This window comes from Panthera tigris, chromosome F2, assembly GCF_018350195.1.
Source record: "Panthera tigris isolate Pti1 chromosome F2, P.tigris_Pti1_mat1.1, whole genome shotgun sequence".
Taxonomy (NCBI): Eukaryota; Metazoa; Chordata; class Mammalia; order Carnivora; family Felidae; genus Panthera; species Panthera tigris.
This window is the reverse complement of record NC_056676.1, coordinates 18,957,338-19,534,053: the sequence shown is the minus strand read 5'-3', so window position 1 is coordinate 19,534,053 and position 576,716 is coordinate 18,957,338. Positions and strand designations below refer to the sequence as shown.

At 36.7% G+C, this 576,716-nt stretch overlaps 1 protein-coding gene and 3 long non-coding RNA genes across 5 annotated transcripts; 2 read left to right on the top strand and 2 right to left on the bottom strand.

The window, feature by feature from the left end:
• Positions 1-101,854: 101,854 nt before the first annotated feature.
• Positions 101,855-114,625, bottom strand: LOC122234932. Of its 2 annotated transcripts, none has more exons than XR_006212929.1 (3): positions 114,479-114,625; positions 112,356-112,504; positions 101,855-101,958 (listed from the first exon to the last, which is right to left on the bottom strand). It is a non-coding gene; the product is annotated as an uncharacterized LOC122234932 (long non-coding RNA). The 2 variants fall into 2 exon arrangements; XR_006212928.1 differs by having other exon boundaries at positions 114,340-114,494.
• Positions 114,626-115,290: 665 nt separating this feature from the next.
• LOC122234930 lies at positions 115,291-115,908 on the top strand. The gene is made up of 2 exons (XR_006212927.1): positions 115,291-115,453; positions 115,565-115,908. It is a non-coding gene; the product is annotated as an uncharacterized LOC122234930 (long non-coding RNA).
• A 51,853-nt stretch (positions 115,909-167,761) lies between these two features.
• CF2H8orf34 (chromosome F2 C8orf34 homolog) lies at positions 167,762-567,804 on the bottom strand. Its single transcript, XM_042973375.1, is given in 16 exon segments — positions 167,762-168,667; positions 171,718-171,812; positions 196,933-197,026; positions 209,008-209,055; positions 254,739-254,815; positions 261,798-261,883; positions 302,880-303,015; positions 404,698-404,864; positions 421,450-421,622; positions 454,707-454,735; positions 471,143-471,271; positions 474,215-474,346; positions 487,647-487,794; positions 567,476-567,550; positions 567,552-567,668; positions 567,670-567,804. Coding segments are annotated over 15 exon segments (1,629 nt in total). The 3' UTR covers positions 167,762-168,667; positions 171,718-171,729.
• LOC122235038 lies at positions 271,372-279,026 on the top strand. The gene is made up of 3 exons (XR_006213121.1): positions 271,372-271,576; positions 272,285-272,395; positions 278,742-279,026. It is a non-coding gene; the product is annotated as an uncharacterized LOC122235038 (long non-coding RNA).
• Positions 567,805-576,716: the final 8,912 nt, after the last annotated feature.

Genomic DNA, 576,716 nt, shown 5'->3' with positions numbered 1-576,716 from the left:
TCCACCCACATTATCAAAAAGTGGATCATCTGGACGCCATCCTCGAGGGGCTGTCGTGAGGCCCCCTACCACTCCCCAAGGAGCTGGGACTTTAATCTCTGCAGGCTGGTAACACAGCTCCCCCTACCCTGCAGTGTCGTGGAGAACACAAGAGGAGCCTGGACTCCCTAAGGCACTAACAAGGCGCCCTTCCCTGTCATTGCTGGAATGGTGTCAGCGGAACCTAGTGGAGAAGTCAGGCATTTTACATCGTCCAGGGGCAAGACGGTCATCCCCGCTGTGGTGTGAAAGGGAAGCACGTTGGGAGCCGGTACACTCACCGCCCCAGTAGGAAAGAGGGACCTACCCACCTACCTACTTCAGATGTCAGAGGAGGTTACGTGGTGAACCTGGGCTTCTACTCCCATTGACAGAAATGGTGTGAAAGGTGCAGTTTTGGTGGCCCGAAGAAATCAGTCAAATAAAGGAATGAGGCAGGAGGAAAAAATACCATCTATCTCTCATTCAAGAAAGCTAGAATATGCAGCGACGGCCAAAAGTCCCATCACATCTAATAACAAATTCAGTAATATTGCAAATTTTGTCGATTATCCCTCTCTTTGTCCCTAAAGTGGTCACTATGCTAATGACTCCTCTTTCCCAGGGGAGTCCCACCGTCTCTGTACTTGATTCATCACTCCTCAAAGCCACGAGCACCTAACTGCATCGGTTAATGATGGTCTGTTCTCAGCCTCTCTATTCCTTCTTAACTATAAAAATCTCTCTCATAGCCCGGCCTCTTTCTCAAATATTTGCCCTGTTCTCCGGTCATTTTCTCACATTTTCTTACTGCTTCTTTAAAGAGTAGTCCTGGCTTACAGTCTCCATTTCCTCTGCTTTTAACAACACGCAACATACAACATTCACAACATGCAACATGCAACATGCAACTTAGAACTTACACTGCATTATGACATTGTGTCCTTATCACTCTATCATACTATAACAGGAGCAGGGAAGAGACCGTAGTTACTTATTGTCATATTAACAGAAACACATAAAATGCTTTCAGCTTCTGAAAACTGCATCATTTTGACAATTGGAAACTGTAACAAATGATTTCCTCAGCAGAAAAAAAAATTAGCATGTAAAATGAAGTACAACAGTTATAGTTAATGGGAGACTGTTACATAATACATGTGAATGAACCAAATAATCAAAGTAAAAGAACACAGAGAACTGAATATTTTAAAAATCTAACTCTATGGTGTTAATAAGAGACACATCTCAATCAAAGCCATATGCAGAGGCTGAAAAAGTGTTGGAAAAATCTACTACAAAAACATGAATTGGAAGGGTACCAGTTGAATAATGTTCATATTAGGCCAAGAAAGCATTTAGGTGAAAGTCGTTAGTTAAGAAAAAGGGATCACCTTATAAGAAAAAGAGTTAAATACACCAGGAAGAATTCTTCTGTATTTTAAGGCTTTAATAACATGCTTTCAAAACCTATATAGGGAAAGTTGACAGAACTATGTAGAAGAATAGACAAACTGTCAAACCTTAGGAAGGTTTGAGCAACAATGAGCAAACTAGATCTAATAAGCGTTTGCCATTGTAGCAATTGACTTTCTTTTCAAGCAAAGCAGGACATTACTAGAAAATTGACTACATACTTGGTCATAAAATAAGTTACAACAAATTTTGAAAAACTGAAAACAAATAGAGCATATCCTCTGATTATAATGCAGTTAAGCCAGAAATCATGAGCTATAAAATCCGAAAAAAGATTAAAAATTAGGAAGCATGTCTGAAGAACTCATAATAAAAAAGAAATCGCAATGATATGATAAAATATTTTGAACAAGATAATAGTTTATAACTTGTCAGGTGTAGCTAAAGCACTATGAAAGAAGAAAGAAAAAAAAAAAGAATAGCAAAACATGCCCAGAGAATATAGAAGGAAGAAAGAAGGAAGACAATAGTGGGTGGAAAAGATATTAATGAAATAGAGAAAAAAGACAAAAGAAGAGAGAACGAACAAAGCCCAAAGTGGTTTCCTTACAAACAAAATTGCCAATCTCCTGAGTGAGACTATTTAAGAAAAAAGAGAGAGAGAGAGAGAGAGAGAGAGAGAGAGAGAGAGAGAGAAAGCACAACAACAAATATTAGGGGCCAAGTAGAAAACATAAAATGCTACAGACCTTCAAAGGGTAATAAGACAATATTTTGAAAATTTTTTTGCTAATAATTTTTGAAGTTTTGATAAAATATATTCCTAAAAACATGATTGCAAATCTGACTCAAGAAGTTTCATGAGATAAAACCAGTTCAGAAAATGGACCCACCCCTTTGGGCAGATAGAGTTTAAATAATATATTAATGGTGGAGGCAGGCTCTGGAGTCATTTTGCCTGAAGTTGAATCCCAGCCTCACTATTTATGAGCTGTTTGGGCAAACTAACCTCTCAATCTCAGGTATGTCATTTAAAAAATGAGTTTTGAGCATCTTAATAGCAGTTTTATAGGATTCAAAAAAATATTTTAGTTGTTTTTGTACCCTGATAGTTCATTTAGAACAAAGGAAACTTTTTTTTTAAATGTAAGTTTCCTCCTTCGAGACAGAATATTTACAATGTTGCATTAAAAGGGCCAGTTACCATCACTGAGTCAGTATTCTCTCAAGACTGGTTAACCCAGGAATCTGAGATTTTTAAAACTTTTAAAAACTCTCCTAGAATACCAAACTTTACAATGGAACCAGTTAGTTACAAATTTGCATTAAAAATTTTAAACTTATGTCTGCTACCATAGAAGAAGAAAGGAAAAGAAACACCTTTACTGATTTAATTTAGTTAATAATGGAAGGGGGTGGAACCTGTCTGTATCGATAGTACCCAGGACTATACTGAACAGACCCTTTAAAATAATCTTACATTTCAGCTGAAGAACAAACTGTTGGAGAAATAGATGGTCATATTAAAGTAATATAATCAGACTCAATATTGAGATATATAAAGAAATGTTTCTATTAATTTCATGAAATTTCTACGTCTATATCTGCTTTCCTGGCCATATGGTGAAAGACAGGGATGGAAAATAGGCATATGTTAGAAATTCAATAAATTCTTGTTAAGTGAAAGGGCACAAAACACAAATAATCATTTTTATTGTTTGGTTCTCAAAAAGCATGTAGATATTCCGGTCTTCTGTAGATAAAAGTTAGATAAAAAGTTACAGTAAATTGATAAACATTTTCCACGAGTGCCCAAACATCTAACAGCAACTCAACCATCATGTAAATAGAAAGTTGTATTTTTGTTATTGAACAAGTCCTATGGAACTGAACATTCTCATAAATAATGTAAAAGAGAACTTAGGGCACACCAAATCACTCTTTCAAATCATTAAATAGCTTCCATCCTCTTTATCTCTGGGAACTTCAGTCCACAGAAGTCTCCGTTTGGCTAGAGCATTCTGTTTATTGTTTATTTGCCAGGGAAATGGGTGGTTTTTCTCTTCAATTACCAGGAAGGCCCTGTTGCTGCTCCATCTCAGCTCTCTAATATTTCAAAAGTTTCTACCAGAAATCCGCACCCTGGAGTACATAGGTAACACAAACGAAGTTACCATGAAGGATGAGGCAACATACCAGCACAGGTGAGAGGGTCCAGAACACTGCTGTATAATGGCCCAGTCCAGAGGCCCGACTTAGCACATTTTACGTGTTGTATGTCATGTAATTGCTTCCCGTGTGTTCACTGCACTCTTTGACCACACTGTATAATTTCTGAGTGCTAAGCCTTTTAATATTTAAAAAATTTTTATTTTACTTATTTATTTATTTATTTATTTTTTTATGTCTCATGAAGTTGTTTGTAGGGGAATTGAAGGCCTGGGCTCTGGTCTGTACCTCAACTTCAGCCTCACCTGCTGCACTGTTTTATGTTTCCCTTATTGGAATGTGATTTTTGAAAATATACAGTTGAGCATCCGACTTTGGCTCAGGTCATGATCTCATAGCTCGTGAGTTTGAGCCCTGCATCAGGCTCTGTGCTGACAGCTCAGAGCCTGAAGTCTGCTTTGGATTCTGTGTCTCCCTCTCTGTCTGCCCTTCCCTGCTTGCACTCTGTCTGTCTCTCTCAAAATATAAATAAACATTAAAAAATTAAAAAATATATAGTCTATTGGTAAAAATGAAACATAGGAAGGAAGGAAGGAAGGAAGGAAGGAAGGAAGGAAGGGGAGAGAGAGAAGGAGGGAAGGAGGCAAGGAGGGAGGAAGACCATTGCCTCACAGCTTCTAGTACACAGTTATAACCATAGAAGGATAATGGGTTGATAAACCACAACAATTTATTAGCCAGGCAGATTCATTTCTTGTCTCTCTCAAAGAAAAAAAATTAAACCTTTATTTCTTTTAAGTGGTGGTTGTTTAGTTAAAATGGGATAAGTTTTTACATGCTGTAGACTTTGTGAACTCTTTCTGCTTTACACAGTTTCATTTCATAAGAGTCATATGTACTTCTGGAATCAGATCTGCAATTCTTATAATCAACTACAAAAAGAGGGGGCTCCATTGAATTGCTGATTTGTGAAGTGACATTGGACAGTAGGACTCCAGAGATAGAAATGTCACAGTTGTATTCAAGATAGGAGACAATCCATAGTACATAAACACAATTTTGCTGTCAGTCCTTCTTTGCTTGACTTTAAAAAGCCCCTGAACTTTCAGAAAATTTTCTTTTAGACACATGTATTATATTCCACTTGAAGCTGAATTTCTGAAACATTTTTTACCAGGTTATTCTAAAGTGCCTACAGACTTTTATCATCTTCTAAAAATGTGTTTACTTTTATATTAATAATGCACATTTGACACCTCACTTTCTCCTCCATCTAAATGGCACATGCTCTCTCTCTCTCTGTCCAATGAAATAGAAAAAAATTCCTTCGCGCTGGTGGCAATGACATTCCAAATTTATACCATTACTAAGCCAAAATACAACAACCAAAAAGTTTTTAAAAATCCGTTTTCAACTTCCTTTATGCATTCATCTAAAAAAAATCCTGTCCTCTATACTGACTTCTTCCTTTATCTTTAGTTTATAAAGTACCAAGTTCTCATTCTATTATACTTCAATGATGGTCTTTCTTTTAGTTTTGTTTTTAAATACTCTGCTTCTAGACAAATGCAAAGAAGGCACATGAAGTAAAGAATTTTAACATGATAACAGAGTCCTGTGAATACCATTTTAGAATATGGACCCCCTAAAGCCAAATCTTTATAGGCATTTGCTTATGCATTAATAAAAACCAGAAAAATAAGAAACAAATACCTTGGGAAGGAAGGAAAGACAGAAAAACAGAAAGGAAGGAAGGAATGAAGGAAGGAAGGAAAGAAGGGAGAAAGGAAGGAAAGAAGGAAGGAAGAAATCACCATGGAAAATTTCATTTTGATGTTTCAGATCCAGCCCGGAACGATGGGGGAAGACAACGGTGATAATTCCAGTGCTTGTTAAGTTCATTATTTGGCCAACATTTAAAAAAGAAATATCCAGTAATAGTCTATTTTTTTCTTATTTGACTTCAAAAAAAGTGGAAAATTATATCCTGAGACCTCATGAATATATTCGAAAAGAATAGGCATGATTTTCTCCTCCTTGGTGTATTATAATTCTGTGGTGCAGATGTTTTTATTTGACAGAATGGGTGGAAAAGAACGTCCCATCCAAAAATCACTGAGAACTTTATGTGCCCTATTTTGTAACTCTTTAAAATAACTACCTTATTCCTTTACCACAAAAGCCTTCTTTTGACGCCTTCATTGGGAGCCTGTTAGGATTTCTTTGGTGTGTTTGGTAAGGAGAGCAACATTTCAAAGTGTGACTCAGTCCACTGTTCCAAGGAAACTTGGAATAAGAAGACAACACATTTTTATACCCATATAAATGTAGTGTGGCTGACCAAGAAGTTGGTATTCCGAAACAAATCATGGGATTAGAATATCTATGAACTTCTCCTATTCCCTAGAAAAAGATATTTTCTCATTTCTCTCCATAGTTCAGACTACACTTTTTTGAGAATTCTGTCACTCCATTTTAAATAAGCATTCAAGTATTAGTCTCTAGAATGTTTCTATGGAATGAATGTGCATGGATATGAAAAGGAAGTGCATTTTAACTTTATTTACCCTAAGTGTGAGGGTTTCTTTTTTAGAATCTTAACTTGTAACTACTTTAATACTTTTATTATTTTCTGATTTCTCATGAAATGATCTGAGGGTTTCCTAAAGCAATTTCCAACAGAGTAAGCATCAGCTCAATGTGACTCTGAAAAGGTTCATAGCTGATACCTAAAACACAAGATCACCATTTATAAGACAGTAATCCTCTTTGCCCATGAATGACAGTCACAAAGCAACCAGAAAAAATCTTTGGATTTCTTCCAAAGTTTTTGCACCCACTTATTTGTGCTATGTTCAAATGTGATATCCATCTGAGAATGAACCCTTTGGAAGGGTAGAACATGAACCTCGACTTGTCTTTACTTCTTTTGTGGGTTATTGTGGTTTGGTGATTGTTTGTTTTCTACAGAAACATCACAACAGAGTCAGAGTGTCTAGGCCACACACAGAAACATTCTAGACATTCTTTACATTGTTGATAGAGGCAGCACAGGCAATTGACAAAAAGAACTTCAACCTTTTACCTTCAACCTTTAATACCTTTCATTTTAAGACCTTTAAGATCTCATCATTTCTGTGAATGAAACATAATTCATATTTATGAATGGAACAAATAAGGAAAAATGAATACCCCAATAACATGTTATCGTGACAAAACTACAATTCTGAGTTCTGTAACAAATGCCTTCTTTTAATACTTATTTAGACTGGCTCCAAAAAGATAGCAGAGCCTGGGGACTCTTCTAACACATCTTTTCCCAGATTAAGCCTTTGATCTTGCCATTTGCAAAACATGGATGGACCTAGAGGGTATTGTTCTAAGTGAAATAAGTCAAACAGAGAAAGGCAATTACCATATGATTTTACTTATATGTGGTATCCAAAAACAAAACAAACAAATAAATAAACAAGCAGAAAAGCAGAATCAGACCTATACATGCAGAAAACAAACTGATGGTTGCCAGAAGGGAGAGAACTGGGGGAATGGGCACAATGGGTGATGGGGGGTGGGAGGTACAGTTACAGAATAAATAAGTCATGGGAATAAAAGGTACCACATAGGGAATATAGTCAATGGTACTGTAATAGTGTTGTGTGGTGATGGATGTAGCTACTCTTGTGGTAAGCATAGAATAAAGCACAGAGATGTTGAATCACACTATGTTGCACCCCTGAAGCTAATGTAACATCGTGTGTCAACTATACTCAAATGAGAAAAAAAAATTAAAAATAAATCCTTAATCATGTGTTAAATAGACTTAAAAATCTCCTATTATAGATTGGAGAAAAATAAATTAAAATCAGTAGTTATTGGATTTTTGGGGAAGATGGCAGAGTAGGAGGATCACAGGCTCACCTTGTCCTATGGATACACCTAGATAAAATCCATATATGTAAATAACCCAGAAAACGACCTGAAGAAAGGCAGAACAGACTCTCCACAGCTAATCATAGACAAGAGGTCACATCAAAAATGGTAGGAGAGGTGGAGACCCAGTGAGGAGTCAAACTGAACCACAAGACTATCCTGAGGAGGGAGGAACACTGGGTGTGGAGAGGGAAGAGAAGCAGATCCCACACCAGTCATCCCAGGCATGGAGCACCTACCCTAGGAAGATGAATTCTCATAACATTTGGCTTTGAAAACCCAAGAGTCTTAACTTGGTGATTTTTTACAATCAGTGGGGCTTAACACTTGGGACTTTAAAAATCAGCAGGCTGGGTTCTGGGAGACAAGGAGGGTGACAGAAGACTGAGTCCCTGCTTTTAAAGAGACAGTATAACAAAAAGCCCCACTGAGATACAGCACAGAAGCAGCAGTTTAAAAAACACCTGGGGCATAAGAAAGGAGATTTACTTACTAATCTCAGAGAATGTGCTGGAGGGGCAGGAGTCTTCTCTAAGACAAAAGAATTGGCAGGCACCATTTCCCAACCTAGACACATGGACACCTGCAGAAACGAGTGCGGCAGGAACACTCTCCACACAGCTTGCTAATAGTTCCCATCCCACCACTGTCTTCTCCTGCAGACACACCCCATCCAACACACCCTCATCAGGAGTCCATCCAAAGCAGGGCAACCAGTGTGGCAATGTGCAAGCAGCCCCGACAGGGGTCAGTGCCACTCTAAAGTGACTCCTATCCTGGGGATAGGGGAAGAAAACTACACACACAGTTCAACTGCAGCCCAACAATGATCCGGAAGTGGACATCTGGTCTGACTGCAGGCCTTACCCACCAACAAAAGTCTTAGGGGACAACACAGGGAAACCCAACAGTTTGGTGTGACTGCAGCCCTCAAAAATGCCTGGTCTGACCCAGCTCAAGCCCAGGGCAGCCCTAGACTGGTCCATTAACAGCACAGGGACCAAACGTTGCTCATAACAGGCAAAGAAATTCATTGCAGATGACCAGACTGAAGACAAACACAGCTCAGCCACAATAGCAGGGTGCCTGCTATATGTCAGGAGACACCCCTGAAGCCCCAACCTCTATTAAACATGGGACTTTGCACTAAAGGGCATTACAGGACCTCTTCTTCATAAGGTCATTACTTTCAAGAGCGGGAGATGTAGCTGATTCTCCTAACACATAGAAACAGACACAGAGAGATAAACAAAATGAGGAGACAAGGGAATAAATCACAAACGAAAGAACAGGGCAAAATCACAGAAAGAGAGCTAAACAAAATGGAAATAAGTAATACATTTGATAGAGAAGTTAAAGTAATGGTCATGGAGATACTCACAGGACTTGAGGAAAGAGTGGAGGACCTCAGTGGGACCCTCAACAAAGAGACAGAAAACATAAATACCCAGTAGCTATGAAGAACTCAATAATTGAAATTAAAAATACATTAGTAGACTAGTGGTAGCAGAAGAATGGAGCAGTGACCTGGAGATAAGAGGAATGGAAAGCAATCAAACTGAGCAAAAGAAAGAACATAGAATAATAAAAAATGAGACTAGACTAAGAGAACTCAGTGACACCATCAAGCATAATAACATTCATTTTATAGGGATCACAGAAGAAGAGAGAGAGAAGGGGATAGAAAACTTATGTGAAAAAGTAGTAGCTGAAAACTTCCTGAATCTTGAGAAGGAAACAGACATCCAGATCCAGGAGGCACAGAGCTTCCCTAACAAAATAAACCTACAGTGGTCCACACAAAAATACATAGTAATTAAAATGGCAAAAAGTGGTGATAGAGAAAGAATTTTAAAAGCAAAAGGAGAAAAGAAAACAAAAGAAACTCCATAAGGCGATCAGCTAATTTTTCCAGTAGAAATTTTGTAGGTCAGAAGTTCTGAAAAGAAAAACACCTGCAACCAAGAATACTCTACCCAGCAAGGCTACCATTCAGAATAGGAGAGATAAAGAGTGTCCTAGGCAATTGAAAGTTAAGAAACTCATCACCACTAAACCTACACTACAAGAAATGTTAAAGGGGACTCTCTGAGTGGAAAGGAAAGACCGTAAGCAGGAGTAAGAAAAGTAGGAAGCACAAAAATAGTAAAATTAAGTATATCTATAAAAATCGGTCAAGGAATTCATGAAATAAAAAGAAGTAAAGTATAACACCTTATACCTAAAACAAGGGGGTGGAGAGAGTAAAAATTTGGTGCTTTTAGGATGTTTAAATCTTAAGTGACCATCAACTTAATATAGACTGCCATTGCATAAGATGTTATATATAAACCTAATGGTAACCACAAATCAAAACCAGTAATGGATATACAAAAAATAAAGAGAAAGAAATATAAATATATCCCTAAAGAAAACCAGTAAAGCATGAGAGAAGAGAGTAAAAGAAATATGGAACAGAGAAGAATTACAAAGCAACTATAAAACAAGGAACAAAATGGCAATAAATACATACCCATGAATAATTACTTCAAATGTAAGTGGACTCAACGTTCTGATCAAAAGACACTGGGTGATGGAATTGATAAAAAATCTATATGCTGCCTACAAGAGACTCATTTCAGACCTAAGGACACATGCAGATTGAAAGTTAAGAGATAGAAAAGCACTCATGCAAATGGAAGTAAAAAGAAAGCTGGGGTAGCAATATTTGTTATTGGACAAATGCAGTTTGAAGCAAAGACTGTAACAAGACACAAAGGAGGACACTGCATAAACAACAAGGGAACAATTCAACAAGAAGAAATAACAATTGTAAATACTTACACACCAAACACGAGAGCACCCAAACATGAAAAGCAGCTATTAGCAAACATAAAGAAAGAAATTCAGAGTAGTACAATAATAGTAAGGAGACTTACATCAATAGAGAGATCATCCAAACAGAAAATCAACAAGGAAATAGTGGCTTTGAATGGCACATTGGACTGGACGGATCTAACAGATTTATTCAGAATATCCCATCAGAAAACAGCAGAACACACATTGTTTCAGGTACACATGGAATGTTCTCCAGAACAGATCACATGTTAGGCCACAAAACTAGTATCAACAAATTTTAAAAGATTGAAATCATATCTTGCATCTTTTTTTACTCCAACACTAGAAATCAACCACAAGAAAAAATCTGGAAATAAAACAAATATATAGATGTTAAATAACATGCTAGTAAACAATGAATGGGCCAGCCAAAAAATCAAAGAGGAAATTTAAAAATTCATGGAGACAAATTAAAATGAAAACACAGCTGTCCAAAATCACTGGGATGCAGCAAACACTATTCTAAAAAGGAAGTTCATAGCAATACAGTTCTACCTTAAGAAGCAAGGAAAATCTCAAATAAACAACCTAACATTATACCTAAAGGAGCTACAAAAAGAACAAACAAAACCCCAAACCAGTAGAAGAAGGGAAATAATAAAGACTAAAGCAGAAATAAACAAAATAGAAACTAGAACAGATTGATAAAACTGATCTGGTTTTTTGAAAAGATCTGGTTCTTTGAAAAGATCAACAAAGTTGCTAAACTTTTCATCATATTCAAAAGAGAGAGAGAGAGAGAGAGAGAGAGAGAGGACCCAAATAAACAAAATCAGAAATGAAGAGGAGAAATAACAAGTGACACAACAGAAATACAAAGGATCTTAAGAGACTATTATGAAAAATTATACACCAACAAACTGGACAACCTGGGAGAAATAAATTTCTAGAAACATATAACCTTCCCAAACATCAGGAAGAAATAGAACATCTGAACAAATTGCCAGCAGCGAAATTAAATCAGTAGTCAAAAAACTCCCAAAACAAAAGTCCAGGACCAGAGGGCTTCACAGGTGAATTCTACCAAACACTTAAAGAGTGTGAATAGAAATGAAGGAAAGCTTCCCAAATTCATTCTATGAGGCCAACATTACCCCAATAACAAAACCAGATAAAGATCCCACAAAAAAAGAGAACGATAGGCCAGTATCCCTGGTGAACATAGATGCAAAAATCCTAAACAAAATATTAGCAAAAAAATCCAATAGTACATAAAAAAATCATTCACCATGATCAAGTGGGATTTCACCTGATATGCAAGGGTGATTCAATATTTGCAAGTCAATCAACACGCTACATCACAGCAACAAGAGAAAGGACAAAAAACCCACAATCATTTGAATAGATGCAGAAAAAAGCATTTGACAAAGTACAACATCCATTCATAATAAATAGGGTCAGAGGGATAAATAAAGTAAGTCTACAGGGAACATACGTCAACATAATAAGGACCATATATGAAAAGCCCACAGCTAACACCATACTCAAAGGTAAAAAACTGGGAGCTTTTCCCTTAAGATCAGGAACAAGATAGGATATCCTCTGTCACCACTTTTATTTAACAGAGTACTGGAAACTCTAGCCACTGTAATCAGACCAGAAAAAGAAATAAATATCATCTAAATTGGTAAGAAAAAAATAAAACTTTTACTGTTGGCAAATCACATGATACTATACTGGCTGTATCAGTTTACATTTTCACTGATAGTGTACAAGGGTTTCATTTTCTCCACATTATTGCCAGCACTTGTTGTCTCTTGTCTTTTTTATAATAGACCTCCGAACAGATGTGAGATGATATCTCATTGTAGTTTTGATTTGCATTTCCCTGATGATTAGTGATGTTGAGCACCTTTTCACGTACCTGTTGACTCTTTGTATGTCTTCTTTGGAAAGTGTCTATGCAGGTCGTAAGCTCAATTATTAATTGGGTTATTCGGGTTTTTTTTGCTATTGAGTTGCATGAGTTCCGTGTATATTTTGGATATTAAATCCTTGTTAGATATGTGGTTTGCAAATATTCTCTCCCATTCTAGAGGTTGTTTTTTATCTCGTTGATTATTCCCTTTGAGGTGCAAAGGCTTTTTAGCCTGATGGAATCCCCGTTGTTGGTTCTTGCTTTTGTTGCCTTTGCTTTTGTTGTGAAATTCAAAAAGTCATTGCCAAAACTGATCTCAAGGAGATTACCACCTATGTTTTCTTCTAGGAGTTTCATGGTTTCAAGTCTATACTCAAGTCTTTAATCCATTTTGAGTTGATTTTTGTCTGTGGTGTAAAATAGCAGTCCAGTTTCATTCTTTTTCATATGACTTCAGTTTTTTCAACACAATTTATTAGACTGTCCTCTCCCATTGTATATTCTTGGCTTCTTTGTCATAAATTAATTGACTGCATATGTGTGGTTTTATTTCTGGGCTCTCTATTCTCTTCCATTGATCTGTGAGTCTGTTTTTATGCCAGTATCATACAGTTTTGATTAGTATAGCCTCGTATTAGTTTGAAATCAGGAATTGTGATGCGTCCAGGTTTTGTTCTTCTTTATCAAGATTGTTTTGGCTATTCAGATTGTTTGGTGGTTCCATACAAATTTGGGCCTTATTTATGTATTTATTTAGGTATTTACATATGTATTTATTTTTAATTTGTGAAAAATGCCATTGGAATTTTGATAAAGATTGCATTGAATCTGTAGATGGCTTTGGGTAGTATGGATATTTTGATGTATAAATAAAGATTTTTTTTTTTTTGATGATCTGTCTCCTGATTAGAATTTGTGGTCTTTCTTATAGAAAGTAAACTTATATCATTTACAAATTCTGGCATCAACTTTTAAAAGGAGAACCATGGATTAGAAATATTTTAATTTTTTAATGTTCATTTATTTATTTTGAGAGAGCACATAGCGGGAGAGATAGTGAAGGGCAGAGGGAGAGAGAGAATCCCAAGCAGGCTTCATTCTGTCAGTGTAGAGCCTGATGTGGGGCTTGATCTCAGGAACCATGAGATCATAACCTGAGCTGAAATCAAGAGTTGGGCACTTAACTGACTGAGCCACCCAGGCATCCCTAATTAAAGATATTTCCAAAGCAGTTTGAATACAAAACGATTCTGAACTTTTATAATTTTTTACAATTGACTTGTTCATACCTAATTTAACAGCAATATTTTATAAATGACTTTTCTTCATTAATTAAACAAATTAACAATTTATATAAGCAATAGTTCTTTCTTTTTGCTAATTTATCTTTCCTTTTGCACCTGTCTTACTACTTAATGTGATATTTAGTTATACTGTATAATGCCAACAACAGGTTCAACTGGCAAAAAATAGATTGGAGACAAAAACAACTGATGCTTGGTACATTCAATATTTATGTTGCAGGTAGAAGTTTGGGGTTTCAGGGACTGGCTTACCAGTCAGGACCCTGTGTATTTCCTACCTTCAGTCAGTGTATTTTCCAGAGAGGATGGAGAGCACTGGTCCATCATTTGGCCTTATGGAAGGAATGGAGAGCAATAGTCTATCACTGGGCCTTACAGAGGGGATACAGTGCTCTGTCCATCATTGGACCTGACAGAGAGAATGCAGAGCAGTGGTCCATCATTAGGCCTTATGGAGCTGATGGAGAGCATTTGTTCATCTGTTTGGTTGCTTAATTTGAAATTGATTAAAAGAGCTTTTACTGAGAAGCAGGGCGATAATCAGACTGGTTGGGTTGGAATCTTGATTCTGCCCCTTACTGTGTAACTTCAGTTAACTTATTTGACTTGCCTCTCCTTGCCTTAGTTTTCCTTTTTGTAAAATGGAGCTAGTAATACATGGTTTCAATAAGAACCGAATAATTCTTTCCTGTACTATACTTAGATAATTGAAGCAAATGCAAAATACCACTATTACGATCTTTCACCAAACTGGAGGCAATTAAGATCCAGGAATTCCAGGGCACCTGGGTGGCTCAGTTGGTTAATTAAGCGTTCAGCTTCAGCTCAGATCATGATATCACAGCTCGTGGGTTCGAGCCCCAAGTCGGACTCTGTGCTGACAGCTAAGAGCCTGGAGCCTGCTTCAGATTCTGTGTCTCCCTCTCTCTCTGCCCCTCACCTGCGCACGTCTTCTCTATCTCTCTCTCAAAAAATAAATAAATATTTTAAAAAATTTTTAAAAATGATTCAGGAATTCCTGCAATTTGGAGATAAATGTCTTAGACACACACACACAAACTCACACCAATACTCTAACACATATACATTCATATGTCCTCCACCACCACTTAGCTCTAAGCCAAGAAACCACCAGAGAGAAGTCTAGGAGAAAACAGACCACTTAGGCAAAAGGCACCTTTATGGCTTTCCATAAGCTAGCCTAGTTCTGCAAAGGATTAAAGTTTCACTTTGGAGCCAAAATTCTCATAGATGTTTCTTTCCCTACTATCACTATCTGCCCACATACATCTCACAGGATTCTTGTGAAAAGGGTGGCTGTCTGGAGATAGAATTCACTTGTCACTTGGATATGCTGATGAAATATCATAGTAGTATTTCCCTGTTTCTAACAGAAGGTGTTAGTGATCTTGCCAGTTAGGCTATTGTTATAAGTGATAGCAATCTGTATGGCTCAATGAACCAAAACAAAGCATTACCCACAATCACTTGCTGTCATATTTTGAAGTCAAAATAGAACTGATCTCCCCTCCGTCAAAGCCAGCTTTTTCCATGGCTTATGTAAATGACACCTCTAGTTTTTCACTTGCTCAGACCTCAGAGCCATACTGAATTTTTCTTTCCTGTCTCCTCACATCACATCAGTATGGAAGTCTTGGCCTTAAGCACTGCCAGGCCTCTTGCATTTTTCTCTTCCTTCCATCCCCTGATGTCCCATTTGATAACATCTGCCTAGAATCTGACAGTAGTCCCCCAAGTAGTCACCAGGTTCTCTCTCCTCATTCCATCCATGCCATGCCAGATGAAGCTTCCACACAGTTTAGTTTTTGGCGAAACTACGCTTTGTGGAATTTTATAAACTATTCTTATTGTTGGTACATGTATATCACAAAAGTTAACTTTCCAGTCTTTTGTTTTTCTTACTGCTTAACTGACACATAACACATTAAATTTTGAGTAATTTATTCTTGTTTTTGCCATTATGTATTACAAAGCATCTGTTTTGTCCATAATCTCACTAAGCAAAACTTATAAACAATAAATAAACTGAATACATCTCACTATGTTTAGGGAGTGTTTTTAAAATGGCCCAATTTAAAAGACATAAATGTATATAAATGATTATAAATGAAAAACCCACTCTGCTGTACCAGTATGAGTATTGAAAAAGACAAGCCAATTTTCTCCTGAGTAGCTGCAGGTTACGATTTGTGCAATAAGGTGAATCTGCTTTGAATGCCCTTGGTTAAGTAGAAGATTTCTTATCTCTGGTCTGCTCTTTTCACTCATTTATTTTCATCCCCAGAAGTGAACATACTTCTCTACCTCTGTACCATCTCTACTCTCTCTTATAGCCCTGTAACAAATCATTGCTTTAATTTATTTGTACCTGTTCTCCCCCTGTTGGAATGCAAGCTCATCATTGGTATGACTGAGCCTTGCTAATCTCAGTACATAGTCTAGAATGGGCAATTGATAAATGTATGGATAACTAGACGATTGCTTGGCAAGATTTTTTTCCCCATGACTGAGTCTCCCAATCATATGGGAAAAATAAAACCGGAATCCAAAATACTTCACTTAATCAAATGCTTTAATGAAATTTTTCGGCTGGTTGCTAAAAAAACATTGCACTAGGATATGAAGGGAAATAAAATAGATACATAATAAATAATGTGATGTACAAAGATTAGTGTGATAAAGTTAATTTAAGTCTACCGGGGAAGATTCAGGAATAATCTATGAGCGTATATGAAGTATAATAATCATCTATTGTATTTACACACCTAACCTTGCATTTTTATAAAGGATTTATTCACTTGCATAGAAAAGTACATGAACTGTTTTTCTTTTTCAAAAAAATATTGTTTTGCTTTAAGTGATGAAAATAAGAAGTCACTTTTAGCTCACTTCGAATCAGTGAAAAATAACAGAGAACTCTAGGCAATCAATTGGTTCAGTTTCTAAAAAACCCTAACTTATCGTTGTTCCTCATAAAACACTGAATTAATTTAAAATTCGCTGGCATAAGTAGTCAAAGACCCCTTTCATTATGGCCTATTCTTCCTTACACATGTCATAAGCATTAGTTATGCTGAAATAATTTCCATTCCAAAATGTACTGTATGTACTCATGATACTTTGTCTCTGAGTTTCCTCTGTTATTGAAATCGTACCCAACTATAATGACTTGAATATCACATCCTTTCTGTTGCCTTTATAGATTTCCACAACTGGAGGTGAGCTCTATGTTCTTTGAGATGCCATAAGACTTTAGTTATTCCTGTTACTACCACCAGCTTTCTATAATTCAGTGTTTCCCATCATAAGAATCACCCAGAATACTTGATAACATACAAATACTAAATCAGAATCTTCAGGAGAGGTCTGCGGGACTCTATATCCTTAGTAAGTACCTTTAAGAGTGTTATATTATAGGAGAAACTGGACAAACACTTTCAATGTGTATTTTAGCCATCTGTGTAAATCTTATCACTCAATAGATTTATTTCAATGTCTTATTCATTTACTTTGGCTTTAATCTTCCAACCTGTCTAATGCAATGTTTTCTACAGATTATCTAATTAATAAAAAAAAATTCTCTGCTTGAATTCAAAATTATCACAATGGGGTATCCGTTTCATGTACCTAAAGTCCTACCAGAAAAATCGATACAAATAATAGAAACAAAAAAATATTCAGGATAGTCAGTCATAACCTGTCATTCAAAGAGTAGCATAATGAGTTTGGAGAGTACGGATATCAAAGGATCTGGGTTTGGCTTCTAATTTTGTGCTTATCAGCTATTTAAATACTTTGATTGTAAGGCTGCTCATATCTAAAGTGAGGGTGATCACAGTTATATTTTGCATTCCATCAAATGAGACAGTGTGTGTAAAATTGCTTTGTAATCACATAAATGCTAGTTATTACGAGAGAAGCAACTATCTTTTGGAAGTTTATGAGTTTATGAGTCCTAGGAGTTGCATGTTTAAATGGGCTAAGATCAAGTACAAAGTCTTTAAAAAGTGAAATTGGAAAGGTGAAAGACATGTGATATGACTTGACTTCATCCACTTTTCCAGTTCTGCAGGACTCTTCAAACTAAAGGATGCTTAAGTTTTTCTGCTAACTCACTTTGCAAAATATAGGCCTAACATTTTGAACCAAATGTTTTACATCTTTTGAAAGTCACATTTTATTGCTTTCCCTCATGAAGTTCAAAACCCATGCCCTGCCTTTATCCAGCCCTCTGTCCTATCCTTCTATAAACCAAAAATAGCATACGGACATAATGCTATGGGTTGGAGTGGCTGAATGTGTGTTAGCATTTTTAAGCTTATTAAAATAAGGGAGGATGGATGGTAAGGATGGGGTTTGCCATTCTTAGCATAGATTAATTAAAGCCCAAGGCCAGAAACTCATAAAAGAGGATCAGAAATTAACTTAAGCCAAGCAGGCTTTAAATAATACTAATGAATGTATTTCATCTTGAAAAGAATTAATGCTTGTGAGTAGAGCTGTAAAGCCACGTAATCTAGTTGAGTAAGTTTGGCTTTAGGAATAAAAGGATATTTATGCTTATCTGACTAGACTGTGGAGGGAATCCTGGGCAGTTGTGGATATAGGTAAAGGTGATTCAGAATGGCGTATTTTCATTGAGGCTTCTAGTTTTTAATACTGGAGGCCTACAGGATGAAAAGATAGATCGCTAACTTTTTTGCGGTGGGAATTGATGGTGGTAGGGATTAGGAGGACACATGCAACAGAAGAAATTGGGGACTCAGGGAAAAATGCCTGATGCAACAGAGTTTAGGGCTACCCTGTGCCACCAAGGCATCCCAAATGAATAATATCAAAGTGCACAACTCAGTGGGTTTTAATATATTTACACTGTTCTACAATCTCTGCCTCTATCTAATTCTAAAATTTTTATCACCTCAAAAAAAACCTTCCCATGACCATTTAGAAGTCACTCTTGGGACATTTGGCTGGCTCAGTAGGTTGAGCATCTGAGTCTTGATTTCAGCTCAGGTCTTGATTTTCAGCTCAGGTTGTGGGATTGAGTCCTGTGTTGGACTTGTGCTAAGCGTGGAGCCTGCTTAAAATTCTCCCTCTCTCCTTCTGCCCGTTTCCCCTGCTCACGTGTGCTCTCTCTCCCTTAAAAAAAAATCACTCTTGACTCTTCTCCCCCACCCCTGGCAACTATCAATCTGCTTTCTGAATATGAATTTGCCTATTCTGGGTATTTGGCATAAGTGGAATGATGCAATACATAACTTTTTGTATCTAGCTTCTTTCATTTAGCATTTCATTTAGCATAAAGTTTTCAAGATTCAGGTACATTGTAGTATGCTATCAGTAGTTCATACCTTTTTATTGCTGAGTAATATTTCATTGTATGTATATACCAATTTGTTTCTCCATTCACCCATTGATGGGTATTTGGGTGATTTCCATATTTTGGCTATTGTAAATAGTGTTACTATGAACATCTGTGTGTAAGTTTTTATCTGAACACTTGTTCTCATTAGCTGAGTTTATACCATGAGTGGACATGGCTAGGTCTATGTTTAACTCTTTGAGGAACCATCAAACCTTTCCACAGTGGCTGCATCATTCTACATTCCTACTGGCAATGTCTGAGGGTTCTAAGTTCTCCACTTCCTTGCCAGTATTTATTTTTCTTTTCTTTTCTTTTCTTTTCTTTTCTTTTCTTTTCTTTTTTTCTTCTCTTCTCTTCTCTTCTCTTCTCTTCTCTTCTCTCTTCTCTTCTCTTCTCTTCTCTTCCTCTTTTCTTTCTCTTTTCTTTCCTATTATAGCTATCCTAACGGCTGTGAAGTCTCATTGTAGTTTTGATCTGCATTTCCCTAGTGACTAATGATGTTGAACATGTTTTCTTGTGTTTGTTGCCCATTTGTATATCTTTTTTGAAGAAATTCCCGTTGAAGTCCCTTGCGCATCTTTAATTGGGTTGTCATTTTGCTGTTGTGTTGTAAGAGGTCCTTATATACTCTATATGGTGGGCCCTTGTCAGATATATGATTTGTAAATGTTTTCTTACGTTCTGTAGGTTCTCTTTTCACTTTGTTGATAATGTCCTTCGCTGCATAAAAGTTTTAAATCTTGATGAAGTCCAATTTATCTATTTTTTTTCTTTTGGTAGTTGTACCTTTAGTGTCATATCTAAGAATCTTTTACCAAATCCAAGGTCATGAATATTTGTTCCCTAGTTTTTTTTCTAAGAGTTTCATTGTTTTAACTCTTACATTTAGGCTCTTGTTCCACTTGAGTAGTTTTTGTATATTGTATGAGGTAGAGGTCCAACTTCATTCTTTTGGATGTGTGGCTATCTGGTTTTTCTAGCACCATTTGTTAAAAAGACTATTCTTTCCCCATTGATAGGTCTTGGCATCCTTGTCTTTGGGAACTTTCTTGCTTCTTGAGATAGACCTGAATTGCAACTTATTTTCCTCTTAGGGCTGCCTTTGCTGCATCCCAAAGGGCTTGGGTTGTCATCTTTCCATTTTCATTTGTTTCCATGTATTTTTAAATTTCGTCTTTAATTTCCTGGTTAGAGCATTCATTCTTTAGTAGGAAGTTCTTTAACCTCCATGTATTTGAGAGCTTTCCAAATTTTTTCTTGTACTTATTTCAAGTTTTATGGCATTGTGATTTGAAAGTATGCATGGTATAATTTCAATTTTTTTGTACCTATTGAGGAGCATTTTGTGATCCAATGATATCTATTCTGAAGAATGTTCCATGTGCACTCGAGAAGAATGTGTATTCTGCTGCTTTAAGATGACATGGTCTGAATATATTTGTTAAGTCCATCTGGCCCAATGTGTCACTCAGAGCCATTGTTTCCTCATTGATATTCGCTTCAATGATCTGCCCATTGTTGTAAGTGGAGTATTAAAGTCTTCTACAATTACAGTATTATTATCAATAAATTTGCTTGTGTTTGTGATTAATTGATTTGTATAGTTGGGTGCTTTAAGTTCAGGGCATAAATATTTATAATTGTTAGCTCTTCTTGATCGATATACCCCTTAATTATGACATAATGCCCTTCTTCATCTCTTGTTACAGTCTGTTTTAAAATCTAGTTTGTCTGATATAAGTGTAGCTACTCTGGCCTTCTTTTGACTTCCAGTAGCATGATAGATGGTTCTCCATTCCCTCACTTTCAATCTGCAGGTGTCCTCAGGTCTAAGATGAATCTCTTATAGGCAGTATATAGACGGATCTTGGTTTTGTTTTGTTTTGTTTTGTTTTTTAATATGAAATTTATTATCAAATTGGTTTCAATACAACACCCAGTGCTCATCCCAATAGGTGCCCTCCTCAATGCCCATCACCTGCTTTCCCCTCCCCCCACCCCCCATCAACCTTCAGTTTATTCTCAGTATTTAAGAGTCTCTTTTGGTTTGCCTCCATCCCTCTCTGTAACTTCTCCCCCCTTCTCCTCCCCCCTGGTCTTCTGTTGAGTTTCTCAGGATCCACATATGAGTGAAAACATATGGTATCTATCTTTCTCTGCTTCACTTATTACATTTAGCATAACACTCTTCAGTTCCATCCACGTTGCTACAAAAAGGCCATATTTCATTCTTTCTCATTGCCAAGTAGTATTCCATTGTATATATAAACCACAACTTCTTTATCCATTTGTCAGTTGATGGACATTTAGGCTCTTTTCATAATTTGGCTATTTTTGAAAGTGCTGCTATAAACATTGGGGTACAAGTGCCCCTATGCATCAGCACTCCTGCATCCCTTGGGTAAATTCCTAGCAGTGCTATTGCTGGGTCATAGAGATTCCTGTCTTTTGATTGGGGTATTAATCCACTTACATTCAGAGTGAGTATTGAAAAATACGGATTTAGTGTCTTTGTGTTTTCTGCAGATTTTGTGCTTGTGGTGATGTCTCTGGTCCTTTATTGTCTTTGCTGCTTTCCACTCAGAGTCCTCCTTTGGATTTCCTGCAGGGCTGTTTAGTGGTCATGACCTCCTTTAGTTTTTGTTTTTCTGGGAAAGCCTTTATCTCTCCTTCTATTTTGAATGACAGCCTTGCTGGATTAAGGATTCTTGGCTGTATATATTTTTTTCTATTCAGCACATGAATACTTCCTGCCACTCCCTTCTGGTCTGCCAAGTTTCAGTGGACAGGTCTGCTACTACCCTTATGTGTCTACCCTTGTAGGTTAAGTCCTGTTTGTCCCTAGCAGCTTTCAGAATTCTCTCTTTATCTTTGTATTTTGTCAATTTCACTATATGTTGTGGTGTTGACCTGTTTTTGTTGGTTTTGAAGGGAGTTCTCTGTGCCTCTTGGACTTGGATGCCAGTTTCCTTCCCCAGGTTAGAAAAGTTCTCAGCTATAATTTGTTCAAATAAGCTTTCTTTCTTTCTTTCTTTCTTTCATTCTTTCTTCTTCTTCCTCTTCCTTTTCCTCTTCCTCTTCTTTGAATTCCTATGATATGGATACATTTCATTTGAATCACTTAGGTCTCTAATTTTCCCCTCATGGTCTAGTAATTTCTTTTCCCTCTTTTTTTCAGCTTCATAATTTTCCATAATTTTATATTCTATTTCACCTATTTTCTCCTCTGCTTTTTCCATCTTCATTATCACTGTATCTAGTTATTTTGCATCTCACTTACAGCATTTCTTAATTAATCATGACTATTTCTTAGGTCTTTGATCTCTGCACCAATAGATTCACTGCTGTCTTCTATGCTTTTTTCAAGCCCAGCTATTGGTCTTATGATTGTTATTCTAAATTCTTGTTCATATATATTGTTTATACCTGTTTGAGCAATTCTCTGGCTGTCATTTCTTCCTGGAATTTCTTTTGAGGACAATTCTTCTATTTCAACATTTTGGCTAGGTTTCTGTCTTTTATGTCTTTTAAAAGCTTATTACGTGTGCTGCACCTGAGAGTACTACTATATTAAAAGGGGGTCATACACTGTCCAGGGCCTGGCACTCCAGGAAGTGTTTCTGGTGTATGATGCTTGCACTCTGTTGTTGCGTTTTGGTTGCTTTATCCCACCAGCCAGTCCTCTGCAGAGCTCCTCCTTCTTTGCAGTGGTAGGGTGTTTAGATCCTTAACTAGGTGTGCTTTGATTTGTTTGTTGAAGTAACCCTGGGGGGAAAAAAGCTTGATCCCATAAAAAGAGAAAGGGGAGAAAAGAAAACCAAACGGAGAATCAAAAAGGCTATAAGGCTAATTCCAGAGAAAGAGAAAGGAAAGGAAAGAAGAAGAAAGAGAAAAGATGGAAAAAGAATAGAATAAAAATGCCTGATCAAATATATCAAAAAAATATATACATATATAATAAAAATTGACAAAAAACAAATTAGAAACTATGAGTTTGATTCCAAAAGAAGAAAGAAGAAGGAAGAAAGAAAAAGAAAAAAGAAAGGAAACAATTGTCTGTTGGTGCCTAGTGCTGGTGGCTGTGCTGGTCTGGAGGAGAGGCCGGCTGTATTGGGTCAGTCAATCTCGCTCCAATCAATAAGCAGCTGCCAGGCACAGAGGGGCAGGGCTTGGTGTAAGCTTGTCCCACTTCCACTGGGGGCTGTGTGCTGCTCTATGAAGTCCCATGGTGCTGGTGTTGCAGGGGGAAATGGCATCACCCCCAAATCTCCCCCTTAGACTGTGTATGTCAACCTACGCTATTCATGCAACCCTCACAGAAGAGCAGGGAGGTCAGCTTGCCCTTTTCCACAGTTCTGCATCTCCTTAGTGCTCGGCTGGGATTCAAAACCCCATGTCTTAAAGGACCCAACACAGTGTGGCTCCTCTCCCCTGCTCTGGAGTAGCAGCCTTTGGCTGGCACCTGTAGGGTCTTTTGTCCCTGGGGAGGCAATAAACGCTCTTGCCAAAGTACTCCAGGAATGGGACTGTTCTTTCCCAGTGTGCGCCTGAGATCACTACATCATGCTATGCGCTTGGGGGCCAGCACCCTCTCTCCAGGAGCACATGCCACAGCTTTTCTCCAGAAAAGGTAGCACATTTCTGAGAACTCTGAGTCTCAGCTACAAAGGCTGTTTGAAAAAACAAAACCAAAAACAAAAACCATAAAAACCTCAAACAAACAAAAACAAAAATCTGGCACTCTCCATATTTCTCATTCCTCAGTCTATGGTCCAGAGATGTTTCCCTCTTGTGCTAACTTGATGCCACACTTTCACGACCCCTCTTTCTTTCTCTCCCTTTCGTCTCTCCACAGAAAAAGTTCCCTCCCCTCCATGGCTATGCCATTTTATCTCTCCCAATTCACATACACGCACCTCGACCCTGCCAAGTGTCTCCCTCCACCTGTGGTGATCTTTCTGCTGCTCCTTAGATCAATTGCCTGGGTGTCCCAAGTGATCTGACCTCAATACATCTGTGTGTGGACAAGGAAAGTCCCAGTCCTGTTATTTCTCCACCATCTTAACTCTCCTTCCTTGGCATCCTTGTCTAAAATCAGTTGACCATGAAAGTATGGGTTTATTTATGGGCTTTTAATTCTATTCTTTTGGCCTATAGTTTTATTCTTATGCGAGTACCATAATTTGATTACTATAGTTTGATAGTAAGTTTTAAGAACTTTGTTCTCCTTTTTCCTCATGACATCATTTAATCCTAATTATTTCAGTATAGACCCTGTCTTCAAATATAGTCACATTGGGGGCACCTGGGGTGGGGGCTCAGTCAGTTGAGTGTCTGACTCTTGGTTTCAGCTCAGGTCATGATCTCACAGTTTTGTCAGTTCAAGATCTGCGTTGGGCTCTGTGTTGCCAGCACAGAGCCTGTTTGGGATTCTGTCTCTCTCCCTCTCTGCCCCTCCCCTACTCATTCTGTATGTATCTCTTACAAAATAAAGAATTAAACTTTAAATGAAATATATAGTCATATAGGGAGTTAGGACTTCAACATATGAATTTTAAGGGGACACAATTCAGTCTATAACACATATGACGTTAACTATGGGTTTTTCATAAATGTCCTTTGTCATGTTGATAAAATGCCTTTATGTTGCTAGTTTTTTAATGCTTTTAATCATGACATTTGGCAAATGCTTTTCTCCATCAGTTGAAGTGATCATATGGTTTTCCTCCTTATTCTAATGATGTATTATTCTATGGTGTATTACATTGGTTGATTTCAGTGTTTTGAACACCCTTGCATTCCTGGGATAAAACTTAAAAAAAAAATTCTCACTTGGACACAGTGTATAATCCTTTTATTATGCTGTTGGATTCAATTTACTTGTATTTTCCAAAGGATTTTTGTATCTTGTATCTATATTCATAAGATTTGTTGGTCTGCAGTTTTCTTTTCTTGTAGTGTCTTTTTCTGGCTGTGGTAAAGGGTGTAATGCTGACCTCAAAAAATGAGTTAAGAATTATTCCCTTCTCTTGTAATTTTGGAGTTGCTTGAGAAAAGTCCGTGTTAATTTTTTAAATGTTTGGTAAAATTTATCAGTGAAACCAACTGGTCCTGGGCTTTCCTTTATTTGGTGATTTTTGATAACTGAGTCAATCTCATTGCCTGTCATATACCTATTTACATTTCCTCTTTCTTCTTATGCAGTTTTGGTAATTCATGTTTCTAGAAATTCGCCCATTTTATCTAGATTATCTGATTGGTTGGCATACAAATGTTCATCATATTCTCTTATGATCCCTTTTATTTCTGTAAGCAGGGTTCATTTATGATGTGACATATACTAAAACCCACTCTGTGCAATGTCTGCACTATTGAATCGTGTTATATTGATATGTTGGTCATGCTATCTTAGAGTGACAGTATCTAGAAATAAAAAAAAAAGTTACACATTCTTTTCTTAGCACCCGGCGTCCTGGAATTTTCAGATGAAGTGTTATCATTTGGAGAGATAATAGTCTCTCCATTTTATTATGCATGCATGACAAACTGAATTCAAGGATGTCATGAAAGACGTAATGATATAATAAATCATAAATAATGACAGTATCTGCCATTTCTGGAGCTCTGGGTATATTCTAAGTACCACACTGGACACTTTATTTTATTTTGGCTTTGTCACAACTCTCCAAGGTAGGTACTATTTTTATCCCATGTTTACAAATGCGGGCAGGGGAATTGAGCCTAACTAAAGTTAAAAAAGAAAAACAAGACTTTCCCAAGAGCACAGAAAACAGGGCAGAGGTAAGACTTGAACCCAGATGTTTCTGTCGCCAAGGTCTGTCTGTCCTTTTTCCTTTCATCTGACTACACAGAAGCAATAGAAATAAGTTTTAGTGATTTTCTATAGTTCACGGAGATTTGGGCATTTATTCTTCATAGAAGAGTAAGTTTCCCAATTTTCCCAATGACTATGTTGGATTGAGAATGTATTTGAGTTATGGTTATTTCCTGCCTACAAAAAAGAAAAGTGTCACAGGATTTTAAGTCTATTGACATGCTTGAGACTTTCTGGAAACAAGTAAAACTACTGGATAGCTGAATAGCATAGTTACTTCAAGGTAAGAAAGTTTATGAAATTCTAAAAATTTCAATGTAGCATGAAGCACATGAGCTAGAATTATAGAAAATAATGTACCATATTTCAGTCTTTAATGAGTCAATAAGGCTCTTATTATATTATTCTAAAGTGGATTTGCTTAGACCAATATATCCAATCATCTGTCTAAAACATTCCTTTATTTTCTTTTTGTGGCTAAGCAATAAAATAAACTCTATCTAAGGATAAATGCATTAAAAGAAGATAACAGGCCTTTTAAGAAGAAGTTAAGAGAAGGCTCACTATGTTCAAAATTATCGATGTCCTTGCTGTAGTCATTGTACAAACTACCTCTGATATTTTTGGTATAAGAATGGCAGTTTTATAAGTCGCGGGGCTCTGAACCCTACCGTATAGCCCCTACTTGACCTCACAATTGAGGGGAAAAGGATGGCTGCAATAAAAATAACCGAGGCCAACTGTAATTTGGAACATTTGGTGCCTGATTTTAAGCCATTGTGATTTCATTAGAATGTTTTATGATTTATGATTCACACTCAAAATGATAATGGAGTAACTAAAAAAGCGTTATACTATGGCATTAAATCAAAGGCTAGTAACAATAACCCACAAATATATACATGAGAAAATACAAAAGAAAAAATACCTCCAATATGATTTTTGGCTCCATAATTCAGCACTTAATGAAATTTCTCTCTTAGAGCAGATGGGAGACAATTATACTTTTATACTATATACAGCACTCTTATACTTTTCTTTCAAATATTTCTAAACCTAATTAGGAGAATAGACAGATTGCTCTGAGCACATTTTGATGAAGATGGAGCTTTGTTCTGTCAACTGCAAGTGGGGCAGTAAAACACGATAGTCTCAACCATTATTATTGGAATCCCTTTCATAGAAATTATTCTCCCTAAGACAATTTTTCTCAGGAATAACAGAACATAAATGATGGTAACTAGGTAGAAGGAAATCTAATTTTCCCTAGAAAAATTCTCCTGTGGAATTCTTCATGCTTTCTTTGTTCTTATGGTTGCTGAGAACATACAGCATGTAGCGTAGTTAATCACAGTTGAGATATTGAAACTGAACTCAGACTGTCTGGCTTGAGACCTATGTTCACCTTTAAGGTGTCATCTTGTGAAGATCCCTTAAGCTCTCTCTCTTTCTAGGAGATGAATAATAGTATCTACTACGTAGAGTTATTTTCAGGATTAAATGGGTTACATTAATTTTTTGGAACATCACGCAGCACATGGTAAGCAACGAAAAATATTACTTGTTATGATTATTTTTCTCTAAACTACCTCAATGACCTTCTACCAAGTTTTCCTGATGCCAGTCTTACTTCTCTCCCTTCCATCACCTATGATTGACTACAGTGATCTTTCTCTCAGAAGCTCACTCGCAGGTGACCTTTGAGGGTCGTATAGTTAGATCTTTCCTTTTTAAAAAAAATTCTTTAAACATTACTATAGCAAGCATCCCTGTATACGTCTTCTAGAGCATATATTGAGCATAGGTATCATAAGATATATATTTTTTCCCGATAGTCTCTATCGTCTGCTTATTTTTTCTTCAGAGCACTTATCTTCATCTGCTACATATTTTTCACATATACCTATATCTTTTACATATGTATATATTTTACATATGCATATATAATATTTTACTGATCCATTTTCTATATTTTCTGCTTCTGTTTTTCTTTTTCTGAATGGAATGTACACTCTCTCTCTGGGCAAGGATTTTTTTATCTGTTTTGTTCAAAACAGGCAAGATGTGTGATGGCAAATACCACAGTGTAATGCAGACTTTACTGGGGAAATGTGAAAGCCCAAAACCATTAAGAGGAAGCACACCTCATTCTCTTAGCATGTCACAGAGAACATCTGAGTTACTTCTGCATACACCATAGGGCTGTGCTCCATGGGATGAAGCTGGTCCCTCATCATGTCTTTTATAGTGAGAACAACCTTGTGTGTGCCTATTCATTATCAGTCCTTGCTCTGGCACCAAAAAGCTTGAGCAGAGGCAGTTGTCTGATGGCACCAGTTGTCAGTGCCTGCTCGTCTCATAAGAGGAGGCTTCAGGCTGCAGGGGAAAGCGAACTTCTTTCTGCCATTCTCATGGAAAGTTAAGCTCTGTGGTTGAGGTCAGAGGCAGCTTCTTTTACTGAGAGTCAAAGGCCTTCTCTTCCAACCTAAGGGAGACAAAGCCCAGCTCTCAAGGGGCTCATTGACAAGCAACCTAATATCCCAGAATAATTCACCAGACCATTCTGTCTGTCTCTCTTCAGGTGTAATATAGAAAGGTAGAACTTACCCCTTTATCAGCCTTCATTTTATTAGGGGCAGATAGCCAAGAGTAAGTCTGAAGCTATAATCATAGTAAAAAGAACAACCATTCTTTCCAATATGTGAGTTGCCAATAGTGACTAAGTTTTATGTATATTATTTCACATAATCCTTACAAGAACTCTAGGAGATAAGTATTATAAGTTCCCTATCACATGAAAGAAAAGTGAGTCTGAAGGGGTTAAGAAGATGCTGGAAGATGCTGTAGAAGCTTGCAGGTGAAAGTGTGAGTTGAGATTTGAACCCAGAACTGTTTGACTCCAAAGTCCATGGTATTTCTAGAATAACTCCACACTGCTCTACTTCAATGAGATGGAGAATAGACATTTGGAAGGAAAATTATTTGGAGATGACAAGGGTTAGAAAGAGAGTGAATGAAAGGAGAGATAGGTAGATAGGAGAATAACAGACTTAGTTCAATCAAAGGACCTGTCAGTTTAGATTTTATTCCTCTGGCATCATGGGATGACATTAAGGAAAATAACAGCCTTTAAAATATTATGACGGACCTTATTGATCTTGTTTTAGTTGGCATGTCTCAGGCTAGGGCAAATTGTTTACAGGAACATCGTTAACTTTTGCTGAATGTTTATATAATTACAGACCCCTGAGAGTCTTGAGATTTAAGCAAAATATGTTAAGAAAGCCCAAATAGTTCTCTGAGGGATAAAAAAAATGGAAGCATATATTTCCATGTTCATCTTTGCTTACTCCTAATCTTGAATTTCCTTGATTTTCAAATATACACACAAACACACACGCATGCACATGCACACACACAAGCTACAAAGCTTAAAACTACATCAGGCATTTCATTTCTAAAAATCGTTTTGACTTCCAAATTCCTAAGGTTTCCCATTGGCCCTTCCCTGAAGGTTGTATGGCATCTAGGCACTTTACTGGCTACTCCATTCCTTCCCTTCTCTTCTCTTCTCTTCTCTTATGCTCCTGCTGGAAGCAAAAAGAGATTCCTTTCCAGAACAAATTAGTAATCACTGTTGGCTTTCTGGACTATGACTGTCACCCATGTCCTCAAGATTTTATCTTTTTTTCCAAGTGATTTTTTTAATGTTTATTTATTTTTGAGAAGGGGGAGGGGGAGGGGGAGAGTGAGAGAGAGAGAGCAAGAGAGAGCGCACAAGCAGGGGAGGGGCAGAAAGAGAGGAGGACACAGGATCTGAAGCAGGTTCTGCACTGACATCAGAGAGCCTGCCCAATGCAGGGTTCAAACTTACTAAAATAAGAAACATTTATTATCTCACCATTTCTGTGGGTTAAGAATTAAGGAACATATTATCTGGGTGGCTTTGGCTCAGGTTGCTCATGAGGTTGCTATGAAGATATCATCCAAGGCAACTGTCATCTGAAGACTTGACTGGGGCAGGAGGATCCACTTCCAATATGGCTTCCTCACATAGCTATCGGCAGGAGGCTTCAATCCTCCCAACTTGGACTTCTCCATTGGGCGACAGGAGCATCCTCACAGTGTGGCATCCAGTTTCCACCAGAGTGAGTAAGAGGAAACCACAATGCCTTTTATGTCCCATTCTTAGAAGAAGTTCCACACTGTCAATCTTGCAATATTCTATTTGTCAGAACCAACTCACTATGTACAGCCCAGTCTCAAGGATTGGAGAATTGAAGGGAGAAGTATCAAAGAATCTGCAGAGAAATTTTAATGTAATTATACTTCCTAAAAGAAATTCTCATGCTAGAATGAATCTTTCATCACATTACACGTAAAATATTTTGCTTTAACTGAGTATACATTTTTGCAGTAATGTCTATGAGCATAAACACTGAGCTAAGTGAAAATTTGCTGCAGTCTAGAATAGTGTTTATTTTGCTACAGGAAAAATTCACTAAATATTGCGAATAACTTTTGCAAGAACTTTGCCTTATGGGTTCTTTTGTGAGTGTGGTCAAGGCAATAAACATTTCTTTCTAAACACCAACAGTGCTGAATGGTAAGTAAGAGAGCCTTACAAGTAACCATAGGCTGTGTTAAGATGTGGCAGTTATATCTTTCTAAGTATGCTACTTGTTTAGTGTATTTTGATTTTTTTAATTTCCTCATGAATACTGCCAAAACTTCTTTTACTAGAAACAAGAATGTTGAGAATCACTCTTGGATTTTTTACGATTTCATTTGTCAACTATTGGTTTTATTTTAACATGCAAAAAAGAATATATGTTCATTTTAGTTAAAAAAAAAGAAAAGTGGGGCACCTGGGTGGCTCAGTCAGTTAAGCATCTGACTTCGGCTCAGGTCATGATCTTGCAGTTTGTGAGTTCAAGCCCCACATCAGCCTCTGTGCTGACAGCTCAGAGCCTGCAGCCTATTTCAGATTCGGTGTCTCCCTCTCTTCCTGCTCTCTGTGCTCACACTGAGTGTCTCTCTCTCTCAAAAAATGAATAAAACATCAAAAAAAGTTTTTTAAAAATAAAAATAAAGCAAAGAGAGTTCATTAAGTCTAGTCAATATGATCCTCTGTTTTCTCCCTAAAAGCATATATATTGTTCAACCAATTAAAAAGTGAACAAAAACCAGTCCACCAATCAGTTGTTTTGCTACTATAAAACACAAAGTCAATTTGGTGATTTGTGTCTTTTAAGTGAATAAATGTGATGTTTTGACATCAAATCTACAACACTTTCTCTCTTAGTTCTCTTGGGTGAAATTACAGTCAAGGGAAATGGCTCTATTTAATCTAGTTTCTTTCATTAAAAATAAACTCTGTCTGAGAGGGGGGTCAAATGTCCACATGACACTGCCACTGTACTCTTTTGTCACCATGTGACATGTTCCATAAATAATTCCATGAGCTACTCTCTTTAAGAAATCCAGGCGCTCTACGTGAAGATTAACTTTTCTATTGCCAGATGATGAACACATTTGAGATTAAACTCCAGAATTGTTGATTCATCATTGTTGATTAGAACTTAATGCCTTTGTTCATGTTGGAAAAGTTTCTCCGGTGTGCCCAGTAAAAGATGTGAAGAATGTAGTGCTCTTTGGTGGATGGGTCCCATTGTGGATTTTTGCCAAGCTTCTTCTTGAGTCTGTGGGATTCCGAAAGAGACACAGGACAGCTGCATAATCCTCCTAAGCATCACATGAGAGACCCCCTAATAATACTAAGCCATAGTAGTTAACTCATCAGTAATAATCGTTGGGCTTCAGAATATAGTTGCATTGTTTAACCAACATCATTTCAAGGAGTCACGGAAAAGCATAATTACTAAGTTCTAATCTTTCAAACACATCTGTACAGGTTGAGACTGTAAATGTCAACATAATAGCCTTTTCAAACTCTGGGAATGTGTTTGTGTATGAGCGTGTGAAATTCAATAGCCAGTTTATATTTTCGGGGTTATTGACATCTTTTTCTCTGATGATATAAAGTCAGAAGTAAAGTATTTCAAAGGGAACTTTTAAAGGAAATAAGAACTCCAAATAAATAAATCACGGACATGTTCACTGTATCTCTAGCTACCAGAGGACACAAAAAATAATGGATAGCTCAGGTGAAGGAGCTCCTGATCTAGTTAGCTGTGGGTAATGTGCTGAACCCCATGGCTATACTGCTGCCCCAGCCAAGTCATTTAACCTTTATGTACTTCATATGGGCATGGGAATAGAGTAGTACAGACTCATGTAAAATACCTAAAACAGGTTCTGAAACACGGTAATTGGTCAATAAGTGCCATCTGTTATTATTTTGTAGAAAAAAGAAAGAAAAAACCAACCACTTAATAGCTATTTGAATTGGTGATCTTTTAAATTTCTTAAACTTTTTTAAGAGGTCAGCCCTTAGCTATGCTGCCAGGACTTTTTGGCATCTTCCCTGCAGTATGACATAACTTCAGGGATGCAAATGCAGGCTACATAATGGTAGCTTATCTTCCTATAAACCTTGGAAGAAAAATCTTTCATGAGCAGCAAAGGTTTACTTATTAAAAAATATTTAAAACAACCTGGACAAGAGTTAAGTCTGTATTGTTTTAATTCTAAAGGCTTTTTTTTTTTTTTTTTAAACCCAAGGTTGGTGCTTTCTTTTAAAACAGTCATCTATTGTCTATAGACACCAACCCTATGCATTCACATTTGTATTCTGGTTGCTATTCAGGAAGGAGATTGAAGGGGAATAAGGGAAGATACAGAGACATCTACTCAGAGACAAGAGAAGGTGGTGGCTGTGGGACCAGGTGAAAGATCAAATTCTGGGAAATTGAATTTGAGCTTAGACCTAGTATGATGTGATGATAAATCAGCTGGGACGTGAGAAAAGACATGAGTCACTATAACTACATGTTTTTGGTTTGAGTGATCAGAGGAATGGTGTTGCCTTGCACCAAGAGGAGGACTACTCAAGAGCTGGTGTGGAGGAATGTCAGGAGCTCAGTTTTGGAAGTTTTCTACTTGAGATGCCTCTCAGGCACCAAAGAGGTGACATAGAGATACTGGGCTACGGTAAGGTTGTCAGAATAAGCACAGGACGCCCAGTTAAATCAGAATTCCCAATAAATAAAAAACCAGCTTTAGATAAATACAAAACATGGTACATACTTATTCTACAAAAATCAGTCACTGTTTGTCTAAAATTCTAATTTTATTGGAGATCCTATATTCTTATTTGAGGAGTCCGGCAATCCTCTCAAGTGGGCAGATGGATAGGGAGGAAGAGGTCACAGGCTGGAGTTACCAACCAAAAGACTATCTTTGAAGCCATTTGGTTGAATGGACTCCTCAAAGGAGTAAGGTCTGATAGCAATGAAATTGACCTAGGGGTGGACTGCTGACACCAGTGTAGAGGTCAGGTGATGAGAAGAAGTAGTAAAGAATGCTAAGAAGGAGAGGACAGACAGAAGGGAAACCAGGTGAGTACACAAGAAGCCAAAACAAAGCAAGAGTTTCGAGCTGGAATGATCTCCTGTGTCTGTTGCTGCCGGTAGGCAAAGGTCGATGGAAGTGAGGACCGAGAAGGGCTGAATCAAGGAAGACATCCTTAACGACCAAAAAAGTTCTTGCTGGATTGAAAAGGGGAAGTGCTGATTAGGCAGGTGTTCAGAATTCTTTTGAAGATGACAAATAAGAACAATTCTTTCAAGGAGTTTTACAAAGTGAAGAAAAGAAATATAGCATTACCCGGAGAGGAAAATGAAGTCAAGAGGTTTATGTTTTTTATAAGAGAAATAAAAGAATGTTGTTGTGCTGATCATTATTATCCAAAGAGAAAGAAAACTTAACCATGCAGGAGGCAGAAGGGATAATGGCTGGAAAAACATCCATGTAAGGAAAGAAGGAATGAGGTCTAGAGAGAAAATGGAGGGATTGGCCTGGATAGAGGTATAGGTCACCCACGATGACCTGGGACAAGGTGGTGCAGGGAGGTGGACAGAAGTGGTTGGTGGTACTTAATGGAAGTTCTCTTCTGAGTGCTTTGTTTTTCTCAGTGAAGAGGAAGCCAGGTAGCACTTTGCTGAGAATGAGGACTAATGGGAAGGCATAGGAGGCCTAATCCCCTTTGTCTCTTGTCTGTCTCTCAACATTTTTACAGTTTCATCTTTTCCAAATTTATTCGTTTGTCTGTCATAAAACTCTGATTTCTTTCCCTTCTTTCAACTTTGTGTTTTTTTTTTAATTAAAAAAATGTGTTATTTATTTTTGAGAGAGAGAAAGAGAGAGAGGGAGAGAGAGAGGGAGAGAGAGAGAGAGAGAGAGAGAGAGAGCAGGGGAGGGGCAGAAAGAGAGGGAGACAGAGGATCCAAAGCAGGCTCTACACTGACAGCAGCGAGCCAATTCTGGGGCTCAAACTCATGAACTGTGAGATCATGACCTGAGCTGCAGTTAAACGCTTAACCTATTGAGCCACCCAGGTACCCCTCAAACTTGTTGTCTATCCTATTTGATGGTGCGTGTGTCCTATCTCCCCTTAGAGTCTGTAAATTCTCTAAAGGTAGAGTTCGTGCTAGTTCATGTGTGAATTCCTATGCCTTGATCACAGCACATGAACAGTGAAGATTTCTTAAGAGAGTTAATTTTTTTTAATTAAATGTGCTCTTTCACCAGTTTCTAATCACCAGAAACTCTTTTATTTAAAAACTAGTCCTTCTTTCCAAGGATCCACTGTATATTGTGGAAGATTCAGGTAAGTAAATCAATTCTTTAATCCAGCAGTCATAAAAATGTGCATCGCAGACAACATTGTGAAACTATATTGGCAATGTACACTGAACCAAAAACCACTTCAGGGTGCATAAAATTGTTCAACAGTATAAACATAGTAATTATGATTCAAACTGGAAAGAAAAATTCTTCAAACAAAACCTTATAGATTGCAAACAGTAAGCAATGTATTCTACATAGAACTTAAGATGCAATTTTAAAACATGGAGTTGTAACAAGTGTTGCTAACCATATTCTTCTAAAATATTAACCAGGTGAAACGATGTAGATATTTTCAAAAGCGTAAAGGAATATAAATAGTTGTTCTCAAGAAACCATCATATATTAGTGGCTAAAAGTGTTGATATGCTAACATATTTACCAATAAAATACTGGAGAGTTGTATTTGGTGAAAAGATTAGGTATTAACTTCAAAAGTATATATAATTATGGCTCTGGTTTATTTTCGAGTATAGATTTAACCACACACTATGCAAATTAAAAAGATATTATATTCAGTGTTTATGTAATTGTGTGGTATTTCCTCTAAAATTATAGTGAAAATATCTATAATTAAATAAATGCTCTCTCCAATTACTGAAAAGTCTCATAATCTTTTTGCCTCTGTAAACAAAGATCTATTGTAATATCCTTATGAGAATTAGCCACTCATGACAATTTTACAGAATTCCACTCTCTTTTATTTAAAAACCTACCCCCCCCCTTTCTAGAATGAACAAGTAACCAATTAACTCTGTGAAGATGAGTTTCCACATAGATATACTAATCTTCATTAGCGATAAAGCCAATGTACTCCTCCACTATTACCAACAGGCTAATTGTTCTTTACATATAACACTTCTAACACAAACTATTTCAGATATATCCAACATAAGACAAGTCTTTAGTTATTTTTAATGAAATAATTGATCATCTGTCTGCTCATATATTCTCAATAATGTCAAAGAGGCACTACATCTGGATCCATTTTCAAACTATTTGATGTAACCATTTTCAAAAGAACAGTCAGAACCATAAAATAATTAATCAATTTAAAGTTTAAGCTTATTATAAACAGCTGATTTGCAAACATGTGACTACTGAAAAACTAACATCCCTCTTCATAGTATTCTTTCTACTTTCATTCTATTTTGCAGATTCATTCTTTTCATTTCTGGAATAACCTTTTCTTTTAAATTCAGGAATGATTTACTTTTAGCATGATACGAGTCTGAGACTTCACGTGTAAATAGACTCAACGGCTATTTTTTCTAAATCTGCAACATCTGTAATATGCCCACTGGCTCTGCTTCCTTTGGGGGCCTGTCAGTGTTTGGGGCTGCTTCCTTCAGGGTTGTAGAGGTGAGCACTACTTTGTCTTCTTTGACTGTGACCGTTTCACTGAAGTTGCCTATTATGGTTGCTTGCCGGGGCTAAGACACAGAACCAGAAAACACTAGAGCTGGAATGGTCTTCAGAGCCTATCTTGGCTAACCATCTTGCTTTATGGCTGAGGAATGAGGTCCAAAGATGGGATTTAACTTGCCACATGCACTGTGTAGGCAGAGAACCGGAATGAGAACTCAAATCATATTACTCTCACCTGGGTGCTCACATTTCTATGTGCTTCAGGCTAAAATTCACTTTTCCATCTCCTTCTACATTAATTGCCCTAGGTTATTCTTTTTTATTCTCCACAAAAAATTTCACATTTGAGTGTCATTTTGTTTTCCCTCTTGGGATTATATTCGTGTCTGTAACCCCAGCTTGGATCTTACATCAATGCTTGCAATATAGTCACAGCAACTGCCTTTGAGTGACCTGGTTTGGCTTTTTTTTTCCTCCTCCAAGCATAGACTATCTTAGGAGTGGAGTTATTGATTTCTCTTCTGTGCCATGTATGATCTCTATTACAGCACTCATCATGCTAGACTCTTATTATTCATTCAATTGCCTGTCCCTCCTTACAGACAAAGACAGACACCTAACTCTGTGTTCTTCATGCACAGGGAGCCCCCTTAATACTACCCAGCACTGTTCAAAGGCCCATGCACAGTCATGGACCTGAAGGCTATAATGCGTGGCCACCAGGTTATTGTCTCATGGAACAGGGGTATGTTATTCAACTGAAAGAAGGTAAGAAAACCTCTTCTTTCCCCCAAGTCACAGTCCCAAACTCAGTGCCCTATAGAAAATCAGACAGTTATTTGTACCTGGGAGCTACTTTAGGAGGTGGCCAAAGTGCTATTGTTTACTTCCTCAAGCTTTTCTTTTTTTTAAGATTATCTTTTGAATTAATTAATTTTTATTTATTTGAGAGAGAGAGAAAGAGAGTCAGAGTATGAGTGGGGGAGAGACAGAGAGAGAGAGAAGGAGACAAAGAATCTGAAGCAGGCTCCAGGCTCTGAGCTGTCAGCACAGAGCCCAGTGTGGTGCTCGAAATTGTGAACTGAGAGATCATGACGAGAGACGAAGCCAGATGCTTAACCGACTGAGCCACCCAGGTGCCCTATGTTTTCTTTCTCTATTAATTCAGAGACTGCAATCCCAGAAGATGTTCAAGGCAGAAAGAAGAATTAAAGAGGTGGATGGTGGACTGCTGTATTCTGGGGAATATCATCTTCCCCAGTATTGTGTTATAAGCAGAAATAGATACAGGAAGAATCCTGGAAGCAGGGTAAGATGGCTATTACCATTTCTAATAGAAATCTGTTTTTCAGAACCTCAAAGAACCAAACAGAAAGCAATGGAGAAGATCCTGCCTCAGTTCAGCAATAACTGAAGGCCTGTCCCACACTGAGAATTGGTAGGAGCCATTCCCATTAACCTTCCATTTGGCCATAGAAGGTCATTTCATTTGGCATTATGTTGCATGCCAGCCTAAATGCCCAGAGAAAGCTGAATTTCCTGAAGGGAGGATAGGGTGGAAAATGTGTTGCAGATAGAGAAATCAGAATGCAGTTGCCTCATGATGGTTTAGCACAGTGGTTAGGTATAAAGCACCATGTTTGTCTGGAGTTATACAGTCCAGGTTTCAATCCCAGATTTACCATTTTTAAGCTGCATGGCTTTAGATATTTGGTTGGTGCCTTACTTGATGTTTCTCGGTTTCCCCTTCTTCTGTGAACTAAAAATAATAATATTCATATTTAGGGTGACATATTATTTAGAATAATGTTCATATCCTATTCTTTTATTTATGAAGAAGAGAAGCTTGCTCTGTGCTAGATCACTAGGTCTAGAACATTATAGAGTAAAACCTTGGTTTGCAAGCATAATTCATCCCAGAAGCATGCTTGTAATCCAAAGTACTCATATATCAAAGCGAGTTTCAGGAACCATTGGGTCAGTTGTGATCATGTGATGTTCACCATCCCGTACTACTCGTATTGCAAGACATCACTCATTTATCTGTTAAAATTTATTAGAAATGTTTTCTCATCTTGTGGAACACCTGCAGAACAATTTACTTGAAATCCACGGTTCACTGTATAATTGTTACTTTATTTTCATAGATACTTTATGAGTCAATTCTGATACTTGCTCCATTTTACACAAACTCAGGTTTAGACAAGTTAACTGTTTTTTTTTAACGAGGCATCTTACAATAAGATTTTCAGGATCTAAGGATAATAGATACCACTTGGCTAGTAGTGCAGGCTATATAACTTACTAGCTCTTAGTTTAAACTTTGGAAAGTCCTTGTTAAAGAACCGGGTTCTTTTGAAGCTTGCTTTAACTTTTATTTATTAATATATTAACATAAAATGAAAGTGAAGATTTGATTCAAAATTTTCACTTGTCTGAATATAGAAGAAGGGATATTATTATAGTCTTTGTATATTAATTGGAATGTAATTATTTGTTCGTTAAATGACCACTGTTCCCAAAGTTGTAATATTTTAAAACCACCTCCAAAAAAATCAGGCAAGAGCCAATTAAACAGCATATGGTATGTTAAGGAAATCACGCTGCCCTATTCCAAGGTATTACTTACAGAATAAGAAACATTTCTTTAAATGTCCCGTATGAATAACCTGTGGTAACAACCAAAGTTACAGTCTGGACATACTTGGAGCAATAATTTGGTGATAAATATTTGATGGGTTACTCTCACCAAATATAAAAGGAAGCCTTTAAATTTATTTCCAGCTGGACAGACACACTAATTTATGTTTATCACCTTTCTTCCAAACTGATAAAATTTAGTTCTCACAAACTCTATTTAGTAGGATAAGGGACAGACCTGATCCAAGCCCCAAACAAAAGACAAACACAAACATTCTTTCAGTAGCCTCTGGAATTAATCAGATACATTGAATAGACCATTTTGGAAACTGAAGACATAAACACGCTTTGTAAAAGCTACTTCTGCTCCATCTACATCTATTTTGCTAACACAAGGAAATAAAAAAGCCAGAAGCAAAGTAGCCAGATCACTCAAAGTGGTATTTCTCAAATGATGGTCTATCTACGGGTCGGAATCATCTGACAGGTTAAAACTGCCTGTTTCTGAGCCTTACCCTAAATTCACTGGAACCTGGTGAAAATATAAGCACAAAATGTTACCACATGGGAACCATGCACCGTAAAGTTTGATGAGGGGGAAAAGCTGATTGTGTAAGCAATTTGTTCATGTAGCCTCTTTGGGCATGTTAGTTTGCCTTTTATTAAAAAGGAGGGATTATGTCTAAATACCTTACCTCGCTGTTAGCTGGGTCATCACCTGGTACATAGTGAGAGCTCAAGTCAGGCTAAATGTTTTAACTGCAAAGATCTTAGAAGGCTTGAGAGACATATAAAATAATTGCCTTATATTCAGAAGACCATGGGATGCCAGGGAATTGGAAATGATTAGAATAGGAAATGCAATGCACAATTAACTGATGGTTCAATGTGAGATCTCAAGTGTTTCTTTGATGGGGGATGCTGGAGCTTGGAAAAACCTGCAGGCACCAGCAGGAAGTGGAACTTCTGGCATTACAGCTGTTTTCTGGGGTCCTTTTGAAAAACAGTTGAAAAGAAATGGAATCCTGTCTATTTGCCAGATTTAAGAGTACATCTCACTGAACATTCTTTCTGTAAAGGAAACTTGCCTGAAGTCAGAATTTAAATTGTTTACCTGCTAGCCAGTAATAGTGAGACTTTTTGTTAAGTGAGAGTAAAACTCTTTTTTTTTTTTAAATCTACTCAGTTTGGTCTTCCTTTATTGTTCACTGAAAACATCTCAACTGATACATCAAGCTCAAGGGAATATTCATAAACATAGGTATGATTTTCATATAAATATGACCATGCTTATTATAATATCAGAAACAGAGGGGCTCCTGGCTGACTCAGCCAGTTGAGTGTCCAACTTTTGATTTCGGCTGGGGTCATGATCTGACGGCTCATGAGACTGAGCCCCACATCGGGCTCCATGCTGACAGCATGGAGTCTGCTTGGGATTCTCTCTCTCCCTCTCTCTCTCTCTGCCCCTCCCCTGCTTGTGCATGCCCACCCCCCTCTCAAAATAAACATTTTTAAAAAAATAAAAAAAATGGAAACAGCATTAATGATTATGGTACAACACAAATTCTAAAAATACCATGAATAGTCCAAACAGTATTTACTGGCATTGGAAAATAGATTACACTATTTTCTCAATTTTCAGCTGTATATTCTACATAGGACATAGGATGGGACCTGATTTTTTAAATATGTATATATATATATTAATGTATATATTAATATAAATAAATATGTGTGTGTGCTAAAAAGGAGATAAATGTAAAAATGCTAACAATTCTTATCTCTTAATTTTAGATAACTCAAAATTTCTTCCTCGTTACTTTTCTAAGTGTTCAAAATAACTTACAGTGAATAGGAAGTATTTTATAATTAGGAAAATATGTATGTATGTTTAAAGAAATCCTCCAAGAAATTGAAAACTTTATGTGAAAGTAACTAGGAATCCAGTTAAGAATGCTCGGGATTCTGGCAGAATATATTGAAAAATTAGTGATTAATGGCAACATCTTCATTGCTTTGAATAAAACTAGGGAAGAGCCCTGCCCCTCCATGCCTGACATGTGATAAGGGGTTTCCACACTTCTGCGGTAGGGCGTGGAGCAGAAGGGAGCATTCTACATCTTCAGATGACATTTTTTTTCTTTCTTTCTTTGCAGGGGACAGAGAGAGTGTATATACAATTGGAAGTCTGTTTCAAAGGCTAAGGAAGCGGACACAATGAGGTTAAGACTATGTGTAGGACCACAGCATTGGCATTTTCAACAAGGCTAACCTGAGGCATGTGGCTCAGCCCCCAGCTCAGTTTCCAACTACAGTGTCTCCTGGCCCCACATTCTTGATGCCTGAGGATTACTCTCCTGTTAAAGTGAAATATTGAGCCATGTGCTAGAATCATAGACTTTCCTCTCAAAATATTTGACCAACAAAACAGGATTAAAACTGTGTTGGCAAATGTGGGTTATAATGATTTTACCTATTGGGAGCTATTCATCTGTATGTTGTTTTTATCATTTCAGATGTTGTTTGTGGAAGGAGAATGTGATTACCTGCCAAAATCCACATTATGTCATCTGCTCTGTTCTATAAACAGATTACACACACCGTACAGACATAAGCTGTGGGCTGTGGTTAGCTAATTATGTTTAATGCAAATATGCACACATGTACAACTCATTTTAAAGGGATCAATTATAAGTGCTATATTTTAGTTACAAGAGCCTTTGGAAATACCTCATCATAGCAGTATACCTGAGCCATTTAACAGATTTTTTTTAAATGAATACAAACCATTTGAAATATTGTATACAAAACGGGTTTTTAAGAAAGTATTCACTCACTACACAAATATTATGAGATAATTTGGCAAAACACTAATCTATATTACATATAGGTTTGGTCCAGGTGCATCTGTCACCAAGACATAGCATTTCTATTTTTATTTCAAATCTAGCATATAAACTGTTTCCAAACACACTCATTTGACTATTAAAGCTAAACAACGAAGCATAGTGTTTGCCCTGGCAGCAAATCATTTAGACTAAAACTGAAGTATAAAAGGCTTTTGTTCTTTGAGAAAGTTAAAAACAATCCCACCGTGTCATACAGATGTAATGTTTGTATTGTTCACTTGAACTCGTGTTCACTGTGACAGACGCTTGTTTCCCTCCTCACTGTCTGTTCTCCTCTTCACCTGTGGTGATAAAACCTGATTTTGACTGAGGCAGTATGTAACCAGGTGCAAAATCATACCTCCCAGTCCCCTCAAAGGTACAACTGGCCATGTGATCATTCTGGCCAATGCCATGAAGGTAGAAGTTTCTGAGAGTTCTAAAAGAGCTTTCTAAAAGAGACTCAACTCATTTGTACACAACTTTGGTTCTTCTACTCTCCCCCACCCCCAAAATGCTGGATCACGTAGAGAATCCAATTTGTGAATATGAGACAACAGCCATGAACCTGAATGCTGTCCCATGGGCTACAGAACAGAATGTTGGAAGGTGCTATATCCCCGAAGGTATTACAAATTTGCCAAACCAGTCTGAGCAGCCTCATCTCTGGGCATCTTGTGTCCTTTTTTTTTTTTTAATTTTTAAAAGTTTTTGAAATAAAATCTACTCAGCTGAGCCCCTATAATTTGGATATTCTGTAAAATGTGGCTAAAATGCATTCCTTCCTGATAGAAGTACTAATTATGATTGTTAGCAGAGGTTTATTATTGTTTAGTACATGTCATGAAAGTCACTTAAAAATTGTTCATTCCCAATTTATGAAACAAAGATTGTTTGGGTGACTCAAAAAAAAAATCTAAAGAATTTCTCCTTCTCACCACCAAGCACATTGATCATATGGCTTTAGAGGAAGACTTTTTACTTCTGAAGACTATTTTTCCATATTACAGACTCTTCTTTATAAACCAGGGTTCCTTAATATAGACATTCATGAATGGGCTTCACATATCCTAAACTTGTATATCAGCTTCAATATTGTAAAAGATGTTTAATGCCATAAATTGATGTTTATCATGAAGGTGTGAGTGAATGTTCATCTTTAAAGAAAAAAAAAAATCTGGAGCACCTGGGTGGCTCAGTTGGTTAAGCGTCCAACTTCAGCTCAGGTCATGATCTCACAGTTTGTGAGTTCAAGCCCCGCGTCGGGCTCTGTGCTCACAGCTCAGAGCCTGGAGCCTGCTTCGGATTCTGTGTCTCCATCTCTGCCCCATCCCCACTCACACTCTGTCTCTCTCTGTCTTAAAAATAAACAAAACATTAAAAAAAGAAAAAGAAAAAAAATCTCAGTGTTACCAAGGCCACGTGTTCTATTCTGTAGCCTAAAGAAGCTTATAAGGATTTCCACTGGAATTCATTGCAATTGTATGAAAGTCATTGAATTAAAACATCAGAATTCTCGTGTCTGATTCATAAATTAGTCATTAAGGGCCAGAAATTTAGTGAAATGTCAAAATCAATACTTATGTGTGTTAAATTTAAGTGTACTTTGTTCAGCATCTCCTTGGAGAAACCACTGGATATGACAGAATGGAGATAATGGCTTTTATCCTACTTTACCATAATTATTTCATGCTTTATAACTATGCTTCAAGATCAAACCAAGCAATAGCTAGGTTTATATGCTAAAAGCATTGTGAATATTTCTCTGTATAATATTGGTTTTCTTTTTTTATTCTGGAAATACATATAAATTCACTTCTTCATTAACTCACTTTTTCCCTTATATCAATACTTCTAAAGCATTTTGTTCATCATACTTAATCTCCTAATAATTTGTGCAGTGTTTCATTACTGTTATCATTACTTGTGATGTGATTGGATAGTCCTGGTACATGATAAGCAGGGTGACCACAAAACCAAAATGAGGAATGAAGGCATGCATCCTCACTTATCATCAGCATTTCATTATCCATGATGGTTCTTTGCATCTATCAAAGGCATGTATCAAAGGCAGTATGGTGAGTAATTTCACATGCCTAATTTAAATGTGCTGGGTGACACATGTGGGTGTGTGCTCTGCTCTCTCTCAAAAATAAATAAACATTAAAAAAAAACTTAGAAAAATTAATGTGCCGGGTGAAAGTTGGGGTAGCTTGGGTGTTTGGAATTACCAAACAGATAGGGAAAGTACTAACCTTTAAAAGCTTTCATTTTATGTACTTCCACTGGATCACGTAAAATATATTCTTTTGCCCTTTTAATGCAATTTCCTAGAACTCTGCAAGAATTGTGCTAATTTTATATTTGAGTGAGGTATCAGTAATAAATTATTTGAAATAATGCCTTGAAACCTGGGTACTGATTGTGAATGAGATCCTCGGGAATGAAATATTCCTTAATCAGTTTGCAACTGTACCTTTGCAGTTTGTACCTTTATAATAACAATGTGAACAATGCATAGTATTATGACTCCTTATTTCCACACAAAATTCTCAAATCATCTTTGTCTAATCTCGTTACATGATGGCAGGCGCCATTCACGTAGTGAACAGTTTAAGATGATAAAGCTAGAATCGGGTTTGGATTAAGAGACAATATAGAGTCTAGCATCATCTAGCAGATAAAGGGTATAACCATAAGTTGAACACCACACTTTCTCCTGGATATTGTGCCGTCAATTATCAAAACAAATTATCTGCTCGTTTAATGAAAATTCACTTTATATCATGAAAGATCTCAATCTCAGTAGTTTTCTCTCTTAGGGATTTTTCATCTCATTGTTAATTAAGTTTACTGAGGCTTATTTTATATACAATAAATGCATCAATTTTAAGCATACAGTTTAGGGAGTTCTAAGTTATATATACGCTTAGGTAACTACCACCTCAATCATTATATAAAATATCTCCATCCGCACAAAATGTTTCCTTGTGCCTCTTTGTGGCCAATCTCCCAGCCCCTGCCCTAGGCAACCACTGATCTGTTGTCCCTATAGATTTCTGTAGATTTAAAATTTCATACAAAGGAAATCAGATTTTGTGTCTTTTTTTTTCTTTTTCTTCTTTCTTTTTCTTTTTCTTTTTTGTTTGGAACAATTATTTTGAGATGTTGGGTGCAACAGTAGCTTGTTCATTTTAGCTGAACAATATCCCATCATATGGATAAACTATGTTTGCTTATTCATTCACCTGTTGATGGACGTATTGGTTGTTTACAGTTTGGGGCAATTATAAATAACACTGCTACGATCATTCATGTACAAACATTTGTGTGGGTATGTTTTAATTTACTTTGGGTAATTACCTAGGAGTGGGATTGCTGGATCATATGGTAAGTATGTTTAATTGTAAAATATCAAACAAATTGTCTTCCAAAGAGTTTGTACCATTTTACATTCTACCAGCAACACGAGGTCATTACATTTCCTGTATACCCTCACCAAGTCTTGGTGTTTTCAGACCTTTTGATTTTAGACCTTCTGGTGGTGTATAGTGAGATATTGTGGTTTTAATTGGATTTTCCCTGATGACTGCAGATGTTGAACATCTTTTACACATTTATTCGCTATTAAAAGTTACACTGAAAACTCTTCTACTTTTGAAGGATTCCTAATTTACAACTCTATTCGATTAGGCATATATTGGACAAAGATGTTGTTATCACTCTTTGTTCCTTCTTTCTCAGTTTTCTACAGTCCTCCCAGCCCTCCCAGATATGCAGATTTAGTCAGGGATCTCTATGAGGAGATAATACTCCTTTAGAGGCTAACAGAGTTCTAATAAATTCGAGAGAAAAAGACATTATTTCCTTAACATGAAAGAAATACGTACCTAAAAATTCATGCAGTTCACAGATAAATGAAATAGAAATGAGAACCACTTCATGAGCTTATTCTGGAGTGTTTATGTTAATTTCTAGATAACAACAACAACAACAACAAAACTGATTTTACATTTTATCAAGGTTTTCTGGGGTCATCTCCATCCATGTGGCTACATAAAAATTCCATATGTATGCTTCTGACTTGTCCTTCCTATCCTCAATCCATTCTCAGTCCACCTAGATCTATATCCGTGTTTACCCTCAGAAGCTCAGAGCCACACTTAAAGTTCTTTCCTCTGGTAAACATGTCCAGGCCACTGTAGCCTCTCTTCTGTGTTTTCTTTAATTATTCTGGACTTTCCACTATTATGACACTTGTCAAATTGTATAGTGAGCGTCTGTTCATACACCTAACTCCACATAGGCCTGTAAATACTTAAAAGAAGGGATACATTCTGCAAATTATTACATCCTTAAATCATAGCATGGTATTTAGCATCTGAATCAATTAGAATTATGTTCTTATTTTAGCTAATAACATTAAAATCTCATTTACGATTTGCCTATTTCACAGCCACAGAAGATGAATAGAAGGAAGAGAAAATTATTTATTTTCCCTGCATTCAACTTATGCATGAATTAGTTGCCCTAGTAGATTATGAGCAGGATCAATTTGGCATTTAATCCTGCCTTGCATAGATCTCAGACAGTTTCCTGGTTGTTACTATAAATGGTCAGTACATGTTAAAGAATAAATGAACAAAAAATGAGCAAAGAAACAAAAGATTTAAAGTAGTAGTTTCCTTTCAATATATGTAAGTAAAATTAAGCATAGAGAGAGAAGGAGAAGAGACATTTCTGAGATAGAAATCCTTCAATATTTTTAAATTATTATCACTTAGATTCCAGTTATTTGTGATGGAATTTCAGAAATGAAATTTCCCTTGAAATTGGCCTCTATGTGGCTGCAAGGTTCTAATTAAACTAAATTTTGAAGAGTATCTTTAGATAATAACAGATTTAATACGTGATCAGTATCAGTATTCCTCTTGCCACTGTGATTAGTACAGGCAAGTGTGGATTTTTTTCAATTTTTAGTGTTAGATTCAGAATAGACAATTCTTTTTATAAAAGCAATAATTTCTGTATTTCATTGTCTTTAATATGAAAAGTGTTCATAAAAGAAAGCATAGAGAATGAAATTGAATCCTTTGTAAATTTTCACTGGTCACAAAGGAGAAAGCAGGCCCACAAAAAGATTAAGGTTCACAAATTTTTTAACTTATTTATTTAGAAGAATCTCTTATATGACTAGTTTGATTTCAATAACATTAAAGATCTAGAATACATAATATTTAAGAGATTTCAGAGAAACATACACAAAATAATGAAATTGTTTCAAGTGTCTCTGACAATTATAGTCCTTTGGTTTATACTCACATTATTCTATGTTGAGAAAAATAAAATGATAACATAATGCAAAAATACAGAAAAGATATCACCTGAAGAAATGGTGTACTAACATAATTAAATCCTGAACATCTCTTCAATAACAAAATTTATATTTGTTGCAGTCTAGTATTTTATGGTTGACTTCTAAGCTATAGAGTATATACAATATGCATAGGATATATAATATTGGTAATATAGTAGTTTTCCCAACATCAAGCATAATCACTGTGACATTTCCTCCATTAGTAGCTATTGTTACTCAAAGGCAAAAATTTCTAGTTACCTGCCCTTTTTATATATGTAGTTCTTAGGTGGCCCTGCTATGGGTAATAACAAGATTCCAGTCCAGTTTCACTCACTGATTCTTGAGGTGTTATCTGCCATTAAAACTAAAGTTAGCCATGAATTGGAAGAAGAATATTGTTAAAATGTCTATACTACCCAAAGCAACCTACATATTTAATTCAATCCCTATGAAAATACAAAAGCACTTTTCACAGAGCTACAACAAACAATTCTAAAATTTGCATGTAATCACAAAAGATCCTGAATAGCCAAGAAACCTTGAAAATGAAAAACAAAGTTGGAGGCATCACAATTCTGTACTTCAAGTTATATTACAAAGCTGTAGTGATCAAGAGTATGGTACTGGCACAAAAATAGACACATAGGTCAATGGAACAGAAAAGAAAGCCAAGAAATGTACCCACAACTATATGGTCAATTCATCTTCCACAAAGCAGGAAAGAATATGCAATGGAAAAAAAACCCATCTCTTTAACAAATGGTATTGGGAAAATTGGAGAGTAACATGCAAAACAATGAAACTGGACCACTTTCTTATACCATACACAAAAATAAATTCAAAATGGATGAGAGAGCTAAATCCAAGACAGGAAACAATCAAAATCCTAGAGGAGAACACAGGCAATAACATTCCTGACATTGTTGTAGCAACTTCTTACTAGATACGTCTCCTGAGACAAAGAAAACAAAAGCAAAAGTAAACTATTGAGACTTCATCAGTATAAAAAGCTTCTGCACAAGGAAGGAAACAATCAACAAAACTAAAAGGCAACCTTTGGAATGGGAGAAGATATTTGCAAATGACATATCTGATAAAGGGTTAGTATCTAAAATATATAAAGAACTTATAAAATTCAACACCCCAAAAATGATAAATTCAATAAAAAAATGGCCAAAGATATAAATAGCCATTTTTCTGAAGAAAATACACAGATAGCCAACAGACATATGAAAAGATGTTCATTATCACTGATCATCAGGGAAATACAAATCAAAACTACAAGGAGATATTGTCTTACATCTGTCAGAATGGCTAAATAACAACACAAGAAACAACAGATGCTGGCAAGAATATGGTGAAGGGGGAACCCTCTTGCACTGTTGGTGAAAATGCAAACTGGCGCAGCTACTGTGGAAAAGACTATGAAGTTTCCTCAAAAAGTTAAAAATAGACCTACTCTATGATCCAGAAATTGCACTACTTGGTATTTACCCAGAGGATAAAAATACTAATTTGAAGGGATACATGCACCTCAATGTTTATAGCATCATTATCTATAATAGCCAAGTTATGGAAATATTCCAGGTGTCTATCAATTGATGAATGGATAAAGAAGATGTGGTATATATTTATAGACAATGGAATATTACTCAGCCATAAAAAGAATGAAATCTTGACATTTGCAATGACATGGATGGAGCTAGAGAGTATTATGCTAAACAAAATAAGTCAGTCAGAGAAAGAAAAACACCATATGATTTCACTCATATGTGGAATTTAAAAAACAAAAGAAACAGGCCAAAGGAAAAAGAGAGGGGGAGCAAACCAAGAAACAGACTCAACTATAGAGAACAAACTGATGGTTACCAGAGGGGAGGTGGGTGTGGGTATGAGTGAAATAGGTAATGGGGATTAAGGAGTGCACTTGTGATGAGCACTGGATGTTGTATGGAATTGTTAGATTATTATATTGCATGCCTGAAACTAATATCACACTGTATGTTAACTAATAGGATTTTAAATAAACACTTTAAAAAAGAAAGCTAGCTCCCTTACATAAATGTGACTTATGTTTAATTCTTGAAATTTGAAAAAATTGTTTATACTTGACTGCAAAGTAGCTTTGATAAACACAACACTGAATATCAGCCCCACTGCTCCTGTGAATCTCAGACATGTCTTAGGTTTAGAAATTCTGAATACTAACCTTTGGGAAAGAACAAGTCAGCCATAAATTCTAATGGATTGCATGTCAATATTCTGTGTAGTCTGTACAACTTCATCTGTACAAACAGCAAATTATATAGAACATGCCTTTTTTTTTTTTAATATTTTAACATTTCCTGAGTGTGATTTTATTAGGATGAACAATTCCCAGAGTAATTGCATCAAGGACTGCAGACAACTCTGCTTGCTGGAAAGATCCAATAAAGAGGGTGCAGTGTAGTGTTTAGCTAAAAGATTATCAATCCAATGAGTCAAGAATCTAAGAATCTGATATCCTGGTCCTAATCCAGCAATAGATAAGCTAAATATCTTTCTTTGAATGATATGTTTGAAATCTATTAGTACTGTGCTTTGCTACGGACAGAGGATGAATTGTTAGGTCTAGGTCATCAACCGAGATAAATTGTACAGATTCAAACTATTACCAGTTTTTTTCAGTAGCTAAAAGTAAAGTAGAATGCTTTTCTACTATCTGTTATATTAAATTCTACCAAAACACTCAAGTGTAAAATGAGAGTTTATATCATTGCCAAGTACCCTGCTTCTTTGTGTTTTCAAAGAGACGATAGTGGTTTGAATGTAATCACTGCTTTCGATTTCTAGGCTGCTTCACCTCAATTGGCAATTACTTAACCTCTCTAGCTATTAATTCATTTAACTATAAATTAGGGGTACTTCATTTGAAAATTCCTTTCCTACCCCATGTTAAGCTTTGTGACATGGAATCCCTCCAGAACGTACTAGCCCTGGGGTATTGCACAGTAAATTCTATGAGCAGATTGGTGAGATTTGTTACAGAAATAAATTAGACTTTTCAATTATATAAAAATGGCCAATAATCTTATGATGAGGTATTCAACATGGACTAGTCATTTGGGAAAAGAAATTAAAACTACAATGAAAATACCACTTCATACACACTAAGATGGCTATAATCAAAATACCAATAACAACAAAAACCACTGGTGAGGATGTGGAGGAATTGGAATCCTAATACATTGCTGGTGGGAATGAAAATTGGTACAGTTGGGGTGCCTGAGTGGCTCTGTTGGTTGAGCGTCCGACTTCACCTCAGGTCATGATCTCACACTTCGTGGGTTCAATCCCTACGTTGGGCTCTGTGTTGACAGCTCGGAGCCTGGAGCCTGCTTTGGATTCTGTGTCTCCCTCTCTCTGCCCCTTCCCTCCCCAAAATAAATACATAAACAAACAAACAAACAAACATTTAAAAATAATAATAAAAAAGAAAATTGGTACAGCCATTTTGGAAAACAGTTTAATAGTTCCTCAAAATGCTAAAGATGGAGTTACTATATGATTGTGCAATCCCATTTCTAGGTACATACCCAAGAGAAAGGAAAACATATGTCTACACAAAAACTTGCCCACGAATGCTCATGCCATTTTTATTCATAACAGTCAAAATATGGAACCACTGTAAATATCCATCTGATGAATGAACACAATGTGGTATAGACATACAATGGTATATCATTAAGCAACAAAAAGAATGAAGTACTGATATGTGCTGATATAGTATCAGTGAACCTTGAAAGCATTATGTAAGTGGAAGAAAGCCAGTCACAAAAGACCACATATTGCATGATTCCATTTTTGCGAAATGTCCGACCTAGGAACATCCATGAGGACAGAAAGTAGAGTAGTTAAATAAAGCATAGAAGCCATAAAGTGACTATTATGCAGGTATTTTCTTTTAATGGTTTTGAGGGCAACTTGAAAACATGGAAAAATGCTCTGAAACATCTCAGGAAAAAAAGTTGGGTACAAAATTTTATACAAGAAAAAAACTTTGTTAGAAAGTTGTGTTTTAAAAAGGTAACATATATCTAAAGTTCTGCTTTTATGATTGTAGTCAATTTTATTGCACTGGAAGTAAATGTTATTTTAATGTTCTAGCATTGATCAGAGGCAACATTCTTTATCATGAAGCATTTCAAAACAGACTGTAGTATCTGAAATAAAGTCATGCAGTCTTTTTAATAACATGCCACAAAGAAATCGAACATTTTTAACAGTCCTTCATGTAACGAGGAAATGTGCTTTTCTCCTTTGAATTGAGAAACAGTGACTATGCACCATTATTTTTATCTAAAGTCTCCAGAAATATGGTTATGCCCTATACAATCAAAACCATACTTCACCAAATTTTTATTAATTACTAATTTCCAGTTACTGCTAGACACAGCAAACGTATACAGTAGAATCACTGCCCCCAAGAAGTAGTGGGGAAAGGATACATATAAATGAGTAACTGTCAATGTTTACGAACAGTGAAATAATGTAATCCTGTACTACAGAGGAAATTGTAAGACCCAAAGAAAAAGCAAAATTACTTTTGAGGGCATAAGGGAGATTGTTGGCGATTACTTATGGGAGCTGATGTTTGAACCGGGTATTTAAAATCAAGTAAGAATTCTAAAATCCAAATGAGAAAGACTAGAAGTGCAAGTATGTGATGTTAGACAAAGGGAGCGACATGAACAAAAAGCAGTAAGATTGAAACCATTCCAAGGTCAGTATTGTTGTAGAAAAAAGTCCAGTAGTGAAGGGATGGAATATGAAATACGAAAAGTAAACAGGACTTCGAAAGATAATGGATATTATATATTTTAGGATTTAGCTTGCTTCAGTGTGTCACTAATTTAAAGTAATATTGACATATGTAGGATAGAAGTTTATTTCTCTCATACACAAGTTATTACCTGAGTAAACCAGACTAAGGTAGGTTTGGAGGCTCTGATCCTTGTAAACTTAGGTTCTCTTTTGCTACTCCACTGTCTTTAGCATCCCACCTCACAAATTCAAACTGCTGATCTAGCTCCTACTCTCATATCTGCAATCTATTTATCAGGAAAGAAAGGATAAAGACGAACATTCTGCCTCACTTTAAGGACGCTTAGCATAAATGGTACATGTCACTCTTTCTTCCATTCCACTGTCCAGCACGGAGGCAAACGGTCATGATGAGCTACAAGGGAAGCTTGGGGATTTAGCCTTCAGTGTGGGCAGGTATGTGCCTCCTAAAAATGGGGGGCAGGGGTTCTACTACTAAAGGAAAGGGGAAAATGGGTAATTAGAAGACAAGTAGTATGTGGCAGGCCAACGTAGGAATCATATAATAAATTGCATAAGGCATGGAGAGCCACTGGGTAGGATTTAGGTAGGAGAAACATGATCAGATATGCTCTTTCAAAATGCCAAGGTGCAAAGGATAGATTAGAGAACCAAGTGGAACAAACAAACTGGTTGAGAGGCCACTGCGATAGCCCAGATAAGAAATGAGACAACAGCAGTGGGTGTAAAGAAGATGGGTTTCCAAAATAATCAGAGGACAAAGAGAGCTAAAAGGACCTGATGACTGCTTGTCAGAAGGTGAGGAAGAGAGAGGGAGACGACAATTTTTAGAAAATATGGTAGTATCCAATAAGACGGGAAATAATTCAGAAGTAGACTCTAAGAGTATGTATAATGCATCTTGAATGTTCAGAAGTAATCTTTACACGGAGATCACGGTTGCTTGCTCTTGTGTGTTGATATGAATTTAGATGCTTTTTCAGGGGGACTGTAAATTTGCTCAACTCAGTAGACCAAATCTGTAATTTTGTCTATGTTTGCAAACTGGCATAAATTTAATTGACCAGACCTTTCCAAATATAGGAAAACAGAAAACACTAACAAAGCTGTCAGTAAAGGTTTCCTGTGTGCCATTTAATTCATACATGTTTTGTGTTAAATTCTCTTACTCAATTTTCCCAACTTGAATGAGGTAAAACCAACTAGAAAGAAATAGAGCTAGGATTTGAACCTGGATTTGTCCAGTGCTTTAGAACACTCCATCCCCGAGCTTACATAATGCTTCTGGGATCACTGTATTTCTGAAATGGAGAGAAAATAAAGAATACACTAATAATCTTTGAAAATGTGAAAAAAAGTATTACATCCTGGAAGGAAAACAGGAAAGGAAAACGAGACGTTAATAATATATTCCTCTCTGTTATTCCTCTATTGAAGAAATGATGTTTAATGTTTTACAATTTAGTGTATTGTTTTCATATGCTAAATGGCATCATTGTAGAAAGACAATTGGAAAACTGGAAACCAAAGACGAGAAGTGGAAAAGTCAATCCTCCTGACACCAGCACAAGCACCCTAGTGGCCAGTGATGTCTCCATCCTTCAACGCTCACTTTTTGTGAGCCCATCATGGCATTATTGCTGTGGACTGAATGTGGCCCCCCCCAGCACTACCAAAATTCACATGCTGAAGCACTAATAATTCCCAATATGACAATGTTTGGAAGTGAAACCTTTGAGTTTGTATGGTCATGGGAGCGGAGGTCCCTGATGGGACTGGTGGTCTTATAAGAGGAAGGAGCGTTCAGATCCCCCTCTCTCTTCCTCTGTACTGTGTGTGGAAATAATGTGAAGACTGGTCATCTACAAACCAAGAGGCTCCTCATCAAAACCCAGATATTCAAGCACCTTGATCTTGTACTTCTCAGCCCCCAGAATTGTGAGAAAGCAATGTCACTTAAGCCACCCGATTTATGGGAACTTGTTATAGCAGCCAAGCTGAATAACACAATAATACAAGTGAAAGTCCTTAGATGTGTTCTTAATAATTGAAAAGACATGTTCACAAAGAAAATTAAGTACATGGAAGGAATCCCAATGATGTAAATTTTCTTTATGTTTACCCTCAACCCACCCTTCAAGCCATATCCTGTCTATCTCAGGTTGGTAGCAGTAAGTCCTTCCCCACTAGTGTACCACCATATTTTGTTTTTCTTCTCTTCTAAAGTCCTGCCTGTCTTTCTACCACTTTACTTTCCCTAAGAGTCCTGTTTGCTTCTCCTTTCTTTCAATTCTTCCACAGGCTATCAGTTAACTGATTCCAACGAGCTTTTGCTTGAGGGAACTGGTAGGGGAGTAGAAGTTAGGAGGGGGAGGAGAAAGAGGGGGGTTGTGGCTTCAGTTCATAGGAAGATGGAATGAAGAAATGCTGACCTTCCAGTTCCCTCCTCAGAATGAACCACAGCAAATCTGTCTCTGGCTGACATTGATCGTCTGGGCTGCATCTGTCTCTTTTCACCCTTTAGCTAGAGATGAATTCTCTTATCCTGGGTTAGTGACCCAGAATGGTTAGGTGGTGGTGGGAGAGACATCTCCAAACTCCCACACTAACTGGTGTAGAAATATCAGTCAGTAAATGTGCTCCAAAGAGAAAATGTTCTTTCCCTGTTTTGTGAAGCTGGAAATCAGCCAGGAAATATGATTTTAGCAGAGGTGTTTCCTTCCAGAAGGAACACTTGAGCGGTTAATTAATATATATATATGAGTGTCTGTCCAGTTAGCACTGGGATGAAGTGGCACCAACTAATTTTCCTTATAATCTGAAAGAATGCTGATTGTGGCCTCCACAACTGTGGAGAAATTATCATCAGAGGCATATTTTCTAATTATTGATGTGCTATAGTCAATTCCATCCTATACTCAAAATACTCTTACATTCAAAATCTTTTCTGAGCCTTCTTGCCTATACTGCAGTGTTCTCAATCTTGTCCTGAGCTCTCTGAACACTATGCAATTCTAGAACTTATATCAGCAAACTAGATTACTTGAGCTAAATGATAGAACCATTTCTAACCACCATTTCTGAGATTAAAAACATATTTTCCTTTAGGGTCACCTGGGTGGTTCAGTCAGTTGAGAGTCCAGCTCTTGATTTCGGCTCAGGCCATGATCTCAAGGTTCCTGAGACTGAGCCCTACCTCAGGCTTTGCACTGGCAGCACAGAGCCCACTTGGGATTCTCTTTCTTCACTCTCTCTGCCCCTCCCCCCTGCTCTCTTTCTCTCTCTCTCAAAATAAATAAATATTAAATTTTTTTTCCTTTAAATGGATTTTTCTGTTTAGTTTTCAATACTGCACTTGTATCTGGAAATATCTAGCTGGTATCTACAAATCAATAATAATAAAACAACTAACTTTTATGGAATACTTACTCTCAGTACTTCTCAGGCATTATGCTAATCAATTGATAAATAGATTCTCATTTAGCTTCACAATAACCCTAAGAGTTGAGTAACAGTTTCCCAATTTTACAGCTAAATAAATTGAGCCTTAAAAAGTTTAAGATACATATTTGAGATAATATAGCTGTTGACCATCTGTCCCAGAGTCTAAGCTCTAAGTACTGTATCTTACTATTTCCTTGTTGTCTAATTAAGTGAATGCCAAGTTATGTGATACTGACCCTATGAACTGGTACATCACTTGCATAATATACACAGCATTTAAATTAGCAAATCCTTCTTTAAGTTCTGAAATACTTAGAAATGCAGTCATATTCCTATGGTTATTCCTTGGTCTTTTAAAATGTCTATTTTTTTCAACCAAGAAGCAGAAAGACTCATCATATACTCCCCATACAAAGGATCTTGCAACATGCTGTCTAAGAAATACTTAAAATTATGACCATGAGTTACAAAGAGCAGCTCTGAGATAGATCAATGTTCTTTTGACAAGAGAATTTGAGTCTTTGAATAACTAAATGATGGCAAGATCAGCACCAGAAGTTGATCAGAGGAAGAGAGGTTCTACTGTGGTTTTGGAGAACATCCAAACATATCAGATGTAAGTCATATTTCTATTTAGAGTCCCTTTAATGTGTTTTTGTTCTTTTCTTCTAAAATGGAAAAAGGGTACCATCATAAAATTCCTCTGTGACTCTGAAATAGGATGATAAGTCATTATCAGTTGTTCATTATGGGTATACATGAATGAACTTACTCCTGGATATTTTTTTATTTTTAAAGAAGAATGAACCCTCAGCTACAGAAATATCATCTCCATGGACATTGAAAAGTAAAGGTTGAGTAGATTTTCAGTAAAATATGCTAATGTGTGGTGGTGCAAAATTACTTTCAGACATATACTTCTCTAAGTCTCTTTGGCAAGCATAGGAAGACTAAAGATATAAAAATAGGACATCAAAGTGTATCAGAACCCTGAAAAAACCTTTTCTTATAAAGATGGTGAAATACTTTGAGACCCAAACTTTGTGACAGTACTACTCTTTATTCTATCTCATGAAGTTTTTCATAAAACAGACCTTGCCACTCTTCTTGTATGTGGGTTTTCCTAGAGCCTTCATAGAAAGGCTTCTTCATGTGGGAGAATTTAGCACTAACTGATCCTATTGTGGTCATATGGATCATTAAACTGACCAACACTGATAGAATTTACAGGAAGAGTTGTTTCTTTTACACAAAGTAATGAAATTTACCAAGAACCATTGCTTGAACCAAGGGACCATCCCTCAGCTTTCTTTATTGTATATACAGATATGTGCCCATTCACAGGTTTTTATTTATTTTTATTTTATCTTATTTTATTTTTGAGAGAGAGAGAGCACACAAGTGAGTGAGGGGCAGAGAGAGAGAGAGAGAGAGAGAGAGAAGTGGAGCTCACCCAAAGTAGGGCTCGAGCTCACCTGCTGTGGGACTAGAACTCACGAACACAGAGATCATGACCTGAGCTGAAGTCAGATGTTTAACGACTGAGCCACTCAGGCGCCCTCACAGCTTTTCAATACGTAACATTAAATATCAAAGTTCACAAAATTCCGCCATATGTTATAGAGTTTAAAGAAAAAAATAATATGCATTTTGGAATAGAAGTGCATTTTTTAAAATATGAAATTTATTGTCAAATTGGTTTCCATACAACACCCAGTGCTCATCCCAACAGGTGCCCTCTTCAATGTCCATCACCCACTTTCCCCTCCCTCCCACCCCCCATCAACCCTCAGTTTGTTCTCAGTTTTTAAGAGTCTCTTATGGTTTGCCTCCCTCCCTCTCTCATTTTTTTTCCTTCTCCTCCCCCATGGTCTTCTGTTAAGTTTCTCAGGGTTCACATAAGATTGAAAAGAAGTGCATTTTGTGAACTTACTAAGATAATACAGAATGAAAAAAGTCTCTCACTGACACTGTGTAGAGAACAAAAAACGATGTAAACATTCATTATTTTGATAAGCAGTTTTTCACCAGAGATTTATTGCTGATCATGTGATAGAATGGGAAACCAGGGGTTTCGGTTTTAAAACCAAGTCTGACACACAATTCACTTCTGAGTGCCTCAGTTTCTTCATCTATAAAATAAGAATCACATTTTATAATCTCTAAGTACCTCCTCGGGCTCTATAATTCTGTAGTATACCAAGACATCAACACTTGCTTAGCTCCTTTCTCTAGGATATAACTACTAACTGTGTTACATTCCTCAGATATACTTTATGTATATCAACAATCTATCTGCCAATATTACTTACTAATTCCTGATTTCTCTTATTTTTTTCTAAAATAAAAAAATATATATATATATTTTTTTAATTTTAGACAGGGGTGCTGGGTGGCTCAGTCAGTTGGGCGTCCGACTTGAGCTCAGATCATGATCTCACAGTCTGTGAGTTCAAGCCCCACGTCGGGCTCTGAGGTGACAGCTCAGAGCCTGGAGCCTGCTTCAGATTCTATGTCTCCCTCTCTCTCTGACCCTCCCCTGCTCATGCTTTGTCTCTCTCTGTCTCAAAGATAAATAAAAACATTTAAAAAATTAAAAATAAATAAAAATTAAAAAAAATTTTGGACAAAATATTAAATATGTAAGCAACCTTTGGGGGGAAATTTAAACACACTAATTAGTAAAAATAGTCTACATAAATTAAGATATGGCAAATTTCATAGCAAATCTGCCATTAACAGCAAAGACACATTATTGTAATGTTAAACATTCAAGAACAAGAAAATCCCCAGTGTTATTTCTTAGCAATTATATATATATATATATATATAATAATTATATATATATGGTATATATATATAATTATAATTTATATATATATGGTATATATATAATTATAATTATATATATATATGGTATATATATATATATGGTAAAGAGTTTCAAAGGGACCTGGATACCTTCATCAGCTGTCTTTTATCTTATGCTCTTCAGCATCTATGGGCTCAAATTCTCAGCTACATTATTAGGTAATATTTTTAATTTATTGCTCAGTAAACGTGTCCTTCGGCTATATCATGGGTCTCAGTGGTATGCAGGGATCATGTAAACTCGATGGCAAGGAGGAGATAGATATCTACATACACAGTTGAGAGTCAATAAATGTTTACTGACCTTAAATAAATTTTGGCTGGCTTAAGCTTTCCTCTCTTGAAAATATATTTAAAGTGCAGGAATTAAATGATGCCAATCCCATTTGCTACTGGAATTTAGCCCTATAAAACCCTACTGGTGCCTGAGAGTATTTTGAAGGCTGAAAGCAAAATCGTACATTGGAAAAATTTTTTTTTGAAAACATAAGGCTTAAAAAAAAAGCTGGTTAAATATTTAACAGGTAAAACTCACATGGAAGCTCATAGAAAAATAAAAAATAGAGGTGTAAAGAGAGGAATAAAGAATAGGGGTATAAACAATTAACTAGAAAACTCTTTTTTCACAGAGGACAATTTAAATTTTTAACGGAATAAAATTTTTCTTAAGCTACATGGAAAGATACAATATACACACATATATACACATACACATACAATACATACACACACACACACATACAAACATGCATAAGTGGTGGGGGATGAGTGTAAGTTCTTAAGTATTTTTCCTGGTTGATCAATGTTAGTGATTTAAACAAATGAACTTGTATTAGGGGGGTTTGAAGGGTTGTGTGTATGTGTGTGTGTGTGTGTGTGTGTGTGACTTTTTTTACACATCCTTTTAAAAAATATATTACATTTTTAACCCAGTTATTTCATCTGTTTACTGTGAATTTTCTAAATTCTTAACTGTTAATATTTTAATGTATGTTTCAGAACATTTCGAACTAAAATAGTAATTTACTGGTAGTTTAAATCTATTTTGCTCATGAGTTGGATCACTAGAATCTCTTAATGGCATTTTAAGTCTGAAGTGTTGTGTTACATCATTATCCTACTAGATTTACAATAGCCCATTAAGTCATTATTATAGCATCTCATAATTTTCTTCTTTCTGTCTTGTCTTATATACAATTAGCTCTACTTTCCAATTATGAATCTACTTATAAGTATATAACCGTTATATTGAATTGCAGTATTTAACTCACATAACTCATATAATCACAAATCATAAATCACAAAATCACAGTGTCAGTTTAATTACAAAACCAAGATACATAATTTGTAATTATAGGTGAGTACTATAAAATATATACCATAGTCTTAAAGGACAACATCAGAGTTCTCCTTTTTTTGTATTCCTAAAATAATTATAATTGCTTTTGATTAATAAAAAGCAATTCCATATTTCTTTTTTTACATTTTTTTATTTTGAGAGACAGAGTGTGAGTGGGGGAGGGGCAGAGAGAGAGGGAGACACAGAATCCGAAGCAGGCTCCAGGCTCTGAGCTGCCAGCACAGAGCCCAAAGCGAGGCTTGAACCCACGAACCGTGAGATCATGACCTGAGCTGAAGTTGGACGCTTAACCGACTGAGCCACCCAGGCGTCCCAGAGGGTCTCCATGTTTCTTATTTTAAATATTCAAGTGGAATAAAACTATGCAGTTGGAAAAGGCATATAAAAATATTTTTGTCCTATCATGAAATTAAAAAAAAAAAACTAGAGAAATGAGTGAATGATTTCAGATGATCCGTTAATATTTGAGTATAAATAAATCAGCCCCAAATTCAAAGGTAGAGAGGTGACCTAAAATCAACAGTATCCTGAATAACTTAGAATCTTTAACTAAAATAAAACATTATTAACTTTATTGACAGGCAATGATGGGCATTAAGAAGACTACCAGAATTTGAAATATAGAACCTGAATACACCATCAAGTTGGGAAATCTGTTAGTTAATCCAGAAAAAAGGCACTGTAGAAGGCCCATAGGATGTAGAAGGAGAGGGAGTGTGATTCAAAGACATAGCTTGGCCTCTTACTGATACCTATGTTGAGTATGTTTCATTTCAGAGCTAACCAAGTAATGAACTCTTTCCCTTTGAAACACTTTCTGCATGTGGATTCTGGAACACTATATGCTTCTACCACATTGGCCAATCCTCTCTTCTCAAAAGCTTAATTTGAAATGTCCCAAGCCTTTTCTCTGGACCTCCATTTATATTTTCCCTGGCTGATATCATGTGATCAAAGGGCTTTGACATCACCCATTAGCAGATGAATCTCAGATTTATATCTCCAGTTCTAACCTCTCTTTTTAATCCAGAATCATATAGTCAACTGTTGTCTTGGAATAGCCACACAAATATATAATTGGCATCTTTAATACCACTGTTGAAATAAAAGTCTTGACTTTCCACCCCAACCTGATCCATTGATATATATAGCACAATCGACCCAGGTGTGTAAACCACAAGCCTATAGCTCATCCTTCATTCCTTCCCCTCCCTCATTTTTTTACAAGTTACTTTGTCAGCAAGTTCTATCAGTTCAATGTCAAACTCTGTCTTAAATCCACTTACCCGTGCTATTTCTGATCTCACCTCCTTGTCAAAACCACCATCATCCCCTTTTAGGAGTGCTATGATAGCCTTTTCACTGGACCTTGTGTAAATCATTCACTGCACACCAGCACTCTGCTTCTAAACCATGTTAATAACTTCCTGCTATGTTTGTAATAAAAAAGCAAATTCATTGGTATGGCTTATTGGCCCTACATAAATTGCCCCCACCTACTTTTCCAACCTCATCTCTTCCCACTCTTTTTCTGCATTTTACTTTGTCACACTGACCTGTTTGTTTCAAGCCCGTGCCATCCTTGGAGGCTTGCCCTGACTCTTCCCATGGCTGGTTAATTCTTAGTCTCTGGATCTCTGCTCCAATGTCACCGCTGCGGAGAACTTTCATGAATACTCTATCTGAAGTATTTATCTGGATTTATCTAGTTTTCTCTAGTCTACTCTATTGTATCATCTTCCTGTTTCCTTCATAAAATTTGTTATAACCTGTAAGGATCTTATACTTTGATTTTTTATCTGTTCATTGTATTTCTCCTCTCCAGAATGTAAGTTCTTTGAGGGCAGTAACCTTGTTTATATGGCCAACTTTTGCACCCTACCAAGAATTTCCTGGAATCTACTAATGAATAAAGATTTACATAGCCATTACAACCTTAATTTATTCACCGACTAAGAGGAAGGACTGCCTACCTCCTGGTGTTCTTAGGAAAGCTAAATAAGATAATGTAGGTATTATAGGATCTGAAATATGACAGATACTCCAGGAACATTATTTTTAGAATGAACAAAAACTCCAACAAAAAGTAGCCATTATCCACACCAACCAAAAATCAAATCCATAGATCCAAGGGTTGTTCCATAATGGTATAGATCACAATTTGGCAAATTATAGGTAAGAAAGATTTTACATTTTTAAATGGTTGGAAAAAATAATATTTCATTCCACATTAAAATTATATGCAATTTAAGTTTTAATGCTCATAAGTTTTTTGTGGAACATAGACATGTTTACATAAATGTGTTTTATTTACATATTGTCTATGCTGCTTTCTTGCTATAACAGGAGAGCTGAGGAGTTGTGACAGAGACCTCATGGTCAAGGTGAGGTTGTCATGTGAGAATGGATTATATCAACACGTACCTATTTCTCTATAATGTACATTACTTTATCTTCATTTTGTTGATATAGAAATTGAACTTAACAAATCAAATCTGAGTTTTACTCTGATTCTAGTGCCCACTCTGTCTCTCTCTGTCATTTAATTCGATTTTTACAATAACCATATGATATAACATTATTAAAAGGTCACACAGCTCATAAAACACAGAGCCAGAATTCAACATCTGATCTCTCTGACTCTAAAGGTCCTTCTCCTTTATTATACTATTACTGACTTTTCCATGATTGCCTATAATATATGTGCTATCCAATTTATTTTTCCAATTCATAGACATGGATACAGGTTTCCTACAAGCTGATTGTTAACACTTCTGACATTCTTGGCTATTTAACTCAATACACTATGAAAATTATTAAAGATCTTGAGATTGTATAGAGAAGCCAATAATTGTGGGTTATGCATCTGATAAATACATGGAAAACCCGAAAAATCTTCCTTAGAGTAAAACCCAGTGAACCCATGACTCAGGATGCCCAGCCTGCATGAAGAAGCTTGATCATGCACATTTTTCATGGGTTCAAAAGGTAAGTGCCACCTGTGTCTACTACTTGGACAGCATGACTCCTCCCAAAGGGCTATGGAAAAAAAGTAGCAAAGAATGGCTTTTAAAAGATCTGTTTATGTGTTGGAAGCTAAGGGATGTGAATACTTAACCGTTGCTCTCCCTCTTCTTGACCATTTTAAATCCTCCCAGAGAAGCTTTTCCGGCCTCCCCTCCCCACTTGCCCATATAGGCCTGGTGCCTCATATGTTTCTAAGGCACATGCACATGCATGTGGCCTACCATAGCATATTGTGTAGATGAGGTTTTTGTACATCTATTTCCCCTCCTCAGTTCCTTGAAGGCTAATCTATCTTTCATGCATCTCTAATTTGTACATATAGAACAATGTCTGATATTTAATGCTTCCTAAATGTATTTTTGTTCCTTCGGTGTGAACTACCCCAGTAGTGACCCAAAGTAATGTTTTGTTCAACATTAAAATATGTCTTGCAACTTTATCAGGCTACAGATGAACACTCAGAGCAAACTGAAACAGACTGACTGCAAGTGGAAATGAGCTGAGCAATGCTGTAGGGGCACACACTGAAAGCCAACTTCGAGTGGTGTTAGATAGAAGTTATGGGCTAAATTGTGTCCTCTCTGAAAAGATATGTTGAAGTCCTGCCTGCCCTGGGACTTCAGAATGTGACCTTATTTGGAAATCAGGTCATTGTAGATGTAATTAGTTAAAATGAGGTTGTAATGGAGTAGGGTGGGCCCCTAATGCAATATGACCTGTGCCCTTATCAGAAGACAGCCACATGAAGATGGAGACACAGGTGCAGAATGGCCTGTGACAACAGGGGCAGAGACGGGAGTTCCATAGCTGAAAGCAAAAATCACAGAAAGCTAGGAAGAGGCGAGATTCTCCCACGTGTTTCAGAGAGAGAATATATCCGTTGACACTTTGATTTCTGGCCTCTGTAACTATGAGACAATACATTTCTGTTGTCTTAAGTCACCCAGCTTGTCGTACTTTGTTATGGCAGCCCTAAGAAATGAACACAGTAGGAATGGGTAACCAGGAAAACAAAAGAAAGTAGGAAAACAAAAACAGTCTGTCATGCAGCTTATGTTGAAAAATAATATCGCTAGTAAAATGATTGTCATTGTCGGAGAACTTCCTATGATCAGACGGTTTACACAGATTATACCATTCAATTCTCACAGCAGTTCCATAAGACTGATCTTACCACCCGTGTGCAGGTAAATTTCACCCCTGACTCTAGGGATGTGGGGTGGGGAGGCATCCCTGATTTGAGCATTGCTGATTTCTATGATGTAACTGTTCCCACCACAGCTCATTGAGAGCTGCCATAGTGACATCACCGAACTCACAAAATTCCTGAAAATGTAACCCTCACCCTCAAGATTCAGTGTGAACTGGCTCCATCACATCCCTGCATGTTGTGAACCCTATTTAATTGACGAATGTACTAAGTTTGGCATGATCAAACCGTTTGCCCAAGAGCGTCAGGGCGTTCAAGGTGTTAGCCCCCTGTGCCACTAGACATAGCTGACAGCACAGATAGGCTCTGTTAAATCACAGACTCAGCCCAAGACTGTGACACTCAGAACATGTGCTGGGGCCTTGCATGGTCTCATTCTCAGCAGCATTATTTTCATCACAACTACAGTCATAGGATCATGGATACACTCAGTAAAGTATGCTTTGCTTTTCCATATAACAGGGCCAAAAAACTCCAAATAACTCATTTAGAAAAGAAATAGAGATCTATTGCTGAAAAAGAGCAACATACTACACTTGACAGGTCTGGCAAAGTCTGAGAAAATCAGTTTCAGTGCTTCTGGCAAGACTTCAGCTCTGTCCCAATTTTTTGATTTTGTCTTCACAAGCTTTCTAGGGCTGGCAGCACTTTTCCTCACATAACCCCAGCACTACTCCATACTCCATACCCCATACTTCATACCTCATGCTCCATACCCCATACCCCATACCCCATACTCCATACTCCATACCCCATACTCCATACCCCATACCCCATACTCCATACACCATACCCCATACTCCATACCTCATGCTCCATACTCCATACCCCATACCCCATACTCCATACTCCATACCCCATACTCCATACCCCATACCCCATACCCCATACTCCATACCCCATACTCCATACCCCATACCCCATACTCCATACCCCATACCCCATACTCCATACCCCATACCCCATATTCCATACCCCATACCCCATACTCCATACCCCATACCCCATACTCCATACTCCATACCCCATACTCCATACTCAGACATCACCTGAGAGCATCAGCCTCACAGGGGTGTGATTACATCCTCTGCAACCTCTCATCTCTGGTTTCTGCCACACACCTGGCCTTGGACAGTTGCAGTTTTGTGGAATGATTTGGGCTGGATGGTGAATTTAGTTAGCATAATCTCCATTTTCCATGATCTATATTTATTAATTTACTACTATTAATCTCCATTATCCATAACGTCCATTATCTACCCTGAACAAATATTTACTTGAAAATGGTGTGACTATTAATCCATCTTTAAGAAAAGTCCCAAGATCCCCTGCCATCCAGTTGCAGTCCCTAAAGAACTGCTTTCAACTGGCATAGAATCTCTGGAACAATCATCGGTCCTTGATTTGGCATTAAGACTGTATCTTAGGGAATAAAACATTCTGGTATATGATAAAATTGGACCCTCTACTGGATACTGATACTGGCTAGTTTAAAACTTTTATTACTACAGCATCAAATCAATCAACTTATTCTAATTTAATGAGGGGTGTTTGAAAAACAAAAACAAACCAGGAAAGTAATTTTTCAGAGACTACTATTTATTTTCTTAGTAGAAAGTCCAGTGCACGGATTTGATGTGTATTTCTTACATCTATTAGAATCTATGAACCATCTATTACTACAGTTCATTTCTAAATTTAATGAGAAAGAGAATATAAGCATCTACAGGACCAGCGTATATGTTGCTACACGTGGTTAGTTTTCCGGTCCAGGCACAATTATCAGAAAACCTAAAGGAAATCCTCTAGGAAATATTGGGAGAATAATGGATTCACAACCTCTACATTTTAATGGACAGCCAAATATACCCTTGGACTCAAAATACAAATTTCCAACTTCTTCTGATAGAGAATAAGATTTCTGAGATGTCAATGACAATTAGAGGGGGAAAGGAACCTTAACTCTATGACTATCAGAAGAAGGTTAAGCAGGGTTCACAGGTTGATTCTAGTTTGTACAGAAAGATCAAATGACAAAGTCCCTAACCACATTAAGTAAGAAGGAAAACACAATAATGTGATTTGTCCTTTGTTGTAATCACTCTCTTACGCATCAAGCACATGCACGGGGACCCTTGCAGATCATTGGTGCCAGGTTACACCAGCTGAACCTGCAGGGGGATGCCCTTTGCTCCAAGAAGGTATTGTGTCTCTCACAGAAGCACTAGATTGCTCACCTCAGCCAATTTGTGTCTTTCTGAGCATTCTGTAATTAAACGCACACTTTTGTTAGTTTTCCCCTCTAATCTCTTCCTTGAATTGTGTCTGTTTCATTCATTTTTGCAGAACTACTCTCTACAGAGCTGTACATGCTTAAAATTTTTTAAATGTTTATTTATTTTTGAGAGACAGAGTGTGAGTGGGGTAGGGTAGAGAGAGAGGGACACACAGAATCCGACGCAGGCTCCAGGCTCTGAGCTGTCAGCACAGAGCCCGATGCGGGGCTCAAACTCACGGGCCCCGAGATCATGACCTGAGCCAAAGTCCGACCCTTAACCGACTGAGCCCCCCAGGCGTCCCTATACATCTATAAATAAATGAAGAATCGAAGCTTTCCAATATCAACAATCTAGATGAGAATGTTACTTTTACCCGTTGTGAGGATAATTGTCTTATTTCTTCCAAAATGCTGGTAGCTACTCTTTATTAAGCCAATAATTATGCTTCATCTTGTTTTATTCTCACAACTAACCTATACGACAGACGTACTCTTTCCCCTTGTTTTAAGACTAAGCTAAAGTTTATATTTGTAGAAACCTCTGCATGAGTTATTTCACAATTAACAACCAGCTTTGGGCATCATTTATATGAGTCAACTCTGGATTCAAGTCAGGGCTCTCTCCCTCCCTGACATCTCACCCTGGACAAGTTAACTCTCTTGCATACCTCATCTCTTTCACCTCTAGGGTATGGAAAGTAAATCTCCTCAGTATTTTAGTCACTGAAAGAAATGCATTCAAACACTTACAAGATTGTGCTTGTCACTGGCCAAAAAATAGAGTCAATGCATGGAATTATTCTCTATTTAATATGTGCATCTTTTTCACTTAAAATCAATTTCCCATTTTTCCTTAGTTTTACCTCTGATTACTTAGCAGGGAGGTGATTTTTTACACATCAATGCTTTGTGTGCTGCTGGAGGAACTGAACACTGTATCTATGAAAAGCCATGAAAAATTCAACTCAACACCCTGAAAAGGAGAATCAGGGAGGCATGTTCACTTTGAGTGCCTTACAGAGGAATTCACCCAATTTTTCCTCATTCTTGAAGTTGGGGCGGGGCATCTGAGACAATTCAACTCTCTTCATCTTCAGAACTAAGCAGTTTCAGTGTATATAGTTAGAGAATTATAACAGCTATCAGAGAGTATCACCATATCAAATAGCAAGATGCCCATGATCATAAAGAAAGAACAATCAACCTTTGTCCAAGAGGCACAGGTTGCCACCACGGATTATGCTGGCTCGAAAGGTTCATGGTTTCAGAGAGATTAGTTCATTATGTAGGTCCTTGTTCCTGTAAAAGCACCTGGTAAAGTATAGCATTTTTAAAAATGTTATGAAATACTTGAGGATTGGCTTCTTTGTGTATTAATGAGTAGTCTGATTTGCCCAGAAAAAGTATCTTTTTGCTCTGAGGAAGTGCGTCCTGGGTCAGGCTTGACTTTTGGCTTAAACCCAACCACTCTGAAAAAAAAAAAAAAAACAGCAAATTTTATTCTTGCACAAAACCAGATGTCTCTGGGCGAAAGAGTGTTGTGAGAAGACAGAAGAGGAAGGGCAGTTTGGGAAAGAGGTGGCATCTTACTTGGCTGCTCTGAGCACAACAGATGGCCAGGGTTCCACAGCCTGCATTCTTTTGAGATCTCCTTCCCAGACATCCCATGACCTACATTTTTTCTTCTTATGTTGATGTCATCTTAACCAGAAGCCAGATCTCGATTTGCTCTATAAAATGTATCCGGCTTGAGCTCTCCTTGCCAGGAACCACAGTTTCCATTTCGTTTTGAATTCGGTGGATCTCTTATTGTATTTTCTTTTCCAGGATTATCTCAATTTGACAAATCATGAATTCTCATTTGAAGTTTTGACCAAAAAGAGAGCATTTGAACTGTACAGTTCAGCTGTCTACAAAGTTATGATCAATCCACTTTAAAGCCAGCCAGCAATTTACATGCTTTTAAAATCATGTTTAGCCTGGGACCATATGGAAAGAGCTATGTGTGTGTACGGGAATATTCTATCTTTTGCCTTTGTTTAAGGTACTTTCAATGTTACTGCAAACTCATATTTGGGAAAATAAACAGTATTGATGCTGTCTTTGACACGGTACTTCCTCTCACATTAAAAATGTCTTTTGGGGGGGTTCCGGAAGATGGTGGCGTAGGAGGACGCGGGGCTCACAGCGCGTCCGGCCGATCACTTAGATTCCACCTACACCTGCCTAAAGAACCCAGAAAACCGCCAGAGGATTAGCAGAAGGGAGTCTCAGGAGTCAAGCGAAGACGAGAGGCCCACGGAAGAGGGTAGGAAGGGCGGCGAGGCGGTGCGCGCTCCACGGACTGGCGGGAGGGAGCCGGGGCGGAGGGGCGGCTCGCCGGCCAAGCGGAGCCCCCGAGTCGGGCTGGCAAAAGCGGAGGGGCCGGACGGACTGTGTTCCGACAGCAAGCGCGACTTAGCGTCTGGGAGGTCAGAAGTTAACAGCTCTGCGCGGAAAGCGGGAAGGCTGGAGGACAAAGGGAGGGAGAGCTGCTGAGCCCCCGGACGGCAGAGCTCAGCTTGGCGGGGAACAAAGGCGCCAGCGCCATCTCCCCCGCCCATCCCCCAGCCAAAATCCCAAAGGGAACCAGTTCCTGCCAGGGAACTTGCTCGCTCCGCGCAAACACCCAACTCTGTGCTTCTGCGGAGCCAAACCTCCGGCAGCGGATCTGACTCCCTCCCGCTGCCACAGGGCTCCTCCTGAAGTGGATCACCTAAGGAGAAGCGAGCTAAGCCTGCCCTCCAGCCCCCGTGCACCTTGCCTACCCACCCCAGCTAATACGCCAGATCCCCAGCACCACAAGCCTGGCAGTGTGCAAGTAGCCCAGACGGGACACGCCACCCCACAGTGAATCCCGCCCCTAGGAGAGGGGAAGAGAAGGCACACACCAGTCTGACTGTGGCCCCAGCAGTGGGCTGGGGGCAGACATCGGGTCGGACTGCGGCCCCGCCCACTAACTCCAGTTATACACCACAGCACAGGGGAAGTGCACTGCAGGTCCTCACCACTCCAGGGACTATCCAAAATGACCAAACGGAAGAATTCCCCTCAGAAGAATCTCCAGGAAATAACAACAGCTAATGAACTGATCAAAAAGGATTTAAATAATATAACAGAAAGTGAATTTAGAATAATAGTCATAAAATTAATCGCTGGGCTTGAAAACAGTATACAGGACAGCAGAGAATCTCTTGCCATAAAGATCGAGGGACTAAGGAACAGTCACGAGGAGTTGAAAAACGCTTTAAACAAAATGCAAAACAAAATGGAAACCACGATGGCTCGGCTTGAAGAGGCAGAGGAGAGAATAGGTGAACTAGAAGATAAAGTTATGGAGAAAGAGGAAGCTGAAAGAAAGAGAGATAAAAAAATCCAGGAGTATGAGGGGAAAATTAGAGAACTAAGTGATACACTAAAAAAAAATAATATACGCATAATTGGTATCCCAGAGGAGGAAGAGAGAGGGAAAGGTGCTGAAGGGGTACTTGAACAAATTATAGCTGAGAACTTCCCTGAACTGGGGAAGGAAAAAGGCATTGAAATCCAAGAGGCACAGAGAACTCCCTTCAGACGTAACTTGAATCGATCTTCTGCACGACATATCATAGTGAAACTGGCAAAATACAAGGATAAAGAGAAAATTCTGAAAGCAGCAAGGGATAAACGTGCCCTCACATATAAAGGGAGACCTATAAGACTCGTGACTGATCTCTCCTTTGAAACTTGGCAGGCCAGAAAGGCTTGGCACGATATCTACAGTGTGCTAAACAGAAAAAATATGCAGCCGAGAATCCTTTATCCAGCAAGTCTGTCATTTAGAATAGAAGGAGAGATAAAGGTCTTCCCAAACAAACAAAAACTGAAGGAATTTGTCACCACGAAACCAGCCCTACAAGAGATCCTAAGGGGGATCCTGTGAGACAAAGTACCAGAGACATCACTACAAGCATAAAACATACAGACATCACAATGACTCTAAACCCATATCTTTCTATAATAACACTGAATGTAAATGGATTAAATGCGCCAACTAAAAGACATAGGGTATCAGAATGGATAAAAAAACAAGACCCATCTATTTGCTGTCTACAAGAGACTCATTTTAGATCTGAGGACACCTTTAGATTGAGAGTGAGGGGATGGAGAACTATTTATCATGCTCCTGGAAGCCAAAAGAAAGCTGGAGTAGCCATACTTATATCAGACAAACTAGACTTTAAATTAAAGGCTGTAACAAGAGATGAAGAAGGGCATTATATAATAATCACAGGGTCTATCCACCAGGAAGAGCTAACTATTATAAATGTCTATGCGCCAAATACCCGAGCCCCCAGATATATAAAACAATTACTCATAAACATAAGCAACCTTATTGATAAGAATGTGGTCATTGCAGGGGACTTTAACACCCCACTTACAGAAATGGATAGATCATCTAGACACACAGTCAATAAAGAAACAAGGGCCCTGAATGATACATTGGATCAGATGGACTTGACAGATCTATTTAGAACTCTGCATCCCAAAGCAACAGAATATACTTTCTTCTCGAGTGCACATGGAACATTCTCCAAGATAGATCATATACTGGGTCACAAAACAGCCCTTCATAAGTTTACAAGAATTGAAATTATACCATGCATACTTTCAGACCACAATGCTATGAAGCTTGAAATCAACCACAGGAAAAAGTCTGGAAAACCTCCAAAAGCATGGAGGTTAAAGAACACCCTACTGACGAATGAGTGGGTCAACCAGGCAATTAGAGAAGAAATTAAAATATATATGGAAACAAACGAAAATGAAAATACAACAATCCAAACGCTTTGAGATGCAGCGAAGGCAGTCCTGAGAGGAAAATACATTGCAATCCAGGCCTATCTCAAGAAACAAGAAAAATCCCAAATACAAAACCTAACAGCACACCTAAAGGAAATAGAAGCAGAACAGCAAAGGCAGCCTAAACCCAGCAGAAGAAGAGAAATAATAAAGATCAGAGCAGAAATAAACAATATAGAATCTAAAAAAACTGTAGAGCAGATCAACGAAACCAAGAGTTGGTTTTTTGAAAAAATAAACAAAATTGACAATCCTCTAGCCAGGCTTCTCAAAAAGAAAAGGGAGATGACCCAAATAGATAAAATCATGAATGAAAATGGAATGATTACAACCAATCCCTCAGAGATACAAACAATTATCAGGGAATACTATGAAAAATTATATGCCAGCAAATTGGACAACCTGGAAGAAATGGACAAATTTCTAAACACCCACACTCTTCCAAAATTCAATCAGGAGGAAATAGAAAGCTTGAACAGACCCATAACCAGCGAAGAAATTGAATCGGTTATCAAAAATCTCCCAACAAATAAGAGTCCAGGACCAGATGGCTTCCCAGGGGAGTTCTACCAGACATTTAAAGCAGAGATAATACCTATCCTTCTCAAGCTATTCCAAGAAATAGAAAGGGAAGGAAAACTTCCAGACTCATTCTATGAAGCCAGTATTACTTTGATTCCTAAACCAGACAGAGACCCAGTAAAAAAAGAGAACTACAGGCCAATATCCCTGATGAATATGGATGCAAAAATTCTTAATAAGATACTAGCAAATCGAATTCAACAGCATATAAAAAGAATTATTCACCATGATCAAGTGGGATTCATTCCTGGGATGCAGGGCTGGTTCAACATTCGCAAATCGATCAACGTGATACATCACATTAACAAAAAAAAAGAGAAGAACCATATGATCCTGTCAATCGATGCAGAAAAGGCCTTTGACAAAATCCAGCACCCTTTCTTAATAAAAACCCTTGAGAAAGTCGGGATAGAAGGAACATACTTAAAGATCATAAAGGCCATTTATGAAAAGCCCACAGCTAACATCATCCTCAACGGGGAAAAACTGAGAGCTTTTTCCCTGAGATCAGGAACACGACAGGGATGCCCACTGTCACCGCTGTTGTTCAATATAGTGCTGGAAGTTCTAGCATCAGCAATCAGACAACAAAAGGAAATCAAAGGCATCAAAATTGGCAAAGATGAAGTCAAGCTTTCGCTTTTTGCAGATGACATGATATTATACATGGAAAATCCGATAGACTCCACCAAAAGTCTGCTAGAACTGATACATGAATTCAGCAAAGTTGCAGGATACAAAATCAATGTGCAGAAATCAGTTGCATTCTTATACACTAACAATGAAGCAACAGAAAGACAAATGAAGAAACTGATCCCATTCACAATTGCACCAAGAAGCATAAAATACCTAGGAATAAATCTAACCAAAGATGTAAAAGATCTGTATGCTGAAAACTATAGAAAGCTTATGCAGGTAATTGAAGAAGATATAAAGAAATGGAAAGACATTCCATGCTCATGGATTGGAAGAATAAATATTGTCAAAATGTCAATACTACCCAAAGCTATCTACACATTCAATGCAATCCCAATCAAAATTGCACCAGCATTCTTCTCGAAACTAGAACAAGCAATCCTAAAATTCATATGGAACCACAAAAGGCCCCGAATAGCCAAAGTAATTTTGAAGAAGACCAAAGCAGGAGGCATCACAATCCCAGACTTTAGCCTCTACTACAAAGCTGTCATCATCAAGACAGCATGGTATTGGCATAAAAACAGACACATAGACCAATGGAATAGAATAGAAACCCCAGAACTAGACCCACAAACGTATGGCCAACTCATCTTTGACAAAGCAGGAAAGAACATCCAATGGAAAAAAGACAGTCTCTTTAACAAATGGTGCTGGGAGAACTGGACAGCAACATGCAGAAGGCTGAAACTAGACCACTTTCTCACACCATTCACAAAAATAAACTCAAAATGGATAAAGGACCTGAATGTGAGACAGGAAACCATCAAAACCTTAGAGGAGAAAGCAGGAAAAGACCTCTCTGACCTCAGCCGTAGCAATCTCTTACTCGGCACATCCCCAAAGGCAAGGGAATTAAAAGCAAAAGTGAATTACTGGGACCTTATGAAGATAAAAAGCTTCTGCACAGCAAAGGAAACAACCAACAAAACTAAAAGGCAGCCAACGGAATGGGAAAAGATATTTGCAAATGACACATCGGACAAAGGGCTAGTATCCAAAATCTATAAAGAGCTCATCAAACTCCACACCCGAAAAACAAATAACCCAGTGAAGAAATGGGCAGAAAACATGAATAGACACTTCTCTAAAGAAGACATCCGGATGGCCAACAGGCACATGAAAAGATGCTCAACGTCGCTCCTTATCAGGGAAATACAAATCAAAACCACACTCAGATACCACCTCACGCCAGTCAGAGTGGCCAAAATGAAGAAATCAGGAGACTATAGATGCTGGAGAGGATGTGGAGAAACAGGAACCCTCTTGCACTGTTGGTGGGAATGCAAATTGGTGCAGCCGCTCTGGAAAGCAGTGTGGAGGTTCCTCAGAAAATTAAAAATAGACCTACCCTATGACCCAGCAATAGCACTGCTAGGAATTTATCCAAGGGATACAGGAGTACTGATGCATAGGGGCACTTGTACCCCAATGTTTATAGCAGCACTCTCAACAATAGCCAAATTATGGAAAGAGCCTAAATGTCCATCCACTGATGAATGGATAAAGAAATTGTGGTTTATATACACAATGGAATACTACGTGGTAATGAGAAAAAATGAAATATGGCCTTTTGTAGCAACATGGATGGAACTGGAGAGTGTGATGCTAAGTGAAATAAGCCATACAGAGAAAGACAGATACCATATGGTTTCACTCCTATGTGGATCCTGAGAAACATAACAGAAACCCATGGGGGAGGGGAAGGAAAGAAAAAAAAAAAAAAAAAAAAGAGGTTAGAGTGGGAGAGAGCCAAAGCATAAGAGACTGTTAAAACCTGAGAACAAACTGAGGGTTGATGGGGGGTGGGAGGGAGGGCAGGGTGGGAGGGAGGGCAGGGTGGGTGATGGGTATTGAGGAGGGCACCTTTTGGGATGAGCACTGGGTGTTGTATGGAAACCAATTTGACAGTAAATTTCATATATTAAAAAATAAAAAAAAAATAAAAATAAAAATAAAAATGTCTTTTAAAGGATACTATTAGGGGTGCCAGGGTGGCTCAGGCAGTTAAGCATCCGACTTCAGCTCAGGTCATAATCTGACGGTTCCTGGGATCGAGTCCTGCACGGGCTGTGTGCTGATAGCTCAGAGCCTTGAGCCTGCTTCAGAATTCTGTATCTCCCTCTCTCTCTGTCCTTCTTCTGCTTGCACTCTGTCTCTCTCTCAAAAATAAAATAAACAGTAAAAAAAAATTTAAAGGACACTATTAAATGAAACTAGGTTTATGGTCATTTGGCATTTCCAGAAAGGTTATGAGATTCCCTTGTGAGGTTCCCTTGGCATTCCTAATCAATTACTCTTAATTACCTTTATCAGTTAAGGAGATCATTTATAAGAATATCTGGTGTAGATGAGCCATAGCTCATCCAATGTTCATTTTTAGTAGTCAAATCAACATCTATATAGACATTGCCCCTTGATCAGATATGTTGTTTCTGTGACTTTCAGCCATCAAACTAATGACTTTTCTTTTGTAGCTTTACAGAAGGAAAAATGGAGGCAGGGTCATCTCTTGGTAATTGACAGAACTTCGGTGTTTGCAGCACCAGCCATAAGTTGTTTTGGAGTGCCCTCACTGAAGTCAGGTCTTGTAATTTTTTGAAACTTTATCAACTGGAGGGATGAAAGTTGGAAGAGGGGTTAAAATTTGCTTTCCCTAAAAAAGACTGTTCATTTGTTTTGAGAAAGTTATTCAACCCAGCAGGTTAAATATTCAAATAAAGATTTTTTTAAAGCATCTTTTTAAAAAAAAAATTAATGTTTTTTTGAGAGAGACAGCAAGTGTGAGCAAGTGGGGTAATGGGGGAAGAGGAGAGGAGAGAGAGAATCCCAAGCAGACGCTGTGCCATCAGCCTAGAGCCTGATGGGAGGTTTGATCTCCTGAACCTCGAGATCATGACCTGAGCCGAAACCAAGAGTTGGACACTTAAGTGATTGAGCCACTCTAATGCCCCTTAAAGCACTTTTATTATGGAGGACAGAGGATCACCATTGACCTGAATGCAGATGTTTTAGAATGAGATGCTTACTGTTCTCTTTGGTAATGAAAATTATTCAAAACCACACTCAGATATCACCTCATGCCAGTCAGAGTGGCCAAAATGTACAAATCAGGAGACTATAGATGCTGGAGAGGATGTGGAGAAACGGGAACCCTCTTGCACTGTTGGTGGGAATGCAAATTGGTGCAGCCACTCTGGAAAACAGTGTGGAGGTTCCTCAGAAAATTAAAAATAGACCTACCCTATGACCCAGCAATAGCACTGCTAGGAATTGACCCAAGGGATACAGGAGTACTGATGCATAGGGGCACTTGTACCCCAATGTTTATAGCAGCACTCTCAACAATAGCCAAATTATGGAAAGAGCCTAAATGTCCATCAACTGATGAATGGATAAAGAAATTGTGGTTTATATACACAATGGAGTACTACGTGGCAATGAGAAAGAACGAAATATGGCCCTTTGTAGCAACGTGGATGGAACTGGAGGAGTGTTATGCTAAGTGAAATAAGCCATACAGAGAAAGACAGATACCATATGTTTTCACTCTTATGTGGATCCTGAGAAACTTAACAGAAACCCATGGAGGAGGGGAAGGAAAAAAAAAAGAGGTTAGAGTGGGAGAGAGCCAAAGCATAAGAGACTCTTAAAAACTGAGAACAAACTGAGGGTTGATGGGGGGTGGGAGGGAGGGGAGGGTGGGTGATGAGTATTGAGGAGGGCACATTTTGGGATGAGCACTGGGTGTTGTATGGAAACCAATTTGACAATAAATTTCATATATTGAAAAAAAGAAAAAAAGAAAATCATTGTATGTAGCTGGAGAGGGAAACATTTCCCTGAGGTAAGATTTTGCATTGTAGCATGCAGGGGTAGAGAGGAGAGGGTGGAAATAAGAAAAGTCTCCTGAGTATAAATTCATGGATCACAAGTATGATGGCAATCTATGGATTTATACCACCTGGGAGCTTATAAAACACCTCCACACCTGGGTCCTACCTATGGAGGTTGTGAATTTTTGGGTCTGAGTGAGCATGTGCATCTAGAAGTCCAGATGCTAAAGGACCAGGGAAATGAGAGCCTAAGAAAGCACAGTTGGAACAAAAGAACTGTAGTCAAGAGCTTCCTACATGAATTGCCAATGCATCTATGAGAATGGCCCATCAAGTGAGAGCCAGCACCCTAAATTTAAACTAACCCCTCCCTCACACGTCCCCACCAACCCCAAAACAACAGCAGCCACATGGAATAGAGAGCATGGAGCCAGGAAGAATGAGGATGCCAACCACTGACCGACCACTCCCCTCACTCATTGCAACTTTTCAAGCGTACAGTGACCATGAACTGGGGAAGGAAGCTAACTCACTATCAGATAAAACCTGAAATGCAATCTTAGGAGGAGACTTTAATCACTGACATGAGACTGTTCTTGCGACTGAAAAGAACCAGAAAAGCCAAGAAACTGCCTGAAATTTTATCTATGGAAAAGTGTGATCACTAAGAAGTAGACCTTATACCAGAATTACTTACTCATTCCTTTTTCCTTTGAATACAGAGGGAGGATGTTTGTCCTCAGTTCGGTATGCAACAAGACTTCCTTAAGAACTAACTAGACATCTGTGGAATGATGTTATTGTCTCACCAAAGCAAGTAAAACATAACCATATCAAGGCCTGATGTATGGCTGCATCAAAATCAGCATATTATTGGATAAAACGTTAAGGAAATTCCCTTGTGAGAAAATAGAGACACCAGAAGTACTGGGAAAGTATTGATGGAAGCCATGATAAAAAACAGATACCAAAGGTCAAGAGAAAAAATAGGTAACCAGCTAAATAAACCAATATGATGGTTTTGTCAAAGACAAAATTCTAGGGCACTTGACTGCCTCAGTCGAAAAAGTATGTGACTCTTGATCTTGGGTTGTGAGCTCAAGCCCCGTATTGGGTGTACAGATTACTAAAAATGAATGAATGAATGAATGAATGAACGAACAAACAAACAAATGGGGCACCCGGATGGCTAAGTCAGTTAAGCGTCTGACTCTTGATTTCGGCTCAGGTCATGATCTCACAGTTTGTGGAACTGAGCCCTACATTGGGCTCTGTACTGACACCACGGAGCCTGCTTGGGATTCTCTCTTTCCCTCTCTCTCTCTCTCTCTGCCCCTTCCCCAACTCATGCTTATGATTGCTCTCTAAATAAACATTTAAAAAAACTAAAAGTAAATAAATAAATATATAAACTTTAAAAAAAGACAAAATGCTCTGTTCTTTCTTTCTTGTTCAGGGGATTCTGGCTGGGGGTGTGTGTGTTGGGGACAGGGGTGGGAGGGAGGTCAGGATTATTTTCCCATACACGTATGTATTTAGTTTAGAGCTATCATTTTATTTTAAAAAATATTTGACTACTATATTTTATAATTTTCAAATACAGAGAAGTTCATTTCCAGTTTTTGTTTTTAAGACAAATTTATTGCATTTTATTTGAAGCATGGAAAATCTAATATAATTTTTCCCTTCTAGCATTTTCAATTTAGGGTAGTTTATTTTTATTTTCATTTCAGTCCCTGATGTGGCTACTCAGAAGGTCTTTGGAATGTCTACAATGGGGGAAAAAAGAACCTTTGTAAAGTGAGGGGGAATCAATAGTAATGACATAGACAATTTCAAATGCTGGGTTAATTTTTTTAAGGTTGATTTACAATCAAAGGCTGAAATCTGGAAAAGCCCAGGAAATTATAGTCATCACATCACTCAAACATTTTCCATGCCATGAGGCCCAGATGACACGGGCCCAGAAATGGCAGATATAATAGTTCCAGAAAATAGAGCAGAGTGTTTTTCTTGTCCAAGACTGTACACCTCTCCCAGTCCTTTGTAATGACACAGTGAATCTTAATTTCAGGGGTTCAAGGAGTGCAGGGAAGCACCTGAAGGATGCAGTGATAGCCTTGGAACAAGGAAATTAAATGGCAGAAGACAGTTTGGTTAAACACCATCCCCTCCCACCCCTCACCCTAAAGACAAATATATGTTTCAAAAACCTTTTTGTGCTGTGGAATTTCAAGTATTTCCTCCTAATCCCCAAGGCATCCACATTATTATTACTGTATTAACATTATTTACATTCACAATTATTTTTGGGGGGGGGGGGCTCCTTGAAGCTCCAGGTGATTTTGTAACTTTAAATTGGCCAAAGCTAATAATCCCAAATGCCAACATAAAGACATGATAGCTTGCTGTTCCCAGTTCCTGAGTGAATATGTATGCATACACCATTTAAATTTTCGTTACTCTTGAAGTTTGGAGGGACTACGGAAAATTGCAAGGATCTTTCTATCCTTTATCGTTCTGGTTCTAGCAATATTTATAGGCCACGTGTTGCAGTTCTGATCAACATTGAGATTATGTATAGAAACCTACTTTCACTTTCATAGTCTCAGGGAACTGCCTGAGTCCCGGAGCCAATAATTCTCTACTTTGTGGTGAGACAAGGTAGTGTTCTTACCTCTTCCCACCAGCTGGCTGACAGAGATGCTTGAGGGGGTGGGAAGGGCAGCAGGCAGCAGTCAGGGAATCTGGGGTTCAGGTCCTTTCCAAGTGGGGACTGTCAGACCCCCTCACATGGCTCCAACTCTCCCACTGTTATTTTTATGAGGAGTAAAAATGACCAGATTGGTAAATATCCATTCTATTTTGCAGTGATTCTGATGGCAGTCAGGACAACCCAGATATTCCTAGGATGTGCGATCTCCTCCACTCCCCCAGCCTCATGTTCAACCTCATCTGATAAAATTTCTTGTGATTAGGCAACTCTAATTTTCCTTACCTGCTGTGCCTACTCAGGGCTGTCAAGGATAACATTTTACCGACATTTTAATCTACTCAGGGAAGTGCTCTCAAAGGAAGTAATGACAAGCGTGATTGAGACTTGGGAACAAATATGTTCTCTACATCGGCCTGGTCAAATTTCTAATCACAGGATTAAATAAATAGTCCAGAGGCTATTTCTAGAACCATTCAGAGGTGTTTGGGAATAAGAAGTACGATGAATCAACAATCCCCAAAACCAAAAATGACAACAGAATGTTTTTGCTGGCCTTCTTTCCTGTAGGTCTGCTCCTTTCCCTTGTCAAGGCTGGACCCATATCCCTGGGTAGTCATTTTACAAATACGTGACATGAATCCAAAGGGGAGCTGGGTTGAAATGCCAATGACGCAACACAGCAAATTTACTGTCCTCACTCCTAGCACAGCACCAACGGATGGATATCTCCTTTCTGATAATTCAGCTCTAATGTCTCCATATATATATATATATATATATATATATATATATATATATATAGGATAAGCTTATTACAGATACACAGAACTCTAAGACATACTCAGAGAATTAGAAGCTATATTGGAATCTATTATTATTATCTACTAAGTTCTCAAATCTTGATTTTTAAAAAATTAAATGAAGAAACTCATTTGACTAAGACACTAGGCTAATATAACATTTATTGCTTGCATGCCCTAAGATTTCTCTGGGAACATAGAGTCAAAACTTATTTTGAAAAGCTAGTTTGCATTGCTAACTGGCAGGTTTTTTTTCTTTGTTATATGTTTTTTTCAAATGCTACCAGCAATAAAAATGCATCATGAATGATCTAAAAGAACACTCAGGAAAATTTCAGATTTCTAGAAAGAAACAGGTTTCCAAAAGCGAATCAAATGTATGCTTAAGATCTTTTTTGTATTAGGGTTCTAAAATTTGCTGTACATATTGTTCCCAAATATCTTTGATGATTTCCAATCGGCAGTTACATTTTTGTTTCTTCTGTTTTCTATTTGTGAAAAATGTGGCAAGAAGAGATAAAACCAAGAGGAAGAAATTTCAAATGCAGCAGACAATCTGTATGGGAGATCTTTGGGATAGAATTTAGCTTTAAACTGTTAATAAGTGCTGTGCCACCCAGATCAAACGATGTTTAACAGTATAGGCATCTCTGTTATTCGGAAATTTTTGCTCTTGGAAACCTAAGAAAAAAAGCTTTTTATTCGTGGCACTGAGCATTTCAACAGGAAACGGGAGTTCAGCCACTAGAAAAGCGCTTTTTTTTCCCCTGACACAAGTTTTGCCATTGTGCCTTGATTGACAGCCATCCCACTGTCTATAAACAATCTACCGGTTGCCCCAAATCACCATTCGGCTCCCCGTCCAACATTTAAACATTGAGTGGTTTTGCGCTCAATAAAATTCCTTTTCATTTCGCCCTAGGTTGCCATGTGTCTTCAAACAGAGACGGAAAACCATGGTCTGTGTCAGACAGATTTTAATTTTCAATCCTCATCCATTCGGGGAAACTAGACACGGCAAACAGACTCTACCCCAAAACCTAGCAACCTGGAGTTTAACCAGCCAATGCATCTGAGTCCGGGGGATGGGGGCCTGGACCTGTTCACACATGAATAAAGAAGATTAAGATTTCCTTTCAAAGACATGAGGCCTTTTTGACAGCCAGTGTCAACAGCGCTGTCTGCCTTCAATGTGAACCAGTCTTCCAGCACAGATTCCCACAGGGAGGTCCTGGTGATTAGCATGCACCACGCCGCTGCTCCATGTCAGTATTTAATTGAAGAATAAGGGTGTAAAGTTTTGCAAACTCTTACTTATCCGCAAAGAAAGGGTAACTTACAGGAATTGTTGAAAGAAAATACCAGTGAACATGAACACCCACGGGGAGCATTTAGAAAGTGAAGAACAGAGCAGGGAAATGAAGAACAGCAGTGATTTCTATTATCTAATGGCAGAGACGTTAACAAAAGCTCTGTAGTCAAAATCCATGTTTTGAAGTCACAAAAATCAGCTCTACTACAGAAAAAGAAGGCACAACTCCTCTTTCAGATAGGGTTATAAATCCGTACTAAATAACAGACAGTTGTTCTGAAAACATTTGACAAATACTCTGCCCCTTAATAAACAGCTCAGGGGGAAAATCCTTATCAAACGATATTACTGCAATTTTATTTATGTATTATTAATATGAAATTTATTGTCAGATTGGTTTCCATACAACACCCAGTGCTCACCCCAACAGGTGCACTGCAATTTTAAATAGGACTTCTTTGCACACCGCACTTGGTAATGTTAAAGGAAGTACACTATGGCTTTATTAAACAGTGAATTTCATATCACGTCACATATCCTTCATCAGAGCTAAAAAGGTAAAGAAAGTCATGTCTACAAGTGTCAATGTCACCAATTTAATTATCCTACTTCAATGACAAGTTCAAACACTTGAACATGTTAAAATATAGACCACTCCTGCTTTGAAATTATATACTCCTATCAATTTACCTGTCTGAATTATCTGGGGATGAGTTAGAATAGCTGAGTTATACCTGTTTACAAGAACATCACTGTTTTTGAATATGTGACAAATGTTTATGCGATTTGACATCAACTGTTTATTCTCCAAGGCTGGATAAGAACATAAAGCCAAAAATGTACCACCCACATATACAGATGTTGTGTTTCCTCACCACTGGTACGTGCAGGTTGACTTGCTTTTCCAGTGGTGGTGAAGAAAGGTCCACACTGACCTATCACTTTCTTTCATTTATTAAATATTTATTTATTAAGCACTTGCTGTTTACCAGGCATCCAGGTAGGAACTGAGGAGAGAGGCTGTGGTGTCCTCGAGCCAGCTCCTATAGATGTGTGAGATCCAGTTGTGCACGTCTCTTCCCAATTCGTCACGCTGGTCACTTGAAATTAGCCTGAGTGAGCGTATTGACACCACCACAATCAGCAACACTATAAATCAGGGCTTGTTTGTTTAGAGTCAGTTGTTAAACATTTGCTAGCATATCACTGGCTGGAGGGGTAAGTAAAATTGACAGGATTTCTGCCTTCCTAGATCCTCCAGCCAAGGGTCCGCTAGTTACCCTTGCAAACCGTGTGCCCAGCAATATTGGTGCACTTGTGGTAATAGAGCAGGGGGACACTACAAAGGGATTGAGACTGAAGTTTTATTTACCGGGATTTCAGCAGAGCTGGTACAAAATAAGAATGTCTGCAAGCTAGGATCAGGATTAGACAAGATGGCAGGAACTGGGGCGCAAATCAAGGCTTGGCCTCTTCAGGGCCATGGGGAGGCCTAAGCTATAATAAACTCTCAATTTATGAGACAACCATGGAGAGAATGAAAATACACCAGGTCTGAACCATCAAAGATATGGTGGCTTTCAAACTATAGTCTATACCTGCATTAGGTCAATGCTGTCTCATCGTCTCCAGCGCATACTCGGCTGCCAATGAACTGCCTCCTAGCCATTTCCCGATGGCAAGGGGTACTCTAGGGCAGTATCAAACTCTGATGTCTACTAGAATCACCTGGAGACCTTGTTAAACTGCAGATGGCGGGCTCTCAGCCCCAGAGGCCCCTGATTCAGTAGGTCTGGGATGGGGCCAGGAAATAATTTGTGTTCCTAACATGCTGTTAGGTGATGATAATGCCGCCGGTGAGGGGATGGCATTCTGAGGACTACTGCCTCACTGCTTTAGAATTGAATCAAACATCTCATTGCCACCTGTTTCAGAAGAGCAGTGACCCATGCTCTACTTTGTGGGCATGAACTGCCTCTCAGTATTGCAAGGGGCTCATTAATGGATGCAAAAATCTTCCTCAGTGACACGGCAGCAAAAGAAATAGTTAATTGTCACACATTACTATCTTCTATCTTCCACACCATTTGGTCTTCATGGGGAGATGCTATTTGAAGGATATCTGCAGAATTCTTTGAACTTGACATCTCAGAAATTTCCTAGAACAAATAAACATGTGCCATATAAAATATATAAATTCATACAAAAAAAAAACTTTATTACAGAAGTAGTGACCACAAAAGCAATCTTGTGCAAGTACATCAGTGATTATTGTCTGGAGGAAGGAGACCACATATGAATTCAACCAATCAGACCTGACCAATGCTCCTTGTCCAGTCAGCCTTCCAGACCTTTGTTTTAACATCAACCATGAGAACACAGTCATTGCAACATAGGTCATTTTAAAAGTATGTTGATGACTAATGAAAAATATTCTAAATATTTGTTTCACATCCAGGAAAGAGCAATTTCAAAAGATTATGTGAAAGGACACACAGGCCAACCTCTGTTAATGTGCTTTTATAGCCTTCCCCTATGTCACTCCTCACTGTATTGTAGCCAATTCAGCTCAGTGGTCCCAGAACTGGATTTTAGTCAAGTATGACCCCATTTATAGGAAGAGCAGGTGACTATCATGTTGTTTCATTCGAGTGGTCATCACTATGGCTCCGTTAGCAAATTAGAAGCCTAATCAATACACCGATACTGCCTATCAGTCCACCATTATAGCTGATTCTCTTGGACCTTTAGGATCTGTTCACCGTCAGAAGTAGTCTCCACCTTCAGATGTGAATGCCCTTGAAGAGGCCCTTGGAACGCTAACATAATCTGCCTCACAAAACTAGCACTATCGATTTGTGCCAAAGAGGCAGCCATCATTAACCCAATTTTCTTCCAGAAGTAAGTATACTTTTACTAAAATCACTAAAAATCACATATGATATTTGAATGAACTGACTTTTATTTGGTGATATTAAGAAAATCTCTGACTATAGCATGGATGTTATGGAAAATTCAGCAAATAGGCTGAAGGCAAAAGAGGAAAGAGAACACTGTGAACTAGAAATAAACAAAGGCAGAGAAAGATAAATGGGATTACATGAATCAACAGTGACAGCATCAAAGAACTTCCTCTTAAATTATACTGTGCACAGTATTGATGCAGAATCTTTATAAATATCTGGGTAACAGATGCTGCCTGAAAAATAAAGTTCTGTTCATTTTAGTGCATCTAGTATCGGCATAAAATACATGATAAAATATTTTATAGCTTCAGTTTTACTGTGATTCATTTTAATTTAGGTTAGCTTGAGAAAATTAAAACAAGCAGTTATTTATGTCATGAACGTGTATAGGATTTCATGAATGAAATTTTAATTGATAACATGTTTTTCGTCTAATTCATATCATTTCATATGTTTCACAAATAAAAGTCAACTTATATTCTAATTTACTGAAATAAATGTGTCTAGACACTGAAAGATTATAGGGAAACACACAGAGATAAGTATAACACATACATAAACACTCAAATTGATTCTGTTCTCGGATTTCAGCTATTTATAGGAATTCATTTTCAGACTGAAGAGCAGGATCCAGCAGCAGTCAGGGATTTGTCATTTTAAAACATAATTTCCACCACAAATAAAAGTACTTTCTACTCATTTCCATAATTTGTTCAAGTGAGTTCAAACCAACTTAGAGCACTATATGTCTTATTTCCACAATTCACATAATTTTGTAAAGCGTTTTTCCTTGAATGTGGTTCATATGATCGGCGTCTTGCTTATGGTTGGTGGAGAAGTCATGGCAATCAGAAGCGACGAAGGTATTTTGGTCTCCCTTGAAAGTGAGGCTTATGTGACTGAACAAACAAGTTCCCACTTCGGCGATTTTCCTTTTTCCAGACGGATCTTGGTTCTTTCCATGCAGTCTCAGAGTTTGAACCTGTCTCATCTACACCAGGGGGAGGTAAAAGTAGGGACGTACTGAAGCAGGGGCTTGCTGGCTTCAGAGAGCTGGTGCCTCAGCCCTCAGGAATTTTGCAAGCTAGTTCTTAAGCACAGCCATGACAAAGATGAAATATAAAAGCTTATAACTATTGAAAATTTGCTGAGGATAGTTCAGTGTTCTTACCACAGAATAAAATAACAATAAGAAACAGTAAAAAAGTAAGAAGGAGGGAGGAAATTTTGGGAGGAGATGGATGGGTTTATGGTGATTTTGGTGATAGTTTCGTGGATGTATATTTATCTCCAAATGCATCAACTTGTTGTCCACTAATTATGTACATCTTTTTGCATATCAAAAAATCCTTATAAGTAAATATATTCTATACCAAAAACAAAGGTATTAGACATACAAAATTCATCACTTTCTAATTATTTTCAAACATCTTCTGGGTGCCTGGGTGACTCAGTCAGTTAAGCATCAGCTCAGGTCACGATCTCACGGTTGTGGAGTCCAGCTTCACATCAGGCTCTGCACTGAATGTGGAGCCTGCTTGAGATTCTCTCTCTCTCTCTCTCTCTCTCTCTCTCTCTCTCTCTCTGTGCCCCTCTCCTGCTCATTTCCTCTCTCTCTTTCTCTCTATCTTAAAATAAATAAACTTTAAAAATTGTATCCCTTCTTTAAAAAAAAACTCCTATTTCCTATTTGTTAGGTTCTAGAGTATCATGTCAGCTCTTGAAGCTGCAATAAGACTATTTTTATCCAAGTTCAATGATCACAGTGATTTCTTTTCCATTCAGCATTTATTCCTTTTCCATCTGAGTTTGTAAGGGGTACCATCCCTTATCCTTCATCACATAATACATATTTAAGAATATTTTTCTTAGCTTGAAATGAGTTAGTTGGAGGAACAAGAAGAAAGCCATGGATTCCATTTGCAAGAATGGAAGCGGACCCTTTCCTTCTATTCCAAGTCCCAACAGGAGAGTCTGCATTTGAGTTTTTGAGAACTTGAAATGGGTCATGTGTAGGCAGTCAGGACACTCGGTCCACCTTGTCTCACACCCCTAAAGGGTTCATTTCATCACTATAGGGAGGTGGAAAAGTCAGAGCTATAACTTTCAGGAATTCTCAAACCCTGAGCATTGCAGACCAAGTGCCCCTTTGTTTCATCATCCATCTGTTGAAGTATATTTTCATTCCATCTGCACACTCACATACACAACACTGCAAGTTGTGTTCATCTTCATTTGCAATTAGCTTGATGCATTTTGTGTCCTATATTTACACTGGGTAAGGAATGGTATCAGTCTCTCAAAACTGAAGGTCATTGCAAAAAATTATATCATTCTGGAAAAATGTGATAATTCTTCAAACACTTTTAGATGTAATTCTACAATCAGATCTAATAGGCAAAGGTGTAGATTCAACTTTAGATTGCATCTCTTCCCAACCAAGTCTCAACTTCAAAAAGCCAAGCAGATTGCCGTGTACACTTGTGCATTTGTTATCACCACCCTGTCAACCCTCACATTTACTTCCTGAGCCCCAACAAGACCCCTCAGAGAAGCATTATATATTTGTCAATATCCTGGAGCTTTGAAACTCCCAAGTGCTTCTACCATTTGACCCGAAACTTCCTCTCTTCTCGGATTCCTGTCTCTCAACACAACACAAACAAACCTTTGCTTAAATTAGCCCATGTGTGAATGTTTAGGGTCATTTGTTTCAGATCCACAAAGGCTCCAAATCTCTTGGCTAAATTTGGATGTATCTTACCCAAATGCCAGTAGCCTGAACTCTTAACTGTAGCAGTCCCTGGGCTCAGTATCAAAGGCCCTATAGGTTCTGTGTTTAGGTGTTTGCATTCCATTAGTTTCTGTTTTCGGAACATAGCAGAAGTATAGGAGTAACACTTTAGTTGGATGTGGGCCCTAAAATAGCTGTTACTTTGCGGCACTTATAAGAATCTGAAGCTGTTCATCATCCAGTCAACATTTACAGAGTTGATCATATTGTTCGCATTTACCTGGCATTACTCCTTGGCATTCAGATCCATTTTGATCAGATAAACCTTGATATCATTTACTATTAAGTCATAGATAGTAAAAAAAAATTAAAACTATTGTTATTGAGGATTCTGAATTGAAAAAAAAAGACAGCATGTCATATTAGATGCAGTCATTCCTCAATTTCTCAGTTTTTATTGCCTTTGGAAAAAAACAACACTTAGATAAAAATACAATATTTTAAAATTTTTGTCATTTTCATTGGCATTGAAGAAGACTTTGTCATTCTCACAACTGATTCAGTGATTTGTCAGAAATGAGGAAGCCTTAATTACATTCTTTACAACTTCACCTGCCTACACATAGCATAGAATTCACTGCATTTAAAAATTAAAAGCTCTAACTTTTGCCTCCTTTCACATTTCAGCAATGTGTTCATTGCATTATTCAGATAAATAACCAACATTACATTCATTCAACAAATATAACCAGGGCCAACATGTGACAGATGTTGGGAAATATATCAAGTAGAATCAGAAGCGACACATAAAATATATATTCATTGCACCTATTTAAATATTTCAAAGAGATCTCTCTAATCTATATGGTGTCATTAGAAAACTGCACAGGGGCGCCTGGATGGCTCAGTCGGTTAAGCGTCCGACTTCGGCTCAGGTCATGATCTCGCGGTCTGTGAGTTCGAGCCCCACGTCAGGCTCTGTGCTGACAGCTCAGAGCCTGGAGCCTGTTTCAGATTCTGTGTCTCCCTCTCTCTGACCCTCCCCCATTCATGCTCTGTCTCTTTCTGTCTCAAAAATAAATAAACGTTAAAAAAAATTTAGAAAACTACACAAATGGTATTCTGAAACTTTGGTGAACTTGAAGTATAAGTTAAAATCTTGACAATGTTGATAAATAATTTTCTTCATGTTTCTTAGGAAAATGACATTTGAAATGGACTTAAAATGGTCTAAAGGTAGAAATCTAAGGAAGAGGGAGGCAGTTGAGAGATTCAAAATAAGGAAACATAGTGCTATGTAATGTCTAGAGACAACTATTGAGTTGGAGATTTTGACTATCCAGCAGTCACCATGGCCCCTCAGGTCACTCTATAGGGGCCTGAAAGTCTCGACTCTACTGGCTTTGTTACAGGGCCTCTTCAGGAACTCAGAGAATCATACTGGCTCCTTAAAGATCATGAGCTTTACCCACCTACCTGAACCTTATCAACCTCTAATGGTAGAAGTCATTAAAAAATCTTCCACTACCCACAATCACTCACTTCCAGAGCTGGCCTGGTCTGTGAGAATCTTCTAAGAATCTTCATGCTCAGTTCCTTCTTAAACTAACACAAGAGAAAAAATCCTGGGCATCCAGAGTAGATATCCCAGAGTGTAATTAAAAATTAGTATCATCAAATCATATGAATAAGCAGTTTTAAAGTATTATATGTCAAGCGCATATCTTGTAAATGCCAGATATTGATATGGTAATTACAAATGAATTATATCTATTTCATAGGGCCGGGATAAACTAAATTTTTTTTTGAAAAATCTCTAATCTATACACTGAAAACTATAGAAACCTTATGAAAGAAATTGAAGAAGACACAAAAAAATGGAAAAACATTCCATGCTCCTGGATAGGAAGAACAAATATTGTTAAAATGTCTAAACTACCCAAAGCAATCTACATATTCAATGCAATCCCTATCAAAATAACACCAGCATTCTTCACAGAGCTAGAACAAATAATCCTAAAATTTGTATGGAAACATAAAAGACCACAAATAGCCAAAGCAATCTTGAAGAAGAAAACCAAAGCAGGAGGCATCACAATCCCAGACTTCAAGCTATACTACAAAGCTGTAATCATCAAGACAGTATGGTACTGGCACAAGAACAGACACTCAGATCAATGGAACAGAATAGCAAACCCAGAAATGGACCCAGAAACTTATGGCCAACTAATCTTTGACATAGCAGGAAAGAATATCCAGTGGAATAAAGACAGTCTCTTCAGCAAGTGGTGCTGGGAAAACTGGACAGCGACATGCAGAAGAATGAACCTGGACCACTTTCTTACACCATACACAAAAATAAACTCAAAATGGATGGAAGACCTCAATGTAAGACAGGAAGCCACCAAAATCCTCGAGAATAAAGCAGGCAAAAACCTCTTTGATCTTGCCCGCAACAACTTCTTACTCAACACATCTCCAGAGGCAAGGGAAACAAAAGCAAAAATGAACTACTTGGACCTCATCAAAATAAAAAGCTTCTGCACAGCAAAGGAAATAATCAGCAAAACTAAAAGGCAACCTACAGAATGAGAGAAGATACTTGCAAATGACATATCAGATAAAGGGTTAGTATCCAAAATCTATAAAGAACTGATCAAACTCACCCAAAAAACAAATAACCCAGTGAAGAAATGGGCAAAAGACATGAATAGACACTTCTCCAAAGAAGACATCCAGATGGCCAACTGACACATGAAAAAATGCTCAACATCACTCATCATCTGGGAAATACAAATCAAAACCACAATGAGATACCACCTTACACCTGTCAGAATGGCTAACATTAACGACTCAGGCAACAACAGATGTTGGCGAGGATGTGGAGAAAGAGGATCTCTTTTGCATTGTTGGTGGGAATTCAAGCTGGTGCAGCCACTCTGGAAAACAGTATGGAGGTTCCTCAAAAAACTAAAAATAGAACTACCCTATGACCCAGCAATTGCACTACTAGGCATTTATCCATGGGATACAGGTGTGTTCTTTCGAAGGGACACATGCACCCCCATGTTTATAGCAGCACTATCAACAATAGCCAAAGTATGGGAAGAGCCCAAATGTCCATCGATGGATGAGTGGATAAACAAAATGTGGTGTGTGTATATACATATACACACACACACACACACACACACACACACACACAATAGAGTATTACTCGGCAATCAAACAGAATGAAATCTTGCCACTTGCAACTACGTGGATGGAACTGAAGGGTATTATGCTAAGTGAAATTAGTCAGAGAAAGACAAAAATCATATGACTTCATTCATATAAGGACTTTAAGAGACCAAACAGATGAACATAAGGGAACGGAAACAAAAATAATATAAAAACAGGGAGGGGGACAAAACAGAAGAGACTCATGGAGAACAAACTGAGGGTTACTGGAGGGGTTGTGGGAGGCGGGATGGGCTAAATGGGTAAGGGGCACTAAGGAATCTACTCCTGAAATCATTGTTGCACTATATGCTAACTGATTTGGATTGAAATTTTAAAAAAATTAAAAATTAAATTAAAATAAAATAAAATAAAAGAGAAGAAAAGAAGACAAACATTTAAATACAAATACCCATGAATAATAATAATAATAATAATAGAACCTTTTATAGACAAGTACATAAACATTAGGGAGAAAAATGAGAATACTTCAGCAACACAAAAAATCCAACGCCTATGACATACTTCTGAAATTATTAAATATTTTTCAATTCAAAATAGCCTATTTTACAATAGCAAATATATGGAAACAACCTATCTCTCCATTGACAGATGAGAGGACAAAGAAGATATGAGTGGACAAATGGAATATTATTAATCAGCCACAAGAAAGAGAGAAATCTTCCACTGAGGCAACATGAGTGAACCTGGAGGGCATTAAGTAAGGCAGAATAAGTGAGACAGAAAAAGATAAATACTGTATGATCTCACGTGTATGTGGAATCTTAAAGTGTTTTCAAAAGTCACACTCATAGAAACAGGATAGAATGGTGGTGACTAGGGGCTGGGAGGTGGGGGAAATGGAGAGATGTTGGTCAAAAGGGGCAAACCTTCAATTATAAGATGAGTAAGTTCTACAGATCTAACGAACAGCATGGTGACTATAGTTAATAATACTGTATTGTATAATTGAAATTTGCTGAGAGATTAGATCTTAAGCATTCTCACCACACAAAAAAAGAAAAGAAAAGAAAAGAAAAGAAAAGAAAAGAAAAGAAAAGAAAAAAGAAAAGAAAAAAAATAAAAGGTAATTATGTGAGGTGATAGATGTGTTAATTAACCTGATTGTGGTAATCATTTCAGTGTTTCAAACCATCATGTTGTATGCTTTAAATATACGCAATTTTATTTGTCATTTTATACTTCATAAAGCTGGGGAGAAAAAAAGAAAAAAAAAGAAAAACACTGCCATGTGTAGTTTTTATGAAAGATGACTTATGATGTATAATCAAAAATAGCTTAGTCTGTTTCAGACAATTGGGACAATTTTCAATTCCCATCTTCTAAGGCACTAAAATTATGAGCATTATATTCCAGTTGTAAAAATGTTAATGTGTTGTTAATTCTTTATTAGTAACGCAAATCCACTATTAACCTTGAAACTTCTTTTGCAATTTGTAAAAAGGACATCATTAATACAAGGACTCAAACATTTCATGATTTAAGCCATAAGTATTCTTATGTTTCTGGTAAAACAAAATACTCAAAGTCACTCTCTGTTAGTTGATGTATATCTGTGACTGCTTCACACCTCATTTGACAGAAATATTATGAGGTCTGAGTTGGTATTTGTGGACAACTCTGTATATTTTTCTCATGGCAAAGAGCCAAGAATAATTTTACATGTCTACCACTTTTTATGTAGAACTGTCTTTGAAATACACTTGCCAAAATTACCTCGATGGAGGTCTAATCTTAAATGACTGCCAGTGAACAGATACTTAGACAAAATGTAAGGGAGGTGGAGAGACCAAGAAAAACAGGAAAACAAAGGTAATTGCACTTTAACAAAATGTTAGGTCCCAAACCAGTAAATGGTATATTAATCAAATATGAAAGTACAAGACAAAGCCAGCAGGAAAATAGACGGGTCAACTTTGATAAGAAAGGATTTGCAAATAAGGCATTTCACGGGTTCACCAGAAAGATTTCATGGGATTTTTTCAACTGTTTATTATAAAATAAAATACAGATACAGAAAACCTTCATGGGATTTCTAAAATGACGGTATCCAGATATCAGTCTCAACAAGAATGACTTTCCCTCCCTTCAAGTGGAGTCTTGCCTAGAGCTCCTGATATAGGCAGACCTTGGTAAGTCATCTTCATGAAACTCCTTAGATTCTTTGATCTAGTAATTGAGCTTGACCAACTGACCTGAAACATCTCTGATTCCTCTACCCTCTATTTTCATTTGCTTAGTGCTTCTAACTTGAGCGAGCCTCTCATGATTAGCCTGTTCTGAATATCAAGCTAAGAGAATGGTTGTTACTCTCTGGTATTTAAGTACACAGTAAATAATAGGATAGAATTTTACTAACAACAATGAAGGAGAATAATTCATGTTTTAATTAAGACTCATGAAGTGATTGCTTCACTGTCAGTTTCACTCAGGAACTCAAGTTTTCTCAAGTGAGATTTGGTTCTTTGGATTCTAGCTGAATCTTCTAAATGTGCTTCTTTTATAGCTAATCTAACATAACCAGATCACATGTTCTCCCAAGATCCCAAATAGAACGATTTCTTCTTTTTCATTTTCAAAGGGTGAAACACATCATAAATTTTTTTCCAGAAGGTTTTCCCTCATAAATGAAAGATTACTTATTTAGATATTCTCTGCTTTGTATAAAATATACATACCTGAAAAATTACTTATTAATCCTGGCAATTTTTCCTCCTACTTCTCTACCTCCCTAGTTCCTTATCCTCAGGTTATTTTTCTGCCTGCCCTTTAGATGTTGTTGTTTTAAAGGAATGTATTCTTTGCTTCTCAGTTGGCCTCTCTGTAGGTGATCTTAGCCTTGCACATAGCTTTAAATAACACCTACTTACTTATGACTTTCTAATGTTTACATCGAGCCAAGATTTCTAACCACAGTGTAAGAGCCATATATCCAACTGCCTACTGGCTATCTCCACATAGATGTCTTGCTGTATCTCAAAATTGATATGTGCTAAGATAAATTTACTATCTCCTCTAGACCTGTTTCTATATACCTATCTCAAAGAATGTGTTTTTTCAAGCCATTATAATCTCACATCCGGGTACTATAATAGTCACTATTGCATACCATGCCTCTGCTCTCATGCTTCTTTATCTGTAATCCATATTCCACGTGGCTCCTATTTATTCATTCAAGAAGTACTAAGAGATTATGAACTATCTGTTGGGTATCATTTTAGGCATTGAGGACCTCAATAAACAGTGACAACAAAATGCTCCTGCTCTAATGGAATGTATATTTTAAGATAAGACAATAAGGGGTGAGTGGGTGGCTTAGTCAGTTAGGAGTTCAACTTAGGTTCAGGTCCTGATCTCACAGTTCATGAGTTTGAGCCCCATGTCAGGCTCTGTGCTCACAGCTTGGAGCCTGGAGCCTGCTTTGGATTCTGTGTCTCCTTTTCTCTGCCCCTCCCCCACTCATGCTCTGTCTCTCTCTGTCCCTCAAAAACGAATAAACATTTAAATTTTTTTAAAAGATAAGACAATAAAAGAAATACATAATATGTCAAGTTGTGATAAATGATGTGAAAAAATAAAGAGGGATACTTAAGCATTTCTTCTGCTTATCAAAATCCTTCAATGACTCTCCGTTGCCTTCCAAATAAAATCAAAATTCTTTTCCTTGGCACACAATGCTAGCAGACCTAGTTGGCTTTTTCTCTGGGTGGATAGCTTCAGCCTTACAAATAAATTCTGTCATTATTCTGGTTTCAGTGCCTGGGAACTTTTCCTGCTTGTAACTTTCTAAAAGATGTATTTCCATATTCCACGTCTTTTCTTTGCCTTCCCTTCCTTAAGAAGCCTTCCTTGTGAAACTTTTTCAACCCAAGCAGAATTAGGTATTCAATGGTCCAAAGCTCCTTTTATACTTAAAAATTTATATTACATCTATCTCTTCACTAGACATTCATTTATCTGAGGGTAGAAACAATTTTCTTTCCATTTATAGCATCTAGCACAGAACATTGCACATAATATGCTTTCAATGAAGAACTAAGGGATTTTTTTAATAAAGCATCGATCATAAGTTAAAAAATCAAGCATCTTAGTTTTGTTGTTTCAAAGAGTTTTTACTCTACTTGCAAGCTAACAAGATAGTCCTGCCAGTTTCCAGGATGCTGGAAAAAGGCATGAGAGTCCTGAGACAAATACAAAAGACAGTTTATGGCTCACAGTAATTGCAGTATCCAGAGTATCAACAATTTGTATTGTTTCCTTGAGTCCCAATTCCACAGAATGATGCTAAAAGGACCAGGTGATGCCTGTGCATGTAAAGGGTCATATTACAGGAAGGGAGCCCTGAGCTTAGGGAAACCAAATCTTTTATAATGGACAGTAAACTTGTCGGAACTTTGCCCTTAAGGAAGACTTTTATTTATTAAACAGTAGACAAACTTGCCCTTTACTCAGTCTTCCAAGGCTCTTTGCTGTATAAAATTCCTTGAAAATATAGCTGAGAACAAAGGCAGTTGTGTACTGTTCATCAGAGTGGTTATAAGAAGTATAGAAATGTGAAAGACTCATGGAGAATTGTCTCCTAATAATAGTAAATAACTTCTCTTGTTGATATGGTTGTTATTTATTTAAATGCTGCTATTTAATGTAGGTTGACAAGGATACTGATGTATATAAAAGGGCATCAGAAGAGAATTTCCTACATCATCCTTATTTGTCTTCTTTTTAAATTAGAACAAATTCTGCCCTATTCAAAGCAAAGAACCTCATTAGAGCAATACAAAATCTTTCAGGGTTATTTTCTGAAGCACCTATTCCCACTCTTGCTAAGTGATTTAAGTTACCAAACATAAGAGAACACTAATACAGATAATAAATCACTATACATGTATTGGCCAATAATCAGGACCTCTCAACAGTATGTAGGGCAGACATGTTGATAAATATTTTAAGTCTTAAGCTACAACAATCATATAATTTGATTAAGCATTATAAAGTTGTAATAGAAATTCCAATTCATGTTTCAGAATTGATTCTATCTGTTAAAATTACATAGCAATCTGTGTCTCAAATTTATATACAATGTCCTCCTGGTTTTCAATGCTCATTTACACATCATGCTTCCAATATATTTATAGAAATATTATTCTTATTAAATTAAAATTGTCACCTAATTTTTACTGCATTATTTAATAAATTCAAAACAACCTTTTTGAATAAGAACATATTGGCATTTATGTTTCACTATACAAAGATGAATTACATTTTAAGAAGCATTTTAGAAATCAGGTCATAAAAAAGAAATTGCTTTTTATAAGCTCTTAAACTAAGCATTTAGTTTCAGGTGTAAGAGTAGGATATGCATAGTTAGTAATGTCAAATTGGGACTAAGTCTCAGAAAGGTACTAGAAGTTATAAAGTTATTAGAATTATTAAATGTTGTTGAATAAGATGACAAAGAAGGCATATTTTTAATCAGCAGATTCAATGAGTTCAATACATTGCAAGATCTATCATTAAAATAATAAAGCAGGAGGTGCCTGGGTAGCTCATTTGTTTACATGTTCAATTCTTGATTTCGGCTCAGGTCATTAGCTCATGGTTCATGAGATCAGGCCCCATGTGGGGTTCTGCACTGATAGCACAGAGCCAATGACCTTGAAATAAACTAATCTCTCAATTTCTGAATGTAAAGTGGTTAAGTATTTGGGGAAAAATCACAACCACCTGAAATCTGATCTAAACAATAAAATTAATGGTAGAAGATACATGTAAAAGTAAGAGGTATCATACACATCACAATCACTGTGATTAAGATTAGGTGAACTTGAGATAATTTAAAATGTTCCAGAATCCGTTTACAATAAAATATGGATTTTGGCAAAGCCTAACTCTATAGGTAATTTTTTTTTAATTTTTTTTAACATTTATTTATTTTTGAGACAGAGAGAGACAGAGCATGAACTGGGGAGGGTCAGAGAGAGGGAGACACAGAATCTGAAACAGGCTCCAGGCTCTGAGCTGTCAGCACAGAGCCTGATGCGGGGCTCGAACTCACGGACCGTGAGATCATGACCTGAGCCGAAGTTGGCCGCTTAACTGACTGAGCCCCCCGGGCGCCCCATAGGTAATTTTTAAAAATAACTTTCAATCTTTTCCAAGTTTGATCATGAAATCCATTTGAATGTATAAAGAGTTATCTCTATTCTGCAACAAAGTTTCAGTTTGAGTTTTGATTTTTCATTTTGTTTTTGCAAATTACTGGAAAAGAAAACTTCATGGAAAATATAGAAAATAATTATACCATGTAAATTAACTAAGTCTCTCCAATATAAACCTTAGGTGATTAACAGTGAAGTACATATCATCTGGGTTTACACGTTGGACACTAAAATATAAAGTTTATGTTCTCTCCAGTAGCATCTGGACATGAGTCAGTTTTCTTCATTGGGTTTACAACCAAACAGAAATCTTATAGTGTGACAGTAAATAGCCTTGACTCTCTGTCATTAGGGTAACTCACCTAATCAACAACTCCCACTGTTACATTCATTCCTAGGTCATGTGGTACTTGAAAGTGTTCATTGAAATTTGAATTAGGACACTTATTAGGATCCCAGAGAATCAGTGGCATGATGTTAGATGCATTACCTCAGTAATATTACAATGCATCAAAAATATCACATACAGACTTTCTGAAAATGACTCCATAGAGAAGCAGTATGTTCTGAGTTCTCCAGCTGATTGTTAATCAACAGAGATTCTTTGTTAACCATCTTTTGTGTTTCTGTTTTCTTCCTATTGATCCCATGACTCTTGTAATTAATACATTTTCTTTTAGCTAAGATATTTTGATTCTTATACTTAAGACATTTAAAAAGTATTCACAATATTTAAAACACTTACTCCAGCTTTATTTGGAATAATATGAAATTAGAAACCACAAAAACGTCCATCAGTAGGAGAATGACTGAGTAAATCAGGGAAAAATAGTACAATGATATACTAAATAGTTATTTCACTAGGTAACTTGAGATGTATGGACTAAAAGTGTACATGATATGCTCTATTAAAAAAACTTAAAAATCAATGTGTTTAATAGCCCTTTCCTCTTTTTAAAAGTTACACAGCTATGAGTCACGTGTATGCATAAACACAGAGAAAAAAATACTAGGTTGAAGAAGACAAAGGGACTTTTACTTCAGAGTCTATAAATTTAAAAAAATTTTTTGTAATGTTTATTTATTTTTGAGAGAGACAGAGACAGAATGCAAGTGGGTTAGAGGCAGAGAGAGAGGAAGACACAGAATCCAAAGCAAGCTCCAGGCTCCGAGCTGTCAGCATAGAGCCCGATGCAGGGCTCGAACCCACAAGCTGGGAGATCATGACTTGAGCTGAAGTCAAATGCTCAACTGACTGAGCCACCCAGGCACCTCAGAGTCTACACAAATTTTTAAGTCTATGAGTGATTTATACTTTCTATTATGTTTATTTTTCTCTATTTTTCAAATGAAGCATACTACTATTAATTCAGGGGGCATATGCAAATAACTTTGCCAACTATTGTAAAACCAAAAATCTGTTGGGGAGTTTAAAATCTCAGCCTTAGGACTCCTTTGACTCCCAAATCAAAAGAAATTTGTGTTTCCTATTCAGTTTCTAGTCCAATATAGGGGGCCTTGTGATTTTAAAAACTCTACTATAAAAACAGTGAATTACCCTGCCATCCTATATCACTAAATGATGTCCTGTTTATTCCTGACTAGAGCTCTAGTTTTTCTTTTTCTGTTTGTTTATTGATGTATTGATGTATTGATTTATTTGAAAGGAAAAAGGAGAGAGAATGTGAGGAGGAGTGTGTGAGCAGAGCAAAAGGGAGGGGCCAAGGGAGAGATAAAGAGAGAGAGAAATCTTAAGCAGTCTCCATGCTTAATGTGGAGTCCCATGCAGGGCTCCATCCCATGACCCTGGGATCATGACCTGAGTCAAAATCAAGAGGCAGCCACTCAACCGACTGAGCCATATAGTGCCCCTAGATGTCTGATTTTTTTCTTTTAATTATTTGAGGGTATGTTCTTTCTCTTCAATGTCTGAAGGGTTTTCGTTTTTTTTTTTTTTTTTAAGTACTTCCTACATTAAAGCAACTGAGGTAAATTAGTGCATCCTATCTTGATGCTAGGGAACTATTGTGAAAGGTATGGAAGAAATGACTTCAGATTTCTTTTTAATACTGACCCATTAACAAAATAAAATATGTTCTTTACATTTTACTTTGCTAGCAATGCTGACAGATGGATGTTGCAACATGTATTTGTCATGTACTTTGGAGATAATCACATACTTTCAAGTACAGCTTTCTCCAGTAAAGAAAATGTTTCAGAAAATTAAGCCTTCTTATATTTATTTTCATATCTCTATTGAGGAACTACTGTGTTCTTAACATCCAAATTCTGTTTTATAGACTACTTTCTATGCATAAAAGTGGCACCAAAAAAAGTATTCTAACAATTGGGGTGAAAAATATGGTAGCTTTAGTTAGTGTCAAAATATCCATACCTCAAAATCTTGACCTCTAGTAACCATGTTTTAGAGCATGGTGCAAGTATGTGGCTGTGAAGCAATAATTTCCTATAGGTTGTGTTCAATGATCCATAATAGGGATATGATATGTGATATTTAATAAACAGATACAACTGATAAGAGTATAATTGTTATGTTAATTATAATTTTGTTTAGTTTCAAGTATCAAGACCTGGCCGCAGGTCACCACTCCTAACATAATGAGAATAATTTATATTCTATAAGGGTTATCTGTGCAGAGCAAAATGTTCTAGAGCCTTCTCATGCCTACTGAAATATGTGCCTTGGACTTATTTCAGAAAATTTTATGAAAATATTATGTAGGGCAAGACCAATATCTTTGAAAATCACTTTCTTTTCTTCAAATAGAAATCAAAATAGTTCTTGATGACAAGAAGACCACACGGAAATGGTATATACCAGAGGGGACTTCTCAAATTATAACAGTGTTTGTTTTACCAATAAATAGGTTAGTTGAAGAAACTGAAGTAAGTCACTGTGGGTAAAACTGATTGTCTAAGTTGTGATCAATTCAGTCTCCAACAAATCATTCCCTGAATATTATTTATAATACTGTTTAAGTCCTCTGTGCTGTTCACTATATATTTCTGGCTCTCTCTTTTGGGGCATGCGATAAAACTGTGCTTCTCGATCTTCTTTGAAGTTATACTTGGCCAAGTAACTTGCTTTGGCCAATGAAATCTAAGCAGATGTTTTAAAGGCCAGGCTGAGATTTGCCTCAAACCTTTTTTACTGTCAAGTGGAATTGCTTCAGGATGAAGCTTTTGTCATCCTATGTCTAAGTAACCACAATGGGTCCAACTCCCTGCTGGTCCATATTAGATGGGTAATGTGCATGAGAAAGAAACTTCTGACATGATAAAATTTGAGGTGGTGTTTTTAATCACCAAAGCATAATCTAGTCTGTCCTGACTGGATGGACCAAATAAAACACCTTCCTTTCAATTCTAACACCCATCTCTCTATTTCTAATTTCTTTTCATGAACAACATCTGCCTAGGTCACATCCAAGAAGACAGTATCCTTTGTGAATCTGTGTGTTTAAAACAACACTGGGATACAGCCAACTCTAATTTTATTCTTAAGTAGGATGAGGATGATAGATGGCAAAACATATATAAAAATTGTTCACTAGATGACATATTGTATCCCGAAGAAAACAGACACCACATACTTTCATTTTATACTCTCCTAAAATACAAACACAGACCTATCATCCCGTCTCTTTCTATTTACGTTCATGAATACATTCCTGGCAAAATTACAAAATACAACTTTCATATTTCTTAAAAAATCTACCTCTGGGCAAAACACATAAAAACCAGAAAGAACAAAATCTAGATTTTGAAAATGCCATTTCCATCTTTAATATTTGCAAAGCAGTTACCAGCTTCCCTTAGACTTAAGACCGTTAGAGTCTAATGTTGAATCAACTGCCGAAGCATTTTGCTGTCAGCTTCAAGAAGGTAATAAAGCATTGAGGAAGAACACCCAGCTCAGCCGCAGTCAGCTCTGCGTTGGTTAATGTTTTTGAGACCAAAGAGAAAGTTTATATGGAGCCAGAAAACCTTTATGATATCCTGCATTACCTTACCATTTCCCTTTTACTGAATGATTTCCCAACTGCTGTGGAGTAAAATTCAGTTTTGGACCTTTCAGATCCTTTCTGTGTTTCATGTAAGAAAATGTTTATTGTCCATAAGCCAGTTTTCAAAATGTAATTAATCTCAATACAAAATATATACTTTGATCCTAATTATTGCATCTTCACTTAATGAGTCACAAAATCCTCTACAATGCACAGTAGATGCTTTTGAAAATAAAAGGAACAGTATTTTCTCAAAATGGTGTTTATGCTTCCGTGAGTTTTCTTGTTTTTCTTCAGACATCATGAACCCTGATCAGTCACATAGGGTCTAGAAGGCACATTTCAATCTACTAATGAATGTTTGGGAACAGTTCTGGCATGGAATGAAAATGTTTTCTTAACTCTATTTAAAATTGCTTCTGTACAACATGGGCTAGCCTACCTGTAGTTTGTAACTTTGGATTTGTTAATGTACAAGTTAATAAGGAATATGTTCTTTTGCAGGCTGATTTATAAGAACCAGGTAGAAGAATGCAATAGAAAAATCTAAAACAGATTAAAGAGTTTAAATTATGAATACCAGACAAAACTTCTCTCAAGTTTTATGTTTAATATAATTCCTCATATGGGGGCGCCTGGGTGGCTCAGTCAGTTAAGTGTCTGACTTTGGCTCAGGTCATGATCTTGAAGTTCGCTTGTTGGAGCCCCGCGGCGGGCTCTGTGCTGACAGCTCAGAGCCTGGAGCCTGCTTCAGATTCTGTGTCTCCTTCTCTCTCTGCCCCTCCCCCACTTGTGCTCTGTCTCTGTCTCTCAAAAATAAATAAATGTAAAAAAAAGAATAAAAAAATATAATTCCTCATATGTTAGGAGAGTAAAAGCCAATTAATTTGATTTAGTAAAAAAATGAGGAGAGGTATAGAGATGTCTTTGACAACTTGGAAACTCTTTTGTCCATACTCTGCTCTTTAACTACATGAGATACTAGGATGTAGGAAACTCATTTTAGGAATCTAAAAAGCAATATGGAATTTAAATAGTGAAGTCATTATTAACAGTTAATAGATTTAATTACTTAATAAGTTTATATCAGACATACATTTCTAACCACATGATAATAATGTAATTGTGATGACAGCTTCAACAGTAAGTTCATATTCCACCATAAATTTTCATTGAAAATATAATCAAAAGGAAAATGACTTAGATCAAGGCAATCATCACTTCCCCAATAGTCTCTAGAGAAATAAAGAATAACTTTACAAACAAAATCTTGTGTCAATTTTAAACACAATTATAGAAATACTAAGGCTGGTCATATTAAAAAAAACCCACAGGATTGTACTTCTAAGCTTTCATCCCCCAGTTATGTACATTCCTATGGAGGCAATATCCTAGTTTCTTCCAGTCTAGGGATTGAACCTGTGACAAAGTCCATATTTTCCAAAGCCTCCAAATACCGCTGCTAATTTAGGACATAGCCTTCAAATGTGAACATTCCCTACTCTGAAACTTTAGCCATAGACTCTATAAATGATTCTCCCTTACTTTTTCTATTATTCCTATAACTCCCATCAGGTTATATGTCAAAACTGAAACACTGTCATAAAAAGTTCTCTTTCTCTTTTCTTTTCTTTTCTTCCTTTCTTCTTTCTCTTTCTTTCTTTCTTTCTTTCTTTCTTTCTTTCTTTCTTTTTTAGTGGATTCCAGGCTGGCAAATTTCTTCGTACTAATACAGTTTTTTTCTTAACTGGAGCAGGATCTACATTAAACATAGAATAACACACCCTGTCTTCTCTCCCATAAACACTGTCTTGCAATCTCCACTAACACAGAGTTGAACTGAATTTCAATGGACCTTGGCTAGTTAAAACCAAATAAAAGATAGTGAAAGGATCATTTAATGATGGGTATGACAAAACAATAGCCTGATATTTGAAAATGGATATAGTTTGTTTTACTGAATTAAGACAACTAAGTAAAGCAACATGTCGAGGAATCAGTAATGGATATTAAAATAAGTTGCATTCTTTATTGTTGAACATTATCCAAAGTATAGCCCCCATCTCTCATTTCCTTCCCTTCTTCACATCTTCCTTGATAGCTCCTCTGTCGTAATGAGTCAAAAAGAATGTAAATCTGAGGAGGAAAAAAAAATTCTTTCTCTGCTTAAGCTTTATTAAGACTTTATTTATAATCCTTGGTCTTCTCTAGTCTTTATTCAAGATTCTTCAGCAATTGATGTGCAGGTAATTTGCATGTAGCACTTCAGTAACATTGACAGATGCCAAGTAGTCCTTGGTACCCAATAAGAGGGGAAAAACCTCATTCATCTTATTAAGTCCCTGGATTTACGGTGTGTATTTACAGAAAACCCAAGGTAAGGACAATGTTCCTTGGACTTAGTTTCTGTGAAAATAGTCTACTGAGGAAACAATGACAACCTTAAACTTTGAAATAACTTTTACAGGTAGAAGTAAATCACTCACTTTTTCTTTATAACATTATATTCCTTGTAGGCTCAATGGTTTGCTTATTCTTAACAGTATGAAAAAATAGGTATGTTAGTGGAGATTTGCCTTTCACATACCTTTAAAAATTGTAGTATCTTTATTAAGGTATAATTTATGCAACATAAAATTCACCAATTGTAAGTATAAAAGTTGAAGATTCTTATTAAACTTATACAAATGTGCAGCCACCCCCATAATACAATTTTAGAACATTTCCACCACCCAAAAGTTTCTTTCACTCCCATTTGCTATCAATCTTGCTCCTATTACCAGCTTCAGGCAACTGCTGACCTCCTTTATGTCTCCATGAATCTACCTTTTCTAGAAATTTCATATAAACAAAAACATACACTGTGTTTTACTTTGTGTCTGGCTTCTTTCACTTAGCATGTTTTTGAGGTTCATCCATGTTGCTGTGTGTAAAAGTCGTCCATTCCTCTTTACTAGTAAATAAAATTCCATTGTATGAATATATCACACTTTATACATTCATTCACTAGTTGATAAACATCAAGATTGGTTTCAGATTGGGGTTACTGCAAATAATGCTGCTAGGAAAATCCATATACATAACTCAGGTAGATAACTAGAACAGGAATTGCTGAGTCATATGGTACGTACATGTTTAACTTTTCAGAAATTGCCAAAGTGTTTTCCAAAGTAGTTATACCATTTTGTATTCCCACTAGAAGGAATGTATTCTAGATTCTATGTTCCTAGATGTTCCTAGATTCTTTACATTATCACCAACAGTTGGTATTTTCAATGTTAAGGATTATAGCCACTCTACTGAGTGTAAAAAGTGGCATCTTAGTTTTAATTTGCATTTCCCTAGTGACTAATGATATTAAGCATTTTCTCAGATGGTTATTATTAGTCTTTCCTATATATTCTTTGGACTAAGAATATACTAATAGACATTAACATATTTTGATCAATTTTTAATTATCTTCTTATTGAATTGTAAAAGTTCCTCTGCGTATAGTCCTTTATCAGACATATGACTTACAAATATCTTAGCCAAGTGTATGTCTTATCTTTTCATTTTCCTAATCATGTCTTTTGAAAGATGAAGTTTTTCATTTAGATGCAATCTAATTTATCCATTTTTCTGTTTTATGAAATTTGCTTTGGGGGACATAACTGAGACATCTTTGGCAAATCTAAGGTTACCATATTTTCTCATTTTTAGTTTTATATTTTAGTTCTTATATTTAGATTTATAATACATTTGGAATTAATATTTGTATATGGTGTGAGGTATGCATCTAAATGATTTTTCCTTTTCTTTTTTTTTTTTTTTTTGCATATGAGTATTCAATTGTCTTAGCACTATTTCTTGAAAAAAACTATTCTTTTGCCATTGGATTGTCTTTGCACCCTTGCCAAAAAAAAAAATCAATAAATCTAAGGGCTTATTTCTGGCTTCTCTATTTCTACATACTTTTAATTAGAATTTTTCCAAAGCATTTGTAAAAGATAGAACAGACACAGAAACATAGTAAATTGATATTCAGTGCCTACTTACAGACAGTTCTCAAATTACCATTTTATCACTGTTCATACCATTTTTTTTCTCTTTGGATGCCACTTTTTTCTTTCTTATCTACCAACTTTATTTAATCCCATTTCTCCATCATTGGAAAACATGACAATGTATTAAGAAGTAGTGAACCGGAAAATAAGTTTTGGAAAAGGGAAAGGTACAAGCCAGAAAAGTCAAGAAACTTTAGACATCAAGAGCCCAGGTAGTCTGCCCCCCATGACAGAGGTCATTGCCACAGAGTTCTTGCCCTTATTAGCAAGTTCTCATAGCAAGGATCATTTTCATATGATCCATTTGCATATTCTTAAATGACAAATAATATCAACATGGGACCTGTGGCTTTTCTATCAACAGGAACACAAATAAGATTTTGGTTCTCAATTTATTACTTTTATACCCATATTCTTCATTGTTTCCTTACAGTATTGTTTCAAAGAGGTATTACCTTCATTGTGTTTCACCTGTGGCCATCGTAAAACACAGTATCCCATAAAATCCCAAGAAGATTTATTTTTTTAAAAATAAAAAAATAGGGGTGCCTGGGTGGGTCAGTCAGTTAAGCGCCTGACTTCAGCTCAGGTCATGATCTTGCAGTTTGTGAGTTCAAGCCCAGCGTCAGGCTCTGCACTGACAGTTCGGACCCTGGAGCCTGCATCGAGTTCTCTCTCTCTCTCTCTCTCTGCCCCTCCCTGCTCATGTTCTGTCTCTCTTGCTCTCAAAAATAAATAAAACATAAAAAAAAAACCCAAAACCAAAACCAAAAACAAGATTGACCCCTGGAACAAACAGCATTAGTCTTTCCTTGCTAAAACACCAGGGTTGCCTTTAAAATAAGTCAGTTTGCTCTTGTAACTTATGAACTAATATGCCTTATAAATATGCCTTGTTAACTGATTAATGAAATGCTTATAATTTCCAATTGTAAATTAAATTGAGGTAGAGAAATAGATAAACTAATCTATTTGAAATGTACTTCTTATTGCATTAAAAAAGGCCTTGATCTGGGCTTGGATATTAATAAAATTTCAGGGAATTTGGGGAGATTTTCTTCCCTAAGCATTGATTCATACTCTCAATTAGCCTTTATGACTTGTTCTCCCCCCTACCCTCAACATATTCACTCAAAACTGATTTTGTTTTACTCATTTTTTTTACAATGATGTAATCAGCAGGTGATCACTTCAGGAAGAAAACCAATGTCTTTATTCAGGCTCTTTTCATTTTTCTCAGGCTGTTAACAATGGCTAATTGTGATCATATAGGGCTTATCAAATCACTATGGATGTTAGTTGGATTTCATCAATGCTGCTCCTTGTTACACCTATTTTCTTTCTTTTTGTCTTTATTGTTCACATTTTAAAAACAATTTTCCTTAAGAATTTTAGTACCTACCCATCTTTATTATTTAATTCTCAATTTTAAGATCAAGTTTAGGTTTTTGCTTCTGGTAATTTAAAATTACTACATAAAAATACTTACCTTAGTCTGTGTTGTTGTTGCTTATGTTTTTATATTTACAACCTCATTTTGGAAGATTTAAAAATGTATCTTTGGAACTTATTTACTCCTGTGATTTTGTATTTTTCATGTAGGCTAAGCTGAACATTTACTTATATTAAAGTAGTGTCGGGAAATTGGCAGTGTTTGGTCAAATTATGGGTGCTCATAGTAAAGCAGCAGTTACAGAGAGCAAAGGAAGGCTGGAGAATACAAATGAACTCACTTAACCAAATCTTGACACTTTTCAAACAGATAAAATGCCCACAGCATTTACAGTATTTCCAGTTGCAAAAAAAAAAAAAAAAAAAAAGATCTTAATGAATTCCTGATGTCCTTTTTTTCTTATTTTTAGTCCACAAACCAGATGGAGCAGTTGAATTGAGGGTCATAAATAATTGTCCAGAGAATGAAGATGCATGAAGCTTGATATCAGGATATTCTGAAGTCAATAGGTTAGAGCCAAATAAGAAGCACAAAGGAGACATTGGCCAGAGCTAGAGTGTCTGAAAAATTGGTTCTATGAACCCTTACTTGAAAGCATGCTAAACTGGTCATGCCCTGCCCTTGGTACTGGAGCTAGGATGATGCAACTTACAAACAGAATCTTACAGAGGTCTTATTTTGCCACAATAGCTTCCAGAACATTCTATAGTACAGCACAAATGTTCCCGGATTCTCTGCGAAGCTTTATTTCCCCTTCAAAATTTACAACACCAAACAACATCTGGGTTATATTTCAGTCTGAGCAATGGGCAGAGGGGAACCCAGACCCCACTGAGAGTAAGGATAACTGTTTCTGGCTAGCCTGGGAAATCAAAGGGAGACTCTCGATTTTAAGTAGAACTCTTCAGGGTCCTTTGGAAAAGCAACATGAAGGACATTATCATATTTGTTTTATCCAGCATTGTATGTCCTGTGTCTAGCCTAGAGCCTATCCTATAGAATGTATGTAAGAGATGTTTTTGAACAAAAGATTGAGCAGACTGACTAGATTCCTTCTCCATTCAAAGCAACCTTCCTCCTTTGTACAACACATAGTATACTGAGTGCATAAAAATGGAAAACTTTGTGATGTGTTGGCGATAACGAGAAGAGGGTGGCATTCCTGTCATTACAGGGTTACCAAGGTGGGTGGAAGTTTGAGCTATGTTACCGTTCAAGTGATATCCAAATTCTTAAAATGAACTTAGAATCCTTCAAAACAATCTTACAGGTTCGACAGATCCCTCTGAAGCAGGGACAAATCCTAAATATAGCTGTATGGACGTACAAGATAATTGGGTCCCTCCTTCTTATTAGGAACGGTCTGAGTGGAAGTTAAGGACTGTCCAGCCAAAAAAAAAAAAAAAGTTTTGATACAGATGCAGTCTCACAGACATCCTGAGATTTACCCTAGATAGCTGGGAACCAGACAAGCATCCTCAATTTTCCTATGATTACTACACATTTTTCTTTGGCAAATCTTAGAATAATGTCACAATTGAGCAAAAGCAGCGCAGTGAGAATGCTGGTTTATGTTTCCAACACTTCAGACCTAATACTCACAAAGAACAAAGTCTGTATTCCACAAAGAAAAAGTGACTGTTCTATTAAACTGCATTGATATATAATATAGAGTAACTAGAAACAGAAACATTTAACGAGATTTTTATATTCCAAATCTACTTGGGACTGCAGATAATCCTCTTCAAGTTAGCTGTCAAATTAACTTTTTATATTTTATATAAGAAAGATCGTTAAGAGATAATTGGGATCTTGCCTAGAATCCATGGCTGATAAAAGTAGACTTGGACATGATATCTGGTGAAAATGGAAAATATTTAGAAATGCCAAGACTAAAAGGATGACTACATAATCAATTATTTTATTATAATGTGCAATAGCCTAATAGAAGGAAGTATTAGTAACTATTAACAAAGTTCTGTGTTAAATAAATATCACACTTTTTATTTCTAATATATTAATTCAGGTATTGTTTGTAGTTTGACAAATCACTATAATAAAATGGGATACAGATTATTATGTGATATTTTATTACAACTCAATAAAGACTATGGGGTTTAATTTCATTGCTGAGTTGACTTTGGGTGCCATTTTGATCACTCGTGACTATGGGGTTTGGAGTACATGAACAACTAAGGGGTCTATAAATCACCTACTGGGATTCCAAATGAAGCAACAGATGCAGAATAATTTAGGCACTAATGCTGTCCTGCCCACTTAAGCCCCCCATAGGTGATGTAGGCTGAAATTTAGGAAGCTCACATAAGATTAAGATATTTAAATATCAAGAAAGAAATGTAGCAGAATATATTGCTTGATCAGAGAGTAGATATCAAAGAATAAGAATTAGGCAAGACCACGTTGGATGTTGGTATTCCATCTAGCCCAAAAGTAGTTATAGAAGAAGGCTTTCTGAGAAGAAGTGTTCCATATACCTCGTCTATGACATCACAAAAATACCTGCCCTAGCTTCAAAGAGGGTGTGTTTTTAGCCTGCTCAGTAGAATGGAGTGTCTAGAGAGACTCTATTGTGTATGAGGTTGCCTATGTTCTTCCTTACTTGCCTATCTGCCCCATTGGCTTGGGGGCAACATTCTAAGGCACTACTTCCCTGGTTACAGCATCTCTTATCCAGCAGGTATAGCGCACATGAACCACCATTAGTTTTTGTTGTTGTTGTTGTTTTCCCATAAGAAAAGTTGAGGAGTTAGAGTCAGGTAGTCAGCTTATAAATTCAAACCAAATGCATTAACAAGTAGGAAAACTGTATTAATGTCAGGCAAATTTGCAATGCAGGTCAAGTAGTCAGTGTGAAAGTGTTGCATTATTTTCCAGGCACTTCATTGAAAGTATGGTGAGACAGTAAAGCATAGTGGGAAGGACATGAGACTTAGGATCAGACAGACTTGGATTCAAATTCTAGATCCACTGGTTACGTGACCTTGAATAAGTTACCTGGTCATTCTGAGCTTCCAGTTTTTTTTTTTTTATTTAGAAAAAAAATCAGAATACAAAATAAAAATTAAAATATAGTAAGATTTCATAGCATTTTTGTGAAGGTTGAATCAATAAGTATGTGTAAGTGGAATATCATAAGCCCTTATTTTTAAAGTGCAACTATTATTATATTTACTTTAATTTTTGTTGAAATTATCATTTTTCCAAGTTTATAGTCAGCCTTACATATTTTTGAAGTATGCCCTATTTTAAATGACAAAACGTCAGATAGTATTATGAAAAATACACATATATACATATATTTTTATACATTATATATATGCAAATATGAATAATATTTTATTATAGAAATATATGCTATTTTTGAAATGACATCAGAATAAGTGAAGCATTCTAGTGACACCATGAAAAAAAAAACTATTCCAAGCATGTTATTTGCAAAAACAACCAGTCATTTAAATTATCTATGATCTCTGATACTTTTGAAAGTTTTCAGTGGTAAATTGTAAGATCATTCTGAGTAGATACATGTAGTATCTGAAAGTGGAAACTCCATCCCAACAAGGTGTGTGCTTCTTGGAATAATATCCTTTGAAATTGTTTCATAGAATGAACTTTTAAAATTATTTTGAAAAAAAATAAGGTAAGGAAGCCTATTTAATTTATGGACATATTTTCATATATATTAAGCTTTTCTACCTACAGTGTACTTAAACAGTGAGTCCATAGTGGCATTGACAGAGACATTAATTAAACTCATTCTTACTTTTTTGATGCAATGAACTTCATGCAACATTGTGAATTTTCTGTTTTGTTTTAGCTTGCAAAAAGTTTACAATTAAATTTTATACGTAGTGCGATAGTTTTCTTTAGGTAATTTTTTCTATTAGTGGAAAGAAGATAAAATTAATTAAGCATTGTTCTTTATATATGAATTAAAGCTTATTATATTTCCAAGTTTAATATAAAGTGCTTCAAGTAATTTTTGAATAGCAAAGTGTGTGTATCAATAAATATGTGCATGCTATATCAGGCTATGTAAGTGAAGCAAAAGTTATTCACTGACCTATCAGTGGATACATACTGCATTTATTTCTTCTAGTAGTGGTGATACTATCCAGCTGGAACATCTAAAATGTTTAGCCCTCTTTCCTGACATAGTTGCCAAATAATTTGCCTGAGTTATAGGACAATTTGAGACCACACCACAAAAAGTAGGAATCATAAGGTCTATGAGTGATCAAACTTTGAACATAGAATCTGCTATTGACTGAGCTCAACAAATCAATGGAATGGGGCTCTGTGAAGTGTTTGACAACAATAAGGAGAGTGTTTGTATTTTGTGCTAGTGAATATAGGATTTGGATAAATCATTTTCTCCAAATAAAACAAAACTGGCCTGGATAACATAGTTCATAGACATTTACAAAGTTCTTATAAAATGTCTCAGCCTGGAGTTTGAAGAACTAGAAGAATTTTCACAGATTTTTTTTTAAGTTACAGAGTAGTTAAAACCTGATACTTCTAAGTCCTTAAGAAATCATATGAAAGAATTATGAGTAAAATCATTCAGTAGGCCATTTTATCCTTTGATGATTTAGATTTATTTTAGACATGAGAACATGATTGTCTATTAAATATATTATGGAGAATGCCATTGTCCTTCAAGAAAAACTGGAGCCTGAATTACTGCATTTATCCTTGATGCCCAGAGAACTACTATTCAGAACAGGATCCAAAAAGAGAAAATTAGAAGAGCTGAATATCTTTGTGGAAAAAACTAAGAGGCATAGTTATGTGCACAATAAAAGTGGGAGAAATTGCTATCAAGAACTCCAAATGAGGGTATATTTCTATGAAAGAACAACATCTCCTTGTACACAGCCAGGTTTCATCAGCAGCTGCCATTAGCTAACTTTACCTAGACATTTATATAATAGAAACCCACATCCAAGTGCTCATCTTTTCTCAGTTATTGGAAGGTAAAATCAAATGAGCAAACTACCGAATGTGCTAAGTTTCCACAGGAATAAAGCTTACATCATGCAAGCTTGTTGAAAGACAAAAAAACTCTCCAAGTTATGTCATTAGGAATTTAATTTATACACTGTAACATTCATCACTGGAAGCTCTTTTTCTAGTTTCATTTATGTTTTTCCACTCTGCCAAGCCCAACCCAAATACTTTTACACACACTATGTTTTCAAAGAAAAACAAATAGTGTAAGTAAAACAGACATACACTGTTGCCACTAACAGTTAAAATTTATAGTATTTGTAGACAGATCACAAACTGAAATCTTACGATATTTCCCCTCTTTGTATTCTAGGAAACATTTTTTAACACTATTTACAGAAATTACAATAATTGGAAATGCTACACATAGATCTTCATTTGTACTCATAGTCCATACGTATCTTTTTCTTTGTAATGCTTCACACACTTTCAGAAAGCAAGGCAAGCCATTCAATATCGCTAAATCTATTCTAATGCTCAAAATCGTATTGCAAGCCAAATTATGGAAAGAGCCTAAATGTCCATCAACTGATGAATGGATAAAGAAGACATGGTTCATATATACAATGGAATACTACTTGGCAATGAGAAAGAATGAAATCATGCTATTTGCAGCAATGTGGATGGAACTGGAAGGTATTATGCTGAGTGAAATAAGTCAGGCAGAGAAGGACAAATATATGTTTTCACTCATATGTGGATCTTGAGAAACTTAACAGAAGACCATGGGGGAAGGGAAGGGGAAAAATAGTTACAAACAGAGAGGGAGGGGGGCAAACCATAAAAGACTCGTAAATACAGAGAATAAACTGAGGGTTGATGATGGGGGAGGGGAAAATGGGTGATAGGCATTGAGGAGGGCACTTTTTGGGATGAGCACTGGGTGTTGTAGGTAAGCGATGAACCACAGGAATCTACCCCCAACACCAAGAGCACACTGTATACACTGTGTGTTAGCCAATTTGACAATAAACTATATTTTTAAGAAATTTATTGCGGAACATGAGAAAATCCTAGAGACTAGAACTGAGGGGTCATGTGCAATGCTGCTCTGAATCCTTCAGAATGTTCCACAACAAATGCCTCTAACACTACAGCAGAAGATATTTATGTGTTGTGTATAAGTCACCTTGCTCTCTATCTTGGAGGCTTTCTAATGAAAACACATTAACCCTAAAGACAATCAGTAAAGTAAGCTGTTTGAATTTTTAAGTTGTGAATTCACATCAGCCTAGCTAGGCTAAATGATGCCTTCCTTCACAGAGGCTATTAGTAAGCATAGAACTCTTATTAAATTCTAAAACTATTACTTTGAGAAAAGAATGACAACTTACACTACATCTACAAATTTGTTAATTTTTTTTCCTATTGTTGAACATGTCATTTGACTGGTAACTAATGTAGGTAACGTTTTATAAAAGAAATATTACTCCACTGCTTTCTCTCTTGTTTGCACTGATTTTTTCTTGATATGGTTTATGCTAGTAAAAGTAAAGTTTCTCTAATTTTCTTGATTTGTTAAGAAAATAGGCAAGAGAAATGGCTATAACTCTGGCTATTTTTTCTATTAGGGTTTATAAGAAAAAAGTTCTTTTTTATTTTATTTTACGCATTTAATTTTATTTTTTTTACTTAAATCCAAGTTAGTCGACATACAGTATAATAATGATTTCAGGAATAGAATTAATTATTCATCACTTACATATAACACCCAGTGCTCATCCCAACTGAAAAAAGTTATTTAATAAGTGAATAGAGGCAGGTATGATATGATAAGTAATGGACAACTTTCTTTTATTGACTGACTGATTTTATTTTTGACCAAAGACAAGTATTACACAGGAAATATTTTGGATTTGAAGACTGGGGAATGGTTTTGGATACCTTGTTACCAAAAGGGAAATGGCTGTTTATAAGTGATCCCATTTTATTCCCATTCAAGCAGTATCTTTAATGCAGAAATTAAATGTGTTTATGCTCTCTGTCTTTGAGGCACTTACGAATGACGGCAGCGTGGGTATCTCCTTTCAGAAGATAAAATATCAGAAGCACTTTCATGTAGCAGATCATTTTGGAACCAGGCAATTGTAAGTCACCTTCAGATTTCAATGGAAATAAATATCTGACTTTGAAATAGTCTTCTTTTTTCCTTGAGATAGAAGTAAATATAGAAGTACTTTACCTGTTGCCAATCAGCTGAAAGTATCTTAAGGTGGGTTTACTTCAAAAATCTTTTCATGAGCTAAGAGATTAGCTAAAAGGTTCTCTGGATAGTCTCCAGCTATTTGAAATAGCATAACCAGTTTTTAACACAACTTTGAAATAGTCCTTTTAAGACAAATTCTATACGCAAGCACATGCTTTTCCAGCTTGATTCTTGGATGTTGAAAACACAACTATCGTTAGAGATCTTTAAAAATTCCTGTGATTATGATGGTAGGAAGTTTTGTAGTCTACCGGACATCTCACTTCTTCCCACTCCTATTCTTCTCAAGCTCTTGAATAATGAGATGGCTAGATTGCATCAAATGATGTCAGATTTTATTCTTTTTCTCATAAGGCTATTTGTTCACTACTTTTCATCTTAATTTGCCTTATTGATAAGTTTATTATTAGGTTTCTGACATTCAGTGAACATTTGTCAAGCTGTAATTAAGCTCCCAGTAGTGTGGTCAGCATCCAGAACACAGAGCGTATTAGCTCCAAATGAGTATTTTCTGAGCATAAGATGTATCTGGGCTACCAACGTTTTTGTCTTCCAGTTCTGATCTCTGAATTCCTTATGGAACGTGTCAGCAGCAGCTAGCTAGCCCCTTTCACCGTTCCCTTACCATATGTTTTCTGTCTGGGGGGAAAATGTAGATTAAGTTCTCAAATTGATCCATTGGACACAGCACCATATGATTGTTGGCTGGCTGATTTTGCAGACCTGTGCTGCTTCTCTGTCAATTTCTACATTTTGGTCATTTCGATCTGCTACAGATTCGAAGGGTCAAATTTAGCCCCAGTTACTACAGTGGCACTTAACCCAGGTGCTCAGCATTTGTAACTTGGGGACACTGGAAGTCCATGTAGAGGATCAGGAAGTTTTATGAACTCAAATTCATGGAGGCAACAAACCATCATACTGTTAGCAATGGTCTGTTGTTGTCGTTGCTGTTATTATTATTATTGCCATCATTGTTGTTATTAATACACTGTTGCAGATCTTTTGAAATACACTTAAGAATTATTTGACCTCACATTACCTCTTGTTACTTAATATGTTAATCAAAAGCCCATAGATTACCATATCGCAAATGTGCTTTTTATGGTTCTGATAATTGCATTTCAGTGTAATTTGTTTTATTCTGTAGTCCTAGGTATTTTATATGGGGAATTTAGCAACTTTTTCTGAGAAGACACTTGTAGGTTTCACCAGCTGGCCAAAGCGTTCCCCGGCATAGAAGGGTAAAACCACCTGAGTTAGAAGGTCATTTAACAGAAAATATTGGAGACAGACTCATTAGAATTTCTCTTTGCTGTCAAGAAAAATAGTGTTGACAAATGTACATCAAAAGCCTACCAGCCCGATATTTTCTTCATGTACAGAAGACTGAAATTACAAAGTTATACCCACAAAATTCCAAACTTAAATGAAACATAAGTGACTAAAAGCCTGAAAACCAAGGAGATTGGAGTATAGTACCTCCCTTTATCTGTGGGGGATCCATTCTAAGACCCCTAGTGGATATCTGAAACCACAGGTAGTACTAAACCCTATATATATATACACACACACACACTATATACACTATATATATACACTATATACATATATATATACACACACACACTATATACACTATATATATACTATAGTGTAGTATATATATATATATTATATGTATATAGTGTATATAGTACTATATATAGTATATACATAGTGTATATAGTGTGTGTATATATATACATATACACTATGTTTTTGCTATACATACATACCTCTGATAAAATTTAACATAAATAATGCACAGTAAGAAGAGATTAAAACAATAGCTAATAATAAAATAGAACAATTATAACAATACACTATAATAAAAGTGACATGAATTTGGTCTCTGTCTCTCCCAAAATATCTTACTGTACTATCTTCACTGTTCCTGTGATGATGTGAGGTGACAACATGCCTACGTGAAGAGGTGAAGTGAGGTGAATGACCTAGGCATTATGATGCGGCGTTAGGCTGCTACTGACATGACAAAGTGTTGGAAAGAGGCTCATCAGCTTTCAGACCATGGTTGACCACAGGTACCAGAAACCACAGATAAGGGGGGAATGCTGTATTGAAGAAAGTTTGCTGAAATGATGAACTATGAGTTCTTTTCTGGAGAAAGACAGAAGTGGAGAAACGAGAAGGCTAAAGGATTTGGAAGAAATGAGGACTTTGTATTTATTGTTGAAAAAATGTTTATTTTGGGTGGTGCCTGGGAGGCTCGGTTGGTTGAGCATCCGACTTCTGCTCAGGTTATGCTCTCACGGGTTCGTGAGTTCAAGCTCTGTGTGGGGCTCTGTGCTGACAGTTCAGAGCCTGGAACTTGTTTCAGATTCTGTGTCTCCCTCTCTCTCTGCCCCTCCCTCTCTTTCTCTCTCTCAAATAAATAAATACTTTTTTAAATGTTTATTTATTTGAGAGAGAGAGAAAGAGCATGTGTGCATGAGTGGGGAAGGGGCAGAGAGAGAGGAGGGGACAGAGGATCCCAAGCAGGCTCTGTACTGATGGCACAGAGCCCAACGTGGGGCTCAAACTCACAAACCATGAGATCATGACCTGAGCCCAAGTGAGATCATGATCTGAGCCAAAGCCAGATGCTTGGCCGACTGAACCACCCAAGCACCCCATCAGATGAAGATCTCAATATCCTCATAGAAATAGTCACAGGGCAGGTAAGCCAAGAAGCTCTACGGAAGGTTTTGCTGTGGAGGAGTTACAGATCCAGATGTGACTGGGAGTGTTCGGCTAAAGTGGTGAAGTGAAGGGGACAAAGATCTAGGGTCCTGCATGAGTCATCCATGTGGAGAATGAGTCACACAAGGTGACCAAAGTGTTGGAGTGGAGGTAAATGTCCTCAGACATGGGAAAAGGGGAGAGGGAGTATAGCCCAATGGCATGGACTTCAAAGGGATAGTTTTTAAAAGACAATAGGGTAATAAAAATTTTATTTTCCAGGAAACATTCTGATATGAAAATTCACTGCACATCGGGAAGGATCAAAGAGGCATGGAGAAGCATAGTGGGTGGCTTTTAAAGGCCCTGGAAAGGTCAGCTGAGGGGATCCTTTCTTTTAAGTATGGCTACCTGGGCTCAGAAAGGGAGGAAGAGAGAGAAAACAGTGTGAGCTCCACCTTCCAGAGAATCCTTACATAAAAGGCCACGAGCGATCCTGTGGTTTCTGAAGAAAAAAATACGGCTCACATTTTCAAAATCTAGATTTTTCTGAGATACAACAGGGGATAACAGAATGGCAAGAATATTGAAGAGAATATTATCATAAATGTCCTGAAACTTTCAAATGTCATGTGTCATGAGTCAAAATTATTTACAAATGTCATGAACAGTTCTAACAAATCCACAAATTTCCCATTAAGTATTTTCTTTCATAAGAGATCAGCTTCACACTATGTCTATTTGTGCAAAGTATTCTATAATTTACTTTCTTTAGTTGGAGGTGCAATCAGTTTTGGCAGCACTTTTTATAACCAACCAGGGAACACTTACAACTTGGAGACAAATATGTTATAGGTCTGGGAGACCTGTTTTGCCTAAAGGAAAGAGGGTGAACAAAATACCTTCTAGTGGCCTCCAAGCCTCTAGTAGAGTTTGGTCCCTGTCTTCCTAGCCTAGGAAGAAGAGCTAAATGTTGGCAACTTTCACTCAGCTCTCAGAAACATTTTAACAGTCTTAATACTCACTGGGCACCCACGAATGCCCTTATATTTATGTTTATAGTTTAAAATGCTTGTATTTCTTGCATATCATTGCAATCATAAGATCATTAATAGAACCATATCTTATAATAATTTTTTTTGTAATCTGCATCAACCTCTTACTGAGTGCTAAAAACATAGAGCTCATTAAACCACGGACTGATTAAAAGTTACAAAGTTGCAGGGTAGAAAAGCAAGGCTCATGCTTGCTTTGTATGGCCAGGACCTGCACCTCTTGGCTTACATTGGAGCTCCTGTTCTCTGGTAAGGGGCTGCCTATCAAAGCTATCCAAATGCACATAGGCACCCCATTATTCCCAGCAAGGTTTTCCATTGCCTAATTAATTCAAGCCTACTCTTTCAAGATCGCCCAGTGAGTAGCCCTATTGAATCTGAATGACTTAAGAAGCTGGCTCTCTCAGCAAGTAGTTTTATGAACTGAGTGTGAACTAGAAGCAGTGATAAAATATTACCTGTCCTTATTGCTCTATTTATACAAAAGCCGTTACTTTGAAATGGGCGGTTCCTGTCTAAATACCATTCACATAGAATCAGGTTTTAAATCAGGCAGATTTGTCCAAGAGGCCAGACATGTTAGATGGGAGAAGGGCAGTGAAATGATGAGACAGAAACTGGTACTAAAATACGCACAGACTCCTTCCCCCTGTCCCACCCCACACTAAGGGTTAAGGGTTGATTCTTTTCAAAATGTTCAATTGTTGTGATGCTTGGTATGAATTGAATTCTTTTTTTTTTTTTAATGTTTATCTATTTTTTGAGAGAGAGAGAGACAGAGACAGAGCACAAGCAGGGGAGGGGTAGAGAGAGAGGGAGACACAGAATCTGAAGCAGGCACCAGGCTCTGAGCTGCTAGCACAGAGCCTGACGTGGGGCTCGAACCCACAAACCTCAAGATCATGACCTGAGCTGAAGTCTAGCACTTAACCGACTGAGCCACCCAAGCACCCTGAATTGAATTCTTGAAAGGGAAATTGATGTTTCCTCATGTGACGACGATGCCAACAAGGCTTCTGTTAGCTCACGATCTATATCTGGATCATCTCCAGATTCAGTGCCAAACACCCTGCCTGGTGAATGTTATATACTTATTGATCCATTCCTCCAGATAAGTTTCAAAAAACTTCTTCTCTGAGATGATATTAATATCTTTTTTCTCTTACTCTCCCCTTTATGATATACTGGCAATTTGTCTTCTTGTCTCAAACAGAAAAATGTAAGTACTTGGAAAATTACCTGTCTTTCCTGGTGGCTTTATTATGTCTCTCACTGTTAATGTCAGATATAGTAAACCCGAGACTACAACCATTTACAGATCTAGAACAGTCTGAAGCCCCTCAGGAGTAGGCTCTCATGTAGAAAGTAAATCAGTTAAAAAAAAAAAAAAAGGGTAGAATAAGTAACCCTGACCTATAGAATTTAGCTTCACATAAAGACATTTGAGAAGTAAGGAAAAACCTGTCTTAAATCTGGAAGTTGAGTAGCACTTTTGAAAACTCAAAAACAAATCCATTTCAATCTTACTGCCTGTTGAACAAGGCCTTTTTCATCTGAAATCCCACTCAATCACCGACCTTGCATCTTATGATTGTTTTCCCCTCTTGTCCTACTTTTAGATCATTAAAAAAAATGTAATGTTTATTTATATTTTAGAGAGAGAGAGTGTGCGTGTGTGTGAGCAGGAGAGGGGCAGAGAGAGAAGGAGACGTGGAATATGAAACAAGCTCCAGGCTCTGAGCTGTCAGCACAGAGCCTGGCTCAGGGCTCAAACCCATGAGCCATGAGGTCATGACCTGAGCTGAAGTTGGATGCTTAACCAACTGAGCCATGCAGGCACCCCCTAGGTCATTTTTAAATAAACTTCATTGAAGTATAATCACATGCAATAAATGACATCCAATTAAAATGTATAATTCGGGGGGCACCTGATTGGCTCAGTTGGTTAACCATCCAACTCTTGATTGCAGCTCAAGTCATGATCCTAGGGTCATAGGATTCAGCCCCACATCTGGGTTCCAATGTAAGCTCCATGCTGAATGTGGAGCCTGCTTAAGATTCTCTTTTTTCCTTGGGGCGCCTGGGTGGCTCACTTGGTTAAGCGTCCGACCTTGGCTCACGTCATGATCTTGCGGTTCGTAAGTGTGAGCCCCCCATCAGGCTCTGTGCTGGCAGCTCAGAGCCTGGAGCCTGGTTCAGATTCTGTGTCTCCCTCTCTCTCTCTCTACCCCTCCCCTGCTCATGCTCTGTCTCTCTCTCTCAAAAATGAATAAACTTAAAAAAACATTAAAGAAAAAAGATTCTCTTTCTCCTCCCTCTGGCTCTCCCCAGCTCATGCTCTCTCTCTCTCTCTAAAATAAAATTTAAAAATAATAAATAAAAGCCAACTTTAAAACTTTTTAATAAAATGTATAATTCAAAGAGCTTTGGCACATACATATACTACTATCAAAATACAAAATATTTATATCCATTATCCAAAAAGTTTTCTCATGTCCCTTGACCAGCCATCCCTTTTGCAGCCTCTGGATGTGGGCAACCACTGATTTGTTTTTTTGTCACTTTGGTTTATATTTTCAGTTTTTCATGTTAATGGAACCGTGCAATGTGTATATTTCTGTGCCTGTCTTCTTTCATTCAACTTAAAGTTTTAGGTTCGCCTAATTTTGTATATGTCCATACTTTTTTTCTTTTCTTTTTTTTATGGCTGAGTAGTATTCTATTGTGTGGATATAGTGCTTTTGTTTATTCATTCACTTGCTGATGAACTTATGAGTCATGTCTAGCTTTTGACTTTTGGAAATAAAGATTTGTGTTGACATGTTTATTTTTCTTGGTTAACTACCTGTAAGTGAGATTGCTGGTTCATGGGGTGAATAGATGTTTTTCTTTTTGAAAATCTGCCAAAGATTCCCAAAGTGGCCATATAATGTTATATTCCCACTATCAATGTGTGATTTCATCTGCTCCCAATCTTCATTATCACTTGGTATATTCTTAGTCTTTTCATTTTGGACATTCCAATGAGTGTGAAGTGACATTTCATGTGGGTATTATATGTGTTTCCCCAATGACTACATATTGAGCATTTTTCATGTGCTTATATTAATGTATCTATTTTTGAGAAGTATTAAGATCTTTTGCTGATCTTTTTATTGGGTTGTTAGTCTCATTATGACTGAATTGTAAGAGTTCTTTCTATATTCTGTTATCAGTCCTTTTTCAGAATGTATATTGTGAATATTATCTCCCATTCTGTAGCTTGCTTTTTCACTTATGAGTAATGTATTTCAAAGATCAATTTTTTTATTTTAATAGTCTAATTTATCAATTTTGTGTTGGTTTTATGATTCATGCTTCTTACATACTCCTTCTTTAAGCATTCATGCTGTCTCAGCATTTTTGGCTCTCTCAAAGGGCACAAAGATTTTCTCCTACGTGTATGTAATTTTTTCCAGGTCTTGTTAGAAGTAACCCCTTCTCTAGAGTGATCTTGTTTTGGCCATCTAATATCTCATTTATCCAATTCATGGATTTTTGTATTTGGTTATTCCAGGGAAGCCTCAATTTCCAAGGGTAATAAATGATCCATAGGGGAATACTACACAGAAAAATTAGATCTTTGGTGTAAAGCTTCCTTCTTTCCTTCCTCCCTGCCTCCCTCTTTCTTTCTTCCTTTCTTCCTTTTTTCTTTCTTTCTTCCTTCCTTCCTTCCTTCCTTCCTTCCTTCCTTTCTGTCTTTCTTTCTTCTTTTTTTGAGGAGGTTGGGGGCAGTAACTCTAGAAGCAGTTAAGATTCATCCACAGAATTTAAACTCAGAAGAGCCTTAGAGATCTTCTAGTCCAATTGCTCCCTTTTGTAACATAGGAGAACTGAAGCTTCTAAAATGTTAAGTAATTTTTCCACTAACACATGATTAATTCTTTGTTCTCTCTACACATTTTATCTTCCTTCTCTGAGGCATAATCTGAACTCTTGGAATTCTAAAGTAACAGTCTTGTTTCAACTAATCTTGATAAAAATCACTGGGAATCTGCCATAGTTTAAATTCCAATTTCAAATATACCTCAGGAGAGCTATCTGAAATTTCCTATATGAATGAAGAATTTGGCTACCTGCCCCCATCCAGGTAGTTTCTTTCTAAATGATAGGATGTCAGAAAAACTCCATTTATCAAAATATTCCCTAAGCACTCAACTGGATCAGTTATCTATTGTTGCATAACAAATTACTCTGAAATTTAGCAGCAACATGTATCTATTATCTCACAATGTGTTAGGTCAGGAATCCAGGCATGGCTTAGCCGAGTCCTTTGCTCTAAGGTCCCTCACAAGGCTGCAGCCTGGGCGTAAGACAGGTCTGTAGTTGATCTCAAGGGTGGATGGGGGAAAGATCAGCTTCCAAGTTCACTCATGAGGTGTTGGTTGGATTCAGTTCTTTGTAGGATGTTTAACTGAGGGTTTCAGTTCTTCACTGACTGTTGCTAAGTGGTCCTTTCCATCAGGGTAAGCACCCAAGCTTAGTCAGAGGGAAAAAGCCACAATCTTTTATAAATTAACTCAGTAGGCCCAATCCATACTCAAGGGCAGATTACACGATGGTGAGAATACCAGAGGCAGGGATCACTGGGTGCTATTTTAGAAGTCTGCCTACTATATATACCTACATATAACAATACCTATATTTCCCACATCAGAGATTCATTTTCTTAGGTAAGTCCTAACTTTCAAAAATTGGTACTTCAAAATTGGCATTATCCAAAATGATTCAACTGTGGGAATGATAACATCTTACATGGATTTGTTATGTAATTAGTAATTTGGGAAGTAGATCCTGGTACATAGGGCAATATAGATCTTGGATTACCAAGAAGGGAATAGAAAGTTAAGTATTAACCAGCGGGAAAATTCAAAGATCCAAGCAACCCCGTAGACTCAAGAAAAGAGAAGCACAAAATGGGGTGGTGGGATAGCCATTATCTGGGAACCCTTATCTAGATACAGCATCAGCCTTAAGAGATTTTCTTTCACTTAAACACACACACACACACACACACACACACAAATGTATTGAATTTCTTCCATTAAGTACAATCTGTAGAATGACCACATCATTGACTGAAATTGGCAGCTGCCATACCTGCCCTCAAAATTTCCACTCAGGAGAGACGTTTTAATAGAATTCTAACCAGGGCTTATTCTAGTCTATGTGGAGCCCCTTTGATGAGAAATAAATACAACTCTTTTGGGAAAACGATGATTCTGAGCACATGGCTGGGAGATCAGAGGACACATTTGGAGAAGAAATAGTTACCTTTTTCTCTGATAGATGCAGTCCTCTGTGCCAATATAAGGTGCGAGGTGTAGACAGGAGAGGATGGAGTACAATTTCAGCTGGACTTGGCTCCTCAATTGAGAACCTTTCTGCAGTGCACATACTATACAATCAGCTTCAGCAGCCTGAATTTCTAATAAGAGTAAATTCACATTTTCTTTTTCCTTTGGAGTTAAAAGCTGAATATGGATTTAGAAGACTTGAGTTTAGTTTCAGTTTTGCTACATACTTATACAGTCTGCTAAGGCACATATCTCCTGAGGTTTCAGTCTTCTATTTTCAGATGAAAGTCAATGTGACATATGAGAGTCTGCATGACATAATCTTTGTGGTAATTAAATGAAATTGTATTTAGACATTCTGTCAGCTGTGAGTCTTATGTGGCAAAGTCATTTTGATTATCTCTTGAATAGGCCAGTGGGATCTGGGTCTAGTGCCATGTTTTCCCTATTCACTCCAGAAGCAAGGGGCTGCAGTCCAGTTGGCCCACAGACTAAAACTGTGGGCTAGGAGGTCTTCAAACCTGTGTGTGTCCGTCATTCCTGGCCACAGTCCACACAGATGCTCATTATCATAAACTCACTGGTAGGCATAAGTGTCCATTTCTTCCATGTATCAGAAAAGCTCATGTCTTAGAAAAAGAACTAACAAAGAAACAAAAGGATTGCAAATGTAAGTTATAGCATTTTGAAAATCACAGATATTTGATCTCTGTATAAAAATCTACAAATCCTCAAAAACAACTACAAAAATAAAATTGCTTTTTAAAATATCTCTCCCCACCCCTCCTCCAGAGCTGAGGGGCTTTGAGAGTATTAAGTGACAAGACTCCTTCCTGGCTTAGTTTTCCCACACAAATAAGTCCACACCCTCAGTTATCTTAGTTATTTCCTTTCAAACACCCCCATTCTTATCAATATTTTTATGGTTAAAAAAAAGAGGGTGCGGAGGCAAGTCATCACAATAATACAACACATGAAAAGGAAACCAGACAGAAAGAAAGACTGCAAAAGAAAAATAGAGTTTCGATAAAAGATTAGATTAAATACTTAAGTACTGACAAAGTTGGCCTTGTCTCTGAGCCTCAAAAGTTTATATGCTGGATCTTAGTGGGAGAGGGAAGAGGGCACAAGGATTGCACTTTTTGCCAGAACATCAGCCATGAGGAGGCAAGCTGAGGCAGGACAGCCTCTAGGCTGCCCACCCCCCCCCCCCCCCCCCCCCCCCCCCACCGCCAACCCCATTCCCACAGGCCTGGATTGGACCCAGCACAGGACCTTCTTGAGAGTTTCTGTAAATAGGCCAGCCAGTCCCTGGGGACACTGATCTCCCTTCCTACCCCAAAAAAAGATGGTGAGAAAATCCATTTCAACCTACTGCAGCACCAATAAGATTGGAATTAAAAAAAAAAAAAAAAAACTTCTCAGGGAACATAAAATAAGAAGCCCATAAAAGCTTGTCGATATTTCTATCCTGTCCCTGAGTGTATCTAAGGACAGTTCTTCTACTCTCAAGGTTTCTCAGACTCCAGCTACAGAAACACTGACTTAAGGAAGAATGGATTCCATGAAAATGGCTTTTAATTGTGAATTATCATAGTCAGTATTTGCAACTTATATGTTCTTGGATTTTCAGAATACACCTGCGGACTCCCAAGCTTGAATATTAATACTGAATATTAAAATGGAAAAAGTGCAGCTCAGTTATGGCTGGCGTTGTATCTCAAAACAAATACTTATTGGATCTATGATATTTATCAAGTTATTTAAATATTCTGAACTTAGTGGGGTTAATATAGGGATTGGCACATTAATACAGGGATTGGCTAAATATGTTTTTCCATTTTGTTAAGTGAATTTTTATATTCACAAATGATTTCATATTCTATCTTGCTCTATAATCTAGGCAAGTCATTGGCTGTTTTCAGTTTATAAGATATTTATTCCTTTGTTCCTTTCTCTTAAGTTGTCTTCCTGCTTTTTGTTTTGTGATTAAAAATTCGATTTCAGGAAAACATACTCATATTTCTCTTTTAAGAAAGACTAGGTGTTATCAACTTCTAGATCTTAAAAAATCTTTATCTCAGTGATTGATTTCCAGATACTGTCATAGGTAGAAATCACCTAGGTGGCATTTCTTCCGTACAAACAAAACTGTTAGATAAAAAAAACACAAAAATAATTTTCAATATACAGTCAAGATCAAAAGGAGGGGCACCTGAGTGGCTCAGTAGGTTAAGCATCAGACTTGATTTCACCTCAGATCATGATCTCATGGTTAGTAAGTTTGAGCACTGTGTCAGGCTCTGCGCTGACAGCAAGGAGCCTGCTTGGGATTCTCTCTCTCTTTCTCTCTGTTCCTCCCTGTCCCCTCGCGCGCGCGCGCGCTCTCTCTCTCTCTCTCTCTCGCGCGCGCGCGCAATAAATACACTTTAAAAAAAAAAAAAGAAGGAAAGAAAAATCTCTTTATTACAGAAATGAAGAGTGAATGCAAACCAAAAGCTACAGTTACAGAGAAAGTAGATCTGGGTTAAGGCCTTTGAGGCTAGAGTTTTAGGATCTGATTGAAATTTTAAGGGAAACCACTGAAAGGACAGAAGTAGAATGTATATTCTACAAACTCATGGGGGTGGGTGAAGTAATAAAGAAAATCAGCTTAACCTAATAGAGAAAGGGAAAAGAGGAAAAACAAAAAAGAAAAAGCAGCAGCAAAGGAAATAAAATGTGAAAAGAAGATGCACACACACACAAACAAAATTTGTGGCAATAAGTGCAAATATACCAATAGTCATAATTTCTTTTACTCTAAAATATTCTATTGGATATATTTTTGTAATTTATTTAACTAGTCTTATACTCATGGACTTCTTGAATGACTCTAACATTTTTAAACACAGGTAATATCTTTGTATAGGGGTGTGTGTGTGTGTGTGTGTGTGTATAATTACCTACATATATTTATGTGTAATTATGTATAATTTCAGGCATTTTCTTCTAAACCTATAGGCTAGATTCATAGACGCAGAATTATGTTGCATTTTTTTGTATAATTTCTGTCAAATCAATTTACCTTGCACTAGAAAAAAAAAAAAGTCTGTTTCTTTACACAAACCATGGTCATTTACCATAAAAAAAAAAAAAAAAACCTGTTTGCCAATCTAATGAATGACAATGGTTTATTAAGTTTATATTTCTCCAGATTTGCGTTTTAGAGTCATTTGTGTTTTCTGCTCCTGCATTTCCCTCCCTACGGTCAATTTGAAACCTCACTGCCAGAGCCAACCGAGGTAAACCTAAGTCCACGTGACATTGGGCTTCAGCAAACCTCCCACTGAGTATCTGGTTCACTGAGCGGAAAGCCGCCTCCCTGAGGTGACTCCCAGAGCCCTCCTCCATTCTGCGCGTGCGCACTTCCGCTTCCGGCCTCAGCGCTGGCTGCTCCTTCCCTTGCCTTCCCCCCCAGTCCCCCCACCCGCTCTAGCCTTGTCTTCGACGCTTGCCAGGAGAGCTTTAGAAAGTTTGTTTTGGCTGTCCTGCTTCTCCCAGCTATCTCCCTGGCTAATTCTCACCCGCTGCACATGTTGACTCAAATTTTACTTCTTCAATGAAAGTCACCCTAAATAACCTGTAATACTGAAGTTTTCCCTCCGGCATTAATGCCTCGCAATCCCCACTCCCTACCGGGCTTTTTTGTTTTGTTTTGTTTTTCCTTTTATTCATTGTACGGTAAATTATATAATATTCACAATATCCTGCCATTTAGTAAGTGTATATAATTTGTTACTTACTATGCAGCAAAGTTTGCATCCTCATCTCATTACCTTCTCTTGCTCTTTGTCATTTTTCTCCACTCAGTTGTTAGTTTTTAAAGGAACATTTTTATAAACAAAAAGAGGTCATTTTGGGGACACTTGGGTGGCTCGGTCAGTTAAGCGTCTGACTAGATTTGGGCTAGGGTCATGGTCTCACCGTCGGGGAGACTGAGCCCCACGTTGGGCTTTGTGCTGACAGCGTGAAGCCTGCTTGGTGTTCTCTCTCCTCTGCCCTTCCCCTGCTCATGTGCATGCTCTCTTACTCTCTCTTCTCTCTCAAAATAAATAAACATTTTTTTTAAAGCAGTCATTTTAGTTTTATGTGTAGCAGATATTTTTCCTGACTTGGTCATTTGTGTTCTGATTTTTCATGTTAGGACAAAATTTATTGATTTTATGCCTCTGTTTTTTGAGTCATAAGGGAAGAGGTCTTCCCACTCTGTATAAAATATATAAATATATATACACATATATACATATATATTTATACAAACTCAAATATATACACAGAACTGCAAAGTCACTTTGTAGGATTTAAAATACAAATATACATACACGATGCCTTTCATTTCATTGATATGGCATTACTTTTACAGATCAATTTAGAAAAAAAACTTTGCTTCCTAGTAATTTCGGTTCTTCTTGTTTGAAAACAGGGCACTGTATATCCCTTCATATATTTAATCTTCTTTGTATAAATTGAATGCATTTAAAAGGTTTGGGGAAGTTTAAATTTATTTCAATATTCCTTATTTGTTTTTAAGCTTACTCCCAGGCACTTTATACATTGACTTGCTATTAAGGATAAGATTTTTCTTGCATTATCTTTTCTACTATACATTATTTATAAATAAGAAAGCTACTGATTTATATGTTAATTTCATACTCAAACTTTATTGAATTCTCTGATTTGAATAATGTTTCAGATATGTAGTTTTGAAGATATCATGCTGCATTATTTGCAAACAATGGTAGTTCTTGTCTCCTCCTTTCCAGTTTTTCCTCTCTTTTCTTTCTCATGAACTTTACAGATACTATTTCCAAAATAATGTTACACTGTAGTGGTGGTAGTGAAATTCTTGTCTATTCTTCATTATCATGGAAAGACTTACAGTATCTTTGGGTTGAGACAAAGTGTACATTTTATTAAAGTACTTTGTCTCTATTCCTGTTTTTCTTTGAGATTTTTTTAATGTTTGTTTATTTATTTATTGTGAGAGAAAGAGAGTGAACAGAGGAGGAGAGGGAGAGAGAGAGGGAGAGGGAGAGGGAGAGGGAGCGGGAGCGGGAGAGGGAGAGGGAGAGAGAGAATCTCAAGCAGCTTCCATGCACCAGCACAGAGCCTGACTCAGGGCTCCATCCTGCAACTGTGAGATCATGACCTGAGCTGAAACCAAGAGTTGGACGCTTAGCCGACTAAGCCAACCAAGCTCCCCAAGATGTTTTTTCCAAATAAAGTATAAATACAAAAATGGAAAAAATGCCGTTTCAACATCTTTGGAGATGATCATATTAATTTCCTAATATTGAGCTATGGTAAAAATGTTTATATAAACCTCTCTTGGACAGGCGCTATTATTCTTGTTAATATTTCAGATTATTAAGTTAATATCCATAAATGTTTTCCATGTAGTACCTTTTTGAGTTTTATGGTCAACATTATACTGGTTTCATAAAAAGGACTGACAGCTGTCCTTGTCCATCTTCTGCCTCAGTTTAAATAGCTGTTTCTCTTTTATCATTTAAAGGTTTTACATAATCCTCTTAACAAACTATGATGCTGATGCCTTAGAGATGAGTAAGACTTTTTTGCAAACATTATTTCCTCTGGAAAACTCGTCTTGTGTCAGTTTTAATTTGTTACATTTTCTTAGAAAAATATGTTTTATCATGGTTTTCAAGTTTATTTTCCTAGAGTTAGGCAAAGATTTCATCCATAATTCTTTAAATTCTTCTGCATCTATGGCTGTTTTCTATTCTTACATTTATTTTTATACTTGTTCCCTTCTTCTTGATTAAACTGGCTAATAACCTTGCCATTATATGGATACTTATTTTGCAAAGAATTGACCCTTCATTGTATTAGTCCTACCATTTTTCTGTTTTCTTATTCTTTAAGGTCTTCTTTATACTCACTGGTTATTTTTCATGTTTCAAACCACTTTAATTAAATGCTTGATCTATTAGTTTTTAATTTTTTTAAATTTATTAATGTGATTATTTAAGACTTTTCCCTACAGAGCACACATAGTTCGACTTGCTTTCATAATGGCTTTTTTTCTATATATTTGAAATTTCAATTTTGTTCATATCTTTGATATGAGCTATTTAATTGACAGGGTTTTGTTTTTCTACATTTTAATTAATATGAGACCATCAGCCAATTGAAGTATAATCAGAGAATGTTATCTATGTCATAAGTTGTTCCAATTTCCTCAGATCTCTTGTGACCTAATATTTGGTCAATGTGTATTAATAGTTGATGAAAAGAAGGTACATTCTCTATTTTAGATTATAGAATTATATGTATGCATATAAAATTTATTGCGTTACTTAGGTCTTCTCTATTATCTTCATTTGGCTTATAAAACAAGAAGCAAAAGTCTTCTGCCCTTAATATCTTAATGTGGTCAGTCTAAATCTTGATAGATTATGTCCATTAGTATCATAAGATGTGCTTTTATTTGTCCTGTCTGATATTTTCACTCTGAATTCTACTAGCCTAGTATTGAAATTGTGGCCACTGCTGTTTTTTTTCTTCATTTCCTAAAATGTTTTTCTCATCTTTTTTACTTTCCACTCTTTTATGTTGCTTTGTTTTAGATGTGTCCTTTATTTATGCTTTTGTGAGTTTGTATGATGACCCTATAATTTGGGAGGGTTGTTTTCTGTTTTTAGAACACTTAGCACTTTCTTCTGTAACTGTAACTGAATATAATATATTTAATATTTTATTTATTTGGATAGTATCAACTGACTCTCCACTAAGAGGTCACAAGAAATTAACATATCCTACCTACTTCCTCTCAGTTCTTTTTTTTCTTTTTTCTCACTGCTACCAATACAATAGTTGATGCTATTTTCTTGGTTCTTGTAGTATTTAGCTTTACAACATTAAGAAGACACTTTAGTTACCTGATTTGCCAGCTTTTAAATTAATGGATTGATTCCTGGATATAAAGTGAGGAATCAACTTTATTTATACCACCCCCCAACCCTCCACAAACTTCTTTAATTTTGTCTATGTTGTGTGTATGTGTGTTTCCATTCTCTTGGTTTTAGGAGTAGTCTTTAAGAGATATTCAAATGGTAGAACTGTGTATATATCACATCCTCAAAAGTAGAAATCCAAAAAGAATTTTATATCTCTCTAAAAGCAAATACATTTTAGAAGGTGAGGATATATTCCCATAGTCATTTAAGAGTTAACCAAGGATTTTAAGAAGGAATTTAGACGAATGATGCCTGTACAACACATAAGAGAATTAAGTTGAATGGTATAAGAGTAGTATAAGATAATTCAATTCTTACAGAATATTTTCAGTGCGTAAATTTAAATTGTGTCACGAAAGTAGTTATCAGGCATATAATAATGTTGCATGAAAATATTGCAAGCCAAAGATAATATTTGTGAAGTGGAAATAAGAATGGTTTGTTTTAGCTTCACCTGCGTAGTGCCTTATATAAACACAGTTCTGTTTGCTCACTAGAAAGAATTAGTTGAATACACATTCTCTGGACAGTTTGACATACAGTCAAGAGGTACAGTCTGTACTACTTGTCTAACTATGCAAACTTTTCAATTTGAGTTAAGTAGAAGAGGCAGTTTCTAATGGGTTTGTCTTTTGCATGAGAACCTCTTTATGTCTCATATGACCCCAGGAGAAAATACCACTGGGGTTACTTGGATTGGAATTAGGACCACCAGAATTGGATGTGAGTTGTATTTGCTGTGTCAGGGAAAACGAAATGTCTACTAGGTGACTGTGGCTGTCACAGAAGGAGTTCAGAGTCAGTTGCTTATGAGGTCCCATATGGGCAGTCCCCAGAAGGGCTTTAAATGCACTTAATCAGTTCAGCCTACTTCTTGGAGCCCCCCGGATTACCTAAGGTTCATAGGCAAGGGTTATCGTCCACTCTCTAAGTGTTCTCATCACAAGGGTATCTTAACTTCATTGGTCTATTATTCATTCATACATGTATAACCATAAATAATATTTCCAACTGACTTTATCAGGTAGTAGACATGCCATATCCCACTGGCTCTCTAACACTGTCCCAAAAGAATCCTAGATGTTTCATTGTGTAGCTCAACATGCTCATAACCAGAGCGATAGACATAGTTGTGATAATCTGCCCAGCAAGTCATGAGCTTCAACTACCTTGCTTGAAATGTTATAAATACCAATAACATTCAACAAATCACCATCCGAAGAAAACCAGTCTCCTTCCAGCATGCTGTCGCTGGACTCGGTGCTTTCAATGCAGAGATGGTTTTCAATCAATATATCCATTGTGTTAGAGTTCCTGCAGGCTGGCTCTCAGCCAAGGCTAAGCCCGAGACATTAGTCTTATGTCCCCTCAGTGAATTCAGCCTTTCTTATGGGATGCAGGTATTTCATCACTTCCTGTCCACACAATACCACTGTGAGCCCTGGGAAGCATTACCGCATTTCTGTTTTTATTTTGTCACTCACTCCCCTGACTGGTTTGTTTTTAGAGGTTTAACTGGGCCTTTAGCCTAAAGGCTGTTTCCTTTACATGTGTTATACAAAAGCATGTAGGAATTTTGCCAAGAGGCATTATAATGAATGTTGAAAATGGGAAGGGTTTTAGGGTCAGATGGACATGCTGTATTTGGGATCTGGCTCTACCACTCACTTATTGAACAACCTAGCAAAGTTTACTTAACTCCTCAAAATCTTATTTTTACATCTGTAAGTGTACATACCATACTCCAAATTAAATAATTATTTTGAAAATTAGAAATAAAGCCATCCATCTGGTAGGTTTTTTTAAAAAAAATAAATAGCTCTTTTGTTTATGAGTATACATGCATTTAAAGCAAAAGAGTCACCAAAAAATAGTTGTGACTTGTCTGTACTATTAAGGGGGAAAAAAAAAAGGAAAGGAAAAATAGTGATTATGAGAAGGGAATAAGATATTCCTGGAATTTTTAGTCGAAACATTTAAGTTAATATATTTCATATGAAAAAATTTTCACAAATTTTGGATTACAGATGACTCAACCCAACCATGACCTTCAAGTGTGAAGACTGCACTGAGTGTCATGAGAAATTCAAGATGTACTGGAAGGACCCTGCCCTCAACGACCATATGTTCCAATGTTGTGAGAGGACAGCATAAGGACATTATACAATGAAGACATTATAAACACAACATCATGAAAACTACCTGAGAGGGATTGAGAGTGCTTTACAGTTTTTATTTTTTATTTTTTATTTTTTAATTTAAATGTTTTTATTTATTTTTGAGAGAAAGAGAGACACACAGAATCTGGAGCAGGCTCCAGGCTCTGAGCTGTCAACACAGAGCCCCATGTGGGGTTTGAACACACAGACTGCAAGGTCATGACCTGAGCCACAGTCAGATACTTAACCAACTGAGCCACCCAGGCACCCCAATAGTGCTTTGCAATTTAATCCATATCTGGTTGGAGGAAAAAATTAAGAACATCAGAAAGGAGGAGATTTTTGAATTGGATCTAGCAAGATGGGTGGCAAACCTCCATTCAGGGATAAAGAAAAAAGAATTCTATGAGCATTTTATTCTATTTAAATAAAAATAAAATGTTGACATTATACTATGTGCCAGACATTCTAATAAATATTTTTAATCATTTAATCCTTAAAGTGTTCCTGTGGAGTAAACATTATATCCGTTTAATAAAATAGAGAACCAAGGCCTAGGGAAGGTAAGTTACTTAAAGTCAGACAACTAGTAAATAAATTTAGTCTTTCTTGTTGAATCATGGTCTGTCTGATTTTAAAGTCACTCTAGTAACACCGCACTAGGTGGACTGCAAGTAGGTACGGTGCTGTAGAAATGAGGTAGTAGTTCATTTTCAAGTTAAGGCTGGAACTGTGTGGTAAAGTCAGGGAGAAGAAAGCTTTGATTGAAAAAACTAGGATTTATCTTTAAAATGAAGAGAACCCTTGGAAATATAGTAAAACAGTTGCAAATTTGCCTTGAATATTAATCTGTGGTGTTTGGATTAGGGACAGTGATATAATTAAAGATAATTATTTTGGAAGCTATTACAGTAGTCTAAGCAAGGAATAATAGAGGAAGTAACTTGAAAATAATACACATTATCTAAGAATTACTGGATTATTTTTTAAAAACTATCAGGTAATTTGGAAACTAATTGAGTATTGTTTCACAAAATGAGGATAACGTCAAAGGTTGCTGTTGTATAATAAAGAATTTGATTGGCATTTATTCCTGTTTCCTGGAAAGGAAACTCTAAATCCTTGGAATTTTCCAAGTAATGGGAGTATCTTTGTGATTTGTGAGCTTCTGGGATCACACTTGAATTTATGCCAAGAGATGAGATGATTCAGCATTTGGGCTAGTCACCAGAAAGATCAACCACATAAACAGAGTTGAGACTGGAGAGTGAGTTCAGTCACAGCCAATGATTCAGTCAATCATGCCTACATAATGAAATCCCAATAAAAACTCTGGATGCTGAAGATCAGTGGAGCTTCCTGGCTGTGAACACATTGCAGGAAAGTGACACGAACTGATTCCACAAGACAGCACAGAGACCGCATTCAGAACCCTCCTAGACCTTGCCCTTTGAGTCTTCATTTGGCTGGTCCTGATTTATATAATTTATAATAAAAATGTAAGCATAGTGCTTTCCTGAGTTTTCTGAATCTTTCTAGCAAATTATTGAACCTGGGGGGGTGGGTTGCAGTTGGAAAGAAGTGTATGAAACCTGGGGACCTTTAAAATGTAGCTGGTGTTTGAAGTGAGGATACTCTTATTGGATATCATGCCATTTAGCCTGTAGAGTCTGACACAGGTTATATCAGGTAGGTAGTATTGGAATTGTACTCCAGTATACCAGTTGGTGACAGAGTGTTGCTCAGAAATCTTAAGTCTAATCGGGAAGAAGACAATGATAAAGACAATACCGAAAATATGGAAATCATCTGGAATTACACTCCAAGATATTGAAGATATTTAAAAGATTTCTAGAAACAGAAAGCTACAACTTATTATTAGTATTGGTTTTCTAGGAGTTCCTTCAAAAAAAAAATAACATAGACTGGGCGGCTTAAACAACAGGAATTAATTTTCTCATAGTCCTGGAGACAAGAAGTGTTAAGATCAGGGTATCAGCGCTCTCTTAGTCTGTTCAGGCTGCTATAACTAAATACCACAGACTAGGTGACTTATAAATGATAGAAATTTGTTTCTCACAGTTCTGGTGAATGGAAGTCCAAGATCTTGGTGTCAGCATAGTTGGGTTCTGAGAAACATTCTATTCTGGGTTGCAGAATGTTGACTTTTTGCTTTGTCCTCACATGGTGGAAGGAGCAAACAAGTTCTCTGGGATCTCTCTCTCTCTAAGTTTATTTATTTATTTTGAGAGAGAGAGAGCACACAAGTTGGGGAGGGGGAGAAAGAGAGAGAATCCCAGGCAGGCTTCCACACTGTCAGTGCAGAGCCCAATGCGGGGCTCAAACTCACAAATCATGAGATTGTGACCTGAGCCAAAGTTGGATGCCCAACCTACTGAGCCACTCAGGTGCCCTTGGAGTCTGTTTTAAGGGCACTAATCAAATTCATGAGGACTTTGTTTTCATGACCAAATTTCCTCCCCAAAGCCCTACCTCCTAATATCATTGCCTTGGGGTTGGGATTTTAATTCATGCATTTGGAAGCTGGGTTGGGGGGACATTCAGAGCATAGCATTGGCTTCTTCTGAGGGGTGTTTTTCCTTGTCTTGCACATGGCCACCTCCTTATTGCGTCTTTACATGACTTTTTTTCTGTACCATGCATCCTGGTGTTTTTTCCTATATTTACAAAAACTAGTCCGATTGGATTAGAGACCAAACCTAACAGGGTCATTTTAACTTAACCACCCTTTTAAAGATCTTATCTCTAAATATGATTATACTCTCAGGTTCTGGGAGTCAGGACTTCAACATTGGAGTGAGGGGAAAATGAGACACAATTCAGTCCATAACACTGAGGTTTTAGGAATCACCTAAATATAAGGTATCAGTTGAAAACATAAAATTGGAAGAAATTGCTAAGAGAATAAATATAAAAGAACATAGGTAAAGGCTAATACTTGGGAATCCCATGTAATAAATTACACAAACCCAGAAATTAGAAATCTAAGAATACTTGAAGATCAAAGGGGCAAGAATGATGATAAAATGCTGTACTATTAGAATGCCACAAATTGCATGGTTGGTTGGTTACTAAACTAATAAGAACATATTACTGTGCCTACCACAACAATTAAGTATTGAGGAGAGATGCTAACCTAGAAGACGGCCTCCCAAAAAGTAGTTAAGAATGGATATAAGGAATAATGTATACAGAAGAACAAAGAATGAAGGATCATAAGAATATATGTTTCATGAGGCCTTTTATTAAAAATGGCCTCTGATCCAAACTTGGAGTGTGAGCTAATTGCCTGAGTATCTCTGGTATCCTATGCATCTGAAATAAACAAACAAACAAACAAACAAACAAACAAACACCTTCCTCACCTTCCTCCAAAGAGGGGGAAAAAAATCTCTCATTGATTTTGCTTGAACTCATCAGCATTTGGGAGAGAAGGGGAAATAGAAATAAAATTTCCAATTGGCTGATGATTTATGCATATAAATAAAAGTACTACTAACTCTTATATTTCAGTTATAAAAGTTTAGCAAATAATCTAGAAAGGAAAGATCTTTTCATTGGCTCCTTAAGTATTAAAGGGCACTGAGGAGTGAATATTCTCTATCTAATTCTGTATTCTATCATTGAATGTATTCCCGACATGAGCATAGCAATTCAAATCAGAACTCAATAAGTGATTTGACAGATTCAAACTCAGTTAAGAAAAATGCATGATTTAATGACCTCTAAAGCTATAGATCTTGCTAAAAGAATATAGTATGCTTTATATATTTTTAATATAATTTATTGTCAAATTGGCTTACATATAACACCCAGTGTTCATCCCAACAAGTGCCCTCCTCAATGCTCATCACCCATTTTCCCCTCTCCCCCACCACCCCTCGTCCACCCTCAGTTTGTTCTCTGATTTTAAGAGTCTCTTGTGGTTTGCCTCCCTCCCTCCATCTTTGTAACTATTTTTTCCCCTTTCCCTTCCCCCACGGTCTTTTGTTAAGTTTCTCAAGATTCACATATGAGTGAAAACATATGATATCTGTCCTTCTCTGGCTGACTTATTTCACTCAGCATAATACCTTCCAGTTCCATCCACATTGCTGCAAATGGCATGATTTCATTCTTTCTCATTGCCAAGTAGTATTCCATTGTATATATAAACCACATCTTCCTTATCCATTCATCAGTTTATGAACATTTAGGCTGTTTCCATAATTTGGCTATTGTTGAAAGCACTGTTATAAACAATAGGGTACCTGTGCCCCTATGCATTAGCACTCCTGTATCCCTTCAAATGCTCTAAAATGGTGTTTGTTGGGGCGCCTGGGTGGCGCAGTCGGTTAAGCGTCCGACTTCAGCCAGGTCACGATCTCGCGGTCCGTGAGTTCGAGCCCCGCGTCAGGCTCTGGGCTGACGGCTCGGAGCCTGGAGCCTGTTTCCGATTCTGTGTCTCCCTCTCTCTCTGCCCCTCCCCCGTTCATGCTCTGTCTCTCTCTGTCCCAAAAATAAATAAAAAACGTTGAAAAAAAAATAAAAATAAAAAATAAAATGGTGTTTGTTTCCTGGACATTTTCTCCAAGCAAAACTACTGCAAAAAACGATCTTACCCTTGAACTGTTTCTAGTCAGCTCCACAGATACGATCAAGGTTAATTCAGAAAGGGAAAATGATGCCACAGTGCCACGCTCAGGATGATGTTTAGTATATACATGTTTGTTCTATTTTAATCAAAGGAAATAAAAAGTAACCCCATATTAAAAAGTTAACAGTATAGAATTATTTTCCAACAAAAAGGAATGAATCTTGTCGATTCCACTATACCAAAAGACCTAGCATTCTTTTTGAAAATCAGGAGAACGATGAACTAAACCTTGTGGTTACTATGGAGTTGTGTTGGTTTAGACTATCCCTGGCATGTCGCACATTCACCTTTCTACACAAGAATACCATGTGGAGGCACTAATAGTGAACAGAGCCTGTATTCTAAGTTCCCCAGGAGACTAGGCTCTTGTTTTCTTCTTTGACAGATAATATAATTTCTACAACCATAGGACCCCTGTTTCTTACAAAAGTGAGACATCTTTAGAAGGCAAATGTCCCTTCTCACTGAGGCATTTGATTCCTTTCCAAAAGCTGTCACTGTATCTTTTTATGACATTCATATTCTGCATATATCATGTTTATCCATGTACTTGAATCATATCTAGTCATTTGGTCTTAAGCAATTGTGGAGGAACTGAGTGAGGACAGGACTGTTGAAAAATTTCTCTGCTCTAAAGAACATTGTTGTCATGACTATTGCAGCGCGATGTTTTTAAAGTTAGACAGAAGCTACTGTTTTGTTTTTGTTGAACTGTTTTTCTTAGATGAAGAGAGAAAACTGAGGATGAGGGGTTCAAAATATGGCTCATTTTACAAAACTGGCAAAACACAATGTTTAAAGCAGTTTTTAAAAGAAGAATGGGTGTGAAAATACCATTAAGCCACTAAAATCACATGTGCTGTATTGTATTTGTCTATACATATGCGTACTCTTCTGGTAAAGTTCCACACTTAGAACAGATTCTCAAAAGAAATCTGTACTTTCAAAAATGTGGCAAAAAGCCGAGTTACTGACTTTTCTTGTTTCAAGGCACATTGCAAAGCACAAAAACAGTGCATTTATTCTTTGTATTTATCTAACATTTACTGAGTACTTACCATGACACCCCTCTCATCAGGAAACTGCAATTTAGAGCAACAGTTTGTAATTATAATACTAACGTTATATGCACCTTAAAGGATAATGTATTTTAAGAGATAAAAAATGCATGGCTGTCAAAAGATGTAAAATGAACACATTTTATTAAATTCATTAATGGGGGAATCAGTAAGATGTTACAATCAGTTCAGAGTGGAATTTTCAAAAATACACAAATACAGGCAACAAAGAATGCTAAAACCTATAAATCAGTGCAAACTGGTTTATCCATAGGACAATAGTCAACTGCATTCCACTAGGACCCAATTTCTTTGCATTTCCCAAAAGAATCATTTACAGGGGCGCCTGGGTGGCTCAGTTGGTTAGGTGGCCGACTCTTGATTTCAGCTCAGGTCATGATCTCATGGTTTGTGAGTTCGAGCCCCACATCAGGCTCCACACTGATGGTGCAGAGCCTGTTTGGGATTCTTTCTCTCTCTCTTTCTCTCTCTCTTCTACCCCTCCCACACACTCTCTCTCTAAAAATAAATAAACTTAAAAAAATTTTAAAAAGAATCATTTACATTATGATCAGTCTTAAATAGTTCAGAGACAGTGCAAAGCACAGCTAACCTAGAAAGGTACACTCTAAGGGATACCAGTGATCATCCCCCTCCCCCATTTCAGGTCTGTCTTGGTTTTTCCTGACATGAATTTGCAGAAAAAATCATGATGAAGTTTTTTTTTTCATGTAAGAAAAAAAGTAAGCAAGATTTGATTCAGGGAATTATAAAAAGTTCTCATGGAAATGATACATGAAATGAATGTTGAAGAACGAAAGTGAGTCAGCTAGGAAGAGGTAGGGTGAAAGACATGTAAAGCATGTTTCCCAACATCTATGGCACTAACGCTGTGCAAGGGCTTGTTTGACATCTGCACAGCAGTGTAGAGCTGTGGGATGGCAATGACAATGTAATTTAGAGTCTTTCTTGGAACAACTCTGAGGTCCCGGTGAAGGAATTGGAGTTTTTATGATTTTCTGAAGTATTTCTAATAGTAGAGGAAGTGCATTCAATGCTTCAGGGAGTCTCAGTGTGTATCCTGTGTTTTTCGATGAAAAAATTGAGTTAATCTAGACTCATGTGTTTTATCTTAAAATTTTATGTTATCTTTTTTTAATTTGAAAACTTGAGATGATAGTTTGAGATGACATTTACTATGTCTGAGGCACAAGAGGTAGACAATATCCTGATTCTGCATTTTGGCTGAACTGACATTCCAGGAAGGCCTCTCAGGCTTTAAGTCACAGACTCTCTGGCTTTTGTTTCTGGAGAACCAAAAGCTTTTCCTTTTGAGATGAGCAACAGGCATTGGCAACAGGTTGCTGAGAGTGTTTCTTAGAGAAGTAACATGGCTGGTTTGTTTGATTTTTTGTTCTGTTCTGTTTCTTTTTTGGCTTGAAGGAAGTTACTGGCAATTCCATGAAAGAGAACTTGGAACAGCACTGAGAGGAAGCAGGCTGTGCAGCCCGGAAGATGGCTGGGAGGGCAAGGACTCAGGGGGTGGCAGTTCAAGTGAAGAGGGAAAAGCTATTTTAAAGGGTTAATGAGAATTTTCTAGCCAATTGGTAAGAGGGAATGGGCAGATATAGATAGATAGATAGATAGATAGATAGATAAGATAGATACTTTGCTAGTGTAACCAGAGGTGGCTATTGAACAACAAGAGCTGGTGAATGGTTCATAGACATACTCATCTGAGAACCAAATCCTAGGTTTCTTGGATCATCCATAGATCTTTCCTTCTGACCTACTTAGGCAGATCTGTAAAACATCAGGCCAGCTTTAGAATTTGGGTTTTTTTTTCAGTGTTTATTTTTGAGAGAGAGTGCGAGTGGGAGAGGGGCAGAGAGAGAGGAAGGCAGAGGATCTAAAGCATGCTGGGCTCTGCATTGACAGCAGCAAGCCCGATGTGGAGCTCAAACCCACGAACATGAGATCATGACCTGAGCTGAAGTCAGATGCTCAACCAACTGAGCCACCCAGATGGCCAAGAATTTGTTTTCTTTTTACTTGAGATTCACATCAGCTTTGCCCTTGAACTGGTAGCAGATTGGTTGCCTTTCTAAGACATTAAGGGATGTAAGATGAACATCTTCGCGTGATTGAAAGGCATAATCTGATCCCTGTGCATCTGTGAATAAATCTTCCATGATTAAGTTCTAGTAAGAAAACAACATTTCCATTTTCCTACTGGGATAAAAGAAAGTTCATTGTAATATTAACATTATTGTTGAAGGGGTTAATGGGAGTGTGCAAAGCCAAGCAATATTTAAATCTACCTGACTGAAAAAGAAGTCTCTAATCTGGCATTATAGCAAATAGATCTCATAAAAAATTTCTTTTAATTCCCTACATAACTGACCTTTTAGAAATGCAACATAGGACCTTTCAGAGATAAGCTATATAATTACAAACAAAGCTGTATATATATATTATATATATATATGTATATGTATATATATAATATATATAATATATATACACATGTACATATTAAATATATACACACACATACAAATATATATATATATATATATATGTTTATATATATATATATATATATATGTTTCATTGGATGACAGCAGGTAGAACCCAAGAGAAGAGAGTCTTTGCTGAATTAATTGTCCTAAGTACCAGAAACACACACACACACACACACACACACACACCCTATGTTTCTAGAACGAGAGGTACAGATCTGGCTTTAGGAGCGCTAGGACACAAATCCCATTCTTCTTGTATTCCAGGAGGCTGGTCTGGTTTAAAGGGTATCTGAGGGAAATTATCATAATTTCTTTAATACCATCTGGTCCTGAACTTTCCCACAAGTCTGGTCATGGAGGCATTTCCCAAGGAGTTCTGCTTTGGGTATTTATATCCATCTGACTTCTAGGAAAAAGCCAAGAAATTGACAGAGAAACAAAGAATACCCTAAAGACACTTAGAGATGAACCAGATTGTAATGTTGCACATTTCTTATGACAATGTAATATATTAGAACAGAGTGGGTTTGCTTGGATAAGAATCAGAAATTTGGAAAAACAATGGCTCTGTTAGCATATGCAGGCTTCACCCTTCCATGGAGCCTGTTTTTCTTAGCACACAGTGGATTTAAAGTTATGGCCTGAGTGGATATTCCCAGCTCGGTTGATTTCTCATGAGCACATATATTCACATGCCCCAGACAAGATCATTTCCAGTTTTCAGCACTTGTAGTTCTGGGAAGGGAGAGCTAAATTATGTGAGAGCACTCCCAGTGGGGGAGCACATAGAGATAGTTGTTCTAGAAGCAATAAAGCAAGGGCAATAAAGGGAATTGAAGGTTAGGCAAGTCTGAGGCCTCAGACATTGTGTTCAATTAATTATAACAGAAGGGCCTTAGCACGGAATCTAGCTGAAATCTTCAGTATATAGTGGCTGCATTAGGCTCATCAGAGAAAACAAGTTTCTGGGGCTACCTATGAGAATAAACTCTATAAGAAGCTCTTATTTTTGTATAAAATATGAACACTTCAAAAAAAACATCAGTAAGTATATTCTGGACACTGGAAATAGGAAACTGAGGACAGATATCCTTCTCTCCCAAGGCTCTCAGTCTTTTCACAGATACTCATGGATTGACAACAGAAACAAAACTAGAGAATATCTATACCTGTAACTACTAAGGCTCTTCAGGGAGAAGAAAGGCAAAAGAATATCCAGGAGCGATAAGATATTTCAAATAAAATAAAAGCTTATGCGACTCTGTTTCAAGCTGCTAATGTTTTCTCTACCAAGTTTTATCAGGTTTTTCAAATTGCCACTTACCCTTACTAATAAACTCTTATTTTGACTATTTGGTTTCCATGATTTATGCATGCCGATTTATAACATTAAGGTGGCTGTAAAAGCAGAGGCTACCGGATTCCCTTTATTAGCTCAACTTCCAAACCAATGCAGGAACCATTTCTAACTTCCTAGTATCAGTCTCCCCACCTGCAAAATGGGTTTAATAGTACATTCACCTAAATCGATATATTTTTAAAAGAATAAGTATCAAAAAGGTAAACATATATTAACCACAAAGAAGAGTAGTTACTGATAAGCTATCAGTAAATGTCAACAATTATTATTGCTGTCCAGGCTATCTTGGTTTCCTAAACACTCTGGGATCTTTCCCCGATTCTTTACTCCTGTCTATGGTGTGAAGCACTGTTACTAAGGAAGTGAGTAACAGCCATTGCTTATGCTTCTCATATGGGAAGGCCGAAGTACCAATAATTCCCAGCATGGCCATTGAGGCTCTTTTCTCCTTCTTCCTCATCAGGTCTGGTGGGAGGCAAATTGCTGAGTAATGGGCATGCTCTGTGTATTGGAACTTTTACTTGGGTGGGAAGTTCCAGGTCTGTATGGGGGGGGGGGGGGGGGCTGGGTGTGAACACGTGCATTTCTGTACTCAGTAGGCTGGGTCTCTTGTAAAGTTGACTTTGAGGCTCCAGCTGTTCATGCTCTTGTCAGATCTCTCAAATCACACAGAACCTGGGAGCAGGAAGTAATCAGAGGAAGAACCATTCAAAGAACGGTTTAAGAACCATTCAGCCCCTTCAAAAATCTCAGTGTTGTCAATAGCGTGTGTAGCACCACTAATAGGATGAGTGAGTGAGGAATAAAAGCTCTCTTATTTGCCATTACTTATTATATGTGAGCCAAACCAGTTTATGGTCCCAGTAAGAAGCTTCCACTAGCTACCCTGTGCCCTAGTTCAGGCTAGGCATGGCTGTCTGACTTGAAGACAAGTGGACATTGCTCAAGGTCCAGCAGAAGCCACGACACGTGTGTGCGCATGTGCACATGTGTCAGGAAGAGTAGGAAGAAAATATTAGGAATCGATTTCAGGAGACTGGAAGCAAGCTTTAGCTTAGATCAGAATTACTAGAGGGCTTGTTAAAACAAAATCGCTGGGTTCCAACCTCAGAACTCCTGACTCTATTGGTCTAGGGTGGGAATCAGTGTGAATGTCTAACAAGTTTTCTGTCTCTGTTGGTCTGGGATCACACTTTGAGAGTCACTATGTCAGAACTATTTACAATAATTTGTGAGTGTGCAGTAAAAATATGTGTGATCTTCTGTCTATAATTGTATGGTTAATCAAATGGAAAGTTTAGAATTGGAAAATACAATAACCAAAATTAAAAATTCAGTGAATGGGCTGGAAAGCAGGATAGAGACAGCAAAGGAAAGAATCTGTGAACTGGAAAATGGAAATTAGCCAATCTGAACAACCAGAGAAAAATAGAAAGAAAAATTATTGAACAGTGCCTCCAGGACCTACAGTACTATAACAAAAGATCTAATAGTCATGTCATTTGTGTCCCAGAGAGAAGAAAGTGGGCAGGGCTGAAAAAATGGTCAAAAAATACTGGTTGAAAACTCACTTTTTTTGTTGTTTGATACATTTTGAGCTGTTATCAAGTCCATCAGCACTTAGCATTATGTCCTCTTGATGAATTGACTGCTTTGTCATTACGAAATGTCCCTCTTTGTCACTGGTCATTTTATTCTCTTTAGAAGCAACTTTGTTTGATATTAATATAACCACACCAGCATTTTTGAAATTAATGTCATAGATATATATTTTTCCAACTTTTGCCTTTAACCTATTTACATTTTAAATGCTCCCTTTATAAGGAGCATATAGTTAGAACATGATTTTTGTCCAATTGGCTGTCTAGTACTTTTAAGTTAATTCTTTATTTGTTCCATTTTCTCCTTTTTGTTTCTTTTCTTCTACTGACTTTTTTTAAAAAAACTGATTCCATTTTCTCTCCTTTGTTGGTTTATTAGTTATATGTCCTTATGTGATTTTAGTGGATCCTTTTGGGTGTGTAGTATACATCTTTAGCTTACTACAGTGTATATTCAAGTGGTATTTTTATCAAGTGGCCTTAGATGTGTAGTATAAGAACCTTACAACTCTATACGTTCTTCCTCTTCTCATGTAATTTGTGCTATCAATTGCTTTTACTTTCATTTTATTGTATTTTTTTACATTTTTAAATGTTTATTTATCTGTGAGAGAGAACAAGAGACAGAGTACAAGTGGGGGAGGAGCAGAGAGAGAGGCAGACACAGAATCCAAAGCAGTCTCCAGGCTCTGAGTTGTCAGCACAGAGCCCAATGCGGGGCTCAAACTCACGAACCACGAGATCATGACCTGAGCCAAAGTCGGATGCTCAACTGACTGAGCCACCCAGGTACCCCTACTTTTAAATAGGCCTTATTTTTTTTAGAACCATTTTAGATTTATAGAAAAATTCGGAGTCCGGACAGTGCCCATATAGTCACATACAATCTCCCCTATTATTAACATCTTACTTTGTTATTATACATGTGTTCTAATTAAATGTACCAATATTGATTGATACATTATTATTAACTAAGTCCATAGTTTATTTGTATTTCCTTAGTTTTTAACTAATCAACTTTTTTTTGTTCCGAGATCCTAGCCACGATTCCATATTACATTTAGTTGTCTTGTCTCTTGGCTTCTCTTGGCTGTGGGCCATTTCTCAGGTTTTCCTTGTTTTTGGTGACTTTCATGGCTTCAAGGAGTACTGATCAGGTGTTTTGTAGGATGCCCCACGTTGTGATTTGTCTAATGTTTTCCTGATGATAAGACTGGGATCAGGGGTTACTGGGTGGAAGACCACAGAGGTAAAGTGCCATTTTCATTGCATCATATCAAGTGTTCATCCTACCAACATGATTTATGTCTATGGTGTTGGCCTTTATCACCTGGCTGAGGTAGTAGTTGCCAGATTTATTTACTATAAAGTTACTCTATTTCCCTCCTTTTCCATACTATAAACATTGGGTGGAAGTCACTATGTGCAGCCCAAACCTGAGTGGGGAACCAAATCCTGAGGCTAGAGTAGCTACGTAAATTATTTGGAATTCTTTTCATAGGAGGTTTGTCTCTTCTCTCTGATTTATCATTTTATTCAGTTATTTATTTGCATTTGTATGGAATCATGGATATTTATTTTCTACTTTGGGTTACAATCCAACATAGAAATGGTCTGGGATTCTCTGGAATTTTCTCTTTCCAATTTCTGTCCGTCTTCTTCTCTGTGAATTCAAGCTTCCTCAACCTTCCTAGACTCCCAACTCTGTCTCCTCAGCTCAGAGAAATGAACACATTCTGCCTTCATTCTCTCTCCCTCATTGTGTCACTGTCTGGTAACTGGAAACATTCTCCAGGTAGTAAGCTGGAACAACTGTTTGTTTGTTTCCTGACTCTAACTGAGCATTATCTTTTATTGCCTGATGTCTAACACATTAAACCCTATTATGTCCTATACTTTGTCCACTGTTTTATTTTTTTTAGTTTGGAGGGTTAATCTGGTCCCTGTTATCCCACACCGGCTAGAAGTGGAAGTCCTGTTACTCATTTTTGAATGAGAAAGTTCTATTTCTACTATTTGTATAATAGGAATAATTTACAGAGTAGCAGAAGTAATCTGGGATTGTTGTCAGTTTAAATGAGATGTGTTATCTCAAACATAATCCTATGTCTTGGGAGCTCATTTGTCCTGAAGTGAAAGATCATCTAGGCAGGTTGATATAGCTCAAAATTAAACATCTTGTTTATCTTTTGTTAGGTTATTGAATTTATTTTACTGATGCTCTATTGACTCTGATCAGAAGCTAGTATTTTCTATTTATTTCTAACTTTACTGCATACCCAGACTCGTCCCATATAGGAGCCCAGATTTTAAAGAAACCTGCATCTCACAGAGATGTTTATTACTTCAGTCCACCCATACTCCCGTAGGATTCTCACTTATTTTTAGAGAATTTTATACCTCATTCAAAATGTGAAGATATTCATTTATTTTGGCTTTCAGCAACCTTCCTCAATTCATCTGAATTTCAGAATGTTTGGCAGATATTCTGCATAGAATGTGGTTTAGGGAAGTAGACTTTTTCCATCCTCACTGCAAACAGAATTTTCTTTTTCTTTCTTTTCTCTCTTTTCTCTCCTTCCTTCCTCCCTCCCTCCTTCCCTCCCTCCCTTCCTTCCTTCCTTCTCCCCTTCCTTCCTTCCTTCCTTCCTTCCTTCCTTCCTTCCCTCCTTCCTTCTGTTCTTTTGGGTTGGTTTCAACAAGGGTCATAGATTTCACAAGTGTATTACCATCATTCCCTGAGAGCCCTACCTTTGTTAATGAAGCTGTAAGTCTTTCTTTCACCTAAGTCTAAAAGCTCAGCTACCTTTCTAACTATGGGGAGCAAAAGCAAAGGCTGAGTTAGTCATTAGCTGTCAATTAGTTTTCAACAATCTCCCTTACATTGATCTCTTTTCACCACCACTAAAACACTAGTCTAGGCTTTTATCATTGCAGGCTTGACTACTGAAATTTTCCTTTTATGTATTATTTTAAACTCTCCATCTTTGAAAGGAAGGTTCTTATTGATTTGCAATATGAGATACAGGCACAAGGTTTTGCTTAGATGTCACCTTTTTAGGAAGACCTGCCCTGACCACCAAATTGCCATTTACTTTCCCCTGACACTACCCAATCTCCCTTATCTTGCTCTTACTTTTCTCTCTCTTTTTTCTTTTCCCCCCTGAGAATTTATGAGACAGCACTCTAATATATATTAGAAGCATATAACAAAATTATGTACTATAAACTCTGTACTATATAACCTCTGATATGTGACATTGCTTCCTTTTTTATTACAATCATTGTCTGTCCCTCTCTCTTTGTTAGAAGGTAAGCTCATAGGAGCAGGAAATCTTTGTTTTGTATTGCTGTTTTGTTCACCTAGAACAGAGCGTGACATTTAGTAGGTTTTATTACATGTTTGTTGAATTAAGAAGAAAAACTACTAAAACACAGGTAAGCAGTGTGTTGGAGTAAGAGAAACAAATAAATTGGAAAAAAGAATTGCTGTGTTTGCTGAGTTTCTTGGCAGAACTGCAGGAATGTGATGAGTTAGAAAGGTCACTTTTGAAGTAGATTAAAAATGGTTTTTGTCTAGCACCAAACGTTAAAGGAATGATTACAACAATCTTATATCTTGTCTCTCTGCTCTATAAAATTCATCTTTCTCATTCCTATAGGATCATACTTATTGAAATGTTACTTTATTACCATAGTCTCCTGTCCAAAAACTTAAGATGCATTCACATTTGCTACAGGATAAAGTGTTAACTTCTTAGTGGCATTCAAAGTCATTTTAAACCTGACTCTGAGTTATTCTCTGTCCTTTTCACCCTATAACTTTCTAAATATTAAACTCTAATATTATCTATTTACTGGTCAAAATGTCAATTACAAAACTTTGTAAGAGTATTCTACATCCCTTCTCCCACTCTTTTATTTACATAGTTCCTGTTGTCTTTGTCAACTCAGGGATTGGGTTCCTTAAACAACAGACATCTATTTTCTCACAGTTCTGGAGGCTGGAAAGTTCAAGGTTAAGGCTCTGACAGGGTTCAGTTTCTGGTAAATACTCTCTGACTTGCAGGCAGCTGCCTTCTCATTATGTCGGGGAGAGAGAGAGAGACAGAGAGAGAGAAAGAGAGAGAAGGAGAGAGAGATAGTATCTTTTCCTCTTTTATAAGAGGAACAGTTCTAATGGATTAGGGCCCCACACTAGGGCTTTTACATATGAATTATGGAAGAACATAGTTCAGTCCCATAGCACCTGTGTATCCATTCTGGGTTGTCTTTGACTTATCAATGTCTTTCTCTTTCTATAGGCTGCCAAATTATTCCCCAAAACAGTTTACATATAAGTCATTGACTTTTTTTTTTTTTTTTTTTTTTTTTTGGTCTTCCTTTGAGCTCCTATGACAACTGTCAGGGGCATTTATTTGTAAATTAATCATGACTACTGCCTGACATTGCTAGTGTTTTGATATTATTTATCTCCTTAACCTTTTAAATGTTTATATCATTCCTTTGTAACTAAATTGTAAGGTCCTTGATTTCAGGGACTGTGGCATAGATCTTCATATTTTATAAGCACTTAGCATGTATTTAGCACATATATACCAATTTCATTTGTTTCATAGCTATTAATAATTTTTAAAGCACTTGGATGTATAATAACTAATTTGAATCTCATATTGTAGGTAATTTGATTGACATTTGATTGATAGCCTCATTAGTTGATAGGTCATAAACCTATTTTATTTAAAAAAAAAATTTTTTTTAACGTTTATTTATTTTTGAGACAGAGAGAGACAGAGCATGAACGGGGGAGGGGCAGAGAGAGAGGGAGACACAGAATCCAAAGCAGGCTCCAGGCTCTGAGCCATCAGCCCAGAGCCCGACGTGGGGCTCGAACTCACGGACCGCGAGATCGTGACCTGAGCTGAAGTCGGACGCTCAACCGACTGAGCCACCCAGGCACCCCGGTCATAAACCTATTTTAAAGATGAAATGAAAACTCAGAGAACCCATGTAACTTATCCAAAATAACACAGTTTAGCAAAAGCACTAGGGCTGAGCTCTAGTTTGATTCTTTGTTCAGATCTTTTTACAACCATGTTTACTAAACTATGTTCAGTAGCACAAGTTTCTTTAGCTGTTGCTCAAGTAATCTAACCACAAAAATAAGGACATCGACCCACCCAAGGTAGACTGATTTTTTTTTTTTTTAACTCTTTATTTTTTTTGACTGAGAGCGTGTGAGCAGGGAAGGAGCAGAGTGAGAGAGACACAGAATGTGAAGCAGGCTCCAGGCTCCGAGCTGTCAGCACAGAGCCTGACGTGAGGCTCGAACTCCCAAACCGTGGGTCGAGCTCACAAACCGTGAGATCATGACCGGAGCTGAAGTCGGACGCCCAACCGACGGAGTCACCCAGGCGCCCCTAGACTGATCTTTAATAAAGAGTAGTTGAATCATGGTGTGGCAGAAGCCATGCTCGCTTGCCTTTATATAATACCACTGAGTTATCACTTAATACAATGCTAGTATTTGAAAGGCTCGTGTAGACTCAGAGCCACTCTAAGAGCTCAGGTGCTTACTCCAGAGCTGAGAACTCAAGGCCTCCTCTCTCCTCAGATAAATGATCATTCATCATCTCAGAGGTCTGCATAACTATACTTCTCAGACACAGAACCTGACCCTGAATTGATTGTGCAGTATCCTTCTCATGTCATTGACTGTGACAACGGGCATCAGGCCAGGAAGAAGCAGGAGCAAGAGCCTCCTGCCAGACTTCCCAGGGGAGAGATGCTGTGAGTGCTCAGAACATCATCAGGCCAGAACTGCTCAATGAACAGCACCCACTGACTCTGAACTGCCTTGAATTCGTCTCCTCCAGAGTTGATCATTTGGAAAAAGGATGCCAGACCCACGGCAAAATTTGTCATCTTTATTCTTGGCCCAGTATTTGGCTTAAAAGAGCACTTTATACAAATAAATATACACAAGAGACAACACCTTCTTAGAGACAGAAAGACTTTGACTTCAGAGAAAACTGGCTCTGAATCCCAGCTCTGGTCTGTCCATGTAAACCTTGGGGACTTAATTTCTCTGGGTTCAGTTTCATTTCTAAAATGCAGATAACCTTTGCCTTACACGGTTGAAAGAGGGTTAGAGATAACGTACATTAAGAGACTGGAATATTGCCTAGTAGCATGGTTACGTGAAGATAAACAGGCTGTGAAATTCTTTCTCCCACTGTGAGTGGCCTCAGAGAGTAATGAGAAAGGTTGTAGTCTCATGGCTAATAAAACTGAAATATTAGGTTAGTTACTGTCCCCCCCTGTCCTCAGGACCAGGGAGCACATCAGAAGTCAGACCCAGTTTAACTTCAAGTGGTCAACTTTCATTTCCCCAAATTGGAAACCTTTCCTTAGCTTTTTAATAGTCACACACACACACACACACACACACACACAAAACAAATAGAGACTCAAATCTTGATTCTCCTTCAAGTTTCCATAAGCTACGTGTATTAACCCAGAGAACACAGTGTGGGTATATATGACATCATAGACAATGAATATATAGGTTGCATGAAGTCATCATGCCTCCCCCTCCTATCCCTAGGTCTGTCCCCAATCTGCCCACAAGAAGGCCAAGGAACCTAACATCTCCAAGCATCTGCTATCGAGGCCAAGCCAGGCCTGATGTGTGATTGGTGTTTTGGGAGCCAGTTCATAGCACTTGGTAAGGGCCTATTATTAACGTCTCTTCCCTACTGCACGGTCAGTGATGACACAGTAAAGCTAGGAATCAGGTGTAGGTAGGGTACATGGTGTGGAGGACATACACTACAAACCTGGGCTCTTTGTTAGGGGAGATCAGGTTGGGAAATGTTTCCTAATACACCACTGAGTACGACCTTAGCACCTCTTCATCCCCTGCACTTATACCAGCCTAAGGGTCTTTAACAAACGCAGGGTCACACGTGCAGACCAGTTACGATTGAACTCTGATATCTGCCAGAGGGGAAAGAATTAATAGAATACTTCACAACTTATAAAGCTCTCTCTTTTGGACTACTGGAAGTATATTTACTTAATGGCTCTGAGAAAAAGAAAAGTTAACTCAAAAAGTCAATGTCGCTGACAGATGAGTGAAATAATAAACACAAACCTTGCAGTGGTTTATACTGAGGAGGCCCACACATCACTCCAAACCTCTTCGGTCTGGCTATCAGGCTGGAAATCTCACAAACTCAAACTGGCAATGGATATTTCCAGTGTTTCTTGGGTTTGGCTCAGGGAGAGACACCACAAGCTTGGTTCACTTTCTTCTGCGGTATTGCCTAACTTCCGATTCCATAAGAACCATGAAGTCAAAGGATCAGACAAACAAAACAAAGTGCATGAAAAAGAAAACAGGAAGGGAATTTGATGAATGACTTTAACCCTCAGCAAGGATCTGGTTTGATTTTCATGGCAAGTGTTCTCATGTAGTTTAGACCAACTCAAGTTCCCTCCGTTCCTTTTCATCCCCTCACATTCTACTTGGCAAGATTTCAGTGCAGAGATACAGAGTTGATGCCATAAATATGTTGCCTTGGCTTCTGTCAGCTCAGATGAGGAACACTGGCAGGCAATAGTGAACCTGCTTTTGGAACCAATCAACTTGGCAGACGAAGACCTTCAACTTGTAGTGAAAGCAAGTTTGGTGTGTTTCCCATACATCTGTGATCAGAACATACAAGACATTTTTTTTCTCCCTGAAGATTATCTGCTCTGTTGAAAATGCAACTTAAAAAATAATCAAAGGGCAAATCTATTAGCTCATCCTGCTTTTGCCAAAGATGTTCATCTCATAGCAGGTTACGTACAACAGAAGAGAATAGCAGGAGTAACTCAGAGAGTCACTCCGTCTCCTTCCCAGTTAAAAGTTCTTTCTAATGTACCATTAACTTCCACCTGGAAACAAAAACTCCTAAGCATTTTACCACAATTTTCAAGAAAAAAAAAAAATGAGGTGTGACTGGATGGAGGCAGCCAGGAATGTCAGGGAATGAGGTACCAAGTTGGGAGATGGGCCAGGATTAACCATAATCTCTTTCTTTGGAAGCATCAAAGTTCAAAGATGCCTGGCTGTGGCTCCACACGGGAAATCCTTTGCTTTCATTGCACGGCAGAGTTGGGCCTCCCGGCCTCCAGGGTGGTACCTACCATACCTTTCAGCCACAGCCTGCCTTTGAATACCTGTACAACTTTGGCCTGCCTTGAATTGTACATGTATTCAAAGTCTGACAGAAACTCTGAAATAAAAAGATGGAGAGGACCAAGAATTCTCTCTTTAAAGACCAGAGAACAATCACCAACCTTTACTTTGAATTCCATGCTATTCAGCCTCATCAAAGGGAAAAATCATGTAGTAGGGTCTTCCAGGAGGGGACGGGAAAACCGAGGTCACATCTTGGTGCGTCGTACAGCTGATCACTTGCTCTTTGTAGCCAAGGCAACGTACTCACACACTACTGAAGAGAAAGCAGAGTGTAATGGTCACATCCTTGGCTACGCACATCAGACGACTGGGGTTCAGATCGTGGCCCCACCACGTCTTGGCATGGGCATTAAGCCTTTGAGCATTGAGTCTCAGTCTCCTCATCCATCAAATGAGGAAGATAATAACTGACTGATTTGCTCTGAGGAAATAAGTGAGTTGGTGCCTGTGAAGGACTGGGTATGATGTTTGTCTCACAGTAAGTAATAAATGTGGGTAGCTATTCTTTTTCCTAAACGTATCAAATGAAGCTGCTCCTAATATATTTTTGAAACAAAATGCCTCCAGGCCACAATGTTTCCAATCAGTGGAGGCCCAGGTTTCAGGATGCCAGGCTAGATTCAACTGTTTACGGACATTGCAGCAGCTTACTCACAATCCCAAACTGTTTCTTTTCTTGGTGCTCCCAAGAAAAGCTGGCTCATCCCGTCAACAAACAGCAGTAGCCCTTGGAGCTCTGGCTCTTTGGTTTAATTCTATTTGTTTTTAATTAACACCCGGACTATTAATATTACTATTAATACCCTTTTATTTGTTCTTGTCATTAGCCCTTCCAACACGAGAAAACATACTGCCTGAAACCTAGCTGCTAGATTTTTAAGGTGAGAAAATGTGGTACCCACTCTTCTGGGGGAGTGGGTAGAAACTCCTGATTGCTCCCTCAAGAAACAGCCAACCTTAGGAAATGAGTTAGACACCGTCATTAGAGAAGTTTCTTAAAACCACGGCTCCTACCACCTGCTCATCTCTACGTAACTCCAGGCGAAGCACAACGTGCCGTACCCTGTATATACAACAGGAACGTACCCCGTATAAATAGCAGTATGCCATAACTCTCAGAGGCTGTTTTCCGGAATTGTCAAGTCAACGGTCTCTCTGTGACTCAACTTCGTGAAATTATAATAAGCTCTGGAAAGCTTCCACCCTCATCCCGGTGGTGCACAGCACAAAGGCTTGGCTTTTGGAGACTTGAGGTTTATAGACCCACCCCAAAACCTACGGCGTCATCCCAGATAAGTTAACTCGGATCTCCCTTCATCTCACTTGTCTCATCTATAAAATAGGGATAATCATAGTACTACATCTCAGGGCTGCTGCGAAGATTAGATAATACTCAGACTGCTTAGGGAAGACGGTGATATGTGAGAAGCCCCCAGTACATATTACTAACAAAATATGATATTTTTATAAGCTTATTTTTATTTTTTCAAGTTTATTTTTATTTATTTTGAGAGAGAGACAGAGAACAAGCTGGGGAGGGGCAGAGAGAGGGAGACAGAATCCGAAGCAGGCTTCACGCTGCCGGCACGGAGCCCATTGGAGACTGGGAGATCATGGCCTGAGCCCAAGTCAAGAGTCAGACGCTTAACTGACTGAGCCACCCAGGCGCCCCTATAAAAGATTATTTTTAAATGTGTAACTACAAATCTGTTTCATGAAGATAGTATAGGTATGCTTAATTTTTGCTTAAATAACAATGGAGACTTCAACTCTCTAAAAAGCAACATCACTGTTAACAGTACTTCGGGTTGTGGTGTTTCTCAGCCTTGGCTGCATGTTAAGAATCATCTGAGGAGAGCTGCAAACGCTCGCGTTTGGGCTTCGCTCCTAGATATTCTGATTAATTGTTCTGGGGTTGGATCGGGCCCCAAGTATTTAAAAAGCTGTCTGTATGCAATCAGTAGGCACAGTTCATTTTGAGAACAATTTGGGTTAGAAGCACGAAAAGTACAAGTTGGTCCATACCAAGTTAAGTGGGACCTACATGCTCCAGTCCTACGTTGTTTTGTTGCCCAGCTGCTACGGGTGACAAAGGGAGCCACAGTCAACTAGGTTATGCTGAAAGACATGGCACTAAAACTGAATTCCAGTTTTGTTTTGTTTGTTTGTTTTAAATGTTTATTTATTTTTGAGACAGAGAGAGACAGAGTATGAACGGGGGAGGGGCAGAGAGAGAGGGAGACACAGAATCTGAAGCAGGCTCCAGGCTCTGAGCTGTCAGCACAGAGCCCGACGCGGGGCTCGAACCCACAGACCATGAGATCGTGACCTGAGCCGAAGTTGGACGCTTAACCGACCGAGCCACCCAGGTGCCCCTGAATTCCAGTTTTTTGACATAAGATGTGTTAAATCGATCACATCTATTTGCTAGACTCTCAGAGATTGCTGAAGACTCAGGTTCCCATAGCTGACACCTACATTTCTCCAGTCATTTCTTGAAGATAAATATCAGTAATAGCACTACTATTAAAAAAGAGTAGAGGGAAGAGCCAAGATGGCGGAACAGCATGGAAGTTTTTTGTGTGTCTTGTGTGCATGAAATAGAAGCCAGACCGACACTAAACCATCCTACACACCTAGAAAACTGATTGGAAGATTAACACAACAATCTGCACAACCTGAACCACAAAATTCAGCAAGTACGTGGCACAGAGAGGTGAAATTGGGGAGAGAGAAGCCAGAGGCGGGCAGGGAGCCACTTTTGCAGGCAGAGAGAGGACAGAGACTGGGAGAATACGGGAAAAGCACCCCTCCCCAAAAGCAGCTGGAGAGAAAGTGGAAAATTGGAAACAGCCGCAGGGACTAAACTAAAAAGGGAGACAGGAGAAAGGAGAAAGGCGAGGGCTTAAATTCCATAAAGACTGTAAACAAGGGGAGCTCAAAGTCTGCAACATATCTGGCGGTGCTCTGGTGCGAAGGGCGAATCCCCAGGAACAGAGTGGGGTCGGGAGATTCTCAGGCCACACGGGGAAAAGCGGTTCCACTGCTGGAAGGACATTTGGTGGAGACTGTTGAAGCCACCTGGTCCCAGCAGACCCCAGAGAACTCCCACATTCTCTGGTGCTGGAACAAGGTCGTCGAGGGTGAAGCCCGCTGCCAGGCGTGTGTTGTGATTTTCCATAATCCCTGAGACGCTGCTGCTACACTATCTCGCGAACTTTTTCTGGGGCGGGCTGGCACCTGGCCACAGTCTCAGGGCACCGGCAGCAGCAGGGTCCAGTCAGCGTTCCTGGGTGCGGCCGACATTCGGCCGTTGCTCGGTGAGACCCTCCCGCAGAGGGGTGGAAGGGGTCAAAGCCACAGTCCTTCAGAAGTAAGGGGCCGGGGAAAACAGCCGGATCTAAGACAGAACTCGGGAGAGAGGCACTGCCTGGGGCCTGCTCACAGACAGTGAAGACGCGGGGAGTAGACAAAAGCCGAAGACACAGGACCGGTGCGCGATTGCTGATCAGGGAAAACAGACAGGTAGCTGGGTGGTGCCATTTTACCGCTCCCGCGCATACGCTTACGCACCTACGAGCGCCGGAACAATGCACCCCAGTAGGCTAGTGGCGCCATCTAGTGGAGAGCAGAGCTGTTACACTGAGTCCTGCCCACCTGGGCCAACTTTGCTCTCAAGAACACGAGTCTCACCGCCGGCCTAGTTTATGGACTATAAAGTGCTACATAGAGCTTCTAGGGGAAAACGAAGTAATTTCAGTCCTACTTCAATGTGTTAGCAGGTTCATCTATTCAATTTTCTTTCTTTTTTTTCTTTTTCTCTTTTACGCTTTTCTTTTTCTTGAATATAGAAAGAAAAAATTCATTCTTATTTTCAACTTTTATTAAAAATATTTTTCTCTAATTTTTTTACTATATTTTTTACTTTTGTGTAAATTTTTTCAAATGTTATCTTACTTCCATCATTTTATTTTAGTCTACTTCAGTGTATTCACCTTTTCAAATTTTCAAATGATTTCCTTTTTTTCTTTTTCTTCTTTCTCTTTTTCATTTCTTTTCTTTTTCTTGAATGCAGAAAGAGAAAAACTTCATTTTTACTTTCAATTTCTATGAAAAATATTTTTCTTTAACTTTTTTACTATATTTCTTGCTTTTATGTAAATTCTTTCAAATTCTATTTCACTTCCATCATTTATTTTAGTCTACTACAGCGTATTCACTTTTTCAAATTTTCAAATGATTTCTTTTATTTTCTTTTTTCTCTTTTTCATTTTTTTCTTTTTCTTGAATACAGAAAGAGAAAATTTTGTTTTTATTTTTAATTTTTATTAAAAATATTTTTCTTTAATTTTTTTCTACTACATTCTTTACTTTTGTGTAATTTTTTTCAAATCCTATTTTACTCCCATCATCCGATTTTAGTCTACTTCAGTGTATCATTTTTTCAAATTCTCTAATGAATTCCTTTTTCCCCCCTTTTTTTTCTCTAATCTGTCAAACCACTTTCAACACCCAGACCAAAACACACCTAGGATCTAGCATCATGTATTATATTTTGTGTGTGTGTGGTTTTAATTTTTTGATTTTAATATTTTTTTAATTTTAATATTTTAATTTTAATTTTTCTACCTCATTAATTCCTTTTCTCCCTTCAAAATAACAAAACGAAGGAATTCACCCCAAAAGGAAGAGCATGAAGAAACGACAGCCAGGGACTTAACTGACACAGATAAAAGCAAGATGTCTGAACCAGAATTTAGAATCACATTAATAAGAATACTAGCTGGAGTTGAAAAAAAAAGATTAGAATCCCTTTCTGCAGATATAAAAGTAAAAGATAGAATGAAATTAAAAATGTTGTAACTGAGCTGCAATCACCTATAGATGCAGCGGCGGCAAAGATGGATGAGGCAGAACAGAGAATCAGCGATACAGATGACAAACTTACAGAGAATAATAAAGCAGAAAAAAAGAGGGAGATTAAGGCAAAAGAGCACAATTTAAGAATTAGAGAAATCAGTGACTCATTAAAAAGGAACAGCATCAGAATCACAGGGGTCCCAGAAGAGGAAGAGAGAGAAATAGGGGTAGAAGGGTTATGTGAGCAAATCATAGCAAAAAACTTTCCTAACCTGGGGAAAGACACTGACATCAAAATCCAGGAAGCACAGAGGACTCCCATTAGATTCAACAAAAACTGGCCATCAACAAGGCATATCGTAGTCAAATTCACAAAATACTCAGGCAAGGAGAGAATTGGGGAAGTAGCCAAGGAAAAAAAGTCCCTAACCTACAAGGGAAGACAGATCAGGTTTGCAACAGACCTATCTACAGAAATTTGGCAGCCCAGAAAGGAGTGGCAGGATATATTCAATGTGCTGAATCAGAAAAATATGCAGCCAAGAATTCTTTGTCCAGCAAGGCTTTCATTCAAAATAGAAGGACAGATAAAAAGTCTCCCAGACAAACAAAAATTAAAGGAGTTTGTGACCACTAATCCAGCCTTGCAAGAAATTTTAAGGGGAACTTTGTGAGGGGAGAAAAGATGAAAAAAAAAAATTATATATATACATATATATATATCAAAAGCAACAAAAGATTAGAAAGGACAAGAGAACACCACCAGAAACTCCAACTCTACAAGCATCATAATGGCAGTAAATTCATATCTTTCAGTACTCAGTCTAAACGTCAATGGACTCAATGCTCCAATCAAAAGACATAGGGTAACAGAATGGATAAGAAAACAAGATTCATCTATATGCTCTTTATAAGAGACCCACTTTAGACCTAAAGACACCTTCAGATTGAAAATTAGGGAATGGAGAACCATCTATCATGGTAATGGTCAACAAAAGAAAGCCAGAGTAGCCATACTTATATCAGACAATTTAGACTTTATTAAAGATTGTATCAAGAGATGCAGAAGGGCATTATATCATAATCAAGGGGTCTATAGACCAAGAAGACCTAAGAATTGTAAACATTTATGCACCATGTGGAAATACCCAAAAATATAAATCCATTAATCACAAACATAAAGAAACTCATCAATAGTAATACCATAATAGTAGGAAACTTCAACACCCCACTCACAGCAACGGACAGATCATCTAATCAAAAAATCAACAAGGAAACGATGGCTTTGAATGACACACTGGACCAGATAGACTTAAAAGATATATTAAGAACATTTCAACCTGAAGCAGCAGAATATACATTCTTCTTCAGTGCACATGGAACGTTCTCCAGAATAGACCATATACTGGGACACAAATCAGTTCTAAGAACTGAATCGGTTCTAAGAACACAAAGAAAGTACAAAAAAGTACAAAAAAGATCGAGATCATACCATGCATATTTTTAGACCACAACATTATGAAACTTGAAATCAACCACAAGAAAAAATTTGGAAAGGTGACAAATACTTGGAGACTGAAGAACATCCTACTAAGGAGTGAATGGGCTAACCAAGCAGTTAAAGAGGAAATTAAAAAGTATATGGAAGTCAATGAAAATGATGGCACCACAACCAAAAACCTCTGGGATGCAGCAAAGCTGGTTATAAGAGGAAAGTATATAGTAATCCAGGCTTTCCTAAAGAAGGAAGAAAGATCTCAGATACACAACCTAACCTTATGCCTTAAGGAGCTGGAAAAAGAACAGCAAATAAAACCCAAAAACCAGCAGAAGACAGGAAATAATAAAGATTAGAGCAGAAATTAATGCTATTGAAACAAACAAAAAAAAAAAACCAGTAGAACAGATCAATGAAACCAGAAGCTGGTTCTTTGAAAGAGTTAAAATTGATAAACCACTAGCCAGTTTGATCAAAAAGAAAAAGGGAAGGACCCAAATAAATAAAATCAAGAATGGAAGAAGAGAGATCACAACCAACACAGGAGAAATAAAAACAATAATAAGAGAATATTATGAGTAATTATATGCTGATAAAATTGGCAATCTGAAAAAAATGGACAAATTCCTAGAAACATATACACTAACTACCAAAACTGAAACAGGAAGAAATAGAAAATTTGAACAGACCCATAACCAGTAAGGAAATCGAATTAGTAATCAAAAATCTCCCAAAAAACAAGAGTCCAGGGCCAGATAGCTTTCCACGGGAATTCTACCAAACATTTAAGGAAGAGTTAACACTATTTTCTTGAAGGTGTTCCAAAAAATAGAAATGGAAGGAAAACTTCCAAACTCTTTCTATGAAGCCAGCATTACCTTGATTCCAAAACCAGACAGAGACCCCATTGAAAGGAGAACTATAGACCAATTTCCCTGATGAACATGCATGCAAAAATCCTCAACAAGATATTAGCCAAACTGATCCAACAATACATTAAAAAAATTATTCACCACAACCAAGTGGGATTTACACCTGGGATGCAGGGCTGGTTCAATATCCACAAAACAATTAATGTGATTCATCACATCAATAAAAGAAAGGACAAGAACCATATGATCCTCTCAACAGATGCAGAGAAAGCATTTGACAAAATACAGCATCCTTCCTTGATAAAAACCCTCAAGAAAGTAGGGATAGAAGGAGCATACCTCCAGATCATAAAAGCCATATATGAATGACCCAACGCTAATATCATCCTCAATGGGGAAAAACTGAGAGGTCAGGAACAAGACAGGGATGTCCACTCTCACTATTTAACATAGTATTGGAAGTCTTAGCCTCTGCAGTCAACACAAAGAAATAAAAGGCATCCAAATCAGCCAGGAGGAGCTCAAATTTCCACTCTTCGCAGATGACATGATACTCTATATGGAAAACCCAAAAAGATTCCACCAAAAAACTTCTAGAATTGATTCATGAATTCAACAAAGTTGCAGAATATAAAATTAACGCACAGAAATCGGTTGCATTCCTATACACCAACAATGATGCAACAGAAAGAGAAATCAAGGAATCGATCCCATTTACAGTTGCACCCAAAACCATAAAATACCTAGGAATAACTCTAACCAAAGAGGTTAAAAATCTATACAGTGAAAACTATAGAAAGCTTATGAAATAAATTGAAGAACACACAAAAAATGGAAAAAGAGTCCATGCTCTTGGATAGGAAGAACAAATATTGTTAAAATGTCGATACTACCCAAAGCATTCTACATATTCAATGCAATCCCTATCAAAATAACACCAGCATTCTTCACAGAGCTAGAATAAATAATCCTAAAATTTGTGTGAAACCAGAAAAGACCCCGAAGAGCCAAAGCAATCTTGAAAAAGAAAACCAAAGCTGGAAGCATCACAATCCCGGACTTCAAGCTATACTACAAAGCTGTAATCATCAAGACAGTATGGTACTGGCACAAGAGCAGACACTCAGATCAATGGAACAGAATAGAGAACCCAGAAATGGACCCACAAACGTATGGCCAACTAATCTTTGACATAGCAGGAAAGAATAGCCAATGGAATAAAGACAATCTCTTCAGCAAGTGGTGCTGGGAAAACTGGACAGTGACATGCAGAAGAATGAACCTGGACCACTTTCTTACACCATACACAAAAATAAACTCAAAATGGATGGAAGACCTCAATGCAAGACAGGAAGCCATTGAAATCCTTGAGGAGAAAGCAGGAAAAAACCTCTTTGATCTTGGCCCCAGCAATTTCTTAACACATCTCGGGAGGCAAGAGAAGCAAAAGCAAAAATGAACTACTGGGACCTCATGAAAATTAAAAGCTTCTGCACAGTGAAGGAAACAATCAGCAAAACTAAAAGGCAACTGACAGAATGGGAGAAGATATTTGCAAACAACATATCAGATAAAGGGTTAGTATCCAAAGTCTATAAAGAACTGATCGAGCTCAAAACCCAAAAAAACAAATAATCCAGTGAAGAAATGGGCAAAAAACATGAATAGACACTTCTCCAAAGAAGCCATCCAGATGGCCAACCGACACATGAAAAAATGCTCAACATCACTCATCCTCAGGGAAATACAAATCAAAACCACAATGGGATACCACCTTACACCTGTCAGAATGGCTAACATTAACAACTCAGGCCACAACAGATGTTGGCAAGGATGCAGAGAAAGAGGATCTCTTTTGCATTGTTGGTGGGAATACAAACCAGTGCAGCCACTCTGGAAAACAGTATGGAGGTTACTCAAAAAACTAAAAATAGAACTACCCTATGACCCAGCAATTGCACTACCAGGCATTTATCCACAGGATCCAGGTGTGCTGTTTCGAAGGGACACATGCACCTCCATGTTTATAGCAGCACTATCAACAATAGCCAAAGTATGGAAAGAGCCCAAATGTCCATCGACAGATGAATGGATAAAGGAAATGTGGTTATATATATATATATATATATATATATATATATATACACATACATACAATGGAGTATAACTCGGCAATCAAAAAGAATGAAATCTTGCCATTTGCAACTACATGGATGGAACTGGAGGGTATTATGCTAAGTGAAATTAGTCAGAAAGACAAAAATCATATGACTTCACTCATAGGAGGACTTTGAGAGACAAGACAGATGAACATCAGGGAAGGGAAACAAAAATAATATAAAAGCAGGGAGAGGGACAAAACAGAAGAGACTCATAAATATGGAGAACAAACTGAGGGTTGCCGGAGGGGGTGTAGGAGGAGGGATGGGCTAAATGGGTAAGGGGCACTAAGAAATCTACTCCTGAAATCATTGTTGCACTATATGCCAAATAATTTGGATGTAAATTTAAACAAATTGAAAATAAAACAAGTTATAAAAAAACAGTAATTACAATCACTATTTACTACTTTATCTGTTAAGGACTGAAACTTTGTGTCCCCCAGCCCTGAAATTCATATGCTGAAGCTTTATCCTCTGTCGTGATAGTATTTGGAGGTGCGGCATCTGAGAGGCAATTAGGTTTTCACGAGGTCATGAGGGTCGGGCCCACATGATGGGCTTAGTGCCTTGACAAAACGAGGAAGAGACACCAGAAGTCTTTCCCTCTTCGGGAGGACTCAGTAAAAATGCGGTCTTCTGCACACCAGGGAAAAACTCTCCCCAGGGCCAGATCATGCTGGCACCCCAATCTTGAATTCACAGTCTCATCTAAGTGTGGCTATTACTATTTTGTAGATAAATAACCCTCCTGGCAAAATGACGAATAGTACTGGACGAAGGCACACCAGGGCTGCGCTTCTGTGTCCACACTGCTGGCAAGAGAAGAGGTGTGAGCCTCAACTCCTGTAAGCCTCTTTGAACTGTGGTGAGGACTGAATGAGAAAATGCATACCGGGTATAGCAGAAGGCCCTGTGAGGTATCGCAACCACAACAGCAACATTATTATTGTGCTGACCCTCAGAGAGGTTAGTTATGTTACCCAATTTACACAGCTTCTGAGGAATGTAGGGGGGTTTTCAGATACATCCTTAACAACAAACCACATGGTCTTATTACTATAATACACTATCCTTGCCTTGCTCCTTCAACAGATGTCTGTTTGGCACATAATAGTTGTTTTAATATGAAGGCTATGTCTAAATCTGGCTATCATTGGCAAAGATCCCTGCTGTAAACTTAATTTTCCAAGGACTTTTATTACTGTCAAGAACAAAAGATTTTTGCAAGGCATCTGATTCTGTTTTGGGAACAAAATAAACCAAAGATAAAAAGTAGGGTGTTAAAAATGTATCAGTAATACACATGAAATTATACAATCAGTTCCACAAAACCTGGTCTATGGCTTGGATCTGCCTATGGAAATGTAATATCCCCTTGACTGTACTTGATAAACTTTATAGCTTTAGGAAGCCAACTCCCTTATTTGACATCTGAAACATGATTCTATCTCGAAGTTCTAGAGTCATTTAAATATAAAAATCCCAGAAAGATTTATGAAATATAATCCTAAATGAAATTATATGACTGTCTGGCATATATGTTGATGTATACAAGAGGCAAATCCTGTAATACCATAAACAAAAAAGAAAAAGTCAAGGTAAGACTTATTTTAGATGGACATTTTAATTTATTTTATGAATGCACCTAGTTGCAATCTCCTTTTCTCGACGTATAACTGGTAGTTTCTTTAAAAGGATAATGATAGTGATTAGTTATACTTGCTCTAAGCTCAGGAATTCCTAGAAAGCCTAAGTGAACATGACCTTGTACTGCAAATTTTGGAGCCATCATCCTCTGCAAGTAGAGAATTGATCTAATATTACCAAAATGAGCCTTACTATGCTGTAGTAGTAACAAATGAACTCCTAACCTCAGGAGCTTATTTTTAGACACTGCCACCTCAATCCATCTCAGTTTATAACATGCAAGGTCACTGCAGCAAAAGAAAAGAGAGTATGGAGAAGTCACACCTCTGCTAACTGCTCCAGACCAGAAGCTACAATCACTTACACTGATGGCCCATTAGTCAGAATTGATCACGTAACCCTCCCTAGCTATAGGGGGCTGGGAAATCTTCCCATATGTCCAGGAAGATAAGGAGAACTACAGAGGTTGAGCAACACAGACCTCAGGAAAGATATTTCACAGGAAATTCAAACAATAAGTGTATAAAAGATGCTAAAACCTTGGTTCACAAGACGTAAACATATTTGTTTTCCACAATGAAATATAAATGTCCATAGTTCAATTTGAGCCACTGACAATATGAGGTTGATTATGCTCTAAGGAATATTTCCTTATATTCTCATATATCATGTATCTTTATTCTTATATATCACGTATCTTTGCCTAAAAAGTTTTGCAAAATACAGTAATAAAACTTCTACAAACACAAGTTTCCCCTTTGACTCAGAATCCAGGTGGTAAACCCTGGGCTGGTCACTCAGGCCAATGCTTGTTGCAAGTTTACAAAGGGGCCTTCAGTCACAGCTATAATGCACTCTGCTGGAAAATGCAAGTGTATCAGATTAGTTGCAAGTTCTTTCAAAGCCTCCATTTTTAAGCTATAGGTTGGCCATTTCCCCTGAGAAGACATGTACACTGTATAACCACAAAGCCATTCACTCCCCTTGCTATAAGCTGGGAAGTTTCTGAGAGAAAATTGCTGTGTGACTACTGTATTTTTTCAGATAGTGGATCATTTTACCACTGGTCTTATGCATGTAGCACTTGGGAATTTTCAGGCAAATTTTAAATGCTTATAATGCTGAAGGGAGTTGCCAGATCATGGCTTCTGCTCACATCCAATGTCACTTACGTTGGCTTCACAGAGATGGGTTCTATAAACATCAAAGACTTGAAAGAGACAAGAAATTACCATAGACATTTTTTTTAAAAATCCAAAAAATAGAAAAAACAGTGGTAAGAGAGCCAAATGCAAGTCAAAAAACCAACAAATATTTATAGTATGGGCAAGCCACAATTTGCAGCAGGGGAGTGCTCTGTCCCTAGCACTCAGGAAAGATGTTCCCTCAAAGGAGTGATGTTTAAGACTCTGAGTTCAGCAGTTGGCAGTGGTTATTTTCCTTAAAATCAACCCAAAACTTATGTGTGATTAGTTTGAAGGAAAAAAAGGGAAGGTAAAAATGCTGTCTTGAGCTTTTCCTAAAGACTTTAGCTGTCTCTTGATCCCTATTGACCAAGAAAATAAATTTTTGAGCTTTTCCTAAAGACTTTAGCTGTGTCTTGATCCCTATTGACCAAGAAAATAAATTTTCAAAGTAGGTGCCTCTATACACTGACTGAAGAGACCTCAAATTGGTAATGCCTTAATTTTTCTTCCTAAATAGGGGAAACTCTATGTTCCTTACATACACACATGCACACACACACACACACACACACACACACACACACACATAGAGCTGTTTTTTCCATCTATCCACCCACAGGAAGTTTCTACAGCCTCATTAAACTAGACTACTAAAGGTTGTTCAACAAATGAGCCCAGGCTTGTCTCACTCCTGAAATCCAGCTGTGCTTACAGGAACCAGGGACCTTGAAGTGCATTGATTTTGACCTTTTACTTCCTAGAAACATTGTGTGGGCCACCCACTCTGTCCAGTGTACATAAAATCTTTGCTTTTGAAATCAGTTTTCCAGTCCATTAAGTGCTGGTGTGTTCCTGGGGCTCCGTTCTCTTTTGACTGCACTCATTCTCATTGCGTGATGCCATCTACTGCCTTGATTCTGTTGTGTGCTGTTGAATCATTTTTATGTTGATGGTGCTCAACGTCTCAGATGCGTCCCAGTCTTTTTAAATTCTACATGCCCCCAGATGAACTCAACATCTTCTCCTCATTCCAAACATAGTTCATTACCAGGTGTTTAGGCCAGAAACCTGACCGTTGTCTGAAACACTTCCCACTCATCTTTAATTATTACCCATCTAGATTCCTCTTCTATCCATGCACTTCCTTCCTGTCTCATGTTGACCACTGCCAACAGTGTCCTAACCATTCTCCTGGCCGCCAGCCTTGTTCCTTTATGATCCATTTTCGACAGTGAAGTGAAACACCACCTTTCTCAAATGCAAATCTTAGTATTTACCTGCTCAAAACTCTTCCATGTGTCTCACTGCCCTCTGAATGTAAGATATCTTATAATACTCTTTATAGTTTGACTACATGTGGTATAGCTGTTGCTTACTTCTCATCTGCATTACAGACAATACTGTGCATCCCCTCTATTCCAGCCATGCTCAGTTGTTCATTTCACTGGATACACCTTGTTATTCCTTGTCTCTGGATCTTTACACATGCTGTCGTCTCAAAATAGTCTTCAACCCTTTTCTCCATTGCTACCCCTAATTCCCTTCCACCTTCCCCAATTTCACCTGAATAACCCCCCTATTCCTTTAGATTGCAGGTTAACCAAAGCTCAAGAATGCAAGGACACTGTCCCACTACTGCTGAGTCCTCAGAGTCTAATCTGGTATTACAGAGTGGGTGTTTGACAATTAAGCGTTGTTGAGTAAGTGTTAGATGAATCTGGGTGGAAGGTTTGACATTCTCAAAAGCCTGTGGAAATGTCTCCTTTTCCTAAAGGAGGTAGAAAAATTATCAGTTCATGTGGTATATCTCTTCTCTTATCATACTCTGCCTCTTATCATACTCTGTACTGACATCACATGAGGATGTACTGCCTGTCTCATCCCTGGAGGCTCCACTCAAGGCAAACATTTTCCTGGCCTTCCAAAAGTTAAAGGAAGAATAACTCATTGCTTAAGGAAGTATATCTTAGGGAATGTATAGTGCATCTAAGGTCAGATGAAAGATTTAAATCTAAGTCGGGAAAGCTACCATGAAAACAGCATGAAAATCATGGTTATCCATTCTCTTGTAGTTAGCACCCCTTGCTCTTGTTTTCTCTCTTATCTTTCTCAACAGTTCTTTCTTGTCTCCTTCCTGCAGTCTCTTTGGCCTTGCCCCTTAGGTGTTCTTAGGTGCTTCCTTAGAGGCATCCATAGGTTCTCCTCAGGCAATGTGACCCATTTTTATAGTTTTTGTAAACCCATATATTCACACGAATGACAAATTTGTATCTTTAGCCCTGTACTTGGCCTCAATGTGTTCTGGACATTTGAGATCAAATAGGCAAGTACACTTCAACATATCTACACTGTAGTTATCATCTTCAAGAGCTGATTTCCCCTGTTCTTCCTTTCATTGTTTTACAGCCGCCCCTAGACCCAAGCCATGAGCCTGGGGGGCATTCTTGGCAATACTTTATTGTCCTCATCTATGTGCAATAATTCCATAAGAGCTGACAATTCTAGCCCTCAAATAAGTTTTGATTCTATCTGTTCCCTTGATTCCAGAGTATACCAACTATAGTTAGATTGTGAACCTTTTTTGCCTTAATAAATCTAAGTAAGACTTTATTTTTATTTTTAACTCCTACAACAACTTCCTAACTGTTTTCCCCATTTCTAGGTTTTCTCATTTCCTGGGTCTACTATTTCTGCAGCTTTACTGGCTGCCAGAGCAAGCTATCCTAACATCAATCTGATAGTGTCATTCTACTCTCTATCGCTGAAAATTTTTAGTAGCTCTCTTTAGCAATGGCTCTCATCCTTGGATATTCCTCAGAATCAAATAAAAAGCTTTTCAGTAAGTACTGGGGTCTACCTCAAACCAACTGAATCTTAATCCCAGAGAGTAGGATTTAAGTATCTGTATCTGTGATTCTGATGAGCCACCAGACTTGAAGACCACTGGATGGAACATGTGATTTTTCCTAGCCCCATATATACCCACTTCTCTGCCCCATCAACTGCCACATCATCTCATATTCTACATGTTCTAATAATAAATACATTTGTTATCCCCATGCACACTCTGCCCACTCAGAGTTCTATACTAGGTTTATTCTGTTGCTCCCACTAAAACCCTCTTATTTGTTTTTGTTTCTCAGTTGACTTGATCTCATCTTTAAGGAACCAGCTGAGGCATTATCTCTTCCATGGAATCTTCTTTGACTTTCTGCTCACCCCAGCACTGATCCTCATCCAAGATCAGATCTCAGATGGGTTCCCAACTGCTCTTTGGTGCTCCCATAGTATCCTAGCTTGTAAATGTCTTCATCGTTGTGCATTACCACATTTTATTTAAATTAACTGTTCATATGCATATTTCCCCCACTAGATTATGGTATCTTTGAGAATAAGGGTCTGGCTTCCATGTCCAGAGGGCAGAGATTATCAGTCAGGGACACCTGGAGGTGGTGGCATGAGTTAGGGCTGAAAGCTATCTGTCTATAGTAGTGACGTTAAAGTGGGGGTTGTGACGAGCATTTCTAGAAGCCCTTTTTGTGTGGGGTTTTCAAGCCCTAAAAATTGCAATAACTCTGGGGCTGTGTTAAGAAACACAAATAAAGAGAAAAGAAAGAAAGAAAGAAAGAAAGAAAGAAAGAAAGAAAGAAAGAGAAAAGGAAACACAAATAAAGTAAACTGAGTAAGGGGAGTCAAAGTAAGTGCCAAGAGATTCAGAGTTCATGTGCGAAATTTAAAACAGGAGATAGAAAAGCAACCTGGAGAAATCTCCTGATATGGGCTCTAGCTGTTTACTGGCCTTGGCCTCTGTCCTTGTCCTCCAAAAGTGGTTATAGGAGTTGACAAAGAAGGAAGGGCAGATACTGTGTGTGTGTGTGTGTGTGTGTGTGTGTGTGTGACTGGCATTGATGAAGATTCTTTTCTTTTTTTTTTAAAGTTTATTTTCGAGAGAGAAAGCGAGCATGAACAGGGGAAGGGCAGAGAGTGGGAGAGATTGAATCTTAAGCAGGCTCCATGCTTAGCATGGAGCCTGATGCAGGGCTTGATTCCACGACCCTGGGATCATGACCTGAGCCGAAATCAAGAGTTGAATGTTCAACTGACTGAGCCATCCAGGTGCCCCGATGAAGATTCTCTTCTGGACCAAACTCTAGCCTGGCTCCTCTGAGCTCTTTTCTTGCCCAGACCTCAACGTTGGCCTATAAATACTGCAGACTCTGAGTACAAATGATTTCATCCACTCCAACCCACTCCCACATTAGAAGACATGAACAAACACAAACTTACTTTCTAACAGTCAAGGCAGCATCTCCACGATAATGGCCCCAGCCCCGTCAAGTTCCTTCCTGGGAAAGTACAAGACTGCCAAAAGCAGCCAACTTTTTTTTCCAGCCAACACTTGAAGATAGAGCCCCTGTCTCCCAGTCTCAGTGGAAGGACAAAAGTCAAACTTCAATAAGCACAGTTAGCAAACCCAAATGAGTTTCACATGGGTTAACTCCCCTGTCTGCTTTTTATAAATTTCCATTTCCCCGACTCTTCTCAAGCTCTGGCAATTCGCATCCTTACTTTCCCTCTCTTCCTTTGAACATGCAGTCACCTCTGCACAAATCAAAGATGAGTTCAGTTCAGAGTTCTTATCTGCTGCAATAGTTTACCATGGATTAAAATCTATCCGCTTACTACTTTAGTTAGTGCCCAGGTTTGTAGGTCTTTGGTAGCATTTTTAGCAATATACATTCTGATATTCTGGCTGATCTGATTCCTGAGGCTGATGTGTCACTTAGGAGAGTGATTGTCTCCAGGAAAATGTTAGGGGGCAAGAGGCGGACAAAAGCTGAGCAAGTGAAGGCTGGAGGCAAATTGGCTCGGATGAGGGCATCAGGGATGACATATATTAAAGAAAGACTATCCCTAATAGAGAAAACATTTCGATCCTCCGTTAAATATTTTTGAAGATATTCTTTATCACAAGGATTTTTAAATAGAGGAGTGTTCTGTTCTCATAAACTTGCTCTCTTGCCTACTTTCTTTTCTGCGCAAAAATGTACTGTGTTTTAAGCCTTTAATTTGTTTCTACCTATAAAAACCGGTAACATTTGTGAAAGTTAGTCTTGAGTCTCTATGCACATGAAAATGTTAATGTAAGAAAACTTATTATATTAGTTGATTTAGGAATGTAACTCCATTCATACAATCAGAACTTCTTTGTTTATTCTTTAGCCATGTTCTTGCCTTTAACATTGTTTCTTTCACAGTAATACAGACAATTTTATAATTTAACCATATGTCTTTAAAGGTTCAGAAACATAAGATAAGGTATTTGTTCAGACAAATAAGATAAAACAGACAATAGAGACACTCAATAGATTTACTTAGATCCATTCACTTAGCTTCAGTGCAGAATATATTCCAGAAGCGAGCATACATCAAATGCAAAATGGATAACCTTAATTGGGCTCAATAATTGGATAAATGGTCCAACAATTTTCATTGCATATGATCTGGGGCATGCATTTCATTCCTTATTGATCTGCTTTATTAAATTAACATATCAGTTATTTGTTTGATAGGAACAGGGAAGATAATCATAGGAAGGAGCAGTGGTAGAGAATATGCTTCTTACTGCTGCACAAAACACACATGGCAGGTGATGATACCAAACAGCTAACTCCCAGAGAGACCTAAATGGCACATCTTGGCACATGTGGATAAGTATAATGTTTATTAATCTAAAAAATGAGAAAATATTATAAAAATATAAGAAGTAGAAAACCCTACACAAGTTAAAATACAGAAAAATTTTAAGCAAAGTTATTTGAATCAGGCAATATTTAATGTATCAAATAGTAATCTTAATAACTGGGTATAAAGTAATCTAAACCCAGGACACTAACCATGTCAAAAGGCAGCAGACATCCTGACCACCCCAGAATCCTTTGCCAGGGTTAGTGTTCTCTGATTACACCTTTAGGCACCCCCTGGTTACAAGAGTACTTGTTTATTATTGATATTATAAAAATAACCATTCTCTAAGTGATTACACATAGTAAATAAAATTAGAACTATACATAAGGATTTGAATAATTGCAATTTCTTTAAGGACCACCTGGAACTTCTGCCTGCTTCACAGACCTGTAGGGGAGAAACAAAACAAAGGATAATGTGCTTAATAATACTTCTACAGTGCAGCATAAAAAGAAAGTTAGGGACTTTAATGCTTTCCTATACCCTGTGTGAACTTTTGCCATGGCACTGACCTTAGGTCCTACCTTTATCAACTGTATTTTGCTGCCAGGATGTCAATTTCTGGAATCTGTATAAACCTTTTTTGTATATATAATTAGAAGTAGCTATTCTACAGATATCTTGGATGGTTAAAATAGAATGGTTGCTCTCCAAATATGGCCAATGAGAAATACTTGTGAGGTGTGTACACATTTACGATCTTGAAAGGAATTATGAAAGCTGAATTTAGAAGGCTAGAGAGGCATAAGATAGATCAGGCTGCACAAGTCCTTTCTTCAGCACTGGAACTATGTGCCCATATTTCTTGACTGAAAATAATTCCTTTATTTTTTTTTTCCCCAGGAGACTATGATTAGGAGGGCAAGGGAAATATCCATGCTCCTAGAATACTTGATAATACCTGTTTCTTCTGCTTCGTACCTGAGCTATATTTAATATTTCCGATTCACTCACCAGACCATAAATACTTTGAAAGAAAAATACGAATCTCCAACTTACTTACAGGACTTGAAAGTATACTTTGCACATGGTGTTTGCTCAGTAAGTATTTGTTTGATGGTAAAGAGGGAGAGGAGAAAGGAAGAAAAAGAGGAAAGAAGGGAGCCCAGTTATTTTTGCACATACTTTTCCCTTTCTGGAATGCCTTACTTATTCCAACCAACCCCAGCTAACTCCTTTATCTAACTAATCCTACTCCTTTAGCACTTAGCCTTAAAAACCACTTTTCTCAGGCCCCTTCAACCACTAGTCAAGGTAGAATTCTCCTGCTGCGTGCACTGATCTCACCCTAATGCCTACATAACGATAATCAGGAGTCTTTTATGTAAACAATGTTCAGTATGTGATTTCGTCACATGATAGTGACATGTCATTCTCTGGCGTAGTTCCTGTTTCATTGGAGCTCTTTATTAAATATGAATCGGATGAATGGTTTACTTATTCAGATCTCTTGGGTAGAAGGGCCGTATACCTGCAAGTCATACAAAGAACACGTAAAGGACTAACAAAGAGAACAACATGGTTTTTGTGTTCCTACAATGGTAGAATTATTATGTGGAAGAGAGATAAAAATTTTTAAAAATTTTTTTTAACATTTATTTATTTTTGAGACAGAGAGAGACAGAGCATGAAGCGGGGAGACACAGAATCTGAGACAGGCTCCAGGCTCTGAGCTGTCAGCACAGAGCCCGACGCGGGGCTTGAACTCACGGACTGCGAGATCATGACCTGAGCCGAAGTCGGACGCTTAACCGACTGAGCCACCCAGGCGCCCCGAGAGATAAAATTTTTGTCTGTTTTACAGAAAGAACCAGAAATAAGGCAACTACAAGGATCCAGATTTTGGAGCAACAGAAAGTAATTTCATTTAAAGTAGGTTTTGAACATTTTGTACAACTTAAGCATTACTGTTTGCCTACCTGTCTGCTTTTGTCACCATACTGTATGTGACATACCCATGACTTATTTACTTCATGATTGGAAGTTTGTGCTCTTTGACCACCTTCACCTGTTTGCCCAATCCCTGACTCTGGCAACCGCCAATCTGTTTTCTGTACCTATGAGCTTAGTGTTTGTTGTTGCAGTTGTTTAGATTCCGCATATAAGTGAGATAATATGGTATTTGTTTTTCTCTGTCTGACTTATTCCAATTAGTAAAACGTCCTCAAGTTCCATCTATGTTGTTGCAATTAGCAAAATTTCATTCTTTATGGCTGAATAATATTCCACTGTATATGTGTACCACATTTTCTTTATCCATTCATCTGTCGATGGACACTTAGGTTTTTTCTGTATCTTGTCTATTGTAAGTAATACCACTGAACATGGGGATACAGATATCTTTTCAAGACATTTTTGTTTGTAACCATCCAGACAGTATTCTGCAGATGTAAATATATGATCGTGTATGCGTCTATCCATTGTATATAACTAAAAGTGAATTATATTTAATATACTGTTTTGTAACTCATTTTTCATGTAACAGTATTATAAAAATGTTTCCACAACAGAATATATATAGATATAGATAGATGGATCCAGTTACTATCAGTATAAATATATGTATTTATCCAATGAATATATATCTCAACCTTCGTAAGATGTACAGTATTCCATTATATAGATTGCTATACTTTTTAAATAAGTCATCTTTTATTGGTCGTTGGGCTGTCCACATTTTTCTACATGTTTTCCATGTTTTAATATAAAACATTTTTTGTTTTATTATAAAACATGCGCAATGAACATAATATTTTGCTAACTACACAGCGATGCATTGCAGAAATTATCTCTTTAGATGATTTCTCAATATTAGGTTGATGAGCAATTAGACCAGAATAAAATTGAATGAACAGCCACAGGAGGTAGAATACTTCCTATTATTCAAGATGTTCAAGTGAAGATTGCATGGTCATTTCGTAGGGGCATTCTGGAGAAGAGATCAGCATTAAATTGGGAGAGAAGCAGATGGTTCTTTCTAAATCTGATATTCTGTGATTCTGTTATTGCTAAGGACAAACTCAACCTTTTGCTTCTCTCTGTGACATACGTGGGAGAAGAAACTGCAAATTCTTCATCTTACATATCCAGTTCATACAGTAACCTCATGCCCATGGATGTAAAATTGTTCTGAGATTCTGTATCTCCAAGATATATTTAATGGTGTCACAAAGTCCATGATCTTCACAGTGGGGGAACATGTTTTCATCTCAAATATATCTGAAGTGGATTTTCCTGCCAAGGAGGAAGGATTCAATTCACTTCAGCATAGGAGAACACAGACTTCGTGAGAAGCCTGAGATCCATAGAATATCACAAAAAGAAAAAGGAAGCGTTATGCAGAGTAGGAAGGAAGCCTCTTTCTCATGATAGGCCATGAGAACTGTACATTAAACAAATCCAAACTTTGAGCAGTTGAAGATAGCACCGATAATTACCTGACATTGGTATTAAGTGCCCTGAGCAAACATACCAGAGTAGACCAGTGTAGGACAAGAGGAGCATGGGACACAAAGGAGAAGATCAGCAGAACCTGCACAGTGAAAGAAAAAGAGAGAATATGCTGGACCAGGAAAAAAAATCTATTAAACACAATCTCCTAGCAGTTTAAAACAATTTCTAGTGCAGGGTAATCAAAATTAATATCAAAAAAACTACACTTACAGTATATAGTGAGCTGCAATTACATATTAGTTAACTTGCTTCATGGTATGTATATTCTTATTCCATACGCTGGTCATTTTCAATTTAAACTTCTGCTGATTTTGAAATAAATTCTAGGGCAAGATGCCCTCCAGCCTCCAGATAGTGTTGTGAATATACATGTGGACTTCAAGAAGATCTCACATAAATCACATTCATTTCTTAAGGCCAGCATGGGTTAGGCAGGAAAGGATTGCTATTCCGGTCGCTATCCTCACACAACTTAGTCAGGATTGGGTATATATACGTCACAGAGTTGTTACGCGATCACATTTGCAATTTAACATCATCATCACAAAATTATTATGAAATTTATAAAAGTAGTGCATATAAATACACATACACTCTATTCATAATGCCTGGCACATAACATCACATGCTGAATGTAATTCCTCTGAATGCATCCCTGAGGGAAAAGAGCGGTGGCTTGTGGGACAAAGGCAAAGAGTATTCTAGTTTAAAAGAGTGGGGAAATAGAATGGAGGATAAAAGCAGATGAAATAAAGGGATTAAGGGACATGAGCAATTCACATTTCCTGAAGAGAAAGGAGATAGATTAAGTCCAAGTTTTCTAAAGCAGATCTTAGAATGCTCGCCCTGCATGGTGTTGTTATGAATGATCCACAAAAAATGGTTCTTTGGTTAAGGAATTTGGGACAGAAACATACCATATCTGCTTTTTGGAGGATCGAAATTTATACACCAGCATATCAAAGGCTCTTAGAAGTCCTACATAACTTGATATTTATCAGTTGATAATAGATTTTCGTATAATTCATTTTTAAGACATCTGTAGAGATCCATTGGTAAGTTCTGTTCCAACTGGAGTGAAAGACTCATATCAGTACAGTTGCTGTTTCACATAATTCAGCAGCAAAATTGAAAAAGCATGGGTTTTGTACTCAGACACACCTGAGTTCCAATTCTGGTTTCACCCTTATGTATATACATGACTTTGAGCAAGTTAGCTCAGGATCCCCCACAGAGGATGGTTATAAGGGAAACACCTTTGCAAGAGTCATTAAGCAGTAGGCATTTCATAGTTTTGCGGTATTCAAATTCAGATAAGTAGGAACTACAGAAAAATTTGGATCAAAAGTGGTGATTATATGTGGAAAATGGATGCTGAATAAAGCTGGAGAACTTGATAAACTTTTAGAAATCTTACACATGGAAGGGTTTTGAATAAAATAATGATGCATTTAATGATCTCTCTTAGTGGTTCTCAAATTTTAAGTGTATCAGAATCATCTGAAGGGCTTTTTAAAACACAGGTTGCTGGACTTTGCTATTAGAGTTTCTGACTTAGTTGTTGTGGGTTGCATTTCTTGTAATTTCCAAAGAGACGCGGATGCTAATATTGATGCTGCTGGTTTGTGGACCGCGCTTTGTGTATCACTGTTCTGTATGGCATGGACTTTTGGGTGAAGGATGAAGCCAGATGTAGTTGCATATAGTTGAAGAGAAGGAGTAGCAAAGTGTCAAAGTATGAAAATAAAGTTGAAGTGCAGGTTTAGTAGGAAATAGATAATCTTAAGGGTAGAAGGTTTGGGACAGAGAATGCATTACAGTAGTCTAAGATTTTAGAGTTGGATGCTATTTCACATTAGACAAGAAAAAAAATACATTGCCTTAGAAGATCGCTACATTTGAGAGGGCCAAAGAATTATAATAGTAAGACAGTGGATAAGTCTCCCAAGTAGGAGTTAAGTTTTCTTAATGATAAGATTGGTGCAGAGAGAAAAGCAATGACTCAAATGTAAGCACCCCACATGAAACAACAGGCGTGATTGGTAGGATTACAGTGACAAGGAAAGAAACGGGACAGCTAGACAAATAGCATGTGCCTATAAAGGAGGGGAATTTCAGGTAGAATGGTAATGCTACCTCATGGTGCTTAACACAGGGCAACTGAAAGAAAGACAGTTTCCCCTGGGAAAGGCTATAAGGGAAGCTGTGTCTTCCAGGAAACATTTCGAATAAGGCCAATAAATAAATAAATAAATAAATAAATAAGGAGGGGCATGAAGAGTGTTCTTTGGATAGCACTGCCAGACAATCGGTTTGCAAATAAAATTCCAGTTCCATAGGGCACAGTGCAAAAATCTGGGAAATACATCCACAGTGCTTAAGAAAACAAATACATGAGGAGGTTTTATTTTGATAAGGGGCAGGGGGGCAAGGCAAAGTGGCCAAGGATAACAGAAATAAAAGACAGAATTAACTGATCTCAAGTTTCTGAACTGAACTTTTTGCATGACCCTTACTCTTATATGGCAACTGACTTAGGTATCCAGCCTTACACTGCTTCCCTCTGTGAAACAGCACAGCTTATCCAGAGGATGGCCCATTACTCCCCATACCTATGGGGAGGTAAGAAATGAAGCTCCTTTGGTGGGGGCAAAAAAAGCAAGCAAAAGAGTAGCCATAAAGTCGAGAAATAAAAATAAAGATAATATTTTGTTTACAGCATAGAACCTGCTTATTTTCTTCTTAAATGCCATAGGCACAGGTTAATTCGGTGAAAAACAGCCACACAAATCACCTCAGGCAGTGATCCCACATGACACGTAGGGACTGATGTAAATATTGCATTAATGCTCTGTGTTCATTGCAACTCTGATTGAATTATCGTTACTGCTGAGGAACAACACCCTGAACACATGGAATGTCATCAAACACATCATGTGTTGTTGTGTAGACTGATAAACCCCTTATTATTTGTCTATGTTGCTAGACATTGTGGTCTCCCTGAATAATCAGAAGATAGAGATTTAGGCTTGGCTACTCCTCAAGGGATCTTCAAGGATCACTTAACCAAGACGAACTAAATTTCTTCATTCCTTCATTCATCCAATTCATTCAGTAACTATTTGTTAAGTAAATCAACAGTGAATATACAAATGTTTTTTAAATAAATATGTGCTGAATAATTGCAATATAAAATAGGAACTTAAGAAGAAATTTTCCCTAATAGGTTAGTTTTGGAGATTAAATACGTGGAAGCAATTTATAAATTATAAAGCCTGGCATAACTAGTAGAAACTTGCTGAATTTTTTTTTAAATGTTAACAAATGGATAATTCCTTGTGTCCTAATACGAAGGAGAAAGTCACATATAACATATGTTTAAGAATATAAAGAAAAGCTATGTTTTTGGTCTGAAGAATGTTTAATTATACTGCAGTTGATATATAGTTTTGGGATATTTAGTCAACATTTCAAAACAACTCATTCTGAAGAAATTTGGCAGCATGCTTTGAACAGTTGTTCTATTTTTAATATCAAACTATGAGATTTTAAACACGCTTAATGTAGTTACTAAACGTTATTTATTTTATTCTGTCAAAATTTTAATTTTTATGTTTATCACGTATGCCTCCCTTAATTTTCTGGATGACTTTGCCTGTGGATAACAATTTGGAACACAGCGTAAATTTAACTAAATCAAGGTTGAAGTTTATATTAAAAGCAGATTTTCTGGCCAAATGTATTACTGCTTGTTTCTTTATATGTCACTTTTTCTTATTTTCAAGCTTTATAGCACTTTATGATACAAACTCTTTCTGTGTTCGGTGAAATAATTCCTCTCTTGATACTCTCTATGCACACATTCCCCCTCCCTCCTTTTTTTAGCTTATAGAGATGGAATGACATTTTGGAGTAGAACATATGGCCTTGGATTGAGCTAGACTGTAAATTGCACTTATTAATTATGTATCCTTGGGACAGGATACACTTAACAGATCTGAGTTTGTAAAAGCAGAGGAATATCACCTACATATTAAGTTGTCACAAGGATTAAAGGAGATGCTACATAGCCCCTACCAGCAAAAATGTCATAAGTGTCAGTCCTCTTTCATTTTCTCTTCTTTTGAAGATGCATGTGTTTCTATATAAGCCTAAAATGTCAATTACTCATAATAGGCTTTAAGGAGAAATGGAATAATAGAATTCTAATGACTCAAATAGACTCTGTGGTTCTATTTTATGTTAGCCTAATGTGACAATTTTCCTAATTCATTATTAAATTATATATCCATTAGAATATATGCTAACTTCCTCAGTGAAAAGATTTATTATGCCACATTCTTGAAGTTCCATGTGTAGAACTCCACTTTTTTTCATATACCAGCTTCATTATGCCTACACAAGTAGTTTCTTCACCCACAATGCCTATCTTCAGGCTACAATTTCCTGTCAGATCCTTATAACAAATATTCCACTACCTTTTAGGAGGCTATGCTGGTCAACTTTTAGGCTAGCTCACACAGTGGAAATTATAGCATCTTCTGGAGGAGAGAGTTTGTTCCTTGATTTTTTTCCCCTTCAGTTTGAGGTAAATAAGCCCTTAAGTTTGAAGTAGGAGGAAAAAGGAGAGGGAAATAATAAGGTAGGCTGGGATCAATGATGCAGGTGCCCCAATTAGTAGATATGAAATGAACTCTTCCAGCCTGGGAGAATACATAAGAAAGCACATTGCATAAGATGATCATGCCACCCATGAACCCACCTAAGGGAGAGGTCACGCTTTTGGCCCCAAAATGGGAATATAAAATCCTTCTCTCCTCTGCTAGTTCCAAGGCATATTAGAGGCAGCAAGCTAAATGCAAAAACCATAGAATAATTAAGAAAAATAAGACAAATGAACTGTGGCTTCCTAAGTGAAAAGATAAATTATTTTCGGTTAGTAAGAAAAAGGCAAAGATTGTTCGGCAGAGAAACTTGAGGGAAAGCATTCTGTATTATTCCCATGTAGTTAATGTACCTCTGATAGTTAAAGTCTGAGAACTGGGCAAATGTAGATGCATCTGAGTGTGAGCCCTTTTCTGCAGTCTACTAGCCTGGGAACCACAGGGAAGAAGGAGGACCTTAGAGTTTTCTGACTCCTAGGTTTTTTTTTTTCCTCACTCCATCATAATGTCTAGAAAAAAAATTAGCATCCCACTGAGAAAATTAAATGACACATGCATATGCTCACAATAGTCAGTCATAGTGAGAACCTAGCAAGTGTCTGGGAACAAATTCCACACAGGAGTAAAAACACAATGTCATTAATAATAACATAAGCAAAGGTAAATAGAAACCTAATAAGAAGCAAGAAGAAGTCCTGGTGGGATAGAAGATAAATCATCATTTTTTGCATAAATAGAAACCATTTTATAGGATGTATGCTTAGCCTAAAAGTAAAACCTTAGAACTTACTAATATTTAGCAAGCATATACTATGTATCTGGCACTATGTTTGGCACAAATTAAAGTAATGAAAAAGAAATGTTTTCCTAGTCTATGGAAACTAAAGGAAATTATCTGAAAATGTGCTGATTTTGCCCACATTTACTGAAATATATCAGAGTAAGAAATTTAATATCCAGGATTGGTTGTGTAAAATTTTCAGATAAAGCAGCTACTAGAAACATTTATAACAGCTGGATGAAACATTTTTAAAGCCTCTGCGAAGGCATCAGAGAGCTAGCAAAATAATAAGGTATTAAACGGTCAATATCCAGAAGAATAAAGAAATAAATAGAAATGAGCATGGAATTTGGTGACACAATTCCTCTAAAGGTAGCTACCAGTTGCAGAAGAAATTCCTGAGAGGCTGGCAACTTGCAAAAGGTTCATAGGCAGACAGGACAAATATTGGAGCCCCAGGCTTACTGAGGAAGGTGACTCAGTTTAATTCCCTAGGTTTGGGGTTGCTACTCTGAAGGGTCACACTGTAAGAGTAAGGGCAAATAGAAATAAACCAGCCCTCTCAATGAAGAAAACCCACTTAAAATCTTCTCAATTTTGTAATATATGTGTTAAACAGCTGATTTGATAGCATTAATGACAGAGATAATAAACTTGAGCATAGATCAGAATACAATATCCCGGGTGATACACAGAAACAAATGGATGGAAAACAGAGGTGGGGCACATTTTACATACAGTTAGAGTATCTAACACATGTTAACAGGTGGCCGTGGCAATTTTAAAACATACCACCGCCCCCCCCCCGCCCAAATTCTTTCGTATTTTTCCCAACTTGCTAGAACCATGTCCACTAACCTTGAATCTATGCTCTGTGACTGCAGGGGCACCTAGATGACTCAGTCAGTTAAGTGTCTGACTCTTGATTGCAGCTCAGGTCATGATCTCACGGTTCATGAGATGGAGCCCCACATCAAGCTCTACTGACAGTATGGAGCCTGCTTGGATTCTCTGCTTCCCTCTCTCTCTTCCCTGCCTACTCATGCTCTCTCTCTCGCTCTCTATCTCTCAAAAATAAAATAAACATTAAAAAAAATCTCTGACTGTATATGCAACAAAATGGCAGAAGTAGTGCTGTGAGTTCCCAGGCTCAGGCCTTAAGGAATGGAAAAATTCCACTTCCTGTCTTATGGGATACTCACTCTTCTAAGGCAGCTACAATAATGTGAGAAAGCCTAAACATGCCATGGAGAGATGCACGATGAAAGTTTTATATGCAGAGAAATCAAGGTCCTTGACCTTCAGTCCTGAATGACTTCTCGGGCAACAGTGATCATCAACATCTAAGCATGTGAGTTACCCATCTTGTAAATGTATCCTCCACCCCTGCTTAAATCACTCCAGCTGATGCTGCATGGAAAAGATATAAGCCTTTCTTACTGAACCCTGACCAAACTGCCCATGAATGAATTAAATAAATGATTGTTATTTTAAGATACTAATGTTTTGGGTGATTATTTTATGTAGCAACAGCTGACTAGAAAAGAAGCCAAAGACTTGACAGAAAAAGAATATGGAAAATCCAAAGATGCCAAAGGTCCGAAAGCTACAGATTTAGAAGCATTCTTATCACTCATGTTTAACACAAAGAATCCAAGGTATATCAGAGAATAGTCACATCTAGGTTACTCAAGGTAAAGCTGCAAAAATAATAGACAAAATGAAAATTTTAAAAACATTTGAAGAAGTAACAATAAACAATAAACTGATGGAAGGATATTTTCAAAGTGCTGAAATAAAAAAAAGCTGCCTTGATTTTTACACCCAGTGAAAATACCCATCAAAAATAAAGAAGAAATAAAGAAATTTAAGACAAAGATAATTCATCCCAAGAATCACAAATCAAAATTAATATTAATTGGTACTCTTTAGGTCAAAGAAATGTGACTCAAGATTCAATCAACAGGGACTTCCAGGAAAGATGGCAGCGTATGAGGATCCTAGGTTCACCTCTACCAGGGATACACCTAGATAACACCCACATCATGTGAATAACCCAGAAAATGCCCCAAAGACTGGTAGAACAGACTGTCCACCACTAAATGTAGAGAATAGGCCATATTGAAGAGGGTAGAAAGGGCAGCGATATAGTCGGGGGCCAAACAGACCCTTGGGACTCTTCGGGGGTGGGAGGGGCACAGTGGGTGCAGATTGGAAAGAGGAACAGACTCCATACCAGGCATCCCAGGCACAGGGGACCCACACTGGGAAGACAAATCCCCACAACATGTGGCTTTGAAAACCATAGGGGCTTACTCTCTCAAGTTATTACAATCAATGAGGCTTAACAGCTGAAATTTAAAAATCAGTAGGCATGGGTCTGGGAGAGACGGAGAACAATTGGAAACTTAGCCCCCACCCTTAAAAAGACAGCATAACAAACAGCCCCACTGAGAATAGGCATAGAAACAGCAGTTTAAAAAACACCTGGGGTATACAGGAAGATTTTTGTTCTTGTTGTTGTTGTTGTTGTTTACTAATCTTAGAGCCTGTGCTAAAAGGGTGGGGATCTTTGAAAGATTTCTCCTATAACAACAGAGCTGACAGGTGTCACTTCCCTCCCCTAATCCCCAGCCTAGAAATACAGACACTTGTCAGAACCAGCACAATACAAATACTCTCCACCTAACTGGCTAACAGCTCACCCTGCCCACACCCTCTCCTTTGGACCATGTCTGCCAACACCACACAGAACTGACTCCTACCCCAGGAAGAGGAAAAGTAAACCACACATACCAGTTCAACTGCAACCCCAGAGGTGGGCTGGGGTCTGACTGCAGGCCCCACCCACCAGCAAAAGCTTATCAAGGGCCAACACAGGGAGAGCATCCTGCAGTTTGGTGATACCACAGCTCTGGCAACATTGGGTCTGACCCAACTCAAGCCCAAGACGGCCCAGACTGGTTCACTAACCCCACAGGACCAACCACTGACCACAGCAGGCAAAGCAAGCCACTGCAGATGACTGGATTGAAGGAAAAAGCGGCCAGCCAAAACAACAGAAGAGTTCCCTGAAGCACCAGGTCCTGGTGAACAGGGGCCACTGCACTGCAGGGCATTACAGGACCTCTTCTTCAATAGGCCACTACTTTTAAGAGCAGGAGACATAGCTGACTTTCCTAACATACAGAGAATTTCCTAACTTTCTTAGCAGATACAGAGAATTAGACAAAATGAGGATAGAGGCTATGTCCCAAATGAAAGAACAGGACAAAATCACAGCAAGAGAGTAAAGGAAACAGAGATAATTAATATTCCTGATACAGAATTTAAAGTAATAGTCATAAAATACTCACTGGACTCAGGAAAGGAGTGGAGAAAAGAGTGGAGCACCTCAGTGAGACACTTAAAAAGAGAGAAAACATAAAAAAGTACGAATGAGAGAAAAGAGTTCAATAACTGAAATTAAAAATACACTAGAGGGAATAAATAATCGACTAGAGGAAGCATAAGAACGAATTAAATGGCTAAAAAAGCAAGATTCATCTATACGCTGCCTACAAGAGACTCATTTCAGACCTAAAGACACATGCAGATTGAGAGAAAGGAATGAAAAAACATTTATCGTGCAAATGGAAGCGAAAAGAAAGCTGGGGTAGCAATACTTATGTCAGACAAAATAGAGTTTAAAACAAAGACTGTAACAGGAGACAAAGAAGGATACCACAGAATCATAAAGGGGACAATGTAACAAAAAGATGTTGCTATTGTAAATATTTAGGTACCTCAACACGAAAGCACCCTAATATGTAAAGCAGGTAATAACAAACATAAAGGAAGACATTGAGAGTAATACAATAATAGTAAGAGATTTTTAACCTCACACTTACATCAATGGAGAGATAATCCAAACAGAAAGTCAACAAGGAAACAATGGCTTAAATGACACATTCAGCCAGATGGATCTAATAGATATATTCAGAACATCCCATCCTAAAACAATGGAATACACATTCTTTTCAAATGCACATGGAACATACTCCAGAATAGATCACATGCTAGGCCACAAAACAAGTTTCAAGAAGTTCAAAGTGATTACAATCAAACCATGCATCTCTTCTGATCACAACTCTATAAAACTAAAAGTCAACCACAAGAAAAAATCTGGAAAGAACACAAATATATGGAGGTTAATTAACATACTACTAAACAATGAATGAGTGAACCAGGAAATCAAAGATGAAATTGAGAAATATGTGGAGACAAATGAAAATGAAAATACAACAGTTAAAAATCTTTGGGATGCAGCAAAAACCATTCCAAGAAAGTTTATAGCAATACAGGCCTATATCAAGAAACAAGAAAAATCTTAAATAAACAACTTAACCGTACACCTAAAGGAGCCAGAAAAAAAGAAGAAGAAGCACAAACAAAACCCAAAAGCAGTAAAAGGAAGGAAATAACAAAGATTAGAGCAGAAATTTTTTGAAAAGTGGAAAGTAAGAAAACAAAAGACTAGATCAATGAAATCAGGAGCTGGCTCTTTGAAAAGATCAACAATATTGATAAACCTTTAGTCACACTCATGAAAAAAGAGAGGGGGAGAGAGAGAAAGAGAGAGAGACAGAGACAGAGAGAGGAATTAAAATCAAGTGAAAAAGGAGAAAAAAACCATTGACATCACAGAAATACAAATGATTATAAGAGAACATTATGAAAAATTATATGCCAATAAATGGGACAACCTAAAAGATATAAATTCCCAGAAACATATAACCTCCCAAGACTAAATCAGGAAGAAAAAGAAAATTTCAACAGATCTATTACCAGCAATGAAATCGAATCAGCAATCAAAAAATTGCTGCATCCCAGGAACAAATCCCACTTGATCGTGGTGAATATTTCTTTTAATGTATTGTTGGATTCAACTTGCTAGTATCTTATTGAGAATTTTTTCACCCATGTTCCTCAGGGAAAATGGTCCGTAATTCTCCTTTTTAGTGGAGTCTTTGGTTTTGGAATCAAGGTAATGCTGACCTCATATTATGAGTTTGGAAGTTTTCCTTCCATTTCTAGTTTTTGAACAGCTTCAAAAGAATAAGTATTAACTCTTCTTTAAATGTTTGGTAGAATAACCCTGGGAAGCCCTCTGGCCTGGACTCTTGTTTAATTCTAATCGGAAGAACTAATATTGCTAAAATGTCTATACAAAATGATACACAGATTCAAAGCAATCTCTGTAAAAATTCCAATGGCATTTTCCACAGAAATAGAAAACAATTCTAAAATTCTTATGGAACCACAAAAGATTCTTAATAGCCAAGGCAATCTTGAGAAAGAATAGAGTTGGAGGCATCACACTTCCTGATTTTAAATTATATTACAAAGTTACAGTAATCAATTATATGGTACTGGCATAAAAATAGACACACGGACCAGTAGAATAGAATAGGGAGTCCAAAGATAAACCCAAGCATATACGGTCAACTAATCTTTAACAAGAGTGCTAACAACACACAACGGGAAAAGTATAGTCTCTTCAATAAATGGTTTTGGGAAAACTGTATCCACATACAAAAGAATGGAATTGGATCCTTAACTCACAATGTACATAAAAATCAATTCAAATGTTTTAAAGACTTAAATATGAGACTGGTAGCTGTAGCAAACTTAGAAGAAAACAGAGAGAAACTCCTTGACATTGGTCTTAGCAACAATTTGTTAAATATGACAAAAGCCCAGGCAACAGAAGCAAAAATAAGTAAGTGGAACTGCATCAAACTATGAAGCTTCTGCAGAGCGAAGGAAACAACAAAATAAAAAGGTAACCTACAGATTGGGAGACAACATTTGCAAACCATATTGCTGATAAGGAGTTTAATATAAAAAATACATAAATAATGCATGTTTTGAGACTTCAGGTAAGAGTTCACTCTAAAAGTAATTATGTTTTACATAGCCAGCAAAGAAATTGGATCAGTAATCAAAAACCTCACAACAAAAAAGAGTCGAGGGCCAGACTGTTTCCCAGGGGTATTCTACCAAACATTTAAAGAAGAGTTAATACTTATTCTTTTGAAGCTGTTCAAAAACTAGAAATGGAAGGAAAACTTCCAAACTCATTCTATGAGGCCAGCATTACCTTGATTCCAAAACCAGACAAAGATGCCACTAAAAAAGGAGAATTACAGACCATTTTCCCTGATGAACATGGGTGCAAAAATTCTCAATAAGATACCAGCAAGTTGAATCCAACAATTCATTAAAAGTATTATTCACCATTATCAAGTGGGATTTATTCCTGGATGCAGGGCTGGTTCAATATCCACAAATCAATCAATGTGACATATCATGTTAAGAAAAGAAAATATAAGAATCACATGAGCCTCTCAATAGATGCTGAAAAAGCGTTTGAAAAATACAGCATCCTTTCTTGATAAAAACTCTCAAAAAAATAGGGATACTTTCTTGGAACTTACCTCAACATCATAAAGGCCACATATAAAAGACCAATAGCTAACATCATCCTCAATGGGGAAAAACTGAGAGCTTTCTCCCTAAGGTCAGGAACATGACAAAGATGTCCATTCACTCCACTGTTGTTCAATATAGTACGGGAAGTGCTAGCCTCAGGAATCAGACAACAAAAAGCAATAAAAGGCATACAAATTGACAAGGAGGAAGTCAAGCTTGTACTCTTCACAGACAAGACCATACTTTACATGGAAAACCGGAAAGACTCCACCCAAAAACTGTTAGAACTTATATGTGAATTCAGCAAAGTCATAAGATGTAAAATCAATGTACAGAAATCAGTTGCATTTCACCAATAGTGAAGCAGCAGAACAAGAAATCAAAGAATTGATCCCATTTGTAACTGTACCAAAAGCCATACAATACCTAGGAACAAACAAAAGAGATGAAAGATCTGTATACTGAAAACTATAGAAAGCTTATGAAAGAAATTGAAGAAGACACAAAGAAATGGAGAAACACTTCATGCGTGTGGACTGGAAGAACAAATATTGTGAAAATGTCCACACTACCCAAAGCAATCTACACATTCAATGCAATCTCTATCAAAGTAACACCAGCATTCTTCACAGAGCTAGAACAAATAATCCTAAAGTTTGTATGGAACCAGAAAAGACCCCAAATAGCCAAAGCAATCCTTAAAAAGAACATTAAAGCTGGAAGCATCACTATTCTGGACTTCAAGCTCTATTACAAAGCTGTAATCATCAAGACAGTATGGTACTGACACAAAAACAGACACATAGATCAATGGAACAGAATGGAGAATTCAGAAAAGGATCCTCAAATGTATGGCCAACTAATCTTCAACAAAGCAGGAAATATTATCCAATGGATAGCCAATGGATATCAGCAAATGTTGTTGGGAAAAGTGGACAGCAACATGCAGAAGAATGAAGCTGGACCACTTTCTTACACAACACACAAAAATAAATTTGAAATGGTTGAAAGACCTAAATGTAAGACAGGAAACCACCAAAATCCTAGAGGAGAAAACAGGCAGCAACCTCTTTGACCTCAGCCACGGCAACTTCTTATTAGACATGTGTCTGGAGGTGAGGGAAACAAAAATAAAAATGAACTATTGGAACCTCATCAAGATAAAAATTCTTGACCGCAAAGAAAACAATCAACAGAACTAAAAGGCAACCAATGGAATGGGAGAAGATATCTGCAAATAACATATTGAATAAAGGGTTAGTATCCAAAATCTATAAAGAACTTGTCAAACTCAACACCCAAAAAACAAATAACAGAGTGAAGAAATGGGCAAAAGGCATGAACAGATACTTTTTAAAAGAAGACATCTAGATGGCTAACAGATACATGAAAAGATGCTCAACATCACTCGTCATCAGGGAAATACAAATCAAAACCACAGTGAGATACCACCTTACACCTGTCAAAATGGCTAAAATAATAACTCAGGCAACAGCAGATGTTGGTGAGAATGCAGAGAAAGGGAACATTTTTGCACTGCTGGTGGGAATGCAAACTTATGCAGCCACTCTGGAAAACATTGTGGAGGTTTTTCAAAAAATTAAAAATAGACCTACCCTCCAATTAGCAATCATACTACTAGGTATTCATCCAAAGGATACAAAAATGCTGAATAAAAGGGGCACATGCATCCCAATGTTTACAACAGTACTATCGACAATAGCCAAATTATGGAAAGAGCCCACATATCTATCCACTGATGAATGGATAAAGAAGATGTGGTCTATATATATACACACACACACACATATATATGTATATATACACACATATACATATATATGTATATGTATATCACATATATATACATATATACACATATACACACCCATATATATACATATTTGTATATATACACACACATATATATGTAATATATATATATGATGGAATATTACTCAGTGATCAAAAAGAATGAAATCTTGCAATTTGCAACAATGTGGATAGAACTAGAGTATATTATGCTAAGCAAGATAAGTCAGAGAAAGACAAATATCATATAATTTCATTCATATGTGGAATGTAAAAAACAAAATGGAGTGAACATAGGGGAAGGGAAGAAAAAATAAAATAAGATAAAAACTGAGGGGCACCCGAATGGCTCAATCAGTTAAGCATCTGACTTCAGCTCAGGTCATGCTGTCACAGCTCGTGAGTTAGAGCCCTGCATCAGGCTCTGGGCTGACAGCTCAGAGCCTGGAGCCTGCTTCAGAATCTGTGTCTCCCTCTCTCTCTGCCCCTCCACTGCTCATGGTCTGTCTCTTTCTCTCAAAATAGAATAAATATTTTTTAAAAAATTTAAAAAGATAAAAACAGAGAGAGGAGAACAATTAAGAGACTCTTAAATACAGAGAACAAACTGAGGGTTGCTGGAAGGGAAGTGGGTGGAGGGATGGGCTAAATGGGTGATGGGCATTAAGGAGGGCATTTGTGATGAGACCTGGGTGTAGTATGTAAAATTTAAAAATAACATTTGTTTTAAAGAATTAAAATTATAAACTTGGGCTATGTATATTTACTGATATTTAATTGATAGATTAACAACACTCAAAACAAAGTTTTAAAATGCACTTCAACAATGATTTATTTTTCCTTCAATAAGTTGTGCTGTAGTGTATTTCCTGTTTACCATCTCTGCCTAGTAAAGAAGATAACTTTTTTAAAGCTATTTATTTATTTATTTATCTATTTATTTTTCCTGCCTACAAGAGACTTATTTTATTTTATTTTATTTTATTTTTATTTTAGGTTTTTATTTAAATTCCAGTTAGTTAACATACAGTGTCATATTAGTTTCAACAGAATTTTGTGATTCATAATCTATATATCATACCCAGTGCTCATCACAAGTGCCCTCCTTAATACCCATCACCCATTTAATCCATCTCTCCCCACCCCCCAGCAATCCTCAGTTTGCCCTCCATAGTTAAAAGTCTGTTTTATAGTTTGCCTCTCTCTTTTTTCCCATATATTCATCTATTTTGTTTCTTAAATTCTATTCACATATTAGTGAAATCATATGGCATGTCTTTTTCTGACTGATTTATTTTACTTAGCTTAATACACTCTAGCTCCATCCATGTCATTGAAATGTCAAGATTTCATTCTTTTAGATGGCTGAGTAATACTCCATTGTGTGTGTGTGTGTGTGTGTGTGTGTGTGTGTGTACCACAACTTTATCAGTTTTTTTAAAATGGCATGTCTTGGGGAGATGATGATCTCTATTTAAAATAGCACTAGTGCACAGACAGTTTAAAAACTACTTTTCTTGGGGCACCTGGGTGGCTCAATTGGCTAAGCATCTGATTCCTGATACCAATGTGGGGTGTGATCTCATGAAGCATGAGATCATGACCTGAGCCGATATCAAGGGTCTGATGGTTAACCAACTGAGCCACCCAGGTGCCCCAAGAAAACTAGTCTGTGATGTCAGTGCAGAGCCTTCTCAGGATTCTCTCTCTCCCTCTCTCTCTCCCCCTCCCCTGCTTGCACACACATGCGGTCTCTTTCTCAAAAAGTAAAAAACATTATAAAATTTTAAAAGAAAAAAATCTCATTTTCTTCCCAAGTTAAGAAATATGTAAAGGGTTAAACACTTGGGCCTCCTTTGTGTTAGTGTTATCCAAAGTTAGGAATATGAATGTTTTTATCAGGGCTCCCTCCTATGTAAAGATTTCTCTGCTGTTTATTTTACCAATTCACATTTCTTATGCTTATAATTTGCACCCACTATGTTCTTTTCATGACTTGCTTTTCTAGATTTATTTCTCCCTGATCCCCTGTGTCTAGTGTCTTCCCCTAAAAGTATGAATTGACAGTTCACCAAACATAACCAATGCTCTTCCTATCTTTGTGTCCTCACCCATGCTGTTCTTCTTGCTCATATGACATTCTTGTCCATCTGGTACTTCAAAATCTTACGTATCTCTTAGTTCAAACACCATTTCTTCATGTTCCTACTGCTAATTCCATGCGATATACCCCTCCTTTGGCTTCCTTAACATTCTACTTATCTCTTAAATAGTATACCTTATGCTATTATGCACTTCTATTTAACCTACTAGAGAAAAGAGATCATAACCTTTTTCTTGTTGTTGTTTTTTTTTTTTTTTTGTATCTCCCATGCAATAGAACCCAACACAGCAGTTTCTCATTATATGTGTGTGTTTTAAGATACGTAAATATGATTCTAGGGACATTCTAAGGAGGTAAGCTGGTCTATGGAGCATATGTAACATTGGAGAATCTTAACTATAAAAATCCTGGTTTGTGACAAAAATGCCAAGGTCCATTTAATTTGTGAAGGTGAAGCAGATCAATGTTGCAAAACAAGCCAGGAGAAATTACGGAACAGTTTGCCTGATATAAACATGCTGAAGTTCTTGCAGTTACTGAAAATGTACAGAACAAAATTCATTAAGAACAAATAGGTTTTACTTGCAACCAGCCAATACATTCTTCTCATTTGTGAAAGATACATCCCATCTAATGGAAGACTACCTATAAGCTAAATCCATCAAGGTTAAAGAATGAACTAGATCCCCCTTCATTTCGTTTTCTTTATTATATTTTGTAGTCTCAGGCTATATCTAGAGCAACTATAAGAATATTCCAAGACAAACAAAAAGTATTTAGTAAGAGGATTAAAAACATATGCTACTCATTTATAACTTTGGTTTTTTTAAATAACCTAAAATTGGACCATGTATCTCCTACTTTCAGTTTTAAAGAATTCAACTTCATATAATACTCTAATCCAAAGAATTTTTTATCACAAAAGATCAGTTCTGTTGTTTAAATATAGTCTTCTCTGATACTTGTTATGGAATGTTCTGACTACTATTACTGCATATGACAAGGAAATTTCAATAAATAAAGCAGGTAAGCTTTGTATCTATTCTGAAGCATGTAACCTTACATGTTGTAGAACACATTTTTCCATTACACTTAATAATAGTTTACTCGGTGAGATTAAATTTTATGTTATTAAATATTACCCATTACATTTTTTCTAGGAGCTTAGAAATCAATTGAAACGTTCATAATATCAGGGTTTTACCACAGACATGGGAAACATTTCAGAGTAAGAATGGCACATGAATAATTCAGGGACATGTGTCCTCTAAAAATTGCAAAAACTTATTTATAATCAAACTAATTATCTAACAGTATTATAATGGAAAATTACAATTTGACATTAGACTATTTTGCATGTAACAGATAATTCACAGTAATTATTAACTTACTATTATATTTGTTGGTTAAAGATCAATCCTTAAATATTTATAATAACAGGTACCAAACATGCAAATGCCTAATTTATAGAATTTATTGCCTCATATGAGTTCAGATGCCCTGACTTTTTTAAGAAAAGCTTTAGAATTTTCTGAACACTCATAGAAGATTGAATGTGAAAAGTGAGATTAAAAGTCATCAAGATTTCTTTTGGTCTTCAAAAATAACCTAATACAGTTTGTCAGATGTTTTTGTCTGTTTTACTTTAAGAGCTCATCTTTCTAGTTATTCTTGAGCTATTTTTATGTATTACTGTTACCATTACTATCTTTTATTCTTGGTCGTTTCCAAAGCATGTGGGTCTTTTCTCTACAAAGACATGTGTTGTGTAGGATAGCCTAGTTGACCTTTAAATAAGAACAAAATACTGAAGTCCTGTCTTGTTTATCTCCTGAGGTATATATTCCTAGTCCTTATTTCTATGTCATGACCCTAATATTTAAAATTTGAGTTCCAAGAGTCATGAAGTCCTAACACCCATCTGACTTAATTGGCTTTTAACTCATTTTGGTCTTTGTGTTATCTATATACCACTGCCCCCTAACACACCCCTTTCTACTCTTTCAGTTGAGAGGATGTTAGTACCTTCTCTTGGGCCTGGTGAGATAATCAGCTGTGGTACAATAACACCACTGACTCAAGCATTGCTCAGATATAAATCTTAGGAGGCTACCTGGAAAGAAATAACCTGAGGTTAGATTAAGGAGAATAAAGGCCACACCACATCCTCAGTGGACAGTAGAATCCTGTAGCTCCACTTTCCTCCCCAAGTACTTTGGCTCTCAAGAGTCCCAGCAGAAACTGTGTCACCCCCTGGTAAGGGGGATTAAGGGAAGTCATGAGTAAAGGATGAAGCAATAAGAGTAAACATCACTGGGTCCAAACAAGAACATTTGATTATACTCCTGGTCTCTGCTACTGACATGACACGAACAAGCCTACGATCTCTGAGAGAACCAACCTCCTCACTAAATTAAGAGAACTGAGATTGAGAGGATTAGATTAGATTAGATTAGCACTTGCTAAAATCCCAGAGCATCTGGTCTTCCAGCAGTTAATAGGCATTCTGGAAATTATAAGCATTCTGAAAATAGGAATTAATATACATTTGGCAAGAGCACCTGGGTAGTTCAGTTGGTTGAGAGTCAGACTCTTGGTTTTAGCTCAGGTCTTGACCTCATGGTACCTGGATTCAAGCCCCCTGTGGGGCTCTCTGCTGATGGCTTGGGGCCTGCTTGGGATCTCTCACCCTGTCTCTCTGCTCCTCCCCCCTCCACACATTCTCTATAAACAAACAAACAAACAAACAAACAAACAAACAAACAAACAAACAGACTTTAAGAAGAAAAGGCATTCTGCAAAAAGAGCTCAAGTAAATATGCAAAAAACTTTGGACTGTACACAGTCAAACAGATCTTGCTGCAAGACCACGCAGCGACATTAAAAAAAAAAACAAAACTGTATAGCATTTCTTCAAGTCAACAATGGACAATACTGTCTCTCATTTTAAGCCAGGATGCTGATTATATTTGATCTGTTCATTTAAAAGTGAAGAGCTGTTTTGTTCCTCTTGAAAAGTTTTTCTGTCAGCGGTAGAACAGGTTCTTACACCTGAGAGTTTCTGAAATATAATGATAAGTATAAATTCCCAAAACTTATTCTACTACAAAACTGTTTTTAATAGCTTATCATGATATTGGAACTTAAAGAAGCAGACATCTTGTACCATAGTTCATTATGAAAATGAACCATTCTTCGAACAAAGAGAAAACTATGTTGATGAAATTGGAAAAACAGGAGAGGAGAAGCACTTCTGGAATGTGGGTGTAGGGATCTCCAAAAATCTCCCCTTCTAAAAAGCAATGAGAACACTAGCAAAAATCACCAAAATCAACTTTTCACAACTCTAGAAAGTAACCAAAGGCTTGCAATAATCCATAGAACATTAAAAAAATTTTTTTTAATGTTTATTTATTTTTGAAGGAGAGACAGACAGACAGAGTGTGGGTGGGAGGGGCAGAGAGAGAGAGAGAGAGAGAGAGAGAGAGAGAGAGAGAGACAGAATCTGAAGCAGGCTCCAGGCTCCGAGCTGTGAGCACAGAACTCACAAACTAACTGCAGGATCATGACCTGAGCGGAAGTCAGACGCTCAACTGACTGAGCCACCCAGGTGTCCCTCCATAGAACATTTTTAAAAGAAAAGCAGCTGAATCTCAATAAGAACAGAGAGCTGTGCATAAGAACAGTGATGGGAGTTATGAAAAAAGAAGGCTATGATCTACTAGAGGGGGCAGATGGGTTTGGAGCTCCTCCCAAATGTCCCATATCTAGAGAATTGTCATTATTTGACCTATATAGAAGCTGTCTGCAAAATCCTCATTTGAGTGTTTTTCTTTATTTGCCCTGGATTAGAGTTCACGCAGTGAGAAAGTCAGTCCCTATGACATTTGTCACGAACAATTAGGGGCAATAGTTTTACACAGCAGCTGCCTGAGGCAGTGATAGCAGTTGGGGCAACCAAGGAGTTTACAAAATAAAAATAAAATAATAATAATAATAATAATAATAATAATAATAATAAATCTAGTGGATGAGATGCCCATAACAAGCTTTCAAAAGCTCTGACATATTCCTGAGGATCTAGAAGACAACATGCATGTGTAGTACTATGCACCTGTCCAAGAAAAAAAAAAACCCTGATAAAGCTCTGTCTCTCACCTCTGCTTAACCTAGAAGCTCTACGTAAGCAAAGTTGTGAAGTGTTGCAGTGTCCATAGCCTGCCTCAGTACCCTGTATTAGCTGACTGCTAAGCTGAGTAGAAACTTAAGTAATTGTATACAAAAAAATATATAGACTCTGTAAGATTAGTTCAGAAAAGCCACTAAATAAAAAGTAGTAAGGACAATAACAACAGGGAAAAACAGCAGCAACAAACCCTGTCGGGGGAGGGTCTAACTTCCAGAGTAAGAACTTCCACATTATATTATATTAAGTATCCAGTTTGCAACAAACCAAAAAATTAGTGAGATGCTTTATAAATCATCATATCATACATGACAATAAACATGAAACTGTGGCCCCTAAATAGGAAATAAAAGCAGTCCTGAGAAACTCCCTGCAGAAGCCCAGATGATGGACTTACTCAGCAAAGACTTAACTACTATAAATATATTTGAAGGACTAAAATAAATCATGTTAAATAAAGGAAATTATGAGAATAAATTCTCACCAACTAAAGACTATTAATATAAAGGAAACAAATAGAAATTCTGGATTTAAAATGAAAACAAAAATCACTCCAGGGGCTCAGCAGTTGATTTGAGCTTGCATAAGAAAGAAGCGAAGAACTTATGATAGGTCAATTGATATCCAGTCTGAGGAACAGAAAAAAAAAAAAAGAAGAAAAATGAACAGTTCCATCAGGTGTACCAAAATACATATAATCAGAGTCCCCAAAGGAGCAATGAGAAAAAACAGTCCGAAAAAATATTTGAAGAAATAATGGCTGAAACCTTCACACATCTGATGAAAATACTAATCTACATATCCAAGAAACAGCAGTAAGATAAAGTCAAAGATATCCACACTAACATATCACTCTACCAAAAAAGAAAGGCCATGGAAGAATCTTGAAAGCAGAGAGAAACAACACAGCATATACAAAGGATCTTCAATTTTGCTGGAGAGCTCATCTTAAGCAGGAGTCAATGTTTAGAACTTTGAGAGTTGTAAATGCCCCAGTTCTTGCATTTATACATGAGAAGATATGAATTCTAATAATGCTGCCCATTTTTTATTATATCTTTGGGTTCCTAACACTATACATAATTTAAATTTGGACCCAACCACCGACGTACAGACCTGAGATCTTGATCTCTGATGAACACATTTACATTTTTCATCCAAAGCCTAGAACAGATAGACAACTTCTTCCTGTTTTGCACAGCTGGAGAGTACAGGTATTTTGTTTCTGTTTCATACCTGTGGCAGTTCCCCCAGGTGTCAGGCTTTATTTATACAGGTCCCTCATACCAGCTTCCCTGCCTTAGGCAGACCCAGTGCCAAATCACCAGTCGTTACAGCTATTAAGACCTCAGACTCCAGGGTCTAAAACCTGAATCCATATCTTAGGTCTCAACAAGTCACACTTGCATTAGCACCTCTAACTCTGACTCTTATTTCTTTATTTTGGACATCTCTACTATTTCATTTGTTTGTTTGTTTCTTTTTCTTAGCTTGTTTGTTTGTTTGTTTTACCTTAGTTTTTCAGGTTTTAAAAGTTCACAACATAATTAGAAGGTACTGGCTGTGTTGACGATAGCTATTTTATGACTTTATATCCATGTAGATAATGAATCTACCGACTGGATGGCCTGTATCTCAATTTCACTCCACATTTGTTCCATCAAATTTCAGCCTTCTTTCTCCATTCTCACATTTTACATCCAAACTTAACTTACAGATGGGAAAAGTAGCCTAGAGACATAAGGTCTAAAATCTAACAACACTATGGAAACAATTCACAACCCTCTGATTCATTGGACTTTTCATCCAGTAGTTCCCAATCTTTAGAATAATCAAGGTCTGCCTGAGGGGTTTATTAAAAATGCAGAATTCAGAGTCCCTTGCAGAGATTCTGATTCAATATGTCTGAAGTGAAGCCCAGTAATATGAACACCAAACAGTATCCCAGTAGATTCAAATATCTGTGACATGAGTTATTAAAATTTTTTTTAATATTTATTTTTGAGAGAGAGAGAGAGAGAGAGAGACAGAGAGAGAAAGCACGAGCCAGGGAGGGGCAGGGAGAAAGAGGGAGACACAGAATTGGAAGCAGGCTCCAGGCTCCGAGCTGTCAGCACAGAGCCTGACGTGGGGCTTCAACTCATGAACCACAAGATCATGACCTGAGCCAAAGTCAGACGCTCAACCGACTGAGCCACCCAGGAACCCCTGTGACATGAGTTATTTAGTGACTTCACCCTATAATCTGAGAGATTAAAAACAAACAGACTTCTAACATGAGGTTTTTTAAATTGTGATTTATACCTTAAAAAAAAAGCAGAATAAAAAAATCTAATTAAGGTTTCTGTTTATCTTATTTACAATAGAAGTTTTTAAAGCTTCCCATTTAATTATTCAAGACATCTTTTCCTAAAAGGTGTTCTTTTATAAAACTTATTTGAGCTGTCTTATTTTTTAATGATGCAATAGGAAATATGCACTGCTACAAAGATCCTGACATTATTTGGAAACTTTCTGCCATGATAATTTTGTCTCAGGAGAAATGAGAAAATGCTATAAAACTACCTAGGTATAATTTATAGAAAGCTGAGTCAAGAAACAGGTGTTACTTTTGGAATGATGAATCTTGTCCTTTTCCTCACTCATAAATTTCTAATACACGAGCCTCTAGACTCTAAATCAGATATTGGGTTCACATGTATTCATGTCATTAATTCTCTTTCACTGAGGAAATCAAGAGGTAGATACATTACCTTGCCAGCTCTTTCACAAACCAAACGCGTTGAGTACAAGTACCAGTGGAGACGCTAGTGCCTCAGTGGCTTCATCTCACACTTGTCCCCGCACCTGAATGTTGGATGCTGCTCTTGAAAAGTATTTGCATCTCTGTGCTCAGAGCTTGGCTACAATGCTAGCTAGCATTCCACTTCCAGATGGCTCTTATTACTACCTAATTATTTTTAAACCCTGATTTTATTTCAAACAATTTACCATTGTCAAGGGTCACCTCCAAGTACAACATTGCTGAAATCAAATATTTTTGGTGCTAGGTCTATGGTTAGGAGAGTTCAGGAATGGCTTTTTTAAGAGTGATTGATAGACCATATGGCAAAAGCCATGGCTAAACTATAAATCCAATATTAAAATTTAAAAAGCTATAAATAATGTTTATTGCAAGTATTCAGTCACAATTATTATTTATTTTATTTGTTAAAATTTCCAACTGTCTTGATAAATGAATTAGAAAGTATCAAAGAAATATATTCACTCATTCATTCATCCTTCTGATAGTTATTGAGTTCTTATTATGTACCTCAATGTGGTAAAGAAAATAGATTCCTTCTCTCAAAGACTTCGCATCCAAGTGGAAGAGGAAATTATTGCAACTTACCAAAATCATGTGAAACTATATGCAGAAAGTCAATATGATTAGATGACAAGAGTTAAAGACAATTTGGGGGATTTTTATCTCCTTTGCATTATTAAGCTATTTTTTAGACTTAATATTGATTGGAGATACATGGATTTAAGGACAAAAAATAAGTCTAAATTTGCACATGGATTAAATAGACTCTTTTGATCAGCTGTGTTCTTTTAAGTTCCAGCTCATTGTAAGCTATCGCCCGCTCATAAAATTAACACACTGTGATCCTGCAAGGATGTTGTTCACCTTGACTTCCTCACTTCGGGCACCTGTGTGTTGACTCTAACAGAGCAAAATTATATATACTGTCTTTATACAACACACACTACCATGAAAGGCTTTTTTTAAACACAAAACTTATTAAGGCCTCAAGAGGATATGGTGAAAATGATCACCAAAGTGATCCAAAGTGTAGAATGAGAGTTTATGTACATTTGAGTGAGTGGAGAGTAGACAGGGAGTATAACTGGGTTTGCATTTATTTGCATAAAAGTTTGGGACCACTGTTAATGCTTTCCTACATGGGGGTATTCTCCTCTTTGCATCTCATGCTGCTTTTATCCTAGATCATTTCACTTAGGATCCCTTGCATTGAAGATCTTTAAAATAGTCTCTTTATTTTTGTATTAGGTTCAAGTACAGCCCACTTTCTGAGTCTCATCAGTTGTTTGTCTGAAGTAGGTGTACAGATTCCAATAGAATCTGTAAAATGTCACTGTGTTATTCACTGTGTTTCTGAATGTGCCAGCTGAGTGACACTTCTACTGTATGCCTGTTCTCACCCAAGCACTCTGCTCTTAATCCCTCTCCTGGATGCGTTTCCTCTGGCCACATAAGCTTACAGCTACAGAAGTGGGATAAGAATTTTTTTTAAGGCCTTTTAACCTAGGAGAGTAATTTTCTAGATCCCCCTGGGTACAGGATTGTAATGTTAGCCATGTAACATATTGGTCTTTCTGGTAGCTATGGCATAGGGGAATTGTTAATGAATCACTTCATACCAATTATCATGAGAGCTACGTTATCAATTACAATTTTTATTCCACCCTGCAGGCTATCGTTGATTTAAAAAAGTAAATTTGGATATGTTATTATTTTTTATGTGATGTTATTTCCATATAGTCCAGACTCCAACCTCTCATCTGGATTGCTGAGCCCATATATCTGACAATGTCAGTAAACCCCTGGAAAGCACACACTGAGTCATGCCAAAGTGTAGTAATCCATTTTTTGTTATGATTATAACCTAGTGATTTAAATCAAGAGTTATATATTCTATATGCTTTAAATATTGTGATACTATTATTTGTTTTGCGAACTTAGCAACAGTTTCTCTGTCCATGCACTTATTCATTTAACCAGTAATGATAATCTCACATATAATAATGATGAGATGATCCCAACACACTTCAAAATTGTTTGATAATCACAAGTTATCACTGCTATAATTCCACAATATTCAAAGAAGATTGACATCGCAAAACAGACATTCTGTGTTGGTCTTCAGGAAAAACAGTTCACTTCCTTTGAGGTGTTACATACTCTTCCTTGCAGGGTCAGCTTGTAGGACTCTGCACCACAATGAAAACATCACCGAATCAACATTTAACCTGAAGTAGAGCTCATCTTTACATGGTCTCCCTAAACAAGCCTGAATTTTTTGCAGACGTGTAATGTTATGAACAGGAAATGCCTGCCTTGTGGATTTCCTTTAGCTGAAGACAATTTGTCAGTAAACAGCCACGTCTACTCACGTTTATCTTGTTCTGCTTCTACTCCTTCACTTTCTGTGTCACTTGGTAAGATCCATGGCTGATGAACTACTTGCAATTGCTTTAAAGATTCGTCCTGCCAAAGACAAATTTCATTCTGGATTAAACTCTAGATGCATATCATGAATACCAACATGGGTGAACATTTTAGTCTTATGAATTATATGTCCAAAAAAAGAAAGAGAGAGAGAGGGAGAGAGAGAGAGAGAGAGAGAGAGAGAGAAAGAGGGAGAGAGAGAGAAGAATTTCCTCACAACAGAGAAGAGTCCTAAGTTTAAATGCATTTTCATGTCAAAGACATGCCATTAACTCTGAACTAGTTTTTTTTATATTCCCCTTTTAATAAGATTTAATGTCTTAATAAGAAGAAACATCTAGACTCTGTTCCTTCCTGAATTAATATTTTTATGGAGATCTTGGCAATCATGCTTAGGAATATAACAATGAAATATTCGATATAAAATTGCACAAAATGTGCCTGTTTGCCATCAAAGTTTCAAACCCCTTTTAATGAGAATAAAGATTAGTAGGATTTAGAGAACATTCTCAACTTTACCTTTCAGTGCTACTTATTTCACTGTCTTCTTTCTCTTCTTACTTCCTTATTTTTGTCACTATATTTCCCATAATTCCTTCTTGCTCTATGCTTTCTTTCATTGCCCTCAACCAGACCCTCATCATCTCCCATCCTGACTGCAGTAATCACCATCTATGAGTTTTCTAGGGTCAAGTTTCATACCCTTCCTAATTCTCCCCACCAGTTTCCTGCCAGAGTGGGCTTTTTAAGATGTCATATGAGGTACCTGTTACCTTTCCATAGTCCTACAGTGGTTTCCCAATTCCCAGGATAAAATCTAAACTCAAAAGCCCCTCGTGATCCATCCTGGTCCACCCTGATGTCCCGCCACTTTCATCTCCAGCTCACCTCAGTTAACCCTTGCACTTCAGATAGAGTTAACAGGTAGCTCCCAATTTTGTCACTGTCTGATATGCCAAGAGGTTTCACTTCCTGCCTAGAATACACTACATTTATTTATCTGTTTCAGACATTGACACTTCTCCCAGGGCTCAGATGTCCTCTCTACTGAAAGTCTTCCTCGGGGAAGACAGAACTACTCCTGTATTCTGCCGTGTGCCTATTGTACCAACATAATAATTACTGCATAGTAATTGTCCTTTCATATCCCCCTCCCTCAAAAATAATCTGGAAGGTCCCTAAGGACATGGATAACTTTGGTCACCTTTTGGTTTCAAATTTATTGAGCCATGAGTTAAGAAAATCTTTTCAAACATATTTTGAAATTTTAAGACAAAATTAATACGACCTGTCGATTTACTCTCTTGATGACTCAAATTCATCCATCATCTCTCCCCTCTTTTAGTAATGTTTTTCTGTAACTTGAGGTATTTTGTTTATTTTGTTCAGACAAATACTATTAAGATAAAAATAAGGGCCCACAACTCCTGAAAGTGGATATCGCTATAAATTAAATTTCCACTTTGCTTACAACAACTCCTGTATGAAAAAAACATCATATCTGCCCTCCCTTGATTATGGCAGTTAACTCTAGAGATGTTGAGTCCCAATCTAGAGTTTCAGAAAGTCAATTTTTCTAGAGTTTGGGAGGGGGGCAGGGGTTTGAATAGGTGAATCAGAGGAGATATTTTAAAGAAGTGAAACTATTCTGATATTATAATGATAAATACAAGACACTAGCATTTGTCAAAACCTATAGAACTTCACACAATAGAGTAAAACTTAGGGTATGCAAATGAAAAAAAATATTGTGGAGTTATTTCTACAGAGTGTATTGCAAGCCCTGGGAGAGGGAATGGGGTAATTGTTGAAACATCAGCAATGCTCTGGTCTCAAGGCTGTCGAATGCAATAGCACTATGAGAACAGACCCCATGATCCCCCAGGAGCCAATCAGGGAACAGACCATTGTAATTGCCTGGCCGTCATTGAAACTGCACATCTTTCCTACATGCTTTCCCATAAACACCAGATGTGTACTTGGTCTATGTCTGGAGGCTCTTTGTGTTTTCCTCCCATGCATTGACACTCTTTGATGTTTATACCTGGCAAACATGAAATAAAGACTATGTACAGTTTGCTGCTGCTGTTATTTCCCTGGCAGAGGCACCTTGCACGTCCGCTTAGTCTGTCTGAGAACTTTCTTCAGTGCGCGGCTACAAAAAATCAATTAGGAGGTTGGAAGATCCCAAGATGGAAAGCAAAACACTAACAAAGCATCTAGATGCATTACAGATGTATGAAATGTAACTGAAGGGGGTGATGGAATAAGGTGCTAACCTAAGTAACTTTGAAAATGAATGGAGTCTGTAAAACCAAAACCAAAAAGAACTGTTCACAAATACTGTATACTAACTGATAAAGTTGTTTTCCATGTACATATAGGTTAACAAATCTGAAGCTACATATATTCTGGAATTGGACAATGAAGCAAATGGATAACAGATGCTGGGAGCCAAATTTCTCACTGTTGAAGTGGGAGTTTATAGAAAGCAAGGCTAGACTGATCCATGTATAATGTATTATTAGAGTTGGAGACGTCAGCATAAACTCATGTTGAGCTCACTACATATACAGAAGGCCAAATATTGAAATATTTATGAATATTGATATATACATGGGTTACTATAGACACATATATCTCCCTACTCTGGCAGCTGAGAGGGCTTAGAAGCGATGACATCCCAATAGCAAAGAACACAGCTACCACCCATATCTTGGTTCCTAATACCATTCTCTAATGAAAGAACCAGAATTCTTGAAGAAATGACTGATTCTAGGACTGAGGCAGGAAAGATACAAGATAAGCCTGAAGCATCTTGTGGTGCCAGAAAGCAAGAAAGTGTTCACACATGTACGTGTGCGCACACACACACACACACACACACACACAATAATGGGAATATATCAAAGGGATAAAGGAGCCAAGTGAAAAATCTATTAATGGCAGAAGCTAGGACAATTTATACCACAAAATAAATAAGATAGCATTGGGTTATTATGCAATATAAAATAAATATCTATGAACCCATTCTGACAAAAATAAATGTTTGACTAAATAAATTAATAGGTAAGAATAGATAAATATGGCATGCAAAAGGATTTCAAATAATCTATATGGATACTCTGCTCTTAAGGAGGTGGAGAATAACTTCGTAATCTATAAGCGCATGCTATGGGTAGTGACTTTCTACCAGAGTGCAATATGGAAAGGAGGGCCAAAAGACTAACTTTACAGTGGAGAAACCTGACCAACACTATCTAAAGACAAGTGATTAAGGTGAATATCAATAGCAATAATTCATAGTATGTATATACCCTTGATAGGAGGTGATGAAATGGAATTTGACCTCTATGGTTTTCCTTCTCAAACACATCATCTCAGTGTAACCATGAGAAAAATATCACACAAATCTCAACTGAGAAACAATCAACAAAATATATGACCAGTACTCTTTAAAACTCTTACCATCATCAAACACAAAGAAAGTCTGAGAAATTGTCACAACCAAGAAAAGCCTAAAGATATCACTACTAAATGTAATATGATATCTTAGATGGCATCTTGGAATAGAAAAAAGACATTTGAAAAAAACTGAGGGTATTTGAGTAAAGTATGGATTTAGTTACTAATAATGTATCAGTATTGGTTTATTAATTGTGACAAATATATTAATATAAGGTATTAATGACAATTAAAATTGGGTGAGAGGTACATAGGAACCCTCTGAACTACCTTGTCAACAATTCTGTGAACCTAAAACTGCTCTAAAATAAAAAGGTTTATTTAAAAATCAAAATAAGCAAAATAACATTTTTAAGTGATTTTCAATCTTAAAATAAAAGCCCCTTTTTTTTTTAGTACCAACAACTTGAAAATAGTCTGTTAATCAGATTAAAACTTAAATTCCAGACAGTAGGTCCTAAGAGTTGTCATCAGAAGGAGAATATTTTTTTTCTTTTTATTGCGTCTATATGAGATGATGGATGTCAACTCAACCTATTGCGGTCATCATTTCATAAGCCATCATGCCGTATGCCTTAAACTTAAACAGGATGCATGTCAATTACTTCTCAATAAAACTGGAAAAAATAAAAACAAAACTTATATTGCTATAATATAAGAGATGGGCTTTGCACCGAAAAGCCCTTGCCTCAGGGTTGAGAGTCACAGTCTTTTACCGTAGTTAATTTAGAACACGTCACTTCTCTTCTTTGGATGGAATGGAGCAGATGAAAGTACTAGATAAGATGACCTCTATTATTTCACGAGTGGTGAATTGCTAGGTCTAGATTCTTTAGACAGCCAGCAGATTGTGAGAGGCACTAGATGAACTACTGTAAGGAAAGCTGGCAAAGAAAAAAATAAAGACAGTTAATCCTGAAATATACACTTTACGTGTAAATTAGTGTTTATTTTTGGAATTTAACTTATTTTTTGTTCAATTTTCTCAATTATTGGATCCGGTGTTGCAGGGCCATACCTTAAGAAACAGCATAAATGCAAAAAAAAAAAAAAAAAAAAAAAAAAAAAAAGTCTTGGATTTAAAACTCCATAACAGTATACAGGACAGCAGAAATATAATTTCAGAAATTTTTGTGTAATAGAGAGGGAACTCACATCCCTGCAAATTACCAAAAATAGAACACACAATCTCTGATGTTTAAGAAAGAACTATGAAAAATATCCTTTTGGCTTTGTAAGGTAAAATCAAAATGGCTAAATCTTACTCATTTAAAACATAAAATTTTAAAGTGACCATGAAAAAATATTTTTAGTTAAACAAGCATTTTGGTTATTTACCTTTTGGTCCCAAATACTAAAACCTGCTTTCATAAGAAAAGACATAGCTAATAAGTCAATTGTGTTACTTTTTCCCATAATAGTTCAGAATATTAAGCAATCCTACTGATTGGTTTCCAGATTTAATGGCTTTACTCCTGAAAAGATAATAAACATTCAGTTATCCTTTGTTTATTGTAAATTATATAAACTAAAAATGGAACATTAGCTCAGTAAAACATGTAGTTTGGGAAGAACTCTAAAATGGTAAGTTTTTGGAATCGTAGAGATAGTACAAACATTACTATTAATAGATCATTTAAATGTTTTACTTTGGTTTTCCCTAAAATAGGGTTTAATAATATTAATGCACCTGTTTGCTTTATCCATGTCAACAGGAAATACTATGTATGTTCAAACTAAAACCCATCAGACTTTTTGAGGGGGACAAGAAGCTGAAATCTTGAACATTTCTAAAAACAGGAGCTGATATGTTCTGTGCCAACTTGTTCAACAATTTTTCTAGAGGAATATTAAACTATGTCTCAACCATAGTACAAACTGTTTCATACACCCAAGAGCAAGTTCTGGGGTTGCTTTTAGAAGAAATGCCATTCATCCTTTTTCTAAAACACTTTCACCGTAAGTATGTAAACACCCAGGGACTAGGAGTGCTGAGGAATGGTGATATGCATCACATGGAAACCGGCTGCCAGCCGTATGTCAGCATATCATTGTATCTGCCAACAGAGGAAGTGCTTTATAAACTTCAGCAGTAGTATTATTCCACATGGATAGCCTATTTTTGGATTCTCTAAATGCAATCAATCAGTGATTTATGTCATCTGTGGTCATGGAAGTTCAGTATGTTTAGAGAAAAAAAAAAATGCTCTTTTGCTTAAACTTTCCCCATTGGATACTCCAATCCGGAGACAACTGAATATCCCTCTTCCTTTGGATAAATATGAAAACAATGCACAAAACATCAGCTTCTATCTTCCAAAAAGGATTAATCGCTTTCATTTTTACTTCTATAACCATAGAATCCACATAAAATAAAAATCCCGGAAGCATGTTGCATGTAAAGTGAAACAAAATTACCCTCCTCTTCAGGTACATTTAATAGACTGCTCTCTCTGACGCAGAATTAATTCTACACTTCCATTGAAACAAATTTCTCCATTTATAACTTACATACGTAAATTAATACAAGCATACCTCATTTTATTGTGCTTCCCAGATATTGTGTTTTTCACAAATGGAAGGTTTGTGGTAAGCCTGTGTGCAACAAGTCTATCAGTGCTGTTTCCCCAACAGCATTTGCTCACTTCATGTCTGTCACATTTTGCTAATTCTCTCAATATTTCAAACTTTTTCATTAATATTTTATTTGTTATGGAGATCTGTGATCAGTGACTATGACTTGCTGAAAGCTCTAGTGATGGTTAGCATTTTTGAGCAATAAAATGTTTTTAAATTAAAGTGTATACTTTTAAAAGACATAATCATATTGCACATTTTATAGACTACAATACAGCATAAACAAAATTTTTATATGCATTGTGCAAGCAAAAAATTCATTGACCAGCTTTATTGCAATATTTGCTTTACTGTAGTGGTCTGGACCTGAACCCACAATATCACCAAGGTATGGCAGTAAAGTTTGAAAGTACCTTTCTTTTCATATTTGTTAATGAAATGTCTTGTATTCTCAGACTGAGATCCATGATTTTTTAGTAAATTAAACTTTTACAGCCCATTTCTTTTGGGAATTGTAAAAGGTCAATTAAAACCTAAGAAGAGGGAAGTAATAAGTTTAGGAAGCTATAAGTTTGAACTCATAGAATTTGGGAAAAGAAAACAGAAAAAAGTAATGATGAAGTTAGAAAAATACGGTGTATTGTGAAAAACATTACAAAATAGATGCAAGGTGCTAAAATAAATTTATGTGACAAACTTGCTATACTACACTGTGCACTGGGATCGCGCTCCATTTTATGTCCTAATTCATGCCATTTGGTGACATTTCTCTGCAAGGAAATTATGGGATAAAATTGTAAGGTTTTGAAATGGACGAGAGATTACTGAGTACAGACAATGGAAAATAAATCATTTTTTCCTAGCATGTCCTTCTAGTTCCTGATTCTGTGGAGGTTCTGAGTCTTTCATGGACTTTTCATGGACATTGTTTATAGAAATTGCCAGTACTGCAAATGATTCTAGCCCATACATTGTATCCATTTGAACGTAATTGGTTGGTACCCTACAGATATTGGTCAGTTTTGCCAGTTTTTCCATCTCTTTATAACTTCAGCATTTCCTATTTGACTGTGTATCTGAGGGTTTAACCGTCCTTTGAACTGGTTGTAACACTTTACTGGTCCCCTTACTAATTAATGAGTTGAGTAAGTCTTTGATATGTGTTCATTTTATACCTGTATGAAAACCAGGATTAAGACTTAAAAAAAAAAACAACAAAACAAAACAGAAACATTGTAGCAACATGGATGGAACTGGAGAGTGTGATGCTAAGTGAAATAAGCCATACAGAGAAAGACAGATACCATATGTTTTCACTCTTATGTGGATCCTGAGAAACTTAACAGAAACCCATGGAGGAGGCGGAAGGAAAAAAAAAAGAGGCTAGAGAGGGAGGGAGCCAAAGCATAAGAGACTCTTAAAAACTGAGAACAAACTGAGGGTTGATGGGGGGTGGGAGGGAGGGGAGGGTGGGCGATGGGTATTGAGGAGGGCACCTTTTGGGATGAGCACTGGGTGTTGTATGGAAACCAATTTGGCAATAAATTTCATATATTGAAAAAAAATAAAAAAAATAAAAAACAAAAACAAGTTATCCTTTAACAACAGGTATCAGTTCTAAATGAATGTCAAAGACAAAATAGGGTTTCCTTGAAAAAAATTGTTTCCTCCTTTCTTAAGTGAATGAAACTATGTCACTAAGTAATAATATTGGTTTTTGAAAAGTGAATCCCTGTGCATGATAAAAAGTAAATTGTATCTTATCTATGACAGGATAATGGCATGCACTTTCCACGGAAGTGTAGTTGGAACTTCATGACAGTCGCCATCACGCAATAGTACAACTCGGAGAACAAGACGGGCCAAAATAGGCATGAGAAGTGATTTTAAGATACTGTGTTGCATACCATCAGCCTCCTTTCCGGTTCAGATCGTAGAGCTGGCAAAACCAACCTCCACAGATTTGGAAAAGGGCCTGCCTGCTCTACATGCTTTTTTTCCTGTCTGACACCCTTAGCAATTGCCAAGCTGCCATTTGACACCTTGAGTTAGTTCACACTCCTGTGTGTGTTGCCTCCGGCCTTCACCAGCTAGCTTCCTGCAGACGTGAGGAGCTGCTCTAAATTGCTCTTTACAAAGTTTCAAAAAATCATTAACTTCAGTCTTTAGTTCTTTATAGCTTCTCACCCATTTAGGTTGACAATACTTTTCTGATGCATATACATTTAAATTAAAACATCTCTCATGATTAGGGGATTTGTAAGCAGTGTACTATGCTACTTTCCAATTATTCATATGGGAAATGTGATGTTTTATTTTTATTTATTTATTTATTTATTTATTTATTTATTTATTTAAATATATGAAATTTATTGCCAAATTGGTCTCCATACAACACCCAGTGCTCATCCCAACAGGTGCCCTCCTCAATACCCATCGCCCACCCTCCCCTCCCTCCCACCCCCCATCAGCCCTCAGTTTGTTCTCAGCTTTTAAGAGTCTCTTATGTTTGGCTCTCTCCCACTCTAACCTCTTTTTTTTGTTTCCTTCCCCTCCCCCATGGGTTCCTGTTAAGTTTCTCAGGATCCACATAAGAGTGAACACATAGGGGGAATGTGATGTTTTAAACACATTAGCTTTTCTGTAAAAAGTGTGACAATCAAGCTTTGGAAGCAGTTGATTTTGATAAGTTGTTTCAAATTCTATACATTTTTTGAATAACTGTTAGTATTATTTCAAAACTGAAATTTTTGCAACTTGAAATTCTTACTCCTACCTGAGTTACCAAGTGTTTTACAAGTGAAGAACACAAAATTTCTTTAAAAATTTTGACCATAAGAATGATTTTGAGATTAGGAAAAGTAGACTATTTAAAAATATCTCATTTTATATTTGCTCAAAACTACAAATCCTATTCTGGAAAAATAATATATTAAACAACAAAAAATGTTGAATGGAAATTCCATTTTAATTTTGCTTGTAGAAGAGACCATATTGTCTCTTTAGTTCGATTTAGGTCTAAACAATATTGACTTAATGTCATGTGGTTATAATTTTGTCTAATTATAAGACTAAATTTAAAAAAGAGCAGACTTTGATCTGCAAAAAGTTGTCCAAACTTTAACAAGAAATGTTAGATATATTTAAAAATGTAAACACTATGGTTTATTTGAGTTTTAGTGTATACTAAATAAAAGCAAATGTTTGCTACCCCAGTTTTAACTTCAATGCTTCTAACATTTATAAAAATTGTTCCTTATCGTTTGTGACTCTACTAAGAAGCAGAAAGAGAACAAACGTGAAAAAAGAGTAGATGTGAGAGAAAAAAATTATCATTTTATGGCTCACATTCTCAACATGCTCTCCATGGAGAAGAATTTGAATATATATTTCCTAGACACCAAATGAATTAATATCTGCAAAAAGAAATGAACTAGTAATAAGTTAAGAGCTCGCTAATTAAGATCATACTTAGATGGGGCACCTGGGTGGCTCAGTCGGTTGAGCATCCGACTTCGGCTCAGGTCATGATCTCACAGTTCGTGAGTTCCAGCCCCGCTCTGTGCTGACAGCTCGGGGCCTAGAGCCTGCTTCAGATTCTGTGTCTCCCTCTCTCTCTGCTCCTCCCCTGCTCACACTCTGTCTCTCTCTCAAAAATAAATGAAAGATTAAAAAAAAATTTTTTTAAAGATCACACTTAGAGTTTTATTGTAAAGAATGATCACATGTTGGTTTAAAAAAGAGCTTAAATCTAAATATCAAACAATATTAGATGAAACCACTATGTCAGAGCACCTGGCTGACAAGTTGGTTGAATGTCCAACTCTTGATTTCAGCTCAGGTGATGATCCCAGGGTCTTAGGATTGAACCCCGCATTGGGTTCTGCACTGAGCATGTAGCCTGCTTGGGATTCTCTCTCTCTTCCTCTGTCCCTCTCCTCTGCTTGCACTCTTTCTCTCTCCCTCTCTCTCTCTCTCTCTAAAAATAAAACAAAAAAAAAAACAAAACAAAAACAAAACACAAAAAAGCTATGTGATACTGAGCTCCTAAAAAAATGCTTATGGGCATACACATACTTATAAATTCAAACTGAGAATCGGTAACGGATCTCATCAGCTGGGGAGATTTTATAGCCCTAGTCAACCAAAAATATTGTTCTTGAGAGTAAATGAATAAACAAAACTCATAAATGTATTAATAAAATTTTCCTCTTTACCCGTATTATACAAAATTGAAGGGTTTGCATGATGTATGTAGTTACTCTCTAGAAATAACATGGAAAGAACACTTTAGGGCAGTGTTTCTCAAACTCTAGGGTGCTTCGAATCACATGAGGATCTTGTTAGAATACAGATTTTGATTCTTTGGATCTGGTGTGATTTTGCATATCTTACAAGCCCCCAGGTGTTGTCTGTGTTGCTAGTCAGAGGACCACACTGAGAAGCAATGTCCTGCCAGAACCTCCAACAGAATGGCACAAATCCTCAACCTTGTTATCACATTAAGCATTTATAATCGTGTAGAACATGTATGCTTAGATTGCACATACGGATCTTTTTCTCGCATGAGAACTGCACAAATTAAAGTTCCATCATCTTGTATGCGGCCCATTTCCTGTACTGGCACCTCAATTTTCTTCTTCCTCCAACAGCGCTAGACTGGTGCAGGACACATTACAAAGGGTATCAGGCACCCCTCTTGTAGAGGTGGCCCACCATCCCAGGCCAACCAAGTAGGCCACCACCAAGTAGGGAATGCTGAGCCAAGAGCTTTAGCAACCACAGAATCCTAAAGAGAAATTCTACTTGGGTACACACTGAAAATAGTGTCTGCCTCTCTTTGGCAATATTAATGGTTTTAATGTATTCTAGTCAATCTCTGCATCAAATTCATTAAAATTTAAAGTTGGTACTCTAACCCTCCGATTTTTTGCACCATATATTTTGATTTTTCTAACCTGAACCCAGACAACCAACCTGGTCTTTTCCTTTCGTTATCTCTTCTCCAGGTGCCTTTGGCAAAACTTCAATCAGCTCCAAGCTTGCAAACCAGAGATGTTAGGGACTTAAAGGGGTGCTATATACTCTCATTTTCCTCTCTGAGTGGTATTTGGAAGCAAGTGTGAGTTTAAGTATGGGTACACTGTTCTGAGGAAGTTTTGAGTGGCACATTCGGTAGGCCACTCAAACTGGATCTTAAATGGATGCATGCACGCAAGAATAAAATATTTAGAGATAAAGATATTCTATCTTTCTGAGGAGCAATATTCAAACCAAATATTTGGTACTTCTTTGACATCATCACCAGATTACTTCCCGGTCCCCTTCACCTACAACAGATTCAGATAGCTAATTTAGTGACCACTGTGGTTTGGCTTCAGATCAAGTCTTGTGGATTCTATCCACGGGTTTATCAGCAAGTTCCCAAATACCATTTGTAGACAGTCCAAAGACATGTCCTGTGACACAGAGCATGCTTGGATCTCTCCAAACTAAATCCAGACATCTAAATGGTTTTCCAACAAAAATGTACCATATATCTTATTTGTCAAGACAGCACTTTGCTTAATGGCTTGTACAAGTAATGTCCTTGATGAACATTTATCACAGGAGTGAGCACCAGTTTGGGACAGATTGTTCTTTTCATAAGAGCAATGACCATGTCTTATTATTTTGTGCACGTGTTTCTCATTTTTTAGGATATCAACAAATGTTTGTGAGTGAAAATATATGATAGCCCTAGGCCTGTGCAGTTGTACACATCATTTTCAGGATGACTAAATAAGGTATCCCTCTATCAACAAGGAAAAAAACAACATTTTGATGAAATATTATTTATCATCCTGTTTTGGTGGGCATGACCAGTGTGATTGGGTATAGACTGGAAACTGTAGAGCAGATCGAGAAAACCCAAGCGAAATTCGTCCTATATGATAGACTGATTTCAGACTATGTTACAAAGCTAACTTAAAACTCACTTCTTCCAGGTAGTTTTTCAGTGACTGTCCTCCACTGGAGGCTTCTCCCTAGAGGCAAAGAGGAATAGAAGTTGAAAAAGTCAGGGGAAGGAGAAAGAAAGAACAATAGAAGATGAATCATGAAGAGTATTGAAACCTGGGAATAACACCAAATCCTTACTATGCTCCCACCATGCTGATTGGGGTTGTCAGTCTGGTGACTTTCTCCTCGGAAGGAGATCATTTTTTCAAAGCAACAATATTTCTTTTAAGTGGATTTTAAGTCACATAAATGAATAACCACCTGGAATAGCTAACTAAAACTTAGGACAGAATGCTAAATGAGATCCGTAAAATTTTGTTACTAATTTTATAAATATGTTAGTTTAAGAAAAAGGTCACTAATTCTGTATTCTATAAATCTGTATGAAGATCTAACACATGGACTTCAAAATATTTTATGGAGAGAGTATAGCTCATTAACCTGTCTTTTCCCAGTGTTTATATGCAGCCTTTCTTTCTCACCTTGCTTGTACATTATTAGTAAATTCTCCATTATTTGTGCTTTTCACAAGACCTTTATCAGGCACTCGTAATCACTGAGATTTAAATCATAGAAATTTAACATCAAATTAAACATACATCCCAAATCCATCTAAACATTGGTGGTCAAAATTGTCAAACAACTCATTAGTTTGGATAAGTTCTATTTTTTATACTACATGGCCAGAGACATTTGGAAATAAATCCTGAGATATCATGAAATGATAAATTCTAGGAGAACATGTGTGTTTAAAGGATAACTAAATACGTGTGAATAAAGCTTACATTTGTTCCTAACTTTTGGAGGACATTCTTTTTGACACTTCAAAGATTCTCCATATATTATCTCATTTAATTGGTTTTCCACTACAACCGGAGGGCAAGACATCCTCTGCGAATCTGATGAATAAAGAAACTAAAGCCTGAGGGGCTCAGGGAAATGCTTAAGTTCAAGTGGCTAGGTATGGGCAAAGCTCTGCTGGGACCAGATTCAACTCTGACATTCCTTTCCCTCACTGAAATGAAAAGTTTAAAACATAAAAAATTAAATGTACCTTATTTTTTAAAACTTGTGATGTATACTCCAAAGCACTTTAAGCGGGTTAAAAAAAAAAAAGGATGTTCATTTCAAAACAAAAATTAAGCTAGAGCGAGTTAAAAAAAAAGAATGCTCATTTCAAAACAAAAGTTAAGCTAGAAATAAAGTATTGGTTTCCTTAAGCGCTTAGAAATCACAGATGTATAATATTTTCCCCCCCAAATCATGGTTTCCACTAGTGAAAAATTAGTATGCTGTAGTTTAACTGTTTCCAAATGCTTCCAAGCTTGTGGGATTTTCAACGGATATGACAGCCAAAGAGATAGGACAGTTATATTTACTTAAGCTAAAATATAAACTATTAGGAAAAATCAAATCCATATAAAACCCCCAAACTGTGAGGAATTTAACTCAAAGCATATGGAGGAGGCTGGAAATTTTCTTCAGATAAACTGCTTTTTCTAGTTGGATTTGCTATACTATCTCCCTTTATTTGGATAATTCGTGGAGAGGGAATACAGCGGGATCTTCCAATTTGGCTCTTCCTCGCCTGGGTTGCCCGGGGTAAGAAGATAGCGAGGCAAACTGCAGTTGGTAAAGATCTGCTTTCTGGAGGGGCCAGCGTTGGAGACCTGCCTGGCCGGCCTCTGAACATCTGAGGGCTAACAGTGAGGCGCTCCAGGGCCGCCCCCGGGCACTCGCTGAAGAGGCTATTTGTTTCCTTGGAGCTAGACTGCAATGGTTTTCCCAATTCATCTGGACACTTGCAGTCTTATGCTAAGACCTGCTAATGACTGAGGGTTTTCTTGATGGTCAGATGTAACCAAAGCACTGTGTAGGCTACAGGGCTTTCTTGAACAGGCTTGCTTCTTCCCACAGTGTCAGGTCCTTTTCAATACCTATACCATAGAAGAGGAGAAACCCACACAACGTCATTCGTTTCTAAGGCCACACAGACTGGAGTTTGGCTGTAGCTACCGTTCATAAATCACTGACATTGGTGGCACTGATGAATGAGGAGCATGAAGTAAAAAGACCACCGGAGGAAAATACAGAGGAAACAAACACTGCATAGAGCATTACAAATCTGGCATAGGGTCGAATGCACAAAACAAAGAGCAAAATGTCAGGATCTCTGATCTTAGGGTCAGAATAGATGGCACCAATCAAGAGGCTTGATTCAATATGTCAGTCTCAGGTTCCCCATTTCTAACCTGGGGCTGTTGAAATGCTGACCTTTCCTCCTTCCCCCCGCTGGGGGCGCTAATGAAATAAAATCCCTTTCAAAGCAGAAAGCTGTCAACTTCAGTCATCCTTTTCTAAATTTAAAAGAACTGGCATTTTAAATATCAAGTCTCTCTAACAATATAATATTTTGATAATCACCCGGAAGTAAGTAAAAATTACCCAAATGCAAAATCGCTCGAAAAACAGAGAAGAAAAGGGATACAAGGCACACAGCGGGGTGCGGAGGAGGGAAAGAGCAGAATACGTGGAAACTATGCCAGACGGAAAGAAAAGAAAAGAAAAGAAAAGGGAAGGGAAGAAAAGAGAAAGGAGAACAGAAGAGAACAGAAGAGAAGAGAAGAGAAGAAAGAAAATGTATTTCCTGAAATGTGGTTTCACTTATCATGAATCTTAATATAACCACACTTGAGATGAAAAATGTTTTAAATGTGAATCATAAAATATATTATAAACTCAGAGAAAGAGAAAATAAAGACTGATATGATTACAGTTTACCATTTGGCATGGGATTATGACTATTAGAGACGAAGGTTCTTGTTGCTCCTTTAGTTATTTTCCAGCTAAGGAAATATTCTCAGTGAAAGGGAATATACTAGAGACAGAGCTAGGACTAGGCCCACACTCTCCTGAATTCAATACCATCTTTCACTATACCAGGCTTCTCTTATTTAAGTGTTTATTTATTTTGAGAGAGAGAGAGAGTGTGCATGCAAACGGTTGGGGGTGGGGAGGAGGAGCTGTCAGCACAGAGCCTGATGTGGGGCTTGAACTCACAAAATGTGAGACCATGACCTGACCCAAAATCAAGAGTCAGACGGTCATCCGACTGAGCCACCCAGGCACTCCATGCTTGTCTTATTTAAATCAGTATTTTCTATTCATCTCTTACAAATCCTTATGTAAAATGCATATAGACTTGTATTTTTCCATAGAATATACTTATTCACAAATCTTTTACGTCTAAGGCCTCTGGTATGAATTTCTTCCAAAGAAACTTTCATGAGCCCCCTACTTCCACCAGAATGCTCTTTCTTCCCACCTTTCAACTGAAATTAAACAATAATCCTAACATAGACAGCACCCTCTTAAGAAGAACGCATAGAAGAATGGGAGCTTGATAGGAATGGCCAAGGCATATCTGAACCTAAGGGACTAATAAAATTTCACCCATTATTTATTCCACAAGTATTTATTAAGCACTTATCGCATGCCACATACTGTGCTAGGTGTGGGGACAAAGAGGTGAACAATCCCTAACATAAAAGAACTACCGTAGTAAGAACAAATCCTACCATAAAAAGTTTACCTTGAGAAAACAGTTATGAGAATATAAAACAAATGTTACTCGACATCGGCAAGCCCACGGTGCTACAGTAAAAAAATACGGGGAAAGGGCTCCTAGTGTTCCATTTATTCAACAAGCATGTATTGACAACTCTCATGTGCTAGAAGCTGTTAGAGCCACTGTATACATGTGATCGAAAAGACAAAGTAGAGGAATTAAAACTTGAGGAAATTATTTTTAATCTTAGTCTTAAAGACTTAATTAGTCAGATAAAGGGGCTGAATAACGAGAAGAGCTCATACGAGGCAGAAGGAAAATTTTGTGCAAGACCCCAGACACAATATAGCAAATATATGAAACCACAAATATTTCAATGAAGAGCACCAATTATACTATGCACATAAATGTGTACTGTATTTTTAGATATAGAGATATTAACATCATGCATCATTTCTGAATTCTATACTATAATTTCCTGTAATATAGCTGTTGACATGATGGTTATATGTTGTGTTTTCTAACTGCATTATTATACAGCATTGCCGACTTTGTGGCAGATGTTATAGAAATTGAAGTTCAGCTTTCCAAACTCTAGCAAACTCTATAGGCAGCAATTACCCCTGATGTCCAAGAGAATAGGCAGTGATCTATTTTCAATTTGTAAAAAGCTGGGTGCAGTAGTTTGTAACTCAGAACTTTTGGAAAGCTCAAAAGTCTTTCAAATCGTTGATGTTGTCAATAAATGGCTACACTTGTTTGCAGACCATGCATATTAACAAGTGCTGTTTCTAATTGACCTCAATGTCTTTTCATGTTAAGTTAAAATTTTTCTGAAAACTTATCCACGATCTTGGGAATAAATGTTGCAATAATGCAGAAGTACAGACACCTCTCTTTTCTGAAAATAGCACATTTATCCTTACTGCCTTAGCATTTCTAAGAGCTAAAAAACAGTGACATTTTGAAATAAGATGTTATGATTCACTCTGCCTTCAAGTTCCCCTGAAGCAGCTTATGTTTGTACTAGGAACCAGCAATCTAAGGCATGATCAGAAGCCAAATTTGTACCCTCACAAAGGACAAATAACATTCAATCCCTAAGCACATAACTAACGGTTAAATTAAAATGGAAACGATTTACATGTTTCTTCCAATTTTTTCATGTTAAGCTAAATAAGTCCTTTATGGTAATGCCCTTGCCTTAGAGACTCACCTTAAAAGAATGAAAAAGGGCAGCAGCAATTATGGGATTAATAATTGTCACTAATAGTGTTAAATTTTAAATTACTTAAGGCATTTTAGCGTTCCTTCTTATTTTCTGAAAAGTAACTTTTGCTGTTGCAAAAAAAATGTTTTTTTCCTTTAATCCCACGTAAAACAAAAAAGGAGGGCAGTGTAAAGCTAATAATTAGAGGCTTCCTGTTTGGGAGAGTGCTAACTTTTATCCGTGGATATTGGAGAAGAGACAGAATGAAAGGGTGGGGCTATATGGATGCTAGTGTTAATGATATTTAATTACGTTGACTTATAGAATAGATAGAGATACATATTATTGGTCAATTGATTTTTAGAAAACTCCATTTGACCTTGAACTATTCATTGTACTATTTATGTGTGTCTTTTCTGATGTGTTGACTGATTTACCATATCAATAATTAATAGTTTCACTATTATCATTGCAGAAAGTAGTAGTCATTTATTCCTCTAAAATGGTTTAATGTGCCAAAACAGCAAGCCATCAGCCGTAAGATCCTGGAGAGTCAACTTTTCTTCTGAAGCAGAGTTTCTTCATACATAAAGTATGGACAACAGAACCACATGGTTGTGTTTCATATGAGATGGTGAATGTGTAAAAGTATGGAAAATTTCCACTGTAAAGTGCAATATTATTATTTTGTAAATGCCTGTATCACCACTGATCCCACACCTATTGGTTTTCCTGCTTCCTACCCTGGCCCCACTACTCAAATTTCTATGTGCTCCTTTGACACTATAATATCTTTATCAAAACACCTGTCACATTCTACTATAATCCTGGTTACTTGCTCAATCTTTCCCCTTTAACTCTAAGTTGCTGGATGGCAAAAATTATTTTTATTAATTTTTGCCTCCCATGTCCTGGTAAAAGTCCTGGCAAAATGTTTAGAGAATGAATGAATAACCAGACAAACAATCAATTTGTAGATTTTACATAGCTCTGGATCCTGTACAAGTCAAAATTTATAAATAGTGGGATAAAAGAACTCAGTCACTTTTATTTATTCAAAAAAAAATTTAATGTTTATATATTTTTGAGAGAGAGACAAAGGGAGTGCAAGCCAGGGAGGGGAAGAGAAAGAGGGAGACAGAGGATCTAAAGTGGACTCTGTACTGACAGCAGAGAGCCCGATATGGGGCTCAAACTCAGGGACTGTGAGATAATGACCTGAGCTGAATTTGGACACTTAACCGACTGAGCCACCCAGGGGCCTGGCCCTTAAGTCACTTTTAAAATCAGTGAATAGATATTATTATTATCGAATGCTTGTGCAACAAACCTACTGAAGAAGTTGCTGATCATAGGATTTGTTAGTAGTTACTGAATAAAATTTCCACCTTGAAATATGAAAAATATGTATTAGTAAGTATATTTTAATCATTTCTTGGCAATCTACTGCTATGAACAATTATTTTCATAATAATGAAAAATGGAAATGTTCCAAATTGGCCTTTTATTTCTATTATTTATTTTTTTAATTAATTTTATTTTGTTTATTTATTTTTGAGAGAGACCAAGACAGCATGAGCAGGGGAGGGACAGACAGAGAGAGGAAGACAGAGAACCCCAAGCAGGCCCCATGGTGTCAGCGCAGAGCCCGACGCAGGGCTCAAACTCACAAAACCGTGAGATCACGACCTGAGACGAAATCAAGAGTTGGACACTTAACAGACTGAGCCACCCACGTGCCCCCAAAATTGGCCTTTTAAAAAATATGAAGAGATACAGAATTAAAGAAAGAGAAGTTTTTTAAAAACTTTGAGAGGTAAAGACTAAAATAGAAGGGGCACAAGATGAAGCAAGCACAAAAGACGACACCTTAAGAGAACCAGAAGGTTAAAAAAAAAAAAAGAGGCAAAAACAATTTTTAAGGGAAATTTTTTTAATCAAAAAGAAATTAATAAAGGAATTTGTTTTAAGTATTTTAGGGAAAGTGATATATGTTGAAGATAAGTAGAAGGGGAAACAAAGTTGACCCTTGAACACTGCAGGGGTTAACGGTTATAACCCAGTTTCATGCCAGTTGAAAATCCATGTATAACTTTTGACTCACCCATAACTTAACTACTAAGAGCCTACTGTTGACCAGAACCCTTGCCAGGAACATAAATAGTCAATTAACACACATTTTACATATGATATGTATTATATGCTGTATTCTTACAAGAAAGTAAGCTAGAGAAAAGAAAGCATTATTAAGAAAGTGGAAAGGAAGAGAAAAACATTTACAGTACTGTACTGTGCTTATGGGGGAAAAAAAAGCCCTATATAACTGGCCCTACACAGTTCAAACCTATGTTGTGACACCTATGTTGTCACAAACACCTATGTTGTCACACCTATGTTTGCACCTATGTTGTGCAAAGGTCAACAGTATATGGATAATAGAAGACTGTAAAGAAGAAAACGAAAGCAAGAGAAGAGAATAGATACAAAAAATTATAATTCCAGGAAACCTCCCTGAAATAATAATAATACATTCCATATTGCACTGCATGCCTGACAATAATTAGCCAGAAAGACTGACGGCCACAAGACAAATTCTAGCAAATTTATTGTATTTTAAAGAAAAAGAAAAAAATACTTTGGGCATTTAGAAAAACAGCTCACATGACTTATAAGGGGAAAATATTTAGATTATCATTAGATTTTAACAGCAGCGATTTATGCCAGTAGAAAATGAATTAATATATTTAAGATACTGAAGGAAAGAAAATGTGAGCCCAGTTAACTAGTGGAGAATGACCTTCAAAAAGCCAAAATGCTTACATGTAAGAACAGATGGTGGGTATTGACTACAGAATCTCCTGTCCTGAGGCCACAGGCAGTTTGAAAGGGGAGTATATACATAGGGTACATACTCAGACAATGTGGATTCTGTGCAACTATTAAAAAATTGGGACAGAATAGAGAAAGCAAATGCAGTTTTTGTTTTTTTTTAGTTTTCAGTATTTATATTGGTAGATGCATTGGCATTTTTATCTTGAGACTCTGCGTATAATGTTTTAAAACTAATAAGTGATTATGGAATATTTTAATTCTAATATCGCTTTTCTCAATGAAGATCAAAATTGTGGGTATAGGAAAAAGCAGACAAAGATATAACCATAAAAAAATTAAACTAAAGACTTGGTATTCAATACGGGCACCTGGGTGGCTCAGTTGGTTGAGTGACTGATTCTTGATTTTGGCTCAGGTTGTAATCCCAGGACCATGGGACCCAGACCATGCTGAGTGTGGAGCCTGCTTAGGATTCTCTCTCTTTCCCTTTGCCCCTCTCCCCTGCTCCCACTCTCTCTCTCTGACATTAAAAAAAAAATTGAAAATGAGTCTTGGTATTTTCTAATCTGAATTGAATGTGTCAGTATGAACTGTCCACTCAAAGGGGCTAGAAAAAATGACCAACCCAGTAGCAATGATTATCTCTAGTGTCCAGACTGTGATCTTGAAATACCATTTCTCACTAAAAGGAACTAGGGCCTTTTAAAAAAAACACTGGCCTATTCCATATTTGGGGCAGGCTATGTAAAACACAAGCTTGGAATATCTTGTGCTACCCAATAGCAAGGAAGCTACCAGAGACTACCAGGGGCATAACAAAGTGACCCAAAAATAAAACTGAAGCTCTCACAGGCCAAAGATGGGACAATTTGAGATCTAGCAGTGAAAATAACTTCCATAGGTTGAAACATATCAAATAAGTTTAAAGAAAGAATTGGTTCTCTTCTGAAGATAGTAGGGAAAGTATTCATTATCTTGAAAACTAGTAAAGAAGGAAGAGAAATCAAGCAGGCATCCTGCCTTTCTTATGGGAACTGTATTACTGGCTAATCAAATGGTAAGTGAAGGAAAGGGTCTCTTAACAAAAGTACTCTAACAAATAAACACAAAATAATTCATAAAATCAAAATATCACCACTTTGCAACTATCAATGAATCAACAGAGTTTGGCATTAAGCCTCAATGGCTGCTAAGATGGTAACATGAGAAACAACCAAATATTACATGTCCCCTCTAGTTTTGCCAAAGAGGAGTTTTATCCAGTTTCTGGATAATTTGCAGGAACTGAAGGACTGAAGGACTGAAGAAGACTGAAGAATATGTTGAATTATACCAGGAATATGAAGTTAACAAAATTCAGATTGCAGAAAACTACACGTCAAATGGCAGGGTTCTTCAACAGATAAACTGTAAGAAAATGCAAGAAATGGCAGAGGAACCTGTAGATCAAAAGAGACTGATTTTTTAAAAGTTGGCAAAGTTGACAATAATGTCGACAGAGGCATATTTGAACGATAACTCTACTTTCAAAATGGAAGGATGATTATAAGTTAGAATAGCTGTTACTTGTGGGGAGGGGCAGAGGTTGTGACTGGGACAGGGCACACTGGAGGGACTTCTTGGTTATCTAGCAAAATTGTATTTCTTGACCTGGGTAGTGTTGTCACCATAAATGAGTCATTAAGCCATACATTTGACTTGGGTGATTTTCTTTTTTTTTTTTAATGTTTATTTTTATATTTATTTTCAAAGAGAGAGAGAGTGTGTGTACATGCGCAAGCAGGGGAGGAGCAGAGAAAGAATCCCAAGCAGGTTTCATGCTGTCATTGTGATGCCCGACTGGGGGGCTCGATCTCACAAACCAGGAGATCATGACCTGAGCTGAAATCAAAAGACCCAGGTGCTTAGCTTACTGAGCCACCCAGGCACCCCTGATTTGGGTGATTTTCTAGATTTGTATTCTATTTTGTAACAAACAAAATGTTTCAAAGTAAACAAATAGCCATTTCTAATATTAAACTATATAGTTACAGGCATAATTGTAAGGTACAAAGGCAGCTCTTAAAAATGAGTGTGAAGTATTACAAGGCTCTATTTACTATTGGCTACATCTCCATGGTCACATATCTAATCTCTCATTGATCCAAATCTTTTGGTGTATGTAACAAAGTAATTATTGGTTATATATCTAGAAAAGTAGTTAAAGAACACTCTTATTGTTCTGATTCGATCTTAAACTAATCTAATTATAGCACTGACCTCATAAAAGTCAGTTGGCAATTTTGATTTTTACCATTTGAAATAATTAAACCTTTACATTTTCTTCCATTAAGCTTTTAAAAAAATCAATAGATGTCACTTTGGAATCTGTAAAGTACTTGTATAAATTCTCTAAGGTCAGTGAAATATGAATGTCAGTCTCATAATTTAAACCAAACATACAATGTATTCTTTTAAAATTAAATTAACTCGTGTCTTTGCAAAATGGCTAAATGGCTAAGGTGACCAACTTCCTGAACTGTGACTCAGATGGGAGCATGCAGGAAAGCTGATACCCAATGGTCATGAAATACCAAGATTTTTATGTCTCTTCTGTTCTCAGCCCATGTTTCCTTAATTTAAAAAAAATGATTGATTTTTTAGATAAGTAACAATACTGGACATGTCTCTAACATTGAATGAAACATATTTCTCTAACAGATCATGGACACAAATAATTTAGTGCTTCTTTTAACATATATCTCTGATTTTTAAATTCAACAACAAAAAAGACCAGTTTCACATTTCAGACACCCTTGCATTATTTAATAGACATTAAAGGGCTATAGACTAGTTTAAACTTAATAAGAAAAATTGTTTTTCATTGACTTGTAAATGTAAATAAATATGGGCAGTCCAGGGCAGAAGTCCTGCATTAAAAGTGTATTTTTAAGCTTTAAAATATTTACTTAAAAAAACATTTACTTAAAGGGGGTTGATCTTTCATTTATTTTTAAAAAATTTTTAATGTTTTTCATTTTTTTTTGAGAGATAGAGAGACAGAGCATGGGCGGAGGAGCAAAGAGCAAGGGAGACACAGAATCCTAAGCAGGCTTCAGGCTCTGAGCTGTCAGCACAGGGCCTGATGCGGGACTCGAACTCATGAACCGTGAGATCATAACCTGAGCTGAAGTCAGATGCTTAACCGTCTGAGCCACACAGGGGCCCCTGATCTTTTATTTAATTGATTCCTTAAGTGGTCCAAAGAGAATGCTAGCTGTAGAATTAAGTTTCAAACGAAATAAACAAAATGTATGAAGTAGCATTATCTAGCCTGTCACAAACTTGGCAGCTGATATCATAAACAGTGCCACTAGAAGAGTTCGGACTTGGCTGGGGGAAATATTTTGAAGCATAATCAATTTTCCAAGAAGAAGAGGTGACCTCCAAATAAATAAGAAAAGTGACTTGGGAAGATAAAGATGGTGTTTATCCAAGTATCACAATTACTAACTCTGAAGTTTTGAAAAGACAATTGTCCATTACTATGTCTGAACTCACCACCTGTGTTTATGTACAGTTATTTCTTCTGCTTAATATGACTTGGTCACTGGACTAAGACTTGGCTTTGATTCGATGTATTGTCAGAAAGTGGGAAACATGATGTCCTAGAGAGGCAAGAGTACAGGCTTTAGAGTCCAGCAGCTATGGGCTCATACGCCAGTTCTGTCACGTATGCACATGTGCATTGGGCAAATTATATGACTTCCCCGGGTCTTGGTTTCTCCTTCAGTCAATGGTGATAACACCATGAGCACCTCATGGGCTATTACAATGATTACATGAAACAATGTCTGCAAAGCAGAGAAGACAAGTATGAAAGCCTGGCTGTCATCATTATTTATCAGGATAATAAGTACTAGTACTAGTATTAGGAGGCTTTCAGGGAATGAAAGACAGAGAAAGCCAGCTTCACACTATGTAAGGTAGGAGAATTAGAGATATGCTTAATTCTTTAAGAATATAGCTGGAAGGGGGACCTGATGCAGGAAAATTAGATGCTGCTTTTTCATTTATCCAGTCTTATTTGGGTGTCACTTTCATTACAAGGATCTTGCACCTTCAGTGACAGGTAGTTATTGAATGGCTTCCCATACAAATCAGATTTCAGCAGTGCATTCAACGTGGACAGATGGCAAGGGAAAGGGGACTTTTAAGAGGCGGGACATAAGAACTAGAAAGAAGCAAATGACACAAGTCAAGAGAAATTATTGAGAGAGGGAAGTAAGAATGCATCCTTAACAGGACTTTATTCCTGACCATCTCTCCTTCTTCAATTCAAGACCCTCCCCAACACTCAAGTCATACTGAGTAACCTCCAGTTCCTCCTACAGTCAGTGTCTCTGTCTCTTTGTCTCCCTGTCCCTCTGTCTGTCCCTCCTTCCCTCCTCAGGCCATTCCTTTGTGCATTCCATGCCCTCTTCCTGATTTCACCTGTAAGATTCTACTCTTAAGTCTAAGTTCAGTGCCCCCTTGTTCCAAGAGGACTTCCCGACATTTGTGTTGCCCTCCTCATGTGTTCCCATGACTCTCTATACAATTAGAGAATTTGCTACACCAGTTGCTTTGGCCTGACATAGTCTCCACTACATTGTCAGCTCCCTAAACACCTCTTACTCTTTTTAAGTTTGTTTATTTATTTTGGGGGGGGGGGCAGAAAGAAAGGGGGAGAGAGAGAGAATCTCAAACAGATGTTGTCAATAGAAGCCCGATATGGGGCTCGATCCCACAAACCGTGAGATCATGATCAAGAGTCAGATGCTTAACCAACTGAGCCACCCAGGCATACCTCCCTGGACACATCTTTAACATTTGCAGGACCTGAGGTGAGAGGTCAGAGGTCCACATTGTCAACAAGCTATTATATAAAATAAACTCTGACTTTCAAACAGACCTGGCAGGTCAGCTTCAAATTCAGAATTCTTATATTCTTTCAAGTTCTGCACCATAATTTGGCAGAAAGGGAGAGGAGGAAGGCAGTGCTGACCCCAGAGCCATACTCTTGCCTCTCTTTTTGCCCCACCCATGTTGTACCCCAAGGGGCTTTGTGAGCATATGTGTGGATATCCCTGCCTGCATCTTGAGGCTCATTTCATCCTCCCAAAGGGCGACTGCTTGCCCACACCTCAGGCCTGGAAGTGAGCTCTTGGGAAGGGATGGACAAAAGAAGAAGGCCATGAAAGTTCAGGAAGCAGGCTTCAAATCATTTGGGAAGGAGATTTTAAGATCCTGTACCTCACACATGGTCAGGCTCCAGGTAGGTATATCCCCTTGACTGAGGCATTCTTCATCCCATGCAGAGGGGCACAGCCTGGGGCTGGACTAAGAATACTAATGAAGCTCTCTGCCAGTAGACATTTCTGTCCCTTACTGGCTACAGCACTTAATGCAGGGCTTGGCATCTAAGAGTCAATCCAAAATATTTATTAAATGAATGAGGATTATTATAAAAGGCACGACTTTTTAACTTAAGGTGCCAAACAATCAAAAGACAGTTAGAAGGTGTGGTTACAAATCTAGGAAGACACAGACTTTATCTCTGAATATTTCAGAAATAACAGAATCACGGAGATTCTAGTAGCAAGAGGTAGGGAGACAGGTCATGTTTTAGATCTATGTAGGATCCACAGAAAATATAGTTCAAATAGGAACTAGAGAAAGATATTTTAAAAATTGACTAATTTTCTGAATTGGAAAATGGTCTTAAAACATAGATGAACAAAAATAACCCAAAGGTAGAATATAAAAATTACAATGAGTGAGATCCAATGAAAGTACCTACCAAAAAGAGACCTTCAGTCTTACCAGCTCAAATGGTCTATCTGCGTAAAGATCAAAGGCACAGTTCTCTCTAGGAGAGGCAGAGTGCTTGGCACTGTGATTATCAGGAAGATGGATAAAACTGAAAATGGAAACAAAGGGAAAAAGGATGTGGAAGGACCTGTTTACAGAACGTATCTTTGCAATCAGATTCTGCTAACTACAGGGCGTACCACAGCTCTTCAGCCTAGTCTCACATTTCTATAAACTACGAAGTGATACCAGAGTTTATGTGGATCACCCAACACCCAACAATGCCGCAAACCACAATTCAAATGCTTGATTAAATCTAAGACAGGGCACAGAATGTGGAGCTCATGATGATGCTCCAAGTCTCTTTGATGCAGTACTGTTTTTCCTTTGTGGTCTAAAACCCTTGCCCCTTTGGGGAGTAGAGCTCCAAGATGTTCTATAAGAAGAAATTTCTATGTTAATTCTTAGCCTAAAAAGTAAATTTAATGTGCCTTACAGAACAAAGCTTACTTTGGGGCCCTGAAAAGGGCCAAACCACATCATAGAGAGTAAGAAGATATCTTCCATTCTCATGAAGGTATGCCCATCTTTAGAACCAAGTTCAAAGCAAACATCTTTTGAAGTCTTACTGAACAGGACTGAACATTGAGGTTTATTACAATGTTTTTGCATGTGTTTGCATTTTGTGAAAACAGCTAGGATCAGAAGCAGAGAAGCCAAAAAGATTTCCTGCCAGGTCTGGGAATCTAAAAGCCAGAAATTTCGAGAGAAAAAATAATTCTTATAATTATATGTGTAGCCTAATTTTACATACACTCCACGTTAATTGAGATGAACACCTGAAATCCTGGATACTTTTTGACAGTGAACTTCAGAGCCAAACTATTTAGCCCTGTCTCAAACCCATGGCAATACTGCAGGTTAGAAGTTAAATGTAACTCATCTTATGGTCACTACCACTTAGTTAAACACATCAATTTAATAAAGCCAAGTCAAGAGAAGGCAGCCTCAGTATTTTTAAAGATCACAAGTCTCTTGGGAAACGGTTCTCTTTACTCCTGCAGAATGCCCTTTGAAGCCCAGAGACACAACAAATCAAGCTAATCAAAGTACTTGCCACACAGAGTTTTGCATTAGCATGTTGGGAGACTTTAATCGCTCACTTGGCTGAGCACCAGCCTCAGGGCTGACCACCACCCACAATCGTGCAGCATAATGCCCCAGCCAAGGAGGCGATGGAGACACAGGTTGGCCACTTTTGTGGAGTAGAAAAGTTTCAATGGCAAGTGAGATAAAACGATACACAACACAAATTTTCAAATTTCTCAAGAAGCTTAAACTAACCTGATGAAACTAATTGTAAAGTATTCTATGTTATTTAAAAAATCACATACAGAATTATAAAAACATAGCCAGGTAGCAGTTCATATTAAAAAAAAAACAAAAGAGGGAGCTTTCAAGTAACGACAACATCGGTGTGTATAGCAGTGCAGTGGAAACTACCGAAAAGCTATTTCAATACCAGGCATGGTTAGTAAAAGCACAATAAATTCCATCAGGTTGTTAATAGTTGAACTGTACATTGCTGACCAGCTTAGAGTATTGTGCTCACGTGTAGTGAGATGACTCAAGGGGAGAAAAGTCTGAGAAGAGTGTTACATAAGGGATGACTAAAGAAGTTGTTCACTTTCATCATAAGGACAGAAGAAACAGTGATTGAGATGTTTAAAGATGAAGATTTAAAAGATGGAGAGGAAATTAGAGTTCTTTCTTGTTTCAGAGAGCAAAATTAGGGCATATAGATGAAAGTTTCATGGGGACAGATTTTTCTCTCAAAGTGAGGCGGTGTTGCTTTAGAGCAGTAATAAAATATGGGTGGGAGCAGGAAGCTTCAGGAAAGACGTTCCCTGAAATCTTGGGAGCAAGATCAGGCAGTGACCTATAGTAGAGGTTCTTTGTTGAGGAAGAAGTTGCCTAATATTCTTACATTGAGTTTGCATTATACTTCCTTCTCTTTAATTTTTTTTTTTTTAACGTTTATTTATTTTTGAGACAGAGGGAGACAGAGCATGAATGGGGGAGGGTCAGAGAGAGAGGGAGACACAGAATCTGAAACAGGCTCCAGGCTCCGAGCTGTCAGCACAGAGCCCGACGCGGGGCTTGAACTCACGGACCGTGAGATCATGACCTGAGCCGAAGTCGGACGCTTAACCAACCAAGCCACCCAGGCGCCCCTATACTTCCTTCTCTTAAGAAATTTGATCTCTTCCTAAAGTTCTCAAGTTGGGTATCTAAACTGAGGCATAGGGATAGTAAGGGGATAGAATCAGACTGGTTTTCTTCCCCACAATTATAACCCTGTTGCATTTAACTCAGGACAATGAGCTGGAAAAACCTTCAATAGTTAGCCTTGCTTTTGACTGTGTTATCTGAATAAAGGTAAGGAAAACGGCCTTTATCTAGTAGCTACTATAGACCAAGCACATTTAGCTCTGTGCTCAATCCTTACAATATTCCTGTGAAATAATTACCTCTATTTGACAAATAATGAAACTGAGACTAAGAAAATTCCAAAGTAGAGCTGGGTTTTGAATCTTATGGTTTTGAAGTCTTGATCTTTCTAGAAGAGAATGAAATCAACCATTTCATTTGTCAAACTGAATGCTTAAACTGTGAGGTTGATTTAAGCCCCTACCTGGACTCCTAATCCAGTTCTCTATCAATTATGTTATCCTATGGTTTTCTACTTCTTGGTTTTGATATTCTAGAGTCAACCCAACAAATTATTTACACTAAACCTGTATTGTGGATAACGAACTCATTCAAGTATATGTAAAGTAACTTAAAGAAGAAAACTTAATGTGAATCATCAAAGCTTATGTTAGGTTCTGATAAGAACTTAATAAATAATGCTGCAAAAACTCCAGGTCCAGATAAATTATTTCGTTTCTGCCAGGAGAAAGAAGTATGGGTAAGTGTATCCTCAAGGCAGTCAGGATGTAAATGCGTTATTCAATACTCCTGGGAAGCCAAGCCTCCAAATCAATAGAAAGAATCGTAGCTTTGGAGACAAGATTGGGTCTGAATCTTTTTGTGTGTGTGTATCATTCATTAGGCGTGTGGCCTTTGGGTCAAATCACTTAGAGTCCCTAAGTCTCTCTTTAGTTGTGAAGAGAGAATAGAAAGAGTAAGAATGCTTTCAGTTGAAAGATTAGGGGTAATATCCATAACATATGGTGCTAGGCACTCAATAAATCCTTCCCACTTTGATTATGACCCAGCACTCCAACATCATGGCCTTCACTCTACCCACCTTCCTTTCCCCCATCTAATTCTCCAGCTGTGCTGAACTGCATGTGGGCTTTAGATAGATTTTTCTCTCCCTCTGTGGTAGTGAAGCTCCCCAGTAACTCAGCCCATCAACCCAAAGTCCCCCTTCTCTTGGAAGCTTTCTTTGATCACTCTTCACCCCACAGTCTCCATTAAATGCCGCCCCCTCCCATGTACGCTCTGTGTATATATGTCAGAGTATTTCTCTGCTCTCACAAAGTCTGTTCATTCAACTGCCCTTCCCATCACACTGTAAGTTCTTTAATGCCAAGAAGTGTATCTTTCATTTCTAGATTCCCAGTACTTCAGAGAATGCTTTACAATAGAAGATGGTCCATAAATGTTTCCTGAAAGAATGGATGCAGTAAGCCCAGAAGGTCAGGATAGCATTTTATTTCAGGGCTAGACTAAATCATTTTCTAAGAATAGCTTTATTGGTCAATCTTCTTAAAATCTTATTTAAGAATTCAGACGACTTAAAACAAATGTGCATTTACATACATTTTTATTCATTTGGGCTGCTATAACAAAATACCATAAACTGGGTAGCTTATAAACAACAACTATTTATTTCTCATAGTTCTGGAGGCTGGAAGTCCAAGATCAGGGTGCCAGCATGGCCAGGTGAGGCCCTTCTTTTGGGTTGCAAACTTCTAATTATATCTTTGCATGGTGGAATGAGCAAGGGAGCTCTCTTGGGGTCTTTTATAAGAGTATTAAACCACTCCTGGGTTTAAACCCAGTCATCTCCCAAAAGTACCACCTCCCGAAGTCCTCACCTCTCCTAATGTTATCACTTTGGGTATTAGGATTTTAATACATGAATTTTAGAGGGACACAAACACTCAGACCATAGCAACAAGGTAACTTGAAAGGCATTCAGAAAAATCAAAGATACATTTCTCTACATTTTCCACCGATATTCAAATAAAAATACCACTTACTCACTTCTACATGTATATGTAAAGGGTGAAGTATTTTCTTGTAAATTTAGTAGATGTTAACTTTAGGCTAATAATTAAATGTTTTTTCCTTCCCAGGCAAAACTGATGTGTAATGGATAAAATGGGTAAAAAATGTGAATTTGGTTATACATATGCAAAAATTTGGTTAGAATGGTTTAAAGAAATATACACTGTGCACACGTGCACATGTGTGTACATATGTACATCTATATAGAAATTTTTAAATATTTATTTCTTCAAAAGCTCTGGCCCTCTTCTTGGAAATGCAAATAGTTAAGGCTAAAATAATTAAATTTTATTTTTATCATTATTGTCATAGCTGTGCCAAGGTCATAGCTGTGCCAATGTTGCTAAGAATAGTTACAGGAAAAGTAAATCTAAGCTTGATAGCCTTTACTGCTGAGTTTAGAGCAACTTCCAACCTTTGAGGAAAGTTATGACCATTTGGCAAGGAAGCCTATCTGTTAAATACAATCCACCATTTAATTGGGTGAGCCTATAAGAACAGTACAAGAAAATAAGTCTAAGGATAATTTGCATCCTCTACATTATCTTTGCTGGGGTTGAAAAGAAGTGTAGCTCTGAAAGGCCCCCGGTTCCCACGCAGACAGCAAGCCGCCAAACCCCTTATAACTCTTCCTGCCTGAATTTGGAATAAAGTTAACAGACTTGCAAAGTTCAATTAAAGATAGATAGTTCTTAATAATGATGCTATACTCCCTGATTTCTCAGAACTAACGTAAATACGTTCATATATCACTAGTTTTAGGAGAGGATATTCCAGCCTGACAATCCCAGCCAAGTCAACTGCTGGCCCTCTAAGAAGTGTGGCTTGAATTCAACTTCATAAAGGAGTCATCCTGTGTTATTGTCCTGACTCTAATTTAGCTTGAGAATCTGCTGTTGTGATACAAAGGGTAGGCCTACCCAAAACCACTGAGCTAACAGAAAAACAAATACATCCACATGGGGGAAGGGGGGGAAGCAAGCCAGTTTTATTGTTTGTATAAAAAAGAGAGAATTTTGGGGTGCCTGGGTGGCTCAGTCGATTAAGCATCCAACTTTGGCTCAGGTCATGAGCTCATAGTTTGTGAGTTCCAGCCCCGTGTCGGGCTCTGTGCTGACAGCTCAGAGCCTGGAGCCTGCTTCAGATTCTGTGTCTCCCCTCTCTCTGTCCCTCCCCTGCTCATGCTCTGTCTCTCAATAATAAATAAATGTTAAAAAATATATAAAGAAAAAGAGAGAGAGAATTTAGGGGTGCGTGGATGACTCAGTGAGTTAAGTGTCCAATTCTTGTTTTCGGCTCAGGTCATGACCTCATGGTTTGTGAGATCGAGGCCCGCATCAGGCTCTTTGCAGTCAGAGTGGAGCCTGCTTGGGATTCTCTCTCTCTTTCTCTCTGCTCCTTCTCTGTTCTCTCTCTCCCAAAAATGAATAAACTTTAAAAAAAAAAGAGAGAGAGAGAGAGGGAATTTAAAAAGAAAAACAAAAATCAAAACAAGTCACCTTATCTCTGTGACTCTCCCTCCTGCCATCACAGCACACATCCCAGGTTGGCCAAAGTGTACAGCATTTCATAATCCCTGCAAAGGGGAGCCCCTTCCAGGAAGCCCCTGGAAGACAAAGGCTGGGCCTCAGCACCATTGTGTTCTCTGGGCCATCAGAATGGTTGGCACCCAGTAGACATACTGTGTATATCTGCTGACCAATCAAATGGTACCCTGTTGGACTATTTCAACCCAAGAACCCACAATAATGTGAAGCAACTATGAACAAGTGCAAAAGCTACCATTTTTAGCACTTTACATATAAATGATCTCAGTTCACCCTTCCTGCAATTGTATAAAGTTGCTTTTATGAGTGAAAATACTGAGTTCAGAGAGACCACATTGCTTGTTCTGTATCTTAGAGCTAAAAACTACTAACACCAGATTTGACCTTGGGTTTATAGAACTCCTGAGTCCATGTTCCATCCAATGTGCATTGTCTTTACTTCTCAGAACATATATAAGATTTAGCATGGCCTAGGTTTAAATTTTGGAAAAACTCTACATAGACTCAGCATAATGTTCAATGCAGGTGATATTTTTATTTTCAATCTTGCAAACTTCTTAAAGTGAGCTGGGTAATAAGCATCTGAGTCTCACTGCCTCCAGAGGCTAATAGTAGATAATGTGCAGGGACACAGACATTACAAACTTTCCTATGAACAGTATAGGGTTTAACCTTCACTTTAGAAGATGGCTTAAAGGATCTCAGTTGTAATCAAAATGCAAATGATAATAATAATAATAATAATAAATAATGTTTTGTCTTCAATCAATTGCACAGCAATACTTGAAAATAAAATCAAGTTCATTTCTACTCTGACAATCACATTTTGACTATAAATGCAAGTGTGCCGATGAGATGTCTTTTTTATGTTATGGAGGAGGAATTATTTCAATTCACGAATAGTATACTTGGTACGCATCTGATCACCCTGTGTGTAAATCATTTATTAAGCCTCCTGTCAACTGTTTTAAACTAAGTAAGAGTTCTCTTTCATCTATAGGAAGAAATATCCATATGTGAAAACTCCAGATTTTCACAGAGAAATGAACTAGTCCTATTCAGAATCATATCAATCAACACCATTTATGTTATCCAAGATTTTGATCAGGATATTTATTTACATAGACTTTTTGGAGTGTGGTGTAGATTCACTTCCATACTAGTCCTGCTTAGATTAACATTCCTTACTATCCTTCCAATTAACACGTTACTGAACATAAAAAATGAACAAAACCCCAAAAGTATAGGATCCTTGACTAAAATGTCATTTAAATTTTCCTACTCTTTAAAAGTTCTTTTCCATTAAGCATAGATAACTTCTCTTTATCCATAAGGACTCACTTTAGAACCAAAATGGTCCTCCCACCCATACCCAACACCTCAGCACTACACACTTCTACTTGGCATAACGCCTGGCATTCTTGCTTAGCAAATATTTAGGTACTTTGATATGAATATTGATATGAAAAATCAATTTTATATGGATGATAATGAATGAATGAGTTAGGGTCCATTATAATTTCTTGAGAAAAAACTAACTGCATTTTCTACATTTATCATGAATAATAAGCCAGAAATTTACTAGAATTACACTTTTTCTTAAGTTTATTTATTTGGAGAGAGAGAGAGAGAGAGAAAGAGAGAGAGAACAATTGGGGGAGGGGCAGAGAGAGAGAGAGAGGGAGAGAGAGAATCCCAAACAGGCTACGTGCTGCCAGCAGAAATCAAAGGACTGACATGAAACCAAGTGAGCCACCCAGGCGTCCCTAGAATTACACTTTTCAAAATAGAATAAATTGGCTCCTAATTGAATTAATTCTGTCAAGTGGTCTACAGCATCCAAGTATTTCTATCTCTCATAGGCCATAAAGGTAGGGAGAATAAAATCCCCCAGCCTGCCTCATTCCTTCAAGCGAGCACACACTCTGTGTCAGGGTATTGTACTTGATGCAGGGGACTTTGGAGGGTTTAATGGAAAGGGCAAGGCTGCCTATTGATCTCACATGCTGTCTACACTGGGGGCACTCTTAGTTTTAAGCCACAAATGCACTTAGTGCATGCAGTTACTTCTTACAAAGTTAGGGACATACTTCCTTGTGGGTACCCAGCTGGCTTGGGCAATAGTGGGTGGTTGGACACCTAGAGGGAGGCAGCTGTCTATCTACCAGAAGTAAGTGTACCGGCTATGGAACCATGCAGACCCGTGTCAAAGCCTGCTCTGCTATTCCCCAGTTTTGTAATCTTGAGAGATTATTGAGCCTCTTGACAGCAATTTCTACAGCTGTAGAACTGGTATAACAATGCTTATTGAATATGAAGATTTTTATAAGATAGTACCCGTGAAAATATAGCAGTCACTAGCAAATAACACATTTTCAATATAAAGGTAACTCTTAATCTGATGCCAAATTATTATTCTATTACTGTTATTACTTACACTGCCATTATGCCTGTTTCTTTGGTCAGAGTTCATTGGGAGTTACAGAAGATTCAATAGTTTTAGTGTCAGAAAAACTCTCAACAGGAGACCTCATGAATCTGGGATACAACTTCTCCTTGACAGTGAAATTATGACAGTGTTTCCAGAGTTGGACTTGGGCTCAATTTTGAAGCTAGTGACCCTGAATGATCCTGTTATCTTCTAGAAATATCTCTTTTGCCTGCCTGGTAAGAAATCTTTGCTGCAAGTTGGGAGGAAGACATTCAAAATGATGTGAATATTTATAATGACATAACTAACACACATTATTTCATCAGAATAAGCAACCCCAACACGCATTCCACTTGTGCTGTAGAATTTTTAGTTTTTGTAGGTTCAGGAGTTTCCTGCAGGGTAAGTATTTCCAAAAAGTTTCTGAATACAGAAAAATATGTTAATGTACTATTTTTACTAGGTAAAGGTTAAGTAACCATTAAAAACAAGTTTTGATGTGCCTATCCTCTGACTAGCCGAATTACATAGACATATGTAGTGTAGTCACTCTGAGAAATCTGCCTTACCTTGGCTTTTAACAGTAGACATTTTATGTAAACATTTCTAAGTGTACTTTTTACTATGATTGCTAGACTATGACGTTCATATCCCCTTAAAAGTTTCAAAGGTAGAGCCTATTAGAGTTGTCTTTGCATTTCTGTTTTCTTAAAAATCCCAGAAGTTCTCTATGCAAATAGTACAGCTTTGGTTAACTCAGACATTAATTCACTGTGACCAGAAAGAGCCTTAGGTATTCTTTTCCAGGCTCTAGATTTATTCAAGTTCCAGGGTAAATTGGATAGGTTAAGTTTACTTAATGTCTTCTTTGGCCTCAAGGTTCCAACCTTCACCTGCTGTTTAACATTCCTTTCCAGATTCTTAAAAGCCCTGTTTACATCGAAAGGGAATTTTACGCCCTAACACAAAGTAATCATGAAAGAACATACTTGTCAACTTAACTCCCAGTAGCAGGTTTTGGCTTCTTTTCCCCACTTTGAACTAAGGTAGCAATTTAACAGAGCTTTAGAAAAAATTTAAAAGTAACACTTTCAGGATATACCTTCCGGATATACTTTTCCATTTCTAAGGTCAACAGTAAGCATTATTAGTTTATAGTATGATTTATTAGTTTGGTTTTTCCCATAGTATGTAACACTATATCTTTTAATCCATTTGGTTAATGAAATCACTCTTGGCATTTTTTAAGTGTTTTTTTTTTTAGTTACTATACACACAGAATTGTTTGAAAGAACACGGTAACCAAATGCTAGATAGCCACAGAAATGGGAACTTGCACAGAATGAGGGAGGCTCATTCTCAGAGCCTCCTGCTCCTGACTAGAGCATGACCTGACCCCTCCAGCACCCGCAGAAAAGGTTGGTATCACTGACTATGGCTCTGTTCCTTGCTAGGAAAAGAACATACACCAGGAAATGTCATGTAGAGGCCACGTGTGACATATCAAAATTATTAGTTAATTTCAATAATATGAGGCATGTTATTCACACATCAGAATCCTATTTGCCATATTACAAACCATATTCCTAAAAAAATATTTTTGAAAGTATAATTTGTAGGACAAGGCCTCTTCAGTCATATATAAACTACACCCTCAAATTACAAAAGGAGGGTCATATAAAATGTCCTTGAGGATCCTGGTTTTCTATCTTCTTTATGTCTTTACTTTGCAGAGACAGAAAGAGATACTGTGTCAACTAGTAGAACAGATGCTCAAAAATGATTTTTGTTGTACAAAGATCAAGTTCAAATCTCCCTTAAAATCTTATCTAACTCTTCCAACCAAGAGAAAGTTCTCTTGTTTCTAAACTGACATTATGTATACAGTCTGTATCATATAATTTACTTAATGGTTTTCATCTTGGTGCATTTAGAAAATTTTCCTAAGAGAACCAGACTATCTAGTCTAAACTATTAGACTAGGTCTAAAACTATTTCACTTTCCACTTTTCTTCTACAAGGCTTTAGGCAATGAGTATGGTGGAAGGGGTCATATTAAAAACTTAGTAAATAAATCCCAGTTGATTAACAAAGCAGGATACATGCTCTAACAGTGCATTAAATTTTATATTTAGTGTTCACAAACACATCTATATGATCCAAGGGCACTCATTTCTTTTTACAAAACAGTAATAATTTGGTCTGAGAGAACATGTTTTCAATATTCCAGTGCTATAACCATAAAATATGCTATTTGTCATTTTCTTTTAAGTATTGCTTCAAGAACAAAATAATGTGCAGCGGTACAGAACTTCACAAGATACTATCATTTTAAAACATCAAGATTCTCTGGTGGATTGGTAGGAAATTGGATCCATACTATTCTCAAAAAGAACTACCTACAAATTTATGGGGACTTTCCTGATATTCAAAAAAACAAAACCACTATGATTTAAGAGCTAACTAAAGAGAAATGCTGGTCTAAACATACCACATAATGTTAAAATTAAGAAATATTTTCTAACTCAACCACTCTGCCTTTGATCCATAGAGTATGGCATCACACTGCTATTTTATGTAAGAATGGGAGAAAATTTCCCCACTTTTGAATTTGGAAATCCTAATCACCACTGTATACACAACTCTGTGGAAGTCTCCATAAGGGTATAAGTTCCTGGGAGGCATGCTCTGGAGCCCCCACTGTGTAGTCACAATAAAGTTTGCCAGTGATACCCAAAAGAAGTGACCTGTCAGTTTTTAGGGCATCCTTCTCTACATTTCTTACCTGGATTCTCTTCATGCATGTGTGTGTGTGTGTGTGTGTGTGTGTGTGTGTGTTCTCAAGCTTGCTTTACTTATTTATTTATTTACTTACTTACCTATGTATATTTATACAAGTAGAATTAACATACAGTGTTATATTACATTCAGATGTTTAAATTAGTGATTCAACAATTCTATACATTACTCATTGTCCATCCGGTAACTGTACTCTTAATCTCCTTTATCTGTTTCACCCATCCCCTCCCACCCACTTCCCTGACACACACCCCCAACCATGTTTGTTCTCTATATTCAAGAGGCTGTTTTTTATTTGTCTCTTTTTTAAATTGTTCATTTGTTTTGTTTCTTAAATTCCACATTATGAGTAAAATCACATGATATCTGTCTTTTTCTGACTGACTTATTTCACTCGTCTGTATTTTGGTGGCTCAGTCGGTTGAGCGTCCAACTTCGGCTCAGGTCATGATCTCGCAGTTTGTGCGTTGGAGCCCCGCGATGGGCTCTGTGCTGACAGCTCGGAGCCTGGAGCCTGCTTCGGATTCTGCGTCTCCCTCTCTCTGCCCCTTCCTGCTCATGCTCTGTCTCTCTGTCTCTCAAAAATGAATAAACGTTAAAAAAAAAAAAAAAAGATGAACAACTAGTTTTCTAGGGGAAAAATTAAGGCTCTTGTTATGCAGCACTTCCTGGTTTCTGTGATGTAAATACTCCCTCAGCACTGAGGTCAGGTTACCAATGAGATGTCATTGAACAGAGTCCGGAAAGGACAGCACTACCAGCTCCAGGAAGCCACCGCGAGCCAGCTCCAGCACGCTGCTCAAAGTGCAGCAGCTTCTAACAACCTGGTCAAAGGAAGAGCACATCCTAGGTGATGAGGAATGAACTTACAGTTATAAGCCTTGCCAGAGAAATCGTTAGAAAGGTTTCAAGGAGGGATCCTTTCATAGAATTCAAAGGGAGGGAGATTGAGTTTAAGGGGACATCAACACAAACCATTTGTGGGAGGTCCGAGGGATCAACTTTTGATCACTCTAAATAATAAAGAGCTCTCCAACAGGTTTAACAGAGAGATATGTTTTTCATCCTGACTTTAGTTTCCTTTAACCTGGAGAAGTTGAGGTAAGATTGGAACATCTTGTTTGATGTCCGCAACCTCAATGTTTGAGAATAGAATTGCTGTTAGGATCCTCTATACCCACTGAGCCTATGAAGCTGGGACTGCAATTAAACTAAAACGTACACATTAGCAACCTTAGCCTCTTCACCTTGTGATTTGAAGGAAGTTCATGGCATTGTGCGCATATATCTAAATTTATACAAGAGATTTTGACAAAATTTATAATTATATTTATAATACAATTTATTTTTTTAATTCAAAGATATTAAATATTTTTAAGATTTCAATCCAATATAGGTTTTACTAATAATTTCAGGAAGCAGTATCATAATAAAATAACTCATATAACTCTTCTAATTGTTATATTTTATGTATTCAAGCTATAGTGTAACCAAATATTTCTCAAAATAATTTCATATTTTTCTAGTAACTATTGGTTAAATCTTTATGTCAAATAAATCCTAACTCGCCATCTAGGAGGCTGATTGTGATTCAAGCCTCTAACCCCTCAATACAATGTGGAGTGTGAGACTTTTAACTTTCCATTGAGATCCTGTACACAACTTCACATAACCTACTTTTTCTACTAAGGCCAAGTATTAAGCCTGTTAGCCTTTGTGATGTTTTCAAGCACAAGGATAAGTTGGTCTACTTGGTCCTCAAAGTGATCTAAAAATAATTATTCTTTCCTGAACTGTGTTGCTGTCCTGGCAGTCAACTCTAATCCCTCAGTCCAATATTAGGACGTGGTTCTGCTTGAAATGCCATGTAATTGAAGTTATAAGCTCTGTGTTCTTCTTGGAAGTAAGCCAGAATATTTGAAATCAGCTCATAGTAAGCATATATTGAGTTAGGAACTGTCATGTTACAATGTGGGATAAATTATGGTCATTGTTCCAGTTTACCCAGGAGTCCACTAGCATAAAATACAATGTGAATTTCCTAAAACACTGAGGTTTCCAATTTAGAGTCCCTTTTCAGGTCTTCTGCCTTCTTCAATAACAATGCTTTGTTTTACTATTCTTTTGTGCATGATGCCTTCCAGCTAGTACATGCTCAAACAATTTTGAAAGAACAAAATATAGTATAAAATCCAAAGTCATTAGAGTAAAAGAGAATGTCTCTTTCACACATCCAGCATTTACTAACTCGGTAACTATGGATATGTTAACCCCTTGGAACTTCTATTTCCTAAACTTGAAAATTAGGAATAATTCCTGCTTATTTGGAATATTATGATAATTAGAGATAATGTCTGTAAAGCCCTGAGACCAATGTACGGATACAGTAGACACTGAATAAGCGAGTGATGATGATAATGACAATGATTAATTGATCGTAAGAAAGAACAATCTTTCTTTGAAAGTTAGCTTTCTGACTCTCCAGAGCAGTGTACCAAAGCAAATCAATTTATTCCTGTTCATTTAAGAATTTTCAGTCTGTGGGGCATACAAAGATTTAATCCTTTTTACTGTGGTAAAATATGCATAATATATATTATTTTACCGATTTTAAAGTGTATGAATCAGTGAAATAAAGTACATTCACAGTGCTATCCAACCATCCCCACTATATAATTACAGAATTACAAAAAGTTACAAAAGTAAACCCCAAACCCATTAAGCAATGATTCCCCTTTCTCCTCTCCTCTCAGTCCCTGAGAACCCCTTATCTGCTTTCTGTCTCTATGAATTTGTCTACCCTGGATATTTCATACAAATGGAACAATATGTAAACTTTTGTGTCTATCTTCTTTCACTTAGTGTAATATTTGCAGTGTTCTCCCACATTGTAGCATATATCAGAACTTCACTTTTTTATGGATTAATTATATTCTCTTGTGTAGATGTATGATATTTTGTTTATCTATTCATTAGTTGATAGAGATGGGGTTGTTGTTTTTTCTATTTATTTTATCTATACTTTTTTGCTATTGTGAAACTGTCATAAGGGTTTTTCTCTGAACACATGTTTTCAGTTTTGGGGGTCTATGCCTATGAGTGGAATTGCTAGGCCATACCGTAATTCTATGCTTCACACCTTTCATTTTGTGCCCTTAAAAAATTGCAAAGGCAAAATTTTAGAAGTTAAATATAAACTTACCACACAAAGGAGCAATTCCACTCATGTGAATCTCCCACAAAAAGTGTAAACATATTCACAAAAATATTTGCATGTGACTTTTCATAGCAGCATATTAATAATAGTCCAATATTGGAAACTCATTTCAAATGTCCATCAACTCATGAAAGGATAATCAAAATATGGCGTATCTAGCAATGGAATACTACGATTCATCAGTGAAAAAGAATGAATTTACTGATCATATTACAACATAGATGAATCTCAAAAACATTATGTTAAATGAAGGAGGCCAGACCACATACTGTATATTTCCATTTATATGAAATGTCCAGAATAGGCGAATCATCTCTGGAGACAGAAAGTTGATTGATCGCTGGTTGCTGGGACTGGGAGTGGATAAGGAGAGTAAGTGTAAATGGAGCATGAGTTATCTCACTGGGATGATGATAATGTCTTAAAACCAAATTATGATGATGGTTATACAACTCATGATATTTAATAAAAAAATATTGACTTGTATCTTTGAAATGGTTGAATTTTTATGATACATATACATATACATCTGATACATATACAAATTATATCTCCTAAAGTAAAAACAGTGCATACAGGAAAGTGCAAGGTAAAAAACATGCTATTCCTTCTTGCTATTCATTGCTATTCTGGGTTTACAGATTCATCATCATACTGAAGGATTACAAAGATGCCAGTTGGTGCCCTTGTCATTTCTATAATGTTCTCCATTCTAATTTAACCAAATCAAGTAGCCATCAGGGCTACTTTCCAAAATAAATAAAAATATTTCAAAATAAATAAAACAAGCTCAGGGGTATCCAGAGATCTCTACTGCCCTCAACCTAGTATTCAGGACCCACAATCCACCATTATTTTTACTACTCAAAATAACAACAATGATAATAATCTGCTACAACATTACAGGCTTCTGTGGCCCTTGGAAAAAGACTGCCTATTCTAAACTTCAAGATTTCTTCATGTCTTTCTCATCTACTGGGTTTTACCCCTTCTCACAATGCATAGGAACCTTCCCAACTTTTAAGACTTCCCTCAAGTTTTATTCCATTCAAGAGCTCCGTATTATGCTTTTAAGCCTACTTTAGTGTTCTGTAGTAATAATTGTCTTACTCCTTAATTTGTACCCTTAAACAGAGATGCTATTGGGCTATAGAAAGCTCGGGAACCAGATCACTGGTTTGAATTATCACGGGACAATTTATACGTTGTGTCCTTGAGCAAGTTTAATTAATCTTTAATTAATTTACTCATTAATGAAATGGAGATAATTTGTAACTAATGTGTGACAAAAATTGTATGTTGTGTGTGAGAACACTGAGCATAGCAACTGGAACATTGAAAGAAATCAATAAAAGTCAGTTCTTATTGCAATTTTTATTATTTTCTACATAAAATTTTAGCCTGGTTTCTAGTGAATGCCTTAATGCATATGACTAGCTGATACATTTAAGAATATAGATTATATCCAACATGTCTGTGTGTTCTCTATCACACTAGGCACAATGAGTAAACAACTATTTATTGTTTGAATTATTGATTGACCGACTAATTGGTTTAAATACCTTAAGGACAGAGTTTCTGTATTTATGCTGGGCATTATGGAACTTTTGGGGTTTTGTTTTTTTTTCTAGCTCTACCTGAATGACTATCCTCTTGAGTTTTTCAGCACTCAGATACAACAGTCAGAGAACAACTGCAACACAAAGCTACACATTGCATCACGTCATTAGTAAACAGAAAAATAACCAATTTTTATTCTCTGAGGGCCAAAGTGGAATCATTCACTCATTCATTCATTCCTCTGTCTGCATAAGTATACCTTTGGATAAAGAGAAATAAGACCACTTTCTAACCTCAGAAGGTTAGAATATAATAGACTGAGACAAATAGGTTAATCAAACTCCTTAAAGAATTAGAGCACATGAGATTGAGATGGACACAGGAAAGCAGCGGCAAATGGCAGTCTGGAAATAAACAAGGGGAGTCAAGAAAGGATTTCGGAAGGCTTAACACTAATAGAAGATAGGGGTTTCGTGGTGATTCAAGAAGTGAAAAAGAGGCGGGGTGCCTGCGTGGCTCAGTCGGTTAGGTGCCCGACTTCGGCTTAGGTCATAATCTCACAGCTCCTGGGTTTAAACCCCTTGCCAGTTCTGTGCTGACAGCTCAGAGCCTGGAGCTGATTAGGATTCTGTGTCTCCCTTTCTCTGCTACTCCCCCGCTTGTGCGTGTATGTGCTTGCTCGCTCTCTCTCACTCTCTCTCAAAAATAAATAAACGTTAAATTTTTTTTTAAATAAAAGAAGTGAGAAACAGGCTTTCCATGAAGCGAGAATACAGAATATATTGAAACCTGAAACTAACATGGACAGACATACCAAACCAACAACTAGTTTGAATGTTACCCTACCAGAAACAGTGACCATGATCAGATTTTTATTTCAGAAAAAGCTCCCTGGTTTTCAGTAGATAGATTGATGGAGTAAAAGACTGAAGACATAAAGATAATTTTTCAAAAGAGCCCGGCAGAGAGATAGTGAGGATTCTGGATTAAGGCCAAACAAGTTCATTTTAAGGATTTCAGCTTTCATGTTTTAAGATTAAAATTTCAATTGGCCTTCAGGTGAATAGGTTCTGTGTTGTTGTTTTTCTTCTTTTTGTGATAGTGGTGATGTTTGGCTTGGTTTGGTTTCATTTGGTATATATGATTCTGAATCATAGGGACAGATCCAGAAGACAGAACTAGATCCAGAAGCCAACAGAGTCATGGGTGCGAATGACATTACTTGGAGAGAATATGCAAGATGAGAGACAAGAGACAAGAAGGTGTACTGGTAAACACCAAACTTTTGGGGGCAGACGGAGGAATGAACCTAGCAAAGAGGACTGAGATAGATAGTCAGAAGAGAATAGTATCTCAGCAAACAAAAGGAGCAGGAACTTTAAGGACAAAAAAGTTGTAGTCAACTCTACCAATTACCATAAAGAGACCAAATAAAATGAAGATTAATCTATCAAGAAATTAGCTGGAAGCTATTGAAGACCAGAATGTAAAATAATCTTGAGGATAGCATGTTGGATAGATTGGTTATGATAAATATCAAAGTCCTTAATGAGGAATATGAGCAGCAAACTGACATTGTATCAGATATTACAAACCTCAGAGGCAGAATTGTTATTTAGAGTTGAAAATGAACGGTTTTAGTAACTTGTAATGAAAAACCAGGATAAACATAATAGTGCCTCTTATAACTAACTGGTATAACAAAATAATGGGTATTTGCATAAAAGCATGAATAATGAGAAATGCCTGGGAAAGTATAGATTTTGCTTGACTTACAATGGCGTTATATCCCAATAAATCTATTGTAACTTGGAAATATCCTAAATTGAAAATGCATCTAATACATCTAACCTACCAAACATCATAGCTTAGCTTAGCCTACCTTAAACGTGCTCAGAATACTTATTTTAGCCTACAATTGGGCAAAATAATCTAACACAAATCTTATTTTACAGTAAAGCATTGACTATCTCACGAAATTTATTGAATTTTGTGTCGAAGGTGAAAAACAGAATGGTTGTACAGGTACAGAATGGTTTCGAGTGCACCGGTGGCTTATCCTCGTGATTCCATGGCTGACTGGGAGCCACCGCTGCTATACCATACCGTATCGTGTCATACACTGCTAGTCCAGGAAAAGATCAAAAATCAAAATATGAAGTACAGTTTCTACTGAATGCATAATACTCTTGCACCACGGTAAAGTCAAAAACAAAAGAACAAAAAGACGTTAGTTGAACCATCGTAAGTAGGGGATCGTCCGTTTCATGTTTCCACTAAGGACAGAAAATGGAAGCGCCAATAGGTAAAGAGGTTGAAGACATTGGGCATTTATTTTTCCATAAGATAAGAGCTCAAAAATAAGACAGTTTCAAGGGAATTCTGCTCAGGGAGCACTTTTCAAGCCTGTTTTAGAAGAAAGGACATGTCTTGAAGGTACTGGGGCTTCCTGGTCTCTAATGCCACCCTGAGCACAACTCCATTACTTAAAGTTATGCTGACATAATAACCATGATGATAGTAATGATATCCCATCACATTCAAACATCTGATTAGGACGCACTGTTACCTACTTAGACAAAAGGAGAAATTTCCAAAGAGAGTAAAGGCCACGAAATGGAAATTATTCAGACCCACATCATCTTACAACCCTCAGCCTAAGCAACATGCTCTGGCAAATTGGAGGGTACGCAAGACAGAAGACCTGCGGCTTCACATGCGGTTAAAGGAGTTGTGCTGTTATGTTCTAGCACACCATTATATTCTATTTAGGACATCAGACCTTTGGAAAAAGTGGTTAAGAAATAAAAGAACACCCAAATATTCGCAGAGTGGTTTTCCTTCCCTTAATTCAATCCAACAACCATTAATTGAGCATCTCCTCCTCTCGGCACTGTGCTAGGTGCTGAATATCTTTAGATAAATATGAATCATTATAATAGAAATTTTACTTTCTACTTATTATATTCTTGGTAAAAATATCATAATGCTGATAATCTCAGAATCCATACCATGAAAATCTCTGAACTAATTTGGTGGGTGATTTTGCAAGCTACACTGCCATCTATTTGCTCAAATTCTAAAAGACATTCAGGATAAGCCAAACGAAATTCTAGTTTTATGGGATTTGGGGCAATTATTCTGTCTGAGCTTCTTTTCACATCTTTAAAATGGGGATAACAACACTGCTTACTTCCAAGATTGCTGGAATAATATAAAAGCATTTTATAAACATATAAATGTTAGTTACTGATTTTTGAAATCCAGCTACAGAGATGTGTAAAGACAAAGTTTGCCTTGTTACAGTCTGTTTTACTGCTGTGTGAAAACACATCAAAAGTCAACTATTTATTTGACATTTGCACATCATGGCTGAGCAAAGACTAAAAAACCACAGATAAAATGAATATGTTATGCTTGACCCTCCAATATATAAAAGAGGATTTAGTAAGTTTCTTTGCTTTCCTTTTATGTCAACAGCTGTATGGAAAAGTCACTAGTCTAAGAAATGGAGAACATCAGTATTCTGTTGTCCAGCAGGAAGCCAGTCAACAGTGGAATAAGGAGGTTTTCCTAAATGCTACAGAGCTGTTCTTGACTCTAAGGTCACGAACTAACCACTCTGTAGAAAAAGCCCCCATGGACAAAATTTGAATAAATAAGCAGTATCACAAAAAGAAGGTAAAGTGGAAATTTGGTGCTTTAAAAATTTGGATCAGGAGTAAGATAGTTAAAATTTAATGTCATTAAAAACAAAACTGATAAGATTGATGAGGGTCAGTCTCTAAGTATAAAACACTTCCTCATGAATTTCTGACCATTTTCATTTGTTCATGACTTACTGCATTTATGTGGTCTTATTTCTTTTCCTTCCCTCAAATTGAGGATTAATTCAAAGATGCAGTCAAATAATTAACTCTATGAGGACTGAATTCATCAGACATACTTGTAAATAATGCAAAGAATAAGAAATTATAACTGCCCCATATCCCATTTTATCAGTCTTAAAAAAGTTTACGATCCTTCTGCTTAATGTAATTCAATGTGTTTCATTGTTACTTGACCAAACCTAACATGATTTTTCCAGGACTTTAAAAGCATTCAAAATGTCTAATATGAATTTCCTTGTGAAGAAAAAGCTTTTATAATTCTCTCAATCCTTGAGCCCTCAAAAGTGTTTAACAAAAAAGACAAAACATTCACGTGATGTAAAAGGAATAGCTCGATGTTAATGTTAGTGCTCTACGAGAAAATAAATACTCAAGTTTCTGAATAATCTAAACAGTAATTTTCAAAGTTTGTTTATAGCAGGACAAGTCACATTTTCAAAACAAATGTTACACCAAAGTTTTATGTATAAAACAGATAATCCTGGAACTGCTCTCACTAGAGAGGATACCGGGCCAGAATGGTCCTCTCCTAAGCACTAATGCCTGCTCCTTGGCCTCCAAAAACAAGTGGAAAGAAATGACTTGAATTCCAGCAGTGCCACAGTCACCCACTTTTGGGTCCTGTCTCAGTCCGTTTGACCTACCTTAATAAAATATCATAGATTAGGTGGCTTATAAACAGAAATTCACTTCTCATAGTTCTGGAGACTGGTAAGTCCAAGATCAAGGTACCTGCAGATTCTGTGTGTTGTCTGGTGAGAGCCCATGTCCTGGCTCCCAGATGGCTGTCTTCTTGTTGTGTCCTCATAGGTCAGAATGGGCAAGAGAACTCTCTGGGGTCTTTTTCACAAGGGCACTAATCCCATTCATGAAGTCTCCACTCTTATGACCTAATAACTCCCAAAGGCTCCACCTCCAATTATCATCACACTGGGGATTAGAGGAATAGGTTTCCACATATAAATTTTGAGAGGATACTAACATTTAGTCTATAGGAGGTTCCAATCGTACTTCCATCATTAGTGGTAGTTATTTACCTTCAATAAGACAGTGTCTCCATCTAAAAATGGAGATAAACTTACCTCCCAGAGTGGTTATACAATTCTAACACTTTTTTTTTTTTTTTTTTTTTGAGAGAGAGAGAAAGCAGGGGAGGGGCAGAGGGAGATGGAGAGAGAGATTCTTAAGCAGGCTCCACACCCAGCATGGAGCTTTACACAGGGCTCAATCTCACAACAGTGAAATCATGACTTGAGCCTAAATCAAGAGTTGGACGCTTAACCCGTTGAGTCATCCAGGCACTCCTATACAATTTTAAGTAAGCTAATGTAAATAAAGCTGAAGCATTTCACATGGTTATTGCCAGAGTCCCTGCTCTCAAGGGAAATACAGTCTAAGAGAGTTGCTAGCCTTTTTCAACCAGTTTTCCCTTCTACATAACAGTCAATATCTATAGCAGTGAGTCTCAAGTGGAAAGACCTAGCCTCCTCGAGGGTTTGTAGTCCACTGCCTGCCAGAGGAGAATTCTTGGGATGGACTTTCATGTGGACAAATAAATTCACACCGAGTAGTGCAGAGAGGTTAAGATGGTGAGTGTGACTTCCCTGACCCAGGATCGATGCAGACAGTGGAATCTAGAATGGTTGCCAGCTTCCTAGATTAGACTGGGAGAAACAGTGGTGGCAATCTGTAGCAAGAAATCTCTACCAAGGACAAGGGTGGTTGGTCAAAAGAAAGAAATGAAAAGAGAAGAGATTTGGAGGTGGAGGATATGTTGAGCATGGAAAAGACTGCAAGCAAAATTGGAGTCAGGAAGAGTTCATGCATCCTATGATCCACCAGAAATGCAATCTAGTGAGGCAAATCCACCAAAGCATTATGGATTTCCCCCAAGTTGATCTCAAGTGGTGGAACCACAGGAAAGAGACAAATGGAAAGGAATGGCGTCCCTGGCAGAGATAAATGACTTGTATGTCTAAGATCTGAAGTACTGTCCACTCTCATTTTATTGTCCTTGGCCTGCAGTTCCTCCAGACTGGGATATTTTTGTCCCTTCTTGAAGAGTAGACTCTACATGGATATTTCTCAACTTTTGTGGTTTCCAAGTAAAGATGCCTGCTAATTCTTGATTATGTTTTCTTGACGTCATTTAAAGTTTGTCTCCTTAGGCAATAAACCCTTTATATTTCTTCTTTGATTAAGCAATCTTTCTAGAAATTTCCTGTTATGACATGTGTGCTGTATTACTATTGAAATGCAAATACTTTCTTGATAAATATTAAAAGCCATAAAGTTTAAAAAGAAAATGACAATTTCTAGAAATTCAGATTTAAATAAAATAAATACAGGCATCTGACTCATGATGCTTAAGAAATACAAATACCTTTTTATAGTTGTCACATCACAGAGAGATATTTATTTGCGAATTACTCAGCTTCCCTTTTTCCCAAAAAAACTTGTGTTATTTCCAAATCAAAATGTCCCAATATCCTGAACAAAATAACTGGATGTTAAGATATCAATTCTGTCTCTAATTTATAAGATTTTCATAAACATTATTTAAGCTTTTTTCAGAAACAGCAAAAATCATTGGTGAAATGCTTTTTATATAAGCAAACTAAATATTCTGCAGAAACTGACTGGTAGGTTCCTATATTCTGGCAAAGGATACACCAAACTTCTCTCAAAAGATCAAAACCGGGGGCGCCTGGGTGGCTCAGTCGGTTAAGCCTCTGACTTCAGCTCAGGTCACGATCTCGCGGTCCATGAGTTCGAGCCCAGCGTCGGGCTCTGGGCTGATGGCTCAGAGCCTGGAGCCTGCTTCCAATTCTGTGTCTCCCTCTCTCTCTGCCCCTCCCCCGTTCATGCTGTCTCTCTCTGTCTCAAAAATAAATAAACGTTAAAAAAAAAAAAAAAAAAAAAAAAAAAGATCAGAACCCTAGGGGCGCCTGGGTGGCTCAGTCGGTTAAGCGTCCAACTTTAGCTCGGGTCACGATCTCACCGTCTGTGAGTTCGAGCCCCGCGTTGGGCTCTGGGCTGATGGCTCAGAGCCTGGAGCCTGCTTCTGATTCTGTGTATCCCTCTCTCTCTCTGCCCCTCCCCTGTTCATGCTCTGTCTCTCTCTGTCTCAAAAATAAATAAACGTTAAAAAAAAAAATTAGAAAAAAAAAAAAAAAAAAAAAAAAAGATCAAAACCCTAAATCTGTATTTTTAAAAGTACAAAAGGCATGTTTCAGAGGTGTGATAAAGAGTGGCTAGTTATGATATGATGGTTAAATTCTTTGATTTTGGAAAAGAAGAATGAAGGTGAGGGGATTATCTATTTGATATTAAAACATGTAAAGCTACAATAACTAAAACAAAAATAGTATGCAAGTCAACGGAGGCTAACTCTCCCCGGCCCAGGTGGTAGAATAGTTGTAAGCAGACCCTGATTTGGGGCAAATAAAATCCTGGCTTGCTGGGTTACAAACTGAGAAACCCAAGGCAAATTATCACATCTTAAATTTTAGTCTCCTCATCTGTCAGCTGGGAAATAATTAAGACTTATTGGCAAAGAATGAGGAATAATATTTATAAAGTATCTGGCAAAAATTAAAATTAAATAAATACTAGTTGTGATATTATTACACCTAGTGAATTAAGTGAAAAGAAAAAATTCACACTAATTAGAAAGGGATGGTTCTCAAAAGCAAATGACACTAGCAAATGTTGTCTGAGACTATATTTAGATCCATGCTTCACAGCAACCACCAAAATAAACTCAAAATTGATACAAAGAATTTCAGGGGAAATGTAAATAACTTTTAGGTAAATATTTATCTAATATTGAAATGGAGAGCTATGTCTAAAAAGAATGAAAGAAATGAGAAAAAGTATAGCTTCAGTATAATTTAAAGAACTATCATGAAAACATTAAAAGGCAAAAAAATTTACTGAAAATATTTACCACAAATATAAGGTGGAACAAGTCATTATTTTTAATGTCTAATAAATACTAATAAGTCAACGGGAAAACAAACACCCCAAAAGAAGTATAGTCAATGGCAAAGAAAAATAATTCATAAAAAATAGAAATCACATGTGTCTAACATATATATATATAAATTATCCATTAGTAATCAAAGAAATTTACTAGTAAACAAAGAAATCTAACTTTAAGGACCAAAGATGTTCCATTTTACATTTATCAGTATGATAAATAGATTTTGTGAATTTTTTGTTTATTCATGAGCATACTTAATTCTATTAAGGGTTTTGGAGATTTCTGGTTAAAATGGCAAATGGACTTTTTCTGGTTATGCATCAAGAACCTGAAATAGTTCATACTCTTTTAAGAATCTAGCCTCAGTTAGGGGTGCCTGGGTGGCTCAGTCAGTTGAGCATCTGACTTCAGCTCATGATCTCATGGTTTGTGGATTCGAACCTCATGTCGGGCTCTGTGCTGACAGCTTGCTCAGAGCCTGGAGCCTGCTTTGGATTCTGTGTCTCTCTCTCTGCCTCTCCCCTGCTTGCACTCTGTCTTACTCTGTCTCTCAAAAATAAATAAATATTTTTTAAAAAAATTTTAAAAGAATCTAGCCTGAAGAAAACACTGAGACACTGACGATTTTGTGCATGGTTGGTCTCCAAAGCATTATGTCCAAGCCCAAAATCTCAGAAGTGACCCAAAGCAGTGTTTTCAGTCCTTTTCACATCAAACCAAACATAGAAAATAATACTTGTACAACACACAGTGGAGTCTGGAATAGTCTGTTTGCAGCTGAATGGGCCTCAAAACAGTTACCAGGAGGCCTGGAATGGCTAGATCCCTACATATCTATCACTAGTTCGTGAACATCATCAATCTGGGACAAACTAGTTGGGCATAATCAGACTAAAAATCTAACATTAAATCAAATATAACATCTCTGTGTTATGGTTTGACACTAAAATTAAATTCTTAAACTTTAAAAAGATACAGATATTGATCTAATTGATACCAAAACAGGTAAGAATAGGGGCAACTGGGTAGGTCGGTCGGTTAGACATCCAACTTCAGCTCAAGTCATGATTTCACAGTTTGAGCCCCGCATCGGGCTCTGTGCAGACAGCTCAGAGCCTGGAGCCTGCTTCAGATTCTGTCTCCCTCTCTCTGCCTCTTCCCCTCTCTCTCTCAAAAATAAATAAACATTAAAAAAAATTTTTTAACAGGTAAGCATACAGTAATATACAGGTATTAAAATTAGATTTACAAAGAATTTTATGTGAGACTATTGTCATTATGTTATGTAAAGAAGAATGTAACGTTGCTTGTTGACTACAGTCCTATTATGATAGGACATGTTTACCCATATACATGCTTAAAAATTCTGGAAAACTAAAACATAACAATTCATCATTATATGTCATGATTTTGGATTTTAAGTTATATTTTTACTGGGTTTTCCAGAATTTATACAATAAATAGTATTATATTTTTGAAATAAAAATAAACAAGTTTGAAATAAAGAAAACTGTAACAGAGATGCCAGAAAGTTAAAGCAAATTGTAGCTGAAAAATATTTTGCACATTGAATGCTGTGATTGATGTTCATATTTTATTAACATTTGGAAATCTCTTTAAAAATCTGTGATGCTTGGAAAAGAAGAAAAAGAGTTCACTGTATTAAAAAGGGATGGTCATTCAGTATGACCCAACAGTCAAGATCCTTTCAAACGTAATGCCTAAAATAAATTTTTTTCCTAATGCTCTTTTAATATACATCATGTTAGGTCAACATAATAGCAAAATATATAGTATTTTTTCAGTTTGAATCAGCACATTCCTGACACTCAAACTTTATATGTGACCACTTCTTATAATATGAAAAAAAAAAAAAAAAAAAGAAAAGAAAAAAGAAAAAAAATGACCTTGGTAAGATCACTGTGGTTCAGAGGGAAAGGAAGCCCACAGATGTTTAAGCTTTTGTAGGAAGCAGTTTGCATCCAATCATTTTTATGCAATCTATGTAGTTTTCTTAGCTGAAGAAGAAGATGATATGTAAATGAAAACCTTTTTGGGGGATCTTCCTGGTTTTTTTAATCTCCACTAAGTGACTTAATATTAACTTAATATGTTTCGCACAAAAATAGGCCATTTCAACACACACCCTGCACATTTCCTAATCAGAGTATATATAGGGTTTTTACCTCACTACACAAACATAATCCATATTGCTTTTTTTCCTCTTCAGTCTATTTACACCCCAATAAAATGAAATTTTCAGTAGTTGGCAATCATTTTAATAAAGAATTAGCACTAGTTATCTAACTTGAGAATAAAAATAATGTGCCTTTAATCTCTCTGGATTTTGATTTAAGTATGGTAAATTTCTAAACTGTATCATCTTTTCCCTGTATATATGTTGTCTCAGCATTGTAGAATGTTCTACGCTTTGCCCACTGATTTATAATGTCAGCCGTCTCATTTAGCAAATTCTATATTGCTATGAGCCTTTTGGGCTGTTTGTCTGTTAGTTCCATTGGTCCCCTTGTCTATTCCTGAACCGGTAGTTAATTCTGGTGTTGCCGGTCAACTCTCATCACTCTTTTCTGTCCATACAGTCTTTGGTATTTGGGCCTTGTATTTCCTCTATGAATTTTAGAATGAATCTATCAAGGTTTATGAAAATTAAGCTGAGATTTTGAAGTTGCATTAAATGTAAAAATTTAAGAAAACTGCTAATTTTTATAGTATCTTCTCACTCAACATTTTATATATATTTAGGTCATTTTTATATCTTTTAGTGAAGTTTTATCATTTTTTTCTATGTAGATGTTATATTTAGAGTTATTTCTAGCTACTTTATAAATTACTCTCACCCTAAAAAAAGAATTAGCAATAAAGTCAAAATACTGAGAATGCCAAGATGTATTTTCTCTTTTGCCCATCATATTTATAAGAATTAGTGGACTCACTGAGGGTTGAGACCTCAGGATATTAACAGCATGCCTATGATTTGCTTAGAAATCAATTGTTCTTGCTCTACATCAGTGCATATTAGGTCATTCTTCCTTCCAACTATCTCAAAAACAAAATTAAACAATTAAAACAATCAATGTTTTAACAATTATTATGTCATAATTTATCATCTTAGGCCATTTTTCCCCCAATGCCAATGTAACATTTAGAAGTTACATTTTAAAAATTCATAGAAGTGTTTTAAAAAATAATATTTGCATAGGTTTAGGCAAATATTTCCATCTTCAATGTGTTAGAAATCAACAGACCTGAAATGTCAAAAGGAAAAAATCTCACTAGATTCCAAAATGTAGTCAGATAACTTTCCTACTATAGTACTTAATTTTAAGCAGTATTTTTGGTGTCCTAGATCTGTGGATGATAAAGACCAAACAAAATTCCCCAGGCTAGAAGAAAAAAGAAATGGTAAAAATCCTACAGAGTTGAGCAAAACACGTACTAATTGCTGTTACTTAGCAGACAATTCGTTGCTACAATTAGTTGCCAGCAATTTGTCCACAGTATCTTTCAAGAGACGAAATCCACCCTAACTTATTAGTTCTATCTGGAGAGATGATAATGACATCCATTTCTTCTCTTTATTACTTTGCAAGAGTACAGTTGAAATTTGCTTAGTCTTAATTCCATAAATGCTACTTGGTGTCTATTTTTTCTCCACACATAATAAGAGAAAAAATTGCAACATGTTCATTAGCCAGTTCATTCAACATTGTTTCCATTGACCAGCTATTTAAATCAATGTACACAGAATTATAAACCTTCCAAAATATGTGTAACAATATTTATTTATCATGAAATTATACTTGGGTATGAAAAAGAATTTAGAAGACGTTTACTGGAAACATTTAAATAGTCGAGTTGAGAAAAGAATGAAAAGATGAAATTTTCCTGAAGGGAGGGTTACATGCAGGGAAGAATATTAGTCAGAAACAAGATAGAAAGTAGGAGTATCAAAATTCATAAAGAAATTGTCTAATGGTCCCCTAAATATTCTTACCTGTGGTTTATACTGGAAAGCAACTGGTACAATTCTTGTTAAGTCTACATGGTAATCTTATAATTTTATATCTTTTAAATGTCTATGTCTTTTTTGGCATGTCTTATGAGAGAAGAAATAAAGATCTGGCAAGAAGAAATGGGATAAAAGGAATGAATCTCCATGGGGACACACACTATTTGGCTTGAAAACAGTGTGTTGGTTTCTAGAGCGGAGAAATAAAAGGTGTTTGTGCAACCTACATATTGCAAAAAGTCATAAGATTTTAGCAGATTGCAAAATTTCCTTTCATTCTCAGCAATCAGTACTCCATGTATGTAGTGGAATTCTTCTTTTAACCTAATTCCCAAGGGCACCCAGGATTTATTGAAAGAAGATTCCACGGTACTAATTAACAATCAGACAGGGACTAGAAATGCTGGTGGAACTCTGCCTACCTATGCACTTCATTGGCTGAATAAAGTGTTGTTGACCACAACTGATTCACCTAATTTTTTTTCCAGTAAAAAGAAATTCATTTAGAACAATGTTCTTCTTATCGAAATTCTTTTCCGAATTTGTACATCAGTTGTATGTGTTACCAGAAGTCTGCATGTGTTTATCTTCATGCCTTCCAATTATAGTTGTTATCAAAAGAGAATCATATTTACATCTAACCCAAACTTACTCTTTTTAAACTTCATATTCACGAGATATAGGGAAAATGTGGTATGTGTTGGATATTTCAACTTCAGACAATCAAGTCTACACCTTACTACTTGTGAGTGCAAGTAGAAAGAATCAATGAAGAGAAAGAGACAGAGAGACACCATCCACTTGTCGCTACATCACTAAACAAAAATTTTTATTTACTAACCAACAAAGCACAATATTAGTCAAGATCAAAAGTAATCCAAGTTTGCCTCTAATCCAGATGATTCCAGAATCACCTGTGTCACTTTTGAATCAAGTTTGTCATAAGAATGTTTTCTGAAACGTGTTATTATTTTGCCTTTCCCTTTCCTTCCAAGTCCCCCGCTAATATTAAGATCCCGCTTCTTATCATGCTGCAATGGTTTCTCAGACGCCTACGGTAAGTAAGGACCCAAGCAAAACTAGTCTTTTATGTTCCAAACTTACTGATCCTTTCCACTCATAAAAATCTACTTGTCATGGGGTCGCCTGGGTGGCTTGGTCGGTTAAGCGACCCACTCTTGATTTCGACTCAGATCATGATCTCACAGTTTCATGAGTTCGAGCCCCATATCAAAGCTCCAGGCTCTCAACTTGGCATTCTGGTTGTCCCTCTCTCCGCCCCTCTCCTGCTCACACTTTCTCTGTCTCTTTCAAAATAAATAAATAAACTAAAAAATATAAATATTATAAAAAATCTGCCTGTCATGATCCGGTACCTCAAACTTCTACTTTTATACTATCTACTTAATCTAATGAATAATTCTACCTTTGATATTGGTGGCTGATAATGGCCTAATTTTCATCTTTTCTATATTTATATGTGCTATTTAATAGTGACCCTAGAGCCTTAGTTACTGTACGGACGCGACAAGTTCCATGAGAGTTTGAGGCACTGGGAAATAGAAGTCTCAGTTCTGTCTTCTCTGTGTGACATGGGACAAATCACCAGATCTTTTGGAAGCTCGGTATACTCACCTAAAACCTAGAGTACTATTGATTTCACTGAAGGGTTGTCCATCCTACATACATAAGGACTTGCAAAATTCAGAGACGATTGATATTAAGTATGTAAAAATGCTTAACAAAAAATATTGTAGAAATATGTGGTAGCATTATTATTACTACTATCATTGTAGTTAAACATAACTCATCAATAGATGAAGCTCTTCACAAGGAAAATGTACTCAAAATAGAACTTTTAGTACCTCCTGAAAACTTTCCCTACAGGAGTCCTTTCTAAAATTTTTCTTCTACTTTAGGAAATGATGTCTACTTACATAAAAGCTTATGGGAATCTGCTCATGATGGGCTGATCGGTATGGACTAAAGAATAAGTTAAAGAAGAGATTTACAAAGAAAAAAAAAAGTAAGATGTTGAATGTTAAATGCCTTTTTAAATTATCTTTTCATCTTCTCCTTAGACTCATACATGTGTTTCATACTTTCAAAACAAAATACAATTTTTAAGATTGAGAAAGATATAGAAATTGTGAAATTAAAAAATCATTGACATTAAATCTTTATGGATCATTGATCTAAAAAAAATGTCTGTACTCTATTTGTGAGCTAAAGGCCATAATCAGAATCTGCTGCTTGGTATTTTCTTCCTAAGAGTCTCTTTTTGCTGGTTCATTTTTAATAAATAGATTTATCTGGCACATCTAGCTTTAAACTTCATAACATGTACATATGCTAACAGACATTTCAGAATGCAGAAGGAGGAGGAGGAAAGGGAAATTTCAAAAAAATGACCTGTTTATTTGGGGGAGGATAAAAATGTAAATCCAAATGTTGCCTTTACCTCATTCAAATATTCACAAAATATTTTAAACACAAGTTAAGCCACTGGGGAAAACAGTTTTCAAGAGTCTTTTACCTACTTATTAATATCCAATGCCCAACATGGAAAGTTAGCAAATAAGACAGCATGTGTTGAAACTACTCTAGATGGATTTCAACATTTGTGGCATGTTTATATTTTTACAGGATGTGACTCAAAATTTGCTTTGAAGTATTTTGCATTTCTTACGGTAATAACGAAAAAAGTTTAGCTTCCTTCCAATTCTCCATTAATATTTAGATAAAGCCACAATTTTCTCTTTGATTTACCAAAAATACAATCTTAAAAAATATTATTTAGGGATTTTGCTTCTAAAGTATCATCTGAATTTTTTTTGTAATCCATGTTTTCTTCGTAATAAAAGCAGCTGTCAAGTAGAAATTATGTTCAGGGTCCTGATATAAATTTATACATGTATTATTTATATTCGGCATACTTCTCAAAAGAATTAGTTATTTTGACATTAAATAGAATCGTAGAATCTTTAAGAATCCAAAGTCTAATAACTGATAAGTGAAAACAAGCTAAATTGGCGTAGAACAAATCTTTGCATTAGGAAAGCACTTTGTGAGCACTGTGAAAAGAAAGCGAAAATCTCTCAGGGTCAGTTTGAAATCACTTGGGTAATAACCCCTTTGGGTTATTAGGGATTAGTAGGCAAGCCAAATACTATGGGACAGGATCTATCTTGATTTTAGAAAGTGATTAGGAAAAGAGTCTAGTGGCATTCTTTTACATATGAGGGAGATACCTGGACTTTGGCAAAATTCACAGATGATTAAAAACTGTTTGCAAACAGTAATGAATGAAACATTGTCACCACCTGAATGGTGACATGCCTTTGTCATCATGAGATTATCCAAACATTCTGAATTTTATAAATGCCAGAAAGTTCCTTTTTAAAAAGTTAATAAAACCCCAGATTATAATCCAAAAATAATATTTGTATCAACTGCGTCCCCAGTGATACTTTCTGATGTGGGAACACTATTCGGAACCCTGGGTTTGGTTGTGGCAGAACCAACACTTCACAGTGGAGCTTGGCAAACAGGAATATGCTCAGAGAAAGTATCAGAGGTACTGAAATCTTTGAAAACTACAGTGTAAGAATTTGTTGAAAGAACAGATTGTGTTTTGGCTGAAAAAAAAAAAGTCTCAGATGAGAGATGCTACCAGCTTTTAATATCTGGAGATCAGTTAAGAGGAAGGAGAGAGGCCTCAGAAGAAACCAATCTTAAGACTCAGATCTCAGACTTTTGCCTCCGGAGCTATGAGAAAGAAATTTCTGTTGTTTAAGCCCCCCCAAGTCTGTGGTGCTTTGTTACAGCTGCCTTAGCAGGCTAATGAGGAGAATATTGTAGTGTATAAACCCAGTTTAAATATTAAATTTAAGATGATGCAAGACTTTGATAGCAACTTAAAGTCTTTCATGAACTTTATATTTGGAATTTACATGCAGATTTTATGTTTTCTGTGTTTATTCTTTTAACACTAAATTTGATTGAAAATCTTAAACCTAATGGTTTTCTCCCAATCTACCCTATTGAAGAGACACAGTGTAGCAAAAACTATCACAAAGACTTCACAACCAATAATAGTAAGCTTATGTTATATGTAAACATTCAGGATATGCAAAACATATGATTTTTATCAAGATGTGTATAGTTAAACATAATGAAGGTTAGCATGGCAGCTCATAATCTTTTAGAATATTTACGTGCACAAACCAGCAGTTAATAAGCAGAACTTAGTTTTTCCTAACTTATTCAAATCTTTTTCCCCAATTGCTGAAAGAGCTAAGTCCAGCCTCACTTGTATACCTGTAATCGAGCTGACCACCTACTGATACAAGCACTCAGCATGACTATGTGGGATATACCAGATGCACATCTGAAGATACTTCTCAATTTAAAGAATATTATTTCCTATTCCTTTTAGATTTTCCTATTGGTAATATACATTAGTTTTAGGAATTAAAAAAAAAGTAAGAAAATGAGTGTACTTACAGGTCCTGTCAATTTAGACGCTTTCTCAAATTCTTCCCCCTCTTCCATTAGTGCTTCTTCAGTCCCTGGTAAAGAATCTATTTTTTACAAAAAGAATGAATATATTATTGTCACATATTGCTTACTAACACTGTGATACATGAACCTATTATGAGAAGGATATTAAAATGACTGAATTGGTTATTGAAAAATTGTAGTGTCTGTGAGCTAGAATAAAGTGTAGAATGTTATTTATTTAGCTTAAAGACAACATACGAAAAATGTTCCGTATTTCTAATTTAGAATGGCACAATGAAATCAAAAATGTATAACAGCTACAGTTATGTTAGAGCGAGCTTTCTTTTGGTGGATGATTCAGCTCATTGTTGGAACTTTTATTTAATGTCCATTTTCTGTCTTATAATTTTATATTTGTTTGTTTTATCTACCAACTATCTTTTCTCCCCTTATTTTTGGCTATATTTAAGCCAAAATATATCGGTGCTATACTTAAGCACAGATTTGCGTTCTCCTTATCAAATGGGATGGCAAATTATGAAAAGTTTGGAGAAAGGCACATACTATTAAAGGGTGGTGGGTTTTCCATTTTAAGTATCAAGCGAGAAGTTGTAATTACTTAGCCTGACTCGCCTTGAGGAGTGAGTATTGGCTTTCAAATACACGAATAAAATGATGGCAAGCCTTCCCATATATCTGCTGAGTTAAGTTAATGATAACAAGGAATTCTAAGGGTTATAAATAATTTTGCAATAAGTATAGATATGTGGAGCATTAGAAAGACTTTGTGTTTTAATAACCTTCTATTCAAATTTTAAAAATCAGTTAAGAGGAGGGTATTTTAAATCACTGGAAACTTTTAAAATTGATTTCTTATATTTATTAATATTTGAAAGAGCCATGATTCCCTAAAGACTTTCCTTTAGATTCACATACATATGCAGGCAGATTTTGTCTGCTGCATAAAATGTGCACTCTGGGAAAAATATCAGAGCATTAAATCCTTCAAACCCTTAACGGTCACCTAAGACCAGGGAGACCATGGAAAGCTTAGCACAAATCCATAATCATAGCTTTTGAACCATGGAGCTCTGTCTCCAATAATTCAGAGTTTTAGGTTCAAGAAGAAAAATTACTAAATCCCAATGCACATAGTTTATCTAGATGTAAATGTAGATTTCATTTTAGAACACATAATTCTTTCCAACATAAAACTAACTTTGGGAGAATGACATATTTTCTCCAGTTGTAGATGAATTTTAAAATGTTATCTACTGCCCTTCCAAACAGAACAATGACATAAAAAAGAAGCAAATTTTTGTTGATAAAATCAACATAGATGATGAGAATTACACCAAGTTCAAAAATACTAATTCATTTATGATGAGTACTTGAACCTCTATCTACTAAAACCCAGTTGTAAGGGTGACAGTAGGTAGATTATTTAAATTAGAATGTATAAATTAGCATAATTTAAGTCCTGCAAAGATGAATTATATTCTACATAACTGTGAGAGCAAATAATAGTGTAATTTTGGTATTTACTCACTAATTTTTGTTTCACTTATGTGTTGAAAGTATTATGTAAGTAGAATATTGACTTAGTAAATAATATTAAAATGTTCTATTCAATATTACAAAGCAAATTATTTCATATACTGAAAAAGAAAACCAACCCTCTTGTGAATTTGTTGATTTTTAAATTTAGAAATACCACACTATAAGTGAGTTCTGAAGTTCTTCTTAGTGAGTTAATTTTAAAGAGTATTGTCATTCTGTTTGATTTTTGATGCATGTATGTACTAATCAATTCATTCATCCACTTATTTGTGTATTTGTATATTCATTTAAATTCAATAAATACCTCTGTGCCAGGTATTCAACTTCATGCTTTCAAAACAAGTTGAGCAAGATAATTTTCTATGACTATCTCTCTCAGAATATATTTGAATACCTTTACAGGATTAATTTTTTAAAGAGAAATTAGTATTTATAAAGGGAAGGTAGTGGTAGCTTTCTTTGGTTTTACATTCTGTTCTGTTCTTGTTTTGGTTGAATTCTTCCTGGTTATTGGTGCCATATCCAGTGAGATCTACAATATAGAGAGGTCCATTCAACTTAGTTTAGAGGAACAATTATGAAGTGCTACCACAATATTTGCAAATTTATATATCTGACCATACTAAACAGTATTGAGTTGAAAGGACCCTTGTAAATAGTCCAAATCCAGTGCCAAAATATCAGTCTAATATACCAGTAGGGACAATAGACATCATGAAAATAAAATCTTAGCATTTAATGCATGGAGGAGCATACTCTATTTTTTAAGTGTTCTGAGCTCACTGGTTATTAACAATAATTGGTGGGTACATATGTGCAAGCTTTTTTGCTCTGTCTGCTCCAGAACAACTTCTGTATAAAAGTATACTTACTTACTTACTAATAAAGTATCAATGATTTTCAAAATACAAACAATGAACTTTGAGCTTTTTTCAATCACATGGAGGGGGAAATGAGTACCTAAGTTTCTCAATATTAGAGAGTTTGTCTTGTCTTTTCATTTTAGAGAAGAAGAAGCCAAAGGATAGGAAGATAAAGTAATTTTTTTCAAAATCTAAGAGTATCTGGCAACACTCAGAATAGAAGCTTAGCCAGTGTGGTTGACTGGGCATGCAGGCAGGAACCTAGAAATCTGTAGAGTTTATCACAATGTTTAGGTATATCCAACTTCTTCCTCTCATTATTTTTACTCTTCCTGTTTTATGTCACAACAGGTTTTTTATGCAGAAAGTTATACCTACACATAAAAATATGTATGTTTACTGAGCCGAGCTCAATTTGGATGTACAGTTCACATAAAAATCACATCAGCACATTTGGATAATGCCAAAAATATTTAATAACTGAATCTAATGATCTAACTTAAGTGAAAAAGAGTGTACTGAATCAGAAACTTATATTTTGTCATTTGCTGATTAGGTCTACGAATATTTGAATGTGAAAAATTCAGGGTGTAAGAAATTCAAGAAAGGAACTTAATGAATATTTTTCCTCCAGTGGATGCAAATAGGTATAATCAACCACATATTAGTGATGATGCATCGTTACATTTTCCAAAAAAAATTAAATCCCTACAATACTCAGTTATTATGCAAATGTGATTGTAGAAGGATATATATCTCCTTGGTGGATTAGTGGATTTCAGTGGTTTTGATAAAATTAAAAAGCCAGTAATTAAGTAATATCTGTTTTGTGTCTAGTTTTATACAGGCATAATGGGGAACACAAGAGGACCTCAAGAAGCATATAATCCAATTGAGTGAGAAGAAAACACAAGAAGTAATTAAAAAAACTATTAAGGAAAAAGAAAACAAACAAACAAACAAACAAACAAACAACATTGGTGGGGGCTAGGCACCAGGGAGACTTGACATGATCTTAGAACATAGGATCTGAATAGGCAGAGGGAAGGAGAAAGAACTTACTATGAATCAGGAAAGGATGGCTTACGTAAAGGTACACATGCAAGACTACCAGTGAGAACAAGCCAGACACTCCAAAAGCTACAGTGTCACCAAACGGCCAACTTGGGTCCTCCATGTTCCTAGTACCACCACATTGTTCAACTTTCACTGTCAGTGTTAAAGGTCTATCATGGTAGTGTGTAATCTCATCAGTACTGCAAAAGATTTAGGTATATAGAAACTATTATCATTTCCTGCATTGTGCTACCTTCACATTGGTTTATGTTCCACAATACTTTGTTTTTTTGTTTTTTTGTTTAACTTTTTTAATGTTTATTTATTTTTGAGACAGAGAGAGACAGAGCATGAACGGGGGAGGGTCAGAGAGAGAGACACACACACAGAATCTGAAACAGGCTCCAGGCTCTGAGCTGTCAGCACAGAGCCTGATGTGGGGCTCGAACCCACGGACCCTGAGATCATGACCTGAGCTGAGGTCGGATGCTCAACCAACTGAGCCACCCAGGCGCCCCTGTTTTTTTGTGTTTTAATGTTTAATGTTGTTAATATTTGACATGTAAAAAAGTATATACAGTTGACCTTTGGACAACATGAGTTTCAACTGTATGGGTCCCCTTGCACAGGATTTCTTTCAATAAATACAGTGCGGTACCATAAATGTATTTTTCTTATGACTTTCTTAACATTTCCTTTTCTCTAGCTTACTTTACTATAAGAATATAGTATATAATACATACAACGTATAAAATATGTGTTAACTGTTTATATTATCGGTAAGACTTCTGATCAGCAGTAGTCTATTAGCAGTTAAGTTTTTAGGGACTCAAAAGTTATATTCAGATTTTTGCCTGTTCAGGGGATTGGCACCCCAAATACCCACATTGTTCAAGGGCCAATTGTATACCATATATATATATATATATATATATATATATATATATATATATATGTATATATATGTATATATATATGTGTGTGTGTGTATATATATATATATATATATATAGTATATTTAGGTTACAAAGCACAGTGCTAAACACCTCAAACCACCTCCTAACTTAAGAATTAGAACATTTCCAGCAACCTACATATACCTGTGAGCACCTTCCTTATCCCATCTCCTTGTTTCCCTTATCCCTTGAGGACATCCATCATCTTGAGTCTTTAATTCCCTTCTTTAAATATAGTTTTATCACTTATGTATATTTTCCTAAAGAAGATATTAGATTTGCTAGTTTTGAGCTTTACAAAAATGCATTCTATGACTTACTTTTGTTCAATCAATATTATGCTTTTAAGACTTGTTCAATTGAGAGCTGTGACTTGCCCATACTGAATTGAAAGACCCACTGTCATTTTCAGATCAGTTGCTTTAAATCAGATATGGTGAGAGTATTTACATCATCGAAAGCATCAATCTCTACAAATCAGGGCTTTCTTTCCAAAGAAAGCTGTGTTAACATTTACCAGCACACTTCTGATTTCATTCATCCTATGTGTGTACTTGAAACGCAGTTTCCTATAATGCAATAATTCCACAGTGTATCCATTTTCCTGTCCACCAGCATATCAACAAAGTTTGTTCACATTTTATGGTACAGGAGACTTGTTTCTCAAGGATATTCACCCAGAAGTAGAGTTTCTGAGCTTTAGAGTATATGAATATTCAAGATTTTAAAATAATGGAAAACTGTTTCCAAAATTGTTTATACCCCACCTATAGTGTATGAGTTTCCTTTGATCTCTGTCTTCACCAGCACTTGCCTTTGCCTTTGCCTTGGCACAAGCCAAAGATTGTAAAACAGCATCCTTCTATGGTCTTAATTTGCCTTTCCTTGATTACTAAAGTAGTCAAGCATTTTTCATGTGCTCATTGGCCATTTGTGTTTCCTCTTCTGTGAAATATCTATTCGTATCTGCTGCTTATTTTTCTATTGGTTTGTTGATCTTTATTAAATTGTACATTGTTTATGTATTCTAAATATTAATCTTTAATCAGTGACAAATATGTTGTAAGTGTATTTTGCTATTTTATGGCTTATCAATTTACTTATTTCAGACATCTCTTGATGAACAGGAATTCTTAACACTCTAGTTGAATTAAAATACTGTTTTTAATGTTAAGGGATTTTTTCCCACCTTATTCTTTTTTTTTTTAAATATGAAATTTATTGCCAAATTGGTTTCCATACAACACCCAGTGCTCATCCCAACAGGTGCCTTCCTCAGTACCCAGCACCCATCCTCCCATCCCTCCCACCCCCCATCAATCCTCAGTTTGTTCTCAGTTTTTAAGAGTCTCTTATGCTTTGGCTCCCTCCCTCTCTAAACTTTTTATTTTTCCTTCCCCTCCCCCATGGTCTTCTGTTAAGTTTCTCAGGATCTACATAAGAGTGAAAACATAAGGTATCTGTCTTTCTCTGTATGACTTATTTCACTTAGCATCACACTCTCCAGTTCCATCCACGTTGCTACAAAAGGCCATATTTCATTCTTTCTCATTGCCACGTAGTATTCCATTGTGTATATAAACCACAACTTCTTTATCCATTCACCAGTTGATGGACATTTAGGCTCTTTCCATAATCTGGCTATTGTTGAAAGTGCTGCTATAAACATTGGGGTACAAGTGCCCCTATGCATCAGCACTCCTGTATCCCGAGTTTTCCCATCTTCTTTAATATGTCCTACTCTATCCAAATGTAAGGAAAATATTTTTCTATAGTCTCTTTTCTAACTAGCCCAATTGGATTTAACAACTGCATCGAGTTAGAATACTGAATAATGATGCAGTGATTTATCTTAGACGTCATTGTCGTGGCATTACACTACTTATTTACTTATTCAGGCAACATTTTGAAGTGCCCTGACATGATCTTAATATCCTGTGTGAAGGAGTTTGAATTTTGTCCCATAGAAAATAGAATGAAATAAGCATCTTCATGTTTAGAAAGCTAATGAACTAAAAAGAGATAAGATAGTACAAGGAGTGCCTACTTACAGGTTTGTTACCCTTGGCAGAGGAAGAGGACGAAAACACAGACTAGGCAGTGTCAGGGGAAATGAGGAGGAGGCTGGCTTGGAGGGGGAATTCTGAGGTAACACTGACATGATTCGAGGCCAAATTAATATAGGGCTGAGACAGAGGGAGGAAAACCAAGTATGATGTTGACATTCTGGCAGGCAAAGCTGAAGGGTTCAATGATGTGAAAATGAGAATAAGCAATGTACATTACAAAAGCAAGCTGAAATTAGGGACAAAATTTGGCGAGTAGCCAACATATAGTTGACCTGTTTGTACCTAAAACAGGCACAGACATTAAGAGGCTGCTCCTAAGAATCCACACATCCTGCTTCCTTTCTCCTTTGCCCTTAACCTCCTGACGCACACAGCCTGAGGGAATGGTGGATATGTGAATGGCCATTACCATGATTTGGTGTGGGGTGAGATCTTTGGTTTTAGCTTCTTTCTTTCTTTCTTTCTTTCTTTCTTTCTTTCTTTCTTTCTTTCTTTCTTTCTTTCTAATCTTCAAGTGCCACTAAAGTTACAGTAAATATTGTTGGATTTAAAACTTACCCAAAGAATCTGGGACTATTTCATCTGGAGAAAGAAGTACTTGTGACGTCTCTTCTGTCCTTTCTGCCAGGTTATCTCCTTGAAGCCTAAATAATTAAAAATGGTCATTGAAACCTCAAATAGTGTTGAATTGTGAAATGTGAACTATATACTACGAGGACATCGCTTCTAAACTTAAAATCAGACTTGCTTCCTCACAAGGGAATTAAAGTTTTACTAAAGCATTTGTCATATAGTGTTTTTGCTTTTCTAACCTTTAAGGAGAAGTCTTTCATCATCTTTTCTCCTATGTCCATGGCAAGATTAGTGTAGGCAGAATCTGCTTTTTTTCTCAGCCTCACTGGAGGAAGGTTTGTAAGCAAATGTTTTCACTGAAACTACAACGGGGAAGTGAGTGGAAGAAGAGCAAAAGTCCCACACAGAGTACTCTCCTGGCTTCTGGGTCCAGGGGCAGAAGAGGGTTTCTACATAGCAGCTTATCAAACACAGTTCTCCACATTAACCAAACTTGAGCTTAAAGGCCTGCACATCAAGGTAAGTCTCAACACTGGCAGTGAAGATTCCTAATACGTATGACTGCCCGGGGTTCTCCAAGACGCTGGGTCTTCAGGAAGGGAAGACCCATGGATACTTTCAGGGCAATATATTTCTGAGCTTCTGTATGCACCTTTCTATAGTGAGACTAGCAATACCTAATTCAAACAGTCTGGATTTATATTATACTATGAAACCACTCTATCAGAAGAGTGGTTATCCATCATTGTTGGAACTCTGTCCTAAGAATAAGGTCTGCTAATGTTGGAGGATAATGTATCAAATAATCCAGAGATTGGAAGTTTCTATCAGTGCCTTACTTTTTTCTTGCATTGAGCTACTGGCAAGTGCCCTCACGGGAGACTATTAATAAAGGCATAACAAATAGCATTACTATTTTTAAAAATACAAACTTAAGTACAATTCACACCTGCACCATGCTCAAAAGTTCAACTTTTCAACTATTTTACATCTTTGCTTTTATATACCACAGTGGAATCACAAAATAATTTGCATCTTACTTTTGCAATTTAAAGCATATATGTATGACTCTTTATCTTTTGTGTAATTATAAATATTATAAATTATATTTTCATTTTTTTCAGTGTTAAATTTTGTACATTTTTGTATATAGTACACAGTAATACTCACATATTACCTTTTATACACAAAACCATATTTACTGTATTACATAAGCTAATTAAAGAATTATCAAGGGTAATTTCCTGAGAGTCATAACACTTTTTGATCAAATATATGTGAATTTATATTTTTTGATTGACTTTACTTTGAATTAAGGTTTTAAATTTTACTTCGAAAGAGCAGCATCACTTTTAAATGAATGATTTAACTACATGTCAAATCTGCCCATTATCTCTTCTTATTTTGTTTATTTCCAATATTAAGTACTTTACTAATCTACAATATCAAATATTCTTTTCTGCATTTTCTTTATCTAGGACCATTTCATCAAAGTTTCAAAGAGAGAAAGTATGTAGAAACAAGTGATATGAAAGGTATAAGTAAAATTTATCATTCAAAATTGGCAATGAACGTCAACACATCTAGGTATCTCAATTTAGGTATCTCAAAAAACCTAAATGGAAAATAAATATCCAACAAAGGCAGAAAGAAGCAAAAAATAAAAACTAAGTTGTAATTTTTTTTTGCTTATTGAAAGCTTCCATAAAAATATTTAGTATTTATTAACATACTCCGTAATAAGCCTAATGTTGTAGAGATGTAAATAAATTACAAATGACCCGATTTCACAGACTTCAATTTTGCTGAGTCGAAAAGATAAATGGCCATGCAAACAACCCAACAAACTGGGTGGCCTTGGAGCTGGCTCATCTTTGTCCAAACACTGCCCTCCAGATACCTTAAGAGGTGGATTTACCGTGATTTGGCAGCAATTGCATTGTGGAATGCTTCGCAGCCCTGCTATCCTTGAGCGCTCTGCCAATGTTTCCCGAGCTGTAATCCACACAGCACTACTTCTGTAAGAGGTTAATAGGCACTATGCAAACAAGGGTTATGTGGGCAAGTCCGGGAAATACAGTCTTAATAAAAGTTCAATCTGTTTTTTCTTTACACTACAAGAGTTTTACTTATACTCCCAAGTCTTTTCTCTGCTTTCTAAAACCTTTTCCATATGAAACACTCTTCTGCATTCTCAGTCCCTAAACAAAATGCTTCCTGCTCCTTCTTGTCATCATCAAAACCCTTTTGTCTTCTCAGAACATTAAATCCCTTTTTTCCTCTAAGACCATGACAGCTCCTCCTCTCCAAAGGAGACTGCCTAATCCCTTGACCTCAGATAACACAGAATTTGAAATATTAACCTTCCTTCTTTCTCCCTGTAAAGACTTTGCTCAGACTCAAACTTTTCTTCTTCAACTCAAGTCACTATTATCTTGAATGCTTTTCATGTTCTTGTGTATCTACCCACTAATTTCAAATCCCTTATTTCAAATCTGGAGATCTTTCCTTCTACTTCACCTTCCCTAGCCCAAGGACAGACAACCCCAAATTGGTCCGTATCAGCAATATTTAAACCCAATGTTCTGTTTTCTAACGACAAACTCTTGCCTCTTTTAGGCTCTTTTACAAACTTGCTATCCTTCACACTTTCTCTTCAATCAAATACAGGTCTCCAGTTTCTATTTTCTCCAAGGTATCTGGCCTCTCCTGACTCCAGTTCTGCGCTACGCAGCTGGGACTTGTGGTCCTCAGTTCCCATGAACCTACATCCTCCTGTCATTACTGACCAACCAGACCCTAATTTTGTATTAATCCATCATTTTCCTACACATGTGCACCTGGGGCAATGCTGGAGAAAATCGGACACTCTAGAATTGGTGAGTTACAAGTCAATGGTCCCCAACTTTAAACTTGGTCTTCTTGGTTGTCTGTCTTCCATTCCTTTCAAAATCTTTACAAAACTATAACCTCTTTTTTAGGTCACCTAGAAAAACTGTATGTTAAGGAATAAAGATCTGCTACTCTCCCTCACACAGCACCTACAGAATTACCTTCACCCCAACCAGTATTTACCACTTTGCCAATTCACAAAGGGTGAGGGGCTCTCTCTCTTGTGTAAGGCTTAGACCATCCACTTAGACTGGTGATTTGAATCCTTGAATCCCAAGGGGTCCCAAGGTCCCCTCTTGGACCTTATTTTATCCACTACAATTGATTCTGTTCATCTCCACTGTTCATTTCCCACAGCATAGAAGCAAGCTCATTTGTCTTTCAGCCTTAAAAAACAAACAAACACAAAACAAAATCCCTCCCATCGTTATCCCAAACATTTAACAGCTGCTTTTTCTTGGTCATCCTTCTTTGAGCCAACCTCCCTAAATATTCTTCATTCAGCGTCTTTGCTTCCACCGTTTTCATTCATCCCTCAACTTATTTTAATCTGGTTTGTGTCTCTACCATTCTGAAATGAAATGACTCTCTAACCTTCTAATTGTCATATAAAACAGGAGCTTTTCACACCTTGTTTTTATTTAACTTTCAACTGTACTTTGTATGAACACGCTTTTCCCACTCTTTTTTACACCACCTCCCTGAATCAGCTCATCTACTCATGGTTTTAGCCACATAGAGATCGCTATTTTTCAAATCTTTATCTAGAATCCTCAGCTCAAATTTTTGTAAGGACATTTTACTTGGATGCACCATGAGCATCTCAAAGGCAACATATCCAAAAGCAAACTAATTTTCATCATCACCCTGTTTTGCATCCCACATGGCTAATCAGTTGCAGTGTTGCTAATTACACCTCCTAAGGAGATGTCCTGAATCCATCACTTCTTTATACATTACTATAGTATTGTTGCTTATTTTGATTTACCTAGATTATTATATCATGTCCTCACAGATAGTCATACTTAGAAACTGGCCCTCCAAAAATCCATTTTCCATATGGCTACCAGCATACTCAAAACAAACCCAACCATATTACTCTAATGGTCTAAGTATTTTAGTGCAAGAGATCTTAACATTAGTATTTTTAGAGGGTTTGTGGGCAGGTTTTATGAGAATCACAATAATTCACAAGAAATGGAATGAAAAGTTTTTGGCAGATGTGCTCTTTTTGGACAGGGAGACAATAACTTCAACCAGATTTTCAAAATAATCCTTGGCTCAAAAAAGTTTAAGAACTACCATTTTTACTGGATTTTCATCACCTGCAAGATGAGTTATGGCTTCCTTATCAAGTCATTTGAGTTTCTCTATCACACAACTCCTACCTATCTCTGCAAATTCTTCTTTTATTTTATACTCCATAAACACCACTGCTTTTAATTATCTCTTATGTGACTTACTTTCCCCCATTTTACTTTTGGCTTAATCCTACTTTTTCATTCTAGATTCTTATCTTTTCAGAAGCTTTTCTTCCAGAAGTCTTAGCACCTATGCACATCTTTACCATGGCTTTTTCTTTACTATATTTTAATTGTCTGTTCAGATGTCTGTTTGTCAATAAATTCCAAGTCTTAAAGGCAGGAATTTTATTTTCCTGTCCCTAAAACCTAGCTTAGGTTGAACTTGATACATTGTAAGCTCTAAAAGATATTTCTTAACTAGTGATTAGTTCACCTTGGAGATAATGACAGGAAGATAGAGCTCACCCTATATATATGAGGAATTTTCTATAGAATATGATAATAGAGTTATATTTTCTTGAAAAGAGGTAAAAATATCCTGTGTATATTTAGGGTTAAGCAGCTCTTAGCCTAGTTAACCCTAATGCAGAGCATGAGACAGAGGCTTATGTGCAAGTGTTTGTATGATCTGGGCGGCAGGATTGAAGGACATGGGAGTAAAACACAAAAGGAGAGAAAGCCAATATAAGGATGGGTTATTGAGCCAGCCCCTGTATAGGCAGCTTCTGCATAATCCCACAAGAATTCTGAGGATTCTTATGAAACGTGTCCATTTGAAGTATGAAAGGGTAAAGAATTTATCCATAGGTTCCTGGTCAAGGGTGGTCTATGAGCTTTGATAACCCTGAACTTTTAAACTGCACATAACTTGGTTGTGAGTGATCCTCACTGGCCATCCCAAGGCAGGAAATAAGACATAAAAGATACTAGCGAAAATGAGATGCTGAGGGTTACACCTGCACAAAGCTGGCTGCCGCAATTAGAAACATGTGCAGATACAGTTGCTAATAAGAGGTATTTGAAATGGCATACAAGTGGGGCAGATAACGACAGTAAATGTGTTTGGGTTTAAGATAAATCAACCAGATTTAATTTTATATTTACCACTGAGACCTTACTGAAGGAAAGGCTATTATAAATATAAGTAAACTCTTTCTCCAAGTTTGTGAGTCACAATCAGCTTCCATTGAGTCAGTCTTAGCAGTGAACTAAGCCATGAAAAAGAGCATCCTCAGAGACTGTTGTAATGCCTATCACAGAGCCTATCATGGTACCACATGCATATGATCAATAGATATTTGTTAAGTATATGTTATCAAAAAGTTCCTGGGTCTTATAAGGTAGATTTAAGAACAATGTACCAGTCAATAGAAAGAAGATTGAAGCTCACTCAGGAGATTGGTAGGTACAGTATTGGTTCAAATTTTGCTTGTTTGGGGATGTTTTGAGATTTGGCTGATCCCAATGTCTAATTCTATAAGAAGAAGCAAGGAAACCAAAAATGGGGCCAAGTAGCAGTCCAGTCCCAGTCCAAAATGGTCAGTAGAAACACTCTCCTCCCAGCCATTTCCATTCAGATGAGGAAGTTTTGAATAGTGTAAGCAGTGGGAGAAGAGAGATGATTAGTGCCACTTCTTTTTTGTACTTAAAAAAATCCAAAACACTCAAAAAGGAGACATACTTTCCTTTCCTTTAAATCTCTGGTATTGTCAATCCGATTGAACTATGTGATGTGAGGAGAGAAGATTCAAATAACTGAATTCTTACTTTCTCATTTTGGCCTAGAAGACATTCAAATTCATGAGCACTCATCCTTCTGTTTTTATTTTATCATGCAATATATTATATATTTTAATCTTTCCTGAATACTTTCTGGAAGAAAGAAGTATCTAACTAGAATAGACACTTACTAAATGTTTCTTTGAACCAAATTGAATACACTATGGTATGCATGATATTAAGTGCCAAGCTAACAGTTCTGGCCTGTATATATAGTTCAGAGGAAATGATAAAAAAAAAATCAGGATTAACTGAAGAAACATTAATGGAATAGGTGTTACTTGAACTGAGCTTTGAAAAAGCAAAAGTTTGATTAGGTAAAGAGAGAGAGAGAGAGAGAGAGAGAGAGAGAGAGAGAGAGAGGAGTGTTCCAGATAAAGAGCAGTGAGATAATAGACTATATTTACTTTGGAAAAAGAAAGGCCCTTCGGGGATGGGAAGGAAGGCAATAAAGTACATAATGACGAGAGAGAACACCAAGTATAAAAACAACTGACTGATTGCTTCAGTGAAAGAAGTATTTTGAGAGCAACAAACAGCACATCTAGGTTATAAAATGGATTCATATGAGATCTTGCACACCAAACAGGAGAAATTAGACAACATAGTAGGAAACCTTTGAAAGTTTTGATTATATGCCTAATATGACCAAAGCTGCACTGACAAAATAATATTCATCTTTGGACTGGTGAAATCTAAAAGACCATTTGGGAAATGTTTGCAATAATCCCAAAGCAGAAGATCAACAGCATGAAGTAAGGAGGGTCTATAAGAGTGCCAGGTATTGGGGGGGCTTGGGGTGGGGGGAGGCGGTGAAGCAGCAAACATGGCCAACCAAATTCCCATCCTCATGAAGCTTTCATTCTACTGACTTAAGATGATGGATAAACAAGTGAAATACACAGAATCAAGTGTTGGTAAGAAATCTGGTTCAAAATGGGGGATGTAAAAGTAAAGCCAGAAAAGAAAAAAAAAAAGTAAAGCCAGAAAAGAAAAAAAAAAAGTAAAGCCAGGAAGGCATGTAGAGAAGGTCTGGAGAAAGAGTACTATACAATTTTACATTGTGTGTCAAGGAAAGGAAAGGCCTCACTTGTGAGTAATATTTGACCCAAAATTTGAAGAGGTCAGGGAGTAAGCAAATAGATGTCTGGGAAAGAGCAGCACAGGGAGAGGAAATAGTACACACAAATGTCCTGAGGCCAAGGACTGAAGCAGAGTGAAGGAGGAGGGGATTAGGAGGATATGTTGACAGAGGGGAATAGCTGGAGCTGGATGGAGTAGGACTTTCTACCGTGTCATCTAGAACGTTGATGCTGAAATATCTAGTCCTCTTCCATGATGAAAATGGAAGCCAGTGGGAATCAGAGTGATGTGATCAGACGTACACTTTGAGAAGGATGGGCTTGGTTGAGCATAGACTGTAGGGGAGAAGCATGAAAGCAGAGAAATTCTTGAGGAGCCGATTCCACCAATTTTGTTGAGAGTTGAGCTTCCCCAAGGGCGGCAATAGTGGAGATGGTAAGAAGTGGACTGATTGTGGATAAATTCTATAGCTGGAGCCAATGGAGTACACGATAAATTAGGTGTGTGTGTGTGTGTGTGTGTGTGTGTGTGTGTGTCAGAGAGAGAGAGAAAGCGAGAGAGAGAGAGAGTGAGGGAAAGAGAGAGAAGTATAAACAATGTCATTTTTCTGTCCTGAGCAACTGAAATCATCATGTCACCATTTGCTGAGTTAAGGAAAACTGAGGGGAAAGCAAACTTGGTGGGGATTAAGTGGAATTTCATCGGGGACGTGGTAAGTTTAAAATGCATTTTAGACACGGAGGTAGAGGTGTAGAGAGGTGGCTGGATGTCCACGTGGAGACGCTGAAAAGACTGGATGGAGCTGTGGAGTGAGGCTTGCCCTTTCTGGATTCCAAAACCTCTACAGAGAACTTCAGACTATGATATACTGCTAGTTAGGGCAGCTGTTTTGAAGAATAAGATATTCTGTTTCACTAGAAAATAAATAACATATCATAATAAATGTCAATTGGAGCAAGTGAACCACAATAAACAGTTTTAGTTTTAAAAACTTTTGAACCATTTTCTTTAAACGGCTAGAAATTAACTTATCTTCCCCTTCCAAAGTCTGCTTTTAATTCACAAAGCCTCTTTCATAATATCAGTCATTGAGTTATTTCTAAGTCTCCTTGTGAGTGTTAATACTCCGTTTTAGGATACCAGTATGTTTCTCCAGGATTATTTTTTGAGAAAAATTCTAACAACTTATTGTCACTCACTCAATTTTGAAGTCTTAAAAAAGCCAAAATTGTCATCAACACCAAAAAATTTATTGGAGAGCTTCAAAGACAAAGCTCTCCACTGAGCCCTGAGCCCGCAATCTGGCATAAGACCTGCATGGTATTTGCATGATCTAAATCCTTTGCAAGCAAGCTTTCCTGAAGTCAGAGATCAGGCCTGAGACTGCTGACACTATGGGGACACTATGGCGTATTCATTTACATTTGTGCCCCTTCGAAATAGCTATGTAATTTAAATGGCATTTATCTGAATTCACTAAACACTTATTTTAATTCTTTTCCTATCCTAGAGTGGCTGCTCTATGGAACTTTCCTGCCCTCCTCACTCAGCCCCAGTTCCGGGAATAATTCAGGAAATTATCTGGACATTCTTCCTCCCACACTCCTTTCCAAACCCACTGACACCACCTCGGCCTCTCCCTCCCCTGGCCATTCTCGTTTGACCCTCTAGTGAATGTCTGCTCACTTTGACTCTGGCCCTTTCATGTCATCTCTCAGATTCCTTAGCAGCATTCTCTGTACCCTCAACACAGATCCACCTTCCAGAGCCTCCAGCAAACCCTACTTCCAGCACCTCGATTTCCCTTCTTATTGTAGCATATTCATTTTAAAAATCTTCCTTCCAGCATTCATCTATTGCTGTTGAGGTCACCTGAAGATAAGTAACAATGCATCAAGATGAAGCAACTTTTTCCTAAGAGCAGAATGGAGTAGAATAACCTCCTCCTTCACCAGAGGGCTTTCCTTGAATATTGGTTTTTAAATTATCTCCCTCATTCGCAAGTGTGTCTGATCATGAACCTCTGAAATATAGTGATTGATGGTAACACAGAGATAAAAAGCCACTCTCTTTCCTGCTAAATTTTCCTTTTAACTTCCTATCTCCTGAGAGTGAGATATGGGCCTGCAAACTATCTGTAACTCTCTAATGAAAATCATCCTTCTCTCCTGCAGGGCCCCTTGCAGACATATAGCTGCCATAGGTGGCCTCTTATCTGGGCTGCTAATTACTCTCCTGGCAGAGGCTTAAGAATTTTAAAGCTAAATCTAAGGAAAGCACACATGGAAAAAGATGTTATGTTTTCAATCTCTTCTGCTTTATCTCAGCTCAAAGGTAAAACTGTCAACACAAAGTAAGGTAGAGAAGATCAGGCATGGAGCAGGACTGATTCTTAGCATGCTTTAGGACCAAGGCAGATATGACCAGAACGTGGGCCACTGACTCACATACCTTGGCCAGATGATTACGTCACAAAGGGCGACACTTGTGGCATTCCAACCTTCCTGAATCTGAGGTGGCCATGAGAAAGGATTAAGATCAAATTGCCAGACTGCGTGGAGCTAAAGAAACTTCAAGAGAAAGCAGCCAAACACAGAATGCCTGAGCTAGAGGCAGCCCTGGGCATCGAAATCCTCAAGCTTCCTCCAGCAAAGCATCATGTACATTTTTAACCTGATTTCATGTCGATAATCTGGCAAAGTGGAGGTATCCTTTCAGCGTCTGCCATCATTCTTAGAGAGGACCCTTTTAAAAATCTATCTAAATAGAAATAGGCGCTTACTTGACATTGTAGACCAGTGGTTCTCAATTTTTAGTATACATTAGAATCCCTTAGAGGACATAAAACACTGATTGCTGGGATCCACCCATAGAGTTTCTGATTCAGAAGGTCTGGCATATAGCCCAAGGATTTGCATTTCTACTAAATTCCCAGGTAATGCTGATACTCATGGCCAGGGAAGTGCCTCTGTAGTGCCTCCTTTTTTCACAGCTGTGCAAGGAGATGGATTTTTCCCATCCATTCTCATGGCGGTCATAGTATGTTGCCATGACTAGAACACCAAAAATAGAGAGAGATCTACCAGAGGATGTTAGTATTTTCTTTCTGTAAATTGCTAAGTATTGACTTTTTTAGCTGACCTCTACATTTTATTCCCAAGTATGTATGATTCCATCTCAATGGGTTAAAAATCCGAGTCAGATTCCTCTTGAGCTCAGAATGCTGTGTACTTAGCCTAACTCAGAGAATTGCCAGGTCAGCAGGCATCTGGCTCAGGAGCAGCTGTAAGAGGTCTTTTTAAAGTGCTGATTTCTAACAGGTTGAAAAATGGGATTGTGTGGGGAGCCAAAACACCCTTTTGGAAAACTGCCAAAACTTTTGTTCCTTCCTTAGCCATTCCTTCCTTTAATCAGGGACCCCTTACGGTACTAAAACAGAAGCCTGCCTCACATATGTACCTGATAGAAGACCACCCTTCTTTCCCAGATCCCCTGGAAGCATCTGTGAGATTGCTGAGTCCTTCTGTATGTAGCCATTCTCTCTCCCATTCTCTGGTAGTTAAAAACAAACTCAACACTGTCAGACTTTTTCATGATATAGCACTGGGAGAGATAATGTGTCTTGCTGCCTTAGTCAGATGGCTTATGTTCCTTTCTTTGCTTTTTCCCCGTTACACAAAATTTGGAATAATTGGAATTCAGTTGCGGTAACTAGCAGAATTATGAGGTATACTGAAATTCCCAAATCATGAGTGGTATTACTTTATATCAGAGAGAGGTAAAGTTTTAGTAGGGCTCTATCTGCTGATGGCAACTGAGAAAACATTGCCAGTGATGTGCAGTATCACAACCTGAGAAATTGCTAGTAGTCAAGGAACCAGCATTAAGGAATGAACCACGGGCTGCCTCATAGCAATCCTTCTTGATAATGTTGTATATTTTGGGGAGGAGTAAATAAAGGAAGTCCTAGCAAACCTTACCAAGTTCCATCTACTTAGGAGGGTTGGTGGAAAGAGGACAGGGAAAATCTGAGAAGATTCACTTGGAAATCTGAAACCACTGTGTATTGAGGTTATAGCCTAAGAAAGGTGAGCTTAGAGAACTTCTACATCAAACAGAAAGGCTGTACCAACTGGGGATTTTATGATCTGACTTCCCCATAAAGGTAACTCTCCATGTTCCAATAAAGGACAGTAGAATACAAGACATTTAAGCATACAAACACGGTTCCCCTTTCCTCCATGCTTTAATGTAGCACTGATGCACCCACAACAGGCAATAAACAATCGCTAATTGAGTCAGTCTTACTTTAGCACTGTCTCCAAGTTTGAGATCTTTTCTATGTTTTAAGCCTGTTGTGGGACAGAAAGCTTGGCTTAAGTTTGTTTTTAGCATAACCCTGTGAAATAAATATAACCTTCGATAATAAATGTTTTTCAAATGACTCAATATTAAGCTGCCATATTTATTAGTATTTGGGCAGCATAATAAAATTTTCTGACAAGCAAGTTGGTGATCTGGCAAACAAGATCCATTTAGAAAATGTTAAGTATGTGGCATCCTTGAAGAGATTAGAACAGAAAAGATAAAGGCATTCTTTTATTAACAATCTTTTTAAAATTCTTAGGAAGGAACAACACTGAATACAAATGTCTGCATAATTGGAAAAGCCAATAAGGCATAAATATACTAGGAAAATTCATCTTCTGGCATAATACTCTACAAGAAGAAATACATTCAGTGACTTACTAGGGAATATAAATACTGTTTTGTAAAATATAACTATCTTAGTCTAGAATTTATTTTTTCCAATGTGCATATCGATTGATCTCTTGCAATGATCACCGAATTTGTTTATAGTGCATTGATATCAAAATTATTGGCTTTTCTTTTGGAGAATTTCATGTTCTGGTTTGAGCACTAATGTTTGTAATTGAAAATAAATACATACGCTAAAAATTTTGATTTTTATTCTGAAATGTCATCAGAAAATTCAGAATTTAATGACAGTATTCTTTGTTTTAACAGTAATAATATCTCTAGTCTGATTTGTTTCTAAAATATTTATTTTATATTAGTAAGGCTAATTAACTGTTCAGTGATTATGGAACTAATTAATAAAAGACACTAATAGAGATAAAATTAATATAATTATACATTTGATATGACTTATGCAGGCCATTCAGGAATTGTGACCCAATTATAAAGATAATTAGCATAACAAATAATTGAAAGTAATTGCAATTTCAATTTTACTACAAAGTGTCTAGGGAGGTCCAGAATGTCAAGCAAGTGAATAAATAAGAATCTTTCAGATATAGATAATGATATGAAATATAATTTTTCACTTTTGTTCCTATTTCTTACGTAAGATACCCCATCTTTTGTCAATATGGAAACAAAAATGAGGAAAAAAATAGGAAGAGTCATTTAAATCAATCTTCCATATTATGACAACAAAATAAAGTCCAACAGTGCTATTGCTATTTGAAAATTATGTCTAATTCTGGGGCACCTGGGTGGCTCAGTTGGTTGAGCGGCCGACTTCGGCTCAGTCACTGTGGGCATTCTGTGTGTGACGGTGACTTGAAGCTCTCTTCTGTTTCTGCTTCTGAGAGGTCGGTGTATAAGGGTGGCTCTTAAGAAAATGGCATACTTGGGGCACCTGGGTGGCTCAGTCGGTTGGGCGTCCGACTTCGACTCAGGTCACGATCTCACGGTCCGTGGGTTCGAGCCCCGCGTCGGGCTCTGTGCTGACAGCTCAGAGGCTGGAGCCTGTTTCAGATTCTGTGTCTCCCTCTCTCTGACCCTTCCCTGTTCATGCGCTGTCTGTCCCAGTCTCAAAAGTAAATAAAAACGTTAAAAAAAAAAAAAAGAAAGAAAATTATGTCTAATTCCAAAATAGGACCAACAACTTAGCTTTAAAACTAGGAGGTAGCACTATATAGTAGCAAGATTGGGTCTTTCAAGTGTGAGCAGGATTAAAATCATTAAAAAGTGTATTTAAGCAAGACTATATGTTAGAATGCCTTCAAAATTTACCATTTTCACATTATGCTTGGTATTCATGGTTGTATATATATGCATTGCATATAAAAACTAAGGAATTACATAAATAAAGCTGAGGAACTCATGGTTTTCTATCACAGCAATTTCTATAATCATTTCATCCAGAGAGGCAGCATTTAGACAAGAATCCTTTCTCAACCAATCATCATATATCAAATCACTTGAATAACATGTTTTTATCATGTGTCATTCCGTCAAACACCTTGTTTTAATGTTCCGAAAGGAAAAAATGCCAAATGCACTTAAGACCTATTCTTATTTTCCTAAGATTTTTTAAGGCATCTGCTTTTCTTACATAATTAATTTCGTGATGAAACAGTTGCTATCCTATGTCCAAAAGTATAGCCCTTAGGAAATACCCAGTAAAATAAAACAAACAAACAAAACTTTAGTTAGGGGCACTTAAAAAAAAACAGGCTTATAAAAATTGGAATTTCAGGGCCATCTACTTAGGAAATGAGTAGATGTTTGGGGATATTGCTTGTATTGAGGGAGATTATTCATTTCAACAACAAAATAGCATCTTGTACATCGCAACATTCCTCCACTCTTGTGGTTGCCTCTTCCCAATTTGTACCTCCTTCCTAAATGAATGTTAAAAGTCACCCACAGCAGCGTGGGAGGTGTAACACTCCAGTATGCAAGTCGCTGGGAATTAACTTGCTCAATGACGCTCAGCAAGTAAGTAGCAAAACTGGGACACTGTTAGACTCTGAGGTTCAAGGCCTTAACTACACACTGTTCTTGTTTTCACAGGCTCAACTAATAAGATGAAACATTATTTCATTGAATCAATTATCAAATCATAGCAACTCAATCTGAAAATAAGGGTTCATGACCTCATCACCACCTCCTAATACCATCACCTTGAGGGGTAGGATTCAACATATGAATTTTGAGGAGACACAAACATTCAACTAGAGCATCTAAATATTCTTTTGACAAGCTAATATTTATGCGAAGAAACTTAAATAGAATTTGAACTTTAAATAAACTCACTAACAGCTGGAAAGAAGGCCCCTGATATGAAGCACTGTTATAACTAGAATCAAGATACCCATAAAATTCATGATGCTTGTAGGGTCTTCATTCTACAAGAGCAACTAAATAATTTTATCTTAAAACATAGCTAGAAAACAGATATCTAAATAACTAACATCTCAGGTTGAAGTTATTACTACATTGGTTCTACATTTCTAATATAACATCTAAGTCACAAAGCTCATAACCTACAAAAACAGGATAAGTATTTCATCTGAATAACATGGGCAAAAATTTATGTCTGCTCTATTTGTACTTTTGTAACCTGACAAGCAGGTTTTCAATTTCTTATAAATAACATTCCTGAATCCACCCCCTTAGCCTTTTATCCCCAAAATGGACCTAGGTAGTACAATAAATTATTTGAAAAATATGCCTAATTCCAAAATAGGACCAACAGTTTGATTGCTTTAAAACTAGGAGGCAGCACTATATAGTAGCAAGAATTGGGGCTTTCAAGTCTCAGCAAGGTTAAAATTCCACCTGTCCTACTTACTAGCCTTTTGACCTCAAGCAGGTGACTGAGTCCCTTTGAACTTCTGCAAAATAAGGCTAAAAAGCACGCACTTGGAGGAGGTGTTTGTGGGGATCAGAAATCTTTCCGAATGCCTCAAGTGGCGGATGGTACACAGCTGGTACTTCGTATCAACCATAGCTTCAAAATGCTATTGGAGCAAGGGATACCCTGCTTTGGAAGCAATTTCCAAATCCATGCTTCAATGTACATATTTGTTTTAATATTACATATGAGGCCATTGAATTGATCAGTTTGGCTGAATTCATTCACAGGGAACTTAGATTGCATTGATCATCTCTTCTAGCACTTTACAGACATAGGAGGTTTGAGTCTTAGCTATTTGGTAAATGTCAGTTCTGATTCTGAACTGCTACATCCTTTATGTGTCCCTCCCCACCTGTTTTCCTGACCATTGCGCTTGGAGAATTTAACAGGCTATTGAATTTAATCTGAACTCTTTATGCCTCTGAACTCTTCATGTTAACTGCAATGAAAGTGATAGTGAGGAGCTCTGGCTGTGGAAAATAAAATAAATAAAGGATAGAGTGGAAAGTTTGGGATAACAATAGATTCACACGTTAAATATATGTGTATTCATTCATGGACTCTCTCACCACTTCCATTATTAGAGATCATTTTTATCCAGAAAAGTGTTTACTATGTCACTTATATAGTACCTTAGTTTCAAAAGGCTATAATAATAAAACGACTGGTACAAATTACTGAATTTTTGAGATTTACTAAAACAAGATATTTGATAAGTATATAATTTACATAAATGATCATATTCTCATTTTAACTGTTGTATTTCAATAGCATACACAGTTAATGCGATATAGTAAATAATACATAACAAGAGTAATTACTCTAAATTGTTATCACTTATTTTGCTGAATTCAACATTAACACTGTTTTCCTTTTATCATATGAATTTTTAATTTTCTTTTTTTTTTTTTTTTTTACAAACAGGCTATAATGCTTCCTTTTTTTCTAAAATTCTTCCAGAAAGGTAAACAAAATTGGATAAGCATTTTAAAGAAATAAACTCGATTTGCACATTTAGTGTTTCTTATTACTATTGGTTATACATTAAAGGCTAACTATTCCGCTAATTTAAAAATCATTCTCAGAAATCACATATAATGTCACAGACTAAAGTTGGCCAATCAGACAGAATCAGTTCCACCTGTTCAAGTCTAAACTTAGACAACAGTAGAAAGATGTAATGACAATTCATGACTTTGGAGAAAGGAGAATGGCAAGGTATCTAAATGATTATCTCTTACTTAGAACAATATGCTTCTCTATAGACTATATGAATATTTTTTACAACTTGAATTTTTTTGCAATGCCAATACCTACCCAAACTGGCCCCTAATCCTAGTTATGTCTATTAAAAATTGTCTTTCTGCGATGTGGAGTCATTTTACAGAGAACGTATTTAGGCCCTCTCCAATGTTCTTCCTCTTCTTGACTGGTAATCTTGTGTTTTATTTTTGCTATGAAGCAGACATATCCCAGGCCAACAGTGACACACATTGATTCTCAGAAGAAAACCCCATCACGCTCTATTTTTATGAGCTCATTGAACATTTTAAAATAAACAAATATTTGGTTGGTCCCACGGAACTTCATTCAGATGGTGAAAGAAACAGGAAGTAGAAACAAATGAAATAAAGCAGATGAAAGAAACAGAGAAATAAACAAAGCCCCCCTCCTGTGGATGTTACACATAATGCTTACTGTTTTTATGGGGATTTTTTTAGTTTGCTTTAAAAAGTCAATGTCAAGACATTAGCCAACCTTTAAAACAGTCCTGAAGGTAAGCAGAGTGGCACTCCATGTCTGCCCCTGCTATCTGCAAGTAACACGGACTATGGCTACACTCAGCCACTTGCTGGCTTGTACAAATGTCTCTGTGCACTTCTAATGCTTATTGATTATTTTCATAATTTGAATGTGAAAAGTTTCCCCAAAGCTGGGTATGAAAAAAGAACATCCGTAACATCTTTTTTTATGGTTGTAGAACTACCATCTATTTTTTTCTTGTAATAGTTCAAAAAGCTATGTATAGATTCTGATTTTGCACTACAATAAAAACTTAAAAGCTCTTGGGAGATACATTTTCTTTCTGAAGCTGAAACCTCTTTCCAGATTGATCAAATATGTCATTTTGATCTCTACCCATGTTTTAAACTTGTATATGTCACAGTTTTTTGCTTCTTTGTTTCTCTTTCTGTTTAGTATCAAGAGGAGCAAAGCAAAACAGCCTTAGAGCCCCTTAGAGCACTGGAGTCCTAGTGCTAAGTCTACCTAACATAACAGGGCCACTGAACCTAGTCAGGAGATTATGAAAGACAAGACAGAAGAGACGCCTGCTGACTAGGGAGAACGGCAGTGTACTGTCTATACAGAAGCTTCACCGTCATGAATGGTGCCAAGGCAGTCAGATCATACCGTCTATCTGGGAGGCACGATTGCTCAGTGAATGGAGGTAGGCAGGCTATCAAACTCATGTTACTTGTCCTCAACAATGAAAAGCATCTTTCTCGATTCTTTGGGGAGGCAGAAACCCATCCCAGTGTTGGGAAAAGGGGACCTAAATGGACAGCGTCCTGAGACGATAATTCACCTTGAAGTAAAGCTCCATCACTCCAACTAGTGGTTTGTGTCTCTTCCTGGGAACTCTAAAAGACCTTGCCGATCCACGAAGGCTCCCACCTGGTCGGACTGGAGGAACTGGCTCGGCAAGCGATAGATGTACGAATTCAAGCTCGTTCAGAGCTCTAATCAGAGCTGAGGAAGATGGCTACAATACTGCCTCAGTCCATTCAGGCTGTTACAATAAACTACCACCAACTCATGGCTTACAAACAACAGAAATGTACTTCTCACAGTTCTGAAGGCTCTGCCTACCAGGTCATCCTATTGCCCGCAGACCTTCCACTAGAGAGTTATTTGGCATCTGTTTCTATTTCAAGCAATCAAGCGCTCACACTTGCTGGGAGTCAGACCTTCTCATTTTTCTACCGCTCCAGTTGTTCCAACTGTCCTTAAGTTGAAGCAAAGCCTGTGTGTCCTTTAGTTTATTGCCAGTACTGCTTTTTTGGAGGGACAAAAATAAGTATATTTTTTCTTCCATGGGACTGCCCTTCAAATATGCATAGCTCCATTTATTCTTTTCCAATATAAACTCCCTAAATCCACCTATTTTCTTGAACCATTGAACCGAGGAAAATTTTACATTTCTCCTGTGTTGGATAACTTGGTATTTAGATTTAAAGGCAGTTTTTAGTGGAGGTTTAAAATTTTTTTAAAATAAAATCATGCATTTTTGGGACTAAATATAGTTTTGTACTGACATGTGGAAAAAATGGGTGTCTTTTATATAAATTTATACTATAAAATAAAGGTATATAAGGGCCTTCTTTGATTCTCTAATATCTAGATTATTATTTTCTATAATTTCTGAACTTTCCATTATTTCTAAATTATTAGGTAACTCCTACCTAAAATTTCTGCTTTGCATTGTTAAATGTTTCATAAGGGCATTTCATTTTCTCTTCTGGTTTTATTTTGCTGAATTAAAGCTGTTAGAAAGGGATTTGATTTCGTGTCTTTATGAAGCCTCTTTCAAAGTGTGCTTGTTGATCAGTTGTGATAGAGTAATTCAGGTTCCTTTATCCTAAGCAGAAACATTTACCCTGGACAGCGTTCTTTTCAGTCACCTATTTATCCCCTAGTAATTAGAATATTGGCTTATTTTTAAGCACCTATTCACATATTAGGATAATTGGCTAAAATATTAGTATAAATATTTTTCATTAATAATAAAAATAGATCAGGGATGCCTGGTGGCTCAGTCAGTTAAGCGTCCGACTCTTGGTTTTGGCTCAGGTTTGTGAGTTCGAGCCCTGCATCAGGCTCCGTGCTGGTGGTGCAAAGCCTGTTTGAGATTTTCTCTCCTCATCTACCCCACTCATGCTCTCTCTCTCTCTCTCTCAAAATAAATAAATAAACTTAAAAAAAAAACTTTAAAAAAAGGAAAACAACTTATTTAAAATAATTAAAATAAAAAAATGACTTAAAGTGGGTCCAGAACAATGAACAGTATCAGGCCAGTTTTGAATCATAGTCATTGAAGTATTTATCACATTTGGCTCATGAGACCGCATCCTAGATGAAGTCTTATTTTTTTCTTTAGTTAGTACCATGGTTCCTTGAACAAGGTAGGCATTCAAAAAATGTTGATTAAGTTTAGCCAAGTTGCTACAAAAACAGCTGCTCCCGGACCTGACTCAGCAGGAAAACCTGGTACGTAAGAGAAAACAATTCTATAACCACTGAGATAATAACTGAACTGTTGACATTAATCGTCTGTTTAATGAGTCTTTCCTAAAATTAAGGATTTGAAAATTAAGGCCGGGGATATCTAATTTGGGCAACTTTGGTTCTTACCTAATTTGATTCATTTTATTTTATTTTATCTTATTTTATTTTTTTTATTTTTTTATGTTTTATTTTTGAGAGAGAGAGAGAAAGAGGAAGAACGAGTGGGAGGGGAGGAGCAGAGAGAGAGGGAAACACAGAATCTGAAGCAGGCTCTAGGTTCTGAGCTCTCAGCCCAACACAGGGCTCAAACTCACAAACCGTGAGATCATGACCTGAGCCAAAGTCACATGCTTAACCAGACTGAGCCATCCAGGCGCCCCTCATTTGATTCATTTTAAAAAGAGAAAGTAAAAAATATTTCCACAAAGTTTTTTTTTTTTATTTTACTTTTAAGGTATAAAATCATTTGGTAAACATTAAGAAATACACATATTTTGATGGAACAAAGGGGTTATAAGATTTTTAGTTTGTTATTTTATTATATATATGCTACTTAATAAGCTAATAAAACAAATAAGGAAGACAAAATTCACTTGATTTATTTGCAAGGAAAATTAATCATATTTGGGCTCTAAGAGGCTTCTTAGATCTTGTGATAACTATCACTATGAGTTTTGTGAGATCTGTTCTTTCACAGTTAAAATTATTCTTTTTTACATGCAAAAATAAATCTTTAAACAAATGAGCAGCAAATTAACATAAATGATAGTGGTATAGCAACCCCTACCACAAATAATAGATGTATTTTATTTTCTTCATTAAAATTTTATTAAAGCTTAGTGGGTTGTTGTTTTTGTTGTTGTTGTTGTTGTTGTTGTTGTTGTTTTAACAGGTAAAAGTTCACAGCTCAATTTAGGAGAAGGTAGAGATATTTTTCATAAACTCCTGTCCCCACAAGTGTGCAGCCTCCCCGTGATCAACATCCCCCACAAAAGTGATACATTTACTAAAACTGATGAGCCAACACTGACACATCATACTCACCCAGAGTCCATAGTTTACAATAGGGTTCACTCTTGGTGTTGCCCATGAGTATGGGCAATATATGTATAATGACATGTATCCATCATTATGGTATCATACAAAAACTTTGCACTGAGTTAATATCCTCTGCGGTTTGCCTATTCATTCCTTCCAGTCCACCTCGCCTGTGGCAACCACTGATCTTTTCATTGTCTCCATAGTTTTGTCTTTTCCATAATGTCATACGGTTGGAATCATACAGCGTTTAGTCTTTCAGAATGTCTCCTTTCACTTTGCAATAGGCATTTAAGTTTTGTCCATGCCTTTGACAGCGTGATAGCTCATTTCTTCTTTAACACTCAATCATATTCCATTGTCTAGTTGTACCACAGTTTATCTATCCATTCACCTACTAAAGAACATCTTGGTTGCTTCCAAATTTTGGCAATTATGAAAAAAGCTCTTATAAACATCCATTCACAAGTTTATGTGTGAACATAAATTTTCAACTCATCTGGGGAAATACTAAGGCGCACAATTGCTGGATTATATGGTAAGACTGTTTACTTATGTAAGAAGTCACCAAACTATCTTCCAAAGTCGCCACACGATGCTGCATTCCCACCATCAATGAATGAGAGTTCCTGTTGCTCCAAATCCTTGTCAGCATTTGGTGTTCAGTGTTCCAGATTTTGGCCCTTTTTAATAGGTAGGTAATTGTATATTGCTGTTTTAATTTGCATTTCCCTAATAACATCTGCTCTGGAGTATTTTTCTTTCTTTTTTTTTAAGTTCATTTATTTTGAGAGACAGAGAGAGAGCACACGCAAGTGTGAGTGGAGGAGGGGCAGAGAGAGGGAGAGAGAATCCCAAATAGCACAGAACCTAATGCAGGACTTGTTCTCACGACTGTGAGATCATGACCTGAGCTGAAATCAAGAGTTGGATGCTTAAAAAAAAAAAAAAAAAAAAAAAGAGTTGGATGTTTAACCAACTGAGCCACCCAGGCACCCCTGGAGCATTTTTCATATGCTTATTTGCCACCGGTGTATCTTCTTTAGTGAAATGTCTGTTAAAGTCTTTGGCCCATTTTTTAATACAGTTATTTGTGTTCTTATTGTTGAGATTTAATAGTTCTTTGTGTATTTTGGATAGTAGTTCTTTATTGGATATGCCTTAGCAAGTATTTACTCTGGCTTATCTTCTCTGTGGCTTGCCTTTTCTGTCTCTTGGCATTGTCTTCCATGGAGCAGAAGTTTTTAATTTTAACGAAGTCCAGTTTATCAGTTATTTCTTTCATGGACAGTATTTTTGTGTTGTACCTAAAAAGGCATCATTTTACCCAAGGTCATCTAGGTTTTCTTCCTTGTTATCTTCTAGGAGTTTTATGGTTTTGCACCTTACATTCAGCTCTATGATTCATTTTGAGTTAATTTTTGTGATGGGTTTAATGTCTGTGTCTAAACTTGTTTTCTGCAGGTTGATGTCCAGTTGTTCCAATACCACTTGTGTAAAATCATTTTGCTCCATTTTATTACCTTTACTCCTTTGTCAAAGATCAGTTAACTATAGTCATATGGGTCTACTTTTGGGTTCTCCATTCTGCTCCATTGATCTCTTTGTGCTTTCACCAATGCCACACTATCGTGATAAATTTAGACTTATGGTTAAGCCTTGAGGTAGATTACTGTCAGTCCTCCAACTTTATATTTCTTTCTCAATATTGTGTTGGCCACTCTGTATCTTTTGCCTCTCCATGTAAACTTTAGAATCAGTTTGTAGAAATCCACAAAGAACCTGCTGGGATTTTGACTGAGACTACAATTGAATCTATAGATTAAGTTGGGAAGAACTGACATCTTGATAATATTGAGCCTCCCCATTCATGAACATGGAATACCTCTCCATTTAGTTAGTTCTTTAATTTCATTCATCAGAGTTTTGCAGTTCTCCTGATATAGATCTTATACATATTTTGTTAGATTTATACCTAAGTATTTCATTTTGGGGGGTGAAGATGTAAATGATATTATGTATTTAATTTCAGTTTTCACTTGTTTATCACTGTTATTTAGGAAAGCAATTGACATTCGTATACCAATCTGTATCCTGCAACCTTGCTATAATTGCTTATTTGTTCCAGGAGATTTTCTCAGTTGTTTCACATATTTTACATAGATGATCATGTCACTATGAACAGACAGTCTTATTTCTTCCTTCCCAATTGGTATATCTTTTATTTCCTTTCCTTATTACATTAGCTAGAACTTGAAGCACAGTGTTGAAAAGGACTGATGATAGAGAACGTGTTTGCCTTGTACCTAATCTTGGTGGAAAAGCTTTGAGTTTCTCAGATTAAGTGTGACTTTAGCTGTAAATTTTGTTTTTGTAGATATTCTTTCTCAAGTTGAGGAATTTCACCTCTATTTCTAGTTTACTGAGAGTTTTTATCATGAATGGGTGTTGGATTTTATCAAATGCTTTTCTGTATCCCTTGATTTGGTCATGAGATTTTTCATTTTTAGTCTGTTGATGTGATTAATTGTGTTGATTGATTTTTGAAGGTTGAACCCAGCTTTACACATCCAGGACAGATCTTACCTGGTCATGGTTTATAATTTTTTTGATACATTGTTGGATTCAACCTGTTAATATGTTTTGAGGACTTTTGCATACATGTTCATGAGAAATATTGGTCTGTAGTTCTCTTTTTTAATAATATTTTTTGCCTGATTTTGTTATTAGGGTAAGTCAGACCTCATAGAATGAGATCTCTGTTTCTATCCTCTGAAAGAAATTGGTGGAGAAATTGATTAGAGAATTGGTGGCATTTCTTCCTTAAATATTTGGTAGAATTCATCAGTGATCCTATCTCAGTCTGGTGCTGTTTTGGAGGCTTATTAATTATTGATTCCATTTCTTTAATAAATAAAGGCCTTTTCATATTATCTATTTCTTCTATCTTGAGTTTTGGTAAATTTCATCTATCAAGGAATTGGTCCATTTTATCTAGGTTATCAAATTTATGGTCATAGAGTTGTCATAGTATTCCTTTATTATCTTTTTAATGTCTACAGATCTGTAATTATTCCCTTCTTTTATTTCTGAGTTAGTAATAATTTGTGTCCTCTCTCCTTTTTCTTAGTTAGCCTGGATAGAGGTTTATTTTATTTTTATCATGGAAAGATGATAAATAATAAAGATAAAAAGTGGCATTTTCTTATTCCAAATTAAAAAAAAAATTAACGTTTATTTATTATTGAGAGACAGAGCATGAGCATGGGAGGAGGAGAGAAAGGAGGAGACACAGAATCTGAAGCAGGCTCCAGGCTCTGAGATGTTAGCACAGAGCCCGATGTGGGGCTCGAACTCACAGACCACAAGATCATGATCTGAGCCGAAGTTGGACGTTTAACCAAAATGAGCCACCCAGGGCCCACTTCTTATTCCAAATTTAAGCCACTTCACTTTATTTGTTTGTTTTTTAATTAATTTATTTATTTTGAGAGAGAGAGAACATGAGCAGGGGAGGGGCAGAGAGAGAGAGAGGGAGAGAGAATCTCAAGCAGGCTCTGTGCTGTCAGCACAAACAGTGAGATCATGACCTAAGCTGAAATCAAGAGTTATATGCTCAACCAACTGACCACCTAAGTGCCCCTAAGCTATTTTAAAAAGCAAAAATCATATTAAAGCCAAGAAAAACAGTAATCAGCTTATTTTTTCTAAATTTGTTTCTATTTGTAGGCAAGTGAAAATATAATTTGGGATAAACCTTCTCAAGGAGAACAAATTTTTTATTTCAAAACTGTATGAGTCAAATGCAATCTGTGTCTATTTGTGATGATTTTCTGGTCACCTCATGAGAGGCAGATTCAGGGTCTTTTGAATCCTGCTACCACCACAAAGTCTAACATAGTGAATCTGAAGTCCAAATTTTCTTTTTTTCATGTACACATCCCTGACTAAATAATTATAGTGAAGTTATTCACTGGTTGGAAGCATTTCAAACTTATTGATTACTCTTAGTATGCCTTCATTCTAGCTTAAACGTCAGTGTGTGTTTAGATTGTACACGCCAAGGGGACTAGGACCACAGCAGCGAAGTAACACTGACCAACTCACTCTTACTGAATATTTATCATGCTAAGGAGAAAGTGACAGAATAACTTCATATAGAAAATTTGGCTCACTGCAATAGGCACAGGCCACACAGCCACATCTTTCCCTCCCTTCCCAGCCTCCCCCTACACCTACCTACCTCTCCCCATTGTTGGCAGCAAAGGAAGAAAGAGTCCTTACTCTGGAGCAAGACTTCTTGCTGCAACTTACATGCTGTGCATCATTGGGTAAATTACCTAACCTTTCTGATATTGTCAGGATTGAGTGAGTTAAAGCATATAAAGTGTTTAGAAAAAAAATACCTCATAAGGAGCCTGACTGATAAAAATGAACAGTTATTCTTAATTTTAATAAGTAATATAGCTTATGCACTATTTTATTCAACCATTCAATAATTATATGTATTCTGAGCACTATTCTTGGTGCTGGAACTAGAGCAGTGAACAAAACAGCCAAGATTCCTGGCCTCACGCAGCTGGTCTTCTAGCAGGGGAAAACAGAGGAAGCATGCAGTGAAAGAAATAAGTGTGAAACTTGGAGAAAAAAATCAGGTAAGGAGAGCGAGAGTGATGGATTTGGGATCAGGAAAGGCCACTCTCATTGGAAATGAAGGAGTAGACCATGCAAGGTCTGAGGAAGCCCACATCTATCAGGGGAAATAGCAGTGTCCCAGAGCAAGACTGAAATGCACTTCACCTGTTAGAGGAAAAGCCAGAAGGCCAGCGTGATTGCTGGTCAGGAGCAAGGGAAAAATGGCATAAATGATCTAAGAGAGAAAGGTGGAAAGGGCTGGCACTGTATTCACAGGTAAGAAGGATTCAATGCTTCTGGCAAATGTAGGAAGGAAGCCTTAGCTGCAACACATATCAGCCAGCTGCCTCTCTGCAACACTAAAGGAGAGCTGCGGCTGGATGGAGGTGAGGCAGCTGTGCAGAAAAGAATGTGGCTCTCTTTCCTACCCACTTCTCCGAGAGCCAGAGAATTCTGAGTAGAGAGTCAGGTAATTATCTCATGAATTCCTTTCAGGGAAGGTAATAAAATGGGGTGATTGGACCCAAAGGACAATCCTCCCACTCGCCATAATAGGTACTTTACTAAAATATCCAGATAATTGGACATACTCACTGCTGCACATTGCCTGCCTCCACAATTGGAAGTTGCCTTTCTTATTTCCATCTGTATTTTAAATCAAAATGGACTTACTAAGACATACCATAAATACCTCTATATTAACTCACTTGAAGGAGTGGACTGTTCCACACAAATGTGAATTTCATCTCGGCAATGATTTTTCTTCCAACCCTATGACATTACTAAATTGAACCCACATTTTCCTGGCTGAAGCTATGGTAGAGAATTAGCTTTTACAGCATAGCCTGTTCCTTGAGTATCATATTAGATTATGTTTTTATAAATCTAAATTCTAGGTATTCTCTCCATTATAAACATATTAAGATAGTCTAGGATCTCCATGAGAAAGATTCTTACTTTGCATGGTTTAAAATGTGAATTGTAGCCCATCATGTAACACTTCTATGGTTAATGGGCATTGTGAATCATATTAAAATAGGAATCTCCCAGTGCAGCAGCTACTCTGCCATCAGCACATCCTCCCGTGAATGCAACAGGATGTGACATGCTATGTTTTCCATGGTGCTTTCTCTGAGTATGGACTGGGGCACACTAATGCATGCAAGCTACAGGAGGAAGGAAGGGGCATCTGGTTAATCTTGTTACAAACGAATGACAAATTATTAAAAAATGGTAATGCAATACTTTTCATTTTCTTGAACAAAAAGTCTAAGTCACTAAATTTAGAAGTCTGGGCAAGGTGCTCATAAGGCTACCGAAACCTATATACCCTCATTTTGTACAAAATAGCTCTAGATCCCTTGATTCCAGAAGATTATACTAGGGATCACTAAAGTTGAGGCACTGGTGTCAAAATGGTATAGAATAAGAACTCTGCTTTTCAAGGGTAGACACAATACCAAATGGTGCCTGGTGGTAATCCATCAGATTCCCTCTCTAGGAATCTGTAGGTAAGATTTAGTGAAAGGCATGATCCTAAAGGTTTCTTATCTCAGGCTGCTATAACAAAATACCATAGGCTGGGTGCCAGGTAAGGGTGGCATTAGATTTGGTTCTTGGTAAGGGCTCCCCTCCTGGTTTGCAGCCGACCACCATTTCATTGAGTTCTCAAATGACTTCTTCTTTGTGTGCATTTGGAGACAGAGCTCTCCTGTTCCTTCTTCTTCCTATAAAGGCATTAATCCCATCATGAGGGTACCACTTCATGACCTCATTTAAACCTAATTACCTCTTAAACATCGTTGGAGGTTTAAAACTTCAACACATGCATTTTACAGGAGTAACAAATATTTATTCTATAACAGTAGAAATAGAGAGGCACAAGGAGACCATAAGCAGCTGCCAGGAGGCATTAAAATCCAGGAGGAAGCAGACTGCAAAAGTTGAAATCAATTACTTATTAACAGAGTACCTTGACATAGAAGCAGATTTGGAGAAGTCCAGAGAGAATGGTGTCCTGTTCGGGCTGTTGTTGGGCTACTAGTGAAGCTGATGTATCCAAAACAGTCATGAGCAATATTCCAAATGTCAGTGAGACCGAACTATTCTGTTATTTCTTCCCAAACATCCTTATCTTAAACCCTCATTAGCTAAAGTAAATCCCACTAAAGTTTCTGATTCTTATAACATGAAGGTCTATGACTAGCACAATTAAAAAATATTTTTAATTATATACGTGGTCATATTAAAGATGCTCTGATTTGCTTCCCTCCTATCCCTATAAGTATTTTCTCCAAGAAAATCTTAGTTTTAATTCTCAGCATATTTGTCCAATGACCCCATTCACCTACTTCCGTGAATGTTTGTGTGTATGGATAGGGAAGTATTTAATCAATGAGATAACTTCAAGTGAAGATGATAGAGTAAATTTACATAAAAATCTGCTGTCTGCACCCACACACATACACTGGTAAGAGATAAAATACGCTTTAAAACATTTTAAAAGATAGAACCATGCTCAGTACAAGATAAAGCACTATCACGGACTTAAATGGAAACACATTAAGTTGGCAAACAGGAGGCATTTAAAATCACCACTTGCCCAGCACCAGCAAGAAGCAGAAGAGGCTGGACACGTATGCAAAATATCCTGTTCTTGAAGGCTTACTGCAGGAGATAAGGCTGAATGAGATGCCCTATCGGTAAACCACTGTACATCTGTAGAACCAGAGATGACTCAAGGAAGCAGAAACAGCCACCAGCGAGAAACCCAACCAAGCCATCTGCTGGCTTGGAGCCCTGAGCCTCCAATGCAAGGTCTTGTATTACACTATAGTAGTGTTACACTGGTCACCCCAGAGAGGGGTGGATGCAGGAGACTGAAAAGCCAGCAAAACAGACAGGGGTAAGGAAGAGGAAGCGAGGGGCCTCCCTTTCTTGATGAATTTACAAAAACTTTAAAGTTTATGCATAAAATGCGTGCCATGAAAAATCACCAACCAACTAAAAATACGATGTTAAGAATATATCCTGCCTAAAAACAACACAGAACAAAAAACCCCAAGACTTTAAATATGTATATTTAAGGATCTCAAAGAAAGAAAGAAAAAAGATTGTAAACCATGTATGGTAAGGGAGGGAAAGAGTAAATTCTAAGAACATAGAGATATTTAATCTAAACTGGACGTAAAGAGACAATTTGGTTACTTGAAAGTAAGAAAAAGAAATTAAAAGAGAATGAGAAAATGAGATCTAAAAATATCTAAGAGGCATAAGAAGATGTACAGAGTAGATTGAGAAGCTCTAGATGGATGCCTGAAGGAGAGAAAAGAAGGAATAGGGGAGAGTAAATATTCACAGAAAGAGTTGGCTGAGCACCTTACCAAAATAGGAGAGCCATGAGTCTCAGGTGGAAAACATGAATTTTGATGGTCTTACATTAAATGGGAGTTGAATATCAAGCAAGAAAAGAATTTGAGAGTTTCCGGAGATAAAGATTACCTATGAAGGAATAATAATTATATAGAGAAACAATACAGAAACACCCACAAGTGGAATGAAACACTAATCATTAGATAAACCATTATTCAAAGGGAAGGAAGTATTTAAGACATTTCAGACACAAAAACTAAAATTTATTACTCATGGCGTCTCTGAAGAAACCATTAAGTGGTTTATTACAGTAAGAAGAAAAGTAAATCATAAGAAAAGTGTGAGTTTTACGAAGTGATGTTTTTTTAAATGGTAAAATCTCCTAACTTACTAAGATTCAAAGAAAAGTATTTTGATACTGTTATTATGGAAAAAAATGTATGTGGGCTGGAGAAGGTGGACATAATGCATGCTTCCTCTTAAAGAAAAAAAATGCTGGAAGCAGGTGAATAAAAACAACAAATTAAAAAAATTTGAGAACACAGCAAAGACAATTTCAAACCATCAGATTAGAAATTTATACTCACTACTACCCAGTATGGAAAACTGTCGACAGCTTTCAGACTTCACTACAAAATTTTTATTTATTTCAGCTCTTAACCATGGCCCCAACCCTCTCCCCTTTATTAAGCATGTAGGCAATGTGACAGGAATGATAGTCATTCCAAACATATCCCTTGTAAACTGCTGGAACTCCAAAATGGATATAAGATGAATTAATGTATATGTTGCCACAACTTCTTCTCTAAGAGAGGAGAATAAAGTAGATAACAATTAGTGAGAAAGTGACCAAGAGCAGAAGTGAAGATAAATGTAAGCAGGAGTGGGTGCTTGGGTGGCTCAGTCAGTCAGCTGACCACCTGACTCTGGATTTTGGTTCAGGTCATGATCTCACGGTTTGTGGGTTTGAGCCCCACCTTGGGCTCTGTGCTGACAGTGTGGAGCCTCCTTGGGATTTTCTGCCCATCCCCACTTGGGTGCTCTCTGTCTCTTTAAAATAAACTTAAAAAACAATTAAGCAGGAGGATAACAAAGGTAATTGTTTTCGATTTAAAAGTACTGAGTGAACTTTAAAAGGAAGGAAGCAAATATGAACTGTGCTGGAAGAAGAGTATTTGGCTATGTTTGTGGGTTGTGAGTAAGGGAGAAGTCTTCCATGCAGAGTGTGGTGACCTTATTTTGGAAGAAAGAATATGGGGTACACACACAGAACATTTATGGGAAAAGAGAGAAGCCCAGTTTAGCTGGGGTTTAGGGCAGAAGATAAAAAATAAAAAATAAGGAGATAAAATTACTATTTCCTCAAGCTGTTGTCCCATACCTACTTTTTACTCTTATTACTAAACTCCAAAAGAAGATTCCACTTTTCAGGACTTAACTGCTAAACTTTTGTCATGCTGACTTGGTACAGAAAGAATCTAGAATCACATCACATGAATTTTCACATTTGAAGGGGAGAAGACTACTTGGGAATAGAGATTGGATCCATGAAGGGAGAAGAATCCAGGGCCTCCAGGGACTGGGTCAAGGTAAAGACACTGGGCACTGAGACAGGAAGAAGGAAAGCATTACCAAGGTAGCTATGGATAGCAACTCAAGTGTGTTGGATGCAAAAGGAACTTTAAAGAAGGTCCCAGGTGATACAGTGTTAGTGGCAAGAAAATCACAAAGGGCTATTATTAATCCCAAGGTAGAAAATGGAAGATTAGGAATGATATTGAGTTTCAGAGTGTTTTACAGAAGCAGTGTACTATAGCTGAAAGAATATTGAATATTGATTCGAAAGCCCTGGGTTCATGCCCACCAAAGACATTTATTAGCTGTGTGAGAAGTTACTCAAATTCTCTTGATCAAGTTTCATCACTTGTACAGTTGATATAAAAATTATGAGGATTGTCTTTAAATGAATTCATGCTTTTCAAAATACTTTCTATAATTTAAAGCTCTCTATAAATAGAACATTTTATTGATTTTATTTTAATGTGATGGTCATGCTATTATTTTGTGCTAAATCTCTTTCTTTTGGTAAATGCTTCTCCACGACTTCTCATGACACTGTTGAAATTTTCAAATAAGTGATGTCTCTTCCCCTAACATACAGGTGAGCCCATGACCAGAAGTTAATTATAGATCTCATTACCCCAATTCAATGACTAATCTCTGGTAAGCACATTACTTGGGGAGAAGTTACCAATGTCTTTTTAAAGACTATAATATGAACTCTGAGAGAGAAAGATCGTAAGCTCTAAGGATATTTTAAACATGGGGCATCCAGGTACCAGGACCATCTACATTGGTCTGCCCAACAGATGGTAGAATCTGGGGGGTAAACACAGAGATGTTGCTAGGGAGAAAGAAAGATGAATCTAGAGATAGAGATGGAAATACAAATGGAAAGAGACACAGAGAGAAAGAAGTAGAGAGAGATTCAGTTGATATTCCTCTAATCTTCGGTTCATCCATGTATTTATTGACTATCTCATGTGGATCAAGAATTATTTAAGATATTGGGGCTATATCAGTTATCTAAGACAGACTTGGTCCCTACTCTCATAGACTTATTACTCTAATAAGACTAAAAGAATGATAAATGCTTTTAAAAAAAGGAAATGCAGGACACCTGGGTGGCTCAGTCAGTTAAGCATCCAACTCTTGATTTCAGCTCAGATCATGATCTCAAGGTTCATGAGATGGAGCTCCTAGTCAGGCTCTGCACTGACAATGTGGAGCCTGCTTGGGATTCTCTCTCTCTCTCTCTCTCTCTCTCTCTCTCTCTCTGCCCCTCCCCTGCTTATGCATGTGCTCTCTCTCTCTCTCTCTCAAAGTAAATAAATAAACTTAAAAAAAAAAAAAAGGATATGCAAGTCAAGCAGATTATGGTAGGTCCTGAACCAGCCATGCTGGGATAGGTGAAGAGTTGTGAGACATGAGGTGACTTCTGATAAAGGCAGCTGATTAATCCCAATGCCAGTGACAATCCATCACAAAGCCTGTACTGGAAAGACATGGCAAACTCTTTCATTTCTTTCACACTGCTGAAAGAGAATATAACCTTTCACTCATTAACTGTCCATTCTGTTGCCGGGAGAGATTTTGACCGCATATGTACAATAAGAACCTCAAATTTAACATGTGCAAAAACTTCTAATTCCTCACCATCCTCAACAAGCTCCTCCTATCTTCTCTATCTCACCAATGGTACACCATATTCCAGTAATGGGCAAATACGTGGTCATCAGTGATTCTTCCCTTTATCCCTTTACACATCATTTAAGTCTAACGGCAAATTCTGTCAGCTCTATTTTCAAAGGATTTCTAATTCTGAAAATTTCTCACCATCTCTACTGCTACCGCCCTAAGACTAGGAAATGTAGACATATGTCTCATTTGCTCAAGATCTTCACACCGGAAACTGGGTGAGAACATTCTCTCAGTTACTCCTGCCTGCAGATCTTGATGAAATGACATAAGCCATATTTCAAGATACTGATACTGAGTTCATAGTCATATATATATATAGATATATATAGAGATATATAGATATAGATATAGATATCTATATCTATATATACAGATATATAGATATAGATATCTATATCTATATATACAGATATATATATATCTTTATATATATATATCTTTATATATAAATATATATATTATATATATTATATATATCTTTATATATATATATCTTTATATATATATATATATTTCTTATATATATATCTATATATATATATAAGAAATTGTCATGCTCCAGGTAGGATTTGAGCAATGCACACACTAGGAAGAGAACAGGCAGCCTATAGGACATGGACAAGTTCTTATTTTCATATTTTCTTCCTTATTTTCTTCCATTTTCAGGAAGGTTTGGCTATGATTCGTACTAGGGAAGTTTTCCGATCAAAAAGACTTTGTTGTTGTTTCAGGCAGAAATCATAAACTGAACCTGTGTGCCTCTTTGACTTTCTATTACCTGTGTTATTCCTCTCACGAGGGAAAAAAAAAAAACAAGCAAACAAGCAAACAGAAACAGAAATTTACTATTCTTGTCCTTAGGCTACTGAGGTTTCTAGATGTATTCCTCAATTCTAGGGTGAGGAGAGAATCCAAGGCCTTTTCTTTCTTTTCCTTTATTTGTCTTTAATTTATTTGACCTCCTTGGTTTAACCCAGGACAAGGATGTCCTGAAATATCCACATCCTATCTCAGAAAGAGATAAAGCTGTAAGAAGAAAAACAAAGCTGTAAGAAGAAAAGCTGTAGGAAGAAAAACAAAGCTCTTTAAGAATCATCCTCAGGCGCCTGTGTGCCTCAGTCGGTTGAGCATCTGACTTTGGCTCAGGTCATGATCTCACAGGCCGTGAGTTCGAGGCCTGCATCCTGCCCTGTGCTGACAGCTCAGAGCCTGGAGCCTGCTTCAGATTCTGTGTCTCCCTCTCTCTGCCCCTCGCCTAGTAATTTTCTGTCTCTCTGTCTCAAAAATAAATAATCATTTAAAAAAATTTAAGAATCATCCTCACCAATACCCAGTAGAAGTTGCAGAAACTCATTAAAGACTTCAAGAGGGAAGAAACAGAAAACTTGGAGAAGAATCCTCAGAAAACTCTAAAATGCTCATAAGAGTAAAAGACCACATCCACATCCTCATACTGTATCAAGGGACTGATTCCTGTGTTACAAATTAATTATAATGCTATCTTATTGAAAACAATTACAGAGATCTGAGTGTGTCAAGGATTATCTGTTTGGAAAGGTGCCTTTACAAGAAACAATTAAAATATAAAAGGTGATAACCATGAAATCTGATAAGTGAATTAAAACAGTGTGTTTGAATACAGCATGTTGACTCTTTGAGCCACAGGGTGAATACCTGAATATCTGTAAATAAAAATGATGCTAATTTTCCACAAGTTTTTAGTGCTTAAATTCAAAATATAATAACCAATTACAGTCGTTTGTAATACAGATCTATTAATGAGAATGAATTGTTAGAGGGGGGAGAGGATAAAATTTCCCAAAATTGAGCTCCCCCTTCATCAAAATCGATAGCAAATTTTCACCTGTTAATGCTGATTCTGTAATGAGATCTTATGTATTTCACCTTTCAAAATGTCTTTTTACACAGATAGATACTACCCAATGCTAATATTAATTCATGAGCCTATAAAACACAAGCATATAAAATAGTTTGATGTGATTTAATTCAAACTACATTAGTTGTCATCAAAATGACTTTACAAAATATAAGGTTTTCATATAAGCACTGCTTTGCCTTGTAATGTTCGGTTGAATTCTTGAGGAAACGTTATCAAGTCTGAAGGAAGAGCTAATTTCCAAAACTATTCAGTGTCCAATAAGAGTGTTTGAAGGTGATTCTTCTCATTCAGAAAACCTTTAATCTTAGCCTTTAGCTAAAAAAAATTGCAAGAAAACTTTACCACTAACAGGTCATCAAACCAATGTGTGGTAGAGCAAGTCGGAATATTCAGCTTCTGTTTTGACAAAAATTCAGGGAACTGATGATGGTTAAGCCCACAACAGGAAGTGAAAATTCATCACTGACACTACTAGTTCAATAACATATGAGAGATTCAAATATTTTCCACAAAGTACCTGTAGCTGTTCCAAGCAGGCGATTCATTGAGGCTAATTCTTCAGCCCCTTTAAACCTCACAATTACTCCATGAATAAACAACTGAACACCAACAGTGGCATCTGTAAACTCATTACGCGCTGGGGAAACTGGGTGAAATAATTTGAATTCTTATATAACGGACTATCGGTGTGGCTTCCAATGTCCTCAACGTTTTGAGGAATTGTTCTTGCCAAAAGGCTAACGGTTTTAGATTTAGTTTTTCTGGACACACTTGTTCAGAGAGGATGCTATGGGATTTTAAGTCACTCGAATCGTTTCCATCTTCTCCTCTCATCAGCTCTTGATACTGGGGTCAAATGGTACACACTTCGGGCATCAGGATGTTAAGAGTGGAAAGAAGTAGGTCCACAAGAGTGTTTTGCTTGTGTGCACTTACCTTGGGTGCTATTTCCAGAGAAAGAGCTTCCTTATAGAATGTGCCCAACATGAATTCCTCTAACTTCCTCTCACTGTTGTCCAGCTGCCCCCAGCAATAAGTCACAGCCTTTGTGGGTTTATAGAAATGAACAGTCACAGCGGATGCATGGGGATTTAGCACTGCTAAACATAGCTGGAGTTCTACAGTTTCTCAGGCTGGCTTTGCAGTGCCTAAGTAGCAATGCCTGAGGGGTCTCAGGAAGCTGGGAGACACTGGACACAGGACCCTTTGACATGACCCCATCTGAGTTAAATTTTTCAAACCTATAACTCTATTTTCCCCTTAGCAGTTTTAAGCTACAAAAGAACAATTTAACTTTAGGTTAATAAGAAAAAAGTCACAGGCAAACAATTATAACCTGCCCTGGGTCTAACTAAAGTTTAAGGGTCTAACCTGCCAAAGCCCAAATTCTAGAAAATACGAGTAGAATGAATATCTTTCTCCTTCATAGCAGATTAACAATGAGTTTTAAATCTTATTGCTGTCGTTGTGGAGTTTTCTTTTTTTCCTCCCTCTATATAGTTAAAATCAAGGAATTTAAATGCCTTTTAATTTGCAATAGGAAAATATTATTTGATAATGAAATTGAGTGATTTGTTGGTTTACTTTCATTTTAAGAAAGCTATTATGTGTTTCACTTTGTCGTAACTGGTAATAGTTATGGCTGAATGTAATACTGGGGATTTGGGCAATGTCATTTGATTCCATGTGAGTTTAGATTTCTGCATTAAATTTAATGTAAAGCTAAAGCTGTATATAAATATGATGTATAATTTCATATTTTTATGAAATTATAATTTTTATGAAAAATTTTTAACTTTAACCAAGTGATAGCATTTTTCTTTATGGCCCTTACCCATTTTTCTTTATGTCAGTTCTGCTCACCTTTCCTTCCAATGGAAACGATGAATTTAAGCCTTCTAAAAATAGTTGGGAAAAAAAGAAAAAATGCCTAGGCAAGTGAAACAGAATATAATGTATGATTAATTATGCGGGTTTCCTCAAGTCAGCCAGGAAATCCTAATAGAGACAGTTGGATATTCGTTCACACTTAACAAGCTTTCCCCTTCATCTTTACGGCAGTGTGCCATCACCAAGGACGATCTCCTTCTGCCTTATCAAGTCAACACACAACCAAACAGCATTTTAATGTCATGATGTGTAGGAAAAATGATGAACAAGTTTTGGTGCAGTGACATGAAGCAGATCAGTTAAAAATCAGCAGGCTATTTGGAAACAAATTTCCCCCAGCATTCTCATGCTGTGGTTTCTGAGCTGGTGTCACTGTATGTTCTCTTGAATCCAATTTCTTTTGAAATGGCTTTCAGTTCTTTTTGTGTGTGCACTATTGATGTTAAGCATGAATGAATGCAAACACTTGCACCATCAAAAACAAATAGCATTTTACCACCCGGAATGCCCTGGCAGGAGTCCAAGAAAACAAGATTTAACTCCTCAGAATGGCAGTGGGTAGACAGAATTAATGGGTGGTCTTTCCAGGAAAATGTCTTATAAACTTCACTGAAATAGTCATCTGGTGCCTTGGTATCCACATTTGTCTACTTGCTGTCGGTATCTTAACTGTTATCTTACAACAGAAATTCAAGACATTGAATTTAAAAATTTAATTTGAAACTCAAAATCTGGCAAACCACTGTTTTTTAAAACTGCAGAAGTGTTGCTGATTATTTGCATTATTGACCTACTGACACTTTGCTTTTTAGTTGATACTACTTAGTGTGATTCCCAGACAACAAATGAAACTTGTTTTGCCCATACCATTCAAGGATTTGTAGTTATATTGGTAGAATCTTCCAAAAGTCAAACCAAGACAATGAATACATTAAAAATCTATTTTGTAAGGAGTAAAATCAGCAGTTATAAGGACACTACAACACACTACACAGAAAATTCTTTACTTAAAATTGTTGCTTTTATAATGGCTTCTTTACTTTATGATCTGAGGGGGAAAATGAGATGTTCTGGGTTAGAATCTTAATGTATCTTGGTGGTCAGATATCTACTAGCCAACATTTTCCCACTTGCTGGATGATGTCATCTCTTTGTTTAAATCACACAATTGCAGCAATGCCCACATCAGACTAAGGCCATTCAGACCTATAGGAATAACACTACTCCAGAATAATTTTCCAGCTTGGAAACACAGCTTTGTTTTATCTGCACTTTCCCAACCATGAGTGAAATATTTATGAAAAAAGAAATTCTATAATCTTATTTCTTGTAAATAGGCTAAATCAATAAACTTTTGAAATTATTGATATTTTAGTCACTTTGTCCCACATAAAACTTTACAGAGCAATTTACTGTGAATTCCTCTTCTCCTGATGTCTTGGAAAGTGGAAGTCCCTCCAGTGGTCACCTGTATTTTATACCCCTCAATCATTCCAGTAGAATGTATGTCTTATTCCAGATGATGTCTTCCAATAGTTTCTGAATGAGAAGTGCTCTGTGGCCATTGGCTGAATGCCCTCAACTTGATAAGGGCAATAGGTTCTGGACATATATGCAAACTCACTCCTAGATACTGTAACCCCCTAAGTAGCTCACAAGTGGTGTCATATCTGAAAAAAAGACTGAGAAAAATGGCAATCTAAAGAGTAGACTCAACCTCTTACCACCAACTTGCTCATTGATGGGCTCTTTGCAGAAACTCTAACCATCACTTGAGTCTCACTGACGCTGTCCTGAGCTTATTGACAGTGTCTTACAGCTATGGTGTTACTTCGAGATAACAACAAAACCATTAAGTTCACCTATTGCATTATACCTCTCCAATTCTATGGAAAAAAGTGATTTCTTGATCTTAAAACTTGAAGAAACAACAAACTAATAACCAACAAAAATATTGCACCTTACACTCTTATTAGATACAGAAATCCTGGAAGATGGATGTACTTTTTTCCCTAGCTAGCTATAAGCCTAAGGCAGGAGAAAATTCCTGAACATCAGAAAAATGAGGCTCTTTTTTCTTCAATACCTGAGCACTTTAATCCAACCCTCTCAAGAAGATGGGAAAAAACTCAAAGCAATTTGAACTGTTTAAGTATTTACATGGTAATTATCCCAGTGAGTGAGAGAAAGAGAAGAGGAAACCCTCTGTTCCTTGAGATCCTTGTACTGTGAACAATTTGCTAGCTGCCTTTGCATACATTATCCTGTCCAGACCTCTTAATTGTCATTAGAGGTTATCTCCAGGATTTCGAGAACTCCATTTCACAGAGGAGACCAGATTTACTGAATATTTGCATAATTTTTCCCAAGATGACACACTAGGTAACTTAGGGTACATATGTTAGATCCCTTTGCCAGACTTTGAAGGAGGTTGTCTATCTATTTTATCTTTGCTGTAAAGCCTTGAAAAGTATCGGTAATTATGTGCTACAACTGAACATTAATTATCCAAAAATTTCTTATCCATTATCACCAGACTGTCTCCAATCCAGTGAGATTTGGAATTAAATCCTGATCCCAAAAGGCCCAAAATCTAATGTCCAGGCTTCCTCCATAAAGCCCCCATTATCCCTTATTATCTTCTAGGCTGGGTACCAGTGCCCACTCAAGAAGAACAATGAGAATGGGCACAGTTGTCTAAATGAAGCAATCATTTTCTCCATGTTGGTCTAGTCTACAGCACTGGATTTCTTACTGACTCACTCTGAGTTCTGAGGGATCACCTGGTGACTCCAAAACTACTACCTGCCTACCATAAACTCCTGTGCATAGCCTTGTAGTATCAGCTGTCTCTTCTGGGCACCAGAATCTTCTCCTGTGGCCAGGCTAGGAACCTCAGTTGGCATTCTTCCAGTCCTGATTCATTGTTTATCATTTCTGCAAATACGTTTCTACAAATGAGAGGTTACAAAGGCCTGCAGACTTAGGCAGCTAGTGTAGATGAGTGAAGCTGGACAGACAATCCAAGGTGAAATGGAGCACCACTGTGGAGTCTAAGCGTCTGGCTGGGGAAGCCGCTACTATGTAATCATCTGAGAACGTGGGCCTGGTATTATCACCTGTACAGATTTTTACAAGAAGACAGAAATCCCAATATTTTATGTAATATTGGCAACTAATCCAATCGTGTTTCTAAATATTATGGAGATACACAATACAAATGAACACTGCCCACAGTCCTCCAGTTAATGACTTCTGCCTCAGGTAATTGCTCAGCCCTGGCTTAAAAAGCATAATTCTCACAGTCTTAAAAGTCTTACTTGCAACAAGGAGAGGTGAGCCAACAATATAAATTTATGTTTGAAAAATAATTATGGAGGAATTTGATTACCATATCAATGCATTACAAAAGTAATCCACTCTAAGTAGTACCTGGAGATAATTCTCCATGAGTCTCTCAAGTTACTACCTATCTTGTGAGCAGAGACACTGACAACCTTTGTTTCAGACAGTCTGTTCAGGAATGTTTATACTACAAACAGCCTTGGAAGAGAAATATGGAGTCTCCCTGTAGAGCTATGGTAACTTCCCATTACAAAACATTCAGGTTTCCTAAACTCAGGGTTCCTCTCGAGTACTATAACTTTCTATCCTATTTGTGTCATTCTGTGAAATTTGTGGCTTTGGGAACCAGTGAAAATGCTAACACCGGGAGTCCTCTGTCTCTGACAACTGTCTTCTTCCAGCATTGATAAAAACAATTGCAAATAAGGTAAAGTCTCGGGTTTTTAAAGGTTCTTGATAACCGATATTAAGTTTTTCCTCCACTCTGAATTTTGACCATGGTATCTACTCTAAAATCAACAGCCTTATGTCTCTTTCCATACTCTTTACCACATTTCCCTGAATCAATATATCCTTATCTTGCTTTTGAAAGTACAACATTGCCTCTTCTCCATCAAAAGAGTCATGAGCTCCCATCATTTTTAACACCCAAATCTCTTCCTATCTCATTGTTTTTAACTATTTGAGGCTTCCGTCTTTGCCTTCAGACAATAGCTTGGTGCTTCGCAATAACATAACCTAACATTACAATAGTAATTAATTCCCAGTGTTAATTGAGAATTAAATAAATTTATATATTTAACGTGCTTAAAATAGTACATATGCATGTAGTACATAGTGAGAAAGCAATAATATAACTGATTATTTATTCAATCGAATCTCTTTAATAAATTAGTTAAGGGCTCAACTTTAAACGCAGGTTGTGACTTATAGCCTAACTCTATTATTGGCAAGCTGAATGGTGGGTAATTTAGGGTTAGGTATGTGCTTGGTCTTTTCTCAATTCAAATTCTCAATAGTTTAGAAAGGTATCATTTTCATAAGCTTTTGAAAAAAACAATCTTCTACAAATGATATGAAGGACCAAATACTAATCCCTCTCAAGTCAAAGTATAAATGAACAAATATACTGTTAAAAAGAAACCACAGGGCCATAATGGAGTCATTTAAGTTAAGCCCCCAAGTCAGTAAACCAAGACTTAATACTTAACCTAACTGCAGTTTCAACTCTCCAGGAGTGTGTAACCTTTAACCAGTCAACATGGGGATTTCCTGGTCAGCATGAGGAAGTTTACTGATAGACCCCTTCCTTTCCACCTAGGAGGGCCAGGCCACATCGCCTAAAACAATGGATTCTTTGCTAACAATTCCCCCTCATTCCCCTGCCTTTTTACCTTTAAAAACCCTTTCTTTCCTGTTGCTCAGTGGAACTCTTTTCAGTTTGGATACTGCTTCATTCAGGAATTGTTTGATAAAGCCAATTCCATCTTCAAAATTTAGCCAGCTGAATTTTTGTTATTTAACAATACTATAAAGGCTTTTTTTAAAAAAATGCAAAACAACTTTCCCATAGGTGACCTGTACACTCAAGATGCCTACATACCATCACATAAATATTAGAAGTTTTCTTCACAGCCCTAATCAAAGTCAGTTCACCCAAATATTACTTCCATTGATGTTTCCACTGTGCTATGGCATTTTTCCTAATGGTCTCAAATAACATCCCTGCCTTTCTATTTTTCTAAGCCTGTGACAATTAAAATAAAAATTTCAAAAGGGTAAAAGGAAGGAGGAAAAACTACAAAAATCTGATTTGATTTTCCTACACTCCCCGCCCCCCATTTCCCAGCAGCTAATCCCCTCTCAAACAGTACAATAGAACAGCTAGACATAAAGAAAAGGAGATAAGACTGGCCAGCCAGTGCATTGTTCTTGCTAATCTGCACCATTTACATAAGGGTTAGAAGGCTTGTTTTATCATTTAAACAGGCTTAAAAGCCTCTTTGCAAATGAGATTTAGTTCCTACAAAAGAATGAATTCTAGCTATTTGGTGAGTTTCTGCTAGACCAGCACTGGGAGCTGACTTGGCAGTAACTTAAGCTACTTCTTTGGCCACATACAGTCTATGCAAAGATTGCTTCCAGCTGCCAAAACTGAAAAGTGTCAAGCTGATTAAATTCTTTCCAGGAGGTGAACAAGATGAGGAGCAGGTTAAGAGGCCAATAATATCAGATCTTAAAGGATACCTGGGCAAACTCGTTTTTACGCGGGTGCTTTAAAAGTGGCTTTGAACCCTTAAAGCCCTTAGAGTCTGCCTTTGAAAGGGAACAGAAGGGAAGGCAGCAAATGAAATTCAGAAGGCAGAAAGAGTTAAAATTTCTCAAACTGTGAAGTGAGGGCAAGCTAAACTCTTTGATTCATTGTTGGTCTGAGTGGCATTGAACACAAGGATACACTGCGCGACTGACTCCCTTGCCAATGTTAGCACAAAAGGTAATTTGAAGTAAATGATTTTCTTAACATAGAGGAGTACACACTTTGCATCAAAATCTTAGATTTTAAAAATTAAGATCATATTTTTATATACCATACCTATTATTTGTTTTACCTGGCACACCTTGAACAGATGTTCAACGTGACCTTGGCCTGAGGTTCGGCAGGGTGAGTAGCACGACCTTGGTTAAATTTGCTCCCAGAAGGTACAAGGGTAGTTACTCCCTCCATTCTTAAATCATCGAGATCCTCTGTAACAACATAAGCAATTGCAGAGAAAAAATTAGCCCTAATGGAATTAATAAGAAAAGTCCATATTTTCAGGTATCTGCCAATAGTTAAGCAAAACATTATATTTCCACTTTACAAAAATATTACCTCATGCGTCAATTATTTTTCAAATCATTTCTAGATGTCGTTGGAGACAAATTACATGAGAAGATTTACAGAAGAAAAATGGTAAGAGACTGAGTCTGTTTTGGACAGTGGGCAGACCATCTATGCCTACAGAACATGGGTCTATCACCTTTCTGTAACTGGTCAAAGAAACCAACCTAAAATCTCTATAGCAATTAGCCTCACATGGTCAGGACTCAGTCAATGACTGCCAGTTTCTCAATTATTGCCTTTGCTTCCAACTCAGAGCCAACCAAAGACAAGACTATATGTCTTCCAAATTAATTATATAAGTTCATTTGCTTCTAATTAACTTGCCTTCACAACTTTCCTATCCAACAGCTTCCAATAAGAGCATGTCTGAAGGCTTCTCTGTTTTCACTCTTAACCTTTCCTTTTTGTTTTCACATGGGGAGGACAATATACCTGAATAGTCATGCCCAAGGTTCACCAAAGCCCGTGCCTACTTTTCCCAGGTTCTCAATCAAGACTAAAAGATCTAAGTTTCCCTGGTAATTCAGTCTTGATGGAATATGTACATGATCCCCTGCTTTATTCATAGCACAAGGACTCCTGTAAAAAGGATTCTATTTATTTGTTCTCAGTCTTAGCAAAAGACGGACATAAAGTTTCAAAAGATAAATTATAATTTTGCCAAAACATAATCCATCATTTGAGGTTATAACCTATATAAGTAGGCAAATCACTCTCTCCTGATAAGGCTATAGGACTATCTGAACATCTGACACCCCTCCCAAAACAATCAAGAGTATTTTGGGTTTAAATGGATATTGTAAACAAGTGTCAAATTTTCCTGAGATTGTGACAACTTTCAGTTTAAGTCATAAACAAGCTTTCCATTATCTGAAGAATGCTTGTCACAGGAGTCTATTTGTCTCCTTCCTCAGGCAATCCCAACTAACATTTTTTCATCTACTTGCACATGAGCAATTTGGCAAGCCCACAGAGTTTTAACTCAATTTCATGGGAGTCATGAAAACTCATCACTTTGACCTGGTTGAAAAGGCGTATTCCCCTTGTTTTAGAGCAATAACCACCACTTCAAGATTTGGTGCTTTTGCTGAAGTAGTTATATAGACTTCTCTCTTGATCTTATGGTTCCTCATACAACACAGACATTACTACTGTCTGAAAACACAGCACCTTTCAGCTATAGCTAATTAGCCTCCATGAGATTTTGTTCGTGTCTCTTCCTCACAGTACTGTTCACCACTGAGACATGACTGATCTGCCCTCTCCTGCCCCTACCAGAAGAAGAGAACTTCACAATTTTCTTAGCTCAGGGAACTTACTATATTCCATTCAGTCTTTTTGAGGACTCCCATTGAAAAGTCTGGCCTAATATTATTTGTTGATAGATCATACCTCAAAACTTCAAACTGGAGTAGAAAATGTCTTACCAATTTAAGCTTGCCTTTGGAATACAATCCTCTATGCGAAGTAAAATCAGCCCAGATGGCAGAATTATTGCACTTACTTGAGCTTGTCAACTAGACAAAGACCACAGAGTATATATATACATGAATATACGAATTTGGGATGCTTTGAAAACAAAGGGGTCAACTCTGTTGGAACTCCCATCAAAAATGGACAAGATGTTTACATGCATTCCTTCTTCAAAAAGAGGTAACAATTATAAAAGTTGGAGTTCATGAAAACAGAAATAATATGGGAGCTAAAGGAAATAATCTCTAGCAGATCATTTTGCCAAACAAGTGGCCTTAACAAAGATTTTGACACTATTAAACTCAAAGGATAAATCCTTAAAGGAATTCAAAGAGACCATTGTAAAATATCAACATTTAGCCCTTCATTTTGAAAAAAATAAAAGGGAAAAAATGTGGTTCTAGCTTCACTAGATAATCTCTGGTGTCCTCAAGACAGCTGCTTGGTGGCACTAGGTGATTTCAAATGGATATTAGCTAAATTTCTCCATGAAACTACTCATCATGGGACAGATAAATTGGTTATTATCTTAAATTAACATGGCTGGGCTAACTTTAAAAAGATAGCTGAAGTAATATTTAAGTCATGTGGACTTATCACCAGCATAATTCTAGAAAAGCTGTAAATGTGAGTCATGGCCAGAAACTAAAGCTTCAAGGGCCCTTCTGATGGATTTTAAATAGCTTTCACTTTCCATGAGATTTCAATATGATTTAGCTATTGTATGCCTGTATAATTTCAGGATGGGTCGAAACATTGTTTTGTCAAAAAGCTATGATCTTTACAGTTGCTAAAAATATGCTCAACTTTGTGTTTCCAGCCTTGGGAATATAAATTTTTATCAAGTGACCCAGGCACACTTTTCACAAGAAATACGATAAAAGAACTCTGTAAGGTATTACCCCTTACTCAGAAACCATGTCGCTCTTACCATCTATATACTTCTGAAAAGGTAGAAAGAATAATGATACCCTTGAAATAAAACTAACAAAACTTTCAGAAACCCTTGACCTCTTTTGGTCAAGGGTACTCCTACCCACCCTTGATGCAGTACGGTCTGCTCCGTCAGGGACATATTGTTTGCTTCCCTATGAACTGGTAACTGGAAGGCCCATGTGTTTAAAGATTTTACATATGATACTATCCTCATGCACACAGACATCACAAAATATTACAGGTTAAGGGTGCATTCAAACAGTCTTCTTAAATAGCCTCTTCATGATTTTCAACTATGAGGCTTTATCTATCAGAAGATGTATCAGGGAAAAACTGCTCTTCAACCTAATTGGAAGGGATTCTATCAGATACTGTTAACAACAGATACAGAAGTAAAACTCTCTGGAGTAAATACTTGGATTCACATTTCACAACTAAAGAAGTAATCCAGAATCAACAAAAGTGGAAGCCTGACCTAGTAGGGGACCTCAACTGAAGATTCTCAGAGATTCTCTAGAAGCAGTTGATCTTCATAGAAGATGATCCAAGACCCAATTTTTAGAATAATCCAGATAGTGGACAGTTTCTGTACAAGATTCTGGATAAAAACCTCTGCCTAATTCCTATTTTGTTTTTTATCTGCTTACTTATAATCATTTCTCATTTTCTAGAGACCCTGGATGTTGCCTATCCATAATGACCCTTTTTCTTTTATTCTCCTTTTACTAAACTTAGATCAAAGTATAATTATTGTAACACCAATCTTTGATTATCCTAAACAATAGCCTTCAAGTTCACTGCTTGCTAGATACACTATTTCTCACTAGACCCTAATGATGAAAATCTAGGGCAAATTCCAATCCAGGGGAAATGAGATCAAAGGGAATTATAACCAATGGTGTCTTCACTTGCACCTACGGGGACAGATGACCTTAAATAGATCCATTTGTGACTACGCTAGTATCCTTTTCTCACAGAAAAAGAGAGGGACCTTCCTAAGATGATGGGCCAATTATTCGCCACCTGGACCAATAGAAATGCAAATATGTAATCCAGCTAATAGAAGGTCTGGATTCCAACCTCAAGTCATGAACAGTTTCTTTTTTCCTGGATATCCATGTGTTCCTAACAGATACTACTTCCTTTGCAGCCAGGATAGCTAGCCTTGCTTGCCTTATACTACTATCTCACACACTTTAAGAATAGTATTACAAACTTTATCTGTACATAGACACTCTAATTCTATAAATCATCAAATCTGAAAATTACAATTGAGATATAAGCTCCAAAATGAGGCTACCCTTGATTATTCAGACACATTACCTGGAGGTGTTACCAATTCAGTACTCCTACAAATAAGCAAAGCAGTGTTTCCAATAGTAAAAACCATACAAACAAAAGACTGTAAGACCTGTCATTTTAACTCTGGCATAAGTTATAAAATTATACCACTCATAACCTAGATGGATTATAGATCAGTCTCAATTCCTTGGCAAGGGTAATAATAGACAATTTAGATTTCCTGCTCACTAGTCATGACAGTATCTCTGCCATTCATTGCTAACATTTCGTGCTGTACTTGGCTCAATGGAACAGATAAGTTAGAAAAAGCTACCTATCATTTTAAGGAAAAAAAGCTTTTTGGTTCTCTAAGATTGATCTTTATGACCTAGAGAATTATTCTCTTGGCCTTGTTTGGACATTCAGGCTGTTGTTTTTGAAGTATCTCAAATGAACTTTTAATTATTCTTGTTTATGTCACAGGGGTCATGATACCAGCCCATTTAATTATACCATCTTAATACTTAATGCAAGTTTTAAATGCTTCTACACAGCCACTTTCTTATCAGATGGTCACCATGAGGACACAGCATCAAAAAGATTAAGAAGCCCTTGGGATGCAACCGATTATGGAGTCAAGTGAACAATCATCAAGCAGTGAAGATCTGGATCTCTAGTCATCTTCTGGCCAACTTTTTGCATGGACAGTATGACTAAAGGAGGGGACTTAGAGATTGAACATACAAACAGAGGGAGGAAAGATCATCTAGGACATTAGAACACTTCCCACACCTCTGTTGGAACAACCCTGTGAAGCCTTAGCAGAAATTAGCCCCAAACATTCAGGACTTGGTTAATAAAGGCCGGCTTCCCTCCTTTTGTGCCCATTTCCAACTCAGAACCAACCAGAGAAAGTCAAATGTGCTACCCAAACCAAGTGCAAAGGCCGTCTGCTTCTAGTTAGCTTGCTTCCAGGTTCCTCATGCCAACAGCTTCCAATCACAGCATAGCTCAAGCCTTCTCTCCACCTCATCCCCCTCCCCCGACAAACAGTAGAATCTCCATGCCAGAATTCTGTTTCTACTTGCAAATTCAAGAAATGTATTTCACAAGGTGTTTTGAAGTTAGCCTAGGCACCCCATCCCCATCTGAGTATGACCTTTTTTTTTTTTTCTTTCTAGCTCAGAATAACTATCACACAGAGGCAGAAAAAGAGAACCCTAGAGTGAGAAGCCTGCTGGAATTCACTTGTTAGTTCGTTGGAGCCTTCGGGGTGCTGCAAGCTAAGACTATCTCAGCCAGCTGCATTGGCTGTGGACTGTCCAATGCAGCTGTGATGATGTAGTGCAGTTGGCTCTTAAAGTCTTGGGAGAAGGCTTACTCTGAGAAATACTGATCCTTTTATTCCTTACCAATATTAGTTCTGCCAAAGACGATCAATAAGCTCCTAAAAACTATAGAGTACTTACCAAAGCTCTAAAGGGTGATGCAACTATAAAGAATCCTGCATCCTGTTTAGTCATGGAAGGCTAGTAATAATCTATGTTTAGTTTGCAAAGGAAAAAAAATACAAATCTAGGTATCCAGAATTCCATTTCCTTAACAGCCTTATTACAGGGAGCAGGTGTCTAGGATTAAATCATCAAAGAAAAAAACAGAAATGCCTAAACTTTGAAAATTTGAAAAGTTTACACAAATTGAAAGAGAAGGAGAAAAACAAATTAAAGAATTTGAGTAAGATCCTGTCCAAGGCATTTTCAGTATTGGATAAGTCAAGGCAAGAAATGTTGAGAACTTCTAAAGATAGAAAACTTAGGTTCTGTGAACATCGATGGTATCAGTGTTTCCTTTTCTTCCTTCCCTCCTTCCTCTCTCCCTCCCTCACTACTCCTTTCCTCCCTCCTTCTCTTTTTTTCCTTCCTTCCTTCCTTCCTCCCTTCTTCTCTTCCCTTTTTTGGGCTTTTTTTTCTAAATAAAATGTTCTCCAAGATATTCCTCCACAGTATGCAGCCAAGTGCTGTAACTATGGTAGATAGGTAGATATACCATATATCATCTTTGGTAGTAAGTAGATACAAATTCAGTCTATTAAGGAAAGACTCTAACCAACTAAAATTTTCTGTAAAGCAATCTGAAATACATTTTCACCAGAGAATCTCAAAATTCTTAAGATAATAGTGGTAGAGTAAGATTATGTAAAAATAATCTGGTGGGAATTTTTAAAAATATTCTTGCTCTTTTTTGATACTTTGAAGTCTAACTGTCTAGTGGATATTAGTGTCTACTTAAGAAGGTAGGTAACTATAATACGATGTAATTAGTCTTATCCCAGAGACAAAACAGATATAAATGTTTTAAATGTTATGGAAAACAAATAAGAAAGCAACAAACCGAGGCTTTTTAAAAACAACAACAACAACAACAACAACAACAACAACAACAACAAAACCTGCCAGATATTATCTATTAATGCTTGGCACTATTCTATTTTAATGAGGTAGAATATTTTCAGTTTCTAACTGAAATCTAAATGATAAAGTAATTATTAGAATGATGAATACACTGGGGTGCCTGGGTGGCCTAGTGTGTTTAAGCATCCAGCTTTGGCTCAAGTCATGATCTCATGGTTCATGGGTTAGAGCCTCGTGTCAAGCCTCACATCAGGCACTGTGCTGATGGCTCAGAGCCTGGAGCCTGCTTCAGACTCTGTGTCTCCCTCTCCCTTTGTCCCTCCCTGCTCATGCTCTGTCTCTCTCCCTCAAAAATAAACATAAAAAAAATTATAAAATTTAGGAAAGCTGAATACATTAAGTAAGAAGTGAGTAAAAGTATATAAGCCAGACCAGGTAGGAACTGACTTTTTGGAGGGATGGAAGAACATGAAAATGCACATAGACTTGAAAGTATATAGTATTTGGGGGGATTTTATGCAGCTATTCGACTATAACCTGAGATGTATAGGGATATCAGGATATAATACTGCAAAAGAGCCTAGTCTCAGATAATGAAGGGAGATAAAATTATCAAATCTGTGTCTTAAAAAGATAACTGTAAGTGTATTTATTAAAAAAACCAATTTTCTAGAGTTATATACAATGTTTAGAAATTTTCTTTTTGAACACAGACAATGCTATGATCTCTATAATATAGAGATATTATCTCAATAAAATATTCTTCATTGAAATGAATATATTCAATTACATTTAGTAAATGAGCTCATAAATATATTACTCATCACTATAAATGCATTTCTCATTAATAAGTTCTTACATAAGAACATACAATTGTACATTCAACTAAATATCAAGAATATATTTGATATAGTTAATATAATCAATTTATTATAGAACTATACCATCTAATTTAATAGTGACTAGCCACATGTTGCTACAGAACACTCAGAATGGCTAGTTTGAATTGTGATATGCCGTTATGGGTAAACACAGGATTTAGAAGACTTAGGAAGAACATAATACAAAATATCTAATTTATAACTTTTATAGTGACTATGTGTTGAAATAATAACAGTTTGGATATGCTGCATTAAATGAACTTTATTATTATTTTCTTTTTAAGTAGGCTCCATGCCTAGCATGGAGCCCAATGTGGGGCTTGAACTCACAAACCTGAGATCAAGACCTGAGCTGAGATCAAGAGTCAGACACTTAACAGACTGAGCCACCTAGGCATCCCTAAATAAACTTTATTATTACAATTAATTTTACCTATTTCTTTTTCCTTTTTTAATGTAATTACTGGAAACTTCAAAATTACATAAGTTGCTCCAATTTGTGGCTCATATTGTATTTCTATTGGACAGTGCTGTTCTAGGACATATATTTCATGAATATATTAATTAAAATTATATTTTTAAATAAACTAAACTATGCTATATCCTATAGCTTTAGAGTAACTTAATATGCCTTGAATTGATGCAAATAAGAATATAGTCATGAAATACATGTGAGAATATTCCTGAGAACAATATAATCATTTTCATTGACTCCATTCAAAAGATTATTTACTTTCATTACTTGCTATCCTGCTATCTGGCTTTATTTTTTTCCCCTTAGCCCTTATCACTCACTACCTGAAAATATATATATATATATACCTGAATACACACACACACACACACACACACACACACACACACATATACACAAACAGACAACATACATTTGTGTTACACATGCCTACAGCCATTTGGAAAAGTAAAAACTGGAAGCGAGGAGATGAGGGAGGAAGGAGTCTATATCAGTAGTGCATATATAAGCTTCTGGCAGCCTGGAGTAAGGAAGGCACAATAAAAAGAGAGAGAAATGTGTTAGGAGGTAATTTCCGAGGAAGACTCTGTAGGTTTAGTGAACGATTGAATGTGAAATCCTGGCAGGTTTCTCCACATTACATTTTTGGGGAATATAGGAAGAGATAATGTCTTTGGTTTGGCACGTGCTGAGATGGATCTGTCTTCAGGATATCCATAGGGATGTTTGATAGACAGAGGGACAAGTCTAGGGCTGGAAGTGGGGGTGGAGTGAAGTTACAGACCATATGGCTGAGAAAAACTGATAAAATTATCAGCCCCGCAGTTAAAACTAAGCAGTGACACTTCTTATGTTAACTTTCTCTATAAGTGACATGATACATTATATTCATATTATATTTAAAAGAAGAGAGTAAAAAAAATTTTTTTTCCCACAGGGGGAAGCATGAAGCAGTAACATATTTTTAAAGGTAGCCTATAAAATAGTGATGCATCCTTTGACTCACAGGGACACTAGTGAGAAAAATGAACTAATTTATGACTAAAGACTTTGAGCACTTTATCTTTATACAATCTAAATAACCAAGAATTAATCAAGCAAAGAATTGTTTTGATTTAATTTAAGGAAATAACAGCTGCCTAGATGAAATAATCTCAGGACTTTCATTTCGTTCAAGTGTAATCCATGAAATAATTTACAGCTGCTTGAACTAGACAATGTGGGATCTGAGCGAATTTTCACATCTGTTTCTAGGAACTTTATAACAAAAATTAAAAGCTTTCCAAACGTAAGTCCCTTCACAGTGATTCAGCGAAGGGTTACCCAAGAATTATATGGCATTGCAATTGGTTTGTTGATTTACGTTGATAGTGCTGATTTGGTCAAATATTTTAAGCAGATGTTATATATTCTGAGTGAATTATTAAAAATAAAACAAATGTTAAGAAAATATATAAGAAATTAGACAAGTTTAAGTAAAATATTTATGAAAACTTTTTTCTTATGCAAGACAGCTATATTTCCTTATAAGGGGGAAAGAAACAATGGAGAGCAAAACATAATTCACTTTGCTGGGATAAATTCTGGTTAAAAGGTGGAGGGAAAATGTTAAGGCCATGATTCTATTGATTCTCTGTTTCTATGATAGGAAAAAAAATTAAAAAAGGATAAAATAGGCAGAGAGGGAAAGGATTAGGACCTGACGTCCTTGGTGGGGAAAGACATATTTTGGAACAATGCTGGGGGTGTCTGACCACAGCAAACCCCCTCAGGCGACTCTCCCTCAAGTTTCCTTCAGCAATTTGATGAAAGACCTGACCAAAAATAAGTAGACCATAAAACCTATGACCCACAAGGAACTGGTATGGCCATAGACCACCCCTCATACAATGGAAATGAGTCAATCAGGAGTGGACAAGTTATCCAGCCAATCAGGATAAAACCTGAGAAGGAACTGGGGAGAAGGGAAGGGGTGGGGCAACCAGAACCTTAAAAAACAAGCACCTTTGCCTATTGTTGGCAAGCATTCACTTTTGAATGTCTCCTCTCTGTAAAGAGAGCTTTCCTACTATTCTTCCTTCCTAATCTTATATTCTAATAAACTTTTGCCTGCCGCTCATTTTGTGTCCACCTCTTCATTCTTCGAAGTGGCGAGACAACGAATCTCAGGTATTGTGGTAAAAAATCCTCCCACATTTCAGTCATGCCTGAAATAGGAGTTCAGCATTCTTTCTCCATATATCAGAAGAGCACAACTTAACCAAATTTGTAAATAGTTAAGAACAAAGTGATTGATATCAGAAATTATAGGCTATAATTTTTTTGAATGACCTTAGTTAAAAAAAAATTTAAGTTAGGGGTGCCTGGGTGGTTCAGTTGGTTAAGGATCTGACTTCAGCTCAGGTCATGATCTCAAGGTTCAGGAGTTCGAGCCCCACCTTGGGCTCTTTGCTGTCAGCACAGAGTCCACTTCAGATCCTATGTCCTCCTCTCTCTTTGGCCCTCCCTGCTCACTCACTAGCTCTCTCAAAAATAATCATTAAAAAAAATTTTTTTTTTTTTGATTTTAAGTTAGAATTGCATCGGGGAAAAAATGTCTTGTGGAATTTAAAGGCTGTGCTGGTTTCCCTCTTTAGTAACATGAAAGAGTAGGTTACAGAGTATTTACTTTCCTTGACCACATGAGATCAATAAACAAAGAAAGTGATTAGACCAGTAAGTTAGGGAAACTGTTTACAGAAATTTAAGTTTACATGTATTCTGTATCTTCTACTATTAAATGAAAGGAGCGAGAAACTTCCTGAGATATCTTTGTTAGCTACCAGTTCCTGTTTAATTTCTTTGACCTTCAAGAGCCAAACACATCATGACCACAAACATTTGTAAAAATTTATAGGCTAGAATTTGTTCACTTAGATTGCAAATGAATCACAAGTCTTGTGCTAATTGAACCAATCATGATGTAAATTGTGAAGGCTTTACTGTTAGTCAGAAAAATTAAGACATCTGGGAATGGTTTTCTCTTTCCAGTCTGCAAGAAAATACTACTGCTTCTAGCAAATTCAAATCCAGACACTACTCGCAAAGACTGGTTTCTGCATCAGAGCGTATCTATTTTTCTTAATTTTCACCCACCACATATTTAAGAGATTATATTGTATAAACAAAAAAATTTTTTTTTGACTTTTTCCTGAAACTTCTGTCACCTTCTGAATTGCTGTGATGACACATTGTGGATAACACAGAACGAGGGACCATATCTGAAGGGCAGCATCAGGGACTGGATTTGAGGGATAGTAGGGGGAAGCTCGAGAAGGGAGATCAAAAAAGAGCTCAGAAGTAGAGGAATAAAACTGGAAAACATTAAGTGAGGCAAACCGGGCAAAGTGTTTAGAGTGCAGAGTCGAGCATGGCAAATAATGGCATCCAGGTAGTCACAGAGAAAGGTTGATTAATCTAAAAGACTGGAATTTAGTAAATGATTAATTTTCATAAGGTGATGAGTAAAAAGGTGTAGTTTTTTCAAATATAAAAATCACTGCAAAATCTTGCCTTTTCATTTCTCATCCCAATGGTTTAGTTACGGACTGATGAGCCACCATTAGGCAAACATTGTTTCAGCCTCTACGGGTGATACAACATATATACATCTATTCTTTTTGTTTTTAAACTGTTAACCCTATTTAAAATAATTTTTGCATTCCTACAGGCTCTATGTTAAATAAATAAGGTATTAATTTGTTGATTGCTAGTGAACATTGACCATCAACCTAACATATATAGCCTGCACCATATTTGATATTTTGATTTTTGCCAGACCACAGTATTAGTTGGGATCACTTTGAAGAGTGTTTCTGCACGGAGATTACATAATTTGTCAACTCAAAATAAGCCTTTTGGAGAGAATATGATAAATTTATACACTAATTGCTACAGTCCCAAGACCAGCAGTTAAATTTTCTGTATCTATTCTCTAAACTTATCTTTAGTAGAATTGACTCTACCTGAAGTCAGTTTATTTTATATACATGATGCAAATACAGGAAGGTAAATTAATGTGATATTTGTGATTAAACTCAGGATTTATTGTTAGTTTACTTTTTTCTTGGGTTTCAAGTGTAATATGTCTTTGGTGGTTGACATCTTCCATCACTACCCTTCTTTCCTCTTTCTTTTCTTGTATTCCATCCTTATTTTTGCTTAAGTCTTCAGCTTTGATAGTATTCTTCTTACTAGATACTAGACATTGTAGATTTCTTTTGCTCCAATAGTCCTCCATTTTAATTCCTTTGTACTTTGCTTTACTCCTTCTCTCAACTTTGTGCTATTGATATTGAGATTTTCATCTCATCATGTGATATTCTCAGGCAAATTTTAACCCACTACATGCACATTTAAAAAGTTTTTTAAAAGTTAGACAAAAACGTATTTCATTATGCTTGTCACATTTGTTGGAATTCTAAATCCAATATGGCTAATTCAAAAATAGCATTAAGTATCATAGCTACCCCTCTTCCTATTCCCTCCAAACTCCCTTTATTTCTGTTTTCTGCTCAGCCCTTTGGAATACATTTTAAAAGAATCAAATTTTTGGAAAATAAAAAAAGAAGACCATGGCTGGCCATATACTAAAATTGTTACTGATGTATTTTGGCTGTGGTTGCCAACTCATTCTCCCTTGTGGTGTGCCACAGGCAAGAAGCAAGCACAGGACATACCTTTCCCATCACTGAGATGGGAGCCACATGCCACAAGACGTTGCCATCCTGTCTGACACACTGTATGTTCTCTTTCCATTCCATGTTGCTTTCTTGGAATTCACATGCTGTTCTCATCCTTTACACTTCAAGCCACAAAACACTGCAACCCCAAATGAAATTTTACAAGACCATTTTCAACTCTGTTCTGTTTTCTTGGATAGTGGCCTCTATGGAACTATTCTTTAATAACATGTCATACAGCATGATATCACCTAAGAACCCATCTCACACCCTAATTATAGAAACATTTTGAGTTTACTAAAAATGGATATTTAAAGATAAGAAAAAAATATAAAAATCAAAAAATGTACAAAATGGCTATACAACATACTCCTTCTGAAGCATCCTTAGCCTCTTTCTGTGCCTCGAACAATCCAATAATGTCAATGTTTTCAGGTCTCTGCACTTACTGTGCTCCCTACCTAGGGTGCCCTTTCCCCAGATATGACCATACAGGGCTTCTCTCCCTTCATTCAAATCTCTGCTCAAATATTGACCTCCAAGAGGGGATTTCCTTTACTATTCTATCTAAGAGAGCATCATTTATCATATTTATCCTTTTTATCTTTCTTTATCCCCAGAACATTTGTGACATTCTGTAATTACTTTTTATGCTTATCGGTTCATCATTTGATTCTCCACTAATAAATTTCCAGGAGGGTAGAGAGTGTCTTACACTTCCTATACAGTCCCTGGAACATAATTGATGTTCTATGCATATATTTTGAGTGAATGAGTGGATGAATCATCCCAACACCATGATATACATGCCATTGTTATTCCATTTCATTGACAAGGTATATTGTAGATAAGGTCCCTCAGACAATGTGAAGCATTTCCCCAAGGCATATAGTATTAATTGGAAGAGACAGCAATTGAAGATTGATTGGTTTGACTTCAGAGGTGAGGATCAGCTTTTATATATACACATAAACACCTACAACAAATGATTTCTCAAATTAGTGCTCATATAAGTTATTAACAGTATTATTTGCCTTCCATGTTTCAGTATATTTGTATCACATTAACTCCATATATAATACACTCTCCAATGTCAATATTTAGAGGAAAACTATCATTTGTTCAGTGTCTGTTATGTTTTAATGGCTCTTTTAGGTGCTTTCAGATGTTACACCTTATTTTGCCCCACATAACAACCCTCCAACATAATGGTCTCAACCATGGGTAATTTATTCTTCCCCCTCCACCACAAGGAGACATAAGACAATGTCTGGAGACATTTTGTTGTTGTTGTTGTCATAGGTGAGGGAAGGGGGTGGTGGATATTACTGGGATCTAGTGGGTATAGGCCAGCCTCTTACAACAAAGAATGTTAATAACATCCAAAATGTCTATAGTGCTGAGGTTGAGAACCCCTGCTCTAAGGTTTGTTTTATCCCCCATTTACCTGCATTACAGGAAGGTACCTTACATGAATAAAATGGATAGGTATAAAAAAACAGACTATTGGCAGGAGATTAAGCAGTTTTGGGAGTTTAAAGTATAGGCCAAACAATAGTGTTTGGCCAAATACGTTTAATCTATGGATTCTGACATTTGAGTTAGACTCTAGTTTGATCAGGTCACACGATTAATATGTTGTGCAGCCTGGATTTGAACAGAACACTAAGGTGATGTTTTCCCAACCATAGCACAATACTCTATTCATACCACATTACTGATTAACTCTGTTACACAAAGATGGCTTAGTCTGCTGGTGCTACTCTGCTTTTACCTTAACGCCAATGAAACCAACAACATATTCACCATACACCCTCACTCCAAATGATATCTATCTAATGGATATTTTCCCTGAAAATTTCATAGAACTATGGAAGAGAGAGTCTCTTGACTATTTATTTTGACTAAATTGAACTTTGAACAGCAAAACTTCCCCTAAACTGTCTTTAAACATCTTGGGGCTTTTACCAATTTTTGTTCCCAGAGGCTCTTTCATATTTTGCATCCCATCTTTTTTTATTTTCCCTCCTTTCTTAACTACAGCCTCATCCACAGTCCTTCTGGTGTACAACTGAACTCACTCTCAGTTTGCATCCCCATTCAACACCATGATGAATAAAACAAAGATTTCACCTTGAGATTTGTTCTTATAAAACAAGTTTCTGCCATGACCATTTACTACAAGGTCTTTTAGTATAATGAAAGTCCCAAGCTTATAGCTGCACCATTCATCACCCTACAAGTCTGCCATATGAATAATGCAAAAAGCACATATGTTCTGGCCCCTTCTAGACTCACAACACTGATTTCTTTGCCCTTCAACAGCACTATACATGAGAAAGAAAACAAGAGGAGTTACATAAAGATTAATATGCTGAACACATCTGTGTCACGATGACTCTAAGATGATCCATAATTCCTGCTTTCCAGTATTTATGCCCTTGTATAATCCTCTCCCATGAAAGTGTGGTTGAGCATAGCAACTTATCTTCTAAATAGCAGAATGAAGCCAAGTTGCTTGTGTGATTAGGTTTTTTAAAAATGTGACTTTAATCTTGCTAGCACATGTTTTCTATTGTTTTGTTTGTTTGTTTGTTTGTTTGTTTGTTTGTTTTTGGCTTGCACACTTTGACAAAACAAGTTGCCATGTTTTGGAGGCCCACATGACAAGGAACACAGGGTGGCTTCTGCCAACATCCAGGTAGGAACTGAGGACCTCAGTCCAATAACCCTGAAGGAACTGAATTCTACCAACAATGCTTTGAGCTTGAAGGGAGATCATTCCCCAACTGAGCATCAGAAGACACTCCAGGAGTCCTGATTGACATCTTGATTGCAACCTTGTAAGAAATCCTAAAGTGGAAGACATAACTGAGCTGTGCCTACATACCTGACCCAAAGAAATTGTGAGATAATAAATGTGTATTTTTTTAAGATGTTTAAGTATATGGTAATCTGTTGCAAAGCCATAGATAACAAATACTACATTCAAGCTATTTTTCTTTTCTCCAAATTATTTAGAATAAAATTCTTAATGAAGTCTGAAAGAATTACTTTAGTGGGTAGTTTTACATTAAATAGCCTGACTTGAAGATTAGTTGAACTTATCAAAGTATATAAAACACAAAACAGTTAAAATTTCAAACCACCTTATTTTAAGAGACCTAGTCATTCAAATAATTCCTTAAAGTGTTTTCCCAGTTTCAAAATGGCAAACAAAATTATGAATTAAAGATGAATAGTTATCATAATTTAACATTTGGCCAAATTTATCATATACAGAGCTAGGTTGTATATAAAGTATCTTTATATACAGTTTATAGTATATTGGCGTTCCACCCAAAATTATTTAATATAATACTTTCACCCATAGTTAATAAAATAACATGATGTAATTTTGTTATTTTAAATTATAAAGTTTTGTAGTAACTGAATTTTCCCTTTGTAGTTGCAGTGTTGATTATAGCTATGATTTGATACTGTATCTTAAATTTAAACCAAAATTATAACATCATTTGGGTAGGAAAAATATGATCTACTTTATGAGTCTCAGATCCAATATGTGGTTTTCATGAATACATTCTGGCAAAAAAAATGGAGTCAGCTTGTAGCAGCTTTTCATAGAAGGTGCACACATATACACACAGATAGACAGACATACACACATATACATGCATACAGACACACATATATACTCATACTCATACAGACATACACACCCATACTCATATATACATACACAGACACACACACACACACACACACACACACACCCATACACACAAGCATACTCCTATGTGTGTGCATACACACATACACGCACACACACACACACACACACACACTGCTGGAGGACTCAAGCACCACATGACCCATTATATTTCATACTGTCCTAGCTCAGAATCTCCAAATGGATGATTGCCATGGCTTAGATAAAGCCAGAGCCAGAGGAAAAGTCATCCAATATTTCTTCTGTGTTTCATATTTCAGAACTTTTGAAATGAAAGCACTTTTTCATATAAAACACATTGAACATATTTCTAGATCTAACTTCAGTGTATTGGTGTTCCCACATTCAGGCAAATATTTATATATTTCTCAGTCTATGGATCACTATTTCCCAACACAAACACTCCATTCCAGGAGGTTTGGTTTATTCACAGCCTCCAAAACACATGCAGACTGTTCCAGAACTAATTACAACTAAGATGGGTAAAAAAATGTAGTATTCTTTATTTTTTATATGTTATCTGTAAGTGATCCATCCTTTTGCATAAGAGGGCAAATAAAACAAAATTAAACAAATAATAATAATAAGCCCTTACATTTGCCTTTTAAAGGTATCTTAATCTCCTCTGGCTTAAGCTTTCTTTTTCAATAAGTGTAGTCTCTTTTTAATTTAGATACAGTCAAATTAAGTTCAAATTCCCCAAAAGGACTTTTTTTTCCTTCTTTCAAGTTTCACTTTTCTCCTTGCCAGATAAGGTGGGATCTGGTTACAAAGGGAAGAGTGTATGTCCTCAGGACAATGGCTAGCAAGCAGCTACTCTGTGCAGACCCATATGCCCACCTCTGTGTTCCTTGCTGGACTCTGAGAATATTGTGCTTACGCAGTCTGGTCTTTGGGCATGGCTTGTTCTCAGGATGCTCAGGAGCCTGGGCATCATCCCTCCACACCACTGATTCAGCTCCACTTCCGTTCTGGGATCCCCTGAGTCCCACCTCCAGCTTCCTCCTTCACTCAGCCCAGGCTGGGACATCACATCTCTGCTGCGGGGTCCCTTCGCCCTTCATCATCCACAATTCTCAGCTTTCCTCCATGTTCCTCACAGGGCAGGTAGGAGCTGCTGGGCCTCCTTTAACACAGAGGAGCTGGGAGGACTGGAGGTGTCCTACTCCTATCTTGCAAGTCCCCTTCTCTCCACTCTTTTCTCTTCTACACTTCTGGCTACATAAACACAGACTGGGAACCAACAGTCCAAGAGCGCTCAGAGTTTACATCAGTCTACGGTTTTTGAGTAAAGACTCTGTCACCTTCCTCCCCATTCTTAATCCTTTTGGATGTTTCTACACCCTACACAACTGGGATTTCTGTCCTGAGAGGTGAACCAGGACATTTGTTTCTGACTTCCTAAGTTGGACTTTTTATGTCTTTTCCTACTATCCAGGATAGTACGAGCTTTCCTCTTTCACTTTGTCAGCTTGGCACTTTCTCATGTTCACTATGAATATATGATCCACGATTAAACCTCTGAGGAGCTTTGTTTTAAGACGCAAAGGGAGACCTTTTAGACTTTAGAAAATACCTTTCTCTCTCCCCAGGTCTTCCTTTAAGATGTCTGATTCTGTTTACCCTCAAAGCAGTTAGCTTTGAAAGATAATCAAGAAAAAAACCTTTCATTTAGGCGGTACCTCTTTTTCCATGAGGTGATAGCTTTATGGTGGTCAAAGGCAGCAGGAAAACATAATTTAAAATTAAAAAATAAGGGGCGCTTGGTTGGCTCAGTCAGTTAAGCGTCCGACTTCGGCTCAGGTCATGATCTCGCGGTCCGTGAGTTCGAGCCCCGCGTCGGGCTCTGTGCTGACAGCTCAGAGCCTGGAGCCTGTTTCAGATTCTGTGTCTCCCTCTCTCTGACCCTCCCCTCTTCATGCTCTGTCTCTCCCTGTCTCAAAAATAAATAAAACGTTAAAAAAAATTAAAATTAAAAAATAATTTAAAATTTTTAAAAATTGGTTAAATGAAAAAATATTATCCCTACTGCTCATGAAAACCTTGTTTCCCACGTGCCCTTTTTATTGTAGGCTACATGTCCTCACTCAAATTTTCATCTCATCTGCAAAGTCCTCTCATGCTTTCTCTAGCAATAAAAATCCAACCTCTCCTTCCAGTTCAGCTCCAAGGTTACTTCCTCCATGTAGTTTTTCTCATCACCCTAGTTCACAGTAATGATTTATTTCCATTGAACTTCAATGGCATATTACCCATGGTGTTTGAAACTTAATATATTGCTTTGAAACCTTATCTAATTTTTAAAATTTGTCTCTTCATTCATTGACTTATACATCTGTTATTGGGAACTGACACATTTGCCTATTCCCCACCATATCCATTCAACTCCCACCACCTTGATAGAAAGCCTCCAAGCTGCAAACTTAATTTTATATTTCTTATTTCATCCATATAATTTTGACCTTTTAAATGAAGTAACAGATGTTCAACCTTTGGTAGAGGTGAAGAACTATATCCAGATAAAGAAATGGAAAAGAGATTTTAAAAAGTCTAACAAACACATGAACTGCATCCTTATAGTGGAATTAAGGGCCTTATTTTTTTATATTAAATATAATTTATTGTAAAATTGGTTTCCATACAACACCCAGTGCTCATCCCAACAGGTGCCCTCCTCAATGTCCATCACCCACTTTCCCCTCTCCCCCATCCCTCATCAGCCCTCAGTTTGTTCTCAGTATTAAACAGTATCTTATGGTTTGCCTCCTTGCCTATCTGTAACTTTTTATCCCCCTTCCCCTCTCCCACGGACTTCTGTTAAGTTTCTCAGGATCCACATATGAGTGAAAACATATGGTATCTGTCTTTCTCTGCCTGACTTATTTCACTTAGCATAATACTCTCCATTTCCATCCACATTGCTACAAATGGCCAGATTTCATTCTTTCTCATTACCAAGTAGTATTCCATTGTATATATAAACCACATCTTCTTTATCCATTTCATCAGTTGATGGACATTTGGGCTCTTTCCATAATTTGGCTATTGTTGAAAGTGCTGCTATAAACATTGGGGTACAAGTGCCCCTAAGCATCAGCACTCCTGTATCCCTTGGGTAAATTCCTAGCAGTTCTATTGCTGGGTCATAGGGTAGATCTATTTTTAATTTTTTGAGGGACCTCCACACTGTCTTCCAGAGTGGCTGCACCAGTTTGCATTCCCACCAACAGTGTAAGAGGGTTCCTGTTTCTTCACATCCTCTCCAGCATCTATAGTCTCCTGATTTGTTCATTTTAGTCACTCTGACCTGCATGAGGTGGTATCTCAGTGTGGTTTTGATTTGTATTTCCCGGATAAGGAGTGACGTTGAGCATCTGTTTATGTGTCTGTTAGCCATCTGGACGTCTTCTTTAGAAAAGTGTCTATTCATGTCTTCTGCCCATTTCTTCACTGGATTATTTGTTTCTTGGGTGTGGAGTTTGGTGAGTTCTTTATAGATTTTGGATACTAGCCCTTTGTCCAATATGTCATTTGCAAATATCTTTTCCCTGGAATTAAGGGCCTTAGATATTTACTTCATGGATGTAATTTTGATCATCACTCCTGCTATTTTATTAAAAAAATAAAGAGAACATGAGTTTAAATATCCTTCCCAGTTATTTCAAGAAAATCAATACCAGTTTGAGACATTCTAGATTACAGTAGGCTTTGAAGATTGATTTTTAGATTGGTAAATAGGAAGGGGTAGGGGGTTTAAGTAAGAAAACAGCATTTAAACAGGCATAAAAATGGAAACAATCATAAAAATCTTTCTCTTAACAAGAAAAATTTGGGCCATAGGGCAAGAATTCCTACAGCTTTCTCCTCATCGTACTTTGAAATTTAATTCTAATAACATCCACCATTCTTACTTTCCTTCAGTCTCACTGAAATCCACTGGTTCAAAGCCAATTATCCAACCAATGATTTTTGTCCCATTTATAATAGGTTATGCCTGCAGGTACAACTTTCTGGAAGATATAATACATATTTAAAATTGTTCCAATATGAGAGCATAGCCATACTTTGCATATTGCAAAACCACTGATACATATTCAACTGGATGAAGCATTAAATAGTGCTAGAAATAAAGTCAGCCAATTGTGGGCTAGCCAACATCTTATGAGGTAGCCAGAAATTTGACATTTTCTAAACAGGGGCATTTTATTCTAGATATTGACTTAATTCAAACAGATCTATAAGACTCACAGGAAGAAGCATGTTAGCAAAAGTCCAGACCCACACAGAAAGAACTTAGCAGAAGTAATGAGATATAATCATTGATTTATCTGTAGGTGCTCCTAATTTTTAAGTTCCTGAAAATCAGAAACCATAGATATTCACCTTTGTTTCTCTAGAGCCATGCATAGTTCTTTGCATATATTTAATCAAAGTTTGTTGAATGTATACATAAATAAGAGGTCCTTATGTGAAATACAATTGGATGAGTAAAGTGATATTTAATTATCAACGGTCTTGAATGGCAATATTGGTTGAAAGGATCAGACAGGCAAAAGAGGTTTGCTGAGCTAGGATATGATATAATTTCTACAGGATTTCAGAACACTGGAAAGGTGAAATGGTGTAGTGGTTCGGTATCAGCTCTGGAGCCAGACTTACCAATATTTAAATTCTGATTACACCTCCTACTAGCTGCTAGCTGTGTGATCTGGGGCAAATTATACAAATGATTAAACATCTCAGAGCATCATCTCCTCCATAAGTAAAATGTAGAAAAGCAGTGGCTAACTCAGAACTGCTTTGTGTTCTCAACACACGAGAAGTGCAAACAGTGTCTTGCACATAGATAGCAGTCAATAAAGGGTTCTTACATTGTTATTGGTTTGAAAAGTGATAAAAATCGATTTGAAGTGGGGACACTGCAGAGAATAGTACCAGATGATGATCCTACTTCCCTAAAGCTATGGAGAACATTCCATCATCCTTCATATTCATTTCAAAAGTAAAAGCGACCAGCATATTTCACTTTCAAAGCCGCCCTTGACAAGTTTTGAACTTAATGTGAAAAGCAAAGCTTTTCTCTTCTGAAGCACTGAAGTACAAGATTTCATTGTTGGTGTTTTTACTCTTGGGCCTTCTGCTTACTGTTTGTTATTTGTAACTACATGGACAATTGAAGTCAGAGACTAAACTAACATGCATTTTCATGTTCACTCTATAATCAAAATTGTTAGCAGACTCAAAATCTATAAACAGTGGGTACCGAGCAACATAGCAATCTAAAGTGAAGATATCAATAAATTCGTTGATACTGACTTAAATTCATGTCACTACAAAATGAAACTACAAAATGAAAATTTGTAAAACTGAAGGAAAAGAGTATATTTCAATTTAATTTTAAAGACTAAGATATTTAATTAGCTTTTCTTCCAATCTGAATTAAAATAATGCTGTATATTGATTTCTATGAGTACTTTATGTTTAAACTATAATTGGCTCTAAAGGTTTCAAGATATTTCTTTATATTCTCGTTTTATCTTTCTTGTAAAAAGCTCACCAGTTTCCTCATTTCTGCCTAAACATTGCTATTTGTTTCCATTTCCACATCTTAGCTCATGCTATTTCCCTGTCTCTCTGTATTAATCACTCCCTTGAAGACATACCTAAAGATTTACTATAACCATAAAACTTTGATCCAAAGTTTTTCGAATCAATTTCTTATTTATTCATCATTGGAACACATAAATAATATGTACATCACAGTAATATGCCCTCACTGGGTACTTTTAAGTTAATGTTTAACTTTTTTTCTTACAGTTTTCAGGTGTCCTCAAATTAAGTTAATAAGTCAAAGTTAAACTAACTCAATTAAGTTAATAATTGAGAAAGGGACAATAATATTTTCTACCTCCTCCTATTGCTCTGGATTAATAGCTACTTATCTCCCAAAGCTTAGTAGATACCTAAGAGGACTTGCTGAGTATGTGAAACAAGGCAAGAATATATCAAAGTTTGCCTAGTTATTTTTAATGACCTAAATCCAAATCTGATTACATTATACCTTAATATCACATATATTTCTTAGATCTTAATATAGATTTACAACACTAATATACATTTGATTATTCCCTAGGAATAAATCAGAGAACTTCTAGGTAGTGTCTCATTAGAGAGAATCACTACATAAATAACATGACCACTGTTTACATACAAGCGTAAACACCCAACTCTTGGTACATTCAGTGCCACAAAGAGTAACATTCTTCAAAGCAATGCCTCATGTAATTAGTTTAATGAATTACTATCTTCCTGTCCACCTGCCTCTCTTATGTATTCACTCTTCTAGAACTCTTAGAAATATCTGAATTTTGTATTAACAATTCCTGCAAAAATTTATGTTAAGAGGCCTATTTTTGTTAATTAAAAACTCCCATAGCACATATATATGAAGCATTACATAACTATATTTGAATGCAGACATTGGAAATTCAGGCTTGAAATTGGTCTTCAATTCTATGTTCTTGTACTTTTTCTGGAATTAATGTATAGATCACAGTGCACTTGTTTCCATGCTCAACCTTTCAGCCCTTCTTTATCCCTAATTGCATTTGGAAGAAGCTGGGAAATGGCATATATTCCTAGTAAAGTATGGTAACTGTTGATCAGTTCTTTAGTTCACCTTCTTTACATCTTCATTACCTCCATCAAGCTCCAGTTCCCTAGTTGTGTTGTATGATCTTTTCACTTTCCACCTTCCAGGAAACTGGTGATTGGCCCATAACTGGTACTTATTCAGCCTGCCTCTCCCTTGAGGTCCACAGGCCTCCAAAACTGAAGAGGGAGATTAATAGTATAAAGAGAACTTAACACTTTCCCTGAAAGAGTCATTCAGACTATACAGGAGAGTTTTCTCCGTTTACTTACTCACCACTAATTTTTCTGTTTACTGCAATCTGGATGCTGCCATCACCACACTACTACTATCCTCAGTAGAGCCAATGATTTCCCAGATGCCCAATCCAATGAGCCTACCCAGTCTCCATCTTAGTTAGACACCAGTGGTCACCAGATTTTTCTTCAAACTCTTCACACTCTTGGCTTCTGTGACCATGCCATTTTCTGGTTTCCTTTGTAGCTCTGTTAATTCTTCCCTTTGTGGACTTCATTTTGAGATTCCTCAAGTTACATGTTGAGTTTTCTCTTCTTTTTGCTCTGTTCTCTTCTAGAAGAGCACTTTAATTCCCATGACTTGCAATTATCACAGACATGCTAAAAACCCCTAAGCATATTTCCAGTTTGCTGAGCCCCATATAGTCAATGGGCACCTGAATTCATAATTCAGACATTAGGAATCCATCTTGACTCCTATTCCACCCTTAACTCCCCTCTCCATCTTCCAACTTACCATCAAGGTCTGCTAGTTTTACTTCCCAAGTATGTCTTACACTCACTTGTTTCACTCTATCCTCACTATGGGTGCACTAAGGGTTAAAGCACTTGGACTGCTGCAAAAGCCTTCAACTCTTTTCCCTACTTCTTGCCTTGTCCCCTCAGATGGTCTTCCACACACACATCTTCCACATGATCTAAATAATATGCACATCTGCTCACGTCATGCCCAGACCTTCCCTGACTACAAAACATATCTCAACTTTTCTCAGTGTCACAGGAGACCCTGCGTGATGTAATACCCTGCTCTCTTCTCAATTTATATTCCTGCTTCTATCATCTAGCTTCCCTGAATAGCTGCTTCTAGTTTGCTTTCATATACAATGCTGTTTCTTAGCACTATGCCTTTGCTCATGTAACTCCCTGAGGTCTGCAGTCCTCTCCAGCTTCTCATCATTTCATCCTCTTTACCAAATGAATTCTATCCATAATTTAAGGCAGTTCAACCCTGTCCTCAGCTCCAAGGTGGTCTGGCTTACTTTTCTCTATGTTCCCATTATACTCCTGTCTTTACCACGTAGTATTATAATTTTTGGTTGGTGTGTCTTTCTCTCTGACAGTGAAAAATTTGAGTAGGGAGGCCATGTTTTATTGTTCTTTCTGCATTCAGTGTCTACTTCACTGCCTAGCACATAATAGATTAAGCTTGTTGAATAAATGAGAGAATGAATAAATTAATAAAAAGGCACTCTATTGCTTGCTAGCATCTGTCCATATTCTTGACCAGAAAGTCCTGTTTACTTCCCCATTAAGAAGTCGATTGACCATTCTGACCACACAGACTTCCAAAGTTGCTTTATAACTCATATTCATTGGAATCTTGCTAAAGATCTCAACCATATCCTTTTAAACATATTTTAGCCTTAAAGTTTGTCAAGTCTTGATCATGATATGTGCTACCCTCTAAATGACATTACTCATTGGCTCTCTTTGATGCCCAAAACTTGAAGTGAGAAGTAATAGAACAGAGATTCTGGTATTTTGTAGACTCTGCAGATTTTGGTATTTAACAAACTTGGTGGTTAATTTACATTGCATCAGGAATGATTCCTAACTTTCCAATATATCTGGATTTTCAGGCCTCAGTGTAAATAAGTAGATCTCAGGGACTAAATTGTGCAACCTCCCACTCCAAATTCTTATCTTGAAGTCCTAACTTCCAGTAGCTCACATCATGATTATTTTTGGAAATACAGTCTTTTTAGAGGTAATTAAGAGGAACTGAGATCTATAGGGAAAGCTTTAATCCAATATGACTGCTCTCCTTACAGGAAGAGGAAATATCACATAGACATGGGCAGAAGAAAGATGATATAAAGAAGAGAAAGAGAAGATAGTCAACTATAAACCAAGGTGAGAGGACTCAGAAGAAACCAACTCTATAGCATCTTGATGTGGAAATTCCAGCCTCCATAACTGTTGTTTAAGCCACCCAGTCTGTATTTTGTTATGGCATTCCTAGTAAACTAATACAGTAGACAACAATATTAATCTTGAATATTTTATTAAAATAAATTTATTACAGGAAACATAAATCTTGCTACCCATACAGCAGGGAAGAAAAAAAGTAATCTTTCTTTTTTGCTTTTTTTTGATCAAGCAAGCCTTAGGAATACCTTCAGCTGTTGGTGATACACTGATTGAAAGTAAAAAAGCACAGATGGTAGTTTTCATTTCTTCAAATACTTACAAATGGTAAACATCTGGAGATGTGTACTCTGTGTGTGAATGTTTCCTGAGAGATGGTACTATGCAAAATTTTACTCCTTTGGCCAGAGTGCTTTGAGGGTAGACACATGGAGATCTTAAATTAGCTCCACTAGTTTACTTTCCTTTCAAGATACACACAAAACAAGTAAAACTCAACCAAAAAATCTATCTTAATACCAGGAATTAATTAAACATGGTGGTACAAAAGCATTTTTAATTTCGATGTTATGCATGGTTCTCAACTATATCATCCTTTACCCATCTCTGCACCACCCCCCTCTTCTCTGTCCTACAAAAAATCCATGACCATTGCTTTTCCATTACAACATTTTCCCAAAAAATTGTAAAGATTAGGAGGGAGGATATCAGGTTGCCTGCTCTGACTTAGCTACAGATGTACTACATCACATTAATCTCACTAGATTCAAATTAAATACCAACAAATACAATTTAGTTTCTTTCAAAAGTTTGCAACCTGAGGTAATAATTGATATCAACGTTCTTAAAATACAGCCAACTTCTGATTATTAAAGAGTTACTTAGTGGATGATATAATCCTTTATCCTGTTACCTTTCCCAAAAAGGCCCACCTTTTATCTATAAATATTTTGTTTACTTATGATTTTGTTAATAGCTGGTCAGGATATATTAGAGACTATTTTCTCCACCAAAATATATTTGTTGGATACATTATTTCAGGAACTGGAATATGAAATAGAGTAAAACACAATTCCTGCACTCAGTTACTAAAGTTATGTTTCTTCATAATACTAATATAGGACAACTTACCAAATACAAGTCACTTTGCCAAATACTTAGTAATCATAATAATCTGTTTCCCGGATTTTTCTCAACAGATAATAGATTTGAATCTAAATAATCGTGATTTTGTTTTTCTCTATCAGTTATGCTCTTCACATAGCACTGGTTGACAGTTACAGAAAAATATAATACCTTTATCTTATTCCTGACTTTATGAGGATTCCAAAACACATGAAAATTGTCATAAAAAATATTTACTTTTATTGTCATAAATTTACATTTATTGTCATCATTGATGTCTTCTTAATCTAGAACTTGTTTGTAACTTATTTTTACTTATATTTTTTCTAACAGAACGATTTGTTTTCATTTGCTAACAAATATGCATTCTTTATCTTTGTCAAATACAATCCTTTATTACTGAAATGTAAAAAGTGCTATTAAATTTGTCCATATGCTGACCTTTTAAACACTCAATGTTGCATGGTACATAGGGAGCCCATTAGGTCTGCAAATTATTTTACTACTCTTGGATCTTTTATTCTTACTTTGCCTCCATTTATTTCTGGCATCTTCTTCATCTTATATATTCTTTAGTTCTTCTTCATATATGACATTTGTTTCATCATAATCAGTTTTTTTTTCTCTTTGCTCTGCATTTTGTGAAATACTTCTAAACAGTGACTTTCATGTAATCATTTAAATTTCCATAGTCCTTTTCTGACTATTTCCAATGCAAATTTCAATTTTTAAGGTCTACTTTTTAGTTTTCCTAAATTCTTTCTTAGTCTTATTTCATTTTCTGCCTTACAATTTCTTAGTCAGGAGGGTGCAGAGATCATTTTTCCCCCATATTTTAGAACATTATTGTCTTGTTTTTTTCTTTTTAATTGAGGTAAAACTTATATTCAGTGAAATGCACAGATCTTTCATGTAATTGAAAAGTTGGCAATTTAGTCTGTAGTCAACACTTCAATCAAAGCACAAAAAATTTTTACCACCCAAAAAAGTTTCTTTTTGCCCCTCCAGCCAGCAACCATTATCTTCACTCCCATTCTGATTTTCTATCCCCATAAATTAGTTTTGTCTCTTATTCAAATTTGTGTAAATAGAATCATACAAGTTTCTTTTTTTATCTGATTTATTTCATATAACAGAATTTTGAGATTCACTCATATTATTGAGTATTCCAGTAATTGGATTGTTTTTAATTGCTAAGTAATATTCCATTATACGAATACACCATTCTTCTTGTAATGGACATCGGGATTGTTTCCAGTTTGGAAGAAAGAAAGAAAGAAAGAAAGAAAGAAAGAAAGAAAGAAAGAGAAAGAAAGAGAGAAAGAAAGAGAGAAAGAGAGAGAGAGAGAAAGAAAGAAAGAGAAAGAAAGAGAAAGAGAGAGAGAGAGAGAGAGAAAGAAAGAAAGAAAGAAAGAAAGAAAGAAAGAAAGAAAGAAAGAAAGAAAGAGAAAGATATAATTTATTTCTTTGGGGCCTATACCTAGAAAAGGAATAGTTATGGTAAGTGTTTAATTGTTAAGGTCATAGGGTAAGTGTGTTTAACTTTAAGGGGAAACTGTTAAGCCTTTTTCCAAAGTGGTTTTACCATTTTATGCTTTCAACAGTAATAATGAGACTTCTGGTTCCAGCCTAGATGAGGTAGCTGCATTCCTTCTAGGTCCTTCCACTTAAAACTAAAAATCCCTGGATGTACATTAAACAGACTCCAACACCAAGATGTATTAGATTCTGGAATTATCTGACAAGGATTTTAAAGCAATCATCATAAAGATGTTTCAACAGCAATTATATATTCCTTTGAATCAAGTGAAAAAATATAAAATTTCATCCAAGAAATAGTAAAGGAGATTGAGCAAAAATGATAAAAGTGAAAAATATAATAACTGAAATAAAAAACTTGCTAGATGAGTTCAATAATGGAGTGGAGACTACAGAGTATAGAATCAGTAAACGTGAGGACTGGGGCACCTGGGTGGCTCAGTTAAGCATCTGACTCTTGATCTTGGCTCAGGTAATGATCTTACAGTTCCTTAGTTGGAGCCATGCTGACAGTAAGGAACCTGCTTGAGATCTTCTCTCTCTCTCCGTCTCTCTCTCTTCCCCTCCCCTGCTCTCTCTCTCTCTTTCTCTCAAAATAAATAAATAAACAACAACTAAAATAAACAAACAAACATGAAGAAAGATCAGTAGAATTTATCTAATCTCAAACCCAGAGAGAAAAAATAGATTTGGGGGTGGGGAGAGAATGAACAGAGTTCAGTACGATTCTGTGGAACAATAACAAAAAGGTAATATGTGTACCATTGCAGACCATTTAGAAAACCATTTGTACCATTTAGGAAACAGAAGACCAAGAGAAAAATCTTGAAAGCAGCTAGAGAGAGATGCTGCATCATTTATAGGAGAACACCAACTTACATCTTCTCTGAAACCACAGATTATCAGAAGCAAGTGACAGCATTTTTCAAGTGATGAAAGTAAAGAATTGTCAACTGCAATCTACATCAGTCAAAATACACTTTAGGGATAAGGGCGAAATAGACATTCTTAAGTGAAGGAAATTAAGAGAATGTGTTGGTAGCAAACCTACCATTAAAGAATAGTTCAAGGAAGTTCTCTAAACAGAAAGAAAATAATAACAGAAGAAGAATTAAAACTTCAAAAAGGAAAGATGAACATTGGAATAGGCAAACTAATAGACTATCTTTATCAAAAGTTTTTAAAATTATGTTTGTTAAACCAAAAATTTTAGCATCACCCAATGATATTGACTATATTTTCATGTCCTAATGGTCAGTCTATCTTTTGAAAAATGTCTAAGTTTTCCCCCATTTTGGGGTTATGTTTTTATTATTAAGATGTTAAAATTATTTAGATATTCTTTTGACATATGTCTTTATGTGGATATAGATAACACTTTTGGTTTTTAATTTTCCTCAAGGTAACATTTTTAAGTTAAATCCAAGTTACTTAACATATAGTGTAATAATGATTTCAGGAATAGAATTTAGTGATTCATCATTTACATATAACATGCAGTGCTCACCCCCAACAAGTGCCTGTCTTAATACCCCTTGCCCATTTAGCCCACTGCCCACCCAACACCCTTCCACCAACCCTCAGTTTGTTCTCTGTATTTAAGAGTCTCTTATGGTTTCTTGCCCTCTCAGTTTTTATATTATTTTTGTTTCCCTTCCCTTATGTTCATCTGTTTTGTATCTTAAATTCCCCATTTGATGAAGTCATATGATACTTGTCTTTCTCTGACTGACTTATTTTGCCTAGTATAATACACTCTAGTCCCATCCATGTTGTTGCAAATGTAAGATTTTATTCTTTTTGATTGCAGGGTAATATTCCATTGTGTCTGTGTGTGTCTATGGGTGTGTGTGTGTATATATATATATACATATATATATATACATATACACATACATAGACACACACACACATACACACACACACACACACACACACACACACATACATACATATACCGTATCTTCTTTATTCATTCATCAGTCGATGGGCCTTCAATACTTTGGCTATAGTCAATAGAGATGCTATAAACATTGGGGTGCATATGCTCCTTTGAATCAGCATTTTTGTATCCTTTGGGTAAATACCTAGTAGTGCAATTGTTGGGTCACAGAGTAGGTCTATTTTTAGTTTTTTATAGAACCTCCATACTGTTTTCCAGAGTGCATTCCCACCAGCAATGCAAAAGGTTCCTCTTTCTCCACATCCTCACCAATATGTTGGTTTTTTGGTTGCTAATTTTAGCCATTCTGACAGGTTTGAGGTAGTATCTCATTGTGGTTTAGATTTGTATTTCCCTGATGATGAGTAACAACGAGCATTTTCTCATGTGTCTGTTGGTCATCTGGAGGTTTTGGAAGTGTCAATTCATGTCTTTTGCCCATTTCTTCACTGGATTATTTGATTTTTGAGTGTTGATTTTGATATTTTATAGACTTGGGGTACTAACCCTTTATCCAATATATTATTTGTCAATATCTTCTCCCATTCCATTGGTTGCCTTTTAGTTTTGCTGATTGTTTGCTTCACTGTGCAGAAGGTTTTTCTCTTGATGAGAACCCAATAGTTCATTTTTGCTTTTGTTTCTCTTGCCTCCAGAGAAATGTCAAGGAAGAACTTGCTGCAGCTGAGGTCAAAGAGGTTGTTGCCTGTTATCTCCTTGAGGATCTTGATGGCTTCCTGTCTTATGTTTAGTTCCTTCATTCGTTTTGAGTTTATTTTTGTGTATGGTGTAAGAAAGTGGTCTGGGTTTAATCTTCTGCATGTCACTGTCCGTTTTCCCAGCACCATTTGCTAAAGAGAATATTTTCCATTGGATAGTCTTTCCTGCTTTGTCAGAGATTAGTTGGCCATATGTTTGTGAGTCAATTTCTGGGATCTCTATTCTGATCCATTGATCTATGTGTCCGTTCTTGTGCCAGGACCATACTGTCCTGATGATTACAGTTTTGTAATACAGCTTGAAGTCTGGAATTGTGATGCCTCCAGTTTTGGTTTTCTTCTTCAGGATTGCTTTGGCTATTTGGGGTCTTTTCTGGTTCCATTCAAATTTTAGGACTGCTTGTTCTAGCTCTGTGAAGAATGGTGTTATTTTGATAGGGACTGCATTGAATATGTAGATTGCTTTGGGTAGTATCAACATTTTAACAATATTTATTCTCTGAATTCATGAGCCTGGAATGTTTTTCCATTTGTGTGTGTGTGTGTGTCTTTCAGTTTCTTTCATAAGCTTTCTATAGTCTCCAGTGTAAAATTTTTCAGCTCTTTGGTTTGGTTTATTCCTAGGTATTTTACGGTTTTTGTTGCAATTGTAAATGAGATCAATTCCTTGATTTTTCTTTCCGCTGCTTCATTACTGGTGTATAGAAATGCAGTTGATTTCTGTATATTGATTTTATTTCCTGCAGCATTGCTGAATTCATGGCTCAGTTCTAGCAGTTTTTGGGTGAGTCTCTTGAGTTTTCCACAAGGAGTATCATGTCATTTGTGAAGAATGGAAGTTTGACTTCCTCCTTGCCAATTTGGATGCTTTTATTTCTTTGTGTTATCTGATTGCTGAGGCAAGGACTGCCAACATTATGTTGAATAACAGTGGTGAGAGTGGACATCCTTGTCTTGTTCCTGACCTTAAGGAGAAAGCTGTCAGTTTTTTCCCCATTGAGAATGATATTAGTGGTGGGTCTTCTGTATACAGCTTTTATGATCTTGAGGTATGATCCTTTTATCCCTACTTTCTTGAGGGTTTTATCAAGAAAGGATGCTGTATTTTGTCAAATGCTTTTTTCAGCATCTATTGAGAGGATCATGTGATTCTTATTTTATTAATGTGATTTATCACATTGATTGATTTCCAGATATTGAATCAGCCCTGCATCCCATGAATAAATCCCACTTGATTGTGGTAAATAATTCTTTTAATGTATTGTTGAGTCTGTTTTGCTAGTATCTTGCTGAGAATTTTTACATCCATGTTCATCAGGGAAATTGGTCTGTAATGCTCCTTTTTAGTGGGGTTTCTGTCTGGTTTTGGAATCAAGGTAATGCTGGCTTCATAGAAAGAGTTTGGAAGATTTCCTTCCATTTCTATTTTTTGGAACACCTTCAAGAAAATAGGTGTTAACTCTTCCTTAAATGTTTGGTAGAATTCCCCTAGAAAGCCATCTGGCCCTGGACTCTTGTTTTTTGGGAGATTTTTGATTACTAATTCGATTTCCTTACTGGTTATGCATCTGTTCAAATTTTCTATTTCTTCCTGTTTAAATTTTGGTAGTTAGTGTATATGTTTCTAGGAATTTGTCCATTTCTTTCAGATTGCCCATTTTATTGGTATATAATTACTCATAATATTCTCTTATTACTGTTTTTATTTCTCCTGTGTTGGTTGTGATCTCTCCTCTTTCATTCTTGATTTTATTTATTTGAGCCCTTTCCTTTTTCTTTTTTGATCAGTCTGGCTAGGGTTTAGCAATTTTGTTAGTTTTTTCAAAGAACCAGCTCCTGGTTTCATTGTTCTGTTCTGTTTTTGTTTTTGTTTTTTAAATTTCAATATCATTGATTTCTGCTCTAATCTTTATCACTTCCCTTCTTCTTCTTTTTGGGTTTTAATTCTTGTTCTTTTCCCAACTCTTTTAGGTGTAAGGTTAGGATGAACCTTTCTTCCTTCTTTAGGAAGGCCTGGATTGCTATATACTTCCCTCTTATGATCATCTTTGCTGCATTCCAGAGGTTTTGAGCTGTTGTGTTTTCATTTTCATTGCCTTCCATGTACTTTTTAATATCCTCTTTAATTTCTTGGTTAACCTATTCATTCCTTCATAAGATATTCCTTAATCTCCAAATATTCATGGTCTTTCCAAATTTTTTTTGTGGTTGATTTCAAGTTTCATAGTATTGTGGTCTGAAAATATGCAGACCTTTTTTGAACTTGTTGAGAGCTTATTTGTGCCCAGTATGTGATCTATTCTGGAGTATGTTCCATGTGCACTCAAGAAGAATGTGTATTCCACTGCTTTAGGATGAAACGTTCTGAATATATCTGTTAAGTCCATCCAGTCCAGTGTGTAATTCAAAGCCAAAGTTTCCTTGTTGATTTTCTGTTTAGATGGTCTGCCCATTGCTGTAAGTGTGCAGCACTTGTTAAGTGTGTATTGAAGTCCTCAATATTATATTGGTATCAATGAGTTTCTTTATGTTTGTGATTAATTGATTTATATATCTGTGTGCTTTCACATTTGAGGCATAAATATTTACAATTGTATTTTCTTGGATAGACCCCTAATTATGAGATATATCTTCTTGGTGGATAGACCCCTTAATTATGAGATAATGCCCTTCTCCATCTATTATAGTCTTTATTTTAAAATCTAGTTTGTCTGATATAAGTATGGCTATTCCAGCTTTCTTTTGATGACCATTAGCATGATAGATGGTTCTCCATCCCCTCACATTCAATCTGCAGGTGACTTTAGGTGTAAAATCGGTCTCTTGTAAGCAGCATATAGATAGGTCTTGTTTTCTTATCCATTCTGATACCCTATGTCTTTTGATTGGAATGTTTATTCCACTGACTAATGGAGTGAGTACTAAAAGATATGAATTTAGTGCTGTTGTGGTGCCTGTAGAATTGGTGTTTCTGATAATGTTCTCTGGTCCTTTCTAGTCTTTGTTGCTTTTGGCCTTTTTTGTTTTGCTTTGTTTCATCTTTTCTCTACTCAAAGCGTCCCCCTTAAAATTTCTTACAGGGCTGGTTTAGTGGTCACAAACTCCTTAATTTATGTTTGTCTGGGAAACTCATTATCTCTCCTTGTAATTTGACTGACAGCCTTCCTAGATAAAGAATTCTTGGCTGCATATTTTTCTGACTCAGCACATTGAATATATCCTGCCACTCCTTTCTGGCCTGCCAGGTTTCTGTGGATAGGTCTGCTGCAAACCTTATCTGTCTTCCTTTATAGGATAAGGACTTTTTTCCCTTGCTGTTTTCATAATCCTTTCCTTGTCTGTGTATTTCCTTGTCTGTGAATTTGACTATGATATGCCTTGGTGATGGGTTTTTGTTGAATCTAATAGGAGTTCTCTCTGCTTCTTGGATTTTGATGTCTGTGTCCTTCCCCAGATTAGGAAAGTTTTCTGCTATGATTTGCTCACATAAACTTTCTGCCCCTTTTTCTCTCTCTTCATCTCCTGGGACTCCTATGATTCAGATGTTATTCCTTTTTAATAAGTCACTGACTTCTCTAAGCCTTTTATTGTGGTCTTTTGCCTTTGTTTCCCTCTTTTTTTCTGCTTCATTTTCATTTTGTCTTGTATATTGCAGATTCGCTGCTCTGCTTCATCCATCATTGTGGCATCCATTTATAATTGCATCTCGGTTGTAGCATTTTTAATATCGTCCTGACTAGATTTTACTTCTTTTGCCTCCAGAGAAAGGGATTCTATGCTTTTTTTCAACCCCAGCTAGTATTCTTATTATCATGGTTCTAAATTCTAGTTCAGACATCTTGCTTATATCTGTGTTGATTAAGCCCCTGGGTGTCATTTCTTCCTGTTCTTTCCTTTGGGGTGAATTCCTTTGTTTTTTCATTTTGGAAGAAGAAAAAAATTAATAAAATACAAATTAAAAATTTTAAAAATTAAAAACAGGACAAAAAATCAAATAAAGGAAGCTAGATCATAGGTGTGTTTTGGTCTGCTTATCAAGAGAAGCTTCATAGAATAGAGAGAAAAGGGAATGAAAAGCAAGAAAAGAATAAAAAGGTAAGAAAAAATTTAAAAATAAAAAAATTATATAATAAAATAGAATAAAATGAAATAAAGAAAATGAAATAGAATAAGAAAGTAAAAAATAATAAAAACATAAAAATAAATTTAAAAAAGAGAACAATAATAAAATTTTCTCTTTCTGTATCCAAGAAAAAGGAAAGAAAAAACATAATTTAAACAAAAACAGAAGCAAAAAAACCCAAACTAATAAATGAACCAGCAAACAGAATGAAACCCAAATTAAGTTGCATACAGCTTCCCCTAGAACTGGAACTATGAAGCACTTGGTCTGTACACTGAGCAGATGTAGTGGCTTGTGCAGGTCTTCTAGGTTATGTGCTTGGAGGGCATAGTTGGGCTTGGTGTAATGGCTCTGTGCTCCACTAGGTTGCACTGCTTAGCTTACTGGGGTGGATCAGTGTAGTGCACATGTCGTTGTGTGGAAATGGCTACACCCAGCTCCCTAGTCTCTGGCACAGGAACTCTGCGCTGTCACTAACTTGCGATCAAGCACCTCTCCTTTGTCTCAGGCCTCCATCCACTCTCCACCTCTATGCTGTCCATGTGCAAGCTGTCTGCCTGCCAGGTTTCACCTCCTTCTAGAGTTTTATCTCAGATGGGGCACTTCAAGGACCCCTGCAGCTTGGACCTGTGTCAACTCCCTGGGGGAGGCTATCGTTGAGCAATGGCCGGTACCAGTTTGCCCCAGGAAACGTTCAGGTGATCACGCAGCAGCCAAGGTTCAGATATTATGGCAAAACACAACACACAGCCAGCACCAGGTTTCACTGCACTCTGGCATCTTTGTCCCAATACCAGCACACATGGCTGCTCTCGGAGGTCCACTGGGACCTTTGCCTGTGGGGAGGCCATTGTGGACTTTACCAAATGCTCTGCAAGCAGGGGAACTGCTTCTCTCCATGTGGCCCATGGACCCCTCAGACCCCACTGCCTGCCTCTGGGGATTCGCCCTGCTTCCTCACCAGAGCACCACCAGGCACTGAACTCTGGAACTTCAGACTCGGCATTCCACTGTTTATAGAATCCTGATGGTATTGAAACCCTTATTTTTCTTCCCATTAGTGGTTTGGGAACATATTTCTTATTCAGTCCCCTGTGAGTGTTTTCACTCTTTCCCTCTCTTTCTCTCCAAGTACTTTCAGGGGAGTGTTTTTCCTGCACTCTCCAGATGTGCTGCACTCTCCACCTCTTTCCTCTCTCTGCAAAAACAGCTCTCTACCTTCCACAGCTTTTCTCTCCCCAACTTTACCTCTCTGCACCGTGTATACCTGCCGAGTTCTGTGGCTCAAGTTATGCAGATTGTTGTGTTAATCCTCAGATCAATTTCCTAGGTGTGCAAAATGTTTTGGTGCTGATCTAGCTGTGTTTCAGGAACAAGACAAGCTGAGGGTGTCCATGTGGCTCTGCCATTTTCCTCCAACCTCCAAAGGTGACTTTTGATAAACAGAAGTATAATGATACTTAATTTATCACTTTTTAAAATGATTGGTGTGTTCCATGTCCTGTCATGGAACAAAAAATCTTTGTTTACCTCAAGTTCATGAATATATTATCCTATGTTTTCATTTAGAAGTTTTATAGTTTTAGCTTTTGCATTTATTTTTAAATTCATTTTTATATATTACAGAGAGGGGTGCAACTTCATTTTTATCAGGCATAATTCATTTTAAAACTTGCCTTTCAGACTATATTCACAAAGGTCCATTTCTAAACTCTCTGTTTTGTTTTCCATTGATCCATTTTTCTATTCTTATCCTAGTACCACACTGTATTTATTACTGTAGCTTGTAAATATTAAACTTAGGTAGTATGAATCTTCCACTTTGTTCTTATTTTACCATATTGTTTTCTGGCTATATAGGACAATTGTGCTTCCATACAAATTTTAGAAATAGTTTGTTAATTTCTATAAACAGGCTGTTGGAATTTTCACTGGGATTGCATTAAAACTATACTGACATCTTAATAAGATTGACTCACCCAGTCCATGATCATAATGTATCTTTCCATTTATTTGAGTTCTCTTTATTATCTCTCAGAAATGTACATTTCTAAGTACTTTATGTTTTTAATGCTACCTTAAGTGGGTTTTTGGTTATTTTTTATTCTATTTTGCTACTAGTATATAGAGCTAAGATTTTTCTCTGTATATTGACCTCATCTTGTTTTACTTCCATTTTAATGTTCCTTTCTCTTCTCAAGTACCAGTTAAATTTCACCATGTTATCTTTTTATAGTTGTTTTTATCTTTTGTTTCATAAACACCATATTCTCTGAATGTTGAGATTACAAAGCAAATATCTGAATTTTACCTATCTCTTATATAGTAAATATTGTCAATTCGTTAATAGAAAACCCTCATCCTCTATATATCAGACTCTCTTATTTATGATCTGGAATATTTTCATTTTTCTTGAAGTTAATGTTTTTTAGATTTTCTATTCAGATCTGACATTTTCTCTGGAAGAGAATTTGTGAGTTTTCATTATATTCCTTCATTCTCCACTTAGTTATTATAAGAATCCTCTTTTCACATCTGAAAAGGAACATCTTACAAAAGAAAATTTCTAGAACATATTCAGTGGACCGACAGTCTTGGAATTTGTAAGGAGGCTGGAGTCACAGGAAGTCTAAGAGAAGAATCTCTTCATCAGGTTTCTAGCTTCGTTTTGTTTGTTAATACCCTAAAGCCATGATCCAGATTTCTTTATCCGTGTCAGCAAAGTTAGCTGTGCCAGGGATTCTTCCCATTGGTGCTTTTTGCTGTGTCAGTAATTAACCTTATACCACACTAGGGTTAATTCCTATATCTTATAAACCTTGACCCATTATCCACTAACAAAAATAATCCCTAATGGTATGCTGCTAGAATATCATACATCTTGTGCTCCCTTTAAACACTCTGGGCATATTTTTTTAATGTTATTTATTTATTCTGAGAGAGAGAGTGAGGGAGGGGCAGAGGGATGGAGAGAGAGAATCCCAAGTAGGCCCCAGGCTGTCATCACAGAGCCCGACATGGGGCTTGATCCCATGAATTGTGAGATCATGACCTGAGCTGAAACCAAGAGTCAGACACTCAACTGACTAAGCCATCCAGGTGCCCCAAACATTTTGGGCATATTAACAGAAGAGTGTAATACTGCCCAGGGAGAAGAGTTGAAGCTGATCTGCAGGGTCTCTAGTCTGATCTCTGCTGCATTATTTCTAGCTTCAAGCTTCTAGCTTCAAAAATTATGGAATTGATGGCCATCTTCCTTGGTTGTCAGTTACAATGCAGTTTATTTTTATTAGTATGTGAGGGTTTAAGGAAAAAGAAAGTTGCTTAAATATGTTAAAATAGTAACCTTAGCCTAACAGTATGTTTCAATTTTCAAAAAGAATTATTAGCATTAATTTGAATTTATGGATTATCTTATCAGAGATCTGTCAAAATATTAATTTTCTTGAATGTAGTAAAAAAAGGGGACAGTCATGATTCCAAGTGGTTAAATCTAACTAATTATGGGGAAAAAACTTTCTGGTTTTAAAATATTCACCACCTTAATTTTTTTTTTTATCAGTATAAACAAAGTTAAAACTAAGACATATGTGCTACTGGCTGTCAGACTGTGACAAGAAACAGGAATAAAGTTACTCTTTCCTAGTAGTTATATTACTTTAAGGCTTAAAGTGGGTTTAAAGGTATTATCTGAAACATGAGAAAAATCGCTCTTACAGTATCAATTTTCTAGCAAAGAGACTCCCTTTGGGGTTCTTCCTTGGATGCCAAAATAATGAGGGAAAGAATCCATTTAAATTTCCCTTATCAGTGCACACGCACACACATATGCACACTGATTTGGCATATGTATTATCTGAACTGCAGGATGAATTTATTTAAGTTCCTCTGATTTCCCAGGATTTGCACTTAGAAAAACAGACAGATGAGTTTTCAATGTAAAGTTCATGCCCTTATAATTCAACCACTTTTCCAAAGCACACGGATGAGATCCTTTGTTTAAAGGATAAAGATATTCCTAATAAATCATTTAAAAATAAACATCTTGTTATTTCATACATGTAAAAAAAAACCTTCAGCCATTAGAATACAGTCAGAAAGCCAATATGCAGGCCATATGAGAGCGTGCACGTGACCCACTCTCTCATTTGAGACACCAGATGCCTGCCACTCCACTGAGACTGACAATACTTCTCTTTGTCTGACCCTCACTCCTTCTTCCATGGGGAGTATTCTGACCTCAGGAGCATACTCATGAGAGTAGATTCACCTAAAATCCTGTCGAGGGATATCTTCTGACATCTCTGATGTCTTGACATCAGGATTCTAATTTGAGAGCTTCCCTTTGAGCTTCCTTTGTGTTTTCTTGCACTTTTTGAAAAGCAAAATTCTCTTTGAAATGATTCAGATTTCATTCATCTTTGGCTTTTTAGGCAATGACTAAGTTTTTCAAAGTTTTACTCTATAGGCACATAGTATTCTTTGAGGAAGATGGTAGTCTAGTTAAGAATTCCTAGCAAAGCCATAAACTTCCACCTCCATATAAATTGTGGCATTGAAAGTGTGCATGTTTCATGGAGCAAGATGACAGCAAAATATTATTAAGTTAATTAAAAACAAAGAAATCAAATTTCAACTCTCAACTACAAAGTAGAAAATATTTTAATTTTTTTTTTAGCGTTTATTTATTATTGAGAGACAGAGAGAGAGAGAGCATGAGCAGGGGAGGGGCAGAGAGAGAGGGAGACACAGAATCTGAAGCAGGCTCCAGGCTCTGAGCTGTCAGCACAGAGCCCGACACGGGGCTCGAACTCACAACCAGTGAGGTCATGACCTGAGACCTGGCTTAACCTACTGAGCCACTCAGACCCCCCCAGTAGAAAATATTTTAAAGGCTTAAATGATTCATAGCAACTATATGTACATTGAGGATCCATATCTATCCATATTTTTGGAAATTCTTTGAGTTGATTATTAACATAGTTTACTCACCCATGTTCAGAAACAGTTGTGTCTTTTACCAGCATCCATGAAACTGTCGCAGACTATCTTATTGGCTTGAAAGCAAGGCAAAGATCACTGACCCTTCATAGTTTTTGACATCTATGTTTTCATTTTAACAACACATATACGAATGAGTAAAAGTAAATGCATTCAGAGCAAGGCCATCATATTTAAAAGTTAGACGAAAGAGGCTGTAGAAAATGAAGTATCCAAGGAATAGGATTATCTAATCAGGGTGGTAGTTGAGCTCATATTATAATACCAAGGTTCTTTATCCTACCTCTATCCTCAACAACCTAAAACTTACTTGGACATGGGGACTGGGTTTTTGTCATTTTGTCTTAGGTCTCAGTCAAGTTAGTCAAAGGGAATATATACTCAGAGAAATTGCTCTTATGATCCAAGGGGCATAAGTGCAATAGAGAGAAAGACACAAACTAGATAATCTATACCAAAGTAAGTGGAATTAAAAGATCAAAAAAGAACAATATTCATAAAGAGCATAAAGGAGGGCCACAGAGAAATAAAGGGAGATCTTAAACACGTAGAAAAAACAAATAGTTATAAGAAAAAAGGACACCATTTGAAAACATTGGATATAAAAACAAAGCACACAGAATTTGGAATAAACAACTGATAATCAGTGTTCTGGAAATAATTTTTAGGATCCTTGCCAAAGAGTTTCAGGAAAGGATAAAGAAATGGAAAGAATAAGGAAAAATTAAGAGACATGGAGAATATAAACAAAAGCATCAATTTATATAAAATGGAATTCTCACTTGAAGAGAAAACAATATAGAAAGGAGCCAATATTTGAAGAAATATTGCCTGAAATTTTCTTTGAACATGCAAATCCTCAGAATCAAATGAATTATAAGGGAGTATCTAAAAAGAAATAGGTAAAGGGAAAGAAATCCCCCCATACATAGAAACATTACAGAGAAATGTAAAAACCCCAAGGAGAAAGAAAACTCTAAAAGCTTTGAGAGACAAAAATGGATTATCTGCAAGAAATAATTAAAGTAGCCCACACTTCTCAACAGCAACAATAGTCCAATACTTTTGAAGAAAACATTCAAACTAGAATTTTATATCCATCACTGACTTAATGTAAGAGCAGAAAAAATTTTTAAATAATATTTTCAGATATACAAGTCCTCACAATTTATCAACCAGAGATCTTCTTTAAAAGAACTGTTATAGAAAATACCCTATAAAGTGAGACATGGATCAAAGAGGATGCTAAAAGTGTTTGGGATGTGAGTATAAGTTAATCACTTAGAAGAGTTTGTTCTTGTAAATGAACAAACAGAAAGTACAACTGTAAAAATCAAGAACTAAAAAGAACTGTAGACAAAACCAGCCAATGAGGAGAGCCGGGAGCTCAAAGGGAACTGAAAGTAAGCAAACATAATTGTGTTAGCTCAAAAATCATTGGTGGAAGATAAAAATATGCATTAATCTTAACAAATTCAGGAAAATGCCAGAGCGTAAAAATAGAATGCATAAATTTTAAACAAGTAAGAGTAAAATTGATCCTACTGAAGTTATGAAAGAAGAAAAAAATAAACAGAAAATTTAAAACAAGATAAGTAAAAATATTCCCTAATCAAAGAGTAATTACCAGGAAGGTACACGGGCAGCTTAAAAAGAACATTTTGGGAAATTTAACTTGTAGTTAAAAGTAATCAAGGGACACCTGGATGGCTCAGTCGATTAAGTGCCTGACTCTTGGTTTTGGCTCAGGTCGTGAACTCGCAGTTTGTGAGTTCGAGCCCCACATTGGGCTCTGTGCTGACAGAGTGTAGCCTGCTTGGAATTCTCTCTCCCTCTTGTTCTCTGCCCCTTTCCTGCTTATTCCCTCTGTCTCTCTCAGAATAAACAAATAAACTTAAAAAAAATTTTTTAAGTAAATCAAAATAAAGGCATTATATGTCAAAATTTGCGTGACACAATTAATTCAATTAATTTAAGGAATTTCAGAACTGAACACATTTACTAGAAAACGAGAAACAACTTATTTATTATTAAGATAATAAATCTGAGGATACTGAAAATGATAAAGGTTAGGTCAGAAATCAGCAAAACAGAAAACAGACAACAAAAAGAGATGATTAATAAAATCAAAAGATACTTCTTTGAAAAAACTAATAAGATAGATAAATCTTTGACAAGATGAAAGAAGAAAAAATGAGAGAAAATTTTCAAATGGATAAAATAAAAAATATAAACAGGAAAATATAGAGAGATCAGAGTTTGTATTAGCAAATATATACCATCAGTGAAAACATTTTTACTTTACTTTTTAAGTAAATGTTTAACGTTTATTCATTTTTGAGAAAGAGAGAGAGAGAGAGAGAGAGAGAGAGCGTGGGGGAGGGGTAGAGAAAGGAAGACACAGAACCTGAAGCAGGCTCCAGTCTCTGAGCTGTCAGCACAGAGCCCCATGCGGGACTCAAACTTGGGAACCCCGAGATCATGACCTGAGCCAAGGTCGGACACTTAACCGGCTGAGCCACCCAGGCACTCCATCAGTGAAAATATTTTTAAAAATAAATTTGTTAGGGGGTGCCTCACTGGTCAGTCGGAAGAGAAAGCAGCTCTTGATCTCGGGGTTGTGGGTTTGAGCCCCACACTCTTTAGGTTAATTTAAATGAAAAGGAATAAGAAAGTGTTCTTTTCTAAAAAAATTGTTGCTGAGAAATTAAAAAGTCATGCTCTGTATTTTAAAGGATTTTGTTTCTTCCCTCTCTTCTACTTTTCTTTCTTCCTCCCTTTCCTTCCCTTCCTTTCACTTCCCTTCTCTCCTTTTTCTTCTCTCCTTCCTCCCTTCCCTTTCTTTCCTTTTTCCTTCCTTCTTTTCTCCCTCCCTCCTCCACCCTTCCTTTCATTTTCTTCCTACCTCCCTTCCTTTCCTTCTTTTTACTGTATTCCCACTCTATCAATCTTAACCTCCCTCATACAAATAGATATTTCTGTCAAATAGGAAAGAGGTAACATATAATGAAATATGAAAGAGAGGAGTGCATTTATAGATCGACATGGAACAGAGTGGGTACTGTTGCTACTATCCTCGATTTTGAAGAAAACTTAGTCATGTTCTCTAATTCATCCTCAAAAATCTGTGTTCAATGTGATTGAAAGATAGGCTACTTGTTTGTGTTTACAGCACACAGTCTTATAAATCAGCTTAGTGCTAGGCTTGGCAAACTGGCCTATAGGCCAAGTTTAACCTGTTGCCTAGATTGCAAATAAAGTACTATTGGAACACAACCATAGGCATTTATTTACATATTGTCTATGGCTGCTGTACACTACAACAGCATGGTTAAAGAGTTTGTGACAGATCGCATGGCCTGCAAAGTCTAAACTATTTATTATCTGGTCCTTTACACAAAAAAGTCGCTGACGTCTGGCCTATTGTGTTAGAGAGCCCTCTTAGTTCTTCTTAGTGCCGACCTGAAATCAGTCATGAGCAACTTTCTGTCATTAGTCCTAATTCTATCCTTGAGGGCCGTGTAAAATGATATTGTCCATTTTTCCACATGACAGTCCTTCAAATTCATGAAGACTCACTTATGACCACCCATAAACCTCTGTTGCATTGACTAACATCTACAAGTCATTTTTTTCCTCATTCAACTGTGTTTCTAGACCTTTCAATGTCTTGCTCTTATTTTCCAATAAATTCCTAGGGCAACTTTCCACAACATTTGTAGAATACTTGTCTACCACTATATCTCTTAACCTTAAACAGTAACTAGTGGAAGCTCAATAAATATGTAGTGATTAAATAAATATTAGAAAATTTGGGGAAAATTGTTAATATTTTAGCGCATCTTCCTTCATTGTTTTTATTTTGCATTAGATTTTTTTGTATATCACAATTATACTGCATGCTTTCTATACTGATTTTTACTGCAATATTGTATCATGGTCTTTATTATTATCAACCCACATGAAATTCAGTGTCTTTGTATGTAAAAAAATAATAATGACTATCTCATACACACACACACACACACACACACACACACACACACACAGGTTCAAAGCTAGAAGCTGGCTAGATTTCTATCTAAAACACAGTTTTTTAATGGGGAAGGGCAGTCAACATATGTAAAGCCTCTATCACAATTCTTAACCTATAGGGGGTAGAGATAATCTGTGTAAATATAATTTAATAATCTGTGTAAATATAATTTAAATTTTCCTATTGGGGATCAATGTTCCTTTTAAAATATGGCATCTAGGGGTGTCTGGCTGGCTCAGTCGGTAGAATATGCTACTCTTGATCTTAGAGTTGTGAGTTCAAGCCCCACACTGGGTGTGGAGCCTACTTAAAAACAGGAAAAGAAAAAATATTATAAATAAATAAATAAAATATGGCATCTAAAACAGAACACAAAGACTTACTTAAATATGACTGGTCTAATTTGCATCTTTTGATTTGCATATTGTATGCTTTCAATAGAGCCTGAAATTGCATCTTCTCTCTCTCCCTCATAATCTTTCTCACACTCCTCTCTCTCTCCTTTTAAAAACAGCAGTTTCTTAGTTTTATTATAGGTCCTTCTGAATCCATATTTTTTTACACAATGCTTATCTGTCTTTCCTATCTTTGGGTCACTTAAATATGATAAGTATGTCATCTGTCGCCATTCCAAGTTTTGGCAAAATGTCAAAAAAACCCTAGAAGCAATCCCTCAGAATTCCACTTGAGGTCTTGATTAAAATCAATTAACCAACAGATTCTATAAAATAATAACATAACATAATGAAGACGCCAGTTAAATGCTTATACTCAAAGGTATTTGCATTGCATTTCTCATTTCATTTATTTCTATGACTTATAAGTCATCTGTTTAATAATGTGTCCTAAAGTTCTACCATCATTCAAAACCTACATACTGGATTGAATTAGGCACTTTGCACACTTAACATTTCATCCTCAAAAAAAAAAAAAAATCCTATGACAGGTTATAGAACTGTGACTCCAAGAAATTAAGCAATTGGTCCAAGGTCATAAGACCAGAGAGGGCAGAGCTGATTTAAACCAAAGTCTGTGTCTTTAATCACTAGACTCCTCTGTCTTCAAATTTACCTGACACTCCTTTACTCTGCACACTCAAAGTACTCAGAACAGGGGCTGGTAAACTTTTTTTGTAAAGAGCTGTATAGCAAATATTTTCAGCTTTGCAGGCTGTAGAGTCTCTTTTACAACTGTGTAAACTCTGCCATTGTAGTATGAAAGTAGCCATAGAAAAAGTATAAACAAATGTCTATGGCTGAATTACAATAAAATTTTATTTACAAAAACAGGCTAAGAGTCAGATTTAGTCCTTGGCCCATATTTCTTTTACTCATTCTCCAAAATAAAATCAGTTTTCAGAAACTCTTTAGCCATGTAATAGGTTAAATATAGAAGAAAATATTAAACATGCTATATTGTTTTGTTTTTTCAGAAATATAAGACATTAATCTTTATTTTATTTACAAATTAATGCTAGTGCCCTTTGTCTCTGTCTTATGATCACACTTCAGAGAAAGAACGTGAGGTGTCCTGAGGGTCAGTAGGATTCTCCTGACCACAGCAGTCAACATTTTGTCTTTCTTCATGCACTCTCAGTGAGTTAAAAGGTATTACAGTGTATCTGGACTGATTAAGTGGATTAATAGATTATATTATCCAGTTTTAATGAAGTAGCCCTGACAAAAGAGATATATAACTTAAAAGGTTTCTGAATACAAGCTACAGATTAAAGATAACACTAATAGTGAAAAGTAAGGAAATAACAAGAAAATGGCATTCTGGCCCTTTTTCATATAATACAATATCTGTGTCAGTCAGAAGTAAAAAAAAAAAAAATCATCTAGTCACATCTGATAAAAAGTATAAGTTTTTTACATAAGTACATATTTTTCATTGAAATATTACTAATGATAGAGAACATGTAGACAATTTGAAAATAATTACATATACATGCATTGATGTCTTTCCCCCCCTCTTATGTAGAGAGAGACACAATTAAAAACAGCTGGAGGCCACTGTCCTACTAGAATTTAATGGTCCTTCAGGGCAGGGGCCACAGTTACACATCCAATGCCTTGCACTGTGCCTAGAACAGAGTATGCATTTCAAAATATATAATGAATGTTGAAATTAATGCAATAATACAACCTTAGTCTAATTATTTATATACTTTTTTTTTGAGAGAGAGAGACTGATTGAGCTCAAGCAGAAGAGAGGAGCAGAGGGAGAGAGAAAATCTTAAGTAGGCTCCACACTTAGCACAAAGCCAAATGTGGGGCTCAATCCCACAACGCTGGGATCATGACCTGAGCTGAAACCAACAGTTGGTTGCTCAATTGACTGAGCCTCCCAGGCACCCCTCTATTCTCTAACTCTTAAGTTAAAGACAAGGAGGTAAGTAATACAGGATTACTTATACAGAAAGAAATTATTCCTGGGAATATCAAGTCAGCTATGCAAAATCATGGGGGTCCGCTGACTTCAAGGTGAATAGGGGCATTTTGTATTTGTTGTTCATATGGAAACTTAAACAACATTGTGTTTAAGCCTGTAAGTCATCATTACAACTTATGGCAATAGGGGTGCCTGGGTGGCTCAGTCGGTTAAGTGTCCGACTCTTGATTTCGGCACAGGTCATGACCACAATTCATGCATTTGAGCCCTCTTTGGGCTCCATGCACTGACATCATGAAGCCTGCTTGGAATTCTCTCTGCCCCTCCCATTCATGCTGCTCTCTCTCTCAAAATAAATAAATAAACTTAAAAAAAAAACTTTTGTAAATAAAAAGATACAAGATTTTTAGGAGAATAGACGTGCTATAACAACCTAGATTCCATAAACAAATGTTAATGTCATATAGTGGAAAGAAACTTTAAGTCTTCTCAGTTTAGAAAGATTTCTGTAGTATTTCAGAAGTATTTTATAGCTCTCAGCATTTAAAACACTTAATTTTTAGATCTATACCTAAACTGGTCAGCTATAGAGTACGTCTGAAAATGTAGCCCATTTCAGTGATATTTCATTTAAGATTCCTTCTTTAACTATAGATTAGCTTGATTTGGTAATATTTTGCATTCTTCTCAACAAATAGTAAAATGCACACAAAGAGACATATTAAATATCTAGCTCTGTAATATCCTTCCTCTTCTTTTAATATGTATACTTAGAAGCAAACTCTCATCCATTTTCAGTTCTTAGTATTGTATTTTTAGTATTTGTGGTAGCCAGCCTCCAAGCTGTTCCCTGTTGATCCTGTCCCCTGGTATTCACACTCTGTTCTTCCCCACAATGTGTCCGGATGGAACTAGGTGACATAAACGATATGCCAGGAGTGATGGTGCGTTACTTCTGAGGCTAGCTTATAAATGACATGTGGCTCATGCTTCTGTCTGTCTGCCTCTCTCACTCTTTCTTTCTCTTGCTTCCTGGATTGCTCACTCTGAGTCTAGTTAGCAGCTATGTCATGGGGACACTTCAGCAGCTTTATGGAGCAGTTTATATGACAAGGAACTGAGGCCTCCTGCCAACAGTCAGGTGAGTGAGCCTCTTTGGAAGCGCATTCCCCAGCCCTCCACCCCTCATTGGGGAATGTGACCAAAAAAGACCTGACCAACCGACTGACAGTGAGCTGGATCCAGGCCCTCAGAGGCTTCTCACCTGCTTGAAATGTGGGTTTCACTTGCCTTTCCTGCTCCCAGAGGCTGCTCCAAGGATATCGCCTTGAGATGGTGATGTGATCTTGAAAACACCTGCACGCTACATGTGACTGAGCCCTGTTGAGGCCTCTTTATAAACTTTTAAGATTTGGAGGTCAGGTGCAGGGATCTGTTTGTCTTGCTGCTGCCCAATGCAAGTCTTGCATCTAAGTTCTTTTTGTTATTATTAAAATTGTCACCTATCACTATGGAGTTGCCGGCCTCGTTTTTCAGCCTTTCCCTGCCCTCATTCGCACAGGAGACCAATTTCAGATTCGTATTATACCAGGAAAGCTCCTGAGAGGGTTGTGAATCTACATCACCACCCACCCATGTCAAACCTGGCTGACAGTCTGACTATAACCTCCTAAGAGACCCTGAGTCAAAACCACTCAGCTAATCTCATCCCAAATTCCTGACCCATCAAGATGTGAGATAATAAATGTTTGTTGTTTTAAACCACTAGGTTTTAGGATAATTTGTTAGGCTGTGATAGATAACTAATGTAGTATTTGTAACTTAAGGTAAAACAAAATCCAAACTACTGCCTGTCTCCTCAATATTTTGCCTAATATACATTTTTTATCCAATATGAGAATCCAATTTTTTTGTTTAACCATATACCAAAAATGTCATCTCATTCTTGACCAAACTGAATTCACATATTATTCCCATAAAATTCCTCCCTACCTTTCAAAGCTTTTATCATGGTTCTATCACTTCCAAGAAGCTACATTAAACATTATAGTTTTCTTTCTCTCTCTCTTCTACAGATGTACTCACCACACTATTTTCTCCACATTTTGCTCTAAGGAGAATGATAAGCATCCTAAGGGCAATCTAAATTCACATCTCAGGCTTTTAAGTTTTCTGCCTACAGGCCAACAGTGAGCATCAAGCTCACAGACAGGACTGTAGTTAATGTAGTTAATTAAAAAGGATCTTACTTCACAAGTCATAATAGTTGAGGTCTAGAGATAGTAAGGAACTTTCCCAAACCTACATAATGACAGGTCTGCATTAGATTGTAGGAATTCTACTTCTCCATCTAGTTCTGTTTGGACAAGACCATGTTAAAACAAAAAGTGATGTTGGTATGACAGTTAATAAACTGCAGAGGCAGAGGAAAAAGGGTTATATCTAACTCTGTGTTCTTTATGGGATCCTTTAAGCCCCATCACAACCCAATTCATGGTTATTATTTTTATCATGCCAAATATTCAATTTTTAAGCAATAAGAACCAGGTTTAAAAAAAAAAAAAGAAAAGAAAACCAAGACCAAAGGAAGTTACAGGCATGATTTATTTTAAGATCTATGTTTTAAACAATGTTTCTCTTTCCAGATTTCTGGACTACTTTGTCAGAGAGAACACTCCACCTGCAGGGTTTTTACCTTGATCCTGGCTATGCTTATGACTAATGATTCCCAGCTGTTCTCTTTGTGCTGCATTCGCTCTTTCCCTGCATTTGGTGCCTAAGAGATTAGACGTTGAAGATACAGACATATATATTTATATGCATGTAAGTAGGATTTCCACAGAAAGATATATACATCTCAGTTGGTGGGACAAAATAGCTCCCCAACTGAGGAAAACAGACAGCCATATGAATACTCTGTTTTGCTCATCCCTCCTTGTTTTCATTCACTCTTTGATCAGTTTCCACAGACTTCTTTCTCTCCTAGAGAATTCTCTGAGGGTACACGGCTTTTGGCAACACTCTCAAGTGACTTTTGGGGGCAAAATGGAGCAGATCTGATTTGTCTGAAGGTATCATTTAAGAATCAGGGACAGATTTTGTAATTTTACCTATGTAATGCATTACAAGCAGCAGGCATATGATAAATATTTGTTGAAATGGAAAAGGAATTAATGCATTGACTGCCTATGAATCCACAGCTAAAGAAAAGTTGTCTTCAATATCTCACACGAGCAATTCCTCACCATTTTTAATCTCATGTCAGTAATACCCGACAAACAGGATTCAGCAATGTGAATTTTTTCCATAGTTACCCTCACATGACACATCACATTCACATAGATGGCATATTCCTATTGGTATATCCATAAATTTTTGAAAATTCCTATACTTAATTTTTTTTTTACTTAATTGTAAGTAACAGGCTTTAGAATTCATAATCATCAGTAAAAGCCATTCATAATGAGCACGGGATTGGTTAAATAATGTATAGCATTTCCAGGATGCCCATTTCATCTCAACCTCTCCAGAATGCAAATTGGAATGGAAGTGAGATAATGACCTTGTTTTACAAAAACTCTGAATTTGTTCTAATTTGAAAAAGGCCATGATTTGTAATCTTGGGTTCTTTAAGTATTTCCAGATACAAATTATAAAATTCTTCTCAGCTATCGACAGCCTAAGAGTATAGATTTATACTTTTGTTGAGAACCATTTATATATGTGACCTATTGACCCAAAAGAAAATGACACTTGGGCATCTGGGAGGCTCAGTCAGTAAAGTGTCCAGAGACCAACTTTCGATTTTGGCTCAGGTCATGATCTCATGGTTTGTGGGATCAAGCCCCACGTCGGGCTCTGCAATGAGAGCACAGAGCCTGCTTGGAATTCTCTCTCTCCTAGTCTCTCTCTCGCTACCCCTCCCTTGCTACCTTTCTCAAAAATAAATAAATAGTTTAAAAAATGAAATTGGATTAACACATTGAAAAATACCACTGTGGGGATTTGGAAATGCATAGTAATTTAAATATACCTGGGTCATTATTTATCTGAAGAATTCATTGACATTAGCACCATATGATGAATAGGGAATGATTTTTTTACCCAAAGAAAAATGATTTCAAATGTTAAACATATGCTGTATTATTTACTAGTTATATGAACTTGGACAAGCTACTTAAATTCTTGAAGCTTCAGTATAAATAGCAATAACTTAAAAGTTGTTTGAAATATTATGGTAATAATTTAAAAACTGTTTGAAATATTAAGTACCTTAAAAGTAAAGCCCTTTATAGCATCTCATACATAGTAGGCATCTAATATATGTACTCTTTTCCTTCCTGCTAACTTATCCTTCTCTCCATATGTTTCCCCCACTGTCTATTTCTGCTCAGCAACCCTTCCTATCCTTTTATGTGCTTTTCCGAGTTCCAAAGGAGTTGGAAAACTGAGGAAACTTCCCTGAGATTCTCTAGCAGCTAGGATTCTGGATGCAATTTGGTTCCGTCATGAGATGCACTCGCAAGAAATTAGAAGATGAGGGTGATAGAGGACATTTTCCCTCCGGCAGTAGTAATGCCAGACAAACATGCTTCAGTAATGTGAATTTTTTTTCAATGGTAGGCTTCCACTGCTGGCCTCCTCAGCTAGTTACCAGCTTTGGCATTGCAGGACAGGTCTGACTCGGCAGCAGTTTCCTAAAGCTTCCTGAGTAGCAACCACTCCAGAAACTTTGGATCAGCAATAGAAGCAAAGGTTTCAAAACCTGAAACCCTGACGTTTGCTCCTTCATCCTGTCAATAATTTTGTTAGTACCTAATCCCTGTATTAAATCACCCTTCACTTGAAATACCTAAGCGGATTTTTGCACTGAACCTTGACTAGGTTCTAAACACGTTCTAGACACTGGGAAAGTTTAGAGTAGAAAAAGATTTTATTCCTGTTATCAACAATGTGAAAGTCTAGGGAGTAAGAAACTCCATCATCAGAAATATCAGTTATCTTTTCATTACTCACATTAAAAGTAATCCCTGGAAAACATTATATTGCATATTAATTACTTTGATATAAATCCTTTAACTTCTCATTTTCTCAGAAGTAATTAAGCCTATCTTCTTATGATTTATTAGTATTAGGTACTGATTATGCTGGTAGACATAAGCTAGTAACTCAAGTTTTTAACCACTTAACATTTTCATGACCTCTGTTCTCCTTTGCAATCTAAATGTTAAAGCCAGAACCAACTTATTTGAATTAACCTGATCAGGGGCAAGAGTATATTGTCACAAGTGTATTGATAGCATTTATTATAAAATCACCTAGATCTTTTTCTTTTTTACTTTTTTTTAACTGAAGAAGTAAAAAATCCAATTCTAGTGATTATACATTACTGTAATAGTAATATGGTATTAATGAATGTAACTATTAACAAGTCAAATATGCACTTTAGATCCCCTTCCTTCCTCCTTTCCTTTCTTCTTCTTTCTCTTCCTTCCCCTTTTTCTTTTTATAAATTTAAAAGGCAGATCTTGGGTTATCTCTCATATCCTTTAATGCTCTGACATTGTTTATCTGTTTAAGAAAAAATTAGTTCTTGGTCTATAGGGACTCTGTCCAAGATATTCTTTACAGTTCTGGGAATGAATAATCCTTTCTCACTTCCTATATACTTGTCAACTCTTATCACTCATTCATTATATATTTGTTCTAGTTTCCGCACTTCCTATGAATTTATATTGTAATACTCTTATACACAGCCATTATGCAATCATTTCTCTTAGTTTTCTCTAGCGGTGAACAAAGTTGATAATCTTTGTCCAGAGGGTTTAGATAAGTTATAATGAATAGACTTAATGTGAATCTATGTTAAGGGCTACTTGGAGTGCTGGTTTGAGAATTTGTCTCAGGCAAAGTCTGGGATCAAGGGAAAAGACTGACATGTTCGTTTAGTGATGACTGTTATTACCACTGGCTGGAATAGAGGAAAGTAGTAGCACATGTGCCCTATATTTGCCATCCTTAATCTAAAATTCATTTATTCAGTCATCGTTGCCCTTAGAATAAGCACTCAGCTAGGCAGAGCCTTCAGACCACAAATGGTAATGGGATGCAGGTGTGCATTTCGAACAAGCTTCCAGGTGATGCTCCCGCCGCTGCTGCTCTACAGAACACACTCGGAAAAGCAAGGTAGAGAGAGCTTCATGAAATTAAAAACAAAAAAACAAAAAAACAAACAGAAGTTTACTTTACAACTTTTCTTTAAGGGGTAAGATAAACCATCAGACTAGTTCTTGAAGGCAATAAAGGAAAAGAAAGTAATCAAAGTTTATCTGTCTGAGAGAATGGGATTATTTGAGAAGGGACAAAGCCAAGAAGAATGAATCTGAAGAACTACGAGGTCCTCTGGAACTAATGTGTCTTTATATTATGATAAGGAAAACTAAATCAGGTCTAAGTATACCTGGTTCAGTCTTTCCAATTGCATTTTAAAGAATGGAGATGCTTTGGAAAAATGAAAATTTTTTACATTCTGCTCTCATCAAGTATTTCCATTTTGTGTTCACATAAAATCTGAGAAAAATTATTTAGGAATTCTCTCACTTAGTGTTAAGAACCAAGGCAAACAAGTTTCTGCACCTCAGAGCAGCAAGACAGTGTCTGCACAGTTATGATCATTAAATGTAAAATCCCAGAACTTTAAGGGGACAAGAATTCAGAGGGGCAGAGTCTAGAACACCAGCCACCGAAATAGGTGTTATTCCTTAATTCTCATTTGGACATTAAATATATATATATATACACACACACATACATACATATATATCCTGCACAATTTTGGAGGACCTATGCTGTCTTCCTTTAAGGAGGTCAGCTTGTGCTTTATGAACATCTAAAAACCTCTACCCCTCAACAAAGAAACAGATTTAATTACTTTACATGTTAACTTACTGAGGGCTGATACTGGCAAATACTCCAAATAACAAAGTAAAAGTAGCATGTTTAGGAATTGTGACCGGTTGTTTGCTTTTAATTTTTAAACAATAGGGCATTTCTTCTAAGCAAGGACTTCTGCCAAAAGTAGAAAAGCAATAGATCAAAATTTTATTAGCAATGCAACTGTATGAAATTCAAAAAATTAGTTTATTCAAGTTTATGTTTCAAGTTTATTTTATATACTAGTCACAAAATGATGGCAAACCAAATAAAACTTGCTAATAACTAACTTCTTCAGACTGTAGATAAGTATTGGAGAATAGATACATATTTACATATTTTATCTACAGTGAAACTGCATATCTTTCACTAAAAATTTTGCTATAGTTTTTTTTCTCTCTTGGGGCTAAATTACTTATTATCGCATTAATGAAGACTCTTAAGAAACCTACTTCCAATGGCCACCAAATTTGTTCTAGATTTAATAAGGCATCAAAGTTACTCTCCTGATTTAAAGAGAATCAGTATATCCTGCTAGAGGAATACACTTGTACTAGTTTAGGTGTATTCTCACTCAATAAGACATTTTTATTGAAAGACTATCTAATGTTGTGCTGATGTAAGCAGGAAATCAAATTCAAGTCATGTTACTTTCCTGTAGCCTCGGTATGTACTACATGAAAACAAGAAAGTTCAGGGGGTATCTTAGTGTTGTAATATTATTTAATCCTATTCACAAGACTTCAAATTCTTTGCTTCTTGTGTCCTAAATATGTTTAAATCATTTGTAAGTTTCAAGCACAATTTAAGTATTAGCCCCAAAATATCTTGGCAAATGACTGCTAATCTTTTCTTCCTTCCTCCATAACTTCCTTCATTTCTTTCTTCCTTCTTAATTTTTTTCGTTATAAATATATCTCCCATGACCATGGTAGAATATGAAATGAAAAGTACACAAAAACATGTGAAGAGAATGAGAGTCTCCTGTAATTTTAGTCTCATGAAGTAGCCACTGTTCATATTTCAGCATATTTTCTTCATTGTTTTTATGCTAACATTTTCTTTAAACTTTATACACTGTATAAAGTTCAAAAAAGAATAGAAATATGAAGTTGTCTAAATTATTCTTTGTACATAAAATAAACTTGTAAAACAAATTTAATTTACAACCCAGGTTTCCATTTTTAATAACTTAACACCATTTTGTCCTGTATCGAGTTTACTTATATGTAACACATTCTTTTTGAAAACTTAATTTCATCTAGATGTAAATTTTCAAAATTGCAAATCAAAAGCATTAGCACCCCCTTGTGGTATAACAAATTTTAAGCACAAATGAATGCTTTCCTTAAACTTGCCTCAAGTTTTCTTTCCCTGTTTTTAATAATGCATAAAATAATTTAAAAAATCTCAAAACATGTAATTCTAAATATAATCATTTCAAAGTGCAAATACACAACATAAATCAGTTCAAAAAATGTTAAAAGCAATATTACTGATTTAAAGAAAAATGTAATGCTTTGTTACATATTTGTTAATACCTCATGTGATTTTTTTCTATGACCCTATGATAATAACAGCATTTTTAAGACTACTTATATGTATTTTTTAAAAGTAGACAAAACTTGTCAAATGTGTGTATGAATCAGCTGGGCTTTTGTTAAAATGCAAATTCTGATTCAATAGGTTTGGATAGAACTTGATATTTTCTAATCTCCCTGAAGATATTGATGTAGTTCGTCAAAATAGCACACTTTGAGAAGTAATTAAGTGGAGAAAATATTTAAGTTTTTTGTTTAAGGAATTTAAAAATCTTTATAAATACTTTATACAACCAACTAAGCAAGAAATATAAAGATACAATCCTTTGGAATATGATGGCACTTTAAAAAGAGTAACACTTCTATAAACTAATTGATTTGTGTGCATTTTAATTATACTTTACATTAAGTTTTGTTATATTTATTATATTATTTTTATATTACATTTATTATATTAAATTTAATATAGCTGACATTAATAAGTTCACAGAAAACTCCCAAACTGTATTTGTGGATTTCTTTTATGCCTTTTTGATTTGCAAACGTGTAAAGTAAACACTATATTGATACATATTTTACTTTAACTGTTACTTTCAGATTTTCAAGAAATCTTTGCTTGAATTAAAAATCAATTAGAAGAATGGATTTTAATCATAGAACTTTTATCAGCACCAAATGTCAAAGATCAATGCATTTCACACTGTGTTTAACGTTAAATCTAATGAGAACATTGTAAATTTTAGCTACTATTATACGATACCATCAAATACAATATTCAAAGCTTCTGATTATAATACATTTATTAATGTTTTTGCAGACAATTATACTGACAGGACTGTGGCTAAGCAAAAGTAACTAGGTAGTGATGCTTCCTCCTGTTAAGGGATGCATAACCTGTTACCTATGACATTGAACAGCTATTTCATAGGTTCTTGTTTTCAATAATCTTCCATCCCTAATTTAATACCATACTTAGAAGGAGGAAAAAACCGACTTGAATGTCAGCTGAATTCATTTTTCTATTTGTCTTTTATACTTTATCACAGAGTACTGAAAGGTTTAAATCCTCAGGAAAAGGTTATTATTTCTTCTAAAATATTTCCATATACTTATAATATTATTCTAATAATTTTTATTTCCATAAAAGCAGAGAGATAACATACAGAATGATGGGTGTGCATGCGTGTGTGTGTGTGTGTGTGTGTGTGTGTGTGTGTGTGAACATTAAATTGGAGATAAATAAATGCCCTAATGCTTTGAATCTTGGGATAAGAGTAAAAGCAGGATTATTGTGCAGGTCCTAGGAAACAATGGGAATGACAGTCATTTTTGATGTCTAAATAACACAATTTTATTTAAAAAATAAATAGGGGACAAATCCTCGTAGCATATATGTCCATCATATAAAAAAGTAGTAAGCATGTATTATTGTCCAACTTACCCAAATTAGAAAATCAAAGTTAAAAAGAGATAAGTAACTTACCTTGTCACTTGGAACCAAGGATAACACTTAAGTCCCAATAAAAACACTATGCTCCTGAAGACCAGGAACTACCGCTCCTTAATGTATGTAGACTCTTTAGGACACACAGCATGGAAGACTCATCATATTGTCTCATCATATTGTGTCTCTTTTAACACAGAACCCCATCAAAAGCCCATCCATTATTGGGTAGTCAGTGATCATGGTAGGGGCTGAGCACTTTGTAGCTTTGAGACAGATATAGGATGTCATCATTGTGTGACAGTTCTACATATTGCATAGCTCTGTAATGACAAAATATCTTTTTTTCCTGTTTCAATTATTTCATAAGATGAACAAAGAGTATCCCTCTCCCATGCCAACTGCAAACTCTTTCCAACATACCACTGTAGTCTTTAACACGTATGGGATTAAGCATATGAGTAGGTAATTATATAATATACTTTAGGAAGTGACAATATGAGGGATTAGAAAACTATACTGTGGACAGTGCCAAAAGTAGCAATATAAACTAAAAAATAACAGCTTGATGGAAAGAGTGATAAAGAAGCAGCTGTAATACATTATTTTTAGCTTTAGATATTTAGTTTATACTGACTTAGGTATATAAGTATTTTATTGGCATCTTAATACAATTTGCCAAAATATGAATGTATACATTAGCTAAACACAAGTCATATTCACAACTGAAAAATTATAAACTTATGACACTCCTTTGCCTCTCTCCCAATGACTTTTCCAACTTTTAATGGTTTATATTTGTATTTCTTTCTTTGCAGACATAATAAAATTAACATGGAGATGTCATTTAGAGTTTAGATTTTGCATAAACTTATGATTTTACTTAGAATACTTTCCAGCTGTGGAGTTAATATTTATTCAAATTTCTAGATATATGAAAGTAAGGAATTCAGATCTCCCTATTTCCTTTTTCCCCCCCCTTTGGAAAAAGAAATAATTCATTGAGGAAGCCTGAGCAAGCACAGAAAATGTTCCAATATGGACTAATTTGGTCTATTTCTACTTGTGAAGAAATCACCACTCTGTCACACTTTTGACAAATAAAATCATAAAATCTAGTAGAATTTCAAGTGAGACCTTCCATCAGGCAGAATAGTAGCTCCTTATGCGTATGTTTTCAGTTTACATGCAATGGAAAACAAATGCATGTCCTACATTATTACACAGAGGACAAAAATATAACTAGGGTTCTCTTACTTTGGTATCCTCAATGGGTTATAAACTACCTAATTCATTTATGTGATCTATAAGAAGTATTGTCTACTCTGCAATTCCAAAATTTTAAAGCACAATGAAGTACAACAGAGATGACCTTTGCTATACACTCAATTTTTTAAAATTAGAGAAATATCCTGATTTTAAGACACTAGATAGTACCTTTATTCCAATTTTGTGAACAAGGTGAAATAGTGTAAGATGGATGACATGTCAGGTCAATGAATAATTTCTATTGAACAATGATAATCAGGGAATATCACATAATCATAAGCTAAGATCTCTAGCAGCTTACCATAATACTCACTTGTTGACATTTTTCTCAGTATCTTAGATGAAGATAAATACTTTATAAAACTTACATTTTTATACCGATGTTGAAATAGCAGCTAATATTATTTGAAATTCAAATCAAATTAAATAGATCCAATAGAATAAGTTAGCAATTCATAAATTATATTAAGCAGAACACACCAGCTTTATGATATGTCACTAGCATTACTTGAAAATAATTCGGTAATCAAATTTGAGAAAATGTGAGTAGAGTTTAAATTGGTTTCTAAACTGCAGAACTTCTCATCAGTTTTGATTATCTAATGGTCATTGAAAATCTTCAAGACAGGAAGACAGTATGAATAATATAAATTTATTTGACCACAGAAATTTCTTTCTCAAGGGAACATTCTATAGGATCAGTATGTGATAAAAGGCACCTTTTCCCCCTCTGTGCCCTTTATTTAGATTCCCCAACATCTTCCAAGAAAGTAAGACAATATCACAATCAGAATTTGAGTTTGATACAGTCAACAATGTCCATACTACTCAAAGAATTATACAGATTCAATGCAATCCCTGTCAAAATTCCAGTGGTATATTTTAGAGAAATAGAAGAAATAATCCTAAAATTTGTGTGGAACCAACCAAGCAACCAAACAAACAAACAAACAAAAGAAACCAAAGCAATCTTCAGGAGAAAAAAGAACAAAACTGGAGGCATCACACTCCCTGATTTCAAACTATAATATAATGCTACAGTAATTAAATGTATGATACTGGTATAAAAATAAAACACTTAGATCTATAGAACAGAATAGAGATCATGATATGAACTTTTGATGGCTCAGTATAGATGGCCAAATGACTAAACTGAAATTTAATAGGGATCAAAGTAAAATTACATGTTTATAATCAAAAGGTCAACCAAATGAGTAAAAAGCAAGGAAATCTACCATAGCTTTCTAAATGAGCCAAGAATATGTTTGAAATATGAAATGGAAAAAGCCAAACGCAATACTAAACAACATACAAGATACATCCTCATTAACACACATTTAACTGCAGTAGATCAAGAAGAGATGCCAGGGATAGAAAAAGCCCTAAAAACCAGCATAGTATTTAGCAGTTGAGGAAAACGAGGATGTTTACCAAACAAAAAGAAGGTTTGGCACATCGATGATAACTTTACTCAACTAAGGGTTGAGTATGAAAGAGAGCCCAGAATTATTCAGGGTTGCTCCAGGAGACTAAAATAATAGAAAGGCAAATTCTAGCCCTATGTAAAAAAAAAAAGGTCATGCATTACTATTACCCATGTTGTTTTGAAACACATAAAATCTGTCCGATTCAAAGCAATGATCATCACAGTGCTATCTCGCTAGGCTGAGCACTTTCTGGAACCAGACAGCAGCCATAAAACCCAAACATACTGTTTATGGTGCACTAAAGTGTAGTAATCAAACCTGGACAAATACAGTAAAATGGATATCAGAGTACCCCTAAGAATAGTCGAAAGTAGTGCAATATTTCTGCAACCTGATAAGAAACAAAGTCATCATACACACTGATCGAAGATGTAAATAAATGAAAAGGAATTTTTTCTGGATCATCACAGAAATACATGCACACACATATATATGAAGTGATATATATGTATACATATATACATACTGGAAATCATATCAAATATATATTCTGGAAACACACACGCACATACATATCCGGAAATAGTAATTATGGTAACATCACAACACTGTTCAAAAATATTTTATGTATTTATAGTGTGAAAGTGTCAGATGGGTAGTGCAAGATAGATACAGAGCTAATATACAGTTTTAATGATGTCTTCAGTTAGAAAACATTAAAGCAGACAAATGATCTTATTGGGGAAAACCAGTGATCAAATTCACTGAAAGTACTGTTTAACAATTCGCTTGAAATACTACACATATACATAATTTTCCATTTATAACCATTGTTAGTATTACAAACACACACGCTCGTTTCTCAAAGCAGTTAGAAGGCTGTCAATATGTTCATATACTGAAATCGATGTAAGCAATGTAAGTGCACACCTAGCTATCTTTGGCATTAAAATATAGAAAGAAGGCTAGTTTGCAATTTCTCTATGCTTCTTCCTACTTTGATATTAGTGCTATTTATTTCTCAGTCATAATAAATAAGCTTGCACACAAAAGGTATTTTTCCTTATCTTTCACACTCTCCACAGGCACACAGGCTTCTGCCTACATTAAGCTCAACCACCGGCACAATAAACACAGTAAGATTAAGAGTAACTTTTAGACCCAGCATATATAGCCCTGCTAGGAATTGACCCAAGGGATACAGGAGTACTGATGCATAGGGGCACTTGTACCCCAATGTTTATAGCAGCACCCTCAACAATAGCCAAATTATGGAAAGAGCCTAAATGCCCATCAACTGATGAACGGATAAAGAAATTGCGGTTTATATACACAGTGGAGTACTACGTGGCAATGAGAAAGAATGAAATATGGCCCTTTGTAGCAACGTGGATGGAACTGGAGAGTGTGATGCTAAGTGAAATAAGCCATACAGAGAAAGACAGATACCATATGGTTTCACTCTTATGTGGATCCTGAGAAACTTAACAGAAACCCATGGAGGAGGCGGAAGGAAAAAAAAAAGAGGCTAGAGAGGGAGGGAGCCAAAGCATAAGAGACTCTTAAAAACTGAGAACAAACTGAGGGTTGATGGGGGGTGGGAGGGAGGGGAGGGTGGGTGATGGGTATTGAGGAGGGCACCTTTTGGGATGAGCACTGGGTGTTGTATGGAAACCAATTTGACAATAAAATTCATATATTAAAAAAAAAGAGTAACTTTTAAAGCATTTTACAGATTGTGGGTGCACGACACTAATTTTTAGATGAAAGGAATGATGGATAGTTCCTGATGGACTTGACATTGCGTCCACTGCTATAGTTATCTTTGACTTCAGGGTTAGACGACTGATTACAAAGATCCCAAGGGGTAATTTCCTTCTGGGGATATACTTATGAACAAATTAAGCAAAGTTAAAAATAAAAAAAAAAAGATTTACAAGCCTCATTATGTGGGAAGCAGATACACCAACAACAACAAAAATGTGGCCCTGTTACTAAGTGAATCTAGGTCTAGCCAAACACCCAGGGCATGCCATTTACAGAAAGGAAGGATCTCACTGGAATGGCTTTCTTGAGATTGCTGAGGTCCACCACATACATGGTCTCAATGCTTAATTCCCAAAGGTGCACAAGTTTCTGCAGGCCCCTGCTCTTCTCTGAGGGAGGGTGCCATTTCTCAACGACTCCCTTGAAGAGTCAAAACTTCCTCCATCAGCCTTCAGGATCAGTCAGAGAGCAACAAAATCACCATTGCTTTCTCTTTAATAGAGGAAACTCCTTTTGCCCCAGGCGTCTGTGCCAGACAGTCAGCACACACCATCTCATTTAATCCTTTTGACCATTCGTGCACTATGATTTCCAACTTAATGAGAAGACTCCAAGAATTAAGCTGACTCTTTTCATACCTTAATGTGCAAATATATGAAAAGAGATTTTGTTAAAATGTATATTATGATTCAGCAGCTTTGTGTTTGGGGCTAAGATTCCACATTGTTTGCAAGCTCAGAGGTGACGCCTATGCTGCTTGTTCACAGGTACCCTTTGAGTAGCAAGGGGTTAATGACTGAATCCACAGGGCTTAGACTTAGCAGAGGAAAAGTCTGTGCCATTGACAGTGGTCGAAGGTATATTTCAAAATGTGTGTAAGTTAGGTAGGGGAACTGCAACTAATTTGGGTGCTTCACAAACATTCACAGTAATTTCCTTCTGGGTTGGTTTATATTTTTTTAATGTTTACTTATTTATTTTTGAGAGAGAGAAAGAGAGAGCAAGCACACAAGCAGGGAAGGGGCAGAGAGAGAGAAGAAGACACAGAATCTGAAGCAGGTTCCAGGCTTTGAGCTGTCAGCCCAGAGCCCGACGTGGGGCTGGAACCCAGCAACTGTGAGATTATGACCTGAGCCGAAGATGGATGCTTAACCGACTGAACCACCCAGGTGCCCCTGTATTTTTTTTTTAAATTATTATTGTTACTAGCATGAGGATTGCCCTCCTCACCACAAGGAGAGCTCTGAGGCTTATGTTGAATACTGATATCACTGCCTTGTTTTATCTAGTTGGGGCATGAATCTCCTATGGCTCCCATGGTTGAGTATGTTGGGCATTAACTACTTTCATGATACAGTTAGGAAATGTGTTTGATGGGAGGCTTTCTAAGGATGAGCAGGAGAGAGTAAATGTAGGAAACACAATAAAGAAGATCTTCTCAAAATTTGTTTAAATGTTCTGAAGCCAGATTCAGTTTCAAAACTGTGTCTGCTGGCTAGTGACTCTATGTTCAAGTAATGTTCAAGTTTACTCTCTGGTAGTGGTTCTGATAGTTTGAAGAGAGAAAATTGTCTTTGACACAGAAATCTTTGGGCTTCCAGACAATTATTTTGATGATAATAGAAAATATGAGAGAATGGGACAGGAGAGAATGAGCAATGAGAAAAGACTTGGTCTCAGGAAAGCTGAAATCAAATTGCAAACTGAACAGAGGCTTTGGTGTTAGTAACTTAGTTGATGACCTTCATCTTTTCTTGAAGTTATTCAATTATTCATATAGATAAGATGTAAGTATGGAGGGAACACAGGTGTTCTACAGAGGCAACTCAAGTACTAAAGTGGCAATATTTATCCTCAATCCTATTTTAAAAGCCAAGGTAAGGAAAGCATATTTAAACATTAATGACACTGACTGACAATGTCCTCTAAATTCCTTGGTAAAAGACACTGGAATTCAGCGAGAGGGTTTGTAGTACCGCTCAGTAATGGTTAAGAACTATGTAGGAGATTTGCAATGAGGAAGTGAAGCAGTGGCCCTGTTGAGTTAGGAAAGGAGGGGCAGGGGTAGGGGCAGGTGCCCTTGTGTTGGGTGCAGTAGAAGGGCCTCCACCCACTTCCGCTCCTGCCTGATGTCTGCCTCGGGGATCTGTGACCTGCCCCCTACCAGGAGCATATGCATCTCCTTGGAGAAGAAGCTTCTGGGAGTCATTTATATTGCTGAAGTTGGAGGGTGATGTAGGGAGGGGCTGATGTGGGTTCCAGTCAGTCCTAGTGGGTTTAGTTTGTCTTTGCTCTTTCCTACCCCATGCCCATCTTTCCTCCTTCACTTGCTGCTCAACTGACATCAGCCCAACAGCAGACATAGAAGCAACAGCAACAGTTTTACACAGATTATTTAACCAGCTCCCTTCATGTGTGTGGTCAATCCTACAAACCCCTTATTCTGTATCACTCTTAGAACTTTTGTTTCTCTGAGCAAACCCTAAGTCATGCGGGGTTAATTCCAAATTATCTTTTCTTAGTAAGGGTCAGTATGTAAGGATTGAAGATCTTGGCATAGAAACATGCACCTTATTTCTGAGAGCCAATAACCCAGGTATTTTTTGTTTTTGTTTCTGCGTTGTTTTTTTTTTTTGAAAGATAAGTTAGTGAAAGGAAAAGAAGATGGTCCACAACACAGGTTGACAAATAAAAGCCCATAGCCTAAATCTGACCTACTGCCTGTTTTTGTAAAGTTTTATTGAGACACAGCCATGCCGACTTGTTTACTTATTACTTATAACTGGTTTCATGATGTAATAGCAGAGTTGTGTAATGAGAGATGGTATGGCCTACAAAACCTAGAATATTTACTATCTGACTTTTTGTAGAAAAAAGTTTAATGACCCCTGTTCTTAACCTTAAAGATGGAATTATACCAGGTTTAATATTAAAATACTATCAGTTTCTATTTTTAAAAGCTTTCTGTCATTAGAATTTCTTATATAAAGACCTTTCAACAAAGGATTTGGGGCCTTTATAAAAACTACTGATCTAGTTATAATGTAAATTACCATATATTAATCATCTACTTTGTGCTAGGCATTGTTGAATATAAAAACGTTGCTGCAAATGCTCCAACTTTACAAACTAATAATCCAGTTTGAAGAGCCTATTAAATTTCCTAGGAGCACACAACTAGAGTGACAGAGTTGAAACCCAAATTCTATTCTAATTTTTAACCCTAAAGTCTCCTCTGGGAATATTAATGTTAAATATTTAGTGGAGTCTTACTACTGCCTACAGCTCAGTAAACTAATACTTCACAAAAATAAAAATAAGTAGGATTTGACAGAATTACAAGTAAAGTTAAAAAACACAACTTTACAAATAACTATCATAAGTAAGAAGTTGTGTCTTTGAAATGCTTCACAGATAAAATAAAAATATAATTCAAATGCATATAAAAACAATGCTGTAATATTTAATAACAGCACCTTGGGTAAGACTCTTATTAGCTGACTTCTTACCTGTTCATGTATAATTTGTAGCTTCTTCCAACCATTCCAGTTTCTTACAATGACTGTCCATTTTGAGTACATTATCTAATTATAACAACATCTTTGATATACAGCTATATTTCATTTTTTAAAAAACTGTCTCATAACAAAGTCCTATTTTCAACATTCTGTTTAAAGGGTAAGATAAAATCTGAGTAAGTCTTAGTCCATGCTGCCAAATAACATACCAGCTTAAGCAATTTTATGATATATTTTGTGCAGCTCATCACTGATCTTGATTGAGATTAGAAAACTCTCATCTTTGGGGCACAGATGATGGGCCCATTCTGCTATCAGCACTATTTAGCTCTTGAAATGTACCCTGTGTTTCTATTTTTCCCTTTAAATGCTCATTCTGTTTTTCTTCCTTTCCCTCACCGTGCTCTTTTTCCTTTCCTTTCTCCCCTGCAAACAGAGTTGAAGAAATTCTTGTTTTGCAAGGTATGTTCAGAGGCTATTCAGGGAATGATGGCACTGAATCATTCTGGCTTTGCCCTGACTTCTAACCATTGGGCTAGCAGCTTTATCTGTCAGAAATTGATTTGCCTCCTAAAATGTAGGGTGTATAAGGTAATCGAGTGGAATCTGAGAGGGACCTATCTTGTACAAAGGCCCGTTCTTTTAAAGAGCAGAGATCCAGTTCTGAAAACATTGTGACAACAGTGCTAGAAATAACCCCAAAGCACAGAAACACTGAGGCCAACATGAACAGACAAGGACAAAAACGAAAGGGATTGGATGCAATGAAAGCAGAGAAAAAGATACCTGAAAGTGCAACGAGAAGAAATTAAGGAAAGGAAAATTAAGGAATAATCCACTGTGGTTCCTACTTGCCCCCAGTGGGCCAAATGGAAGAAAAAAGATACTTGAGATGATGTTTTTGGGACAAGCGTGGTTCCGCGACTAGAAATGGCCAGGGACTCACTCCAAGAGCATGTGAAGAACAGTCAGCTACCTCCTCCAGGGGTAGGCAGAGAAACCACACTCTTCAGTTCCTTTGCATGTTTGTTTTTCAATGTACTTACTAAAATCTAGAAGTCTCAATTTCTCTATAGGTCTCTCTTTTTTCTCTAAGTCTCGCTCCTTCCCTCCCACCCCCTATTCTACCTCCCCTTTCTTCTCTGTCTCACTTGTGTGTACTCTCTCCCTCCAGAACAACAACCTATCCCTGTAGAGTCTATTACATCCAAACACTCAGCTTATATTTTATAACTTCTATGGGATTTATTTCCACTGACAAACCTGTGTTTTCTTCTGCTTTGCCTTGATCCAATATTGACTCTGTCACCTTCTCTGTCTTTTGTCCTAGTGGCTGAAGATCAGAGACCTGCTGGTGATCAATGAGAAAAACAGGCTTCAGGAAGAAAGGCAAGGGAGGTGGTTGGAAGATGCTGCCACCTGGACCTGTGCCTTGTTTTGATTAAAGAAAAGAAAAAAAAAAAAAGTAATCCAATCCCAAAACCTGCAGCCTGATCCAGGATTAAGACTCCTGTAGCTAGCCACACAAGAACTAGGGTCAAAGAAGGCCATATGAGAAGGATGCATTATCTAACTCTTCATTGTATCAGTTCACACATTTCAGCACAGAAGAAAGTCTGTAAGTAATTCAAGAAATACTTGCCAATTAAGTGGTTACATATACAAATCAACCCCCACTTGAAAATCCCTGTCATCCTTCTTCCCTTGTTCTTTTTAAAAATATTATGTACATATAAAACTTTCATTTTTTAGTTTATTTATTTTGAGAGAGAGAGAGAGTACACAGTGGGGGGGGGCAGAAAGAGAGGGAGAGAGAGAGAATCCCAAGTAGGCTCCATGCTGTCAGCTAAGAACAGGGCTCAACCTTGGGATCAAACTCACAAACCGTGAGATCATGACCTGAGCTGAAACCAAGAGTCAGATGCTTAACCAACTGAGCCACTGAGGTGCCCTATATTTTTTAAAGTAGGCTCCATATCCAATGTGGGGCTTGAACTCACCACCCCAAGATCAAGAGTCACATGCTCTACTGACTGAGACAGCCATGGCACCTCATTTCTCATCTTTTCAATCACAGTCTTGCTGGAACCTGGCAATGCAGTGAAAAATTGCAAATTGAAAATCCTTAAAGAAATATAGTATACTGAGAAGTGCTGGGAGTGGACTAGAGGGTACCTGGAGTCTTGTGTTCAGCCACTGAGAAATGAGGGTGGGGCAGATTTGGACCAGTTAAACAATGGAAAAGGAAAACACAGATAGGAAAGGTGAGACCGTAGGGACTTCAGAAGAGGAGTAATTGAAAATCAAAACACTGAAAGAGAACCTTAGAAAAAGTACTGAAGCCTCCCGATAATCTGGCAAAACCGGCCATTTCTATGAAAGTGCTTAAAAATTAAATGTCAATGAAGGATACAGTGACCATGCCAAAAAAGTCCATATAACTCAGTCATTATTTTAAGAATGAATACACAGTGGGCCAGTAACCTAAATTTTATAAGCAAAATAGAACATAATTTTAAAGATAATTGTTAATCTTTTAGGAAATATTCTAGTCAAACTTTTCTCCAGTATTAACTCTGAATTTGTTCACACCATCTTAAGTGAATTCATTTTAAGCGATCTTTTCCTGGTACCATTTTCTCTCAGATAACAATATCCTCTTCTGTTAGGAAAGGACCCTAAGGATGCTGGTCCCAGGATGAGACAACTTGCCTAAGGCCACGGGACCCATGGCAAGGGCAGGACTGTCAACTAGCCCACTAGCTCCCAGCTTCCATTTCTAGGCTAGGCCCACTTCCACACTTAGGCCTAACATACAAAACACATAAAACCAGAGGTTTACTATCATGTAAACATGACACTTTCCAGGGTGCATCTTGAGGGAGTAAGTTCCTTTTTGCCTTCTGGGATCTTTTCTAACTTCAAAGGTAGCAGTCCAGAGAGAGAAGATGACAAAATATGTAATCAAGATATCATTTTTTTCAATTGACTGAGTTTATAACTAGATCAACTATATTTTATTTTCATTCTTTTAAAATAGCATAGTCCCTATTTCAAAGAGAAGGATATTGTCTGCAAATGCCATTTTGCAAAGTTTATGAAAACTGGAGTTTTTGTTCATTTTTAAAAAAAACTTCAGAAATAAAAAAATATACACATGGCATTTCTATCACACTAACCAAATGTATGGCATAGAGATGTTTTCTTACTAAGAAACTGTTAACAGAAAACTTATCTAGTTAAGGATATGCAGTCTCCATAGTTACATAACGTAGCAATTTTACTTTGAAATTTAAATAAACAAATTACAGGTACTTCTTTTTCAGATATGCTTTTGTCTTAGCCAGTCCATACTAAATAATGTGTAGAAAGTTCCTAGCAGATTTTCTGAAGCTAAATTGTGTTTAGTAATTCTCCTTTCCTCTGTATATCTGTTTCATTTTCTTTTAGACAATGTTATTCACTCCTTTCTCAATTCCCCCTAGATATTTGCACATGCTTCTGTTATATCACTCACCACGTAATAGAATTATTCAATTACATACCCATTTCCTCACTAATCCGCAGAAGCTTTAAGGATAGAAACTTTGTTTTATTGTTTAAGTATCAATGTACAATAATATAACATCAGGCACATACTGAGTGTTGATGGAGCTAATATGTCTTTTTTATTATTTTTTTTTTTAATTTTAGCTCTCTCGAGTGGATAATCTCAAACCTGAAACATGAGCCTTCCAAAATCTCCCACCTGGCTTCCAGTTGAGCTCTCCTTCTCCCTTTGTGGCACTGCGATCTGCAGGCCACCCCATTGAAGAAAAAGAAAACATTTGTAAAAAGTTCTTTAAACCTTGTGTTTTTAAACTTCCACAGGTTTTTGTTAAGGTCATGGATATGACCGTTTCTTATTATGGCTCCAATAAACATAGCATTTCTTTACTGTTTTGATTTTCCTGACTCAATTTCAATCCTTTCTGTAAATACAGCTGGGAATATTTAGAGATGCCACAAGAGTAAAATCTGAAAGACCAGCTTTTCAAAATATAGGGAGCTAGGGCCCTAGAGCTCATTTCATATGTGATGATACACTTCTTTCTTTGAATAAGAAATCAATAGTATTTTAATTAAGTTTCTTGTTTATAAGCATTTCCCTGACTATCTAACCGGGTTAGATTAGTTCTCTGAAACCTGGTTTATTAATGGCAGTATGGAGGACGTGGCAGTGGCAGTGGTAGTAGAGGATTAAAATGGTATAAGAATGGGTCAAACAGTCTTCGTAGATGAGACGGATACCGGCCATTGTGTGTAGGCTAAACAGTGCCCCAAAACAACAGTCTCACACAGCTTTGAAAGGCATCACTTTGCTAATACTGTAGAAACCAAAATGGACTGTGCTATTCAGGAAATGTATCTTTTAAAAAGTTACAGTGATTTGCCCCAAAATGCAGTTTTGGATACAGGTCCAGCAATTACGCATAACTATCAAGTTTAGGGTATGAATAGAAATTTAAATTCCTTAAGAAAATGTTAATGTGCCAACATTTGACAGGTATTTAAGAATACCAATGGTGTTTCAGATGCCATGCTAAATTACTGGATAGAAAAACAACAAAGATCAAGTCTTTACTCTGAAGGAGCTCTCAGTCTGATTGGACACAGGCACTTAAAAACATGAACAAATAACTTACACAATATAGTAATGCATCAAGGTACTTTGCTCCAAATGCTGTCCCTCCCCTTTCCTCCATCTCTATGCAATAAAGCCTTTTACAAGAAATGGCGCACAATGTATCCCCAGTATCTTTAAGGTTAATCAGGTTATTTTTCCTCATAGTCTCCTCTGTTTCCCCCACCACTGTTTCTATATGTGTTTGAACTTTATACATTTTCCTTCCAACTTCCAAAGATCAGGGGCACAGAGGTTTGACAAATGGTGCCTAGCACCATTGGTGCCATAGGGCGAGACTGCAGAAATGATTTATTGAATGCGGAATAAAAATAAATCCTTTTAGTGACTTAAAAGAGCAGCTAAAACATGATAAAAAGTCACAAAAGAGAATATGTTCCCCAAGTATCAGATTCATTTTTGTGCTCTCACCCTACCAAATAGTTAAATGAAGATAAGTCTGTTATCGCTAATTTAGGTCCCAGTGTCAGGGCGAAGTAGGAAATAGCATAGGACAGTGGAAGGCAAATATTTAGAATTAAAGTATTCAGAAAGTAGGACTATAAAACTTAATGCATTTTTTCTGATATGAAACTAAATGAACATAAGGTCAGAAATGAAAGTTCATGTTCCTTTCCCCTAGTGTGTATGTGTGAAGTGTTTCTCTCTGTAGATGTATGCGTATGTGTGTATTTTTCCTCATCTCTGGTCATAATGCTTTTCCAACAAATTACTAAAGTTTCATGGAAAAAAAATATATGTACCTTCCATAATTTTCCAATAAGTGCAGGAGAAAATCCACACCGTTTGATGTGAAACACAAAGCCCTTCATTATCTGATCTCAGCCAACTTGTCTGCTTCATCACTTTCAATGATCTGTCTCCTGCCTTGTGAACAACCCAGTGTGAATACTTCCCTGTTCTCTGTTGTCCTCATTTAAAACTTAATTTTCTCTCTGCAACTATTTGATTTTCAGAGACTCTGTTCCATCATCAGCTCCATGAATCCTCCTCTTTGCACTCCACCTTCTTTCATTCATGTGGAGCTTACCCAGATGTTCCCATAGCATCACATTCTTGCTAGATGATAGCATATATCACTAAGCATGTTTTAACTGTTCACCTAAAACTACTACTTTCTTAACTCTTCAAAGTTCCTGGCTATGTGTTTAATTTCCTACCTAAATCACATTGGGGCTTAATTCTTTAAGCTGAGATGTTTGTAGACATGTAAGAATAAAAATAAATCCAGATGATCTTTTCATGTACATGATTCTTCTGCATTAAGACAGGTCACTTGTGACAACTAAGGAAAAATGAGTATTTAGCCATAAGACTAATGTTGCCATTTCTCAAGTTTGCACTAGTATCTCTCCTATTTTTACTTTAAAGCTCTCTCTAAGCAATTTTAATTTGCAAAACTAAATTTCCTATCCCATTTCTTCATAGACCCCACCGTCAACTTACAGACTTGCCCATATGCCTTTTAATTTACAGATAATGTAAAAAAAAAAAACACTTTAAAACTTGTTTTAACATGAAGTTATTTCTCATTCAAAAACTAAAAATTGGTTACTTTCCCTATATTCCTTTTCTAGGTTGGTGACACCAACACTCATGGAGGCCAGATATGTGGAAATTGTTCCAGACTCTTCTACCTTCCTCACCTTTTGAGTATAATCATCATCTCTCATCTGGATTCTTGCAATGTTACCTCTGGTTTCCAAAAGCAGTAATTCCTTTTAATCAACTGATTCCCATAACCATCAGAATAACTTCAAACATGCCAATGTAATCTTACTTTGTTTTACACACCACTGCTTTTAATTCAGCACTTAGTGTTTGCTCTTAGTGGTGTAACCTCCGCCACTCAATCTTCTTACAAGAAACCCCAGCTTTATCAGTCAAAACCCTGTCCATCTATCACTTCTTCTGTGAAGCCTTCCCTGATTCTCCCACTAAAAGAGTCAATCGTCCCCTCCACGAATCACATCTTATCTTGTACATGCTTCTGATATTGTATATAACGCATGGGTTTGCTATATATTAAAAAATTTTTTTGTCTTTATCTCCACGGTTACATTTAAGTAGGAGCTGCACTTTACTTGGCTCTGTATTTTCAGTACCTAACACAGGGCATGATATAGTCAATGGCCTAAATAGGTAACTGGAAATGCTATCATAAACCTTGACTGGCACTGTTATCCAAACACAATCACAAAGAGAATTAGTTTATTTTCACGTTTAACAGTTTCTTTTTGCTAGAAGACAAAATTTTCCTGTGCTGGTGTGATCTATCTCTCTCTCCCTCCCTTCCCCCCTCTTCTCTCTCATTCTTCCCTTACCACCATATTCCTAACAATTATGAAAAATTTTCAAATAATTAAATTTTACACATTGTTACATTCTATGAGAAGGACAAAAGAGAAACCACATGGTTAGAAATTTTCTTTTCAGCTTGGTGAAAATGACTTATTGTAAAACAGGTGCATTTTATTAATTTTTAAAAAATGAATAGCTTTTTATTTTTTAAACTAATTAGTTTAAAAACTAATATGCTTTCTAAAATTTAAACAACGGAAATTTTTTTTGATTTTTACATTTCAGGTTAGTCATCAAACTTAGACCCAAAGCCCAAATAAAGTGAAGAATAATTAGTTTCTAACTTCACTCTTAAATTAGTTGTCTACACAAACTTATGCTTGCTGGGGGCGCTTAGGTGGCTCAGTCAGTTCAGCATCCGACTTCAGCTCAGTTCATGATCTCATGGCTTATGTGTGTCAGCACAGAGCCCACTTCAGAGCCTCAATCTCCCTTTCCCTCTGACCCTCCCCCACTTGTGCTCTTTCCCTTTCTCAAAAATAAATAAACATTTAAAAATTTTTGAAAACAACCTATGTTTGCTGAATAATGAACCACTTCATTTTGTTCTGTGTCGACTCAGAATAAAAATACTGAGGGCTAATGTATAATTCTCATCTACTCTCCTATAATTTTCATTTATAAAAATTTCACAACTCAGAAATGTGGACCAGTAGATGAGAACCAGATTCCTAAAGAAGCACTTTCTGAACCACAGGCATTTTAGCATCTGTTCATATTTTCAGTGGAAAATTTCCACTTCTTTTTTCTCTAGTTATAAGGGCATTTTATTCAAGTGGCCAAAAACCAAGGTAGAGAACACTCTAAAACATTTCATTACTAACCCGCATCTGTTGTTAATTCTTAGCCTCTTATCTCTGACTGCCAACAACCCTGCCATCCATATTCTTATGTTTCTGCTATGAGCACCTGGTCTGGAAAGGCACCATCACTCATATCCATTAGAATAAAACAGCATATAGGAAAATATCCCTGTTTCTAGATTGAATACTAAGTAGAAACCATGATGAAAAGTCACAATATTCCCTGAATAACAATGCCTCTCAATCACACCTTGGGAAGTGTATTTATTCCTTATTGGTGTAGAAAGCTGATATCATAAAGTCACACTTTTTGTTATGGGGGCTGTTCTATGGCAAGGTTATTTATAAGGACATCAAAGCACCTCCGGCAGTCCACATGCAAGGTTGCGGTTTTCTACTCATACAAGATCTAGGTGGGGTGGGCATATAGCAAATACGTACCAACTAGATAACTAAATATATTGTTTTGTTTCGATGGGTCACTTAATTCCAGGATAAATAACCTCATTGTTAGTCTAATAGTAATTTGAATATGGTATCTTCACAAAGTAATCTTAAGTAGCTTATTTTAAAAGTAGAAATATTTTGGTTAACCTTTTGGGGATCAAGTTCAGAATCAGTTTCCAAAGGATCAGCTAATTAGGCAATTTAATTTGCAAGAAAATGATTCCCCCACAGAGAAGGTTAATGGATTTTTCAGTGTAAAATTATTTGCCTAGAACTAAGTGCTGAGGCAAATGCCAAATATAAATGGGTAATGAGTTAATTACAAAACAGAGAAGCTAGCAAACTTTACCCTCAGGGAAATAACGTAGTCTAAAGTACTGTTCAATTAGTAGGTAAAGAAAGCAAGAAGAATTTTTTCCTCTGGTTCTATCAATCAATGCACTGAAATTCAATAAAACACACATTTTGTGTGTTGATGTGAATAACGTAGGTTGTATGTGTGGCAGAAATGATCTATAAATAGAGTCAAAGTAATAAATTTAGGTTTAGGAAAGTTTATTGTGAACATTCTTATGCCTTATTTTATGATAAGTCAAATATGGCTTGTGGAAGATCGAATAAGAATGAAAACTTTACAAAGAGAGTATGTGGCTACCAAATTTGAACAGAGTGTGCTGTGAGAGGGAAATTCAATTGACCTTTAAATGCCATTTGTGGATGGTATCTATCATACCTACAACCTGCATTATTATAAATGTTTTAAAATTCATAAGAACTTTGTAGCCCTCTATAAAAAGCTCAAAATGCCATAAGGTTGACATAACAGAGAGGACACAGGCCGATACTGACTTCCTCCGTGGGTGGTCACACTCAGTCTGATTCATGTGGTCCTTGTCTCCAGCAGGCATCCAAGACCCGGTCTCCTCCTGGTCCACCACCTGCTCCTGCACCCAGATCCTGGGGTCAGTTTTGAGGCTGCCTGCACTTCCAGACTTCCCCATTACACAGCAGTCAGTGAAACAAGTTCACAATCTGTCTTTTAGGCTTACAGGGTTTTTCACTGTTAGTAACTATCAAAATACTAATCAGGAAAATTACAGAACACTTCATCTTATAATTACTAGTAGTTTTAGCATCTTTTTCTCGTTTAAACGCCTATGTACAAAATCGTACAATAAGGAATTATATAAAGTAGAAACATGAAAACTTCCCTCCCTCCTTAATTCTGCCCCCCTAAATTAACCATAGATAGTGGTTTGGTTTAAGGCATGGAAGTAGAGATAGATACCTGTATGTTAATTTATATATTTATAGCTCATATACATTTATGCAATTTTTTAACAATTTGTTTTTCAAAAATTAAATGACATATATAATGCTCGCTACTTTTTTGATAAAAACTAATAATTTTTATATATTTCTCTATGTATTTTTGTTGCATTTAAAAACTAGTATTTGGATTTCATTCAAATTAGACAATGTGAGTTTCCACCAATTTGGCTAATTGAATGTTACAAAAGGCTTTCTGTCATCCCAAATACAGAAATGCTAAGTAAAGTATAAAAAATAAAATTACTTCATATATATTCTAAAAGAAATGAAGTCTTCATGTAGCAGAAATAAAGAAGAACAAATCTAACAAAAAAATCTAGTCTAAAGACATAGCCTACAGAGTTCTAGGACTGGATAGGGAGGCCATTAGGCCAGTGGTAGGAATTTATGAAAAAAAGGGATGAAGCCTTCAGCTCATGTAAATTTTGGAGCTAGAATGGAGTCTTCTGAATAAAGTTAAGAACTCCAAAGAGCTGTAAGTTACATTAAACTGTGTCCGGAAACAGGGACAAAAAAATTCTCCTACTTACCCATAAAAGTGGCAAGGAAACTTGTCATCCACTGATTCTTCTTGGAATCAGCGAAAGAGAAGTCATTAGAAATGGAAACACAGGGATGCCTGGGGGGCTCAGTCAGTTAAGCATCAACTCAGTTAAGCATTTTGGCTCAGGTCATGATCTCCCGTTTGTGGGACAGAGCTGCATGTCGGGCTCTGCACTGACAGCATGGAGTCTGCTTAGGATTCTTTCTCTCCTTCTCTTTCTCTGTCCCTCCACTTGCTTGCACACATGTGCTTGCATACTCTCTAAAAATAAACAAATAAACTTAAAAAAAAAGAAATGGAAACACAAACATATACTACATGGTGGTGTAAAGTCCTAGTTTATATGTCCAAAGGACGAGGAAAGCCTAAGTTGAAAAATTAATATGAAAATTCAACTGAGAAATCCTCCTACAGTCCTATAAGAAAAAAGAAATAGCACTGAGTATGAGTGCTTCCACAGCCCATGCTAAATGGATTGCATTCCCTACCAAATTAGGTCACAATTAAAAACTATAAAACTATTAAAAATTACCATGAGGGAGCACAAACAAGCAAAAACAAAGGGAGAATTAATACCCTAAAAACTGGAGATGATGGATTAACTTCAAAGACTAAATAGAAGTTTCTTTTAAATGTGAAAGAAAGAAAAAGAACATTCAGGAACTATAAGAAAAGAGTGGTAAATACAGGGGAAAATGACAAAAACAAATATATTTGAATTAAAAGAAAATAAAATTACTAGGTATGAAAAATATAATAATTGAAAGTAAGTATGCCAAAGGACAAGATAATTACAATCAGACAGCATGGGACAACATATCTAAAGAAATCATCCACAACACAAAAGAGATAATAAGGAAATAGAAAATATGATAATTCAACTTCATTAATTATCAGAAAAATGAAAATATTTGAAGTAGTGAGTTATTTCATAATCAAATTAACAAAACTTTTTAGGTAGTACATCATTTTTTAAGGCTTACCGCATGACGATTTAATGTATGTGTACATTGTGAAATGATTAGCACAATTAAGTTAATTAACAAATCTATCACCTACCTCATATAGTCAAAAAACAATTTTTTTTTGAAATTGACAACATCATGTACAGTCAAAAGTGGTAGAAAACTAGAAACACTTGTTAATTGCTATTAAGCCAATAAATAGGTACAATCACTTTGGAGTTCAATAAGGCAACCTGAGCCAAATTGAAGATGTTTATACCATATTGTATAAACAGCCATATCACTCTTAGGTGCATACCCTAGAGTAATGACATAAGTCTTAATGGGGGCACCACTGCAATTTAAGTAGGAAAATTATTCAGTACCCAGGACAATCTTGTACAGTACAGGATATTTCACATTCCTGCTCCTGCACACTAAATGCCAGTAGTGCCCCTAGATGTTATGACAAGTAAAATGCCTTTGCACATTCAGAAATGGACCTAAATGGTGCACCACTCTCCCAGACTCCAGAGAAATTAACATCAAATTAAGTAAAATACAAACCATTGCGTATACACAAACACCCATGACCCAGAAGTGCCAGTCTTAGATGTGTATCACAAAGAAACTCCAGAGAGAGTGCCCAAGGAGACAGGATATGGATATTCATAGCAACACTGAGGGTAATAGCATAAATCCAGAAACCAATGAATACAGAAATGGGTAAATAAATTTTGGAATACTTATACAATAGAATGCAGGAGCTAAACTGAATGAACTATATCTACGTGTATCAACATGGATACATTTTCAAAACATAAAATTAATTGAAAAAAAAGAAACTATCAGAATTGTATTTACAATATAACACCACAGACATAAATGTTTAAAATTGCACATTATTACTGGTACATCTTTTACAATATAAAGCCATGGAATGAAAGAATACAGACCAACTTTATCAATGTAGTTACCTCTGGAGAAGAAGGGGGAAGAAATGAAACAATGGGGATGGGATAAAGACTTGGCTGTGTATATGCAATTTTTGTTTCTTAAAAACTATTAAGAGTGAATACAACAAAATGATGAAATTTGTTAAATCTATTGATGAATACATTATGTATGTGTGATTACTTTCCATAATTTCGTATGCTTGAAGTATTTCATGATTACATTTTATTTTAAAAACTATTTGAGATTAAGATATGTGGAAGATAGAATGTGACTAAGAGAAAAATCTCAAGAGTCACTGAAAGGAAAAGACATTACCATGCATACAGAAAAGACAAACTGACGTCTTCAAAGTAATGTCTTCAAAATCCTGATAAGAAATGATCACTATCCTAGAAGTCTACACCTAACTGAACTATCATTTAAGAGTGAGTGTGCAGCTATAAAAACCTTAAGGAAAACAACCATTAAAGAATCTTGTTCAGAAAGAAAGAAATTGAATCCAGAAGGAAGAAACAAAGCTGAGCAAAGATAATGGAAAATATGTTGGCAAATCTAAAGAAGCACTGACTATGAAAGCAAATACTGACAAGCTCTGGGGAATTTAAACACAGGGTAGAGCTAAAATCCTAGAAAACAATAAAGTGGAATATGGAGGTGGAAAATTAATAGCAAATGTTCTAAAATTTTAGTTTTGCTAAGCAGAAGGCTACAGATGCTGATTACACTTGGACTTTGTTATGCCAAAAATGTATGTTAAAAATTCTAAAGAACATAAAGAGAATGCATCAATCTCACCAGAATAAAGGATAAAAGAAAAAAAAAAGGAGAGGTGGATAATAGCAAACGCTCACATAAGGCTTACTATTACTATGTACTAAGAACTACTTTACATATTTACTCTTTTAACCCTCACAACAATTCTCTGTCATCTTCGATTTGCAAATGAGAAAACTGCAAAAAAGAGAGGCTGAAATAACTGGGTCAAGGTTGTACAATTACTAAGTAGTGAATTTGGGAGTCTTAAATCTTGGCATTCTAACTCCACAGGCCATTCTCTTTACCATGCAACCTCTTTTAAATTGTTTAATAAAAACTGACAATCCAGTAAAAACTTATGGAGGGGAAGTAAAGTAGTGAAACAAACAAAAACTAAAAAAAAAAAAGAAAGAAAGAAAGAAAAAGAAAAAGAAAAAGTAGCAAAGCAAATATAAAACACAAAACAACATGGCAAAATAAATCCAAATATTTTCAGATCCAATAAATGTAAATAGAGTAAGTCCAATTAGAAAAAAAAAGCCTCTGAACTTAAATTTTAAAAACAAGGGACAAAACTAAAAAAAAAAATATTGGCACAGAAATACTGAACTAAAGTGATAAAAAGATTATGCGTGTGTGTGTGTGTGTGTGTGTGTGTGTGTGTGTGTGTGTGTGGTCTTTGTGTGTGTATGGCACCACTGCCCCCAGAACTGGATAGACAGACAGGCAGGTACACAGAATCACAATTTTTCTGGAGCAGAAACCCTTAAGTAGAAGCCTCTATGGGAAACAATGCCTATACAGGAATACCTAACCTGTGTACTTGATGAGTAATTGATGAACTTCTGAGGCTCTGGCTGGACAAGTCTGAAAATTAAAAACTCCAGGGGGACCTTGTCAAGAGGGAGAACCAACACTTTTGTGAGTTTTATTTCCAGGAGCTCTACCAGTTTCTCACAGCTAATACCATGGGAAAAATCCCCTCAGGCTTCTGGCAGGGGGAGGGGAAAAGTAACCATCTTGAAATATGCCAGAGTATTCTGTTCTTAACAAGGCTTGCCTTTGGAAGAAATATTTTGCCAGAACCTAAACTATTAAGTTTTTTAAGAGTCTAATTGTCCTGGGGGGAAGAGAAATCCCAACTCTAGCACACTCTAGCCTTCTAAATGGAGAACGGAAAATACTAAACTCCAGTGTCCTGTAGCCATCCTGTCCCCATCTAATGGATTGGGGAGAGCAAGGGGAAAGAAAAGCGTTTGTAAATTTCATAGTCCAGAGGCACAGTCTTGCTAAAAAACTGAGATCTAATCAGAGAACTATAGAATATTTCTCCTGACCCCAAAAGTTACCACTACATTATTAAAGGCTTATTTACCACAGTTCCTTTTAATAAATGCATCATGGAGAAAACTATAAGACATACTAAAAAGGAAAAAAAACCATAATCCCAAGTGATAGAAAAAGCATCAGATCTAGACTAAACACAATACAAAGGAGGACTGACAATACCCAACTTTAAGGCCTACCATAAATCTCAGATATGAAAGGATGCTGGAAATATCAGACCAGAAATTTAAAACAAGTATGACTAAGAAGCAAAGGGCTTTAATGGATAAAGAAAATGGCATGCAAGAACAGAGGGGCAATTTAAGCAAAGATGAATCTATATGAAAGAATGAAAAAGAAATGATAGAGATTGAAAACTGTAACAGAAAAGAAGAGTGCCTTTGATGGGCTCCTTAATAAACTAGACATAGCTGAGGAAAGAATCTATAAGCTTGAGGATATGTTAATTAGGAGCTTCCAAAACAGAAAACTAAAGGAAAAAAAAGACTGAAAAAAATGCCAGAATATCAAAGAACTATAGGATAACCACAAAAAGTGTAACATATGCATAACAAGAATACCAGAAGAAAGAGAAAAAAGAACAGAAGAATTATCTGAAGCACTAATGGCTGAAAATTTCCTTAAAACTGATTTCAGCCACAAAACCACAAATCCAAGGAGCTTAAGAGAATATCAAGCAGGATAAAGGTCCAAAACACAAAGCAAAACAAACCAAAAACCAAAACTCTACACTTAGGCATATCATATTTAAACTGTAGAAAATCAAAGATAAGGAAAAAAATCTTGAATGTATGCAGATGGAAAACTAAAACACATTACCTAGAGAAGAGCAAAGACATGAATTACTTCCCACTTCTCAAAAACCACATAAGCAAGAAAAAAATGAAGTGAAATAAAATGTTGAGAGAAAAAACTCACCAACCTAGAGCAAGCTCTAGAACAAGAAAAGTTATCAGGGATGAAGAGGTGTATTACATCATGATAAAAGGGCCAATTCTCCCAGAAGACATAATAGTCCCTAATATATATATGCCTAACAATGGAGTATCAAAATAGATGAGGTAAAAATAGAAAAAATGGCAAGGAGAAATAATTGGATTCATTGTTATAGTTGGAGACTTCACCATACTATCAGAAATTGACAAATCCAGCAGGCAGGTATCAGTGAGGACATAGTTGAACTCAACAGTGTCATCAATCAATTGTATATAATTGACATCTATTAACTATTTCACCCAACAATGTCTTAAGCTCACATGAAAAGTTTCCAAGACAGATGACATACTTAGCCATAAAACATAACAAATTTAAAATATAAAGAAAATGAAATGTCTACTTTCAGACCACAATGGGATTAAATTAGAAATGAGTAACTGAAAAACAATGGAATATCACAAAATAATTGGAGATTAAACAACACAATTCTAAATAACACATAGGTCAAAGAAGAAATCTCCCCAAATTAAAAAATAAGTTGAACTAAATGAAAATGAAAACAAACTTAGCAAAATTTGTGGATGCAACAAAAGCAGTGCTTTGAGGAAAATTTATAGTATTTAGTACATATATTAGAAAAGAAGAAAGCTCTAAAATCAATAATTTATCTTCTACCTTAAGAAACTAGAAAAAGACGAGCAAATTAAATACAAAGTGAGGAAAAGAAAAAATATTAACAAAAATTGGAGCAGAAACCAGTAAAATTCATACAGGAAGTAAATCGAAAAAAAATTAACAAAAGCAAGAGCTGGTTGTTGAAAAGCTGAATAAAACTGATAAGCTTCTAACCAAGCTAACAAAGTAAACAACAAAGAAGACACAAATTACTAAAATCATAAATGAAAAAGGGGATATCAGTACAGGAACTATGAGCATGAAAATAATAATAAAGCAATAGTATGAATAACTCTATGAATACAAATTTGGTAACCTAGATTAAATGGACTGATTACTTAAAAGACATAAATTGCCAAAACTTACAAAACAGAAATAAGAAACAGTATGAGTAGACCTGTATCTATTAAACAATTGAATCAATAATCAACAATCTTCCAAAACAGATTCAGATGACTTAACTTGTGAATTCTATCAAACATTTAAGATAGAAATTACACCAATTCCTACAATCTCTTCCAGAGGATAGGAGCAAAGGGAATTCATAATTCATTGTTTGAGGGTGGTATTACCCCAATTCCAAAAATGGATGAATATATTACAAGAAAACTACAGACTAATACCTCTCATAGACACAGATGCAAAAATCCTCAACAAAGTATTAGCAAATTGAATCGAACAATGTATCAAGATAATTATTAACCATGACCAGGGAGGCCTATCCTGGGTATGCAAGGCTGGTTCAACCTTCAAAAATCAATCAACATAATTCATCACATCAACAGACTAAAAAAGAAAAAGTCTACGATCAAATCAAGGGATGCAGAAAAGTATTTGACAAAATCCAACACCCATTCATGATAAAAATTCTCAATAAACTAGGATTAGAGGGGAAACTGCCCCAACTTGAGAAAGAATATCTACAAAAACTTATAGCCTAAGGTATACTTAATGGTGAGAAACTCAAAGCTTTTCCACTACCATTAGGTACAAGTCAAGGATGTTCTCTACTATCAATCCTTAACACTGTACTTAGAATTCTAGCTACTATAAGAAAAGGAAAGTAAAGGTATATAGATTGGGAAGGAAGAAACAAAACTGTCTTTGTTCACAGACATTATCATCTATGTAAAATATGTGAAACAACTAACAAAATGTGGAACTACTAAGCAATTATAGCAAGGCTGCAAAATACTAGTTAGTACACAAATGTTAAATGCTTTCCTAAATAACAATAAACAAGTGAAATTTGAAATTAAAAACAATATCATTTACATTTGCCCCTGAAAAATGAAATGCTTATGTATAAGTCTTACAAAGTATGTACAAGATTTACATGAGAAAAACTGCAAAATTCTGATGAACGAAATCAAAGAACTAAATAGAGAGGTATTTTATATTCATAAATGGGAAGATTCAATATTATCAAAATGTCAGTTCTTTCCAACTTGATCTACACATTCAATTGCAGTCCAGATCAAAATCCCAGCAGGTTATTTTGTGGATTTCTACAAACTGACTCACAAGTTTATATTGAAAGGGAAAAGTGGCCAACACAATGATGAAGCAGAAGAACAAAACTGGAGGACAGTACTCAACTTCAAGACTTACCATAAACCTAAAACAATCAATACAATGTGGCATTGATGAAAGAGCAGACAAAAAGATCAGTGAAACAAAATAGCTTAGAAATAGACCCACCTGACTGTAGTTAACTCATCTTTGACAAAGGAGCAAAGGCATCAAAATGGAGAAATATAGTGTTTTCAACAAATAGTACTGAAATAACCAGACACCCACCTCCAGAAAAATGAATTTAGACATAGACCTTTCACCCTTCACAAAAATTAACTCAAAATAGATCACAGACCTAAATGCAGAATTCAAAACTATAAAACTCCTAAAGGATAACACAAAAAAAAAACCTTAATTGAGTTGGAGCTTATGCCTTCTTAAATACACCACCAAAGGTATGATCCATGAATCAAGAAAATAAAGAATTAGGAAGCTGAACTTGGTTAAACTAAAAATTTCTACTCTGCAAAAGACAATGCCAAGAGAATGAAAGGCTAGGAGAAAATATTTGCAAAAGATACATCTGATAAAGGCCTGTTACCAATATACAAAGAGCTCTTAAAACACAACAAAAAGAAAACAAATATGCAATTAAAAAATAGGTCAAAGATCTGAACAGACAGATATATGGATGGCAAATAAGCATATTAAAAGTGCTCAACACCATATATCATTAGAGAATTGCAAATTAAAACAATGATATAACACTGCACACCTATTAGAATGGCTAAAATCCAAAAAAACTTACAACACTAAATGGTGGTGAAGATGTGCAGCATAAGGAACTCTCATTCCTTGTTGGTGGGATAAAAAATGGTTCAGCTACCTTGGGAGATAGTTCAGCAGTTTCTTACAAAACTAAAGATACTCTTAATCAGACAATCTAGCAATCATGCTTCTTGGTATTTACTCAAATTAGTTGAAAAATCCATGTCCACACAAAAACTTGCACAAAGATATTTTCAGGAGCATTATTCACAACTGCCAAAACTTGGAAGGAACCAAGATGTCTTTCAAGTATGCGAATGGATAAATAAACTGTACTATATCCAGACAGTGCAGTATTATTCAGTGTCAAAAAGAAATAAGCTATCAAGACATAAAAAGACCTGGAGGAATATTAAATTTATATTACTAAGTGAAAGCAGTCAATCTCAAAACTCTATAAACATATTGTATTGTATTCCAACTGTGTTACATTCTGGCAAAAAGACAAAACTATGGGGAAAATAAAAGAATTATCGGTTGCTGGTGCTTATGGAGGAGTAGGCACAAATATGGCATATGGCAAAATGGCATGGATTTGAAGGGTGGTTAAACTACTTTGTATGGTTATAATGGTGGATACATGTATTATCATTTTCATAACCAATAGAATGTACAGTAACACCAAAAATGAACCCAGGTATAAAGTATAGACTTTGGGTGATAGTAATGTGTCGATGTAGGTTCATTTATTATAATAAATGTATCAATCTGGTACACGGTGTTGACAGTAGGGGAGGCTGTGCATGTATGGGTTAATACATGGGAAATATGTACCTTAAGTTCAATTTTCTATGAATGTAAAACTGCTCTAGAACCTAAAATCTATTTTTTAAAGGAATAAGTACTAATAAATGCTACAACATTGATAAACCTTGTACACTTTATAGTAAATAAAAGAAGGCCTCCCCAAAAGACCACATAGTATATGATTCCACTTATACATAATGTTGACAGTAGGTACTGAAAATAGATGAATGCTTGACTAGAGGTGAGGGAGTGAGTAGTATGAGAGACAAGGAGTGAACTGCTAACTGGGTTTCTTTTGGGGTAAGAAAATGTTCTTGGATTGTGGGATGGTTGCAAAACTCTGAATACTGTAAAACACCACTGAAATGTACACTTTAAATGAGTGGATTTTATGTCATGTTGTGTATCTTGATAAAGATGTTTTAAAAAGAATATAATCACATTCACATTATAGTACTACACATTTTCAGATGACAATGAGTACATTTTCAGGCCAAATTTCCCTATCTTTCATTCTTTATGTCACAGGCACACTGGTGGGAAAGGGAATTTCAGTATATCAAAAAAATGACAGTGTGACCACATTGGAAGAGTACATATTTTCAAAACTAGAAAATTTATCATCAAAGATCAAATTCTGCCTTTTGAAATGCTACTATGAAATTAAAATGACAATTTCTGTTTTTGCTCAGGATTATTTAAACATCATGCTTACAACAGACACACATTTTTGCAAATCACCAGGTCATGGTTATAAGACATTTCCGTAGCAAGTGCCCATATGATTGTTTTGAATTACTTTTCATACCTCATATGCTTTTACATGAAATTCAACCATCATTTCATTTCAGAAACAATAACAAATGTCAAGTTTAATTTTGACTCCTGGAGTATTCTCATGATGTAACATTGTGCAGCCACAATTTTTATATGTGAAAATTGCTATGTTATCTTTTAATCCAAATTTTAGTTAAATGCACAGATATTAACTGCACAATGCAATCAGTTTTGAGAAATGTATACACCCATGTAATGAACAACCCACTCAAGATATAAAATATTTCTATCACCTCAGGAGGTTTCTTCATGCTAATCCCTCACCCGGCCCATCATGTTCTGATTTCTATCATCATAGCTTAGTTTTCCCTGTTCTTGAATTTCTTATGATTAAATTAGTTGTAAGTGATCATTTGTGTCTGATTTCTTTAGTTCAACATAATGTTTATGCGTATCTTAGTTGGCTTAGGCTGCCATACAAAAATATCTTAGACTGGGTGTCTTAAACAACCTAAATTTATTTTTTCACAGTCGTGGAGGCTCGAGAGTCCAAGATCAAAGTGCCAGCATGGTCAATAACTGGAAAGAGATCTTTCCTTGGGCTGCAGATAGCCAACTTCTATGTCCTACATGGCCATTCCACAGTACCCACAATGAGTGACAGAGAGAAAGGGAGAGGGAGGGGAGGGGAGGGGGGGGAGAGAGACAGAGACAGAGAAAGAGAGGAGAGGAGAGAGAACACTTTTGCTCTTCTTAGGCCACCAGTCCTACTGGATTAGGTAGGATTTTTTTTCGCTTATGACCAAATGTAACCTTAGTTACCTCCCCCAAACATTATCTCCAAATACGATTACATTAGGAATTATGGCTTTAACATATGAATTTTGCAAGGGAAACAATTTAGTCCATCATAATTACATTTATCCATTTTGCTACATGTATCAGTACTTAATTCATTTTTATTGTTGAAGAGTACTCCATTGTGTGAATATGCCACAATTTGTTTACAAATTCTCCTGATTGTAAATCTGATTGTTTTCTTTTGGATTATTTTGAATAGAGTTGTTTTTATATAAGATATTTGTGGATCCATATTTTACCTCCCTTTGGAAAATATCTAAGAATTGTTAGTAGATACAGCAAGTACATATGGAACTTTATAAGAAATTGCCAGACATTTTCTCCAAAGTGTAAAAATTTTCATGACCAATATTTAAGGATTCCAGCTGTTTCACATCCTTGGCAACATTTGTTGAGTCTTTTTTTTTTTTTTAATTTTTAAAATTTATTTATTTTTGAGAAGGACAGACAGCGTGAGCAGAGGAGGGACACAGAGAGACAGAATCCCAAGCAGGCTCCATGTTGCCAGCACAGAGCTCAATGCGGAGCTCAAACGCACAGAACTGTGAGATCATGATCTGAACTGAAACCAAGAATCCAATACTCAACCAACTGAACCACCCATGCGCCCCTGGTGTTGAGTCTTTAATGTTATCCATTCTAGCTGGTTGTGAAGTGATATCTCAATGGTTTTTGTTGTTGTTGTTTTGTTTTGTTTTGTTTTTGTTTGCCCTTTCCTTATTTTTAACTTATTTCAGTGTTGTTTTCATTTGCATTTCCCTGATGGCTAATGATGTCGAATACTTTATCATGTGCTTACTTATCACTTGCTTAGGTTCTTCTGTGAATCATCTATTGAAATCTTCTTCCTATTTTTATTAGGTTATTTACCCTTTAAAAAAAATTGATTTGTAGGAGATCTGTATACATTCTGGATACAAGTCTTTTGTCAGACATATTACATATATTTTCTCCCAATCAGTGGTATGCCTTTACATTTTATTTTCTTACTTTCTTTTTATTTTCTGAGTTTGAAACTTTAATAAGGCCCACTTTATAACATTTTATTTTATCCTTATTAATTTTTGTTATCTCCAATAAATCTTTGCCCACTCCAGGATTCCTAATATATTCTGCATTTTTTTTTATTCTGGATGTTTTATGACTTTTGTGCTTATGTTTGTGCTTATAATCATTTCAAAATAGTTTTTGTTATGGTATGAAGTACAAGGTCAAAATTCTTTCTTTTTCTTTAAATTTATCCAAATGTCTCAACATCAAAAGTTGAAAATATTATCCACTCTCTATAGAACTGTTTTGGTGCCTTTGTTGAAAACTAATTGAACACATACATTTCTGGACTGTAATCCACTCCATTGATTTGTTTGCTTATCTAATGTCAATACCACATTGTTATGATTATTGTAGCCTTATAATAATGATCCTTAAAATCAGATACTGTAATTCCACTGATACTGTTCTTTTCCCAGATTACTTTGACCATACAAGGCTATTATTTCCAAATAAATTTTAGAATTAGCTCAATTTAAAAAAAAAAAGCCATTAGGAATCTGATTAACAATGTATTAATCATAGAAATTTAATAATATTTTTTTAGAATATATGTATCAATGTTTATAAGGGGCATTCATCGGTAATTTTCTTTTCTTTTAATGTCTTTGTCAGGTTTTGACATTATAGCTACATTGTTCTCAAAACAATCTGAGAAGTGTTCCCTCTTCTGTACTTACTAAGAGATTGTTACATTTGACATTATTTCTTCTCTAAATATTTGATAGAATTTACTAATAAAACCAACTGCATCATAAGTTTTCCTTTTAGGAAGGATTTTGCTTACAAATTCAATTTCTTTAATAAATATTAGACTATTCAGGGTTACAATTTCCTGTTTTATTGCTGGTATGATATTTTGCCAGAATTTATTTTCATTATATCTAATTTGACTAATATGTTGGCATAAAGTTGTTCATAATATTCTTTTGTTATCCACTGCATCTATAAGATCTGTAGTGAAGTCTAGTCTGTCTTTCATTTCTAATATTGGTAAGTTTTGTTACTTTTTTTTCCGTTATTACTAGAAATTTATCCGCTTTGGCATTGCTAATATTCTTTATGTTATAGTCTGTTTTCATTGATTTCTTTATCTGTATTATTTCCTCCTTTCTTATGTGGATACAATTTGCATTAAAAAATTTTTTAAGGTAGAAGCTTGTATCAATTATTTAATAACCTTTGTTTAAAGCTCTGAGCTTCTCTTTAAGCATTTATTTGTATGTTGTGTATGTTGCATTTTCATTATCATTTGGTTTAAATTATTTTCTAAGTTCCCTTTTGATTCTTCTTTAGCCCATGCATTACAAAAACTGTTTAATTTCCAAATTTTGGGATTTTCCTAAATGTTATATTATAATTGATTTCTTTTTCTATTTAAATTATTTTTTGGAGAGGGAGTATACAAGCAGGGGAGAGGGACAAAGAGACAGAAAGAAAGGGTGGGGGGAGAGAGATTGAGAGAGAGAATGAATCTTAAGCAGGTTCCACGCTCAGCGCAGAGCCTAATGCAGGGCACAATACCACAACCCTGGGATCAGGACCTCAGCCAAAAACAAAAGTCGGATACTCAACCAACTGAGCCACCCAGACGCCCCTATTGTTATTGATTTATAATTTAATCCTGTTGTGACCCAAGTATAGAAAGTTGGCCCAGCATATAGTGTTTCTCAATAAACATTTCTTCTGCATTTGAAAACAATCTGTTTTCTGCATTGTTGAGTGTACTATAAATGTCAATTTGCAATAAATATTGATAATGTTGTTAAAATCTTCTCTATATATGTGATTTTTCTAATTTTTCTATAAATTACTGAGAGAAATGTATTAAAATATCCAACTATGAATACCTATTTGTCTAATTTTAGTTTTGTCAGTTTATATTTTTAAAATCAAATGCATAAACATTTATAATTGTTATGCCTTCCTGATGAATGTGCTTTTGATCATTGTGCTATACTTTCTATGACTACTTTTTGCATGTAATATATTTTTCTATCCTTTTACCTTTACTTTTACTTTAAGACTTATCAGTTCTTAAACTGTGAATCTTCTATTCAGCATATATAAATCTTGCTTGTTTATCCAGGCTTACAATGTCTGCCCTTTAACTGGTGTGTGTGGTCCATTTATATTTAATGTAATTATTAATATGTTTGGGTTTAAAGTTTATCATTATGTTATTGGTTTTGTATTTGCCCCAACTGCTTTTGATTCATTTCTCCTTAATCAATCTTTTTAACTTAACTTCTTTGGTTTTCGATTTAAAAAATGTTTTTCTTAGTGATTGCTCTTGGGATTAAATCAATGCATCCCTGACTTATTACAGTGTACCTGCAATACAGTCTACTTATTAATACTGCATCATTTATTGTAAAAATGTAGAAACTACAACACTGTAATTCCATTTACTCTCATCTGCTTGGGCTATTTTTCATATGATTTTACTTCTTTGCATGTTGTAAACTCTACACTGTACTGTTTGCATTTTTGTTTTAAGCAATCAGTTGTTTTTCCCCAAACTAATAAAAGGAATATAGTCTGCAATATTTATTCACATATTTATCATATCCAGTGTCTTTATTCCTTCCTGTAAATCTTATTTTCCATCTAAGTTTCTTCAGCCTGAAAGAGCCTAACAATTTTATAGTGAATGTGTAACTAGTAACATATTCAGTGGGCTTTTGTTTACCTTTAATTGCTTTACTTTGTCAGCCTAATATTTTCTAAATTTGCATTGTAGGCTCATATTTTTCATCAAATTTGGGGGGGAAGGGCAATATTACTTAAAATATTTTTTTTCTTTCTCATTCTTTACTCTTTCTGGAATTCTAATTAAATCTTTTATCATTTTATATTGTCCCACCAGTCGCTGAAACTCTTTTCATTTTGTTTTACTTTTTAAATCTCTGATCTTCAATTTGGATAATTTCTGTCAACCCATCTTCAAGTTCACTGAACCTTACTTCTATATTGTTCAATCAGCTGTTAATCCTATTAATTTTTAAAATCTCAAATATTCTAGATTTTCCTTTACATTCTAGACATTGCTTTTGGTTCTTCTTCTCATTTCAATTTTTCTACTGAATTTCTTGTTTACTCCTTGAGTTCTCTTAAGTCCATAAAATATGCATAATAATTGCTTTTAAAAAGTCTTTGTCAGCTAATTCCAGCATTTGAGTAAAATGGGGTCTGCTTCTATTGATTTGTCCTGATTTTGGGTCACATTTTCTTACTGTGTTGCATTATTTATAATTTTTATTATATGGTAGACATTATGGTTGATTCTTTTTAAGAAGTCTGGCTTACACGGTCTTCTCTAAATGATACTGAGTTTGCTGCCAGGAATTAAATTATTGGCAGACCTACTTCACCTTTGTAGGCATGGTTTTATGCTTTGTTAAGCTGGGGCTATTTCAATTTTTCCTTCATTCTTATGAGTGACTCTCAATTCAGTGTGTGATCATTACTCCTAATGGTTGACTCTTCCAAGGTCTCTTCTGAATGATAAATGAACTTAGGAACATTTACCCTCTCTGGTTGGGATGGAACTCTGACGTATTCCAGCTCTGTCTGACCTCTCTTCTTCTATTCAGTTCTCAGACTCAATTTGCTTCATGCAAGAACAGCACAGTCTCAGTTAAGGATTTAAGGGAACATACCTGTTGATTTATGTCCACACCCTTTGCTCAGTTTCCTTCTGTTGGCATACTGTCCCATAAATCCCAGCTGCTTCAACAGCCACAAACTCCAATCTCTTCCTTCTCAAATCAGTGAGATTGCCACTTTTCACTCTCCACTTGAGCTCCTCATCCACACAAGATGGGCAGGGCAGTGTCACCATGAAAAAAGCCAGTGTAAAACATAGGGTTCACCTTACTTGTTTCTCTTCTCATAAGACTCAAAGTCCTGTACTGCTTTTTGTCCAGTGCCTGAAAAGTTGACCTCATATACTTTGTCTAGTTTTATAATTGTTAAATGTGAAGAGATAAGGCCAATACCAGTTATTCCAGCATAGCTGGAAGCAGAAGCCCCTGATGTTAAATTTTAAACTTCGGTTATTGTGTGAAAACTGCATGTATGTAGCAAGTAACTATATACATGTTAACACGAATGTGCATTTTAATGTGTATTGTTGCACAGTTAGTGTTTGATTCAGAGGCTTAGGGATGATTCTTGAGTATCAACTATGTAATCTAGGTAACTTTTGCTTTGCAAGGATTTGGGTCCTTTTCTATGTTGTGAGTATAATAATATTGCCTGCTCCATGGTATTGTGTGGTTATTAAGTAATGTACAGAAAGCACTAAGGACAGTTCATTTCATATTATAAATCTACATAATAATACTATTCTTCCTACATTATATATGAAAGTATCTAAAATATGACCAAAATATTCTAACAGTAATTATTTCTGGGTAACATTTATTTGACTTCCGTAATTTCATACTCTTTACATTGAATATATATCTTTTTTGTGTTTGGGGGGAGAGTTCATTTATTTTGAGAGACAGAGAAAGAGAGAGAGCATGTGTAAGGGTGAGCAGGGTAGGAACAGAGAGAGAGACAGAGAGAGAGAGAGTCCCAAGCAGACTTCACGCTGTCAGCACACAGCCCAACACAGGGCTCGATTTTATAAAACATGAGATCATGACCTGAGCTGAAATCAAGAGTCGGACACTTAACTGACTGAACCACCGGGTGCCCTGAATATGTATCTTTTCATAATCAAAAATAAATATTATTTTATTTTAAAGTTTATTTATTTATTTTGAGAGAAAGAGAGAGAGAGGCAGAGAGAGAATCCCAAGCAGGCTCCACACCGATGCGGAGCTCCATGCAGAGCCTGAACTCATGAAACCGTGAGGTCATGACCTGAGTCAAAACTAAGAGTTGGATGCTTGATCGACTGAGCCACCCAGGTGCCTTCAAAAATAAATATTATTTTAAAGGACAACTGACTTCCAGAAGATCTGATATTAAAAGCTCCTAAATTAGCTTATACTGCTAAAGGTTGCCAACATTTTTCCAGAGAAAAATTAGTCTTTGTTCCAATTTTTTTTTTTTTTTTGCTTATCAGGAGGGCAATAAACAATGAAATAAATTGATAGTATACACATCTGAACATTCAGGGGAAGAGAAAACTAAGAATGCAAAATCCTGAAGCCATTAGAAGACCAGTAATGAGCACATAGGCATTTTCATGCCTTTCCCTCCCCTCCCACAAACTGAGAATTATTATTTTTTTTTCCATTTTTTTTTTATTTTTTTATTTTTTAATATATGATAAACTGAGAATTATTTAACACCTGATTATGAGAAACAATGATACAATTTAGAAAATAAACTTATAAATGTGTATATTATGATGGCATTTCTCTTTATGGTTGGAAAGTTTATATTAAACAAAGATAGCATTTCTAAAGGAACAACCATGTTTGTTTCTAGGTGGAATAATGAGCAAATAATCTGAACTTTATCACACACACACAAAAAAGTTGCTTCTGGGGTGCCAGGGTGGCTCAGTTGGTTAAGCAGCCAACTTCAGCTCAGGTCATGATCTTGCAGCCCGTGGGCTGGAGCCCCGCGTCAGGCTCTGTGCTGATAACTCAGAGCCTGGAGCCTGCTTCGGATTCTGTGTCTCCCTCTCTCTCTCTGCCCCTCCCCTACTCCTGCTTGCTCTCTCTCTCTCTCTCAAAAATAAACATTAAAATTAAAAAAGTTTTTTTAGTTGCTTCTTTAATTTTTCTTTAAAAATTGCTTTTTTATTAAAATTTTTACATCTTTATTTATTTTTGACAGAGAGAGAGAGAGAGAGACAGAGAGAGAGAGACAGAGAGAGACAGAGAGAGACAGAGCTCGAACTCATCAACTGCGAGATCATGACCTGAGCTGAAGTTGGATGCTTAAACGACTGAGCCACCCAGGCGCACCCCGCCTTTAATTTTTTTTTATCTTTATTTTTGACTGGAGGGGGGGCTTCTTTGATTTTTTTAAAATAGGTTTTTGAATTTTCTTTCAGTTAAAAGCTTTTATATTGGAGAGTAACCGCTCACATTCTTAATTTTCTTTATCAAAATAGAGTGGCTAGGAGTTTATTTGATCCTTGGTCCTTTTATGTTTAGACCATATATGAGCAGAGACACCTTTCTTACCTTAACTACTACTTTCAGTAAAAGACGTCCTTAACTCAGCCACAGAGATGTTAGGAATCAGATGGTATCAAAATCTTAACAATGCCGCTTGAAAAAGTTTCAGACTATGAACATCAAAAGTCCATAAAAAAAAGATAAGAACACCATATTGTAGCCTGAAAAAAAATTCTCCCCTTCCTCTCTTGATATTTTTGCATGTTATTGGATATGGATTCTCTGAATTGTGAGAAGATAAAAAATTGCCTTAAAAAAAGAATGCATTATAATATGAAAATGCATATAGCTTACACAAGCTTTGGAAAATATTTACTTCTTTGAGCTAGTCTTGGAATGCTACATATCTTACTCCCATGATAAGTTGGCATTCATGAGGCCAATAAAATCTTCACGTTTCTACAAACCAGGTATCACCTTCATTATACCACAGGACTTATGGATGTCAATGACTGTAAATTAGGGAGGCAGTAACATGGCAACAAAAACAAGTACATATAAAAAAATCAGAAGTTCCTAGATTTTGATACTTTTTTAAAAAAGTTTTGATACTTAAAAAAAAGTTTTAATATTTCAAATTGCTGAAAATAGTTTCTTCAAAGTATTAGAAAAATTTGAATGTTATAATGTTCTTTTCTAATGGGGGTACTGTCTCTAAATGCAAGATTCTTTTTAACACATTGGGGGAGATTTAGTCTCATGTGGCATTTTCTTTTGAGAAAGTTGTTTGTGATTTTTTATTTTAAAAAAAAACTTTTAATGTTTATTTATGAGAGAGAGAGAGAGAGAGAGCACAAGCAGGGGAGGGGCAGAGAGAGAGGGAGACACAGAATCTGAAGCAGGCTCCAGGCTCGGAGCTCTCAGAAGAGCCTGACATGGGGCTCAAACTGATGAACTGTGAGATCATGACCAGAGCTGAAGTTAAATGCTCAACCAACTGAGCCACCCAGGTGTCCCCTGTTTGTGTTTTTTAAAGGAAAGGGAAAAAATTAGAAGTAGGACTTAAATATCAAGTGGAAAGTATTTTTTGAAATAATTTCCATGTATGTAGAACATACCTAGATGAGACATTTATGACAAAACACTGAACACTTTAAACCCCCAAGGCCAAATTCCCATGATCTTACTTTCTTTTTCACATGTACTAAATCTCATGGGCTAGATGGAGACAGGAAGGGAATTGGTATAAAAGTGGTATGAATTATAGTAACAAATCCTTTTTCTAGCTCTAATCCTTTATGAGATACACTGAGCACTTCACAGGGGTTATTTTACCTATTCTTCACCAAACTCTTTACCTAATCTTCACAAAACCCTGTAAGTGTTGCCAAATTCCCATTTTTCTGATGGTGGGTCCAACATTAGAAAGTAACAAGTTATTTTCTCAAATCATAGAATTAGTAAGAGGCAATGGTGAAACTTGCATCTAGGATTACCTGAATAGAAAGCTCATGTATGCTGTTTTTATTTCTAATATTATATATACTCTCTTCCATACAATTAATCTCATTAGATTAATTTAAATTTTGTTTTACCATATATATAATACTCTACATTAAATTCCTGAAGTAGACTGTATCCAAACAAATGTAGGTAATTAAAAAAATAAATATGACAGCATTTAAAACATGAAAAACAGCTGGCCTAAAAACACCCTTCTGACAATTCCTTAAAAAGTAAATTTTAAAGAAATTAAAAATTTACATGGAATTTTATGCTTATAGTCTCATATAAGTAAATTCATTCCATATTAATTTCAGTCATTGAATCGTCTGTTGCAGAAATAAACCAAAATGTTAAAAAGTAAAATAAAATCTCTTAATTTAATTTATCACCTTTAAAACACTGTCATATTTTTTTTCTTATTGTGTTCTTTCGTGCAGGTATAAAAGCATTAGAGCAATTTAAAAAATATTTTTTCATTATTGTTAAGAATATTTTCTGAAATTATAAAACATGTTACTATCAAAAAAAGAAAATCATAATATTTTCATTCTAAAAGAAATTCATATATATAGAACCGGTTTAAACATTTCAGATTTTGAAAAATGTATTTCTAAAAAACCTTAAAAAATCTTGAATGAAGCTTTACTTTGCAAAAATTATTGTTTTCTGATATTGAAACTAATTGACAAGTGTGTGATCACTATTATTACCGTGTATTCAGTATTCAACTTCAACAATTTTAGCTTTCTATTTAAGATGGTTAAATAAGATGTCAATGATATTGTAACATATAGAAATCTAAACAGATTACTGTGAGTTACACAAGAAGTTTTAAACAATTCAGAAGAACAGTTTTAATACCTCTTTAATGTCTTTTGGTTTTGATGTTAAAATGTAAATAACTGCTGAGTTAATAACATTGTGTTGCATATTTTCAACCACAAAAAAAAATACAATAGAATATTGACTTTGTACCACTTTCAAATGGCTCTTACAAAGAGTACAAAATTAATTCAAATTCAGTCAAATTATATGAAAATCATTACCGCAGCTAAACAAATCATCCTGAAGTATATAACACCACCATTTTATTAAGTATTTGAAAGAGGAAAGTTTATTTCAAAAACAATAAAAGCCTAATAATAATTAATACTGATTTTCAACTTGGTTGTGATTTGTTTATACAATGACTTAACGTAAAACCATCAAAATTGTGCTGTTTCAATATTTTCATAGTTATCAATATAGTTGAAGAGTTTTTAAAGCCTATAAATTTTTCAACACTTTTAAGGTTTTATTTACACAGAAGCATGTAAACATACAATACAAATTTATAGTTCTTATATATCTCATTTTTGATTTTCCCTCCTATTCCTGCTCTCAGCTCAGCTTTTGCTAGTGAACATTCATGTGTAGCACAAAATATTTTTCTTTTCATCCTAGAAGTTATATATTTATATGGAAGAAAAGACAGTGGAGTAATTTGTTCTATATTCTTAACCAAATCATATCGATGTCTGCCCTTGCTTAAATATCCATGTCAAAAATAAAAATATAATGTTTTGTATTGGCTTGTAAATACCCTTGTACCTTTACTTCCTTCCTCTTCAAGTCTTTGATTGTATTATCTTGTGGGAAACGTCAATATTTACTCTACTAGGTATTTCCAAAGCTAAAGAAAGCTAGGTTTTTTTTCCTGTGCTTATAACTAGACAAAATGTGTGTGGGGTTGGAGGATTTAAATTTATTTGGAAGGAAAGTTTCATCTATAAATTCTAGTGTCCTTTCTCAAATATTCCTGCTGTTAGGCACAACAAATAAAAATAAAAGCATTTTCAGAGAATATCCCATTTTTTTCCTACAACATCCCCATGTAATAGGAAGGTTGATATTGCTACCAGCGTTTATAATTAAGTACTGGTAGCTCAGGTGACAAAAGGCAACATGCAACATGAGGGCTGGAGCTGGTCTTAGAGTTTTTTAGCTCAGTGCCTTGGCCAGAGACCACATAATCACACATCATAAATGTGGCTCACACCTTTGCAAGATACTCCGTGAAAAGCTATGGCCTAAATATGAAAAAGCACATTAACTTATATTATTGTTATATGTCAAAGAACTTGTAACTTATTTCAAAGTGAGAAATATGTATGAAACAACTTACCTACAAGTATACTGAAAACAGCTATCTCTCAAATAAAGGAATTTTCACACAGTTATACCACTGAGATGAAGGACAACTGTCAATAATTTACTTGTGGGTTTAGATTTTATTTTCAAACTATTGACTTTATTCTGCTATGTTGATCTACTTTTACCACTGGAAAAAAATTTTTTAAGAAAAAATAGCATTTCTTATTAAATGCCATAAATCATGTAGGATGATGTATGTTTTTGGTGGCATACAAGCTTATATTTATTTAAAAGGCAACCTTTACATGTAAACACTGGCTATCATTTGTAAATATTTCAATATGTTGTTGGAAATTAACACAAATGAAGAATAAAGAAACTGAATCACAAATGTAATTCCAAGCATGAAACGAGTACTTGTAGAAGACAGTGAAGGGGGCTATAAATCACATCTAACAAAAGCAAAGCAAGAATCCTAAATAAAAGTTTAACAGAATAATATGATAAAGTAGAATCTCAACAAAGCCATGTCCTCAGGACTATGCTAGAATCATTTCATAACACATAATTTTTCTACTCTAGCAGTTCACTTTTCAAGTGCTCCTAAAAAATATGATATCAGGAAGAAAGACAGCAATAATTAGTCATACAAACTACAGTAACCAAGGCTTCTTAGCAAGACTTTTCCTTATTTTCAAGAGACATTTCAAAAGAGCTAGATTAACTCAGAAGCCTCTATTCCATGTTATTTTTATTATAAAAATCATACTTTCTGCAATTTTATTTCTCTTGCTTCAGGATATCTTAGATCAAACGACAAAAAAGTTCATTGACCATACCTTCCAGATTAGAGTTTCTCATTGTATGTTGTACAGATCACCTGCAACAGAATTTGTTGAAAGACTGAAGGAAGAGCATTCCTGTTGGAAAATGGTGATTCATGGGCTGTATTCAAATCTAACAAACCAAAAGTTGAGGACAGAGGGAACTGGGGATTGTACTTAAAATAAGCTACTCAGATGATTCTTAAGCAAACCAAATCTTGAGAATCATCCCTGAATAGTTAATACTTCATGAAACATGCCCAGATTTATGCAAACTTTAACTCCCAGGGATGTGCAGAGTCATGTAATAAGTGGAGAAATTCATAAACCTATGAATGAATTAATCAATAGACTAATTGAGAGCTGAAGGAAAAACCTACGAATTGTTTGGTTCTATGTAGATGCCAATGTGCACTAGATTCACCATTCTCTCAAAGTCCAAAGAGGTCAAGTAATTAGAAAAACACAAGACACAATAATCCTAGAGCTGTACATTAATACAAACTAGCACTGTTCACATAGCAGGTGCATGATATTTGCTGAATGAAAAAAATGTGTCTGAGTGGATTTTCTCAAATGTTGTCACTGTAATCCAGAGAGACAAACAGTGCTATTCAACTCCACTTAGACAACACTTCAACCTGATCCCACTTGGCATTTGTGCAAACAATGATGGCTCTAAAGCAAGGTGACGTTAGAATTCAGGAATATAGGACAAAACTCTATAGTAGAGGCATCTCATAGAACTTCTGTTACAATACATCAAATGGTTCAACAGGAGTTAATACGTATTATTTGGCATGTGAAAGATATTTTCATACATCTGTGTGAAGTTCTAGTTTTTCAATTATATTAATTCATTTAGTGAACATTTAAGAATATATGTGTAGATTTTCTATAATATTTAGGTAATTGTGGTCATCAATTGCAGTGTAATTACTGGAATTTCTGAGAATATTCTGTATTTAAAAATGAGAGCTACTGAGATTGAGGTGATGTGGGTGTTATTTTATTCAGTATGTTCTAGATTTAGGGCACTGACTTCACTGGTGCTCAAAATCGCTATACCCTAACACCCCACAAATTTGGAATATTTTAATCTCTAATATGTACTAATGCCATATTAAGTTATTTTAGTACTATGCTGAATGAATTTCTATGCAGCATTTAAAGCAACCTTACATGTAATATAAATTTTGGAAAGTCTTTGACTTTTTAAAAGAATCTTTTCTACAAAGAATCTTCATTTTAAAGTGACAACTCTTCCGTTGTCCTGGTATTCCCAAATACCAATACCCAAAGGAAACAAAGTTTATGGTGTATGCTTTAGACTATTTTACATACTTAATAACATTAAAATATAGGTATATAGATAGGTAGGTAGACAGATTTCTTTTTAACATTTAAGGCCCTCTCCCCTTTTTTTATCCAACATCATTGAATGACAGCATCCATTTTTCATTAAGTGAAATGCCTGTTTCTATTAATTAAGTGAAATGGATGCTTTCTGCTAAGAAGCCTCCAACTGGAAAAAAAAAAAAAAACGGAACAGAATATGAATGTTTACTTTATAAATATTGGTCACATGCAAAAGAATTTGTCAAAAGATTGCCTTAATGCAATGAGTCCCTCTTGAAAATTAAGTTTATATGTTACATAGTTTGATAAGATATTGGGGTTTTAGAAATTCATAATTTACTGTATTCTGCAGAGAATACCAGGACAATTATACTTGTTCTTAATTACTAAGTTTAAAGCAAATAAAATATACTTACAATCACCTTGCTTATTTTTGGTAATACAATGTTAGTTTTAATTTTTATATGATATGAGCTAAGATCAGAAAGTATAAATCATGACTAATGCTGTTTTCCTTTTGTAGCATCTCTGAAATTTGATTTTTATATATTTGCCTCATCATCAATTCTGAGAAAGCCAAAAAATTTTTTTTCTGTAATATCCTATACCAAAATATGTAAGAATAACACTTGTGCCTTTCAAATAATTCTGATATTTTCAAATAAGTATAAATTATATTCATGGTAATCAAGCACATAACTGCGACTAGCTTTTCATCAGAAATAAAATGAAAAATGCATATAGTGAAAATGAACTTACATTTACAAGTTGAAATATCTTTGAAATTAGTGAAGTTCCTCAAATTTTCTGTGAAAGTTAGTGGAGTAAAAGATAATATAGGTATTTTTTATAACTCTCTTGCTGTACCATTGTAAATTGTCTCTCCATTTTTGAAAAATAATTAATTTTAATAACTTTTAAAAATATGCAAATTTATAATCGTGATCATTAATTTCCAGAAGTTACTAAAATATTTCAGAATATCTTATATTTGAAGATGAGAACTACATATTTAAGGTGAGTTGGCAGATATTTTATTCTATGTCTTCTGCAATGAGAGCACCAATTTCACTGGTGCTTAAATTTGTTAGTTCTTAAAATTCCAGAAATTTGGATATTTTGTTCTCTGGTATATATTAATTCCATATTAAGCTACTTTTGTGCTATGAATTTACAAATAGGATTTAAAGCAATCTTACAGTAAATATTTAATCTACTTAAAAATTTATAGATGCCGTAGGTACTATATTTTCATATGTCAATATACTGGGAGTAGAAATCTAACAACATACAATTAAACAACTGTGGAGAGTTAAATATTAATCAGTATGTATTAATAATGCTAGATTCCTTTACAAATGAATTAAGGTAAGAAGTTTTACTGACCTCTACTTCTTCAACTAAAAGGCTCTTTTCTCCCTTCCCCTTAAACCAATTTTACTTAACAACAATCCTTTGTTCCATTAACATTAACTAATAACTATACTTCTCATTTAATTATCACTTCACAAAGAATACATACTACTTTTCATGTATATAGATTTTTCAGCCAGTTAATCCCTGATATAGATAACAAGTTAAGACAATGAAACCACATAAGCTATAGCAAATTCATTCTATACAATGTTGCAGATGTGCAAAAGATATTGTAAATAGTCTCTTGCCTTTTACAATGACTCTATGTACTAAAATTTGATTTCAAATAAATTTTCAGGAACTCAGCATTTGTATTTTCCTCAAATATATACATATAATATGCTTTTCTAGGATCAGGGTTTCAAAAAAATATTGTCTTAAAATTCTTCAATAATAAACAAAATTATGAAAATCTAATATTAAAAGGACTGGAAAAGTAAGTATTATAGTTTCTAAATTGATTTATCAGTATCACATCAATTGATTAGTGTAGGACTTGAAATCTAACAGAATATTAATAGAGACATACATGGCTATTGAAGACGTCAAGTCTTAAAACTGAATAACTAAATTATCAATTTATTTTATACCCATATTCATCCATATTAATAGTTCATCCATTACTACATCATGACTGCAAAAAATTTGTAACTTACATCAACTGAAATTTTTCATGTACACCTGGTTTGATTTCATATAAGAGATGAACCATCATCTTAGATACAGGCACATGTAACATTGTAAGTCATGAATTTATGCACACTACTTTTGAAGAAAACTGAGTCTCTATTTTAAATATATATTTTCTAAATGATTGAATGGATAAGTGTATTTGCGTCTTAAAGACAAATATTTCATATCTAAACAACATTTTACGTAATTAATGAACTTCTGGGTAAAACAATCGTTCAGGTACAATTTTCTGCTACATGACCTTTGTTCACTGAGACAATGGGGCAACAGGATTGCATATGGCATTATTTAGGAGGACAGCCTGGCACACTTGCAACATTCCATGTTATTGCAGACAAATCTCATAATCTAGAGACCAGCATTAGTACACTACCAGCTGCCTATGCTAAGATATATGGAGTTCCATGGAGAAAGCCCAAACTGTCAACTAGTTTTCATTCTTTACTTCGCTCAGACCACAGGCTACAATGTCTAAATTAAAAAAAACCATGAGGACCAGCTATTAATGGCTCACATAGTCTCAAAAAACCAACCCTCTGGTCTTCAGCTTGGGAGACTAGAAACTTTAAGGAGCTGAGATCTAGGATGTACCAGCACTGACACCTGAGTTTCCTTAAAGAACCCCTCAATCATCACTGAAGTTTATGATTTCCTCCACTCTAACATGATACTCCCGATGCTATCAGGAAATCCAAAGTGATTCTGAGCATGCCTAGATTTCTTCAAAAGATTATCTTTGCAAGGTAAGTATAATTTCCTTCCTGTGGATATCAACTGATCAAGAGCCGTCAGTCACGCAATGGATGGGAGAGAGAGAGAGCAATACCTGTACAATTCAACGTCAATGTACCAAAAAGCCAACGTTGATGTTATATGAACAACGTCCTGGCCCTGCCAGTGACAGTCACTGTTCAGACCCTGCCCCCTTCACTGTTAACGACCAAAGCAAAGGAACAATTTACAAGCTCAGTCATGGAGCACAACTGCAAAAGAGTCCATTCGTACAAGAGCAAACCTACAAGGCTAATGACTACACTCTGCCTGCTGAACTTCCATCCACTTGTCCTCTAGGACTCAACTCACCGCTAGAATCAGCTTCTCTATGAAACATTCCTTGATCATCATCCTCTACCTCTGCATTAAGTGTTATCCCTATTTAAACTGTGTGCTTAATCACATTAGCACCTGTAGCAAGAACTACATGAATGTAGTTACATTTTTTATCTCAAACACTAAGAAATGCAAAGTTCCTGCAAACAGAATCCATGATTGTTTTATTATGATCCTAGGACAGAGCTCAGTGCCTAGCATGAGGTTAAGTGCTTAGAAAAACATTTCCTGAATTGAAGTTGGGGAAGGTACCACAACATCTGGCATATCTGCCACATCAATGATTTGGAGGTGGGGAGATGAGATTCCTTGAAAAAAAAAATACTCAGACTTAATTGTTCTTAAAAAAAAAAAAGATGAACAGCATAAAGTGAAAATGCCATGACAGTCTCCTCAATGCTGGAATGAATTCAGTATTATCAGAAAACAGTGATGAACCTGCCATCATTGAGTAAGTAACACCTCTGTAGGTATATGCAAGGAGACATATCTTTTTTTTAAATCATAGTATTTTGCTGCCATGAACACTTAAAACCCAGGAAGCTCATTTAGAAAAAAAAAATTTTTAAATGTCTGTATGTTTCTGAGACTCCTTATTCTATGTTAAATTTATTTGCAGTTTTTGAATGATTACATTATTTATTCACTTTAGTATATGGTTACAAAGTATTCAAAAATTATTCTAATTATTTAGGATAAAAGGAAAGTTCAGTTAAAAAAAACTACTATCCAGAGATTTATGGTGAAATAAAAACATACATTTACTTCATTTAAGATATAAAGGGTTCCCTACATATACAACACTAATAAGGTTTTCATGAAAGTAACGAGCCTATAAAAACACTGAAATCTTGCAAACTTTCCTGTCATTTATGGAAGACACAAAACACTAATTTACTATCTGTCCTTTTAAATTTTACTCTATTTTTCTAAAACATCCTTGAAACAATAGGGGACACTTTGGAATGAGGGCTGAAATATGTATTTTGGATATATTTTATAGACAGAAGATGTGATCAAGGCAATCATAATCAGAGAATAAAGCAGACAGACTTGAATTTTTATCACAATTGCACACAGAATAAAGCTTGATTAAAGAGTCAGAAGGTAAAGTGCTGCATATACAAAGACAAAATACAGTCTAATAAATACTTCACATGCTTAGGTCATTTCAACTTCATTCTTACATGCAACTTCATGAAAGTCTAATGTAAATAAAATATGTGTTAAATGGTGTCTTTCCCCTAGGACAAAACTATTCAAAAACTTTAAAATCTCTAAATCACTACACACTTTTACAATGCCAGAGAAGAAGAGAAAGAGAAATTATTAATTTTTAAAATTACCCAGCAATTCCATTGCATCATCTTCATTATCAATATCTTCTTCTGTTACAGATGGGGTAGGGCTATGGAGAGACTCAAAAGAATCTTGAGAGAGCATTGCTGCCAGAAGTTTCTTATGTTGCTGTTGCTGCTGTTTTAATCCTTTAGTCTTGGGCTCCACCTTTAAGCTGAAGAAATATTTAAATGTTAGTTTTCAATGATGACAACACTATCAATTAGCTGTGGTAAATAAAGAAAATCTGCAACCAAATTTTCATTCAATTTTTTGCTATGCAAAATTATAGTCATATTAGTAAAATTCTTCCCAAGGATGAGGGAAATATAGACTATCTTCTTTCCTAGACATCCTTTGGCACCTCATAAACAATCTTCCAAGTAGGTATTGGTGAGAAACATGGCAAACTGTAACTCCTGCCCCATTTAAGGGAGGAGGTGCTAATCAGCCATGTCATTATTAAAGCCCACTGTTGATGCATTTTTTCTGATTTTTTTAAAAAGAGGAGGCAGAAAGTCCAGATTATTATGTAAAAATCCCTTATCTACAAACAAATGCATGTCAAGCAAAACACATGTAACGGGATAACTATTATACTATCACAAGACTATTTTAAAATGAAAACGCTAGTTTCTATAACTGAAATAACTTTCCTCACTATTCCTATCGGGCTGCCTAGATGTGGGGTTAGGATTTGGTAGAAGAAAAGATGAAACCAAAATTGGCAATTAAATGTTTCTCAGTTTCTTTGAGTTTAAAGAGTCTTTGAAAATTTGGAGGAGTTTCAGGGGCGCCTGGGTGGCTCAGTCAGTTAAGCGGCCGACTTCGGCTCAGGTCATGATCTCACGGTCCGTGGGTTCGAGCCCCGCGTCGGGCTCTGTGCTGACAGCTCAGAGCCTGGAGCCTGTTTCGGATTCTGTGTCTCCCTCTCTCTGACCCTCCCCGGTTCATGCTCTGTCTCTCTCTGTCTCAAAAATAAATAAATGTTAAAAAATTAAAAAAAAAAATTTGGAGGAGTTTCTTTGTCATAAAGCCAGGCTCCTTTGGGTAAATTCTCTGTGTTTCATGGTTCCCTCTCCCCCAACTTCTCAAGACAGTATCTGATTGGACAACTTACAAGCCCAAACAACAATCACATATAGTTAAAAAATTGTTCCAAAGTTCATCTTTTCTCTATAATCCAATTTCTTTTCATATTATTGCCCAAAGGAAGGAAATGGCAAATGTCTCTTCATGAAAGAAAAACACATGATGTAGAGGAAATCTCTCCCAGGCAAGATGAAAACATAACCTTTCTAAAGGTATTCAGAAGGACAGCCCATAAGGTAAGTGGGTTACATGTCTGGTCCCCACTGCCACCAGGCCAAAATGTAGAAGGAGTGTGGTAAAAAAACAAAAATAAAGAACCAACCAGATAAATTTCACGGCACAGATCAGAACATTTCAAGTTGTCTTAACAGCCATACTAGGTTCGACGTTGTCTAAGAAGAGGATGGAAACAGCAAAATGACTTTGTATGTCATCAGTGGGCAAAGATCAATCAGTCCCACCCCATTGGTTCACCTCAAAGTTAGGGTGGATATGAAAGAGAAGGTCAGGGGAAAGAGGGGCAGAGAAAAACCTTTTGTTTGTCCTGGTTAATGCTAGTTAATAAATGTAGCAGGAATGGTAGAAGCAGAAAATCACCATTTCGCAACCACCAACATAGTAACTGCTCAGGCAAGGCCCATCAGTGGATACGAATGCCCTTTGCTGAAAGATAGTTGGGGGGAGATGGACTGTCAAAACTCTCAAGGTGTTTTTAACAGATTACTAACATTTTTAATTGATTTTTTTTGCTTTGAAATAATTATAGATTTACATGAAGTTCTAAGAAATAATACATTGAGATCCTGTGCACCCTCCCTTTCCACAGTTTCCTTCAACAGTATCATATTATAAAACTACTGTACAATAGTTTTCTGACAACGATACAATTCTCTTATCTTACTCAGATTTCCCATTTTAATTGTACTCATTTGTGTGTGTATGCCTCTGCGTGTGTATTTAGTTCCCGATATTTTTAGTATTTGTGTAGATTTGTGTATCATGTATCCACCACCAGAATCAAGAAACAGAACATTTCAAACACCACAAGGTGCCCTCATACTGCCCTTTTCTGCCCCTCCCACCAGACTCCATACCCCTTTTTCCCCATCCCTAACCTCTGGCAACTACGAGTCTGTTCTCCATTCCTACAATTTTCTCATTTCAAGAATATTATACAAAGGGTATCTATGTAACCTTTTAATATTTTTTTTTCAGGCAGTCTAATTACCTAAGGATTCATTCATGCTGTTCCATGTATCAAGAGTCCACTCCCTTTCTTTGCTACGGCATGCATGTACTTCAATCTATCTAACCATTCACATATTGAAGGACATAGGGGTTAAGTTTTTTGGCTATGAACATTCATATACTTGCTTCTGTGTGAAGATAAGTTTTCATTTACCTGAGACAAGTTTGGTATTTACATGTTTAGTTTTATATAAAACTCCCAAACTGTTTTCCAGAGTGACCAGAACCTTTACATTCCTGGAAGTGTCATCAGTTGAACAGAAGGACTGGGGAGGAATGATGGAGGTTTGAGGAGACAAGAAAAGGCATGCAATCGTCATTGAGGAGTGTGGACACGTGAACAGACTGGATGAACCCAGAGTATCTTTGGGCAGGACCAGTGACCTCCTAGAGTTTGGTGGTCATGGATTCATAGTGATACCAGCCGGTGTGGCCATGTGTTCTTCTCTAGCCTGTGCCAGTTCAGCCATGGAATAGTCAGAGTTAGACTTAAATAGGGTAGAGTTTTACCACGTAAGTAAAACAAAGGAAAAGAGAGGTAAGAGAAATAGGGTTATACCCAATAAATAGATTACAACAATGGGCCCAAACCAGAAGCTGTATAAGGAGAAAAATGAGGAAAACAAGGTGGATGAGGGGCAAGAAAAACTGAGTGGAACCAGTATATCTAGGTCCCAGTTAAAGTTGGGCACTAGTGGGAACAAACTAGAAAGATAGGAGGTATAGTCAGAGAATGAAATACCTGAGATTGACATTATAGGTTAGCAGTTAATAATAATGAGGCTTAGATATGACAGAGAAGATAAGTGACTAAAGTAGGGTGGAATTCAAGATCAGTGGTGAAGAGCAGACTAAGGAAGGAGAGGCTAGGTTTGGGAAAGAATCACTAATGTGGATACTAACTTCACCAAGATAGGGAGGGTGCTGGGGAATGTGACAATGAGCCAGATGCATGCATTATTTAGGAAAAGAGGAATGACCTGGGATTTGGTAAATGATTGCTATGAGAGGTGGTGTAAGATTAGCATGTTTGGAAACAAGAAATACAGAACTGGAGACTTTTTTAGGGGGAAAGGAGACAGCAAGATCTACAAGCAGGAAAGGGGAGCAAGGATGACACCTTCCTCTTTTCCAACTCCATAACCTATAGACTACAGAAGTGCAAACTGCACCATTAGAGAGAAAAGAGTACCCTGCTACTGGGAAGCAGAGCTCGTAATGCAGACAAGTGGTGACTGAGATGGGGAAAGGTGGGATTAGGGTCCTTCTGACAGCATGTAGGGTCCTGGGCCCCTCTACTCTGGACTTCGAACCTAAACCTGAATGATAAGGGGATTCTTAGAAGTCCTTCTTGAAGGGAGGTTGCATACAGCACGGAAGTGCATGGAATTTGGAGGAAGACAGACTGGCTCAGCTACTTAATAGTTGTACAATCTTGGGACAGTGACGTAACTACTCTGGGATTTAGTTTCCTCCTTCCTAAATTACAGATAATAATGTTTTCATGAGGGTGGAATGAATTAAGAGATATAAAGCACCTGGAGCAGTCACTAAACAGTAATTAATACCATTATGTGTTCAGAGAATACAACAGGCAGCATCCTGGATATCTGCATGCTTCCTTCAGCAGTATCATCCCACAGAGAAGGAAACGGAACCACAAAGAGGCTTTATGAAAAAGAACAACAGTTGATACTTCAATGATGTGTTAATATACTCCAAAACTCCATTTTACTTTGGTTTAAAAAGATAAATTCTAAACCAGATTAATGGGAAAAGGATGGTTTAAAGTGGCCACCTGCCTCCCTCAGCCTCTCTCCAGGTGGAACCTTCCTTCCGTCCTGATGGCCTGTATTCTGAATTACCATTTGTTCTCTTCCTCCTGACCCCACCCTTCCCTGGGTGCCTGACCCTGCTGCATTGCATTTTATATGCTTGTTTCTGGACACAGATTGGTAAGTATTAGTTTTATCTGACCCCATGTGCTTGCTCTCTTTGGTGGAAAAATGGATTATTCCTGGGGGGAGGAGCCAAGATGCTGGAACAGCATGGAAGTTTTTTGTGTGTCTCATGTCCATGAAATACCACCAGACCAACAGTAAACTATCCTACACACCTAGAAAACTGACTGGAGGGTTAACACAACAATCTTCACGACCTGAACCACAGAATTCAGCAGGTACGCAGCGCAGAGAAGTGAACTTGGGGAGCAGAGTGAGAAGGTGCAGGAAGGGAGGTGCTTTTTTGAGCTGAGAGAGCTCAGTTCGGGCGGGGGGAGGGGCGGAATACGGAAAAAGCACCCCTCCCCAAAAAGCAGCTGGAGAGAAAGTGGAAAATTGGAAACAGCCGCAGGGACCAAACTAAAAAGGGAGAAAGGAGAAAGGAGAGGGTTTAAATTCCATTAAGACTGTAAACAAGGGGAGCGCAAAGGCTGCAACTCCACAGCTAGATACCTGGTGGTGCTCTGGTAGGAGGGGAGAATCCCCAGGAACAGAGTGGGGTCCAGGAAGTTCTCGGGACACACGGGGAGAAGCGGAAGGACATTTGGTAGAGACTGTTGAAGCCACCTGGTCCCAGCAGACCCCAGAAAACAGCCACATTCGCTGGTGCTGGAACAAGGTCCTTAAGGCTGAAGCCTGGTGCCAGATGTGTGTTGTGATTTTCCATCATCCCTGAAATGCTGCTGCTACAGTATCTCGCGAACTCTTCCTGGGGCGGGCTGGCACCTGGCCGTAGTCTCGGGGCACCGGCAGCAGCAGGGTCTAGCAAGCGTTCCTGGGTGCAGCCGATATTTGGCCAATGCTCAGTGAGACCCTCCCACAGAGGGACGGAACGGGTCAAAGCCGCAGTCCTTCAGAAGTAAGGGGCCGGGGAAAACAGCCGCATCTGAGACAAAACTCGGGAGAAAGGTACTGCCTGGGGCCTGGTCACAAAGGGTGAAAAAGCGGGGAGTAGACGAAAGCTGAAGACAGAGGACAGGTGCGCGATTGCTGACCCAGAACAGACAGGGTAGCTGAGTGGTGCCATTTTAACGGCTTCCACACATGCGCATACGCACCTACCAGCGTAGCAACAATCCAGCCCAGCAGGATAGCAGCGCCATCTATTGGAGAGCGGAGCCATTACACTGAGCCCCACCCAACTGGGCCAACTTCCCTCCTCAAGAACACAAGTCTCACCACCAGCTTAGTTTATGGACTATGAAGCACTACATAGACTGACTTCTAGGGGAAAATGAAGGAATTTCAGTCCTACTTCAATCTGTTAGCAGGTCCACCTATTCAATGCTCTTTTTTTTTTCTCTTTACACTTTTCTTTTTCTTGAATACAGAAAAAGAAAAAACTCATTTTTATTTTCAATTTTTATTAAAAATATTTTTCTTTAATTTTTACTAGTATATTTTTTACTTTTGTGTAAATTTTTTCAAATTCTATTTTACTTCCATCCTTTTATTTTAGTCTACCAAGGTGTATTCACTTTTTCAAATTCTCAAACGATTTCCTTTTTTTCTTTCTTTTTTCTTTTTTCGTTTCTTTTCTTTTTCTTGAATACAGAAAAAGAAAAGATTCAAATTTATATTTAATTTTCATTGATTTTCTTTAATTATATTCTACATCATTCTTTACTTTTGTGTATATTTTCTCAAATTCTATTTTACTCCCATCATCTCATTTTAGTCTACTTCAGTGTATTCATTTTTTCAAATTCTCAAACTATTTCCCTTTTTTTCTCCCCCCCTTATTTTTTCTCTAATCTGTCAAACCACTTTCAACACCCAGATCAAAACACACCTAGAATCTAGCATCATTTATTCGATTTGTGTGTGTGCGTGTGTGTTTAATTTTTTAATTTTCATATTTTTCTAATTTTTATTTTAGTAATTTTAATTTTTCTACCTCATTAATTCCTTTTCGCCCTTCAAAATGACAAAACAAAGGAATTCACCCCAAAAGAAAGAGCACGAAGAAACGACAGCCAGGTATTTAACCAACACAGATAAAGCAAAATGTCTGAACCAGAATTTAGAATCACGATAACAAGAATACTAGCTGGAGTCAAAAATAGATTAGAATCCCTTTCTAAGAGATAAAAGAAGTAAAAAAGAGCCAGAATAAAATTAAAAATGTTGTAACTGAGCTGCAATCATGGATGGATGCGGTGGCAGCAAGCATGGATGAGGCAGAACAGAGAATCAGTGATATAGAGGAGAATAATGAAGTGGAAAAAAAGAAGGAGATTAAGGCAAAAGAGCACAATTTAAGAATTAGAGAAATCAGTGACTCATTAAAAAGGAACAGCATCAGAATCACAGGGGTCCCAGAAGAGGAAGAGAGAGAAATAGGGGTAGAAGGGTTATGTGAGCAAATCATCGCAAAAAACTTTCCTAACCTGGGGAAAGACACTGACATCAAAATCCAGAAAGCACAGAGGACCACCATTAGATTCAACAAAAACAGACCATCAACAAAGCATATTATCATAGTCAAATTCACAAAATAGGCAAGGAGAGAATCAGGAAAGCAGCAAAGGAAAAAAAAGTCCCTAACCTACAAGGGAAGACCTATCCACAGAATTTGGCAGGCCAGAAAGGAGTGGCAGGATATATTCAGTGTGCTGAATCAGAAAAATATGCAACCAAGAATTCTTTATCCAGCAAGGCTGTCATTCAAAATAGAAGAGATACAAAGTTTCCCAGACAAACAAAAATTAAAGGAGTTTGTGACCACTAATCCAGCCCTGCAAGAAATTTTAAGGGGGACTTTCTGAGGGGAGAAAAGACGAAAAAAAAAAATATATATATATATACCAAATGTAACAAAAGATTAGAAAGGACCAGAGAACACCACCAGAAATTCCAATTCTACAAGCATCGTAATGGCAATAAATTCATATCTTTCAGTACTCACTCTAAACGTCAATGGACTCAATGCTCCAATCAAAAGACATAGGGTAACAGAATGGATGAGAAAACAAGATCCATCTATATTCTGTTTACAAGAGACCCACTTTAGACCTAAAGACACCTTTAGATTGAAAATAAGGGGATGGAGAACCATCTATCATGCTAATGGTCAACAAAAGAAAGCCAGAGTAGCCATACTTATATCAGACAATCTAGGCTTTAAAATAAAGACTGTATCAAGAGATGCAGAAGGGCATTATATCATAATCAAAGGGTCTATCCACCAAGAAGACCTAACAATTATAAACATTTATGCACCAAATGTGAGAACACCTAAATATATAAATCAATTAATCACAAACATAAACTCATCGATACTAATACCATAATAATAGGAGACTTCAACACCCCACTCACAGCAATGGACAGATCATCTAATCAAAAAATCAACAAGGAAACAATGGCTTTGAATGACACATTGGACCAGATGGACTTAACAGATATACTCAGAACATTTCATCCTAAAGCAGCAGAATATATATTCTTCTCCAGTGCACATGGAACGTTCTCCAGAATAGACCATATACTGGGACACAAATCAGACCAAAGTAAGTACAAAAAGATTGAGATCATACCGTCCATATTTTCAGACCACAACGCTATGAAACTCTAAATCGACCATAAGAAAAAATTTGGAAAGGTAACAAATACTTAGAGACTGAAGAACATCCTACTAAAGAATGAATGGGCTAACCAAGCAGTTAAAGAGGAAACTAAAAAGTATGTGGAAGTCAATGAAAATGATAACACCACAACCCAAAACCTCTGGGATGCAGCAAAGGTGGTCCTAAGAGGAAAGTATATAGCAATCCAGGCCTTCCTAACGAAGGAAGAAAGATCTCAGATACACAACCTAACCTTACACCTTAAAGAGCTGGAAAAAGAACAGCAAGTAAAACACAAAACCAGCAGAAGACAGGAAATCATAAAGTTTACAGCAGAAATTAATGCTATCGAAACCAAAAAAAAAAAAAAAAAAAAAAAAAAAAAACCCAGTAGAACAGATCAATGAAACCAGAAGCTGGTTCTCTGAAAGAATTAACAAAATTGATAAACCACTAGTCAGTTTGATCAAAAAGAAAAAGGAAACGACACAAATAAATAAAATCAAGAATGAAAGAAGAGATCACAACCAACACAGCAGAAATAAAAATAATAATAAGAGAATATTATGAGCAATTAAATGCCAATAAAATGAGCAATCTGGAAGAAATGGACAAATTCCTAGAAACATATACACTACCAAAACTGAAACAGGAAGAAATAGAAAATTTGAACAGACCCATGACCAGTAAGGAAATCGAATTAGTAATCAAAATTCTCCCAAAAAATAAGAGTCCAGGGCCAGATGGCTTTCCAGGGGAATTCTACCAAACATTTAAGGAAGAGTTAATACACCTATTCTCTTGAAACTGTTCCAAAAAATAGAAATGGAAGGAAAACTTCCAAAATCTTTCTATGAAGCCAGCATTACCTTGATTCCAAAACCAGACAGAGACCCCACTAAAAAGGAGAACCTAGACCAATTTCCCTGATGAACACGGACGCAAAAATCCTCAACAAGATATTAGCCAACCTGATCCAACAATACATTTAAAAAAATTGTTCACCACGACCAAGCGGGATTTATACCTGGGATACAGGGCTGGTTCAATATCCACAAAACAATTAACGTGATTCATCACATCAATAAAAGAAAGGACAAGAACCACATGATCCTCTCAACAGATGCAGAGAAAGCATTTGACAAAATACAGCATCCTTCCTTGATAAAAACCCTCAAGAAAGTAGGGACAGAAGGAGCATACCTCGAGATCATAAAAGCCATATATGAACGACCCAATGCTAATTTCATCCTCAATGGGGAAAAACTGAGCTTTCCCCCTAAGGTCAGGAACAAGACAGGGATGTCCACTCTTGCCACTGTTATTCAACACAGTATTGGAAGTCTTAGCCTCTGCAATCAGACAACACAAAGAAATCAAAGGCATCCAAATCGGCCAGGAGGAGGTCAAACTTTCACTCATCACAGATGACATGACACTTTATATGGAAAACCCAAAAGATTCCACCAAAAAAACTTCTAGAATTGATTCATGAATTCAGCAAAGTTGCAGGATATAAAATTAGTGCACAGAAATCGGTTGCATTCCTATACACCAACAATGAAATGACAGAAAGAGAAATCAAGGAAACGATCACATTTATAGTTGCACAAAAAAACATAAAATACCTAGGAATAAATCTAACCAAAGAGATGAGAAATCTATACATTGAAAACTATAGAAAGCTTATGAAAGAAATTGAAGAAGACACAAAGAAATGGAAAGATTCCACGCTCCTGGATAGCAAGAAGAAATATTGTTAAAATGTCGACACTACCCAAAGCAATTGACATATTCAATGCAATCCCTATCAAAATAACAACAGCCTTCTTCACAGAGCTAGAACAAATAATCCTAAAATTTGTATGGAACCAGAAAAGATCCTGAATAGCCAAAGCGATCTTGAAAAAGAAAACCAAAGAAGGAGGCATCACAATCCCAGACTTCAAGCTACACTACAAAGTTGTAATCATCAAGACAGTATGGTACTGGCACAAGAACAGACTCTCAGATCAATGGAACAGAATAGAGAACTGAGAAATGGACCCACAAAGCTATGGCCAACTAATCTTTGACTAAGCAGCAAAGAATATCCAATGGAATAAAGACAGTCTCATCAGCAACTGGTGCTGGGAAAACTGGACAGCAACATGCAGAAGAATGAACCTGGACCACTTTCTTACACCATACACAAAAATAAACTCAAAATGGATGAAAGACCTCAATGTAAGACAAGAAGCCATCAAAATCCCTAAGGAAAAAGCAGGCAAAACCCTCTTTGATCTTGTCCGCAACAACTTCTTACTCAACACGTCTCTGGAAGCAAGGGAAACAAAAGCAAAAATGAACTACTGGGACCTCAACAAAGTAAAAAGCTTCTGCACAGCAAAGGAAATAATTAGCAAAACTAAAAGGCAACCGACAGAATGGGAGAAGATATTTGCAAATGACATATCAGATCAAGGGTTAGTATCCAAAATCTACAAAGAACTTATCAAACTCAACACCCAAAAAACAAATAGTCCAGTGAAGAAATGGGAAAAAGATATGAATAGACACTTCTCCAAAGAAGACATCCAGATGGCCAACTGACACATGAAAAAATGCTCAACATCACTCATCATCAGGGAAATACAAAACCACAATGAGATACCACCTCACACCTGTCAGAATGGCTAACATTAACAACTCAGGCAACAACAGATGTTGGCGAGGATTCGGAGAAAGAGGATCTCTTTTGCACTGTTGGTGGGAATGCAAGCTGGTGCAGCCACTCTGCAAAACAGTATGGCGGTTCCTCAAAAAACTAAAAATAGAACTACCCTAAGACCCAGCAATTGCACTACCAGGCACTTATCCAAGGGATACAGGTGTGCTGTTTCAAAGGGACACATGCACCCCCATGTTTATAGCAGCACTATCAACAATAGCCAAAATATGGAGAGAGCCCAAATGTCCATCGATGGATGAATGGATAAAGAAAATGTGGTATATATATACAATGGAGTATAACTCAGCAATCAAAAAGAATGAAATCTTGCCATTTGCAACTACGTGGATGGAACTGGAGGGTATTATGCTAAGTGAAATTAGTCAGTCAGAGAAAGACAAAAATCATATGACTTCACTCATAGGAGGACTTTGAGAGACAAAACAAATGAACATAAGGGAAGGGAAACAAAAATAATATAAAAACAGGGAGGGGGACAAAACAGAAGATGGGGAACAAACTGAGGGTTAAATATGGAGAACAAACTGAGGGTTATGGGAGGGATTGTGGGAAGGGGGATGGGCTAAACGGGTAAGGGGCCCTAAGGAATCTACTCCTGAAATCATTGTTGCACTATATGCTAACTAATTTGGATGTAAATTTTAAAAAATTAAAAATAAAATTAAAAAAAAAGATTATTCCTCTCTTAACCTACCTCCTAAGCTTCTTTAGTTCACCACTATAGCCTCGCAGGCAGAATCTGTGCCCTTTCTCTTGTCTCTAGGCAGAAATTAAAGGACTTTCTTTGCATTAACGTCCAGGTTGTTGAAGAGATCATAAAAAGTTTCACACTTCATTGTCGCATTTTGGCTTATGCGTAAGAGTTCTGGTTTTTTTTTTAATGTTTAGATGTGATGCTTTTAATTTTTTAATGTTTATTTATTTTCGAGAGAGAGAGCACGAGCAGGGGAGGGGCAGAGAAAGAGGGAGATGCAGAATCCGAAGCAGGTTCCAGGCTCGAGCTGCCAGCACAGAGCCCAACATGGGGCTCAAACTCACAAACCATGAGATCATGACCTGAGTCGAAGTCAGATGCTTAACCAACTGAGCCACCCAGGTGCCCCTATGTGAAGTTTTCATAATTACTTTAGCAGACACTAAGTGTTTTATATATATATACATATACAGGCACTGTGGATGCTGAGCTGCAGAAATAAAACACATTTCCTTGTCATTCTACTCATCTGAAAGTAAATACCTGTACTTTGAATCTAAGATGTTCTTTTTCATATTGGTCTCACGCAGTATCTAGCACATTACCTTGTGTTAATGCTCAATAAATAATAAATCACTTTTTCTTTTAGACTCCATTTTTAAACACACTAAATAAAGTAAGAATTAATTTAAGCAGATCTATAAGAGTCTTCCAACTTGAGAGATACAAAAATCCAGGAAATATATTGGTAGTGAAACAGGATAAGGAAAAATATGTAGATTAGGCTGTCAAAGATGAGGAACAAAGGGCAGATTATAAATGTGTAATTCCTATTCAACAGCCAACAATGACCAAGATCATTTTCATAAAGGCTGAAGGAAGTGTCTCCTTTAGTCTTATTAAAATACATGGTTTGGTCATGAAGACAGTGCTAGGCTATGAATCCCAGACATTGATTACGTGTTGACTGCCTAGGAAGAGTCCACCTATGAGTCTATGATTCCACAAGTGACTAGTAATGAGTTTCATAAAAGAATAACTTGAGTTAGGATGTGTATTTCCTAAAGAAATAAACGAATGAATTCCTAAATAAATGAGAAATAACAAATTTTGAACTCATCAAAATGCCCTATCAACATTCTGTAATAAATGTGTGATTTAGTTATATGCCATTTTGGCTTTCAAAAAGAAATGAGTGAGTCATAAGATACATTTGTTTTCGATATTTTTAAGGCTTCTGTTTTTTTGATTCCTTTGAAAGATTAATTTTCCATTAATCAACATTCTTTCCGCTTAAAATTTACATTAGAATATCCCTAAATTACTAAGCTTGACTTAGTCTCTGACATATGTATTACATATTTTCTATCAGGTCTACAACAGCTAAAATCTGACAATATGAAGGTTATTTCTTTGTTCTTGGACTTCTCATGAAAAAGAGTGTCCTTTGTCCATTTTCTTCCTTCCTATTCTGGTTTATTTTCCATCTTGTCACTTATCACTGCTTGAACGTATGGTACATATTTTTATATTTATTTACTTGTTTATTATTTGTCTCTTGCTGCCAATAGAGGAAGCTCCAAGAGGAAGGGAACATTTTCAGGCTTCATTAACAGATATCTCACAAGCAATTATGAGCTTTAATGAAAAGAAACACTTCTTAATGGAAAGTGAATTTAGCTTTTTAAAAAATATTTAATATATATTTCTAAATTGTAAGATTTTCTATTCATTTTATGGCATATTTACCGTCTGGTAGCAATGTTCACTTAACAAAGTCAATTTACCAGATCTTATAATATGTATTGATATTCTTGTTTTAATAAAGTGATTCAGCTCAGAGGAGTTTCATTAAGCTTTCAAGGCTTGATAAGCCTATTTACAAATGCATATTACGATTTAGCTAGTAATTTTAGGAAATCCATTACCCAGCTATTGCAACGTTTAATTAAAATGGCTTAACATACAATTATATGTTTATTACATTCAATTTTATTTACATTTGTATTATCAACGTGTGATTATTTTTTAATAACTCTAAATGTGCAATCAACACATAGGCTTTCCCATTAAATGGTTAGACAAGCCATAACAATTGATGCCAACTGGTAGTATCTAACAATTTCAGAAAGCCTTCAATCATTTCCCAATGCCTTCACCTCTCTCTTTTATAAATCCCTGTTCCTTTTCTTGTTCAGATGTTTTAATTTCTTTCTTAACCTTCCTTAATAGGACCTTTAGAGAATCTAAGAAAGAAAATGTCCATCTGCACATACACAGAACACTTTCCACATAATTTATTTTTTTAAATATTTATTTATTTATTTTGAGAGAGAGAGCACGCATGCAAGCAGGGAAGGGGCAGAAAGAGAGAGGGAGAGAGAGAATCCCAAGCAGGCTTCACGCTGTCAGTGCAGAGCTGGATGCAGGGTTCCATCTCAAAAACTGTTAGACCATGACCTCAGCCGAAATCAAGAGTCAGACGCTTAACCGACTGAGCCACCCAGGTGCCCCCATTTTCCACATAATTTCATTTAAAGTGATTCAGAGGGGTCCCTGGGTGGCTCAGTGGGTTATGTGTCTGACTTCAGCTCAGGTCATGATCTCACAGTCTGTGGATTTGAGCCTCACGTCAGGCTCTGTACTGACAGCTCAGAGCCTGGAGCCTGCTTCGGAGTCTGTGTCTCCCTGTCTCTCTTCCCCTCCCATGCTCACGATCTGTCTCTGTCTCTTAACAATAAATAAACATTAAATTTTTTCAAAAATAAAGAGATTCACAGATCTCTTGGGTCCATCAGAGACCATGTAGGGGTCATGAACTCCAGGTCAGTAGCTCTTGTCTTATCTATTAGTTTCTCCATATTGCCCTTATAACTGCCTTCATATTTTCGCCAACTTAACCACTCACGTGACAAATGTGTATGCTAAAGTTGCTAACCCCCTTCACACAATGTTCTATATGCAAGACCTTAGGAAAAAAGTTGGCTATGTACTAAAGATAGAGTGTTATAATAACAGCCACTCAAATAAGAGTTGAGCAATTAACAACAGGAAAAACTGTGATAGGAAGGGGCAAAAAGTTAAGATAGACTATAAACAATCCTTCTTATAAATAAGCTTTATTTAGCAGATATCTACTAACAGCCTTCTATGTGCCTCCTTCACTCACATAACAGATGTCTACTGGCAATGACAATGATCCAGGCCCAGTAGGGGAGAGAAAAATGGAAGAAGTCATCTTTGAAAATTAAATCGCCTACCGAAGTCTATAATACAATTTAGTCTGTTAGTATTTAAGACTGGTAAGTTATACTACAAGTTCATTACTAAAAACAAAAGCTAACACTCTAGTTATAGCCTCTAGAGTCATTAAAAAATTTCCCCCAATCCATTTTTATTCCTCCAAATAAAATCTAATGCTATGTGAATTCCTGGTATAAATTCAATATCCTGTTTTGTATTAGAAGATAGGAGAGACATAGTTTCCCACCCATAGTTTGTCACTATTTTTTAAGCCAAGTTCAGACACACATGCATTCTTTCTGCTCTGCTGGGGCATTGGGGCAGGATTTCACCTTTCTTCATTTCACAGGTAATACTTCAACTCATAATTTAAAGACAGAGAATAATAAAACTAAACATGACATTTCATAACAAATATTTGAAAGAGAGCTTCATGGATTGAGTTTTCTGGGTAAGGAATTTGACTAGTATTGAAGGAAATATTCCCCTTTATTGGGTATTCAAGAGGGAATCAGAGCTCACTGAAGCTGGGAAGAAAATAGAAGCACTAACATTTGCAATAAATAGCTCCGATTATTATTATGACTAAATGAAAGCAAAATGAAAGTTGACATTTCTCTATTTTACATTAAAGATCTGGCAATGAATAAAGATAAAGGTCTAGTGGGTTTCATAAGTCTGGTATTAAAAATAAAATTACCCTCATTGACAGGTGAAATTGATCTGGCATTTCACAAAAGAAGGTAAATGGATTTTTAAAAATGGTTTCCTTCTCCTTATATAGGACTATTTAAATAATTTAAAAGTTATTTCTCATGGAAATAGAATCAATTTTCTATATGCCTTGAAGCACATTAATGAGAATTCTGAATTTCCTTCCTTCTAGTCAAGTGATAAGTCAAAATAAAAAACCCTTGAAAGCTATTACATTGTAGAAAATACAATTTTCTCCTTGAGAAAGAATAGTTATTGGTTGCTGCTAAATTTAATGTAGGAAATACAAAGATAACTGTGGCCATGCTATCAATAGGAAAATCTCTTCTGTGGTGGTCAGCTAGTAGCACCCAAAGAAAGTTTTAGCTCTGTCACATTTTAACTCAGGAGTATTTAAATCTGTTTTCTCAGTCTCGTGTAAGTCTTGCCTCCATAATGCTTTTTCTTTCACTCCAACTTCCTAGTGGAAGTTTTCATTTCGGGTTTTACTCACTGCAATTGCTATTAAAAAAAAAGAGGTTGTTCTGAATGCACTTTTTCTAATAAATATGATCTGGACTCGCAGGTGTCAAAACTACCCTACTTCTACTAGCATATGGAAAGTTAAGGCAAATCTCCCACCACCATTTTGAGTCATCACAGGACTGAGTAAGTGAAATACAGACTTCCAAATTTACAAATGATAAATACTTCAAAAATTAAACACAGCAAATGAAAAGAATTGTGTTCAATCAGGGGCACCTGGATGGCTCAGTCAGTTGAGATTCCAACTCTTGGTTTTGGCTCAGGTCATGATCTCAGGGTTTGTGGGTTCGAGCCCCACATTGGGCTCTGCACTGACAGTGCAAAGCCTGCTTGGGATTTTCTCCTTCTCCCTCTCTCTCTGCCCCTCCCAGGTTTGCTCTCTCTGTCTCTCTCTCTCTCTCTCTCTCAAAAGAAATAAACATAAAAAAAATTTTTTAAAAGAATTATGTTCAAACATAGTTACCAGCTCCAAACCTAAGTGGCTCTAAACTAAGGTTTTTCTCTTGTATTTTAAATTCTACTGCTTTGTGCAGTCTATTGTACATTTAATAATTTTATCTCCCCTAATAACCAACTACATCTCTCTGGTAAATGAGAAGCCCTCCATCTCCAGTTCTTAACAATCAGTCACTCCCTGCCCAGCATTATAGTGGGTCTCGGCTGACAGCCTATGTATTTCAAATTATTTCTCTATTTGGTCTTAGTAGCAAAGAGATGGTGACATTCTTAGATATAAAGAGAAAATCAAAACCAAAATCTAAAAGCAAATCTAGTAAAACTTTAATTTTAAAACAGAGAAATTAACTTTTATCTTATGTGGAACCCAACATAATTTTCTATACAAAATTGCTAAGTTATCGTCAAAATCATGCACCTGGATTTATTTTCCCTTTAGCTTTTAACGACTAACCAAATTCAGAATCTTGGAAGGCATCTCATCTCACCTTCCTGCAGGGCTGGAGCTAGTGTCTTCATTTTCCCATTGTTCATTTTTACTTCTTGGAACTGGGGGCTGTAACATTTCAGCTGCTAGTGGGTCAGCATCATTCTCTTCTCGACCAATCCATTCTCCAATCACACGGGGTCTCAGAAGAGAAGAATTAAATGCCACTGTTTCCTAAAGAGGAGAAAAGAATATACTGACTCAGATCACTTATTCTTATTAATAGGACAGCAGGGAAATAATTTTGTCTACAGTTTCAACTACTTCCGTAAATCAAAATGTTCTTTTTCTTTCTGAATTGACTTAAAATTTCCATTTTTATTAGATGACTTATTCTTTGTAATTTGTGCTGACTCCTTTAGGTCACTGTGACAAAGGATCCAGGAATGAAATCTTTTATTTGGAATCAGAAGGCTGCATGTGTGTTCTCAGGAAGGACGAGCTGAGACTAGCATTTGTGACAGAAAGAAAAGTGTGCGGTAAGGCGCACACAGTGAAAGAGCTTAGTGTTACTGGGAAATGATAAAAATTTCTTAGGAGGAAACTGGGGTGAGGTAAGGGAATAAAGTCAAGAGATGGCAGTGGAAGGATGGATTGTCTCCAACTGTGAAACATTTTGGACTTGGAGCCATCCAGTGTAGGTTAGAAGCAGGGCAATATCAATAACAGGTATGCTAGCTAATCAAAACACGTTAAAGTGATCTTTTTTCATAGACTTGGGTATGATGTGGCTCTTTAAATGATACTTTAACCATTTAAATCATTTAATATTTTGAAAGGTTCTACTATCAAAATAAATAAATAAATTTTAAAAAAGGGATGCCTGGATAGCTCAGTTAAGATTCCAGATCTTGACTTCAGCTCAGGTCATGCTCTTACAGTTTATGGGTTGGAGCTCTGTGCAGTCTATTGTACATATTGTACACTGGCAATGCAGAGCCTGCTTAGGATTCTTTCCCTCTCCCTCTCTGCCCTACTCATGTGCGCTCACTCTCTCTCTCACTCTCTCTTTCTCTCTAAAAATAAATTAATGACCTTTGAAAGGTACTCAAATACTAGATGTGAGTCATTGCTAGAGATATCTCAGTAAGTGAGAAAAAGGCCAGTTAAAAGCAGTGCCTACTCTATGATTTTAGTTTTGTTTTAAAAATTCATATGGGTGTATATCAATGTTTTGTACTGATCTCAGCCTATCGATAACCAATGTTGTGGTTCTTATTATGATTGCAAGATGCCCTTCATCAATAACCATCAGGAAGCTCAGAAAAATTAAAAGTTTATTGTTTATAAGGCCTGCAAATTACGCAGCAGACCTGGGGCCACACTGTGAGGTCACAGGTTGACAAGAGAGAGAGAGCTAGCAAGCAGAATGTTGGGGTTCCGTTTTTATTGGGGTTGAGGGTGGAAGCCTAGGGTTTTGTGGGCTCATTCTATACTGGTGAATTTAAAACAGAAGAATGGGAATTTAAAGCACAAGGAGAGAAAAAACAAGAGGCCCAAATGGTCAGTACTTGAAATCAACCAAGATCTCTAACACCAAAGAGCTTCAGTCAGGGGAGGTGGCCTGGCTCTTTATCTAGTCTACTGTGACTGACAATGTGTTTACTGGAGACAGCCATCTTTGAAGTGGACACTTTGACAATCAAGGTTTAAATACAGCATTTGCATTACAAAAGGGAAAAATAAAACCAATTGTCAGAGTTTATACTATAATTCATCATTCATACACTAATCCTACTCATTTATTCATTTTCTTATATTTAAGACCTACTATGTGCCTGAAACAGCTTGATTTGTTGGGGAAACAATGGTAAGACCAAACTTTTGTGGATTTATCTAAAAAGAGGAACTATAGGTAATTTTAGTTTCTTCTTTGGGTGCTTCCATGTCTTTGCAATATTATGATTAATAGGAACTCATTGCCAAAAGAATGAGTATTAAAAATATCCTGATCTGAGAAACAGGCTTGCATTAAATTATGTTTGCTATAGTTTTTAGTATGACAAAAGTTCTGAATAATTTCTTAAAGATGTGGACCTGGCCTTCTGAGTTTTTACAATTCTCCAAAATATTACACAAATATAATACAATAAAAATATGGCATAACAATACATACAATGTAATATTAATTAATCTGCAAATATAATACCAAAGGCAACATGTGAAATATGATTAGGACATATTTCATGAATATCCAAGTGATATAAAGGGACAGAAAGTAGTTATATATCTTAATATTGATTCTCTAGCTCACATAAAAATATACCAGATAAATTTTAGTTATTTAACAAATAATCAGAATTCCTTCTGCATTTATGTTCCCATAGTCAGGAAATCAAGGAACTATTAGGCTGTCAACTGTGAAATCATGTAATCAAATTACTGTTTTGAAACTACAAGAAAGGCACATTCAGGTATAACAATTTAATACGACTTGAAGCAAAAGAATTAAAATTAACAGCAATATTGTTAAATTTTAAAACTGTATTTGTTTTTAAAAGCAAGCTGAGGCAAAGTTCTGTTTTAGAATTTTAAAAAATTATAAACACATCCACAGCCTCAGAACCAGTTTTGATCTCTGTGTCTGAAATGTTATTTATTTTGTGAATTTCACTTTCTCCAAATGTAAAACAGTGCAGATGTGTATTACAAAACCCACTGTATCAAATGAATTAGTAGGTAGCACAGTTAAACCACAGTTTTCTGTATGTATGCTAGATACGATTATTTAAGGATGCAGACTATGTTAAAACCACTTCTATGTTTGTGATATAAATGTGAAACAAAAGGTGAAAAGAACTGCAAGAATGAGCAAGTTGGGGAAGAGTGGATGCTTGGTTGTGAAAATGCGCAGAGTAACAGAACAGAGGATTGATGGGGCAAATTTTGATCCTATGAAGTTTTATTTTATAGATAGAATATTAAAAACGTTGGATAATTAGTTCAGTGTTATTAATTGCATTTATGCAATGAAGCAGAATTGGGCTTGGAGATTTATCTTATAGGCTCAACAGAGAAGAATGGGGGCAAGAGAAAGGAGTGGGTTTGGGCACTATTGATGAGAAATGTGAAATAGAATTTAGAGTTGAGTGTGATCAAAAGTTGAGAGCTGCAGAGAATTTTCTAGAAATAACTTCCTGGTCGCTTACTGGGAAATTAAATAAAATGATAGATGTCCCTGCTGTGGAGAGTAGAGCACTGAGAGAAGGATAAATTGTTTTAACAGTAGCTGAAAGCAGAAATTCGGTGGGAAATAGCTGATGGGCAAAGAAATACAAAGAGCCGCAAAGAAGGTCAGAGGAGTTAGGAAGTTAGCATTTTACAGGTGAAAAAACCGAAACTCTACTTTTCTTATTTATTAGAATGATCAAAGCTCTTTTTATATCTATGCCTTCTTAAAATGTTACATCTATAAAAGTTCTTGAATGTAACCTATCTACTTGTAATAGATTAAAATAGCAAATTTTCCTTGGATGTATCACTTATATTTGATTAAGCATAATAAACATAAATTTTTATGAAAGGATTTCAGTGAAGAAAGCAGTTCTTAACACTACATACAATGTACCACAAATATCACTACATAGCAAAAGACATTTTAAAATGCACATTAAAAGCAGTACGTTCTTGAAAATATTTTAAGTACATGATAAATAATTTAAATGTCAATTCTAAACAATGTAAATACGAATTATTCCTCAAAAATGTATAAGTACTGGGGCACCTGGGTGGCTCAGTCGGTTAAGCATCCGACTTCGGCTCAGGTCATGATCTCACGGTTCGTGAGTTCAAGTCCCACATCGGGCTCTGTGCTGACAGCTCAGAGCCTAGAGCCTGTTTCCGATTCTCTGTCTCCCTCTCTCTCTGCCCTTCCCCTGCTCCTGCTCTGTGTATTTCAAAAATAAATGAATGTTAAAAAAATTTTTTTCTAAATGTGTAAGTACATATTCCTTTGCCCTCCCTAAGATCAGAAGTCTCTAGAGTTGAGATTCTTAAGCAAGTCTGTTTAAATTTAATAAGAAAAGCATTTATGGCCAAAAATTCACCCAAGATCACAAATTTGCTTAGTATTTCCAATCAGCAGAAAGCTAACCTATCCAAGAAGTTACAGTAAACCAGGCCTACTCTGTCCAAGTTGCCTGCTCCCACTGGCTAATCCACAATGAATCCAACTCTTCTCACCACTGGTTATCAGTACATGTGATCATATTCCACATTATTTGTTTTCTCTTCTTTTTTAACTTTCTATTTATTTTTTTAATTCCACTGTAATTAACATACAGGGTTATATTCATTTCAGGTGTATAATACAGATTCAAAATTCTATACATTACTCAGTGTTCATTATGATAAGTGTACTCTTAATCCCTTCAGCTATTTTGTCCATTCCCCCTCCAACATCCCTTTGGTGACCACTAATTTGTTCTCTATATTTAAGAGTCTTGTTTTTTTCTGTCTTTTTTTGTTGTTTGGTTTGTTTCTTAAATTCCACATGAGTGAAAACATATGGTACTTGTGTTTCTGATTCACTTATTTCACTTAGCATTATACCCATAGATCCATCCATGTTGCTGCAAATGGCAAGATTTCATTATTTTTTATGGCTGAGTAATATTACACTATATGTCTATCTATCTATATATACCACATCTTATTGATGGACACTTGGGTTGCTTCCACATTTGGCTACTGTAAATAATGCTGCAGTAAACACAGGGGTGCATATATCTTTTCGAATTAGTGTTTTCATGTTCTTTAGGTAAATATCCAGCAGTGGATTTACTGGGTCATATGGTGATTCTATTTTGAATCTTGAAAAACCTCCATGTTATTTTCCAAAATGGCTGCACCAGTTTGCATTTTCACCAGCAGTGCACAAGCATTCCTTTTTCTCCACATCCTCCTTGCCAACACTTGTTTCTTGTTTCTGGTTTTAGCCATTCTGACAGGTGTGAGGTGGTATCACTGTAGTTTTGATTTACATTTCCATGACGATGAGTGATGTTGAGCATCTTTTCATGCTTCAATCTTCGGCTCATTTTTAATTGGATTATTGGTTTTTTGAACTGTATAACTCTTTTTATATTTTGGATATTAACTCCTCATCAGATATGTCATTTGCAAATATCTTGTATTCAATAGCTTGTCTTCTAGTTTTGATGACTGTCTCCTTTGCTGTACAGAAGCTTTTTATTTCCATGTAGTCTTGATAGTTTATTTTTGTTTTTATTTCCCTTCCCTCAGGAGACATATATAGAAAAATGTTACTACACATGATGTCAAAGACATTACTGCCTGAGCTGTCTCCTAGGATCTTTATGGTTTAAAAACTCACATTTAGGTCTTTAATCCATTTTGAGTTTATATTGTGTGTGGTGTAAGAAAGTGGCCCAGTTTCATTCTTTTGCAAGTTGCTGTCCAGCTTTCCCAACATCATTTCTTGACTTTTTCCCATTTAATATTCTTGCCTCCTTTGTCAAAGATTAATTCACCATAGAATCACAGGTTTATTTCTGGGTTCTTTATGCTGTTCTATTGATCTACGTGCCTATTTTGTGCCTTTACTATACTGTTTTGATTACTACAGCATTGTAGTATATCTTGACATCGGGGATTGTGATTACTCCAGTTTTGTTCAAGAATGTTTTGGCTATTTTGTGGTCCCATGAAAATTTTGGGATTATTTGTTATAGCTCTGTGAAAATGTTGTTTGTATTTTGATAGGGATTGCATTAAATCTGTAGATTACTTTGGGTAGTATGAACATTTTAACAATATTTGTTCTTCTAATCCATGAGCAAGAAATATTTTCCATCTTTCTGTGTCCAGTTACTTTCATCAATGTTTTGTAGTTTACAAAGTACAGGTCTCCTCACCTCCTTGCTTACATTTATTCCTAGGTCTTTTGTTATTTTTGGTACAATTGTAAATGAGATTGTTTTCCTAATTTCTCTTTCTGCCACTTTGTTATTAGTGTAGTGTTATTAGTCTATAGTGTATAGGAATGCAATGGATTTCTCTATATTGATGTATTCTGCGACCTTACAGAATTCATTTATTAGTTTTAGTAGTTCTTTTGCAGAGGTTTTAGGGTTTTATATATACAGTATCATGTTATCTACAAATAGGGAAAGTTTTAGTTCTTCCTTACAAATGTGGATGAGTTATTTATTTACGTATATATGTATGTATGTATTCATTTTTCATGTCTGATTGCTGTGGGTAGGACTCCCAATACCATGTTGGATAAAAGTGGTGAGAGTGGACATCCTTGTCTTGTTTCTGATTTTAAGGGAAAGCTGTCAGTTGTTCAGAACTGAGTATGAGGTTAGATGTGGGTTTTTCACATATGGCCTTGATTATGTTTAAGTATGCTCCCTCCTAACCTACCTTGTTGAGAATTTTTATCATGAATGGATGTTGTGCCTTCTCAAGTACTTTTCTGCATCTATTGAAATTATCACATGATTTTTACCCTTTCTCTTGATATATCACATTGATTGATTTGAAAATATTGAACCACCCTTCTATTCCAGGAATAGATCCCACTTGATCATGGTGAATGATTTTTTTTAACATATTGTTGGATTCAGTTGCTAATATTTTATTGAGGATTTTTGAATCTATGTGCATCAAGGTTACTGGCCTGTAGTTCTCTTTTTTGTAGTGTCTTTATGTGCTTTTGGTATCAGAATAAAGCTGGCCTCAGAATGAATTAGGAAGCTTTCCTTCCTCTTCTCTTTTAGAGTAATTTGAGAATAACAGATATTAACTCTTCTTTAAATGTTTGGTATAATTCACCTGTGAAACCATTTGGACCCAGACTTTTGTCTGTTGGGAGCTTTTTGATTACCGATACGATTTCATTGCTGGTAATCAGTTTGTTCAAATTTTCTTTCTCTTCCAGATGCAGTTTTGGGAGGTTATATGTTTCTAGGAATTTATCCATTTCTTTTTGGTTGTCCAATTTGTTGGCATATAATTTTTCATAACATTCACTTATAATCTAGGCTGTCAGTTATTGCTTGTCTTGCATTTATGATTTTATTTAGTTGTCTTATTTTTTTATGGGTCTAGCTAAAGGTTTATCAATTTTATTGATCTTTTCAAAAAACCAGTTCCTGGTTTCATTGATCTGTTCTACTGTTTTTTTTGTTCTTTTTTTAGTTTATTTTATGTCTGCTCTACTCTTTATTATTTCCTTCCTTCTACTGGTTTAGGGTTTTGTTTGTTCTTCTTTTTCCAGCTCTTTTAGGTATAAGTAATGTTGAGATTTTTCTTGCTTCTTAAACTTCCTTCTTAGAACAGCTCTTGCCGCAGCCCAAAGATTTTGGATCATTGTGTTTTCATTTTCACTTGTCTCCATACATTCTTTATTTCTTGGTTGACCCATTCATTGTTTAGTAGCATGTTATTTAGCCTCCACATACTTGTGGTCTTTCCACATTTTTTGTGGTTGATTTCTAGTTTCATAGCATTGTGATCAGATGTGATGCATGATGTGATTTCAATCTTTTTGAATTTGTTGAGACTTGTTTTGTGACCTAACATGTAATCTATTCTGGAAAATGTTCCATGTGAACTTGAAAAGCATGTGTACTCTTCTGTTTTAGGATGTAATGTTCTGAATATATCTATTAGATGCATCTTGTCCAATGTGTCGTTCAAAGCCACTGTTTCCTTGCTGATTTTGTTTGGATGTCTATCCACTGATATAAGCAGGATGTTAAAGTCCCCAACTACTATTGTATTACTATCAGTTACTTCCTTTATGTTTGTTATTAACTGCTTTATATATTTGGGTGCTTTCATATTGGGTGCATATTTATAATTGTTATATCTTCTTGTTGCATTGTTCCCTTTATAATTATATAGTGTCCTTGTCTCTGATTACAGTCTTTGTTTTAAAGTCTATTTTGTCCGATATAACTACTGTTACCCAGGCTTTCTTTTCACTTCCATTTGCATGATAAATGCTTCTCCATTCCTTCACTTTCAATCTGCATGTGTCTTACCTCCGAAATTAGTCTCTTGGAGGCAGCATATAGATTGGTCTTGCTTTTTTGTCCTGATCTTTCATTTGAGACACATCCCTCCATCTCCTCATTTTGTCTATCTCTCTGTGCCTGTTTTCATGTGTCTGAAGAGTCAGTTACATCTTCTGCTCTTCAAAATAGGGGCTTTATGAAGGAGATGTCCTGCAGTGCCCTGTAGTACAATGTCTCCTATTTACCAGACCCTGGTGCTTCAGGGATGTCTCCTATGTGTGCTGCCTGTGCCTTAATATTGTGGCTGACAGGGTGCCTGGGTGGCTCAGTCAGTTAAGCATCCAACTTTGGCTCAGGTCATGATCTTAGAGTTTGTAAGTTTGAGCCCCACATCAGGCTGTCTGCTGGCAGCACAGAGCCTGCTTCAGATCCTCTGTCTCCCTCTCCCTCTGCTGCTCCCCTGCTTGTGTGCACACTCTCTCTCTCAAAAAATAAACTTAAAAAATTTTTTTAATTCTATTGTGGCTGAGCCACTTTTGCCTTCAGTCCTATCATGTGCAATGGCTCTCTTTGCCCTTTGTGAGCAGGGTTTGGTCCCTGTGTTGGTAATGGGCAGTGTGGGGTCACCTTGGGCTTGTGTTTGCCAGATTTGTGGTCACACAGAACTGCAGAGTACTCTCCCTGTGTTATCTCCTGAGAAACTTTTGTTGGTGAGTGGGGCTTGTAGTCAGACCAGAGGTCTACCCCCAGCCCACTGCTGGGGCTGCAGTCAAACTAGTATTTGTGGTTACCTTACCCTCTCTCCCTCTCCAGGGGCTGGAGTCATGTTGGAGAGGTGATGGCTCTCGTCAGGGCTATTTGCACACTAACAGGCTTGTGGCACTACTTTGCACGGACTTCTGCTGAGGGTGAATTGGAGAAATGTGTCCACAGGAGAATGTGAGGGCAGGGCATAGTGTTATTAGCAAGCTAGGTGGAGAGTGTTCTTGCTGGCTCCCATGTATCTAGGCCAGAGAGGGGACAGGGGAAGAGGGAATGGTTCCTACCAGCAACTTTGTTCCTGGAGAAGTCTCCTAAAGATCCCTGCCTCTCCAGCACATGTTCTGAGACTAGCAAATAAATCTCAGGCATTTTCCAAACTGCTGCTTCTATGCTGTACCTCAACAGGGCTGTTAGTTATTCTGTCTCTTTTGGGGTGGGACTCAGTTTCCTATCATCCGTTGTCTCTCCCAGAGCCAAGCCCAGTGATTTTTTAAAGTTCCAGGTGTTTAGTCCTACTGATTGTAAGAACTCTCAAAGTCAAGCCCCTCTGATTTCCAAAGCCAAATGTTATGGCTATTCATCTTCCCAGGGTGTGTCCCCCATGCCTGGGGTGCCTGATACAGGATCTGCTCCTTTCCCCTCTCGTGTCTATGGTCTCTCCTTGCCATGGACAATCCTAGGAGTTAGCTTGGTCCTGACCAAGTCTCTACCCTTCCTACCACTTTTGATGTGGCCTCTTCTCTAAGTCCCGTGTGAAGAGTCTGTTCTTCCAGTTCTCAGGTTGTTCCCTGGGTTACTTACAGTGATGTGGGTATTATCTAGATGTATCTGTGGGATGCCTAAGATCCTCCTACTCTGCCATCTTCTCCAGAAGTCTGTTTTCCCTTCTTAATAAATCAAGATGCTCATGAAAGGCTGGGATCACATCTTAAATTCCTTTGTTTTCCCCATAATAACTAGCATAATTATTTCATAAAATAAGTATAAAATTTGTATTAAGTGAATTTTAAAAATTCATAGAAGGAAAACCAACACAAATGTTGGTAGTATTATGAAGTATCATTATGTCATATCACAAATTATGAAGTATCATTATGTCTAACTAAAAGTCGTATAAATGATTCATGGACAACAATGATTAATATATTTTTAAGCCATTTCAGCATAAAGTCTACAAGATGTGACTGATTTAAAATAATTAAATATTCTGTACAAATTCTCAAGCTTTTGAGTAAATTATTTTAATCCTACCAATTCACAAAAGGAAAATTATGAAACACATAATTACATATTAAATGTTTAACCTAATAGCCATTGTTAAACTAATCCACACATTGAACTTGAATTAGAGTTTAAAGGAAGTAATGTAAGTAGATACTTAAAAGCTTTTTTCCTACTGTCTCTTTTTTAATTTTTTTCCAGCTTTGAGATATAATTGATATATTTTATGTAGGTTTACATTGTATACTGTCAAGATTTGACATATATATATAATGCAAAATGATTACCATAATAAGGTTAACATACTCATCACTTCACATAATTAACATTGTGTGTGTGTGTGTGTGTGTGTGTGTGTGTGTGTGTGCATGTGTGTGTACGTGTGTGGTAAGAACTTTCTTAGCAACTTCCAAGTATACAATATAGTGTTGTAAACCTTAGTCACCATTCTGTGCGTTAGATCCCCAGATCTTGCTCATCTTGTAACTGGAAGTCTGTAACCTCTGATCACTTGCAACCATTTCCCCCACCCCCCTCACCTCTGGCAACCACCACTCTATTTTCTCTTTCTATAGGTTAGATTTCATTCTTTTTAATGGCTGAAAAATATGCCATTATATATAAAATCATTTTTTTTAATTCATCTATCAACAGGCACTTAGGCTGTTTTCATGTTTCAGCTGTTGTAAATAATACTGCAGTGAACATGGAAGTTCAGATTTCCCTTTGACATAGGGACTTCATTTCCTTCAGATACATACTCAGAAGTGGGACTGCTGAATCAGCTTCATGTTTAATTTTTTGAGACACCCCCATGCTGCTTCCTATAGTACCCCTATGAATTTACATTCCCACCAACAGTACACAAGGGTTCCCTTTTCTCCAAATTCCTGCCAACACCTGATATCTCCTGTCTTTTTGACGAGAGACATTCTATCAGGTGTAAGGTGATCTCTTATTATAGTTTTGAGTTGCATTTCCCTGATGATTAGTAATGTTGAGCATCTTTTCACATACTTGGCCATTTATCTATCTTCTTTGGAAAAATGTCTGTTCAGGTCCTCTGCCCAATTTTGAAAAATCAGATTATTTGTTTTTTTCTACTATTGAGCTGTGTTTCTTATATATTTTAGATATTAACCCCTTATCAGATATATGACTTACAAATACTTTCTGCCATTCTAAAGGTTACCTTTTCAGTCTGATTTTTTCTTTTTCTGTACAGAAGCGTTTTAGTTTGATGTAGTCCCACTTGCTGCTTGCACTTTTTAGGGGCACCTGGGTGGTTCAGTAGGTTAAGTGTCTGACTTTGGCTCAGGTCATGATCTCAGCTTATGAGTTTGAACCCCGCATGGGGCTCTGTGCTGATAGCTCAGAGCCTGGAGCCTGCTTCAGATTCTGTGTCTCCCTCTCTCTCTGCCCCTTCCCTGCTTGCACTCTGTCTCTCTTTCTCTCAAAATATTTTTAAAATGTTTATTTATTTTTGAGAGAAAGAGAAAGCAAGCAGAGGAGGAGCAGAATGAGAGGGAGACAGAGAATCCCCAGCAGGTTCCGCACTGTCAGTGCAGAGCCTGACATGGGGCTCTCGAACTTATGAACTGTGAGATCATGACTTAAGCTGAAATCAAGAGACAAACGCTTAACTAACCGAGCCACCCAGGAAACCTCCTCCCCCACCCAAAAATTTTTTTTTTAATTTTTTTTTTTTCAACGTTTTTTATTTATTTTTGGGACAGAGAGAGACAGAGCATGAACGGGGGAGGGGCAGAGAGAGAGGGAGACACAGAATCGGAAACAGGCTCCAGGCTCCGAGCCATCAGCCCAGAGCCTGACGCGGGGCTCGAACTCACGGACCGCGAGATCGTGACCTGGCTGAAGTCGGACGCTTAACCGACTGCGCCACCCAGGCGCCCCCCAAAAATTTTTTAAAGCACTGCCAATACCAATGTAAATGAGATTTTTCTTCTAGGAGTTTTACAGTTTGAGTAAGGCATTTTGAGTTGATTTTGGTACTTGGTGTGAAATAAGTGTCCAATTTCATTCTTTTATGATTCTATTTATAATTTTTAATATTATAAATGCTTGTATTAAGAAAATTCTTCAAATAAACATTACATAACAAGTAGCCTGAAAAAGAAGAAATTTATCTGAAATTTAGTAGAGAAAGGAAGTAACAAAGAAAGATCAGAAATAAATAAAATAGAGACCAAAATAAACAATAACATAACATTGAAAGTAATGTCCAGGTTTTCCAAAAAAAATAAACAAAATTGGCAATGATTTAACTACATTAAAAAAAGAGAGAAGATTCAAAACCAAAATGAGAAATGGAAGAGAAAACAATGCAACAGATACCACAGAAATACAATTTCATTCTTTTGCAAGTGAATATCTAATTTTCTCAACACCTCTTATTAAAGACTATACTTTCCCATTGAGCATTCTAGGATCCCTTTTTAAATATTAAATGCCCAAGTATGCATGGTTTATTTCTGGGTTCTTAATTCTGTTCCATTGGTCTACGTTTTATACCAGCACCATAGTATTTTAATTACTCTAGCTTTTTAATACAGTTTGAAATCAGGAATATGATGCCTCCAGTTTTGTTTTTCTTTCTCAAGATTGCTTTGGCTATTTGTGATTCTATACAAATTTTAGGAATGTTTTTTATATTTATTTCTTGGGGAAATGCCATTGGAATTTTGATAAGGATTGCATTGAACCTATAAATGGTTTTGAGTAGTAGGGAAATTTTAACAATATTCATCCTTCCAATTCATGAACATGGGATATCTTTCCACCTATTTCTGTCTTCTTCAATTTCTTTCATCAAAAAAAGTATACAGGTATTTTACCTGGTGGGTTAAATGTATTCCTATCTATTTTATTGTATTTGATGTTATTGTAAATGGAACTGTTTTATTAATTTTTAGAATAATTCAGTTAGTATATGGAAATGCAACAGATTTTTGTATGTTGATTTTGTATCCTGTAACTTTACTAAAGTCATTTATTAGGTCTAACAGCTTATTGCTTGAGTCTTAAAGGTTATCTATGCATAAGAACATGCCATCTGCAAACAGAGACAAGTTTACTTCTTCTTGTCCAATCTGGATGCCTTTCATTTCTTATTCTTGCCTAATCGCTCTGGCTAGGACTTCTGGTACTTTGTTGAATAGGAGTGGTGAGAGTGGGCCCTTTAGTCTTGTTCTAGATTTTAGAGAAAAATCTTTCAACCTTTCACTGTTAAGTATGTTAGCTGAGGGTTGTCATATATGTCTTTTATTATCTTGAGTTATATTGCTTCTATATCCAATTTGTTGAAAGTTTTTGTTTTTTACCATGAAAGTATGTAACACTTTGTTAAATGTATTTTTCTGCATTTATTGAGATGATCATGTGATGTTTATCTTTCATTCTATTAATGTGATGTATCATATTTATTGATTTGTAAATATTGAACCATCCTTGTATCCCAGAGATAAATCTCACACGATTGTGATCCTGGTATCTGCTACTTTTAATGTACCATTGAATTCAGTTTGTTAGTATTTTGTTGAGAATTTTTGCATCTATATTCATCAGAAATATTTGTCTGTAGTTTTCTTTTCTTACAGTGTCCGTACCTGGCTTTGGTATCAAGGTAATGCTGGCCTCAGAAAATGAATTTGAAAGTCTTACCTCCTCTTCAGATCTTTGGAAGAGTTTGAGAAAGATAGTGTTAATTCATCAATGAAATCACCTCTTCTCGACTTTTCTGTGTTGGAAGGTTTTTGATGCCTGCTCTAATCTTGTTATTGGTCTGTTCAAATTTCCTGTTTCTTCATGATTCAGTCTTGGTGAGTTATATATTTCTAGGAATTTATCCAGTTGTTTCCTATGTTACCAGTTTGTTGGCACTAATTGTTCATAGTACTCTCATGATCCTTTGTACTATTGTAGTATCAGTTAATATCACCTCTTTCATTTATAATTTTATTTATTTGATTCCTCTTTTATCTTGGTTAGTCAAGCTAAAGGTGTCTCAGTTTTGCTTATTTTTTCAAAAAACCAACTCTTAGTTTTGTTAATCTTTTCTATCATTGTCCTGTTTTCTATTTCACTTATTTCTGCTCTAGTCTTTATTATTTCCTTTCTTCTGCTAACGTTGTAGCCCTGACTCTTCTTTAGTAATCAGTATAAACTGCTGAAAGCCAGTACATCAGCAACTGGAAGGAGTATTTAAAAAAAATTTGTTTTAGTCTTTAATATATTAGCAAACATTTTTCTCAAAAACTATGTAAAACTGAAATATGTCCAAGTATTTTGACAGATCCCCAATAGCCTGCAGCTCTTGGCTTAGTGATCATGACTTTACTGTATGGTAGGATGGCATTGATGACCCTTAATCATTAAATGTTTAACCTCATTGTGTCCATGCCCCTTATCATGTCAGTTTAAAGTTTCTTTCTTTTTTTTAATTTTAATTTTTATTCTATTTATTTATTTATTTATTTATCATTTGAGAGAGAGAGCATGTGAGTGTGACAGAGGGGCAGAGGAAGAGAGAGAGAAGCTCGAGCAGGCTCCATGCTCAGCACCGAGTCCGACATGGGGCTCAATCCCACAATCCTGGGATCAGGACCTGAGCTAAAATTAAGAGTTGGACACTCAACCAACTGAGCCACCCAGGCACCCCTATAGTTTAAAAGTGGGACATATGGGGCCCCTTGGGTGGCTCAGTGGGTTAAGTGTCTGACTCTTGATCTTGGTTCACGTCATGATCTCACAGTTTGTGAGATCAAGCCCCACACTGGGCTCTGGGCTGACAGCATCCCTGCTTGGAATTCTCTCTCTTCCTCTCTCTCTCTCTTCCCCTTCTCCACATGTAAGCTCTCTCTTTCTCAAAATAAATAAACTTAAAAAGAATAAAAATAAAAGTGGGACATATTGACCTCTAAATGTGACCTGCTTCAGCCAATGAAACAGGCACAAGTTATTGTATGCCTCTTATAAGCCAAGGCCTTAGGAAACCTTACATGTTTCTACTATTTCTGCCATCCCCGTGAAAAAGATATGCCTATGCTAGTCCACTAACCCAAAATGAAGACAAGAAACATTTCTAACAGATCTGAATGACACCAAACAAGTCCACCTTATATCAGCTGACAACAGCCAACCTCTAGACCACATGAGAAACTCCAGTTGAGATCTGTTGAGCCCATCTAGCCAAGATCCAGTGTAGGTCAGCTGAATTCCAGAAAATCAGGAAAAATATTTATTGTTTCAAGCCTCTGAGTTTTGGGGTAAAAGGTTACACAGCTATAGCTAACTGAAACAAACTGATCCTAGAAGTAAAGTACTGCTAAATAAAAACTTAAAACATATGTCATTGGTCTTGGGATACAGTGACAGATATTGGCTATAAAAATGATGAGGAGATTATTATAAGAGGCCAGAAACACTGGAGGGCAGTGTTATGTGGTGTTAGTCATTTAGTAAAACTATCATCTCTGATAACTTGGTAAGGTAGAAAGTGATGGTAAGGTAGAAAGTTTGAAAATTGGGCAAGAAGCTCTCTAGGAAAAATCACATAAATATTACCTACTTGCTTCTAGCTATATACTAAGTTTCTTCAAGAAATAGATGAGTACAAAAAAATAACAATTTGCAAGCAAAATTTAGAAAAAAATATTAAGAGTCTGGCTGGGTTTTTTATATCCAGCATTTATTGATACCTCAAGATTTTTAAATTAAGATAATCCTTATACTAATATTAAATCCATGGCCCTGTCAGAAAGACAGAGCTTCAGGTTAAAAAAGAAATCAAAGATGTGGCTATAAGGCCCTTCATTAAGACTTCTAAAAAATTAAGATGGTGCCTACTAAGGATGTTTCACAACACCTGAAATACCACTAATTAAATCTAGAGAGAGGCATGTCCTGAAAGAAAACTGTGGATGTGGTTTTTGGCACAAGAAAGAGAGAGTGATCAGATACAAAGGAAATCCAAAAATTATTTAAGACAGCTGAATTGGCAAAAAGCATCTGAAGTAAAAGGGACTGAGACTACAAGATGTAAACACTCCTTTGGGCCACCATTTTTCTACAGGAAAAGAAGCTGAAAAAAAAGTTGCACAAAGGTATCTCTTCCAACACCTTCTTCATAAGTGGCCAAAGACATTAACGAAAAAGAAAGAAACTCCCACAGGATGAAGCCATGAGCTGTGGCAAATAAAAGATGGAGACTCCCAGGGAACCCAGTTCCCACTCCCACAAAACAGAAGTGGGGCCCAATTAAGGAACACTTCCCAACCCCTTGGATAGGAAGACCTAATGATATGTGCCCATAAGAATCAGTAATTTATAAGGGTTCCTGAGTGGCTCAGTTGGTTGAGCATCTGACTCCTGATTTTGGCTCAGGTCATGATCTCACGGTGGGTGGGTTCAAGCCCCATGTCAGGCTCTGCGATGATAGCACGGAGCTTGCTTGGGATTTTTTTCTCTCCCTTTCTCTCTGCCTGCCTCTCTCTCTCTCTCTCTCTCTCTCTCAAAATAAATTTCCAAAAATTTTAAAAAAGAATCAGTAATTTCTATAAACTTCTCATTATTTCCCTTTCTAATGGGAATACTTAATGTGGCTAACCCCATATCATCTATCACTTAATGGAAAGGAAGAAACAAAACTATCATCAGTCACATATGTTTCCCTATACAAAAAAATCAGGAGGATTCAGAGGCAATTTATAATATATGGGTTTGGTACATTTATGGAATTTAAGATAAAATTAGAAAAATAATTTCCATTTCTATATTCCAGCAAGTTTTAAAATGTAATTTATAAAACAGAGACCATTTGTAATAATAGCTAAAAGTACACGGTATCTAGGAATCAATTTAACAAAATTTACATGGCTTTACTGGATATAACTATATGACTTCATCACAAAACATTATAACATTTAATTAAATGGAAATATGTCATGTTCACAATAGGACGACACAGAAATGTTAACGATGTCAATCCTCTCAAATCAATTTAAAATACAACTCCAAACCAAATGGAATAACAGAAATAAGCAAATAGGCCAACAGAAGAAAAAAGAGGGCCCAGAAACAGGACAAGTGACAGAAAGATGCATACTGATGGACAAATGATGAATTTTTCAATATACAATTATAGGAAATATATCATCCATGTGGAGGAAAATATGTTCCAACTTCTTACCATATTAAAAAAGTAATTTCAAGTGGATGAAAGACCTGAATGTGAAAAACAGAACTTCTGGGAGAAAATAAAAAAAACAATTATTTTCATGATGTCAAGTAGGAAAGGATTTCTTAAAACAGTATTACAAGTTAATGTTAAAAATGTCTGTTAATAGAAAGCATTATTTAAAAAGTGATGACAAGCTTCAGACTTAGCGAATATATTTGAGACAATATATAACCAGTAAGAGTTGACGTCTGGAATATATAATAAACCCACAAATCTAAAGAAAAAAATAATGACAATAAAAATGGGCAAAAGAGACAAGCAGGCATTCAATCTTATTGAAAATTATAAAATCACTAATTGAATCTATTAGAAACCATTTTTTTAATTAAAATGTTTGATGACAGCCAGTGTGAGCAAGGATCAGGAACAAAAAATACTACAAAATGTTGGCGGGAGTGTAAATGATAACCTTTAGAGAGAAATTCTGTGTTATCTATGAAATGTGAAAAATGCACATGCCACATTGATAGAGTCATTCAAGTTCTTTTGGTTATTTTTTTCCTCTTTCAGTTCAGATACATTTTCATTCCTCAGTTAATTTCAATATTTCCTATCTCTCTCCTGATTCTTAGCGGATTATGTTGCTTCTTATTTCAATGGGAAAATGAAAGCAATCAGAAGAGAATTTGTTTCTCTTTTCATCAAAACCCCACCAGCTACTAGCATTCTTGTCTACAGTTACAAAGAATGAACTGTCATTTCTTTTTTTCTGGCATACAGAAGGTACTCTATATGCACAGTGAATGAAAGAATGACAAAATTAGGTTACATATGATTCAGTGGCTCATAGTACATTATCAAACATTACTAGTCATTAGAATATGTAAGACCACAGTAAGATACTACTTCACACCCATGAGGCTGACTAGAAGCTAAAAGATGAACAAGGACTACCAAGGATATGGAGAAATTGGGACCCTCACACTTGCTGATTGGAATGTAAAATGGTGCTGTCACTGTGTAAAATAGTTTGGCAGTTTCTCAAAGAGTTAGAGGAACATACAATCCAGTGTTCCCATTCCCTACATATACACCCAAGAGAAATGAAAACACACGTACACACAAAAACTTACACGTGAATATTCATAGAAACATTACTCATAATAGCTGAAAAGTGGAAACAACTCAAATGTCTACAAATTGATGAGTGAATAAACAAAATCAGACCTATCCATATAATAGAATATTATTCAGCAACGAAAAGGAATGAAGTACTGACACAAGCTACAACATCACTGAACCTTGAAAACATTACACTCGGTGACAGCAGACAGTCACAAAAGACAACTGTTTGATTGCATTCCCATGACATTTCCAGAATACGCAAATCTATAGAGACAGAAGGTAAATTAATGGTTGTCTAGGGCAGAGGGGCTGGGGGGAGGGATGCGGAATGGGTACAAGGTTTCTTTTGGGATGATGAAAATGTTCTAAACTTAGGTTGTGGTAATATACTTTGAATATCCTAAAAATCCCTAAACTGTACCCCCTTTAAAGGGGAAGATTTTATTATAGGAATTATTATGCCAATAAAGTTGTCAAAATAATACATTAAACCTATTTTAGCTTGTCTTCTTTCATGGTGGAGTACAATATATAGTAGTAAGGGAAAAGCATGAATTTGGAATCAGATGAACAATCAGATGAGCCAGAAGGAAGTATTGATTCTAGCTCCAAGTACTAATTCTGAGACCTTCAACAAAGCACTTAATCATTCTACCTTCAGTTTCCTTATCTTTACGACAGGAAAAATACAACCATTCATTGAACTAGTCCAAAAACTAAATTAAATAACATCAAAAAGGCCTTAGCATGCCTGCCAGCCCTAATAAGGGCCAACGTTATCCCTCCTCCTTTCCTCCACTATCTTCTGCACCCTACTATCGGTGACCTAAAACATTTTATTCATTATGGATATTTTCTACGAAAGTAGAAAGAAGAGTAAAATAAACCCATCTGTAGTCTCACACATTTTCATCAATTATCAGCTTATGGGTAAACTCACTTCATCCTTACCTCCATCCACATCCCTTCCACATCACCTCTTTCCTACCCAGATGATATCCTTTTTTTTTTATTAAAAAAATTTTTTTAACGTTTATTTATTATTGAGAGACAGAGAGACAGAGCATGAGCAGGGGAGGGGCAGAGAGAGGAGGAGACACGGAATCCGAAGCAGGCTCCAGGCTCCGAGCTGTTGGCACAGAGCCCGACGTGGGGCTTGAACCCACAAACCGCAAGATCATGACCCGAGCCAAAGTCAGACGCTCAACTCACTGAGCCACCCAGGTGCCCCCCTACCCAGATGATTTCAAAGAAAATCCCATTCACTGTATCATGTCATTTGTAAATGGTCAAGTACGTATCTCTAAAAAGTAAGAGCACTTTTGTAAACAAATACCATTATTACTTTTAACAATAAAGTAACAATATCCTTTAATATCAACAAAGTTCATTAGTTTTCAAATTTCCTTGACTGTCTCAGGGAAGCTATCTGTTTGTACAAGTCAGACTCTACACAACACTTAACATGTTGTGACGGACTTTTGTCTCTTTTAATCTCTAGAGTTTCCTCCTCTGTCTCATTTTTTCTCCTGTAATTTTGTTGTTGGCTGCTGCTGTTCAGAAAACCTCAACTGTTCTTCCTGGGAGTTTTCCACAGTCTGGTTTTCCCCTTTACATCCCTGTGATGTGGCTTGAAATGTCCCTCTGCCCTTTGTAATTTCTGTAAATTAGTAGTTAGTTTTGGATGAAGTTTTTGTTGCTGTTGTTGTTGTTGCTGCCAACACTGCTTCTGAGAGAATGGTTACACAGTAGTCCCCCACCCCTTATCTGTGGGTTAGCTTTCCCTGGCTTCAGTTACCCGCACTCAACTATAGTCCAAAAGCAGTTGATCCTTCGGACACACTGTCAGAAAGCCAATAGTAGACTCACGGTACATCATAACGCCTACATTATTCACCTCACTGTATCTCATCACACAGGCATTTTAACAGCTCAAAACCTCACAAGAAGAAGGGTGCGTACAGGTACAATAAGATTTTGAAAGAGAGAGACCGCATTCATATAACTTTTCTATTTTATTATTATATATTACTGTTAATCTCTTACTGTGCATAATTTATAAATTAAACTTTATCATAGGTATGTATGTATAGGAAAAACATAATATATATAGGGTTTAGTACTATCCATGGTTTCTGGTATCCACTGGGGTTTGGAAGGTACTCCCCATGGATAGGAAGGGATGACTACAGTTCCACCTGGAGGTACATAACGTCCTGTTGATGACGACTCTTTACTGATGTTGGCAGCATTCATGATTATCGCTTAGATCCATTGATTCACTAAAGATTACCAGATGGTGATTGTGTCATTTTATAATTCATTTGTTGGAATTCTGTTATTTGCTGTAAAACTTCTGTAAAGAGAAACTTTCTCAAATATTTGGTTACCCTGAAGTACAATTCATATAGAAAAGGCAAATGAAATGTTTGATTCTTTCCCTTTTACAGATTTTTGAAAATAATAACTTTGGCCTCCTAACATACTCTTAAGATGATTAATTTTTGGATTAACATAAAAATGTTTAAATGTTATATATAAATCACTGTAGTTATTATTCTTATTCTTCAAATTTTCTCAACTCTTTCCAGAGGGAAACTATTTAAACTTGGTTCGTGATCAATTGTGACACAGCCAAGTGGTCTTTCCCATGTTCTTCTTGCTTTCTGGCATGACAAGATATTTTAGACTCATTGTGCTTCCAACCCAGAATTAGCCATTATTCCAATTCATTTTAGTGGGAAATATATTTTAAGACTATTCTGGACACTGGGTATACTCATTATTTTTGAGCCAATAAGAGTGGACAGATCTAAGAAATATGTATGTCTTAAATATTTTATTTTGACATAATTCAGGCTTATAAAAGTTGAGAAAAGAAAAAAAAGAATTTCTGTATACTTTTCATCCAGATTACCCAATGTTGTTAATGTAATAATGTCAACATTGGTGGTTGATATTTTGCTTTATCATTTTCTCTCTCTTTCACATTGATATATAAAATTTCCCCAGAACCACTTGAAGGTAAGTTGCAAATATGATAGTCTTTATCCCTAAACACTGCAGAGTGTATTTTCTATAAAGAAGGACATTTTCTTATGCAGCCACAGAATAATTATGCAGCCACAGAATAATTATCAAATGTCAAAGGACATTTTCTTATGCAGCCACAGAATAACATTAGTACAATACCAATAACCAACTTTGTTGTTTAAATTTCCTCAATTATTTGAATCAAGTTGCTAATGGCAATAAAGAATCCTGGGTCACATATGGGATTCAATTCTCATGTTCTTGTTGTTGCCTAATCTCCTTTAATGTAGAACAGTTTTCAGTATTTGACATTTATGAGCTTCAAGTTTTTTACTTTTTTTAAATTTTTTAATGTTTATTTACTTTTGAGAGAGACAGAGGATGAGCGGGGGAGGGGCAGAGAGAGGGAGACACAGAATCCGAAGCAGGCTCCAGGCTCTGAGCTGTCAGCACAGAGCCCAATGTGGGGCTCGAACTCACGAACTGTGAGATCATGACCTGTGCCAAAGTTGGAGGCTTAGTTGAGTGAGCCACCCAGGCGCCCCTGACCTTCATGTGTTTTAAAAATATGGGCCAGTTATTTTTTAGGAGATCCCTCAATTTATGTTTTTCCAATGTTTCCTATGATTATAGTCAAGTCACTCATTTGAGGCAAGAATAACACAGAAGTGATGTATTCCTTTCTTATCAAAAGGCACATGATACTGACTTGTCTTATTGCTAGTGATGTTAACCGTGGCCACTTGGTTAAGGTGGTATCTTTCATGATTCTCCACTGTAAACCTGCTACTTCTCTCTGGTTAATTATTAAATGTCTTCTGGGGAGTAACTCTGAAACTATGCAGATAACCTGTAATTCATCAAAATTTCACGTACTAATTTTAACATCCTTTGCAGGCCCTTCCCTGAATCAATTATTATGATGGTTGCCAACTTGTGATTTTATAATTTCACCATTCCTTCTAAATTTATTTGTTGGTACTCTACTGTGAGAAAGAGCTTCTCCTTCACCTCCATATGTGTATGTATGCATGTAAGTAGGTATTTCAGTATGGATTATGAATTATTATTTCATTCAATGAACTATATTACTATCATGATGTTTAGGCTTTAACATTCCTAGAAGGAGCTCCCACAAGTAGGTTCCCATGTCCTTTTGAAATGTTCCATCATCATTCTTTGATTGCATCTTACTTCCTGACACTAAAAGATATTCCAGACTCAATGCATACTTTCTCCGCTGCAGCCCTAGATTCAGCCATTTCTCTAAAGAGCCTTGGTTCCTTTTAATAGAGAATGATATTTAGAAGAAAATACCTGGGCTCTAGGTGTGCTCAGTGCTGGCACAGAGTGAATTTTATTTTTCAAAATAAAAAAAATATGAATTCTTAACGATACTTCCTCTTCAAAACAGGATTATAAGATTTTTACTTAAATTGATCAGTCCCACATCTGTATTTCCTTTCCTCTATGCCAAAAATTCTGGTTCTTAAGGATATCAACATAATTACTTCTTTGCTATATCACACAAAGCATAGACAATAATCTCTTTATAATACTACCAACACTATCCATCAATGACATGACTACCAAAAACAATTTAAAGTGTATTGCTGTTCCCTCTGTCCTTAGAGTATACGCCAGTAAAGAACAATCAAATCACTGTGCTAATAATGACTTGGAATAAATTCATCTCAGTGTGTTTATGCCATCAATGTGAAGTACAGTTGTCCCGATTTGTTTCACTTTACTTATGATTATTAGAAACTACTGTTTTAAGATTTTATTGTATTTAAATGGTTCCAAGTGCATATACTCAAAGTTCTAAGAAATCAGCCCACTATCCCTATCCTGTCCTCTCTATACCTTTCCTTACTCCTAACTTTCTGTATCTTCCCCTCTCCTAAGGGTAACTTTTAACAATTGTGTGTGTGTGAGTGTGTGTGTGTGTGTGTGTCACAGTATGACAGATTTTGCTCTTGTAGTTTTGGCTTTAGTATAATCACATATGTATCTATACTTTCTTAACGTTTATTTATTTTTGGGACAGAGAGAGACAGAGCATGAACGGGGGAGGGGCAGAGAGAGAGGGAGACAGAATCGGAAGCAGGCTCCAGGCTCCGAGCCATCAGCCCAGAGCCCGACGCAGGGCTCAAACTCACGAACCGCGAGATCGTGACCTGAGCTGAAGTCAGACGCTTAACTGACTGAGCCACCCAGGCGCCCCATATACTTTCATTACACTTACCAAGATAAATGGTAGCATACTATAAACACATTTCCTCTACTTGCCTTTTTCATTTAATAATATATCCTGGGAACTACTCTGAAGTCTCTATGGAGACATTCTTTCATTTTTACAGCTACATAATATTCGGTTGTGTGGATATACTATAATGTACCCAGTATTTTTATTTTAATGGACATTTAATTGTTTTAAATTTTTGCTATTAAAATAGTACAGCAAGGTATAATCACAATGCATAAGTCTTTTCATATTTTTTCCAGTGCGTCTTTGGAATAGATTCATAGAACTAGGATCATTTGATCAAAAAATATTGCACATAAAGTTTTTTAAATATTGAAAAATTTCCCTCCATAGTGTTTGCACATTCCCACCAGTACATTCCCACCTATTTCCTCATAGCCTCACCAACAGAATATTTTTATAAACTTGGGGATTTCTGTAAATTTGATAGGTAAGCAGTGGAGCTTCATTTGCATTTCTCTTACTTTAAATGAAGCCCAGCATCTTTTCATATCATTAAGAGGCAGTTTCATTTATTTTTCTGTGACCAATCCATTCATATGGCTCATTTTTAGTGGAATTTAGGCCTTTTGTTCTCTATTTTTAGAAGTGCCCCACAATTAGAGTTATTAAGCTTTGCCTGTAACGTAAACTGCAAATATTTTCCTTTGATTGTCATCTTCCACATTTCATTCTTGAGAGATAGGTTTTTAAGATAAAACATGAACAATCATACTGGCATATTAGGATCATTGCTTGTTATAAATCAAACATATAACCAACATAACCCTTTACTGCCAAAAATATGTGATACACATGTAGGTCAGATGTGGGTGGGCAAGAAATTCTGGAACACAGAAGCAACACAAAAGGATCATAACAATATAAGTATGCCCTAAATCCCAAAACCATTCTCCAAATAATCACACAGACATGCATACACACATACACAAAGAATGAAATCCAGATTTGTTTGGAGAGAAATGAATAGAAATGAAAAGTCAATAGCAAAACAAGTCTATCTAGCGAAAAAACACCTTATCTTTAAAGGAGTTAACTTTTCAGTCCTTCCACTGGTATACTTAGTGGAGGCAATCATCAAGTGGCTAGAAGGCCCATGGCATATTATGTCTGTACCAGATTTCAATATTACTTATATTCATATAGCCAGTCTGAAATAATAAAAACAAAAACAACAGTCTCTCTTTAAGCTTCCTAACTTCTTAGTGAAGCAACATAACATAGTATTTAAGAAAATGGGTTTTAAAGTTAAATTTGTACTCAGATCTGAATTCTACAGCATATTATCTGTATCTGTAAATTTGTACAAGTTGCAAACTCTGTGGGCTATGTGTAAATTGTCCTATGTGTAAAATAGACAGAAGAGCTTTCTCATAGGGCTTTCTCCTGTGAATATTTGTAAGAAAGTGTACTTAAAGTACCTGACACAGTACCTGGCAAACTATATGCTTGATAAAATACAATCTGTTAGTACCTGCCGAGTTAGTCTTTTGCATGGTCTCATATATATTTAACTTCCATGTTGAAACATTATTTGTGAGCATGAACACTATAACTGGCTACCCTTCTTTCTATATTTCTACCATATTAGAACTAGAGCTCTTGATATAATGAAATAACTCAAAGAAAGGTCTTGATAGTAAGAAATATGGTAAAAGGCTACAAAAAATGAAACTGGATTAGAGATTAGTTCTGGCTATTACACAATTATTTCCCAAAGGCTTAGTGCAGGCTTAGCAGATACTGCGAACAAAGAGTTTCTAATAAAAAATGCAATTATTAATTGAGTGATTATTCTGTGCCAGGCGCCTGTAATAAGGACTTTACTGGCATAACCTACTGGAGAGACTAAGAGTATAGACTCTGGAGTATAAACAGGCTGAGTTTGAGTTCCAGTTCTTCCATTTACCGTGGGACCAAGGGGGGACATATGAAACTCTAAGAGCTCCTATTTTTTCATTTATTAGACTGGTAAATAATAGTAACTATATCATGAATATCACATCATTGTTAACAGCATGGGCTCTGAGGTTAATGGTCTGAATTTGTGTCCCACTTCTATTTTGAATTAGTATAACCTCTGGTAAGTTTAATAACCTCTCTGCATTCCAAATTTGTCATTTGTCAAATGGGAAGAATAGTCCCTAATTTCACAGGGTATTAGTAAATACGAAATATGATACTGCAGGTAAATAATCTGGAACACTGCCTGGTATGCAGTTAGTTCTCCAAAAATGTTAGAGATTTTTCATTAGGATAAAATGGTGTAATCTATAAGAAATGCTTAGGCCAAGGTCTAGAATAGAGTATGCACTAAATAGTCCATTTTTATTATATCTCTTATTAATAAATCTATTTAAAGATTGACTAGAAACTCAAGCTATCATTCAATAGGTGACAAAAGTTAGTTAAAGAGAATATACTGATAAGTTGTCTAAAAGATATGCAAACTGTCTACCACCCTAAATAAAATGTATCTTTTACTTAAGCCAGAACACCAGGAAGCCCTGTCCTATACCTCACTATTGAGACTTCCTGTGGAATTGTTGCAACTAAACTTTGCTTTTGCATTATGACATTTGCCTAGATCAGCAGACTTTATTCAAACAACTCCTGTGAAACTAATGATCTTATTTACTGTAAGACTATATTTTTTAAATTGTGGTAAAACAAATGGTAACATAAAATTTACCGTCTTACACCATTTTTAATATGCAATTCAGTAAAGTGTGTTCACGATGCTGTGCAAACCAATGTGGAGTAGGCCTCCTTCATCTTGTGAAACTGAAACTTCATACCCAGTGAACAAATCCCATCTTCCACTCCCCCCAGCCCCTGGCAGCTATCACTGTACTTTCTGCCTCTATGAATTTTAGATACCTCATATAAGTGGAACCACACAGTATTAGGTCTTTCTGTGACTTTTTTTCACTTAGCATAATCTCCTCAAGGTTCATCTGTGTTGTGGCATGTGACAAGATTTCCTTCCTTTTTACGTATGGATAATATTCCACTGCGTGTGTGTGTGTGTGTGTGTGTGTGTGTGTGTGTGTGTGTTTTGTTTACCTATTCATCCATCAAAAGGCACGTGGTTCTTTCCATCTTTTGGCTATTGTGAATAATGCTATGATGAATATAGGTGTGTAAATCTCTTTGAGATCATGCTTTCAATTCTGTTGAATATATACCTAGAAGAAGGATTGCTAGATCACCTGGTAATTTTATCTTTAATGTTTTAAGAATTGTCATACTGTTTTCCATAGTAACTGCACCCTTTTACATTCCCACCAACAGTATGCAAAAGTTCCAATTTCTATACAACCTCACGAACACTTATTATTTTCTGGGATTTTTCTGATAGTAGCCATACTGAGGGTTTGAGGTGGTATCTCGTGGTTTTGATTTATGTCTCTCTAATGATTAGTGATATGGGGTCTTTTCATATGCTTGGTCATTTGTATATCATCTCTGCAGAAACGTCTATTCAAGTTCGTTGCCCATTTTAAAATCAGATTATTTGTTTTGTTGTTGAGTTGTAGGAGTTATTTATAAATTCTGGATATCAACCTCTTTATCATATACATATGATTTGCAAATATTCCTCATAATCTGGAAGCTATTTTTTGTACCCTGTTGATTATATCCTCTGGTGCACAGATGTATAAAAATGCTTTGAGGATATTATTGATACATTATATGTATGTACTTCATGACAATAAATGGGGGATATTTTTCTTGAGATTCAGTAGTAGGAATGGTTAGTTTTCCTGTGAACTACTGTTTTGCTCTGATCCTATGGTGATGAGGATACCAAATGACAAAAAGCTCAATTGTGGCTCAACTATAGTGAGGATACTGAGCCTCAAGACTGCATGTTGTGCAGGGGACTCACATTTTTCCTATACTCTGTTCCCTTTGAAATGATTGCTCCAAATATTCCTTTTAAATGTTTTATATTTTATATATTTTAGCAATCTACCTAAAATTATTTTTGAGTGGGAGAGTAATTGATGTTATTTTCAATAGTTACTAAAACCATCACATTTCACAGGGAAGGAAACTAAAGCTCAGCATCTATAAATAACTCTCTGAAGTTCACATAATTAGTAAATGGCAGGAGGAAAGGTTCAATACAAGGTTTACTCTGTGGATTTTTCCAAAATATCAGGCTATTTCGTCAAGCAGTGAACAAAAATTTCCATAATATGAGACAAGAAGTATCATTTGTGATGTGGTTGCTATATCCTCTAAGTACTCAGAGGAGGTGAGATCACTTTCTGCAAGAGTGATCAGGAAAGGCTGGAGCTTGAAAAATAGAAAAGTTGGAGAGAGGGGAAGGAATGACAATGAGCAAAAATGTGGAAATAAACAAGAATGTGACTTGGAGGTACCATAGTCTAGCTGCCTTACAGTATTCCTTGTTGAGCACAACACAGACTCTGAATAGAGAAAAAGAGGGAAACAAAGCATAAAATATAGATTTGAGTGACAAAATGGAGACTGTTAATTCTGGTGTTAGAAATACGGACTTAATTTGGTAGGTAGCAGGAAGTCATGGAGAATTTTTAGCGGGATTCCCTAAGTAAGTTTCCCTAGAACCAAAGGCTTAAAAAGTGATATATTCATATGTTCTCTGAAGCAAACCTGTAAGAGAGTAAAGGAAGCAGAAGACAGGGAAAAAGCTAGGCAAATATATGGGTTTGGGTAAAGTCTACTCACAACCTGATCTCCTAAGGAGCTCTGGAATGTAAATGACAAGTCAGGGTCTTATTTCAGTCCATCACTGGCTGAGAACCCAGGCATCTCTGGTCAGGGTGGCTCCTAATGGATTGAAGCAATCCTCAGGAAGAGTGAGCCAATAAGGATGCAACCCTCAGAGTACTCAAAGGACTGGTCACACTGCCCCAGGGAATGGTAACTGAGCAGGCACCATCCATGTCTACTATATGGCATTTTGAAGGGTGAATTGGAAGGGTAGCAGACTGAAGAATCAGATACAGATTTGAAAGGTAATATCACCTGAACTTGAATAGTGGCTGTGAGGCAAAATGATAGCTTCCTCAGAATGTCCATATCCTAACCCCCAAACCTTTGAATATCTTACATTACATGGCAAGAGGGACTTAGCATGATTAAAGTTAAAAATGTTAAGATTCAATTACTCAGATTAGCTAGGTGGCCCCAACCTAATCACATGATCCCCCAGAAGCAGGAAGCTTTTTCTGGCAACAGTCAAAGATAGATGAGATGTTGCTGGTTTTGAAGAGGCAGGAAAAGGGCCATGCACCAAGAAATAGAGCAGCCTACAGAAGCTGGAAAATGTAAGGAAACAGATTTTCTTCATAAACTCAGGAAGGAATGCAACCCTACAACACCTTGATTTTAGCCTAGGGAGACTTGTGTTGAACTTCTAAACTATAGAACCATTAGATAATAAATATGCATTATTTTAATTTGTTATAGTAGCAATAGAAAACCAATACATTGGTTAAGGAAAGGACAAAACTGATGAATAAGAAGTTGTTAGAATTCCCACAACTAAAAATACAAGCCTTAAAAATAACATTAGCTTCTGTTATTAGTGTTTCCATTTAAAGTAAAATTAATCATTCAAAACTAACTTTAGAAATTGCAAAAAAAAAATCATTTCAATGAAATTATGATTGAATATAATTGGAATATGAGAGTAAAGGAATGGTACTTTATAAAGGTTAAGAAAAACAGATCTTTAGCAAGCCCCCAAAGTTATTAATGAAGATTAAAAGGAAAAAGCTGAATTGATTTTTATTATTACATTTAAGACACAGGTGTCAGGTCAACACAAATTGTAAATAATTCTATTTGGGTTTTTTTTTAATACCTGCCTGAGATTCACATTTTCTTATTGAGAAAAATACAGGACTGTGAGCTTCATGGTCAGCAGAGAACGCTATGGGGCCAACTCTCTCCTCAACCAAAGCTGCTTTCCAGGCAGGCAAAGGATGGTGTCTGTGGCTCTGGCAGCCTGTGTTTGCCTTTTATTACCTGGTACTCTTAAGAAAAAATGGGTATGAGAGTGGTAACAATTTCTTTGTACTGACATCAATATTTTTTAAGTAAAAGCTTATTTATGACAATTGTTGACATCTTCTTGATAAAAATTAAAAATAATACATGTGCAATAAATTTCAGCAATTTCTATGAAGTCTTCGAAAACAGGAATGTCTGGTAAGTAAATAAAAATTATCAGTCTATACAATTTAGTTAAACAGAAACTCTCTCTCCTAAGAGAGAAGGTTTGGGGTGAAGCTATATCCAGAGCATGATACTAACCAAGTGTCATGGCATCCACTGAGGGCGAGGGTGAAATCTATTTTCAGTTCAAAGAACAATTAGTACATTCTTTAGCTCACCAAAAAAGGTGTAGACACAGCGCCACTGCTAGTCAGAACCCGGAAGAAAGGAAGGATGAGGGCCACGCAGAACCACACAAAGCTAATTTATGACTCAGGCAGCCAGGGCTTTGCAGAATATATTGGAAGGAACAAATGAACCTAGAAATAGAGATGCTGGCTTTGTACTTAAAGTGAACGAATAAAGGAGCACAGATTATGTAATTTCTGCAAGTTGTAAGGAAGGTCATGGTGTAAGAGGGAGACCAGCATGGGCCAAAGACAATGATGGACACACAGAGGAAGAAGACTAGAAAAGCAGGACAAAGCAAGAAGATCACATCTGCCACTTTTTCTACTTGCTATTGTTTAGAGTCAAGATCTAGTTTTGCATAGAGTTTGTATAGATATAAATTAATTTTTTTATAAATTTATTTATTTTGAGAGAGAGAGAGAAGAGGGTGTGAGCAGGGGAGGGGCACAGAGAGAGAGAAAGAGAGAATCCCAAAAAGGCTTCGCACTCTCAGTGCACAGCCTGATGTGGGGCTTGATCTCACAAACCAGGAGATCATGACCTGAGTCGAAATCAAGAGTCAGACGCTCAACCAACAGAGTCACTCAGGCACCTCAATATAAACTAATTTTTAAATATTGCAATAGTCTATTAACTTAATACTTGAAAGTATATTAATAAATTTTACCTAATATTTAATCAAACAGAAATGTATTCTTACGATACAAAATTCAAAAGGTCTAATTTTATTTGGAATAGAAGAGTACTAACTTTATTGCTTTTGTAAAAAAATTATAATTATTACATTATAGTTCATTATTTCAAAAGGTAATGATTTATAGGACCGCATTTTTTGTATAATACTTTCTATCATTTTCTATCTATAACCATCAAATCAACTATATTCTGTTTAGAGAGATATCTGGACCAACACTCACCAAATATTAATGTCTATTTCTAGGTGCATTCCCCTTTTCCAACTACATATCTGTTGTCAGACTTTTTTTTCAGCCAAGATAATTTATCATAACACATGAAGTACAGAAACAGATATGAAAACCCAGAAGTTTCCAACTAAGAGATTTTCAAAAAAGTAACAAATGTAATGTTCTCACAAATATCTTGTTTTGGAAAATGAAGTATTTTTCATAAAAAATGTTATTGTTACCTTAGAGGAGAAAGCAGGAAAAGACCTCTCTGACCTCAGCCGTAGCAATCTCTTACTCGACACATCCCCAAAGGCAAGGGAATTAAAAGCAAAAGTGAATTACTGGGACCTTATGAAGATAAAAAGCTTCTGCACAGCAAAGGAAACAACCAACAAAACTAAAAGGCAACCAACGGAATGGGAAAAGATATTTGCAAATGACATATCGGACAAAGGGCTAGTATCCAAAATCTATAAAGAGCTCACCAAACTCCACACCCGAAAAACAAATAACCCAGTGAAGAAATGGGCAGAAAACATGAATAGACACTTCTCTAAAGAAGACATCCGGATGGCCAACAGGCACATGAAAAGATGTTCAACGTCGCTCCTCATCAGGGAAATACAAATCAAAACCACACTCAGATATCACCTCACGCCAGTCAGAGTGGCCAAAATGAACAAATCAGGAGACTATAGATGCTGGAGAGGATGTGGAGAAACGGGAACCCTCCTGCACTGTTGGTGGGAATGCAAATTGGTGCAGCCGCTCTGGAAAGCAGTGTGGAGGTTCCTCAGAAAATTAAAAATAGACCTACCCTATGACCCAGCAATAGCACTGCTAGGAATTTATCCAAGGGATACAGGAGTACTGATGCATAGGGGCACTTGTACCCCAATGTTTATAGCAGCACTCTCAACAATAGCCAAATTATGGAAAGAGCCTAAATGTCCATCAACTGATGAATGGATAAAGAAATTGTGGTTTATATACACAATGGAGTACTACGTGGCAATGAGAAAGAATGAAATATGGCCTTTTGTAGCAACGTGGATGGAACTGGAGAGTGTGATGCTAAGTGGAATAAGCCATACAGAGAAAGATACCACATGGTTTCACTCTTATGTGGATCCTGAGAAACTTAACAGAAACCCATGGGGGAGGGGAAGAAAAAAAAAAAAAAAAAGAGGTTAGAGTGGGAGAGAGCCAAAGCATAAGAGACTGCTAAAAACTGAGAACAAACTGAGGGTTGATGGGGGGTGGGGGGAGGGGAGGGTGGGTGATGGGTATTGAGGAGGGCACCTTTTGGGATGAGCACTGGGTGTTGTATGGAAACCAATTTGACAATAAATTTCAGATATTAAAAAAAATATTATTGTTAATGTAATGGTTTTATCACTGTTTTTTAAATGAAGAACATACATTGAGTTTTTAATCTCTTACATGGTAAGTATTGATAGTTATCATCTACACAAACCAAAGCTTCTTGGGGTCCTCCTCTGTCATTTGTAAGAGTGTAAAGGAGTCCTGAGTCCAAAATAATGAGAACTTTTATCCCAATGACTTCTAAATGTATAACTAAATCAAGTCTCTGATGGGTAACAGCTCATATAAATATGTTTACTAGACAACTCAAAATAAACGGCCCAAAGAGAACTCCTAATGCTACTGCAATCTGCTTGATTTGCCACTTCCCCAGTCTTTCCAATTTTGGCAAATGGCACTACAGTTGACCTAGTTGCTCATCTTCCAAACCTAGGATTCATCATTGACTGATTTCTTCTATAACTCCTCACATCTGACACATTTACAAGTTCCACTGACAGTACTGTTAAAATATATTCCTAACTGTATCACTTCTCACCACCTTCACAGTTATCACCCCAGCTGGGGCCCCATACTCTCTTGGCATCTTGGAATTTTAAAACAAAACAAAACAAAAACTTACTGAGTAAGGTGTAGGTACAAAGGGTAGTTCTAGAAAAGTACAAGTGTTTTCTATATAATAATCATCATCATATATAGAAAAAAATTTTACATAATATTATGTTTTCTTTTTTTTTAGTATAGTGATTTAGTGATTACAGTGATTCAGTTTTCTCTAACCAAATTCTAAAACTCTTGACTCCAAAGAATAGGTGAGATGGTGAGATAGATAGATAGATAGATAGATAGATAGATAGATAGATATGTCGTGCAATAATTTTCATAAAAGAATCAAAGCATGTCACTGAAAGTTTTAAAAATGTTAGCACCAAATAAATTATATTTGAACACTTTATGTTTCGGAAAGTTTTTCATTTAGACAGTGGGTTAAAATGTAAATTCTACATTTTATTTTCAACTTACCTTATCGAGTTCATCTGAAATTGCAATACCTGGGATTCAAAAGAGATTTATAAAAAAGTTTTAGAAGCGGTTTTAAAAACCCAATGTTAGAAACAAAAATAAAAGTTCTATTTGTAAAACTAGCACATTTTCCATTCTATTTTTTCTTTTTATTAGTGCTTCAGAATATTGAGGTACATCCTTCTCTACTAACAAAAACAAATTAGGAATTTAAGTCAACTATAACAGCATGAACTGCCCAGACAATGCAAATGTGCAACGAAGACAAAACAAGTACCATACTGCTCGCAGATCGTTAAATGCAGAGCAAACATGCAAAGACAGGTGTGGAGATGTTGTCTGTTATAATGACCATCAAGCACAGCTTAGCTTGTTACAATTTTGTTCCTTCTTAAGAATTGATTTAGACTCCTAGAGTGATTCAATATCAAGGCAGAATAGTGGTTGGAGATCATTTATTTTAATTTCCTTATTTTACAGATGAAAACACAGACTATAGAGCGTAAGGAATTTGCCCTCTATTCCCTCAGATGGACAGTTTCTTGAGTCAATGGATAAATGATTCCTCCTCACCAGTTCTCCTTCAAATAATCCACATATTTCTCATTGTATATCTCTAATTTCTCTTTACCATTCCTCTAAAATTGGTCTAAATCAGAAATGTAAAAAGTTTTAGTCCTTAATTTATTTGTGATAATAGACTCTGTTAACCCCACTCTCCTTCTTGAAATGCCTCTCTTTTCTATTCTCTTTGTCTTCTTCACAAGAATCCTCTTTTTTGGGGAGGGGGGAGTCCTTCCCTGAAATGCCTAGGGTTCTTTGCTGAGGTGTCTTTTCTTTTCACTTAATACACTTCCCGTGGTAATCTAATGTATACAACTGACATTTTTACTTCTCTCTAAGGTGATGACTAGTGAATCTTTATCACCAGCATAGATCTTCTTCCTGAGCTACTTGCTGAATCCTTGTGGGCATTTCAACTTCAATATGTCAGGCTAAGGACATCCTCCCCCCATTGCCTCACTTCTCCTTTTTGTGAACAATGGTGTGCCTATGGCTGAACATGGGTACTCTGGCCACGTACTATAGCAGGAGTATCTGGCTCTCAGGTTTGGGGCCTAGGGTAAAGGGAAGCTGGTGTCCAATCCCAGTGTGGAATGAGCCAGGAGACAAGGAAAGTCCTCAGGTTTGAAGTCAAAGGAAACACAGAGAAAATAAAAACAGGTTGAAGCCAAAGTTCAGTGACTATAAAACCCAAGAAAGAATGAGTTGGGTTGGAAAAGAGAACCTGAAAACAGTAATAAGAAAATGTCTGAGTATAAATCTCCTCACCCAATCAGGTATAGAATGTCTGTACAGTGTACTTTGTTGGTTTGCTATATATTATCTCTCTCTCTGTGGACCTAATAAATCAATTATACACAAAGTAGAAAAAGATGCCCTACTTCATCTGAGTAAATGGTACGACTCTTCCCCCTGTAGATAAAACGAGAATCACAGGTATATTTGAGACACATTCTCCGTAGCAATACTCTATGAAATTCTTTTTTCATAAGGTTATTGGTAACAGGTCCCAGAATAAAACTCAAACTAGCTAAATAGGAAACTTCATTTGGGAAAGGAATTATGCCTCTAACTGTTCCAAGTGTGTGGTCTCACATATTTTGTTAAAATACCTATTATTATATTTTCCTAACATTTACATATTTTGATGACTTTGCCTAAGAAATTATCTAGACAAACCTCTATTATACATGTAATTCTTTCCGCTATTACTCATATCAAATTGCGTTAGGGTATTTTTCACTTTACATTATTTTATTTTTAATCAAAGCTTAAACTGATTAAAAGCAGTTGGAAGAATGTTAAAGAAATGTTCCTTTTCAGAAGCATGAAGTCCTAATGAGAATAGTATCTACTGAGGAGCCAGGATTTTCCTCCTAGTTCCTAGAAGAGCATTCACACCTATTCCCTGAGAGGAGACTAACCATTTTGTGGTACATCCTTCTCTACTAACAAAAACAAATTAGGAATTTAAGTCAACTACAGCATGAACTGCCTGGACAATGCAAATGTGCAACAAAAACAAAACAAGTAAACATACTGCTTGTAGATCGCTAAATGCAGAGCAAACATGCAAAGACAGGTGTAGAGACGTTGTCTTTACGTTATAATGACAATCAAGTACAGCTTAGCCATTTCATTAACTCTTAAAATCCATTATATTTTAAGTTATATTTTATAAGTTCACAGAAACTGAGAAGCAGGGGGCACAGAAAATATACAAGAACTATAGTGCGTTGCTACAATCTGTTGCAAGGAAAGAAGGCTCAGGGTTTGACTATGGGTGGGTAGTGGCTGGGATACACGGTCTTCCTAAAACTCAAACTGAAACCTTAAAGGAAACGTTGTCCTATCAGAGTAGCCAAAGAGGCTTGGCTTAGGGTAGCAATGGTGTGCAACTTATAGAAGTGGGCTGCCTGTAAGAAACTGGGGAGAATGAGTTCCTGCAGAACTAAGCTTCTCTTCTGGATAAAGAGACAGGCAAGGGCTCCCACAGGCATGTCAGAGGTGGTTTCCTGATTCTGCTGTAGTGCAAACCTATCTGGATGGAGTCCCTTTGTGTCCTTCAACTTATGGGCATTTCCATTTATTCAAATCTCCAAAGAGGTCTCAGTGGTATCAGAAATTTATGTTAAAACACAGTTCTCACATTACCAAATTTGAGTTCTGCTCTCTCAAGGAAACGACAGCTATCTGCTTTACCAAGATGTGCATCTTCCCAGGTATCAGCTTAGCCCTACACTTCAAATTCAGTTGTAGTTACAAGAAATGGAAGTAGCAACTTTTCAGAAGTCATTACAGCTTAGTCAGTGTATTTCATTTCCTAACAGTAGGTCAGAAAATTCTCATGGTATGAAATGGAACTAGGTATTTCTCCAAAATTTTTTCCCTATGGAAAAAAATCCCAAACTGGCCCAAAATGGCTTGTGAGAACCAATTCTGCACAATTGTTCCTAACTCCTCATTCAGTAATGTCACACTGATAGCCTGAAATTAGCCATGGTGGGAGTATTTACACCCTGGAGAATGGCAAATGCTACAAATAGGGATTATTCTTAGAGTTAGCATCCCAGCACACCCCTGAGTATAATGGTGGTTATTGTGTTAAATATATGGTAAATGTTAAATATGGTAAATAGTGTTAAAGCAAATACCTGTGTAAGTATCACACATATCAACAAACAGAACATTACTGATACTCCAGACCTACCCCTGACCATCTGTCAATTAAAACACTCTTTAAGTAGGGGTGCCTGGGTGGCTCAGTCAGTTAAGCGTCTGACTTCGGCTCAGGTCATGATCTCAAGGTTCGTGAGTTCGGGCCCCACGTCGGGCTCTGTGCTGGCAGCTCAGCGCCTAGAGCCTGCTTCTGATTCTGTGTCTTCCTCCCCTCAGCTCCTCCCCTGCTCACACTCTGTCTTCTCTCAAAAATAAATAAAGATTAAAAAAAATTTTTTAAACACTCTTTAGATAGGCTGCTGACTGCTTTTAGAGCAAAGGGAATTCCTGCTACCAACGGAGGGATTCTATCTTCAATTTGGTTACTAAAGAACCAAGTTGGAAAACTTTTCTGTAAGGAGCTAAATCGTAAATATTGCAGGATTTTCAAGTTACATGTGGTCTATGTAATATCCTTCTTCTTTTACACAACGTTTAAAAATGTAAGAAACATGCTTAGCTTATGGGCCACAAAAACAGACCACAGGCTAGATCTGGATCCTTGGTCAGAGTTTGAGGGAGTCTTGCTCTAGAAGCACATGCCAATTTTTATCCTTCATTATTGGCTCCATCAGTCTTCAAAGGACATTTCTAAACCTTAAGAGTTTTCATCAGGCCCCTACCCATCTCCTCACTGTAAAGGACTTTCTCACTATAAAGGACTTCAACTTCTAATATCCTGAAAAATTTGAAACTATCAGATTTAAACTCCTTAGAAGTTCTGACCCATCCTCCCCAAGCCATTTACATTGTCTCGCTAATCGCAGAGGACAATATGTTCTCTCTCCTAAGAAGCCCAATTTCCACACCTGTTTCTTGACTCTGTCCTCATCTACCCTCTCTGGTATTTGCTTCGTCTATTATCTTCCTTCTCTGTCCTGAATCTGCAAGTTCTTTCTTTTGGTTTCCTCTGATCACCCTAAAACCCATTACATAAAACCCATTACACCCACACACATATTCTGTTATCTCCCCTCTTCCCTGTCTGTCTCTTTCTTTCTCTCTCTCTCTCATAGACACATGCACACATGTGCATGAAACTAAAGGAAACCAAACCAAAATAACTCAAAATCCTAACATCCTTGACTTTCCTCCACTATAATGTTCTCTTTCACACCTTTTCTTTTCTCATCAAAACTTTTCAAAGTGTTTATACTCCTTGTATCTCTTCCTTACTGTCCATTAACCCTTCCTTCCCCTACATACTAGCCTCTGCTTCCACTATTCTCTTGAAACATCTCTATACACATCCTGATCATGTAATCATATGGAACGCTTTCTACTACAAAAAGATATCCTATTTTATTTCACTTTATGAAGCCAGTACATCTTAATCACAGAAAAATATAGAAGACATAATACGGGGAAAAAGGAAAACAAGACTCCATTCACAGACAACTAATGATAACAGCTGGTTATGCATTCTTTCAAATAATTTTGTACACATGTACAGGCATACATATAAATACTGTATGTCTATATAGGCATATATATGATAAAATTAAAACAAAACATACACACTTTTGTTACCTGCTTTTTATTTAAAGCATATCTAACTATATTTTATATTACTATTTTCTACATCATTTTTAATGGGTATACAGTGTACCATTGTGTGAATGCACCATGATTTCTTTATCCATTTCCCTAATAATAAAAAATATTTAATTTCCAATTTTTCACTATTATGAGTCTCACAGCAGTGAACAACGAAAGTAGAGCTTGAAGACAGCAGCACACAATTTGGAATATATTTCCATCTTTTTCTTATAAACTTGTCTGCCACTTCAGACACCTCGGTTTCCTGAAATACTTTCCCCCTTTGATTTTTATGAAAACATTCTAGCTTGGTTTTCATTCCACCCTTTCCATTCTTCTCAGCTAAATCACTTGTCTACTCATATCTCAAATGTTGATGGTGTGTGTTGGTGGTTGTCTTTGTCTCTGCACTGAAGATCCCCTCATCCTTATCCCTGATCAAGTATCTCCAAATAGGCAACTTTTATATGTCTGTGCTTGTCTGCTGGGACCAGAGAAGAGCTATCCACAACACCTGGATGTGCCTTCTGTATCTGAAACCGGGGTGTGAAACAATACTCCTCCTTCACACCCAAACCTTATATGAGGTAGAGACAGCACCCAGTCACCTTGATTATAAACAAAACCAAAACAGAAAACAAATTCTTATTTGAGCTAGAGACAGCACCAGGCACCTTGATTATAAACAAAACCAAAAACTAAAACAAACACTTTCTTCTCTCTTTATGTGCACCCTTCCTTCATAAGAACCAAAAACTGTTAGTCATATAATAATCCACATTTTCTTAAGTCCATTCTCTCTTTTCTATCCCGTGGCTTTATTGGGCTTTTTTCATCTCATCTTTGCTTTGAGGCGTGAACCATAATCAGTGTCCCAGAGTGATTATTCAAAAGCATGGGATGGCAGTTGCTTACAAGATCCCTGTAGCATAGAAGCCCCCACCCCCTGACTCCCCTGCCACCTAGACTTCCTTCTTCATTGCCTTTTTTACTTGCTTTCTCCTTTGTGCATTAACAGTATAAAACTTTCCTCTTACACACATGCCTCCTTCCCCATGATATATCTCCACTCTCCTTTCACCCTAGCTTTACCATTTCATCCTTCTAGACTCCATTCAGATACAGTTTCCATCAGGTTGGCCCTAAACCCCTTGTTGGAGGCTCTTTGATGCTCCCATAAGCTCCCGTAAGGTGTCTCTTACAAGGCTTTGAAATCCTGCTTCTCACACCTATCTCTCTTACTAACCAGTGAACTTGAGGTCTGGGTGCACATGTGAGCCATCTTGTACCCCCACAGGCATGTATGAGGGCCAGATGAATCCGTGCGGCAATGAATGGATAAACAACTGCTGCGTTATCTGCTTCCTTCTCACTCCCAGGCTGTCATTCTCCAAACTCCTCAGGCTGTTTGTCAGGCAAGACTTTCTGGGTATGTTCATGATTAACAAACTAAAAAAGTCATTTGTTATTTTTTTCTTGGCTGAGTCCAGACTGCTATTATCAGTCACGGAACATAAATATCTGTCTTCCGTCCTCTCAGCAGCTGGGTTCTTTTCCGTGGCAAAGTTCCAGCCAGTGTTTCTCATGAACTGCAATCTATAGACTGATGTCTGGATGGACTAAAGATACTCATCCTATTGCTGCTTCACTTCAGGGAAAAATGCTAAGAGCAGCAAAAGCCTTAGGCTCAGAAAATGCTGGAAGCCCTGCTACCCTGGAAACAGAACTTTGCTAAGGAAAAGATTCTACTGACCAATATCATACAATAGGGAGCTTTTAGTTTGTTATTTACCTACTTACTTACCTATTTATTTTTAAATGTAACTCCTTCAATAGATAAGCACAAATAGCAAGTAAGTGTGTTCAGAGAAAAATATAGAAGCACAAAAAGGGGGCACCAAATCCAGTCCAGGAAGGACAGCAACAGTAATTCATTTTGGAAGAAATGATATTTAAGCTGAGCCTAGAGAGAGGAATAGGATTTAGCTTGGCTGAAATGGAATCTATAGAGAGAAGTGACGGTGACATTTCAGGTTACAGGGACAACATAAGCAAAAATGTGAAATAAAGGACCTTCAATAAGTGTGAAAAACTCCTGTGTCGCTGATGCATAAATGGCTAGACGATAAGCCTTGAAAGATGATACAGGAGACCGGGTCAGATCAAGTGGCACATTCTATGAGGTTTTAAGGAAACACTGAATATCTGCAAGAACTTGGTGTCAGGTTTTCACTTTAGATCCATCACACTGATCACAGCAAGGGACTGGAGGAACTGAGAAACAAGAGTGTGGGCAAGACTGGTTGTTCATTCCTCAAGCCATTTCCGTATTTCTCCTGCGCCCACAAGCTAGACTACATTTCCCAGCCTCACAGCTAGTTGTGCAATGTGGTCAGAGGGAATGCACTACACTTTTGCCTCTAGGCTTCAGATCTACTTCTCCCTTCTGCAGGACCGTTGGAGGCCATGTACTGAAGATTGCAGAGTAACAGGAGGGAAGTAGTCTGCATCCCTACCACACCACACTGAACTACTTTTGGAGGGGAAAATACTTACGTCGTATTCAGCCACAGAGATTCTGGCCATGAGATTCCCCTAACACAGGTTATGCAATCCAGCCAGCCACTAGCTCAGTAAGGGCAGGGACTGCATCTGTTTTTTTCCATCACGGGGCAGGAATGAAATGAAACAAAACAGAACATGTTAAATGGATAAACCAATGATTTGGTCAGTGATGTTGAGAGTATGAACTAGGGGTAGAGAAGAGAATCAAACCCAAGATAGAGGGCAGATGAGCAAGATTTAGTAATTAATTACTTACGAACAGTTAGGAAGAGAAAGGAATCTGTAAGGTTCCAGTCTGTGAGAACTGGAAAGTGATGGTGCTGTCACCTAAGAAGAAGCATGAGGAAGAAAAGCCATGTTTGAAGAGAGGTGTATGACCTACTTAGACACACCGAGTTTTGCGCGGCAGTGGGATATCCGAATGAAGATAGGCTTCAAACATTTTCCACGAAGTGTAAACAGTCTGGATGGGAAATATACTCAATTGAGTTAGCTGTGTGGGGCTGACCACTGTAACTGTGAGGGAGGATGACAATGGAAACAGAACATTTGAGAGAACAAAGGATGACTTGTGGGAACAGCATTCAAAGTGGCCAGGAAGACAGAGGAGCGCCGGAGTGAAACCTGTAAGAAATGGTGTGAAGGGCATCCGAGAAGATCAAATGAGGGCCTGGGCCCAGAGAGCAGATCTGAGAGTCCGAAGACAGACAGAATAATCAATGGTGTTAAAACTACCAGAGCAATTTTGTAAGATGAGGACTGGAAAAGTGTTCATTCGGTTTGACCATCTGGGTTCAACTGGTGACCACAGTGAGAAAGGTTTCAATAGAATGATAGGTGCAATCACAGAGCCACATTGAGGGGAGAAAGGAGGAGAAACAAGCAGAGATAATGAGTGTTCACCATTTCTTTTGAAAATTTGTATCAAAGAGGAAGAAGAAATTCTGACGTCTGGAGGTAACTCAAACTCAAGAGAAGATTTTCCATGGGTGTTTGCTTTTAACATTAATTACAGCTGTGGTATCCAATGGTAGCCACTCATCATGTGGCTGCTGAATATTCGAAATGTGGCTAGTTCAAACTGAGATGTGACGTAAACTAAAATTCACAACTAACTTTGAAGACCTGGTATGAAAAAAATATCCCAATGATAATTTTAATATGGAATACAAGTTTAATGGATAACTTAGATACACTGGGCTAAATAAAAATATTTTATTAAAATTAACTTTACAGGTTTCTTTTTGCTTTATTGTAATGTGCCTGTTTGAAAATATAAAATGTAATGTGGCTCACATTACATTTCTGTTGGGCCATGCTCAGCTGGAGCATGTTACAGGATATTAGGGATAAGCAGTAATACACTTATAATATATGTGGTAGGCAGAATTCTAAGATGGTCCCCAAGGTACACAATTGTGTACTCCTTTCTCTTTGAGTCTGCATGGTGGGACTATAAATATGAATATGAAAGGATATCATTCTCATGATTTGGTTACTAACTGGTTCAGTGAGTAAATCAGAAGAGACATTATCTTGGATGGCCCTGACCTAGTCAAATGAGCCTTTTAAAAGAAGGCCAAGCTTCAGAGAGATGCTCCTCAGTGCATTCAAAGATGTAGTTGTGAACTACCCTTACCAGAAGATCACAAAGCAAGAACCTGAGAATGGCCTCTGTTTCTAAGAGCAATCCCCAGCCAATAGCCAATGAGAAAACAGAGATCTTAGTACTACAACAGCAAGGACTAAATTTGGCCAATGACCTGAATGAGCGTAAAAAGAGACCCCGAAGCCTCAGGTGAGATCGCAGCACCAACCAGCACCTTAATTTCAGCTTGCCTAGACGCAGAGTAGAGGACTCAACTAACCTACGCCTGTACTCCCGAGCCACAGAAACTATAAGGTAGTAAATTGGTATTTTTTTAAAGCCACTAAGTTTGTGGTCATCTGTGACACGGTAATAGAAATATAATATCTAATATTTAATTAGCAATTATTATGTATCATAATTAATCATAATTAATGATAATATTGCAATTTTACAGAAAAGGTAATTGAGACACAGAGAAGTTAAGAAATTTTCCCAGCATCATAAAACCAGTATCAGTGGGACTGGAATTAGAAAGAGTTCCACATACAGAAAACACAAAATGATTAATGGGAATCATATCTCAGAGGACTGGGAAGGAAATGGGATCAAAATCATGGGTGGAAAGCTTAGCCTTAAACAAGAGGAACAACTCCTCCATTGAGAAGGGCAGGATAGATGTGGATGTATTTTCGTATGCAGATGGGTAGAGGGGAACACATTTTACACATTTTACAGTTAGGTTTTTCTATGAAGCTGGAGGCAAGCTAATTGCTAAAACAGTGAGGCAGGGAATAAATATGGGTGTGAAGATTATTGTGTGGGTTTTTCATAGTTGCATAAGAGTGGAGAAAGGGAGGGACTGACCAAGATAAGTAACAGTGCTGAAAACCAAGAATCTAGATGTAGGGTTCAGCTGGACCCTGCCATTTTTCCTTGGAGCTCTCAGCCTTACTGGTGAAGAACCGAAGACTGCAGCACTTACGCCAAGATGGGAATTTCACACAGAGACACAGCAGAAGAATGGAAACAACAGACAACAAGAATAATGGTGACACAAACCCATAGTTCAGTATGGGCAGGGGAAGCAAAAAAAAAAAAGATGAAAAAGAATGAAGTGCAAATATACTGCAGACACTCCAATGTGCTGAAGGTCACAATTCAGGAAGAACAAGAGTGAGGATAACAAAGAGCTAGAAAGAATGCAAGCAGGAGGAACCACAATCTGTAAGCCGTGAGTACATTTAACTTTGGAATATAAATTATAGATCATTAAAACAAAGACTTGTGAAAACTGGAGAGGTCTTAATGGTAATCCAGGATAAATTACTTCATTTTACAAAAGAGGAAATTTGAGGAAGCAGGTCAAATGATATACTCAAAGCTGGGAGGCGCCTGGGTGACTCAGTCAGTTAAGTGCTCAACTCTTGATTTTGGCTCAGGTCATGACCTCACGATCTGTGAGAGATGGATCCCCGCGCCAGGCTCTGTGCTGACAGCGCAATACCCACTTGGGATTCCCAAGAAAAATCAGTATGAATTAACTTTAGGATATGTATTTTATTTTCTTTATATCAATACCTATAGAAAAATGTTTATATCTATACTCACATTCATATCCATATCTACATATATACCCACATTAATATCCATATGCATATATAAATATTAAACAGAAGTATGACCGGTCACAAGCAAAGATAAGTAGGCCCCTGTTACGTTGGGGGTGGTTGTAAGTCCATTTTCCCTTCTCTCCATTAAAGAAGAATTACAATGAATAAAGGGATGATAGAAACTGTCTTTTAGAAAACCACAGTAATAATTGTTCTAGGCAAGAGTCACCAACGGATGCTGAAATTACTGGGTGAAAGTGTGAAAAAGAAACATGATATTTTCGAAGGCTTCATGTATCTTTCCTAAGATATTTATTAACTACAAAAAGGAACAGTATTAACTTTATAATGGTGAAAGCTGGTAGACACCACCTTAACCAACTGACTGAGGTTAGTATCACCAGTAGTATGATGATGGGCCCTAATATAATGCACTGAGAAGGATGCTGCCCTAAGGCCCTTCAATCACAGCTACTAAAAGAGATACATTATTTGGGAATGTGAAGGTCTTGTATCTTTGCAACTTCCCTATTCAAAAACAATTTTTCTCACTACTTGAAAGTCAGATGGAAACCAACACTTGAAGGAAAAGGCATGAGTCCAGACTCTTGGAATATGAAAGTCAGGTTTGAAGAACATTTGGAAATGCGGCAAAAGGAGGGATCCAGGAACCAAAAATCCACTATGCCTACCATATCATGACTATGCAGCATTACAAGACACTGCAAGTTTTTCTAACACATCTACTTTTTAAGGGAATCATAACATAAAGAGAGTCACAGTTATTGACTGACCTTAAGATAAAGCATTACATTGAAAGGTTTGCAAAAAGCCAGGAAAAAAAAGCATGGTACAGTTGTTACTGAAACAAAATTCCCATTTGCAAACTGAAGAGAATACCTAGTCTTTCCCGTTATTATTTCAATCCTGTCAGGAGAGAGAGAGAGAGAGACTGAGGAAGAGAAAGAGAGAGACAGAGAGAGAATTGAAGCCTGGATAAGCTGACAGCTGCAGAGCTGAGATAATTCTATCATTTTGAGAGATATAAATGATTTTTTGCTGTCAGTCTGAGGTAAACAACAAATACTTCCAAAATATGTCACATCTTTTGGAAAGTACAACTGAGATAAAGCAAACCTTGCCAGAGAGAATTCTATCAGAAACTACAAAAATTAAGAGATCACTAAAAATTTTCAAACTTTCCTATCAACAGCTATGGCACTGGAGAGAAAGGTCCACAATAACATGACACTGAATAATCACTTTGACCATGCCTGGAAGAAAAAGTCCATTTCCTATGTCTTAGTAAATAAAACAATGCAAAACAATCATTAGAGATGGGAGATTAGGTTAGAGAAAGAGTTACCAACCTGAAGCTATTATAAAATCGAATAAGAATTAATGACATTCTGCTTCAGGAAGGTAAAGAACTAAGTTGGTGATTACATAGTTAAATAATGGGCATACAGACTGCTAAATAAACACCAGTAAATGGTAAAGCTGCATTTCTACTAATTTACACTGGTCATCTCAGGCAAACTAATAACTTAGTAGTTAGTCACATGTTGGGCCTAAGACAGAAAGTTTGTATTAAACCTCAGATATTGAAAATCACAAAAAGTCAGGTCATTCCAAGAAAGCAGCATTTTGTTCCAAAAGAGACTCAAAAACACTTAAAGGGAGAGAAGAGCAATCCCTCCATATGTGAAGACCTGCTCTCTAACCCCACCCCCCACCACTACTGCCACAAAAATTAAAGCCCTCTTAAAATCATCAAGAGAAGCCAAAAGCAATTCTCCATCATATACATAGAAGCTGAACATTACACCTTATTTCTGGCTGAGCTACTGACTCACCTGATTGCTTCCTTGGCCCTGACTTTGTCCCAAGAATAATGTGCCGTATCTGCACCTCTTCTGCTCTCCCACCAAGGACTGCCTTCTAGCCATTTCTGTTTCTCCAGATTTCCTTCAAGAATTAAATGAGTCCTGGGGCACCTGGGGCACCTGGGTTGCTCAGGTGGTTAAGCAAACGACTTCAGCTCAGGTCATGATTTCACAGTTTGTGAGTTCGAGTTGTGCATTGGGCTCTGTACTGACAGCTCAGAGCCTGGAGCCTGCTTTGGATTCTGTGTCTCCCTCTCTCTCCACCCATCTCTGGCTCATGCTCTGTCTCTCTCAAAAATGAACATTAAAAAAAATTTTTTTTAAAAAAGGATTAAATGAGTCCCCTGTTATAGCCCTCCAATAGCCTCTGATCACAGGACTCAGAAAAGGCCACACCCAAGTTTTCTTGAGACAGACCATAGCTTGAACCTTGATATTTTTGTCACTCAACTGGGCAAACATATAACTGAAAGGCAATCAAAGTCCTTTATTAAAACGTTTTTGGGGTGCCTAGGTGGCTCAGTCAGTTAAGCGTCTGACTCTTGATTTTGCTCAGATAATGATCTCATGGTTCACGAGATGGAGTCTCGGATCAGGCTGTGCACTGAGACTGGAGCCTGCTTAGGTTTCTCTCTCTCCCTCTCTCTGCCCCTCTCCAGCGTGCACTCTCCCTCTTTCCCTCAAAATAAATAAACATTTTTAAAAAAAGGTTTTAGGGGCGCCTGGGTGGTTCAGTTGGTTGAGTGTTCAACTCAATTTTGGCTCAAATCATGATCGCAAGGTCATGGAATCGAGCCCCGCATCAGGCTCTGCGCTGAGCATGAAGCCATTTTAAGATTCCCTCTCTCTCCTCCTCTGCCCCTATCCTCTGCTTGTGCTCTCTCTCTCTAAAAACACAAAAATAAAATCAAATAAAAAAGCTTTAGGGACAGGCCAAATGTTTTCCTACAAATTAACAATGATATAACAAATGTCTATAAGGCAATTAATCATATTTTAAAGAACAAAAATACTATATCTGTGCCATAATTGGGCACATTCTTCAATCATCTTTCTTTTAATTCATGTTTTTAGATAAATTGAGACTATAAAGAGCCACAGGCTCTGCCCAAAGGGGTAAGATTTATGCATATTAATATAAACCTTTGACATATTAATAGAATAAGACTTACTTCATGAACATAATATAGTAATAAGCCAAATTCACTTTATCATTATTTCTTCCAAAGCCAAAGGTAAGGTCTTCTTAAATCACAAGCAGAGAATTTCTACTAATAGCAAAATTATAAGATCCTATGCAATGGGAAAAAGACGGTCTCTTCAACAAATGGTGTTGGGAAAACTAGACAGCAACACGCAAAAGAATGAAAGTGGCCCGCTTTCTTACCCCATACACAAATATAAATTCAAAATGGATTAAAGACCTAAATGTGAGCCCCCAAACCATAAAAACCCTAGAAGACAGTACAGGCAGTAACTTCTCTGACATCGGCCTTAGCAAAGTTTTTCTAGATAGGCCCTCTGAGGCAAGAGAAACAAAAGCAAAAATAAACTGTTGGTAATACATCAAAATAAAAAGCCTCTGCACAGCAAAGGAAATAACCAACAAAACTAAAAGGCAACCTATAGAATGGGAGAAAATATGTGCAACTGACATACCAAAATATATAAAAAACTTATACAACTAAACCCACTAAAAACAAAGAATTGAAAATGGGCAGAAGAAGAGACATTTCTCCAAAGACATCCGGATGGCCAACAAACATATGAAAAGGTGCTCAACATCACTCATCATCAGGGAAATGCAAATCAAAACTACAAGGGGATATCACTTCACACCTGTCAGAATGGCTACAATAAGAAGTGTAAGAAACAACAAGTGTCGTTGAGGATGCGGAGAAAAGGGGACCCTTGTGTACTGTTGGTGGGAATGCAAACTGGTGGAGCCACTGTGGAAAACAGTATGCGGGTTCCGCCAAAATTAAAAATAGAATTCTGATAATGATCCAGTAATCCCACTATTGAGTGTTTACCCAAAGAGCACGAAAACACGAATTCAAGAGATATATGAATCCCTATGTTTATGGCTGCATTGTTTACTATAGCCAAATTATAGATGTAGCCCAAGTGTCCATCAACAGATGAATGGATAAAGAAGATGGTGTGTGTGTGTGTGTATGTGTGTGTGTGTGTGTGTGTGTGTGTGTGTGTGTATATACACACATATATATACAATGAAATATTATTCAGTTATAAAAAAGAATGAAATCTTGCCATTTGCAACAACATGGATGGATCTAGAGAATATAATGCTGAGATAAATCAGAGAAAGACAAATACCATATGATTTCACTCATATGTGTAATTTAAGAAACAAATGAACAAAGGAAAAAAGAGAGAAACAAACCAAGATATAGATTCTTCTTAATTATAGAGAACAAGCTGATGGTTACCAAGGGGAGGTAGGAGGGGGCTAAATTAGGTGATGGGGATTGAAAAGTACACATATCATGATGAACACTGAGTAAAAGTACTGTTCAATCACTACACTGTACACCTGAAACTAATATAACACTGTATGTTAATTATACTGAAATTAAAATTTTAAAAATTAATTTAAAATTTATAAGACCCTATGATAAGGCAAATTAACTTGTGATGTGGGTTCACTGCACAAAAAATCCAAAAAAGGCTCTAGTGAGCTATGAACTAAGAGGTATGAAAAAAAACTCAATCTCTATATGTAAAATTATAATACAAAATGTAATGTGTAAATATATATAATTACATACAATATACAAATGCATATATATTCCATACACATATTATTTCTCCCCAAACATACCAAGGGACAATTTTAATTTTTTTAACTCCCTGTGCTGTGCGTTTTATTCCCATGACTTATTCATTCCCTAAATGAAAGCCTGTATTTCCCACTCCTCTTCACCCAATTTGCTCATCCCCCCAGGCAATTTTAACTTTGATATAAGTCATGAAGCTGGTACAACTGTGCTATGTAAAGAAACATACAGATTCTAAAATAGAATCCACTAGAATGTGCTAGTATCCTATCTTCTATTTAAGAATTTTTAATATTCCATATGGCAGAAGAAAATTTTAGTAAGATCATAGCATTAGTGGGCTTCTAAAGGCACCTAATTTTAAAATTGAGAGATATTTAAGAACCCGAGGAAGGCAGGAATACTTTGAACCCACTACTACTAAAACCACAAGGTATAAATGTATATCTACATATATAGAAAGCATTTATCAAATCAAAATATTTGATTGCCTATTCTCATGACAGTAATATTTTAAAGTTTTTTACTTGAAATATGTAATTTTAAACTTTCACACCTATCAAAAGGAGACAGACCATGTCTTCCTACTCTGGAGACGAGAGAACCAAGGCTCACTGGAGGTTCAATGATTTACCTGGGGTTATTCATAAGTGGCAGAGCAAAACCTCTAACCTAGGCCTTGGATTACAGAATGATTTTTTTTTTTAAATATGTTGCTAGGTTCTGAAAGGATTCTAAGAAGAATCTGCCCCGTTGCTACCCTGAGAGATTTAGAGACATCAAAAAGTCATGAAATCAAATGGTATGTTTACTAATTAGGATGACATAAAACAATGAGGTTCAAAAGAGAAGAATGAGTAAGACCATTACATGTGCAGCTGACTTGGGTAACAGAGACCTTGTAGAGACTGGAGTCAAACAGCAAGGGCAAGAGACAGGGTGGGGTGGAGTGTCTACAGCTCCTCCTACTCTATATGCCAATCTTCCCAGGAATGTGTGTAAATTGCAAGATCAATCCTCATTTCCAATCTCACACACACTATCACAAGCTCTCATGTAATTATAATGAGGATGTTGGAAATGGGTTACTGGAAATTGGAATAAATATTTCTACTTTAATACTGGTTAGGAATTTCAATTATAATCAAGTAAATGAACTTACTTCGAGAAAGATTCTCAAGGGCTTTTCCCAGCTTCTTGCTCTCTTGAAGGATGTGGTTCAATTCATCAAAATCACGGCTTTCTGGTTTAATTCGCCAGTTCCACTTAGGATGATCTACTGACCTTGGCACTATGTTTTAAAAAAAATGATTACTCCATAAGCATGCTACATAATGATAAAAACTTACTATTCATCATCATATGAGAGATTGTGTCAAGATCAATGTACAGAATAAAAATGTTTGTTTTGGATATGGTTTTCTTATGGGCAAACAGAGGGAAGTTACAAAGCTGGGTTTTAAGAAATGTTTTCACTGAACTAGTAAAGGAAAGTATGACAATATTTAAGAAAAAAAAAAAGAAAATTCGGGTACTAATTTAAAACCAATAATTTCTATAATTTAGGGAAAATATACAAGCAAAGTATGTTTCAGCAGCTTAAAAAATAATTACTAACTTCCTCATTAGCAATTAGTAAATATTTTTAAGAAATTTTACTATCTTCTGATAAAACAGAAGACTGAACACATCTAGCTTTACTTCCCCCAAATTCTTACTAAAATTAAAGATTTTTTCGTCAAATAATTAGTTGAACAAGAAGAGAAGACATTGTTAGACAAGAGATAGCAAATCTTTTTTGGAAGATGCAAAACAAACTGAGGAGTGGTAACTGGATTCAGCAAAGTAGAGAATACTGAAATCTAATGCCACGGAGAGATGCCCAAAAAGTTGAACATTTCATAACAGTTAACACTAAAGCATCAATCAAGGAAGACAAATGCCAAGGTAATAGGATATAAAAACTTGTTTTTCAGATTGGAAGGATCCATTAAATGTCCAGAACAATTCAAGACATCAATTCAATTCAATCCAAGGCAAAATTTTATAACAGGGGCAGTAAAGAAAGATCTTGAAAAGCTTTCAGAGACAGAAATAGCAAATCAAACTCTCATCAGACTCCTCAATAGCCACTCTTGCCCTAGAAGACACAGGAGAAATTCCTTCACATTTCCAACTGAAAATTACTTCTTAGAGTTTGTGAGGATTCAAACCATTTATCTTCCAATCCTTTTTTCAGAAAGTTCGTAGTAGAGATTCTCTAACAAAATGAATAAATAAACCCCAAAGTGGAAAGACTTAGGATTCAGGAAATAGGTGACCCTCCCTAAGAGAAAGGAAAAGAGAATCTTCAGGATAGCAGAGAAGGATGGTCTCAGAAGACAGTTGAGAAAAAGGCTCAAAACTAAGAAACCAAAATTTGAGCAAGAGCACACAGGGCTGTAAAAGAGAGGTCTCTACTTTTTTTTATGGAATAAAATATAAAATATAAAATAAAATAAGATCAAAGTTAGGATTACTTGATGAATTTGATCATACTGAGTATTCAGTACTTTAAGGCAAGGCTTGAGGAAGGATTAGTGAGGAATACACAGAAAACAAAGCAAATACAAAAATAAAACAATTACTAGTTCTAGAAAGAAATTAATAGTTGGACATCGATGTCTCTGTTGGAATAAAGACTAATTAATATAGCCATAATAATATCGATGTGGAGTATATATTCAACATTTGAAATATCTGCATGTTTGTGTTCGGGGGATGAGGTGGGCCTGAGGTCTGAAGTCACAAAATCTTACAAGGAGGTCAAAAGCTGATGCCTCAAATTTAAAAAGTAAAAGGGAACTGTGCAAGTAACTTGTATGTTTTGATATGTAAACTTGTGTAGCTCTGAAACATCTGAAAGAATTCAAAGTGGTTCCATGTTAGAAGCCTGTAATACTACTTTTCAAACCATGTATATTTTCGTTTTGATTAAAATAAAATGAAATAATTTTTTTTTAATTTTTTTTTTTAACATTTATTTATTTTTGAGACAGAGAGAGACAGAGCATGAACGGAGGAGGTCAGTGAGAGAGGGAGACACAGAATCTGAAACAGGCTCCAGGTTCTGAGTAGTCAGCACAGAGCCCGACGCGGGGCTCGAACCCACATACCGCGAGATCGTGACCCGAGCCGAAGTCGGACGCTTAACCGACTGAGCCACCCAGGCGCCCCAAATGAAATAATTTTTAAAATATTTATATGGTAATGTTACAGCAAAGGTAATCTCAGACTTCTGAAATACTTTTCCTACTACCTTTTAAAAAAGTAATCTGAAATATTTACTATACTAAAAATATACTGACCCTCTGACCCAGTGATCTTATGTCTGGTAAATTATCATGAAGAAATGAGAACACCTACACTTATATATGTATGTACAAGGTTGTTTACTTTATCAGAAATTGCAAGATATTCATTTATTTCAGTGAAGAGTTTGTGGTGGCACAACTCTGTAAACAATCTAACTGTCCTTCCACAGGGGAATAAATAAATTATGGCACATTCACAGCATGCTACGGCATGTAATTCATTAAAAAGCATAACTTAGATCTAAGTTTAACATGAAAATACATCCACAGTATATTCTAAAATAATAAAAACAAATTGCTCAAGAATGTGTATAGTCTAAAACCAGTTTTATAAAGCAAATCAACTCACACATATTTTATACGCTAGTCTGTACAAAGAAAAGGATATAAAAGATGCAAACTATTTCAAAGGGTATGAAAATATATAAATTATTTTTGGGGAAGTAGAATCTGAGGGGACTAACAGAAGAAAGAAGGATTAACATTTAAAATTTTACTAAGTTTTTTTAATATAAAACTCCTTTATTTCCCTCTACTCTAAAAGATTTAATTTGTTTTTATAGACTATTAAATATAGGGTTACTGTTGCTTTGAATGTGATATAATGCTGTAACAGGCAAGGAAGCTGCTCCAAGCAGCTAACATTTTTAAAAGAATATTATACTCAAAAAGCTCTAAACCAATTAAACATGCTTGAGAATATGAGTGAGTAGATATATATAAATACAGCTCAATGTTACTGCTAAAATGAACATGACCTTCATTAGGATTAACAGCCAGAATTATCAGATAAAAAGTTAGGCTTCAACTCTTACCTTTTCTTCATTTTGTTAGTAACACATACTTACATTAAGTAACATTTGAATGACAAAATTCCTTACATGATTTGGATTCTGATGACGGTGGGGAAATATTAGACACAGCAAGGTCACTTTTTGACTTTTTAGGCTTCTTTGCATTTAATTGCCAAGGCTTATCATAGCTTCTGAAATCCCTTCTTGTTCCTTTATGTTCTGTTAAAACAAACAAAATATATATTCGTGTCTGTATACATACACTCAATACTAAGTGTTTTCAAGTTTGATCAAAAACTAAACCATGAAGTCATTAGATATACCTCGCAAAAGTTATAGGTCATCTCACATCAAAACTAATGCAAATGTTCAAATGTTTAAATTTTAGTTTTGAATTTGATATGATTCAATTTGTATATTGATATGATTAAGATCATGCTAAACTTTGAAAGGCTTCTGGAAACACTCTCTAAGGCATAGATTACCAATACTTAAATTAACATTCTTTAAATGGGTATTATGGAATAAAGCACTGTATTCTAAAGTAAATAAAAACAACTAAACATTTAAGTAAGTTTTACTCATCTGATTTTACCCTATCCATTATTCACTAAGATACATTAAACCACCAACAGTCACCCACATTTCTTCTCTAGCATCAGTCATTTTTTCCACTTCTCTATTCAAGAAAGTAATTCAGCCAATTTTGTTGAAAGTCACAGCTCCCCTTCAAAGGTGGTCCAAGTCATACCAATTCCCAAATTAAATGATATTTCCAAGAGTTCACCCCTCTTGACATCTTTGCAAAGCATTTCATATTTTTAGACATACCTATCTTTATGGAATATTTTTTTTTCTTATTCTCAGGGCACGACATTCTCCTCATCTCCATATCCCCTATGTCACTACTCCTACTCTGTCTCATTCACTGCTTCTCCATCTTCTTTCATCTATGTGATCTTCCTTAGAGTTTAGAGTTTCCTTCTACTTTCTTGTTTAAATATATAAGTTGTCAAATCATCTTAGCTTTATGAATGACTCATCAATATTTCTCTAGCCACCCACTTGTAAATACCAACTAGACATCATGAAACATTATATGGATTCCTCAAATTTGTATTTTAAGGTTTTACTAAACTAGTTGTTACCTAATTTTTCCACCTCCAATATGCCATTGAATACCAAAAGAAGCAAAGACATTTTAAAACTCTAGGAACAGAAATACTGGTCTGTGGTCTGTCAGAACACAGATGTATTTCCACAGATATGAGTAAGACAAAAGATAAGAAAATCAGAAGGAAATTGGAAGATTTCTAGGCATCCATGATACTTCCCCTTACATCTATTTCTGTCATTCAATGAGAATTTGTCTTTCTGTGTACATCCTAGGACCATATCTTCTTCTTTTTTTTTTAATATTTATTTATTTATTTAGAGAGCATGAGATGGGGAGGAGCAGAGAGGGAGGGAGAGAGAAAATCCCAAGCAGGCTCCATGCTGAGAAGCAGCTGAAGCTGGGCTCAATCTCACAAATGGTGAGATCATGACCTGAGCCGAAATCAAGAGTCAGACACTTAACCGACTGAGCCACTGAGGCACCGTGGAATGTAGTATCTTCTAATGCAATATGGCTACAGGAAAAAGGATCCTGGTCATAAAATAGATAATTTTATTATACAAAGAAAAAGGTTAAAAAGAACAAAGGAGGAATGACACATTAGATTTTGTGGCTTTTTTACTTTTCCACTACAGACAAGGAGAAAAATCCACATTAACATAAATAATCTAGTAATGATACTATTCTTATTTCATCAGTTGAAAAACAAGATGAAACATAAAGTTACTCATGAGTGTAGCAGAGACCCATAGAATTCAACTGATAATGGAAATTTTAGTAGCAGTCATGATTTGTTCTGTCGCTCTAAAATTTTTGAAAAGAAGTAGGGGGACCCGAAGTTCCCTTGTCCCTCAAACAACAGCAGTATTGAAGCCAGAAGACTTGGAATTCCAGGAATCCGTGCTACAGAGTGACAGAAACATCTCCAGGGACCCATGTGGACAACTTGGCAGGCCACAGGTGTGTGATTGTGAATTGGGAGAGATAAAATGGGCAGAGTAGGCATGGAGCGGAGGGATCCCCTTCCGTGGGGAGACAAAAGGAAGAGAAAGAGAGGCTTGGAAGTATAGGATTGTATTTGGACAAAAGAAAAACCATGAACTGAGGAATAGAAAAAATGGAGAAAGAACCAATTTCTAACTCATCCCAGGGTTGCGGGGCTTTCTCCAGACTGGGGCCTGCTGCCCTGTACACCCGCCTGGGAAGGAGGGGAGCCAGCCCGGAGCTTGGTAGTGAGCTCAGAGGCACACTGGGAGAGAGCAGTCCCCTACCCTGAGTGCTGTGAGAAGAAGGTATAGAGACATTCCAAGGACAAAAGACCCTGCAGGCACCAGCCAGTCAGAGGTTCTTTGTTGGCTGGCTGGTGGAGTGGCACTACCCCAGAACCAGGGTGGGCAGAATAGGACCCTTTAAGACATCAGGGTTTGAATCCCAGCCAAGCACCTGGGCGGCACAGGAGACTGTGGAGTGGGACAAACTGGCCCGCTCACACCCGCGCGGCACTGTGAGGGCAGCCTGAACAGAGTGGTTTGGGACACCGGTCTAGGGAGAAGAGACTGGGATGTCTCCATTTTTTCTACCATCCCCAACAAGGTGGGGCTTCAGGGAATAGAAAACGGGCCCACAGTAGATGTGGCACCCACTGATACCAAACCACGTCCCTCAGTGCCTGGTAACTGCATATCTAACAAAGGAAGATTGACACTGACCGAACCAGAAGGCCCCTCCTCCAGACCAGGGCAGCCACCAGTTCCAAGACACCATCAGATATTGGTCCAGTGGTTTTGCATTTTCTGAATTGATTCTTGGTCAATTCTTATTTTCTATAAATATTTTTTCTTCCTTTTCTTCCTCTTATTTCTTCCCTTCTCTATTCTGGTTGTTGCTTGTTTAAGTAGACATTTTTAATCTATTCTTTTTGCATCTCTTCTGTGTTTCCTTCTTTATTTTCCTCTCTCTCTCTCTCTCTCTCTCTCTATGGATTAAGCTGTATAGTTTCTCTGATTCTCTGCCTGATCATTTATCCTTTTTTTTTTCCTGCCCCTGTCATTTCTTTCTTTCTATGGGATAAGGCTTCTTCCACCACCATTCCCCTTTTTAAAATTTCTTCCAGAGTTACTTCAATGAACAAATCAAATCACACCTGGTAGAAGGTCCAAACCACCACTATGACTGGGGAGATAAAGCAACCAGAGTCATAACAACAGACAGCACACAACACACTCCAAAAACACCTCCTGAAGGGCCAGGCCCTGGAGAGGGTATAACCCCTTTTTAATGCTCACAGTAGTACTCACAGGTGCAGGACACATAACAAGCTATTAAAACATATAAGAGACAGAAAACTAGCCAAAATGACAAAATGGAAGAATTCTCCTCAAAAGAAATTCCAGAAAGAAATGACAGCTAGAGAATTGTTCAAAACAGATATAAACAATATATCTGATCAAGAATTTAGAATAATAGCCATAAGATTAATAGCTGGGCTTGAAAAAAGCATAGAAGATAGCAGAGAATCTATTGCTGCAGAGATTAAGGAACTATGAAATAGTCACAACAAATTAAGAAATGTTGTAAATGAGGTGCAAAATAAATGATGCAGTGGCATCAAGGATGGAGGAAGCAGAAGTGAGAATAAGTGAAATAGAAGATAAAATTATGGAAAATGATGAAGCCAAGAAAAAGATAAGAAAATACTAGACCACGAAGGGAGAATTAGAGAACTAAGTGATTCAATGAAATTTAATAATACCTGTATCATAGGAGTTCCAGAAGAAGAAGAAGAAGAGAGAGAAAGGGGCAGAAGGTTTGAAATGAACTAATTGAACAAATTACAGCTGAAAATTTCCCCAATCTGGGGAAGGAACCAGACATCCAAACCCAGGAGGCACAGAGAACTCCTTTCAGATTTAACAAGAATAGGTCTTCACCATGGCATATCATAGTGAACCTGGAAAAATACCAAGATAAAGAGAGAATTCTGAAAGCTGCTAGGGACAAACAGGACTTAACCTACAAGGGTAGACACATAAGGGTAGTAGAAGACCTGTCCACTGAAACTTGTCAGGCCAAAAGGGAATGGCAGGAAATACTCAATGCACTGAATAGGAAAAATATGCAGCAAAAATCCTTTATCCAGCAAGGCTCTCACTCAGAATAGAAGGAGAGATAAAGGCTTTCCCAGACAAACAAAAACTGAAGGAGTTCATGACCACTAAACCAGCCCTGCCAAGAGATCCTAAGGGGGACTCTGTGAGTGGAATGCTGAAAAGACTACAAAGGGCCAGAGACATCACCACAAGCATAAAACCTACAGATAACACAATGACACTAAATCCATATTTATCAATAACTCTGAATGCAAATGGGCTAAATGCCCCAATCAAAAGACACGGGGTATCAGAATGGATAAAAAACAAAACAAAACAAAACAAGATCCATCTATATGCTCTCTACAAGAGACTCATTTTAGACCTAAGGACTGAAGGTGAGGGGATGGAAAACCATCTATCATGCTACTGGGAGTCAAAAGAAAGCTGGAGTAGCCATACTTTTTTCAGACAAACTAGATTTTAAGCTAAAGGTTGTAATGAGAGATGAAGAAGGGTATTATATCATAATTATGGGGTCTATCAATCAAAAAGAGCTAACAATTGCAAATGTTTATGCCCCCAACTTGAACAAACCCAAATCAATTAATTACAAATATAAGCAGTCCTACTGATAAGAATACAGTAATTGCAGGGGACTTTAATACTTCACTTACAACATTGGACAGATCATCTAGGCATAAAATCAATAAATAAACAAGGGCCCTGAATGATACACTGGACCAGATGGACTTGACAGATATATTCAGAACTTCTCATCCAAAAGCAGCAGAATACACATTCTTCTCGAGTGCAGATGGAACATTCTCCAAGAAATCACATACTGGGTCACAAAACAGCCTTCAATAAATACAAAAGAATTGAGATCATACCATGCATATTTTCAAATCACAATGCTATGAAATGTGAAATCAACCACAAGAAAAATTTTGGAAAACCTCCAAATGCATGGAAGTTAAAGGACATCTTACTAAAAAGAATGAATGGGTCAACCAGGAAATTAAAGAAGAAATTAAAAATATATATGGAAACAAATGAAAATGAAAACATGACAGTCCAAGCCCTTTGAGATGCAGCAAAGGCAGTCCTAAGAGGAAAATACATTATTATCCAGGCCTATCTCAAGAAACAAGAAAAATCCCAAATACAAAATTTAACCACATACTTAAAGGAACTAGAAGCAGAACAGCAAAGAAACCCCAAAGCCAACAGAAGATAAATAATAAAGATTAGAGCAGAAATAAACAATATAGAATTCAAAAAAAAAACAAAACAAAACAGATCAATGAATCTAAGAGTTGGTTTTTTGAAAAAATAAACGAGGGTGCTAAACCCCTTGCCAACCTTCTCAAAGAGAAAAGAAAGAGAACCCAAATAGATAAAACCACCAATGGAAAGAGGAGAGATCACAATCAATACCACAGGAATACAATTATTAGAGAATACTATGAAAAATTATATGTCAACAAACTGGACAACCTGGAAGAAATGGACAAATTCCTAGACACCCACACAATACAAAAACTCAAGCGGGAAGAAATAGAAAATTTGAACAGACCCATAACCAGCGAAGCAATTGAATCAGTTATCAAAAGTCTCCCAACAAATAAGAATCCAGGACCAGATGGCTTACCAGGGAGTTCTACCAGACATTTAAAGCAGAGTTAATGCCTATCCTTCTCAAGCTGTTCCAACAAGATAGAAATGGAAGGAAAGCTTCCAAAATCATTCTTTTTTTTAATGTTTATTTATTTTTGACAGAGAAAGAGCAGGGAAGGGGCAGAAAGAGAGGGAGACACAGAATCAGAAGTAGGCTCCAGGCTCTGAGCTATTAGCACAGAGCCCAAAGCAGAGCTTGACCTCAGACCATGAGATCATGACCTGAGTTGAAGTCAGGTGGTTAACCAACTGAGCCACCCAGGCACCCCCGGACTCACTCTATGAAGCCAGCATTCCCTTGATTCCCAAACCAGAGACCTCACTAAAAAGGAGAATTATAGACCAATATCCCTGATGAACATGGATGCAAAAATTCTCAACAAGATACTAGCAAATTGAATTCAACAGTATATTAAAAGATTATTCACCATGATCAAGTGGGATTCATTCCCGGGCTGCAGGGCTGGTTCAACATTCACAAATCAATCAATTGGATACACAACATTAATAGAAGGATAAGAACCATACGATCCTGTCAATAGATAAAAACAAAGCATTTGACAAAATACAGCATCCTTCTTTAATAAAAACCCTCAAGAAAGTTGGGATTGAAGGAACATACCTCAACATCATAAAAGCCATATATGAAAAGCCCACAGCTAATATCATCCTCAATGGGGAAAAACTGAGAGCTTGCCCCCTGAGATCAGGAACACGACAGGGATGTCCACTCTCACCACTGTTGTGTAACATAGTGTTGGAAATCCTAGCATCAGCAATCAGACAACAAAATGAAATGAAAGGCATCCAAATAGGCAAAGAAAAAGTTAACTTTCACTTTTTCACAGACAACACGATACTCTCCATGGAAAACCTGAAAGACTCCACGAAAAAGCTGCTAGAACTGATACATGAATTCAGCAAAGTCTCAGAATACAAAATTAATGTACATAAATCAGTTGCATCTCTACACACCAATAATGAAGGAACAGAAAGAGAAATCAAGAAATTGATCCCATTTACAACTGCACTAAGAACCATAAAATACCTAGGAATAAACCTAACCAAGGATGTAAAAGATATGTATGCTGAAAACTATAAAAAACTTATGAAAGAAATTAAAGAAGACACAAAGAAATGGAAAAATATTCCATGCTCACGGATTGAAAGAACAAATATTGTTAAAATGTCAATACTACCCAAAGCAACTTACACTTTCAATGCAATCCCAATCAAAATGGTACCGGCATTCTTCTCAAAGCCAGAACAAACAATCCTAAAAACTGTATGGAACCACAAAAGACCCTGAATAGTCAAACAAATGTTGAAAAAAGAGAACCAAAGCAGGAGGCATAATAATCTCAGACTTTAGCCCCTACTACAAAGCTGTAATCATCAAGACAGTATGGTATTGGCACAGAAAGACACATAGACCAATGGAATAAGATAGAGAACCTAGAATTGGACCCAAAAATGTATGGCCAACTAATCTTTGACAAAGCAGGAAAGAGTATTCAATGGAACAATGACAGTCTCTTTAGCAAATGGTGCTGGGAGAACTGGACAGCAACATTAAAAAGAATGAAACTGGACCACTTTCTTACACTATACACAAAAATAAATTCAAAATGGATGAAAGAGCTAAATGTGAGATGGGAAACTGTCAAAACCCTAGAGAAGACCACAGGCAACAACCTCTTTGACCTCAGCCACAGCAACTTCTTACTTGACACATCTCCAAAGGCAAGGGAAATAAAAGCAAAAATGAACTATTGGGACCTCACCAAGATAAAAAGTGTCTGCACAGCGAAGGAAATAATCAGCAAAACTAAAAGGCAACTGACAGAATGGGAGAAGATATTTGCAAATGACATATCAGATAAAGGGTTAGTATCCAAAATCTATAGAGATCTTACCAAACTCCACACCTGAAAAACAAAGAATCCAGTGAAGACATGGGCAGAAGACATAAATAGACACTTTTCCAAAGAAGACATCCAGATGGCCAACAGACACATGAAAAGATGCTCAACATCACTCATCATCAGGGAAATACAAATCAAAACCACACTGAGATACCACCTCACACTGGTCAAGAGTGGCTAAAATTGACAACTCAGGAAACCACATATGTTGGCAAGGATGTGGAGAAAAGGAACCCTCTTGCACTTTTGGTAGGAATACAAACTGGTGCAGCTGCTCTGGAAAACAGTGTGGAGGTTCCTCAAAAAATTAAAAATACAATTACCCTATGACCCAGCAATAGCATTACTAGGAATTTATCCAAAGGGTACAGGAGTACCTCTTCATAGGGGCACACGTACCCCAATGTTTACAGTAGCACTGTCAACAACAGCCAAATTATGGAAAGAGCCCAAATGTCCATCAACTAATGAAAGGATAAAAGAGATATCATTTATATATACAATGGAATACTACTTGTCAATGAGAAAGAATGAAACCCTGCCATTTGCAACAATGTGGATGGAACTGGAGGGAATTATGCTAATTGAAGTAAGTCAGTCAGAGAAAGACAGATCTCATATATTTTCATTCATATGTGGAACTTGAGAAACTTAACAGATGATAGGGGAAGGGGGAAAAAACAGTTTCAAACAGGGAGGGAGGCAAGCCATAAGAAACTCTTAAATACGGAGAACAAACTTTGGGGGGGCGGGAGAGTGGGGGAGAGGGGAAAATGGGTGATGGGCACTGAGGTGGGCACTTGCTAGGATGAGCACTGGGTGTTTATGTAAACAATGAATCACGGGAATCTACTCCTGAAGCCAAGAGCACAGTGTATACACTGTATATTAGCTAACTTGATAATAAATTATACTTTTAAAAAATAAATAAAATCCAGAATTGCGATACCTCCAAAAAAGAAATCTTAGAAAAGATTTACTATGAAAAAACCTTAAAATTTTAGAATGTGATTAATTTGCCTTCTCAATAAAAATAAAAGAAAATGGATTGTGTGAAACAAAAAGAAATGTGAGAGGCGATAGGTTAACCAACCAACCTACAATAAAATATAACCTCAGACAGAAATGGATAAAGAAGATAAGGAAATTCTGACAATAAACCAAAATGCAATACCACCATTTAAATTTGTTTTCAAAGCCAGAAAGAGAAAACTGATACTGCAGAAAATTGAGTCAGTGACACAGCACACTTTGCCAAATTTCCCTAGAAGTCAGTCAATAAAAAAAGGCAAATATAATGTGAAATGAAATGGGAGGAATGAAGAACAGTAAAGCAAACTCAATTTACACATAGTTGATTTTCCTGAAGAAAAAATAAAAAACAAATACAACAGAAGCAATATCTAAGTACACAAGAGGAAAATAGTTTTAGCCTGAAGACTGAGATTTGCTGATTAAAAAGAGTCACTGCATATAAGAAAAAAATTTTTAACAAGATAATCATCTAGATATAGACCCAGGAAAACTTGTCAATATCACAAATAAAGAAAAAAAACCATAAGTATTTAAGAAAAATAATTAGAATATCGAAAAAGAAATAAAAATAAGGCAGGTTTCAACTTTCTCCTCAACAATACTAAATGACAGACTTTTAGATGATGCTGTGTCCCGCATTGCTAGATATATTTAAAGGCAATAAAAGGACAACTTCAGATATTTTCAAAAGGTATTATACCAATATACCTTGAATATTAACATATTTTCTTGCTAATTAGAAGATGCACCAGAAGAAAACAATTCAAAACTGCAGTCAAGATGTAAACTGGCATTACTTATTGTCACCTAAATTATAACGTCACCACTTATATTCATATCCAAGAATTATCCTATGCTTTACTTCTCCCTCCTGTCATACTTTTTCTCTCTAAAATTTTTCCTTTTCACCTTCTGGGGCATACATTCCATGGTAAACAAACATTTCTCTATCCTCATGTCTGAAGAGACACCTCACTCTTTCCCCAAGAGCACTCCCTCCTCTGCAGCTTCCTGGAATGGAGGGCTCGTTGTCCCATGTGGTACCCACCAAAGATTGGGTTCTCCTGGCCCAACAATGTTAAGTGGGAAGTCCCTTCTCTTTTGCAGTATATGCTGCCTGCTTACGCTATTCAGTACTCTTCATTGTTACCATCTTTCTGCTCCTGATTACTCCACAGCCCGACTTAAGACCTTGGCACAGTCTCCCTTAACTTTTCAACAAATTGAATGAAACTCTGGCTTCATCTTCTTAATCCTCAGATAAATCATGCATGAAGTCCCATACTTCTTTGTCCTCCCTAACTTGAAAAAGCTTCACTTCCCTAATAACTAAGATGCCCCCAAACTAAAGCTACCAACAGGACAGTCTCATCATCAGGATTCATTCCACCTGTTTTTTTTATCTCAACTATCACAATCCCCTGTCCTTCTACATCTCTCATATTTTCACTGCACCTACACTGCACCAGCCTTCTAAAGGTCTTTAGCTCTCTGATCTGCTTTTTTTGTCTAATTCTTTTCCTATCTTTGCTCACTACCTTCTCATACCACACCTTGTGCTTCAATCACTTGCATAAATTGCTCCCAAATGTCCTCAATTGCTGTGCTAAACTGTTATTTTGCCCTCCGCCTTTGCCGTGCCACAACCACAATTCTCAATCAGTCCCTCCAACTGTTTGCTTCCCACTACTTCTGGGCACTGTTGGAGAAATAGCACAACCGTGCTAATGGTTTCTATGTTTAACTCATGTCTTCAACTTCAGAGAGGCCCCAGAACTGCCTCATAATCTTTTTTTTTTCCTTTTGTCAATTCTTGTTTCCTTCTCCTTGGTGACTTTACACAATTGGCATCACTCACTCTAATCTCCCCTATCCAATACCCAATCCTATTGTCCTCAGCAAACAATCTCACTTCTTTTTTTTAAATTTTTAAAATTATTATAATTTTTTTAAATTTACATCCAAGTTAGTTAGCATATAGTGCAACAATGATTTTAGGAGTAGATTTCTTAATGTCCCTTACCCATTTAGCCCATCCCCCCTCCCAAAACCCCGCCAGTAACCCTCTGTTTTTTCTCCATATTTAAGAGTCTCTTATGTTTTGTCCCCCTCCCTGTTCTTATATTATTTTTGCTTCCCTTCCCTTATGTTCATCTGTTTTGTATCTTAAAGTCCTCATATGAGTGAAGTCATATGATATTTGTCTTTCTCTGACTAACTCCGCTTACCATAATACCCTCTAGTTCCATCCACGTAGTTGCAAATGGCAAGATTTCATTCTTTTTGATTGCTGAGTAATACTTCCATCAAACAATCTCACTTCTTAATAAAAAGACAACATTTTAGGCATCAGATGTAATCCCACACTTGCTTCCCCCAGTCCATCTCCTACTTTACCTACAAATTTGACCACAATTTCTTCCATTGGTTATCATAACTTGCATCATACTGAACGCCACTCTGTAAGTCCTGCCTTGACCTGTCCCCAGAGTTTTAGACTCATATCTAACTGCTTGCTGGAAATACCTACTAAAATGCCCATGGGAAACTCAAAGTGATCAATAGGAAGTGGACTTATTATTGTCCTTCATAAATTTACTCCTCTGTTCCCATCTTGCTTTGTGAAATATGCACGTATGACATTACCCAAGTCAGTACATTGGGGGTTAAAAAAATCTCCTCCCCTCCTTCACCCTCTCCAAGCAGTACTTGTGCTGGTCAGAGTTCTAAGATGACTCCCATTATCTTTGCCCCTGACATTATGCCCTATATAATTCCCTCCCCTTAAGTGTAGTAGATAGGACCTCTGACTTGCTTCAAACCAACAGAATATGGTAAAGATGATAGGATATCAATGCTATGATTATGCTATATATGCTCAGTAGACTTGAATAAGAGAAAGTCCCTTGCTGATTTTAAGGAAGTCAGCTTCCATGATGTGAAAGCCACATGGCAAAGAACCGTGAATTGCATCTATGAGTTGAGAGCAACCCCGGGCTAAAATCCAGCAAGAAAACGGAAACCTCAGTCATACAGCCACAAGTAAATTAATGCTGCCAACAGTCTGAATGAATTTGGAAGCCAGATCTTTCTTATTTCAACCTCCAGATGAGAATGCAACCAGGCCAATATCTTAATTTCCAGCCTTGTGAGGTTAGACAGAGGATCTAGTTGCTCCAGGTATGGACTTCTGATCCACGGAAAGTATGAGTTCCTAAATGTGTGATGATTAAAACTGCAGAGTTTAACATAATACTATCTCTCCAGATACTACAATTTATAAATGTGGGCTCATACGACCTCACTGGGCTCGTAAGTTTCATATGGTCTGCCTTACATGATGAGTGCCAACTTTGCACCTACAAACCAAAGTTCATGCCTATATACCCATGCTACTTAAAATCTAAACCCAAGAACGTGAGGCCAGGAAAAAGCCAAGATTCTCTCTTTTATATGCCAAAAGTTCATATCCTAGTTTCCTATATAATGCAGATACTTCTGTATGGATAACTGATACCAGAGAGCTCTACATTTTTCAGAGGATACCCTATTCCCTACCTACTTGAGTGTGGCTTTGAAACATGGTCTCAAGAAGGTACCAGTATGAGAATATAGCCAAAGAAGACCAAAATCCTTTCATGGGATCTCATAGAGCATGAAAAGGATGAGAGAAGTGAAGAAGATGTCATTCCAGGAAAACATGTGGAGTCATATCAAACAGATTTCCATGGGAATTAGGCAAGGAGTTGCCTACTGATGCAACAGGCATAGGGGATTTGGTTTCATAAGTAAATGGCAAACCAACAAGCCAGTACGTAGAAGAAAAAAAGTGTCGGACACATTCTATAAGCAAAGATCAAAGTCAAATCTACCCAGTTCTCTCAGTCAGTGCTTATTGGGGAGATGAGGCTATTGCAGACTTGGTAAGGTTGGTTCCCCAACGACCGGAGTAAATGAATCCACGTAAGGGTGAACTTACTACATAAGATAACAATGGGCACCATGGGAAATAGAGAATAATCGTTAGTTTGGACAAAGTGAAAGGTAACTTCGTAAAAATCTTTGTTTACCTTTCTACAGATAAGCTATAAGCACTGTATTCAAATTCTTTATGAAAAGAAAATAAAGTTAGTTTGAATTAATATGGAATGAAACCTTTTTGTGCAAATCTGAAGCTTCTAGTAAAATGGAATATACAGATTCTCATATCTTGAAGCATGATACATAGCATAATATATAACAATATGTTCAAATTCAAGAGTATCTTATGGAAAATTATTTTTTTTTATTTAAGTATTATTAACATACAGGGTTGTAGTAGTTTCAGGTGTTCAATATAATGATTCAACAATTCTATACATTACTTAGTGGTCATCAAGATAAATGTACTCTTGATCCTTTTTATCTTTTTCACCCCTCCCCCCAACCTCCCTTCTGGCAACCACTAGTGTGTTCTCTGCATTTAAGACTCTTTTTTGTCTTTTTTCATTTGTTCGTTAATTTTGTCTCTTAAATTCCATACATGAGTGAAACTTTAGCATATGGGTTAAGTTACAAATGAATACATGAAACCCTTAGTAACCATTTACATTTATCTTATAATCAGAAAGATTATTGTACATTTTTTAATTAAATGTAACAAAACCAACTGTAAAATATATTTTTTTACTTACCTGCTATTTCACTTTCGGCCCAGAGAGCTGCAGATCCAGATAAAGTTCTTTGAAGCTGTCCACGGTTTCCTTGTTTAGACTGAAGATGGTCAATGAGAAATGGGATTGGCTGGTCAGGTGTCTCAGTTATTAATTTGGTCATTAATTCCTGAAAGCAAAATACAGCATATATGTGTATCTAATAATAATTGTGAACACTTACATAGTACTTACTACTGCCAGCACTGCTCTACCTACTTTATATACACCAAATGATTTAATCCTAATGATAATCTTTTCAGGCAGGTACAAGCTATTGTCCTCCTTGTGAGGAAAGTGAAGTACAGAAGAATAAACTATGTTACACAGCTAACACACACAAAGCCAAGAAATATTTACTTACATTTATTTTTCTTATTCTACTTGGCCAAAGAAATACTACAACTTTGATCTAAATTCTTTTAAAACTTATAGCCCAAGGGGCTCCTGGGTGGCTCAGTTGGTTGAGCATCCGACTTTGGCTCAGGTCATGATCTCCTGGAGGTTTGTTACTTCGAGCCCCGCGTCAGGCTCTCTGCTGACAGCTCAGAGCCTGGAGCCTGCTTCTGATTCTGTGTCCCCCTCTCTCTCTTCCCTTCCCTTGTTCGCATTCTGCCTCTCAAAAATAAAGAAACATAATAAAAAAACAATTTTTTAAATTATAGCCCAAGAATTTTAAACTTCAGATTACTATTTTGAGAAATACATTACAAACTAAACTTTTGGTAGACTTCACCATATACCTTATATACAAACGTTATTTTTTCCTTCTTAACCATATCCCAAAATGAAAAAAAAAAATCGCTGGAATGAACATTAGAAGCAAGTTAATAAGCCACCGACTCACAGAAACCAAAAAATGTCTTAAGCTAGTCTCCAAACAATATTTACTTTTTCCCAAAGCCCTGATGGGTAATCATTCTTCTTTTTTTTAGTGAGTTAAGCAATGGAGATTTCTCTACTTGCTGAAGCAGACTGTTCCATTTTGGGGTAGCTATAATGATGCCTTAAATTGGGCAGAAAGCTGCCGAAGGGTGATATCTATACATTGTTTTTTTTCTAGTCAGGAACAGCAAAGAGCAAGCTCCAATTTGTGGTCAATTAAACTGTTCTCATAAGAACAGCTGCCAAGCCACGTGGATATCTTTTGTGCTGTGTAACTAGGTTTGTGAATTTGTATGCACCATTGTACATTCACATCAGTCACGTTTCACCTTGCTAGTTTTAGCCCAGAATTCTAGTCTGTCAATTGGTATTTTCAGTTTAGATTCTGTGAGAAACAATGTCTTATGAGTGGGCCAGGAAATCAGATATTAGGAGTACTAACAGAAGGGATACTAGAAATTCCCCATCCCATTGTCTTTTTAAAATTTTTTTTTTCAACATTTTTTATTGATTTTTGGGACAGAGAGAGACACAGCATGAACGGGGGAGGGGCAGAGAGAGAGTGAGACACAGAATCGGAAACAGGCTCCAGGCTCCGAGCCATCAGCCCAGAGCCTGACGCGGGGCTCGAACTCACGGACCGCGAGATCGTGACCTGGCTGAAGTCGGACGCTTAACCGACTGCGCCACCCAGGCGCCCCTACCATTGTCTTTTTATGTTGGTGGCCTGTTTCTTCTGCCTTGAATGCTCTTCTCTCAGATGTTCAGGTGCCTGGCTTGTCATCATTTGTCTCTAATGATATCTTCTTAAGAGAAGCTTACCCTAACCCAACTTCATAAGTCTTTATCACTTCATTATCTTATTTTCTTCCTATCATTTAGCACTCTCCAGAATCATCTCATTTAATATTTGTTCATCTTTTTGTGCCTGCCTCTGCTCATCCTCTACCGCAGAACTGAAAGCGTGAGAGTAGAGAGATCTCTACTCTCTCCCTAGAGCCTAGAACTCTACAGAGCTCATAGCTGGTACTGAATGAATGAATGAATAAATGAAAAAATGAATTCTTAGTTTACTGACCCCAGGTACATAATAGTAATTAAAGTCTCTTTTTGTCCTAATTAACAACAATTAAAGCATGCATAGATTTCTTAGCCCAGAAGAAAACACTCTTCAAATTTCCTATACAAGAAACTGCTGTCATGATATCTCTGGGATATTTGTTCACATTGCCAACAATCTAGGAACACACTGATTTACCCGAGTAGAGGCTAAATGGACCTTGTAGATGACAAGATTCCAAGGTGATCTCAGAGACATGGATAAAATAATTCACAGTATCTCCAAAACGTGCAGATTGAACATAGAGCTGGAGCTAAAAAGAGCAAAGGATTTCTACCACAAAAATACTATGTAGCAAAATATTTAACAGACAACTGTGATTTTTTTTATATGCTGAAAAAGTAAGCAAGCAACCAGTTGGCACAGGTCTTCTTTATTTCTTTTATTTAAGATCTCAATTATTAATTATAACTAAAGAGGTCATTCCTATACTGTGGTTAAAGCAATGCAGGGTTCATTTAAACCCCAATTATACATCAGTGGAATGTAATTTAAAATATTTTGAGTTCTGCTTCTATAGATGTATCATATTCTATTTAAATACACCATACATTACAAATAATGAAAAAGAAATAGAAGAACCAACTGGATTACTCTTGTCACAGAAGGCCTGGGCACTCAGATAAAGCAAAATCAGGTCAGATAATAAAGCTTTAAAGCCACAGTAATTTCTAATCTGAAACCTCTGAAGATCTCATAAACTCCTTTTTACCTTTCAACTTAGATGGAAAGTTTCTGTGTCTATTTTCCTACTTTTAAAATAAAATAAAGTGTTCCTATATTGTCTTTAGAAGATGGGTCATACAGTCTTAATAAGCCAAGTAATTATTGTTAAATTTTAAAAATATCACTAGTCTCGTAACTAATTTTGGATATCCTTGTATTCCATTAATGAATATATAGTAAAGACACAGGATAAATTTAGTCATAAACAAAATGAAAATAGTTAATGTTTGCAATAGGGTATGTTGAGTACCTTGGCTGGACAATAGCCTAGCTTTAGATTATTGTATTTATAAAAGGAATTATCCTCCCACTCAATCCATGTATCCACCAACAAAGAACAAGAATAATTTTGAGCACTTGAACTGGATAGAAACCTCTCTTCTCAGACCTGAAAATTTAAATCCTTGTATTTGCAAAGATGCTCTGGCAACAAAAAGGTTGATCTCCACCACCATGATCTCCTCCACCCAAGATTTATATACAAAGAGAACAGAGGGGCACACAGATTGAAGAAAAGAGAAAGGAGTCGTGCACCTGATGTCAGGCTGGAGATAGAAACCCGACTGCAGAAAAGTTTCACAAGGATTATTCACACAAGGAAGAAGCGATTCCAGAACAGCAATCGGTGTCAGGTAAGGAGGCTGAACACGAGGAGGAAATGTTCTGTGCTTCCAGCGGGGGTACGGGGGGATGGGGGCTTAGCTACAATTCTTACCATCAGTGCAAGAGCTGTGACATGAAATTCCCTGGGTGCTTGAATCTGACCGAGATGGAGATGCTGCGCCTGGCTGTCCGCACTATATTGGCCACCGTGAGCCGTGCTGGGTGGCGGCCAAGAGAGCCTGCAGCGCGAGCTCCTACAAGGCAGGCAGGCAGGCACACTGCGCTCCCTCGAAGCTTCGCGCTCTACCGCTATGGAGGCCTGGCGCAGGCGCAGATCCAGACACACCCCAGCGTGCACCTTCCGATGAGCTGGCGTCGAGGGCGTACCCACCCGCCGACCCGGGAGACCTAACCGCGTGCGAGCTCCTAAGGGGCAGAGTCCCTGGGTAACTTGACGCCTTTACTGCCTGGGGATGCAATCATCTTCGCAACTGCCCCAAGGAGAGCCACCGACACCGCTTTTTGGGGGGGGGCACCCCAACCTGTCCCGGGATGCAAGCTTCCTGGAAGGCCGGAAATCAGGGCACACCCTGAAGACGCCTCACCACCACCACCCCGTCCTGTAGCCCCAGAGCTGGCTGCAGGGTGTCAGGATATCCCTGTGTCTCCGGAGCCTCGCCCCTTGCCAGAAACCTACCCCTCTTGCCCCGCCCAACAAACATACCGCGAGCCTCCACCCTCAGACCCTATGGGGACGCTGGAACCGCACCGTGGAGTTGCTCCCCAGCTCTGAGGACAATGCACCAGGCCCCCGACTTCCAGCTCAATGACAAAAGCCCTCCTTAGAGCTCAGGCCGACAGCTCAATGGCTGCCCTGAACTTGGAAAAGATTTGGAGAGGGCATGCCTTCGCCTCTTCTACTAATGGCCTTGCCTGCCCCCTTTTCACCCAGGAATCCGGCCTATAGTGTGGGGCGTCCTCCTAATTTGCTGCTTCAGAGATTTTCAAGTCTTCCTTTAGCCAAGGATCCCTGGGAAATGTTGGTTGTGGGCACATAAAAATTGAAATAACAATGGAAGTGGTAATAGCACTCCTGCCCTAGAACAAAAACATTTGTGGAAATTTTAGTCTAAGGACCTGGGGATTAATAAAATATAGGTATTAATTTTGATGTGATCTATTTGCACTCACAGGCTTAGTTAAATTTGAGGCATTCAAGTTACAAACAGAATGTATTAACTGTCACCAATGGAGGATTTCATTCATACTTAACTAATATCAATAATATTACTAATGTAAACGAAATGCAAAAGACACAGGATAAGGTAATGATTACACACCAAAGCTTTGAAATCAGATGGACACTTTAAGTCATCTTCTACTTATTAGCTGTTTGACTTTGGGTAAGACCATCACTTTAACATTCAATACTTCATCCACTAATTGTAAATGATAATACATACTACCTAGATCATAGAGTTGCCAAGAGGATTAAATAAAATGATTGCAAAGCATTCATAAAGTGCTTGGGATATATGTAGCCTACGCTGATAGGCTGGAAACTGTCTCCCAGAATCTCCTTTATATGATCTGGGTTAAAGTTTCCTAGTGTGAGGAATTCATAGGAGACTTGGGAAATAGGAGAGAGAAGCCGAAGAAATTATTCTCCAGAGTTAAATGCAAGCATATGTGGGGCAGATGAGAGATTCACAGAAGTTTCCCAGCAAGTTTGTAGAAACCACTGCAGACTGGGATCACTCTGGAAGCTCCCAAAGATACTGGAGAACTGCAGCAGCTTCCAGGCGAGCATTTGAGAGCCACCTGCTTCTGTGTTCCAGGCAGAGATCTTCAGGGTCACCACCTCCTGCCTTTGGTGAAAGCCGCACAACCTTCAGCAGCATTTCCCTGGCCTCTGTGCCCCCCCTTCTAACTCACCATCACATAAACCCTGTAAGACCCAGATACATAGAGTGGCTTCTGTTTTCCTGACTGAACCCTTAATGATCCACCCAAAAGATGTGTTAGCTAATATTTTCACATTTATGATTACTTTGATCTATTTGCATCATAATATTTTATATGTTTATATGTTATTACTACTACTATCATTACCATTTCTATCACATTTTTATAGCATACATTTTTGATGCTATATATGCACATTGCATCTTTTTATTGGCTTTATTTTTCTGGTTATGAAACTAATAGATGTCCTCTTAATATAGTTTATTATCAACTACAGTCTTTAACTTCATGAATATACTATATATTGAGACAGTCCCCTGCATTAATAGCTGTTCCCTTGTTAATTACAATTTCGTTACTGGTACCAATTCAAATACACTAATTTTAAAAATATACATAGGAAGATAACTTTCTTTTAAAAAATTTTGAAAAACTACAGAACATAGATCATTAAGCAATTACTGGATGCAAACATGTAAAGACAAATGGAATTCAGGGCCATTATAACTAATAATAAGACAACTGTGTACTACATATAACATTATCAAAATTAACGAGCTGGAAAATGAATACTAACGACGACTGTCTCAAAACACTATTTATTTTAATGTCCAAGCAAAATCATGAGTGAGGAGGTAGCTCATCACAGAGTCATTATTAAAACTGGAATAGTAATCAGCTAATAGTAGAAATTATTTTAATAAAAGATCATTTTATTTAATGAAAGCTATGGGATCCCTTGGTCAAAAAACAAACAGAAAAGCACATATGTACACACAAACACCAAATTTAACATAACATTACATAATATTTTGTTTATCCACCAATGGGTTTCACTGACTCCAAATTAAGAATCCTTGCTCTGGGTCCCAGAGTATACAGACAGTATGGCATTCTGCCCCAAAATTACTTTACTTAATTACTTCCTTGGGATTAAGTTACATTTTATTTCATTACCCTAACAGGTAAGTACTACTTTTGTTCCTCTTAACCTCAGGAGAAAGTTATCGAGAAACAAATCCATTTCTAAAATCTAGCTTTCTCATTATATAGTCCTTTTGTTAAATCAGTAAATATGCAGGACATTATACTCCATTATGGAGGTGGTGTCAATCAGATATATTTTTTACTCAACACCCATAAATATTTTTTTTTAATTTTTTAATGTTTTTATTTATTTTTGCGACCGAGAGAGACAGAGCATGAGCAGGGGAGGGGCAGAGAGAGAGGGAGACACAGAATCGGAAGCAGGCTCCAGGCTCTGAGCTGTCAGCACAGAGCCCGATGCGGGGCTCGAACCCACAGACTATGAGATCATGACCTGAGCCGAAGTCGGACGCTTCACCGACTGAGCCACCCAGGCGCCCCTAACACACATAAATATTTTAAATATTAATTCTATATGGTACATTATTATATGTATAATGTTATTTTAGTTCGAAACTGTTTTAGGATCTGATGGTTGAATTAAGTCTAAATCTGCACGTTTCAATTTTTTCTTTTTAATTAGATCTTATTAAAATTTGCATTTGAAATCTCAACCTTCTGAACACCCACTCCACCCCCCTACCCAACTAATGTCATATATAGGCAGGTAATGGACATTGGGCTACCAAAAAATTCATGAGAGAATGTCCACTTAAAATTCAGTTGTCCCAGAAACACTTTTCTGAAACATTTTAAATTTATGCCACCATTCCTAAGTTGATCAAATCCCATTTGGTTTCCACCCACACCGGAACCCATGCTTTCCTTTCTCTCCTTCATTTTATCTGAATGGAAGTAGAACAAGGAGATTTTTTTGTTTTGTTTGTTTCGTTTTGTTTTGTTTTTTTCCCCTGCCTCGTTACACCTTTAAGCTCTGTTATGGGTTTTGCCTTTGGCCAGGAAGAAGTTCCAATGCAGCATCTAGGGTTCCATGCACAAGTGAGAAGGGGAAAAGCATCTGTTTCATGTTTTTCTGTCAAATCCTTCTATTCATAGAACTCAAATTATCTGCTGGTCATTCAACCTTCTTCTACCTCAGAACCACGCCCACACCTGCCCTAAACTCACTTCCCTCATTCCCAATCAAAACCAAGATTTCATTGGAACAATGATCTCAACAGAAAAGGAAGCAAAGTGAATAGCAGTGATTAAACTATCATGTATTGAATCCAATATGTACAAGTGTCAGGTATTTTACGTAATCATTCACTATAAATTAAAGGCTTGTATACAAGATGCACAACCCAACTAGTGTACGTTCACTTTTACAAAGGTGTTTGTTAAATCCTTGTGTATTTCTGGTTACCTGCCCCTCATCAACAACCCACCAATGCAAACCAACACACACACACACACACACACACACACACACACACACACACAACAATACAGGACTAGGAAAAAGAAAATCTGTATTCCTATTTTAAAAGGCTCTTGTCCCTTTTTAAATATAAGTTAATATACAATTAGGTTTATAATACTAATTTATAATAAGTAATAAAAGCCATCTAATTAGCCTTGTTGTGTATTATGGAATATAATCTAGATAATCTAGGGAAAGTAAAAAGTAAGTTGTTTTATAATCCTTTTCATAATATAGGCAAATAAGTAAATCTAACCAGTGGAACTATCGAATGATGACAAGTGATGAAATATTTTGTCTAATGTCTACTAATCTTTCCTCTAGTACACAAGTTTCCTTTCAGATTATTGAGTATTTAGTATCTACTTTGAGAAAATCTTCATATAAAAGTACAAGTTTATAATTAAATTTCCAGGAAAATATCAAGGTTCCCAGTGAAAAATATTAACATACCACATGGAAATATTTTCAGTTAGGGTATTATATTGTTCAACATAAACATCTATCAAAGCAACTTATTTGGTGTTAGGTAGGAATTTCTAGAGTCTTACTTGAAAATACCACTGTAGGAGTAAAATATAGGTGATACTCAGCAGAAATAATAAAGCACTTCCAAACTCAAAGAAATTAGTTAAATCAACCCATGATGGAAGTAGCAGATATATGTATGTACGTATGTATGTATGTGTGTATGTATATACATATGATAAGAAGAAGGATGTCTCTCAGTTGAGTATGAATTTATTTGTTTTAGCCTTTCATCATTTGTAAAGAATATGTAACGAAAACAGAGTCTTCAGCATGACAGAATAATGAGGAAATTTAATAGTACGTGTCCATTACTTCCTCTTACAACTAATCATCTAAGGAAAGGATGTACACATTTCTGTCTCTATGGCAAGCATAACTTTAAATTGTTGATGGATAGATTGGACTATCATAGGTGAACACTGCTACGTAGTTAAGTCCTAACTATTCTAGCACCCTAAGAGTCATAAATCAAGTGGCCTATTTCTAGAACTTACATTTTTCTTTCATTAATCTATTTGCCAAACTTCACCATCATTACAATATCTTAATAGCTATACAATAAATTCTGATAGCTTGAGGAAAAATTCATCCGATCTTGTATCACTCACTTTTCTATTTATTTTGTCAAGATTGTTCATTTTTCTCCTTTGGATTAACAAAAATTCATTCAACTTTTCCTTATGCTAATCTGAAAGTCTTACACACTTGTAATATTCTTTTTGTGACTTTCCAGAGATGATAAATTAACACTGACTTAGCCGCATTAGGTCATTGGTCCTTACCCCTCATCTCAGATTTTGCAAGGAACTTAGAATACTTTGATTCCATTTATCACCCTTGGCATTAGCATACATTTGTATGTATCCACATATTTACTATTTTTATTGCTATATTTCTTCCTTCATCTCCAACCATCCATCTGGGATCATTCTCAGCAACATAAGGAATACCTTTTATTTTAGTAGTGCCAAATTCTGTGGGGTTTTTTTGTACCAGCCATCTTTTTTTTTAGACCTAAAGATATTTTCACTGAATCTAACTATATATTGGGATTACTTTCTTTCCATTTTCTCTTGTTTCCATTATTATTTTTGAGAATTCAGCCACATTTCTTTAAAGAAAATGTGAATTTTCTAAGGATGTTTTTAATATTTCCTCTTTTCATTACTTATTTGCAGTTTTTAGGAGTATATTTTGAAATTACTATAAATTCATAGGAAGTTGCAAAGATATGTACAAAAAGGTTCATGCACCCTTCATCCAGCTTGCCGCAATGTTAACATCATGCAAAACTATAGTATAATATCAAAATTAGGAAATTGACATTGGTACAATCTGTAGAACTTATTTACATTCCCCAGTTTACATGCATATGTGTGTGTGTATGTGTGTAGCTCTACACAATCTTACCACATGTGGAGATGGTTAACTGCACCATCATCACAAGACTCCTTCTTGCTATCACTTTATACTCATACCCTCCCACTCCCATGCTCCATACCTAAGCCCTGGCGACCACATTCTGTTCTCCATTTCTACAATTCTGTTATTTCACAATGTTATATAAAAGGGATCATGAAGTATATATCCTTTTGAAATTGACTTTTACACTCAACACAATTTCCTTGAGATTCATTCAAGTTATATTGATAAGCACAAGAATAAACAATAGTTTATTCCTTTTTATTGTTGAGTGTTATTTCCAAGATGTGGATGTACTATAGTGTGTTTAACCATTCAGTAATAACTACCAATAATCATTGAAGGACATTTGGTTAGTTCCACACTTTAAGTATTATGAATAATGTTACCATGAACATGCATGTATAGGCTTTTGTGTGAACATACATTTTCATTTCTCTGGGACAAATGCTTAAGAATACAATTGTTGGGTTGTAATGCTAAGGTCATTCTTACTTTTAAAAGGAACTTATAAGCCTTTTTTGGAGTATTTTACATTCACATCAGCAATAAATGAGTAATTCTAAACATTCTTATAGGTTTATAATGATACCTCATTGTTGTTTTAATTGCACGGTGGCTGTACCAGTTTACTTCCCACCAACGGTGTAAAAGGGCTCCCTTTTCTTCACATGCTCACTAATACTTAATATCTCTCTTGTCTTTTGACAATAGCCATTCTAGCAGGTGTGAGGTAATATCTCATTATGGGTTTCGTTTGCATTTCCCTGATGGTTAATAACACTGAACATCTTTTTATGTATCCTTTGTCCATTTGTATGTTGTCGGTTTTTTTTGTAAAAATGTCTCTTCAGGTCATCTATTTTTAATCATATTATTATTATTATTTTGCTATTGAGTTGTATGAGTTTCTTATATTGTGGATATTAATTCTTTATCAGCTATCTAGTTTGCAAACATTTTTTCCCATCCCATAGGCTGCCTTTTCATTTTGTTGATTATTTCTTTTGCTGTGCAGAGCTTTTTAGTTTGAAGTAGACCCAATTTTTTATTTTTGCTTTAACTGCTTGTGCTTTTGGTTTTATATACAAAAATTGTTGCCAAGACTGATGTCAAGGAGCTTTTCCTTTGTTTTTCTTCTAGGACTCTTACAACTTCAAACCTTACGATTAAATCTTTAATCCATTTAAGTTAAAGTTTATGAGTGGTGAAAGACAAGGGTCCAATTGTACTCCTTTTCCATATGAATAACCAGTTTTCCTAACACTATTTATTGAAAAGACTGTCATTTCTCCATTGAGTATTCTTGGCTCCCTTATCAAATATTAGTTAACCATATGTGCATGGATTTATTTCTGGGCTCTCTATTCTATTCCATTGATTTACAGTGTCTGTTTTCATGCCAATACTACATTGCTTTGATTTCTATAGCTTTGTAGTCTAATTTGAAATCAGGAATTGTAATACCTACAGCTGTGCTCTTCTTACTCAAGATTGCTTTATCCATTTCGGGTTTCTTGTGGTTTCATGCAAATTGTAGTATTTTTTTTCTATTTCTGTGAAAAATGACATTGGAATTTTGATAGGGATTGTACTGAATCTATTGAGGTTTTGAATAGTGCAGACATTTTAACAATATTAATTCTTATAATCCATGAACATGGGATATGTTTCCATTTATTTGTGTTTTCTTCAGTTTCTTTCATCCAAGTCTTATAGTTTTCAGTGTACAGATCTTTCACTTGGTTAAGTTATTGCTATATATTTTACTTTAGAGGTATTGTAAAGGAGATTATTTTGTTTCTTTTCCCAATAGTTCATTGTCGGTGTATAGAAATGCAACTGATTTTTATATTGATTTGTATCCTGAAATTGTACTGAATTCATTTATTAATTCCAACAGGTTTTTGGTGCAGTTTTTAGGTTTTTTTATACATAATATTATGTCATCTGCAAATAGAGACAATTTTACTTCTTTCTTTCTGATTTGGAAGTCTTTTATTTCTTTTTCTTGACTAACTGTTCTAGCTAGGACTTTCAGTACTGTATTCAACAGGAGTGATGAGTGTGGTCACCCTTATCTTGTTCCTGATTTTAGAGAAAAATCAGGAACTGATTTCACCACTGAGTATAATGTTAGCTGTGGAATTGTCATACATAGTCCTTAGTTTATTGTATGTTCCTTCTATACCCCATTTGTTGGAAGTTTTTTACCATGAAAGTTGAATTTCATCAAATGTTTTTCCTGCCTCTATTGGGAGTATCATGTGATTTTCCCCCCTTCATCTGTTAATGGGGTATATCATGTTTATTGGTCTGCATATGTTAAACCAACCTTGCAACTCAGGGATAAATCCCACTTGATCATGGTTTATAATCTTTCCAATGTGTTGTCGAAATTCAGTTTTCTAGTAATCTGTTGATAATTTTTGCATCTATATTTATCAAGTATATTGGCTTGTGGTTTTCTTATAGGGTCCTTATCTGGGTTTGGTATTAGGGTAATGCTGGCCTCGTAAAATGAGTTTGGGAGTGTTCCCTCCCCTTCAATTTTTGGAAGAGTTTGAGAAGAATTGTCATTAATTCTTTAAAAAAAATTTTTAATGTTTATTTCTGAGAGAGAGAGAGACAGAGGGACAGAGAGTGAACAGGGGAGGGGTAGAGAGAGAGTGAGACACAGAATCCGAAACAGGCTCCAGGCTCCGAGCTGTCAGCAGAGAGCCCAACACGGGCTGGAACTCACAAACAGCGAGACCATGACCTGAGACCATGACCTGAGCCGAAGTCGGAGCTTAACTGACTAAGCCACCCAGGCGCCCCTGGCATTAATTCTTTAAATGATTGCTAAAAATCACCAGCATCTTGGGGTGCCTGGTGGCTCATTCGGTTGAGCATCCGACTCGCTTTCAGTTCCGGTCATGATCTCGTGTTTCGTGGGTTCGAGCCCCACGTCAGGCTCTAAGCTGACAGCAGGGAGCCTGCTTGGGTTTCTCTGCCCCTCTCTCTCTGTCCCTCCCCTGCTTGTGCTGTCTCTGTCTCTCTCAAAATAAGTAAATAAACTTTAAAAAAATTTTTTTAAACCACCAGCATCTCTTTCATTTGTAATTCTTATTACTGAGTCCTCTCTCTTTTCTTCCCTTGGTTAATCTAGCTAAAGGTTTGTCAATTGTGTTTACCTTTTCAAAAAACCAGCTCTTCATTTCATTGATTTTTTTCTATTGTCTTTCTAATCTGTATTTATTTCTCCTCCAATCTTTATTTCTTCTGCTAACTTTGGGTTTAGTTTGCTCTTTTTTTTCCTAACTTTTGTAGTGTAGGTTGTTTGACATTTTTCTTTTCTCTTAACATAGTCATTTATCATCCCTTCACTTTCAGCCTATGTGTGTTCTTAAAACTAAAGTGATTCTTCCGTAAGCACCATATTGTTAGATCTTGTTTTTAATCCATTCAGGCACTCTGTCTTTTGACTGGAGAATTTAGTCCATTTAAATTTGAAGTATAGATAAGTAAGGATTTATTATTACCATTTCATTTATTGTTTTCTGACTTTTTCTTGTTCCTTCCTTCCTTCCTTCTCTCTTGTTTCTCTTTGTGATTTATTTTGCATAGCAATATAAATTCCTTTCTCTATAGATATCTTATAGACATTACAGTCTACTTTAAGCTGATAACAAGCAACCTTCAATGCATTAAAAAACTCTATGCTTTTTTTAATAATTTTTTTTAAATTTATTTTTGAAGGAGAGAGAGACAGAGCATGAGCAGGGGAGGAACAGAGAGAGAGGGAGACACAGAATCCGAATCAGGCTCCAGGCTCCAAGCTGTCAGTACAGAGCCCGATGCAGGGCTCGAACCCATGAACTGTGAGATCATGACCTGAGCCGAAGTTGGACGCTTAACTGGCTGAGCCACCCAGGTGCCCCAAAAAACTCTATGCCTTTAAAAAAAAGTCTACACTTTTACTTCACCTCACCCACATTCTATCTTAATGGATGTCACACTTTATACCTTTTTTTCTTTTACTAGAGATAAAGCTTATTTTTCAAATCACCATTATAGTTTTAGGGTATTCTGGATTTGACTATATATTTACTTTTACAAATGAGTTTTACACTTGTATTTGTATTCATATTGTTACTTAGCATCCTTTCATTTCAGCTTGAGGAACTCCCTTTAGCAATTCTTGTAACAATGGTCTAGTGGTGATGAACTCCCTCAGTTTTTGTCTGGAAATGTCTTTACCTCTCCATGTCTAAAGGATAGTTTTGTCAGGTATAGTATTCTTCATTGGAAGGCCTTTTTTTTTCCTTTCAGCACTGTGAATACATCATCCTTTCTCTCTTGGCCTGAAAAATTTCTATAGAGAAAGCTGCTGATAGCCTTGTAAGTGTTCACTTGTATGTAATGAGTTATCTCTTGAGCTTTCAAAGTTCTTTTGTATTTGACTTTTAACATTTTGATTATATTGTGTCTCAGAGTAATCTGCTTTGGTATGATCTTGCTTGGGATCCTTTGAGCTTCCTATACCTGAGTGTTCATATCTGTCCCAAGATTTGGAAAGTTTTCAACTATTATTTCTTATAACAAGCTTTCTTCCCTTGTCTCCATGATGTGACTATTTGTTCACTTTTTGGTCCTATAATTCATGTAGGCTTTCTTAACTCCTTTTCATTCTTTCTTCTTTTTGCTTCCAGTTCTGTCATTATATTTTTCATCTTCAGGATGTCTGTTTGGTTCTTTTTTATGTCCCTTTTTATTAAACTTCTCATATTGTTCATGCACTATTTTCCCATTTTTTTTAAGTTGTCTATTTGTGTTCTCTTGCATTTGATTGAGTTTCATTGAAATATTATTTTGAATTTTTTAGTCAAATAACACATCTCCATTTCACTGGGATAAGCTATTGGAGCTTTATTGGTTTTCTTCAATTATGTCATATCTGCCCAATTCTTCATGATTCAAGTAGCCTTGCATTGGTGTCTGTTTATCTGAAGGAGCAAACACCTCTTCCAATCTTTAAAGACTGGTTTTGCACTTTCTTACACCATTCACAAAAATAAACTCAAAATGTCTGAAAGACCTGAATGTGAGACAGGAAACCATCAAAACCCTAGAGGAGAAGGCAGGAAAAATACCTCTCTGACCTCAGCCACAGCAATTTCTTACTTGACACATCTCCAAAAACAAGGGAATTAAAAGCAAAAATGAACTACTGGGACCTCATCAAGATAAAAAGCTTCTGCACTGCAAAAGGAAACAATCAACAAAACTAAAAGGCAACCAACAGAATGGGAAAAGATATTTGCAAATGACATATCGGACAAAGGGCTAGTATCCAAAATCTATAAAGAATGCACCAAAGTCCACACCCAAGAAACAAATAATCCAGTGAAGAAATGGGCAGAAGACATGAATAGACACTTTTCAAAGAAGACATCCAGATGGCCAACAGGCATGTGAAAAGATGCTCAACGTTGCTTCTCATCAGGGAAATACAAATCAAAACCACACTGAGATGTCACTTTACGCTAGTCAGAGTGGCTAAGATGAACAAATCAGGAGACTACAGATGCTGGAGAGGATGTGGAGAAATGGGAACCCTCTTGCACTGTTGGTGGGAATGGAAACTGGTGCAGCCGCTGGAAAACAGTGTGGAGGTTCCTCAAAATATTAAAAATAGATTTACCCTATGACCCAGCAATAGTACTACTAGGAATTTACCCAAGGGATACAGGAGTGCTGATGCATAGTGGCACTTGTACCCCAATGTTTATAGCAGCACTTTCAACAATAGCCAAATTATGGAAAGAGCCTAAATGTCCATCAACTGACAAATGGATAAAGAAGTTGTGGTTTATATATACAATGGAATACTACTTGGCAATGAGAAAGAATGAAATATGGCCTTTTGTAGCAGCATGGATGGAACTCCAGTGTTATGCTAAGTGAAATAAGTCATAGAGAAAGACAGATACCATATGTTTTCACTCTTATGTGGATCCTGAGAAACTTAACAGAAGACCATGGGGGAGGGGAAGGGGCAAAAAAAAAAAAAAAGTTAGAGAGAGGGAAGGAGGCAAACCATAAGAGACTCTTAAAAACTGAGAATAAACTGAAGGTTGATGGGGTGTGGAAGGGAGGGGAAAGTGGGTGATTGGCATTGAGGAGGGCACCTGTTGGGATGAGCACTGGGTGTTGTATGGAAACCAATGTGACAATAAATTTCCTATAAAAAATTAAAATAAAAAAATAAATAAAGACTGGTTTTGGCAGGTAAAGACCTTCTCCTGTCAATTTCCCAGGCTGATAAGTTTACTTTCAGAATTTCAGGGTTACAGCTGGTTTAAAGCTGTCACCGGGATTGTACTGGGGTCATGTTGGCAGGTTTGTTCTCAGGGGCTTAGGCAGAAATGGGTCTTGTCTGGTCCCTGGGTAAATGGGATCTTTTTCTGGTCCCTGGATAAATGGGACTGCCTCCTATACCTTTCTTGGTAGGATGGTACTGTAGAAAAGGTCTGGATCAGGGTCCTCAGGTCTGTCTTCAGACAGTGGTTCTATTACCAAGTGTATGGATGGGTGTGTCCTACCAGATTCATAGCAGAGCTCCTGCCAGGTCACTAGATGGGTCCCTAGGTAGGAGGATGAGCCATATATCATGGCTGTGAGGGACCAGAACCAAGCCCCTGTACTGCTTCAGATCCCACGGCCAAGACTAAGGTCTATATACTTAATTTGAAGATACAGATAGGTGTGTCTCCTGGAGGTCCCAGGGTATGCTTGATCACTCCCTAACCACAACTAGAAGGACTGGAGTTGAGTAGAGAGCCATTTCAGGATCTTCTGAAGCACAGACATTAGTGATTCATGCCTGATCCCTGTGCCAACTGCCAACTGGACTGCTGGCAGATTTTGGCTATGAGGGGGAGGAAGCCAAATATAGGGCCCTTTCAGGATCTTGGAGGGCACAGATGGGAGTAGCTGCTGCTGGGTCCCTATGCCAGAGGACTTTTCACAGCCTGCAGCTGAAATGGATGGGAACCCAGTTACAGGGTCTTCCAAAATCTATAGTCTGATCAAATTTAATAGGCTTATCTCAAGGAGCTCCCAGATCACAACAGAGAGAAGATGAAGCTTGCTCATGGCACACTTCAGCATCTACAGCCAAGAATGAAGTCTGTATGCCTATTACCCAATGCATGGGTAGTGGGTAGGCATGACTCTTCTTGGATTCCTTGGTGTAAGGTACTGGTGACAGGATTAGAGCCAAATAGGGCTATTGTGAATACTCAGAGAGTATCTAGCTATTTGTAGGTCTGTAGCTGGGACCAGGGTTGGTGAGTCAGCTGCCTGGGTGTGAGCCTGCCTTCACAAAATGGTTCTCTTTGGTCTTGGACCACATCAAAGTTTCACAATCTCCTACCAGGATCCCAAAGCTCCCTCAAGGCATTTTTGTCTATGGATGAATGTCAAATTATTGTTGTTGAGAAGATTGTGAATGGAAGACATCTTATTTATCTGTCTTGCTAACATTACTCCTGTAATGATCCTGTTAGATCATTTTTATGACAGCTGCTTTATTTTTAAAAAATTTTTTTAACGTTTATTTATTTTTGAGACAGAGAGAGACAGAGCATGAATGGGGGAGGGTCAGAGAGAGGGAGACACAGAATCTGAAACAGGCTCCGGGCTCTGAGCTGTCAGCACAGAGCCCGACGCGGGGCTCGAACTCACAGACCGCGAGATCATGACCTGAGCCGAAGTCGGCCGCCCAACCAACCAAGCCACCCAGGCGCCCCTATGACAGCTGCTTTAAAATGCTTGTCTCTTGACAAGGGAGCTAAGAATACTCAATGGGGGAAAAAGTCTTTTCAGTAAATGGTGCTAGGAAGTAGGATATTCACAGGAAAAAATGAAATTGAAGCCATAACTTATACCACTCACAAAAAATAACTCATATGGATTAAAGACTTCTATGTAAGACCTAAGACCATAAAACTCCTAGAATAAAACTAGGAATAAAGCTCCTTCATATTGGTCTTGGAAACATTTTTTTTTTTATATGACACCTAAAGCATAAGTAACAAACAAAACAGATGAACAAAGGGGAAGGGAAGGAAAAATAAGATAAAAACAGAGAGGGAGGCAAACCATAAGAGACTCTTAAAAACAGGGAACAAACTGAGAATTGGTGTGGGGGGGGTGTTGAGTTGGGGGATGGGCTAAATGGGTTATAATGGGTTATGGGCCTTAAGGCGGGCACTTGTTGGGATGAGCACTTGGTGTTATATAGAAGTGATGACTCAGTAAATTCTACTCTTGAAATCATTATTATACTATATGTTAACTTGGATTTAAAGAAAATTTTTAAAAATGATAAAACAAAAAATAATTACAGTTTGCAAGAATCTTCAAAGGTGAATTATTTTGTTTCTCCACTTCTTAAAGATTTGCAACTGATTTTGAACAAAATGTAACCAAAATTTAGATAACTCATCCACAAAAGGTTCAATGTAATTGTAGAACACTTACGTTGACTTATAAAATGATTCTTCAAGACTTAAACATTTTGAGAATCCTATGGGGCGGCAGCAAAAAATATCAAGGGTTCACACCCATCCTAAATTGTGTATGGAAAAAAAAAATTTTTAATGTAAATACATCAAACTAAAAAGCTTCTGCACAGCAACAGAAACCATTAACAGAGTAAAAAGAAAACCTATGGAATGGAAACAAATATTTGCAAATCATATACTTGATAAGGGGTTAATATCCAAAATATATAAAGAACTCATATAACTCAATAGAAAAAACCAAATACCTCAATTTACAAATGGGCAAAAGACTTGAATAGACATTTCTCCAAAGAAGATGCAAAAAAAAAAAAAAAGAAAAGAGAAAAAGAAAAAAGGCCAATAAGTACACGAAAAGATGCTCAACAACACCAGTCATTAGGGAAATGCAAATTAAAACCACAATGAGATATCACCTCATGCCTGTTAGAATGGCCATCATCCAAAAGACAAGAGATAACAAATTCTGGAATGGATGTGGAGAAAAGCAAACCCTTGTGCACTGTTGGTAGGATGTAAATTGGTACAGCTGCTATAGAAAACAGTATAGAGGATCTTCAAAAAATTAAAAATGGAATTACCATGTGATCCAACAATTCCACTTCTAAAATATATCCAAAGGAAATGAAAACACTAATTTGAAAAGATATCTACACTCCCATGTTCTTAGCAGCATTATTTACAATAGCCAAGACAATGGAAACAATCTAAGTGATCATCAATAGATAAATGGATAAAGAAGTTATGGTATGTGTATGTGTATGGTATGTGATATGTATACACACACATACCATAACATATATACATATATATATATATATATATATATATATATATGGAATAGAATAGCATTCAGTCATAAAGCACATAGAAATCCTATAATTTGCAACAACATGGATGGCCCATGAAGACATCATGCTAAGTGAAATAAGTCAAAGAAACACAAATACTGTAAGATCTCACTTATATATGAATCTTACAAAAAAAAAAAAAAACTTACAGAAAAGGAGATCAGAATTGTGGTTACCAGAGGTGGAGGGTGGGGGAAAGGTAAATTGTAGGAAGGTGGTCAAAAGGTACAAACGTCCAGTTATAAGATAAATAAATACTAGGGAGTTAATGTACAACACAATTATAGCAAATACCACTTTATGATATATAGAAAAATTGCCAAGAGAATAAATCCTATGAGTTCTCATCATAAGAAGAATGGTTTCTTTCTCTTTCTTTTTACTGAATCTATAGTAGAAAATGGATGTTAGCTGAATCTATTGTGGTAACCATTTCACAAAATATGTAAATGAAACCATCAAGCTATATGCCTTAAACTTACACAGTGAAGTATGTCAGTTACTTCTCAATAAATCTGGAAAAAAAAAAAACAATCCTTGTCTGGTACTTCCAACATCCAATTCTTCTTGATATTAGCTTCAGTTGATTAATCTTTCCCTCATTCAAATTGTGGTTTTCTTGGTACTTGGTTTGGCAAGTGATTTTGTATACACACACACACACACATATATATATATATATATATATATATATATATATATATATGTATAAAATATGTATATTATGTATGTGTGTAGATATGTATGTGTGTAGATATGTATATATCATATATATTATATTATAATTATATTTTATATTATTATAATATATATTATATGATATATACCCTGGATATTCTGTTTAATATGTTAGGAGACTCTTGATTCTACTTACTGATATTCTATCATTTAACAGGTAGTCATCCTGTTTAGGTTTAGTGTGTGCGTTCTGCCCCATTTTTGTGGGCTTTCATTTAAAAGACAACTTAATGTTTGGAGCCCTTGTAATATTTACTCCAGTCTGTTTTGTTCTTCTAATGCTGTTGGCACTCCTGCTCAATCCCTGGTGTTGCAATCAGTAGAAACTAAAATTCTTTCTTAAGCTGATTGGTATCAATGGGTGATCATGGTCAGGGGTTAGGCAAGAAGCTTCTGGCCCTTGTTCTTATTATGCCATTTGGTAGAAAGCAAGTGAATAAGAGTGTGGGGGAATGGAACTGCCTACTGGTGTGCCAACTTGTAGAGCCAGGACTGGGTCAGCTTACAGCTTTGCCACTGTGGGAACATCAGATGATTCACTAGCTCTCTGTGCGCAAGGGACTAAAATGGCCTAGAGCTTCGGTGATGCCACTTCTGGCAGATCAAACTGCACACAGGTGCCTCAGCTGTATGGTGGTTTCTGTTGGGGTTTTCTGGTCAACCTCTTAGTGGCCTCTTAGAAAGGATCAAGGCTCTCAGGGCAAAAGTAGCCCCAAACACATGGCTTACCGCCCTGAATGTTCATCTTCTCCTTGATTTTGGCCCAGTCATCGTTCACTAATTTGTTAGCTTTTTGAGGCTCTCAAACAGATGTTTTCTATATTCTGACCAATTATTCCAGGTTTCCTTAGTGGAATGCGTGGTCCAAATTATCTAGTACACCATTACTAAACTCTTTAAGTATTATTTATAAAAATGTGTTCAAGAACAACATATGTTCTTATTCCTTCCTCTTTAAAAAAAATTTAATTTGGAAAAAAGTATATGGGAACTCTCTTTACTTACTATTAAAATTTTCTAAAAACCTGTAAGTGCTCTATGAAATCAGGCATTTTTTAGTCTATTAATAAAATAAAGTTTATTACTTTAAAATAATAAAGTCTATTAATTTTTAAAGCTTTAATTAGAAATATTTTAATTAAAAGAATGGCAGTTGGGATCTCCAGAAAGATCTCAGGAATTACTATGTATACTAAATCTTTATATGAACAGTAGCTTTAATAGCAGTTGCTAAAAACTATGAGCCATTTTTATCAAGAGTGGAACTGCTCCCATATGGTACCTAAATCTTTCCTCCATCCTTCCCTTCTCCCATGTCTTCAGATGTTGGCTCTGGGGAAAGCAATAATGTAATACTTAAGGAACACAAAAGATGAAAGTTTATGAATAACTGTTTTCACAACTGATGTTAACAAATACAGCAAATAATAGACAAAATGTTACTCTAAAATATTCATTCATTTATTCAATAAATATTTACTGATCCACCTGATATGTGCCAGTCTCTCTCTGAGATACTTGGAATACAGACATGAACAAAACAGACAAAAATCTCTCTTCTCAGGGAGTTTACATTCTAGTGGTAGGGAGAAAACAATTAATAAATATACAAATTATATAACATATCGATAGGTAATGAGTACTGTGGTGAAAAAAAAAAAAGCAGAGAAAGGGGTCAGGTGCACCAGGAATGGGAATGTTTTAACAATTTTACCCAGAAAAATGTCATAAGTTAATTTGTTTTTAACCAGCCAGGGGAGTTGCTTAAAGATTATTTGCAACCTTAACATTATCGTTCCTACTAGGAACCTAAAGTTTAAAATACCACCTGATATGGCTCAGTCAGTCGAGCGTGTGACTCTTGATTTCAGCTCAGGTCATGATCCCAGGGTCATGGGATCAAGCACCATGTTGGGCTCCACACCAAGTGTAGAGCCTGCTTGAGATTCTCTCTCTCTTTCCCTCTGCCCCTCTTCCCTGCTCTCTCTCTAAAATTTAATTTAACTTAATTTAATTTAATTTAATTTAAAAAAATACCACCCTACAATCACACAGCCCATGAAGCGGGTATTCTTCTGCTTGTGTTAGAATTAGGAAATTGTGATAGAGAAAATTCAAATGATTTTCCCAATACATATAAAATAATTGCTAAGTCCATTCCTTAAGAATTTTTTTTAAAAAAGGAAGCATTTTTGAATGTAATCCAGGCTCCATATGTATATAACAGAACAAATAGAGAAGCCATTTCGAGCAGAGTTGGCAGCTGTGGATACCATTTGCTGTAGCATATGCTAAAGAACAACTCTCCTTAATATCACTGCTAAGAGGATAGATGAAGCCGTGTATTTGATGATCAATCTGTGTGAAGTATAAAGTAGATAGATGGAGAATTTCCCGTAGGTAATATTTTAAAATGTATGTTCTGGTAACCACACATCTGATCTCTGTCTGTGAGGGTTTTTTAATTATTAAATTCCACACATTAAGTGAGGTCATACAGTATTTGCCTTTCTCTGTCTGAATTATTTCATGTAGTATGATTACCAGAGGCCAAGGGTGGGGAATTGGGGGAAGGTGGTCCAAAGGTATCAATTTCCAGTTATTAGATAAATAAGTCCAGGGGATATAATGTACAACATGCTGACTACAGTTAACACTACTGTACAGCACATTTGAAAGCTGCTAAAAGAATAGATCCTGAAAGTTCTCATTACCAAGAAAAAGAAATTTTTGTAACTATGTGAGGTGTTGGACGTTAGCAAAATTTATTGTGTTAATCATTTCACAATATATATGTTATGTCATTATGCTTAAACTTATACAGTACTGTATGTCAGTTATATCTCAATAAAACTCTAAAAACTCATAGTTATTGCCCTCCAAAAATGTATGGCTCAGTCAAAAGTCTCTAGGTTGGGCAAAAAATATGGATTCTTTTATTAGCTTACAGATTCCAGAACAAGTTGAAAAACCAATCTATGGGAAGTGGCGCGATGAATGCTGGCTTTCAGGAACAACTAGAGGCAGACTCTTGAACCTCAACACGTGTCTCTCTCCATTTACTTTATCTTTCTTTGTAGCTGGCTTTCTCCACATGTTGGGTAACATTTCCTTCAGCTTCTGAACCCACTGTCCTCTGGGGCTGTAGTGTGTTACATGGCCATATATAGCTAACATAACTTAGCTCCTACACATCAGGTCAACAGACATAAGTGAACTTTGACTCTCTGGGTCTCAAATATATAAAATTTCCAGAGAAGATATGGACATATTGATCAGGTTCTCATGAAGAACATCATAGCCTTTTATACTAGCCATGTGGATGGTGGAAATGGCAGTTTATTAGGAGAGGAAGTGGTGGAAAAGTGATATTTCAGATGTCTACTAAATATAGCTTCAGAGAAGTGACTATCATAATAAGAACCACATGGAATTTAAAAACAAAAGAAAACATAGCCCAGCTCTGATCAGCCCAAAGCAGAGTTAGTTAGGCATAGAAAACGTATGAAGAACATTATGAACACAATTCTAGACAACACACATCCCACTGTATTAAATCATGTGTTTACCAGTGCAACTCTCTGCAGAGTTCAAGAAACGTGTCTTAGACATCTTTGTTTCCCAAGATCAAAGAACAGTCCTTGGCATATTTACTACAAGAAGGAATGAATAAATGAATACATTATGTCATATAAAAACCATTCCCAACAACAGTTTCACCTCTTACAATAATATGCTCTAGATTCTACAGACAGCAAAAGTTCCCTCAATACATCTTTCACTTTCATATCACATATTTATGGTAGTCTCTGGGTCTCCAAATAAATTATACTGATTTGTCCTAGGGCTTTAGGGAACTTACATTCTTTGGAAGAGTAAGATAATAAACAATCATATAAATAAATAAAATAAATATGAATTCTGAAAAGCTCTATGAAAAAAAAGGCAGAGTAATATATTAGAAAAAAATGGGGGTGGGATATATTACATAGGGTGGTCAAGAAAACCTCTCTGAGGAGGTGATATTTGATCTAAGATTTTAAGGTAAAATTAGAACCAGACATTCCAGGCAGAGAGAACACTAAATGCAAAGTCTCCTGGGCATTGAAAAGCTTGATACATTTTGAAGAGCTGTCAGAATGCCAATAGGGATTGAGTAGCATGTGAGTTGAAGAGGTAGGCAGATGCCAGACCTTTGCAGAGCCTTGTCAGCTAAGGCATAGATTAGTTTAAATGGAGTGCAAAGCCAATGAATGCTGTTAAGGAAGGAAGGAACATTGATTTACCCTTCTAAAAAGCGTTTTCTGGCCACTACGTAAAGATCAAGAGGAGAAGCCAGAAGAATTGTTCACGGACAACTAGACTACTATAGCGGAGGCATAACTGAGGGTGCAAAGCAGTGGCCTGACTTTACACAAATTCCAAAAGTAGAGCTGATCGGGAGAAGGAGTGGGTAAAAGCAGCCTGAGGAATGAATCTCCCAGGTATTGAGCTTCAATGACTGAGCTGTGGTCAGTACCACTCATCATGATATGGAAAAACGAGCCAGGGATGGTTTAGGGGCAGAAGACCAAGAGCGCCAGTTTGATAAAAGGAGCTGTGAAGTAGCGAGACAGATGAGATAGACGGTACTCATAGCAATTTTTAAGTTAATATTTTAATCCTTCCTTTAGAATATCAATGGTATTTATATGTTCAGCAGGTATTTAATAAGCACCCACTATAGTTGATTTTTGTCTGTTTGGTTTTATATTTTTAATAGGGATTTAACCTAAACCAATTTATTTTTTTAATATTTATTTTTGAGAGTGTACAAGTGAGAGAGGGGCAGAGAGAGGGAGAGAGAGGAATGGAAGTGGGCTCTGTGCTGACAGCAGAGTGGGGCTTGAATTCACGAACTGTGAGATCATGACCTGAGCTGAAGTTGGACACTCAACCGACTGAGTCTCCCAGGTGCCCACCCAGTAAGCACCCACTATAAACCGGGCACTGTGTGTTGCAGACTGTCAGTGAACAAAAGAGAAAGGTATCCCTGCTCTATAGTTGCTGGTGTTGGTCTGTAGATTTTCTCTTCAGATCAGATTGCTTCAATTATCCTAGGAAGGTAGGAAACAAGGTCAACAGCAGAAACAGAGCAGGGGAGATGAGGACAGGGAGTTTTGGAAAAAGAGAAACCTGTAAAGTAGGGACCCAGGAGTATATAGGAATGATTGGACTATGACTGTGAGGGCTACCTGGCCACTTGGTATTTGTGGTCACAAACTTAAAACAAGACAAGTTAGTGTTTCCCTCCCACCCATGTTTAGCTGCATAGGTATAGACATGAAAGAGGTAAATGTTGCAGTATTTGGGCAGCTCAGTTGGTTAAGTGTTCAACTCTTGATCTTGGCTCAGGTCATGATCTCACAGTTCATGAGACTGAGCCCTGAACTGGGCTCTGTGCTGACAGTGTGGAGCCTTCTTTCCCTCTCTCTCTCTGGACCTCCCTTGCTCATGCTCCCTCTCTCTCTCAAAATAAATAAATAAACTTTAAAAAAAGAAAGAGGTAAATGTTTAATTAAGAAAGGGTTATGGTTTTGCTAATTAAGTAGGATGAACTGAGAGAGGGGCAAGGCACTTGAGGGTATGTGCAACGGAGCAGTTATAATGACAGGTCCCATTCACAGATTCCAGAATTTAAGCTGAGTAGGAAGCAGAGTGAGGACATCAAGTAGGTAAGGGAAAATGAAAACATGTAGGATCAATGGACTGGATGTCCAGGTGGGGTTAAAGAAAAGTTGGGATTGGAATACTAGAGGCAGTGAATTAGAAGGCTAGAAGGAGATGGTCGGAGAGAAGGATGCTTGAAAGTGAGACTATGGAGAGTCTGAGGTTACTGGTAATGGCAATAGGGGTAGTAGAGGCAGGAAGCCAGGTAAAAATCATTGGTTAAAAGTTTAATAAAAACACTAGCATAAGGGAAAGGTCATCTACATGTATGTGAAAACTGTGAAGAATGAATACATGTGTAGTATTAGAAAGAGTGTTAATGATTAGGAGTTAACACTATTAAGGAATATGGGGAACCACCCGAGGGTCTACAGATAAAAGTAACAATGAGAGGTGGTGGGCAATATAATCTGATAACATGGAGCTGAAAGATAGGACTATATTTAAAATATCTCTTAAATCTAGCAAGTCTGAAACAGTTAAGTACTAATCTTTCTTCTTTATTAGAAATATTTTCTCAGCTGAAAAAAACTATACTAGTACAATTAAAATCCAAAACTTTAAAACAATACATTAATATTCAAATTTATGTACTCATTTTAGAAGAAATATTATACCTAATACACACAACACCAAGCTGATGTAGAAAGAAGCTAATTGATAAGGCATTTACTACTAAATACTAAATCTACATTAAAGCAAAAGTCATGGCATTAGGCATAGACAGACATTCTTATATAAATTAATTTAGCAGCATGCTGACAATCATATATTCCCTATGGTTTATGAAAAGTAAAAAAGTCTATTGATGTCATCAGCAATTGCTGATAACACATTTTTAATTTACAGATACCTAATATCCCCATTCACAATGTATGTACTTAACTCTATTTATATTATTACTTTATATAAGGTTTTGTTTAGTTACATATGTTGTGATAAAAACAGACATCATGTGCTTTAGACTAAAATTTCTTAATGAACAATAAACAGCAATCAGTGTCAACAAACACTCAGAGTCCAAGTGAGCTCAATGCAGCTGGTAAACCACAAGGTGATTTAGAAAGATTCACAATCATTCAGTAAAATCCATTTTCTGCTAAGGCAATGAATAATCTTGCCAGCTGTTTTCGAGACTGCTTTACATATGAAATATGCTGTGTATGCTTATATACTTTTATTTGACCAAAATCGTATTCCTTCAACACCAAATCCAGACCACAAATACTATTTGGAAGCCATGTGGGTTGACATTTATGCAACAAGTTAAAAACCTGTTGGTTTCTTACATAACATAGTGGAATGATCTTATACATCTTTACATGGACTAGCCCTTCCCTCATGCCCCAAAGTCCTATTAAAGTGACAGAAAAGATATTATTTAAAGAGTGAAAACACATTCTCAAGAGAAAGCAAAAAAGGGTGCCATCAGTGGACTAGAAAGTTTGAGAAACTCTGTTAACATGAAGAATGAAGCAAGTAGGGGAAGACTAGTGGTTTCAGCAGAGCAGGAGAGACACTACAGCCCAAGACAGTTCTATTCTTTCCAAGAAGGCTAGAGAGAACATTCAAGCTAACACACAAAACCAAAGGCCAAGGGAAAGCCTTTGCTGTGATTCATAAAAGAATGGCATTCTGAGCAACTGGGCTAGTTGGGATCCCATCTCCCTCTTCTAAGAGGTGCTGTTGGCAGCTGGGACTTTTTCCCACATAATGAGGTCAGAGAACTCTTCCCATGCCACCTGTCTGAGAGAGTCTACAGGAGTGGTGTTGGACTCCACGAAGCAGCAGAGTAGAACATGAGGTAACACTGGACTCCACATCTCATGAAAAGTGAAGGCAGATGCCTGTGAGTGAGCGACAAGAAAGCATTATACCCCAAACCACGGCCCTCCCCGTTTAGGCAGTTGGCTGTTCCACCTGGCATTATACAAGGAAGCCTGATTGCTGGACCCTCAGACAATCCCCTCTCCTGCCTTCCCAGTCAAGGAAGAGGTCAGATGGGGAATCTAGTCAAGTCTAGAGAAAGGTATCTATAATAAGAAACCTCATTTTCATTCATATGAATCAACAACCAGAAATCACCAGAAATTTTAGGAAAAATTGTACAAGTGTATAAACAAGAGCTCAACTGAGCCAAGAAGAAATAGAGCTATTTCAGGAAATTCAACTGGAAAGAATGTAGCATTTATAAAATAGGAACTCGCTGCCATGAAAAGTTAAAAATCTGAGAAAAATTCAGAGTTCATGGGGTTTAAAATACTGTGGCTAAAATCAAAATATAAGTGGAAGGACTCAATAAATTAAAGGCAATTTTAGTGACCTAAAGACTAAAGATTAAGAAATCTAATGATGAGTGAAATAAAAATACAAAAAAGGGGGGGGGATATATATGAAGAGGTATGGAAGTGAGATATGGAAGTCCCAACAGCCTTTTAAGAAGCACTTCAGAAGGATACAGTGATAATGCAAATAAGAAGATAAAGAATAAGATACAATAAGATTTCCCCAAGCTGAAGAGACACTCAAAGCATCAGACTGAAAGAGCTCAGAATTAATGAAAAGACCCATAGCTAAAAACATCGTGATGAAATGTAAAAAGCTCATAAATAAAAATAAAATAATAAAAGATGTCAGTGGGGCAAAATGCTGCTCATAAAGTAAAGAAATTCTGACTATTACAAACTTCCCATCAGTAGAACTCAATGTTAAAAAATAAAAGGGCAGTACCTTTAAGATCCTTGATTTGGATGAGAGGGGAAATGACTTTAGATTCTATGAATGTGTTGGGTTATCATCAACTGTAGGGTCAGAGAGGGGGAAGGATACTTTCAGACATGAAATTCTGAGGAGTGTATCTCCCTCACACCCTACATAAAAGAAAGTATAAGAGATATTCTACAAAGATAAAAGGAAAAGAAAAAATATGCATGAGTATAAAAATCAGAGGCAGCCAGGTATGCAGAAGTGTGGTAAAATGCTAGAAAGAAAAGTTACATTTAAATATGAATTTGATCTTTTGTAAAGTCTTAAGGGGATAATATTTTAATAAGAGGTTATTTCTTTTTTGATTTTTATGGGCACAGTCACTCTACAAGTCTCTGCAGTCATAGGCAGAGGCAGGGCCTCCACACCCCACTCTCTACCCTACTAAACACCCTACTTCTGGAACAGCCCTGGCCTCCTGCTCCAGGTTGGCCTTCCTCTCCTTGAGCCACCCAGACCATAACTCCACCAGAAGGAAGATGTCTTAACAGCCCTTGTGCAGTAGTCCACCCATGAAGCAATCCTCTGACAACCATCACCCCCAGGAGCTGTGGGGAGAACAGTGTTGCCCCAAGAAGCTGCTGATCCCATGTCAGCGGTTGACTTTCCTTCATCCATAAGGCTCTCAGGTGGACCTGACATGCCTCACATTTCTCTCAACTGGGCCATCAGCAGAGACACACATCTCTCAGTTTACCACCCAGAATGTCACGCCTATGGTCTTCTGTGGAGTCACAAATCTAATACATCTCAACTCCTCTCTATGATTCTGGATCCTTCTACCGTTCTATGATAATATGCTACAAGAAGATTGGAAACCACGTTTCAATTTACTAAGACCAAAGCCACCAGAGGAGTGCCTGGGTGGCTCAGTCGGTTAAGTGTCCGACTTCGGCTCAGGTCATGATCTCACGGTTCAGGAGTTCAAGCCCTGCATCGGGCTCTCTGTTGTCAGTGCAGAGCTACTTTGGATCCTCTGTCCCTGCCCTCCTGAAAAAGAAATATTTAAAAGACAATCTACAGAGTCAAAACACAAACTGACTCAGTTATGTGTAGTAACTCTGAGGCTTCCAAAAGATAGGGTAAGAAAGCACAAAGGGCTTAACAGAACAGCGGCCAGTGGTAAGAAGAATCCGCTATTCAACAGGAGGTGCAACATGACTTGACAGCTATAGGAGTCGCTGTTGGTCTTCAGGTACTCCTACCTCCCAATGGCCTCCCCGGGGGGAGCAATGTACACCACAGAGCTCCTTACTGATATTTGTTGCAGGGCAAATCGGGGTCTTCAAGAAGTAACCTGGCCCTTAGAAGCACTGAACTGCATGGATTTGAAACAGTATAATAGTAGAAAACCTCATCGAGGAGGCTCTAATGCCTGATGCTTCTCTGTGACTGGGGAGAATAGAAAAAGAAAATGTGGGACCCCTTGTTAAAAATGATTAAGAACTTTAAGAAAACAATAGCAGAGCATTAAACCAAGAGTGGAGACCTCTGAGCGTGGGGGCCTGTGTGATGGCACAGGTCACAGGCCCACAGAGCCAGCCCTTTCTAAAGCAAAGTTAAGAGATGCTGAGTCAGATACTGCTGTGCTGTAAACTGCTTTTTCAGTAAATTTCCCCAATGCTAAAACTGCATATTTAGCAAAACAATTCAAATATAGAATGAATATCTCAAGAGTACTTGAAACTTTCTCAAACTGCTTTGAAATCATTTCTTTCATAGGGATGTTGGATTATGTAAGTGAATTCCTCTGTGCCAGAATAACTCTATTTGGTGATAATACTACGATTTTCAAAATATTTTTTCAGTATACTATGTTTTGCTTCTGATGATTATTTGCTTACATATTCCTCTCAGGCTTACATTAATCTACCTCTGACTACACATTTAATATAAATGGGATAGTCTTCACAAATGTTAATCACTGGTTCAACTGTAAGGGAATTTTCATGAGCTTTGTTTAGGCATAACTTTTAGACTTTTAAATTAATTAAGAGGCTCTACAGACCTCTAACAGTTAAAGTGGCTACAGAAAAATCATAGGCTGTAATCTATTATCTTTGTGTTTCTGAAATCTGTGTTTCAGGTTTTAAAATTGCATTATTTGTGGTATGTATATTTTGTTTTTTCTTAGAAAAAATGTCATAAATAAAAGAAAAAAATAGACTAAGAGAAACCAGTAAAAAATATAAAATAATAGTTCACAGGACAAAAGGAATGGCCTTAAACAGTGCAGTACCATGCAGCAAGGCATTTCAAAAGCAAAAATGTGCATCCCAATCTAGCCAATTTAAAAAGTACAAATAAACAAGGACATTTATTTAAAGCACTATTTAAAATAACAAAGACTGTAAACAATCTAAAAGTCTATTGATAAGATTTTGGCTAAAGAAATTACTATTTTAATTTTTGTTTGTTTGACATGGTAAGGCAAACAGAAGTATAAAACACAACACATTACTGACATCAAGGAGCTCATCATTAGTATTTGACCAGTGATACTCAATAGAAATAGGAGGCCCCGTTACAGATGTTCAGAATCTTGAATTATTGGTTGGAGCATGTGTGTGTGTGTATGTGCGTGTCTGTGTGTGTCTGTGTGTGTAGCTGGATTCAGAGAGGGCTGGAAACAAACAGTATATTTTGTTATCTTCGCCCAGTAAAGTTATATTTCCAGGGAAATGCCCATGTTCTGCTCTTCGTTTGTGTCCCTCAGAGTATGACAACATTAATCTTTGGGCACACAACAATTGTCTACTAGGTATTTACACACTGATAGCTACAAAAACCCCTTTGTATGTTTTCCACATATTTGCCATTGAGGGACATTCTGTTACCTGGCATGATATGAAAGAATGTAACTATTGCTAAAATTTTGGTAAATTTTCCCCAAAAGTGCTAAAGTAAGTTGTTTCAAGTTCTGCTCTAGAAAAACTGTAGAATTTATGCCATGAAATTTAACAGAATCTTCACATCACTAACACCCTACACAATAGGATTTATTCAGTTGTAGGATTCCTACTGAATTTTCAAAGAAACTGATTCTCCAATAGCTAATATTTACTGTAGTGCATAGCCTTCTCTCTAAGAGCAATATAATTCAAGAAATGAAATCCTGAGCACAAAATTAAATGAAAGGTACCATAACTAATAATGGCCACTAGATGGCAATGGCAGGAATATCATTATTTTTAGTACTAAGTTATGCACTGAGATAACTGCCTTCACTTAAGATGAGAAATTATGTGCTTACTGTAAAGCACGAGTCCAAAACAAGATAGAATTCATCATTAAATTGGTAGTAAATATCATACATTTAGGAACAAAATTACTTTGCACAATACTTGGCACTTAAAAATAAGGCAATAACTGCCAGGGATGTGTGTTTCTTCCCTCAGAAATAGCATGCCTACCCACTCAATTTCACTACCTATCCCATTATTCTCGAAGAGTCCTCACCCTTACTCCCACAGACAGTCAAATACTAAGCCTGACTGATGACACACTGATGACTGATGACTAGATTTTGAAGAGTAAGAGTATACTTTTACTTTCATCTATTTTTTTCGCTAACCTGTTCAAAGTTCTTCAACGGTTTGCTATCACCTTCAGAATCAAGCCCAAGCTCCTAATGATGGTTATACTGGCAAGCATGAAGTGATGCCTGCTGAATTCTCTAATTTCATCTCTTTCCACATCTCTCTTCTCAAACACTACACTGAAATAGTTTGCTTCCTTTGCTAAACCTTCTAAAGCTTCCTCTTTCTCTACTTTTTCCATGATCTACATTTTCTCTCCCCATGCCAATCTTATGTGATTAGCCTGATTTGGGGGCTATGATACAGCTTCTAATTTGTCACTGCCACCTAGTACTGTTCCATTAAGGTGGGAAAGAAGGTTCAATGCAAACTCCTCCATCCTTCACTGACCTGCTAACATTCTCATGACTTGTGCTACCAAAAATTTTGTGAGATATTCATGCATTTTATTTTGTTCCAAGCTCTATTTCCTGTGACAGTAAAGAACTCTGCTGAGAAAAAATGTGTCAATTCTCTACACTTCTTTATTTCATCAAATCATATAACATAGACAAAATTCCTTGTAATATGTGGAATGAGGCTGAGATTATGCCTCATTTTTTGATTGGGCTAGGCTTGACCAACCACCACGAATACCTGAATTCAACTCATGTTACTCACAAAAGGCTATTCAGTTGTAGAAAATTTACTACATGCATAGACATATATGTACCTCAGTCTTCAGCATTTCCTTCTCTCACCAGCCCCAAATAATTAGTTTAAAGCATGAGTGAGAACTACAGCACTGTTTTACAAGTGAAATGAAATTTTGGCTAATGGATCAAACAAAATTAAGAAAGTAATGTGTTTCTCTAATATATTCCCTTACAAAACATTTCCAAGGTCAACATTCAATCCTTGGGCTTTTTCCAAAGCTTAGTCTTTATTCCCTGAAGCCAAGAACATGATGTTATCACTTTGCAAAATCATAATAACCTATAAAAGAAAATAGGACTGCAGTTCCTAACACAGGCCTATTCTTCAAACTGAGAACAGATTGAGGATGAACTAGGGTCAATCTCCTTTAAAGTGGATTCTGAACAGCTATCAGTTTTTATATATTAAATTGGAATATTCCCACATTAAGTATTTTTTTAAAGTAAAGCATAATTGAGGATAGAAAGTATCTGATAAACAAAGCTATTTTCTAATGAAATTTTATCTAATCTTCAAAAACTTTATAAAAAATAATAGTTTTGGCAGAACATTACCTCTTTATAATTGGGAAAACATACAAAAAGTTACAAAGACTACTCCAGCAACATTCTTATACTCACTCAAAGGTAACATACATTATTTTTGTTGCAGTTTTGTATGATTTTTTTTACTATAAGAAAATAGAACATTGCAAAGGAAAATCAAAATCTCCAATGCACCCAAGTAAATATGAGAAATTAATATATTTCAGAGATGATCCTTTATATCTGAGAAGAAAAATGGACTATTTTATTAATGGTATTGGGACAGTGTCCTTTCTATACATAAATAAAATAAAACTAGATTCCTAACTCAAACCCCATAAAAATAAACTCCAGCTCTATTAAATGCTTAAATGAAAAAAGAAAAAAAACTATTTTAAGAAAATATAATAGAAGATCTTCATGATCTCATGAAAGAAAAGTATTTTGTAGATAAGAAACAAAAATCATGGCAAAAAAATGAAAAAATTGATAATTTTGAAATTAGAATTTATATTCTCTTCAGATAATTACCTTCCACCAACAAAATTATCCAATGTGTTTTGCATGAGTTTAAAGTTACACAAACCATTCAGTATTTATTAGAGATGTTCATCGATTTTCTTGGTTTTGCCCTTCTGGATGTGATAGGATTACACTTTCCCAGTTCCTTGCATTTTTTGGATGGCCATGTGATTTGCTTGAGACAAGGAAATATGAGTAGAAGTGACTTATGTCACTCTGGGCCTATAAGAACCAGTGCACAATCTATCATCTTCCATCCTTCTGCTGTGGTGGCCAGCCATATTTCAGAAGGCGGAAGTTCTTTTTTTTTATTTTTTAAAAATGTGTACTTATTTTTGAGAGAGAGAGGGGGGAGACAGAGTATGAGCAGGGGAGGGGCCAGAGAGACAGAGGATGACACAGAATCCAAAGCAGGCTCCAGGCTCTGAGCTGTCAGCATAGAGCCCAATGTAGGGCTCGAACTCATGAACGGTGAGATCATGACCTGAGCCAAAGTTGGACACTTAACTGACTGAGCCACCCAGGTGCCCCAGAAAGTGGAAGCTCTTAAATGAAGATGACAGAGACCAGAATTTCCCACTGACCCAAATGGGCATAGAATGTGAACAAGAAATAAAACTTGCGGCTCAAACTATTGCGATTCGATGGTTGTTTGTTAACTGTCACTTTGATAGTAATGTGGCAGTATCATACTAGACTCTGACAGCAAGTGCCAAACACCCAACTCAAAGTTACTTAAGCAAAGAAAAACAACAATTACTTAACAAGGTCAAACTGTAGAAGAGAAGAGACCTCTTGTAACATTCACAGTTACCTTTCTCTAATGTTCATCACTGCTTTTCTGGGCACGTTTGCCTAATACTTTTCAACTAGCCTGTTACATGGCCTGGGGAACACAGCCCCCAGCATGTCAGGACAGCCTGAGTGCGAGATGGTAAAGAAAAGCATTCGCTTTTCCAATATGAATTTGAAAACTTTTGTGACAGGACTCTAGTTGAACAAGATACGGTTCCCATGCTTTTGCAAATTTCAGTGGGACAGTGGCAAGTTTTATCCTTTCTAAGAGAAGAAAATCTCCTCCTATGATGTTTATCAGAACTAGGTGAAGTAATCCATGTGAACATTTAGCTCAGAGTAAGGATATTTTAGCTAATATGACAACTGTGTGATAACTAGTTTTATAAGTCAATGTGGCTAGGCCACCGTACTCAGTCATACAGTCTAACACTAATCTAGGTGTTGCTGTAAAAATACTTCACAGATATGTTTTTTATGTACAATCAACTGACTTTAAGTAAAAAGGATTACCCTTGATAATGTGGGCAGGCCCCATCCAATCAATTGAAAGCCTTGAGAGCAAAACTGAAGTTTCCGAGAAACAAATTCTGTCTCCAGCTTACAACACCAACTCCTGTCTGAGTTTCCAGCCTGCTGGCTTGCCCTACAGATTTTAGACTTGCCAGCCTCTACAACTGCATGAGTCAATTCCTTAAAATAAATTCCCATTGGATCTGTTTCTCTGGAGTACCCTGAGTGATACATACTACAAATATACATACTCACAGGTTCAAAACCTTCATCTCCATTCTACAGATTAAAAAACGGAGCTATTAAGTGGTAAAATTTAATTCTACCAGATCCTCTGGTTCCAAAGCCCACAGCCTGGAGGAGATACACAGGCTGAACTTTCAAAACTTGATAAACTTCCTATAGCCAAAGAAAAACAAAAGAAAAATATGACAGGAATGAAAAGATAGCCTCTTCTAGTTTTAAAGAATCTATGAGATACAGCCTCTATTCAAAATCCCCTCTGATTTGTATTAACTTCCACCAGCAGAGCATTTGTATTATCTTAATGTTAGCTATTTCTTCTTGACCCATTTATGGCTTACATAGAAAGCAAGCAGCTATCACCTTTTAGTTCAAAAAATTTCATAAATTTCATTAGTTAAATTCAGCTAGCCCTCAAACTTTTCTTTTCCAAGGAGAATAAACTCAGTTTATGGTCCTCAATTCATGAACATGGAGCCCAATGTGCTAAAATTTTCGGAGATTGGTCCAGGGGACAGACTGGCAGACTCAGAAACAGAACTCCCATTCTTTATCCCTGACCAACTGCATGTCCATTGTATTCTGATTCTTTCTAGTACCTTCTATAGTAAAAGATGCCACACCAAAAGGGGAAAAAAGATATAACAACAGTGAGAGAAAAGGCAAAACAAACTCAAATTTGAAATAGGATACATAAACCCAGGGCAACAAAGGAATCACCTCTTCACTAATAGTAATGGTCATGGTGATCACTTCAAAACTAACCGTAGCTCACCAAAATGCTTATTCATATGCCTTAATACATAAGCACCTTAGAAAACAGGTTAAAAGAAAAGTGGTCATCACTGGGATTATGTAAGCCTAAAAATAATTTCTATCTTGTCCTTGAAACAAGATTTCACTTCTTATGTGAAAAGTAAATATATATCTCTCCACACAAATTCACCAAGGCTTTGAGAAAATAAATAGAAAAGAAATTGTCAAATCATCTCTTCTATATATCAAAAGATAACTTTATTTCTTTTATTCAGTATCACCTTGAGATTTTTAATATATAACCCCTTGAATGAATAAGCCTCCGAGTGCTTGATAATTCTGAGTCCCTAAGCTACAATCAAAAAGAGACTGTCACCCAAGCCCTATCTAATACAATACTTACAAAATAAATTCTTACCTTTAAAGAGGCTCATGTGCTTGTAAAACAACATGGGTAACAAGTATACTTAGGTACTGAACGTGTTCGAAATGTTCCTGTAAGTCATCACTGTAATGCATTACAAGCATCTTTTTCTTTCCATCGCTCTTGGTCACTCCTATATATATGTTCTTTGTTTTTAGTTTGCACCTCACATCTAAGGAGCCTTGATAGTATACAAGTCACTTATGACACCTCATTTAACTCACGGCAACTATGTGAGTTTTAGCATCATCACTACTTCACAGATGTCGAAACTGAGGAGCATGCCCAAGATCATAGATCATGCTCGATCAGTGAATGAAAATTATGCCTTAAATTTTATAATTGCCTCCTTATTATTCTTCTTCCTCAATATGAGCATAATAGTTCACTAACTAATCTACCATGAGGACAACAGTTCACTAATCTACCTCCATTTCCTACAAGGGGGTGGGATTTAATAACTCTCTATAGAATAAATGCATACTGAAATGTGGATGTCAAATCTGATTAGCAACAATAAAGTTTCAATTCACTGAATACCTGCTGGGTACCACATCTTGTAATTGGGATTTTACATGCATTCTTTATCAACTGACAATACAAAAAGGTTGCAGTACAGTTCTCAGTAAAAAAAAAAAAAAAAAAAAAATGTAAAACTTATAACACTCATCTAAAGCCAATTCAGAGCAGTGGTTCTCAAAGTGGGATCCCTTGACCAGCTGCTGCTGCATGCTTAGGAGCTGGAAGGGCAGATTCTTGGGTCTCATTTCATATCTACTGAATCAAAAGTTCTTGACAGTGGGACCTATCACACAGTGTGCTGTAACAAACTCTCCAGATTATTTTCATACATGCTAACATTCTGAGAAAGACTAGACCAGACTAGTGAAATAGCATCCATAGAAGATGGTTTGAAGGATATGAGGACTTTCTACTTCTTTGAATAGTCTATGGCACAACCCATGGCCCTCTGTAGCACTGCTTTGCCTGCACTACATTTTGGCATCAAGCTACTGACCTGTGTCAAGAAAGAATAAGCTAAAAAAAACACCTTAATAAATACCCATTTGTTCATTGCTCAGTAGATTCAGTATCATAACACCATAATACTTTAGCCTGGTAAAGTACCTGTGGTCAAGAGAGATGGGAGGGGAAGGAATGTAGGTCCCTATTCCCAAGGAGGTATAAATTTTATTTACATAAAAATGCATACTATAATGACATGAAAGATAAATGGTTTCAGGTAACCCATTAGATTACCTGAGAGGAGGGGTGGTTCCAGCTAGCTGAATAGTTGAGGTGATCAGATAAGACTTTTTATGCTCTCTGGAGAGGAAAAAAGCTACCTTAAGACTCCACTGGGCCTCTGGAATAAAAAACAATAAGGCTAGGAAGGTTAATGAAAGAAGTTGCTAAATACAAAATATAACCAATTGCATTTAATCTTCAAATCCTTTATGCAAGCTTTGTAAAGATTTTTCTCCATGGAATAATGAGTAAGAGAGAAAAAATAAAACAGTAAATTGAACGTCTGTTTATTTAAAAAAACAAAATTTGTCTTGGGGGCAAAAGTCAGAAGCAGTCTTCATCGAATTCACTATTAGAAAAGATCAGTGGAAAATAACCATCAACAATAGAAAGCAACCAAGTATTCCCTGTGACAAACTACTGGGAAATATCCAATTGGTCCTAATAAAGAAGTAGCCCCCTACTGGTGTATGCCATTACCCTCCATCAGGCCCCAGCATAAACACACAGACACCTGGGGGACCCAGCACTGCCTCAATACTGATGACCTAACTTGCTAACAGAGCACCCCAACATACATATTCTGCAGGCACACCCTCTCCAGCCAGGCCTTAGCTCCAGGTTTCTTCCAAGAGTTAACTGAACAACCTGTGCCAACACCACACCTCCCACCACCAGATACCTCCATGGATCCACCCCCTACAACTCTGCCCGCCTCAATCCCAGTAACTGATGTGGACCTTGGTGGTGCCATGTGCCATGTCCCTGCATTTTTCTATAGTTTGTGCTACTGCATCTCTAGTAAACACCTAGTCTGACTCAACTTAATCCCCAGGCAGCCCCAGACAGGCCCACTAACAGCACAGGGAACAAACCCTGCCTGCAATAGGCAAAGAAAGCCATTGCAAATAACCACACTGAGGGCAAACATGGCTCAGCCACAATCACAGAGTGTAGGCAACACACACAGGAGACACTTTTGAAGCATGAGGTTCTGGTAAACAGGAGACATTCCACAGCAGAGTACTACAGGACCTCTTCATCATAAGGTCACTACTTTCTTTTTTATTATTATTAAAACAACTTTTTAATGTTTCAAGCTTTATTTAAATTCTAGTTAGTTAACATATAATGTAATATTAGTTTCAGAAGTAGATTTTAGTGATTCATCACTTACATATAACACCCAATGCTCATCTTAATATCCAAGTGCCCTTCTTAATATCCATCACCCATTTAGTCCATCCCCCTGCCCACCTTCCCTCCATCAACCCTCATTTTGTTCTCTATAGTAAAAGTCTCTTTTATGGTTTGCTTCCCTCTCTTTTTTTTCTTTCCCCTATGTTCATCTGCTTTGTTTCTTAAATTCCACATATGAGCGAAATCATATGGCATGTGTCAGCCAGAAAAAGACAAAGGCTACTACTTTCAACAGCAGATGTAGCTGAGTTTACTAACACCTAGAAACAGACACAAAGAGTTAGACAAAATTAGGAGACAGAGGAATATGTCCCAAATGAAAGAATGGGACCAAATCACAGCAAAAGATCTAAATGAAATAGAGATAAATAATATGTCTGATAGAGAATTTAAAATAATGGTTAAAAAGATACTTGCTGACTAAAGAGTGAAGGATCTCAGTGAGAACTTTAACAAAGAATTATAAAAACATAAAAAAGAACCAGAGATTTATTTTATTTATTTGAAGAACTCAATAAATAAAATTGAAAATACACTAAGTGGAATAAATAGTAACCTGGAAGAAACACAAAATGGATCAACAACCTAAAAGAGTAATGGAAAGCACTCAAACTAAACAAGACAGAGAGAAAAAATAAAAATAGACTTAGGGAATTCAGCATTACCATCAAGTGTAGTAAGATTTGAATTCTAGGGATCCCAGAAAAAGAGAGAAAAAAAGGGGGCAGAAAACTTATTTGAAGAAATAATAGCCGAAAACCTCCTGACTCTGAGGAAAGAAACAGACATCCAGATCTGGGAGACACAGACAGCCCCCAAGGTAGTCTACACCAAGGCACACTGTAATTAAAAAGGCAAAATGGAGTGATTTAAGAGAGAATTTTAAAAGCAGCAGAGAAAAAATAAAAACAGTTTTATACAGAAACCCCATTAGGCTTTCAGCTGATTTTTCAGCAGAAACTTTGCAGGTCAGAGGGAGTGGCATGATATATTCAAAGCACTTAATGGAAAAAACAAAACAAAAAACAAAAAAACAAAAAACCTGTAGCCAAGCATTCTATCCAGAAGAGATAGCACTCTATTCAGAAGAGAAGGAGAGATAAATAGTTTCCCAGACAAACAAGAGTTAAAGGAATTCATCACCACAAAGCCAGCTTTACAAAAAAAATGTTAGAAGAGACTCTTTGAATGGAAAGGAAAGACAATAACCCAAAATAAGAAAAGTAGCACAAAAGCAGTAAAATTAAGTTATCTATAAAAACCAGTCAAGAGCTTCCCAAAATAAAAGAATGTACAGTATGACACCATATACCTAAAACATAGGGGGTGGGTAAATATTTAGTGCTTTTAGAATGGGTTTAAACTTAAGTGACCATCAACTTAATATAGACTGCTATATGCATATGTTATATATAAACCTAATGGTAATGACAAATCAGAAACAGTAATAGATACGCAAAGAGAGAGAGAGAGAGAGAGAGAGAGAGAGAGAGAGAGAGGGAGAAAGGAATCCAAGTATTTCACTAAAGAAAGCCAGCAAACTGTGAGGGAGCAAGAGAAGAAAAGAACAGAGAACTACAAAGATATTACACAAAACAAGTAACAGAAGGGCAGTAAGTACATACCTATCAATAATTACTTTAAATATAAAAAGAATAAACACTCTAATCAAAAGATATAGGGTGAAAGAATGAATAAAAACACAAGACCAATCCTATATGCTGCCTACAAGAGATTCATTTCAGACCTAAAGACACATGCAGATTGAAAGAGAAGGGATGGAAAAGAATTTACCATGCAAATGGAAGTGGAAAGAAAGCTGGAGTAGCAATACTTATATAGGACAAAATAGGCTTTAAAATATAGACAGTAACAAGAGAAAGAGAAGGACACTACATAATCATAAAGGGTACAATGCAACAAGATGGTCTCACAAATGTAAATATTTATGCACTTCAACATGGGAGAACCCAAATACATAAAACAGATAATAACAAACATAAATTAAGAAATTGATAGTAATACAACAACAGTAGGGGATTTTAACACCCCATTATATCAATGGAGAGATCATCCAAACAGCAAAGCAACAAGGAAACAGTGGCTTTGAATTACACATTGGACCAGAGGGATCTAACACATATATTCAGAATATTCCATCCTAAAACAGCAGAATACACGTTCTTCTCAAGTGCACATAGAATGTTCTCCAGAACAGATGACATATTAGGCAACAAAACAAGTCTCAACAAATTCGAAAGATTCAAGTCACACTATATATAACTTTTCTGACCACAATGCTATGAAGCTCAAAATCAAAGAAAGAATCTGGAAAGAACACAAATACATGGAAGTTAAATAAAATGCTACTGAGCAATGAATGGGTCAACCAAGAAATCAAAGAGAAATAAAAAAATGGGGACAAGTGAAAATGAAAACACAATGATCCAAAATCTTTGGAAAAGCTGTTTTAAGAAGAAAGTTTAAAGCAATACAAGCCTATCTCAAAAAGCAAGAAAAATCTCAAATAAACAACCTAACCTTATACATAAAGGAGCTAGAAAAAGAACAAGCAGAACCTAAAAACAGAAGGAAGGAAATAAAATAAAGAGTAGAGCAGAAATAAATGAAACAGAAACAAAACAAACAAAAACAAAAATAATAGATCAATGAAACCAGGAGCTAGTTCTTTGAAAACATCACCCAAACTGATAAACCTTTAGCCAGACTCATGAAGAAAAGAGAGAGAGAGACAGAACTCAAATAAACAAAATCAGAAATAAAAGATTAAAAGCAACAACCAACACCACAGGAAAAAAATATTATAAGAGAATATTATGAAAAGTTTTATGCCAAAAATTGGACAACTGAGAAGGAATGGGTAAATTCCTGGAAACATATAACCTCCCAAAATTGAAACAAGCAGAAATACAAAATTTGAACAGACCAATTATCAGCAATTAAGTTGTATCAGTAATCAAAAAATTCCTAAACAAAAGTCCAGGACCAGACAACATCACAGGTGAATTCTATGAAACATTTTAGTAAAAGTTATCTATTCTTCTCAAACTCTTCTAAAAATAGAAGGGAAGGAAAGCTTTCGAGTTCATTCTGAAAGGCCAGCATTATCCTGATACCAAAACTAGATAAAGACACTACAAAAAAGATAACTACAGACCAATATCTCTGATGGACATAGATGCAAAAGTCCTCAACAAAATATTAGTAAACCAAATCCAACAATATGTTAAAAAATATTCACCATGACCAAGTGAAATGTATTCCTGGGATGCAAGTATGATTCAATATTTGCAAATCAATGAACATGATACATCATAAGAGAAAGGATAACCATATAATCAATTCAATAGATGCAGAAAAAGCATTTGATAAAATACAACATCCATCATGATAAAAAAAAAACCCTCAACAAAGTAAGTATAGAGACCTCAACATAATAAAAGCCATATCAGAAAACCCCACAGCTAACATCATACTCAATGGGGAAAATTTGAGAGCTTTTCCCCTAAGGTCAGGAACAAGACAAGCATGTCCACCCCACCACTTTTATTCAACATAGTACTGGAAGTCCAAACCACAGCAATCATAGAAGAAAGAAAGAAAGAAAGAAAGAAAGAAAGAAAGAAAGAAAGAAAGCAAGCAAGCGGGAGGGAGGAAGGAAAGAAGGAAGGAAGGAAGGAAGGAAGGAAGGAAGGAAGGAAGGAGGAAGGAAGGAAGGAAAATGCATCCACATTGGTAAGGAAGAAGTAAAACTTTCACTATTTGTAGATGACATGATACTATATATAAAAAACCCTAAAGCCTTTATCAAAGAACTACTAACACTGATAAATAAGTTTAGTAAGATCGCAGGATACAAAATCAATATACAGAAATCCATTGCATTTCTATACACTAATAATAAAGCAGCAGAAGGAGAAATTAAGACAGCAATGCCATTTGCAATTGCCCCCAAAAGAATAAACAAGCTAGGAATAAACTTAACAAAGGAGCTGAAAGACCTGTACTCTGAAAACTATAAAACATTGATAAAAGAAATTAAATATGACACAAACAAATGGAAAGTCAGTCCATGCTCATTTAGAACTAATATTGTTAAAATGTCCATAATACCCAAAAGCAGTCTACAAGTTTAATGCAATTCCTATCAAAATACCAACAGCATTTTTCAAAGAACCCAAATTTAGAACAAATAACCCTAAATTTTGCAGGGGACCACAAAAGACCCCAAATAGCCAAAGCAATCTTGAATAAGAAGAAAAAAACTGGAGATATCACTATCTCAGATTGCAAGATATCCTACACAGCTGTAGTAATCAAAACAGTATGATACTGAAAGAAAAACAGATACTAGAGCAACAGAACAGAACAAAGAGCCCAAAAATAAACCCACGGTTATATGGTTTAACAATCTTTGACAAAGGAAGCAAGAATATTCAATAGGAAAAAAAGTCTTTTCAACAAATGGTGCTGGGAAAACTGGATAGGTACATGCAAAACAATAAAACTGGACAACTTTCTTACATTATACACAAAAATAAACTCAAAATGGATTAAGGACCTAAATGTGAGACCTGAAACCATAAAACTTCTAGAAGAGAACAGAGGCACTAATTTATTTGACATCGGCTTTAGCAACATTTTTCCAGCTAGATCTCCTCAGGCAAGAGAAACAAAAGCAAAAATTAACTATTGGTACTACATCAAGATAAAAAGCTTTTGCACAGAAGAAGAAAACCATCAACAAAATGAAAGAAAAGATGACCTACTGAATGGGAGAAGATATTCACAAATGATGTATCTGATAATATCCAAAGTATATAAAGAACTTTCACAACTCAATACACATAAAAGTTTAAATAACCCAATTTAAAAAATGGGTAGAGGACATGAATAGGATTTTTTTTTCCAAAGGAGACAAACAGATGGCCAACAGACATATGAAAAGATGCTCAATATCACTATTCATCACTATTTATCAGGAAAATGCAAATCAAAACCACCTGTCAGAATGGCTAGAATCAAAAAAAGAAGTAACAAGTGTTGGCAAGGATGTGGAGGAAACGGAACCCTTGTACACTATTGGTGAGACTGTAAGTTGATAGAGCCACTGTAGAAAACAGTATGGAGATTTCCCCAAAATTAAAAATAAAACTACCACATGATCTAATAATTCCACTGTTGGATATTTACCCAAATTAAAAACAACAACAACAACAACAACAACTCAGAGAAATGCACCCTAATGTTTGTTGCAGTATTATTTGCAATAAACAAGATACGGAAACAACCCAAGTGTTCATAGATAGATAAATGAATAAGGATGATGCGGTGTATGTGTTTGTGTGTGTGTGTGTGTGTGTGTGTGTGTAATGTATATACAATGGAGTATTGCTGAACAAAAAAAAAAAAAATGAGATCTTGCCATTTGCAACAATATGGATAGACCTAGAGAGTATTATGTATGCTAAGTGAAATAACTCAAAGACAAATACCATATGGTTTCACTTACATGTGGGATTTAAAAAACAAAATATGTGTGGAATCTTAAAAAAAAAGAAACAAAAAAGCAGAAACAGATCCACAAATACAGAGAACTGATGGTTGCCAAGGGGCGGGGGGGGGGGGGGGGTAGTGGATGGACAAAAATAGTTAAAGAGAAGTGGGAGAAATAGGCTTCCAGTTATGGAATGAGGAAGTCATGGGATGAAAGGTACAGCATAGGGAATATAGTCAATGTTATTGTAATAGCATCTTATGGCGACAGATGAGCATAGCATAACATATAGACTTTTTGAATCACTATGCTGTACACCTGAAACTAATGTAACATGATGTCAACTATATTTTAATAATTTTTAAAAGACATTATTCTGCCAAAAAAATTCTATAATTTGACTCTATTTAAAATTAAGACTCTAATTAAAAATCTCTCTCCTATCTTCAGTGTTTTGGCATTTCTGTGTTTCAGCTTGACAAGGAAGGTATGGGGATTAGCTCCATGGATACTGATATCAAAGTACCTGGGTTGAAATCTTAGTCCCTCCACTTGATTCATGTGTGACCTTAGACAAGTTAACTTCTCTATGCCTCAATACCTTATCACTAAAAAGGAACTAACAAAATTACCACATAGGGCTATTGTGAGAATCAAATAAGATAATATTCTAGTGCTTAAAACAGTGACTGACACATAGTAATCGTAGTTAGATGTCAGTTTAGTAATTAAAGAAGGTACACTGTAGTTCTATGACCTCAATTGTTGTTTAAATTCACAAAGATATAACTACTCTGAGCCGAAAGATTTTCAGCTCATTAAAGCATATTGCATTATTTTTTTTCTCATTTCTTGGTCTTCAGCTTCTTCTTAATCAAGAACATCTTGTTTTAAGTGTTTAAAGATAATCCTCTTTGATAGAAAATATATTAGCAAAATAAAATTTGAATTATTCTACTTTCTCCATGTCATCTGTTAAAATTTCACCATCTGCTCCCACCATGAGCTTTGTGCCATCATATTATTAGAACCTACATTTCCAATCTTTCAAACTATATGCAGATAGAGAACAATGCCTTTGGCTGAGGGGAAATAACAGTTATGTCTACACATAATGGCCGAATCAATTTCCTTGTCAAAGTATTTTTATGTATTTAAACAACCAATTTTAGCCTACTAATCTGATAGTAATCAACAACAGCAGAGGCTAAATTTTGCTTTTATGCAGTAAGTTCATACTGGCTTCTACCAAGCATCTTTTTTGATGCAACCAGCAATATATTTGTATTTTGAACACAAAACTGGCAAAAGTCCTTGAATCTGTGTTCTTTTGATTCATTGTTTTTGCTGTGGGTATCTTTTCCCTCTATAATTAAGGACCTATTAAAACTTCAAAGAAGAGGGTTAGGAACTCTAAATTGACATTGACTTCAGATGCAAACAAAATTTTTTAAAAGTAGTTTCAGAAAATATATTTGGAATAAGCCAAATTTCCATCTCTAAAGCATTTAGCTTTAGTTCAAGTTATTTTAAAAAGGTGAAACTTTCCCTCTCATTATAACTGCTGAGAAAGGACAGTGTTATTAAGTATCTTCTTCTAAACACAACACATATGTGAATGGCAGACTACTTAAAATACACCCATAGCTATCCCAATGTCTTGTGTATTGCTTTTAGTGGAAGAGAAATACTCTTTCCACCCAATTGGAGAGGATGCACAGGTTCATTGAGACTGCTTAATGATACAAACCTGGATTTTTTCATTCAACAAATATTCTCTTGGTACCTCATAACTCTAAGGTACCTCATACCAAGATAATCTCCCAGGCACATGGATGAAAAATATTTATGGAGATAGCCAATGGCCATAGAAAAGAAATGAGCAATTCTTACCACAAGTTAAAGAATCAGGATGGGCTGTAGTGTTGGGTGGGGAAGTTTTTTCCCTTATTTTTTTTTTTCTGAAAGGTGTGCTTTTGTACACTCTACGGCTTGAAGTATAAATCTGGATATGATAACTGAGAAGCTTATTGATCATTTTCACATTGCAAGTGTAGATGTATATATTGGGCTTGAAACCTTAAAGGAACATTTGAGACCCAAATATATTTCCTCCCAGCATACAGTTTGAAGAGGATCTGTATTTTTAGCAGCATAAGTACTACAAATTTCAATGTTAATACTTAAAGGGAAATCTTACGATGGGGAAATGTCTAAACCACACAAGGAAGACACAGATCCTTGAAGCAGCTTGTGAATGATCACGGTCACCATCCCATGGGTCTCAAGTAGAAGATGAAGGGATGGAGGGACAGAGGACACGATTTTATGGTTAACAATTTTCCCCAAATTTAGGCAAAATGTTCTCTCCTTTAATATGTTCCGTATAGAACAGTTGAAGTAAGTTCAGAATTTTCAACAAAATTTTGCTAAGACTAGGAAGTAAGAAAACAGATATGAACAAAGTCATGATGATGGCCTTGGATAACTACTTTCAAGTGTGTACGGGACCTAGGATGACAGCTATTTCTTCCCTGTCTTGTGCATTTCCAAATTTTTGGCCTGATGCCATCATTCAACTTTGCTACACTTAAGAGCACATAGGAATTCAGTATCTGGTCCACTCTTTTTCTGCTCACTAGAGCCATGCTGTCATTTCCTAGTTCTTGTCTAAGGAGCCTCTTCCTTCCCGGGAGGATGGAGCTGTCAACAAATCTAAGCAGCAAGGATATAAAGTAGACATATCAGAAGACATGATATGAAGTGAAAGTATAAAACTCAGAATTGTCAGCAGACAGAAAGCATTTGACTCCATAGAGGTGGATGGGCTCTAGGACTGAGCCCTGAGAATATAAAACATTTAAAGAGTTGGTAGAGGTAGAAGACTGAGAAGAAATAGCCTAAAAAAACAGGAGGAAAACTGGTGTCTCACGAGCCCACGGAAGATGGCATCTCACTGTATTAAATAGTGGGAAGCCAGAAAGGAGAAGAAACAGAAATACTTCTGAATCTAAGGCAACAATGCCCAATAAAATATTCTGCAACAAGGGCAATAACCTATGCCCATTGTGTTTAATACAGTAGCCACATGTTACTGCTGAATTTTTGAAATGCAGCTAGTGAGACCTGAGGACTGAATTTTTTATTTAATTTAATTTAAATTATATTTAATTTAATTTAATTTAATTTAATTGCCACATGTGGGTGGTGGATGCTAATAAGCAGTGTAAAGAATCTAAGGAGACAGAGGGCAAACTATCCTAGTAGTTAAAAGTATGAGCTTTGATCATCAAAAAAACCAAGAGATAATAAGTGTTGGTGAGAATGTGGAGAAAAAGAAACCTTTGTGCATTGTTGGTGAAGACATAAACTGATACAGCCATTATGGAAAACAGTATGGAGGTTCATTCAAAAATTAAAATTTAAAGCTAGAAATGAAACTATCAGATGATCTAGCAATCCCACTTCCAGGTACATATCCAAAAGAAATGAAAACAGGATCTCAAAGAAACATCTGCATGGCCATGTTCCTTGCAGCATTACTCACAATGGCCAAGATATGGAAACAACCTAAGTGTCCAGCAACAGATGAATGAATAAAGAAAATGTAGTGTGTATACACACAATGGAGTATCATTTAGTCATGAGAAAACAACATTTACAATAACATGGATTAAACTTGAGGCATTGTAGTCAAATAAGTCAGACAAAAAGGGACAAATATTGTAGCATCTCACTTATATGCAGAATCTAAAAAGGCCCAACTGACAGAAATAGTAGAATGGTGGCCACTGGAATAGAGGAGTAAAGAAATGAGGAGATGCTGGTCAAAGACTATAAACTTCCATTTATAAGAGAAGTAAGTTCTAACATACAGCTTGTGATTACAGTTAACATACTATACTATATGCCTGAAATTTGCTAACAGAGTAGATCTTAAATGTTCTCACCATAAAAGAAAAAAGGTACTTATGAGACCTTTTGTAGTTAGAGTATTAGTTAGAGGTGTTAACCAATACTATAGTGGTAATTATGTTGCAATATAGAAGTATACAAAATCAACACTTTGTACATCTTAAATGTCTACAATGTTTTAAGTCAGTCATATCTCAATAAAGCTGAAAAAGTCTAAAAATGAAAAAAAAAATTTTAAGTACGGGCTTTGGCTTCAGACATATCCCAGGTTGATATCATCTCCTCTAATTGTACTCTGTATATTTTGGGAAAGTATGTCAACTCTATAAAGCTAAGATCCTTCACATGCAAACTGGACATGATAAAAACAATAGCATCATTAAAAGCATTAAACAACTCGTGGTTTAAGTGTTGCAGGTTATAGATTTGGTACTCCTTAAAAACTTATGAGATAAATAAATGAAATAATAAGAAAAAATCTGTAATAACAACACATAAGAGGTGAAAGCATAGATATAAAAAGTCATCTAAAAAGAGGCTTCCTGGGGCACCTGGGTGGCTCCGTCGGTTGGGCGTCGACTTCGGCTCAGGTCATGATCTCACAGTCTGTGAGTTCGAGCCCCACATCAGGCTCTATGCTGACAGCTCAGAGCCTGGAGCCTGTTTCAGACTCTGTGTCTTCCTCTCTCTCTGACCCTCCCCCGTTCATGCTCTGTCTCTCTCTGTCTCAAAAATAAATAAATGTAAAAAAGAAAAAAAAGAAAAAGAGGCTTCCTTCCGGGGCGCCTGGGTGGCTCAGTCAGTTGAGCGTCTGACTTCGGCTCAGGTCATGATCTCATAGCTCCTGAGTTTGAGCTCCACATCGGGCTCTGTGCTGACAGCTCAGAGCCTGGAGCCTGCTTCTGCTTCTGTGTCTCCCTCTTTCTCTGCCCCTAACCCACTCGCATTCTGTCTCTGTCTCTCTCAAAAATAAACAAACATTAAAAATTTTTTTTTTAATTAAAAAAAAAAAAAGAGGCTTCCTTCCTATATGGCTGCACTTGACAAAGCTAAAAAGAAACGAGTTTGTCCACTGGAAGGGATGATGGCCAGTTATGGAAGTATAAAAAGTAGAGTCAAGAGGCAAACACTGGCAGTGCTCATCTAAGCCCCATGGGGTGGGGGGAGGATCTTAATAACTAGTCTGTAAGTATTTATCTTGTTGCAAAAACTAAACCTTCCTTTTGTAAGATTAATGTATGGAACATCTTAGCTTGATGTTCCATCACACATCCAGCCAACACATCCAGCTCTTGCTGTTCCAATCAATGTCCCTAAAGAATCTCCTGAGTCTCCATTCATATGGAGAGAAAATTCTGGAAAGTACAGTTTGCCTATTCTCAATCCCAGTAATGAAGATTTCTTACGGAAAAAAAATTGATGAAATATATTAGAATAATAACTTTGTTTTCATAAAGCTTGGCTCCCAGACAAACTCTTGGTCATGCCCACCAGTATCGTGGTCCAGGATACATTTGTCAATCTCTTTTTGTAACGTAAATGTGGCAGTCTGCTGTCCTCCCCCGGCCGGTATGTATTTTAGTAAGAGTGAGAGGTTTTTGGGGATTTTTTTTTGTTTTTTTTTTTTTGGGGGGGGGGAGTGTTTGTTTGGTTTTGCTTTGGTTTTCTTCAGGGCTTGATCACCAATGCTGGTTATCGAGAGCTAGTCTCTGGACTTTCCAAGCTAAGGCTCAGATCTCAATGGCTTCTAAGATGACATTATGTGATGGTTGCCATCTAATGGCAGCAGTTCCCTGCCAGAGATTCCATTATAAATTGTCTTAATAAGAAAAAAATTTAAGTTATTTGGAAATTATGTGAAACTAGAGGACCACATGGACTGATGGAAGATAATCTTCTCTAGATGGGCAGATAGATAGAAACACCCTTTGGAGTCACGTGGGGGTTAACTCACACAATGGCAAAGAGAATGGCCTCTTACAGAAGAAAAAGCTCAGTCTGTAAATCAAGCATTTTGTATTTAGAGCACATAAAGAGATGCACTGATGGCTCCCCCTCGTTTAGATTACATAATCCCTTGGGTTTTCCTGGGCCTTACACAAAGCAGGCTGGAAAATCCAGGAGGGAGATGTGTCATTTGTAACTAGTAAGGCATGTGGAGCTTTAAGGATTAAGTACATAAGAAATGCAACTGCATAGCTGACTTATTGAGTGGGTCACAACATCACCTTTTCAGACCATTGTATTTGTATTGAAGGTAAAGTGAGTGGCTCGGTATCTAGCACATAAGAACTTGGTGACAGGGAGAGAGAGAGAGAGAGAGAGAGACAATCAGCAACCACAGAGGCTGATGGAAACACGGGAAGACAGAGAACTGCAGGGTGTTGGAGAAAACTCCCTTGAGACCTTGAAACTTCAAGCTTCTAATTCTTTATAGAAACCATTTTCACATGTCATTACAACGTGTCTTCCCAACAAGCCTAGAAAGTGGGAACAGACTGTATTATTATCATTATTCCTATTTTACAAATAAGGAAATAGAGGCTAAAATATAAAGAAAAGTGTAGCCTACAACACTGCTGAGACTGTAACCTGTAAATCTGGAAAACAGTTTGGCAATATATGTAAAATTCCCTAAACTGAGCACAACTTTTTATATAGCAAATATATTAACAAGAATTTACCCTAGGAAGAAAGGGGAGAGAGAGAGAGAGAGAGAGAGAAAGAGAGAGAGAGAGAGTGCACCCACAAGCAGGGGAGGGGCAGAAAGAGAAGGAGACACAGAATCCAAAGCAGGCTCCAGGCTCTGAGTTGTCCACACAAAGCCCAATGCAGGCCTTGAACCCATGAACCACGAGCTCATGACCAGAGCCAAAGTCAGACATTTAACTGACTGAGCCATCCAGATGCCCTACAAGATATATTTCTAATTGAAATTTTTAAGTTGCAACTTTGTATAATATAAATCACTTTTGTTAAATAACATATATACAAAAGAAAGAGTGGAAAATATGTTAAAATTTTAATGACAGTTATTTCTGATAATGAGGTTATAAAACTTAATTTTGATTATTTTTCAATTCTATTTTTAATCAATGGTATTTAAAAAAATTTTAAATGGAACACACACATATGATGCTTAAGATACAAAATTTGTAACCCATGTAACTGCCTATTTTAATTGCCTATTAAAGCTTATAAATGTGTGGCTTTTTTAATTTTTTTGAATTGTTTTTTACATTTATTTATTTTTGAGAGACAGAGAGAGACAAAGCACGAGTGGGAGAGGGGCAGAGATAGGAGACACAGAAACCAAAGCAGACTCCAGGCTCTGAGCTGTCAGCACAGAGGCCGACGCAGGGCTCAAACCCACAAACCGTGAGATCATGACCTGACTGAAGCAGACGCTCAACCGAGTCACCCAGGCGCCCCAGATGCTTTGGTGTTTTAAGCATAGGATATAAATGGTGGAGGTCTTCCAATGATGATGGAATATTCAAAAAGCAACATTTGCAAACTGGAAACTATGGTACTGACTGTACATGAAATTCAGGGATTAAGTGGACTAATTAAGAGTCTGGTTAGTTAACCTATAAATCTTCCCTTTGGAAGATATAAGCTGAGAGCAGGGTTTTTGAATACAAATTCATGAAGTTTATAATTTCCCCTTCTTATTAAAGAATCGTAAGCCACTCTTCCTTCTTCAGATAATGTGACGAACTAGCCAATCCCATAGAGTCAAATTTCTTATTGTACTTCTTAAAATAATCAAAAAAATATTTAAGTATTCTTTTATTAATCTGTTCTTCTACTAAATAACTGAAACCCTTCATGCTTTAGTTCATAATTATTGTAGAATTCTTAATTGTAATTCCTTCACCTCAAAGCCTTCTTTTCCCTAAGACAACTTATCTTACTAGCTTTCATCTTTCTGCTTACATTTTATTATCTAATTTATTAATACGGACTCTCAGTTGAAATGTAGCTTGAAGGCATAATTCAACACATAAAAGAAGTTAATGTTTTCCCAAAAGAATTTTCTGAAGTGCATGTGTTATAAATCTTGATTGCCTTGGATTCAGTAATACATATATTTTTCCAAGCTCGGGTTCAACCTGAGTTTCTTTCCAAAGTGTCTGCACAAATAAAACATTTGCTGACCTCATCACTGTCCTGTGTGTATCTATTTACCAAGTGGTACAATTGAATTAAGTAGTGTCACATGAACTGGGCTTTTTATGTCAATAAAATATTGACGCATTCAGTAAGCCCCAATTAGAGCCAAGAAATCTGGGGCTTGCATTCATCCAATCTGAAAAACCTATCAACAATTTTGCTGGCTTGACAGCCATGGAGTCAAATACTGATAAAAACACACTATGTTGGAAGTAGGAAATTATCCTAATCAAAATGTCACCTCTAAAAATATCATTTTAAAAATGACAATACTGTAAACAGAAATTTCCACAGTGACAATTAAACATAATTAAATGCTGGATTTCTCTTCAAGTTTCTTTCATTCTCTATAACTTATTTTTCTGGGCTGAACTCAATTTCTCTTTCAAGTACATCTTGTTCCTGTCAGAGAAAATGCAGCTACTTATTTTTTTTTTTAATTTAGCAAGTGAATTTAAAGGCAGATTGAGCCATATTACAAATCTTAATGACCCTGAAGATATTTTCTCTAACCATAAAAGGAGCCTCAGGGGAACATTCAACAAGACAAAGGGTGGATGGTAATACGTATGTGCTCAGGAAGAACAGAAGGGTGTCCTGGATCATTTGTGTCCAAAATAATCGTGTGAATTTTTTTTATTTTATAAAAAGTGGCCTACACTGCTCAAGTTTATCTTATTTGATTTTTTTTAATGTTTTTACTTATTTATTTATTTTGAGAAAGAGAGAGCAAGCAGGAGAAGGGCAGAAAGGGAGGGGGACAGAGGATCCGAAGTGGGCTCTGTGCTGACAGAACCCAATGAGGGGCTAGAACTCACAAAATGGGAGATCACGACCTAGGTCAGGGTGAGGTGTTTAACCGACTGAGTCACCCAGGGGTCCCAATTTTATTTGAAGATTGTTAAGGTTATTTGTTTTGTTTTGTTTTGTTGAGAGACAGAGAGAATGGCAGAGGGGCAGAGAAAGGGGGAGAAAGACCCAAGCAGACTCCATGCTGTCAGCAAGAAGCCTGATGGCAGGGCTTGAATTCATGAACCTTGAGATCATGATGAGCCAAAATCAAGAGTCGAATGCCTAACCAACTGAGCCATCCAGGTACTCCATTTTATTTGAGTTTTTGTACGTGTTTCTTTGTTTGAACATCAACAGCTTATGGAAGGAATCAGATAATATTGCTAAGAGAAATGAAGGAAAGATCTAAGCAATGGAAGAAAAGAGAACAGATGAAGGTGCAACTTTGGGACCAAAGTCAGAAAAAAAAAAAAAGCAAAGTAGCAACAATGGTTTAAAATGACAGCCCAACAGGGGTGCCTGGGTGGCGCAATCTGTCAAGTGACTTCAGATCAGGTCATGACCTCCCGTTTCGTAGGTTCAAGCCCCACATCGGGCTCTGTGCGGACAGCTCAGAACCTGGAGCCTGCTTCGGGTTCTGTGTCTCCCTCTCTCTCTCTGCCCCTCTCCAGCTCATGCTCTGTATCTCTCTCTCAAAAATAAACATTAAAAAAAATTTTTTTAATGATAGCCCAGTAGATTCTATCCAAGTCAATGCTATCAGGGAGCAGGGGAGGTAGAGGTAGAGGCTGGTAAAGTTCATGCTTGGTTAGTTTCCCTGTTATGATGTGAAAACGACATTAGACATTTTTCCTTTGTGGTAAAGGGAACAGATGTTTTCTGGAGTTTTGTTCTTAAGAGTGATTTTTGTCACCAGGTACAGGCATGGGATGGACAACTGAAGCAACCCCGGAATGTCCCAGAGATGCAAAGTCTGATTCTCAACTAGCCATGAACAGCTAAAGCCTTCCATCATCTTGTTCTCTCTTCAAACAATGATTAGCTATAGGCTCTTGTTTACAAATTAGTACTAATGTTAAATTTAATTAACTTACATAAACACATGTGTTTTATTAATATAAATAAGTGCATGTAAAGTGTGCTGACTTTGTTCACACATCAAGTCTTCTTTCTTTGAAAACCCTAAAGAACTTTAAGACTCATTTAATAATAGGAAATCATATGTGTTCAGTACCTCATTGTCCCTTTTCATTGCAAAGATAATGCTTTGCTTTTTGAAATTTATAGTATCAGGTTTCTATTTTTAGTTGGATAATCTTAGTATCATTCTTTATGTATTGATCCAGAGTTCAAACTTTAAAAATAAATGTTCCTCACAACACAGACACCCCAACCTTTCTATTATTTCACCCTCAACTTACCTATCATATATATCTAATTGTTTAAGATGTTTGGGGTTGCAAGTAATAGAAAACCCAATTCTAACTACTTTAAATAATAAGTAGGATTGGCTTATGTAGCTATAAAGTCCTCAGCTTGATAGACTTCAAGTTGGTTGACTGATTGAAGGGCTCATTAATCTCATGACGGGTCCAGGAAGAACCTGGTCATTCTGCTTCTCTGCTTTGCTGTCTCTACTGTGGGCTTCATCCTAAAATAGGCTCTCTCCACTACTCAGAAGAATCTTAACCCTCCCCAAAAAATCAAGACATGGAGAAACTTAGAGGACAAGGAATTTATTCTGAAGTCTATTACCATTCAAGCATAGAACCTGGACATAGAATTTACTGACATAGAATTGTCAATAAATATTTGTTGAAAAACAAGTAAATGAATTAACTAGGAAACAAATACATAGTGTGATTTTAAATCAATGTTATCAGTTCTCTGCCTTAGCACATTCACACTTACGGGTTTAAGAAAAACAAAGCAAAAATTGGCTCGCCAGGACATAGAAAAAAAACACTAATCACTAAATTACTTTTAAAAATAAGTGGGGGGAGAGGGGGGTCAGGTAAATATTTCCTGAGGATTCACAATTCATACAGCACAACGTCCAATGAGACTCATGACATTTGATACAATCGTGAGTAGCAGAATCTTAGAAGATTCTTACTGAGATTGTAACTAAAAACCTCTACTTCTTCCAAATGCTTTTACTCCTAAGGATAGGCTTACCAACTCCTTACTCTTGCTTCTTGCTTCTGCCTTTCTCATAAGTGGACCTCTATGAGCGTTGCCCGGCTCAGCTTTTAAACTTTTAAATTTTCAAATAAGAAAAAAAAAAGGCAAAAGGAAACAGTACATTCCTGTCTTAGTCTCTTTGGACTTTTTTTTTTTTTTTTTAATGTAAGCAGGGGAGGGGCAGAGAGAGAGAGAGAGAAAGAGAATCCGAAGCAGGCTCTCGGCTCTCAGCTGTAAGCACAGAGCCCAACGTAGGGCTTGGACTCACGGACTGTGAGATCATGACCTGAGTTGGACGCTTAACTGACTGAGCCACCCAGGTGCTCCCCATCTTATCCTTTCCTTCCTTCCCTTCCTTCTCCCTCCCTCCTTCCGTCCTTCCTTCCTTCCTACAACAAATATATGCATTGTTCTAGGCCTTGGGGATACAAATGTGAAGAGAAAAAGGACAGGGATCTTGACATTGCCTCATGAAATATTGTGTGTCCTCTACAGCTCAGCACCTAGTACACTTAACGGTATGTTGCAGGCACTGCATAAAGTGTTAAGGGTAGGGTAGATGATGGCTTGATTGATGGAGGGAGATTAGGAGTGTAAGTTCCAGAACCTGATTAAAAACTAGATATGCCTAACTCTAAAGCCCAACCTCTTAACTACTTGGCTATCTTGCTGAATGCATCTACATATTATTTATAATATGTAGTGTATCAAGTCTAATCATACTTCTGGCACACGCTAATTCCTAGATTACAACAGGCCAAGACATGTGAGTATTTTAGGTAGTCTGTACTTTTTTTTCTAAACAAAATAATACTCTCAGGGACCCACTGTATAACATACACTTCATGAATCAATCTTTCATGATTGAAAGACTACCTTGTCTTAGGTCATCCTATTTGTTTTTTGGGTCTGAAAGACACCAGAATACCAACAGAAGCAGAAAGGAACATAGGAACATCCTATATAATGAGTTTCTATTCTAAAAATGCTTGTGCATGCCCACTATATGGTTGGAGCCATGGTTTCTCCATGGAGTGTACATGACTGTCTGTTAGGGAATGGGAAGAAAATATTAGAACTTCTACTTAGATTTATTTTTATTTCATCTTTTGAAAAGGTATTTGTTCACATGTGTCTTATTATGTATAATTTTTTTAAACAGTTGTATATGCCTATAATTCATCCATACACATAAATGTGGATACATAAAGAAACAACTGTTATGAACAGGTTTGCACAAACACTGGAAACTACTGAGTTAGAACATGATACAGGCAAAGCTCATGTCAAAAATTCAATTTCCTGTGTCACCTTACTGCACAAAAATAAAATCTCTCTCTTAAAGGTATAAAATTAAGTCCAATTAAGAAGATGTGGATGAGTCATCACAGAACTATCTCTGATAGAGTTATAAAGCATCTCAAAGAATCTTATTGATGTTGATTTTATAGCATCTTTTCCTATATGAAGACAGAAGAGAAAATGACTTTTTATTGACTTGTTTTACACTAGTCACTAAATCAAAGCATATAGCCTTATTTAATCTTCACAGTAAGCCACTAAGGTAGGAAATATTTACCCTACTTTATGGTTGATTAAAAGAAAGTTAAGGGGGTTAAGTAATTTCCTGTCACACTTTTAGTAAAAGGGGAAATTGGTATTTGAACAATTTTTAATTGCAAAGACCAAGCATTTTCCCCCAAGGCAAATCCTAGTTTTAGCACTTAGACATGATCTAGGGCGAATTATTTAAACACTGTTAGCCTTGATCATTTATTTTTTAAAAGATAACGATAAAGATAACTACCTTTAGTTGATTAGTATGTTTCACATATGGATTCTTTGTAGCACTGGGAGAAATATGGCTAATATTTTAGGAGCTACATGGTGTCCTCCAAGCTTCACTCTGAATCTCAAAGCTCAAGTTGAAAAATTACAAAGAAGTTCAAATATTTTTATCTGTGTTTGGTGGAGAGCTGGGCCCTCAAACAATGTCCACGTCTGGTCAGTTTTGAACTACAACAAATCCTATCCACTACGAATAATAAAATAGGTTCACATCTGTTGTGCTATAGTCAGAAATGGGAGAAAACTTTCATTTTAAGTTGGATGTCATGAAGAGAGAAGCTGAGCATCAAAGATTAAGAGTTTGCATCTTGTATTTGCTATAGGTTTATTTAACACACCAGAAGACATATAAATATGTTTCTAATATAATCTTCAAATAAAAAATTCTTAAGTATAACTGTATTTTAAGAAAGAGTTATATCATTTTGCTTTTGTTATTAATGTCTGTGGCTGTATTTATTTTAATTCTGTGATATACCAAGACTACTAACTAAAAAATAAACTCCAAAATACATATTTATTTCAAAATTAATGTAGAAAAAACATATTTTAATTTTTTGGCCATATGCTGCTATAAATGAAATATATTGTGACTTAAGAAAAGGAAATAAATTCTACTAGTAAATTAACCAGTGAAGTAGAACATGGAATGAGACAGTTCCAGCTCTCTCAGAAATTTTGGCTAAAGCATTAAAGCAGAGAACAGTGGATCAAAAGTAAACCATATTGAATACTGTGATGACTAGTTTTATGTGTCAAATTGACTGGGCTAAGAGATGTCCACATAGCTGAAAAGACATTATTTCTGAGTGTGTCCATGAGGGTGTCTCCAGGAGAGATCACCATTTGAATCAGTAGGTTCAATAAAGAAGACTGTCCTGACCAAGGTGGATGGCCATCATCCAATCCATTGAGAGACTGAATAGAACAAAAAGCTAGAGAAAGGGGGAATTTGCTCTCTCCCCTGCAGCTGGAATATCCACCTTCTCCCAACCTTGGACAATGGTGCTCCCCTGGTTCTATGTTTCTTCCCTTTGTTCCCAAGACTCTCCATATAGCTGCTTCCTGAAATTACTGAATTTGAGTTACCCCAGCTTTTCCCTATTTGTTTTTTCAGTCCTCCAACCCCTATCCTGCCAATTCCCCATAATATATTATCTCTGTTGAAATATGAAATGTGGCTTCTGTTTTCCAACTTGCTCCTAATCAGTACTGAGGATCAAGATCCTTGGAGATGGAACTTTATGATTTGTTTGGTCATATGCTTGAACCCAGTGAGAATTATAATACTAAAAATATGTGACATGTAGACACATCACACTTTAAAATATTAACATGCATGTTTGTGATAAATTGCCTGGAGAAGGCTTTGCCTTGGGCAACTGAGTGGTTGCTACACTTGACCACTATTGTAATAATGGTGAGCATAAGGAATACAAGTAATAACTTTAAGGGGGAATCTGCCTAAACTGACAGCTTACAAAAATAATGGCAAGCTCAGAGCTCTACTCTCAGCTCAACTCACAGAGAACCACAAAGCTTCGCCAGCAGCCATAAAACAATCTCTTATTTCTTATAGCTCTAGGTGATTTTATGGAAATCATGTCCTTCTTTGTTAAGGAGATAGTCTTTCTTTCTTTGGGGCTCTGAGTAACCTCACCTGGGAAGTTGCCTTGCAATGGGATACGTTTCTCATTAAGACTCACCCAGCCACCCCTTTGTTTTCCCTTTAGACTGATAACCAGAATCAGCTATCAGCTTCTTCCTGGGAGACAGGTAAAAAGGTTGACCCTGTAGGAGATAGCTTACACTCTGTAAGATTTCCCTTATTTATTTTGGCAAAAATATGTATGGAAATGAATTCTAAGGATGTTAGATCAGAGCAAATGGAATAAAACACTGGGTTGTGCTGGGTTGATACAGGAGAATCTATACATTCCTTATGTAAAGTGTTAGTTTTCATGTTCTAACAGTTTGCTAGGTTGGTTGACTGACACGGGGCCTCAAGAGTCCTGAATTCAGCGAGGTTGAGACGCTACAGTATAGAATGACTCAAAGGAAAGAGTACAAAGACTTAGCAAGATAATAGTGCAGTAAATTTATCACGTGAAAACTGCACATCCACTCACCCCTGACTCTACACTGGGATGAGGACATTCTCTTCACTAAAGAATTAGGAAATACAGGGGCACCTGGGTGGCTCAGTTGGTTAAGCGTCTGACTTCAGCTCAGGTCATGATCTCATGGCTTGGGGGTTCGAGCCCTGCATCAGGCTCTGTGCTGACATCTCAGAGCCTGGAGCCTGCTTCAGATTTTGTGTCTCCTTCACTCTCTGCCCCTCCCCTACTCATGCGCGCTCGCTCGCTCTCTCTCTTGCTCTCTCTCTCTCTCTCTCTCTCCCCCCGCCCTCAAAAATAAATAAACATTTAAAAAATTTTTTTAAAAGAATTAGGAAATACATCAGGGAGAAGACCAAGAGAATATCCTTGAAAAACTCTGTGTTGGCTGTCTTCTAAAGACCAGGGAAGACAGAGAAAATCCTGCCACTAAGACAGACTCTGCTTTCAACTGGGATGATGGCCTTCTCTGGAAGCCACTCAGGTAGCACTGCTTAACTTCCACAGACAGGACAGACATATTTATGATAATAAGCAACAGAAACCAAATGATAAGCAAAATGTTCTGACCAGCAGTAGTCTTTCATATTGCCTAAAAATTAATCATGGTGTCCCTAGAAGTGGAACAGACAGGCAGCCTACAAAATACAACTCAATCTATATAAAAAGAGAAAGAAACCGGATGTGGAAGGCTGAAATATGACTTGAGTTACCACAATGGAGAGTCTGGCCTCATGAAAATTTAGGGATTTCCCAAGTAGCTGAAGTCTCTGAGGGCCCATTAATCCTTCAAGATTATCCTCTCCCAAGCTGCTGTACCCACACCACCTAGCACTACAAAGGAGCATGCCTTTGATATACTGAACATACTGAATACCTGAATACACTGAATAACCCATTAGGCTGCTGGGATTTGTTAAAACTGACTTATTTATTTTGAGAGAGAGAGAGTACAAGTGGGGAAGAGGAAGAGAGAGAGGGGGAGAGAGAGAATCTCAAGTAGGCTCTGCACTGTCAGTGCAAAGTCTGATGCAGGGCTTGAACTCACGAACCATGAGGTCATAACCTGGACAGAAATCAAGAATTGGACACTTAGCCAACTGAGCCACCACCAAGGCACCCCTGGGCTGCTGTTATCGAGTGGGGTCCAGAGCAACATCAGGCCCTTCTGCAGATCCAGCTGTAGTACATGCTGTTTTGGCACTAAATCCTCATGTCCCAGGAGATCCAGTAATAGTCCAAGTGCTTGGGCCAAGTGGGATGCTGCACTGAGTGGCCAGCAAGCCTGCACAGGAGAAGATGCACAGGTCCCACGAGAATGTTAGTAAAGTCCTATGTGCTTCTCCAGATAGCAGAAGTCTTCTTGGTTTATTACTGGACCCTAGAAGAACACCTGATTATTGGACATGAATTGGCCAGGAGATCTGAGCTGTCCGTTATGAACTGGGCGTTCTCTGACTACCACACCATAAGATTGGACATTTACAGCAGAAATCCAGAGCACAGTAAGTTACATATGCAGGTAGCTCAGACTCCTTAAATATGTGCTTCTGCTACATTGCCTCTCCCTCAACTTATATGTACATCCTCATGGGGAGTTTATTAGTGATGCATGACTAAGGAGAAAAAAAGGAACAAAATAAAACAAAACAAAACAAAAAAAAAACACTTGATACTCGTTTAGACCTGGTCCAGTATGACATACTGGCATAAAATCAAGTGGACTATTAAGGCATTATATGTCCACTAAGAAGTCTTCTAGAAAGAAAGAGAGAAAGGCTCTAAAGCTTTAAGAATATTTACTTACCCTTGTAACTGATCTATTGCCAGAAATAGGGATTCACTGATTTATGGACAGTGGATAATAGTGTGGCTGGAAGATTTGAAAATAACAGAATTGGAAGATTGGTTTCAAGGATGTCTAGGGAGAAGTATGTGAAAGAACATCTTAAAATGTGAATAAAAGATTAAGGTACTTGTTACCTGTCTATTTTGTGGGTTGGAATTTAAAAAAATGAATTGAAATAATGAACAACAGCATATATGCTGGCAAAAGTAGTGGCAAGAGGGAAAGCACTCTAAAGCTACTGCATTATTCATGAGGAAGGTAAACATATTACTCATCATGCATCCTACTATTTCTGGGAAAACTACACACACAATTAAGTCTGAAACTTCCAAAAGTAGAAGAGGAAAGTCTTTTATATATATGAAATTTATTGTCAAATTTGTTTCCATACAACACCCAGTGCTCATCCCAACAGGTGCCCTCCTCCATGCCCATCACCCACTTTCCCCTCCCTCCCACCCCCCATCAACCCTCAGTTTACTCTCAGTTTTTAAGAGTCTCTTATGGTTGGGCTCCCTCCCTCTCTTTTTTCTTTCTTCCCTTCCCCTCCCCCACAGTCTTCTGTTAAGTTTCTCAGGATCCACATAAGAGTGAAAACATATGGTATCTGTCTTTCTCTGTATGACTTATTTCACTTAGCATAACACTCCCCAGTTCTATCCACGTTGCTACAAAAGGCCACATTTCATTCTTTCTCATTACCAACTAGTATTCCATTGTATATATAAACCACAGTTTCTTTATCCATTCATAAGTTGATGGACATTCAGGCTCTTTCCATAATTTGGCTATTATTGAAAGCACTGCTATAAACATTGGGGTACAAGTGCCCCTATGCATCAGCATTCCTGTATCCCTTGGATAAATTCCTAGCAGTGCTATTGCTGGGTCGTAGGGTAGATCTATTTTTAATTTTTTGAGGAACCTCCACACTGTTTTCCAGAGTGGCTGCACCAGTTTGCATTCCCACCAACAGTGCAGGAGGGTTCCCATTTCTCCACATCCTCTCCAACATCTATAGTCTCCTGATGTGTTCATTTTGGCCACTCTGACTGGTGTGAAGTGATATCTCAGTGTGGTTTTGATTTGTATTTCCCTGATGAGGCGTGACATTGAGCATCTTTTCATGTGCCTGTTGGCCATCTGGATGTCTTTAGAGAAGTGCCTATTCATGTCTTCTGCCAATTATTTCACTGGATTATTTGTTTTTCGGGTGTGGAGTTTGGTGAGTTCTTTATAGATTTTGGATAGCCCTTTATCCGATATGTCATTTGCAAATATATTTTCCCATTCTGTAGGTTGCCTTTTAGTTTTGTTGATTGTTTCTTCTGCAGTGCAGAAGCTTTTTATCTTCATGAGGTCCCAATAGTTCATTTTTGCTTTTAATTCCCTTGCCTTTGGAGATGTGTCAAGTAAGAAATTTCTGTGGCTGAGGTCAGAGAGGTTTTTTGAAGAGGAAAGTCTTAAATAACATACTAGCAATCCAAACCCAGCAACTGATCAGAATCCATTTTTCCCAGAAATTCAAAACTGGTTTAACATTTTAAAAATCCAATAATGTACTTCTTCCAATTAACAGAATAAAGGAGAAAATTCATATGATAATATCAATATACGAATAAGACCTTTGAATATTAAGTGAAGTCAATGTTTTTAAAGTAATCTCTGTGCCCAGTGTGGGGCTTGAACTCACAACCCTGAAATCAAGAGTCACATGTTCTTCCAAGTGAGCCAGTCAGGCACTCCAAGTGAACTCAGGTTTTAATTTTAAAAGTTCTAGCAAACTATTAAGAGAAGGGAATTTTTTTAACTTTATAAGTTATCCATTTATTTAAACTCTACTAATGTTGCAATGATCATTCCTCTTAAAATCAGAACCCACCCAAAAAAGTACAAAGTATTACCATTTCTTTTCAACATTGTATTAGAATTCTTAGCCAAAAGAGTAAAGTCCCTCCTCTCCCCAAAAAAGACATAAAGGCTAGGGGCGCCTGGGTGGCTCGGTCGGTTAAGCGTCCGACTTCAGCTCAGGTCATGATCTCGCGGTTCGTGAGTTCGAGCCCCGCGTCGGGCTCTGTGCTGACAGCTCAGAGCCTGGAGCCTGTTTCAGATTCTGTGTCTCCCTCTCTCTGACCCTCCCCCGTTCATGCTCTGTCTCTCTCTGTCTCAAAAATAAAATAAAAAAAGTTAAAAAAAAAAAAAGACATAAAGGCTATTGACACTGAAAAGACACAAAACTGTCATTTTTACTACTTTTCACTAATAATAGCCATCATATCATCATATGATTTTTAAAAAAAGGAAATAAAAGTTATAATAGCTGGAAAGAAAGAAACAACACTGTGCTTTTCACAAACAATATGGCTCTTCGCATGGAAAAATTCAAAATAATTTAGGGCTAAGTAAAAATAAACTAGGATGATTTATCATGGTTCTCAACACACATTTAAAATCAAAATGATAAATTTCCTTTCATCATAATTAAATCTACTTTCTGGTCCAATCTCAGAATAATCTGGGGTAAAACCTCCTCATTTTCATAGAGTAAGGTGGCATTTGAAACCTTTTGGGAATAGGACTTCATTGAGCTAGATGACCCTCCAAAAATCACATTTTAAGTAGATTAAAATAACAGTAGAAAGTAAACTAATACGTATAGACTCTAGTGCATCTTAACCGGTCCAGAGAAGATTAAAATGACCGATTTTTCTATCTTAATTTTTCACAGATGAAAACTCTGCTGCATACTTAATAAGATCTTGGTATTAACAAAAAAAAAAAAACTTCAAAATCAGACTTAATTTCTACAAACTATCCGATTTTTATGAAAAACCTTGATTATTTGGTCAAAATGAGCCATCAGGAAAAAAAACATCCATCTAAGAATCCCAGATGTATACCCCATGTGAGAGAGAAGGCAATCAATTAAACACACAAAAAAGGATGCCATTTATTTTAGCTGCATCTTTCTTAGGCTCGCACAGATTGAATGGAGTCACATAATTACGTTTTTACTTTCCACAAATCACAATATTTTTTAAGTTTATTTATTTTGACAGAGAGGGAGGGAGAGAGGGAGAGAGAATCCTAAGCAGGCTCCACACTGTCAGCACACAGCCCGATGTGGGGCTCACACACACACACACACAAAAGGGGATCCACTGACTCCTGTAATAGACTACAGAGATATTAATTCCTTTTACTTTGTGGATCATCTTTTAATCTTCTGCATATTTTTCATTTATGAAGCTTAGAAGTAGTGGAAAGGTTTAGCCTATTTTGTGATAAAGCAAAGATTATCTTGTGTTTCTGCAAGCCATGCTGTTTTTATGCATTTACTCATTCAACAAGTATTTAATTAAATTCTTATGATGCATATACTACAAATTAGATACTTAGGAGGAACATTAAGAAAAAAAAAATAAGCCAACAGTAGTTAGAAAAGCAAACCATAACGAAGAAAGTAGTTAAGTAACATTGTGGTTAACCACAAAAGTGAGTGGCACAGCCCCTAAGTGCAATAGTTCATAGAAACAGAAAATCTAGGGTAGCTAGAGAAGTCAAAAATATTTAATTAAAGAAACAAAACATGAACTATCCCTTAATGAGTGGTTGATACTCAAACAGGAAAATGTAGATTCTGGGGTATGTGCCCAGATCCTTTCTTCAGAAACAAAAGCTCGTTCTGCCAGCTGCCAGGAGTGTTGGCTGTTAGAGGCTCTCACCTAAGGTCTTGTCCAGATTCATCCCTCCAGGAAGGCAGCTGCCTCATCCAAGGTCACATTCTTTGGAGGAAGCTTGCTTCTAATCACTAAAGTGCAAAGGAACAGCCTTTAAGGACCTCTGCACTTGCAGGGCTCTCCCTGTGATCGTCTGAGAGTTCTATTATCTATTATAACTACTTCTAGTTCACTTTGTTCCTCCACTCAAACCCACTTCCTTCACTCCCTTCACATCCCTTACGGGCTTAAGCACGCCACAGTTAACCCTCTGCATGCAAATCTCCACCTCAGAGTCTGTCTCCCAAGGAACCCCATCTAAGACATTATAGCAAACAGAGAAAATATTCCATGTAGAAAGAATATCAAGCAAAGACTTGATATTATATGTACTGGGATAATTGGACAAAGTACCTTGCTCACACTGAAGGCAGTGTGTGGGGAAAATGAGAAGTATGGTTAAGTAGATTTTGGAGGACCCTGAATGCCACCCCAGTTTGGAATTCATGTCGTAATTCAATGTTCCAAAACTCTTGCATCTTTAGTGACCCTGGACTGTGAATTCATCCTCCTGGATGGATGGACACAGAGCTAAAAGTGACAAAGTACAAGCATGAAAATTCTCTAAAGTTTGATTATCTTTAAAATGTACATGAACCTTGAATATCATCCACAGTTATTAGCATTTGTCATAATGAATACATACTCTTGTTTAAGAAGTATGACCACAATGAGTAGAGAAACAGTGTGTGTGTGTGTGTGTGTGTGTGTGTGTATGCGCGCACACGCACATGTGTGTTGTGTGTCCACACTTCTCAATGTTTTTCAACTCTTTAAAAAGGGTTTAAAAAAAAGAAAGGGGTGGGTAAAACATGATAGTCAGGTTATATTTGAAAATGTTGACTTATGCCTTTCCACTTGCCCACCTGGCACCATTTCTAATCACCTGGTGCTCATTTGCATGACACCTGCTTCTAGCTTGTCATAACCATCATTTTTTATTTGTCTCCTGAATGAGGGGTTTTCCTTCAACCTCTGCCAATAGGCCCCATTAGGGTTTTAGTTTACAAGAAATCCAGTACTAATATGCAAATATAGTACACATATGGGAGTTAGTAGGGGCCTCAAGGAGATGAAATGATCTAAAACAAATGACTTAATACTAAAAGCAATAGCACAGTAATACAGAGAGCTTGGAAAATCAGAATGGTTGTGGGAGCAAAAACAGCCCCTCCACTGAGCACTTCATGTAAAAGCTATAGACCATTGTTATCCATTCTTATCTTTTTGCATATGTTACATAGTTACATACACATGCAATCTTGAATTCATATTTTCTACATTTTCAATGGTTCCATATAATATCCTATCTAGAGCAAAGCTTATTTAACCTTTTTAAGGAATATTTGGTAAGAAGAATGAGAATGAATACCTGATTGCAGGAAATGGGCTTACTGTGCATTGTGAAGACATGTCAGAGAACAAGGTTGGCAAAGTCCCTTTCCTTGTGGAGCTTAATTTAAGAGAGGGAGCCAATCTCTAAATAAATAAATGAGAAAAGGCCACACCTGATGAGTGCTGTGTGGAAATAAAACAACGTGGTGTGATAGGGGCTGATGGGAAGCTGCTGAGATTGAGTGGTCTGTGAGGGCCTCTCTGACAGTATGTTTAAACCTGAGATCTGGACAGTAGGAGGAGCTGGCCATGTGAGGCATGTGAAGGAAAACCTTTAAGCAGAGAAAACATTGTGTAAAAGGCCTGAGTCTCAAAGCTTGCCTTTTAAGGCAGCTTCATCTCTGCTACTCAAAAGGCTAACCCTGGGAGGCTAATCCTGCAAACATATTCTCACTAAACATCCAGAATGAGCCAAATAAATATTTCTAGAAAGCAAGCCAGCTATAACACGTAACGACAGGAAACAGATGATTCAATACATCCTATGATATGCCCAAATTATTTGGACCAAGATTAGGTCATTCTATGATTTATATAACATATTTATATTCATCCTTATTTCAGAAGGAAGTTAAAGTATTTTCCAAAGAAGTATAAACTATGATCAAATAGCATAAATAAAAAGTAGAGGGAAACATAAAGTAAAACAAGTGAAGACAATGTGGGGAAAAGAAGGGAGATATAAATGCTCACGAGAAAGGAATCTTCATGTGCTACTGGTGGGAATACAAACTGGTGCGGCCACTGTGGAAAACACTATGGAGGTTTCTCAAAAAATTACAAATAGAATTACCTATGACCCAGTAATTCCACTACTGGGTATTTACCCAAAGAAACCAAAAACACTAATCCAAAAAGATATATGCACCCCAATATTTACCGCAGCATTATTTACAATAGCCACGATTATGGAAGCAACCCAAGTATCTCTCCATAGATGAATGGATAAGGAAGATGTGGTATATATACAATGGAACATTGCTCAGCCATTAAAAAAAATCTTGCCATTTGCAACAATATAAATGGATCTAAAGGTTGTAAGGCTAAGCAAAATAACTCAGTCAGAGAAAGACAAATACCATATGACTTCACTCATGTGTGGAATTTTAGAAACAAAACAAATAAATAAAGTAAAAAGAGACAAACAAAAAACCAGATTCTTAAATACAGAGGACAGACTAGTAGTTGCCAGAGAGGAAGTGGATAGGGGCAGGAGTGAAAGAGATAAAAGATATTAAGAGTACACTTATCTTCATGAGCACTGAGACATGCATAGAATTGTTGAATCATATTGCATACCTGAAACTACTATAACTCTGTATGTTAATTATATTTCAATAAAAAAAAATGTTCATGATAATGACCTACATTCTGGCTACCACGAGTTTTCCAGAAGCCTATACAAAGAAAAAAAGGAAAGGAATGCTATGAATTACACAATTCAAAATATTAATATACGACTGTTTTTCTTTATTTTTTATTTTATCTTTTATTTAATTCCAGTATAGTTAACATCCAGTGTTACATTAGTTTCAGGTGTATGATATAGTGATTCAACAATTGTATATGTTACTCAGTGCTTATCATGATAAGTGTACTCTTAACCCTCTTCACCTATTTCACCTATACCCTCACCCATCTCCCCTCTGGTAACCATTTGTTTGTTCTCAACAGTTGAGTCTACCTTTTGGTTTGTCTCTTTTTTGCTTGTTTGCCTTGCTTCCTAAATTCCGCATATGAATGACATCATCTGGAATTTGTCTTTCTCTGACTGACTTATTTCACTTAGTATAATACTCTCTAGATTCATCCATGTTGTTCCGAATGGCGAGCTTTCATTCTTTTTATGGCTAAGTAATATTCCATTATATATACATATATACCACCTTTTTTAATCCATTCATCTTGGGCAGATTCCTTAATTTGACTACTGTAAAGAATTCTGCAACAAACATAATGGTATCTATATCCTTTCAAATTAGTATTTTCATATTCTTTGGGTAAATACCCAGTCATGGAACTATTGGATCATATGGTAATTCTATTTTTAATTTTTTGAGGAACCTCCATACTGTTTTCCACATGGCTGAGCTAGTCTGCATTCCCACCGACAGTGCACGAGGGTTCCTTTTTCTTGGCATCCTTGACAACACTTGTTGTTTCTTGTGTTTTTTATTTTAGCCATTCTGAAGGTGTGAGGTTCATAACCTATTTTTGACATTATAAAAGAGAACAGTAGTTCTCATAAGAGGATGCTGTCTAATGCAATGAATATGCCCCTCCACAACATCCTTTAATAGATGACAAAACCATATTTTCATGGTCTGATTCTTATAATGACTCTCAATAAAGGCTTCTTAGATCACTCACTGCACAGCTCAGTGAAAGTAATTCTTTAGTGGGTCACCGTAAAGCTGAATGGGCACCCAAGTCACTCTTCAACTAACTTTATCCAAAAATATACTTGTTAATAACTTAAGAACTTGATGTACATGACCTGCATGAATTCTTCACTATGATTTCTCAAGATTGAACTATTGATAAAGTAGTGACACTGCCCTCTGTCTTGGATTCCCTATCCATCCATAGACTATGGCAGTGACGTGTTGCTAATTGTACACAGACCTCAATGTCTTACCTGAATATAAAGAAAGGGTTAGATTTTTAAAATTCTGGAAAACTAAGACTTTAAGGCTCCACATAGCAGAGTATTTGTCATCTGTATATTTTAAGAGTGTTTTTCATATCATTGTTATATCACTAAGAGGAAAGATAATAAGAAATGTTTCAATAAATATTTTTAGTCAGAATAGAATAATATTCTGTGCATAATAAACTGTAGCTGGTTTTAATCACCATTTTATATAATGCTAAAATAATTATTATATATCGTAAATAAAAAACATAACAAGAAAAAATGAAATCAACAAAACAATACCAGATCCTCTGGAGAGAATCCTAGGAGTAAAATAGCATTAAAATAAAAATAATATCTCAGAAATACACAGCTACAATAAATCTTAATACAATATAGTTCACTTCACACAAATAGATATATTATTTCAATGTGCAGACAAATCAAATGTACTGTCAATTCAATATAGCTTGTCACTTTTTGATTTCAGATCAATATGTTCAAAAAGCAAAGAAAGAGCAGGAGTTATATACCCCTTTACACTCCAGGCTATACTTCAAAAAGAAAGTTCTCTCTTTTATGTTAAAGGAACAACTTACAACTGAAAACTGTCAGTGTGTTTCATGTAGAACATTACTCAACAATCAGATCATTTAGGTATTTTTAATAATTCATGTTTAGATGTCTTACTGGTGCTAAGAACTCCCAGGAGCAAAAACAACAGAAACTAACAAATCTACCCTTTACCTTGTTCAATTTACATACTTGATTCTATGGCAAATTTATTGGAAACCAATCTCTAAATCTGAACTTCAAATATTAATTTCTTACTTCTATTAGTCTATTAATGGAATGTATTGCTGTGTATGAAAACGTACCAAACATATAAACAGAAAACCAAGGTAGGCTTCTGTAAAATTTACCAGAATATAATATTTGAGAGTGCCCCAAGTATTATCAATCTTTTCTAAATATGCAGGAGTTTTTGAGGACAGGAAATATTTTATTTCAATTTATATTTCTTAATACATAATACAGCACCCAATAAATATGTACCAAATGAATGTAAATGACGTTCCAAACATCATGTGCCAGAGAACTTAATAGCTGTTGAAAAGATAACAAAGTCATAATGAATTTTAAAGAAAGTGAAATCTCTCATAAACTGCTGAGATATTCCCAGACTCCTAGTGGCAAATGATTATTCATACCCAAACCACACTTTTCAAATTTGATAGGTTGATCCTGATTTTTCATTCATAATGATTTTTTTCATTCATAAATGTACTTGACAACTATTTAGTAGAACACCATTTACGTACCAGACATTTTCTAGGCAGGAAGATACAGTTAAAAAGACTACCAAAATATCTTCCTATAAGAAATTTATACTCTAGTGGAATAAACAGAATATAAACTGAAATCAAAGGAATAAATCCAATAAAACAGTATCAAATACAATAAGGGATATAAAAAAATCATGCTACAGAGAGTGACAGGGACATTGGATCTGTGTGTGCTATTTTAGTTGAGAGTGATCCAGGTTGCCTCTCTGAGACAATAAGATACATTCTGGATTGTTTTCTAATTATGTATAATGTCTCCAAATTTAGCCAAAGTAAAGTATACTTTTGTGATACAGCAACAAGCAAGACCTCCCTTTCTCCCACCGCTGAACAAAGAACATACACACACACACACAAACACACACACACACACACACACACACACACACACACACTGGCCTACTCTCCTTTCTAACTGTGCCACAGTGCTTTTTCAGAGATATCAGAGCTACAACCTTAAAAAGCAGATGTTTACTTTGTTGTTTTTTCCACACTTTGAATTAGTTCTAATTTCAGGATACTAGAAGGCCATCCTTCAAAAGCATCTCTCCACAGGGTCTGTCACTGAGTTATTACTATTAATTGAAAAGAGAAATAGTAGCATCTAATGAGATGGCAGTCAAAATACTGGGTGTCCACCAAGTGCCAGGCACTGGATTGGGTTCTTTAGACTTCGTTTCATCTCATATAGTCCTCATAAAATCCCTCTTAGGTATTGTCTTGCAGATGAGGACATTAATGTTCACAGAGATCATCAAGTGCCCAGGGTCAAGCAGAGAATAAATGGTTGCTAAGCTCGTGTGATTTCCAAAGATCACCTGCTTCATCCCATATAACTGTGTCATGCAACTTCCTCCCTTGAAATGCAAATGTGCTGGGGGGCGGGGTATACATTAAGCCTTATACAGTGGTGTGGATTAATTTATCAGGCCCTCTCGTGAAAGCAGATATTAAAAAGGAAAAAATATAGCTGAAAGTGAATTAGATAGTTAAGTACATAATTAAAAGTTATTCACTGTACATAAAGGCTAATTAATGTGATGGGGAATATTTTGCTCTAGGTCTTAAAGGAATAAATATTAAGACGCTATTTGCTAGCTGGTTGTGACTTAAATGTATTTTTTTCCATAGGCGGAAAAAAATACACAAGTCTTGTTTGTGTATTGTTTAATTCAACAGATATCAACTGCTTTATTGTCTGTGCTTTATTGTCTGTGCTTTATTGTCTGTGCTCCACTAGACACTATAGTGAATGCACAATAAAGAATGAGGCAAGATATTTGTTTCCCACCTTTAAGAACTGAAGATCTACTTTGGATACAAAACATGACAAACACCCATTGTCAGCGGATTACTGATACTCACACATCCTTCACTGTAGAAGAGCCCTCTCTCTAGCTGGACAGATTGTCCTCTATGACTGGAAGGGCACAGAGGAATGACATAAAAAGCATGGGCCCTATTCTAACCAATCACATCAGTCCACTTTTTTAATGTATGCATGTTACCCTATAAAATTCTCTCTCAGCACTGCTTGAGCTGTGTTCCACAAATTGTGATATATCTTCCTTTCCATTGTTTGATGGATTTTTATTTCCCTGAGATTTCTTCTTTGACCAGTAGATTATTTAGAAGTATTCTGTGTATTTTCACAGCGTTTTAGAAATTTTCCTGTTTTCTTTCTGTTACCGGTTTCTAGTTTTATTCCATTGTAATGGAGAAAATCTGTTGTATGATTTCAGCTGAGGTTTGTTCTGTGGCTCAGGGAATGGTCTGCCTTTGTATACATTCCATGTCACTTGAAAAAAAATATGTATTCTGCAGTTGTTGCATTGAGTGGTCTACAAATGTCGACTATATCCTTTGATGTGCATTTGTTCCTCTATAGCATTCCTGATTTTCTGTATAGTTTTTCTTCCAATTGTCAAGAGAAGGGTTTTGAATTTCCTAACTATAGTTGTAGATTTCTCTATTTCTCTGCTTAAGTCTGTCAGTTTCTGCTTCAAACACTTTGCAGCTCTGCTGTTGACTGCTATTTTTCTCAGTAGGTTTACCCTTATGTTACTGCATAATGGCAGTTCCTGTCTCTGGTAATTTTCTATCCTCTGAAGTCTACTTTATCTGACATTAAAAGATCCACTCCTCCTTTCTTTGGATGTTTGAGTCATATTTTTTTTCTATTCTTTACTTCTAGCCTACTTGTTTATTTGTATTTGAAGTGAGTTTCTTAGACACTGCCTACTGGTTGGGTCATATTTTTTTAATCCACTCTGACAATCTCTGTCTTTTAACTGGTATATTTAGACCATTTGCATTTAATTTAATTATTGACATATTATGACTAAAGTCTGCCATGTTATTTTTTTTTCTATTTGTTCTTTGCTTTGTTTTTCTTTTTCCTACTCCTGTGAGTTATATGAACATTTTTTAGAACTCCATTTTATTTGTTTTTTAAGTTTATTTATTTATTTTGAGAGAGTGTGGAGTCCGATGTGGGGCTCAAACTCATGAACTATAAGATCATGACCTCAGCCAAAATCAAGAGTCAGATAGACACTCAACTGACTAAGCCAGCCTGGCGCCCCGAGAACTCCATTTTAAACTACCAGAGTTTTTGAGAGCATCTTTTTGTATAGCTTTTTTAGTGGTTGCTCTAGGTATGACATTAAAAATGCACAACTTATCAATAGGTGTTGTTGTTTTACCAGTTTAAGTGAACTATAGAAACCTTACCTCCTTTGCTCCCCTTTACTCTTTCCTGCTTATAATACAACTGTCTTAAATATTTTCTCTACATACATTTAGAACCACATCCGACCCTGCCATAATTTTTGCTTCAACCATCAAACATAATTTAGGAAACTCAAGAGGAGAAGGAAAATGTATTATATTTAGTCATATTTTTTTCTATTTCTATGTTCTTTCTTCTTTCCTAATGTTCTAAAGTTTTTCTTTTCTTTTATCAATTCCTCTCTGTTTAGAGAACTTCCTTTAGCCAAACTTTTAGAGTAGACCCGTTGGTAACAAATTCTCTTGGTTTCCCCTTCATTTCTAAAGGATATTTTCTCTGAGTATAAAACTCTAGGTTCTTTCTTTCAGCATTTGAAAAATATTGTGCCACTTCTTTCTGACATTCATAGGTTTGATGAGAATCTGCTGCTATTCAAATTGTTTTCCCTGTATAGGTATGGTATTTCATTTCTCTCGCTCCTTTCAAGATATATCTTGACTTTTCTTTTCCCAGAAGTTTAACTATAATGTATCTTGGCATGGATTTCATGGCAGGAGTGGCCTCATTACCACTCAGCAATGTTTAAAGTCCTGACTCTTTTTCTAGGCCTCCCCTGACATGACCCAGGTGGGGAGGGAAAGGAATGCCTCATTATTGCCAGGGGTGAGAGAAGCCATGCTTCCCACATGATCTCCACTGACACTGGTCTCAGAATATAGGGGTAAGAGTGGGGCCATAATGTAAATATAAATTAAAACTAAATGAGATATCACACAAACCTATTAGAATGGCTATTATTACAAAGACCAAAGGCTATTATTACAAAACAACACCAAGTTTTGGCAAGAACGTGGAACAATTGGAATCCTCATACAGTGTTGGTTGGAATGTAAAATTGTACATACACTTTTCAAAACTAGTGGCTAATGTCTTAAAAAGTTAAACATACACCTACCATATGATCCAGCCAATTTACTCCAGGTATTTACCCAAGAGAAACAAATGCATACATCCATATAGAATACTATTCAGAAACTAAAAGAAATAAATTACTGACACATGACACAAGATGGATGAATTGTAAAATAGTTATATTGAGTGAAAGAAGATATACAGAAAAAAAGCATGCATAGCATAGGATTCCATTTATACAAAACCCTAGAAAAGGAAAACTATTCTACGGTAACAGAAAGGAAACAAGTAGTTGCCTGGGGAAGTGGAGAGAATAAAGAAGGGTACAAAGGAAGAATGAACAAAGAGGCATTGTAGACAACAATAAGGGAGGAAGGCATATGAGGAACATGTCCAAACTGAATCCAACTATTTTAAGGCACCTTCCAGAGAATTCCAAATAACATTTCCACTACTTATAATTGACTCTATGTCACTTGACCATAGATAGGTGCAAAGGATATACCACCATTCATAATAAAGAAATTCTGTTCATATGGGAGAAACAGTCTCTCTGCCTCAGCACCTTTCCTTGTGTTCCAGCACTCTTATGAATTTATTTTTTAACATTTTTGTTGATATTTCAATAAAAGTTTGGAGGGAGAAGAGGAAAATGCATATGCTTAGTTGACCATGACTGTAAGTATAGCTTTACTCAGAACTATAGCTTAATACTTACTGATTTCAATTGTATCTGTTAAGTCACAGATACAATTCTTAACTAAGTTCACGTAATTTAATGTTTAAAAAAATATCCAATGGGTGAACTACTTGTAAATACTTATTTCCTAGATGGTCTTTTTTATTTTTAATATTTTTTAATTTTAAAATAACTTTAAACTTACAGAAAAAGTATATGAAGAGCAGAAATAACTCCATATATACTTTACCTAGAGACCCCATTCAAGGTTTGCAAAACTGTCCTAATAATGTCCTTCCTAGTGAACATATCAGTTCTAGGACCATATTTTGCACTTAGTTGTATTGTCCCATCAGTTTGAGACTTTCCTTGACAGTTATGACTTTACACATTATTGAACACATCAGAAAATCAGAGTTTCCCTATCAAAATTATCAGATATTTTCTCATTATTCAGTTCAGGTCATGTGTAATTGGCATAAATATTAAAGAATTAAAGTTGTTTTAGCTGCATACTATCAGGAGCACACAATATTGATTTGTCCCATCACTTGAGTAAAGTTCAGTCTGCCTGGTTTCTTCACTATAAAGTTACTTTTCCCTTTGTAATTAACAACTACTTTGTGGAAAGATACTAGACATTAGGTAAACATCTCATTCCTCCTCCAACTTTCACCCATTAGTTTTTAGCAACAATTAATGTTTATTGCGTCAATTATTGCTCAGTGGTTGCCAAGTAGTAATTCTCTAATTCCATCACCACTTCTACTCTTATTAATTGGCATTCTACTATAAAGTAAAGTTTTATCTACTCCCCATAAATTAGATACATTCATGTATCCCAATATATTGTAGTGGAATAAAATACTCCTATTTTATAGTATGATAATCTGTTACTATCATACTTTGAATCTCAAATTGCCCCAGATTTAGTTAACAGGAGTCTCTTCAAGCTTTTGACATGTTCCTATAATTCTTTGACCACTTCCTTATTCCCTGGCATAAGATGGTCCAGGTTTATCTTGTGCTTTCCCAGACTCAAGCCTAGGATCAACCATTTCTCCAAGGATATCTGGTTCCACTTGATGGAGAATGGTATTTAGAACTCAAAATCTGTCACTTGGTGTGCTCATTGCTACTGAAATGTTGCTATTTTTCAGGCCATCACAGTAGACAGAGTAAGGAAATAAATGTAGGCATATATACTTATGTATATGTTACTACATACAAATCCATATTTACTTCTATTACATTTATATCTATTTCTATTCTTGAAGTTATGAGATACACCAGTACCTCCAATTTCAATCCAACACTGCAGGGTGCATTCTACATTTTCTCCTTTTTGTATTTGTGAATCCCGTCTCTATCAGCAAGAAAACTGGACTGCATTATTTTCAACATATTTACTTATTCTCTCAACAGTCTTCTACCTTATATATAACAAATCTCCTGATCCTACCAGGCCACTGCCTGATAATCTCCAGGCCAACTTGAGCTCAAGGTTGCAGACATGGCTGGAATATGTAGGGCAGGGGTATCAGAAAAAAACAAGTTGCGCAGTAGTAACTGTATGAATGATGCAAGCTGATGGTTGACCACACATTTGATATGAGTCCACTTCATAACATATGTGTCAAGTCAGTTAACACAAATTTAGCCCATGTGAGTAGAGGTACTTTGAACTAAACAGAGAAGGTGATAAAGTGGTTCCATTCTACTTGGAGTGGGTCAGACCACATTTGAAAAAAATGTAGTGAATTTGGTTTGCCACATCTTCAATACACAGAGATTTAAATATTCTATGAAGATTTAACGGGGACCCCATTATCCTGAGTTTTAATAGTTTAGGATTTCACTCTCTTGTAAGCATAATCAGTCCTAAACCAAGATATATGACTGCCCTGAGCACCCTTCCAACCAATAATATTCAAATAATTATTCTGTTTATTTCATGGAAATGGGAGAAACTGAAAAGTATAAACTTCTCTCTGTTGAAAATATTTACTGTGATGTTCCACATACACAATTTCTTGGGAATGAAGTTTAACTACTTACAACATAGACAAAGTAGATCACTTGATCCCAAAAAGCAGATATATGCCAGTTGATTATTCAATTTCAAAAGTTTTAACTGTCAAGCTCTTCAACTATTAAGCGGTTGGCTGAGGTAAGTCTTGTGTTTGCGCCATGAATCTTGCCTATGTGTGCTACAAAATACCATACTTTGGTGAAAGCCAAACCATTTCATATCTTGCCAGTTAAGTAAGGAGTTACATGTGGAAATCTTTATTAATAGGATTCTAGTTCTAATTTATTGAAGCGATGTCAAGCATTCCTCGTAGATTGATGCCTAGGCTATCAGGATACTAGCCTAACCTGAATAAGCCAATGAGAATACTAAAAGTATTAAAAGTTTCAAGGGTTTGTGGGATATGTCATTATTACCGTATTCACTTTACCTCTTTATATTATTTAATTAAAATATCATTACCCAGCTCTAATGCAATGATTTCTAGACATGGTTTTGTAATGCCTCTAAGCATGTTAAATCATATTTAAAGACAATATAAATTTATACCCTTCAATCACATGGAAACAAGATTAATTTTCATCTAACATAGTTTCACAATACCATACTGTATATAGCTTTATAAACTTCTCAAATGATAAAATTTAGAAATAAGCAAATAAACTAAGTTAAGAAATAAACTAACTAAATTAGGTAATTAAGCTGTATAGTTAAAAAAATAACAAGATACAAATATTCTCAACCAGTATATGTTATCTTTGCTTTTTTTTTTTAAACAATATTCCCATGCTCTCTTTAAAGTGCTTTACTCCAGTAAGTTTTCTTAAAACATTCTTAACTTAGAAAATCTGTAAAGGGAACACATTTTCAGGTCTTGTATATTTTCAAAACTAAAGTAAGCCTATGTCCACCAACTCCAGGGCACAAAAACATCACAACATAGCACAGATATTAAAACTTAAGAGTCACAAGAGTTTAACTTATGACACCGTTTCTTACAATGTGGTCCAGAAATTAAATATGTAACAATCATTTGTGCCACTTCTTACTAAGTCCAGGTTCCTGGGCTCCTCCTTGATCTCCTGAAGCAGTTCTCATGAGAAGCACTGACCAAAGCCCTGGGGGCTTTGAGAATGCCAGATGAACACTATACATTTTATATTCTCTCTAGCATGAGACAGACGCTACAGGCTAGTGAGATTTTCCAATTTTGTGAAGTATATATAATTCTATTCAAAACTAAGCTTTGTTATGATCAAAATGTTGCATACAAACCTGCTTTTAGAAGCAGAAACTTAGCTGTTTTCTCCCTTCAATTGTTTAAAGTACATATCAGCCCTTAAAAATTACTCACCACTGCAATCCAAGCTAATAGGGATGTGGGTAATATGTCACCCAAAAAAAAATCAATAAAATACATAGCATATAATTTTGTCTTTTTTTTTTTTTTTTTTTTTTTGGTGAGGAAGTCTTAAGATTTTATGAGACAATTTCGTCTTCACTTAAAATTCATTAATGCAGAACTATCTAGAGGGCTAGTTTTTTTTAAATAAGCACTTGATAAAAATCAAGTTGGATTTATTTCCTAATTATGTAGAAAGTTTACATATATTCCAAACTCTATCATTATCATTTGGAGAGAGTCTCAGCAATTTTAAGATAAATTAACAAATCTATTAAAACAAACAACTCACTTAATCTCCCTGGTAAATTATACTTTATGTTCTAGGGGCGTAGAAACACTGTGAAAGTATTTCATGTTTCTTTTAACACAATTAATACACTGTGTCACAAAGTGTTATTATGCTTCAGCTTTTTATATAGATAGATGTCGAACTAGGCATGGTCTCTAATCATTAGAATAAAATAAAACAACCTAGTTGCACCAGCAATAACACTTGGGCAGAAACAAGAATCAAGCATGCATTATAGGACTTCATGACTCTATACAACGAGTTTCAGTTGAAACAGTAGCCATAGCTCCCAAGACACTACAACGTTAACATAAAGTTGGGCAGAAAAACTTGAGATCTTGCAAATCTTGGTTATCTGAAACCTATCCTCCCCAGAGAAAAGACCTATCTGATCACATCCCTGTCCACCTCTCCCTTTTTGTGCTAGGGCATTATTTCGCTTCCCCCACCCCTCTCTGCAGTTATTCTCTTCTCCTCGGTACTAGGGAACAACCCCATTCTCTATCTTTTCCCCCTGCCGCGTTACAGCCTTACTCCCACGCCGCGGACACGTAAACTGCCAATAGTGACCACAGCTGCTTTTGGTGGGGGAGGGAGGATCTCGAGCCTCCCACGTCCGTCCGATCGTCTCCCACCCGTGCCCAGATGGCTGGTGGGACCGGGCTGGGAACGGACCCTGGGCATTCCTTCCCGCGGGACTAGCATCTGCCCAGCGCGCTGGCTACCGCCGGGACGCTTTGCCAGTGCCCGGTTCAGTCTCTGGTTCTTTTTCTCTTGTCCTCCCGCTCTTCCTTTCTCCTCCTGTATTTCTGTCATCGGTTCTTTGATGGCGAGAGAAAGCAGCTCAGAGCTACACGTCTCCTCTCATAAATACGTGTATGCTTTTCCTGAATCTTTCTCCGCCCCTTTCTCACCCTAACACATGTAGGGTCTGCAATGCACAGGACTCTCCCTTCATCCAGAGATCAATGTCAGCGTCTCAGTTTGACAATTTCACTCAAGGCGCCTTCATCTACCGAAGCCTACTCCTTACCAGTTCAGTTTTCTCCCAGTTAACCATAGTCTCCCCCATTGCTAAGCGCCTCTTCCACCTTTCTGGGTTCTACTACTGCCAACATTAAAACAAAAAAAAATCCAACATGCAATACGGTGTAAATTCCAGGAAGAAAGTGTGAGCGTGTAAGACAGTCTAAGTGTGTGCATCTGTGGGTCTCAGCCTGTCCGGGTCCTGTGCATAAGGCTGAAAGATGCAGGACAGTCAGACCGCTCAAACTTCCCCTGCCAGACTGACGCTGGGCCCTCTCCAGCTCACCTGTCCGCGCCCAGGTAACCGGCAAGGTGCCCGCCCGGCCGCGTTCCCGGACCCCCTGGCCCGGGCAGAGCGAATGCCAGCGAACTGGGGCCGCACGGCCACCCCTCCCGCGCATTTGTTCGCGGTCCCTCCTTCCCTCCGGGTGTTCTGAACCCCTTCCCCCAGATACAAACGGGACCGCCCTCCTCCACAGCGCCTTACCTCAAACAGGGGACCGATCTTGTTCTTCTCCAGGTAAGCCTGGATCCGGGATTGTTGATGAGACGCCATGGAGAGACAGAAGGGGCCGCGGAGAGTGCGGGAGAGCGCGCGGCCGTGCGCCTGGGCCAGGGGACAACCTTCCTTTTTCCCCCGGACTGGAGCCGGGACAGGAGCTCCAGAGCCTCGGCTCCCCCGGCGTGGCGGGCACAGCCCCGGCCGCGGGCGTGGGCTGCAGCCCCGGGAGCCGCGAGCGCGTGGGGCGCCGAGAGCCGGAAGCTCGGGCGCGGCGCCGCCAACTCAGTCAACTCCGAGGCGAGGGGAGAACTCATTCATCGCGTTCTCCTCCTGGCGCCCACCCCCGCCGCTCTCCGCAGCGCGCGGCGCCGGGGGAAATTCGAGGCAGAGGTTCCAGGTTCCTCTCTCCTCTGGGCGGCAGCAGCAGCAGCAGCAGGAGCCAGGAAGCGAATGCTTCTCCGTCTGGCGCGGCGCCGGGAGCGCCCTCGGGCGGTGGGGGGCTGCGGGGCTCGAACTCGCGGCAAGCGTGCGTGTGCGTGCGTGTGTGTCCGCGCGCCCGACTGTGTGCGTCCCCTTTCCCCGTTGCAGGAACAAACAGCCCGGGCTTCTCCCCAGGCTGTGCTCGCCCTGCCCGCCGCTCCCTAGCGACAGCGCCGCTCAAAAAGCCAATGGTGAAGGTGCTTCTTTCAAAGTGCACATAAATCTGGTGCTTGTTGGCTACTCTTGGCAGCTACAAACGCTGTTCGAAAAGGATGGTCCCCACCGCCCCTTCGGAGCCTGTCCTCGGCACCTCGTGCTCTGCCTACACTAGCTCAGAATCGGAGAAAGGCAGAGTCATGGGAAGATGCGTGGGTCTGAGGGTTTGCCGCTAAAATGAAGTTGTCTTCCTTTAGAATGTCTGGCTTGGCGCCCATCTATAGGCTGGGAACCCAGATGAAAACTCCCTAAGTGCAGACACCCAAAGGTTGGGAGCCACCCTTTAGCTTTTGGTAGGAATAAGAGATAAAAGCAAGCCAGCCCTCCTTTGCAAATCTGAATTCCTGATTCACGTATAATTACGTGAATTATAATCTACATGTTCTTAATATGTCTGTAGCTACACGCCAGATACTACTCTATTCCACCTAAAGATGCTTCCTCTAGACACCTCATGAGATCCTCAAATTTAGACAATACCTTTCTTACTATCCAGGGATTTCCCAAGTTGAAGATCTACAGACAGTTCTCCTGAAAAACACATTGATGGGCACCTGGGTGGCTCAGTCTTCAAGTGTCCTATTCTTGATTTTAGCGCAGGTCATGATTTCACCCTTGTGAAATCAAGCCCCGCATCAGGCTATCAGGCTCTGCGCTAACAGCATGGGGCCTGCTGGGGATTCCCTGTCTCCCTTTCTATCTCTGCCCTTCTCCTGGTCATGTTCTCTCTCTCTCTCTCTCTCTCTCTCTCTCTCTGTCTCTCTCTCAAAAATAAACAAACATTGGAAGAAGAAGAAGAGGAGAAGGAGAAAAGAAAAACGCACTGAGGCCTCCAAAGACGATCTCTGTGGCTCCTAAACCATGACGTGCTGCCAAAATAAAGATTTGTGTTGGTAAATATGAAGGTTTGGAATGAAGGGAATAGTTGTACTTAAAGCAGACTGCAACAGTCTAGACTTCGTTTTCTTTCTGTGTTCTGGATTTCTGTAATTCATAATTTGTTTATTGGTATCGATGTTTTTTTTCTTCTGTGTGACTACTTAAGCAGAACTACATATGTGGAAACATGCAATAGTTAAGAGTGGAAGATTCCAGAAGCTACTGTTAATTCCATTTAATAATTCATGTAAGAAATCTGCTAGAACTCCTAAAAGCTTCACCACCACCACCACCTTGAAACAGACAGGATTTGCAATGAAAAGATCCCCCGGATATTGCTTTCACAATCAGACTTGGGTGATCTGCCCGGATGAAGTAGGTGGAATAGCAGTGACGTGCCTTGGGATCTCATGTGTTTTCCATTATGGATCAAAGGTATACTTATATATTTCCAAGTATGTTCAGGAGAAGTTAAATATACATAGTGAACATCAGCATTTCTATTTGCTAGAAGGTATGGTGTAGAGCCATCTATGATCCAGCTAAAAAGTCCAGTACTTCTGATACCACATACATGCTCAGAGCAACTGCAGTTAGGCCTTGAATTGAAAGAAAGAAAGACAGAAAGAAAGACAGAAAGACAGAAAGAAAGAAAGAAAGAGAACAGAAAGAAAGAAAGAAAGAAAGAAAGAAAGAAAGAAAGAAAGAAAGAAAGAAAGAAAAGACACCCAAAGAAAAGAAAAGAGAAGAAAGCTTTGCTGGCAAAGCAAAGGGAGAATCATGAAGATATATACCTTATGTGTGTTAAAACACTGAACATCTCAAAATTACTTTTTTTATTTTTTATTTTATTTTTAATTTTTTTTAACATTGATTTCTTTTTGAGACAGAGAGAGACAGAGCAGGAGCAGGGGAGGGTCAGAGAGAGAGGGAGACACAGAATCCGAAACAGGCTCCAGGCTCTGAGCTGTCAGCCCAGAGCCCGATGCGGGGCTCGAACTCACGGACTGCAAGATCATGACCTGAGCCGAAGTCGGACGCCCAACCGACTGAGCCACCCAGGCGCCCCTCAAAATTACTTTTTTTAAATTAAGGAAATATTTAGAAGTTTTTCAAGGCCAACCTCACATACTATCTTCTCCTAAAAGCATTTCTTGGTTCTTTCCACTGATCCCCAAACCTGACTTCATTATTACAATAAATATTTATTACACAGACTCTCCATGGCAGACATTACGTGAGAGCTGAGGATTCAAAGATGAAAAGCCTTGTCTTTGCTCTCAGGTGTTTAATCTTGTTGAGGCAATCGGTATATACACAAATAAGACATTTGAATGCATTGTACTAATATAGATATATAAAACATGCTGTACACATACTGATGACGTAAAAATTACCTGTACTGAGATCCTCAAGGAATTCTCCACAAAAGAGATGGTGTTTGAGCAAAATCTTAAAGGAAGACTAAAATTTTTAAGTTTTCAATTTTTAAGTTTTCCAGATGGGATTGGTAGAGTGGGGATGGGGGTAATATTTCAGGCTTTGGTGTTAAAAAAAAAATAGCATATGCAAAAGCACAGAGCACACAACAGGCTGGTGGTTAGAGAAACGTAGGGTCTATATGGAAAAATATTGGCATGTGAGGTTAAAAATGTGAGCAGAATTTACCTCATTAAAAGTCTTAAATGCCTTGGGGCTCCTGGGTGATTCAGTTAAATGTCTGACTTGATTTCAGCTCAGGTCATGATCTTGCAGTTGTGGGATTGAGCCCCACGTCAGGCTCTGAGCTGAACGGGGAGCCTGCTTGGGATTCTCTCTCTCTCTCTCTCTCTCTCTCTCTCTCTGCCCCTCCCCTGCTCTCTCTCTCTCAAAAAATAAATAAACATCAAAAAAAGTCTTAAATGCTTTGTTAAGAAGTGTAGATTTGCATCTTCTGGGCAATGAGAAGTGACTAAAGAATTTTGAGCAGAGAAGTGTATGGTGAGGTAAAAGTTTTGGAAAGACTGCTGTGGTTACACGATGCATGATCGATTTAAAAAGAATAAAAGGGAGATGGAAAGCCAATTTGGTTTACAGAATCCATTAGCAATCATGAGAGCCAGGCTTAGTGACTGCGGATGCAGGGACGGAGAGAATAGGATGTATTCAAGAAATGTTTAAAGACTAATTTGTTAATGAACTATATGGAAGGATGAGGTTGAAAGAGAGAATCAAAGATGACCCTATGATTTCTGCAATGAAACTAAAAGGTTATAAATTATTTGCCCAAGTCACCTTATGACTAGTGGATAGGGTTTGACTCAGTTTTTTCTAACTCCAAAGCCAAGGCTATTTCCATTCTCTACCCTGTATCCTGAAAATTAGTCAAGAGTCTAATTTGCATGTATCAGTATCCCTTAGTGAGAAGGGCTGTATCTCTTGACCTGGTACCTAGTAAGCACTCAGTCAATACCAGTTGAATGAGTGAATTAAATCTTAGTAGATCTATTCAATCCAGCTATATTCTTTCAGGCTAAACTTTGCCTCAAACACATGATATTTATGTTCTGTTTTATTCCATTTAACTGTATGCATATCTTGGTCCCTCTTTTAAATTGCAAACCCTTTAAAATCATGAACTATATCTTAATAATTCTCTTACGCTTTGTAGCATGTAACATAGTATTTATTTCGTACAGTATGTTCTTCATAAATACATATTTAATTAATATCCTATTGCTGTACATTTAAGAATTTGTTTCATTTAGTCCATTTAAGATTAGCTGAAAAGCACCCATTGTCTTTGACTGAATTTAACAACTTTCTTCTGCACACATAAATATGGTACTTTTATGATCCTTTCCTTTTTTTTTTTTTTTTTGGCTTGTGTACAGCATGAAAAGGCCATTTTTGGTGAGACTGATTTGACCTCATTGTGTTATAGGAGTGCCTGTCAGCATAATTTACAAATATACAGAATCCAGTTTATGGGATGTACTTAAAGCTCTCTTCTAACTCTGTTTGTAAGATACCTTGCACAGCTCCTCAAGCAAATGATTTTTTTAAGTTTACTCATGTATTATTTCAGAGAGAAAGAGAGAAAGAAAGCACAAGCAGGGGAAGGGCACAGAGAAAGAGGGAGACACAATCCAAAGCAGGCTCCAGGCTCTGAGCTGTCAGCACAGAGCCCAAAGTGGAACTCGAACCCACAAACAACAAGATCATGACCTGAGCCGAAGTAGCCACTCAGGTGCCCCATTAACCAAATGATTTTTGATGAGACAAGAGAACAATGGTGAAAGCCTGTTGACCTAATTAGGAATTATTAGCAATATAATCCCTTGAAATTAATTAAATATTAAAATCAGAGAGCAGAGAAATGTATACAGGTTCCTTGAAGTTAGACTACTAACCCTGAAATATATGTGCCCCTTTCCTGTATTGCTTTCACTTTCCACTTTACAACAAACAGGGACAAGTATCTTCATAGAGAATTCAGTGAACCATCCAGGATTTTTATTTTTGAGCTATTGGGTGGCGAGGCTGTGTCAGAGACTGAAATAAAGGGGATTCTGGAAGAGATAAAGCAGAAAAGTGAGAACATGGAATAGTCCCAAGTGACAGACCTCCCTCCCTAACGTATTTAGATTTTCAAGTCTGAACTGTCAAAGATGAATGATAATTATGGTTTAAACCACCTTTGACGATAGCATAGTGGGCTATTCTATATATGGAAACTTTCAATATTTATCTTTCAGGAAACAATTCAGAAGATGCCTGTATACATTTTGATGCTAATGCAACAGTATTTATTATCATTTCATATAGTATACTTTGTTACAAAGATACTAATTTCAACATAGTGTTAGATTTGTGATTACCACCAGGCCTCGTATCTGTGTATGGGTGAAGGGTCATTTAGGTGTCCCTTAACTCTGATTATTTTTTCAGTAGCTCCTCAGGAAAATTTAGAACGTGTTTTCTTGTTTACTTGGGTGGTAGTTCAAGTTCAGTGGAAAGGGAGGGACATGTTTGGGAATCCATTATGCATGAATTATTGAGAATACTGACCTTGGAGTTCTAGCATGGGATAGAATCTAGGCTTTGCACTTACTGGGTATGTAATCTTCACAAGCTACTTAACCTCTCTATCCTCGATGTCCTCATTTGTAAACTGAAGATAAATGGTACTGACTTCATCAGTTTATCATGAAGATTACATGAGATAATGCAGGCAGAACTCAGTACAGGTCCAGGCACAGTAAAAGATTCAATAAAAGGTAGTGTTAATGTTGTTATTACTGTCATCATGTCATTATCATTATCATCATCATCGTCAATACCTTCAGACTTAGACTTGCAAAATTCGCATCAACTGTGTTAAACCAATTACCTGAAGATGTCCTTGGTAGAGAGAGTATCTTGCTAATCAAAGCAGTAAGACAGAGTTAATAGTCCCCTAATTGAAAGGAGGTTTTCTAGATACAAAAAGAGAGCTGTAAGATAAGTATAGAGTATAACATAAAATGATCTATTCAATGGTATTACTCTGCATAAAGAAATTACATAATAAGGGAAGAAAGTTTTGTACATGAAGTCTGGAAAATGGAAGACAATAGAAATTTTTGGTGATTATTCAAGACTGTCTCCTAAGACAGAAAGCTATAGGACCCAGCACATATGAGTAATCTGGTCCTTTGGGGAATGAGGGTGGTCACAGAGAGTTAGTTTTCTTCATTTCTGCCTGAAATGACTCTCACAACAAATGCAAATGATGAGCACATATACAGCATCTACTATATATACCAGGTACGTTTCAAGCACTTTATCCACTGCCCTAATTTATTTAATTCTCAAAACATTGTCATGAAGTAGGTACTACTATTAGGTCCACTTTTTCTGGTAAGGAAACTGAGGCACACAGAGGTAAGTTAACTTGTACAAGGTAACAGCTAATAAGTAGCAGAGTCCATATTTGAGCCAAGGTAGCTTCTTAAACATCATTTTCCTCCCAAAGCCTTGACTACCAATGTCCCAGGCTTACCACTTCCTTTTGCTTTGAATTCATTTCAACCAAGAGGTATTTTGACCACGAATTTTACTTCCCTCGTGTGTTTATATGGGAAAGGTGGTGGGTTGGTGGGGGAGATACCGTGGTAAATTTCTGGCCTCATACTAAATTAATACACTGACAAACTGGCTTGTATATATATGTCTTTCTTGTGAGTTTGAACAGTGAGAATCAATCACACTGGGACTGATTCTGACTGCACTAATGACTTACTGGACCATCAGAATTCAAATATTTCTGCCAGCTTGTGAAGTCTCACCATCCAGCTTTCTCAAGTGATATTCCTCTGTCTTCAATTTCCACATTTAAATATTGGGTTTTAATATTTAATTTTTAGAGTGTGGCATATTTATAAGCAATAATCTAAAGTACTGTTTGTCAATGTCTTTTTATCACTTGTTTATATGAATTATATTATGAATCACTCAAAGAAATCTACAGAGATCAAACTGTGTAGATAACTTTCATATTAATCATCAATAAACTGTTAACTCTGACATGCTTTTTGCTTATCGTTTCCAAAATGATGCTGTCTTGATTTTTTTATCCCAATTAGTGAGTGTCTTTGTTAGGAATAAAAAGCTAAAAAGTCAACGATGAGAAATGTTACAGAATACTGTAACATGATACTAAATGCATTGAAAGAAAGGAGAAAATATGAGCATCCAAGCAAACAAAAGACGACCTGGTAAGGAGAAACAATTCTACTTAGGCACTCTGGGGAACCAGGCACTCTGCCTAGGGCAGGATGTGCTACAGCTCCAGCCTAGCTATCAAGGAGTAAGTAACATGGGACCTATTTCTCAAACATGCATCTCTGTAAATGCCAGCCAATGCTCAGTCATGCAGCATATCTCAACAACCCCAGCACTAAAGGTTAAAAGTACATTTTAGCAGAATTAGTGGAACTGACCTGACTTTTACTGCCTACCTGTTTATACTCTCCAACCGTTGTCCCTCATTTTGCCTTCAGGTTTTCTTTCCAGAGTATCTCTTAACTTAGACAAATGAAAACCCAAATCAGCCCTCAACTCATAACGACTGCCTTGACAAGATCTCCAGCCAGCCCAGACTACCCAGACCCGTTTGAATGTAACCCCTGACTTGTACCTGCTCAGATGGACCATGAAGTGACCTCTAGAATGACCAACAACAACCTTTGCCTCATTATAATACTAAAATCTCTGCCCAAGAAGGAGCACAGCATCACTTACATAACATAAAATGCATGTATAGGCATGTTTCCTTAAGACATATGCATGGCCTATGTCTGCCTCTACATAGGATGATAAGGCCCCCTTCCTAAATATTCACCCTAATCCTAAATAAAAAGAATCGAATCCCCCTTGCTCAGGGAGTCAGGCTGTGGAAGTTATCCCCTGAGACCTCCTCATTGGATGCAAATAAAGTTTACTTTGTGGGACAACACCTACTGTATCTGTGACTCACCAAGAAACAAACTCACATTGGTTCAGTTACAGAATCACCATTACCTAGAGTGAATTTAAATTAAAAAAAAAAAAAAAAAAGGTGGGATGGCAGTTTTCTACAAAAACACTGTGGATACCATAATGCCCAACAGTAGTCATCAAGTTCTCTCCTTCCAAAGCAAATGTTGGTCCATTTCCTCTGGATAACACCTACCCTCCAATCTTCGGATAGTTTTGGTCCTGAGAGGGAATTTTGTGATGTCTAAGGATATGCTAAGCTTCCACAAACAAAGAATCACACTGACTTACTAGATATTTAACACTAAGATTTATGATGAGTTCATGGGGAACAACAGCTAAACTTACTAATTTTGCCTGGAAGTATTAGGAAACCAAAAATTAAATGAATGAATGAATGAATGAATGAATGAATGAATAGATGAGTAATTGAAAGAAAAAATTGAATTTTAAAAAGAAAGAATAAAATGCTGGTAATTCATTAGGTAACCATGAAGCATATCTAATAACCAGGTTGTCGGCCATCTATAATCAAATCCCCTTTCTACATACATAATAATTTCTAATTGATTTTGTTCAACAGAATATTCTTCTAAGTGTTTATAAGGTACTTAAATATAGTTTTTCAATAAGATAGCAGCATTGATTTGCCTTTACATATTTCTTGAGCCTCTCCTCTTCAATTTGCCACTTTCTTTCTTTTGTCTTTTATTATTATTTTTTTTTAATCTTAAAGCGTGTTGTTCATCTTGCAGCCTAGGTCTGAAACAATTGTCAGTGGTCGGTGAAAACCAATTGACTAGATTTGATAACAAATGTTTTCTGCTACACCTGTTTTTAAAATGTATTTTAAGAACCTTTTGTCTGTAAATGCTTGCCATTGACAGTCATATCCCTAGACACATTTTATTATCAAATCATTGCCACTGAACACAAGATTTCATATGTCTTGGGACACTTATTTCTTACTCTCATCATATACTGAGAGTACTCACGTACTGTTTTGCTCCAAAAAATATTCTCAAAAGAAAAACATTTTTCTCTTTTTCATGTCATTATCTTTAATAAAATGGCATCATAGCAAAAACTTGTAGTCTTAATGAAGCAATGACAGAATATTACAGAATTCAACAGGCAACGAAGATATATGTCC